This window comes from Lepisma saccharinum, chromosome 8, assembly GCF_977018435.1.
Source record: "Lepisma saccharinum chromosome 8, izLepSacc3.1, whole genome shotgun sequence".
Lineage (NCBI taxonomy): Eukaryota > Metazoa > Arthropoda > Insecta > Zygentoma > Lepismatidae > Lepisma > Lepisma saccharinum.
Window position 1 is genome coordinate 91,265,445 of NC_139236.1, and position 576,716 is coordinate 91,842,160.

General features: G+C 40.1%; 3 protein-coding genes, 1 long non-coding RNA gene and 1 other non-coding gene across 6 annotated transcripts; 4 read left to right on the forward strand and 1 right to left on the reverse strand.

Moving 5' to 3' along the window:
- Window positions 1–32,824: 32,824 nt before the first annotated feature.
- On the forward strand, window positions 32,825–340,971 carry LOC145991298 (tyrosine-protein kinase RYK-like). The gene is made up of 12 exons (XM_083127287.1): window positions 32,825–33,399; window positions 170,782–170,909; window positions 243,292–243,398; window positions 257,925–258,055; window positions 286,462–286,636; window positions 301,555–301,852; window positions 317,644–317,827; window positions 324,728–324,887; window positions 326,552–326,701; window positions 327,816–327,975; window positions 336,979–337,115; window positions 338,140–340,971. The coding sequence occupies exons 1-12, from the start codon at window positions 33,291–33,293 to the stop codon at window positions 338,249–338,251; spliced, it is 1,851 nt and encodes a 616-aa protein (XP_082983413.1). The 5' UTR covers window positions 32,825–33,290; the 3' UTR covers window positions 338,252–340,971.
- Window positions 208,129–208,203, forward strand: TRNAT-UGU (transfer RNA threonine (anticodon UGU)). The gene has a single exon. It is a non-coding gene; the product is annotated as a tRNA-Thr (tRNA).
- A 51,833-nt stretch (window positions 340,972–392,804) lies between the features above and the next one.
- On the forward strand, window positions 392,805–413,388 carry ken (zinc finger and BTB domain-containing ken and barbie protein). Of its 2 annotated transcripts, none has more exons than XM_083127288.1 (3): window positions 392,805–393,367; window positions 407,794–408,465; window positions 411,959–413,388. In XM_083127288.1, the coding sequence occupies exons 2-3, from the start codon at window positions 407,815–407,817 to the stop codon at window positions 412,847–412,849; spliced, it is 1,542 nt and encodes a 513-aa protein (XP_082983414.1). In that variant the 5' UTR covers window positions 392,805–393,367; window positions 407,794–407,814; the 3' UTR covers window positions 412,850–413,388. The 2 variants fall into 2 exon arrangements, with proteins under 2 accessions (XP_082983414.1, XP_082983415.1); XM_083127289.1 differs by lacking the exon at window positions 392,805–393,367 and adding an exon at window positions 393,848–394,055.
- Window positions 399,453–400,310, reverse strand: LOC145991895 (uncharacterized). The gene has a single exon (XM_083127929.1). The coding sequence runs from the start codon at window positions 400,308–400,310 to the stop codon at window positions 399,453–399,455; it is 858 nt and encodes a 285-aa protein (XP_082984055.1).
- Window positions 413,389–460,383: 46,995 nt separating the features above from the next.
- On the forward strand, window positions 460,384–491,092 carry LOC145991648 (uncharacterized). The gene is made up of 4 exons (XR_014442086.1): window positions 460,384–460,903; window positions 472,677–472,741; window positions 479,879–480,033; window positions 489,489–491,092. It is a non-coding gene; the product is annotated as an uncharacterized LOC145991648 (long non-coding RNA).
- The last annotated feature ends 85,624 nt before the right edge of the window (window positions 491,093–576,716 follow it).

Sequence of the window (576,716 nt, forward strand, 5' to 3'; positions counted from 1 at the left end):
ATTGCCCGCATTTTAAGCGAAGCTCACAGAAATTTGGGATTTATAATGAGAATGGGTCATCAATTTAGAAAAAAGGAAACATTTCTCTTGCTATATTATACGCTCGTCAGATCTAAACTCGAATATGCTTCTCTTGTTTGGAACCCGCAATTCAAGAAAGATATCGAAAAATTAGAAAAGCTTCAAAATAAATTTCTCAGATATCTACTATTTAAACTTGATGGTACATATCCAAAACTCACTCCTAGCAACATATTACGCGAAATCTTTAATATTCCGTCACTCGACGAAAGGAGGCAAACAAGTCAAATAACTTTTCTCTCCAAGCTTATCAATGGTAAAATAGATTCTTTTAATCTGTTGTCGAATTTAAATTTTTATGTGCCAAACTGTATGTTAAGGCCCAGAACTGATCTCTTTCAAATCCCCCTTGGAAGAACCAAAATGACCGAAGCTGAACCCATGAGGAGAATGTGCAAGTTATTTAATTCAGTTTCTAAGAATAATCCAAGCGTAGACCTATTTAAATGTAATTGTAACATAAGATCTAATCGCTGAATTTCTGTATGTTTTGTTTTGTTTTGTTCATTGAACTTTGGTTTTCATTCAGCTTGTAAGGTTATATCCAACAGTTTAGCTTCATTTATTATTGTATTGTCTCTGTGTTCCCTTTGCTTCTATAATCTAATAATTAATTTCTTCTCACAATTGTTTTTAAATGTAAAATGTATATTGCGTCATTCATATTTCTTGTTAATTTTCTTAGTTATGTTCTTGTTTATGTAATGGTGTCATCCCATATTGAACACTGTAATTGGGCATGCGCCTGTTGTGTTTCAATTAAATAAATAAATAAATAAATAAGTACAGGAATTGTTTAACCAGCCAGATATTGTAGTGAAGATCAAACAGGGTAGAATACGATGGGCTGGGCATGTTCAGAGGATGGAAAATAGCAGGGGTTGTCAAGAAAATATTCAATGGAAAACCGGAAGTGAGAAGGAGAAGAGGTAGGCCCAGGAAAAGATGGATAGAGGACGTGGAAGAGGACCTAAGAAGATTAGGAGTTAAAGGATGGAGAAGAAAAGCAGAGGATCGAGATGAATGGAGAGAGGTAGTCAGGAAGGCCAAGGACCTACATGGACTGTAGCGCCGACCAGTAAGTAAGTATTTAAGCTCCCACCATTATTAACTACATAAGAAACTAAATAACCACATGCCGGTGTTTCTTCGGTTAATGAACATCACACCCCCCAAGTTGAAAACTTTGTATCGATCCGCGCCTGATTGCTTATCCTGGCACGGTTCCTGCCAGCAACACGTGTGTTTATATCACGGGGAAAAAAAGGATAAAATAATTTTACGAATATTGCATCACCGTTCAGAATTTTTAGCTCAGCCGCAAAAGGAAATGGTAATATTTACGTAAAATACCGAGTCAGTGATAATTCGCAACCCTTTCTGCAATATTGGCACAATATCCACATAAATAACGTAAAAGCTACCCTTTCACTAAACTCCACTGGTTTAGGCACAGCTTGCATTTTGCGTTCCGCTTTTATAATCCTACCTCGCCTCCCTTCATTGTTGCTTGTTTGTCTGCACCGGAATATAACGTGGAAAACGCGTCAAATGCACATTTATGTTGGATTCTGTTTTATTTGTTCAACAGCTTTGACATGTACCCTGTGATGGCGACTCCCTGTGGTCGCTGGAGTTTCTTTTGTTTCCGGTACAGCAGCGCCGCAGCCGGAGGCTCCCGAAAGCTCCCCATTGAAGTTTTCAATGTTGTCCCTTGCGTCACTTGCACTCATTGTAGCCCCTGATTGAGCATAAAATCCTTTCTTTCAATAAGTGTGGGATTGGTTGACGACGGGCAGTCTACAACTAACCAATATTTACGGTTTTGACACTTTTAAAGGCTCCTAAAGGCTAAACGGTGTCCACCACCGTGGCGGAGTGGTCGCCAGGCATGTCCCGGGTTCGAATCCCTGTTAAGACCTGGATGTTTATGTTTGTCCTGATTGAAAAAAGTAGAGAATTGAATTTATTTGATTTGGAGGTGGTTGTGTGGGGGAAACTGCCCGTAGAAGTATTCGTTTTAAAAAAATGGTTAGCGCTCTAGCCTTTGGTGCGAGCGGTGCAGGGTTCAACACCCGGTGGGAACACCTCAAAATTTGGGCGTTGACGCAGCGTTGTGTGGACAACTGGGCAGCTATTTGAAAAGAATAAGTAGTAGACTCGATGCGCTGACCATGTGCGAATGGAATTTTTAATTTGACAATTGTCCTTTATTGATTGTAACCCTGTTCATATTTTGCGTGTAATGTATTTGTTGCTAGAAATGTCCACGAGGTGTCACTGAAATTTTGGCGCAGGTTAGCCAAGACTTTTCTAAATTTTCTCTCTTTGGAAAAGGGGATGACGAAGTTCTAAATTCTGAAAAATTATATCTGGGTATATATCCTTCCAGAACATTCAAGATGATTTTCATATGGTTTGCCTTTACTGTAGTCTAGAAATCTCCAGTAGTTCCTTTATGCCATATTCCTGATTTCAATGGCTCCAAGGAATCGTACAAGGTACGTCGTTACAAATTTTTAGATTAAGTAAATTCAACCACCAACAGCGGCAGACTTACACAGCCCAGTGTAGCCACTCTTTGAGGACATAATTTCCCTTTGCAAGAGGGAAAATTTATCTTTTTCGCCCAATTTTCCCCCCTTTATTAGTACTAGAAGTACGTATGAAAAATGTTTTAAAAAATTAATCACATGTGCCATTTTCTAACCCTAGTCCTGCATTTATGCACAATTGTCTTTGTTCCACTACCCATTTGATAAGTTCATTATTATCGACGCTATTAACCGAAGATGCAGAAAACTGACATAAAATAAACAAAATATACTAAATATAAATAGAAATACAGGCTCATATTCAAAGGAACAGAAATAAGATGAGACAGGAAATAATGATGGATACGTAATTGGGACCGTATATAATCTGTACTAATACTGAGTGTGATATCTTCAAATTTCCATGAAATTTTGATAGTTTTCAACGAATTTCCTTTTTTTCTTTTGGCTTAAAATCCGGTCAAAAATTCACTGTAAGAGGGAAATTTCCCTACATGTGGCAACACTGCCTAAGAAGAGTATGAGAGAGATAGAGAGCAGGAGAATTTGTTGTTACCTTCAGTATGTTGAGCGAATCTGCCATTGTTCCGCTATGAGTAATTTTTGTGGCTAAACGTCAAAGTTGATTTGTGCAATGATTTCCGTGATTGAGTGCTGAGATAATGGAATTACTATGAAGGAGTCAATACTTTTCAGATAAGTGGAAATTATTTTTTCCTTATATTGGCAACATTGCCTTGCTTGTATCACATCATTGCTGACTTCTGCTGAGCACATCTCATATCATGTCAGTAGCTGATTTTATGCAAGCTGTGTTCCGAACATAAGTATAAAGTGATCTCCATACTGTTTTGCGTGTGTACGAACGTGGTACAACAGTATAAGCGAGGATTTCCAGTGTGTTAACACATCAGCAATCCGAGGTCATTTTGGGTGTGTTTAAGCTGTGTGTACAGCCGTATAGACGAGGACATCCAGTGTGTTAACACACCCACAATCCGAGGATATTTTGATGGTATTTAAGCCGGTAGTTTAAGAGGTGTATGCGTATATGTACTGTATACCTGGTACTTAAAAGTCTTAACTTTCATTTCATTACACTCCCAACAACGACTTTCCTCCAGTTCTCAACAGATGGCAGCACAGAGGAAAAAAAAAGATCAAACAAAACGATATTAGAAAACTCATTAAAAATTCCCTTTCTGCCCCGGAGTGAATGTTCGATATATCTTAATTTGCTTGAAATCGTCTTCTCTCGTAACTTTCGCCTTTCTCTTTCATTATTCCCGCAATCGACTGCCGATACCCCGTGTTCAGTTGGCTTCGGGTTCTTTCTATGAACTGAAATCGATCCCAACGAATATTCTACCTGTGTGCAAGGAAAGAGAAGAGAGGAAGTTAATAAGTTCATTTGGAGTTGTTCCCTTTGTGGAAATTGGATAATTTCCTTACGTCTCTACGGCCTGCTCCTTTGATCTTGTGACCTCTACGCTTTCATTTTCTCCGGCATATCTTTATTTACCATTCCGCGCTTTGAGTACAGGATGTTCATAAACTTCTTGTCGGTTGGTAATTTCGTTTATATTTACATACCTTTTGACAGTACGATGGTCATACATTATTATGTTTGTCCTCTGACCAATCCATCAGTTCTTCCTCATAGTCACATTAATCCAAACCTTAGGAAAACACCGTAAAGTATAAAATGATAGAAATTTCCTTTCTTTGTCTCTCTTATTCTCTATTTCTATCTTTTCTTCTTTCTCTGTCTTTCTTCCTTCTATCTTTGTTACTTTCTTTTCCTGTTTCTGATTTTTCCTCTCTTTCTCTTCTTCTTTTCTATATTCTGTCCTCTGATTCTTTTTTCTTCCAATTTTATCTCTATTCTCTATATTATATCTTTAGCTCTCTCCGTCCCTCTGTGAGTTGTGATTTTATCTATTATAAATGATTCTTCCTTCCTTATTTGTACCTTTCTTGTCTATTTCTGATTCCTTTCTTCCTCTCTCCTCATCTTTCTTTCTGTCTTCTTTCCTCTGATTTTATATTCTTCCTTCTTTCTTCCTATTTTTCTCACTTATCTCTATTCTACGAGGGTCACTATTTATATTTTGAACCTAACAATGAAAAAACAGGAATTTGGCATTGAAAACTGCTTTATTGTTTTTCGAAGTATTCTCCCTTATGGTCAATACACTTTTGCATTCGTTCGAACCATTTGTCAAAGCAGTTTTTCCAATCTTCTTGAGACACCTCCATAATATGGTTTTTGAACGCATCAACGGCGTCTTCCGCCGACGAAAATCGTTGTCCACGCAATTTATTCTTGACATTCGGGAAGAAGAAGAAGAAGTCATTGGGTGCCAAATCAGGAATTTACGGCGGATGACCCATCAATTCAATTTTTTGACTGTTCATAAAGTCGGTTGTTAGACGAGATGTGTGACAGCTGGCATTGTCTTGATGAAGAATGATCCGACGGCGTTTGTTTGATTTTCGTATTTGACCGAAGACCTCTGGCAAACAAATTGTTGTTTACCATTCAGAGTTGACCGTTCTACGTTCCTCTAAAGGCACAGTTGCCACATGACCAGTTTTCCCGAAAAAACAGGCGACCATTTGTTTCGATGTGCTTCGAGCGCGAACAACTTTTGTTGGATTGCGTTCATCTTGAAACACCCATACAGTCGACTGCTGTTTACGTTCCGGCTCATATGCATATATCCATGATTCGTCACCTGTTACAATCTTATATACGTCTTTTGAAGCACCACGATTGTATTTATTGAGCATTTGTTTGCACCAATTGAGCGTCTTTTTGAGTTTTTGTCAAATTGTGTGGGATCCAACGAGAACATACCTTTCTCACAGCTAAATGATCATGTAATATTTTATATATGCTGGTGGAACTAATGCCTATGGTTGCCTCAATCTCACAGTATGTCACATGACGATCTTGCAGTATTAGGTTTTGCACAGCATCAATGTTTTCTTGAACAACAACTGATTTTGGACGACCTTCGCGAATCTCGTCGGTGAGCGAATGGCGGCCACGATTAAATTCGTTATAACTCCATTAAGCCTTGTTTCCATGATTATGAAAAACTAAATATGCTGACCAAGGCAGTAATTTATTTTATTATAAAACATAAACTAACGTAACGTTTCAACCTTCTAGCAAATGGGAGATAAAATAATGTTAATGAGTGAAGGACTAAATATAGGTTCCAGTCTAAGCCCAGCATTGGCTGAATTGGTTATGAATGAATGGGAAAAGAAAGTGATAGAAAAGGGAGGTAACAAAATAGTTCTGTTTTGCAGATATGTGGACGACTGTTTTGGCATTTGGAAGGGAACGAAGAGGCAGCTTGACATTTTTGCCAAAGAAATTCAAGATGAAGAAAGAGGGATATTATTGGAACTTGAAATAGAAGAAGAAGACAAGTTAAGCTATCTAGATATATTGATGAAAAGGAAAAGAGGACAAGAGATTGAAACCGCTTGGCATCAGAAGAAGTGTGCAGCAGGGGTATTCTGCCACAAAAGAAGTGATGTAAGTGAGGTGACAAAAATAAATTTTATAAAGAATATGGAGGACAGAATCAAGAAAATATGCATGAAAGAATGTGAAAAAGAAGGCAAAATAAATAGCCTATGGAAACAGCTGGAAAAGAATGGCTATGAGAAGCAGGATAGACTGGACATAAACAGAAGAAGTAAGAAAACGGGCAGGGGAGAATTGGAAGAGAAAGAAAAAGAGGAGAGAAGGTTTGGAATAAGGAGTATGGGGAAGACCACAGAAAAGATATGCAAAGTGCTTAGAAAAGCAGGAATTAAAACTTACAGGAAGGGAGGGAGAAGCATCTTAGGAATAGCGAGGAATGCTGACAAGAAAAAGGAAAACAGAGAAGAGGAAGAAGAAGGGATTATCTACGAAGTAAAATGTAAAGAATGTCAGAGTGTGTACATAGGAGAAACGAAAAAAAAAGGCTGAAAGACAGGTTGAAACAACATAGGGATGATGTACGACTTAAGAGAGAGAGAAATGCAATATTTAAACACACGAGAGAAACAGGACATGACATAGAGTGGGATGAGGCTAAGCAGATAGGAAGGGAGAAGAGAATGCTAGTGAGAAAATGGAAGGAAGCCAAGGAAATAGAGAAGAAAGGCGAAGAAGACACAATGAACTGGAATGGGGGACTGAAGTTAAACAAAGAATGGAAGAAGATGTTGGAAAGAGTGGAAAGGACAAGAGAAAAAGAGGAGAGGAGAAGGAAGAAAAATGAAGGGAAAAGAGCGTGAGATTAAAAAGTCCAACCACATTCTATATGGAAGTAATTGTGTTTAGCCTTTTAGGTGAAAGTAAAGTTGGAAAGTGAAAGTCATCTGCTAGAAAGTTCCTAACAACTTTCTAAATAGTCTGGAGGGAGTAATGTTTGTGTATATATATTACCCTTCTTGTTGTATCTGGTTACTTTTGTACTTGATACAGAGTCTGAAGAAGACCTTGCTAGAAGGTTGAAACGTTACGTTAGTTTATGTTTTATAATAAAATAAATTACTGCCTTGGTCAGCATATTTAGTTTTTCATAAATTCGTTATACCAGCGTTTCACAGTGGCAAAGGATGGGGCTTCATCGCCAAATGTGGAAGTAAGTTGATCGATGCACTCTTGTCTTGATAATACACGTCGAAAATCGTAAAAAATCATCGCACGAAAATGTTCACGAGTTAATTCCATTTTATTGTTGTCGCGCAATCTCCAAGGCAACATAAACAACACAAATCAAGCTATTGACAAAACATTTTAAGTACGTTATGGCCAATAATGCCAGACGATTCCGTGCAAACGTCAAATTGCGCCTAACTTCAATCAGTGTTGCCAAGGCTCAAAATATAAATAGTGGCCCTCGAATTTTTATCTCTCTGTCCCTCTGTGGGTTGTGATTTTCTCTACTACAAATTATTCTTCCTTCCGTATTTGTTACTTCCTTGGCCTGTTTCTGAACGTCTTTCTTCCTACTCTTCTCTTCTATCTTTCTGTCATCTTTCCTCTGATTCTCTATTCTTCCTTTCTATCTTTCTACATTTTCTTTCTTCTCTATTTTCTCTATATCTTTAACTCTCTGTCCCTTTGTGAGTTATGTTTCTTCCTGTCCTTTTAATGGTTTTGAAAATTTCCCGCATGGATGGGCAGTATTTCGAGGTGGAAGAAGAAGCCCACCCGTGCCCCCATTTAGAACGCCCCTGCTGGTATGTATATTTTTGTATAGTGTATATGTGGGAAGTCGTTGAACTCGTAAGCCAGAATAAATACGTCCAAAATCCGAAGCGAAACGAGCTTAGTGAGGAGATATTAATTTTTTTAATAGTTGAAATATTGTGTTTAGACAATACTCTCAAACCTTTGCCGGGAATGTTGCCAAAATAAACCAACACCGTGATGATTATCACATCAGAAACGCCCAGAACCGTTCGATGTACATTACCAAAACAAATAGAACCGGAGGGATAGACGTGTTCATCAGTTACCTCTGTTTTTACCTCTAAAACCTGCCGGAGTCGTTTACGATACCTCGTCAATTTTGGTGTTCTTTCCTCATTTCCAAGAAATTCCCTTTGGGATAAAAAAAATATCCCGCTTTCTAACAATGTTTTCCCTTTGCTGTGAAAAATTCCCTCATATGGCCACAATGATGACTCAAATCTATGTAAAACGTTCCGTCAACGGTTGTTAAGTTTGTTTCATTTTGCAAAATTTGTAAGTTATCAAGGGTTATATATATTCAACGCCAGTCAAGTAGCCAAGGGGAGGGCTCGAGGGGCAGAACCCCCCCGAAATCCTTCAAATATTAAGTTTAAGTCGTGTATAGCGGTAGATAATGTTACATTCTTAACAATTAAACATCTTGTGTAATCTCCCAGTTTCTCGCCTTTAGATGGCGGCTGCTGATAAGGGATGAGCCCCTCCTGAAATTAAATTATGGCTACCACCCTTTCTTGTACATTTTAGTGTAAGTTTCTTGCACTTTTCCCACTGCTGCCATTCATGATTTTGCAGCTGCGATAAACAAAATATATAAATGACCTGCCCATGGGAAAACGTCAGGAATCCCTGCTTCAACTGCCGGAACACGCTAACCCCTAAGCCAGGGCGAAAGGGGAAGGACCCGGGAAGGTAACCTGACGGTAAAGTAACAAGTACGTTGAGGGTTCGAGTCACGATCAAAGACCAATCTTAACCGCATGGATTGATTGATTGACTGATTTGGTTTACTTTACTTTACTTTTCTGCCACTTTTGGCTAATCGTGAAAATGAGAATGAGTAATTGCATGATCAAATTGATGTTTGGACACTCACAAAGAACACCCATGGCTGGGCCGGGATTTGAACCCGGGACCCCTGGCGTCGTAGCGCAATGTGCTAACTACACCGCCACGGGGGCCGGCATTTTTGGAGATTTGGACTCACCAGATTGTTCATATTTACAAGATAAGGTATGTTAGTATTTTTGTGCCGTAAATTTCAACTCGATTTCATAATTAATGTCGTAAATCGTCTTTAATGCATAAAAGGCGTAAAAAATATAGTTTTTTTTAGCAATTCTATAAATACACGCAAGAACAATCGATATACATCGAAAATTATGAAAAATGACTCCATCATTTATTTTTAGTTCGTACGAAAACTTGTTTACATCCTAGAAACTATTTATATCTTAGTAACTTTTAACATCTTAGTAACTTTTTCACATGTTAGTAACTTTTTACATCTTAATAACTTTTTACATCTTGGTAACTTCTTTTTACATCTTAGTAACTTTTTCGTAAACTGACCGTTCATGTAGAGAATCATTTGATTGTTTAATATTTAAAAAAATATCCACATAGACAATGTTAATACACAGTGCGAGTTCATGTTTCCATCTCTATTGATGCAAAAGTTTCGAACGTTCAAATTCTAGGTTGAGTGAATTTTCGTTCACCCTGTATTGCAGATACAGGAAAGAAGGTATCAAACGAAGAAAATTTTCTTATTCCTATATATCTTTTCGAAATTTCAATTATTTCTCACTTTATTACACATTTGATTTCATGGATTTGTGGTAATTCAAATAATTACATTGGTGGAAGCTCAGATTGAAATGTTATTTACTAATGCAGCAGATAATAACTGAACTGTAGGTGCCATTAACCGTCTTTATTAGCTATATAACTATACTTTGCCTTACCTTACCCTGTGGCTCTACAGCCCCTGTAGGGCCTTGATCTCCTCCACAATGGACTTCCAGATGGGTCTATCTCTTGCTTTCTTTCTCCATCCTCTCACTCGCAGCTTCCGTAGATCTCCCTCAGCCTCCTGCAGCCACCTCTTCCTTTGCCTTCACGCCCTTCATCTTCCCTAGCCACCTCTTCCTTTGCCTTCACGCCCTTCATCTTCCATAGCCACCTCTTCCTTTGCCTTCCTGCCCTTGTTCTTCCCTACCCACCTCTTCCATTGCCTTCACGCCCTTCATCTTCCCAGCCACTTCTTCCTTTGCCTTCCTGCCCTTATCCTTCCGTACCTACCTCTTCCTTTGCCTTCACGCCCTTCATCTTCCATAGCCACCTCTTCCTTTGCCTTCCTGCCCTTGTTCTTCCCTAGCCACCTCTTCCTTTGCCTTCACGCCCTTCATCTTCCATAGCCACCTCTTCCTTTGCCTTCCTGCCCTTGTTCTTCCCTACCCACCTCTTCCTTTGCCTTCACGACCTTCTTCTTCCCTAGCCACGTCTTCCTTTGCCTTCACGTCCTTCTTCTTCCTTAGCCACCTCTTCCTTTGCCTTCCTGCCCTTCTTCTTCCCTAGCCACTTCTTCCATTGCCTTCACGTCCTTCTTCTTCCTTAGCCACCTCTTCCTTTGCCTTCCTGCCCTTGTTCTTCCCTAGCCACCTCTTCCTTTGCCTTCACGCCCTTCATCTTCCATAGCCACCTCTTCCTTTGCCTTCCTGCCCTTGTTCTTCCCTACCCACCTCTTCCATTGCCTTCACGCCCTTCATCTTCCCAGCCACTTCTTCCTTTGCCTTCCTGCCCTTATCCTTCCGTACCTACCTCTTCCTTTGCCTTCACGCCCTTCATCTTCCATAGCCACCTCTTCCTTTGCCTTCCTGCCCTTGTTCTTCCCTAGCCACCTCTTCCTTTGCCTTCACGCCCTTCATCTTCCATAGCCACCTCTTCCTTTGCCTTCCTGCCCTTGTTCTTCCCTACCCACCTCTTCCTTTGCCTTCACGACCTTCTTCTTCCCTAGCCACGTCTTCCTTTGCCTTCACGTCCTTCTTCTTCCTTAGCCACCTCTTCCTTTGCCTTCCTGCCCTTCTTCTTCCCTAGCCACTTCTTCCATTGCCTTCACGCCCTTCATCTTCCCAGCCACTTCTTCCTTTGCCTTCCTGCCCTTCTCCTTCCCTACCTACCTCTTCCTTTGTCTTCCTGCCCCTTTTCTTCCCTCTGGTCTTTCATACATTAATTTTCTCATACACCTCCTTCCCTCCATCCTTTCCACGTGTCCTAACCATCTTAGTCGCATCATCTTCATTTCGTTCACAATATCTAGCTGCTGATATAGATCCTCGAGTTCTTTGTTTGTTCTTAGACTCACTCCAGAGTCTCCTTTCTTTCACTGGTCCTTGGATTTTTCGTTCCCATACGAGTAGGTTTTTCTCATCTTGTGCTGTTAGACACCATGCTTCTGCTCCATATGTAACTGTGGGACTTATTACAGTCTTGTAGAGCCTTATCTTGAGATGTTTAGATATGCTCTTTTATCTGAATACCTATACTTTGCCGCCTCTTGTAATATTCTGAACGTTTATGGAAAAACTCAACTTTGTTTGATCACTGGTATAATATGTAAGTAGCAAAAAACTTTACAAGAACATAGCAGAGGGAAAATTGTTGCTTAAGCCGACCTCCGTGGCAGAGTGGTTAACATATCTCGCTACGACGGAAGGGGTCCCCGGTTCGAATCCAGGATTCGACATGTTTTTTTTGTTTTGCGAGTGTCCCTTCAACAATTTCATCATATTGTCACTCATCCTCATCTTTGTGATTAGTCAAAAGTGTCAGGAAGGCAAGTAAAAGAAAACAACCAATCAATCAATCATTCTTTCATTTGTAAATGAATATTTCTTAGACAGAGGAAACAAAATTCAGTTGAGATTGTTCCTTAAGAAGTTTATAACACACAAAAAAAAATATTTTTCGCGAACTTATTAATGTGAAGCATACTCTCTTCCTTACTAGTGTTTTGCATTAACATTACATAATATCCCTCTTTTTCTATTATTAAGGCAGAACTTTTCTCAGCAAATTCCCTTGCATCAGGAGAAACTGAAGTAGAATATCCCTTAAAAACAACTACGGGTGGATACACTGCCATCTGTAGGTGTTAAATGCAAACGTTTTGCTGCCACGAAACGACATAAAAGTCTTCGTCTTTCTTTCAACCCTTCCTGTTTTTCCTACCCTTCCCCCTGTCGACACTTCGCACCAATAAACCAATCGCGTGCTCCAGCCTCGGAGAAATAAATCGGGCCCCTAGTTACCCCCCCCCCCCCCACCTTCTCTATTTTTCTAGCAATCAACGCCTCGCCTCAACTGAATAAACAGCTGCTGTTGCTCAAATAAACCACGCCGTTGGATCTTTCGTGCATAAACACCCACACAAGAGCTTCCCCGTGTTCCTTCAAGGCAAATAGTGAAGATGTATTATAGTCTTATTATGGCTTGCATTTCCTCTTTTAACCTCTGCCCCCTAGATGCCAGAGAATTTCGACGCCAGGAGGCCCAGGTTCGAATCCCGATCTGGGCGTGGGTGTTCTTTGTGAGTGTCCCTTCATCATATCATCACTCATCCTCAGGCCCGTAGAGAGGGACAGCCTAGGGCGTCATGCACAGGGGACGCCATTTAAAGCTTGTTTTTTTCTTTTTTAATAGCGACAAAGTGAGAATATGCAACGGAGATAAGGGTAGTAGGAAAACATAAGGTGTTACTCGACCCTTCCTCACATTGAAGATTGAGTTGAATGGTGATTTCAGATGTGCAACGACGTCACGAAAAGGTCTCTATCATAAATTCTTTACGATTTATGAGGTTGATACGCGTAACAACTTTTCTCTAACATTTCGGCCTGTGTATGAGACCGGTGGACACCCATCATCGTGAGGAAATTGGGGAGCTTCGAATGAGTAGCGTAACCCGGTCACGGGAAACTTCGTATCAATCCCAAAGATTATATGTTTATTTTATTAAGTCTCTCTGAACGCTTCACGTTGACCAGGGCATTCACTTGTTTTTCTCAGTTGTCTCAAGCCTCTGAGGCATGTTTATAATGCACAGTGTTGCGCTATGCAAACCTCCTGAGCATTCAGGAAAACAGGTAGTTCCTTCTGTTTATGGAGTCAGCGGTTTGCATAGTGGCAATTAATAACACGATTCGGCATAGAGGAAGAGCTCGATGGCCTAGTAATATAGAGGTGAGACAAGCTGAGAGGGGACTGACTTTTGGGATTGAGTTGAGAGAGAAGAGGTGGTTAGCAAGACAGTAGGTCAGAAGTGGAACGACGAATTGGAGAAGCTTACAGAGGACTTCGCTTATTTGATTCAGCTTAATACTTCAGATAGACAGGTAATTATCCTAACACCCAGCCATGATTCAGGTTCAACGGTTCACAAGACCCAACGAGTGACCATTGTCTTTTCTGTAGTCTAGTTCTTTAGTGTGATTTTGTACCTTTCGCATTGCCAAGCGTTAACTCGTCATGCCAATGACGAGTGGTCTCATCAGAGGATGAATGATGAGTAATTTACATCACCCATTGATTAATTGGTTAACAGTTTATGTATTCATAAGATCCCACGAACTTTAAGGTTCGTTACGTGGTGGAGATGCTGGGTAACGATCCCAGTACCTCTCACAAGCCAAGCGAGAACAACGACTGGGGGTTCGTCGCGGGGTTGGCATGTTTTAAACAAAAGTGTTTTAAACAACTTGTTTTCAACGTTTAAAACACACGGTTTTGTTTTTCTTTCACAAATGTTTAAAACGTTTAAAACAAAGTGTTTTAAACATGTTTTTTTTTTCCAGGCCGGTTCAAATCCAGGAACTTTTCTCACGTTGGAAGCGGCCCCGGTGCCCACCCAGCGTCGAATGACATGGGTACCTGGGGGAAACCCTGGGGGGTAAAGGCGGTCAGGGGCGTGATGCTTTTTTTCACTTTTAACACATGTTGATACTTGATGTTTGATAGTTTGTTGTTATTGGCGTGTTTTGTAACTTTGCCTTTTCATTCAATCCGTATCATTTTGTTTATTATGCATAGAAATCTGTTCAGTGACTGAAAATGTACATCAATTAACAAAGAAACATATCGTGATATATGTGTTTAAAACACCTGGCTATGTTTTTCTTTACAAGTGTTTAAAACATTTTAATAATTGAATACTATTTGGATGAAACAGTTTTGTTCCTCACTTAACATACTGCACATAATTGTTAATGTCAATATTTAGTTGCATTCACGATAAAATAGATTAAAAAAACAGAGTAGCTGCCACGTGGACCTGGCAACTGTGGATTAGTTGAAGCTTATCGAACAGCCAACATGCAAGATTTTAGACCAACATAAATAAGTATTTCAACAAGTTAGTTTTTTTCGGTTCCTGTTTAAAACACTGTTTAAAGCATTTAAAACATGTTTAAAACAAAAATAAACTGTTCGTTTTCTTTCTTTCATGAAAAAACACAAATTTTGCCAACCCTAGTTCGTCGTGCTGATCACACGTCACACTGTAACTTGTTCGAGTGGGAGTCAGGCTGCCAGTCGGTAGGTACGCAGTGACCATCACGGGCTTATTATTCACAGAAGGACTTCTTATGGATTTTGATCACGCGTGAATTCCAATGTCACTATTCTTCTCAGAGCCTGTAGTGTAATAAGTGTCTGTATTGCATCCTTCACGATGCGCGCAGTAACAGTAAAAATTCCAACCGCATGTTGGAACGCACGCAACAAAACGCGACAAGCACATCATGGCGAAAGAGAAGAAATTCCTCATGCAATTAAACGTATTACAAGCTGCGACGCTTCGAGTATGACGCCAAAAAACTCTTCCCCCATTTCCTTTTGTCAGAAGTCTTATCTAATTTCATTGTTCACTTGTTTCCGTGCACAACCCAGCGTCACATTTAGGCTTTTTTCCCGAGCAGGCGAAACACGCTTGGCTATAAATCTGTTCGATTCTCCCTGACGTACTCTGGTGAGGGAAAACTCAGTCAGGTTCTGTCAATGTTGAAACTGACCCAGATTATTGCATCAAAGTGTTGATATTTACAATGGAAGCTCGAATTTTTATGTAGCATTTCATAGCTTGAGTTGAGTTGGGTTGAGTTCTTGTTTTAAGTTCACTTTATGCACAGGAAGGCTAATCGGGAGTAGATCTACAGTTTAAAGTGGGTTCCGAACCACATGTGTGTTCCCATAACACAAAAATGTACAATGACCTCTATAAATGTGTTGCAGAATATGCCGAAACATGTATTACCTGTGCATTTCACTGTGCCATGAAGGCACATAGGGGTGTGTTGCCGGTAGGACCATACACATTCTCGATCTCGGCCACAGTAGAAATGATGTGGTCAGCACCACTCTTCCGCCGCATTTACACCCAGGCTTGCAACCAGGTACCCATCGAGTCGCCACATGTAGATCATCAGAAAAATCCCCACTTTAAATCAAATTACCCTTCCCGGGAATCGAACGCAGGTCTGTGACGTAGCAGTCAGACGCCTTACCGATTTCACACGAGTCCGCTCTCGCCAGAGTGAGAGTGCTAACCACTCGGTTAATCGGAGTTGTTGGAATATGTAATATAACCTTTCAATACGTATGAAAATGAACATTCTAATTTTTCATAATACTGAATAAATGGAAGGAATATCACGAATAAAATATTGTATATTTTACGAACATCTACGCATTTTAATAAAGGAAATTGTACCACCTTCCTCCATTTTTTTGAAACCCAGAATAGGCTTACTCCGTAAGGTGTAACTCTAATCCCTTCCCACCAAAATCTGTGACGTAATTGCGCTCACGTGTCTCAAACATCCAATCAACTTCAGAAACGCTATTTGATTGATTCTTCAGTTGGCGCGCTTTCTAGTGGAGTGACGCTTGTATAGACAGCTTTGTAACGAGTATTTGCCTAGCTGCTAGCCGTCCTAGGTTCGAATTGTGGGTCAACCATGAAGCTTTCGTTCTGTTTATCAATTTTAATCGCGGGTGTGTTGTCTGTAGCCCTTCTCTTGTACCATCCTTTGTTTACAAATTTAATAACAACTGCGGGAGAGAAAATCCCAAAGTGCGAATTTTACTACTGAAACAGGGCAATAAAATCAACATTTAACTATTTACAAGGCCCAATTTGGAGGTAATTTCAGTGAAATTTTCGCCCATTATCTCTCTCTTATCAAATAATCATTGTCAGTGTTGCCAAGTCACATAACAATTTTGTCTCATTTGCAAAACGCATTACAATACCAGCGCTCCCTTACACTACTAAGCCAAGTACATCCTCCTAAAATGTTGGCATTCCCTCAAGAATTTTTTTTTTCCAGTTATCCCCATCCCTTGATTTTCGCGAAATGCATAAGCCGGTATCTTCTGCAATTTTCATCCCCTTTCTGACCCTCGTAAAACAAATGCGCCGTTGTGGCCGCTGTTCTGTGGGGACTGAGGTTTATTTTTAACGTATCACTGAGCACGTAATTGTTACAGCTCTCCCTCCCTCATTGGTCTCCCCGCTCCAATGCAGGGATGGAAATTTCGCTGCAATTATCGTGTTTCTACGGATATATTGGACGCATGTTCTGTAGCTGCGCCGGTTGTTTAATATTTGTTTTCATGAGAAGTTGAACCAGAGGCTAAAGTCAATTTTTCCTCTCCCTCTCATTCGTTTATCCTACCTCTGTCTTTTCATCGCCTTCTTTTTCTCTTTCCTCATCTCTCCTGTTTCTTTTTAGCTCACGTATCTACTCTCTCTACTACTTCTCTATCCTTTTTACTCTCACTTTTCCTATTCTTTTTCTATCCTCTTTCCCTCTTTTTTCTATCCTTTTCCCTCTCTGTACTTCTTCAATCTCTTTTCTCTCATCTCCCTTTTCAATCATTTTTCTCTCTTCTTTTTCAATCCTTTTTCTCTTCTCACCTTTTTCTAGCCTTGTTTCTCTTTTCTCTTTTTGTATATATTTCTCTCTTCTTCTTTTTCAATTATTTTTCTGTCCTATTTCTCTTTTCTCCTTTTCTATCCTTTTTCTCTCTCTCTTCTCTTTTTTCCAATCCCATTTCTCTCTTCTTATTTTCTATGCTTTTCTCTCTCTTCTCCTTTTTCAATCCTTTTTCTCTCTTCTTCTTCTATTTAGCTATATCCTTTTTTCACTCTCTTCCCCTTCCTTTTCTACCGTTTTCTCTCTCTCTCTCCCTCTCCCATTTATTTTCCTTTCCCTTCTTTTACTTTCTTCTCTTTCCTCTCTTACTATCTTTCTTCTTCTCCCTCTATTTGCTTCAAGTCACTTTATGTCTTTCTTTATCTTTGTGTCTAATTCACTACATTCATTTTCTCCCCTTCTCTCTCTATTCATATGGCTTTATTCATATTTCACATCTCTTTTTGTTCTTATCCCCTCTTTCATTCGCTTTCACCTTTCTATTTATCTTCTGTCTCCTGTTATTCGATTCATTCTGTCCATATCCTTCTCTTGTTTGTTCGTAGCCTCGTTTGTCCAGTCCGTAAGGCATGTGACAGCCCACACAGGGACACGGGTTCGATTCCCATGGTAGGGGATTTCTATTGGCTGGAGCTTGGTGCTGATCACGTCACCTAAGCTAACCAGCCTAAATCGTGGACCTAAGGGCACAACCGCGAAAGGAACAAGAGCGAAAGGATTAACCGCGAACGAAATAACAGCGAAAAGAACAACCACGAACGGAATAACAGCGAAACAGATTGAACGCGAACGGAATAACAGCGAGGAACACAACCACGAACGGAATAACAGAGAGGCAGATTGAACGCGAACGGAATAACAGCGAGGAACACAACCACGATCGGAATTACAGAGAAACAGATTGAACGCGAACGGAATAACAGCGAGGAACACAACCACAAACGGTATAACAGAGAAACAGATTAAACGCGAACGGAATAACAGCGAGGAACACAACTACAAACGGAATAATAGAGAAACAGATTGAACGCGAACGGAATAACAGCGAGGAACGCAACTACAAACGGAATAATAGAGAAACAGATTGAACGCGAACGGAATAACAGCGAGGAACACAACCACGAACGGAATAACAGAGAAACAGATTGAACGCGAACGGAATACCAGCGAAAAGAACAAACGCGAAACGGATTAAGTGCGAAAGGAATTAGAGCGAAAGGGGTTTAAGGCGAAGGGAGTAAGAACGAGAGGATAAATCGCGATATTGATATAACGAGAACGGAATAACAGCGAAGAGAACAACATCGAAACGGATTTAGCGCGAAAATTGCACTTTCGCGCTTATCGCGGTTATTCTGGCGACTGTAATTCGTCCCTGAAAACATTCCAACCCTGTTCCTCCTCGCATCCCTTAACTGCAGCGTGCAGCCGCTCCCCCTCCCCCTCGTCCCAAATTCGCATGAATGAGCTTTAAACGGAGAGCAATACCGCGAGAGGGCCTCGTGCAGTTTACCGAATATTATCAGCGCCGCTCGCTTTAATTAATCGCTTTGTAAACCATCGAACAAAGTCTTGCGAGCATTATTGCGCAGATGGGATTATGGTGGCATTATTATTTCCGGATCGGCGGTTGCCTTTTTTTTGCCCGTTGTCGGTTTTTCGCAACAAAGACGGCCGCAAAGCCAGGGACTGACCAAACTTTTCCATGATCTTCGTTTCTGTTCCATGTCGGTTCGCTCTGGCAGGTTTCCAAAACCAATCGCCTCTCTGTTTCGGGGAAAACAAAAACAAAAGCAAGTCGCTTGATTTCGTACTGCTGCGCTCCAAATTTCTGCATTTAAATCCTCTCTAGTCCGTATTGGTTCAATGCTAAATCTAAAATATATGACTTGGTTTTCGCATGTATGACCGGCGTCGCCCGGGTATTTATTTACCAATCTTGTATTAGACAGGAAAATAATAAATTCTAAATATAGTGTAAAATGTAACTAATTTTAAATGTGATCGTGAATGTCACCAAATAGCTTATCGACTCCGAAAACTATGGATTCGACAGTAATCTAGTTTATTTTTAACCCCCTCTCACCCCCTCTCACCCCTCCCCCATGCCGATAGGTGATGAACTAGGAGTTGAACCGCATTGGGAGTGTCACGAAAACTATGGATTCCATTCGCAAATCAGCCTGAATGTTAGACAACCCGAGAAACAGTATCGTTGTGCTGGATTGCATAGAGCCACGGATGTATGATTGTCCGGAATTTAATATCGGTCGTTCTTGATTATTTTTACATGTCACCCCTTCCCACCCCACCCCTACGGCTGCCAGGGGTGTCTTACCCCCACAGCATTTATTTCCTGATTGCAAGTGATACGTGTACCATGCTTGGTTGGAATTTCTCCATGCGTTCGAGAGTTATGCCGGAACAAACATACATATATATATACAAACATACATCCATTTATATGCATATAGAAGATACCGCGAATATGCCACTAATATATATACACCACGAATACATGATTACATATTTATGATCGGATCTTCATGTGCTGATTCTATAATTACACCAGTAGCTTTTCATGTACAGTCACCTGCAATAAAAATGGGACACCTACGTATATCCTGAAAGACTCGCTTTCGTGCAAGGCGTTATGTTATGTGTGTTGCCTAACTTTACAGCGATAAGTGGATGTTAATAGGAAATTTTCAATGGCAACTTCAACCACTACCGTAGACTTAGGCAACACACATAGAGTCGCGGTAGTCTAGTCGGTAGGATGTCTGGGTGCCTGCCACACGGACCGTACAGTTTAAGTTGCCCTACTTACGTTTGATGCAACGGATTGCGCTGAAACTTGGTACAGAGGCTTTGGAGACCGTGGGAAAGCGAATGCTGACGAAAACAAAAAAATAGTTCAAATTTTCACCACCAGGTGGAGATGTGTCGCTGAAGTAACAACAACCAGTAATTTGAGTTTATGTCGGAACATCAGTGTTCAGTATGAACCCCGTCAACGTGAACGCGGTGTGATCAGTGGTCGCATGAAGCGTTTCTCGGCTTCTCGGGGTGTCGTTCAGCTGTGCACCTCAGCGCCACATTTCCACCTGGTGGTGAAAATTTGAACTTTTATTTTTTCCATCTGCATTCGCTTCCGCATGGTCTTCATAGCCTCTATACCAAGTTTCAGCACAATCCGTTACTTCGAACGGGCTCCACAGGGTTCGAAGTAGGGCATCTTTAATTGTGGTCACCCGGTACAAGGACGTAATATGATCACAAACTCCATAAGAACCCAACTGACCATACGAAATAATAACTGCGAACCAAAGTAAACATGGAAAAAAGCAATGTTGGCAGATAAAAATAACCGATATTACCGTGAAAGATATTAACACGGATTTTCCTCTGTGTTAGTCTCTTCTGTTTTTTCGTTCTGGCTTTAAAAAAAAAGAGCCTCCGTAAGAAGCATATTTGCAGATGGCGTTGCGGTCGCTCGGTTTATACGTCACGAGGCGAAGTAATTAGACGATGCCGGGAAATTGCAGTGCCGGATAGTGGCGGTTGGGGAAAGCTCACGTCTTGCCGTACGGTGGAGGATAAATTCCGGGGACAATGAGTTTGTTATCTCCCCCTCAGGATGCGCCATGAAGGTACTCGCAGCTTCACTTATCTTCTCCTTGCTACGGAGGATGTCAACGGCGGCAATAAAGTGAACTCGAATGTGCCGTATGCTCCGTCGGAAGGACTTTTAAACAAGAAGGATGCGCTGGAGGTGTTTGCCGTTCTTTCTGCGGGCACGTTGAAGAAATTGAGGGTTTACGGCTCGGAAGCAATTTGTCGCGTATCCTTGAGGGTTGTTACCAGCATCTACGTATGTGTGTAACGGGTTGCGGCTTCTCCAGGATACGAAATATTCGCGCTGTGAAGTACGGGCTGCGGATCCATAAACATTTCTGTTTCTTTGACCTTGAACGCTACTATACTCCGTCCAGGGAATCTCTGGAGCGAACGAACGAAGGCAAGTCTCTGCGCAAGTAGTGACTGTAGAGGGCTTGACCATGAACATGTGAGAGGGAACTGGAGTGCGTGGAGGGGAGAAAAGCCACTGCAGCTACCAGCATTTGTAGCAACGTGTACTGCTTCGCTCTACCACCCTTTCTCTATCGTTATGCGCAGCCTTGCTCCAGTGATTCCCGAAATGGAGTATAGTTAAAACACTTTCAACATTACAATTTCTGCAAAGAAAGGTCCCCAGGGGTTGCGAAATTTTCACCGCGTCGGGAAATGGCTAATATTTCATGCCCAGAACATCGGGATTAAAAAAAAAATCCCTTCGCAATCCCGCCCGGACCAATTTCTTTATTTATCTCGTACATGCCTACTTGAAAATGAATGAAAACGTAATCTTTTTATTTTGTAGGACATGGCAGTTAATTACATAACTTACAGCCTGTAAATCATAAAAAACAGTATTATCCGGAGATCCTTAATTCAGTTCCTTCTACGTCCTTATGTTCTTGCTGCCATTTCTTTGAAAAATCGTTCTTGGGCGCAGAAAAGAACGAATCAAGAAAATTTCACCCCTGCTTCATTACAGATTCATAAGAAATATGACCCCGCAGAGGGGAGAAGGGGGAGTAAATGAGTATGAAATGTTTCTACCATGAGAACGCTTAGTGCAGGCTCGCACCAACTGGAATTTCCAGCACTGATTTATATCCAGGGTGATCCTATTTGTGTACCTTTACCGCCAGTCGTTTGTTTTTGCAGCTCATTACATCGTCCCCCCTCCCCCAACCACATGTAATATCGCATGGCCCCTAGGCTCTGGGAGCATCAAAGGAAGGAGGGAGTGAGCATTTTGTTCCCCCTCACGGCGCATTTCAATTGCCCCCCTCTTTTTTTTTAACATCCGAATGCGTCGACTTGCGAAGTCTTGCCTACAGACAGGGACACAAAATGAGGCGGTTTGCGCTGTTGCCACATTGGCGGGGTTGTTCTAGAGTTTATGACAACGGCCCCGTCTAGTTCGCTGCACTCTTTGACACTAGGTGTTGTGCAGGTGTATCCCGGTGTCAGGCTGGTGCAAGGAAATGACGTTCAAGCAAGTAGACGAAGAGCGGTGTTCAAGTTCAAAGGATTGCACAAATGCCTGTCTGCTGCTTTAAAAGTTCATTTCATTAGTTATCACGCACCACGTGGCCATACACTATATGTTTCACTGCTCCAGAACGTAGTGTAAACGGTGCAGACACCAGATACACTACTTGGCACCAAATCAAATCAACGAAGTGGACGACTCGGTGTTGCACTGTGTAACCAAATACACGCTTCCGTGCAAAGAGAGTCAACAAGTGCAGCGAATGTCTGTTATCGTCCTGCAATGTCTCTTTATTTATTCACTAGCTGATTAGCCGGCCTTGCCCGGGTATTTATTTATCCCAATCAACCGTGGGAGAAACATGGCGATCTTAAATCCACTCCGCAGTACTTAATAGACTCTCTCTCAAATGTCACCAATTAGTTTAGCGACTCCGAAAACTATGGATTCGACACTAATGTAGGTCAGTTTTGACATTTGATTTTTCACTCCTCTCAACCCCCATGCCGATAGGTGATGAACTTGTAGTTGAACGGCATTCGTAGTGTCAGTATTCATCTTAGCGACCCCGAAAACTATCGATTCCACACTAATATCGGTCGTTTTCGAATATGTTTACGTCACCCCTTCCCACCCCATCCCTAGGGGTAGCAGGGGTGTCCTACCCCAACATTATTTCTTTCCAGATTGCAAGTCATATGTGTACCAAGTTTGGTTGAAATCGCTCCAGGCATTCGAGAGTTATGGCGTAACAAACATACACACATACATCCATTTTTATATACAGGATGGGCAAAAAGTCGCGTTCCAAAATAAATGAAGAAATACTTGTTTTGGGGAAAGCGACTTTGGGCCCACCCTGTATATAGATAGATTGATTAATTTGGTTTATTTTACTTCGCTTTTCTGCCACTGTTGGCTAATATCGAAGATGCGGACGAATGTTGATAAGATGAAACGGATCAAAGGAGACAATCACAAACACACAAGGATATCATACAACATGACGCCCACAGAGAGAGGATTATACTGGCTGCGAGTCCAGATACCGGAAATGCATGTGCAGTCCCGGGTGTACTACATGAAGGAGAGGTTGACATTTAAGTGTATGAAGAGACGGTCAACACCTTACACCCAGCCAAAAACTAGAATCGAACCGTTGATTCCTCAATTAAAAGGCGACACTGATAGCTACCCTATCCTACTCTTGGGCAGGGATAGCGGCTGAAACTGAACCGGAACTACACAACCGATTCCTATAAAGCTTCAATCGTCCCGGCTGCGACTTAAGACTCGTGAGGCGGAGTGGTTAGCGTAGCAAGCGCCTCAAGTTCGAAATCTGGCCTGGGTGTTCTTTGTGTGGCCGTTCATCAATTCCATTATCTCATCACTAGGGCTCGTAAGTTGAAGACCTATAAATTGCCAAAAAAAGACCTATAAACGGAAAAAGGACGTATAAATGTGATCCAAATTAATTAATAACTTCAGTTCTAATTACATATTTAATGAATATGCGCGGCACCTCCTTATCTGACTTGAGACCTTTTCAGGCGCGTGCTGTCTGGTCGTATACACCGTGCTGAAAGCTTCAAAACAAGAGAGCCCGACCTTCCAGACAAGTTAAGGTTAAAGGACCTTGTACCGTACCTGCTTCAGTCGTCCAAAAATGTTTCTCTCTCGTTTCAAAGATGGTTCAAATATATATATATATATATATATATATATATATATTATTTCTTTACTACAGAAAGGATGTTTAAGAGATGATGAACTGATGAAGATTCGAATTGAGAATGGGCAGTAAAAACGTAGTCGAAAGAAGGTGAAGTTGCAAAAAGAATCCGTAAAGACCTAAAAAAGGCTAAAAAAGGACCAATAAGACAAAAAACGCCGAAAAAGGCAAAAAATGACAAATAAGACCCACCTTGTGTTGGCCTACAATGACCCAAAATGAACATATATTATGTTGGGCCTCGTCTTTGGACACTAGGAAAAAAAAAGGATTTTTCCTCAACTTCCGAGGCCTAGTCATCACTTATCCTCAACTTGGCAATTAGCCAAGAGTGGCAGAAAATCGAAGTCAAATGAACCGAATCAATCAATCAATGAATCAGTTCAGTTTCGGTTCGGACTGGAATTGCTTCTACACAATTTCAGTTCCAGAACTGGTTTACTGCCGAGGTTGAACTGAAATCTCAAGAGTGAGATAACAGTTATGGAGAAGTAAAAACAAATCGTAACGCTCGTCTTGTTAGTGTCGCTATTCTGTCACTTTGAGATGAAACGATGAGGATGAGTGATGAGGAAGACCCATGCATACCCAGGCCCGGACTCGAACACGGAAACTTCGCGTCGGAGATCGAAAGTCAACCACTCGACTCGGCCACTCAGTCTTGTTCCCCAGCACGAGAACGCATCTTAAACGAAATGACGTCACGAAACGAGCAAGTGTTCGATAAATGTGTCGCCGCGGAAATTCGAGCCGGCGATTGAACCTGGGGGACGTCCGTTCTGGCGGAAACACGAGCCTTCCCGGCGGTCACTGCGAATCAATAGGAAAGCTCTCTGTTCCCGCCGCTTTCACTGGAACCACCGGACTGTGAGGACGAATGCGCCAAACTCGAATAATCCGATTCGATTCGCGAGCAGGTCAATTGCAAAGCGAGGGAGTTGGATTTCAAGGCATGGCTCCCTTGCTGCTTGTTTGTTTTTCAAGTTGGCTACACTTGACTACACATTCCAATTCAGTTGATAACCAGTGGCGTGGCTTGTGTGTAAGCTCTGTAAGCAGTGCTTACAAACAAAATAAAATGATATTATATCCCTTACATAATCCTCTAGGGCAGGGGTTGCCAAGCTTTTCCGTTTCACGCGCTCATAGCGTTTCAAGATCTTTCCTCTGCGCCCAAGTCAGAATGTAGGCCTATCTAACACTTGCAACGTTCATTTAGTGTTTAGTCATTCAGGTTGCTTGCCTTAACTTAAAAAATAAACATATATTTCAAATTCAGAAACATTTTACAGGCCACAAGTAAGTGCCATGTCAGTGAAAATATTGGAACATTGCGCGGCGTCCCTGTAAGCGCACACTTTGGGATCCACTGCTATAGGGCGAATTTCATTGTTGGCTAGCTTATTATAGGTCTATTAATCAAGGCAATGTAATCTAGTAACATAGGCGTGCGCAGCCCCTCTGATTAAGGGGGGAGGGGGGCAAAAGACTTGATGAAAGTTCAGTCGGGAAAGAAAAACCCAAATGTATCTCACTGTTTAAGTTTTATTGCATTGAGGGTGTGTGTATATATATACACACCGCCTCCCCCCCACACACACACACACACACACACACAAACAATTCATCCGCTCCATAACCATAACAAACCAACAGCAAAAATTATATAAATTGTATCTGAAATGTGCGTGCTCCTTTTCCTCTAAACAATTGTTCATGCATTTAAGAGAAAACAGTTTAGCAGCAGTATTCCTCTCCATGCTAATTTACAATGCATTGCAGAAAAGAAGCGAGCAAGAACATTTTCAGATCCAAATTTTTGCAAAACGAAAATAATATTGATTTAATATGGCGCAAAATTTTCATGGAGCACCATGGCATTCTCTTTTCGATTTTTTTTTTTCATTTAGATCGTTCGGCGTCCAGGGCCAACTCCCGCCAACCCCTAGCTACGGCTCTGTCCAGCTGCAAGAAAAGCAGATATTGCAAGCAAGGCGAGCAAGAAAATTCTACGAAATGTATTTTTATTTGTATAAAAATTGAAATCGAGGGGGCAATTGCAGCTCTGTGCCCCCCCTGCAGGTGCTCTTGGTCGACTGGAAGAAATAATGCAAAAAAAACGTGAAAACTAATTCCATCTTGAGTATAGTTTTGTTCTGCTACTCTTAGATTCTGCTAGTCTTGCTTTCTTTTACTTCCATGTTTGCCCCCCCTAAAATTGATTCCCGTCCAAGTTTGGTGGGCAATGTCCCCTGTGGCTGCGCCACTGACACCCGCTTCCCCCGTAGTTACTTTGAACTTTCAACGGCTTGAAGATACTTCATTTTCTTTAAGAGTATACTATCGTTTAATAACGGCGCGATAAGATTCCTCTATCTAAATTTCTAGGTGAAAATATAATAATATAGGGGCATGGACGTCTGGAAGGGGGCCAAGGATGGCCACATATAACGAATGTCAACATAAAAGTACATTTTCACACGTATAATTTGATTTCAGTCATAACAATTTACATTAATTATAATAATTGGGATGCAGGAATGCGATAATTTCAAATTCAAGAGGTGTTTTTGAGGGGGCAACACTATTATGGAAAAATATCTTGCTTGTCCCTCCGTGGAAAAAAATCTGCGGACGTCCATGATTAGGAGGGCATTTGCCCCCCTTGCCTCCCCGTGCGCACGCCTATGTCTAGTATTGAGGCAAATAAGATAATTGATTATGTACGGTTTACTTTGAGTTATAGGACTCTGCTGCTTCGAATAAAGCCACTAATCTGATTTTTCCTGACTTAACGTATTTTGACACACTTAAAAATTAAAAGAATTTCTAAAAGAGGTACTACATAGAGTTAATATGCACTATTCCTTCAATTATAAAGCGAAAACATAATTTTATGTGAAAATATGAAGTCACTGCAGCCTCAAAATTCACTAAAAAATAAACAAATTATGACAGAGAATGTTATTAGATATATTTAAAGATCGCCACTTTGAAAGGTAAAATAATACTTTTATGTTAAACACACCGGGTTTTGTAACGAAATTTAATGAAATTCGCACCAGTGGCACATGAGAAATTGAAATTAAACAATGGTTTAGAATTTTTTGTTAGCCTCTCATAATTCTTGGCTTTAACCTTCAACGTGGCACAACAGCCCGTGAGGGCCAAGCGATACCTACCGACTGCTGGCCTCACTCCCACATGCCAAGGTTGCAGATCATCCAACCAGTTACGGGGTGACGTGTGGTCAGCACGACGAACCCCAAGTCGTTGTTGTAGGTTTCCATGACCGGGTTATGCTACTCATTCGTAGCTCCCCAAATTCCTCACTTTGGTGGGTGGCCACCGGTCCTTATTCACCTTAATATTTCAAATCCCTGACTACTGTCATGAATATCTGATTGTGTGTGTGTGTGTATGTGTGTGTTTTGTTGTATGTTCGTGTGTATAGGTTAGGATTTTATTCCCGTATGTATTTTTTTTCTTATCATTTTTTTCTGTAATTTTTTCTTTGTAATTTTATATTTCTCTTTTTATATTTTAAAATTTACCTTTCTATGTAATGGTTTAAATGTTGTTGTAAACATGGTTAAGTGGTAGAAAAGGCTACAAAGCCTTAACTTCGCCATGATAAACAAGACGCAATAAATAAATAAATAAATAAATACACAGGCCGAAATCTCAGGAGGAAAGTTGTTACGCTTCTCCCAGGAGACTCGAACCTGCGCGCCTCCCGTAGCCGTAGCTCAAAGCATGGGACAAATAAATAGATACATTCATTCATTGTTTTCTGCCTAATTGGCAGGTTTTTCACTGCAATATCCAGCTTTCCCTATTCTCCGCCTTACGCTTCGTAATAGCATACGACCCAGTTAATTTAATATCATCCATAAGCTGATATCTCTTTCTTCCACGGACTTTTCCTCCTTCAACCATTCCCTCCAAGGCATCCCTTAGCAGGCAGTTCCTTCTTAGACAGTGTCCTAACCAGTTTCTTTTCCTCTTCTTGATGGTCTCCAGTATAGATCTTTTTTCACCAACTCTTTTCAGTACAGCTTCGTTTCTTACCTTGTCCGTCCATTTTACTCGCTCCATTTTTCGCCATGTCCACATTTCAAAAGCTTCGAGTCGTTTCTCTTCATTTCTTCTCAACGTCCACGTTTCTGCACCATATAGTGCTACACTCCACACAAAACATTTCACTAATCTCTTCCTTAGACCTATGTCCATGGGTCCACAAAAAACATTTTTTCTTCTATTGAAAGCTTCTTTAGCTATTGCGATTCTCATTTTCACTTCTTGTTTGCAGCTCATGTCACTGCTTATAGTGCATCCGAGGTACTTGAAGCTATCCACTTGCTGGATTCTTTCACTGTTTGCTCTGACATTAATATTCCTTGGTTTCCGTCCTATAACCATTGCCTTTGTCTTCTTTACATTAATCTTCATCCCATACTGCTCACAGCTGCTGTTTAACTCTTCTAACATACTATTTATGGTTATTTCATCCTCAGCGAATAATGCCATGTCACCAGCAAATCTTATGCAGTTTATTCTTCTTCCTCCCAATGTGTCAAATAGATACATATGTTGTAATAAATATATATGTATAGAACCCTGTAGATTTAGCACTGTAGCACAAAGCTGGACAACAGCTTCTTTTGGGAGGGCTATAAAGGTAGTCCAACCAATCAACACAATGCAGCAGCCCTCTTCACAGCACCCCGCTGAAAGAAAAAGGGCGCCGGTGTCTTTTCGCAGCGAAAGTTAATCCAAGCCGACCAGGGTGGAGTAAATTAAAACAGGATTTCTTTCCCTGTGTAGCAGAGAACCGAGGTTTGTTGCTGGAAAATATAAAAGGGGGGTTCCGCGGGAGGGGAGAGAGAGATTTCACAGCCGCCGGCATAATAACAAGCTTTAATTTACGCGAATTTATTTTCACTTTGCTTTTTTTTTTACCCTCTCCTCATCGCTTTTTGTTCTTTTTTTTCATGGTGAAATGAGTTCCAGTCTAGCTTTGATGGGAAGGGCTAACTAGATTGTCTCTTTCTCTCTGTATGTCTCTTGTTTCATCTTTCAGCCACCCCTCTGTGGGAAGGAAGTTTTTCAATTTTACGCATCCTATTTTTTCTTCCCTCCCCCCTCCTACCTTCCCTGGGTCCTTTTTCCCGCCCATATACCCGCTTAAATCATATTATTCCAGCTTTGTGGCCTTATGGAAATAGCGCCTAATGCCTTCAATGGCAAAGGATGGGAATTACAGAGTATATAAATAACGGCCTGGTGTTTGTAGATGCTCATATGCATCTGTTTTTGGTTAATGGTCTCGGAATGAAATGTTTATATCCGGGATGGCCAGTCAAGGTGCAAGAAGTGGAAAAATTCAGGTGTAGCACAATCGTGGTTTGAATCTACCTTGCCAGTCGTGCGAAACTGCACGTGAAACGGGACCGAACGTTACAATATTATCCCCACCTAAGCCCCGCGACAGGTTAACTTTGCAGGAACTTTTCTCATATATAGACCAAAACGTGCGCGCAGAATATAGTTCCGCTGCAATACTGCCGATTTTCTCACTGTCTATGATATGAACAGCTCGGCGGTAGAGGCAAGACTGGCACGGGAGATGCTGAGCGCCATTCTCGCGTGGATTAATACATAAAGCCTGCTGCAAACTTAACTTGTCGCGGGGATTAGTTCGCTAACATAAATTAAGAGTATTTGGAAATGAAATCCTTAGAAAAATATTTGGACCTGAAAGGGACAAGGAGACAGGCGAGTGGAGAAGGTTACGTAATGTAGAACTGCACAATCTGTATTCCTCTCCAGATATTATTAGAATAATTATATCAAGAAGACTTAAGTGGGCAGGCCATGTCGCACGAATGGGAGAGGGAAGAAGAGTTTACAGGATTCTCTTTGGGAAACCTGATGGGAAGAGACCCGTAGGAAGGCCAAGACGAAGATGGAGGGCTAAAGGAAATCGATAGGGATGGAGAAGAGTATATAGAGCTTGCTCAGGATAGGGACAGATGGAAGGCCTGTATTGCTGCAGCCATGAACCTTCGGGTTCAAGAAGGCTAGAGAGTTAGTTAGTTGAAGCATCGTTGGCCTACAAGACTGCAGTTACCTGAGTGTCTACGTAGAAGTGTGGATGGATTCTCAAATGATTAGCTCTTTCGTGTGTTCATTGCGTTTCCTTACCACGTTAACAACTCAATTTAAATACTATCACTGTCCATTAACGTAAGTCCTTGCTTATGTATAAAACATAGCTAGTGGACATACCTCTGTGACGGAGTGGTTAACACATCCCGCTACGACGGCAGTGGTCCCGAGTTCGAGTCCCGCCGTGGATGCTCTTTATGGATGTTCATCCATCAATTTCATCACATTACCACTCGTCGCGATTAGCCAAAGTGGCAGAAAAGGGAAGTAAAATAACCTAATTTAATCTATCTATCGACCAAAAATTTCTGTTGGCGCCCATGAGCTCATGCATACTTTAAGAAAGTCCGGCTGAAAATTTTTTACTGGCGACGCTACTACTAATATCTAGGCACGCCTAGACAAATTTCCGAAGGGACTATTAGAAACATTTCGCAACTCGACCCAGGAAATAAGCTCGCGTGCGACCTCTGGTTACGAACGTGCCATTTCCGGAACGGAAGCGTTCCATTTACGATTCTCGTTAACGCAGAATCGAACCGAATCCCATTCGAGCGGGTGCTTCCCCGAAAAACAGATCGAAAGGAGCGCCCCCTCGCCAGAACGGGCCCCTTCTCCGTTCACAATGCGTGGGAGTTGTTCGCCGAAGCGCCATTCAACCGGTTGCTCGGACTTGTGAATCGAATCGCGTCGCCTGGGCGTTGCAACAGTTCCCGGTAAATTCGTTATATCAGCAGCACAAGGCGAACCAGGCGACGCTAGGCTGCGATTCCCCACACACGAATTGGAAGACGAGAAATTTGTCCACTTCTTTGAACAAACGACCAGGGTTGCCAGCGCACCAGTGGACAAAATCACTCCGTTACTTTTCGGCTAATGGCGAAGATTAGTCGAAAGATAGATTCCCAACAAGATATTAGTTTGATTTCAGTTTTAAGTCAACTTTAAGCACGGAAGGCTAATCGAGACTGGACCTACAGTTTATTAAAGTGGGACCACTATGTGCCTCCACTGGATATCGGACCGGGACCCCTTAATTACAAAACAACGACATAATCACTTCACCATCGGGAAGACTCTTCCAACCAGACATATATTTGTGGCTCAAATTTTGAGAAAAGCGAGCATTTTCAAAGAACTTTAACTCAATGCGGAAACCAGTAACATAGCCCAAATATTTTCTGCTGAAACTTTGAATATACATGTTTCCTCTAAGAAAAATTATAGCTCAGATATTTCATTGCTTACCTACTAAAAAAAATAACCTATACATTGATTTCCCTTCAAAATTGAATATCAGTCAGTTTTGACTCTAAATTTCAGCCATTTGCATTAGATGTGGTGAAAGAAGATACGGAATATAAAATGTAGCCTGAAATGTACTGAAAACAATGTTTTTTATCCCAGATTTCTATAATTTTTCTTAGTTGAGTTATCATAATTATCGCAGCTGTCTACATAGGCTAAAAATGTTGCAAGTCATGAAACAAAAATTTCCGCCATTTTCAAAGGAAGTCTAGTTTTAGATAAATAATGTCTGTTTTGAACTACCCTTGTACAGGAGTTACAACGACAGAGAAATGAAAAATTTAAAAAATGGTCGATCGACCAGTGCTGGACCATTTGGTACGGATTGACCCTGAAATTTTAGTCAATTTCCAAAAAACGTAAAATTTTCGTTTGAAGGAATAAAAAAAAATGTAGAGAAAGAGCATGTCTTTGCAATGATTTTCAACATCAAAAGGTTTTGGTTCCATCTTACCCACATGATGAAAATTCAGATTTTCGTAACCTACTTTTCCCACCACAAAAATTAGGATACAAATCCATTATCAGTCTTTTCATAGGCATTTGTAAAATTTTTTGAGTACTCATGTATTTTTTTCTGAAATCCTCATTACTTCATTGAACTTTGTGTAAAATTTCAAAGAGATCTGATGATTGGTTAAGGTGAAAAGAGAGAAAATGTAAGCAAGGGTATCTTGTGTCGAGGATCTCAAGAGTGACAGACAACACTGATTTGATGACATTTGAAAGTGCTGTAAAATGAAAACCGTTTGAGATAGGGTGAAAAAAATTTAGGGGGTTTCTTTCAACCATAAATCGGAGTTGGTGGGTGTCATGACCTCGTTAAAATAGCGTGATACCAAAAGATAGACTGGGGAAACAAAAATTTAAGCACTTCATACTTCATAGCAACACATCCAAGAAAAACATCCAAACACTTTAGGCACCTTTAATATAAGACTACTCAAAATGTCACAACTGTTCTAGATACTGAAAATTGAAAAATCGTTCCCCAAAGTTTGAATCTGGAAGGGAATTTTTCCTCCAAATCCTGATACGACATTATACGGAATCCCATACACCCTAATAAATCACAAAATCAAGAAGTGTATTTGTTATGTTGCTAGAGTAACACATGATATAACTGTAAAGATTAGTGAGAATTCCAGGTAGGAATGTGTTCAGTATTTTTCACAAGGGGGGCAAAGCAGGCTCTCAGGGGGCAGTTGCACCCCTTGCACCCCTCTAGCTACGAGCGTGAAAGTGCTACGACGCCAGGAGACCCGGGTACTAATCCTAGCCTGGGCATGGATATTTATGAGTGTTCCTCCATCAATTTCATTATATCATCACACATGCTCATCTTCGCGATCAAGCCAGCCAAGTTGCCGGTTCTCTCTACAGAAAGCCACAAGTGAAGGATATCAAATTATAAGTTAGATGGCAAGTGGAACTTTAAAATGAAAGAAAAAAAACACTGCACGTTCTCATATTTTTTGTTTTATCTGGCAACACTGATTCAGTCACACTCCGTCCCGGTGATGCTATTAATGCCCGTCGTGTGGCGTTACTGTTCCCGGCGTCAATCTGATTGCTGCGATCGTAGCGTTCTCAGCCAGTTCACCAGAGTTGTCGTTCCACAGTAGACGCTAGAGTGCGTTGCAGTCGCGCTGAGAAGTTCTCGTGTTCTCTGACGTTACCAGCGTTTGTGTGCTTCGCTTTCGACTCCCGAAAACAAACCATTTTACGTACGCATTAGCTATAATGTACGGATTTACTTTGTCATCGAGTGCTTCGAATACTTGAAATCTGAACCTGGAATTATGTGAACGAAAGATTTTTATTGGTAAATTTCTGCAACAAGTGTGTGCCCTAGACACCCGAAAAGGTTCGATTCGACTGTAGTACGGCGCTGTTGCTATATCTGTAATCCCTTTCCCATCACCATTATATAGTGTATTCCTTCCCATTTAAAACTGGTGGCATGGTTTTCCTTTACGTCCTTGCATTTTGCATGCATGCCGCGCAGCGTTTGATCTGCTGTAGGACTTGAACGATGTGAAATGTGACGTGAATCTACCTGGTGTATTTCACAATGAGGTGTGAATTCGTTGTTCCTGTGTTGATTATCTTTGCCTCGATCTCTATTGCGAGTGGGCACTTCAATCTTTTCATCAGTCAAAATGAAGTCAAGAAATTGATGGGTGAGTAGTACACTAACTTTTTTATGCATGCGTTTGTTTATTAGAGTGATATTGATTGAATTTTAATTGCTTTGTAGTGAAATTTTGTTTGTCTAACAGTGAAGGCACGAAATGGGACAACCAGCCTACGAAAACGATTTGATCATTTCTTAATCTACGTAGATTATCTGTTTGGCTACGAGTTTGCAGTTCAAAGTACTTTTAGGTTCATTGTGAGAGGAAATATGAGGACATAAATAATTCTTATTTCGACGATAAGGGAGAATGACGATTAAATTAAATTGAAGAGTCGCAAAGAACACTCGTGCTCAGCCAGTTTATTTCCGTAAACTTTTAAAACTTTACTAAGAGCCATGATCGCAAGCATGATATTTTGGGTTCGACTCCCGCCTTGCCCTTTACTGGTTTAAATTCTCAATATATTGATGTAACATGAGAAAATCGCCTCCGAATTGGTAACATTTCTACCCATTTAGATTAATCGCAACAATAATGATTAGTTGTAAGAAAACAGAACTGAGCAGTCATGGCTTTCCTAGAGTTCGAACTCAAGCTATTGATAGGTTAATCGCGGTAACTAAGATGAGGGGATAGGAACATTTTAGATTATATTTGTCTCTATCGCTCCGATAGGGATGAACTGATTTCTTCGGTAGTATATGAACTGATGAAGCAGACGATGGGTCAAACTCACCTGTAACCAGTGCCTATGATACGATCCTAAGTATTCCTTTTTTATAATATGGCACTCGCATAGATTGATTTATTATTTGAGTTCGATTTTCTGCCAGTTTTGGCTAATCGCGAATATGAGGAAGACTGATGATATGACAAAATTGATGAAGGGACATTCACAAATAACACGCCGCCTTGTAATCAAGGGGTTCCAGGTTCGATACCCGGTGGAGGCACATAGTGGTTCGTATCCCACATTAAACTGTAGGTGCAGTCCCGATTAGCCTGTTTGTGCATAAAGTGGACTTAAAATTCAAACTCAGAAAGAACACCCATACCTAGGTCAGGATTCGAACCCGAAACTCCTGGTATGGTAGCGTGCTGTGCACGTGCAATACTTTTGTTTACATTCAACGACATCGTTAATTGCAACAGCAAACGTACCGTATTTAAGCGATTTCAGTGATTTACTCCCCAAAATTTCTCCAATACCGTAACATTTTCACTGATGCTAGATTTACAGTCATTTCAGCACTAAATTTACACTTACACAGTCCTAAATACGATCTTACACCTTCAGGTGGAAAATCTTGGATAAACCCCTGATTTATCTACGCGGAGGAATACGGCATTTATACAAAGCGCGTCCACGACACACATTTAGACTATGAAGCTAATGCGTTGTGATCACCTTCCGATGATGACGTAGGCATTGATTCCCAATTAGCCAAAACTGGCAGAAATGCGACGTTAAATAAACTAAATCAATCAATCAAAAAGGCATTGATCAAGATCCCAATACTATAATGGCTAACGCTCTAACACCTTATATAGGTGTTCTGGGTTCGATTCTCGGCGAACGTACAAAAGTACACTGCGTCTCTACTATGTATGTCGGCCGTTGGCTTGTAATCAAGGATTCTTGGGTTCGATACCCGGTCGAGGCACATATTGGTTCGGATCCCACTTTAAACTGTAGGTCCAGTCCCAACGAGTCTATCTGTTGATAGAGTAAACTTCAAACAATAATTCAGGTGTACCATGTGTGTATGGTGAACTTTAAGAGTATCTATAGACCTAATGACTTAATCCCTATATTTACGTCAACTTTACTACCGAAACATTTCCACGTTTCCGCTCTTTCGCGGAAGAACCCAATTAAGTTGTTCAGTCATTGTTTTCCCTGAACTGAGAAGAATCTGAACATGGGATTACAATTATATAGCAGCAGCAGCGACTGCAACGCGGTGCGCGGAAGCTAAAAATTCGGTCATGCAATTAACACGTGCTTTTTCTGCACTAATCAACGAAATCACGCGGCATTAAGTGTGCGTTCGTGCGTGGCGAATTGCGTAGAGCGTGAAAGAAACGATGATATCCAGTCTGTGCACGAACATCGACGCGCTAGGAATAATTTCGACTCGTGTGTTATTGAACTTGAGCTGTTCTAGACTGTGGACAGTCTTGATCCTCTGTATCCACGCTTTAAACTGAAAAAAAAGTTAATCCTGTTTATGTACGGTCACCGGCATTACAAATTGGACACTTATATCCTGAAATACCCGCTTGCCTGTTAAGCGTTATGTTTGTTGCCTAAGTTTACAGCGGTGGTAGAACTTGCCATTGAAAATTTCCTATTAAAATCCACTTATCGCCGAAGAGTTATGCAACACACATAACGCCTAGCAGGGAATCGAGTATTTCACGATATAGGTGTCCAATTTTCTTTCCTCGTGACTGTACAATTATTATTATTATTATTTTTTTTTTTGGTACATGTTTACTATCCGTCGGACAGATTTCTTCATTTCTACAGAAGAGACTACTTACTGTAATAAGTTCCTGTAGTATTGTCTAACATCGGGAAGGTATTTTGTGTGAAATGCAGGTAAGTTTTCCGTATCCTGGAAGCGGATTTCTTCAAATTTAAAAGCTTGGGGCTCATTTGGGGGCAGGTGACTCCGGCCAATTTCTAACATGCCTTTAACAGGGAGTCTATAGAGAAAGCCGGGGAGCCGGAGCGGAGCGGAGGCGGGGCCGCGTTAGCGGTTGTGGGCGGTAAGTCAATTACCCCAGGGGCGGAGTCCGGAATCGGTGGGAAATTTGAGTCAAAAATTTCAAACGAAAATATTTTTTTTTGTTTAAATTTCGCACCGATTCCGGGATGGATAGCCCCAAAAACCATTCACTGAATGTTCCGCGAAGCAGATACGTAAGTACGAACGTCAAAAATTGACGATACTCAGAAGTTATAGGTGTCCGACGGATAGTAAACTTTACCGCCATTCGTATTTTCCGCGGTTTTGTGACGTAGTGCGCCGAAGAGGTTCCTCGAATGCTCCTTATAAAAATGTGGTTTCACTTTTGGCGCACCTTATTGAGCACCTTCGTCTACTGACGTCACGATCAAGTTCGTGTTGTGATTGGTTTAGGGCTCTTAGCATAAATAATACGTCTTCGGTCAACCCCCTGTAAATCCGCGGTGGTCTAGCTAGCCGGTAAGGTGTCTGACTGCCACGCGGGAGACCCGGGGTGGTTGATCAAAGGTCGGAATTTTCCCGGCCTTGCCCCAGCATAAAGCAGACTAAAATCAATGGGTACCTCGGGGCAACCCTGGGGGTAAAGGCGGCCGGAGCGTGGTGCAGATCACATCACCTCCAAAATGGCACGTGCTATATGCACGGGGAGCTTTCCCTTACATTCACCATAAACCTAACATGCCTAACCTAACAACGAAGGCAATCCACGCTGACGTCAGTAGACGAAGGTGCTCAATACGGTGTGCAATAAGCGAGACCCAATAAGGAGACCTACCGTAAACATCCGCGAAAGGAAGGCGAATCCAATATCGACAAGCATTTGTCTTTCCGGTTTCACAAAAGCCGCCGGAGTTGCTTAACCTCAGAGGTGTAAGGTTGCTGCGGAAATCAATATACGGAAGCGTTCACGGCCGACGGCGGGGAAAAAAAGGAAAAATAGAAATGTATTGAAAGGGGGAAGCCGACGAGAATGAAATTACAACGGCAATAAGATCTGGGAGTCAAAAAATATTAATATTTTGCTTCCAGATGCTTTGTGTGGCCCGATCTTGAACTTTAGGTTCGTAAAGGGAGGCAAAGTGGAATTCGGGTGAATTCTCTCGTAAAAGCGCCTGAGTATTGAACAGTCTCTCCGTTGTATTCTAAATCTCGTATTTCTCCCCACGCGCCAGTTACAAGAAGCTCTGTATGACCACTATTAAGTAGGGTAAATATAACCCCTTTACGCTGCAACAGGCCGTGAAGGGAATGTGAAGGTAGGGGCCCTGATGAACAGAAGACTTCGTTGGCGAAAAAGATCTCAAATCTTCGTCAGCGTAAACAATCTCAATAAGTCGCCAGCAAAAATAATTTCGAAACTTATAGAGACATAGATTCCAAAAGATCGTTACCGACGTAGATTCCAAAAGATCGTTACCGACGTAGATTCCAAAAGATCGTTACCGACGTAGATTCCAAAAGATCGTTAGCGACAAAGGTTTCGAAATGTCGTTAGCGACAAAGGTTTCGAAATGTCGTTAGCGACAAAGGTTTCGAAATGTCGTTAGCGACAAAGGTTTCGAAATGTCGTTAGCGACAAAGGTTTCGAAATGTCGTTAGCGACAAAGGTTTCGAAATGTCGTTAGTGACAAAGGTTTCGAAATTTCGTTAGCGACAAAGGTTTCGAAATTTCGTTAGCGACAAAGGTTTCGAAACATCGCCAGCGATATATATATATATATATATATATATATATATATATATATATATATATAATTAATTTCAAAACATAGTTTTTAACCGTAGCGCAACAACCAATTCAGGGCCTACCTACTACCGACTCACTCCCACCTGATCCTACTCACTCACTCACTCACTCACTCAAGGTGGGAGATTATCTAACCAGTTACGGAGTGACGTGTGGTCAGTCGCTGTTGTAGGTTCCCATAACTGGGTTACGTTACTCGTTCGTAGCTCCCCAATTTCCTCACGATGGTGGGTGTCCACTGGTCTCGTACCCAGGCCGAAATCTTAGAGAAAAGTTGTTACGCTTCATCCAGGAGACTCGAACCCGCGCGCGTCGAACCCAAAGCATGACGCCTTAGACCCAACGGTGCTGGACTTTCAAGACATCGTTAGCGAAATAGATTTCGAAATCTCGTTAGTGAAAAGAACATTAAAAATTGAATAGTGAAATTGATGTTCATGGTTCTGTTCTTTTTTATTTTTAATCGCCAAGCTTAAACTTCGCGAGAAAATGTAACTCAACATTTTATCGCTTTATTGTTCGGTGTGAAAAGCTCACTCTTATGGTGATTAAAAATGCGGTGGTGGCAGCCAGGAACAAAACTCCGGAAGTGGGAACTGTCGATTGTTGAACGAGCCTGGGAAGAATCGAGAGAGCTAACAAGGTCCTTGCACAGAGATTCACAAGAAGATAACAATGATCTTCTCATTTGTGGCAGTCTCATTGTTGGTACATGAATCCAACGGTACTCAATGATGTGCCAACGATGTACGGTAGAAAGTTCTGAAATCACAATCATTTCGGCATTGGTCTCGCTTTTCGCACCAAACCTTAGCACACGCTCCACCCTTCGTTGCATTACGTCACAAAAGTGAAACCAAGAAGGTTAAGAAGGCAACTAAACCTACTCCAATTGTATAAATAGTTACACAGTGTGTACGGTGCTGTTGTCATAGCAATCGGGTGTGGGGTGGGGAGCATAATAAAATATTTAATTACCATTTTTAACCTTGTTTTTTTTTAATGAACAGTTTCCATGTCCAGTCAGACACGAGGATCTTAAACTGCTCCTCGTCCACAGAGGCGGAAAAGAGAGGTCTGTGCGCTGGACTGTTGTAGAAAGGGAAGAAAACAGCATTACGCTTATGGGAGTATTGTTTTGCTTGTTCTCTTGGTTGGGATGATGGCGTAGAAAAACACATGAACGGAAAGAGGATAAGTTAAAGATTTTGTTCGTGTTGGGAAAAGTCTAAGCTTCCATTTGATTAACTGTAGCTTGAAGTTGTTTGTCCATAAGGAATACATGGCCTTTGGATCATATTTTAACAGATCGTATCTAGTTTAATAGAAATTCATATTCTCCTGCCCTGTGTTTTGTTTCATTCAGTAGCAGTGCCCGTTCCGACGATATTTAAATAAATGCATTCCTGGTGGGAAACTGTCACTCTTAACTTGAAGGACAATGGTTGATTGATTGATGTGGGTTATTTTATTTCGCTCTTCTGCCACTTTTGGCTAATCGCGACGAAGAGGATGAGTGACAGGGTGACATTGATAAAGGGACCCCAGCCCAGAATTCGAACACGGGTAGCCTGGCGCTGTGCTAACCACTCTGCCACGGAGAACGGCGCTCAAAGATTATAATTGTAATTTGGAGTCATTTTTAGGTTGGAATATATGTAGGACTTTGGTTTTTCTAAAGTTCTTTACTACTTTCAGGAAGGGGTATAGCCCCATCAGCTCCCACCAGCGCACGCCAGTGCCTATGATCTAAAGATGCAGTTAAGGCACGAGATGATGAAACTCTCGCGTGAGAATGAGAACCCCGGCTCACTTTGCCATCTCGGGTGGCGCCCTAATTAAATTAACCACCTGTGACGTCATTAGATTCAATCAACTTTCTTCTTCGACGTGGCCTTTAGCGTAATAGCTCTCCGCACTTTCTGGTAATTGCTGGCAGGAAATTAAACAAGTGTTCGAGCATCGGCTCGCTCTTGGCTTCTCTCGGGCTGCTGCCCTTCGAGCACGCTCCTGCTGCCATCTATCGGCGGGTTTGTTCTTTGCTGTTGAGGTGAGGTGATGAATCGGAATTATGCTCGTTAAAATTTGTGAATGGTTTAAAAAAATGCGAACCCAGTTCTAATTTGTGGATTGGAAAAGTAATTTCTTTGCGTAGAACGTGAAAATCATGATTAAGGTACGGAAAATTCTAATCAAACAAACGTCATATTGGGAATTGAAATGAATGAAAAAACTTCTCTGATCACTGGCGACTTGTTAATATTTAAACGGCTGTGGAAATAGTTCTAATATCAAGCTTACATTTTTTAAAAAATGTAGTGACAAGCTTTAAACGATTTTTTATTTAAAAAGCACAAATATTTTTTTCAGTGAAATAATATTCAGAAATTTATTAAACACTCAAATTGTAAAATGATTAAGCAGTCAACCGAGGGAATCGTTGAACAGTAAACTGTAAACGATCAACCCGGGGAAAATGATTGATTGATTTGATTTATTTTACTTCGTCTTTCTGCCACTTTTGGCTAATCGCGAAGATGTAGGTGAATGGTGATGACATGAATTCGATGAAAGGACAATCAGAAACGCACAAGGGCAGCCACAGCCTCGTTAGTCTGCAAAATTGTAGTCCAGGATGTTCTACGTGGAAGGGGGCTGACGTTTTGGTATCTTCACTAAGGGTTACCCCTTACACCCCCGGGGAAAATGTTCATCAACCGGTAAAAGAGGTTCAGACATTATCGTAAATATTAAACTTTAATCATGATTAATATGATAGTGAACAATTATGTTATGTTATGGCGCAGTTAACAACTAAAAATGAGTGTCATGTTCGGCAGAAAATGTCAGTGCTTGTCATAGGAGTAGGGTGACCAGACGTCCTCTTTTATCCGGACATGTCCTCCTTTTTAGGTGTCTGTCCGGCGTCCGGGCGGATTTTTTAGAAATCGGTAATATGTTCTCCTTTTTTGGAAAGACTTTATCATCGACCATAGCACATGTGCTGCATCAAGAATGCTTCCACACATATCGATCATCATATTACATGGGACGCGTTAAGTATTCGAGCAATGCTCACCTAGCATCTGGGAGTTGAACACGATCACTCTTACGACTGAGTCATTAGTGGAGGTGTGCGGGAACCAGAATAGCAGATACCGAGAGCGGTAAAAAGAATTTCCCGTCCCGATCCCGACTTCGGGGAATGATTTCCAGAGGTTTCAGGATCCCGAGCAGTCAGGAACTTTCAAATCGTCACTTTTAAAAGTGGTTAATTCTTGATGTTTTCTGCATTGTAAGTGTCTTGACACTTCTCGGAAATTGTAAGAAAAAACAATAATAAAATTAAAGACAGTGACGTAAAATTCGTGAGTTCCACAGCGTCGGGAAATTTTTAAAAAATTCCAGTCCCGAAAATGTCCCGGCTTGGTCCGGAAATCGCGATTATCTCCCGTCCCGACCAAAAAAGTTCTGTCCCGCACACTCCTAGTCATTAGCAGGGTTGCTAAAGGTGCAGGAATTTTAAATAAATTCAATTCCGGTCCCGGAGAGAAAATCAGCACGCGTAAATGGGTTCTGGACCGTAAAGAACCTTTTTTCTGTAAAGTATCAGGTGGTTATAATTAAAGTGACGGTGTTCAGAGTGGTACAGCACGGGCTGTAATGAGAGTAGCAGTCTGAAACTTCGTAGATATGCTAATGAAGCAATGCGCTCGCGAATTATGCCAAAAAAAAAATAGTTCCAATTCTCGCCACCAGGGTAAAAAATGGCGCCGTAAGCAGTCAAAACTTGGTATAGTTACAGGAAAAACACTATAAATCGCAGAAAACAATACTCTTTGTAATAAAATATCGCTACAATTTCACTATTCGAATTACATGAACATTACTAAAGGAAAAAGCAACAAGCGTCACCAACAACAACCAGGGAGCTCACACAATGGTTAGGCAATTTCACCGACTTTGACGTCAGAGTTATGGAAAATTCCACGTTTTGACTGCTTACAGCGCCGTTTTTACCCTGGTGGCGAGAATTGGAACTATTTTTTTTGGCATAATTCGCGAGCGCATTGCTTCATTATCATATCTACGAAGTTTCAGACTGCTACTCTCATTACAGCCCGTGCTGTACCACTCTGAACACCGTCACTTTAATTATAACCACCTGGTATTTCAATTCGGTCCAGGAACCTTTTTTCAATGTAACAATACTCAACGTGGACCGAATTTAAATTGTGCGAGAAAGAAGGTTCCGGTCCTGTTCAGGGAACCCAATAGAACTCATTAGAATTTATGCGTTCCTGAATCTTTAACAACCCTGGTCATTAGTACGTACTATTCTAAGTCGTTGCTTCGCAATCTGAGACTTCTGAAACGCATGTAATCTGAGCAGTTCATTTTCGATTTATTGATACGGTTTATTTTAATTCGCTTTTCTGTCTCTTTTAACTAATCGCAAAGATGAGGATGAGCGACGATATGATGATTTTGATGAAGGGACACTCATGGTCAGGCTGGGATTCGAACCCTGGATCTCTGGCGTTGTGGCACGGTGTGCTAACCACTACGCCACAGAGGTCAGCTAGTTCATTTTAGAGTCAAATATACTCGATACAGAAACGCGTAGTGAGAATTTTGATTATTAAGTCATATTTACTTTTATGAAATAAAGAAGAGAAAGTGTAAATTCATCAATGATCTTGCAAGAAAATATCCAGCTTTTAAAGGATGGAAGACACGAATACGAGGTAAAGTGTAAGGTGGCTGTCACTTTCCCCTGCTGTTGAAAGATCGCAAAATATGTTTGTGGCATTAAAATCATATTTCCTGATACAATCTAAACTACGTAAAATTTAAAATCGTTTTTTGGAAATAAATTAAAGTGAAGTTTACTGTAACAATTGCATTCATATGGAGATATTGCATTCTAATATCCAAGAATTGGAAATAAGAGTAAAATACTGTGCTTCAAACTATATATATTCTTAGTTATGATTGTCATGTTAAACAATAGATTAGGAGATTGCTTTTGTTGCTTAAAAGTAGGAGGAATTTATTAAAAAAAATCATCAGAATTATCTGTGAGTAAAGTGTTGGCAGTTCTTTTTATATTGATTAAATTATGAGCAATGGCAAAATGTGTTGCCATTTTTTGTGCTTTCCTCCTTTTTATGACTTTGTCCTCCTTTTTCACCATGCTCTGTCCTCTTTTTTGAATGTGTGTGTATGGTCACCCTACATAGGAGCTTTTCCCCCGTAGCACTACATGCGTGCAGAAGACCTAACCCTCAAAATAAAGGACCTATTGCAGCTCTGGTGGCGCCGCCACTGATATTATGCAAACTTTTCTCGAAAGGGACGGTAAATTAGCACAGAAATCCACATCTGTTCATTCACCGTAATATTGTCCTTCCGCGATCTTTTATAAACATTTGTCTATTTGTTATTTATGATAATTTTATGTCTTAAATTGAGGACTAAAACTGCCAAACGCGAAAGTGTTGGGAAATCTCATCGTTCAGCACATCAGCCCGTAAGAACGTTCACGCTAGTGCCTCTTTACACGCCCTTTGAACGTGGACGTCCGCAGGATTTTTTCCAGGGAGGGGCAAGGAAGGTATTTTTTCCAGGGGGGCCAACATGGCATATTTCCCCCAATAATAGTGTTCATCCCTCAAAAACATTGCTTAAATTTGAATTTATCATGTTCGTGCAATAATTAACACACATTAATGTGGCTGAAATTAAATTCTATGTGTGAAATATGTAATTTTTGGTTGACTTTCGTTTTCCAGGGGGGGGGCACGGCCCCCCTTCCGGACGCCCATGCCTTTGAACTACTTAGAGGGCTACCAGCAGTGATGTGCAGTAGACTATAAGTTTACGTCTACACGCATTGTCTACACGTAATCTACTCGTAGATTACATTGGGTTGTAGTTTACATAGACTACGTAGACAATCTAAAGTGCATTAAAATTAATTTTAAAGGGTTTCATAAAGGGAAAGTGACATTTTCAACTATATTGGTTCCTAACGAAATGAATAGAATACTATTTACAACAAAATTTCTCTTCTCTTCTATTATCAACTATGGATGAAGATAAATAGTATGCAAAAAACAACAACAGATGGCAGTCGTGAGGCAAGACTGGTCTTCTTCCCATAAAACACTAGAATATTTCCTAAATTAGGTTTCTTCCTAGGTGAGAAATTGTTCCAATTTGGAAGAAAGAGTATGAAAAGTTTTCTTCACAAATCAGCAACTGATACGCAGTATAATTTTCTTTTAATTCCACGGCGCCCTTTGTTAAGTTATCACCTTTCGCCATGTTGTTTACATATATTACGTAATCTACGTGTATAAAATAGTCTACGTGTAGAATGTAGACTATCGTTGTGTACGCGTAGACGCACATCACTTGCTACCAGCCACTTCTCACATTTACCACATTATAAAGCATGGCACATTCAACAGTTCAACGTGGAAAGCTGTGTTTGAATTATTGTGGCACTTAGAGCGTTTACCAATTTTAGTGTTCAATTATTAATATATACTACATTACTTTATCAATTTATCGTTTTTCTGCATTAATAATCTTTATTTACTGTATTTTTGTTCATATTTCATCTTTGTTCCTTTCATTTTCGTTATATTATGAACTATTTATCTTCTTTGGCTTTGTGCTGCTACCTATTTTCGACTTTTGGAAGCTTCCTTTTGCCTTTACCCATTGGGGTACGTGATACGTCATACTCCACCATTTTACAACAACGGCATACTCATAGAGCAGCCATAGACCGCCTCTACAATTCTCTTTTATATCTATTGATCCTTTGATGTCCTGTTTATCGTCCTCATGCCTTTCGATTTATCAGCTTTCCCTGGTTCTTTGGCTTTTTCTGCGCGCGCTTCCCGCCCGTCAGTTTAAACAGTGGACTGAGGTAAACTATGTGCGACGCGGCATTTGCATAATTGCAGGAAAACCCCGCCAACATTATGTAAACAAGTTCTTTTCCAATTTTTCTTCCTTCCCCCCCCCCTGACCGACAGTGATTTCTTGCTGTTTACATTACATGTTTACTAATTAAATTTTAACCATGTAATTAAATTGAGTGTATTTGTTGTGCAACCGCCGGGGACTGTTAATTTCACCAGTCATTGCAGTGTGCTTTGTTTTTGCTGGGAGGTTTGCCGCGCTGCGATAAGTGGAATCGGGGGGGGGGGTGCACTAATATTGCAAATTGTGCATACGGAAGGTACCAAATTAATACTTCGGTGGCTGGGTCCCGCTGCCTTCAAAATTCGGTAGTGAACTACAAAAGTGAAGAGCAGTGGCGGCGATTAGCGTGTCGTGGGGGCCAGTTGCCCTCCCCCTGCTTTGCCATTTTTGCCCCCACACTATGCTAAACCTTATCTACTAAGCGAAAGGAAACTGTCATTGCGTTCAACCCAGTTTTGGCTTCTTGCCCCCCCCCCCCTTCCCCACAGTTTCGGAACACATTCGCCGCTATTGGTGAAGAGTGCTTCCCCGGTGGTGTAATGGGCTTCCACGCTGGCGTTATCGTCGCCTTGTAATCAAGGGATCCCGGATTCGATACCCGGTGGAGGCACGTTGCACAATGGTTCAGATTAGGTATGGTCAAATATCCGAATGTGTCCACTATCCTTGCAGTTTTATTGTTCATTCATATTGCGGACTATCGACATATTCTTTTACTCTTCATGTTTCTATTTCACAGTACGTATTTTTTACACGGTTGTTAAAAGGTCCAAATTGTAATGGGTTGTATTGGGTTTCGCCGCAGGAACGGAACCTTTCTTATTCTCTCGCACAATTTAAATTTGGCCCAAGTTGCGTATTGTTTAATTTCAATTCACACTGATCTGGAATGAAGGTTCCTTGACCGTATTTAAATTGATCATGAATTAAGGTTCCAGGATATAATTGAAATACTTTACAGATAAAAAGGTTCTTTACGGTCCAGAACCCATTTCCGCTTGCTGATTTTCTCTCCTGGACCGGAATTGAATTTATTTAAAATCCTGGACCTTTAACAACATTGATTTTCTACATATCCTTCACTAAATCTGTACTATCTGGATATCCAAATTATCATGATATCCCTACTATCCGGATAATTTGAAATCCAGATATTCATTATCCGGATTTTGTGTCCATCCCTAGTTCAGATCCCAGTTTAAACTATAGGCCTGGGCTTATCTGAGCATAAAGTGGACCTTTTATGGCACGGTACATTGCAAGGTAAAGTTTTATTAATGTCCACTTTATGCACAGAAGGCTAATGGGGACTGTACCTACAGTTTAAAGTGGGATCCGAACCAATGTATGCCTCCACCGTGGGTAGAACCCGGAACTCCTTGATTACAAGGCGACGGCGCCATCAAGGAAGCCATTATATGTACGTAAGTAAGTTAATGCTACTGTGCTGGTAACAGTATGCGTCTCCTGAATCGCAGATTGGAGCAGAGAGAGGTCCTCTATGGAGGCTGTAAGTTTAGATCTTTCTCACTTACGACCTAGCTCCCTACCCCGCCCCCCAAGCCCCCCTTTGCCAAGTTGCGACCTAGTAAAGCAAATAATCGCGTACAAGGGGAATCTCCAATTCTATGCTAATTGCTTCGATTCTTCACTGCGAGGTACAAAGAGCCACTTCATCTGGCGGGCCCCTCTGTGTCTAATAGTCCCTGTAACAAGTCTTCAGCATCTCATCCGCGCCTCGAATTACCATTTCCTTCTGCGAGTTGCCTGAAAGACGAAACTCTCTCTCCCGTAGCCTATTTTATGCAAATTCCGACACACTTCAAACAGCGGCGCGTTGGAAGATAAGGGTGGAGGTCTGGCGAGATGCTGGGATGGAGAAGATATTAGACAAACACTGGGTGGAGACGACACGGAGGCAGACGGAACGAAGATTCGCAAAGTACATAAGAAATTGATGGATTAAGGCGGGAGGAGTTAGGTTGGGAGTAGCTTACGGTAGGGGGTTCGAGCGGCTGCAAGTATAAAGGATTTCTCCAACAGTGAAGTATTCGCCTCTTGATATGGGAAGTCTGCGACGTCTGCTCTGCGGTGGCGAGATGAGATTTAGCACAGTCTCTTCTCGTTCACGGTCCCCTACCGAGTTGAAACGCCCTGGCTCGCTCACGGTCCCCTACCGAGTTGAAACGCCCTGGCTCGCTCACGGTCCCCTACCGAGTTGAAACGCCCTGGCTCGCTCACGGTCCCCTACCGAGTGGAAACGCCCTGACTCGCTCACGGTCCCCTACCGAGTGGAAACGCCCTGACTCGCTCACGGTCCCCTACCGAGTGGAAACGCCCTGACTCGCTCACGGTCCCCTACCGAGTGGAAACGCCCTGACTCGCTCACGGTCCCCTACCGAGTGGAAACGCCCTGACTCGCTCACGGTCCCCTAGCGAGTGGAAACGCCCTGACTCGCTCACGGTCCCCTAGCGAGTTGAAACGCCATGTCTCGTTGTCGGTTATATTTTTTGGGCGAAAAATTGGTGCCACAAGACTGAACAAAATGGACCATTATAATTAGCACAATGAAACACTCATCCTCTGGGTTCGAAGCGGGAACATTCGACGGTTTTTCGGTTGAAGAGTCAACGCCGTTGTATTTCGAAGGATGGGTGAGATGGAAGCATTTATGTAAAGAGAGAGATCCACGCATAAAAATTCTCCACCTTCTCCCAGTTCCACGCAATTTAGATCGTAGAGATTTCACTCCGTAAAATCCCTTTCTTTACCGTGTCCCCGAAGAGGCCTTAAATTCACCACCCCCCTCCCCCGAACCCCCTCGCGACGCCAACTGAGAAAGCCAGGAGGCTGAAAAATAGCAACAGCTTGCGGAAACCCTTGCCAAGAGACCCCGAGAGAAACTTGTCGCTGAGGCAGACTGTCGTTGTCTTATGCATCAGTGCCACCTGGCGCCGACTTCAGCAAGTTTCCCAAAGTTTTCTTTTTCGTCTTGGGACTCCCCTCCCAGTTCCTCGTCCTCCTGGAGAGTTTATCAATGTATCCTTTGAGGCTGCCTGCGAGAGAGAACCCCCTGGTGACTGTCTCTTGTTTTTGTTTCCGACGCATGAATACTTGAAGAGCGATTGGCTGGCGAGAAGATTTTTTTTTTGGGTGGAGCATATGCTCCCCCTGAGATGAAAAGCAATCGAATTCACAAAAAGCTAAGTGTAAACTGTGGAAATTGATAAACACTACAAATTTTAAACTCCTCCCAAAGGTACTGAGAGGATAATTAAGTTCCGAACTACACAGAATAGGCGATACAAGAAGAAAAGTGAGAACTAAAAGAGCTGAAATAAATACACAAAGTGAGAAACCGTGAGATAGATGAGTATTTCGTCTCTAGATAAGGAAATTGTTTGAGTTCGATGAGGAGACAGTTTTAGGCGTTTCATGAGACAGTTTTAGGCGTTTCATGAGACAGTTTTAGGCGTTTCATGAGACAGTTTTAGGCGTTTCATGAGACAGTTTTAGCAGTTTCATGAGACAGTGACTAGACAGTTTTGGCCGTGTGACTAGACAGTTTTGGCCGTGTGACTAGACAGTTTTGGCCGTGTGACTAGACAGTTTTGGCCGTGTGACTAGACAGTTTTGGCCGTGTGACTAGACAGTTTTGACCGTGTGACTAGACAGTTTTGACCGTTTCGTGAGACCGTTTTAGCAGTGCGATGAGACCGTCTTAGCAGTGCGATGAACAAAGAAAGAAGCGAACCAACAGCTAAAACAAAATGCACTTAAATCGGAAAAAGAAACTTGAGCCAAGAAAGGAAATGAGACGTAGCAGGAAGCAACCTCGGTGGCGAGTGCTTAGCGTATCCCGCTACGAAGCCAAGGGTTCTAGGTTCGAATCCTCTATAAAGCACTGACGTGTCATTGCGTTTGTTTCATCTAATCATCAATATCATCGTTACGATTAACTTATCATAACCGAAATAGAACCTGCAAACGAAGGAGCAGGAGCTGACAAGCATTACATCGATCAAGCGGAGACTAAAATCCACACTGAATGTGGAAAAGTATGGGATATAAGGAAAACATATGCAGTACTAAGCGAGGGACGAACAAATGTTATTAATATTCATAGTGTTTACGCAAAGTTTATTATTGTTTACCTTCAGGCAACATTTAACAGGGATAAAGTTGAAACAACAGGCTGAAAATATAAAGCCTACAGTATTTAATTTTCATAAATGCTAGCAAATGCGATTATTTGCGCTTCAGAGCGTAGAAACAGCCTGAATGTGTAATGTTTACACAATTGTGGGACCCCCGCGCCCGCGCATGTGTGTTAAATACGTTTACAGTGTGTTGCTGAACGATAGCTCCTGAATAACATGCAGCCGAGCAACTTTCCGCACGGAAAACTGATTTTTTTTATTATTGCATGTATGCAATAACGCAGCACATACTTTAAGAGTTGCCAGCAATTACTAATATTTACTAAAATTTCGGTAACTTGGAAGCCTCGCATGCTGAATAGAGCCGCTTATTTATTCTCTAACCAACTGCAAGATCAAAGTTAATGTAAACAAAAACCACGGGACTTCTGAGAAATAGTCCCTTCTCTGTGTTCTGTTCTTATTTTGCCCATGAATACATTGGTCGTAGGTTTACAGCTCATAATATAAGGTCTCACACGCACTATATTCTTACGCGCAACAATCCTGCGCAGCTGTCATTCGATCAACCATTAGGATTTCTCAAAAGTCACGCCTATTTGTGTGCATTGACTGTTCGCACAACGGACAGAGAATAGTACTAAATACTAATAATAGATGGACACATAAAACTGATATTTATGGCCATAGTCATTCCTGGTGATATATGCCTCTGGGAGGTTATACAATACTTGAAATTTGTTGAGTATTTACAGAGTGGCATTTTTTAATGGTTGCGCAATTAATTTAAATCTCCAATTTTCTTCCTTTGATTTTGGTTATGACAAAACTGCAGATGTTTACAAAGACACAAGTAATTATGAAATTTTTATGAATTTTGCAGCGAAGTTTAACGATTCAATACTGGCTCTTGACTCGCACAGAGAACGAACGACCCTCGCTTGGTAATTTATGTTAGGATTTATAGCCGCAGTAGCTCAGTCTTTAGAGCGTCTGACTACCATGCGAGGGGCCCGGGTTCGATCCCCGGCAGGGTAGAACCGGGATTTTTTCCCCACCTGTTCAGCGTCGCATAAAGTTGGTAGCTGGAGGATACTCTGGGGGGGGAGGTAAAGGCGGCCAGGGGTTTGGTGCTGATCACATCACCCCCAACTTCGGCTGTGATGCAGAAAGTGTAGCGCAGTGTTAGTGTCCTCGCCTTGTAATCAAGGAGTCCCGGGTTCGATAGCCGGTGGAGGCACATGGCACAGTGGTTCGGATCCCACTTTGATCTGTAGGTCCAGTCCCGATTGGCCTTTCTGTGCATAAAGTGGACTTAAAAGAACAATTCAAGCAATCCATTCAATCAGAAAGTGTGGGGACCTTACTGCGCCTTCATGGCGTGGTGCAAAGCGCAGGGGAGCACTTTACACTTATACAGGTTAGGATTTGGCGTACATTTTAGTACCAAATAGCATTTTAGTGGTTTCAGAGTTATCCTTCGAACCTTAAAAAAAAACTTATCTCGTAGGTGCCCCCCCCCCCCGAGATTACAGGAAAGAGTAAGTGTAACTCGAATTTTTAGATGGTAGCGATTTTTTATAACAAAAAATATTGTTTTTTGTGACTTATAAGCCGTTATTATTATTATTATCGTTATATTATAATTTTACAATAACCTTGTGCACGTAAAACCATGGAGCAAAGGTACCATGAAGAACAGTAGATTAAGTAGTCTCGGACTCTTGATTGTTATCTGTGCATTGTGAAGAAGTTCAAAAAGAAAAAAAACCCTGTTCATCAACAAATGGATGGGCTAGATGTTTATTGAAAGGAAGAGAGGCGAATCCAGTTTTTATCTAAATAGTACACTCGATTCTGAACTTGTATACAACGCCAAAGTATCTTAAATTTAATTTGAGTTTTTATGATTTGTAAAATAGTATTACTAGTAACTGATAAAATAATAACAATGATAATAACAATAGCAATACTAATAATAAACGTTTCTATGACTGTCCCCCCCCGAGAAAAAGCCTGATGGCGTCTTTGTCCTAGAACTTTACAGCTGAACAGGAGAATGTTGTACACCCAACGGCAAAATAAATGGTATGCGAATTGACCATTGTCATTTCCTCCAGTCTGTTTTCCATAATACGATGATCGTGAATTGAAATTAATACTTCAACAAGCAGAGCAAAACATGTGCTTCGCATGAAAGAAAAAATCCATTTATTAAAACAACACAGGATGTAAAATAAAATAGAATTAAATTAGTGATGGGCAATTTGTTCAGTTCCATCTCTGCCGTTGGCTGTACGTCCATTCTAACAGACCAAAATACCTAGTCTTACCATAAATACTGTCACAAAGTTTTAAGTAAATTGACACAAAATGCTGAGAGATATTTTAATATCCTAATAACATTACTGAAATGGATGCATGACAAATCAAAATCACAAATCATTATTCAAAATGGCCATCCTTAGCACGCACACATTCCGTTAAGTCTTTGTGGCCACGCATCAATTGAATTACGCAACACATCGACTGGAAAATCAGCAACTGCCTTCAAAAGACACCGCTTTAAACTTTCAATATTGGGATGTCTCTTCTTGCAAGCCATCTCCTGAAGCTTGGACCAAAATTTGTATTCCAAAGGGTATAGGTCCGGACTTGCAGAAGGCCAATCTGAAGTGGAAATGAAGTCGGGAACATTTGCTAGGAGTGTACGCTCCATTTCTGTGAAAAAGGGGTAAAAACATCAGCCAAAGTGTACCAGCAGACAGTGCTTGAGAGACTAGTCAAGTATCTCAACAACACTCTCTTCCATGGTCAGAACTGGAGCTTCCAGCAGGATTCAGCCCCAGCATATGAGGCCCGAACAACACAGCAGTGGCTGGAGGCAAATGTTCCAGACTTCATTTCCACTTCGGGTTGGCCTTCTGCAAGTCCGGACCTATACCCTTTGGAATACAAATTTTGGTCCAAGCTTCAGGAGATGGCTTGCAAGAAGAGACATCCCAATATTGAAAGTTTAAAGCGGTGTCTTTTGAAGGCAGTTGCTGATTTTCCAGTCGATGTGTTGCGTAATTCAATTGATGCGTGGCCACAAAGACTTAACGGAATGTGTGCATGCTAAGGATGGCGATTTTGAATAATGATTTGTGATTTTGATTTGTCATGCATCCATTTCAGTAATGTTATTAGAATATTACAATATCTCTCAGCATTTTGTATCAATTTACTTAAAACTTTGTGACAGTATTTATGATAAGACTAGGTAAACTGTTGTTGACATTCTCACGGCTACATTGACGACTTTAGCGACTTTGCCTTCATCTTTCGTCTCATGGCTTCCTTCCACTCTCTCTCTCCATCGAGTTCCTCTTCCTATCTTGGCCGTTCTCTCAGTTTGCGTCGTCCTCATCCTCGTGCACCTTTATCCTCACTGTTCAATCTTAACATCGCCTACGTAGCTCTGTATAGGGTGTCTACCAGTCACTTGTGGTCAAGAATTATTGCTATCACAATGACTGATTGATTTGCTTAGTTTATTTTACTTCACTTTTCTGCTAACTTTTGCTTCACTTTTGGGCTAATCTGGAAGATAATGATGAATGGTGGTAAGATAAGATGGGCGAAGGGACAATCAGAAATACAGGGTTATTCAGAAAGAGAGAGCAGATTTCAAATATTTTATAATCCTGCCTATTAGTTCCATTCAATACACATCGAATTGTTATAGCTATCAATTCAATTACTAGGGACCAGTTAATTCGTGTGTATGGCACGTGTTTCTATCTTTTATAGTTCGTGAGAAATAAACATTTGAAATCTGCTCTTTCTTTTTGAATAACCCTATATATAGGACGTCAACACGAGCCCCACACATGATAATACTGCCTGAGAGTCCAGACGCCAGAGCCTCGCTAGTCTGCCAAATGCGGTGCAGGATGCATTAATAGATAAAGCAAGTGTAATTCCCATGTTAAATACAGCTTCAGTTTTCATCTTAACTGGCCTTTTGGTGGGGGCTTTTCATTAAATAAATATTTATTTTCTTAATTACTAATTTCCAACTTTACCTAAGTATGATCGAATAAACAAAAATTAAGAAAAACTAGAAAAGGTCAACAAAAAGCCATGAAAAAGTCAATAATTTTGGATTTGTTCTTTTCGTATTACCACCATGCTTCAATCACTTTTTCATTCTCATACTCCCTAAAGCCAGAGTTCGAATTGAAAAAAAAGCAGAGGGGGGCGGGGGACTTCAGAACCAGAGGCGCTATCACGAATTTTTGTCTTGGGGGTGCAAGTATCAGGATAAACGTACCAATAATATAACAATATAATAATGATAATAATAATGCTAAAAATAATTATTTTAATAATTATAAAACTAATAATATTATTATTATAATATTATTATTGATTTGCTTTATTTTATTTCGCTTCTTGTGTCACTTTTGGCTAATTTGCGAAGATCGGGATGAGTGATGATATGGTGAAATTCATGAATGTACACTCGCAAATATTCATGCCTAAGCTGGGATTCGAACCCGGTGGTGAAAAATAAAATGTCAAAAATTACCTACATTAGTGTCGAATCCATATTTTTCGGAGTCGCTAAGCTAATTGGTGACATTTGAGGGAGAGTCTATTAAGTAATGCGGAGTTGATTTAAGATCGACATGTTTTTCCCACGGACAACTTTCTTAGAAGATTGGGATAAATAAATACCCGGGCAACGCCGGCTAATCCGCTAGTAATAATCTAATACACATTCAGAGGGGACACATTCAGAGGGGGGATTTTGTTTCCCTGGTTGGAAATGAGAATATACATGTAGGGCCGGGGATGGAAATTCCCTGGCTTCCCCCCCCCCTCAATTCTAACACTGCCTAAAAGCTCACCCTCATCCTCACGGCCAGTGATGTGCCGTAGACTATAAGTTTACGTCTACATGCGTTGTCTACACGTAATCTACGTGTAGATTACATTGGGTTGTAGTTTACATAGACTACGTAGACAATCTAAAGTGCATTAAAATTAATTTTCAAGGGTTTCATGAAAAGAAAGTGACATTTTCAACTATATTGGTTCCTAACGAAATGAAAAGAATCCTATTGACAACAAAATTTCTCTTCTCTTCTATCATCAACTATGCAAGATGATAAATAGTATGCAAAAACCAACAACAGATGGCAGTCGTGAGGCAAGAGTGGTGTTTTCCCCATAAAACACTAGAATATTTCCTGTATTAGGTTTCTTCTTAGGTGAGAAATTGTTCGAATTTGGAAGAAAGAGTATGAAAAGTTATCTTCACACATCAGCAACTGATACGCAGTATAATTTTCTTTTAATTCCACGGCGCCCTTTGCTAAGTTATCACCTTTCGCCATGTTGTTTACATAGATTACGTAATCTACGTGTATAAAATAGTCTACGTGTAGAATGTAGACTATCGTTGTTTACGCGTAGACGCACATCACTGCTCACGGCTCAATCTCGCGGTCATCCTCACATTTCAACCTCACGGATCAATCTCAACCCCCATGTGTAAGGCTCGCTCTGATCATCATCATCGCAGCGCGATCTCTGTCTCATGAGGATGAGACCTACCACCATAAGGATGAGCAGCCCTGCTCCGAAAACATTGGCATTTGAGAGCGCGGCCTCTTCTTGTTGTAGTCTTCACGCTTGGAATCCTCCTCCGTGATGTTTCGTCGAACGACACTCGTCGAAGTTCGAGTGTGTTCCTCGCGTCCGAGCAGCGTGACGAACAAGCCTTTCTTCCACCGAGGGACACAGGTTGTAAAATGGGTCACGCTTTTTTTTCCCTTCATGGGATGACGACAATTCTTCCCCCGTCCACGCGAGAAGATAAGAGCCCTGAGTGTGTGGTCGCTCTCACATCGCTTCACACGCTTCGCTCTGGTTGGCTAAGTGGCGCATGAATACATTGAAGCATTTCCGGTAGATGGTGCTGCGCTTAAGAGGAACTAGTGCGGCCTTAAGCTCGATAGTGAACAACAGCATGTTACTGTTCAGATAAAAATAAATTCGAGTTGTGCTTGGCGGCACGTGATCACTACACAATCAGTTACAAGTTAATGGAATAGTTTATCTAAATATTCTTTTCGTAAGTATCCCATAATTAATCAATTGAAATATGTAAGTAAAGATTCATACAAACGGGCCTCCCCATGGCACAGTGGTAGCGTCATTCCCTTGTAATCAAGGGGTCCCGGGTTCGATACCACTTAAACTGTAGTTCCATTCCCGATTAGCCTTACTGTGCATAAAGTGAACTAAAAACACCACCTCAAACCAAGCTTCACACAAATGATTACTAATACATTTTTAAAGCTGTTGGATTTGGATATTCTTAGTGCTTGAAACTATCAAGCCTAACAGTTACCTATTTTGTGGGTGGAAAACTAAATGATTATTTCCCACGATCATTCTCACCTGACCGCTCGCCGGGTGCCTAGACTTGACTAGTGTTGATGGTTTTCCTGTAGAACGAATTCTACTCCAAGTGCTGCGTTATCTTTATCTTATCTTAATGGCCTTTAGACTTGAATAAATCTGGTTATACCCTGGCTCTCGTTGTCTTTTCGTTCTAGCCTGTGGTCTCGGTAACATCTCTACACTCTGTCTCGGGAAACTGTTGAGCAATGCCGCGCATAACTGTAGAGAAGGGGAGAGAGCGAGTGGACGGAGCAAAGCGTTGCGCGCTGCTGCAAACTGCTGGTAGCTGCAGCCACGTTTATCCCTCACGCGTTCATTTGTAGAGCCCTCTTGAGTCACTACTTGCGCAGAGGACTTGTTTTCGTTCGATTGCTCCACAGATTCCCGGCACAGGCAGGGTGATGCAGTTTCTCTGAAGATGTCGCCACGACTGTTAGAAACAGCAAAACCAATGCTTTACGTAAAGGGGAAAGAAGGTGGGGTTATGTATGGAATAAAGAGCGTCCAACCATTCACATCTCCCCCAAAGGGCATTCAGTATCGCCTGAAACCTCTACACTCGCCTACAAACCCTTCTTTTTCTTTCTTTAACCTCTCTTCTCGTCGTCTCACCCGAAAGATGAAGCGAGGGAGTCTCAAATCGGATTACATCTTACTTCTTCTTTAACCTTCCTTTCCCACCTGCCGTGGTCCATTGTCGGAAGCTGAGGATCGCTTCGGATTACAGGCGGTGATGCTTCCTCAGGAAGAAGGATTGCCAGTAGCTGAGATTTCTCCCTCTCTCTCCTTTTCTTGAGGTGTGGTCGTTTCGTTTTGTTTGTATACAAATATATAATTTGATTTCCTTACAATTTTAATTCGTTCAGTTTTTGTTTTAGGTCCACTTCATGCACAGATAGTCTAATAAGGACTGGACCTACAGTTTAAGGTGGGTTCCATATCATTATGCGTCTCCACCGGGTATCGAACCTTGGAACCCTTTACGTTCTGACTGATTTGCTTTATTTGGCATACGTTTTCTGCCACTTTTATTTAATTGCAAAGATGGGTATGGAAGTTGAAATTTCCTAAATTGATTGTTTGATTAATTCAGTTTGGTTATTTTACGTCGCGACGATGAGGATGAGTGATGATATGGGGAAATTGATGAAGGGACACTTACAAATAACACTCATGCGAAGGTTGGGATACGAACCCGATACCCCTGGAGCCGGTGCGCGCTTTCGTAACCACACCGCCCTGGATGTCTGCTAGAGTTTGTAATGTTGCGTCGAGCTATTGTTCGATATGTCTGTTCCCTATTAAAATACTTAAATCAATAAGACGTAAGGTGGGCAGGCCATGTGGCACGAAGGGGAGAGGAAAAAGTTTACAGGATTTTAGTTGAGAAACCTGATGGTAAGAGACCTGTAGGAAAGCCAAGACGAAGATGGACGGAGAACGTTGTGATGGACATTTAGGAAATTCGGTAAGGATGGAAAATATTGAATTGATCTTGCCCAGGATAGGAACAGATGGAAGCCTTTGGTTGCTGCAACCATAATCCTTCGGGTTTAAGAAGGCTAGAGAGTTAGTTTAACCTTTGTGGTTTGAGATATAAAAGTACTTTTCTCAGCTTGGCTGGTTAGTAGGCCTATCCCAATATACCTAAGTGCGAATTCAGTGTTGTGGCAGCGACCTCTAAACACCCACACCTCAGTTGATTCCTGCTCCTGCTTTAACGAATGACAAATGTCTTTTCGTACTTAATTTAAAAGCCAGGAGGAATGTGGGGGAGGGGGAATCGATGTTCGCAAGCATTTCGCATAAATCACCTCCCACTTTGTCTCCTGTTTCTCTTTTCTCTTCCCTTTAAAAGGTCAGTTCATTGTTGAAGCGTTTCGTGGAGCTAATGCTTTCCCCGATAACTTCATCGTTTTCTTTCCCCATCTTGATTAGATTTCGCCTCCGCAGTATCACATTATGGTTTTGCGAGATGGTTGTAATGGGGATTATCTGCTTCTTGCTGGCTATTTTCGTCTTTCATTACCTAGCGTTAAAGAAACGCTCGCTTCAGTACACGGGAATGAGCTGAAAGCGTGCTCAGTGCTTCGTAAAATAACATGCCCCTTGTATATCCGTAACCCATGCCCGCCCAAGAGTGAACCCGATTGCATAACCTTTTAGGATATGCTAAAAAGTTTGGTATATCAACTTTATACACAAATGATTGATTGATTGATTTAGTTTATTTTACTTCGCGTTTTGTGCCTGTTTGCGTTCCGGACCGTACAGGACCAAAACTGAATGTAGAACCTGTCCGGCTGTGAAGGACCAGAAATGAATGATGATCCAAACCGGTAGGATCTAAATGTAAGTGAAATTGTAGGTACCACTTACATCTCTCTGGTATGGATTGTGTCGCTACAGGGCAAAGTTCACCGCGATCCTCTTGGTAGTTGTAAAGAAAACACAGGCACACACACTGATAACTATAACTATGTATTATAAGGTATATGCACATAACACTTGATTACACTTCCCATGCACTCCTGTCTAGGGGAAACTGTTTACACGAAGTTGTAGCTGGGGTTACAACAACGCGCCACTAATGAAACGTAGCCACGTTGGGCTTACGGTATCCATAATTGTCCGCGACGGTTTCTGGCTGTGTCCCGAGTGGCCTCTCTACGCACACTGGCTGGAAGTAACTACCGCGCTAAGATGGCGGCAACTAGACACCGCGCTAAGATTGAATTAGCCAATGGGAGTGCAGGTTACTTAAGGCATTTGAAATACACAAATAAACAATTGAAGCTATATGCAATATAAAATATATAAAGAAAGAATAAACATGGTTACTTTTATAGATAAATCTCCAACATACTCCCCCCCGTTGGAATGTTCACATCCAACCTAACACTAGGGGATACATTGTCAATGTTTTGGCTCATGGAGCGTCTTCTTCCCAATGTGGTAAAGGCACAATTTTGCTTAATGCTCTCTTGTAGACTCCGTCTCTAGTACGAACGGTGACTACGCGCACTAGGTTATCCCTTCCCGGAAACACTTCTTGGATGACACCGACTCTCCACGAGAGTGGTGGAAGATTGTCCTCCTTTAATAGCACTGGTGTGCCAGGCTTCAAATTCGACTGAACGGCTGTCCATTTCTGTCGCTGCTGCAGGCTATGCAGGTAGTCCTGAGACCACTTCCTCCATACTCGCTGCTGGAACTGCTGTATGCGCTGCCATCTGGATAATCTGTTGGCAGCCAGATCTGTAATGTTTGGTTCAGGAAATGAGGTTAGAGGACCTCCAATAAGAAAATGACCAGGGGTAATGTAGCTGAATTCATCATGAGAATCAGGGAGTGTGGAAAGAGGACGAGAGTTGAGGCAGACCTCTATTTGGCATAGCAGAGTTACTAGTTCTTCGTATGTTAGCACGGCGTTTCCTGCTACTCTTCGAAGATGGTATTTCATAGACTTCACTGCACTTTCAAAAATCCCGCCGAATGATGGACTGCGTGGTGGAGAATACTTCCATTGGAAATTCTCTTCTGCTGCAAATCTGTTAATGTCCTTGTTGAATTCTTGTGATTGAAAGAGTTTACGTAATTCCTGCAATTCATTTTTAGCACCATGGAACGTCGTAGCATTGTCGCTAAAAATACTTGCACACTTTCCTCTTCTCGCGGTGAAGCGTAGTAGAGCTGCGATGAAGGCTTGTGATGTCAAGTCTGAGACAATCTCTAGATGAATTGCCCTTGTGGCAAGACAAGTGAAAACTGCAATGTAGCATTTTCTTGTGGATCTGCTTCTTGCGGCCCCGGTCTTGATGTGGTATGGCCCTGCGTAATCAACGCCTACGTGATGGAATGCCTTGCTGGGTCTCACTCTACTGGAGGGTAACTGCCCCATCAGCTGCTGGGCGGCTGAAGCCTTCAAACGATAGCATATGTTGCACTGATGAATGATCTGTTTGACCACCTGTCGTATGCGAGGTATCCAGTATTTCTCACGAAGTGATGATATGAGAAGCTGTGGACCAGCATGCATAAGTCTCTTGTGTTCTGATGCTATCAGAATTTTCGCGAAATGACTCTTCGGATGAAGAATAATTTGATGCTTGCTTTGGAATTCCAGTTCACTGTTTTCCAATCTTCCTCCGACACGAATTACTTTTTCATTATCGAGAAATGGATGAAGGTTCCTCAAAATGCCTTTGTTGTGTACTTGCTGCTTGTCAGACAAATCTTTGATTTCCTGAGAGAAGAATGCGCGTTGTGTTATCTTGATGCAGGCAAGTGTGGCGCCTTGAATTTCAAAGGTGGAAAGGTCTTCACTCCTTTTCTCTCTTGAGTTTCTGCAATTGCTGATGAACCTTTTGCAGAGTGACACTACTCTCAGTAGCTTGGATAAAGTTGAATATCTAGATATGATTTCTTCTTCAGTTGTTACATTAGTGACCAATGTGGTAGCTGCTACCTTACGCTGCTCTGGAATAGTGTTGTCGTCTGGACGGAATGCTAAACTGGATGATGGCCACTGTGTCTCCTCTTCTTGGAGCCAGGTGGGTCCGTGCCACCAAAGCTGAAGTGATCTGATAGTTTTTGCATCGACTCCTCGTGAGATCAGATCTGCAGGATTGTCTTTTGACGGAACGTGCTTCCAATCACTGACCTGTGTGAGTTCCTGTACCATAGCAACCCGGTTGGCAACAAAAGGTTTCCATTTACTGGCTGGTGACGCCAGCCAAGCTAGGACGATTTTTGAGTCGGTCCACAGGTGAATGGTGTCTATACATAGACGCAGTATGGACAATGCTTTGTGTACCAGTTTGGCTAGTAGAACTGCCGCACATAATTCCAAACGTGGAAGAGTGGTTCTCTTCACCGGAGCCACCTTGGACTTTGAACACAATAAGTTCACACTTATGTGACCCTCTGAATCAATTGATCTTACGAAGAGAACGCTGCCATAGTTTCTCTCTGATGCATCAGAGAAACCGTGAATTTGAACTTTATGGATGTCTCCTGGAGCCAAAACGAAGCGTGGTACTTTTACTTCGTTAATACATGTGAGCTGCGAATGAAGACGACGCCATGTTTTCTGCAAATCTATAGGAAGCGGATCATCCCATCCTACATTGTGGAGCCATAACTGCTGCAGGAATGACTTGTATGTTATCACCACTGGCGATATTAGTCCGATTGGATCGAACACTTGTGCAATTATGCTGGCAACTTGGCGCTTTGAGAAGATCTTCAACGAGCCTACATCCACTGTTGTGGAGACCTTGCTGTCCATGAGAAATTCGTCCGTGGATGGGCGCTATGAAATTCCCAATGTTTTTGTGCCTTCTGTGTCGAATTGCACTAGATCCTGTACTGCCTTCAATTCTTCTGGAATAGATTGCAACACTGCCTTGCTATTGGAGCACCATTTACGTAGATTGAATCCTCCCTTCTGGAGTAATTCTGTGAGATTTTCACGCAGCTTTATTGCACCTTCAATGCAATGATTTCCTCCCAGAAAATCGTCAACGTAGAAGTCATGTGTCAAGACATGAGTGGCTACTGTGAAATTTGATGATTCATCTTCTGCCAACTGCTTGAGGCATCTTGTGGCCAAGAATGAACTTGAAGTTAATCCATAAGTGACTGTGTTCAAACTGTAAAAATGAATTGGTTCGTCACGTGATGCTCTCCATAAGATGCATTGAAGTGGTCTGTCTTCTGAATGCATGTTAATTTGCCTATACATTTTAGCCGTGTCTGCAGTCAGTGCGATTTTGTGACTACGAAATCTGAGCAGGATTGAAAACAATTCTTCTTGTATCGTGGGACCAATCATTTGTATCGTATCGTACCCAAGGTATTGGGTAGGATGTATAAAGTCTTAGCATAGCAGATATCAGAGAAAGGAATGCTGAATAAGTAATCAGGCAAAGGTCGGGTAATTGACTTGGAAGTCGTATGTGGCATGAGTGTTGGAATTGTCAGGAGGTGTGATCAGTTGCCGAGAATAGGAGAGAGAGTAAGGACTACGGATTATGAGAGAGGAGCAAAGTGGGGAACGACTATTGGACGATGGTGTGCGACAAGAGATAAGTGATAGTTGAGAGGACAAGCTAGGAACAATCTCCATATATTTGTAAGGCAAGTAATATCCTTTCCTTAACCAATCCATATCGGTTCAGTCATGGAGAGTATGAAACCCATATCTAATCTAAGCTAATTTCTATCGCCATTCCTTTAAAAGGTAACCTCTCGCATTTATCACATTTAGGCCACGCGAGTGATAACCATCTGAGAGATGAATGAGGAATAGCTACATCACCCAATTAAATCTAGAGGTTCTTGGTTCGATCCCAAACGCAGCATGGGAGTTGCGTTACGTGGTGGAGATGCGGGGCAACAACCCACCCAACCCCTCCCTGCAGAGGCAAGCTTGTTATTATATTATGGACAATGGACTTCTTTATAGACAACATAAACTGGGAGCTACGACTAAGAAATTATTATGCATACCGAAGTCACTTCGCAACACTGTCATTGAGACATTACATAGTCTACCAGCTGGAGGAGCGCATTACGGCTTCACTAAAACATACAAAAATGCACTGGATAGGATTTACTTTCCATTTATGAAGAACCATATTCAGAAAATGGTCAAGGAGTGTGTAATTTGTCAGCAGAATAAGCGCATAAAAGGAGCGCCATATGGAGAACTTTTAACGTTCAACTCACAGAAACCATTCGATAGAATCGCTTTAGATTTTAGCGGACCGTATCCACCAAGTGGTTTGCTCCGCCATAAATATATACTAAGTGCAATCGATCATGGTACTCGATTTTTAATTGCTCAATCAGTAGCAGATACTTCAAGTGAGACAGCAGCTAACTTCCTTTTTGAAAATGTAATTTTGCGCTACGGGTGTCCTTCTCATTTAGATACAGACAGAGGTACTTCATTCACAGCTAGTTTATTTAAAGAACTATCGGAGAAATGTGGAATCCATCTGAAATTCGCTCCAGCAGCTAATCACAATTTAATTGGATTATTGGAACGATCACATGCTATTTTACAGGGACTTATGAAAAACTTCGTGAACTCAAAACACACAGACTGGCTTTTATACTTGCAATCGGCAGTGTGGTCATACAATGTTAATTACCAGGAGAATTTGAAGAACAGTCCATTTTTTCTTCTTCATGGATTTACGCCTAGATTAGTCTGGGAGAGCGGACTACATTTAACGCCCAGTGTGAATGTAAACAACGAGATGAGATTCAAGATTCTCGAAAAAGCACGAGCAGCAGCTTATGAGAGTCTACAGAAACGCCACCGACAAGCAAAAAAGTACTACGATAAACGTCATCAATCCATTGAATTTACGCCAGGAGAATTGGTTCTAGTATACGATGGCAGTCATCGTGTACACACCGCTAAATGCTTTTCGGGAGTATATAAAGGACCTTGTAAAATTATAGCAAAAGAAAATCCCAATGTTTACAAAGTGGAATATAAGACAAAACGGGGACAGACAGTCGTCGACTCAATTTCGGTCCAGAGATTGAAGAAGTACTACGCTTCGGAACACGGTAGCGGCGATGAGAATGTAAATGGTGATGATGAGACTGAAGAACAGGAACAGTCAGGAGTGAATGAGTGAGAACATACCTTCTACCCTGTACGTAACTTCCTTTTCAGTACTCTTATGCACTAAATAAATTTTACGTCTTGCAAATATTTTTTTTTAAACTAACAAACACTAAAATTATGTGAAATATTATTGTTTAGCCCTTAATAATTGCACGGAAGTGTAAAACTAGTTATTACCACACTAAAATCATTAGTTATAACACGTAGACTTCGAGGTTTCATAATAATGAACAACAAGTACAGTAACGCGCAAAAATAATAATAATTAATATTATTGTATTCACGGATAGTGAACAAAGGGAATGGTGATGAATATAAATTGCGCGCAAGGAATTTTCCTCAGATTTCTGTAGGCCTGCAGAGAACTGATGGAAATAATCTTTTGTGAACTACAAAAGATAAATAGTGTAAGTCAATAATAGACTTTAGGATTTTTTATGAATAAAATGTGTTAAACACATTCGGTAAGGAAAATGAGAATTAAAATTCTCTATGATTTAGCGTGGTTAGTCAAAATAGGGTTTAAACAAGTACACATTTTAATATTTCAATTGTTAAATTTAAGTTAATTACATTTATAATTTTAATAACTAAATAAATGACAGAAATATGAGATTATCAGTTTTATAAGATTTAAATAACGTTAAATAAAGAGAACAGTTATAATAAGAGCTGACTAGGCATACAGCCAGTAAATTATTCAATTAAATGAGCTACAGATCAATAATAACTAAATAAGTATTGCGATAATAAGAATTCTAATATAGATAATAATAATAACGAAGAGAATAGTGAACATATTGAGTTCTTTGATATTTATAAAGCTTAAATAAAATGTATCACATGGAAATAATATAAATATTAAGATTACCTTTATAATTATACGCATTTTACATTGAGATTTAATTATTTTGTATATTTTTCTTACATAACTTTACATAAAAGCTAGATTTCAAATCTAATATGAAGAGTAATAAGTCAATTAAGGAGAAATAAGTAGTATTTTACAAATACAGTTACGATCATGAGTTATCAGCAGCCACTTGTCAGATTTTATTAACAATTTCACGACACAGTCATGAGATGAATTAAGACAGTCTTGAAGTAAAATATCTTTCATTAAACATATACATTACATTGATCCATCTAATTTGGAACACTTCATTCCAAATATGACTCAATTAATTTATTGAATGTTATAATCAAGTTACTTAGAGTACTTCCTAATTTTTTTTTCCGCATGGTAGAAATTTCCCATCTTGTAAAATTCCCACTTAAAATTTCCCTCACATGTATTTCACATTCTGAAAACGATATCGAAAATCAGCTTCGAACGTCTTCATGGTAAATTATCTGTCGTCAGCAAAAGGATAAAGTTCAACCAGGGTGCAACGGAAATGTCCTTCCTCCTTAAGCAATGGGGAAACTTGAGTTACATTCAGAAAGACAGAACAACTAACGAAATATGCAAGTTAGGCATTCTATTCGTTTCTTGCGGCAACGATATCTACCTACATCGGCAGGAGCAACATTCTCTCTTGACATGAAGTAACCAACACGTTGCAAATTAAACCGCAGATATCTCACATTCCACATTAGCCGGGGAACTGAATAAACTGCCGGCAGAGCATTCTTTCAACTCAGGTTATCAGCTCGAAAGATACGAGGGAACATGGAATTTTATGTCTGTTCAGAACGCTATTTCTTTGTGAGACAACATTTGGAATTTATATTGGAATTAACTTTTCATTTTTATATCATTTAATGTTAGGTGCATATAGTTAGACACTACCAATTGTCAACTTTCATTTTTTTTCTCTCCATATTTTTTTTGTATACACAATTGTATATTATTTTCCTTGAATATTCTTAGGCTAATTGCAATATCATTAAGGGAGAAAGAGTCAATAATGGACAACGAGATTTCGAATTCTTAGAATATTATTTTACGTATTTCAATTTATGTGGACAATATTAGCAAGTGCACAGGATATTTTACAATTAATCTTTATTAATGACGTTATTTTTAACAATATCATACTAACAGAAGGACGATCATTCGATACATTATTTTTTAGTAATATTTAAAGTACTTCATTCAATTCAATTGTTATTTATAAATATTTTCAGTTAATTTAAGTATTCATATATTTTCAGAAATCAATTATACGTAATTTAAATTTTGCAGTAGTCTACAGTATACACTCATAACACTCTCAAGAGTATTTACAATATTACGTTCAATTCATATATAAAGTTCAATTGCTTTTAGTAATTATTAGTAGTTATATTTATTTATTTATTTTTCTCTTTTCAAGATTCTAATTATATTTGGTGTGTAAAGGATGGCATTAATTAGAATTTGGGTAATTTATAGTACGAGTAAATGTTATGACTGAATCGGTACTCCTTTTCAAATTCCATTTCCTCAAACATAACAACCCTCAACTACAAGATTTTTCATACTTGTAATATTTACAAGTATTACTTTCTTAAAATAAGGGTGACTTAGAGGCGCCCTTGTCTCAACAAAACCTCTACACATACCGACATATTAAGTTCTCTCACACACACAACATTACACCAACGATCAGGAGGAAATGCCTGTTCGGTATATGATGCAAATTTCCTTTCCAAAACCTACCTGAATTGCCTCACAGATAATTCAAATTTTAACGGTGAAATGAACATTTTAACAATATTATGAAACCATGTTAACAGTCCTCAGTTCAACTTTTTCACAGATGTCAACGTCTAGAGATGGTCACCAGCTAAAACCTTGGAGAAATAAGAAATCAACACGAATTACACCTGAAGGACGGAGAGAAATTATTTGTCCTACGATTTTTTTTTGAGAATTTCTCAAGATTTTTATTTCTGAGATTTTTCTTTTAATTTTTCGACACGTGGAAACATGAATTACAATTAGACCTTTCATCCATTTTAATTACGCAGTTCAGCAAAATCAATTGATAAGCACCAAATCGTTTAACATGGATCTCCTTCATTCTATTCTAATTAACTCCTACTGAAGTCAATTAGTAGTGAGACCCGATATTCAACGCTGATAATACATACATCGATTTGAAGGAATATTTACATACAACTAAATATTTCACATTCACAATTCGACGATATGCAGTTCTCTACTGTGCGTTTTTCATCAATGACAATATTTGTAGCTGCAAAGTTAATGCATCAAAGTGAAAAACATTTTTCACGGCCTCAAGGAACTACTATATACATATATACGTGGTTTGGTTCAAGAAGAAACTTCATTGCTATACGCAGAGACTATTAAGTGATGTTAACACGAGTAAAATTATGGTATTTTACTTGAACTCTTTATGAGAATCAGGATAACTCAAGGATTATTTTATGGACAAATGTTAGTGCTGTGATTTTATCTATCGAACACTATTATATTCTTATTTTCAAATACATAAATTCATGTACATATATTATTATTCAAGGACAGTTACTGATACAGTGTATATATTTTGATTAACTTCAAATTTTCTAACTAAACATTTATTGTGATAGTTGACATATATTATACATAAAAACGACAGCGATCTTTAAATGATACAATGAAATAAGAGACGGTGAAATTTACATCGATAATGACATATGTGTGCAAGTGTAACTCGGATGAGTATCACAAACTTTGCCGATTTTGTAAATATTAACATCCAAATACACAACAGTGTTGTACAGTGTCAGTGCTTGCAGGATCGATTACACTACTTCGCTAGTGTGTCATTGAGACATAAATTTTGACAAGATCCATTCTTGTGGAACATTGCTTTTATAATTTTCTCACGTGGTGTCAGAGTGTTGCATGCTTATGCACGGACTTCGCTACGTCATCATGTAGTATTGGAACTCAGATGTGTAGCGTAAGCCTCTCAATGAATACGCGCACGAGCAGATTGTCGAGTTAGCAAAACAAACTCACATGTCAGTGTTTACCTTTCATATGCTGACAAGTTTTGTTTATTTATTTTGTTTGTTTATTGGTTAATTTTCTCCATTCCTTTTTCTTTTTAAAGAACTATATTAATCAAATTACATATTTTTGGTTATGGTATGTTAATCCAATAATTTTGGGACTATATTTTATAATTAAAAAAATCTCTCCATAGAAAGGATCGATATGGAATACAACTTTAAATCTTTCATCTTTAGGTGAAAATCAAAGGATTTTCTTTAGGGGGTAGAGGAGCGTATCGTACCCAAGGTATTGGGTAGGATGTATAAAGTCTTAGCATAGCAGATATCAGAGAAAGGAATGCTGAATAAGTAATCAGGCAAAGGTCGGGTAATTGACTTGGAAGTCGTATGTGGCATGAGTGTTGGAATTGTCAGGAGGTGTGATCAGTTGCCGAGAATAGGAGAGAGAGTAAGGACTACGGATTATGAGAGAGGAGCAAAGTGGGGAACGACTATTGGACGATGGTGTGTGACAAGAGATAAGTGATAGTTGAGAGGACAAGCTAGGAACAATCTCCATATATTTGTAAGGCAAGTAATATCCTTTCCTTAACCAATCCATATCGGTTCAGTCATGGAGAGTATGAAACCCATATCTAATCTAAGCTAATTTCTATCGCCATTCCTTTAAAAGGTAACCTCTCGCATTTATCACATTTAGGCCACGCGAGTGATAACCATCTGAGAGATGAATGAGGAATAGCTACATCACCCAATTAAATCTAGAGGTTCTTGGTTCGATCCCAAACGCAGCATGGGAGTTGCGTTACGGTATACTGTTCAACGATTCCCCCGTAGTTGTGGGCGAGCTTCCATCAAAAACCACTCTTAAACGTGTAGTTTTGCTTGATTCCTTGATCACACAGTGATGTGGAATGTAGTACCTTGTCTCTGGATACATCTTCCAATGTCCCAATTGGTTGCATGTGTTTGAGTTGTTGGTACTCGACCATGAATTCTGTGTACTCTCTTTTCAATTCCACGTTCCGATCAAGTCTTCTTTCTAATTGGTTAAATCGTGAAATCGCTGTTTGCAGAGAATCCCCAAGAACGGATCTGTCCTTCTTCAAAGGTAGCTTGACTGTGTATCGACCTTCTCGATCACGAGATGTAGTTTCCTGGAAATGTTTTTCACAGGCGATTTCTTCTGGCGAGGCCAACTTATCATGGAATTCCTCCAAATCCCAAAATCTCTGTAAATTGAAATTGACTGTATCTTCTGTGCGAACAAAGAATGACTTCGAAGGTCCGTTCGTAGATGGTGCATTGGGAATCCTTCCTGCTACAATCCATCCAAATTCAGTGTTTTGCAACGCTGGATAGTTTCCTGGTCTTGAAAGTTTTTCTGGCTTGAGAATCGTGTAGAACACATCTGCAGACAGAAGTAGGTCAATGTTGCCAGGTGTATGGAAGCTAGGATCTGCTAAATGTATGTCACTCGGAATTCCCCATGTGGAAGTTTCGAGCCTCTGCGCTGGCATCGAACCTGTGATGTTTGGCAAGATGGAACAAGATATATCCATGGTGAATCCACTTATGCTGGATTTAGTCTGCGTCTCCATGGTGTGAAAGGCTTGGACTGTAGCTTAATTTATCCCTTGGATAGGTATTCGGCGTTTTTGTTTCTTGATGCGTAGCTGCTGAGCAAGATGCTCTGTCATAATATTACTCTGCGAGGCTCCATCCAAAAGTGCACGACATGGGAGCCACTCGCCGTAAGCGTTCTTGATTTTTATGACTGCTGTGGCTAGGAGAACTTGCGAAGTTTCTCTGTTGTTGACAGAACAATATGTTGCTTTAGTCTGGGCATCATTATCCTGAAAACGAGTATCATCGCCTACTGCCGATTTACTTCTGGATTTACTGGACTGCTTCTGTGTTTGACGTTCTCTGTTGTTCTTATCTTCATGAAGAAGGGAATTATGTTTCTCGCCGCAATACTTGCAAGATCCTGCCTTGCATCCTGACCTAAATCCCTGGTGATCTGACTGTCCAAGACAATTGAAACAGATCTGGTTTTCTCGAAGAAATTTGTACTTCTGAGCTATAGTAGCTGCTTTGAAAGAACTGCACGCAAACAGCGGATGCTTATTATTCTTCATAGTATCCTTGCAATACAGGCATGAAGGAGATACAGTAGAAACATACGATCTTGAAGGGGAAGGATGCGCAGGTTTGTGACTTTGTTGTTTGGTGTTGCCACTAAACTGTGGTTTGAATGTTGATTTTTCATTGGAAATTGGTTTGAATTTCTCCAAAGCCTTGGTTCTGTGCTCTAGAAATTGAAACAAACTGTCAAGAGTGGTGAATTCAGAATCATTCACTTCTAATTCAAAAGCTTTTCGTGTGGTGGCATCAAGCTGAGAGGTAAGATGCTGAACTAACACTATATCTGATAGTGAACTATCTCCTGCTAATAATTTTAACGCTGAGATGGAACTGATAGCTGTGTTTGTGAACGCTCGCAACTCTTCTGCGTTTTCTCTCGACACTGGTTTTATATGCAAAATATCATTGACGTGTGAAGCAGCTATGAGACGCTTGTTGTCAAAACGCTCTTGGAGTTGTTTCCACGCTACACCGTAGTTGGATGCTGTAATTGGTATGCTTTCAATGATTTGCAATGCCTCACCCTTCAGTGCGACACGTAAATACTGGAATTTCTGAATATCTGAAATATCCGAATTATCATGTATGAGCGAAGAAAATGTGTCTTTGAATGATACCCATTGGGTGTAATTTCCACTGAAATGCGGAAGCTCTATTAATGGCAACTTGACTTGAGACTTGCACGAAGCCCTGTGTTCATTTTCCGCGCCGTCTGTATTTGAATGATTTCCCTCAATTAATGTTAGCATCTGCGACTTGAGATCGAAATATGAAAGTTCGATTGTCTCTCGAACTGCCGTGTGTTCATCGTCTGTGGCTTCAAATTCAATGCAATCCTGAATTTCTTCTATCTTGGGCCATAATGTGTTCAGTTGCTCCAGCCGAACCTTGATCTGTTGAACGTTCGGCGCCTCTGGATCAACACTGCTAATGTACGACTGCAATCTCGTTATTTGCCCCCTGTAGGCGGCACGTTGCTTTAGAAGATGTGCTAAGTCTGCCATGCCTCAAGGTGGGAGGGACAAGCAATGCGTATTGAAATGAAAGGAAAAAATGAGGAAATATTGAACCAAACACTGTTGTACTCACCGATCTGGCATTCACTGGACCATCTGGGCATCTGAAATCCTGGTTAGGCTGCAACACTGCAGGTAGTCGTTGACACTGACGAGTACTGGAACAGCTGATGCACGGTCGCCATGGTGATGTCACGTCTGCACGCGTGGGCTGCTTGATGCAACTCTCCGCGATACGTTTCTCCTCGCTCCCGCACGAAAACGAACGAAAAGCCAGTCCCGTGAAGGAACAGAAAACTGCAATCTAAAAATAACTCAGGGACACACCACCGGTGTATGACGTCATGTCACTGGTCGCCGACCGAAAGTCCTCGTACAGCGCGAGGGGCGAAGGGAGCGGAGTGTGAAACGTCACTGACAAGCGAACAGCGTGAGCGCTGTCGTTCGGGGAAGTCCCGGGCGTGTCCTTCAGCCACGTGGAAAATATCTCGCGCGCTACAACGAATGACGTAATGCTGTCAATAACTTATAGTTACTGTACTTGAAAATAATGTTTGCACAACACAATGTCACTAAAAATCACTGATAGTAACGTACCTCATGTTCAATACAAAGGAGATCGCGGCCTGCGGAGGACCAAAATGTTTGCGTTCCGGACCGTACAGGACCAAAACTGAATGTAGAACCTGTCCGGCTGTGAAGGACCAGAAATGAATGATGATCCAAACCGGTAGGATCTAAATGTAAGTGAAATTGTAGGTACCACTTACATCTCTCTGGTATGGATTGTGTCGCTACAGGGCAAAGTTCACCGCGATCCTCTTGGTAGTTGTAAAGAAAACACAGGCACACACACTGATAATTATAACTATGTATTATAAGGTATATGCACATAACACTTGATTACACTTCCCATGCACTCCTGTCTAGGGGAAACTGTTTACACGAAGTTGCAGCTGGGGTTACAACAACGCGCCACTAATGAAACGTAGCCACGTTGGGCTTACGGTATCCATAATTATCCGCGACGGTTTCTGGCTGTGTCCCGAGTGGCCTCTCTACGCACACTGACTGGAAGTAACTACCGCGCTAAGATGGCGGCAACTAGACACCGCGCTAAGATTGAATTAGCCAATGGGAGTGCAGGTTACTTAAGGCATTTGAAATACACAAATAAACAATTGAAGCTATATGCAATATAAAATATATAAAGAAAGAATAAACATGGTTACTTTTATAGATAAATCTCCAACAGTGCCTCTTGGCTAATTTGCGAAGATGGGGATGAGTGATGAAAGGATGAAATTGATGAATGGACATTCACAAACAACCAAGCCCGACCGGGATTCGAACCCGGGACCCTTGGCGTCGTAGCGCGATGTGCTAACCACTCGGCCACAGGGTCGGGCTTATACACAAATGCGACTGAATCCGCTGTTGAAATTAGGATCTTAAGCTCTTGAATGAATTATCAAAACACACTTTGAGTCACTGGTGTGAGCAAGGGGAGCTAGTGGGGCTACAGCCCCCAAAGAAATTTGAGAAAATCAAAATTTTGAAATGAAAGCAGTAAAAAAACTCTGGAGAAACCAAGGTGGTAACTACAAACTAACGATAAAATGATCCCGATTACATTTCTTGTCTTGAAAAACTTTTCGGAATATTTTACAGTGTGTAACATTCACCCCCTAGAACACAGCTATGTAATATCCTCCTTTACGAATCCAAACTCCTCCGAAAAAAATTCTACATGCGCTATGCTTTGAACAATCAGTCTTTGGTGCGTGGTGAAGATACACAGTAAAAATATATTGATGTTTCATTGGTAAAGTCCAAAAGAAGTCAGTCAGATTATGATACGAGATGAACTTCGAAAAATAAGTTCAGATTAATTAAATCGCATCCTCGGTCGTCACTTCTAGTATATATATAATTTGCTATTCTGTTACTCACACACTTTACATATATTAAGTGGAATATGTAATATGCAATTTAATGTAAATATTCCATACAATAATTTGGTGTTTAGTGCACCAAATGTCATGTGTTTAACTGTTCTATTTTGTGAGATATATTCAATGGTTCGGCAGTTCAACTTCGTAACTGGTATTATTTCCTTACTCCAGTTATTCATTACCTTATTCTATGTTGATTGATTGGTTGATTTGGAGTTTTAAGTCCGCTTTATGCACAGTAAGGCTAATTGGGACTGGACCTACAGTTTAAAGTGGGATCCGAACCACTATGTGCCTCAACCTGGTATCAAACCGGGACCCCTTGATTACAAGGCGACGACGCTACCACTGCGCCATTGGGGAGACCTACCTTATCCAATGTAAGATATGTGTAATACAGGGCATTCCCTTACATTCGCTACGACACTCGGAGGCAAGCGGCCCGGCATCAGCGCTTGTCTTTCCCGGTGAACGGGTCCGCGATAGTCGCTTATATTAAACCTCGTAAAAAGTTTAGAGTAGCAGGGCCAGTTCTGAATAAAAGTGGAAAGAAAAATGGGGAAATAAAGTGTACAAAGACAATCCGCACACCATCCGTGAGTTAAAAGAGAGTGTTGTACGAGAAATCGGGAGAATTACAGTAGACGAACTTGCACGTGTAAATGTCAATTTCCTTCGGAGATGCCAGGAATGTGTTGCAGCAGAGGGACATAATTTTCAACAACTTCTGTAGTCAAGGTTAGTACACAATATGAAAACTAACTTTAATAGCAGATTCTAGCGACTGTCGCTGACCCGTTCATTGGGAAAGACAAGCGCTGATGCCGGGCAGCTTGCCGCCGAGTCTCGTAGCGAATGTCAGGGAATGCTCTGTAACTGAATGTATTCTCGAAATCTCATCTTTACATTGATGCACGATACACATCACAATTTTAAAAGTTCCGCCCTGCGATGGCCAGGGGTCTCTGTTTCGACTCCCGGCCTGAGCATAAATAAGCAGAAATTTCATTGTACAGTCTTGTTCACATAAAGTGGCACATAATTCAACTGATGGGTGTTCTTCGTGAGTGTCCCTCCATCAATTTCACCATATCACTCATCCTCATCTTCGCGAGTAGCCAAAAGGGGCATAAAAGAGAAGTAAAGTAAAACAAAGCAAACCAGCAAGCAACTTGTGATGGAAAATTCAATGCTATCACAGAGGGAAATCACCAATGACAAGTTTGTTTGGACTTTGTCTTGCTTAGTTATGACGTGACGTCACCACTAATATGGTCAATTTCAGTATACATACCGAGAAAGTTGTTAAATTTTGAGACAGAGAACGAGAGAGAGCTCCTCGTTCACGAGACAAGACGAGATGGTCCAAAGTCTCGTCTCGCCTAGTCACTGCCGTTAATTGCCTTTAAGGTTCATCTGAGAGCGAAGATAGGAAACACACCTAGTCTATTTGCCTCATCTTTCCCGGTGCCGTGCTTAGGGTCTGGTGCAGGCACACCCAGCTGCTAACGGTTATAAAACTAAATGTTAAGAGCTCTAAACCTGGCCTTCCTAACCTAACCACAATGCATTATTAGAAATAAGCGGAATTGCTCGGTTGGATAGGCTGTTTAGATCCCTTAGTACTTAGTTTTAAGCCGACTTTAGACGAAAGCATTTCCTTTTACATTTTTGCTAGCATAAATGTTATGTAAATGCTTCGAAAAATCTTATAGCAGAGAGTCCTTTACACGTAAGCATTTCATGTAACTTTTCAGCTAGCTTTTGCGATTACAATGTGTGACATATACAGCATGAAAGGCACGTCGAGTTACACCATCTATGCTGAGTGCACGGTGTTTTTCATTTGAAACAACTAAAATATTCTTACATACGTGTACAGTAAACGTTGTGAAGTATATATTTAAGCAGCGCCATTCTTTTGTACCTAATAACGGTTTATACGAAACGTTATTCCTCTCGGTTGAGTAGTTATCGGGTTTCAAACATGTGAAGTGATACATTGTTTGCATCTGACGCGGCCGCCATTACAGCTGCACTCGTGACCTAGAAGTCTCTTCTGATTGGTTACGCTAAGAAAAATGGTACGGACCGAGCCTATCCTTGAGAAATGCCATGAAAGATGCCATGGCATCTGAAATGCCATAGAATATTTCACTTTACACGGTAGCTTTTTGGTCGTGGCGTAAATGTTAAGAAAAATGCTAAGGAAAATGCTTTCCATCTAAAGCGAGCCTTAGCGATTGTTAGCAGCTGGATGTGCCTTCAGATCAATGGAAGTCGAAGATCTGGTCAGCGAACTATCTTTCTAGGGTGGAACAATATCCCCTTGAATTACACCCTGCTCTATGACCCCTCCTATCTCCCACTTCTATCTATCTGACTATCTTATAACTCCTAAGCCTCCCCATTTTATAATGTCCCATCTGCAGCAAAGTTTGCTGGAAGGAAGCCAGTGCCCCTTTTTAAGATTTACAGCCTCTGGAGCGAGATCAGTCCGCTGGAGGGGCGGTATCACTATTTCCCCAACTCTCAGCATCTATTATCTGTCGACAGGGTTGCCAACCCTCATATATAATCACCAATACTGATACCTTCCTGATGGTAAAGATTACATGCTCTTTACTGCTTCATAAACTTACATGAACTCAGAGGTCAATGATGTATTCAGTGGGTTCAAGGGGTTCGAACCCCCCTCCCAAATTCTTCTTTGTTTCAAAGGATTATTCCATTTTTAATGATTGATAGATTTAGTTTTTTTACTTCGCTTTTCTGCCACATTGGGCTAATTGCGAAGACGACACACTCACAAAGAACACCATGCCGGGATTCAAACCCGGGACGTGCAAAGAATATTCGCAGTGATATTATAAAATAGGGAATGGAATTATTTAACTCTTGGAAAGGGTACGTGAAGTTTTCAACCTATCCAGGAATAAATAATATGACTCTGAAATACTAAAGATGGGGTACACACAGATTAGAAGAGACTCTTGTCCATGTTCTGCACATATAATATTAGAATAATTAAATCAAGAAGACTTAGATGTGCAGGTCATGTGGCACGAATGGCAGAGGAAAGAAGAGTTTACAGGATTCTTGTTGGGAAGCCTGATGGTAAGAGACCTGTAGGAAGGCCAAGACGAAGATGGAGGGTGAGCTGGACCTAATGGAAATCGGTAAGGATGGAAAAGTTTGCCCAGGATAGATCTTGCCCAGGATAGATCTTGCCCAGGATAGGGACAGATGGAAGACTTGTGTTGTTGCAGCCATAAACCTTCGGGTTTAAGAAGGCTAGAGAGTGGGTGAGTTACATTTTACTTCATGGTTCCAACTATATCAAAATATATTTTTAATTAAGTACCCATTCATTTCATACACACACTCAGTGGTGCCATAATAGCCCTTTTGGGCTTGCCAAGCTGCTTTCCATTGGCTGATGCTTAGTCCAGGGGTGAACATCTTACCCAAGGCCAAGCCCCCCCACCCCCCAGATCATGCCATGATCCTCATAAAGTATTTATTTGCGACAGCGTTCCTACTATCTTATTACTGAAAGTCACTTTTTAGCATTAATGAACCCTTACTTGATCTGCCCTCATAAATTCTTACTTTTCATTATGTAACGTATTAAATATGGTACACCTAGCAGAAAAAGTGACTTGGAATCAACTCATTAATTACTAAGGAAGCATATACTGATTCCCCCTTGTGCAGGCTGATCGCACAGATTGTAGCGTGGTGCCAATGTGTGAATGAGCTTCCGTGTAGCCTAGTGGTTAGCGCTTTCGGTTTTGATGCGAGCGATCCCATAGAGTTGGGAAAGCGACTGAAAATAACCGACCTAAGAAGGCATCGTAAATAGAGAAATTTCGGATGAGGTGGATGGCAACACTGAGAACCCATGCTGTCGAAAGATTTTACCCTTCTCGGGAACTTCCTGGAGGTCTTGGGACAGTTCCTGCCTCCTCCCTCCCACAAAAACTCGACTGTAGAACTTCGTCGAGGGGTCCAAGGCCAAACCAAGATTGCACCGTGGTTGCGGAAACACTGCAATTATCTCATTTCATGCGGAAATAGGCGAGTCGCGTTTAACCGTCCCCCTCAGCTCGTTTAGTTGCCTTGTTTCACAGAGTGGCCGCTGGGCGTCGCTACTGGGCAATCTTCAAGAAAATGTTGATAATACGATGATGTTGATCAGTAGCACGTAATGAAAGTATTTATAAATTGTATATTAAATTATTCATGCGTAAATACTAAGGATATTTACACCTAGAACCGATTGTAGGTAGCTCTAGACCTGGCTTATATAGGATGTTTCATGTGAAACTAACAGGTTTCGTTATAAAGAGGGCAGTGCAGTACAGTGTAAGTAGGTGTCATAATTTGTTCATTTCAAAATGTACCGTAGATATGGTAATTTGATAATCTTTACGCTGAAAATGTTCCTCTACCCCTTCTTGTGCAAAGCTGGGCACATTAATCCATGTTCCTGGCTGTTCGTTGCAAATATGCTGTTGTCACAGTACCATTGATTTAGTTTGTAATGTTATCTTTCAATTCTTCCAATGTCCGAGGGCGTGTAGCGTACACTCTTTCTTTAAGATAGACCACAGAAAGAAGTCTGTGAGTGTCAAATCAGGCAATCTCGGTGGCCATAAGTTTCAGGAAATTATCCTCTATTCAGAGACACTTGGGATCAGCGCCATTTTATACATGGCACGTGGCGCCATCTTGTTGAAAATAGCCTTGACGCAGCTGTCATTCAACTGCTCAACAAAGAGCATGGAAATTCGTGGTGTGTAATGCATATTCAGAATAACTGACGTAATATGATGATGACATCTACAAAATCCTGCACAGCTGCGCACTCTATTCCAGGTGTCCCGCGTCATCTGAAACTAACACTGCGCATTACGATGGAATCCTATTGACATAAACGAGAAAGGAATGTGTTAGTTTTATGTGAATCACCCTATATAATATATTCAAAGTATATGACCAGAAAATATTTACATGACTTCAAGCGGTTTGAATATAACTGTTATCCCAAATTAAATCCCTTTTTGATTTTCGTATGAATCTAAAGCGTTGAAATTGCATTTTAGAAAAATGTCATCCATCTACCACCATATGTCTGCAACCTTTACCCAGGATGCGAGGTAACTAACTCCTCCCAGTAAAGAGACATTTCGCCCCAACTCGAACGTGGAACCTTCGGCGGCGAGGTCATTGGTCTGCCATTAAACGAACACTACCATGGATTGGTTGGTTTTATTTTACTTCCCTTTTCTGCCACTTGGCTTATCGCGTAGATTAGGATGAGTGATGATATGATGATGAAGGGTCACTCACAAAGTACACCCAGGCCAGAATTCGAATCCGGGACCCCTGGAGTAGTAGCGCGCTGTGCTAACCACTCCGGACGGCCGTCGAGTCTACACCAATGAGTTCGATACTCAGTGGAGACAGTGGTTCGGATCCCACTTAAAACTGTAGGTCCAGTCCCGATTAGCCTTCTGTGCGTAAAGTGGACTTAAAACTCAAATCAAACCAAACCTGACAATCTGTAACCAAGATGCAGTCGTTCCAGTGCTTACAAAAAGAAAAATACGCTAGTGAGAACAATGTGTTGCACGGTTGCATAAACACAGGGTCAAAAATGCATGCTGATCTTACTCCTCCTCGAGAATAACACAGGCCAAATACCATTAGTGGGCCACAACCTTGATGTTTCTCATCGGATGCCACGTTGAGGAATTCGTTGGACTCCGCCAGAGACAAAGGGAAGCAATACTCTGTTTCTTCTCTACGAGAGCGCTTGGTGACCAAACTATTCGTACTCCTTCGAAGAGAGAAGCCGATGGATTCCTGGCAACGTTGTTTCCTTCAAAATCTCCTAACTTCTCACTCTCTCTCTCTATTTGTTTGTTTGTGTGTGTGTATTGTACTCTATCTTTCTCTGTGTCTAATTTCTCCCTCCTCTTGTTTATTGTTTAGTAATTCTCTCTCGCTTCCTATCCCTCTGCCTGTCTCTTATGTGTGTTTCTCTCTCTCTCTGTCTAATGTCTTCCTCTTTTTGTATATCATTTAGCAATTCTCTCTCTCTCGCTTCCTATCCCTCTGTCTTTCTTTTTATCTGTGTTTCTCTCTCTCTTTATCTGTTCTACTCTCACTCCCTTTCTCTCTGTGTATCCCATTTTATCCTCTTGTTTATCGTTTAGCGAATTCTCTCTCTTTCCATCCCTGTGTCTTGTCTCTTCTGTTTGTTTCTCTCTTATTCCTGCCACCCATCTCCATTTCTGTTGTCTTCCAAGTCCTTAGGGAGGGGTAGGCTAAGGGGGGGGGGACTGAAGCATAGGGCGCCATCCAGCCCTTCTTTTTTTTTTTTTAGAAAAATAGGCGGCGGGGAAATTTACACTTGGAAGAGGTAAGGAGAGAAGACATTAAGATATAACCTAACTGAAATATTCTGCAATGTGCTAAACTTTTTTTGATCAGACGAATCTTTGAATATATTATTTTTATTGCGTCTTTGTTTCAACATTTTAGGATGTAAATATCATAAACTATGACATAGGAAGAAGATATCGAATGCGCATTAGAAATGTAGGTTCTTGGTAGTGCGTGTGGAGCGGACCAGAATCCTGGCTAGGGCGACAAAATATCTAACTACGGAGCTGCTGTTTTCTTGTCTCCTTCTTCCAATTTTCTGGTCTACATCATTCTCTGAGAATATAATATTCTAATCTATCTAACTTTCTCTTATGTCCGTCATTTCTTCCTATTCCTTTCGTTTTGCAACTTTGACTCGCATCGTATCCCTCTGAGTATGTCTCTTCAGTCTGTATTTCTCTCTCTCTCTCTTCCTATCTCTCTTCCATTTTCTGCCTCTCTGAATCTTTTTCTGCAAATCTCTCTCTATTGTTTCTTTTGTGATTCACTCTTTTCCTCTCTTTCTATGTTCTGTCCGAGTTCACGTTCCTCTCTCTCTCTCTCTCTCTCTCTCTCTCTCTCTCTCATTCTTTCTCTCTCTCTCTCTCATTCTTTCTCGCTCTCTCTCTCTCTCTCTCTCATTCTTTCTCTCTCTTTGAGTTCGTCTTTCGAGCTCCAATTTTCACGCTCTTTCTCTCTTTCTATGTCCTCCTTCTCTATCTCTTTGTGTCACCTTTTTCTCTCTGTCCTGTCTGAGTGTCAACCTTTCTCTATCTAAATCTGTTTCTCTCTTTTCCCCTTCAACTTTCCCGCTCTCACCGTTTGTCTCTCACTCCTTTCATCTCCACCTCGCTTTCTCCATCTCCAGCTGTCCCTCTCTTCCCCTCACCGTCTCTCTTTTACTCTCTCCTCTGACGTGGAGGTTTGTGTTTCGAGACGACCTCTTGTTGTTCAATCAAGAGCGCGCGGTTTCGAGTTGCTGCTCCCGACAAAGGGATGGGTTTCTCCTCTCTGCTCTCCAGGGCTCTCTCGCAGTTCTGGGCGAGAGAAGAGCAAATGTTCTCGCAACGGATGCTGTGGGAGTTCACGGCAAGAGATCTGGAGAAAAGCAAGTGACGTTTTCCAACCACTGATGTGTAATGACACTACTATGTGCAAGTTATTTCAAATGGTAGAAATGATACCGTGCCTGGAAAATCTATACGGTTCTATTTGTGTTTGTAAATTCACATGTAGGCGGAGCTAAAATCTGCATAATCAACACGGGAGAGAATCTTATTCTTTACACTGCCCGTTTACTGCTTCTTTGTAGTGTTAAGTTTTAGTATTTTCCAGTTTATAAAAGAGTTACTCTGTTGGTACCATTCTCCCTTCATTTCCCATCATTCACATGAAATCTCCCTATTCATATAAACATATTTCCAATAATATTAAATGTAAGTAAATTTTGAGTAAAGTTCGAGGGAAAGCAAAAAATTATCCGCTCTTTCACCATACCTTTCTTAGTTGGCCACACTGTCTTCAGTGCTGAAAGGTGGTATTCTTGAAAAGTGCGGATAATTTTTGACTGTCCCTAGTAGTTGTTACTTAAGTGAGGAAACTACAAATTGAGGTACGGAACTCATGTAATGTCTCTCAAGCTCAACCGCATTTTCCCCTCCATGCACTTGCTTTCCCTCTCACGTGTTCATTGATCGAACCCTCTCGAATGACTACTTGCGCAGAGACTTATTTTCCATCGCTTGCTCAGATTCCCGGGATATATAAGCGTTCAAATTCCCCTCGCAAAGGAAACGGTGAGCTCTGATTGGCAGAGAACAAAGCACGTGCTGTCTGCAGCGCTCCCGTCAGTGGATGGAAGCGATCACGTGATGGCTGCCAATATCTTCCAGCAGACGACGGAGCACAGAGTGGCGGGAGCGGTACCAAGATAAACTTTCCGAGGTATAGTGGGCGATAAGCTTTATAATTACATCATGTTCAACAATGCTAACCGTCGGGGCAGAAAAATCTACACTCCGCGACTCGTTACACTAAGTGATGCACTCAAAAAACTACATCAAATTAACTTGATGCATTTCATTTTTATTTTGTTCCTAGTCGGAACGTTTGTCCGAAAAAGGTTTTAAAAGAACCGCGCGAGCAAACAGGATGAACAAAAGCAGCATTTACCGCAGAGGAAGACGTGTCGACATTGTTCCGGGTCGTTACCTCTGCTAATAACGAACTCAACATTCTTCCCCCCTTCCTCTCACAATGCTTCAACCCCGTAAATGCCTTTCATATCTCTTGGCTCCGTCTCTGCCTTTTAATTCTCGCAAAACGCTTAATTGTTATTGCCCCGTTTCTCCCTCGAGAGTTGTTTTACACGGGGGGGGGGGGCTAAATGGGAACAAAAAGGAATGCAAAGGAATGAGAGCAACAAAACATTACTAGGCTTGGTACCTGATTCACAGGGAAGGCTGTGCAGATAACTTCTACCCTAAAGTACACTCATTGACAAAAAAAAGTTAAGCCCCCAGAAGGAAAGGTCCAATTCGGACGTCATTTTGTACATGTGTGTAACATCAATGGGTATGTAAATGATTAAAGTTGCAATGATATGCAAGATAGAGAATGGCCACCAGAGTGCATTAGTTGTGCCACCACATGAGAGTGATATCAGGCGTGTGTGGTGCGTCAGACAGTCAGTGAATACCGTGAGAGAAGGTGATCAACACAGAGAAGTCATCGTAAATGCATCAGACAGCGTTACCTGCATGGAGTTCGAAAGATGCCGTATTGGGAGTCTGCATGAGGTCGAATCGTGCAATTCCCAGGCATCTCGGCCATTCAGATGTCACAGTGGCCAGATGGGAACGTGAGAGCACCTACAAACGTAGTGAAGGTTCCGGTCGACCAAGACTGGCCACATCGAGGGAGGATCGCGGTGTTTTGCGCAAAGCATTATGGAACCCCATCACATATGCGTCTGCTATCCGGAGACACGTACAGGAGATTCTACAACACCCCGTGTCATCCCGCACCATTGGTCGTAGGCTGGCAGCAGCCGAACCACGAGTTTACCGTTCCATGCGGAGGCTGCCGTTAACACCAGAACACAAGCGGCTGCGTTTGGAGTATTGCCGTAACCGGGATGCATGGACTGCTGACGACAGTGGCGTTGCATCATGTTCAGCGATGACTCTCAGTTATGCATTACCACGGATGACCACCGTGTGCGAGTATGGCGGCGCCGAGGCGAGAGGACACATCCTGCCAATGTTGTCGAGACATGCATCGGCATTGCGGCATTACCCCGCCATCATGGTGTGGGGAGCCATTGGGTATGACCTCAGATCATCTCGGGTAGTGATTCTTGGGATTCTGATGGCACAGCGCTACGTTACGCACAACCTACGTCATCATGCGTTACCCCTCATGAGACAGCATCAACACAACAACGCTCATCCGGACACGGTACATGTGTCTATGGACTGCTTGCATCATGTTGAGGTAATACCATGGCCAGCAAGGTCCCCTGATCTGTACCTGGTAGAACATGTGTGGGATAAGCTCGGACGTCACTTCCGACCCAGTGCCAATCCGCAGGTTATCCAGGGCCGGTTGCAACAGTTTTGGGCCGACTTGCCTCAACAGAGGATGCAACGGCGCTAGCAAACCATTCCGAACCGAATCGGCGCATGTATCAAGGCTCGAACGCGTGCCCCAATAATACTGACATGAGTCAGCACAGCCCGTACTACACGCTCTGTTGTCCGTTTGATCTGATATTGCAATATAGTCACATAACCTGTCAACGCGTGCAGTTTCATTTATTTCCACCACTGCTTCTAGGTGCTTAATTTATTTTTTTGTCAATGAGTGTATATGTAGGATACACTAACCAGCGTTGTATTATATTTATACGCACGTATCGAGAAATATGCGAACAAAAAATTTTTAAATTAATATACAGTACAACCTCGTTAATCGGGACCCCGATAAGCCGGACTTCGCTTAATCCGGACAGGCAAAAGGCAAAAAATCAGAATGCAAGGTTTTAATCCCAACAGAATATAGACATGCACTTCAAACCAACACGGCAAGAGTTTCGAGTGATGCAGAGCCAGGTCCGTCGGGCACACCATCATAATGTGGGTATCGTGTATGTACGTACTGCATTGCATGTACAGTATTGCTTTACATTTTACTGTAGGGCCTACTACATAATGTATTTAGGCTTATGCCCTTTAAATACACCATAACAAACTTGTTTTGTTGCTATAAACTAAGTTCTAATGCACTTTCTACTGTTCATTTAGGTTATTTCAGTTAATCCGGACTAACGAGGTTTTACTGTACTATGTTAATATAATTTACAGGTCTATTTATAATATGTCCCGCACCGTGACCAAGCGGTTTAAGGCGTCGGGTTTTGGTCTTCGGCTACGGGACGCGCTCAGGTTCGAGTCTCCTAGCGGAAGCGTAACAACTTCTCCCCTGAGATTTAGGCCAGTGTATGGGACCAGTGGCCACCCATCATTGTGCTACGAATTAGCCTAACCCGCCCATAGAATACCTACAGCATCGACCGGGCGTTCGTCGTGCTGACCACACGTCACCCCGTAACTGATTATATGATCTCCCATCTCGACAGTCGGTATATAGGCCCTGGCCCTCACGGGCTGTTGCGCCACGGGTTATTATTATTATTATTATTATTATGATTCTATGTAAATAATTAATAATATTAATATTACGAATAGATAAATAGACCGTATAAAAATAGAGATATAACAGCACGTGGTTAGGATTGGCAAAATTTGTATCAAAACAACTGCCCTAGCAAAGGTAGCAGAAAAACCTTTTGTGTGTGTAGGTTGGAAACACTACTAAATAGCAAGTGAAGGAAATGGGAGGTAGGGGAACGGAGAAGTTAATCTCCAACACCCTCCATGTTCATTAAAGGGAAGACGAAACTCAGACTTCATTTCGTTTAACCTCTGTCGACCTTGGGACTCCGAATAGAAATCGCCATTTTGTAGGTGAGAGGTCGATCGTGGAATTGCACTTGAGAAGAGTGTTACAACCATCTCCCCCTTCCTCCTGTTCCAATCCATTCCAATCTAGGCTCGATTCCAACCTGGAGTTGGGGTGCCGAGCAAACCGTCCTCGGCTTCAATGAGCAAGGTCAAAGACACCAGACTGGTAAGGGAGTTAGGGGGGGGGGATTTGCAACGGATTTTTATGTTGTCTTCTTAGGATATGTGACCTCCAAGTAGCTATTTTACCCATATTATAACCTTTGTTATCTCTATTTCCACATATCCGTGCTTTTCAAAGTCTATGCCAGCACATATGCCGGATTGCTTTATTTGTGCAAGGTACATAAATCTGTAATATTAAACCACGGCTAATGTATCTTCAGGGTAGGGTTCTTTTTTGAAAACTAAACCAGACAGGGTGCGTTCCAATGGAGACGTTTAAACGATTATATTATCTCAACAAGGATACATGAATTTCTACATTTACATAATGAGATAACGTATTTCTCTGATTCTTATTTACATTCAATTTGTATGCTTTTAGAATTTCTTTCTTCTTTCTAATTTGTATAATCTTCTTTAGTATATGCTTCCTTCTATACTTCTTTAAGACTTCCTTCTTTGTGGGAAATCAGGATCTGGACTTCCTTCTGGAATCTTATGTAATCCCTGGAACGATTATCCTTTATGCCAATTCCTTTGGTATTTCCATATGTATGTTCCCCTCTTCACTAAGTCCTATTTTCACAAACTGGTAACACCTCACTTTTTCTTCATTCACACCAAGTTCTAGAGGGTTACGAGTTCGAGGGTAAAGGTTGATATCTACGCCACCTATTTCTATTCTCCTCTCTTGAGGCAACACTAAAGTAAGTCCAACAAAGTGTATACTTGGTGCTCAACGGCTGGGACGCGCCACCATTGGTATAAATCAAAATTTCCACCAAGACGATAAGACGAATTTGTATCATTGTTACTTCTTTAGTTTTCCGGTGTATTTACATACTAAACTAACTAAACTAACTCTCTAGCCTTCTTAAACCCGAAGGTTCATGGCTGCAGCAACACAGGCCTTCCATCTGTCCCTATCTTGAGCAAGATCTATATACTCTTTTCCATCCCTACCGATTTCCCTTAGGTCCATCTCGACGTTGTCCCTCCATCTTCGTCTTGGCCTTCCTACTGGTCTCTTACCATCAGGTTTCCCAACAAGAATCCTGAAAACTCCTCTTTCCTCTCCCATTCGTGCCACATGGCCTGCCCACCTAAGTCTTCTTGATTTAATTATTCTAATAATGTCTGGACATGAATACAAATTATGTAGTTCTAAATTATGTAACCTTCTCCACTCACCTGTCTCCTCATCCCTTTTAGGTCCAAATATTTTCCTAAGGATCCTATTTTCAAATACTCTCAATTTATGTTCCTCTTTCAATGTAAGGGACCAAGTTTCACACCCATATAATACTACAGGCAAAATTACGGTTTTGTATATTTTAACTTTTAGATTCTTAGATATTAAACGAGAAGACAAAAGTTTATGAAGAGAGAAGTAACATGCATTTCCTGAATTAAGCCTACTTTTTATTTCCTCTTTAATATAATTTTCATTTGTTAATATTACTCCTAAGTATTTGAATTTGGAAACTGGTTCAAACGAGTTGTTATCAATAATTAGATTTTGATTATTACCTAACACTTGGTTTCGGCCTGTAAGCATATATTTAGTTTTCTCTTTGTTAACTTCCAAACCTATCTCTTTAGCAGTTTTGAAAAATATTTTAGCATTATTCTTAATTGTATTCACATCATCCCCCAGTAAGTCTACATCATCTGCATATGCTAACAACTGAGTCACACCATTTAATTTTAGTCCTTCTTCAGTTTCGTTTACCTTCCTAACAGCATATTCTAAGGCAAAATTAAAGAGCAATGGAGATAATGCATCTCCTTGTTTTAACCCATCATGAATTGTAAATTTGTCAGACATATTAATACCCACACGAATTTTACTTTCTGTTTCACTGGTGCATATTTTTATCATACTAACAAGCTTCTTAGGTATTCCAAACTCTACTAATATATTATATAATTTATCTCTTTTGACCGAATCATATGCTTTTTTGAAATCAATGAATAGCTGATGGACATTTTGATTATATTCCCACTTTTTTTCAAGTGTCTGTCTGATGTGAAAAATTTGATCTGTAGTTGATCTGTTGCGTTTAAATCCACATTGATAATCACCTATAATTTCATTAGCATATGGGGTTAGTCTTGTTAAAAGAATGTTAGATAATATTTTATATGTTGTTGAGAGTAGAGAAATTCCACGGTAATTATTGCAGTTCATTTTATCACCTTTTTTAAACACAGGAACAATTATGGATTCTTTCCACTGTTGAGGGATTTCTTCTTTATTCCATATTAAACAAATTAATTTATGAATTTGACAAATTAATGAATTTCCACCATATTTAATTAACTCAGCTGGTATTAAATCAATGCCAGGTGCTTTGTTATTCTTTAGCCTTTTAATAGCATCTTTAACTTCAGTCAAGTTAGGTTCTGGGACTAAAGGTTCTGCTGTGTGTACTTCATTCACTTCTGATTTATCTCCTACATGGACATTTAAAAGGTCATTAAAGTAGTTCTTCCATCTATTTAGAATATCGCTTGGGTCAGCTAGAAAATTACCGTCTTTATCTTTTATCAAGTTTACTTTAGGTTGCCACCCCTTTCTAAACTCATTTACACCTTTATATAAATCTCTGATATTTTTATTTTTGCTGTTTGTTTCAATTTCGTTAATTTTGCTTTTCAAGTAATCTCTTTTTTTACTTCTAAACGTGCGGTTAACTTCTCGCTTTATTCTATTATAATTGTTTAGATTTGTATCATCAGAGTTATTTAACCACCTAAGTCTAGCCTGATTTCTTATTTCTATTAGATTATGACATTCATTATCAAACCATGGCTTACTTTTCCTCGGTTTATGGTATCCTATACTTTCTTTAGCTGCTGATTCTATTGCATTACGTATGTGCTCCCAATTCTTATTTACGTCTGTTTCATTTATATTTTCATCATCATTTAAATCCTGCAAAACATCAAATCTATTTGACAGTTTAATTTGGTAATCTTTCTTAATTCTTTCATCAGTAAACTTTCCTGTATCAAATTTTAGAACTTTTAGATTTTGTTGCTTATGATTTATCACTGAGAGTCTTTCTCTTAATTTAGCAATTACTAAATAATGGTCACTGGCACAGTCAGCACCTCTATGTGTACGAACGTCAATTATACTAGTATGCCTTCTCTTATCAATGAGAATATGATCTATCTGATTATGAGTTTTACCATCTGGAGAAGACCAGGTATATTTATGGATATCTTTATGTTTAAAAGTGGTACTTTTCACAATTAAATTCTTTGAGGTTGCAAAAGTAATCAATCTTATACCATTATCATTACTTAATTCATGAAGACTTTCTTTACCAATCGTGGGTTTAAATGTCTCTTCTTTCCCAATCTGTGCATTACAGTCACCTAACAGAATTTTCATATCATACTGAGAAAATTTATCAAAGACCTGTTCTAACTCTGTATAAAAATCATCTTTAGTATTATCATCTTTATCTTCCGTTGGTGCATGTATGTTTATTAAAATAATTTTACACCACCTACCCTGTAAAACTGCATATGATATCCTATCATTAATAAATTCTATTGTTTTAAGAGCCGAGATAATTCTATTATTTATGAAAAAGCCTGTTCCAAAATTATGATTTTCAGTACCACCATAGAAAAAAGTATAATTTTTAGTTTTACAATTCCCTTCTCCTGGCCACCTAACTTCCTGGACAGCTACTACATCTAATTTATACTTGACTATCTCATTAACTGTACACTGAAATGCCCCAGGCCGGTAAAGGCTCAGAACATTCCAGGTGCCTAATTTAATATTTTTCTTATTCCTAACGTACATCTTATCCTTAGTCCAGGGACCTCCCAAAGTAGTCCCCACCCGGAGATCCGAACGGGGGACTATTTTACCTCCGGAATATTTTACCTTGGGAACATCCATGGCCTTATATTGCTGATTCTTGACATGGCTTTTTACAGTGCAGAGTTGTCAGCTCTACGCCTAACCCCCAATATGAATGGAGGAACTACTACACAAGACAAACACAAACACATTAGACAGCACAACTACTACACAAGACACACACAAACACTTCACAACTATAACACAATATAAACACAAACACACCACAACTACTACACAAGACAAACACAAACAAATTAGACAGCACAACTACTACGCAAAACAAACCTACTAGACAGCACAACTACTACACAAACATACTAGACAGCACAACTACAACACAAGACACATACATACACACCTGAGAAACATTATCTTAGTTCATGGTGGTCCTAAAACTGAGGTACAAAATGAAAGATTGGCCACAAATGAAAAAACAAAAACATTTAATAATTATTGTACAAAAAACTTTTATCCATGTTCCTTTTCACTTTGTATAAAAACTTTTATACACCTTAGTAAATTTTTCCCCATACTGAACATTCATTTACAGCATGATTTTCTAGTTCAATGTTCAAAACATATCCACCTGGACAAAGCTAACACCCAATGGAAGATTCCTATATCTATCGCTGTTCGTACAAAAGTTATGCACGTTCAAAGTCTGAGTTGCGTGACTTGTGACTTGACATATATTGACCTCAACGGTGAACTAGCAAGACGTCTACAGCGAATACAAAATGCATGTGTGCGCTACATTTATAATATCAAATTTTTTGACCACCTGACCCCGGCTTTCAAAGACCTAGGCTGGTTCGACCTTTCCACTCGCCGCCGCTTCCACGCTCTTACAGCGCTCTACAAAATAGTAAACTCACGAGAGCCGTCCTACCTACTTTCTCGATTTCAACCCCTAAGTTCAGCACACACCTTTGCAACCCGTTCAAGCCATCCCCTCCCACAAGACAACGTTTTATGGAAATTCCTCAACGGTCACTGCTACCAGAGCGTGGAACGACCTCCCCAACGACATAAGAAACTCTTCTTCTCTTTTCCAATTCAAATCAAAATTAACAAACCATCTTCTGGAGTCAACTTACCAGAACTGAAAACAGGGAAATAAAATTAAACCTTCGTGTAAACTGGTAGGACCAACACCCACCGACTTTTTCTGTAATTTGACTATGTTTGTTGCGTGTTTTTATGTTTTACGTGTATCTTAGCATAATTTTTATCGGCATTATCCCATTTTCTAAGGAAACGTATCCACCCCTCTTCCAAATTACAGTCGTCCCTATTGAGCTTATTGCCACTTCCTGTGCATATATATGCTGCTTCTTATATGTTCTGGTCCAATTTATTATTACTTTTCCTAATAACTTCCCTTTTTATAAACCTATGCTTGCTCTCAATAATGTGTTCCGCGAGGCCGGTTTTTGAAACCCCTTCTCTGATATCTTTATCATGCTCACCCCATCGGATTCGCATACTCCTTCCCATTTGCCCTACATATTCCCTCCTGCATTCGCATACAATTTTGTAGACACCTTTCTGTTCTCCAGGGTCTTCTTTCTTCCACCTTTCTTATATTACGTAAAACATTTTTCAATGCTACGGGGGGCTTTCATTCCACATTTCACACCGTATCCTTTCATTGTTATTTCTATTTTTTCAGAAATTCCTTTATAGTAGGGAATACCGACAAATCATGTCCCCCTATCCTGTTCCTCCTTTTTAACGTCCCTAACAGCAATATTAATCAGTTCCTTCCCTACAATTCTCCTCGCTTTCCTTGCAATCCTATCCATCTCAAAGGTTGTACACCCATTCTTTAAACCCACTTGCCTTATCCAAGTCATGTTGATTTGGTGTTTTAAGTCCACTTTATGCACAGTAAGGCTAATCAGGACTGGACCTACAGTTTAAAGTGGGATCCGAACCACTTGTGCCTCCACCGGGTATCGAACCCGGGACCCTTTGATTGCAAGGCTTATCCAAGTCATGTCTTTCTCCTTCTCATTTTTGTCATTACACAATCTCTCCGGCCTGATGTCGAAATTAAGGTAAACATTATATTTGACTCTACATGAGTGTTCAGAACTCTTGTTAAGGTACAGATTACCCGCTAGTGGCTTATGAAATACACCGGTCTTTATTTCGTTATCAGTTTTTGTTATGCTCAAATCTAGAAAATTGATCTTATTGTCGATTAGGTCTTCCCTAGTAAAATTAATCCTTTCCTCCTGTTTTCCCAATTTGGTACCGGGGCCGCTTCCAACATTAGAAAAGTTCCCACATTTGAACCGGCCGGGGATCGAACCCGGGACCTTGAGCATGGTAGTCAGACGCGTTACCGACTGAGCCACCACGGCCACTTACAAGTAAGTTTTGTGGATATATCTCTAGTAACTCGCTTACGTCTTATATTATCAACCACGTTGTTTATTCCCCTCAACATGAATAAATGATTATCTCATGCAAAATTCTGATACAATGATATGGAACAGTTTCAACGAGAAACCTATACATTAATATTTATAGATACTCTGAACTGTTATAATTTTTAAGCACGGTAAGTGAATCGGCACAGGTACTGGCATCAGTTCAGAGGCATATCAGCTAACCAAGATTATAACAAAAATTAATTAATTGCATTCATATAGTGAAACCCTGATTTCATGTTCCTCGATTTTGCATTTTGGCCACATTATGCACTTAAACATCAAAGACCCAATAACGCACAAGCGATGAAACTTTTCCGGAATTTACATTTTCCTGTGATTTCTTTCATCACAGGCCCTGAAAAAAAAAATAAATTGATGCTCATTTACATATGAGCATCAATTTATTTCATTAAGTATTTACATTAATTTATTGTTTTTATATCTTTTCTTTATCTTCTTATAATGGATTCTATTGTTGTTAATTTTTCCAAATTACTTTACGCTTATTTACACTGCCATTCGCGTATTTCGTGTTAATCTTTAATCTTGCACACCTCGTGCTGCCATGTCTATTCCACCTCTGCAAACCGTTTACATGAGTTGGTCCCATTGGGTACGTAACAAGATTTAGAAGCCGTTTTTCGTACATTGGGACTTTCGAAATCCATATTAGTGTTTTATTATTTATTTTCTGTATTAATACCTTACTATTTATTTTTCTGTATTAGTGCCTTATGTACGAATTTCTCGATACTGTGTGTATTTATTATTTTTTATTAATGCTTAGCTATATGTACTTACTCTACGGATTCTAGAGCTACGATGCCAGAGGTCCCGGGTTTGAATCCAAACCTGGGTATGTGTATTATTTGTGAGTGTCCGTTCTATTCATCATGTCGTCACTCATTCTGATATTCGCAATTAGCCAAAAGTGGCAGAAAATCGAAGTAATGTAAACAAATCAATCAATCTTCCCCATGAATGTACAGGTGGTACTTATTTTTACATATTAGTGCCTGTGTGAGTTTATTTTTCCATGTTATTTCCTGCATGTAAGGTACTTAATCCCAATATGGCCTCGTACCCAATATGGCCTGTTTGTTCTTTCCAAGTAGTTACATGGTTAATTCAACAGATAACGTTAGTATATCATTTAGACTGTCCGAATGCTAGTACATATTATGATAGCTCATAATTTGTACTTTACAACAATGTACTTAGTTTAGACTTTAATTTAAAGTTATTTTTATAACGAAGAAAGAACACTGTATACTCGAAGGACATGCGCAATTTAGAGCAAATGTGGCATTTGTTACTCTTATGTTCACGTAGAGTGTGTGGAACGCACTAAATATGATAAAGGACCTTTCCTTTGCCCACACTGTGATCCATGGTCTACTTCTGCTAACCAATTATGATATGTCACTACCTTGTTTATTGGTTTGTAAACAATGTTATTTCTTTGTGTAAATCTCACGTCTTTATGTAAATAAAATGCAAGTGTATCAATACTTATCTCCCTATAAAAACAACATAGTTGTACTTTCTTTCACATTGCCATTTTTCGTACGTCTAAAAGCCTATTTAGAGTTCCTTCCTGGCCGTGGAATCTCTTCAATCGCAACGGAATCTCAGATCGATGTTTGGACCTTTCACAATAGGCCGAGGTAGATACGCGGAAGTACCAGCGATCACCGCAGCGAGCGCTGCCGTTTACCACAAAATGTGTGCCGTACATGTGGCGAGTGGCCGCGGATAGTGGACACAGCTGTTTCTGGGAAGTCGCGTGTTTCGAGTCACGCCACTGACGCAGCAGTCAGCCTGACGGGCTACGGACTACAGTCGTAGCCGCTTTCATGGATGGCGGTAATTATGGACGGTTTCTCTGTGTGTAAAGGACGTTAAAATAATGTACACGTATGGCGGTTCTCGGAAATATTTTTGTGACGTGTTAATGATCGATTGTAGCTTTTCTGTGGCTGGTGCGGCAAGTCTTTGGAATTTCAATAGCGTGATGAAGAATTTATTTAGTGGCCTGATTTTATGATCATTTCACGCGTTCGACATTACTTTCTTTTCTTTTGGAAGTCGGTAAGAGCGTGTTCAGCGGTCGACTTTCGATCTCGTCACCGAAGTTGCAGGTTCGAGTCTCGGATGGGTATTCTTTGTAAATTTCCGTTCATCACTTTCATCTAATCATCACTCACCTTCGCTGACCTTCTTGGAGGAGTGGTTCCACACACTTCGACGTCTATAAGTTATCGGGTTCCGGCATAGGTGTTCTTTGCGAACATGTTCCTTCAGCAATGCCATCATATCACTCGTCTTCTTGTTGACGATTAACCAAAAGTGGCAAAAAAGCGAAGAAAATAAATCAAATTAACTACTCATCTGCATCGTCGCGATTACCGAAATGTGGCAGGAGAGTGACGATAAACAACAGAAATAGAAAACACTAAGTTGCTGACCAAGGCAGTTTATTAAGATATAGAAACACTTAACATGTAACGTTTCAACCCTGTATCAGGGTTTTCCTCAGACGAAGAACTAAAAAAAAGTGTTTTAGTTTGTTCTTCATCTGAGGAAGACCCTCATACAGGGTTGAAACGTAACATGTTAAGTGTTTTTATATCTTAATAAACTGCTTTGATCAGCAACTTAGTGTTTTTTAATATGGAAACGAGGCTTAATTATATTACAATTGCACAAATAGAAGTACCCATTTTCGAAGACGGGCCAAAGGAATATATTCCGCAAAAAATCCTGAGATGTTCTTACATTTCTTTATGTACGTCGCTTTTCTTCCGTTGAAGCTAATCGCGACGAGTCAATCAATTTCACCTAATCATCATTCATCTTTTAGTTTCGAGACTGAGACCTATGTCGGTACCATTTATGTCTGTGATAATGCTCCTTCAGGAGTCAAACGCGTAACAGACACCTTACCGAATGGACACCCCAGCTAATGGTACAAATAAGGTACAGTCACCGGCAATAATAAAGGAACACCTAGATCCCGAAATGATCGCTTCTCTGTCAGGTGTTGTGTGTGTTGCCTAACTCTACGGGGAATAGAAGTTGCCATTGAAAATTTGCTATTAAAATGGACTTATCGCCATAGAGATAGGCAACACCCACAACGCCTTGCAGGGAAAATAGTTTTTCAGGATCTAGGTGTCCCTTTATTATTGCCGCTGACTGTACATTATTGAAGGCAATCATCCGTACATTAGGTTATTCACTGAATTAACCTAGATTGAGATTCCCTTGTAAAAGGTGAAACATTAAATGTACATTAATGTACAGGTGAAAGAGCCTCGCGATGGTGTAGTGGTAACACCGTCACGTTGTAATCAATGGCCCACGGGTTCGATACCAGGTGGAGGCACATAATGGTTCGATTAGCCTGTGTGTGCATAAGGTGAACTTAAAATAAACTTTTAAGGTTTTAAAACAGGTGAGGAATGACTGAAAATAATATTCCCATTAATTAACTTTTTTTCTTTCCTTGCAGGTAAGTGTCCACAACTGCAGAGGGTGTCTTGCAGCAGAGGGTATGTAGTTTGCACGAATTACATGAAGTTTACAAATGTGCAAGGAGAGGAGCGTCTTGTGCACTATTAGAAGTTACTGTACAATTTATACTATTCGACATTTAAAATGCAATTGAGCGAGCAGCGATACTCTGGCGTTTTAAGAGGTTTGAAAAGAGGCTTCGTCGGTTTCGTTCGTGGACTGAGAAACTTCTCGTCATATGATTCGTCAGTAACAGTGCGGTGTGGCATTGCAACAATGACAAAAGAAACAGGACGTCGTTTCGTGAAAGGGAGGGCGCACTTTCCCCCCATTTTTTTACTACGTAATGCAAGTGCCTGCACAAGTCCAGCTCTGCTGTTCACTGGCCTTGAGGTGTAGTGTGCAGGCGGGAATCTCGCACTGCATTGCTATCGATGGCCTCCGTAAGTTGTGAGTTGCTCTAACCTGGTTTACGGCTCCCTGAGGGTGCCATTTTGACACTTAAGAAGTGCGTGTTTTCGAGGCCTAGCATGGGACTTCTAAATGCCCGCTAAAACAAGTAGGCTTCGAGAGACGAAGAAAAGCGAAGTCATCACGTGACGGGGAAAAATCGTGAGACCACGATTTCTAAATGGCGCTCCTCGGTTGCTATTGGTCGTATCTGGAGAACAAAAAATATCATTTGGTAGCCCCAAATGTCCTCTTTCTAATGGGTAAGCAGTTTTGCTCCATCTGTCATAGGTTTGGTCCAAAAAAAATTCCCAAAGTGACCCACGTTTTCGGCACCGGTCACATCTTGAAAAACTCATTAAAAAAAACTTCTTGGCACCCTGTAGCCGCACTCCTGGGTCGATCTAGGCGCTTCCGCCTATTTGCTGTTCTTGAATGTTTTGCTCTTTACGTTCCACACATACGCCTCTGCGAGGGACTTTCTTCGCTGGACCGTGGTGCCGTAATCGAAGCTCCAACACCGAAAACTTTTGTAGAACTCGAACCCCCCGAAAATCGTCTCGTAAACCGAACTGCCTACTTAGCCTCGTGCAGTCCTTCCCATAATTATGGGCCAACCCTCTTATAAATTTCGTTACAAAGTGATACCCAAGAACAAACAAGTAGTTGCAAAGGAAGTAAGAGATAATCGTCTGAGATAACCCGAAACTCGATATCAACAATCACTCTCCCAGCATGCATATGCATTGTTGGCAAAGATAAAAGAGGCCGCTCGCATGTAATCCAGCACAAAGTGTGCAATCCCGCATGGCTCCTGATCCGGACAGCCTAGTATTTACGCACCCCAAGAATAGAGCCGGATGACCAAACGCACCGGTACTTACGCACATATATTATCGGCGTGTCAGGCCTACCCTGCAATTTCAGGCTTGAACTCGAGGCTTTATTTGTTAGGTCAGTTGGGAAGGAGCGTTGAGAATTGATGAGCTGTAGGAGTTATTTTTCTTGCACTCTTGCTGCTCCTGTTCCGCCTACTGAGGTAATTGCTACGCACTTTTTTTGCGTTTTACGGCACGCTTAAATTATAGCCATTGTTGACGCGTGCGCCTGAAAAATTGCTGGTCTTCACGCCACAAGCTGGTACATTGCTCGCGTTTATTAAAACCCTGTTCAGGAATATTTATATCCACAGGAATTTTTCTGGATTTCGTGTCGTCAAACCAGTGTGTACTAGAGGCCTGCATGGGACCACTCGTTCGAGTGTCCCACCCTCGAGCGTATACAACGGGATATCATTGTAATGTGAGAATAACCGTAGACACATGCACGGGTGGCCAGAATTAGTTACCCAACAGCCCTCTGTAGCCTGTTTGAGGCATCGTAGAACTCTGGAATTTGGTGAATCCACTATGCACACCATGTGGAAGAGGATAGCGATAGAAATAAAAATAGTTCAATTTTCCGCCACCAGGTTCAAATGTGGCGCTGTACTTCCATGATGGGGGTAATAATGACGTAAACTGCTCCAATTGGTTATGGATTTGCCTTTACCTTGCAATCTTGCAATAAACGAGAGACCATTTTCTCGCAACTTCCAGCCACTAACAAATGTCTTTCTAATTAATAACTCAGCTAAATTACTTAACGTGAGTGCTGAACAAAAGTTCGGAAGTGATCACCATGCCATTAAATAAGAAAGAAGTGCATTGCTGGTGAAGTTGTTTTATCAGAACGGTAGTAATAGTGCAGCTGCACTGCGAGGTTATTGAACACTGCTGTACTGGGAGAAACCAACAATAAAGATTTGTACACCTGACTTATGTTTTTCAATATTCATTATTACAGCACCACATTTCAACCTGGTGGCTGAAAATTGAACTTTTTTTATCGCCATCCTCTTCTCCATGGTCTGCATAGTGTACTCACCAAGTTTCAGAGTTCTACGATGCCTCAAACAGGCTACAGAGGGCTGTTGGGTAACTTTAATTCTAGCCACCCGGTATATAAAATACCCGTTCTGGCAGTTTCAGCCCACAAACTACATTTAACATGGAGATAATGTCTATGTTACTTAAGTTTCCATTTCACTGCATTTTTCACCTCACGACCCATATTTGTGGGTCCACTACCACAGACAAATTACTGTTGTACGTGTACTAATGCTTGGAATGTATACCGTTAGTTCTTCACTCGAGCGAAGAAGTTCTCGATTCCGTACGCTATCTAGCGTCGTCCGTACGAACTATTTGGCGCTCGAGCGAAATGCTCTTCCTGCAGCACACTCTAGTGTGCACACACACATTCTGTGTTTATGGCACTACTGTCCTGAGCAAGATCAATCCAATCTTTTCCATCCTTACCGATTTCCTTTAGGTCCATCTCAACGTTATCTCTCCATCTTCGTCTTGGCCTTCCTTCAAGTCTCTTACCATCAGGTTTCCCTGCAAGAATCCTGTAAACTCTTCTTTCCTCTCCCATTCGTGCCACATGGCCTGCCCACCTAAGTCTTCTAGATTTAATTATTATAATAACATCGACATGAATACAGATTATGTATTTCTAAATTATGTAACATTCTCCATTCACCTGCCTCCTCATCCCTTTTAGGTCCAAATATTTTTCTACTGATTTTGTTTTCAATTGTTTATTAATTATAATAATTACAAAAATTACCATCATTGCCAATCAATTGTACACTGTCACTGGCATTAGTGTAACGAATAACGCATTCAAAGATGGCGCATTTTTGTGGACAAAAATAATGCAGAAATATTGGGAACACGTTAAGGAACAATGTAATTTATTTTCAATTTTTTAAAAATTAAAAATTGAAAAATCGAAAATATAGAGGTGGTGGACCTGACAGGGTCAGGCTAGGGTTAAAACTTCAGCATAATCTCGGTGACTGTAGCTTGGCTTCAATTTTCGCATCTTTCGATGCTGAGCTGACGTCAACAAGTTGACTCGTTAACTTTATTCCCCCCTCCCCTCCTTCCTCTGGAACGAAAGGGAAGGAAAATCAGCGCAGACGGACGAGAAAGATGAAAAAGAGTAGCGTGAAAAAGCGACCCAGTTGGAGAAACGCCGCACCAGGTATCCTAACTCGCTATGCAACCAAATTGACATCTGCGTATGTTGGGTTGCAGAGCAGCCGAGGGGAAAATTGCATCTGCGGCGGCCGTAATGAAGCTTGTTACTCGCACGTCTCCGCAGCGCTACGCAATGCGTCTACGCACGCACGGGGGTATTCTATTTCAACCTGGTCCTCGCCATGGTTCGATGGGTTCTGTAACAAGGAGAAGCCTACGCTCGGTTGGGTGTTCAAATTCAATTGAGGGAGAAATAGACTAGGGGAGAGAGAGAGTGTGGATATGTTTTTCTCTCTCGCTGTTTCAATCTCTCTCTGTCTCTGTGTGTGTGTCCCTATGTGTATTTTCTCTGTGTGTGCTTGTGTTTGTTGTTTTCCTATGTCTCTCTCTAACTCTCCCTATTTGTGTTTTATCTATTTGTCTGTTACCTCATTTTCTCTAAGAGTGTACGTCTATCTCTTGTTTAGGTCTCTCCCTTCCTTCCTCTCCCTCTCCCTCTCTCTCTCAATCTCTCTCTCTCTCAATCTCTCTCTCTCTCAATCTCTCTCTCTCTCTCAATCTCTCTCTCTCTCTCAATCTCTCTCTCTCTCTCTCAATCTCTCTCTCTCTCTCTCAATCTCTCTCTCTCTCTCTCAATCTCTCTCTCTCTCAATCTCTCTCTCCCTCTCAATCTCTCTCTCCCTCTCAATCTCCTCCCTCCCTCTCTCTTTCTCCATCCCCCGTCCCTCTGCCGCCAACATCCGTGTCGAAATGGTTCCACGCTACGACGCCGGGTATCCCGGGTTCGAATTCCGACCTTGACATTGATGTTTGCGAGTGTCCCTTCATGAATATCATTGTATCATCACTCATTCTCATCGTGGCGATTAGCCAAAAGTGGCAGAAAAGTGAAGTTAAAATAAACCAAATCAATCAATCTCTCTCTGTGTGTGTATCGGATTTTGGTTTCCTCTATGTGCATGTGTGTCTCTTCTTATCTCTCTTTCTGCGTATCTCTTTCTATCTCTGTTCCTATCCACGTTTCCCTCTTATCATTCTCCAAATTTCTCTCTCTCTTTCTTTCGCTCTCTCAGCCTGCCTGGCTGTTTGTATATTCAGGTTTCTTTCTCTCTATTCTCTTTCCCTTCTCTCATCTTCTTGTATCTTGTATCTTTTCCTCTTCTTCCCTCCCTCCCTGTCCCCTCTCTGTTTGAATGTGTATTTGGCTCCCGCTTCCTCTTATTGTGATTCTCTCTCTATCTCTTTCATTCTATAACCTATCTTTCTCTCCCTCTGTGTTTGTGTCTCTCTGTCCGTATATCTCTCGTTCTTCTCTCACAGAACAAAGAGAAGACGAAAATCGATTCGCAGCTGTTTATTGGAAAGGGACATGATTTGAGAGGGGATGAGTTGGAAATATTGTTTTATATTTGACGATCCTGGACAGACCAAAGGGGGAACAGGAAAATGATTTCCTTTACGTTGCAATGAAACAAAATTGGGACAAATTAGATTGACGTGTTAAACCGAACGTAAATATTGCTAGTCCCTCTGGAAATATCATATTTCGTTTGTTTTCTGGTGAAGGTTGACAGATGTGCAACATTTCCTCAAAGATCACAGGAGCAGTTCGATGCTGGTTGACAATGATGTTCAATATAAAACTCATATTATTCTGCAAATTTTTCTCAGTTATGTTTATGAGGATGGCCAAATATCGATCACGGATCGTTTTCCAGTCAATCTGGATTCGAACCATAGATAAATCTTTATAAGGCGACATTGCGAATCGTGAGAAAATATCTTGTATAGGGATATTAGCCCAGTGGGGAAGGTCATGGAAATCACTTGAGCATCCTCATCTATGGAGTAGGGAAAATTATCTATTCCATTTGTATCTTTTTTCCAATTTCTTACTTTTCTTGGATCTCGCTTTCATATACCTATTTGTATTTTCTCTGTCTTAACTTTTCTTCTTGCTTGCTTCTTTCTTTTTCGTTTTTCCTCTTATTTTTCTCTCCCTCTCTTTCTCTCTGGGTGCTTTCCTATTTCTTTTCGTTCTCTTTCTTTATTTCCCTTCTTCATCTCTGTTCCGCTTCTTTCTCCTACTTTTTATCTCTCTTCTTTATTTCTTCTTTTCTTTATTTCTTCTTTTCTCTTCATTCTTTCTTCCTTTTGTCCTCTTTGTCTCGCTCTGTGTCTATTTCTTTCGTTTTACTTCTCTCTCTTTCGCTTTATTTATCTTCTTTCTCTCGCTCTATTTCTTTCGCATTTTCTCTCTCTCTCTCTCTCTCTCTCTCTCTCTCTCTCTCTCTCTCTCTCTCTCTCTCTCTCTCTCTCTCTGCCTTCTGCTTCTTATTTCCTTTCTTCTATCTCTGGTTCTTGTTTCATACTCTCTTTTCTGCCTTTAATCTCGCAATGGACACAACACCAAAATTTTCCAATCCAGGACCCCTGACACCAAAGGTAAGAACTCCAATCATTCGACTTAGCGAGAGCTCGTTTAACTTTTACACTGATTAGAATTCCTCTGGAGAGAGAAAAAGGCGTCTGGCGCACGAGATACAACGCGGGAGTGTTTCCGTCCAGCGAACCGCGAAACGCGACTGTGGCGCCGCTCCGCTTGCGGCGGAACGAGCAGTCACCACTTAATTGCCGCCTTACGTGTGACGAAAGCGAGCCACCCGTGATATTTATAGCGATTCGGCCAATTTCCTCTTGTTATCCGACCTCTCGGAGGGAGAATTTATAATTTCGGGATTGGTTTTTCTTTCGAAGTAACGAATGCAGCGTGATTCTACACGACGTGTGGCGTAACTCACGTTCGATGCCTTGCAACTCATTGCGTTGTGAAATGCGATCGGGCCAGGTGTATATCTTGTCGCAAGATACATTTAATGATGCAGGTAAGCGTGGAAGATGCGGAGAAAAGAACTGGTGTATGTGAAATTACTGTCTTTTCTTGATAGCATTCAAATGTTCTTACCATCTTTGTTGTACAGCCTTTCTTGTCTGCCTTGTCTATGTGTGTTTCGGCTCTACGGGCCCTGGATAATCGTAGTTTTTTTCCCCCCTACATCAGGGGGTTTCAATCTTTTAGCTGTCGTGGCTCCCCTGCGCTGCCAAAATCTGCACGCGCTTCCCCTCATATTATGTGATATTGATATGGCCATGAAAGCTAAACACAAAATGTGTTTATTTACTGTTGGTAATACAAGTAATGCAATTATAGTGTGTGTGATTAATACAAGTGGTATGCAATTTATTTAATGAAAGACTCAATATGCTGAGCAAGGCAGAAATTTATTTTATTATAAAACATAAACTAAACGTAACGTTTCAACCTTCTAGCAAGGTCCTCTTCAGACTCTGTACCAAATACAAAAATAGTGTCTGAAGAAGACCTTGCTAGAAGGTTCAAACGTAACGTTTAGTTTTATGCTTTAAAATAAAATAAATTCTGCCTTGGTCAGCATATTGAGTTTTTGATTATCATGGAAACAAGGCTTAATGGTGTTATAACCAACTTATAAACATTAAGAAATTATAACACCATTAATCCTTGTTTCCATGATAAAAAATCTCAATATGCTGACCAAGGCAGAAATTTATTTTATTATAAAACATAAACTAAACGTAACGTTTCAACCTTCTAGCAAGGTCTTCTTCAGACTCTGCACCAAGTACAAATGTAACAAAGGTACACAACAGGACGATATATATACACAAACATTACTCCCCTCTAGACTATTAGAAAGTTGTTCTGGAACATTCTAGCAGGTGGCTTTTCCTTGTCAACTGTACTTTCATCTGAAAGGCTTAAACAATTTCTTCAATATGGAATGTGGTTGTACTCTTTATCTCACGCTATTTTTCCTTCATTCTTCGTTTAGTTTATGTTTTGTAATAAAATAAATTTCTGCCTTGGTCAGCATATTGTTTTTCATATCATGGAAACAAGGCTTAATGGTATTATAATTTTTTAATGTTTATAAGTTGGTTATAACACGATTAAATTAAGCCTTGTTTCCATGATAATCAAAAACTCAATATGCTGACCAAGGGAGAATTTATTTTATTTTAAAACATAAAACTAAACGTTACGTTTCAACCTTCCAGCACGGTCTTCTTCAGGCACTGTATTTTTGTACTTGGTACAGAGTCTGAAGAAGACCTTGCTAGAAGGTTGAAAAGTAACGTTTAGTTTATGTTTTATAATAAAATAAATTCTCCCTTGGTCAGCTTATTGTGTTTTTGATTATAAGTTGGTGTCAGTACATTCAACGATATAATATTCATGATACAAAAAATGACAGTAAGATAAGCTGGATAATAATGTTAAAAACAGGCATAGTGAAAGGACAGTGTTGCAATATGCACATATAAAAACCAAGGAACACAGATACTCGAATAAAGTATGAAGATGCACATTAAAAACTATTGTGTTCTTACCTATCTGTTACTCAAATCTTTGCAGTTTTATATTTTGTAACACGTTGGATTTCAATGTATTCTCAGCTCTTGAAGAAGATTACTGCACGTGTAATGTATTGAAATGTTAGTAAATTAAATAATTTAAAGCATACACCAATGTTTGGATTTCTTCATTTAAATGTAGGCCTTGTTTCTTCTAACAGCAAGCTCAATGTACGAGAACAATGCGTTCATATTTAACCTTTTTCTTACAAACAGCAACTTTCTTTTTATGGCTGACGCCTTGTCTGACAGTTGCTGGATTTCCTTGTATCTTCTCGAGATACATTCAGAAAATTGAGTTTGTAGAAAATATCAAAAAACATACCAATTTCTGTCCAAACGCATTGCCATGGTTTTCTTATACAAGGTACAGTACCAGTGCGGGTCCTGTCTCAGTTTAAAAACACAGGACTAACGCGAGTTGCCGTAATGGACTAAAGGAAATCGTATTTTTTTATTAACAGATTCTAAAGTTTCACAAAAATAAATATTTCGGAATTCCCGCGCCTCCCCTGCGAAACTTTGTCGCCTCCCTAGGGAGACGCGCTGAATACCACTGCCCTACATGTATGCAATTACGAGTCTCGGAACATGGTTTCCAGTGAGAGTTAATTTTCCATCAGATATCGACATTGTTTTGTATTTTGTACAAGTCTTTTCTTGTGTGATTATTGTCGGCAGCGGTGACCAGTTACGAAAATTGATTGCTAAGTATTCTACACCTGATCCTCCTAACCTAACTAAATATACATTATTAAAACTAGGCGGAATTCTCATAATTATGTAGTTGGGTTAGGAGAGGAAGGCCCGGTTTAGTAGATCTCTTAGTAATGGAATTTCTCAGTGAACGGACTCGCTTCAGACGTGGGATAAACCTTGTTTATTTTATATATCAATTACGAACTAAATTATATGTGTTTGTGAGGCATATTGCACATAACAGGTCTAATTTCTTTACCTAATACCATTATTTTACCATAATGTTATGGCATTTTACAAGACTAAATTTAGTTACTCGAAAGTACGTCTTGAGAATGACGGGATGCACATTATACACACCATTTACACACAGCGACACTAGAGCCATCTACTCCTAATTCATAGAAACAGTCTCTGGTCGTGGAATCTTTCAATCACGCTCTCTATGAACTCGGGAACGCATGAAATGAACATAGCAGCTAAATATAACCCTTCCATTTTTCACTTTAGGAGTTTATTTTGGTGGCAGTTGAAAGAAAAAGGTTACCGTGATGACGTAAGAAACAAAAGGCGAGCGCCAGCTGGTAGGCCATATGTTAGCGAGGTTTTCGTCGCCCTGGCTAATGTTACTCCCAATTTCTAAAGATACGTTTCCAGATTGCTTCAGATGAGTTCCACGTATTGTGGGGTTTTATATACAGTCTTTTTCGCACGGCGTTGGGTACTTTTTGGGGTCAACGGGATTGGTGGTCACTTGTCTCCTGTGTGACGACATCTGGTTCGTTCTCTCGATTCCGAGTACTTCACTGCTTTCATTTGAAAACTTAGACCTTTTCAAAATTTCAGGAGGGGCTGTAGCCCTATCAGCCCCCTTACTTTAGGTGGTCACATCAAAAGCTGACCACTTAACGTGCTCATCCAAAATATATGTTTGATTGATTTGGTGTATTTTACTTAGCTTTTCTGCCACGTTTGGCTAATCGCGACGATGAGGATGAATAATGGTTATGATGAAATTGATGGACAAAGGACACCCATGTCCAGCTGGCCGGGATTCGAACCCCGGACCCCTCTCGTCGTAGCACCACGGAGATCGACATGATACACAGTGAACAACATCCTGCCGCTGAATCACTGATCACGCTCTCTTACGCTTCCAAAGTGTCATTGAAATTGAACACTATTGTGCTGACATAAACAAAAAATAAAGTTGTGCATGTCAGCGCCACATTTCCCTCTGGTGGTGAAAATTTGAACTATTTTTTAAAAAATCTTCGAACGGACGCCAGAGGGGTCTGTAGGTGAATTTTAATTACAACTACCTGTTACTTGAAGATCTTATTATTTAGAAATTTCCGGATCCATGTTGATATAAACCTTTTTCTTCTCTAAGTGTGAGGAATCCATTCCTGAGGTATTGCCGCATATTTTGTTGCACCCTGTATAATTTATCGTTAACTATGTAGTGGCCGTTATACTTAAAAAAATGTTACGGTAATTTTACGGTTGTTAAATGCCTAGCCAAATTGACGGTCTCCCACTACTAAACCTTTTACGGTCCAGATTTGGACCACTGAAGATTCCACACAAAAAAAAAGCATCGTCAATTCCTGAGTAAATGCATCATTTAACACGAACCCAAAGTTCAAACGAAGCATTGCGTCTGAATTCCTGTTTTGCTTAAATCTAATGCAGCCCTCGTACCCCTCAACAGGCACCCCTCCAGCCACAAACTCACTCCCCCCCCCCCCCCAGAGCACCACCCTTCATTTCACCCTACTTAAAACTAATGAGCAGCATCTCTTGGAGAGCAATGTAGCTCTTCATCCCAAGCGTTTAGGCAGCCCGCTGATCCATATGCTAATTACTGTCCTTTCTGAGGGGGTTGGGAGGAACGTACCCCGAGGAGGGTAAAAAAACACGAAGGAAATGTTGTGTGTATCTGCGTTGCACGCTACATATCTAAGAGTCTCAATTTTCCGGAAAATTGCCAAAGACGTTGGCTTTGGGAAAAGTCTGCGAGTGGTTTCGGGTGAACGGTCGTTTCTAATTGGTGCACTAGTCCCTAGTCGGGACAGCCCCCATAAAATTCCTTCTTAACAGCAATTGCCCATGATTAGAGTTAATTGGAACTTCTATATACAGGGTGTTTCACTCGCTTTCGTTCCACGTTTTCTCGCTTATAAAGATCAAACTATTGGTCATAGTTTAACGAAATTTGCTACGAACATACCTTGGTGTATGAGAAGCATTGTGACGTAACAGCGAGTGTTGCCATTAGCATCAGTGAATGTCTGCGCACGTTGTTTCAAGTTCATTCATCAATTATTCAATGGAAGACTTTGCAGGCGGTTTCCGGACCCCAAACTGTGCATTAAATTGTCGCTGGCACGCCTTTATGCACTTCGTTTTCCAGTACATGCGAACGATAAGCACATGCTGTTCTTCTGAGTACCGACTCATGACACAAATAAATACCTATACTCAGTCCTGGACTCGAACCTATGACCTGCAGGGTCTGGATCGTGAACTTGTCACAACCGTATTCAGCCATTGTTGTATTGGAGCCTGAATAACGTGATTTCAGCGACTTGACCACCACATTAATTTAATTGGCATTTTAATTACTTCAAGTATAGGGTACGTTTAAATGCTCGTACCACATTCGTTTTCCTGCACTAAAGGTCAGTACGGAAATGATAAATTCTTCTGCACATACAAAACATTTTAGTTTATGACAATAAAAATAATACATTGTCATAACAACATTTGAAAATAGTTAGGCTAAGTTCAGAGTTCCATATATGTGCAATAATTATAATAATTTAATCATATGATTGCTCAAAATTTATTCATATAATGCAATTAAATGTCTGAAATTACTATTTAAACTAATTTTTATTAAATATGATGTTTAAAAAAGCCAATTTGCATATCATGAAAAAATTATAAAATTGTGCAATATTTTGAATTCATATTCATAAGTTATTTTTGACTGACAAAATGATAAACAAATATCTTCTATCATATGTGTTCTTTCAGACAAGCAAGATAAGTTACATTCAAATTTATAATTAAATTTATTGAAATTGTGTACATTTGCATTGGCGTCAAGATTTACATACAAAGGTCAACTCTTTATAATTGTTCAATGTATAGTATGATGTCATTCTTGGTATTTTGTATCAACATTCAAAAAATGGTAATTGTAAATATTAGATAAGTATATTGTGATATACACTGTAAAATAGCTGTAACAGAACAAATATGTACATTTACTACACTAACATTCAAACTGTTAAGCACTTATTGACAAAAATATAAAACAAAAACAATTGAAGATAACACATACTAAAAATTCTGGCTTGAACTAATTACTCTGATACTAGTTGTCTGTGACTTTGGAGGGAGCTCATGATGGAACAAAGATAAGTACAGATATAGCAATATGGCATTGATACATATTTGTACAATTATTGTTGCTTTTTAAGCATTAAACTTGACAATTTGTTAATAACTTAGATGCTTAAGCTATATAGAAGCCTTTTATGAATCTTTAGTGAACATTGATTATTATATAATCTTTAAAAAAGATTGGAAAGTTGTGAATGGCTCTCCCATGTATAAAATATGTCATGTTGAATTTGAAGCAGTGTATATGTATCTGCTTTCATCTTCCTGAACAAGCAAGCTTATTAATGCTACAATTCATCAAATGAATACTTTAAGAAAAGTTATATAACGCGACAAATATATGTTCAACATTTGGATGTGATTTAGCCAGATGCTGAGTTTTGAAAACTGAAGAACAGGATTATAGAAGACCTGGATGAGGAAACTGGCATGTTGAGTATGCTCGGTGTTGGAATGGATGCATGCTAAATTATAAAAACGGGGACTTACTCTATCTCAAAAAGAGATAATAATATAAATATTTTCTTCTTATAAATAACACTTATATGTTATAAATGTTCTTGTTTATAAATGCATAATTTGATTCTGTTGTAATTTTTGTTTTCTAGTTTTTTTATCAATATAATAATTATAAAAACATTCATAATTGTTTGAGTATAAAACTATTTATCAGCATATATAAATTGAAATTTCCTTTTCAATATAGAACCATAGCTTCCTACTGTGCTAATACTAGAGTTTCAATTTAGACACGGTTAAAAGTTATACTAAGTAATACATCGTCTGTTTGTGAGTCGTACTGAAAAAATATGAAATGGGTCATCCAAATCCTTTTTTTACTTATTGAGACCTTCATCTGCAAAAGCAATCTCACATAATTTCTCAAATATCATGACCACCTGTTCCTTTCTTTTAAAAAACGCGCTGCACCGTGACACGAAAACTGATAAGCCAACACTGCCATCTAGCGACAATATTTTCAGAAACTCTTAATCATACACGTGCCCTGCCCCACCCCCTCTTATCTTAAGCTGATTAAGCCAAATACACCTCCTCTTCCCCCCTCTCTGTGTAAACCGTGTCACACGCTTAACAACAAAAGCTTCTGATTAAGATATGGAATTTTCTCTAAATTTTGCATAAGCATGTCTCCAACTGCGTCACGCGATACGAGATGGCGCTGACGTCGAGAATGGATGTCGTGCGAGCCTCTAGTAATAAAGTGTCCGTAGGTTGCTGCAATAATTTACAAGTTTAAACGAAACATGCGTCAGTACGACGATAAAACTTGGACCGGCCAAAAGGAGGGCGACATTTTAATGTGTCTGGTATGCGGAAGGCGGAGACAATTTTAATGTGACAATTTGTCCTGTACGACGCTACAGTTTTATTGCAATTTGTCCCTTACGGGGCTATTGTGTCCACCCACCATTCCCTGTTCATAATGCCAATCAGCTCTCTGCTAGCTATTGACTACAGTGATTAGTACGGTTAGGATTTTTATGATCTAAAAAGCAAAATATGCCAAATAAAATATACTCTAATCACCTAAAATTTTACAAAATATGAACTATCACTTGAAAAATATGCCCGTATAACTGGACTGTTTCAAACATCAATATGTAACATATGTTCAGATATTTTCACATGCGTACTACTTTTAGTTCACTTTATGGGCGCCGAGTTGCAATGCACAATGAATACTTCCTGTAAATTTTCAAATAAAAATGAAAAAGATTTTGATGCAGTCCGAAAAAAAAAAGACCTCGAGTGAACATGGAAGTTCGAACGAATTCATTCCGAAAATTACTATATTTCTTGAAAAAGCGAAAATATGCTGAATATGACCGAAAATCCATCAAAATATGCTCTATCACGTATAAATGGCCAAATATGCCAAAATATGCCCTTAAAAAGCACCTTAATTACTTTCTTCACAATATGAATTTCTATATATTTAGGGAACACATCACCCTTATCAAGAAAAATATGCTAAGTCATGAAAATCCTAGCCGTAGTGATTAGTGTAGTGTGCGCCGTAAGAAGTGTGGCAAACTCTGGCCTCCTTTCATGAACGAACAAAAAAATTTCGTACGTAAGAAAAATACAGCCGATGGCATGGATATTACTACGCAAATTGTCCATCGGTATTTTCATTCTTTTTTTATTGTACAGCCGGACCCTGTGGCCGAGTGGTTAGCACATCGCGCTGCGACGCCAAGGGTCCCGGGTTGGAATCCCGCTCGGGCTTGGTTGTTTGTGAATGTCCATTCATCAATTTCATCACTCATCCCCATCTTCGCAAATTAGCTAAGAAACACAAAACGGGAAGTAAAATTAACTAAATCAATCGATCAATTTTTTTATTGTACACTCCTGTTCGGTTAAAGTGGGACATACTTCAACTGTTCATCCCTATAAAGTATGTCACGTTATGTAAAGAGGGGTGTACATCCTGTGCTGTTTTAAGTAATGGATTTAATTCTGTTGATGCGAAACGGATGTTGTATTCTACTTATTAACGTTTTCATTCCAATTCACGATCATCAGTCATCACATTGTGGAGAACGAACTGAATGGAAAATGTGAAGAACAATTCATTTACTGTTATTTTTGCCGTTGAGTGTACAATTCGAGTGTACACTAGTGGACAAATTCTCCAAAGCTATAGAGCAACCACAAAAAAAGGAACCATCGGCCAGAAGCCTTCGCGCATCTTCCCCTCCATACGTTCAACTAGGGCCATAAGGAACCTGCTCAGATCTGCCCCTCAACTGCACGCGCGAGCCCTATGCTCAGGAGACTCCCTGTTTATTGGATTTTTATGGGAAATATTGCAAAAAACATGGCGACGAATACTTTGCCGTTGACAATTCTACACCCCTGTTCACATAAAGCCAGGCCCGTACCCAGGGAGGGAGCATGGGAGTCATCTATCCCCTCGAAATATGAAACATTTTAATGTAAAAAAAAAAAACAAAAAAAAAAAAAAACGAAAATAACGTTGACAATTTATTTTTAAGATTTTGCAAGAAATTCCATTTCGTCCTGGCACAAATGAATGAATTGATTGGTTGTGGAGAGAGACAGGCTCCAGAAATCTGGAGTCTGCAATATTGAGTAATTTTAAATTTATAACCATTGATGCAAAGCTAACAGACGTCCCGCTTTAGTTGGGACAGTACATTCTTATTAAACCCTTTTTTCGAACTGCAATCATAATGCAAAAATGTCTATTTTTTGGTTCACTCACATTGAGACATGTTCTTTATTTTAATAATTGCTGATACGTCTAATTTAATTTATAACTATTTTGTTTTCTAAACGTAGAATTATAATGGCTGTTCAATGGTGCTGGTATAAGAAAAGGAAAGGAAATTTGTAAACATTGTTCATTTGGGGAATACGATATGGTTGGAATACTAGTGAGAATTGAATGTAAATAAGAAGCACCAAGCTGTACGGCGTGTGACGGCCTTGGAATATAGACTGCTGTGTTGCTGCACAAAGTGGCACATATTTAAACTCAAATACACTTTCTTCAGCAGTCGCCATTTTGGAACCTGGCGTCATGGACCCCCAGACATCATTGCGGCAAATACAGCGTTGTCAAATCAATTTTTCTGAGTTACTCCTTCATGTTATTACTCTCTTACCGTTTTCAGCGGTAACAAACCCTGACAATACATTTGGAAAAATAATTGGTAAATTTCTCGTGAGGGACAGACAGCTGAAATTTGCTAGTTCATTGAATTTGAATATTCGTACTTAACGTATTCTGCATTGCGAAACATTGCTGAAGGTGGATTTCGCTTATTTCACGGAAATAAGCTCTATTTGCAACATATCGAGTAAGTTTTCTTAGTTTCTTGTTGCCTTCGGTAACACACAAAATGGCGGTCACAGTTTGACTACCGTACTCGGCATGCAGTGTTTCCGCCCCACCGCACCCAAAAATACCTACGTAGCCCCACAAACCATTGACGCATAGCCCCACGAACCATTTCCGGTAAGGTTAGGTTAGGTAGGGTCACGTATAGGTTACAAATAGTTAAAAATTGGTTTCGGAAAAAATATGCGTAGCCGCACTCACAATTCTCGCATAGCCCCACGAACCATTGACACACAGCCCCACGAACCATTTGCGGAAACGTACCTTCTTCAGGTACAAAAACACGTGTTTGGAAACACTGACCGGGATTACGTCATCACACACAGGCTACATCCACCTGAAAGTAAATGGATGCATCGGTCACACATTTATATCGAATAATACAGGGTGGTCCATATGTCTTGTTACCCCCATAATTTTACATAACGTGATAATAATAAAACTTTATAATAATACAATATAATATAATGAAGTGTAAGGTAGCCATTCATTCCATATGTTGTGTGACACCAACAATTTTACATAATTTTATATTATGATAATAACAATATAACAATTTGTAAGACGTATGGATTCAGCGTCAACCAGGATGTTGTTCACGCATCCAAAAGGTCAGTATGACCACCATTATTTTCATGGCACAAAATGACACGGCGCCATGACCTGTGTGAGATTTTACGAAGCAAATTTTTCGTGAATGTTGTCTGAAAGGCTGCCCTAATAGCGTCCTTTAATTGTTCTGTTGTTTGGTATTGTTGTTGTGATACCTTTTCCTTAATAATGCCCCAGAGGGCATTGTCACAAGACGAGAGATCAGGGCTTCTGGGAGGCCAATCCAGATGCGCCGGATGATGTACCGATCCGCGTCCTATCCACCTATTTTTTAAACACTTCACTTAAATATTCCCCGACATCGATGGCATAGTGGGGCGGTGCTCCATCCTGTTGAAATCAGTAACGTCCCAGGAGATTCATTCTTTGGATCTGTGGAACAAAAATGCCCGTAACATGGCGACATAGGAGTTTTGATTGACTGCGCCATCGAAGAAATAGGGACCTATCACGTGTTTAGCGGACATAGCGACCCAGAGCATCACATGTGGGGGGTTGTTTTCCAGCTCTTGGTAATAATGCGGATTTTCCTTGGACCAGAAATACACATTCCTTGCACGTGCACTTCGATATATTGCGCATTCATCGGAGAAGAAACGGTCAGCCCGCTGCGGGAGTGTCGGAAATACCTCCAACATTCTTCCACATGCTGCATGTCGTCTACTCATGTCATCATCACTGAGCTAATTGACGCTTGCTGGTTTAAAGGATTTCAATTCAAGATCCTTCTTCATGTGTCGTAACATTGTTGTTTTCGGGATTCCAAGCTCAGCAGACCGTTTGCGCAGTGACTTCTGTGGTGACCGAAGCACAGATGCCTCCACTCCTGCACATGTGTTCTGTCTTTTGGTTGGTGCACCAGGCCTCGGTTTGTCTTTGATACATCCCAACATAAACAGTTTCTTTTCCCAACGTAGTATTGTCACTTTTAGTGGTGCATTTTTTTTGGAATCGTCTTGTGAAATCTCGACGCACATCCTCCATGGTCTTGCCGGTATATGGACGTTCATGGGCCCAAACACTGACAACATGGCCCTCTTCTACATTGTAGGAGCTTGTGTCAGCCATCTCTGCAAAAGAAACACTGAATTAGAGATAACAAGATATTGATTCGGGGGGGGGGGGGGGTAACAAGACATATGGACCACCCTGTAGATGATTTACAAGCAACATTCAATGAACGATGCGAGAAAAACTTCCCCGAACTTCCAGAAGTATAAAGAAACTGCATTCGGTAAGTAATTTCTCCTGTAAATTTGATGAAATCCGTCTGCCCCTTACGAGAAATTTAGCAAAACATCAAAAATCAAAAGTTTGTTTTTAAAAGTACAATTACAAACTCAAAATTCAAGTTGCTCTTAGAGATCAGGTAAACACAATGAACTGTCGATAATAATTTTCCTTTCAGGATTTTCATTTCCTTCTTTTATCCTCCCCCCCCCCCCCACATCCCTTTACCAAATCATGCATTTAAACGTGGATTAAAAAAGACTAAGGCAAGGAAATAAGGACTCTTTTCATTTCGAAAATTGAGAAAGTTCCGCCAAGGGCTGATTGCCCATTGTTCGGTCACCCCGAAGGATAAGGAGCGTTCAGAATCTTGCTTTGTAAACGTTACGGCTCGCGCCCCCCTTTTTTTTTTCGAAATTCATTCTCCCCCGCGGAGAAAAGAGAAGAAAGGGAAAAAAAAGAGGGCCAGCGTTAATTACTTGGAAATTCAATCTTTTGGTATTAATTGGAGAGTAAAATAGTAATTTCCCGTTCTCCTTTGAAGTCTTTTTTTTTTTCCTCCCTTCAAAGCTTACAATATTTCAATTAAGTTTTTCTCTCTCTGTTTCTGTTTTCTTTGCGCGAGGCTGTGTTTCGCTTTTTTATGTTTCTTTACACTCTGCTTATCTCCACCAGACTGAGGATGCAGTTGGGCCTCTAAGCTTTCGGAGAGTGTAAAAATCCTTTGCAGTTCGTCAACATGAAAGGGACTGTCCTTGGGCAGGCTGCTGTCGTGGTTGGTTTCAGAGAGTTTTCCAAGGCGGGGCTAAAATCGTAAATGTTGTGTCCTTCGGTGTGATATAGTGATGTTTATATGCGATCAGAGGAAATAAATGTTTTGAGGGAAGACATGAAAGTAACAGAGATTAAGAGAAAGGAACAGGAAGAAAAGTACAATAAGATATATGAAGAAGTAGAGACAGAGAAAATAGAGACAATGCAGTAGAGAAACGATGCTAAAGAAGTGAGACAGAGTAAAAGAAAGACAATGATAAAGAAATGAGACAAGGAGTCAGAGTAAGGAAGATAAAGAAATGAGACATGGAGTCAGAGCAAGGAAGATAATGAAATGAGACAAGAAGTCCGAGCAAGGAAGATAAAGAAATGAGACAAGGAGTCCGAGCAAGGAAGATAAAGAAATGAGACAAGGAGTCCGAGCAAGGAAGATAAAGAAATGAGACAAGGAGTCCGAGCAAGGAAGATAAAGAAATGAGACAAGGAGTCCGAGCAAGGAAGATAAAGAAACGAGACAAGGAGTCCGAGCAAGGAAGATAAAGAAACGAGACAAGGAGTCCGAGCAAGGAAGATAAAGAAACGAGACAAGGAGTCCGAGCAAGGAAGATAAAGAAACGAGACAAGGAGTCAGAGCAAGGAAGATAAAGAAACGAGACAAGGAGTCAGAGCAAGGAAGATAAAGAAACGAGACAAGGAGTCAGAGCAAGGAAGATAAAGAAACGAGACAAGGAGTCAGAGCAAGGAAGGTAAAGAAACGAGACAAGGAGTCAGAGCAAGGAAGGTAAAGAAACGAGACAAGGAGTCAGAGCAAGGAAGGTAAAGAAACGAGACAAGGAGTCAGAGCAAGGAAGGTAAAGAAACGAGACAAGGAGTCAGAGCAAGGAAGGTAAAGAAACGAGACAAGGAGTCAGAGCAAGGAAGGTAAAGAAACGAGACAAGGAGTCAGAGCAAGGAAGGTAAAGAAACGAGACAAGGAGTCAGAGCAAGGAAGGTAAAGAAACGAGACAAGGAGTCAGAGCAAGGAAGGTAAAGAAACGAGACAAGGAGTCAGAGCAAGGAAGATAAAGAAACGAGACAAGGAGTCAGAGCAAGGAAGATAAAGAAACGAGACAAGGAGTCAGAGCAAGGAAGGTAAAGAAACGAGACAAGGAGTCAGAGCAAGGAAGGTAAAGAAACGAGACAAGGAGTCAGAGCAAGGAAGGTAAAGAAACGAGACAAGGAGTCAGAGCAAGGAAGGTAAAGAAACGAGACAAGGAGTCAGAGCAAGGAAGGTAAAGAAACGAGACAAGGAGTCAGAGCAAGGAAGGTAAAGAAACGAGACAAGGAGTCAGAGCAAGGAAGGTAAAGAAACGAGACAAGGAGTCAGAGCAAGGAAGGTAAAGAAACGAGACAAGGAGTCAGAGCAAGGAAGGTAAAGAAACGAGACAAGGAGTCAGAGCAAGGAAGGTAAAGAAACGAGACAAGGAGTCAGAGCAAGGAAGGTAAAGAAACGAGACAAGGAGTCAGAGCAAGGAAGGTAAAGAAACGAGACAAGGAGTCAGAGCAAGGAAGGTAAAGAAACGAGACAAGGCGTCAGAGCAAGGAAGGTAAAGAAACGAGACAAGGAGTCAGAGCAAGGAAGGTAAAGAAACGAGACAAGGAGTCAGAGCAAGGAAGGTAAAGAAACGAGACAAGGAGTCAGAGCAAGGAAGGTAAAGAAACGAGACAAGGAGTCAGAGCAAGGAAGGTAAAGAAACGAGACAAGGAGTCAGAGCAAGGAAGGTAAAGAAACGAGACAAGGAGTCAGAGCAAGGAAGGTAAAGAAACGAGACAAGGAGTCAGAGCAAGGAAGGTAAAGAAACGAGACAAGGAGTCAGAGCAAGGAAGGTAAAGAAACGAGACAAGGAGTCAGAGCAAGGAAGGTAAAGAAACGAGACAAGGAGTCAGAGCAAGGAAGGTAAAGAAACGAGACAAGGCGTCAGAGCAAGGAAGGTAAAGAAACGAGACAAGGAGTCAGAGCAAGGAAGGTAAAGAAACGAGACAAGGAGTCAGAGCAAGGAAGGTAAAGAAACGAGACAAGGAGTCAGAGCAAGGAAGGTAAAGAAACGAGACAAGGAGTCAGAGCAAGGAAGGTAAAGAAACGAGACAAGGCGTCAGAGCAAGGAAGATAAAGAAACGAGACAAGGCGTCAGAGCAAGGAAGATAAAGAAACGAGACAAGGAGTCAGAGCAAGGAAGGTAAAGAAACGAGACAAGGAGTCAGAGCAAGGAAGGTAAAGAAACGAGACAAGGAGTCAGAGCAAGGAAGGTAAAGAAACGAGACAAGGAGTCAGAGCAAGGAAGGTAAAGAAACGAGACAAGGAGTCAGAGCAAGGAAGGTAAAGAAACGAGACAAGGAGTCAGAGCAAGGAAGATAAAGAAACGAGACAAGGAGTCAGAGCAAGGAAGATAAAGAAACGAGACAAGGAGTCAGAGCAAGGAAGATAAAGAAACGAGACAAGGAGTCAGAGCAAGGAAGATAATGAAACGAGACAAGGAGTCAGAGCAAGGAAGATAATGAAACGAGACAAGGAGTCAGAGCAAGGAAGATAATGAAACGAGACAAGGAGTCAGAGCAAGGAAGATAATGAACTGAGACAAGAAGTCAGAGCAAGGAAGGTAAAGAAATGAGACAAGGATCCAAAGAGAGCAAGAAAGAAATACAATGATAATGAAATGAGACAAGAAGTTAGACCAAGGAAGATAAAGAAATGAGACAAGAAGTCAAAGCAAGGAAGATAAAGAAATGAGACAAGGGGTCAAAGAGAGCAAGAGGGAAATACAATGATAAAGAAATATGACAAGGAGCCAAAGAGATCAAGAAAGAAATACAATGATAATGAAATGAGGCAAGAAGTCAGAGCAATTAAGATAAAGAAATGAGACAAGGAGTCAAAGAGAGCAAGATAGAAAACAATAAACAGAGAAAGAAAGCAATAAAGATAATGAAGAGGGTTGGAGATAGAGAGAAATGACAAAGAAATGAGAGAGAGAGAGAGAAAGCTATAGATGAAGACGTGAAAAGAAGAAGATATGCAGGAGAGAAACAGAGAGAGGGAGAAATATAACTAATGATACACAGAGAAATCAGCAAGAGAAAAGGCAGAGAAAAATAAATATAAATAACGGAGAGAGAGAGAGAGAGAGAGAAAGATAAAAATTATTGAATGATAACATCATGGTATAAATTTCGAGGACTCCCCTTTATAATGGTCCTTGAAAGTGTGTCCAGGATGCAGCCTCCTGGCTCGAGCGCACGCTCCCGATTCGATTGTCGCCCTGTCATTTATTCGTAACGGCGGCGGGTTTGAACTTTGTCACCAACGCCCCGTCTGTCATTGTCTTCCGAGGCTTTTGTCGTCGGGGCATCCTGTTAGTTATGCAATCCGCTCAGCACGCCAGCTATGCGGGTCGATTGCGTCACGAGGAATTCAATCTAGCTCGGGGAATCGGGGTTGGAGAAATTGGGAGAAGCGCCACTCAAATCACGGTTCCTCGCTTCTCACTTCCTCTACACTGGGTACAGAGCAGTTGGCGGAATAAATGCTTATGTTTAGAACCGAAACGTGACTAGAGAGAGATCCGTCACTAAACGCACAACTCGTATTATTCAGTTTGCTGTCAGTGCTGCCAACTTATATGGGCCTGTGAGCAGTGGCGTCAACTTTGAGAAACATGGCTCATAAGTAGGCTGAAGATTTGACATAAAATGTCTTTATTTTTTCTTGGCCAGAAAATATAGGCTTTTACATTTAGAGAACGTTTCAGGCAATTTTTAGAGGAATTTTGTAGTGGCTGTTTTTGTCACACAATCATCAATTTCATCATATCATAATTCATCCTCATCGTTGCGATTGAGCCCAAAGTGGCAGAAGTGCGGCGTTAAATAAGTACAGTATATACACGTTAATTGTATCTCCGAGAAGCAGAGAATCCTCAATATTGTTATTTTAAAATTCTTTGTAGGGTTGACTATGAAAATGTACATTGACGAAGGCTACTTCCATCATAGCAGAAACCCTGACACCCCTCAGCGAAATGGACTGTACCGTGACCTTGAGATGCGACTCTGCTTAGGATAGTTGCGTGTGGTTCAAACATTCACTCGGCTGAACAGCACGTTTTTATTGTTGATGGTTAGTGTATTTGCTGTCTGCACTATGTTCTGGAGCTGTGAACAGTATGGTGTATAAGCACGTGGTAGGTGCTAACCAATCAAATGAACGATGAATGATGCAGACAGGCATTTGTTGAAGGGGAGCGCTTATCGGACACCGTATTGAACACCGTCGTCTACTGACGTCACGATATATGTTCTCGTTGTTAGGTCAGGCATGTTAGGTTTGGAGCTCTTAGCATAAAGATAGCAGTGTTACCTAACAGACCTAACCTAACAAGGTATTCCTCTCTGACGTCAGTAGACGACGGTGTTCAATACGGTGTACGATAAGTGAGTTCCTTTGTGGAAGTTTTTTAACTTAAACGATGCTTATCGTCTACTTCAGTGGTTCCAAGTGCACAACCAGACACCAAGAAACTGTGTCAGGCTATGCAGGCTCATCCTTCTCACCAGGCACTGAGGATTTACAATAAAAACTCCAAAATTTACAAACTTCATTTTGTTCTTTACTTTTTTCAATAACTCGGGGAAAAATGTATGAAAGTTTTTTATACACTTGTCAGCATGCATGTGGTTCAGATTTTTATTTTTGTTACTAACCATAAATATTGTAAATGTAGGAGCACCCAATCTTGTAATATACAAAAATGTATGTGTGTGTGTGTGTGTGTTTGTTCCGGCATAACTCTCGAACGCCTGGAGCGATTTCAACCAAATTTGGTACGCGTATCACTTGTAATCTCGAAAGAAATACTATGGGGGTAAAACACCCCTGGCACCCTTGGGGGTGGGAAGGGGTGACATGTACAAATAATCGCAAACTACCGATATTAGTGTGAAATCCATAGTTTTCGGGTTCGCTAAGATGAATAGTGACACTCCCAATGCCGTTTATCTCCAAGTTCATCACCTATCGGGATGGAGGGTGAAAGGGGTGTGAAAAATAAAATGTCAAAAATAACCTAGATTAGTGTCGAATCCATAGTTTTCTGAATCTCGCAACACTGGGGGAAATATCAAAGAAGGTAAATCCTATAGTCAGAGGCTGGTTTCAGTACTACGCATGGCAGGTTTTACAAGATAGAGATATACAAACCTCTAAAGAACGTAGAACTGCATCTTGAAAAACCAATTGGTGACATTCAAGATAACCAAACTTGGTACACCTCGTATGACTTACAATCTGGAAAGAAATACTGCTAGGGTAAGACACCCCTAGGGTTGGGGGTGGGAAGGGGTGACATTGTAAAAATAATTGAAAAAAATTGTGTGAAATCCATAGTTTTCGGGGTCGCTAAGATGAATAGTGACACTCCCAATGCCGTTCAACTTCAAGATCATTTTACACTATAGTTAGAATTCATTACTTTCCTGTCTAATAGAAGATTGGGATAAATAAATACCCGTGCAACGCCGGGCAATAATCTAGTAAAATAATAAACGTAGGATTCTAATGTTTACATGTTTCCACATACAGCCCGAATTCCATTTTGTCTATTGCAGATACGCGCCCCCAACATGTCAAAAACGCCCCACCAATCAGGCAGCCAATACAAAATCCCCCAAACCCACTATTCGGATAAAACCTATGGTGGGGCTACATTAGACATTTAGTTAATGACTAAAAGGTACATTGACATAAAAGTTAGAGAACCTCTGACTCTATTTGGTTGAACAAGGTTTCTTTACAACAGCCTAACACTGAGATGCAGCTGCACTACACCATGTGTCAAAAAGTGTAGCCAACTAGATGGGAATAAGAACGGTCAAGCACACAACGTTGTCCACTGCACTATCCAGGAGGCTTCAAAATAGAAGATAAAGGTGGTGAAAATAGACAAATGAAGAAGGTGACGTAATAGAGAAAGGAATGTCGGAGATGTACAAAGTCAAGGAGGTTCTCCTTTCATAGCGAGGGGGCGGAAGATCTTGGGGAAACGGGAAATGTGAACTCCATAAAAGAGAATGGAGAAACTCGAGCGGTTCCCAAGGTGTCGGTTCTTACGATTCCTCTGCATTCCCAGCTGCCGCTCGTAAACATTCTGACGAGAAACCTCGGATTTTGTTTCAAGAGAGCATTTCCGTTCAACCTGGTCCCCGACGACACTTCCCCTTGGAACCACGTCATGTTGGAGCGTGCTTGGCTCTTTCCTATATTCACTATTTTATAAATTCTAAAAAAATCGCATCTTCCCAGTAAGTTTTTGGCCTTCCAAGTTTCTGTCTCTTTCTCTTCGTTCTTCCTTTCATTGTTTCGTGCTCCTCTTTCTCTACCTTCCTCTGTTTTCAATATGTTTGCCTCCTTTTATCTCTATTTCTCTTTTATCCTGTTTTCCCTCTGTCTTTCCCTTTGTATTTCTCTTTTTTTCCCTCTGTGCTCACCTTTATCTTTATTTCCCTCTGTGTTCACCTTTGTTTTTCTCTCTTTTCCCTCTGTGCTCACGTTTGTCTTTATTTCTTTTCCCTCTGTGTTCACCTTTGTTTTTCTCTCTTATTACCTCTGTGTTCATTTTTGTCTTTCTCTTTTCCCTCTGTTCATCTTTGTCTTTCTCTCTTCTCCCTCTGTGTTCATCTTTGTGTTTATCTCTTCTCCCTCTGTGTTCATCTTTGTTTTTCTCTATTGCTTCTGTGTTAACCTTTGTCTTTCTCTCTCTTATCTGTGTGTTCACCTTTGGTCTTTTCTCTTCTCCCTTTGTGTTCACTTTTGTCTTCCTTTCTTTTCCTTTTGTGTTCATCTTTGTATTTCTATTACCTCTATCTTTCCCTTTGACTTTCTTCTTTCACTCTTTTCTCCCTATCCATTTTTCTCTCTTCCCTCTCTCTTTTCCTTTGTCTTTTCTCTTTTACTATCTCTTTCCTATTCTCTTTATCTTGTCTCCCCATCTCTTTCTCTTTTTCTCTTACCCTCCTCTTGCCCTCGTCCCCACTCTTCCCTTCTCGCTTCCCCTCCCTCTCTCTCTCTCTCTTTCTATTGCAATAGGGATAGGAAGCGGGTGTCGTACAGTGGGATCCATGAGTATTACAGTGCAAATTGTCCATCACCATGTTCGTGCACTTTATTTGACCCAATAAGAGCTTCAACAATTAAATGAAAACTCAAAACAAGCTGTTGACTACTTCTGCACTAGCATACAAGAAATCCATCGCTTAAAACACACAGGATGTAAGAGAAAATTAATGAAAATAGTCGTGGACAATTTGCACGGTAATACTCATGGATCCCACTGTACATAAATGTTAATTGTACGCAGATTTCTGGTATTTCGCAAATTTAGCCATAAGGACACACTATCTCTTTCGGAGTCAAGACCTCAAAAGCGGCTTTCATTGGGAGTGACGCGTGTTCAGCGCATTGAAACCTTCGCTTCTGTGTTCTAGTCTTATAGAGTCGAATTTGTAAGTCAACTTTATGCGCAGAAAGGCTAATCGGTATTGGACCTACTGTTGAAAGTGGGATGTTAAGCACTATGTTCCTCCACCTGTCCTTCTGGAGTGGAGCCTGCTACCATAACTTCCAAGTACCAGGTAACCAAGAAAGTTCATGCGGTTTCAGTACAAAGAAGAAAAGGTCCAAAACAAATGTGTTTACCTTATATTTATTCTGCAAAATATCCACCATCCGCTTCTACAACCTTCTCCCATCTTTGTACAAGCCTGTAGATGCCATGTTTGAAAAAGTCTTTGTGTAGGGCCGCATAAAACTGCACCACCGCGTTTTCAACCTCCTCGCGAGTTTGTAAATGTTGATTGCGCATATGGTTGTCCATAGACAAAAAAATATGGTAGTCTGATGGAGCGATGTCGGGTGAATACGCTGGATGTGGCAGAAGTTCCCAGCCGAGAGAAGAAATCACCTCCAGGGCCATCTTTGCTGTATGCGGTTTAGCATTGTCTTGGTGGAAAAGAACACGCTTCCTATTCACTAATGCAAGCTGTTCGGCCACTCTTTGCAGTTGCGCGGAGTACACATCTTTGTTGATGGTTTTACCACTTTCCAAGAACTCATAATGCACAATCCCAGCCGTAGTCCACCAGACACACAGCAGCACCTTCCGCTGATGAAGAGCAGGGTTTGCAGTTAAAGGTATGGTGTCATTTGACGATAGCTAATGGTATGAGCGTTTCTTGTTATCGTACATTACCCTCTTTTGTCACCCAGGTGACAAAAGAGCCAAATGCAAGCAAAGAAAAGCGAATTATATAACTTTGAAAGCAATGCTTGATCATTCCGCTTTAACCTGGCATAGTTAAGACGTGAGACGAAACGACAACCCTTCATCATTTTGTATCCAACCAAGCTATACATCTCGCTGATCGCACGGTACCAGCCGAAGCGGTCTTGGTGGTATTGAGAGAAGGGAATGTCTTTTGAGGAAAATAGGTCTTTTCGGATTTATAGAAAGTAGAGCAAACTAGGTCTGGAGAGCTGTTTGAACCACCAACACCCCCACCACCTTGTTTACTCGAAGGCGCACCGCAGTTCAAGTGACCAAGTTAGGAAACTTTCCCAAAGTTTAATTGCTCCATTGCATGACGCTGAAAGGCTCAATTTGCTCTGGTCATTCCCCATTCGACGACCCTCTCACTCCCCTCACAAACCTCAAAAGAAAGTTTCTCTATTAATTGGTCCTTTGCCCACTTTCTCCATGAAACGATCCGCTTTTCGGTTCCTTTCTGCATGGAGAGATTCATCTCTTGGTTGATTTCCACCAGAGAAGATTTAATATTTTAGTTCCTTATTCCATAAAAATATCCACTTTTGGATTTCTTTCCCCAGAAAAAATGATTAATTCTTTGTTGTTTCTTTCAACATAAAAAGATTCTCTTTTGAATTTCTCTCTCCATAAAACTATTCACAGCTTGGTTTCTATCTCCACAAAAGATGATCATTGTAGTTTTTTCCCCCATAATAAGCTTCACCATTTGGTTTCTTTCTACGTAATAAGAATTGCTTTTTTTGCTTATCTTTCTCCATAAATGTTTTCTTTTCTTGGGGTCCCCGCTTTAAATAAATAAGTTTCCTTTTTGTACGTTATTTTTTCCATGAAAAGATCCATTTCTCACGTTCCGTTAACCCGCCTCTGTGATAGGGGATAGCGCAGCGCCCTTCTAAGTCCGATTCATGGATAACGCATGGATATGTTTTTCTTATCTCTTCCATTCTCTTCGTCGCGATTAACCAAAGAGGTGAGAAAAGCGAAGTAAATTAATGTACCTTATTTAGCGTATATTCTGCTACTGTATTGTGTGTTTGTGTGTTTTGCTCCTGCTGTACCTACTTTTATGACCTATGTACACAGTTTGTTTATCTGATTTCTTCTATTTTTGTAGCCTGTCTCTCGACTTTCACGCAGGGACTGCGAACCGAATTTGAACTCGAACTGAAACATGCTCCAGTTCGACTTATAGTTCGCACTCGAACCTGAACTGAAATGTTTCGCTACATTCTGGTGCACCATAACCCTCCGTGTACTTTCAGTTTCAGTTTTGTTTCGGAATAAAACTTCGTAGTGAACAATTTGGTATTTTGGGGGCTGCCAGGTTCGAATATTTGGAAATAGATAAGATCCGAAATGGCACTAAGGCAATGTTTCTCATTTTTTTTTGCCTGAGGGTCCCCCTTGACATAATTGAATGTTTCTGTGTACCCCCTGAATTCTCAATATTTTATATACCTAAAAATTGTATGAAATAAGTGTGAAAAATGACACCAACCACGAACTCATTGCTTCAGTAGTGTAATTGGCTATACAACCAGGACAACAAAATGATGAGCCCCCTCGGGCAGAATTGGCCACACTTAAAACAAGCTCAACATGCTCATATGAGTTGTTTTGCTCAAGTGTAGCACCCCGTCTAATCCAAGATTTTTGTAAAAATGCCCTCGGGAATTTCCCGAAGCTACAGTGTACAAATGATGAGCCCCCTCAGATTGATTTGCCTACACTTATAAAAGGCATTTCTGTGAGATTGTTGTCCATAAATTTGTTAAAAATATGCCTCTCTTGATATTTTTTTTGGATACACTTAAAACTAAGCCAAGATGCTCATAAGAGCTACCCACGCACACCCACCCACACCCACTCACATACACCCACACCCACCCACACACACACATATTTACTTCCGGTCCACTTCCGGTTTGCCTACTTCCGGTCCACTTCCGGTTTGCCTACTTCCGGTCCACTTCCGGTCCACTTGTGGCCTATTTCTGGTTTATTTATATTGCATCATGTTTTGCAACAAATTATTACCTAATATTATGCAATAAATTATTAGACATGTGTTGTTTTCTGATTGGTTGGTTAAGACATAATGTGATGATGTGTTATATTCTGATTGGCTTATTGTTTCAGATGTTTTCAATGCGGTCTGTGTTTAGGCTATATAAAGAGATTTTGCATTGCATATCAGCCAGTATTGTGAGAGTTGTTGAAGAGTAAGGGTGTGTTGTTGCAGTGCTGCTCATATTTTTTTAAACACAAAAATATTGCAAATTTATATAAATTGAATTACAAATTTATTTGATTTAATAGACAGAATTTTTGACAACCTGTCATAGGTTTATTAAGTATAGAGTTTTGATTTGAACCCCAAGAAATTTTATATAAATACCAAAGCCAAAAAATATTAACACACATACACACACACACACTAAATATACAAAACACACTGCTGAACCCAACTGATATTTTTTTATTAAGCATAGAATTTTGATTTGAACCCCAAGAAATTTTATATAATAAACATAACAAAATTCTAATATTTATTTTTGTTTAACAGGTGCAACAAGTTCTGAGCACATAAGCAGTTTCTGAGGAATACAAGGCAGCAGCAGCAGCAAGCAAATAACTTATAGAAGGCAGTGTGTATCCTATCTAATTGCATGGATAATCTTGACACAGGATTTTTTGAGAGAAGATGTATTTCAAAATACATAAAATCTAAGTCACTTGTTGATGATTTAAAGCTTAGATTCTGTGGCCTGTCCGAGTATGACCTGTTTGCTGTGCAGAATGAAACTGAAATGCAGTGGGTGCTTGCCAGTGACAGGCCATTCCAATGCTTCTATCTCAACTTTATCAGTGAGTTTGAAAGGCTTGTATACAACAAGTACAAGAGATTTGTTGGATTGTTTGTTAATTTTTATACAGACAGGTGCCATTATAATTTAAGGTTGAAATTGTTTGACAATTATTGGTTCAACAATTGCTATGAGCATTGTTTTGAGTATAGGATGGCCATGATTGCATCTCAGAGTTTAAATTGGAGACATTATAAATATTCAAATAAAATTAATAACAAGATATCTAAATATAAGAAGATTGAATTTGTTACAACTGATAATGGGAATTTGTACAGTGGTGAAGATTTCAATCCAGAGTTTGTATCAAATTCCAACTATATATATTTGCATGAGCTTGTTATGTATTTTATAAGGCAAAAATTTAGAGATTGCACTTATGATTGTATTGTTGAGGCACTGGGGCAGAATAATTTGCATGATATATGCAATTGTGGGAGAGTTTTGTCCAGCCTCTCAGTGTGATTTCAGGCACAGGAATTTGGCAGTTGGGAATCAATCCGCAGCAGGCAGCCCTGATTATTTCAGCAGAGACAGCAATCAAGGTAAATAAATATTTGCTGCAAGTGTAATTTAATTCTCTTCTCATCAGTGTAACACATTTCCTGTCTTATGCAGTTCCAAATCCCTGCCCATCAGTGCTGTAGAAATATCAGGCAGGCTCGGGTCTGTGTGCAGGAAGAGGCAAGATATTTGTTTGAAATCTGTTTTGAAGCCTGTACCTAATCACAGCACAGCTCTGTCAGAGATAGGGACAATGAGTAATATCTGTAATTAATAATTCAGTAATTATTTCTAACAAGTTTAATTTTCAATAGGCTCTTCTCATCAGTGTAACACATTTCCTGTCTTATGCAGTTCCAAATCCCTGCATAGCAGTGCTGTAGCCAGGCTCGGGTCTGTATGTAGTAAGAGGCATAGTTGAAATCTGCTTGGGTATAATTTTTTGAAGCCTGTACCTCATCACAGCATAGCTCTGTCAGAGGATAGGGACATTGAGTATAAAATCTGTAATCAATAAGTCAGTAATCAATTCTAACAAGTTTAATTTTTAATAGGATCTTCTCATCAGTGTAACACATTTCCTGTCTTATGCAGTTCCAAATCCCTGCCCCATCAGTGCTGTAGAAATATCAGCCAGGCTCGGGTCTGCATGTAGGAAGAGGCAAGACATTTGTTTGAAATCTTCTTGGGTATAATTTTCTGAAGCCTGTACCTAATCACAGCACAGCTCTGTCAGAGATAGGGACATATATCTATAATCAATAATTCTCAATAATCAATTCTAACAAGTTTAATTCTCTTCTCATCAGTGTAACAAATTTCCTGTCTTGTTTCACATGCAAATCCCTGCTCATCAGTGCTGCAGCCAGGCTTGGGTCTGTATGCAGGAAGAGGCAAGATATTTGTTTGAAATCTGCTTGGGTATAATTTTCTGAAGCCTGTACCCATCACAGCATAGCTCTGTCATTGAGTAATAATTAATAATTATTCTTGTCAGTAATCAATTCTAACAAGTTTAATTTTTAATAGGTTATTCTCATCAGTGTAACAAATTTCCTTTCTCATGCAGTTCCAAATCCCTACCCATCATCAGTGCTGTAGAAATATCAGCCAGGCTCGGGTCTGTATGCAGGAAGAGGCAAGACATTTGTTTGAAATCTGCTTGGGTATAATTTTCTGAAGCCTGTACCTAATCACAGCACAGCTCTGTCAGAGTGTAACAAATTTCCTGTCTTGTTTCACATGCAGTTCCAAATCCCTGCCCAGCAGTGCTGCAGCCAGGCTCGGGTCTGTATGCAGGAACAGGCATAATATTTGTGAAATCTGCTTGGGTATAATTTTCTGAAGCCTGTACCCATCACAGCACAGCTCTGTCAGAGATAGGGACATTGAGTAATATCTGTAATCAATAATTAATAATTATTCTTGTCAGTAATCAATTCTAACAAGTTTAATTTTTAATAGGCTCTTCTCCTGTTTTGTTTCACATGCAGTTCCAAATCCCTGCCCATCAGTGCTGTAGAAATATCTTCCAGGCTCGGGTCTGTGTGTAAGAACAGGCAAGATATCTGCTTGGGCATAATTTTTTGAAGCCTGTACCCATCACAGCATAGCTCTGTCAGAGATAGGGACATTGAGTATGTATTATTACTGCACCTGCCCCATCTAACATGTTGCTGTGTTTCTTCAATACATTAGTCATAATCAATAAAATATTCAGAACAAACCTCTATAAGATATGACAACCTGCAACAATCTGGATGTATGAGATGTTTTATTGATTTTATATTTCTGTATTTTTCAGGCTCTCTTGTTATAATCTTGTTTCTCTCTGCACCATCACTATAACAATATCTGCCACATGTTCTATGCTAACAACTTCATAATCGATGCATGAAAACATATCTGTAATCAATAATTGTCAGTAATCAATTCTAACAAGTTTAATTCTTAATAGGCTCTTCTCCTCATTAGTGTAAAAAATTTCCTGTCTTGTTTCACATGCAGTTCCATCCCTGCCCATCAGTGCTGCAGCCAGGCTCGGGTCTGTGTGCGGGAAGAGGCATAGTTGAAATCTGCTTGGGTATAATTTTCTGAAGCCTGTACCTCATCACAGCACAGCTCTGTCAGAGACAGGGACATTGAGTATAAACTTTATTGTGAAAACATATCTGTAATCAATAATCATTATTCTTGTCAGTAATGAATTCCTTCTCATATATAATTTTCTGAAGCCTGTACCTCATCACATAATAATATCACAGCACAGCTCTGTCAGAGACAGGGACATTGAGTATAAACCTCTATAAGATATGACAACCTGCAACAATCTGGATGTATGAGATGTTTTATTGTTTTTTTGTTTCTGTATTTTTTCAGGTTCTCTCTTGTTACAAATCTCATTGCCCTGCCACATGTTCTATGATTATATGCTCTAACAACTTATCTGTAATCAATAATAATTTTTCTTGTCACTAGCTCTTCTCATCAGTGTAACAAATTTCCTGTCTTGTTTTGCATGCAGTTCCAAATCCCTACCCATCAGTGCTCAGCCAGGCTCGGGTCTGTATGTAGGAAGAGGCAAGATATTTGTTTGAAATCTGCTCTGCAGCCTGTACCTAATAACAGCATCACAGCATAACAGGGACATTGAGTATAAATTTAATTGAAAACATATCTGTAATCAATAAGTCAGTAATCAATTCTAACAAGTTTAATTTTCTTCTCATCAGTGTAACAAATTTCCTGTCTTGTTTCACATTTCCAAATCCCTTCACATCAGTGCTCAGCCAGGCTCGGGTCTGTATGCAGGAATAGGCAAGATATTTGTTTGAAATCTGCTCTGAAGCCTGTACCTCATCACAGCACAGCTCTGTCAGAGATATGGACATATATCTATAATCAATAATTCTCAATAATCAATTCTAACAAGTTTAATTTTCTTCTCATCAGTGTAACAAATTTCCTTCTTGTTTTACATGCAGTTCCAAATCCCTTCACATCAGTGCTCAGCCAGCCTCGGGTCTGTATGCAGGAAGAGGCAAGATATTTGTTTGAAATCTGCTCTGAAGCCTGTACCTCATCACAGCACAGCTCTGTCAGAGATAGGAACATTGAGTATAAATTTAATTATATTCAGAACAAACCTCTATAAGATATGACAACCTGCAACAATCTGGATGTATGAGATGTTTTGTTTCTGTATTTTTCAGGCTCTCTTGTTACAATCTTGTTTCTGCAACATTGCCATCACTATAATAATATCTGCCACATGTTCTATCTAACAACTTCATAATCGATGCAAAAAAATAAACCTGAAAACATATCTGTAATCAATAATAATCTTGTCAGTAATTAATTCTAACTCATCAGTGTAACAAATTTCTTGTCTTGTTTCACATTTCCAAATCCCTGCCCATCAGTGCTGTAGAAATATCAGCCAGGCTCGGGTCTGTGTGCAGGAAGAGGCAAGATATTTGTTTGAAATCTGCTTGGGTATAATTTTCTGAAGCCCGTACCTAATAATAGCATCACAGCATAGCTCTGATAGAGAAGCAGCCATTATAAATATACATATAATGCAGATATTTGTGAAAACATTGACAGGCAAGACAGTGACCCTGGAGGTAAATCCAGAAGACACTGTTGCTGCTTTATAGCTGCTGCTGATAATCTGATTCTGATATTTTCCACCATTGTTCCTATATAACATATGTTGAAACATACATACATACGTTGAAACGTTTATATAGGAACAATGGTGGAAAATATCAGAATCAGATTATCAGCAGCAGCTATAAAGCAGCAACAGTGTCTTCTGGATTTACCTCCAGGGTCACTGTCTTGCCTGTCAATGTTTTCACAAATATCTGCATTATATGTATATTTATAATGGCTGCTTCTCTATCAGAGCTATGCTGTGATGCTATTATTAGGTACGGGCTTCAGAAAATTATACCCAAGCAGATTTCAAACAAATATCTTGCCTCTTCCTGCACACAGACCCGAGCCTGGCTGATATTTCTACAGCACTGATGGGCAGGGATGGAACTGCATGTGAAACAAGACAGGAAATTTGTTACACTGATGAGAAGGAATTCATTACTGACAAGAATAATGATTATTGATTACAGATATGTTTTCACAATAAAGTTTATACTCAATGTCCCTGTCTCTGACAGAGCTGTGCTGTGATGAGGTACAGGCTTCAGAAAATTATACCCAAGCAGATTTCAACTATGCCTCTTCCTGCACACAGACCCGAGCCTGGCTGCAGCACTGATGGGCAGGGATGGAACTGCATGTGAAACAAGACAGGAAATTTTTTACACTAATGAGGAGAAGAGCCTATTAAGAATTAAACTTGTTAGAATTGATTACTGACAATTATTGATTACAGATATGTTTTCATGCATCGATTATGAAGTTGTTAGCATAGAACATGTGGCAGATATTGTTATAGTGATGGTGCAGAGAGAAACAAGATTATAACAAGAGAGCCTGAAAAATACAGAAATATAAAATCAATAAAACATCTCATACATCCAGATTGTTGCAGGTTGTCATATCTTATAGAGGTTTGTTCTGAATATTTTATTGATTATGACTAATGTATTGAAGAAACACAGCAACATGTTAGATGGGGCAGGTGCAGTAATAATACATACTCAATGTCTCTATCTCCGACAGAGCTATGCTGTGATGGGTACAGGCTTCAAAAAATTATGCCCAAGCAGATATCTTGCCTGTTCTTACACACAGACCCGAGCCTGGAAGATATTTCTACAGCACTGATGGGCAGGGATTTGGAACTGCATGTGAAACAAAACAGGAGAAGAGCCTATTAAAAATTAAACTTGTTAGAATTGATTACTGACAAGAATAATTATTAATTATTGATTACAGATATTACTCAATGTCCCTATCTCTGACAGAGCTGTGCTGTGATGGGTACAGGCTTCAGAAAATTATACCCAAGCAGATTTCACAAATTTTATGCCTGTTCCTGCATACAGACCCGAGCCTGGCTGCAGCACTGCTGGGCAGGGATTTGGAACTGCATGTGAAACAAGACAGGAAATTTGTTACACTCTGACAGAGCTGTGCTGTGATTAGGTACAGGCTTCAGAAAATTATACCCAAGCAGATTTCAAACAAATGTCTTGCCTCTTCCTGCATACAGACCCGAGCCTGGCTGATATTTCTACAGCACTGATGATGGGTAGGGATTTGGAACTGCATGAGAAAGGAAATTTGTTACACTGATGAGAATAACCTATTAAAAATTAAACTTGTTAGAATTGATTACTGACAAGAATAATTATTAATTATTACTCAATGACAGAGCTATGCTGTGATGGGTACAGGCTTCAGAAAATTATACCCAAGCAGATTTCAAACAAATATCTTGCCTCTTCCTGCATACAGACCCAAGCCTGGCTGCAGCACTGATGAGCAGGGATTTGCATGTGAAACAAGACAGGAAATTTGTTACACTGATGAGAAGAGAATTAAACTTGTTAGAATTGATTATTGAGAATTATTGATTATAGATATATGTCCCTATCTCTGACAGAGCTGTGCTGTGATTAGGTACAGGCTTCAGAAAATTATACCCAAGAAGATTTCAAACAAATGTCTTGCCTCTTCCTACATGCAGACCCGAGCCTGGCTGATATTTCTACAGCACTGATGGGGCAGGGATTTGGAACTGCATAAGACAGGAAATGTGTTACACTGATGAGAAGATCCTATTAAAAATTAAACTTGTTAGAATTGATTACTGACTTATTGATTACAGATTTTATACTCAATGTCCCTATCCTCTGACAGAGCTATGCTGTGATGAGGTACAGGCTTCAAAAAATTATACCCAAGCAGATTTCAACTATGCCTCTTACTACATACAGACCCGAGCCTGGCTACAGCACTGCTATGCAGGGATTTGGAACTGCATAAGACAGGAAATGTGTTACACTGATGAGAAGAGCCTATTGAAAATTAAACTTGTTAGAAATAATTACTGAATTATTAATTACAGATATTACTCATTGTCCCTATCTCTGACAGAGCTGTGCTGTGATTAGGTACAGGCTTCAAAACAGATTTCAAACAAATATCTTGCCTCTTCCTGCACACAGACCCGAGCCTGCCTGATATTTCTACAGCACTGATGGGCAGGGATTTGGAACTGCATAAGACAGGAAATGTGTTACACTGATGAGAAGAGAATTAAATTACACTTGCAGCAAATATTTATTTACCTTGATTGCTGTCTCTGCTGAAATAATCAGGGCTGCCTGCTGCGGATTGATTCCCAACTGCCAAATTCCTGTGCCTGAAATCACACTGAGAGGCTGGACAAAACTCTCCCACAATTGCATATATCATGCAAATTATTCTGCCCCAGTGCCTCAACAATACAATCATAAGTGCAATCTCTAAATTTTTGCCTTATAAAATACTTAACAAGCTCATGCAAATATATATAGTTGGAATTTGATACAAACTCTGGATTGAAATCTTCACCACTGTACAAATTCCCATTATCAGTTGTAACAAATTCAATCTTCTTATATTTAGATATCTTGTTATTAATTTTATTTGAATATTTATAATGTCTCCAATTTAAACTGAGATGCAATCATGGCCATCCTATACTCAAAACAATGCTCATAGCAATTGTTGATCCAATAATTGTCAAACAATTTCAACCTTAAATTATAATGGCACCTGTCTGTATAAAAATTAACAAACAATCCAACAAATCTCTTGTACTTGTTGTATACAAGCCTTTCAAACTCACTGATAAAGTTGAGATAGAAGCATTGGAATGGCCTGTCACTGGCAAGCACCCACTGCATTTCAGTTTCATTCTGCACAGCAAACAGGTCATACTCGGACAGGCCACAGAATCTAAGCTTTAAATCATCAACAAGTGACTTAGATTTTATGTATTTTGAAATACATCTTCTCTCAAAAAATCCTGTGTCAAGATTATCCATGCAATTAGATAGGATACACACTGCCTTCTATAAGTTATTTGCTTGCTGCTGCTGCTGCCTTGTATTCCTCAGAAACTGCTTATGTGCTCAGAACTTGTTGCACCTGTTAAACAAAAATAAATATTAGAATTTTGTTATGTTTATTATATAAAATTTCTTGGGGTTCAAATCAAAATTCTATGCTTAATAAAAAAATATCAGTTGGGTTCAGCAGTGTGTTTTGTATATTTAGTGTGTGTGTGTGTGTGTGTGTGTTAATATTTTTTGGCTTTTCATGGCGTGGTGCTATGCACAGGGGAACACTTTACCTTTTTTTTTTTTTGGTATTTATATAAAATTTCTTGGGGTTCAAATCAAAACTCTATACTTAATAAACCTATGACAGGTTGTCAAAAATTCTGTCTATTAAATCAAATAAATTTGTAATTCAATTTATATAAATTTGCAATATTTTTGTGTTTAAAAAAATATGAGCAGCACTGCAACAACACACCCTTACTCTTCAACAACTCTCACAATACTGGCTGATATGCAATGCAAAATCTCTTTATATAGCCTAAACACAGACCGCATTGAAAACATCTGAAACAATAAGCCAATCAGAATATAACACATCATCACATTATGTCTTAACCAACCAATCAGAAAACAACACATGTCTAATAATTTATTGCATAATATTAGGTAATAATTTGTTGCAAAACATGATGCAATATAAATAAACCAGAAATAGGCCACAAGTGGACCGGAAGTAGGCAAACCGGAAGTGGACCGGAAGTAGGCAAACCGGAAGTGGACCGGAAGTAAATATGTGTGTGTGTGGGTGGGTGTGGGTGTATGTGAGTGGGTGTGGGTGTATGTGAGTGGGTGTGGGTGGGTGTGCGTGGGTAGCTCTTATGAGCATCTTGGCTTAGTTTTAAGTGTATCCAAAAAAAATATCAAGAGAGGCATATTTTTAACAAATTTATGGACAACAATCTCACAGAAATGCCTTTTATAAGTGTAGGCAAATCAATCTGAGGGGGCTCATCATTTGTACACTGTAGCTTCGGGAAATTCCCGAGGGCATTTTTACAAAAATGTTGGATTAGACGGGGTGCTACACTTGAGCAAAAAACTCATATGAGCATGTTGAGCTTGTTTTAAGTGTGGCCAATTCTGCCCGAGGGGGCTCATCATTTTGTTGTCCTGGTTGTATAGCCAATTACACTACTTGCTTCCAATACGCTACATAATAATATGGATACGTAGTTATTACTTCTGAGTGGCAATATGTTTGTAATTCGTATATCTTGGTCGTGTTTGGTGTCATTTTTCATATTTTGTAGCCCAGATTTCAATTATAACAAAATAAATGTAATATTGTTACAACATAAAAAAATAACATTGTTGATTCAAATAGTCAGTAGGTGACTCACTAGTCACTACGTCCGTCCGGTCCAGTTTCTGTTGCGTCACCACCTGTAGGAAGAGAACAGGAAGTATGTATTTTCCAACAGTGCCTTACATCGCATTGCATTCCCGTTCCCAACCAATCACGTGGCCTCCTACCCGACTGCCATGCCATCAAACTGTTTAAATAACCCTGCTCATACAAGATATTAATCAAATCCACATTGGAATCGTGTTTTTCACCACAGCTGCAGCGCAATTCAAGAAACAATTCTCATATCGGCATTGTCCAAGAGTGGTGGTCATTGGTTCTGCGGTCACGAAAGAAGTTTGATCGACACACTGTCGGCTTAAACCACAATACATTTTCTTTCAATGGGTAACTGGGGAAGGTAAGTTCAAGGCGCATTTTTCCCACTTTTCATTGTGGTTACTCTTGGGAGGGCGCATTTTTCCCACTTTTATTGCGAGAGCGCACTTTTCCCGGGCGCATTTTTCCCGACACCGGTGGTTTTGGCTGCACCAACCACCCAGGTAAGCGTGGAGCGGTTGTTCTCAAGTGTGAAGTTTGTAATGTCAGATTTGAGGTACAACCTTTCCTCTCCAACACTTGATGATCTCATGGTCTTGCGGACGAATGCTTTATTCCAAAAGCGTTCTGATCAGCACTTGCCAGCCTTAAACCAAGATGAAAATTCTTTCAGTTCCTCCATTAGCTCCAGTAGTGTTTACGAGTTCGTCGAGGAGGAAGGTGAATAGTCATTGTCTTTCATGCTCACATGTTTGCTGTCGTTTTTCATAATTCTCGTTTGGAAACACATTTAAAAGATTAACATTGTAAGGTTTATGTATGACCTAATTTCCTTTTTTATTCAAAATTTAAATAATAGCTGTTAAAGTGCAAATACTATGTTACATACGAGGAGGAGGAACTCGTACTACAAAATTATGACATGTATCATTTACAATCAACCAAAGTTTGTGAAGCATATTTTTAAGTGCTTTTTCTTTAATCCATGGTTATTTGTAGGTGTGAAAATATCCATCGAGGATAGATGCTTATTGCTTTTTTCATAAATTAACAGTTCATACACTATTTTATTTTAATTTTCTATTTTCAGGAATTCAGAAAACCAAACAAAATTATGTAATTACATACAAAAGAGTAAATGCCATTTTCCATGAATTGGAAAATTTGCTGCCATAGGAAAATCTAATGTGTATTAATGTTATTGATGTAGTTTTGCGCGAAAATGGACACATTTATGAAGCTAGCCACAGCTCACATAGAATTGTATCTGTTTTATTGACTACAATTTGGTTACTGTACTGTGATGTCATACGCTACTTTCAGAAATGTATGTTTGATTAACTACAATTTGGTTACTGTAATGAAGATACGTAACTTTTTTCACAGTTAATTTTCATCCCATTGTTTGATGCCATTTTGAACTGAATCGACTTAGGTAAAAGTGACGCGGCGGATTCATATAAACTTTTCGTTTTCATTTCACAGATAATTACAAAAAAGTACAATTGTCAGTACAATGTGAGATACAGTTCTTAAATGTAAAAACTGTAAAAGTTACTCAGTATTTTTCTCGATCTCAAACATAGCAAAACACGCCCAGATCCTTAACATTTGGGTCTGGAAACGGTTTAAGTTCGAGAACTGAAACGTAACTGAAAACTTTCATTCCGGGCCAAACTGGAAGTGAAAGTTCAGACCATCCAATTACAGTTCGGGTAGATATACTCCGGTTTCGTTCCAATTTTAGTTCGAGAACTAAAAATGAACAGAAGGGTTTCATTGCGGGCGGAACTAGAAGTACAACCCCAGATCATTCTAGTTACGGTTCGGATAGATATACGCCTGTTTCATTCCAGTTTCAGTTCGAGAACTGAAAGTGAACCGAAATGTTTCATTCCGAGCCGAACTGAAACTGAAAGTAGGTTTCAACTGCAGTCCCTGCTTTCACGCCTGTTTCCCGTACTTTTATAGCCTTTATGCCAACTTTAATTTTAATTTATAACCTGTGTGCCTGCTTTCCTTACTTTTATAGCCTGTCTCTCCACTTTTTTGCGCCTGTATCCTCTATTTTTATAGCTTTTCTGCCCATTTTAGGCATCTACTTTCTCTGCTTTGCAGGCCCTGTGCAGACGTTTATCGCCTGTTTTTCCTACTGTTTAAATTTCCTATTTGCACAAAGGCAACCACTTTTTTAATGACCTTTTCCACAGAATATCACATTTAGTTCCTTTTTCCTTAAAAGATCCACTTTCGTGGATCCTTTCTGCATGTATATGATACCCTCCCACCCCCAACTGCCTAATGAAAAGATACATTTTCCCGGTTCCTTTCTCATTGTGAAAGTTTCCTTTCTCCACGAGAAGAACATTTTTTTACTCAGTTTCTCCACTTTTTGGTTACTTCCGCCTGAGAAGTCGATAAAGTGCACACAAGTCCGGTTTCGAGAAGTTTCCATTCCCGGCTTCAGAACCAGAAGTCTTGCGGTTCCCGGTCCCTAATGGGAGTAACTCCCTTTCCAGAAACGGAAAAAGCCCTTTTCTGCCCTACTCGTAGCATGTCACTTCCTCTCCAGGCCCTTAATTAGCGGAGCATAAAGAACTTCATTACAGCTCTCAATTAGTTTTGGAAGGAGAGAAGATCCGAGGTGACCCGTGAGCGTTTGCTGGTTTAAGACAAACTTTTGGTCCTCAGCCGGGAGACCGATGAGCTATGGTCGACTTGGTTCGCAGCCTCGTTTGCGCTCATCTTTCTTCTCCAATCTCTCCCGCGGAGAAGTCGCCGCGGGTGCGATTCTGCTCCGGACGCTTCTGGTTCAAGATGGCTGACGTATTTGAACCTATTTGTCTTCCCAGATTTCTTCGCGTGGAACTGTTCCGAAGTTTTGATTTGTCGCTGTCTCCGGACAACTTCCCGGGGGCTAAATACGCGCGCGGCTTCCCTTGGGCGTGTAATTTGCATTTGGACATTCGTTCCGCAACCAACAAGTCCATCAGTGGAACGGAGAGAACCCAGTTTGTTCTCTTGCATCCTGATGTTTTGGAAATCTTCTAAATCAATTTCCCTAAGTCAATTTCCCTTACTCTAAACTACAATTTTTAGACAGCCTCTGTGAGCGATTGGTTAGCGTAACGCGATACTAGGTTCGATTCCTTGATAGGGCATCGTCTAATCTATTCATCCTTGTTGTGGATATTAACCAAGGGAAGTAGAAAATGTACGTAAAATAACAATACAAAAATCTTTTAGCGAACATTTTCCTTTCATAATGCACATTTCTTATATACTTAGAACATACTTCCCCTCCTTTTCTGGCCAGCTATGCCAGCTTTTAGGATGTGCTGTCCTCACTTTTTATAGCCTGCTGTGCCTACTTCTAGCGCCTACTTTACCTCCTTTTATAGCCTGCTCTGCCTACTTCTAGCGCCTACTTTACCTCCTTTTATAGCCTGCTCTGCCTACTTCTAGCGCCCACATTCCCTCCTTTCATAGCCTGCTGTGCTTACTTTTGGCGCCTCCTCGCTCTATTTGAAGTTTTAGTGAGAAACGTAGTTACGAACTCAGCTTCGATCACAACTCGTACCCGGGTCTTTGCATTACCGTGACACTGCTCTGACTGGTTGGGGCAATTTCCATTGATCGATCCGATCAAGAAGCTCCTTTCTCGACGAAGAACGCAGCACCACTCGTTTCCACAGCTGTTTGATATCTTTTCTACGCTTGGCAACGAATGTCTTCCTACGAAAAGGATTTCTCCAAGCAAGGCGTAACCATTTCACCAACGGAAATTCTAAGTTTATCAAAGCCTAAGCTCTTATGCACCTGCGCAAGTGGTTTAATATACCAGGCCCTCTTTCCCATCCCAAAAGACTGACATCACAATGCCACAGGTTTTCCAGAAATAAAAGGTTACTTTACTATCGCCACACGTGTCGCACTCTGGCATTATCCTCCTGAAACAAAGCCTTGCGGAGGTATTCTTGTTTGAAATGCAACGTTATCAGTTGCAGGTCATGGACAGCAACATGATGTCAACACATGGTAATATTTCACCTATCGACGCACTATACTAAGAATAGTAATGCAAACTGTGTCAATTTTCCGCTATTCAACACTGATGCTGATATGTTGTCACCCTTGGCCCACCAGTGATGACGTGTTATGTCAACGGAATATCTGAACCGGCCTTTCAATAAGGGAGCATTGATTCTGCCAGAACCTGAAATGGATACCATGCGATTTGTGTTTACTAAACTTGGTACAGTTACTTTATTGGTAAAATATTAGTGCGTAATTATTGAACAGTGTGATCCAAAATTCACCTAACCATACTTTTATAGGTACGAAAAATGAATTATATTCACACCAGGTGTCTCCACAACGTTCTTTCGAAAACATTACGTCCACTTTATGCTCAGATAGGCTAGTTAGGACTGGGCCTACAGTTTAAGGTGGAATCAGAACCACTATGCAATGTGCCTGGACGTGTTGTCGAACCCAGGACTCCTGCATCAGATGAATTACAAGACAACAGCGTTACCCACTGTGCTATTCGGTTTGTTTACATTCTTAGACAACGCCATATCAAGAGTGACACCAGATTAGTGTATGCAGCACCAGTTCAGCACAGCCCACCTTCGTGGCGGAGTGGTTAGCACGTCAGTGGTCCCGGTTACGATATCAGGCATGGTATGAGTTTTCATTGCGAGTATTGCTTCATCAATTTCATCACTCATCCTCATCTTGGCGATTAGCCAAAAGTGGAAGAATAGCGAATTTATTTATACTGACAATGTCGGTTCAAAAATCTGAAAAAATGTTACACTCTGACGTTATTCGATCTGTTTTTGGTTAATCTCGGCGATAGGATGATTGATGACCTTGAACAAAATTAGGGTTGCGCCAATTTTTAATCACCCTGTATAAAAGTTGAGAATTTGTACATTTTTTCGTAAATATATTTTCCAACCAATTGATTTTAATGATACCATTAAGAACAATGTCGGCTTAATATTCTCAAATAAACTGGCAGTATTTTTAAGCCGGGTAATGGACCAATGCGTCCCCATACTGGCGCCCACTCTTCGCCACTGGACCAAGCCATCGCGAAACGATACAAGATTCTTTTAGTTACCGAAGCCGAGCTTTCCGGCGCCAGTTCATCCGTATCAAAGCCGGCTTCTTTATCTGATCACAGAGCACGTACCGCTGGACCTCTCCTATACATTTTGCATCCGGGGGAAGTGTTTCCATACCCCGAGGGCAATAATTCCCTCTGGAAACAAACTTTCTCCCATCGTCAATTATTATAACTTACCCTCAAGAACTAAATGTAAAACTACAATTGCATTGTTTTTTGTGATGTGTGTGTACACGTGTTTGTATAAAATATAATGTAAGCAGTGTGTTCCATAGCCGAATAGTTAGGTTCGCTCTTAGCGCCAAGGTGTTGGTTCGATTCCCGATCTTACTTCCTGAATTATGCTTGTCTTTTACATATGGGGAAAATCCCTCTCTACGTATGAAAAATCCCTCTATGCATGTAGAAAATCCCTCTATGCATGGAGACAAAATCTGTCTACGCATGGGAAAATCCCTCTTTACATGGGAAAAATTGCTCTTCTGATGGGGCAAATCCCTTACGCATGGGTTGAACCCCTCTACATAAGGGGAAACTACTTCCACGTATAAGGAAAATCGTTCTACGCATGATTGATTGATTGATTTACTTTATTCTACTTCGCTTTTATGCCACTTTTGGCTATTTGCCAAGATGGGAATGAGTGATGTGATGAAATTGATGAATGGACACTCACAAACATGCATATCCAGGCCGGGATTCGAACCCGGAACCCCTGTCGATGTGCTAACCACTTCGCTACGGGGGCCGCCTTCTACGCAAGAGGAAAATCCCTCTACGCAAGAGGAAAATCCCTCTACGCATGAGGAAAATCCCTCTACGCAAGAGGAAAATCCCTCTACGCTTGGGGAAAATCCCTCTACGCGGTAAAATCCGTTAGAACATGAACATTTGCCTCATCTTCAGATAATATTTCCTTGTATATCACGGAAAATTCATTTTTCATATATGAAAATTTCCCTCGACATAGGGTAAGAAACAGTGGCGTGCCCAGGATTTTCGAAAAGAAGGGATTATGTATACTTTATCTTGCTAGTCAGCCCTCATTTTGTCATATTTTCCTAGCTTTGACGTTCTTGTTTTTTTTTTACGAATACTGGGCGAAAGGGATGGGTGGGATGGGTTATAACCCCATCAACCCCCCTTGGGCACGCCACTGGCTAAGAAATATAGCCATGTTGTGGTTTAAATTCCTTTCATATTGCAACACTGCGCGAAGGACGGAATAAGTGTTGAGAATTCATGAAAGGTCAGATACGGACGCGTCTCCCTCGTGTATGGACACTGCTCGAAGAGTAAAAAAAGGGGATGTTTCCGCGTGCGAGAGGGAGGGAGGGTGAAATCTTGGAAGCCGGGAAAACAGAACGACGATCGAGTTGCTTTTGTTTCTGTCTCTCTTTCACTGATGCAATTTCACGGAGGGTGGGTTGGAAACTAGATTCCTCGCTTCACCCCCTCCCGCCATATGGCGCTGCCCTTGTGCATCAACAGTCAAAACATCCCCTCTGAAGTAACGCAAGGGTGGTTTGGCGGATGAAATAGTTTTCTCGATTCTCGTACCCGCTCTTCCCAAATTGTCCCTTTCCATCCTGACTGCACTACAGAGAGAGACTGTTTTGGAAATGAATATCTCGCGAGATTGCTGTGGCTAATTCGAGCCACTCTACCTTCGCGTCGGAGTGATTTGCACAGCGCGCTACGACGCCAGGGGTCCCTAGTTCGAATCCCAGCCTGGGCATGGGTGTTCTATGTGAGTGTCCCTTCAGCAGTTTCATCATATCACTTACCCTCACCTTCGCGTTTAGCCAAAAAGTGGCAAGAAAGCGAATTAGAATTAAGTAAATCAATCACCAGCGCCTGATAATCAGAACTTTTCCCGGTGGTGCACGATTCAATGGCTCTGATACAAATCTAAAAATCGACGTCTCGATCTGTCTCCTTTGCGGAAAAATTCAAACGTCACCTTTGCAAGCAGAATCGTTTCTCTGGTTCCTGTTATATGGCAACTGCAGACTTGCAAGCCAATGATGCTCTGGCAGCTGGACCCACGACCAGTATATTCCTCTGCGAGGTTTGTGTTGTGTCGTTCATATGTGTTTGTTAATTCCCCTTCATTCACTTAATCTTATCACCACATCGTCGCTATTAGACAAACGCAGTAGGAAATGCGGCGTTAAATAAATTAATCTATATTTTTGCTTCCAGAAGTTCTTGCGGCTTGCCTCTCCTTAGATTTCTCACGATTTGAGCTGCCATCTGTGTTTCGGTGTGAACCCTACCGTCCTATCGCATTGTGCTTATCACTTCGTCACGGAGGTCGACACAAGTGTTTAATTGATGCTGTATATACATTTCAGAAGACCAGAGTATATTTCTGTAATTACGTTTTGCCGTGCCACAAGAAATAGTGTGTATTATCCCGATATATAGGGTGTTCCGTATAGGACGCCGAATTAGAAAATTAAATAAAAATAGGTAAAATATCATGAAAATTTCCCATTTACGTATGAAAGACAATGTCAGGAATATGTCCACCCCTACTGGGTCTGCATGCATTTATACGCTCACAAAATTATTGAATACCCTCTCGCAGATGTCTCTCCCGATGCCTCCAATCACCCGTATGATTTCCGCCTTCAGTTCCAAAAGGGTTCGTGGTTTGTTGGCGTACACCTGTGATTTCACAAACCCCCATAAGAAGAAATCGCAGGCTCTAAGATCACACTCCGCCTACCAAAACCCACACCACACAGTCGTTCTCAGCGGATGGATGGAATTCACGCTCCTGGATTATTCTAGTATTTTCGGAAGGAAACCACAACAAACGAGTCAAAACAATTGAGGCTACATTAATAGCCATGACAACAGATGCCAACATTGGTAAGAACAGGTCAGCCAATCTCGAAACAAAACGATAGCACTCGATTCAAATTCGGCGTCCTATACGGAACACCCTTTACAATCGATGAAGGAAAAACGCTTATGACAGAGACATCTGTTGGGGTGTTGCTAAACTACATACGAGTAGAATGGTATTTTGTAGCAATTGAAATGTCTTCTCTACGGTCTTTGTTGTGGACCACGTGTAAAAGAGCAGGGTAGATATTGAGCAGAGGTTTATCGTGTGCTCTTAGGAAGGTGCATACCTTCCCGTACCCATCCCCGGAGAACAGATCCCGCCCGAAACCGCGGCCTGTTGAGCCCACCCGTCCGCAATCTGGCCACGGGCTTTCATTCAGCCCCTCTGGAGAAACCAGAGGCATTTTTCTTAGGCGAAGTTTTCGCTCAACCGCGCCCTGTTTGGAAGCCGTGTGGTTTGGGCGAAACTTGTTGGTTCGGATATAATATTTGTTGGAGACCGTGGGATGCAGCTTCGGCGCTGGAAACATATCCTAGCATCAGGAAATGAGCCGGAAGGCTTCGTTAGAGGGGTCTCATGTATCGCACAAGAATCTAGCAACCTTCCTGTTATGACGTCACCGCGGAGTGCTCTCATTGTTAGGTTCAGTTCTCTTAGCATTAATACGAGGTGTGGCGATTAAGTTTCCGTATTGATTTTCTTATTAATTTCAGGTCACGTCGATAACAAAGAGCTTAATAAGACACTGACCCGTGGACTCTCCTCCACCTGCGCACAAACTTTCACGCACGTGCGTGGAGTAGTCTGGCTTAAAGCGTTTGTTAGAAGCGGGTCGTGCGTCTGTGCTCCGTCGGAATCATATTAAGTTCGAAAATGGAACAACGTGACAACAATGCCACCTCATTCTCTGCAATTGTTGCACTAGTTTTCATCCGATTTCGAGCCTTTTTCGTTCAATTTTCAGTAAGAATCTGAGCATTTCATCGCCACGGCAGATAAAAAATAGAGAAAGAACATTGCAGAAGCACTCATATTATTACGGAAAATTGACCCGTACACAGCAAATGTATTATTTATGCTAAGACAACTAAACGGAACAATGAAAGCTTTCCGCGTTGACGTCAGAACACGAGTCTTGTGCGGTAAGTCAGACCACCCAGTTAGATTGTTATTGATTTGGTGTTTTAAGTTCACTTTATCCACAGTAAGGCTAATCGAGACTAGACCTATAGTTTAAAGTGGGATCCGAACCACTGTGCCAAGTGCCTCCACCGTGTTTCGAGCCTGGAACACCTTGATTACAAGGCGACGACGCTACCACTGCGTCACCCAGTTAGAGATGTAGCGTATGCTTCGCTCAGAAAGCCGGAGAGAACTGTTCATCAGGCCATAGCAAAAAGATTGATTTATTGTACTTTGCTTTTATACCACTTTTGGCGAAGATGAGAATGAATGATGACACAGATGTATTGACAATCACAAACACAAATAGACAGCACAGAAGTTCCACAGAGGATTGTGCTGGTTGTGAGTCCAGACGCCAGAGCCTCGGTAGTTTGCAAAATGCAATCCAGGTTGTACTACGTGGAAGAGAGGTTGATATTTTGGTGTGTCTAGAAAGGATCACTCCTTACACCCCAATTGCGAAGATGAGGATGAGTGATGATGTAATGAAATTGATGGACGGACACTCACAAGGATCACCCATACCCAGACCGGAATTCGAACCCAGGACCTCTGGCGTCGTAGTGCGGCAATTGTTAACAATAACAAAAAGCTTCGTTTTGCACGTTAGTCAGCATATGCAATAGTTAATGAAAGATGAGGTAAAATCATAAGAGGGCAGCCATTTTTCAATATGTTTTGTCTTAGCACAACTTCGGTTTCAAGTAACTTCTAATTCATTAAAAGGTTTAACTTGGCCGCCATTTTCCAATATGGCGATTCACTCGCAAGCTCGATTTTAGGTAACTTTTAATGCATTAATAAGAAATGCACATGTTAGTCGCCATTTTTCAATATGGCAGCCCTATCCAAGCTTCAAATTTAGGAGATCTTTATTAGGCAAATACATTTTTCTACCAATTTCTTTTTGCACTATGGCTTTCTCGGTTTTCGTTCAAATTCTGCTTTACTGTGTGTTGCACGAACGAATCCTTGTTTTTCTCTGTCTAACAAAGAGAAACAGAAGACATTGCCACGAACTACCCTGAGGGAAAACACAGAACAATCCACCGCAGATCAAACACGACTTTGTCTACGAGCACAAGAAGCGAAGGAATCCAAGGAAATTGAGCAACCCAAGCAAAAACATTCGGGGAAAAGCAACTGAACATAAATTATAAATCTGGGCGAAGTAAACTCAGCAACTTTTCTCCATTTTTCCTAAATAGCTAAACTGAAGCGAAGTTAAAAGCTGTGGAAATGTTCCCTAATTGACTTTCCTTGTTATTTCTACCCCGTCCCCTCACGCCCCCCTTTCTTCTTCATGCATCCTTGTATCTTGTCTTCCTCCTCCCCCCCAAGAAAGAAACCGCCAGGAAGAAGACTTAATGTAAACAATGAACCGCAGAATGGGGTAAGGAAAAAGAAACACACGCAAAGATGGAGGAAGGAAACATTAATAATTCGTAAGGTTCGCAAACTTCGGCGCATCAGCTAGTTTTCTTCCACCCTCAAGAAAAACACCGAAGAAGACGGGAGGAAATCTTGCGAGAAATACGGAAGAGAAACAATTGGAATGAGGAATTAGATGCGATTCAAGTTATCCTCTGGAGATTCTGGAAGATACTACAAGATGGCAGCACCGTGTATATATCATTATCCTTCACGCATGTACTCCCTCGCACAGAATGATGAATTAGATCCGGTTCAGGCTATCCTTTGAAGATTCTGGAGATACTAGAAGATGGCAGCACCGTGTATATCTCTCTTTATCCTTCACACATGTACTCCCTCACACAGAATGAGGAATTAAATGCGGTTCAAGTTACCCTCTGGAGATTCTGGAAGATACTACAAGATGGCAGCACCGTGTATATATCTTCATCCTTCACACATGTACTCTCTTACTCAGAGAATTCTCATTATTAGGAAGTATTGTTCCTGTTAAATATCAGTCTTGAAAACTTTAATTGCTACAAACTTATTGTCTTCTACGGATTTCTAATGGCTTCACAAAATTGTTGGAACTTGCAAGCGATATTTGTATTTAATTTCCAAAATATTGGATACATTATTTTAATGCTGTAAGTATACTGCTGTCATTCTTGTGTACAGCTGATTACAAAATATGCAAAGAGCACTAAACATTCCCCTAACCTATTGACATGCATTATCTTTACAGTTGTGCCAGATTCTTATTATGCGTAGGGGAGTCATGTTTAGGTCTGCTTAGCAATAAATTTTCGTAATGTGCCGCCGCGTCGCGTGCGCGTTGACGGACCTGAGACAGTGTTGCGGTCAAGCCAAACTTTCGGAATATTGAGAAGATTGCAATACTGTGACTGAATTCTTGGAACGTTCAAGTACTGTGACTGAATTCTTGGAACGTTCAAGTGCCGTGCCTGAATTCATGGAACGTTCAAGTGCCGTGCCTGAATTCATGGAACGTTCAAGTGCCGTGCCTGAATTCTTGGAACGTTCAAGTGCCGTGACTGAATTCTTGGAACGTTCAAGTGCCGTGACTGAATTCTTGGAACGTTCAAGTGCCGTGACTGAATTCTTGGAACGTTCAAGTGCCGTGACTGAATTCTTGGAACGTTCAAGTGCCGTGACTGAATTCTTGGAACGTTCAAGTGCCGTGACTGAATTCTTGGAACGTTCAAGTGCCGTGACTGAATTCTTGGAACGTTCAAGTGCCGTGACGGAATTCTTGGAACGTTCAAGTGCCGTGACGGAATTCTTGGAACGTTCAAGTGCCGTGACGGAATTCTTGGAACGTTCAAGTGCCGTGACGGAATTCTTGGAACGTTCAAGTGCCGTGACGGAATTCTTGGAACGTTCAAGTGCCGTGACGGAATTCTTTGAACGTTCAAGTGCCGTGACGGAATTCCTGGAACGTTCAAGTTCCGTGGCGGAATTCCTGGAACGTTCAAGTTCCGTGGCGGAATTCCTGGAACGTTCAAGTGCTGTGGCGGAATTCCTGGAACGTTCAAGTGCTGTGGCGGAATTCCTGGAACGTTCAAGTGCTGTGGCGGAATTCCTGGAACGTTCAAGTGCTGTGGCGGAATTCCTGGAACGTTCAAGTGCTGTGGCGGAATTCCTGGAACGTTCAAGTGCTGTGGCGGAATTCCTGGAACGTTCAAGTGCTGTGGCGGAATTCCTGGAACGTTCAAGTGCTGTGGCGGAATTCCTGGAACGTTCAAGTGCTGTGGCGGAATTCCTGGAACGTTCAAGTGCTGTGGCGGAATTCCTGGAACGTTCAAGTGCTGTGGCGGAATTCCTGGAACGTTCAAGTGCTGTGGCGGAATTCCTGGAACGTTCAAGTGCTGTGGCGGAATTCCTGGAACGTTCAAGTGCTGTGGCGGAATTCCTGGAACGTTCAAGTGCTGTGGCGGAATTCCTGGAACGTTCAAGTGCTGTGGCGGAATTCCTGGAACGTTCAAGTGCTGTGGCGGAATTCCTGGAACGTTCAAGTGCTGTGGCGGAATTCCTGGAACGTTCAAGTGCTGTGACGGAATTCCTGGAACGTTCAAGTGCTGTGACGGAATTCCTGGAACGTTCAAGTGCTGTGACGGAATTCCTGGAACGTTCAAGTGCTGTGACGGAATTCCTGGAACGTTCAAGTGCTGTGACGGAATTCCTGGAACGTTCAAGTGCTGTGACGGAATTCCTGGAACGTTCAAGTGCTGTGACGGAATTCCTGGAACGTTCAAGTGCTGTGACGGAATTCCTGGAACGTTCAAGTGCTGTGACGGAATTCCTGGAACGTTCAAGTGCTGTGACGGAATTCCTGGAACGTTCAAGTGCTGTGACGGAATTCCTGGAACGTTCAAGTGCTGTGACGGAATTCCTGGAACGTTCAAGTGCTGTGACGGAATTCCTGGAACGTTCAAGTGCTGTGACGGAATGCTTGGAACGTTCAAGTGCTGTGACGGAATGCTTGGAACGTTCAAGTACGAACTCTTGGTACGTTCTGGTACTGTAGCAACTCTTCAAACGTTCCGGTGCTGAAACGGAAGAGTCTTGAGACGTTCCGGTGCTGAAACGGAAGAGTCTTGAGACGTTCCGGTGCTGAAACGGAAGAGTCTTGAGACGTTCCGGTGCTGAAACGGAAGAGTCTTGAGACGTTCCGGTGCTGAAACGGAAGAGTCTTGAGACGTTCCGGTGCTGAAACGGAAGAGTCTTGAGACGTTCCGGTGCTGAAACGGAAGAGTCTTGAGACGTTCCGGTGCTGAAACGGAAGAGTCTTGAGACGTTCCGGTGCTGAAACGGAAGAGTCTTGAGACGTTCCGGTGCTGAAACGGAAGAGTCTTGAGACGTTCCGGTGCTGAAACGGAAGAGTCTTGAGACGTTCCGGTGCTGAAACGGAAGAGTCTTGAGACGTTCCGGTGCTGAAACGGAAGAGTCTTGAGACGTTCCGGTGCTGAAACGGAAGAGTCTTGAGACGTTCCGGTGCTGAAACGGAAGAGTCTTGAGACGTTCCGGTGCTGAAACGGAAGAGTCTTGAGACGTTCCGGTGCTGAAACGGAAGAGTCTTGAGACGTTCCGGTGCTGAAACGGAAGAGTCTTGAGACGTTCCGGTGCTGAAACGGAAGAGTCTTGAGACGTTCCGGTGCTGAAACGGAAGAGTCTTGAGACGTTCCGGTGCTGAAACGGAAGAGTCTTGAGACGTTCCGGTGCTGAAACGGAAGAGTCTTGAGACGTTCCGGTGCTGAAACGGAAGAGTCTTGAGACGTTCCGGTGCTGAAACGGAAGAGTCTTGAGACGTTCCGGTGCTGAAACGGAAGAGTCTTGAGACGTTCCGGTGCTGAAACGGAAGAGTCTTGAGACGTTCCGGTGCTGAAACGGAAGAGTCTTGAGACGTTCCGGTGCTGAAACGGAAGAGTCTTGAGACGTTCCGGTGCTGAAACGGAAGAGTCTTGAGACGTTCCGGTGCTGAAACGGAAGAGTCTTGAGACGTTCCGGTGCTGAAACGGAAGAGTCTTGAGACGTTCCGGTGCTGAAACGGAAGAGTCTTGAGACGTTCCGGTGCTGAAACGGAAGAGTCTTGAGACGTTCCGGTGCTGAAACGGAAGAGTCTTGAGACGTTCCGGTGCTGAAACGGAAGAGTCTTGAGACGTTCCGGTGCTGAAACGGAAGAGTCTTGAGACGTTCCGGTGCTGAAACGGAAGAGTCTTGAGACGTTCCGGTGCTGAAACGGAAGAGTCTTGAGACGTTCCGGTGCTGAAACGGAAGAGTCTTGAGACGTTCCGGTGCTGAAACGGAAGAGTCTTGAGACGTTCCGGTGCTGAAACGGAAGAGTCTTGAGACGTTCCGGTGCTGAAACGGAAGAGTCTTGAGACGTTCCGGTGCTGAAACGGAAGAGTCTTGAGACGTTCCGGTGCTGAAACGGAAGAGTCTTGAGACGTTCCGGTGCTGAAACGGAAGAGTCTTGAGACGTTCCGGTGCTGAAACGGAAGAGTCTTGAGACGTTCCGGTGCTGAAACGGAAGAGTCTTGAGACGTTCCGGTGCTGAAACGGAAGAGTCTTGAGACGTTCCGGTGCTGAAACGGAAGAGTCTTGAGACGTTCCGGTGCTGAAACGGAAGAGTCTTGAGACGTTCCGGTGCTGAAACGGAAGAGTCTTGAGACGTTCCGGTGCTGAAACGGAAGAGTCTTGAGACGTTCCGGTGCTGAAACGGAAGAGTCTTGAGACGTTCCGGTGCTGAAACGGAAGAGTCTTGAGACGTTCCGGTGCTGAAACGGAAGAGTCTTGAGACGTTCCGGTGCTGAAACGGAAGAGTCTTGAGACGTTCCGGTGCTGAAACGGAAGAGTCTTGAGACGTTCCGGTGCTGAAACGGAAGAGTCTTGAGACGTTCCGGTGCTGAAACGGAAGAGTCTTGAGACGTTCCGGTGCTGAAACGGAAGAGTCTTGAGACGTTCCGGTGCTGAAACGGAAGAGTCTTGAGACGTTCCGGTGCTGAAACGGAAGAGTCTTGAGACGTTCCGGTGCTGAAACGGAAGAGTCTTGAGACGTTCCGGTGCTGAAACGGAAGAGTCTTGAGACGTTCCGGTGCTGAAACGGAAGAGTCTTGAGACGTTCCGGTGCTGAAACGGAAGAGTCTTGAGACGTTCCGGTGCTGAAACGGAAGAGTCTTGAGACGTTCCGGTGCTGAAACGGAAGAGTCTTGAGACGTTCCGGTGCTGAAACGGAAGAGTCTTGAGACGTTCCGGTGCTGAAACGGAAGAGTCTTGAGACGTTCCGGTGCTGAAACGGAAGAGTCTTGAGACGTTCCGGTGCTGAAACGGAAGAGTCTTGAGACGTTCCGGTGCTGAAACGGAAGAGTCTTGAGACGTTCCGGTGCTGAAACGGAAGAGTCTTGAGACGTTCCGGTGCTGAAACGGAAGAGTCTTGAGACGTTCCGGTGCTGAAACGGAAGAGTCTTGAGACGTTCCGGTGCTGAAACGGAAGAGTCTTGAGACGTTCCGGTGCTGAAACGGAAGAGTCTTGAGACGTTCCGGTGCTGAAACGGAAGAGTCTTGAGACGTTCCGGTGCTGAAACGGAAGAGTCTTGAGACGTTCCGGTGCTGAAACGGAAGAGTCTTGAGACGTTCCGGTGCTGAAACGGAAGAGTCTTGAGACGTTCCGGTGCTGAAACGGAAGAGTCTTGAGACGTTCCGGTGCTGAAACGGAAGAGTCTTGAGACGTTCCGGTGCTGAAACGGAAGAGTCTTGAGACGTTCCGGTGCTGAAACGGAAGAGTCTTGAGACGTTCCGGTGCTGAAACGGAAGAGTCTTGAGACGTTCCGGTGCTGAAACGGAAGAGTCTTGAGACGTTCCGGTGCTGAAACGGAAGAGTCTTGAGACGTTCCGGTGCTGAAACGGAAGAGTCTTGAGACGTTCCGGTGCTGAAACGGAAGAGTCTTGAGACGTTCCGGTGCTGAAACGGAAGAGTCTTGAGACGTTCCGGTGCTGAAACGGAAGAGTCTTGAGACGTTCCGGTGCTGAAACGGAAGAGTCTTGAGACGTTCCGGTGCTGAAACGGAAGAGTCTTGAGACGTTCCGGTGCTGAAACGGAAGAGTCTTGAGACGTTCCGGTGCTGAAACGGAAGAGTCTTGAGACGTTCCGGTGCTGAAACGGAAGTCTTCGAATGTTCGTAAAGGAACTCTTGGAAAGTTCAGGTACTCGAATAGAACCATTTAAAGATAATAAGAGTAATAAAATTATTGTCAAAAGGTCTAACATTTTGTCATGCGTGAGCTTAAATACGCGAGCAATATTATTTAAACTTTGGAAATATTAAATAATACTAAAGTACTGAAACATTTTAATAATAGGAATGGTATGTTAAATATTCAAACTTCATAATTTTTGCTAATTTAAAAGACTGAGAAATTTTATAATGTTTCGTATTAAAACAAAAGTTCGTAAGTTGCAACCTCCAAGTATATAAGTCCCAATTTTAGCATCAAATGTAAGCCAGAAGGTATTAGCAATAAGCAGAATAACTCACGCAGGAAACACAATTTAGTGCGCATGCGTGCTTCAGCGAGGAGAATGGGAACGGGGGTGGATGAGAGCTTTGTAACTTTGGCTGAAGCTTCCCCCATCGCACAACAGTTGAAATAAACACAGTCGGCCCTCCATGTTTTCGTTGCAGTGCTCCCCTCTGGTGGCATTAATTCAAAACAAACAAGAGCCAGGGTAAGGCCGTGGAAACTGAACACCGGTCGGGGAAATGGAGATTTCGTTCCCAGCCACCACTCTGACATGCGTTTCAGCGCGCTGGGGGTGACTCGCCAAACGAAGGCAGTTCGCGGTGCGTTGCTTCTGCTGATAAAGTAATTCCTTACTGTCAATATAAGTCTAGAGCGTTAGTTGTATTATCTCCTCTGCAGTAATTTAATTAGAGACCGGCCAAAAAGACATCGACGTATTTCAGGAATTTTACCTGGTTTACCGCAACAAATCTTATTTATGGTATATATTTATTATTTTTTCACTAATTCCCAGTGCTTATAGAACAGTGCCATGAAGGCACATTTTTGGAGGTTATCTGATCAGCATCATGCTCCGGCCGCCTTTACCACCCCCTCAGGGTTGTTCCATGTACCCATTGATTTGAGGCTGGGTGAGCCCCAGAGCCGCTTTATGCGGAGACAAGGCCGGAAAAATTACGACCTTAGGTCACCCGGACCCAAATTTTAATTTCATTCATTCCAAGTTTGTTGTAAGTTCGTTTTCTGCTCAGATAGGGACTGGATTTGATTGATTGATTTGGTGTTTTAAGTCCACTTTATCTACAGTAAGGCTACAGCGCCTTGAATAACGTACTGTGGAAAACGACCCAAGAAACTAGTTCCCCAGACTGATGAAAACATAGATGGCAGTGCGATCAGTACGAGTGCTAATTTTCTTATGAAAGTAATGCGGCTTAGTTAGTTTTTGGAATATATTGTGTATATTTGTTTGTCTTGAAATGCGGTACGTGAATTGATGGAAACAGTTATATTTGTGGAGTGATTTGCAGTCACAAAACGGCATTAATTTGGAAAAAGTAAAATAAAATTAATAAATAAATAGCATGCGTAACACAAGAAGAAACATTGCAAAGTGATTCCGGACGTCAGGTGTTGGATTGTGTACGAGAGTTTTATTTTTCTATGTTATTAGCATATAAATAGTATCCTGAGAGATATTTCATACCGAGGCGACAAACCACAAAGTGTCGCTTGAAAGAGAGCAATCGGTAATCAATGCAGCCTTTCGAACCGTAGGGACACAAGCTCTGACTGCACCGTTTCCTCAAGGAGATTTTACACCAAAGCGACACGCAACAAACGATACGAGGATTTCACACCAAAGCGACACGGGACATTCGGTCCAAGGCAACTTTCATACCGAAGCGACACATGTTGCTTGGAAACGAGCCAATCAAGAGCACCACTTCATATCGTAGCAGTATGACGGGAAGCACAGGTCAGCGTTCGGTTGGTGAAATCCTCAAGCGATAAGTGTCGCGGCCGCTTGTCGCTTTGGTGCGCAATCTCCCTAAAGCAAGAAACTCATTGCATCGCGCATGCGCGAACAACAAACCACGGCTACATGTTGCAAGCTATTGAGGAAATGGCCCAGTTTGAGCGACGCACAAGCGACACGTGTGGCTTATCGTGTCGCCTAGATCTGTTGTTGTAATGTGCGGTTTATCGTGTCGCCTATCTGTTGTTCGCACAATTAGCAGCGAACGCTGCAACATGTCGCTTGTCACTTAGTTGGGAACTCCCCCTGTAGCGCGTCGCTTCGGTCTCAGCACCCTTCCTTTAAGGAGCTTTCCGACCGAAGTAACAAGTAGCACGCGAATACGCCATATGAACGTGTCGTTTGCTGTTTTGACCCTCATGTGCAATGAATGCTATTTTACAGTCTGGAAGTGTGTGGTGACAGTGTGAACATCCCGTGTCGCTTGTCCCATTGGTTTGGTTTCCTTACACTCATGTCGATGGCACTAAGAAAGTTTTGCGGGGTTCCCCTTGTCGTTTCATGCAATCATCATCATCATCGTCGCCGCGATTAGTTTAAAGCTGAAGAAAAGAGACAGTAAATCTAAATAATACAAATGCTTCAGTGTGTATATCTTCAAAAGAAATGATGATGATGATAATAATAATGAACCTAATTCATACACAAAAATTTAGTTGTCAATAGCATTCCACGCGTATTTTTTCTCCCGTATTATTAACGAAAGTATGACGATAACAGGACGAGGTCGACTGTCTAGAATGTTCGTTAATATCTTCGCGACCACTGTACTAAATATCATAGCAATTATCACATTCATAGAAATGCTTCATGTAAAAGAATCAGACGTTGCAGCGAAAACTCCATTTACTTCCATTATAAGCAGACGAATACCAAGCACCGGGATCAACACCAGCACCTCTAGCGGTGTAATTTTCGAGTGGAACCAGCCAGAGATGCAGAACCCTGCCGTTTTCCACAGTACGTTATTCAAGGCGCTGTAGTAAGGCTAATCGGGACTGGACCTACAGTTTGAAGTGGGATCCGAACCACTATGTGCCTCCACCGGGAATCGAACCCGGAACCCCTTGATTGATGGGCAATGCGCCATCAGGGAGGCCCTAAATAGGGACTTGAATTTGTGTTATTGGGATCAAAACCATACGTTCATCAAGAACTTTCCATCTGAGGGTGTTAAAATTCATATTTAGTGGCGTGTAAGGGTAATTTAGAGCCAAAAATCACCTTAGATTCTACCTTTTGGGAAGATTTTTTAGGATAGTGATGAAATTTTGGGCCTGATGATAAATCACGGAAACAAACCATCTTGCAATGTGCCTCCACCGTAGATCAAATCCGGGACCCTTTAATTACGAGCCGGCAGCGTTACGACTACGCAGTCGGGAAAGTCTGAAAATTATTTTGCAAACCCATCATTGACCAATGTTATTGCAGAGTGCTAATCCAATGCTTTTTTATGTTATATATGAAATGTTAATGTAGAGGAAAATGTGGTAACGTTCATAATGACATGCTAAGCCTCAAATTAAGATATGCTGGGGAGGAGGAGGGAGAGAGAAGTTGGCTACATCACGTGACAAGATTGAAACATTACGTGTAAACTTGGCCCAAAGCAATTGGGTTAACGGGACACATTAAAGTGTGTCCTTCTCAGCTCACAATCTGTCTCAGTCTCAAGTGACGATCACTCTAAAAATCCCCATTGCGCTGCTAGCAGGTCGGAATCAATGTTGCCACGGTAGGCAAAAATTCCCTCCGGAAAGAAACAAATCCCTCCGGGAGGGAAAATCGTCTGAAATAGTTTCTTGAAACGATGAAAGAGCTTTAATTGAAATTTTCCACAATAAACCTAATTAATTTGATTCATACTCTGTTAATAAATGGAACAATGTTTAACTCATCTTTCATGCTTAACAGTCTTTCCACTGATGGTCCTAGGTTGAAACTTGGTCTGCGCATTGGTGTGAGGGTTTCTTTTTCCGTCGCGATTAGCCAAAAGAGTTAGAAAAGACACGTCAAGTAAAAAATTGGAGTAAATATTCCATGTCCATCTTCCAGTTGTAATTCTTTCTTTCTTTCCAAATAACACAGACTCACGTAGTGTGCTGAAAAAAAAAAAGATAATGACAACAATAAGTTCATAAATTGATGTAAATATTGTGTACATAGACGTTCATACTTTCATGTATTCTTTTTTCTCTCTTCTATCTTGTTATTTATTCACAGTGTATTATGTACAACATAATTGGGAAATGTATCCTGTGCTGAACAAATAAATAATAATAATAATAACGCAACAATTAAAGTACATAAGAAACAATATACGGAGAATTTATATAGCTTGCGGAAAAATGAACAAGTTGCCTCACAGCTGAGAGACAAGTTACCCACGTTAAAAAAGGCGAAACTGGAAGAAGTGGGAAAGTTTTTGTAACGAGAGGGATTTTTCTTGGAGGAAATTTTGACTAGGTGGGTTGGCAACACTGAGCGGAACTTTTATCCAGCGCTTAGTCATATGGAAGGACGGAAATGCTTGTGTAAGTGGGTCGATTCCCCAAAGGGACTTTCTCAAGGAGGAGACGGCCAGTCGAGGCTGGGGGTCACGTGGTGGCACGACACGCGGCTTGTCGATCGCATGCGGCACGAAGGGTTCCTCCGATTCACGGCAATCAGGGAACGCTCAGCTCTTCCCTGTGTTCGCTTGTTTGTACACAAAGGGACCAATAACCTTCGCTCTGTTTGATCCGTCAGCTCTTTTGTCTGATTGGACTCTCAACTCTGGTGCAAGCGTCCTCGGTTCGTGGTAAGGTGTTACTGATGCTTAAGGTATGGAGGTAAAGTTCCCTGTGCACTTTGCACCATGCTATGGGGCATATATAGGAGGATGCCGGAGTAGAACCCCACACATTCTGTCGATCTCGCTCGGCCATGTTGGAGGTGATGCGATCAGCGCCACGTTCCGGCCGCCTTTACCTCTCAGGGTTGACCCTAGGTACCTGTTTAGTGTAGGCTAGGTGAGCGGAACTCTACGTGACAGTTAGATGCCCTACTGACTAGACAACCGCGGCTCCGTTACTGGTGCTTGGTTCTCAATATTCATGTTTGTAAAATCGTGTTTCGCGTCCCATGATTGAGAAGTCAGGCCTCCACGACGGCGTAGTGATGACGTCGTCGCGTTGTATTAAAGGGTTACCGGGTTTGATACTCAGTGGAGGCACATGGTTGTTCGGATCACATTTCGAACTGTAGACCTAGTCCCAATTAGCCTATATCCAAGATGGCGTCTCACCTTATTGAAGGGTTCCTATGTTTTAATACGCGACTGAGACACAGTAGATCGAATCCTACCTTAAGATGTAAGTCCAGTCCCGATTAGCTAAATCCTCAGTGGAGTAGTGATAAAGTCGTCACATTGTATGGAATGGGTACCAGGTTCGTAATCTGATGGAGGCACATAATGGTTCAAATCCTATTTTAAACTGTAGGTCCAGATTCTTATTAGCCTTTATCTCTCATAGCTGGTGGTAACGTCGTCGCCTGTATTCAAGGGGTCCCGGGTTCGAAAAACTTACTCCCGTGAAAAGGAAAGTTAATTTCAATTGTAGAAAACGTTATCAAAGATACACAATATTCTGTAAATGTCCAGATATTCAGGAGGACTAACATGCAAATTCCCCCAAAATTGCACTGGACTTTCGTGTGGGGTGTTGCAAAATAGCCACAACATGGAAAATTCACGTATCACTGAAATAAAATTAGAAAATAAATTCTAGAAAAAAAATGTTAGAAATGTCAAGAAATGAATGAATTTCTAGCAAAGTCATTTCTCAGTTGTGCATTGCCCTGTACGTACTTCTCTGTAATCTATAATAAGCTTTACATAGAAACGTTTATGGCACTTCAAAAATTCAAGGAAAGTTACAGCCCACGATTGCCGAAAATCAATGCGATCGATTTCATTTGCCAGTCGCAAAGCTGGCTTTCTCGTTTATCCTGCTGCACATGCAACCCGCTCATCATTACAGTGCATTGGGTTGCATATCGCACAGGCGTTTTTGAATCTCCTCTCTGACGAAACTTGATCGAGCTGCTGTTTTCATCTCGTCTCCTATTGAACCATATCTTATGTTAATGATTATTAGTACAGTCACGGACACTTCTGGGTTGTAACGACCTTATTGAGGAAGCACTGAAGCAAGCCATCCATGTCTGACCACCAAGCGCCTTGTGACTAGACAACCCAATCAGCATTGCAATTCTGCGGCTTGTATACCAGTCACGGGTATACATCTCTGTAAATTGAGTAGTGATGCCAAAGAGAAATACGAGATGAAGATTGTCGATCGTAATGTCTCGTGTTCTCGACATGGAATAATACTCGGTCCACGTTACGTTCCATTATTTAATGTTGTTTGGGAACGAACCTGACGGACTGGGTTTATATTTTCACTCCTTGCATTACAGTAAATTCCATATTTTACAATTATATTAATGCTTTGAACGAAAATAATGTCCAGAAAAACATCGAACACACGTTCACACCATTCTTCTCACACACATGCACGTGAAAACAAACACACAAAGCTAAGTTTTAACTTCCAAGTGAATGTCCAAATAACAGTAAATGGAGAAGCACGATGTGCGAAACATGGGATTTTTCACAGAAAGAATGCGCTATTTGTGACATACGTGGTTTCTATTAATAGACAATGAAGCAATTATGAGACAAATTAACAAGCATTCTCGTCTTCAGGTGTTGAGGAAGGAAACAGACTGACTGGAAAAAAGAAAACATGGTGCTATTGATAGTGTTGGTTAGCGTACAGAGCTTTCATCAGTGAGGTCTAGGTTCGATCCCCACCAGGGACAATTTTTTTATTATTTTCTACTAGCGAAGAAGTATGTAATATTGTTTTCTAGGCATTTTGACGAAAGGATACACATCAAATTTGTTCGTTTAATCTGTATTTTCATTCTTCTAATAAGTTCTCTATCGCAAGGGGATATAGAGATTCTCTATCTATGTGATGGATATCTTCTCAGTGGTTACGTAGCTACGATTCTCCAGTCCCTTCCACCCACTTGTCTTATTTATTTACTTCATTTCATATCTAACGTAAAAAACACAGATATATATTTTTGAACAAGAAACACACCTCGCGTCGAAGGTTCCAGACTCGAGTTCTGGCTCTTTTTTTTTTTTTTTTTTGTTGCGAGGGTGATTATTCTTGTGTGTCTGTTTATCATCTTTGTCAAAACAATATTCCTCATGATTGCCGTGATTAACCTAGGGAGAGACCAACGCGACTGAAATAACAAAAGTACAGAAAATGCAAGACACATCTGCCTAGGCATGTTATACCTTGGGAATTAGCAATCTGAAAATTAACTTGCGTTTAAGTCGACTACTTGCGAAAGAATTTCGTGCTGTCTCGTTTGGAGTGTTGGTTATCGTGTCGGACTAGCATGCGGGCAACCCGAGTTCGAGCCCAGCGGAAGGAAAGATTATTTTGTCTAATTTCATCCAACCTTATTAATAAAACTGAGGTTTCTGCAAAACCTTTTGAATTGCATGCCACTTAGTATGTTGGTAATCTGAAAGCAGCAAAGATGAAAATTTGATGTTCCGAAGCGACGATGTATTTGTGTATGTGTTGAAAAACGCAGTTATTTATTAGCGAAAAACATGCAGCCACGTGATCATTGAGAACGCTTCCTAGTTGTCAGTGCTAATATGGCAGTAGCTACAGTCTGTCAACATACACCAACTTTCACGTTTCCCGTAAAATGATTACCTTTCCACGTATCAAAATCATGAGTGCTGTCTAAAGCAATACTTTGATACTTGCGTTTGCATGTTCGAATCTAAAGTAATACGAAACTTTAATAACTCTTTGCAATGTGATATTGATATCATATATGGAAAGAATAAAAATGGAGAATTTCGTTTAAAACAACTTATAAGGAGCGGAATTTGATGAAATGTCATCATTTTTCTGACATTTCGGACACGATGCCCATTAAATATATTCAATATTACACTTCATCTAGAACCCAACATTTGTTGCCATTTGTCAGGTTTTAGGTCATTTTCTCCGATTTTCGGCATTTTCCAGTCATTTTTTGCAATATTCGGTATATTGTTTCATCATATTTTGTCACTTCTTTAATTTTGGTAATATTCTTGAATCTTTTCACCAAGGTGAATATATGCCTATATACGTATATTTCGCAGGATTGCAATTTACGAGCAAAAGAAAACTGAACTGTTGACAGTCTTTGTTGTGTCGGGGGAAACCACCAGGTGCCCGTCTGGGGCAAACTCAGATTTAAGATCAGATAAGGAGAGGCTGGAAATACCATAGCTAGACCCTGTTTGGACTGAAAATCCTCGCTGCATATTTTAATTCAATGTGCATGTGCTATCATTTGGTGCCCTCTTTTTTTAAAGCAAGATTGCATTTTGTTTAATTTCATTTTCATTTCAATTTTTAAACTGAAACTAACAAATTTAATGGTCATTTTTTGCATTTTACGTCATTTTTCCCATTTTTTAGGATATTCTGTAGGTCATATACCCATATTTTTTAGGTCATCAACTTTCGCTCTCTACTTATAAATATATTAAATTATGTGGATACCTGATGTGAAACGTACGATGCACGATCAGAGAGCCTGAATGTTGCATTGAAAACTGCAGAGAACAATGACTGACTTATGAACAGTGAAACGTTTTTCCATGCTCCAATGGGATTTTATTTATAACTATAAATAAACAAGGGAGAAAGACACAGGTTGGTATGATGAACTAAATTGTAATCTAAAAGTTTTAATTGAAGAAACAAAACACGTTCACGGTTGGCGCATTCAATTTCAGGCACATTACACTAACTGAAAGACTATTTTCAAAATTAATAATATTTGGATAACCGGCAAATACAAACTTGATGTTACTCACGTAATGCACTTGATAATCAAAGAAACATAATTTTTCTTGAGCATTCTCTTTATGTTGTGTCTTGATTGTTGAAATAATACGTTGAAACTAGTGTTGCCCACGAGATGAGACTTTGGCCTGTCTCGTCTCGTGGAAGTCTCGTCTCGAAAATATTCGTTTGTCTCATGACACATGGTCAATCTCGTCTCGTCTCGAATTTTAAAAAGCCTGTCCCGTCTCGTCCCGTGGACAACACTAGTTGAAACGAACAGTAGTATGTTTTAGCGTGTGTTTAGAATCTCTTGTGTACTGCATGGGAATACTGAAGTCATTTTAGTTTCCTAATCAAATAACAATTATTCAGTGTAATCTTTAAAAAGGAAAGTCTTTGTTTCTTTGCAGCTGTTCATGACAGAAATTCAATTGCAAGACAAGTTACCAAATTAGCAATAATTCTCTTACATATTTTTGGTATATGCTTGTCTGCCTTATACCGGATGATGAAGGAAGGAGATATAAAAGATAGACAATTACGGTTCTTGGGTAGCTCGTCCTGCTTTTGCTTTTGTCAGAAAACCTGATCAGCATACTGAACCAAGCCATCACACTTCAATAATATAATTCTGTTTCTGTGGTCAAATAACTAAAAAAAAGGCAATAAAATTGTCAGTGTGAGGAGATGGAGAAATAATTTCCTTTTTTCTTACATTATACTCTGTCTGTATGCCTAGTGTGGTTTGTCTGTCCCAAAGCTGAAGACAAACCTCTGTCTGTCTGTTGTAACGCGTGGCATGTTTTCTTCCAGCTTACAAATAACGTAAAATATCTTCGTTCACTTCAGTGTGCTGGTTCTGCAGGCACAAGGTCATATCAACTGATAAGCAGACACCACGTGACTCCGGGGCCAACTGTCAGCACCGCAGAGAAGCTTCAGTAACTTTTGCAAGGTTCCTTCTAGTCCTTGACAGAGCGCATGCTCCGTAATTATGTGCCGAAAACCCATGTTTTCTGTGTATAAAATTTACGTATGTTTGGATTGTGTGCTCAAATGTTCCAGTAAACATAACTCCGTGACACACAACAACAATTACAAGCGCTTCAAAGATTAGAAACTTAGCAAGCGTTACTCATAAGACGATTAGATTGTCGAACTGACAGAATAACAGGTGGTGGGGTTGTCGGCCTCCGTGGCGGAGTGGTTAGCAGAGCACGTTACAACGCCAGGGGTTCTGGGTTCGAGTCCCAGGTAAGGCATGGGTATTTGTGTTCGTCCAGTTGGTAAGAAACAAAGAAAATGTAAGAATTGAAAAGTGTAAAAGTGAGAAAAAGAGTGAATGGTGGGGGATACCTCCGTGTAGGGGGTATTTCCTTTAAAAAAAAAGGTGGTAGATACTGGGTTCGATTCCGTTATATTGCCTCCAATTTTTTTTTTAACTCGAGCGACTATATATTTCAATTTATTTATTTGCGAACATTCTTATTTTATTTGCTGTGCGAATTGTTGAATTTTGTTTTCCAAACGATTACGATAATTTCTTGTGAATAGTATTATATGTATTTCTGGATCATTTTCTCAAAAGAAATGTATACTTTTCGCCAGGCATAACATTTTATTGAGTATATTTGTAAAATGATGAGAAATGTGAAAAAAAAACTATCGTAAAAAATAATTTTCACAAATAAAATTTAAAACGGTAAAGTAAAGATTTGGAAGTCGGTAGGTATGCCTAGGCCCTTCATGGGTTGTTGCGCGACGGATTATTATTATTATTATAAAGTAAAGATTTCCACCCAAAAATAAATTAAAAATGTATTAAACTTTTACTCCAATAAATTATTAAATAAAATGCAATAATTGGTTTGCTCGAGTTATTTAAAAAAAATAGAAAAAAAGAACGGTAATCGAACTCAAAGCATTCTTTACGCGAAACTTAACCGCTACCACGGGGCCACTTGACCACTTGGCACTTGCATTCTTCATCAAAACCTTCAAGTGCTTTTCCTCGATTTTTTCCTTCTTTTTAAGTCCACTTTATGCACAGTAAGAAAACTGGATCTATAGTTTAAAGTGGGATTCCAACCACTTGTGCCTAAACCGCGTATCAAACTTTTCCTCAGGAATTGTTGGCTAGCGTGCGACATTACAAATACTCGGCTCGAGCATGGATGTGGGTGTTTGTCCCAATGAGAATAGAGAGAATATAGAGGAAATTGTGTGTGTGTGGCAACTGAGAAAAAGGTGAAGAACGAGGATACTATTAATTTTGAAAATACTCTTTCAGTTAGTGTAATGTGCCTGAAATTGAATGCGCCAACCGTGAACGTGTTTTGTTTCTTCAATTAAAACTTTTAGATTACAATTTATTTCATCATACCAACCTGTGATCTTCTCCCTTGTTTATTTATAGTTATAAATAAAATCCCATTGGAGCATGGAAAAACGTTTCACTGTTCATAAGTCAGTCATTGTTCTCTGCAGTTTTCAATGCAACATTCAGGCTCTCTGATCGTGCATCGTACGTTTCACATCAGGTATCCACATAATTTAATATATTTATAAGTAGAGAGCGAAAGTTGATGACCTAAAAAATATGGGTATATGACCTACAGAATATCCTAAAAAATGGGAAAAATGACGTAAAATGCAAAAAATGACCATTAAATTTGTTAGTTTCAGTTTAAAAATTGAAATGAAAATGAAATTAAACAAAATGCAATCTTGCTTTAAAAAAAGAGGGCACCAAATGATAGCACATGCACATTGAATTAAAATATGCAGCGAGGATTTTCAGTCCAAACAGGGTCTAGCTATGGTATTTCCAGCCTCTCCTTATCTGATCTTAAATCTGAGTTTGCCCCAGACGGGCACCTGGTGGTTTCCCCCGACACAACAACATTCAGGCTCTCTGATCGTGCATCGTACGTTTCACATCAGGTATCCACATAATTTAATATATTTATAAGTAGAGAGCGAAAGTTGATGACCTAAAAAATATGGGTATATGACCTACAGAATATCCTAAAAAATGGGAAAAAATGACGTAAAATGCAAAAAATGACCATTAAATTTGTTAGTTTCAGTTTAAAAATTGAAATGAAAATGAAATTAAACAAAATGCAATCTTGCTTTAAAAAAAGAGGGCACCAAATGATAGCACATGCACATTGAATTAAAATATGCAGCGAGGATTTTCAGTCCAAACAGGGTCTAGCTATGGTATTTCCAGCCTCTCCTTATCTGATCTTAAATCTGAGTTTGCCCCAGACGGGCACCTGGTGGTTTCCCCCGACACAACAACATTCAGGCTCTCTGATCGTGCATCGTACGTTTCACATCAGGTATCCACATAATTTAATATATTTATAAGTAGAGAGCGAAAGTTGATGACCTAAAAAATATGGGTATATGACCTACAGAATATCCTAAAAAATGGGAAAAAATGACGTAAAATGCAAAAAATGACCATTAAATTTGTTAGTTTCAGTTTAAAAATTGAAATGAAAATGAAATTAAACAAAATGCAATCTTGCTTTAAAAAAAGAGGGCACCAAATGATAGCACATGCACATTGAATTAAAATATGCAGCGAGGATTTTCAGTCCAAACAGGGTCTAGCTATGGTATTTCCAGCCTCTCCTTATCTGATCTTAAATCTGAGTTTGCCCCAGACGGGCACCTGGTGGTTTCCCCCGACACAACAAAGACTGTCAACAGTTCAGTTTTCTTTTGCTCGTAAATTGCAATCCTGCGAAATATACGTATATAGGCATATATTCACCTTGGTGAAAAGATTCAAGAATATTACCAAAATTAAAGAAGTGACAAAATATGATGAAACAATATACCGAATATTGCAAAAAATGACTGGAAAATGCCGAAAATCGGAGAAAATGACCTAAAACCTGACAAATGGCAACAAATGTTGGGTTCTAGATGAAGTGTAATATTGAATATATTTAATGGGCATCGTGTCCGAAATGTCAGAAAAATGATGACATTTCATCAAATTCCGCTCCTTATAAGTTGTTTTAAACGAAATTCTCCATTTTTATTCTTTCCATATATGATATCAATATCACATTGCAAAGAGTTATTAAAGTTTCGTATTACTTTAGATTCGAACATGCAAACGCAAGTATCAAAGTATTGCTTTAGACAGCACTCATGATTTTGATACGTGGAAAGGTAATCATTTTACGGGAAACGTGAAAGTTGGTGTATGTTGACAGACTGTAGCTACTGCCATATTAGCACTGACAACTAGGAAGCGTTCTCAATGATCACGTGGCTGCATGTTTTTCGCTAATAAATAACTGCGTTTTTCAACACATACACAAATACATCGTCGCTTCGGAACATCAAATTTTCATCTTTGCTGCTTTCAGATTACCAACATACGAAGTGGCATGCAATTCAAAAGGTTTTGCAGAAACCTCAGTTTTATTAATAAGGTTGGATGAAATTAGACAAAATAATCTTTCCTTCCGCTGGGCTCGAACTCGGGTTGCCCGCATGCTAGTCCGACACGATAACCAACACTCCAAACGAGACAGCACGAAATTCTTTCGCAAGTAGTCGACTTAAACGCAAGTTAATTTTCAGATTGCTAATTCCCAAGGTATAACATGCCTAGGCAGATGTGTCTTGCATTTTCTGTACTTTTGTTATTTCAGTCGCGTTGGTCTCTCCCTAGGTTAATCACGGCAATCATGAGGAATATTGTTTTGACAAAGATGATAAACAGACACACAAGAATAATCACCCTCGCAACAAAAAAAAAAAAAAAAAAAAGAGCCAGAACTCGAGTCTGGAACCTTCGACGCGAGGTGTGTTTCTTGTTCAAAAATATATCTCTGTGTTTTTTACGTTAGATATGAAATGAAGTAAATAAATAAGACAAGTGGGTGGAAGGGACTGGAGAATCGTAGCTACGTAACCACTGAGAAGATATCCATCGCATAGATAGAGAATCTCTATATCCCCTTGCGATAGAGAACTTATTAGAAGAATGAAAATACAGATTAAACGAACAAATTTGATGTGTATCCTTTCGTCAAAATGCCTAGAAAACAATATTACATACTTCTTCGCTAGTAGAAAATAATAAAAAAATTGTCCCTGGTGGGGATCGAACCTAGACCTCACTGATGAAAGCTCTGTACGCTAACCAACACTCTATCAATAGCACCATGTTTTCTTTTTTCCAGTCAGTCTGTTTCCTTCCTCAACACCTGAAGACGAGAATGCTTGTTAATTTGTCTCATAATTGCTTCATTGTCTATTAATAGAAACCACGTATGTCACAAATAGCGCATTCTTTCTGTGAAAAATCCCATGTTTCGCACATCGTGCTTCTCCATTTACTGTTATTTGGACATTCACTTGGAAGTTAAAACTTAGCTTTGTGTGTTTGTTTTCACGTGCATGTGTGTGAGAAGAATGGTGTGAACGTGTGTTCGATGTTTTTCTGGACATTATTTTCGTTCAAAGCATTAATATAATTGTAAAATATGGAATTTACTGTAATGCAAGGAGTGAAAATATAAACCCAGTCCGTCAGGTTCGTTCCCAAACAACATTAAATAATGGAACGTAACGTGGACCGAGTATTATTCCATGTCGAGAACACGAGACATTACGATCGACAATCTTTATCTCGTATTTCTCTTTGGCATCACTACTCAATTTACAGAGATGTATACCCGTGACTGGTATACAAGCCGCAGAATTGCAATGCTGATTGGGTTGTCTAGTCACAAGGCGCTTGGTGGTCAGACATGGATGGCTTGCTTCAGTGCTTCTTCAATAAGGTCGTTACAACCCAGAAGTGTCCGTGACTGTACAGCCAAGAGGTATAGTGTTTTTTGCCTACTGTGTATTATTTTTCCTATTTATTATGTACTAGTAATCGTGCGGCTCGTGCTCTGAAAACCTGTACTCCTTGTTGCTTATATTGAACTGGAACATATACTTTTCTGCAGTGTAGTCTGAATGTTGTGGTTTCTCGTAATCCTTTTGCGGATTCGAATCCCGTCCTGGGCATGTGTGCACTTTGTGAGTATCCTCTTATCAATTTAATCATGTAATCACTCATCCTCATCTTCGCGATTAGTCAAAAGTGGCAGAAAATCGAAGTAAAAATAATCCAAATCAATGTTGTTTTTTTAGTGGGTGCAAATTAAGATGACGTTTGTGTGCCAGGAAAAGCATCTTCGCAAACAGAAACACAGTAATGCCAGCCAACCCATGATTATCTGTAGTCTGTGCAAAACATTAACGTACGAAAAGCCGTTTCAAGTAAAGTGACCTATAATATTCGCAATATTTAAACACATTATTTGTCCACAGCCTAACCTAGGAAAAGTTACGTAGTGTTGATGTGCAATTGTGAATAGGTGAAATGTGAAACGGTGAAAATATACAGAATATTACCAAATTCTTCCATCTGGTCAATCTCTCCTGTAATTTTCTTAAATATTTCTAAAAGTGTTCACAAACATTTAATAATAATTACTTCTAAACGCTAAAATCCAATAAAAGTTGCCACACAGCTCCATCTATTATGCCAGCCTACGTCTCGATATCACCGACATAAAAATTGCATGCACGCGAGAAAGTGACAGAATACTGGAGATTTCATCATCTTTCCCGATGGGGAAATAAAACGCCTCAAAAGGATGCTTTAGAGTGATTTTTTCCTCCCAAGAAGAACCCTTGCTCTAATGGAAGAGTTATTAATATTTTAACAGGCACCAAGATTTTCCATTATTCTTTTCGGATCCTCTTCTCTCTTTCTATCTCTGTCGTTGTCTTAAGAGCAAATCTTGGAGGGTTTAGCTTTTTCAATCTTCAATTTCGCGTTGCATCGCCATGAAAGTTGTACGTTGAAAGCCTAGAAGAGCAATGATGTGCTCCTCCTATGTGGACAATTCGCTCTTTTCTTTAGTTGCTCATAAAATTTGATATTTCCTTTGTCTGGGATGTGCTGTGAAATTGATATTCCTTTCCATCCCTCTCCCTCTCTCTCTCTATATAATATACACCGGGTGGTCCAAAAGACCCGGAACGGTCAAATATCGTGAGAAATACACATCGAATCGGAAAACGAAAAATAAGTATTGAATAAGTGAAAAAAAGCTATTCAATGATATCACACTTGATTCCCCACCCCCGCCCCTTTGGGAATGGGGAGGGTGCAACTGTGAAATTTTAAATGGAAACCCCAATTTTGTATTGTAGAATCGGAAAGAGGACTTCATTCCGAGTCCAACGAGCTATCAACCATCCTCAATGGCGATTTTAAATTTTTGCAAAAACATAACCCCCCCAAAAAATTAAAGGGACGTATCTCTGGCCCTAATTGAGCTGGAGTGAAAGCGATTGCAGATTCGGAATCTGCACGTCAAGACCTTTCAATAGAGTACATGGAAGGGGGGGTCTACGATCACATGCAGATTCCGAATCTGCAATCGCTTTCACTCTAGCTCAATTAGGGCCAGAGATACGTCCCTTTAATTTTTTGGGGGGGGTTATGTTTTTGCAAAAATTTAAAATCGCCATTGAGGATGGTTGATAGCTCGTTGGACTCGGAATGAAGTCCTCTTTCCGATTCTACAATACAAAATTGGGGTTTCCATTTAAAATTTCACAGTTGCCCCCTCCCCATTCCCAAAGGGGCGGGGGTGGGGAATCAAGTGTGATATCATTGAATAGCTTTTTTTCACTTATTCAATACTTATTTTTCGTTTTCCGATTCGATGTGTATTTCTCACGATATTTGACCGTTCCGGGTCTTTTGGACCACCCGGTGTATACCCTTTGTGAAGGCACCCAAATGTCAACATCTCTTCCATGTACTACAGCATGGACTGCATTGTTGAAGACTAACGAGGCTCTGGCGCCGGAACCTGCAACCAGGATAATCTGTGCGATTCGTGTTGTCGTCCCTATATCTTTGTGATTAATCATCATCCATTTCATCTTATTACCAATCATCCTCAACTTCGCGGTTAGCCACACGTGGCAGAAAAGCGAATTAAAGTAAATCAATTCAATCAACGAATCCCTTTCTCTCTCTAGCTGATATTTGTGGTGTAGGTGAGGTGAAGGCAAAGGGATCCCTGTTCGAATCTTGTGCAATGCATGTTTTATTGAGTTTTTGAGTTTTATATTGAGACATTTTTACACCGAAAGTACCCCTGAGGGGCATTTGTGTATGTACATTACAAAATACAACATGTTTACATCGCACATAATATATATCTATATCTATACATCAATTGGGCAGTACTTTTTACAATAGTATAACATAATATAATAGTAAAATCATACATGCTGTAAAGGTACAATATTATATAGTGTTTACAATCTAAATTTATTTTATAAAGTTATTTCATTCCTGAAATTCTTTAACTGAATATAATGTATATTCCAATAGCAATTTTTTCGCTTTACTTTTAAAGATCGTGGTTATCTCAAAATTTTTGTAACTTTTTGGTAACATATTGTTTAACTGGATGCCTGTGTAAAAAGGTTCTGTTTGGTATGCAGTTAGGCGCACTTTGGGAATGTGGAAATTATTATTTTGTCTGGTATTGTAATTGTGAGTGTCTTTGGATAGTTCGATTTTGTTTCGTGTACGAAAATAAGTGTTTCAAGTATGTACAAATTTGGGAAGTGTTAATATACGAAATTTTTCAAAAAGAGTTTTACATGTATCAGTTTTGTGTGTATTTACCAATGCTCGTTTTTTTTATTTTAAAAATACTCTGCATGTTTGAGTGGTTGGTCCAGGATCTCGCCACTGAAGATTGATGGTTTTGACCTGATTATCAGTTTCCCATCATCAAGTACACCATCATCGTTGCGATTAGCCGGAAGTGGAAGAGAAGCGCCGCAGACTAACAAGAGTATAATTTGTACATCTCTCTCGCATCCCTTATCATGGTACTGCATATTTGAAATAAAGAGGTTCCGGGTTCGATTCCCTTTATTGATTCGTATTGCACCAAAATTGTATATACACAGTACAATCCTGATTAGCCTATCTGGGCGTTAAATTCACTTTGCAAACAAGCAAAACATACTTTTTGCCGTGAATAACCTTTACTTATAAGAGTTAAAGAAGTGACACATATCGTTATTTGTCTTTTGTTTTCCCTTCTCTCTCTCTCTCTCTCTATCCCTCCCTCCTCCTCTCTTTCTCTTAATTTAGCTTTTTTGTTACTACTGTTGTTATCGTCCTGACACGACATAAATTTATTCTGTATCCATATGTTATAAAAACACACACGCCCTTGTCCTGTGTTCCACATCAGCAATACTGAAAACTATGCATATTTGTGATTCAAGGCTCTTATCAATCACGTGGTAGCTCCTGTGTGTGACTGATGACGCATACCGATGGTATTCCATCGATTTTTGGAATTCTTCGAGTCCTGAGGTTTGCAAAGTCAACGTTCGCATTCCAAGCCGTGCTTCGCGTGAGAGAGTGAGCTTATCTGTTGCATAGTGCACTGGAAAGCCACAGGAAGCGTGAATGGCGACCAGTTTATCTGTAGGTGTCGGAAAATAGAAATCGTGATACCACCTACATTTTAAGTCTTCGGGAGTAGTCAAGGCTAATTGCCTTCGTGGGAGAGCGTTTTGGTTGGGCGACATATGATTTCGTCACCAAAAACTTCGGGTTTCATTCACGATCTAAGTGCAAATGAGATAACATTGGTCAAAATGATCCTAAATTTCATTCGCAATGCTCAAGATGTTCCGAAATCTCCCTGGTAGTGGGCTAAATGATCCGAAATCACTTTTGAAATGGGCAAAACATTCCTAAATCACGTTTGAAATGGAAAAAGCGTTCCGAAATCACTTTTGAGTGGGCAAAGCGTTCCGAAATTACGTTTGAAATTAGCAAAGTGTACGAAATCACTCTTGAAATGGGTAAAGTGTACGAAATCACTCTTGAAATGGGTAAAGTGTACGAAATCACTCTTGAAATGGGCAAAGTGTACGAAATCACTTTTGAAATGGGTAAAGTGTGCGAAATCACTTTTGAAATGGACAAAGCGTTCCCAAATCACGTTTGAGATGGGCAAAGCGTTCCCAAATCAAGTTCGAAGTGGGCAAAGCGATCCGAAATCGCTTTTGAAGTGGGCAAAGCGATCCGAAATCGCTTTTGAAGTGGGCAAAGCGATCCGAAATCGCTTTTGAAGTGGGCAAAGCGATCCGAAATCGCTTTTGAAGTGGGCAAAGCGATCCGAAATCGCTTTTGAAGTGGGCAAAGCGACCCGAAATCGCTTTTGAAGTGGGCAAAGCGACCCGAAATCGCTTTTGAAGTGGGCAAAGCGACCCGAAATCGCTTTTGAAGTGGGCAAAGCGACCCGAAATCGCTTTTGAAGTGGGCAAAGCGACCCGAAATCGCTTTTGAAGTGGGCAGAGCGACCCGAAATCGCTTTTGAAGTGGGCAGAGCGACCCGAAATCGCTTTTGAAGTGGGCAGAGCGACCCGGAATCGCTTTTGAAGTGGGCAGAGCGACGCGGAATCGCTTTTGAAATTGGGCAAAAAGATTGGATGCACTTTTCGTGGGTAGATTGCAGTCACGTTTTGCTTTCGTGTAGGCCATGTGGTGTATGGGTACTACCAAAGTTGCCATGAACCCTTTCATACCCCTCAATATACCCCTAATGTATTTGTGTAGCAGGGATTTATCATGTCTAGATTACATGTTTCAGATAGCCTTTCTACTCCATGGAATAGTGGACCTAAACCAAGACAAAATCGACCATCGGTCTGAAACCAGAAAGCTTCCTTCTCTCTCTCTCTGTGTGTGTGTGTGTGTCTGCTGAATTAATGTAACATCTCTTCCGCTACAGACCATCTGCCTTCCCTTCCTCTCGCCGAGAGAGAGACCAGTTGCCGCTCCTTTCCGGAGTCTGTTTGTTTGAGATTCATGTCAACAAAAACCTCCATTCGCAAGCCAGATCACGTACTACACACGTGATCCCAATCGGAGGGAATTTTCGCAGCGCCGGCGGCATCTGCAATTAAAATATTCCGGAAGCGTCCCTCCAATAGTCGATTGGTTCCTGAACGCATATAAGACCTCTTCCCATTCCTACCCACCCTCCACATCTTCCTCAAGCCATACTAGTTGCTCTGTCGTCAGATGTTCGCGGTATGCTAATGTTGAGTAGGAAAATATCTCTGAATATATTTAAAACATGCCGGAACCTTGTTGACAATTTTTAAAATGATCGTAAATATGGTTGACAATGATAGAAATGACCGTACATACCGTTGCCAATGGTCGAAATGACCGTACATACCGTTGCTAATGGTCGAAATGACCGTACATACCGTTGCCAATGGTCGAAATGACCGCACATACCGTTGCCAATGGTCGAAATGACCGCACATACCGTTGCCAATGGTCGAAATGACCGCACATACCGTTGCCAATGGTCGAAATGACCGCACATACCGTTGCCAATGGTCGAAATGACCGCACATACCGTTGCCGATGGTCGAAATGACCGCACGTATCGTTGCCGATGGTCGAAATGACCGCACGTATCGTTGCCGATGGTCGAAATGACCGCACGTATCGTTGCCGATGGTCGAAATGACCGCACGTATCGTTGCCGATGGTCGAAATGACCGCACGTATCGTTGCCGATGGTCGAAATGACCGCACGTATCGTTGCCGATGGTCGAAATGACCGCACGTATCGTTGCCGATGGTCGAAATGACCGCACGTATCGTTGCCGATGGTCGAAATGACCGCACGTATCGTTGCCGATGGTCGAAATGACCGCACGTATCGTTGCCGATGGTCGAAATGACCGCACGTATCGTTGCCGATGGTCGAAATGACCGCACGTATCGTTGTCGATGGTCGAAATGACCGCACGTATCGTTGCCGATGGTCGAAATGACCGCACGTATCGTTGCCGATGGTCGAAATGACCGCACGTATCGTTGCCGATGGTCGAAATGACCGCACGTATCGTTGCCGATGGTCGAAATGACCGCACGTATCGTTGCCGATGGTCGAAATGACCGCACGTATCGTTGCCGATGGTCGAAATGACCGCACGTATCGTTGCCGATGGTCGAAATGACCGCACGTATCGTTGCCGATGGTCGAAATGACCGTACGTATCGTTGCCGATGGTCGAAATGACCGTACGTATCGTTGCCGATGGTCGAGTTGACCGTACGTATCGTTGCCGATGGTCGAGTTGACCGTACGTATCGTTGCCGATGGTCGAGTTGACCGTACGTATCGTTGCCGATGGTCGAGTTGACCGTACGTATCGTTGCCGATGGTCGAGTTGACCGTACGTATCGTTGCCGATGGTCGAGTTGACCGTACGTATCGTTGCCGATGGTCGAGTTGACCGTACGTATCGTTGCCGATGGTCGAGTTGACCGTACGTATCGTTGCCGATGGTCGAGTTGACCGTACGTATCGTTGCCGATGGTCGAGTTGACCGTACGTATCGTTGCCGGTGGTCGAGTTGACCGTACGTATCGTTGCCGGTGGTCGAGTTGACCGTACGTATCGTTGCCGGTGGTCGAGTTGACCGTACGTATCGTTGCCGGTGGTCGAGTTGACCGTACGTATCGTTGCCGGTGGTCGAGTTGACCGTACGTATCGTTGCCGGTGGTCGAGTTGACCGTACGTATCGTTGCCGATGGTCGAGTTGACCGTAAATATCGCTGACAATGGTCGAAATATTCAAAATATTGTTGCCAATAATTATAATGTTCAGCTAAACAATGGTGTAAAGATATCTGAACCTTGCGAAAAATAATGAAACTCTGGCGCAATATTTATGACAGTGATGAAATACGTCTTAATTTCGTTGTCGATGGTAAAAGCATATCAGGATCACGTTTCTGCGGACAATAGTATTCATTCTTTTATATTTTTTTATCTAACGAAATTTGATTTTTAAAATAAAAAAATAGTTAATTTACTTGAGATTGAAAATGTTGTATTTACAGGCGTAGAGAATCAGTGTCGTGGAATTTTGTGTTGATTGGAAGATTCTATTAAAGTCGGGTGCAATGGTACGTTGAGACTGAGATGAACAAGTTAGAAATCTCGAGTATTGAAGCCAAATATTCAATATAATGTCAGTTCAAATTCGCATGAAGATATTTCCATTTAGTGTGATATCATTTCTATGATTTCTAACATCCCGATGTCTTTCTTCCACAGGTCTCTCTGCTGAGTTGTATTACGTGAGGGAAGGAGTGGTGAACACGTATGCAATGAACTTCGTGGTTCCTGTCCCAGCCCACATATCCGCTCTCGAATTCTCCTGGCAGTCTCTCACAAAGAACCCGGTAAGTGCGGAAAATCTGTTCTTGTCTCATGGTTTCACGATCAGTGATATCACTGACTTTACTAATCTGTATGTATGAATTCTTATGAAATTTGCTGATATCTTCAAAATGTATATTGGCTGAGCATGCTTATTAAACGCTGTCTTTTAGCTAATTAGTTTGTTCTGTGGCGTTCTTGAAGCCGCGCGTTTTTCGTTGCAGAAACATAATGTCTTTCACTTGTACACTTTATAGCCAAAAGTTACCGGACACACAGTGCTGTTCATTTCAAAGACACCAGCCAGGTAACTAATAAGATGTCGGACCTCCCTTTGCTATTATTACAGCACTTACTCTTCGGGGCAGGCTTTCCACTAAGTTCTGGTATATTGCTGGTGGATTTGTTTCCATTCGTCCTGTAGCCTCGTGAATAGTCCCTGGGTAGTTTTCGGTCGAGTGAGACTGACACGCAACCGACGCTCCAGTTCATCCCAAAGATGTTCTATGGGGTTTCAGTCAGAGCTTTGAGCGGTCCAGCTAAGCACATCCACCTGATTGTCCTCAAACCACGATGCAATAGACCCCTGCTTTATGGACAGGGACATTATCGTGCTGATAAGACAAAGGGGGCTATTACAAACTGTTACCACAGTGTGGGCAGCATGCTATTGTCTAAAATGTCCTCATAAACACCACTGTTCACTGTTACCATTGACCAAAATGGCCCGAGTTCAAACCAGGAGAGACAGCCCCAGACCATGACACTGCCTCCACGTCCACTTTGGTGTCCGATACCTTTTGGCTATGTAGGAAAATAAATAGGTTATATAGGCTTGGAAAATAATGAGATGCGGAGCAGGTTTTCGTTAGATGGCTCGTGGTCACTGCATCGAGTCCCATCGGCGTTGTTTTCAGGCTTGCGAGAACGGAGTCACCAATGACTCCGTTTAGTTCGATGTACTTTTTAGCTGCCTTTGCACTGTCGCGTCTAGTTGGTTACGAAGTGCAACACCAAGCCGTACCGTTTCAACGACGTTCTGGAGCGGTGTAGGGTGTGGTGTATGATCACGGAGTGCATGCTAACCAACGAAATGTACATTTAAAACAACAGGCAGGGATTGTTAAATCTACACCGCTATTTTTTCCTACAACGTCTAAAAAGGGGTATACCCTTTTCTCAGTGCCGTATACTGAGTCCCAGATCTGGCCTATCTCACAATGTCACGTGGTCCTAGGCTATGAATAGAAATAAATTGACCAACTGCTAAGAAATCAGGTTGCCAACTCATAGGAAATCAGGTTGCCAACTCATAGGAAATCAGGTTGCCAACTCATAGGAAATCAGGTTGCCAACTCGTAGGAAATCAGGTTGCCAACTCGTAGGAAAATGAGGTTGCCAGCTCGTAGGAAATCAGGTTGCCAGCTCGTAGGAAAATGAGGTTGCCAGCTCGTAGGAAAATGAGGTTGCCAGCTCGTAGGAAAATGAGGTTGCCAGCTCGTAGGAAAATGAGGTTGCCAGCTCGTAGGAAAATGAGGTTGCCAGCTCGTAGGAAAATGAGGTTGCCAACTCGTAGGAAAATGAGGTTGCCAGCTCGTAGGAAAATGAGGTTGCCAGCTCGTAGGAAATCAGGTTGCCAGCTCGTAGGAAATCAGGTTGCCAGCTCGTAGGAAAATGAGGTTGCCAACTCGTAGGAAATCAGGTTGCCAGCTCGTAGGAAAATGAGGTTGCCAACTCGTAGGAAATCGGGTTGCCAACTCCAGAATTAGCATCATCTCACGGATATGAATAGTATTATTTACAATTTCTGATCGATTCTTCTCCTGTATTTTATACTCTAAACTTCAGGCTTCGCAGATAGCCTAGCTAGCCTAGAATATATGCTCCTCCCTTTTCTGTGGTTGAACGCAATTTCCTTCCACCAGCCCGACACTGGGATGCACATGCACTACACCTGGTGTCAAATAGTGTAGCGAACTAGACGTGGCTAATATTTCTTTCAAATTACTCCCCCACCACTCCCACCAGGGTGATAATCAATCGACTAGACGCGAACTCGACAGCACGATTGGAGAATCACCAGTTTTCTTGTCAGGGTCTTTTGCGATGATCAATGAGGTTGCATTATGGGAGGATTTCGGTTTTCTGATGTATCAAGCGTTGGTCACGAGAACTGGCACCACTGCATCCATTTCATTTGAGGCTTGAATGTGCGCATGCGCAGTCCCAGCAGCGACAGTTAAATGAAGTTGACACGCCTGTAAGCAGAGTTTTTGTAGCGCATCCGTACAACAACAAAAAAAGGACTGCAAATTCGTACCGCAGCCGGAGGCGACTCAAAACCGGCGAGGGGAAGAGCTACCCTTACCTTCATAATCCTCACAAATTGTGTTGGGTTGTTGGGTGCCCGTCTCCAGGGGGAGAACACTTAATCAACGTGGCTTTTCAAACCCACCACCGACGGCGCTGTAGCGAGTTCAAATCGTTAAATAATGGACCCGGTTTGGCGCGAGGAAGGGACAGAGGATTTCGCCACGGCGTACACAAGGTGGGGGCTGCGGGAATCCCCCCTGAGGATATAATCAGAGCAACGACAAACACATGAGTTCCAAGCCCCTCTGGGTGTACGAATTCCACCTCCCACAGTTTCCATTATAATTTCATCTCCCTTAGTTTTATCTAGCTGTTTCACTCATTTATTCCGCAGGAAGGGCTACGAATGTAAGGGAACTGATAACGGATTCACAGAATGGACAAGAAATGCATTAATAACGGCCAGATTGGGATCTTATTAAATTCAGAGACATCTGTGGCGGAGAGGTTAGGACACCGCGCTACGACGTCAGGGGTCCCGGGTTCGAATCCCAGCCTGGGTATGGGTGTTCTTTGAGAGTGTCCCTTCATCAATTTCATCATATCTTCAATCATCCTCATCTTCGCGATTAGCCAAAAGTAGTGGCCGCGGTGGCTCAGTCGGTAACGCGTCTGACTACCATGCTAAAGGTCCCGGGTTCGATCCCCGGCCGGTTCAAATCCGGCGCCCACCCAGCGTCGAATAACATGGGTACCTGGGGGAAACCCTGGGGGGTAAAGACGGTCAGGGGCCAGATGCTGATCACATCACCCCCACTCACGACCGGATCAATGTTGGGCGTTTATCTCCACACCCCCTATACGCCTTGATGGCGTGGTGCACAGGGGAGCTTCTTTCCATCACATAGAGGCGTCCCCAAACGCATCATGTGTCCAGGGATTGGACAAATTATTAACTGGATACAGTGCACTACCCTGGGGACGGAGACAGGATCACTCTCCGAAACTTAGGTACATAAATATTTGAAACAGTGGTTAGAAGTAAAAAAAAAAACCTCAATCCGTATTAAATTCAGCCTTAACACATATGCAAATGGATATACACGTGCTTCATGCCCGGATGAACCTGACCTATTTTTTCCTCCGCAGTGTACAATGGGGTGTAGTATAATGTTTACGGATTAATTGAGGATTGCATATCCTTGAACAGCGTTATTGCAGTGAATAATTCAATTGCCCTCCTACTAAAAGTGGATTATCGAGAAATAAATAATTAATGTTTCATCTTGATGTGTCATTTCGGGGGTCTCTTGCTCTTTATTGTGGCTGTTACGTCATGTTAGGTGCCATTCATTTAGAGGCCAATTTTGTTCCTTCTATTTTTCAATAAGAGATGGCAGCACCTGTCCTGGACTTTTAACTCGCTTTCATCAGCTTGTTTGTATAACGAACTTAGACTCAAGCGACATTTAACGAGGAGATTGTGTACTGGCTTTATTTGAGAAAAAAACATCTTTTATTTTCGTTCCCTTAATTAGTCTTCATGCCCTGATCAAATGACGCCCGCCATCTTGTTTCTTTTTTCCGCGCCAATTAAAACGTCGTCTTTAACGGCGATCGTTTTGCCGGGAATATAAGCTGCTAATTATGTCAATTAATTAAGGGACTTCTTACGCGAGAGGTCGTTTATGCATCTGCTGAGGGTCTTGTTTCACAGAGAAACGTCTTGTTCTGAAGAGCAGGTCGAGAGAAGCAAAAGCTTGGCAACGCAGAAAGTCTGTGAGTCGGCGTTCTTTAGAGATTCAAAAATACCTGGGACTTTTGCACTGAAAATTCTGGTCTGTAAATTCAACTATGTTTGTTGCTAGTTATCATGATAACCCTAAAGAAGTTGGGTTTTGTTTGTTTGAGTTTAAGTAGTCTTTTATGCACAAATAGTTTAATTGAGACTGGACCTACAGTTTAAGGTGGGTTCCGAAACTATGTGCCTCACCGGGTATCGAGCCCGACATCCCTTGATTACAAGGCGACGACGTTACCACTACACCAAGGGGGAGGCACCCTCCTAGAAAGATATACATACAGGCTTTAATGCATGACTTACTATTGGACACTATTTCCGCAACGAATAAGAAGACTATTGGACACCATTTCCGTAACGAATAAGAAGAATCACAATCTTAAACACAATTTGTATTTAAAGCGTATTTAGGTAACCAAGAAGAAACAACAGATAATATGAATTTAGGCACCTTTTCAGAAACGAGCTGAAAGCAGAGCAAGATGTAATATTATTGCGCTTCATGCCTTAGAATATAGTCCGCCATTTTCTTCATAATGAAACCGTGCAGAAACATTAATATAGCATCGATAGATCACTAAAAACAATATTTAGGAATTTTTTGTTTCCTTTTGTGAAAATGCTAACATTGCAAATTTTAATGGCGGAACTTTGACCTAATCATCATGGGCATTCAGTATGGATGTGAACTAGCACAAGAGAAGGAGAGAGAGAGAGAGAGATTGATTAGCTTATACCGTAATCTTCTGAAAGGCCCTGTGTGACGGCCACTGCCAGTAATTTATGCACAAAGCCGGACGTCACCCGAGAAGACGAAGGCCTTTTCTCCATAGCGGAGACATCTCGGAAAAGTACGCGAGATACTTGCAGCATCAGTTACCATCTTGGGCGAAACTTGGCTATTTCATAACCCAAGCCGAAAGTCCTTCGCGATACAAAGTTCTCCGAGGGAGGGAGTGGGAAGGGGAACGAATGTCCCCCACTTCCAGCGAGGAAGGACATCGTGATGTTATTTGTAACGGAGAATCTGCAAAGCATCTGTGTAAACCAAACTTCCTCTCATGGATACCCCCTCGAGACACACCAAGGAAGCATAAAGTTTGATGAACTCGTTCTCTAATTAACAAACAAGATTAATTAATTGAAGAGAAGCATCACAACTCATCGTCTACGCTAGCCCCCGAGGCCACTTTTCAGAGCTTCTGCGTGTGTTGCCCTCTACCGGCGAAACTTTGCACCAAGTTTAAGTAGCCTTGTCTACAAGGAGTGGCTGGCTTCCTTGGCGTCTGCTGCTTACGCGTCGGAACAATGCTCTCTCAACAATATATATAACCTAATAATCTACCCCTCGGAACAACAAAACGCGTTGCGAAAACTGTATAACACGAGTAGTAGTTTTGTGACACTAGGTGGAATTTTGCTGATGTAGAGTTTTATAGAACCCTAAAAATGCTGACCAAGGCAGTCATTATAATTATAACTCACTATAAACGTAACGTTTTCACCCTCTAACAGGGTGTGTTATATAATATTTAATTAAACATAATTTATTATATAACACACTATAACAGCCCCTTTTAGAGGGTGGAAACGTATCGTTTATAGTGTGTTATAATAATAATGACTGCCTTGAAAACACTGAAACAAGGCTGAATAGTGAACTGTAGAGATTCAACACTGTAGAGTTTACGTTCTAGATATCATTTGATATAATTCACATCATTTTGTACCAAAAAAATTTGGACTTTCACTAGTTCGAATTTCTATGTCCTGCGCATGCGCTTTCCGTTGTTTCCAGACAGGCCCTCGTAGAAATTATGGTAACTTCATTCGCTAGTGTCAAACCATCATGAAGCGACACTTGTGATCTCGAAACACAATCTAATGTACTTTTTCAGTCACCATAGGTTCCGGGTTCGATTCTTTCGGGTTTCATATTTTAATGTTCATCAATTTCACATATTCATCACTCATCTTCATCGCTGCTTTTGACCTGAAAGAGGCAGAAAAGCCGTCTAAAATGCGAATGCAAATAAGATACCATCGAACTGAAAACTATTTTTGTCCAAGAGGTGCCATTTCATTATTTAGTACATGGCTCTTATTTATTCTTTCACACATTTTCGCAGCCACTTCGTTGGTCTAGTGCGTTCAGTGGTCGACTCATGTTGTTTCCAGGTTCGAGTCTTCAGCTGGTCATGGGTGCGGTTGTCTCTTCATCAATTTCAATTTTTCATCATTTTGTACCTTCAGATCAAGAGGTCCCAGGTTCGATGTCGCGCCGAAACACATTTGCGCAAAATTTGTATCGCAGTTTAAACTGTAGCTCAAGTCGCGATTAACCTATCTGAGCATAAACTGTACTTCAAACCAATTAACTCCTCATTCATTTCCATCGTCGCGAAAATTGGCAGAGAAGAAACAAATACAAATAGTAGACTTCCGTCTTCACTTTTATTGCGAGATCCTAAATTTTTATCACACTTTTCAGGTTTTTTATTCTATTTTGGTTGTTTTACGTCACCTTTCTATTCTTAATCGCGACGATGAGTATAATTGATGATGTGATATATTGAATGATAGTAGGAACACAATGATAACGTCAATGTCTTAGCTGGGGTTCGAACCTGGGACCTCTGGCTTGGAAGTGCAGCTTCAGTGTTTCCCTTTCCATCTTCTAATATATATTATTATAGTGTAACAATATACGTGAATATATTAGAAGATGGAAATAGGAACACTCAAACCGCAGTACCAAGCCAGAGCCCCAGGTTCGAACCATTTACTCTTATACTGAATTGATCGATTTGTTTTAAGTCCACTTTATGCACAGAAGGATCCGAACCACAGTCCCATGTGCCTCCACCGGGTATCGATCCCGCGACCCCTTAATTACAAGGCAGAGGCCACATTTAGTCATATCCAATTGCCATGTAGTTGGTACTGCTTCAAAGTTGTACCTCCACCACAATCGGTGACAAAAGTGCGGGGATTGGCATCTCTGACGAGCAACTGCCCACACGTCACGAAACTGCCTCAAATCGGCACGTAGCGAGATCATCTGGTATGGCGATGCGCGTGCGGTATTGTTTACACATGCAGCGTATTAGCGGAGTCATCAGTTGCCTGGCAACTCCACTCGCTTGATTGAAAGGTTTCTCCGAATCTGGTCGCCACTGGCAACCGTCGGCGCTTGTGCCTCTTCAGCATCCAATATTCACAGCATGACAACCCCACGCCTCACACTCCCAACGTCGTTCGTTATATTTTCACAAGGGCTTCCCACAGTAACGGCCTCTATGTATTTTGTTTCAATTTTCTCTCTCTGTCCCTATTGGCTGACGTTCAGCTTGATTTCGGCGCGCGCGGGAAACGGACAAAGAAACTTCTAAACGATCCGTCTCTGACAAACAACGGATACGATTTCTAAAAAAAATGCTTATTGGCAAGTTTGTTGTCATTTTCAATTGTTGTCCGCTCAACAATGGTAAATTATTGCCTTCAAAAATGCGCCCTGAGGATTGTTTAGTCTATATATGTGCATTGTTGGAATTCATTGTTAGCTCGTAAATTTTTCCTTGCTCTTGTTTTCAAAAGGATCCGTCCGTTAAATGAATAACGTGAGCTTTTAAAAAGAGAGTTGTTGCTTTTAAAGCTCTTCCTGGTTCGGCCATGGCAAAGAATGTATCAATGTTGCCAGCTGTGAAGATCCTTTCCTAAGTGTAGGGATTTCTGAATGTAATTTGGACGCCTAGTGGCGAGTTTGTATTATTTTTAAAAGCTGGGAATATACAATAGATTTTCGAGTTGGTATACGATACGATAGCTATTTTCTAGTTTGCATCGTTTGATTCGTAGTAACATAGATAATTATTTTGGGATTTTGTACTTCAAGTTAGTGGCGTATATAAAGTGGGCTACGTGGCTTGAGCCCCCGAAATATAATCGAACGGGGAAAAATTATAAGTATTGCCTTATGTGGATTTAAAAATTTCATTTTGAAACGTGGTTTGGTGAGAACTTTTGACAGCGTCGTGAGCTGCAACTGTAAATTAACCGTGTGTCGACAAGAGACGCATATGCACAACTTCTAGACTCAAAACATAGACCCCTTAATTGAAATTATAACTACGCCACTGGCTGCAGTACCACTTAGCCTCAACGATGATCCTAATTGACCTTTTACAACACAAGGAAGCAAATATTATCTGCTCACGTGTTCATAAACTTGAATGAAAACTTCAATGATGATAAATTTTAAAACTATGGTATTTGTTATTTAACGCTTATTCATGGACGTGTTCAATTGAAGTCAACGTGACGTCAGAAATGTTTGAAGACCAGTAGCAGGTTTGTTCCAAGATTAAATCAAAGTCTTCTGACGTTATTATTTATAGCTTAGTGTTACACAAGCTAAGTATTCGATACAGTTATCATAGTCAGAAATAATTACAATAATTATTCACACCCACCTCCGTGGCGGAGTGGTTAGTACAGAGTGCTACAACGCAAAGGGTCCCGGGTTCGTCAATGTCATTATATGATCACTCATCCTCATCTTCGCGATTAGTCAAAAGTGGCAGAAAAGCGGAGTAAAGTAAACCAAATCAATGAAGCATCAGTTTGGGTTAAACAGCGTCTCATTGGGGAACTCTTCTTGCGAGTGTTGAAGATGCTTTTTAAGTTTCTTCACGATCCAGAGGGAGTTATATAAGAGAAGGTTGAGGTGATGATTTCTTAGCTGGCTTACAACTATTGCCTCATCTCTTTTCCCCCACTTTTCCCCCCATCGAGCGAAGGAAGAGCCGTCGAGAGCGACGTGTGGTTTTATTAAACCCTGATGATAAATTGATTGCGCCAGACAGGCTCCGGCTTCCCTTCATGTTAACTGACGACAATGAAACATTATTAAACTGATGTCCCCTCCCCAGGGGTGGATCGCCTCCCCCCCACCTACTTCCTCCTCGCCCTATCGGAAGGAAAGGAATCGAAATGGTCTCGAGAGGATTAGACCAGCGATTCTCAACTTCTTGAGCGATATACTGCTTAGAATGTTACATGCGTTAAGGGGTGTGTAAAAGAGGGGGTCAAAGGGGCTTCAGCTCCCTTCAAATAAGTGATAAGAGATTTTTTGGTATTTATTTAGCAATTGAAGAATAAAATATAGATGTACAAGGCCCGTTCGTAAAAAAAACTAACTTTTTTAGGAAATAAAACAAGTAATTACTTTAAATGACTTTATCACCTTCAAAATAATCACCAGAGGAGGCAATGCACTGTGACCAGCGTTTGTACAGGTCTTGGAAACACTGTTGATAGTCATTGACAGTAAGTGTTCGCAAATTCCGCGTAACAATTAATTTAATGTCCGCGATGTCGTCAAATCTTCGCCCTTTCAAAGCCATCTTAAGCTTGGAAAAAAGGAAAAATCAGCAGGCTATAAGTCCGGAGAATATGGAGGGTGATTCATCACCGTCACTGAATGCTTAGCAAGGTATTGTTGTACAGACAATGTGGTATGAGGCCGAGCAATATCGTGTAACAGAAACCATTGGCCAGAATCACAGAGGTCCTTCATCCTATTTCTGAGTCGACCAAGCACTTCCTTGTAATACCACTGATTGATTGATAGGTTTTCAGGGACAAATTCATCTGAAATAGTCCTTGGGAATCAAAAAATGCGATCAGCAGCACCTATGTCTTCGATTTCGACATCCGTGCTTTTTTTCTTTACGGGCAAGAACTCTCCTTTCCACAGCGCACTTTGTCTTTTTGTTTCGGGGTCATATTGTAAACACCAGGTTTCATCCCGTATCATCTGTAACGTTTCGGTAAACGATTTACCCAATTTGTAACGCAGCTTTGTTGTAACGTTGTTACATCTTGGTGTGCGTATTTTGTACGCAGCCTTCACACGACTTGCATCTGACGCACAGTTTTTTACAGTTCGGTTTCCTTATGGGCGGACCTTGTACATATTTCCAAGATCAAACAAACGACAGCCATTTCTGTTCTGTAAAATCCAGACGAGATCGAGACATTGTATGAGAGAAAGCATGTGCAAATTTCTTCCCAATGGAAATTGCTGTGCAGCTTATTCATACAAACTAAAAACAATTGGGATGTAAAATTATATAGGTTAACGTGTACAAAGTTACGCATTTGTTTTCATATAATTTCGGGACGAAAACGTCTGACATTTTCGAGCCGAGACGAGGATATGAGTGACATTTTGGACCCGGGGCGGAGAAGAGTGTCATTTTAGGCCCGAGACGAACGTGACTTTTTCGACTCGATGCGACGACGATAGTGACATTTTCGGCCCGAGACGACGACGAGAGTGACATTTTCGGCCCGAGACGACGACGAGAGTGACATTTTCGGCCCGAGACGACGACGAGAGTGACATTTTCGGCCCGAGACGACGACGAGAGTGACATTTTCGGCCCGAGACGACGACGAGAGTGACATTTTCGGCCCGAGGCGATGACGAGAGTGACATTTTCGTCTCAGGACGAAAATGGTAGGCTCCACATCAGCTTCTGCTTTAGTGTGTAACAGCTTGGATGCAATTTGTCGAAGGTAGGACTTTAACCAAGCATATCATCGGCATAAATACACCTAACACGTTCCTCCCAAGACGTTGCGATAAGGTTCATGAAATGCAGCTAACTGCTTGGATTCCTATTAAGATCTCATACGAAGATAAGTGCAGTGTCGTGTACATTATCTGCAATGATATTTAGAATTAAGGGTAGCTAATCACGCCACTATACGCACTTGGTCGGCAATTATCAGCAATGGTGTGGCGGTCGTTCTCCGCACGGTGTAACCCTTTTCTGGTAATTTTAGAATCTCTATCTTATAGTTTGATCACCATAAATTACACTGACGCAGTGGACTGATTGAGGTAAGCCACTTTGCAGTTTGTTTAAACGAGACAGTTGGATCTGATATGCCCGTGGCTGTCACACTAAGTAAGTACATGTTCATGTCTGCAAGCTTCATGTTTGTGTCTGTAAACCAGAGACGTAGATACGGGGCCCAGGATGTGGTCGCCTAAATGCACGGCCATGAAATTAGGCGGGTGGCAGAAGTTCGCGCTGTTGCCACGTCGGAGCACAACCCCGTGCGTTTGGAGGTTTGAGAGAATGAAAGAGTTGGTTTTTGTATTCTATGTGATACAAAGTGACAGTATTTGTTCGAAAGGTCAGGGAGGCACAAGTGCCTCGGAGAGAGGTCGGTCTGACTCGAACTAGGCAACGCAGCCCGGTGGGCGGGAACAAGCGAGTTTTGTCCAGCTCTATTTTTGCTTTTCCCACATGTGGCACCAGCGCAATTCTACCCAGCCGCCTGTTTTCATGGCTGTGTGTTTAGTGAAAGTATTGGCATGTCATCAAATTGCCATTCTTGTCAGTTTGCAAAGAAATAAATAAATCACAGGTACAAATATTTATGTAAGAGTGACGTGACGTTTACTGCATAGAAAACCCTGTTGTTTTCGCAATGATGTGAGTTGTTGTTGTTTTAAGTCCACTTTACGCAGATAGGCTAATCGGAATTGGACCTACAGTTTAATGTAGCATCTTACAACCTCCACCGGGTATCGAACCCGGTTTCACTTGATTACAAGGCGACGATGTTATCTCCGCAATAGTGTCGCAGTTCGCTCTTTGTACACCACTATTATCCAAGGTGTGTTGGACCAACATTGAACAAGAATGATGTATAAGGAACTTCTAAGTGAGGCCATAGAGCTACAAGGTAACTCATAATGATGAATACTGTTGTGTGGGGTGGGGTTTGAAATCGAAAACACTGACGCTTCCGTAATTGTACTCAACATACAGAGCTGCGATGGTCCAGTCAAGGCGTCTGTCATACAGGACCTGGGTTCGATTCAGGTGGGAAATTTCCAGCAACGTCTCTAGGTTTCGCTCACATCTCCTCCACAAATGGCCAAGATCGTGAATGTGTGGAGCTCTCTCGCCTCCCCCACCCCACTCTATGCGCAAGGGTAACTTTTTCATACTGTCTAGTTGTAAATTACCCCATATAGTAGAGAAATAGTTAATGCAAATGTACATTTTTGTCGCAGGTTAATTTCGTCATAATAAGAGAACTTTGTTACAGCCAGAATAAAAAAGAATCATGACAGCTCATGAGACAAAAATTGACACAATTTTTACCACGGATTCTCTACTGTGTTGGGAGGATGTTTGCTCGGGAATAGTAAGAATGGGTGTCAACGAGGAAAATAACATTTGGCAGTTGTGCTGTAAATACCGTACAAGTTTTTCGCATAATGGTGTACGAACCCAATCCGGGGAAACAAGGGCTAACCTTTCGTGAAGATACTCGGAAGTACACCCTGAAAGCTGTATTATCGCAGGCTTACAAGGCTCTGGCGGATTGTGTATTGAGCGACCTTGTGCTGTCGACTCTCTCGTCCGTCTCCATCATCACGATTAACCTATTGAAGTAGAAAAGATGCTTTTAGGTCTTCATAATAACATTTAAAGCGAGTTTTAATGTGGAAACCTTGTATATTCGTGAGCCCCTATCATTTATCTCGTTGTCAAGAGATGGGTGTGAGGGGTGTAAGGGGTACCGTCCATGTAGGGGCCCAAAAGTCAACCTCACTTCCACATAGTACACCCTGGACTGTAGACTAACGAGGTTCTGGCGACTGGCACTATGGCCAGTATAATTTTGTGTGTGTTGTCCTGTTTTTCGTCCTTGTGTGTGCTGAGTGCCCGTTTACAGCCTCACATTTTAACAGAAGTCAGAAGATTTTAGGATTTTTAGTTATGCAACGTTAGAGTTGTCATTTGTAATGATAAGGGGCTGGCCCCTGTATACTGTGATGGGTGCAAAATGGCCTAAGTGCTGATGCACCCAATATTTTAAATTCAAATTCAAAGAGATGGGTGTAAATAACCTAAGCACTGATGCACCCAGATTCTTCATTTCAATCAGTCAACTTTATCCTAAATGGAAGTAAAGGACCAAGCGACTCTCGCAAGGAACAACTCTCCACTTGATTTTTTCAGAAAAAAATAGTAAATTTCGATGTCCTGGCTACCATGCTCGAAAAGTTTTTCTTTCTTTTTTTTGTAAAATGGCAAGGTGGTTCTTGCGGTACCGTTCGGCTTCTAAATCAAGCCATTGCGGGGGAGTAACAGGTAAGAGATGTCGTCAACTGGACTCGGGGGAGAAATCCATAACATTCCACCCCTCCCGTCCCTTGCTGGGGGAGGAAATTTCCACCCTTAGCAGCCGTGCGAGCTCGAAGCTACCTACTCAATCGATTCGTGGCGAGAGAGGAAAAGCGGTCTGACTAGATTGCTGATTCGTTCTTCTCTGTCGATAAAAGTAGCACATATTTCTTTCACAAAGAGAAACATAAGTACTGTAGTGTGGGGGCAATTGAGCTCAGCGGTACTGCTATTGGTTACAAAACGTGGCAACAGATGGCAGCACAATTATGATGTAATTTATATCAAAGCATTGGCCATGATTGACAAGCATTTTCTCTTTTAACATTATATGAATTTAGTAAAATATAAGTGCAACATTTTTTCACTCATTTTACAAGATTTGCTAAAGATAATATAATATTTACGCATATATCTTTTGTCTTCATACAGAGATTTTTATGTTTTGTGGTATGAAGTTATATCGAGTATAGTGCTCCATCAATTTCATCATGTCATTGTCTCACTCCTCGTTGGAATTATCCAGAAGTGGCAGAAAGCGACATATAGCACTAAGTTTGCAATCAATAATGGACGAAGAATTTTAGGATATTCTATCTAAAGCTTAAGAAACCTTTTCGAGCAGGCCTCATCCCCAAGAAAGCATTCCTGGCACCTACCGACCTGTTGGGTGAGAATGAGTCTATGCAAAATCATCATCAAACATTTTCCTACTCCTCCCAAAATAGGCAATAGGCTAGAGAGTTCAATGAACTAATCAATCTCTACACACTGGATAATTACCGTATATATTGACTGTTGACACTTGATCGTAAACTGAGAATTGAGTATTATTTCGAGCAACACAACGGGAGAATTTCAATTTGCTAAAGATTTACTGGGATCAATATTCAATTTAATGTCGATCCTCGTTCCGCGGGTAAAAAGCTCTACCTTTACACCCCGTGTGTATCTAATACCTCGCTTTGTAGTGTGGCAACTGGTGCTGCCATCTCTGTTTGTTTCGGAAAGGCTTGTTTATTGTACCCGTCCAACAATAGGGCTCAAACAGTGTTGGATTACAACAGTCCCATTCTCTGCATTTTTGTTTTTGAGGTGCACAGAGTGGGAGGTAATGAATTGTGGACGGCTAGGCCGTCGAACAAAGTCAACCTTTGAACGTGCATGTTCAAATACACTCATTGCGAGGATTGATGTTGAAACCTAACCTATCGGGTTTGGAAGTGAACGTGTCTTTTGATCCCAGAACTATACGTAGTGAAATTCGGAACCAAATGTGCCGGGTGTGTTTCATCTAGCTTGTGATTGTTAGCTGCATGTTCGCCCGTTAATTACTTCATATTCCACGTGATGTTTTTGACAAATGTTTTACATAGAATATTTTCAGTGAAATGAATGTGCTGGTTCATTCTAGACTGATTTGAATCATCGAAATTAATTCAAATTTCTTGAGCATTGTAAAATGTTAAAGATTGCTTTTGAAGGTTTTTCTATGAACCTAACTACCTATTTCTTTCGGTCTCTTCTTTTTATCTCTTCTCTTTCTGAGCCTCCCGATGTGTTAGTTGTCGCTTTGTAATAAGTGGCGCCGGGTTTGATACCCCGTGGAGGTTATATGGTTGTTAAGATTCCACTTTGAACTGTATTTCCATCCCCGATTAGCCTATCTGTGCATAAACTGAACTTAAAATCCAAACTCAAACTCTTCTATTTCTCTCCATTCCTTGCTCCTTTTCTCTCTCTATTTCCTTCTTTTCTCACCTCTTCTTTTTCTCTCCTCTCTATCCTTCTTTACTTCCGTCTCTCTTCTTCTTTACTCTTCTCTCTTCTTCTTTACTCTTCTCTTCTTCTTTACTCTTCTCTCTTCTTCTTTACTCTTCTCTCTTCCTCTTCTTTACTCTTCTCTATCTTCTTCTTTACTTTTCTCTCTTCTTCTTTACTCTCCTTTCTCTTCTTCTTTAATCTCCTTTCTCTTCTTCTTTAATCTCCTTTCTCTTCTTCTTTAATCTCCTTTCTCTTCTTCTTTACTCTCCTTTCTCTTCTTCTTTACTCTCCTCTCTCTTCTTCTTTACTCTCCTCTCTCTTCATCTTTACTCTCCTCTCTCTTCATCTTTACTCTCCTCTCTCTTCATCTTTACTCTCCTCTCTCTCCTTCTTCTTTACTCTCCTCTCTCCTTCTTTTATCTTTCTTTCTCGTCCGCTCCTTCTCTCCTTCTGTCCTTATTCTCCTCTTTCTCACTCGCTCATTTCCGTGTGTGTGTGTGTGTGTGTGTGTGTGTGTGTGTGTGTGTGTCCCAGTCTGTCTATCTTGTCTCTTTCCCTCCTCACTTTGTACACCATTGACTCTCTGCGATCGAGTTGAACAGTCCTCTCCTGGGCTCTCAGCCGAAGGCTTCAGGTTCGATTCCCGACCTTGACACAAATGTTTATTTGTGGGTGTGCCTTCATCTTACCATTCGGGGTGTAAGGGGTACCTTCCACGTAGGCGCCCAAGTGTCAACCTCACATCCACGCAGTACACCCTGGACTGCATTTTGCAGACGAACGAGACTCTGGCGACTGTCACTATGGCCAGTATAATTTTGTGTGTGTTGTCCTGTTGTTTGTCCTTGTGTCTGCTGAGTGCCCCTTTACAGCTTCAGCTTTTAAATGAAGTCAGAATATTTTAAGATTTTACTTATGCAACGTTAGAGTTGTTATTTGTAATTGTAAGCGGCTGGCTCCCGTATAATGTGACGGGTGCTAAATAGTCTAAGTGCTGACGCACCCAAAATTTTGAATTCAAATCAAAAATCAAATCATCTTACCATTCTTCGTCGTCGTGATTTACCAAACCTGACAGAAAAGAAGCGTGTTCGTGTATATACTTTTATATGTCTCTCAGTATGAGATTTTGTGCACATCTGTGTCTCCCTTCGTCTATCCAACTCTTTCTCTACCCCTCTGTCTCTCTCTCTCTCTCTCTCTCTCTCTCTGTCTCTCTCTCTCTCTCTCTCTCTCTCTCTCTCTGTCTCTCTCTCTCTCTGTCTCTCTCTCTGTCTCTGTCTCTCTCTCTGTCTCTGTCTCTCTCTCTGTCTCTGTCTCTCTCTCTGTCTCTCCCTCTCTCTGTCTCTCTCCCTCTCTCTCCCTCTCTCTGTCTCTCCCTCTCTCTGTCTCTCTCTCTCTCTCTCTCTCTCTCTGTCTCTCCCTCTCTCTCTCTCTGTCTCTCCCTCTCTCTCTCTGTCTCTCCCTCTCTCTCTCTCTCTATCTGTCTATCCCTCTCTCTCTCTCTCTCTGTCTCTCCCTCTCTCTGTCTCTGTCTCTCTCTCTCTCTCTCTGTCTCTCTCTGTCTCTGTCTCTCTCTCTGTCTCTCTCTGTCTCTGTCTCTCTCTCTGTCTCTGTCTCTCTCTCTCTCTCTCTCTCTCTCTCTTTCAACTATAACTCGTTGGAAAGCCAATATGTACTTGGTTGTACTCGTTACCGAAGCAACAGTGTCTAATAATCCAGAAAAATTATTACGTATATGTAAGCTATTGACGTTTTATACAGCATGTTCCCCAAAACTCAAACTCGTAGCATGTCCCGTCTGTAAAGGTAGAATCTTGTGTAAACGTGTCAGATCCTGCTCCTACATTTTGTTGAGGAAAGTGGTTTTTCAACACAGGAAGCTTCGTGGTTCTCCTTGAGCCAGGTAAGCCAAGGTCGCACCGAGAGGTACAAAACATAGGAATCTAGAAGCATCGAGGAGGTAACACTGCTAAGAAAGAGCTACTCGTACCGAACGGGGTAAGTCATCCCTTATCCTTAAGGCTGCCATTCTTTTTGGGTTTTAAACATTAAACATGTCATTTAATTGCATGTTAGTTTAGTACTACACATCTGGCCCTTTAGGGCCATCGCAGCCAAGCGAGCATTTGTAGTTCAAGGGTGAACTACAACCCTAATGGTTCGATCCCAAGTTCCACAGGGTGGAACGCTACGAATTCTGACGTCGGTTTTTTTTTTGTTGCTGTCCATTAGTTCTCATTGTCGCGATTAACCTAAAAATAAAACGGGGATCATGTATCACACAATAAAATATACAGATACCTACGATGTGACTCTGCTAATATAGTAATATTACGTAATACAATTCTTTTATAAGAAATTATTATGCGAACTTCTATCAAGAAATTATTTTTACTTTGAAGACGAAGTTTATTATCTCAGCTCTAGGAATTATGGAAATTTGACACACACTTAAAAATATAACCACACTTTAATACAAAAACAAATCTTCAGATGTACTGCATAATGCTTGAAAGATAATATTTCAGTAACGTAGAAAAAGGAAGCAAATGCAGAAGAGGGTTCAACAAATTTCTTATCTAGAACATATCTACCCTCTAGCGGTCAAACGCCGAACCATGCAAATGGAATATGCTTTCAATGTGATTAAGCCTTTTCACATTTTGCCGCAATGCCGAAACGTGGCGCTGGCATCGATTCACCTCGGCCAAAGAAGAAGAAGAATCCACGACGGAATGGAGAAGAGCCTGTGAGGAAGAGGAGAAGAAAAATGAAAGGGAATAAAAGAAGGAACATTATTCACTTTCATAGAGTCTTAATTTCCCGGTTCAAGCTGTAGGGACGGGACTGATTCCAGCCACTTTTCCTGTTGGTTTAGTCGTGGCACGGCCCCCTTTCTCTTCCCCAAAATGGTTCTCATTAATATAACATTACGGTTCTTCCTCCCCTTTTTCTGGAAGTTGAAGATGTTTGTAGAGCGAGAATTTTAGCTCGTGCTTTTCGGGAAAAGAGGAAATGTACAGCTTTTCTATGACACAAGTGATCTGAAGGTGTATAATATTTTACTTCCAGCCGTTTTTACGGATAGGGTAGTTGCACATCCCTCCTCCCCATTTACGTTCATAGAGAATTAGTTTGTGCGAGTCACGCTAGATGTCTCGTTTTGAGATAATTCACAACTAATGAAGACTGCTGCACTAAGTACTTAGAAATAAAGGGAATAGCCTGTGGAGTATGTAGATAATGTTCGTAGCGATTAATTTTCCTTGCGAGATTCTTGTGCATTCTTCCCTTCCCTTACGCCTTTACTCTTTGGAAGTTAGCGCATTTTAACAAATATTTAAACATTTTCTTATTATTTTTGTGGAGAAGGCACATTGCTTAGTGTTTTCGGTTTTCTTAAAAGAACAACCCACTTACGAGGAAAAGTCAAATGAAAGTAATGAGATAAAAATTAGAGAACAGACTGTACACAAGTCAAATTTACATCAGGAATCAACTGTTATTTACAAAACAACCTTAGGGCTGCAACACTGATCAGGCGAGCTTCAAAACGTCATTTTTGTAATTTGTAGAAGATGGCGCCTCCCCCACACGTATGCACCAGTGACGAACAGTGGTTTATTACACCATGGAACATTCTACGGCACATGAAAGTTTACCACGCCAGCAAGTTTACGAATGGAGGAGGAAGTTCGACAATGTCTTCATTGCAAGACCTTCGCGGTGGCTCATAAGTGACTGCACATAGATTCGAAATATTATTCTTCTTGAGGTACACAGGCACTCACTCAGACTTGAAAATATATGTGGATCAGCAATGGGTATATGCTAAAATGCAGCAAACCTGTGCAGAAATCTACTACATAAAAATAAATGACGGTTTTAATTTGACTGTCCCTCGTATATCTTACCAGTGCAAAACTTTCATAACAACAACTTTGGTTTCAGGAAATCTGGTAAATGCTTCCCTCTGGAACAGTGAGACCTGATGAAAAAGTGCCTTAATAAAACTTCATGGGAAAGTGGGAAGAGAAGTAGCCAAGAAAATGTTCCTGGCTTTTGAACAGAAGTAAGGGGTTTAGTACACTATGTTCAATTGCTGTTTTGTGTAGAGATTTTTTTCTACTGGAGCTACCAAGGGATTTGCAAGCTGGTGACACAGCTTGATTCATCTATGCTCCTCTATTGTCGGTAGAGGTGGAAACGAGCTTTTCAATATTCAAGTATTTGTTCAGAGACCATCGGCAGTCCCTTTGCTTTCACAGCCTACGTATGTAAATTTGTTGTAAAATAGCATTTTGATAATTTTATAGCGCATTTTTGTGGTCCTTTTTAGGGCATTATTGAATTTTTATACAGCATTTTCTGGTATCTCATGCATTAAAATCCTATCCCAACTAATCACAATAGCATTTAACGACATACGCTCAATTGGGACTTCCTGTAAAATTAGACAGTAACTTTTGAAACACCCTGTAACACCCAGCAGATAATGCAGAAGCGAACGTCTACAGTTTTATTTCTTTTTTTCAATATGAATCAGTAAATGAAAAAAAAACGAAACGGACGAGATAAAATGAAGAAAATGTGTGCACGAAATGAAACATTTACGTATTTCACGGACTGTCACAACCTTACATTAGCTGAGATAAAAGAGCAAGAGGCCTCTCGGACCTTCTGTTTTATCAGCAAATCCTGGAATCGACCCACGAAACACGCGAGAGAAAATAGCCTCTACGTGCGCCGAAAGAATCCTAGATTATACAACCATTTCGAATGTCTTTGTTTGCCTTCTAGACGACGCCCCTGAGTGGGCTTAATAATATAGTATTTACTGGAAAGGTGACGGTTACGTGTGAGGCTCCAATGAAGGCGTAACCTCGGTTAAGACCGGGCTAGAAACATGACGAAGTGAACGTGATTATGTACAGGGTGATTCTGTGTGGAATGTACCAGTTTTTGTACTGAATCGTCTAGGACAATAAGTGGTATGTTGAGGGAGAACATCTCTGTTAAAATTCGTGTAAGTTCTTCACAATTCGATTCCAAAGGTTATGGGTTCGTGTTCTAGACAGCGAATGGTTGTTTTTATTGTGATCCTCTTGCTTTCTCTCTCTACTCCCCAGCTATCTATATACATATTTCTCAATCCTTGCCTCTCTTCCTCCATTATCTCATTATCTTTCTCGTCGTTGCCTTGCTATTAAGTGTTCCCTGTTCGATACTCAGTGAATGTACAAATTGGTTCGGTTTGATTGATTGATTGAATTGATTTATTTTTTCTCTTTTTGTGCCATTTTTGGCTAATTTGCAGGATGGAGATGAGTGATGATATGATGACATTGATGAATGGACACTCATAAACATCCATGCTCAGGCCAGGAATCGAACCCGGGACACCTGGCGTCGTAGCGCGATGTTCTAACCACTCCGCCACGGGGGCCGCCACAAAGTTGTTCGGATTTCATTTCAGAACTGTAGGTCTAGCCCCAATTAGTCTATGCGAGCACAAAATGGACTTAAAACCTCGCTCATATTCTTTCACTCTAATTTTTCTTTCTCATTTTTCTCATCGTATCGGTCTTATCTCATCCTCTCTTTCTTTCCTCTTTACTCTCTCCTTTCACTTACTTGCTCTTATAATTTTTCCTTCCTGTTCTTCTTTTTCTGTTTCAATCTTTCTCTTCCATTGTATCACTTAATATTTCTCTTCTTTTTCTCTTAATCTTATCTACTTTTCCCCTTAATTTTTCCCTTCTTCTTTTCCCCTTAATCTTTGCCTTCTTCTTTTCCCCTCTTCTTTTTCTTCTTTTCCCCTTAATCTTTGCCTTCTTCTTTTCCCCTCTTCTTTTCCCCTCTTCTTTTTCTTCTTCTTTTCCCCTTAATCTTTCCCTTCTTCTTTTCCCCCTAATCTTTCTCCTCCTCTTTTTCATCTAATCTTTTTATTCCCTAATCTTTTTATTCCTCACATTCTGTCTCATTCAGAGGCAGGTACAGGCAAGAAATATATATATAATGTGTGTGTGTGTGTACGCGAGAAGGAAAGTGTGCAGTGAGAGAGAATGTAAAGTATCTACTTGTAATAAGCAAAAATAGAAATAAAGGAACAACAAAAGTGATATTGAGAAAAAATGCATCGTTCCCAACGCCTGAATATGCCGCTAAGGGTCAACAATCACTGTACAACCATGTTTGACCGCTGAAAGTTACAAAACGGCATAAAGGGTCTCCGGGGGGGAGGGGAAGGTCCACATCGAGCGATGGCGGGTGGAAAGGTTAGCAGAAAACCTGGGTCCTGTGGAGGACGGCTCTGTCAATACGCGAGGACGTGTTACGCGTTTGCTCTTCCCCAAGACCCGATAGCAATTATGCCTGTTTAAACATGTCGGAGATTAACTTCCCGCCGTAGCTTCCCGTTTCCGCTAGCTTCTGCGAAAGAGAGGAAAAGAGTGCGCTGAGTAAATTGCTACTCTCAACCCAGTCCTCCCTGTATGCCAAAAGGCTTCTCTCTGTTCCTCCTGCCTTTGCGTTTGAGCTCTTGCCCAGGTCAAACAGGTTTCATATTCCGTTTGCCTCGGTTTGCAAGGAGGCATGTCTGAACATGAAATGTCCAAGTTTCTGGGAAAGGTTATAAAATATTTCTCAAATTTTCATGCTGCGTGTCGTTCTTTAGTTTCTACTTTCAAGAATTTTTTTACACGTAGATGTCGCTGAGTTTTGCATCTACGGGATACACGTTGTAGTTCACCTCCGAAGAAAGTTTCCAAATATATTGGATAAGATTTCAGTTGAACGAATTCTAGCTTCTAATTTATTTTGTTCAAGAATTTTATATACATTAATTATCAGAGAATTTCACAATTACAATTAATAAACTTCAACTTCAAAATGTTTTCTTTTTATTCATTTGAAGAGAAGACAGTTTTCACCGCGATTTTAATTTCTAACATTTCTTCATTTGGAAGTTAATTTATATTTTTTGATTTTTCGAAAATAAAAATAATAAAATCTTGAATTACTATAGTACTATAGACAGTTTTTGCTTTTACGATATTTTAAGTTTCCTACATTTTGAGTTTATTTAAGTTTGCAGCCTTTGTTTCCTTACGCTTCCGACTTTTTCACTTTCCTTAAGTCTCAGACTTTTTCACTTTCCTTAAGTCTCAGACTTTTTTCAGCTTCTCTACGTTTGCAATTTTTTTGTTTCTCTACGTTTGCAATTTTTTGTTTCTCTACGTTTGCAATTTTTTGTTTCTCTACGTTTGCAATTTTTTGTTTCTCTACGTTTGCAATTTTTTGTTTCTCTACGTTTGCAATTTTTTTGTTTCTCTACGTTTGCAATTTTTTTGTTTCTCTACGTTTGCAATTTTTTTGTTTCTCTACGTTTGCAATTTTTTTGTTTCTCTACGTTTGCAATTTTTTTGTTTCTCTACGTTTGCAATTTTTTGTTTCTCTACGTTTGCAATTTTTTGTTTCTCTACGTTTGCAATTTCTTTGTTTCTCTACGTTTGCAATTTTTTTTGTTTCTCTACGTTTGCAATTTTTTTGTTTCTCTACGTTTGCAATTTTTTTGTTTCTCTACGTTTGCAATTTTTTTGTTTCTCTACGTTTGCAATTTTTTTGTTTCTCTACGTTTGCAATTTTTTGTTTCTCTACGTTTGCAATTTTTTGTTTCTCTACGTTTGCAATTTTTTGTTTCTCTACGTTTGCATTTTTTTTGTTTCTCTACGTTTGCAATTTTTTTTGTTTCTCTACGTTTGCAATTTTTTTGTTTCTCTACGTTTGCAATTTTTTTGTTTCTCTAAGTTTGCAATTTTTTTGTTTCTCTACGTTTGCAATTTTTTTTTGTTTCTCTACGTTTGCAATTTTTTTTGTTTCTCTACGTTTGCAATTTTTTTTGTTTCTCTACGTTTGCAATTTTTTGTTTCTCTACGTTTGCAATTTTTTTGTTTCTCTACGTTTGCAATTTTTTTTGTTTCTCTACGTTTGCAATTTTTTTTGTTTCTCTACGTTTGCAATTTTTTTTGTTTCTCTACGTTTGCAATTTTTTTTGTTTCTCTACGTTTGCAATTTTTTTGTTTCTCTACGTTTGCAATTTTTTTTGTTTCTCTACGTTTGCAATTTTTTTTTGTTTCTCTACGTTTGCAATTTTTTTTGTTTCTCTACGTTTGCAATTTTTTTTTGTTTCTCTACGTTTGCAATTTTTTTGTTTCTCTACGTTTGCAATTTATTTTAGTTTCCTTGCGTGTTCGATTCTATTAGTTCGTAAACTACATATTACTAAAAATAAACCTTTAGTGTACATACATGTTGACGCAGCACCGCTGCTGTGTACAAGCATATTAAAGTAGGCGAGGTAGAACAGAAGGTAGCTACGCCTAAAATTCCCAGTTTTTTCACCCAAGGCTCGTAGTTTCAACACATATTTATGAGGCATTAATTGAATTTATACACTGCAATATGAAACCCCGGTGTGATGTATCGCAACTTTTGTTCGTGACCTCTACCACACGGAACCACCTACATGGGGCTCATCCCTTGAAGATGCTGGACCGCTAAGTTCCCCCAGGAACAACGGGAGATGATATAAAGCTCTCCTCCCAGCCTCCCAGAGACAAGATGAATGAGAGTAATATACTTGAAGCACTCCTGCGCGATTTAAGACTCAAAGATGGAGAAGAATGGGGAGATTTAAGTGGAATCTTCAAAAGTTGGGTTTCTCTTTAAGTTATGGACATTCTTGAATCTCTTGCGATGCCATTTGTTGCTAATTATGTATTCTTATGATCATTTTCCTCCGTTGTCTTGCTTGTTGTAATTAACGATAATAGATGACAGCACTGTTTGAGAATAGCATAAAGGCAGCGAGATCCCTTAGAATGGTGGTTAGAGAATCGCAAAATAATATATTAAATTGATATTAATATATTCCACAAAATAGATATATATTATTTTTGGTATTTAACTGCAAAATGCTAAAGGATCCAGGTTCCAAATAAACATCGTGCACGCTCATTTTTTATATGGTTCAACTTCTTTGTTTCCGTCCATATATACTTCACATTCAGAGGTTAATTGAGTACTATTTCTGTCTTATAGGACACTATTTTCTCTTTCGTACACTCCTGTATAATTCGAAGCATCCATTCTATTGTCGCCTTGGATACGACCTGCTGCTGCCATCTACTTGACGTGCGTGGAGTGCGAAGAGGTACTACGTCAGTAAATGCTTTCGTTGTTCTGATTAGGCGGGACAGGTTTAGGGTTCTTACAAAATGTCTATAACTACTTCCAACACCTTATCACGTACTATCTGGTCTCGAGCACGAAATCATCTTCGATAGGGGTTGCTATACAGGGTGTCACATATTGCATCTACCAATATCAGTTGGCAACCCTGACTGAACGCAGGTGCGCATGCGCAGAAGTCTTGCATGCTTAGCCAGCTGTAAGTTTGGCAATCAGTCCAGTGATGCCAAAAGCAGGGAAATTTCCCTCGGCACAGGGAAATTTGAGGGTGAAAAGGGAAAAGGGAAATTTAATGAAAAATAGCTAAAAAACAGGGAAATTTAAACTCACATTTTCGTTTAATTCTTTTAAAAAGTTCGAAAATATTTTTTTTCAGCGTGTACTTTTTCCAAATGAATAGTTAGCAACAGTGACACTTTTCAGTAAGCTTTCTTTCTCCCTGTTATAGATGACCTTGACCGGTCAGTCTTATATTTGTCGCGTTTCCTAGAAAGGCCTCGAGGCACGAGTCGCGCTGCACCTGGAAATAATTTGGGACGCGATTTTGAACTTCTTTCCTTGTTCCCCATCCATCATTTCAGAATGTGTCTTAGTGGCTGTGTGTGTGACTTTGTGTGTCCTGTGTCGTTGCAAGGAGAACGGAAGAGGTGACTGATAGGAAAGCTACCTGCAACTCCCAAAAAGGTTAGAAAACGTCGTGGGGATTTATCTGCGGATGAAAAGATATCTGGGAAACATGTGAAAAAATTTCGTATTGAGTGGCTGCCCATTACTTCACACTTTTATGATTTTCATAAATATTTAATAATAATAATAAAGATTGTTCCTCAGGCAAAACAGGCGTCAAAAGAAAAATTTTAACAGCAGGCCCCTAGCTAAGCTTTGACAATGGGTAGGTTTTAAAGTCCGACAATCATTGCGCCGCAGACTAATTTTTTTTTGTTTGGGGATTTTTTCAATACATTAGTGTTTTATTTTAAAACTCAAATGTTTATTTTAGGATAATTACATTATGAAACTATGATCAGTTTTTAGTATTTTATTCAATGGTGGGTTTGAACCCACTAAACCCCCTTATATAAGGTCCTGATTAACAGTTATAGTAATACAAAGATACAGCTTCAGATGTGTTTTGAAAATCGAGGGAAATTTAAGTCAAAAAAGGGAAAATTTACACTGGTAAAAGGGAAATTCTGCATTCGGAGATTGGCAACACTGAATCAGTCTGCCATGGAACGTTGACCGGTTCAGACAAGAATCGAGGCAGGTTCCATTCAGGTGATGCATCAAGCGCTGCACTGAGAAGCACCAGGATGGTAGAGAATGCAGATCCTCATTGGGCCGTCGTCGCAGCGCCCGCTGCATCTCATGAATTAAACACTTTCGGATGAACGCCTCCAAATTATGAATTTGTCAGAGTTTAATATTTTTTACTCGCCTACCTATGCTACAAACAACCCCTACCTTCGAATCGCATTCGATACTGACGAAATACATATGAATTTCTATCAGCCTGCATTTCCGATATTGACTTTTGAAGGGAAATAGCTAAAATTCGTATCAAAGCTAAAACTAAAATTAATGCTATTAAAATTTGCATACTAAACAATATATTAATACCTTATTAAAAGTTGATGTTTTATTGTATGTATGTAGGCCATACAGCTTGTTTTTTGTTTTTATGTAACAGCAACATCGATAACCTTTGGTTTTGTGTTGTAAATTTACCTTAGGTCTTCGGAAAGCAGATGGTAGGTTTTTTTATGACGGATTTTATTGGTTACTACGGGTGCCTAGTGGAGTTTTAACAAGTTGTTGATTTCTGAAACGTTTGATGTACTTCCACCGATAGTGCTTGGCGTTTCAATGATTTCATAAGCTGATCTTGAAGCTCATTTCACTCTAGGTGAAAATTGTGACGTTCCTGTTTTGGGGAGCCAAGGATTACTGCGTCACGATAGTTGCCCAATCTCCGTGCACGGTAGAGTTATGAGACTCTCCTTTATGTTAACAGCTACACTGAGACTGCTCAGGACGTGCTGTCAGATTAATGTGCCTTTCCCCATAAATTTGACTTCGTATTGTAAGTAGGATCCATGAGTGTTAACCTGCAAATTGTCCATGACTATTTTCATTATTTTTTCTCTTACAGCCTGTGTTTTTAAGCTATGGATTTTTATGTATGTTTGTGCAGAAGTTGTCAACAGCTTGTTTTGAATTTTCTTTTAATCCTTGAAGCTCTTATTGGGTCAAATAAAGTGCACGAACATGGTGATGGACAATTTGCACGGTAATATGGATCACTATGTACGCATCAGATATTCAAATTTGATATATTACACTTGCTTTTATTTTAGACAAGCCAATATGAAATTGTAAATTTGTTTTTTATAGTGAATGTAGTTATTTAAGAATGCATTTGAGCTTCATGTGTAGAAATTTGTATTAAAGTGTTTATTTAATAATAACACTTTACCAGAGTTTGTTTCATCATAATTAAGAACAGTACAACAATATATTGTCACTTATAGAATCTCAATATGCGGAACATTTCTTTTAAAATAGTCTTTTAAAATAGATTTCCCAGCTTCTTCCATATCACAAACTTCACACACACCGTTGTCCTGGAAACCGATTCAGAGAACGTCAGTCTCGTTGTCAGGTTGGACTTTTCCTAGAAAATTCTCGAAACCGGAAATGGCCTTCCGGTGCAGAGTTTCTGAGATAGACATTTCTTTTTATTGCGTTTAATCAACATAAAGCTAAAAACTCGGGAAAAAAAACATTGCAACTAACCAATAAGACGTGTATGTGTTAAAAATAAAGAACAAAATCAATCTGATTAATCAACAAAAGTTCCTTTGCAAGAATGAAATTCTGGGAAGTGGGCAGCAAACAATCTGAAGAAGCGCTACCTCTGCCATTTCATGTATTGCAGTCACGGAACCTGGCGGTCTGTATGTTAAAATTCCTGCCTCGTGTCGGCTTCGAAGAGCGTCTCTCTTTCCTAGTTTCTTTTCTGCCGCCTACGCCTGTTTCCCGCCTTGGGATACGCAGGTCATGGTCTTCTCTAAATATTTAAACTTACGTGAGATCCTCAGAGTCCTCTTCGCTTTGGTCCACCTTCCTTTTTTTCAGTTTGATCACGTTTCTACCACCTTGGTTTGGCGGAAGTTGCTGCTGGATTCCCTAAGCAGATGAACTCCAAAAAACTACCTTCGCTGGGCTTATTTCTATCTCTAACTTTCGTTCCAAGCTACATCTTCTGGGCTAATTCATTTCATGCTGAAGATGTGAAGTAGAGTCCTGCATGGGACAACTTTGGCTCGCCTGAACTCGTTCGATTCTTCCACGCGTTTACAATGTAATTTAGTTTTAATGTGACAATAATCGTAAAATATCGGTCCTGGCAGTTTCAGCCCACAATTATCTATTTCATTTTCATATATCTCTGGATTAGTTCGATAGACTAAACTACATTTTAACATGGACTACGTTTACTTAAGTTTCAATTTCACTGCGTCATTCACCTCGCGATCCATATTTGAGAGCCCCTTTACCACAGACAAATTACGGTTATACTTGTACTACTGGGCTTCGAGCGTATACCGCCCATTTTGCCTGTTCGAGCGTTATCCGCTCGAACGAAGTGGTTCTCAATTCCGTACGCTATCTAGCGTCATCCGTACGAACTATTTGGCACTCGAGCGAAATCGTCTCCCTGCTTGACTCCCTGCGCTAATTCATCTAGGCTTTCGCACAGACGAATGGTCATCGCTCTCTCGTTTGGTGCGAATGGCTCCAGGTTCGATTCCCGGTGGGACCCAGCATCGTAAGGACAATTGGGGAGCTACTTGAAATCAATAGTAGCGGACTCTGCCTTCAAAATCAGGAAAAAAGGATTCGATGCTCTGACATCCCATCACCCAATGGGAACCCGCTTTGCAGACCCTAGCTCCCATAAGATGCTACGCCACTAAGCTTAGAGTATATTATCTAGCCTTCAAGAAAATCTTTCTTTCATTCCTGTGATGCTCATTCTGCCCTTACTGTTGTTTTATCTAGACCTTCAAGATATTTTACATGTTCTCGTTCTTCATATTACCTTCAAAAATTTTATTTGACCTTTATGCAAGCATGGTTCTGTATATTAATTTACATATACTGTATCCAAACCTTCAAGATATTTCTATCATTTGATGCTTGACTCTCTTAACTATTTTTCTCCTTTACACGAGATATATATAAAACAAACAGTGCGCCATAGGTCCCGGGTTTGAATACCCGCCTGGGCATTGATGTTCTTCCTGGGCATCCCTTCATCAATTGCATCATATCACTCATCCTTATCGTCGCGATTAGCCAAACTAGTAGAAAAAGCAACGTAAAATGGCAATGCAATCGTATTCAGTCAATCGCAAGCAGGTAATGGTAGAACTGATCCTTCAAGTGAACAGAAGGCCAGGAGATCTGCTGGACATCCCTCCCTTACAGATGTCTTCCCCGCATGCCCTGTCTCAATCTCTCTGGGACCACTTAAATAAAAGCAGAGCTGAAAGTGAGTCCTGGAGGGGCAGCCGCCCGACAGCGCCTCCTCCTTCAGCTGGCGTTATTGCCGATGCATCATTCTGTCCGAAGCGGCGCCACGTCCAAGGGCGCCGGGACGCTTCCCTGCGGACATTTGTTGCTCTCCCGGCACTCCCAGGGGACTCGTTGACGCTTCGGAACAGGCGAGAAGGTCCTCGACGTGCCTTTCAATAGATTGCCTTCGCTCCTCTCTAAAGCTGCCATTATGCCTTTGCGTTTCCATTGGACTACGACAGCCCAATTCGATTTGTGGAAACAACTGAATTCTCTGTGTGTGAAAGGAAGAAAATTAACAGGGAATCAGGAATTGGGAGATAAGAAAATATCCTCGAGGTAAATGTGACAAGTGAATTGGCCAAAAGCGTCAATAGAAATGTGTTGAAGATTTATATAAAATGACATTCAATTAGCTAAAAGCGTCAATAGAAAGGTATGTATGTATGGTTCAGATAAAATAGCAGTGTATGTTGGGTTAATGAAGAACATCTGTAGTCTATTAAACCTCGAACTCGGACGAACACAAGTGCTGAACAAAAAAATAATCGAGAACAAAACAGTTGAACATCAATATATGTGCAGCTTCGCACAGACTACAAATCATGTAGTGTATCAACTCTTGAACTCCAATATATACACTTTAGTGTTTATTGACAAAACATTCTACAGTGAATTAGCCAAAAGTGTCAATAGAAATGTGTTGAAGATTTATATAAAACTAGCTGATTGGCCGGCTATTTATTTATCCCAATCTTGTATTAGACAGGAAAATAATGATCTAACTATAGTGTAAAATGTAACTAATTTTAAATGTGATCGTGAATATCACCAATTAGCTTAGCGACTCCGAAAACTATGGTTTCGACACTAATCTAGGTCATTTGTGGCATTTTATTTTTCACCCCCCCCCCTCTCACCCCCCATTGCCGATATGTGATGAACTTGGAGTTGAAATGGATTGGGAGCGTCACGAAAACTATGGATTCCATTCGCAACACAGCCTGAACGTTAGACAACCCGAGAAACACTGTCGTTGTGCTGGATTGCATAGAGTCACGCATGTGTTTTTGTCCGGAATTTAATATCGGTCGTTGTTGATTATTTTTATATGTCACCCCTTCCCACTCCACCCCTAGGGGTGCCAGGGGTGTCTTACCCCCACATTTATTTCCAGGTTGCAAGTGATACGTGTACCAAGTTTGGTTGAAATCGCTTCAGGCGTTCGAGAGTTATTGCTGAACAAACAAACATATACACACATACATCCATTTTTAAATATAGAGAGAAAAGATGACTGTGAATTAGCCAAAAGCGTCAATAGATATATCTTGAGAGCTTAGATAAGTAAAAGTGAATTAGCCTAGACCGTTAATAGCAATGTCTTGAAGCTTAGTGTCTTATTTATCTACTCTAAGTCATCCTCTTTACCATTAACCGAAATAGGCACAAAATCTACGTAAAAGCATTTACTACAGTGCATAAGATCTGAACGTAAATAGTCATGCGGGTTAGTGATTCAGTCCCCTTAGCTCAAGTCGCGATTAATATTTACACAGATAAAGTAGACGTGTAAATGCACATCTGATCGTGACTAGCCATAAGGGGTTAACTATTTAGATCCCACTAGTTCAAGTCTCGACAAACCTTTTCATAATTACAAAAAATATTAAAATTTCAGTATCCGCCAAACATCTGAAATTCCTTTATTTTCTTCTTTTTCAAATTTGTACTTACGTATTCTGCATTCCTAAGGATTCTTGAAGGTGACATTTAGTTTATTTTCACGCAAATAATCTCAATTTTCGACATATCGAGTGATTCTTCTTTGTTCGTTTTCGCTTGCGTTACACGCAATATGGCGGAGAAATCTTGACTAGCGTTGTCCATGACCAGTGGTTATGCAGTGTTGCAATCTTCTTCATCGAAAAATACCTACTTTCGTGTTACTTATTTTGTATTTTTTTCCACACGAACCATGCATGTAGCCCCACAAACCATTCATAAATAGCCCCACGAACCATGCACGGCAAGGTTAGGTTAGGTTCGGTTAGGTTAGGCAAACATAGTTAAAATTGTCATGTTCTTGGAAAACAACGGTGTGGTTGGAAACACTCACCGGAGGTTACATCATCGAACGCGCGCAACATTTGATTCACGTAGTGGAAGGACATAGAGGCAACAGCTTTCCTGCATTGGAGAGACATTAATCTTCAAAAATATATGATTTACCGGCGAAATAAATTAACCGATGGGAAAAAAACACTTCCACGACCTTTCAAAAGTGTACGGAAAGTCAGTTCGGTAAGTACTTTCTCCTGTAAAATTGAAGAAATACGTTTTGCGGATACGAAAATTTTACCCAAAAAATATAGTATAGATGCGATCTTCGCATGCCATGGAGGCCACGCACCACTAGCTCAATTCTCGATTAACCTTGACGCTTAAAATCAACATGAGCATTGTTGCGTAAATGGTGGACAGTGCCTACTGGAGCCGGATATCTCACACGCGCATACTTTCGACCTTCTCGCAGGTTACCTACTAATGAGCTCCATGCATCACTCGTTATCTGTTCTCTTCCCGTCTCCCCCCGCCGTGGACCGTATCGAAACGAGGCAGGACATGTCAGCAAGGGCCCTGGGAAGGGCCGTACGCGATGTCCTCGTTAGGGGCGATCAGTCAGTGGCCCTTGACAGAACCATGAGCATTAGATACCGTTCAACAATGGCTCGTTGTTGCGTTATCAATGACGTTCTCTGCGGTTGATGAATTTCGTCCAATCACGCAACGTTTCCCGGTTATTCTCAGCTTTTTGGACTGACCGATGACGTACCCTGAAAAGACCATTTGGAGACAAGGCCGTTCCAATGCCCAGGATACGTAGATCTTTGTCTCTGGTCATCAAGAACTTGGTTATTTGAATTGCCTTCCCCGATTTAGAGAAATGTCAGCGACCTTTGACGGTCAGTTTAACAATAATTTACTTCACGAGCCTGTACATAGTTTACAACAGCTGATTTCATCCTTCTGCTCGAGCGAGATGAAAGGGTTGCCAGTACCATAGAAATTATTGTTAAATTTGATCCAAGTCAACGTTTTGCAGAAATGGCTTCGCAGATGTTTCTGGTGAGATCAGTAACCTATGAAATAAGCTTGTACTGGGAATCGAACCATTGACCCTCAGATATAAGGGAGATCGTTGCTCTATAAATTAGTGCAAACATCCTTAATGGCCTCCCCGATGGTGTAGTGATAATATGTCGACGTGTAATAAAATGGTCCAGGGTTCGATCCCCTGTGCAGTGTTGCCAACGGACCCGAGCCCACCCAATAATTTGTTCTTTGTTGTTGTTATTGTTATTATTATTTAATCGTGGTGGATTGCTTATTGAAATCAGTAAATAACATATTTAGAAAAACAAGCAAAGATTCATTGTTGGTGGTGTGAATGACGTAGTATCATGAAAGCAAGACTTTTGAGATTTTTCAAATGTTGGCGCCCCTGTCCCTATGGAAGAGCACTGTACAATGGTTCATATCTCACTTTAAGGTGTTTGCTGCCTTTTCGACCATAAAATGGACTTAAATATTGACGAACATATTTTGAACAACTTTAGCTGCTAAATGTATTATTCTTAAGTGTTGTTTACTGAAAAGGGAACCTTAAAATGTTTGGCGTTCATGAACCACCAGCATGTTGACATCTCGAGAACAATAACATAGTGAAACAACTGATATAAAATATTTATACTTTTGTAAACTAGGGACATTGTGAGCATACATCTGTCTCGCAGTATGTTATATGTCATGGTCCATCGTTATCTCAGCTGGAATGATTTACGAATATAACCCAAGTAATACATGAATGTGACATAACATCATTTCGCCATGTCGATTGTGAAGGTGTTATTGCATAATGAATTTAGCCAGTGCCATCTATTGGGCTTCTATGTAATGGCAAAGAAAACAATTGAGCGATGTGCGCCGACTTCGCAGAGATCTGTGAAACATCGTTGTTTCACAGTGGCGTCAATGTTTGAAAAACATTGTGTGGGCTACCCTAGGAGTCTTGTTTTATAATTTTAAGCAACTATATGTAATTAGTAGTCTGAGTATTTGCACTAATATGACCCTTTTTTTCCTTGACCACAAAATGTAGGTTTCTACATTTAAAAACAGTTTCAGACCATTTCTGAAGGAAAAAATGAAGTTTATAGTAGCTCTTATTGCCTATTTTTCTCATAAATGCCTATTTGACTGCATTTTGAGTGCCTAATCCGGAAAATATTTGTCTATGTTTATCAATTCTAGTGCCTATTTTTTTACTTTCGGTGTTTTTTTGCCTGCCTACTTTGAGAGTTTTTAGAGCCCGTTGATCCCCATTCTGGTGAAAAGCCCTAACCTGCTGTCCTAATAACTGTGAGATCACGGACAGTGTAAATAATACAGGACCTTGGCAAGATGACAAATTATTTTGGATTATTTTGATAACACTGTCAATAATTAAGTTGTGACAATTCTTTAGGTGCATAAGGGCGAAACATTTTGTTTCTTCTAGCGTGGGGACTTTATTTTCTAAAACAATATATAACAAATTATTGGGTGGGCTTGAGCTCCATAGGCCCATATAAGTTATCGCCACTGTTCATTACATTCTTATTTCATGAGCAATTTACAGTTCTCTTGTGTCCAAACTCAATTAATCGACGTATCATCATTACACGTTTTTTTTTCATATTAGTGGCAGCCGCGCTAGCTCAGTGGTTATGGCGTCTGAGAGACCCGGGTTCTATCCCCGGCGGGGCAAACCTGGATTTTTTCACCTGTTTAAGCGGCTCTGGCGCCCATCCAGCATCGTATAAAGTGGGTGCCTGGAGGAAACTCTGGGGGGCAGGTCGTGATCAACAAAGTGCGGGACCCTAACTCCACACCCCCTATAAGCCTTCTTGGCGTGTGCAAAGCACAGGGGAGCACTTTACTTTTTACTTTACTTTTATTTTAGTGGTAGAGAATATACGCAAGGTTCTGAAGCAGCAAGAAATGTGTTAAATTGCTGTTCCAAAATAATTGTGTGTACTTGGCAACACTGTCAGTTAGAAAACTAATTTAAACGATGAAAAATGCCACGTGACTTAAATAATGCCTTAAACTGTTCATGGTGTTTCCGTAACCGTGCCTCTTTAAGCCCGGATATATCTATATGTTCTCCATGCTTTGAGCAGAAAAAAAGTATCAAATAAAATTACTCCCGTAAGTGGATTCAGGTTGTTCATCATGGCTTGGTGGAAAAACCGCATGAGCCCTTACTTACCGATCATGCAGCTTGATGAAATCATTCTATTATGAGACTCTGTGATTTATTTTGAGCTTAGCGGAGTGAAATTGGCCTGAAATGAACATTTTCGGATCAATGCCTCTCCGCGGCCAACAGATGGCAGCACCGCCGAGAGGTTTGTAATGAATAGCCACTTCAGGTTATATCGCGGTTGAATTGCGTTTGTAAACAATCGGGCTCCTGGCGACCATTCATGTGTCATGAATTGGAACAGGGGGGTGGCATTTGAAGTGACGTGCCGTCTAGGTAAAGAGTTGTTGAGCTCAAATCATGGCGGGAAATTGTGAGTTTGACGGTGGCCGGTGACTAATGGTCCACCACTGGAAGACGCTGGGATTTGTTTTTCCCCCTCTTGGGGAAGGATTAATGATTCTCCTGAATTGAGGCGCTTTACGGTGTAGCACTGCTTCGTTCGCACCGTCGTTGCCTCTGTTCGCACTGTCGTTGCCTCTGTTCGCACTGTCGTTGCCTCTGTTCGCACTGTCGTTGCCTCTGTTCGCACCGTCGTTGCCTCTGTTCGCACCGTCGTTGCCTCTGTTCGCACCGTCGTTGCCTCTGTTCGCACCGTCGTTGCCTCTGTTCGCACCGTCGTTGCCTCTGTTCGCACCGTCGTTGCCTCCGTTCGCACCGTCGTTGCCTTAATTGATAACGTCATTTACAATTTATTCCCGCCTGTTGCATGACTTTTTCCATCCCTCGAATTTCATTTGTCAAGTTTCTTCGACCAACTGTCGTGCAGAAATGCTCAGATGTTTGCTGAAAAATGAATGAAAGAGGCTCGAAAATGTGATCCAATCTGAGCACTTCTGTAATGTTTTTATCTCATTTTGATCGAATTTCGAGCCTTTTCTGTCCTAACTAAGGCTGCGAACAATCCTCTGCTTCTCCATTTTCTTTTCTTCCCCCTGTCTCGCGCTTTAATTTATCTTCTTTGTCTTCCACACACACTTTCTCTTTCTTCCATTAACTTTTCATTTCTCTTCTTTCATTTATCTTCCTTCTCCCTCACCTCCTCACACAGTGCACGCACACACACACACACACACCTCTTTAATTTATTTTTCTGCGTCTCTGTCTATTTTCTCTCGATTTATTTCTTTATCCCTCTCTCTCTCTCTCTCTCTCTCTCTCTCTCTCTCTCTCTCTCTCTCTCTCTCTCTCTCTCTCTCTCTCTCTCTCTCTCTCTCTCTCTCTTTCCCACAATTTCTTTTTCCCCGTTCTCTCGATCTTTTTTTCTCTCTATTTTTCTTTCCCTGTCTCTCTTTCTTTCTCTCTGACTCTCAATCTTTCTTTCCCTTTCTCTCGATCTTCCATTCTCTCAACTTATTTTTCTTTTCCGTTCTCTCAGTCTTTGTCTCTCCACTCCACTCTTTAATTAAACGTCTGAATCTTGCACTTACCTGTAAACATGACGTCACATAGGCTTCAATATGGTACTACTACAGGACAAAGTATTCTTACTTTTTCCGACTCCTTCTCTATCTACAGAAAATTTCCTCCATAGGCCTAAACTAATCCTGAAATATCTCGCTCTTTGCTACCTTAGACCTAGCAGATCCCCTGAAGAATCAATATGGCAGCGGCCGAAAAAAAAAAAACAACAGTTGAAGGACGTGCCTCTGCGTTGACCACCCTCCTCCATAGCGGCGACTGTCCTCCGCTACAGTTTATGGAGATGAGTTGGAGAAACAAATAAAGCCGCGCCGAGTGTCTGGGGCCTGTTCCCGTATGCGACGGACGTTCGCTTCTTGCCTTTTTTTTCGGAAATGCGACCGTGTTAATATTTATGTGCGCGGGGGTGCAGTTATTCCATTATTCAGGAGGCGGCCGCGTCTACGGAACAAATGGGAACTCTTTCTTTTCCCTTTCCTTTATCTCGGATGCGAAATTAGGGAATTTCGGCTTCATCGTCCGCCTGCGTCACGTGACTGTGACGTTTTCCGATCCTGGGGCCGCGTAGATCCTGTGTAACGTTACGTGGTGTGTCCCTCGCCACGTGCTTGAAATCCGTGTGTTTTTGTTCTTCCGGTCCAAGTTTATTCGAAATCCACATTGTGCTTAGGTGGGCTGATCCGTTATCTTGGAAGAATCGGATATCTATTCCGGGATTCGGATACCAGATTCAAGGTTGGATATTTGAATATTCCAGGATTTAGGATTCAATGATAACACCATTATGCCTTGTTTCCATGACAACCAAAAATCCAATATGCTGACCAAGGCAGAATTTATTTTATTTTAAAACAAACTAAACGTTACGTTTCAACCTTCTAGCAAGGTCTTCTTCAGGCTCTGTACCAAATTCAAATGAAAAATGGTACAAAACAGAAATATATATATATATATATATATATATATATATATATATATATATATATATATATATACACACACATCTATTCATCTTATTTCCATTCATGCCTATCGTTAAAATTAGTCAAAAGTGTTAGAATGCGACATTAAATATATTAAATCCATCAACCAATCAAGGCTCAGAGTAACCTTAACCAGGAATCGAACCCGGACCGCCGCCTTTCCAGTGCCTTATTCATACAAGTCCACCAATTCAGTTAGATCTTTGAAAAGTTAACAAAATAATTTTCTGCTCCTGGCCACACTGACGCCATTTGTTAGAACGTTTTTAAGGCAGTTGCAGAGAAGATGCAGTATCTGGCAACACTGAGTCTTACTGTATGACTTGGGTATTGACCAGCAGCAGAAGACCCTGAGTCGAATCCACGGCTCAGCAGGAGTTATCGTGGGAACAGATGAGTTGGTTCCCTGAAAACTTTAATGAGTGGACCTATCACGCTTGCCACCTGTGCAGCTTCCGTGGGAAACTGAGGGACTGGGATAAATCTCTAAGGTTGCCCAGCCTGCTTTGGAGAAACGTGCTTGGTGCATAGAGAGATGTGGAATCCATTTATAACGGAAGGAATATTATCTCCTGCGTCGAGCAGGTTGAGTGGTTGGCCTCCCCCATGGCGCAGTGGTAGCGTCATTGCCTTGTAAGCAAGGGGTCCCGGGTTCGATACCCGGTGGAGGCACAAGTGGTTCGGATCCCATTTTAAACTGTAGGTCCAGTCCCGATTAGCCTTACTGTGCATAAAGTGGACTTAAAACACCAACTCAAACCAAACCAAGGTTGAATGGTCGACACACAATGTCGCCAATGAATGTATGAGACAGTGACGTCACCACAAAAATATGAATGGGGAAGCAGCAGGGATGTGCCATTTTCTGACGGCCCTAAATTTCATACGAAATGCATATTCGGCTAAAATAACACCGAATGTCTTGCCTGGGTATCAGTGTTGCTTTGTAGGTTTTAATATTCACCTCATCGTCTCGACCAGCCTAAGGAAACAAAAGCCTCCCCAATAGTGCAATGGTAACGTCCAGACACGATTAGCCTTTCTCTGCATAAATTGGACTTAAAACACCAAATCAATCAATCAAAAACGCTACACACACTCTCTTTTAAATCATTTCGAACGACAATTCATCTTGAAAGTGTTTTATTGATTTCTCGTGGAAGTTGGGTTTACGACCACTTTATGCACATAAAGGCTAATCGGGACTGGATATGCAGTTTGAAGTTGGATCCGAGCCGCAATATGCTTCCACGGAGGATCAAACCCGGTAACTCTTCATTACAAGTCAACGCTATCGCGGGAAAACCCGTTGGTATTTCTTGTTTGTATTTAGCATCGCATTTCTGCCACTTTTGGCTAATCGAGACTATAAGAATCGGTGAACCAATCCATCGTTTGGAATTTTTGATCTATGACAACCACTGGAGCGATAGGTATGCTCTTATTGTGGTGGTAAGTTGTACTTCGCTTGACCTGATCATCCGAAATTGTTGAGTATCACTTGGTCTACCACTAAAGGTCTTTTCCAATCTTACGGCGGCCGGTCCTAGTTCTGACAAGGAAAGTGGGGAGCGGGGATTACGCCGCAGACACCAGCAGAGAGGCGACGCGGCTGGAAAAAGTACTACGTGAACCTCCTCCTACTGGCTGCTGCGTTTCTCATCGCGCTGGATTGGTCGCTTCCCCGCTCCCCACTTCCCTTGCCAGCTTATAGGGCGCCTGCCGTAAGACTGGAAAGAAGATCTAGCTTTGAAAAAGTTAAAATAAAGGGCGTAGCTTAGAAATCGCGAGAACAGACATTGAGAATGCAAAACAGGTTCGGGAAAGGTTCTCGAACCATGACTGTTTTCGTCTCGCTTTTTCCGAGGTCTGTTACGCTCTAGATCTCGTTCAGGTCTTGGCACCGCCGGCCTCCATGCCGGAGTGGTTAGCACATCGCGCTACGACGCCAGAAGTCCCGGGTTCGAATCCTGGCATTCTCATGGGTTGTTTGCGAGTGTGTCCCTTCGTCAATTGCATCATATCATCACTCATCCTCATGTTCGCGATTATCAAAAAGTGGCAGAAAATAGAAGTAAAATATACCAAATCAATTTTGATGCAGTCAAATGCGACACCATCTTGCACCATCCCTAATTTCGCGCGGTACATTCAAGAACAAACATGCGTCTTAGCGGTCCATGGGAAGTTATTTTAGTTAGCTCTGAATACAAGCTACACTGTGTTCCGAGGATCTGTGTAGCGAGCGAGGGAGCGAAATGAAATCTCTGCGCAAGTAGTGATTCGACACGGCTCAACCAATGAACACGTGCGAGGGAACGGGATTGCTTGGAGGGTCCCAGCCCTTGCAGCAGCGTGTACTCCCGTTTTTGCGCTACCTTGCTCTAGAGATTCGAACATGCGAGCTCAGAAATGATGAGATAGGTTCAGAAGTGAGTAGGCAAACTCATTTAAGTATTCAGTGAAATGATTGAACATCTCAACTCGGAAAATACTGATTCAATTTTATTGCACAACTCGCTTTTTCTTCCGACCGTACAATGACTTGAGGCCAAAGTGATTTTGGGGAACCCTGTCCCCGTTGCAACGTATGAAGATGAACGCCGCCACATTAACAACGTCGGGGCCTGAAACAATGAAAGCGAACAATGATTCCGACCGCGAACGGGTTTAATTGGAGAGTTTGTGCGTGAACGCATGGACAGATTCGAGCTCCCTCTCTTTCTCTCTCCTCTCAATTTCACGGTGAGTGTGTTATACGCGGGGTATTACTCACACGCTGGCACGTTTAAGTGAACGCATTTATTTTCACCTGTCGCCGGTGTTAAGTGCGGCGTTTGCTTTTTATTTGCCTTTCGTCATTTTGGGGCTGCGGTTTCTCACACTATGCAAAAAAAAAGTTCCGTCCTAGGTTATTTTTGTAGGGGAAGAGGTATTCAGGTAATGGGAGGATGAGATTCATTTCAAGCATTTCTTCATTATCATCAACATGATAATTTCCTCTCATAGTAAATCATCATGTCACTGTTACTTTAAATTTATGATCTGCATCTGCTTAGTATTCATTATTCGCTACCTAGATCTGTTGCCAGATTCCGAAGGGTAGTAGATTCGCTTTTGATTCTCGCCTCTGATAGTAGATTCGCTCTGGATTCTCGTCTCTGATAGTAGATTCGCTCTGGATTCTCGCCTCTGATAGTAGATTCGCTCTGGATTCTCGCCTCTGATAGTAGATTCGCTCTGGATTCTCGCCTCTGATAGTAGATTCGCTCTGGATTCTCGCCTCTGATAGTAGATTCGCTCTGGATTCTCGCCTCTGATAGTAGATTCGCTCTGGATTCTCGCCTCGGATAGTAGATTCGCTCTGGATTCTCGCCTCTGATAGTAGATTCGCTCTGGATTCTCGCCTCGGATAGTAGATTCGCTCTGGATTCTCGCCTCGGATAGTAGATTCGCTCTGGATTCTCGCCTCGGATAGTAGATTCGCTCTGGATTCTCGCCTCGGATAGTAGATTCGCTCTGGATTCTCGCCTCTGATAGTAGGTTCGCTCTGGATTCTCGCCTCTGATAGTAGATTCGCTCTGGATTCTCGCCTCTGATAGTAGATTCGCTCTGGATTCTCACCTCTGATAGTAGATTCGCTCTGGATTCTCGCCTCTGATAGTAGATTCGCTCTGGATTCTCGCCTCTGATAGTAGATTCGCTCTGGATTCTCACCTCTGATAGTAGATTCGCTCTGGATTCTCGCCTCGGATAGTAGATTCGCTTGGGATTCTCGCCGTGGATCCAGAATTCACTCAGGATTCTCGCCTCCTATCCAGGGCTCGCATCGAATTTTCATCTCGGATTGTAGAATCCCTCTGGATATTTACCTCTGTTTCTGGATCCCCTCTGGATATTGATCCCGGATTCGTTCGGTATTCTCGCCTCTGATCTTGGATTTCGCTCCATATTTTGATGGATCGCATTTCAAGGTAATTTTCAAGATTTGCTGATTACTAAGCACTCAGAAAACGACAAAGAAACGTGAAAGCATTTCAATTATTCTTATTGAAGTTATTAATCAGAATCCTAATTTCCACGTCCACCTAAAGCAAAATGCAAGAAGATGCATCCACGGAACTATAGAACTGAAAACTTCCGTCGCCCAACAGCCGAGGCAACACCTGCACGTGTCCGTGCATGGGAGGCTGCATGCAGTCGTTCGAGCAGTCTCTATAACAACGGCATCCAACGCAGCCTCCGGGCTGGATAGATCTCCCTCACACTCCTCCTACGCTGCCGTAGCCGCAACACCTTTTCAGTTTGTGAAATGCTTTAGTTGCCATGGCGACCGCGGCTTCTCCCTCTGCAGCTACTAATCACGCTCTGCGGTGTACGAAGCAAGGACGCCCGGGCCGAGAGCGTCTCCATTGTCTCGCGCAGCCCTGAGTGCTGGCTGCCTCCGCATAGCTGATTAGCTCTGTTCTGGCGGGGTATGAACCAGCTCACAATGAGTAATCGGCATCACGCTCCACCTGCCTTTATCCACTTCCGCGATTACGCGGAGGGATGTGCTTGTTCCTGTATCGATTGGACTGATACGGGATTTTTTTTTCTCAATGGTTATCTTAGTTCAGATCCGGTAATAATGCGCAACTAATGCATGGTTTCATACAACTACACTCTGTCCCAGCTATCTCCGGAGCAAGAAAACGAAAACAAGTCTCTGCGCAAATAGCGACGCGAGACGGGTCCACCCACAAACACGTGAGAGGGAACGGGATTGCCTGGAGGGGGAAGCGACTGCAGGTTCCCGCCTTCGCAGCGGAGTGTACTGCTTGGCTCTGCCCACTCGGTTCCCTCCCTTTTCTGTCGCTATGCGCGGCCTTGGTCCAGTGATAGATGGGACAGAGTATGTGTACTTTTGTCTTCCTGTATTCGCTAATTGTTGGAACATCCACACGTCAGATACACTTGGCTTCAGATGAAACAAAACAAGCTTCAATGCCCAGCAAGTTAATGTTCGAATGTTAACCTGGAGACTCAAAAATATATTTTGATATCTTCTGCTGTGGACAAGAGGTTATTACTGTTCTTCGTAACTTTCGTTGAGATTAAAGAGACAAAAGAGGGTACATCAAGTGTGTGTGTGTGCGTGCGCTCGCGCGCTTATTATAAGGGAGACATATATCTTAAATCGTCTAGCTTGCATCGTTGATGAGCACTTACGCTTCGGGAGAAACAAGAAGAAAGCAAATATCGTTTACTATTTACTAGAGATAGATGAATAATATTAAGAGAAGGAGAAGGGTAGGTGGCTGAGGGATGCACCAGCAGTTTCCTCTGCTTCCTGGCGCGTCACTGGCTGCTACTCTCAACGATACACTATGATGGTGCTTACTGAATAGGAGCGTTGAATAAGCATGGACGTCCGGAACGGGGGGTCAGGGGGCCGCCCCCCTTTGGAAAATGAATATCCACCTGAAAATTGTATATTTCACACATAATTTCATTTCAGACACAGTAATTTATGTTGATTATTTTAAATAGGTTGAAGGAACATGATAATTTCAGACTGAAATAGTGTTTCTTGAGGGAGCATCACCAGTATGGGGAAAATATGCCTCCTTTGCCCTCACTGGAAAAGAATACCTTGCTTGCCCCTCCCTAAAAATCCTGCGGACGTCCATGTGCATAAGGACACCTTTCTCTTATATAGTATCCAGTTTCGCTGTACTTTGCAACCTCCATTTCCTGTGGAATTCTCCCATGTAAGTCTGAGCATGCCAGGAGACGGACGAACCCGGATGTGAAGTACACCAGGAAGCAAACGTTCTGCACACGAATCCATAGCCATCTACAATACTTGTTGATTGATTTCGCTTTCCTACAACTTTTGGCTAATTGCGAAGATGAGGATGAGTATTATATGATGAAATTGATGAAGGAGCGCCCAGGCCGGGTTTTGAACCCAGTGCCGTCGTTGCACGTTACGCTAACCACTCCGCCGAGAAGCTCGGTTTAACTGACAAGAAATTGAACATCGCGTTTGGGAACTCGGAAACTTAGATTACCACGTAGGAGCTTCTGACAAGTGTTCAGAACTTTGCTGTACACGTGCCATTGCATAAGATTTTTAAGAAGTAGTTCTGCGCCGAGAGAGACGAGTCCTCATTTGACATTCATTGGTTTTTCCAGCCGCGGACGCATCCAGGGATGCTGTAATTTCCTCCCCATGTACCAAAGAACACCGAACTTCCCGTCGCGGTCCAACTTGGAGAAGAAGAACAATCTTCCGTTTCCTCTTCCCCCGCAGAAACAAATCGCCGCCAATCCCTCACGGCGATGGAGGGGAAAAAACAAACCCAGAATCAACTTTTGCAATTGTCCTAACTAGAAGAACCGTCGCCTACGAAACGTATGGCTTCCTGGCTGAGAGATGTTCTTCTGAAACTTTTGTTCTCGCATTTTGTCGCTCAAGATGATTTCTGACGCACCCCTCTTTCTTTGTCCCTCTCTTCCCCTCCCCATCTCTGCCTCCTCTGCGTTTTCAAACGAAAACTTGGAAGACATTCCCTACGAAAAAGTACTAAACCAACAGTATTCGATTTATAATCTGTCTATTTATTTTAGGCATAAAAGTAAGGTTCTTTTATTAAGAAAAGGTGTGTCGCGGATAGTAGATTTGCTTGGTATTCTCGGCGCTGATAGTATATTCGCTTGGGATCCTTGCTTCGGATAGTATATTCGCTTGGGATCCTTGCTTCGGATAGTATATTCGCTTGGGATCCTTGCCTCGGATAGTATATTCGCTTGGGATCATTGCCTCGGATAGTATATTCGCTTGGGATCCTTGCCTCGGATAGTATATTCGCTTGGGATCCTTGCCTCGGATAGTATATTCGCTTGGGATTCTTGCCTCGGATAGTAGATTCGCTTGGGATTCTTGCCTCGGATAGTAGATTCGCTTGGGATTCTTGCCTCGGATAGTAGATTCGCTTGGGATTCTCGCCGTGGATAATATATCCTAGACCTCCTAGGGATTCTCACCTCGGAAATGTATGGATTAAATAAAAAAAGTGTTTTTTTTCTGGGGTTCGTTTCCAGCTTCGACATTCTTTGTGCGAAAACTTAAAATCCTAACAACGCTTCTCTCGATGTCCAAATCTACAGTATGTTTTATAGATCGATAAATTGAAATAGGTTGTTAGATTTGTTGCAGAGGTGATGCACTAGAACGAACGTTACGTAGAAGAAAACAGAAAAAAAAACGTTTACTTCAGTCGCCTGTCACAGGAGCTAAATTGCCATTCACTGATTTTCAAAATTTTCCTACAGATGGCGGGTGTGGTAGAGACAGCAAAGAATGGATGGACAACGAAAAATAAAAGAGGCGCGTACATGACGAAAAGAATTATGGGGGATTGAAACCTCTGAAAAAAGAAGGGATTTTTGAGCGCTACGGTGGACATTCAAACTCCCCTCCCCTCCCTTGCATTGGACGCGAGACACTAATCTCTGGAAGCCTCTGGACCAATGGGACTAATTTATTTGTTGTCTCCGGATTCCAGCCAACGCCCATCTCCTTTGTCCCGGACGGGAGGGAAAAAGGAAGATGAAAAAAGTGTATTTCTTGTTTGAGCCTAAACTATGCTTGCCAATTCCCATGGTTTTGGTCCCTGTCTTTGATTTCAATGCGGCTGCAGAAAGAAATACGAGGGGCTGTTGAAAAGTGAAGCGAGTGTTGGATGAGGAATTAGTTCTGTCAAGTTAGCAGACCCGTGCACACAAATTGTGAATAGATACAGGACATGATTGATTTTTTAGAGAGAACAGACACAAAGTAATGAAAATGATGAAACTATTCCCTCGGACTATGGACCAGGTGAGTTGTTCAAAGGATTCCAAGCTTTCGAGAGCTAACGTTACTCTTCAGGGTAGAAGTATAGGTATATATTTTGAGCACTTCTACCCTGAAGATGAGAGTGACGTTAGTTCTCTAAAGCTTGGAATCTTTTAAACAACTAACCAGGTCGATAGTTCGAGAGAATCTTTTCAGAGATAAATTTGAGTGAGTTTTCACTTTCAAGTATGTAAGCGTAACACATCTGAGAATGACGTTACGAGGGAAGTTTCTTAGATGATGCTTGCCCACCTCCGTGGCGGAGTGGTTAACACATCGCGCTACGACGATTACCGGCCAGAGCATGGGTACTCTTTTTGAGCATCCCTTCATCACTCATCCTCATCGTCGCGATTAGCCAAAAGTGTCAGAAAATCAAAGTAAAATAACGAAATCAATAAACATTTGATCTGACAAACACAAATCAGATAAATAGCTAATTATAACTGGGTCTTTTTACTTCAAGATATAAAGAACTTTATATTACACTATTCCTGGAGTGAAGTGAATTTTCTCCTATTCTGTCGGTCAAAGTAGAAACAAACTTTTCTAGTTATAAAACTTTGTTGGCTGTCGTTTATATTTGAAAACTAACACAAAGTACACTGCAATTCAGTGTTCACAAATGTGTAAATATTCCAATAGATGGCACAGCTGTCTGGAATAAAATGAATAGTCGTGTATATTTGGAAATTTTAGACTACTGGTTCCTTTTTCGATGTTTTGGTAATCTTACATAAATATTATCTCCCTTGAAGGAAAGGAAACTAATTTAAAATTTTATCGTTGGTAGGCATAATTTTGAACATTTCAGGGAGTATTTATGTGAAAATTATGGTACCAGTTTCATAGATCGGAGACACATTAAAATCCCATATTTTGTGTTTCACATGGTAAGTACTTACCAATTGTGTATTGCGGAACATAGTTCAAGGTTCCATTATGCTTTTTACACGAAAACTAACTCAATTTTTCACATTCTGAGTGCTTTTTTTATTATTCCTTTCTTCGCTTCCGGAACACACAATATGGCGGACACATCTTGACTCACATTGTGGGTATGCAGTGTTTCAACCTTCTTCACCGAAAAATACCTACTATCGTGTTCGTCACCGGTGGAAATTATACATTATGCACGGATAGCCCCACGAACCATTCACGGATAGCCCCACGAACCATTTCCGATAAGGTTAGGTTTGGTTACGTTAGGCAAGCATAGTAAAAAAAAGGGGGGGTTTGAAACACTGACAGGTGCTTACGTCATCAAACGTACGTAGCATCCGGTTGTCGTAGGGCAAGCAAATGAAAGCAATGCCAAATGTGCGTCGGTGAGATATTTCTCTTGAAAAATACATAATTTCCCGGTCAAATATATTCCGCGATGAAAGAAAATACCTCGACGGACGTTGTAAACTTTGGAGAAACTCATTTCCGTAAGTAGTTCCTTGTGTAAAATTGAAGAAATATGTCTCCGATGAATGAAACCGTTACCATAATAATGATTATAATAGCATACTCAACGACATACGTTGGGCCTTTATTCTTGCGACTACTTCGTCGAGTAAAAGAATTCACGATGGTTATCTCGCTGTATTTCTTATACATCACTAGTTTTGATAAATATGCTTCAAAAGGACATTTTATGAAGTTTAGAATTTTTAGTGTATGTATTTTTAGCAGACATTAAACTGTAAGCTAGTAACAAACATTATATTGTTATTATCCACGTTAGTACGGAAGGAGTCTAGATTCCAATAACCCTTCTACAAATACGTTACTGGGCATACAGACTTAATCATACACCAGCCTACAAAGGTGTTACGAGGAACAATGGGAAAAGAAAGAAAACCCTTCCTGAACTCTCACAAAGGCGGTTGGTTATTGCATGAGAGATGGAGAAGGTACGGGGGAGATAGATGTAGCAGTAAAAAAGGGGGAGGGGCATTGAATATTTCAGGAACCGCTCTTTGATGCGGATGTCGTTGCCTCCTCTATGACACACGTGACGTGAATTCGTGTCTTCTCGGCCCGCGGTCGGCTTTTATAAACTTTGAAACTGAATTTCATTGTTTCCCCGTCTCCCTATCTCTCTTTTATTTGCTTCCTTCCTTTTGAGGACCTGCAGCGGACATGGATGAACTTTATATACGTACTTCCTGTGTGCATATCCCCTGGAATCTTCCATTATTATCGTGGCTCGTGTGTATCGTGGTTGCAGAAACGTACGATAGGTGGCTCTCAATTTGCTTCCTCAGAAAGTTTTAATTCGACTGTCGAGTGTTATATATACTGGGAAAATGTTTAAATATGTTGTCAGTGTTGATAAGTGTCAGAATTAAAAAGAATTGACATTAAAACACTATGTGAAGGTTGAACTTTTGTTTTCAAACTATTTCCTTACTCTCGAAACCAGTTGCGTATTGTAATTCAAGAAAATTCTAACAACTATAGCTCTTTCTCAGTCTTACGGCGGGCGCTCTATATGCTGGCAAGGGAAGTGGAACCGAGGAAGCGACCAATCCAGCGCGATAAGAAACTCAGCAGAATAGAACGAGGTGCACGTTGTAGTTTCTCCCCTCGGCGTCGTAACTCTCGGCGCCACCGCTGTTGTTTGGTTGGTCTGCTGCGTATTCCCCGCTCCCCACTTCCCTTGCCAGCATATAGAGCGCCCGCCGTAAGAGTAGAAAAGACCTATAGTAGTAATTTGCCCATAGCTTCCACAAGATGTTATTTCGAAGACCTCTCTATTAGAAATTGTTAGTAAGACAACTTACTTGTTTCTCGAAGTTATCTTTGAACATGCTGTATATATCGTAGTGTTCTATCGGAGTGTTCTATGTATCTTAGTATCCCAGTTTTCTCGGCCTTTAACAGGTCAAGTTTCTTCCGCAAAGCAGTCAGCTGATTCTCATAATTAGTCTTTTGATTCGCTGACATGCTGCTCGCACTCTTGTGTTTTGTATCACTGGAGGTGACTGAACGGTACCTTGGATTTCGCTCAATTGCGTGAACAAGGAATATTTCTGTCCGTTGTGCAACAACTCTTGAACTGTCCGCCTACGCATGATAAATTAGCTTTCTCAAGTTCCTTTAAATCTTTCAACAATTCGGGTACTGAATTATGCTGCTTTTTATAAATTTTCCTAATGTACTCCGGTTGTAGGCCCTGGCCAATATGTTTCAATTGCCTGCCGATACTTTACTTATTCCTGGGTCTAATTTCAAAAGTAATGACTGCTTATCGCGTACATATGACGACACAGGTTCATCTTCCCGATGAATTTTCTCTTCGATTTGCAATTTATCTTGAGAGCCGGTAAACTCTTCTATGAACTCTTCTATGAACTTCCACGTCACCTAAGGTTTGGAGTAGAGCTTCGAACCAGCGTAAAGCTGGACCACTGAACAACGCCGGAAAACTTTGGCGTTTCTTTGCTTCATCCCATTCATTTAAGATAGCGAGGCTATCAAACCTGTCTGTGAATTTGCACACATCTTCCCCTGTTATAACCTGAAACAGTAGTCCTTTAAAAAGGAGGGGGTGGATAAATGCAGACTGAGCCATTGTTCGCGGCCGGGATCCAACCAAAATGTTATTGTTGCCACGGCTCCGCTGTGCTCGCGCACGATTACGAAATAATACTGGGCTTCTAACAGGAGTTGAAGAAGCACATGGAAGCCCTTCTTCCTCGGTAATTGGCCCCCTAGCATTTTCTGCTATATGAATTAGCCTATTTAAAGTATCATGTAATTCATCCTCTAACTGCAGAAACGACATTAAACATTATAGGGTCCCGGACTTTGTTATAACATATATTTTATTTGGCATCAGATCGGATACTGGGGTGAGATCTTTACATATATGATGAAAATCAGTCGAAATATTAGACAAACTTGATAAGGCATATTTTGACATATTTTACCAATTTCGTATTTTTACAACATATTTCTTCAATTTTCTCGTAATAAGATATATTTCTGTATAGTTTCGTAATTGGCTTGCATATAATCGGTTATTTTATATTTTTTTATATATATAATTCGTACCTTTAGCACAACGGATAGTTCATATTATCGATGGCAGGATAAGGAAATTACGAACGAAGAAATTAAAGCAGATGTCATCTTCTTACCAACTAGTACAGAACAAAAATACCCACTTTTTTATAGCAAGCTGCCAATTATGGTTTACTTTCCGCAAAGGTGTAAATCTGACATAATAGCAAATAATATTTTGGATAATTGCAGTGAACCTCACAATGTTGGTATTTTCCCTCTACATTATATGGTTAAAGGGATTCCGACTTCATTTAATACCCCACCCCATCGTAGTCGAACCTCCCTGGACGATACTGACATCCCGTATAATGAGACATTCGAAAGGACTGTTGTGCCTATTTTTGGCTTTACTGGGGATACTTCTGAATTTTTCTGACATATTTTTAATTTTTCATGACATATTTTTCAACTTTTATAACATAATTACATATATATTTTAAAGTTTTATAGGACATAAAGTCTATCATGACCAACGTCAGGTCTCACCTTTCATCATTCACAAAGGATGAAAGCCAATATTACACCGAAACGTAAATTCAGTAAAAACCATAAAGCTCTATTATTTTCATCATATTTCGGGATGAAATAGATGAAAATCCTAGCACTCCACCACGTAGTGTTCTATCATGAACTGGGATCGGACCATCACGTATCCACAGATACGCTTCTACTCGCTTAGCCAACTGCCCCTAGTTAGGGGGTTGCCAGACGTACCTAATTTTACATAAATCACTGAACACAATCAATATTCATTTTAACACCTTCAAGATTGAGGTCGGCACTGGGTGAATTAGGATAAATGATCTTACCCCTGTCTCGACTTAGAACGCAAATGGTAATAGCTTCGCCTCCAAGATGTTTCTCCTTTCGCAGTTCAAGCCAAAATCCCCCCCCCCCCATTTCTCTCCTGCACTCCAGACTTTTATTATCCTTCCCCATGCAATGACCTTTCAGGTTTCCTTTACCTCGAGAGCGCTCGAACATTTCCACTGACAAGAATGTCTTGCTCCTCATTCTTTGGCCATTCCCGTTCTGAGTCCTGAATGGCAACATGTTACGATATTACGCAAAGATAAAGGATCCTGCTGGCATTGCGACAGATACATGACGTATGACTGGCCAAATGCGATACATGTCCCTGTTAGGTTATACGATCAACGAACTTTCTCTTCCCTAAATATCCTCAAGGAGGCAGATTATATGAATTATTATTAGAGGAGAAGGTCTAAATATGGGCGAAGGTTTAAATATGGGATTTGGGCACTCCCGGGTGCTGCAGCCTGGCAGAGGCTATGGGAACTGGTTCTCTGTCAAGGACAAAGGTTGCGTCGCGAATTCGCAAGAGAAAGTGGTGGTTAGTTTCGGCCTTGGACGCTGTTATAGAATTGCCACCTCCGAAAACTCTTTGCAGGTATGTTTTAACTCAGCGTTTTCTAAATTCTCATCTGCTTTGTATAGGTTATGATATTAGCGGTACATGAAACAAATGTGGACTTTTATAATGCCATGATTTGTTTGTGAAATATACACCACAGAGAGCGAAAATAAATTGAAGGAGAAAAATAGCGTGATGGTCTAAATATGGACTATGACATGAGGTCTAATGCTGAGATCACATTTTCAACAAATATTTGGATGTTTTTCTTAATTTCGTTTTTTTTTTTTCAATTCCGCGTGATTTTCAAAACAACAGATTATTCATAAATATGAATTTTATAATGTTTTAGCTATAAATGCTTTTTGTGATATTTAGCCCATATATAGACCACAATTTTGAAATACATCATTTTACCATTTTTTGGAAATTACTTTTTTTTTAAAAAAAATGGAGACCTTCTATACTTTAACATGCTATTACATTTAAGTATATATTTCATAGATATGCATTTTAAAGGCAGGTGCTTGATATATTAATTTTTCCCTCCGAAAATTACAAAATAAAAAGGGGGCCCATATTTAGACCCTTCCCTCTAATAATAATAATTATCTCCTCCAAACTCATTTCAAGTCTGTTCTACTAGTAAGATGTTTACTTTACCATATTTCAGAGTATTTCCATTGTAGACCCCTTTGCAAAGCTATTTTTCCTTCCCAGTGCAAATCCCTTTCTCAGTATGACATTTTGTTTAAAGCCCGTTTTATGCACAGAAAGGCAAATCGGAACTGGACCTACAGTTTAAAGTGGGTTCCGAAACACTATGTGCCTCCACCGGGTAGTCCAGGAGTTCCGGAATTTCTTCGTTTTCCGGCGCCCGTAGTGTTTCAAGATTTTCCCGCGGCGCTCAAATCAGAATGTGGGCCTATCTAACACTTGCAACGCCCAGTTAGTGTGGTTAGGTTGCTTGCCTTATTAAAGAAAAAAAAACATATATAAAATTCAGAAACATTTTACATATAAAAGGTACTAAATAAGCACACATTTTGAACAATCGTATCATTTCAGTGAAAGTACTGGAACATTTAACGGAGCCATTTTAGGCCAGCCATGGCGCTCCAAGACGAACCACTGGGATAATCCCTTTCTGGATTGAGGCACGAACTCCATCAAGCCCCTCCCAAAACCTAAACTGCTATAATGTTAGCATAGACCAATCAGTAACATCACAATGCATCCACCACCAGAAACTGAACCCGTTATCGCTTGATTATATGTGAACAGTCCGGTGCCCCCGTGAGGGAGTGTTTAACACAACGCGGTACGACGCAAGGGGTCCTGGGTTCGTATCCTGCCCTGGATGTTTGTGAGTGTCCATTCGTCAATTTCATCACTCATCCCAATCTTCGCAAATTAGCCAAAAGTGGTGGCACAAGAAGCGAAGTAAAATTAAGCAAATCAAGTGAACAGGCACAATGTAGCCAACTAGTTTGTGCACTTGACTGTGCACAGCTATTTATTACTTTTAAAACGATTTACGCCTTAGAAAACGGCGCAATTACAGCTGAACAAGTTCGTCCACGCTAGAATGTTTCCAGCGTTCGCTGTAACAATGGACATTGTTGAGTTTTTCTCGATTCAGCCGGCAGAGTTCACCCTGTTGCGCCTCAACCCCTCCACGGAACCAATCACTCGTGTAAACATTGATGCCTACCCTCCCAGGGGGAAGCGCTCAGTACGGTACCTTAGAGGAGAGTCTGGGTCAATTATAGGCTGGCTTCGGGATGTGTTTGCGAGCAGTCTCGTCCAGCCCCGCCGGCAATGGTAAACATGTCACCCTCTGGAAACATCCTCGTTTTTTCCCCCTTCAAGCAAGAAACATCAAAGATAAACAATAGATTGTTTGCCACCAGCTATTACATGCTTCATTCTCTCACTTAGGCTATCTTCTGTTTTTTCCCTATTGCACAGTGTTTCGCATTGTTCAAATGATGTTAGGGAGGAAATTGTTCCGTCTAGATAAAAAGAAAGTTGCGGACGTTGGAGCTTAAATCACGGCACCGCGTCGGAGAACCATGAAAGACATTTTAAACACACTGTTTCGGGAAACTCTGGAGCAACTGAACGAAAACAAGTCGTTTCCAAGTAGCGACTGGAGAGGATTCGACAAATGAAGTCAGTGGTTCGAGGAGAAAAGGCGGCTGCAGCTACCAGCCGTTGCAGCAGCGCGCACTGGTTTGCTCCGCCCACTCGCTCTCTCCTCTTTATGAGCAGTCTTGCTCCACATATTCCCGAGACAGTGTGCGTCATCAATGCGTAAGAGTGTATCGTACGCAATTCATGGCCGGTTAACCTCTTAATACGAGGTTGTATCAAAAAGTTTCGAGACCAGTTCTGTAACACGCCAACAGATGGCAGCACAAGGCTGCATGCACAGTCACAGGGAGCACCGACATTCTTGAGTCAGTTTGCAAAGAGCCATCGTCCTGAGTATCGGGAGCTGTGCAACTGGTTCTATTCTAACCACGTGCGTTACGAAATCTGCTATTTTATCAAGGACAGGAAGTTAGAACAGAGCGAACGTTAAATTCTGCGTGAAACTAGACAAATTTACCACATAGACGCTTGACATGATTCGGCAAGTTTACGGCAATGCTGCAATGAGGCTCCTGCGGAATTCGACCTCTTCCCGAAGATGAAGATCCAACTCAAATGTTAACGTTTTGACTCCATTGCGGAGATCCAGATCGAATCGCAGCAGGTGCTTGCCACGCTTTGAAAGGAAGACTTCCAGGACACATTCCAGGAGTGGCAGGAACGCTGTATCGCTATGCAAGAGGACTATCTTCAAGGTGTTAGTATGTAAACGTAGGTGCATAAAGTACTTTCTTGCAAACAGAGCTAATCTCTAAACTTTTTGATACCACCTCGTATAAAACCCATGTAACTGAGATAGTTTGTCAATAAGATAATAATATTCAGGACATTTTGTCCGCCAAATATCTTTCAATTTCTGAGAGCGATCGTTAAATTTTGACGCCCAAATATATTTTCAGAGGACTGCTCTAAACCGCGTTTGTTAGAACCTGTCCCGTTTCCCGCGCTAGCGATCGCTCGACAGTTTCGGCGCCAATGAGAAACAAGGAAAAAGTCGTCTGCTGGGCAGCGAGGAGCGAATGGAAGGCAGAAGAGAGGCGCTTACGTAGACGCTGTTGCCACGTTGCGGTTTAACTCACGTGTTTTGTTTGTGTCTTGTTGAAGAAGCTTGTTTTGTAAGCTTGGTGCTGATTAGTGTGCGTTTTAAAGTATCCAGGATGGAATGTATTCTGGTGATATTTGCTTGTGTCCTGTTTGTGTTTAGTGTTAACTTAGCTGGAACATTCAGGAAGGGTAATTGTGTATGTTTGTGCATTTCCGCGTATTTTATTCACAGCCTGGCTTCGGCTTTCACCAGCACGGAGTTCACGCGGTCTGCAGCGGCAACGCCGCGTGGTTTCTGCTAGAAGAGCCAGCGGTCAGCAAGCGCGGGAAGCGGGACAGGTTGTATGAAGCGCGATATAGTTGACAGACAACTAGCTAGTCAGAGTAGTTAGCACAGTGCGCTACGACGCCAGTTTGTCTGGGTTCGAATCCCGGCCTGAGTGTTCTTCTGTGTGTCCTCTTATCTATTCCATCATGTTATCACTCATTCTCATCGTCGCAATCAGCCAAAAGTGGCAGAAAAGCGACGCCAAATAACAAGAATCAATCAAATTGACAAGACAACTCATTCTGGATTTCAAATTAAATGGTTTAAGGTAAAGTAAAGTTGCCCGTGCATATATCACAGTGCCATGAAAGCAGGTATAGGGGATAGGCCCACACACATTCTCTATTTCGCCAACTTTGGAGGTGATCTGATCACCCGCCAGGGCTGCCCCCAGGTACCCATTGATTTGTAGCTGCGTGAGCCCAGAGCCGCTTTATGCGGGGACAAAGACAGAAAAACCAGACCTTAGATCACCCACCGCGGGATTCGAACCCGGCTCTCCCGCGTAGCAGTCAGACGTCATACAGACTCCATAATACTTACATAGCATTTCATTTGTAACTTTTGACATGTCGTAATGCGGAGCGCAAATAACCACATTTCTTTATTACGCAAACACGCTTCAAATTTTTGCGTGCAAGTATTCCCGCTCGTGAAAAGGCAATAATGTTCCTTTTACGAGGTCGCTTTTATTCAGCATTTCTGAAAGTCGCAGGAGCCTAATAAGATACAGACAATACGAAACGGAAGGATGAGAAGACAGAATGGAAAACAGCTCTTACTGGAAAGGTCACAGAAGAAATAAAAGCAGTACAGAAAAGAGTTGGTGGAAAAAAGAGAGAAATCGTAAAAGAGGAAACCCCATTATTAGCCTCCTTAACGTCTTTTCTAAGACAGCTACGAGAGTCGTAAAACTTGGCCGATTTTTATTTGCCGCAAGGGATGAAGCAGTCTTCGCCCCATTCTGAGGTCTCCCCATCTCTCCTTAGCCCTTTGCTAGGCTCAGATAATCTAGAGGTTGGCAACACTGCATTGGTAGATGGCAACATTGTAAGTTGCCATCTCTAATACTGGAAATTAAGCCATGTCTTTCCTGATAACAAAGCATGCGTGTTAGGAATAATCGTAAGGAAATAATTCCCTTATTTTCTCTGTAATATCATTAGTACAATTCCTGTTCTCCCAACAATTCCATTGAGAACATTCGGAATTTATTTCATTGAAACAATCGACGTGATAGACGAAAGATGTCGCCGTCAGCAACAACAAATCAAATATCAAAGCAGCTTTTACTGCCACAATAGACTTCCTAGAACCGTGTCAAATTTTACTGACTTATATCGAAGTTACCTTTTCCATGATGGACATCCTAGAATTCACTAAACAGAAATTACGGATGTTCCTTCTAAACAATGTACCTAAGATAAAAAATATAATCCTACCTAATATTAGTTTGCAACAATTAAAATAATATTATTTGCAATGATTGGACCCAAATTATTTCCGTTGCGTGTTTGTGTTGTTTTAAGTGAACTTTATGCACAGAAAGGCTAATCGGGACTAGACCTACAGTTTGAAGTGGGATCGGAACCACTACGAAAATTAGCTTAAAATGTACGTATTTTGTGTAGTGCAATGAGATCGAATCAAATTCTTCCAGTAAAAAAAATTACCTTTGCTTACATGATCGAAAGTAATTCATTTCAACGTTATAAGATCATGTATCTTTTCAGTCTATTTACTTCTTACAACTGTAAAGTTAGAAATTTATTTGAACAGATATTACGCGCTCAAGACAGAGGTACTGTGCAAAGATACATATTTTGGTTAGAATTTTACTATTACAGGGTCTCTAACGCCCTAAAACTTAAGTAAATGCATTTTCTTTGATCTCTTGTTAATACAAGTCTTCTTCATTTTTCAATGCTATCGTATGAATAACACGGGTCTTTTTCTCAATATTTTCTGCCATCTGGTGACAAAAATAGAGAATCACATCCACAAGCAAGAGCGAGGCTTTCTTTTAACTTAATCTAGTTTAAATAATACATGAAAACATATTGTAACTTTCGAATGAACTTATGTACGTTATTGACTACTCCAAAGGAGAACAACAAGAAGGCATAATAAACATCTGTTGTTTCCCAACTTGAAGAGAATCACTGGAGGGTGTGCTGCGACTGAAGTTGTGTAAATTGCTCTTCAACGCGTTGTTTCTGCAATCAATACTAAAGGTAGGACATTCCATTCTCGCAGCAAGGATGTGAAATGTATTTATTCTGAAAGTATCTCTCAAACATTCTCTACTTGACTGAAGTTTAGGTGCTGGAAGAGGCTTCATACCAGCATAAGTATAAACGTAGCGATGAGTTTTCTCTATCCACGGTTTCGTTAATCTAGCTATTTTGCGTCTGTTTATATATAGGGTGTTCCGTATAGGACGCCGAATTAGGCAATTAAATGAAAATAGAGAAAATATCATGAAAATAGTTATATTTCACATGCAAGCAGTAACATCTCCCATTTACGTATGAAAGACAATGTCAAGCATATGTCCACCCCTACTGAGTACATTTATACGCTCCACAAAATTATTGATAACCCTCTCGCGGATGTCTCTCCCGATGCCTCCAATCACCCGTATGATTTCCGCCTTCGGTTCCAGTCGTTCTCAGCGGATGGATGGATTTCACGCTCCTGGATTATTCGAGGATTTTCGGAAGGAAACCCCAGCAAACGAGTCAAAACAATTGAGGCTACATTAATCGCCATGACAACAGATGCCAACATTGGTAAGAAGAGGTCTGCCAATCTCGAAACAAAACATTAGCACTAGATTCAAATTCGGCGTCCTCTACGGAACACCCTGTATATATTTCTGAACAATAGCAGTGTTATTACCCGGCCCCCGGGGCGGAGTGATTAGCACAGCGCGATACAACGTCAGGTGTCTCGGGTTCGAATCCCGGCCTGGGTATGGATGTCTGTGAGTGTCAATTCATCATATCGTCACTCATCCTCATCTTCGCAATCAGCCAAAAGTGGCAGAGAAGAGAAGTAAAATGAACCAAATCATCCAATCAATCAATAGCAGAGTTGTTATTGTTATTAAGGCTGGACTTGACCTTTGGCAGCTGTAATGTTTTTTTGTTTGTTTTTTTTAATTTTTCTTCTCCTTTTGGAAACCCGCTGTGATGTTCCAAAATATGAAAAAGTACATCAGCTTAGAATTCCTTCTAAAGCATTGACTTGAATTTTCGTGTAGTTTTCTTCCACTGTTGTGTCAATGCGCTAGAAGGAATCCTACACACAGAACCCAAAATGTGTCATTTGACACATAATAAAATAAAATCCTTAGGAAAATATTTGGACCTAAAAAAGATGAGGAGACAGATGAGTGGAGAAGGTTACATAACGTGTTATTGAAATCAAAATATAAGTTAACGTGCATAAACTGCAAATGATGCACCTTTTAGTGTGTCAAAATACACATAGGAATGTATTAAAGGGTATTTTTATGAGATGAAGTCCCGTGTGATGCACTAAAATGCATCAATTTCGAAGATCAGAGAAGATCATTTCGAAGATAACAAAATTGCACACTTATCTGTTTCAATTGATGCATTAAAAGTGAAAATTTGTTATCTTCGAAATGATCTTGTCTGATCTTCCAAATTGATGCATTTTAGTGCATCACACGGGACTTCATCTCATAAAAATACCCTTTAATACATTCCTATGTGTATCATTTGCAGTCAAAATATTTGTCAATTGACACGTTTTGGGTTTTGTGTGTAAGCTGAAGTAATTCTTGAGATTTTGGAATATCACAGCGGTTTTTCGAATGGAGAGGAACGTTTTTGTAAAAAATCACCCTTACGGCTGCCAAAGGTGGTCCAGTCTAGCCTTTTAAATCTGATTCCAAACAAAGGATACATAGGTTCGCCACTCTAACACTAACCTTTAGACCACGGAAGTTCATTCGCCAGATTTTGTCTTCAATTTTACAATTTGATGAAAAGTTGTAACTTAGTTTAGGGATTACATTGTAGTCGACGGGTGTAAATTCACGTTTCGTTCGATAATAACCATCAGCGTCGCTGTACACTATTACGCGATGTCCAGGGAATCTCTGAGCAAGCGAACGAAACCAAGTCCTGTGCTCAAGTAGTCTCTCGAGAGGGCTCGACCAATGAACGCGATAGATGGGAAGGAGTGCATGGAGGGGAAAACGCGGCTGCTGTTGCCGACCATTTACTGCTTTGATACGCCCACTCGTTTTCTCCCATTCTCTGCCGTTATACACGGCGTTGCTCCACATATTCCCGAAACGGTGTGTATCGGTTTCGTTCTCGTGTCGTCTCGGTATGTACAGTCACGGACACTTCTGGGTTGTGATGACTTTAATTACTTTCGATGGAATCGCTACAACCCAGAAGTGTCCGTGACTGTACAATCATCAGTCAAGTTCTAATTAAGAACCATCTCCTTCTCGTCTCGAAATGTATAGCGTAGACAACCAAGATGGAAGAAGTGCGACGATAAATAACTCAAATAAAAAAAATATACAGTTTGAAGTATCTCCCAGCACTGAGCGTTCCTTGTAGGTTGCCAACGTGTTAAGCAATAGACTTTCGATGCCGACACCGAAATTCCCGGGTTCGAATCCCGGCCTGGGTGTTTGTGAGTGTCCCTTCCTATCGTTGCCGGACCCTTGGTTAGCACATCGCGCTACGACGCCAAATCCCGCTCGGGCTTGGTTGTTTGTGAATGTCCATTCATCAATTTCATCATTTCATCACTCATCCCCATCTTCGCAAATTAGCCAAGAGGCACAAAACGCGAAGTAAAATGAACTAAACCAATCAATCAATCAATCAACCTTCATGAAGTTCATGTAATCTCCACCCATCCTCATTGTCGCGATTAGTCGAAAAAGGCAGAAAAGCGACGGAAAATAATAACGAAAGTACTGAGCGGGTCGGTTCCGAACAGGACTCGAACGCTGGTCTCTGGAGTACCAGCCCGTTGATATAACAACTGTGCCCTGGCTTATACCCTGTCCCTGTTATCTCTGGGGCAAGGGGAGGAAATCGAGTGGGCAGAGCGAAGCAGTACACTCTGCTTCGAAGGCTGGTAACTGCTGTCGCTTTTCCCCCTCCATGCCATCCCGTTCCCTCTCACCTGTTCATCGCGTGACTGCTTCCGCAGAGACTTGTTTTAGTTCGCCTGCTCCAGAGATTGATGGGACAGGGTATAGTTGTAACAGTAGTACGTCTCCTGTGCATGCCGAAACCTCTTTCCCATTTGGTTACTTGTAATGTAAGTTGACAACCCTGCTTGTTTGTTCAAACCAAGAGAAGGGTTTTGAGAGGAGACTGTCAATTTCGCGTCGTTTGCTCTGGCTGTGATATTAATGCAAAACGCTCCCCCGCCGCCAAGGGTGGAACCCGGAGTTTTATTGCTTAACAACACCGAAATAACCCTCCCGCCGAGAGTGCTGCGTTTGAATCTGATTTTTATGCGAGGTCTTTGGGATGCTGAGAGCATCATTTCTCGGTCGACCTATCGCTGATCTCTTTCCATCTCGTTGCGTCCCGGCAATAAGTTAAGCTTCGCTCTCAACGCTAAAATAAACAAGATTTCATGCGATGGCTTTCAGAAAAATAATGTCATTACTGACAACACTGTTCGGGTCGTTCTGCGCTTGGGGTGTTTCTTTCATCTGATGTGTTTATTTAGCATCTCGTCAGTTTCCAGAGAACTGTAGTGTGTGTATTTCTGTAGTTTGGATATATCTAGTGGTCATTGGTTGCAGCATTGCTGCTGACATTTAACTCTCTCTCTCTCTCTCTCTCTCTCTCTCTCTCTCTCTCTCTCTCTCTCTCTATCTCTCTTTCTCTCTCTCTCTCTTTCTTTCTTTCTTTCTCACTGTAGTATACCTCTTCACATCCCTCTCTTGCTCTCCATTTCTTCCTTTACACGTTTCTGTCTGTGGAAGATTTGATATCTTTGTAGGTTGGCCATGGACGTCCGGAAGGGGGGGCAAAGGGGGCCAGCCCCCCGGAAAATGAAAGTCAACCTAAGAAGTATATATTTCACATATAATTTCATTTTAGTGAAAGTAATTAACGTTAATTATTATATTGACGTTGAAGGAAAATAATGAATTTCAGACTGATGCAGTGTTTTTTGAGGGGACATCACTACAATGAGGAAAAATATGTCTTCTTTGCCCCCTGGAAAAAAATTACTTTGCTTGCCTCTTCCTGGAAAAAAATGCGAATGTCCATGAGGTTGACGTTCAATTATTTGTGTTTGATCGGTGTCAAGTATGGAGTTGTGTGACGTTGTACATTTTCTAGACATGGATTAAATTATTGCTTTACATAAATTAGAACCTGTAAGTCTATTATTATATTACCGTGGTTTGTAACATAACACTCCAAACTCTTTCCCTTCTCCTAATCTCATTCTTCCCCTCTCGTACCCTTATTCCTTTCCTGGTTTTACCCTTTTCCCCATCCTAATCTTTCTCTTATTCTCTCCTATCGCCCCTTTTCCATCACATATCTCTCTCATTCTTCTCTCTCTCTCTCTCTCTCTTCATCTTTGTCTTACCTCGCTTTTGAACGTCTTCCTCTTTCTCCTCACCTATCTCCTCATACAGTCTCTCTTGATCATCTCTCATTTTTCCTCGTGTGTGTACCTTTCCCGCCTCTCTCTTTCCCCTATTTTCTTATCATCTCTCTCTGTCTCTCCTTTATTGTTTATCTCTCCCTTGTCTGTTTCTCTTCGTCAGTTTCTCGGATGCTTCCGTAGTCACCTGTGGATATTGAGTCTGGGAAGATGTCATGTTTTCTAGCGACTGGAGAACAAGGGAGCGGAATCTCAATACTAAACCCTCACGGGAGCCGTCTCATATTGCGGAGGTGGTCCCTGCGATCAGTGTTGCCAGCTGTTGGAAACTTCCTGAAGGAGACAATAATTTTGGAATGCTCGCCAGTCAGATCGTATTTATTGTTGCTTGCCCTATAATTTCTCCTGAATAGGCATATATATTGCAAGAATGTCCAGATGAAGGGGCAAGGGAGGAATTAAAAGTAGGAGATAATGTCGAGGGCGTTGAAAGAAACCTTATTGGTCAGTGAAGTACTGAAATGCGGCGATTGGATGTTTATGTTAAACATAAGTCAAAGTCGAACAGTTCTCTCTCTCTGTTTATCTTCCTTCCTCTCTCTTTTCCGTTTTCTCTTACTCCAAGCCTGTCTTGTTTTTTCTGCCTCTACCTCTCTTTTTTCCTTTACTCTCTACTCTCTTTTCTACTCTCTACAACCCTCTTTCTCTCGCGTTCCTTCTTTTTCATCTACCTTTCCTCCATATATTTCCCTATGTCTCTCTTTCCCAGCAAATTTCCAACTCCAAGCCATACATAAAGCTGGAGACTGTAGGAACCTGTTTACGAGCAGAATACGAAATGAAGAGGAGCCATGTCTATCCTGGTCACGCTTCGCTGCCAGGTGCAATTCGCCGCGAAAACTATTGGAAAACGACCTGGCAACACTGCAGAAAGGCGACAGAAGAGGAAGTCCCAATGCGCGCATCTTTAAGCGGGAGACAAGAAGATTAAAAATCCCTCGGAGGCGGGGTGTGAGGGTGGCAACAAGGGAGAGAGCCCGTCCCCATGGTGACGAATTGACATTCTTCTGTTCGGGTACCTCTCGGCGGACACTTCCCCTTTGTTTCCGGATCCTGTCTCTCCCGTAGGATCTCCGGGAATAGTGCGAAGCGGAAGGATCGCTTTATGTGGAGGAAATTAGGGAATTCTGGTGCGAGCGATGAGGATTCTGTGCGATCGCTTCGCTTGGTCGAACACGTCCAACTGTTGCCGAGGGTTTGCTTCGGGCTGGACGCTTGGCTTGGACGACTCTGAGAATACGTGAGGATGTGGTGCATCGTGCACGAATATTGAGAGGAGAGAGAGATTGCGAACATCGTCATCTCATCTACACCTCTTTCTTCATATCTCATTATTTCTCTCATATCTATTTCTCTACTCTTTTTCTCTCCATTCACCTCTCGCTCACTATCTCTCTCGCACATTCTTTCTCTTCATGTATAACTCGCTCAGTCTTTCTCTCTTCATGAATCTCTCGCTCATTCTTTCTCTCTTCATGAATCTCTCGCTCATTCTTTCTCTCTTCATGAATCTCTCGCACATTCTTTATCTCTTCACGAATGTATCGCTCAGTCTTTATCTCTTCATGAATCTCTCGCTCAGTCTTTATCTCTTCACGAATCTCTCGCTCAGTCGTTATATCTTCATGAATCTTTCACTCATTCTTCATCTCTTCATGAATCTTTCACTCATTCTTCATCTCTTCATGAATCTCTCTCAATCTTTATTTATTCATGAATCTCTCACTCAATCTCTATATCTTCGTGAATCTCTCACTCAATCTCTATCTCTTCGTGAATCTCTCACTCAATCTCTATCTCTTCGTGAATCTCTCACTCAATCTCTATCTCTTCATGAATCTTTCTTTCAGTGTTTCTCTCTTAATATCTATCTCCACTCACCCTCTTATCTCTTCATGTATATTTCCACTATTTGCCTCACTAGCACTACCTCTTTCGCCTAACAGTTCAATCATTCGCTTATTCTTTCTATTCTAATATCTGTATAATTCTTATTTCTTTGCCATTTCTTTTCTCCTTATTTCTCTCCTCTTATCTCCCTCTGTGTCTTATCTCTTAACCCTTCCAGAAGGACCTCGAGGTATATTGGCGAAGCTGAAGAATCGTTCCATATGTATGAAATTATTAGGGCATGTGGTTTTAACCATGAGGATTGTGTGAGGACAGTGTTACCTACTCGGAGCATAGCAATAGATCATTGTCATCCCTGATTTTCTTCCGACAAGCATAGATGTCATTTTTGTATCGTGTACATTATATTACTGCAACAGTGCAAAATCCGCCGCCTTCTTTTGTTTCCGTGAGGATAGAGATATTTGCAGTGTATTCAATGTTTAACTTAGTAGAAATGGAATGTGTGGAGTGTGTTTATTTTATCACAGGATAATGCAAGAAGATTATAAAGGAAGTAATGTGTGAAAACGAGAATGGTTGAAGAAATTGAGTGTTGTCTGAGTAGAAGTGAAAGTGCAGCTACGTTGTCCTTGCCCCTGGGGCCTCAAGTGGCTGCAACGGTATTATGTTGATCTGGCGCTCGGTTTCTTTGTTATCTCTGTGTATATCTGTTCGATTGGCCCTCGCTTCTTTCCGCCTTTTAAGCACTGCCGATCCATCCCGGATAAAAAGGAAATCTCTCTGGGTGTGGTTCTCTGCTAGGCTAATCTTCCGGACATAAATCACTTCTCATTTCCTAATGGAAAGTGCGATCGGCTCTTCTTCGCACCCACTACCAGATGGCAGCAGCAGTGGTCTCCGTAAGGTACTCTCTCTCTCTCTAGAGTGGATGAAGAATATTTAACGCGAGATGTTGACTAACTACTTTGTGGTGGCAGATAGCGGAAAATAAGACCGTTGGAGGATATCGAATTGGAAATATTTCTTAACTATTTCATGGTGGCAGACTGAGAAAAGAATAAAATAATAGACTGTATAGTGGCTGAAGGAAATTAAAGTACTTGTCTAAATATTTCATTGCGACAGATGAGGAAACAATGATAAGGCTGTTCAGTGGCTAAATGAAGTATAATGTGAGGTATTGCTTAACTATTTCATGGCGACAGGCGATGAAACAATGATAAGACTGTTGATTGGCTGCATGAAATAGAATATGAGGTATTGCCTAACTATTTCATGGCGACAGGCAAGGAAACAATGATAAGGCTGTTGATTGGCTGCATGAAATAGAATATGAGGTATTGCCTAACTATTTCATGGCGACAGGCAAGGAAACAATGATAAGGCTGTTGATTGGCTGCATGAAATAGAATATGAGGTATTGCCTAACTATTTCATGGCGACAGGCAAGGAAACAATGATAAGGCTGTTGAGTGGCTGCAGGAAATAGAATATGAGGTATTGCCTAACTATTTCATGGCGACAGGCAAGGAAACAATGATAAGGCTGTTGATTGGCTGCATGAAATAGAATATGAGGTACTGCCTAACTATTTCATGGCGACAGGCAAGGAAACAATGATAAGGCTGTTGATTGGCTGCATGAAATAGAATATGAGGTATTGCCTAACTATTTCATGGCGACAGGCAAGGAAACAATGATAAGGCTGTTGATTGGCTGCATGAAATAGAATATGAGGTATTGCCTAACTATTTCATGGCGACAGGCAAGGAAACAATGATAAGGCTGTTGATTGGCTGCATGAAATAGAATATGAGGTATTGCCTAACTATTTCATGGCGACAGGCAAGGAAACAATGATAAGGCTGTTGAGTGGCTGCATGAAATAGAATATGAGGTATTGCCTAACTATTTCATGGCGACAGGCAAGGAAACAATGATAAGGCTGTTGATTGGCTGCATGAAATAGAATATGAGGTATTGCCTAACTATTTCATGGCGACAGGCAAGGAAACAATGATAAGGCTGTTGAGTGGCTGCAGGAAATAGAATATGAGGTATTGCCTAACTATTTCATGGCGACAGGCAAGGAAACAATGATAAGGCTGTTGATTGGCTGCATGAAATAGAATATGAGGTACTGCCTAACTATTTCATGGCGACAGGCAAGGAAACAATGATAAGGCTGTTGATTGGCTGCATGAAATAGAATATGAGGTATTGCCTAACTATTTCATGGCGACAGGCAAGGAAACAATGATAAGGCTGTTGATTGGCTGCATGAAATAGAATATGAGGTATTGCCTAACTATTTCATGGCGACAGGCAAGGAAACAATGATAAGGCTGTTGAGTGGCTGCAGGAAATAGAATATGAGGTATTGCCTAACTATTTCATGGCGACAGGCAAGGAAACAATGATAAGGCTGTTGATTGGCTGCATGAAATAGAATATGAGGTACTGCCTAACTATTTCATGGCGACAGGCAAGGAAACAATGATAAGGCTGTTGATTGGCTGCATGAAATAGAATATGAGGTATTGCCTAACTATTTCATGGCGACAGGCAAGGAAACAATGATAAGGCTGTTGATTGGCTGCATGAAATAGAATATGAGGTATTGCCTAACTATTTCATGGCGACAGGCAAGGAAACAATGATAAGGCTGTTGAGTGGCTGCAGGAAATAGAATATGAGGTATTGCCTAACTATTTCATGGCGACAGGCAAGGAAACAATGATAAGGCTGTTGAGTGGCTGCAGGAAATAGAATATGAGGTATTGCCTAACTATTTCATGGCGACAGGCGATGAAACAATGATAAGAATGTTGATTGGCTGCATGAAATAGAATATGAGGTATTGCCTAACTATTTCATGGCGACAGGCAAGGAAACAATGATAAGGCTGTTGATTGGCTGCATGAAATAGAATATGAGGTATTGCCTAACTATTTCATGGCGACAGGCAAGGAAACAATGATAAGGCTGTTGATTGGCTGCATGAAATAGAATATGAGGTATTGCCTAACTATTTCATGGCGACAGGCAAGGAAACAATGATAAGGCTGTTGAGTGGCTGCAGGAAATAGAATATGAGGTATTGCCTAACTATTTCATGGCGACAGGCAAGGAAACAATGATAAGGCTGTTGAGTGGCTGCAGGAAATAGAATATGAGGTATTGCCTAACTATTTCATGGCGACAGGCAAGGAAACAATGATAAGGCTGTTGATTGGCTGCATGAAATAGAATATGAGGTATTGCCTAACTATTTCATGGCGACAGGCAAGGAAACAATGATAAGGCTGTTGATTGGCTGCATGAAATAGAATATGAGGTATTGCCTAACTATTTCAAGGCGACAGGCAAGGAAACAATGATAAGGCTGTTGAGTGGCTGCAGGAAATAGAATATGAGGTATTGCCTAACTATTTCATGGCGACAGGCAAGGAAACAATGATAAGGCTGTTGAGTGGCTGCAGGAAATAGAATATGAGGTATTGCCTAACTATTTCATGGCGACAGGCGATGAAACAATGATAAGACTGTTGATTGGCTGCATGAAATAGAATATGAGGTATTGCCTAACTATTTCATGGCGACAGGCAAGGAAACAATGATAAGGCTGTTGATTGGCTGCATGAAATAGAATATGAGGTATTGCCTAACTATTTCATGGCGACAGGCAAGGAAACAATGATAAGGCTGTTGATTGGCTGCATGAAATAGAATATGAGGTATTGCCTAACTATTTCATGGCGACAGGCAAGGAAACAATGATAAGGCTGTTGAGTGGCTGCAGGAAATAGAATATGAGGTATTGCCTAACTATTTCATGGCGACAGGCAAGGAAACAATGATAAGGCTGTTGAGTGGCTGCAGGAAATAGAATATGAGGTATTGCCTAACTATTTCATGGCGACAGTCAAGGAAACAATGATAAGGCTGTTGATTGGCTGCATGAAATAGAATATGAGGTATTGCCTAACTATTTCATGGCGACAGGCAAGGAAACAATGATAAGGCTGTTGATTGGCTGCATGAAATAGAATATGAGGTATTGCCTAACTATTTCATGGCGACAGGCAAGGAAACAATGATAAGGCTGTTGATTGGCTGCATGAAATAGAATATGAGGTATTGCCTAACTATTTCATGGCGACAGGCAAGGAAACAATGATAAGGCTGTTGAGTGGCTGCAGGAAATAGAATATGAGGTATTGCCTAACTATTTCATGGCGACAGGCAAGGAAACAATGATAAGGCTGTTGAGTGGCTGCAGGAAATAGAATATGAGGTATTGCCTAACTATTTCATGGCGACAGGCAAGGAAACAATGATAAGGCTGTTGATTGGCTGCATGAAATAGAATATGAGGTATTGCCTAACTATTTCATGGCGACAGGCAAGGAAACAATGATAAGGCTGTTGATTGGCTGCATGAAATAGAATATGAGGTATTGCCTAACTATTTCATGGCGACAGGCAAGGAAACAATGATAAGGCTGTTGAGTGGCTGCAGGAAATAGAATATGAGGTATTGCCTAACTATTTCATGGCGACAGGCAAGGAAACAATGATAAGGCTGTTGAGTGGCTGCAGGAAATAGAATATGAGGTATTGCCTAACTATTTCATGGCGACAGGCGATGAAACAATGATAAGACTGTTGATTGGCTGCATGAAATAGAATATGAGGTATTGCCTAACTATTTCATGGCGACAGGCAAGGAAACAATGATAAGGCTGTTGATTGGCTGCATGAAATAGAATATGAGGTATTGCCTAACTATTTCATGGCGACAGGCAAGGAAACAATGATAAGGCTGTTGATTGGCTGCATGAAATAGAATATGAGGTATTGCCTAACTATTTCATGGCGACAGGCAAGGAAACAATGATAAGGCTGTTGAGTGGCTGCAGGAAATAGAATATGAGGTATTGCCTAACTATTTCATGGCGACAGGCAAGGAAACAATGATAAGGCTGTTGAGTGGCTGCAGGAAATAGAATATGAGGTATTGCCTAACTATTTCATGGCGACAGGCAAGGAAACAATGATAAGGCTGTTGATTGGCTGCATGAAATAGAATATGAGGTACTGCCTAACTATTTCATGGTGGCAGGTGGGGGAAACAATAATAAGACTGTAAAGGGGTGCAGTATCTAGTTTAAGTCCATTTTATGCACGGATAGGTTATTCGCGACTGAATCTACAGTTCCGAACTCCTCGCAGTGCTTCAGCACCGGGGATCGAACCCGTGACCCCTTCATTACAAGGCAACTATGCCATTGGTGAGGTCCAAAGATGTGTTGCAAATAAACGGTTACGATTGCTCGCAACCACATCTTCGGGATGAGTAGACAGGGAGGACAAAATGAAGTTGGGAAAACTTGTTATCGTCTCCAATTGAAAGACTTTACGCGCCGTTCTCGACTTTCGAAATTCGATATATCGATCCGAACGGGAGATGAGTGGCGTCGAGAGAAGATTATTGGAGAGCCAGGTCTTTTGATACGAACTGTAAAAGTCACTTCATTTCCTGCACTCTCACAAGACACACTCTTTTTTTTTTATGACGCTGCCGAAGGAGGATCGTCGATTGTCAACAGTTACGCCGACGGCTTTGCCAACAGATTTCGCTTCTTCCCTTTTATCGAGGAGGCCTCCATAACCCCGGCGAAAGGGAAGCCATTTCGGGAACATTTGAGCATCGGTGTCGTTCAATAATGTTTTTTTAGTGTCTGCGTTTACGGCGATTTAACACTGACGTCGTGATGGAGTCTTTATTGGAAACACTCGGAGACGTTTCAGACCTGACTGTCGGATTTGTTACAGAGGATGTCGGTTCTTTCGTTAAAGAACATCCACAGCCCCTTACAGCATAACCACTGTGATCCATCGTTGGATATTCTAGTGCAGTTTCATTGCTTGCCTGAAGACACGGGAGGTGGCGCAGCGGTAGCTATTGGGAACAACGAAATTTGAGACTCGTGCAGAATGAACTAACACGCACCAGTGATTGCGACCCAATGTTTTGTGAGACATTTTTTGCTTCTCAAGGGTGTATCAAAAAGTAAGTTGAATTTTCGATTTATTGAAAAACGTGTATAGAAAAAAATATGAAACTGTAGTATGTTTGACACATGGTATCACACTAAAATTTGACATAGGAACCACTGCCTTCGTGGGCATATAGTGTGAGGTGGGCCAGGGAAATGCCCATTCGGTGGTCCTCACTCAGTTTTTGGGCACCCAGCGCGCACACACTTTCCTGAAGCCAAGTTGGTCATGGACGATACTCCTCACTGAACCATATGAGATGTTCAATGCATCAGCAATGTCACGCAACCTGACTCTTCTGTCTTCACGAATCGTCGCATCCACGTCACACACATTGCTGTCGGTGATGGACGTTGCTGGTCTGCCACTTCTGTCATCATCTGTCACACTACTCCTACCACTTGCAAATGAGTTACACCACACATACACTTGTTTCTGCGACATAACACTCTCCATAGACCTCCAACAATTCTCGATGAATTTCAGACGGTTTCTTTCCCTTGGCTCATAAAAAACGAATAACACCGCGCACCTCCTCCTTGGAGTAATGTTCAAGTCGTTCCGCCATCTTTGAATTGCTGTAGGTACCAGACGGGTTGACGTAGAAGACTGTAATTGTCGTCAGACTTGCATCACCTTGGTATCTTACTTACCTTACCAATTGGCTCTACAGCTCTGGGTGAGCTTTGGCCTCCTGCACTATCAGCCTCCAAGCATTTCGGTCCAATATCTTCTCCCTCCATCCATGGACTCCCATTCTTTGTAGATCTTGTACGACACTATCCCGCCATCTTAGTTTGGGTCTGCCTCTTCTTCTTGTGGAGTACATTCTCTCATACATGATTCTTCGCGGCATTCTATCCTTATTCATACGTTCTATATGACCCATCCAACTAATTCTTCTGGCTTTAATAAATCTTACTATATCCTTTTGGTTTAAGATGGAATTTATCTCTTCATTGTTTCATGGTATCTGACACATACAAAAAAATTAATTAGCTACACAAAAAACTCTGAGTTTTACAGAGAAATTCACCTTACTTTTTGATACACCCTGTAATATCGTGTACTTTTCACAGTTCAATTTTGCGCTATCGCTTTGATTTGATTTTGAATTTAAATTTTTTGGGTGCGTCAGCACTAAGGCTATTTTGCACCCGTCACACTATACGGGGTCCAGCCCCTTACCATAACTAAAATAGCATAACTGTAATGCCGTGTTGTAACTAAAATCTTTAAAATTTTCTGACTGGTTAAAAGTTGAGTCACTCAGCACATATAGCGACCAAACCGAGGACAACACACAGAATTATACTGGCCATAGGACCAGTCGCCAGAGCCTCGTTATTCACAGTCCAGGGTGTACTACGTGGAAGTGAGGTTGACAATTGGGCGTAATACGTGGAAGACCTGGTACACCCTGTGATAGTTCTCACAGTTCGTGAGCCTGTGGCCTGGTAAATTCGTTTTTTAAAAGTCGATGCTCCGATCTGAACAATTTCACTCTTAATTTTTGAATCTTTAACTTTCTACGTTAATTAATATGTAGCCTTAAAATGTAATACTAATAAATAAATTAAGCCGCGGTGGCTCAGTCGGTAATGCGTCTGACTACCATGCTAAAGGTCGCGGGTTCGATCCCCGGCCGGTTCAAATCCGGGAACTTTTCTAACAATGGAAGCGGCCCCGGCGCCCACCCAGCGTCGAATAACATTGGAACCTGGGGGAAACCCTGGGGGGTAAAGGTGGTCAGGGGCGTGGTGCTGATCACATCACCCCAATCACAACCGGATGAAGAGAGTGTGGGGATCGTTACCCCCACACCCCCTATACGCCTTGATGGCGTAGTGCTATGCACAGGGGAGCACTTTATCTTTTTTCTTACCATAATGATAGAGAGCATTAGTTCGATTATGTGTAGTCTTGTTGGCAAATTATAACATTTGGTTTAAATTATTTGACAACGATCTAGTGGAATCTTCTGGATTAGTATGGTAAGTGTGATTTTCATCGGCGTGTTCCATTTCGGACACCAAGACATTCCAATTATGACTGACCCAACCGTTGGAATTCAAATCTGGAGGCTTCGATTTCTTACCAGCGCTGACGAGAAAGGAATTCCTATTATCGCTGGTGAAGACCGAACGAAAGGCGATCTTTCCATGAATATGACGAATGTAGTTCTCTGTAGCCCGCTCTAGGAGGGTTAAAAAGGGTCCTACAAGAACTGTCCACAACTATGGCCCGATATGTAGTTAACTGTAGCCTGTAGACCGCTGTAGACAGTTTCAAGAATTGCAAATTCAGGAAATGACTACAAATTTGACCACAAGCCTGACGTGGCTACATATTAGACCACATATCGGACTACTAACGGTTCGTGAATCGCGCCCCAGGTAGTTGTCAGCTCGGGCTGCAAGTCTCAAACTTCAGGAGGACCTCTCGCGTCCCGGTGGTTGAGAATCACTGGTCTAGAATCACCGTATGGTCTGCTTTCACTGTTGGCAAACACAATAGCCAAGCTACAAACTTCGAAAACAACCTACACAAATATTCTAGACGGAAATCTTAGCAGACGCAGATTTTGAGAATTTGGAATCTTGTAGCAGGTTTTCAAAGAGGGTGACATTTCGAAAACTGATTGGCTGGCGATCCATCGCCGTTGTCCAGTACTATACCTGTCAAGTAACACAGAAATGTTCTCGTCGGGGATCGAACCCGGGACCGCTTGCACCAAAGGTCGGAGACCTATTCGGCTATGGGAGCTTCGAAACAAGCACAGGAAGTTTGTGCTATGAACTGGTGCATTCAAAGCGCTCTCCTAAGGAAGAAAGGACATATGGAGATGAGTGATCCCAGAAGGAGGATGCGATAACCATTGCCGCCTCGGCATCTCGCTTCTGATCACGTGACCGGAGAATCAATGGGAGGTGTGCGAGTGTTTGCAGCCGACGTTAAACAAGCAACAGCTGCGAGAGGGGCACGAATGAGGTCACTTGCCATAAGAGGGACAGCTGCGAACTACCTCGCCATGAATAATGCAGAGGATGCGTTGTACAAGTGCGATACAAGTCTCGCACGTATATCGTCCCTGTATTCTTTTTTCCTTAATTCGTCCCCATTCCAACTGGAAATTACCAGCTTCTCCCCCTGGGAAGAGATCTGCTTTCGTTCATTTTCTCTGAGGTTTCTCGTACGTGTTAAGACTGTTAACACACGCACACACATGAAATATGCCTCCTCTATGGTTACTGGTAACGTCACCGCCTTGTAATCAAGAGGTCCCGGGTTCGATACCCTGTGGTGGCGTACAGTGGTTCGGATCCCTCTTTAAACTGTAGGTTAAGTCCCGATTAGCCTATCTGTACAAAAGTGTGCTTTAAACAATTCTTCAAACACACATGTGTTCCGTGGAGGAGTGGTTAAAGTAGAGCGCTACGGCACCAGGGGTCCCGGTTCGAATCCCGACCTGAGCATGGATGTTCTTTCTGAGAGTCCCTTCACCAATTTCATCCTCATCTGTGATTACCCAAACGTGGCTGAAAAGTGAAGTAAAATGAACCAAAAGATTAAATCAGTCAAACCTATACAATGCATGGAATTTGCCCAAAACGTATTTAACATTTCTTGCACGTTGTTTAACTTTATTGAAGGCTTGGTGGTAGACGATCTCGCCACCTAAGCTCCAGGGTTCGATTCACGGTCTGGGGATGAGTGTTCTTTGTGAGTGTACCTTCATTGATTTAAATTCATCATATCTCATCCTCATCGTTGCGATTAACCAAAAGTGACAGAAAAGGAGCTAAAAATAAAAAAATACGTTTTTATTATCAATTTAAGGAACATACTTGACTTTTCGCTAATCGACATGATGATGAGTGGCGATTATATCGAAGCGAATGAAGGTACAGTCACGAACACAAATAGACAAAGAAAACCACAGAGGGTTATATTGAGTGCGTATCCCGCCTCCTAGGTCTCGTAAATTTACATTCATCCTCGTAGCAAAATGATGTACACTCGGTGTCAAAAATAATTGGGGGGGAGTGGTTCCGGAAAGATCATGTTTCTCCTTCTTAAAGTTACTCTGAAGTAGTAGTAACTCAAGGGAAAAATACATCATTGACAACAATATAGTTCCGTTTGGTCATTGACGAAATCGGTATTTCATAATAGGATATATCCTGGCACGTTATGTAATGCGATTTGCACTCCTTCAAAATATATACGATTAATGTTGATGTTCACTGTACATCTAAAACATCTTGTTACAATCTGTTGTTCTCTCTTTTACAGCTCCCTTACTCCGTGTCCATCGACTACAACAATCATCTTGCTTTGAAGCCTCCCGAGCTGAGTATTCCTCTCAAAGGGGTTATACCAACCACAATCCAGAATTTTCAGTAAGTAATCAAGGAATGATTTAAATCGTTACAATTAGTTCTTGTTGCTAAATTGGGTGATGATAATATGTTTGTGATATGCTGGCGTACAAGTGAAAGTTTCTATGAATTTGAGACCACTTTACGCTGTCCTTTGCTTTCACTGTAAATAAAATAGTCGATTAGAATCATTCCTTCATTTTGCTGTTTTAAAGTGCTTGCTATCAGTGTTTTAGTTGCATCTGCCTGACTTTACGTTGCTGCTATCTGACTTTGAGATGGGTTTGGAGTGGACCACTACTAGCAGCTAACAGCCACCAAAACTAATGTCTTAAGAGCTGTAAACCTGTACCTCCTAACCTCATCACATATACATCATTAGAACTAATCGGAATTGTGGGTTAGGAGGGCTAGGTTTAGAGTATAAGCAATTAGTTTTAGTGGTTGTTAGCAGCCCCTCACCAGACCCACTTTGAGATGTTTCTGCAAAATCTTTTTAGATGCTTCTGCCAAACCTTTTTTAGATGCTTCCCGCCAAACTGTTTTTAGATGCTTCCCGCCAAACTGTTTTTAGATGCTTCCCGCCAAACTGTTTTTAGATGCTTCCCGCCAAACTGTTTTTAGATGCTTCCCGCCAAACTGTTTTTAGATGCTTCCCACCAAACTGTTTTTAGATGCTTCCCACCAAACTGTTTTTAGATGCTTCCCGCCAAACTGGTTTTAGATGCTTCCCGCCAAACTGGTTTTAGATTCTTCCCGCCAAACTGGTTTTAGATGCTTCCCGCCAAACTGGTTTTAGATGCTTCCCGCCAAACTGGTTTTAGATGCTTCCCGCCAAACTGGTTTTAGATGCTTCCCGCCAAACTGGTTTTAGATGCTTCCCGCCAAACTGGTTTTAGATGCTTCCCGCCAAACTGGTTTTAGATGCTTCCCGCCAAACTGGTTTTAGATGCTTCCCGCCAAACTGGTTTTAGATGCTTCCCGCCAAACTGGTTTTAGATGCTTCCCGCCAAACTGGTTTTAGATGCTTCCCGCCAAACTGGTTTTAGATGCTTCCCGCCAAGCTGGTTTTAGATGCTTCCCGCCAAGCTGGTTTTAGATGCTTCCCGCCAAACTGGTTTTAGATGCTTCCCGCCAAACTGGTTTTAGATGCTTCCTGCCAAACTGGTTTTAGATGCTTCTGCCAGACTTTTAGTTGCTGCTGAATGGAAGCCGTATAGAACTGACACATACCTGTGTACCAAAGCTTGGAGTTTCTTTTTCATTTATTGAATATGCAAGACATGCAGAGTGAGAAGGTATAGAATTAGTATTCTTTTCGAATTAGTGCACACCTTGTGATACTTAGCTACACGTAATGCAAAATTTAAAGACTCTGGCTTACTTTAAAAGACCGATGCCGGATAGTTTGAAATCCAATTATCCATAATCTGATAGTTCGCCATGGTCTCTTGTGTACTTGTCCGTGTATGGCATGGTGAGTGAACATAGCCACGTGGCTGATGCAACCCTAAAACATCATTCAAACACTGAGTGGTGAGTAATAATTATAAAAACCGGTAATATTACAAGCAAAGACTACGAATTAAACAAAGCATCAGCTATGAAAAGTTTTACGTATCTAATTTCCCAGAATAACCCTCTTCAATGCTCCCCAAGCGCTCCATACAGGCGCCGAAATATCACTGGCTGGCCTGCGATCGAAGACAGGAAATGGGGAATTTATGCGATTTGATGCTCTCGGGGTGAAGGTTGGAAGATCACCCTTGTTGGTTTCCTGAAGGAATAGGAAAATGGGGATTGCAGGGAGGTGGGAGGGGAGAAGAAAGAAATAGATACTGGTTGACTGTGTATCGTTGTCTGGCTCCCTGCGTTGCGGTGAAGAAAGCCATGATTGAGGAAATATTGGCTGGAATGGTCGAGGAAGTTTGAATGCTACAGACTTGTAGGTTTCCCAAAAATCAGATGTTTCTTCCTTCAGTGCAGTCTTATCATTTAATGATTCTCTCTTCCTTCCTAGTGCCTGCTTTCTTCTTCTTTAATGCTTCTTTATCTTTTAAAGCCATTTGTTTCTATTAGTGTATTTTAGATTGCAACTCCTCTTTTCCTTCCTAGCACTTATCGTCTTTAGAATGTAGCAACTGAATTTCATTTCAGAAAGATTATAACTCCATTAAGCCTTGTTTCCATGATTATGAAAAACTAAATATGCTGACCAAGGCAGTAATTTATTTTATTATAAAACATAAACTAACGTAACGTTTCAACCTTCTAGCAAGGTCTTCTTCAGACTCTGTATCAAGTACAAAAGTCTTGGACTTTTGTACTTGATACAGAGTCTGAAGAAGACCTTGCTAGAAGGTTGAAACGTTACGTTAGTTTATGTTTTATAATAAAATAAATTACTGCCTTGGTCAGCATATTTAGTTTTTCAGAAAGAGTAACGGAGACCGAATTTCACATCAAAACTACCAGCTGTAACTGAATTTCACATCAAAACGAGCAGCTGTAACCTAATTTCACATCAAAACGAGCCGCTTTAACGGAATTTCACATCAAAACGAGCCGCTTTAACGGAATTTCACATCAAAACGAGCCGCTTTAATGGAATTTCACATCAAAACGAGCCGCTTTAACGGAATTTCACATCAAAACGAGCTGCTATAACGGAATTTCACATCAAAACGAGCCGTTTTGACTTAATTTCACATCAAAACGAGCCGCTTTGACGTAATTTCACATCAAAACGTGCAGCTGTAACTGAATTTCACATCAAAACGTACAGCTGTAACTGAATTTCACATCGAAACGTGCAGCTGGAACCTAATTTCACATCAAAACGAGCAGGTGTAACGGAATTTCACATGAAAACGAGCAGGTGTAACTGAATTTCACATCAAAACGAGCAGGTGTAACTGAATTTCACATCAAAACGAGCAGGTGTAACTGGATTTCACATCAAAACGAGCAGGTGTAACTGAATTTCACATCAAAACGAGCAGGTGTAACTGAATTTCACATCAAAACGAGCAGTTGTAACTGAATTTCACATCAAAACGAGCAGGTGTAACTGAATTTCACATCAAGACGAGCAGGTGTAACTGAATTTCACATCAAGACGAGCAGGTGTAACGGAATTTCACATCAAGACGAGCAGGTGTAACGGAATTTCACATCAAGACGAGCAGGTGTAACGGAATTTCACATCAAGACGAGCAGGTGTAACGGAATTTCACATCAAAACGTGCAGCTGTAACCAAATTTTAATTCAAAACGAGCAGCTGTAACTGAATTTCACATCAAAACAAGCAGCTGTAACCGAGATTCGTTTCAAAACGTGTAACATGTAACCGAATTGCAATTAGAAGGGTATATAACCAGGTACCCTTTGCCTCCAACGACAGAGTTACCGCTGCTCTATCGGAGAGACCCTCGAAGTATCATGCCGATCCTGTAAGCAAGGTCAGCTCGAAGTGAACCCATCCCCGGTTTCACTTTCCACCGGAACTTCCCAGATTCCCTTCAGCCTCGCGGTAACAAGATGTCGGCTTCCTTCCGAAAATTATATGAGTGATCCGTCTCATCCGAGTTCGCCGCTTCTCTCCGAAACTCCGATGCGCGGAGATATCTCGTATGCCGAACGTCTCCCCGTTGGAAAATGAGCCTCACTCGCGGCCCCGGAGCGACGGAATGGCCCTGCGCGCGGGAACCGACGGCGGAGATGTTAAACCAGGCAACGTTTTGGTCTCGAGATCCCAGTACGTGTCGAGAATGGGAAGCTGCCTTATCACCATTTTTCTGCCCCTTGATGAGTGGAGTTGCTGGAAGATTCTCCAAAGCTGCAAGAGGGGGGAGGGGGAGGATGCTGTAACGTAAAGCCATCTTACGAGAAAGTGTTAACGTTACACAGCTCCCCCCCCCATTCCTTACAAGGATAATCTCGACCTCGTAATTCGAGTCAACCATTATATCGTCTCTTGTCTCGGTTATAGTAAAAATAGCTTACAATATATGATAATAAGCCTTAACGCATTTGGTGTTAAGTCCACGGTATTTTCTCTCATAAGGAAGTTCATAAGTTTGAACTTTATTCCTGGAAATTGGGAGCTTTTTTAATACTTTTTGGTACAATGATAACGCTCATGGTTGTATAGCGTCTTAGGATATTTAACATAAAGGGGGCCATACACGCGCTCATGTTTCTGTACGTGCGTTAGGCTGTAGCAATGACGGTTGGATGCGGCTCAAGATAAAATTTTCACCGGGCGAGATGGGTTTTTGGAGCCCCTACAGTGCACCCTGCCACTCCCTCCCCCAACTTTCTAACCTACCCCCTCTACTTTGATTGCCATGCGAGAGACCTTGATTCCCGTGGTGGGTGAACTAAGGTCGGAATTTTTCCGGCCTTGTACCTGCATAAAGCGGTTCCGGGACTCACCCAGCCTCAAATCATGGGTACCCGAGGACAACTCTGGGGTGTAAGGCCGACCAGAGCGTGGTGCTGATCACATCACCTCCAAAGTGGCGAGATCGAGAATGTGCGAGGCCTTACCCCCCCCCCCCCATTCCTTCATGGCGCGGTGCTATATGCACGGGAAACCTTACCTGCCCTTACCTACCGTGCGTTCATTTCGATCTGCAGCCGAGAGATCTGGAGAAGCGTGGCGGACGGCGCTGACGGAGATGCCGACATTTGCGGCCTGTAATGCCCGCTTATTTTTATAGACATATGCAGACATTTATATAAATATTGCAAAACGATCACTAACCTGTGTTATAACACGCAAACGTTCTTCTGCAATTCATCCAAGTTCTGCTCTTATATACACAAAAAAATACGCTTTAGAAACGATGTTAAGAGCCACAGATAATAAAACATTTTAATCATAGTTTTGACCAGTAACGTCCTGCTTAAGTTTATATCCTTGAAAGAGTTTTGTGCCGATGGGGATCGTTTGGACGTTTTGAATGTGCAACACTGTATCAAGATTACGCTGTAGAAGAAACCGTTAAAAGTCAATAGTGTTCGTGAGCTTCCTTGCAATCCGAAATCTCCGAGCTCGAGTTTTTTGTTCCTTCGCGACTAGATGAAGACAGAGTTGTAAATATAGTGGCGAGCAATGTAAACGAAGAGAGTGTTAATTTAGTACTGTGCGCAAGAGTGTTATTCTTGGTTACTTGCAGTTACTTGTTTGTGTTATTGTAGTGTGTATGTGTGACGTGTCAGTGAGACGATTGGAATGCCAGCCGCAAGATTCACGTTAGAACAAAGATTTTTTATGTATGACACTTACGTGAAAACAAACTCGTGTCGAGACGTGTGTAGGTAATTTGTACAGAAATTCCCATGCGTTTCAACTCCACACAGAGATACGGTTAGACATCTTGTCCTTAAATTACGAGAAACTGTATCGTTAAATTTTAAAACACCTAAGCAAAAACGGCGGATTCTAACCGAAGCAAAACTCGATGATATTGGTGCAGCGTTAGAACGTTCTCCAAACAAACCTCTACGCCGTGTTTCACAAGAGGTGGGCGTGTCAAAATCATCGCACGTACAGTCACTAAGCTACTAAAATTAAAACCATACTCTTATAACACAGGTTAGTGCTCGTTTTGCAATATTTATATAAATGTCTGCATATGTCCATAAAAATAAGCGGGCATTTCAGGCCGCAAATGTCGGCATCTCCGTCAGTGCCGCCCGCCACGCTTCTCCCGATCTCTCGGCTGCAGATCGAAATGGACGCACGGTATATGTTCACGGTTTTAATGGCGAAAAATAACAGCCTTATTTTAAAAATAACTTCGTGTTACTTAAGCTTTATTAGAGAAACGGTTTTGCTGGTTATACAAGATAATTCCGAATTGAAATACGAGAATATTTACAACCAAAAACACTTTTATTTTTTCAACGACTTTATCGATCAAAAAAGTGTTATTGGCAACCCTTCAATCATTCATGAAGCCTTTGTTCTGTATTAGACGTTCCCTTTAGAACGAAACCTTATTTTGAGGAAAAAGTGATGCTGTAAAATAGAATGGGTATAAAGTAAAACAGTGAAATATTGACTATCGATATATATTGGTTCCGCAACATAGGCAGATGATCTGATTTGAAAATGCAAGCAAAGATGACGTGATATTCAATTTAATGTAGTATAATTTTCCTCCTATCTGCATTGAAAGTGGGTCCGTATTAATATTGAGTAATCGATATTTGTTTTTTTCTGGTGCATCGTTATGTGTAAATCCCTTTTATATGAGAATAATGAAGCCAAAAAAGTCACATGTCGCAGTGTTGCGTGTGGAAGGACGAACGGGGATAATATACATATATATGAAATTTTTCATCAGTTCAGCTATAGAGTTCTCCGATTCAACAAGAACCGAATTAGCATGCTGAAGGGTTGAATTTCATGTTTCCCCGGGCTAAAAGGGGTTTAGGAACACTTTAAAAGGATTTTCCTAATTGGATACTTTAAGAGAGCTGCTTCAGATTTTCATCCTCCCCTTCTCTCTCTCTCTTGCTTCCTTCCGCATCTTTGCCTTGTTTTCGTCTTATTTAGATATTGTTTCCATAGGTTTAAATCTGTCGAGTTGATTCGCAAAAGGTCTGCTTTCATGCGATCCAAACTTTAAAGAAAGTCCTATTAATGATTCATGTTTTGTTTGATTTGTTTTATGCGAGTTTTCCTTTGGGGCGCACTACATTTTTTATATTAAAATAACTACATTTTGTAAAGAAAAAGTAGCCACACTTGCTCGGATATAGTTTTCGCAAGATTCATTAACCAACACCCCCAGTTCTTTTGTATTTTAATTAATTTTTTTATGTTTCAATGCAAGAGGCTCCCTCTGGTGCTACTCTGTTGCATGGAGGCCGATGAATGCTTCGTGCGATGCAAACTTCCCGCCTGTACAATGCACCTCAAAAGCAACAGAGTAGCATCAGAGGAAGCCTCTTGCATTGAAACATAAAAAAAAAAATTAAGATAGAAATGAACTGGGGGTGTTGGATAAATGTCATCGCTTTCGCATAACCACCTCTCGTTTCTTCTGCGATGATAGGGAGTGAGCGAGGCATCACATGACGAGAGGTTTTCCATCGAACGAACACGACCGACGATGCCTCCTGCCTCTCTCACTCCCTCCCTTGCAACGCTTCAGCACCCCTGCTCATTCTACAGTTTACTAATGTATTCGAGAACGCTCCTTCACAAATACGGCTGGTGGACAAATCCTGATTTTCTTATTGTTTTAATTCACTTCATAATCTTGTGAAAACCATATCCGAGCAAGTGTCGCTATTTCTTTCTTTACAGAGTGAAACTGTTCACTGTTGATTAAACACAACTACCCTTCAAACACTTTCCCAGATTTACAGCTATGAGTGAACAATTTTGTGTCACGTTTGGGACAAATGAAACACTGCCTCTTGACTTAATTAGAAATTTATTTTAATTTCTGTGAATTTTCAAATGATTGAAAATAAATTATTTAAGACAGAGAGAAGGTAATTGATCTTTGAATATTCTAGTGGAGTTGGAAGAGAAATATAACAGTTAAAGAAGAAATTGATAGTTTCTTAGTGTGACGGGTGGGACACGATGGAAAATAAAAGTAAATAAAAAGTTAAAACAAACTAATATAAAAACACCTTCAACTTTCTAACTTAAATGTATAATACTTGAATTTTTATCCAAATGACAATTTCACATTGTTCACTCACAAGATAGCGTTACGAGCTAAGGTTCTGTCCCAGGGCTGGTCCCTGGAGACACAACTGGGGGCGTTAAAACCTTAGCCGTATCGAATTTCACCCTCTGCATTTGAGGGTAGGAACCGTTGACCAACGGGCGGGTAGTCAGAGGTGGAGAAGTTAAATTAAAAACACAAATAATGGCTAACTGACTGAATTTTATTGTGTTAATAATAGCACTCCAGTTGACTAAATGGGAGAAGTTAGGGGCGGGAGGAAAAGCACCGTAAAAGGTATAACCCTCTGCCCACAAAGTGAGCTGGTATCATTGTATGACGTCTTGCCTCATTTTGATTGGCTAGCATGCTCAGACCAATGAGGAAGAATCAAGCCTGCTCAGTCGGGTAGCATCCGTTAAGGGAGAAAGAGTGGAGTGACTCTTACTGTACACGTGAATGGTGAGGGTGGCTATGCGATGGGGGATGTAAGTAGATTGGGGGTCCTTTTAATTCTTTAGATAGATATTTATTTATTTGTTCAATATTAGGGTTTGTTGTTTTCATTTGATAATTAGATTATTATTAGTTTCAGTATCCAGGAACCTAATCTATAATTCTCGGTCGTATGGCCGCGTGCACTACTCACGTATTGTCCCTCCAATTATTAATCAACTGAGTTGTAGGATATAAATCTATTTGAATTTGATATAAAAGGACAGGGAAATATGAACTAGGTGTCTATTAGAATTCTATATTCTGGAATTGTTAAAAATAAAATTGAAAAGATCTAAGTTCTGGTTTGAATTCGTAAAAATAATTTCCTAGAAGAATGGACTGGGACAACAGCTTACTTTCACTGGCACTCTGTATACAGTAAATCCTGCTTCATGCAGTTGGGATTGAGCGTGACTACAATGAGGTGGGCCCTTTTTTACTTAGTTACAAAGGGCAGGTACTTATCTCGATCCTGGACGCTGGAGCGATTGGCTGCTGGGCGCTGGTCTCATTGGGAGGCCTGGAGGGTCTCGCCTCTGGACATGGCCCGGCTTCTGACGGCCCTACAGTGAACTCTCCACAGCCGGTAGCAGTCTCTCCTCTCCTCTTCCGACTCGGCTTGGATGCCTGACCTACTTGGCCGCCTCCTTGCCTCTTCCTCCCGAAGCAGGTTGTGTACCCCTTTTATAGTGCCCTAGGGAGTTGGGAAATGCCTAGGAAAGGTTTTCCGGGTATGGCCGGTAGAATAAACTTACAGCATTGCATTTGATTTTAAAAATTGAGATTCAGGGGTACTTTATAGGGAATAATACCTTTGTATTTTAATAAAGTACAAAATACTGTTTCCAAACTACACTCATGCTCATAAATTAAGGATAATGCTGAATCTTGTACAAAGAAATATTTGATGTGCACGTTGCAGCTTGAAATGATGTCCGGGTACTGTACCAAAGAACCTGTGTTGACTATGACGTTGATCCAGTGTGTGGTGGCGCTGTAAGCAGACCAATGACTCACAGGAGCGAAACTGCTGACCAGAATACAGTGCCTATAGGAAGTGTGCAGTTGTGTTCGGTTGTGCTAATGGTGAGTGCTTGTGTGAAATGGCTCAACAAACACATATTGATGATGTAATGAGGGGAGGGATACTTAGGCGGCTAGAGGCGGGCCAAAGACAGAAGGTCGTGTCACAGGTGCTCCATGTGCCACAAAGCGTCATCTCACGATTATGGCAACAATTCCAACAGACTGCAAACGTGTCTGGGCGCTACAGCAGTTGACGTCCACAGTGTACAACATCACGAGAAGACAGGTATCTGACCGTAAGTACCCGGAGACACAGACGGAGTACTGCCGGGGGCCCTGCTCGAGACCTTGCAGCTGCCAGTGGAACAGTTATTTCCAGACACACTGTGTACAGACGACTCAACAAGCACGGTTTATTCGCCCGGAGGCCTGCAATTTGCAGTCCACTGTCACATGGTCACAGAGTAGCCCGTAACAACTGGTGTAGAGAGCACAGGACATGGACAATGGAAGAATGGTCTCAGGTACTCTTCACTGACGAGTCCAGGTATAGTCTCAACACTGATTCTCGTCGTGTAACCATCTGGCGTGAACCACGAACCAGATACCGACCCGGTAACATCGTCGAAAGGGACCAGTATGGAGGTGGTGGTGTCATGGTGTGGGGTGGCATTATCCTGGGTTCACGTACACCCTTGCATATCTTCGACAGAGGTACTGTAACAGGTCAGGTGTACCGGGATGTTATTCTGCAAGACTACGTTCGTCTTTTCAGAGGTGTAGTCGGTCCTACGTTCCTCCTGATGGATGACAATGCCAGGCCACACCGAGCTGCTATTGTGGAGGAGTATCTTCAAACAGAAGACATCATACGAATGGAGTGGCCTGCCTATTCCCCCGACCTCAACCCAATCGAACATGCTTGGGATGCTCTAGGCCGACGTGTCGCCGCACGTCTTCCACCTCCTCGGACTCTTCAGGAGCTCCGACAGGCACTGGTGCCAGAATGGGAGGCCATACCCCACCAGCTGCTCGACAACCTCCTCTACTGCATGTGTCAATGTGCATGGGCATCACATTCCATTCTAAAACATGTGCACATGCTCAAAGAACTGTGGAACAATAATTTACAATCTCCCTTGCTTTGTATCATATGTGCGCTCTTTGGTTTTTATCACGTTTTCTGCAATAAACAGGGTTAAACAGGGTATGTGGATGTCTTTCTTGTGTGTTCAACATGTGTCTGTGATCCCACTGTGCTGTATCGTGGGGCACCAAAACCTCTATTATCCTTAATTTATGAGCATGAGTGTATGTAAATGCTTATGGAAGATTACTAATACGTACTTCTTCTCTAATATTATTTGGCCTCCCGAGAGCGTAGTGGAATTATATCCTCGAGGCCCCAGGTTCGAGTTCCAGTGCCAGCATGCATTTTTCTTTACGGCTGGTCCTTCCTTCGTTTCATTTAATCATTCATCCTCATCTCCGCGATTAGCCGAAGAGGAAGAAAAGTGACATAAAATTACCGAAATAGAATTAATATTATGTGCAAGCTACCTTCACTCCGAGGCGGAGTGGTTAACACAGCGCACTACGACGCCAGAGGTCCCTGGTTCGATTCCGGGTCTTTGTATGGGTGTTCTTTACGAGGGTACCATCATCAATTTCATAACACTCATCCTCATATTCGCGGTTATCAAGAATTGGCAGAAAAGCAAAGTATACCAAATGAATCAATTATGTGCTGTAAACAAAGCTAATACAAACATATTTTCAAATTCCAGTTGTGCTATCGCCTTATAGACAATGTATCGTGGGTCCGATTCCCAGTGGAAGCACTTTCTGAGGTTCAATTTGATTCCGTATGCCCAGTCCCGATTAGACTAACCGCGTACATAGTGGACGAGAGCTACAAACTCTTAAAAATTCGTTTATGGAGGTATGCAACCGGATGGTGCATATCTTCGTGACGGATTGCATATCTCGCAGGATGAAACTGAACCAAATGTTCACACGGGGTTGTCCTACTTGGGGTGGGCTTCGAGGTAGGGCTGAGTGGGAGTAACAGTCTCCAAGAAGCACGAGTGTGAGAAAAGATGATAAATATCGGAGGATCTTCCTGAATTGGTGGCGTTAACAAACAGCTCCGTTCCCTTCCATTGTGGAGGAGGGGACTCCCCAGTTTGTTCCTTAAAATCCTCTTCGCTGCGGGCATACCCGTCTCTTACGACGCTGGGATGTTGAATCAGCTGTGAATTCCCTGATAATTCGACAGAGCTTTCTCCCCTCCCTCCTTCCGCACCAAGAATCCTCTTCCAAGGGGATATTTCACGCCGAGACAGTGTTTCCATCCCTACAAGATTGTTTCTACCAAAGAGAGAAATACTTTGTTCCGATCTGGAGTGCTAGAACACTAATACGTATGCCGTTCAAAGTGTTCTTTGTTACCATGATGGCGTAGTGGTAACGTTCTCGCCTTGTAATCAAGGTTCCCGCTTTCGAATCACGTATGTTGGTTCGGATCCCACATTAAACCAGAGTTGTTGAAGTTCCAGGAATTTATATTAAAAAATTCATATCCGGTCCGGGAGAGAAAATCAGCAAGCGTAAATGGGTCGTTGACCGAAAAGAACCTTTTTTTTATTAAATTATTTAAATTCTATCCCGGAACCTTTTTTTCCGAATCAATTCCAAGCACGGACCAAGTTAGATATTGAAACGAAACAGTATGGAACTTGGACCGAATTTAAATTGTACGACAAAAAAAAAGTTCCGGACCTGTTATACGGAACCCATTACAATTTATGAGTTCCTGGACATTTTACAACCATGTTTAAACTGTAGGTCCAATTCCGATTAGCCCATCTGATCATAAAGTGGACTTAAAACAAATGTTGTAATCGACGGGTCCAGCGTTGGATACCCGGTGGAGCTAAATTGTGGTTCGGATTTCACTTAAACCTGTAGGTCCAGTCTCAATTAGCCTATCTGTGCATACAGTGGACGTTCCACGACGGTGAGACTAAGGAACTCTGGGTAAATCTAGATGCGTCACTGTGATTCGGCCAATACGTGTTTCATCCTCATCGTCGCGATTAACTAGAGATGGAAGAAGGATGTGATTTTTCAAAAAATGAAATAAATGGAAGTTGTGTGCATTGAAAATGATAACAGCCACATTCAGTTTTCCATTGATTTATTTTGGTTTATTTAATTTCGATTTTCTGCCACTTGTGGCTAATCGTGAAGATGAGTAATGGTATGATAAAGTTGATGAAGTGACTCTCGAAAGAACACCCATGCTCAGGCCTTCCGGGATGCGAATTTCTTTTCCCAGTCAACTTGTGAATTCGGGTTCATTTCTTGCTCTCTGATTGGCTGTTGGAAAGTTACGGTGCTCTGATTGTGAGAATATCTATTTTCCTATCTTCAGCGCAAATTTGCTGCTTTCTAATCTAATCTAACCTAACGTACAGCGCAAATAAGATATTCTCACAATCAGAGCACCGTAATTTTCCAACAGCGAATCAGAGAGCAAGAAATGAACCCGCATTCACAAGTTGACTGGGAAAAGAAAAAAGCGCTTCCGGGATTCGAACCTCGAACCCCTGGTTCTCTTGATCAGTCTCTTCTAATTATCATTCATCATAGTCGCGATTTACCAGGGTGGCGGAGAAGTAAGAAGTCTGACAAGGATTTTTCGGGTACCTTGCATGGTAACTTTTTATAAGGTTGGCAACACTTGGCGCAGTTTCTCTGCTGCAGCAGCAGCGGTGCTTTCACACACACTGTCTCCTCTCTCCGATCCCTCCCTCCACCCTGCACACCTTTTTATCTCCCTCTCCTCTCCGTCCGACAAGCGGTCTCTTATATTGAAAAGGTATTTGACGCCAGTTTGAAACCACGTCGTCTTGAGATGCCAGATAACAATAATTCCCCCTCCCTGCAGAAAGCGAAAGAAAAGGGAGGTAAGTGCGAACAGGGAAGAAAAGCAAACGGGTGATAGATGCTCCCCTTCGAAAAAAGGGAACACTTTCTATTCAAAGTTGGTGAGGCGGAAGCTAAGTGGATAGAATGGCTGGAAATAGAAAGAGAAACGATGCACATGTTCTATTGGCCTCTGTTGTATGCCAATCTTTCACGAGCAATATTTCCTTCCCTTGTTCCCCCTTTCCGTCACCTCCTACCCTCACTTGTGAAAATATCTGTCCATCTTCTCAGCAGTCTACATGGCGGCGTCGCCAGAATTTTTTTGGGGGGTTCAAGGGAGGGAAAAGTATTTTGAGGAGGGCCCTGCTTCTGTTGCCGTGGCTGCTAAGAATCTCTCTTCTTTTGTTTTCTTACATCTTCCATTTTTCCCCATCTTATACTCTTTATTTTTCCTCTTCATATCTCTCCATTTTACCAACTTTCTCTGTTTCTTTCCTTTTCTATTTCATCTTCCTTTTTCTCTATTCTTTTTATCATTTGCTGTGTCGTTTTCTCTGTTTATGTGTCTCGGATTGTTATATATGAAGTGACTCTCTCAGCTGGGCCAATTGTAATAGTCTGTGCATACCAACTATATTGCAGTTTGTTAAGGTATTATATCTTTTTGTGTTAAGATGTAAATCCACATTGTTATTAGTTAAAATATATTATTCATGAAGTTTCACATGTGTATTTCTGTTTGTCATGAAGATTAGGAGACAACGTCTTCCTTTTTCTCTTTTCTTTCTATCTTTTCTCTGTTTATCTGTCTGTCTTTCTTTCCTACCATCTTTCTTTCTAACTTCCTCTGTTTCTCCTATTTTTTTCCCTTTCTCCCTTTCCATTTTTACTATTTATTTCTTCCTCTCTCTTTTCCTTTTATAATGTTCTCTCTTCCTCTTTCTATATTATCTTTCTTCCTGTGTTTCACTTACATCTTTCTCTTTATTCCTTTCCATGTTTGCCATTTCTTTCTCGCTCTTTATTTTTCCTTGATTCTCCCTTTGCTTCCCTCTTTTCATTGTTCTCCCCTCTCTCTCATTCTTACCCTCTTTCTCCATGTTTCTTTAAACTTGCTCTCCTCTATCTTGTTTTCTTCTCCTTCCATCACTTTTTGTTACTTTATTTCTCTATCTTTGTTCTCCTTATTCTTCTGTATGTGTGCCATTCTTTCTTTAGAATAACAAATTCTCTCATGTAGGCTATTTGTGTGGGCAGGAGGGAGGTAAAGACCATATGGTGGGGCTAGAGTCTCCCTCACACATATCTGACGTATCTTATGCTGCCTGTTCTTATTTCTAGAGACGACAGCAAGTTTTGTTTATGCAAATCATTCTCTCCATTTCCTTCCAGTATTCGCTTCCGCTGCTCAGGCACTCTCAGCGCAGAGATAGAGGTGAAAATCCAGGTGAACGTCAGCCGAAACAACCCTCTGCACAACGAGACATCCCTCAACTTCAGGAGGAACAAAATCTGCATGAAGGGTGAGTTAATTCTCAATGTTTCGAATGTGTAGTTAATCCTCAACAGTACAGTGGGAGAAACAAATTCTTCTCCCAGATGACTTGAGCGGCAGCTAGTAATTCAGAAGTGTAGGTAACATACTTTTGCACCTTTTGACGATTGGGTGATTTTGCCTGTCTTAACACTGCAACTCGTATCCCACGCAAAGGAAAGGGATGGCGGGAAGGTCACGTGACTTTTGTGTTTCAGATCATCGCTCCGAACTGCCGTGTGTGGGGAAAATAATAGCATTTGCGTATTCCTTACCTCTACAGAGAATGTCTGGCCAACACGAGGTAAGTCGAAATGGCACGATAGCGCATCTGGGGACGCGACGAAAGGGAGAAACATCTTGAGAAACCAGCTGGCTTTCTGGTAAAGAAATTGCATGAGCGCAATCTTGGTATGACAGTTAAACAAGCGGTTTTCTGGGGTGGAAATTCCGCAAGCTGCTTTTTGGCGTTGAAATTCCCGCAAGCTCTGCTTTTTGGCGTTGAAATTCCCGCAAGCTCTGCTTTTTGGCGTTGAAATTCCGCAAGCGGCTTCCGTGCTTTTCGCGAAGTGCACTGAACCACTTGATTTGATAGGCAGCAGACAACTGGGCCTCCCATATGGCATAGTGGTAACGTCGTCGCCTTGTAATCAAGGGATCCCGGGTTCGATACCAGTCGGAAGCACATTGCAGAATGGTTCTGATTCCACTTTAAGCATTCGGTCCGGTCCCGGCTAGCATATATGTGCATAAATTTGACTTAAAACTACAATTCAGGACAATAGATTTTTTTTCTCAGCTGCTCTGCATCGATATGTATTTTTCGTGTCACAATAGGCGTTCACCTCGAGCATTTCTAACAATGAAGTAAAAATGTAGAACATTTCTGCTTCGCTTCTCCTGTGTGGACTGCAGCGGGCTTTGCGCTGCGGGGGAGAAAACATTTTATTAGAAGTTTCTAAACTTAGATTACACGTTCTCCAGCATTCGTTCACACGAGAACGGGGGGAAAAAAAGCTTAAGAAAAGCAATTCTGTTACAATTTTACGAACGTCTCCAGCGCCACAGTTTCCAACGGCCGCTGCTGAAAATGACACCGAAGTCGGCCAATCCAGAATTCACTTCAGTTTCATAATAGCCAGTGCTGAAAACCATATATCTTTTTTAGAGTTTCTCCTTTATTTCCATTCTCATTCTCACTCTGTCTCTCCTTTCGAGATATCGCCCCGTCTCTCATAACTGCCGTTCGGCGTCGAGGAACATGGTCATTAATTTCCATCTTCGCTCCTCAGAGTCCTCTGGCGAGTGGTACGGAAAGGTGCTGGGGAAAAAAGAAAGCGCGAGAAACTTGTCACGTGACAAACAAATGACAGTCGTCACGACAGGGCGTTTTGCGATCTTGCGTTCCCTCCGGGATTTTCTTTCCTCCCGTTCAAAATTTTTGAGGTGAATTATACTTGAAGCACTTCGAGATAATTCGGAGAGAATTTCTCTCGGCGGAGGGAAATTTTTAAGTGGAAGAGGGAGTAAAGGGTATTTTTCATCGAAGGTTGGCAAAGACGATGCAAACCTGTATCTTTTAGTTTCTACGCTATCAGTGCTTTTTATAAGAATATAAATTAGGGAAGAATTTGAAAATCTCTCTCTTTGTGGTGTACTTTCCGTTTTCTCATTCACTGGTGCATTCTAATTCAAAAACTACTGCGCGAATATGTAGCCTTATGGCGGCACATTTACTACAAGAAACTGCAAACTTTAGAATTTTTGTAGCTATCTTTTATTCGTGGTTTGATTATATGTTAAAGCGCTGAAAAAATAGCAGTTTGTATTTTGATTAGATGTGTAATTGTATTTTCCAGATCAATTGACAATTTATTTGTTCCACAAGGTGAGGGAAATTTTGTGACTGAAAGGGAATTTTATTTTGAGGATGGGTTAGCAACACTGTTTCAGCCCAAGTTCGGGAGGAGATAACTTTGAGTATTATCTCTGCCCAGAGATTCGGTTGCTTGTGTTTCACGTCGCTTGTTTCTGTCCCTGGTGAAACTGTGATCGGAATGGATGGTTGATGGGGGGAAATAGGGTCGCCTCAACACAAATCCCTCGCCTTCTGTAACAACATCAATAGGGATGTTGTAATAACCACGAAATGAGGTGGAACGTATTATTAGCCACCATAATAAACGGAATGGAATAAGGCAAAAGGTAACAACGAATTAGGTACCAGAATGAACGCGAAAATGAATCACCTCCCAATGAATTTGAATAGCGAAAGTAATGTGTAAGGTCAAAACTAACTATTGCAAACAGATGGCGCCAAAGTGCAGCACCGGAATAAACATGAAGGTATAATTGAAGAACGAACCAATCCCAAAGAGAATTTACAACAGGGTAAACTCAAAAATAATGGTGAAAATGAATGCTGAAATGATCTACAACAGCAAATGTTCCCATTGTGGACGATGCCCGACTGCTGTAAGTTGCTTGTCTACTTAAAAAATAGTAAGTAGTAAAGTAATGTAGTAAATAGAAGTAAAATACTTATTTTATTATTTTAAAGGAGTCGAACATGGTGTCTATGGAATTGTTTAGCTTATTGACGTTATTTTCTTCAATAAAGGACAAATTTAAAATAGTGTAAGCAAAATCAGTATTAAAGTTGCTTACTGAATGGATAATATGTAAGCTGCAGTTATGTAACAAATATATTAAATAGTACAAGAAAAGAACTGGAGATGGCAGCACAAGTGAGAATCTCATGGATGTCACGTAGGCAAACTATAACGAAGCAATTAAAATCCACTCTGGTGTAAAAATTGGGAAATAATGAAAGACTTAACTTCCACTCAACAAAGCTAAGTTTCAGCTATTCCAGATTGTGTTATAACTGCAACAGTGGTACCCCCATATCCATTTTATAAACGCACTATGGTTGGCGCGTTTTTCGAATTCGTCTTACGGACAATTTGGTCTGTGGCACCTTTCGGGATGATTATACAGCAGCTCTTCACGCTGCATTATCTGACTCGCTACATTTTTCCTGCCTACGTGATTAAATGGAGGCCAAATGTCTTTAGAGAAGAGGTTAGTAGCCTCGGTCGGGCGGGAAGAAGGGCAAACTTAATGCTTCTGCTCCTTGCAGCATCACGCTCCAAAATCTCCAGATGGAAGGGAGAGAGTTTCCAGTTTCTCCGCTCCATGAAACACGCTTCTCTTTAAGAAAGAGCGCAATGAAAATGCACGTGGAGTGGTTTTTACCAAGCTCTTGGGTCCGCTGAGGCTCAGTTTTTTGCGGAGAAATGTAAAAATTGCTACTTTTCTCTCTCTCTCTCTCTCCTCTTACCTAGAACTACAGTTGGAAGCATTTGTATGAGGAAACTTTTTAAAAGTCAACTTTAAACGTTGCCTGGAATGTTACTTTTCCTCCCTCTTGTTTTTTCGTCTGGTACCAAAAATCAGAGTTGCCAACTTCGGGTATAAAGCGTTAAATTTGAAGTGTAAGTAAAGAACGAAGTAACAAACGAAGACTAGAGAAAGATGTGTTAGAATACGTATAATTAAAATCACTAGACAATTGATAGTGTCCGATTAACATTGCATGCCAATGTTTAAAGTAGTTTATTTTCTTACGTTTGTAGAAGACAACATTCATAATTATTACTTCAAACGTATGAACAGAAGGAAAAATGATGAAAATGTCCGTTGAAAAAAATTACAAAACATTGGTTTCTACCAGTACGACTTCAGAAAGAATGTTTTTTGTCCATGAGAAAAAATGTATGCAGATGATCTAATCGGAATTAGACATACGGTATGAAGAGGAATTCGAACCACTGTGTAGTGTGCCTCCGCTACGCTAGGGATCGAGCCTTGAACCTCAAGATTACTAGGTGATAACGTTGCCGCTAGAACAACAGGGAGGCTTGTGATGCTGAAAAGTATATTTTAAATGGTTTCTGGGTCAGGCGTAAACGTCCACCCACTTTCGCTTGCAATGTGAGGGAAAATAAGAATACCTCTGTGGATTTACAAAAAATTCACATGTATTTTGGAAATGTATAATCAAGTTTGTACATAAAACTGTACCTTGTCTCCTTCTTGTGGTGACTGATGGGTGAACACCAGAGCTGGAGTGGAAGGGTGTCAAGTTATAATTTGCAATGCGTACCACTGAATTCTGTGATGTCAATATCCTGTCGGTTATACAACCGAACGTGACTCGGAGCTGGTTGGGTGGACCGCATTGCAGGCGTTCGTGAAAGGTATCAATCCCAAGCGATATAGATATCAATACGAGGAGCTCCCTCGAGAAATATTTGAATAGGCAAATCAGGTGTTCCCGATGGTGGAATTGTAACGTTGCCGTCTTGTAATCGAGATGTCTCGGGTTCAATCCCCGGTGACGGCGTATTGTAACACTGTGGCGTACAGTGATTTGGATCCCACTTTAAACAGGAGATCTAGTCCCCATTTGTCTGTCTGAGCAAAAAAGTGGATTTAAATTTGAATGAGTAAAGTGTTAATTAGGCAAAAAAAATTAATATCAAGTTCAGATTACATGCTAATAAATTCCCATGGTGGCCAACATGCAGAAAAGAAGTTCTGTGAATTTACCTACGTAAGGATTGAAATATTGAAAAAACTGATGATAGATGGCACGCGTCGCTTGAATTACATTTCCTGGTGGAGAATAGATAATAAATGTAGTTGGTTGATTTCATGCAAAGAGACAAAACTAAGATATTAGTCCGGCTATAAGAGATCTTTATGAAACTTAATCTGTTTCATGTATTTTCTGTACACCGTCCATATACTGTAAGACTCGGTGATCTTCTTCATCCAATACTTGTGATCTACTGTAGAAGCAATTGTGGCGTGACGCGAGGTGAGAAGTGTCCCCTCGTAACTTCACGGGGATTCGTACTACACCTCCGTCCAAGGTCCATTCCTCACCCACCGTTCCTGCCCAAGCACCCGTACCCCCAGAAACGTCCTCCTGTTTCAATTTCCTCCTGTCCACATTGGGGCTTTGAATCAATCAGGGCACGGCAACTTCCTCGAATGTTTACGTTTCACATGAATTCCTCTGCGTCATCGTCCCCTCCCTCTCCCCACGGAGCATCTTGTCCCCCCCTCGCAACCCGGAAAATAAACGCACTGGAACTCACAATGCATTGCTTGCTTTTCTCTGCAGTGCTCCCTCACGCACCTCTCCCCGTTTCTGCATTGTTTGCTTAAAAGTGTTTGTTTTGCGTCCGGGGATAGAGTTGGCCTCGCTTTGAAGATGACCAGTTGGTTCTTTCCATCCGTTTCATCGAGATAACTCTGTGAATAGCGTAGATATGCTGGATTATTTTCTAGCGAATCGTACAAATGCATGTTATCACTAGTATTAGCCTATTTTACGTTAGAATTGTGAGAAAATATGATATAGTGAAACTACTAACTGACCAAGTTATTATAGCTTCATTCTACGCACCTTTTTTAATTTCCGAGACTTGTCCTACGTTTGATTGTTGATAAAGGATTTGTCCCCGTATAGTATGGGAGCAAATAGCATATGTGCTAAATTTTAATTTAAATCAATAAAATGTTAGTACTAAGGTCACTGATAGATGTCAACACTCAAGTTTAATTAACAGAAAAGAGAAAGACTAACTTGACAGTCAGATGGGCAACCAGTATTGTTGCAAAAATTAGGAATTGTTAAACTGTTGATTTCATTACGACGGACTGGAGATTCCATTGTTTCAGAATTTGCTCTAAGGGTACCAATAGTACCTCGTCAATACATTTTGTAAATACTGCAAGAATGGCGCCATATTTGAATTCAAGTGAAGCAAAAATTTGTTAAAGCGACTTGTGGCATCAACAAAGCATGAACTATAGATACAGAGATACCTACGTATTGCGAGAATTGTTTATTTTATTGTATTCATCGACCTGAAGTAGATTCTGAAATGTCAGAAGCGGAAATGGGCCGTTGCTGATTGTAACTATAAAAATGAATGTTCGTTCGAACACAGCGGTAGGAATGTTTCTTTCCTGAACTATAACCGCGGGAAAAATGCTTGAACGAAATGTTTCTTATGTAGAGGTAGGGAAAAGATATACGTAGCTAGTTGTCAATCAGCCTGGCATATTTCGTGAGCGTCCCTTTCGTCAGCCTTCGCATGTTGAAGTTTTCGATTAACTTATCTCCATTTTAGAAACGCCAAAGTTAGTTTCTGGGCAATTACAACTTCCGAGGGATTGCTGATTGCAAAGTTTTGTGTGTCTGCTTAATTATTATTGTCAGTTCACGTCAGGTACCTGACGTGTAAATAGCTTTGTATTTCAGAACGTATCGAGCAATATGAAGTGACATCTTGTTTAAATTTGACTTTAGATGAACAGTTAGTTTGTTCCTATTTTCAGGAAATTTAACACAACAGGCCTTTTTTTCGTATCACGTTAACTGCCGTGCGGGTCCCATGGGCCCGACATCAAGATTTCTTATGGGGCCGCGTTGGTCCCATGGGACCGACGTTGTAACGTCTGATTTGAATCACTCTGGCAGGCCAACGGTCCTTCGCGCAAACATATTTCTTGTTGGAAAGGCCCGTCACGGCGCCCTAGAATCCAACGGTACATGCATTTTTGGCAACTTATAAGCAGCAAAGCCAATTTTTTTAATATTTATTATTATTGTTGATATGAAGCATGTATATTCCTTAGATGGTCTTATGGGTAAGTAACCTCATTTCGCTCATTATTTAAATACAACATTTTAATATATTTATTTATTTTTAATGTATTTGTGGTATTTGTATATGTAATTGGACAGTGGTATTGGTGCATCAACACTGAGGCTATTTGCAAATATGTAACTCTATGGCGAGGCGTCCCTATAAGAATGGGAACAATATTTGCATTTGTTGCCTTTACGCTATTTTCACCAATTATGTGAAATACATGTTTCATTTTATTTTTTTAATATTTTTGTATTTTATATTTTTTATAATATGCACTAACGAGATAATCTTTAGCATACATTTTAAATATGTATTCATACAATGGCATATATTTTGGGAACATAGGAAAAATATAATACAGCACATACAGTACATAATATTCATATTTTTGTAAAGTAAATGAGTTACACTACTGCATTGCAAATGTTTTCACAAAACTTTTGAAAAGTTTCAGTCAACACTTGAAAACTGTGATCAGTCCACGTGAACTTTATTGAAGCAAGGAATAGACATATGTGGTTTACCTTCACACCCTTCACAAAAAGTATCAACCTTCTTCACTTTATTCGCAGCTGTTTTTCGGCCTTCTTTTTCAGAGACCAATTTGTTTAGAATACTTCTAACTAAGCAGGTCAAATATAAAGCTCAAAGTAAAGAATGCATTTTCGTGAAATTGATTGTTGCTTTTCAATCGCCGGTGGAGCACTGAATGAATGTTTTCCTCTTGTCGCCGCGTTGGTCCCGACACACTATAATTTCGATTTATCGATATAATAAAAACCAAATTCGAAATTTGATAACATGAAGTTATTTTACAACAGAAACACTACCCTATGGCATTAACGGCGCTGTCAGTGAATATTGAAAGTTTCATCCGGCAGTTAACGTGTTTAAGGTCAACGTTGTTTATCTTAAAGGGAGGAAGACGTTAAAAATTCATCAATGAATAGTTATATTTTATTTATTGAGCAAAATATATAACTGCATAAAAATTGTTTTTTTCATGCTAGCGTTCCATTATTTTTGTATATTTAAGAAGTTACCTTATGATTACCAAACAATGTCATGGGTCTCTAAATATTTCCAAAATATCATATAACTTGTAGAGCAAACATGTTAAGTGTTACCTACATGAGAACACTGTGGCAGTGTTGCCATAACCAGTGAGCACAATTTCCCCTATTATGCGTACAAAATCTCAGAAAAATTGAAGTCGCGATCAAGGAACGTCCTAAATTGTTATTATACTTCCATTAGCCGTATTGAAAACAAAGTTGCAAAAATGATGGGATTTTTTTAATGACTGGAAACACGAAAGAAAGTAAAAAAAATAATGATATAAATTGTGTAGTTTTGCGAAAATTATACGAAATACGAAAATTTCCAAGTCGGTAGCTGCTCTCTTACGATAATTATAAAAGCTAGAGAATGAAGAAGTATTGAAGTATTAAAAAAAATAATTGCAGTGCTTTTGGGGTAAATATATGCCCGTAGAAGGGGTAGGCTAGAAGAACTGAACCCTAGGGCGCCATTCAACTTTCAAAGATAACAAAAGTCAGAATAGACGATAGGGACATTTACACTTGGTAGAGATGTATTCCTGTAACACTGCTGGAAATTTCTGTTTCCCAAAGTAGTACAAAGCCTTCCCGATGGGGTTGTGGTAACCTCTTTGCTTTGTAATCAAGGAGTCCCGTGCTCGATACCCGGTGGACGCACATAGTGATTCGGATCCCACATTAAACTGTAGGTCTAGTCCCGATTAGTGGACTTAAAACAAGAATTCAATCAATCAATCAAACTAAAGTAGTAGCAATAGAACAGAACGTTTTAAAAGATGTTCTTTAGACAAGAATATTTTTAAATATGCTCAACTTTCTTTAAAAAATCAGAAATGCAAACTAACCTTTAAATAGAGTGCGTTCGTTTTGACTCTGGGCCGACATATGCGCGTTACATGGCGCAAATGCCGGCATTTTCGTTCCGTAACGTCTCGCTTCTTTACCCACATATCTTCAGCATGTAGACAATTATATTCATATTGCATAAGAAGTACTAACCTGTGTTATAAGAGTTGTTCAATGTTGTTCACGCGCTATGTCTGCCCAGAGCCAAAACGAACGCACTGTATAACTACAGGGTGGCGCAGAAGTCAGTTTACCCAAAAAGCAAATTAAAAATAGTATTACGATAGTGTATGTTGCACACAATGTATTGCAAACAAGGCAGGACATTTCAACAAAACCACTGAAACTGGTATCTACTTGTATTTTGTATGCATACTTTAATTTTGTATATAAACGTGAATTTGTGTATGGGTAAACTGACTTCTGCGCCACCCTGTATATTGTTTTTAGTGAGTTTTCCTTTGTTTCCTCATTTCAAAATTTGTCGGATGTAAATATAAGAAACCATGGCATAATAAGAAAATAAAGAAGGATGCACATAAGAAGTCGGTGCTTGGATAGTGGAGAGGGTCGCAAAATATCTAGCTACGTGACTAAAACTGATTAAGGGCTAGAATTTTTGACCTAAAAATCACCAAAATATGCAAAATAAAATATGCTCTTATGACCTAAAGTTGTAGAAAATAGGCAGTATAATTTGAAAAATATGCCCTTATAACTAACTGTTTCTAAAATCAATATCTAACGTATGCCGAAATATTTTCATATACATACTATTTTTAGTTCACTTTATGGGCCCTGATGAGTTGAAATGCACAATGAATACTTTCTGTAAATTTTCAATTAAAAATGAAAAGGATTTAGCTGCAATCTAAAAAATAACCCTCCAGTGAACATGGGAGTAAGGACGAATCCACTTGCAAAATGATGACTATATTTCTTGTAAGAGCGAAAATATGACCGAAAATTCATCAAGATATGCTTTTTCACGTAGAAATGGCTAAATATGCCAAAATATGCCCTTTTAAAGCACCTGAATTCAATTAGTTTCTTCACAAATCACCCTTACGAAAAACCAAAATATGCTGTCATGAAAATCCTATCCCTTGATTCCTGTACATATCCGGACTTGTGGCACGAATGTGTACTGGAGACGCCTGGTTTCATTATGAAATTGCATTACTAAGGAATGTAAAGTACTGCACATTCACTGCGACAATAGTATATTTTTGGTGCCTGATACTGCAACCCTGTTGCAGACCTGAGTTCACGAAGTAAACAGACACGTTTAGGGTCTGAAGACTTCGACAAAGTGCTTCCATCTGTCTTCATTTTTCTTCGTTAATCCGGATGAGACGTAAGACGAGCGTTGAACCTCTTCTCCAACCACCTGTTGGGGATGCCGTCTCCTTGAAATGCTGGAACAGTTAAAACGTTTTATTAAAGGTCCTTCTCACTTCCTAGATTGTGGACTTTGGACGCTCATATCCCCCAGATCTCAGAGTAAAGGGAAATTTAAGCATGAAACTCGCGTTATAGGGTTGTAAAACTGTAAGACTTCTTTATCTCAATATATCGAAGAGGCGGCTGGAGTAGCGTGCAGAAAGGAAGCAATTAAGTGTGTAATTAGAGATGCCGTAAAGATAGAAATGCGAAAGAAGTTGATATTGTGGGAAATTAACGACGCATAGGAAGTGTTCGCAAGCCGTTTCGAGGAACAAAGGGTAAGCAGCTTTAGAACTGTCTTCGTTGATTAAGCAGCGACTGTTGTTGCTACACCACGAAGGTACATTTGGGGTATAGAGGTAGGGCTCCACATATTCTCGGGCGTGTAAGGGGTGACGACCTGGTAAGACACCCAGAAGTAAACCTCTTTCACGTAGTACAGTCAAGGGCATATCTGGGTTGTGACTACCCCATTGACTTTTTCAATGGAATCGCTACCACCCAAAAGTGTCCGTGACTGTTGGGCGATATCGGAAATTTGATATTGCGATATATCGTCAAGAAAATATCGTCACAGACGATACGATATTTTTTCCGTACCGTGATATCGGCGATTTATCGTCTCCACGATATATATCAGCCAAATATCGTTACGATATGTCGCTAAAATATCGTGACGATGTGTCGCTAAAATATCGTGACGATGTGTCGCTAAAATATCGTGACGATGTGTCGCTAAAATATCGTGACGATATATCGTCTAGTTGATATCGCCTGGACGATATTGTATCAATATTGCGATATATCGTCTGGACGATATATCGCACATTACTTGTGACTATAGAAGGTAACTGCTTCTTGGAGGCCAACGAGGCTCTGGCGTCTTAACCTACGGCCAGTATTATCATCCTTAGGGCTGTGTTATGTGTTTTGTCCTAATCAGGTAGCAGCCCATTATAAGTAAAATTTGAAGAAGGTAAAAAAAATTAATATAATATAAATAGGTAAAATAGAACATAAGAAAGAGTTGAAAAATGGAATGTTAACTAAACTGATTGAAATATGAAGAAGATTTGAAAATAGGTAAAAAAGAAGATTGATTGATTGATTTAGTTCATTTTACTTCGCTTTTTGTGCCACTTTTGGCTAATTTGCGAAGATGGAGATGACTGATGACGTGATGAAATTGATGAATGGACAATCACAAACGCCCAGGCCGGGATTCGAACCCGAGATCGGCGTAGCGCGCTGTGTAAAATAAGGAGAAAAGGATAATGTATAGAATTGGAGTATGTAGAAAACAGTCAATATAGAAAGGAGAGATGATAGAGAATAAACAGATGAGATTGTAAATGGAAGTGTGAAAGGAGATACAGGGAGAGGCAGAGAAAGCGGAGAATAATTCTACAAGGGTTGGATAAAAAGTAATGGCAACACTGGTATAATTGCTACTTGACTGTATTGGCACAGGAGCACGTGTTACATTCCTTCAATGTAATCGCCCCTTCATCTCTACGACCTTCTGCCACACATATGGAAGGCGTCGTACACCGTCAGCGCGTCCATCTCTGTCGATGTCCCGCAGTGACCGCCCTATAGCACGTATGATGGCTTCGCGCGTGTCGTAGTGCTTCCGCCCAGTGGTTCCTTCATTTTGGCAAAAAGGTCGTAATCACACGGTCTCATACCGGTGAATACGGCGGATGTTCCAGTACCTCCCACTACTACCAGTTATGCAGGAGCGCCGTCACAGTGTTCGCAGTGTGACACTTTGCATTGTCAAGCAGGATGATGGGACACCGTGCCAGAACGTGCCGTCGCTTCCTTCTTAATGCGAGACGAAGGTGGTGTTGCAAGAAGGTGCAGTAGTAGGCTGCGTTGACCGTCTGCCTAAGAGACGTTGTTCTTCTTGCCTAAACATATTGTTAGGGCGCTTGCACTCTCGTCCTCTGCTTCAGAGCACTGCTGTTTTTGACTGAATAACATACAATCGCTCCCACTCACTATACTTCCTCGTCTGACATTCCTTTATCAACCACGAAACGGTTGTGGCGCTGTGACTCGCCCCCTTTCACGGGACAGCAGTGTTGCCATTACTTTTTATCCAACCCTTGTACACCATTCTTTGCTGGTGGCGAAATATTACAATCATAAGCATTTTGATTGAAAATTATACTCTGGACAGGATAGTAAACGGCTGACAGTGAACATGTACGGATACCCAACCGCAATACGTCTCGAGTAAATGAATACATCCAAAGGGGCTTGGATTCATTACTAGGTACACGAGAGAGATGGGGGGGAGAGCTCATTTTCCAACAAAAGCCTCCCAGAATTACGCAGCTCTTTGTTCCATTCTCGGAAGATAACTCACCCCTACTTAAAAGGCCTTTCTCCCCCGTCTTAAGAGGGCGCTTCCTGTTTACCCCCTGGTTCCAGCATCCCCCTTCATCCCTTTTCCGGTCGCTCCAGAAAGAATGGCCCAATTTGTCCCGGCCTAAGGGCAGCGCACGTAGCGGTCGAGCGGCCCAATTCTTTATTGTTAGGGGATCGTGGATTCTTGCGGTCAGGGGAAGGAACCGAGAGCACTAAAGTTTCATAAGGCTCAGCTTAAGATGAGAGGAGAATCCTCAGTTTCGAATCTCTTACGATGTCTTCCCTCGTGTCTCGGAGGCTGCGGTTTGTTCTGTAAATCATCCGGGGGGAGCTAAGAGGCGATATTGGAAGATGGGAGGGTCCTTTCTCGGATGGAGCAGCTCGTACAGTGAGCGTCAGAAGTGACCGAGATGTCCCCGTACCTCTAGTTACATGCATCCTGTTGCGACCGTGTTGAAAATTGGCCGTCATTCGGTTGCTTGGGAATTAATCCGTTTTCGTGGTTGGCATCCCTGCTCTGAAGAGCACATTGATTGGTCTGGTTTACTTTACTTCGCTTTTCTGCCACTTTTGGCTAATCGCGAAGATGAGGATGAGTGATGATATGATGCAATTGATGAAGGCGCACTCACAATGAACACCCATGGCCAGGCCGGGATTCGAACCCGGAGCCCCTGGCGTCGTTGCACGCTGTGTTAACCACTCCGCCACGAAGGTTGACAAGGGACAACCCTCGCTCGGTCGTACTCATTCCGGTCTCCCACCCTTGAATGTTTACAATGGAACATCATTTTGATGTGACAATACTCATAGACACATATATGTAAAATACCCATCCTGGAAGTTTCAGCCCACAATCATTTTCATATACCACTGTGTCAGGAGCGTATATTCTGGGCTCGCTAGGCTATCTGCGAAGCCTGAAACATGGAGAGTGAAATACATAAAGAAAAACTGCTTAGAAATTGTAAATTAAAAAATACTCATTTCAATAAGGAGGTCATTGTGATTCCAAAGTCAGCAATCGAATTTCTTAAAGGTTGGCAACCTGTTTTCTTAGGAGTTAGCAACCTGTTTTCTGAGGAGTTGACAAACTCATTTATCAGGAGTTGGCAACCTCATTTCTCAGGAGTTGGCAACCTCATTTATCAGGAGTTGGCAACCTCATTTATCAGGAGTTGGCAACCTCATTTATCAGGAGTTGGCAACCTCATTTCTCAGGAGTTGGCAACCTCATTTCTCAGGAGTTGGCAGCCTCATTTCTCAGGAGTTGGCAGCCTGATTTCTCAGGAGTTGGCCACCTGATTTCTCAGGAGTTGGCCACCTGATTTCTCAGGAGTTGGCCGCCTGATTTCTCAGGAGTTGGCCGCCTGATTTCTCAGGAGTTGGCCGCCTGATTTCTCAGGAGTTGGCCGCCTGATTTCTCAGGAGTTGGCAGCCTGATTTCTCAGGAGTTGGCAGCCTGATTTCTCAGGAGTTGGCAACCTCATTTCTCAGGAGTTGGCAACCTCATTTCTCAGGAGTTGGCAACCTCATTTCTCAGGAGTTGGCCACCTCATTTCTCAGGAGTTGGCCACCTCATTTCTCAGGAGTTGGCCACCTCATTTCTCAGGAGTTGGCCACCTCATTTCTCAGGAGTTGGCAACCTGATTTCTCAGGAGTTGGCAACCTGATTTCTTAAAAGTTTTGCAGCCCAGCTGCCATTTGCATGGCAACTTCCTTGAAGACTCCGGGAACGAGCAAAGAGAGTGTGTCGAACCACGTGTCATTGTGAGATAGTCTACATCTTGGAATGAGCATACGCCACTGCACTGTGTAGATAGACTAAACTACATTTTAACATGGATATGATTGCTATGTTTACTTACGTTTCAATTTCACCGAGTCTTTCACCTCACGATCCATATTTGAGGGCCCACTACCAAAGACAAATTACGGTTGTACGTGTACTGCTTGGCTTCGAGCGTTATTCGCTCGAGCGAAGGAGCTCTCAATTCCGTACGCCATCTAGCGTCGTCCGTGCGAACTATTTGGCGCTCGAGCGAAATGCTCTCACTGTCGTACTCGTTCTCATGATATACTTCACCAGTGATAGGATCTATCAATTGCATTGCGTATTGCTGTGGTTATTAATATACCTACCTTACAGGCTTGACTAAACACTCGTAACTACGACAGGAATTACTATGTGGACTGGTCGCTACGCAGCTATACAAAGTCGCAGACCCTCTGACGCTATTGTTAATAAATGAAAACCCTGTTTCAAGTGCGACTACGGCAACAAATTCATGAATAGTTGACAAGCGCTGAAAGAGCGAGTCTCCCACCTAATTGCATGTGAGGCCGCTGCGGAGAATTCCAGTAACCCGAGAGAAAACTCTGCGAACAGTAATTACATCAATGCTTTGACGGGTTTCCTGCAGTGTGGGCAACCCGCGTTACACACCAGTCGAAATTTCCGTGACGGGCTGTAAATTCCCTGTCGATATCCTTTGTGCTAGTCAACCTGCATGACAGCGAAGTGTAGGATGTTCAAGTTAGGACACACTAATGAGTTGCGAGCATTCTCGCGTCCATGTATGGATGTCTGGGTGTGTGGTCAGAGTGCGCTAGATATTACAAAACGGAGGAAGCATTGTATATTACCAGATGGTGGGGTAAATGCATGGAAAACTGGTCACTCTTTTGTTCTTAGAGACGAACAAAATCAAAGCTAAAATAAGATTGGCCAAAAAAAAAGGTGAACTTAAAAAGAAGCTGGTAAGTATGGTTAAAGCTAGGAAAGTTAGAAAGAATCAGCATTAAAGAAGGTGTTTGAAAGCAGAGGGAATGATGGAAAAGGGGTTTAAAATTCAGAATTATGGGGGAAAGTTCGAAAAATCAGAATTGTGAGGAATCAATGCACAAAAATCAGAATTATGGAAGCAAGTTCGAATATCAGAATTATGGACGGAGAGTTGGAAAAATCAGAATTATTTGAAAAATCAGAATTAGGGGGAAGAAAGTTTTAAAAATCAGAATTATGGAAGCAAGCAGGATCCCCAAAGAGGCTGCGGTTGTATGAGCGCTCGTCGCCTGGAAGCCCGGACCAGCAGCACTGCTCCTCCACTACTCACACGCTGGGGGACCAAGGCATTGGCAGGACGGAGGTGAGTTCGCTTGGCTCAGAGAAATGCTCGCCAGCCTGAATGTACATTTACCATATCTACCCAACCATTTCGGTCCCATTTCGCTAATACCCATTATGAGAAACATCGGCCAGGAAGAGCAGTTTTAATTTATTTTAGTGGGACCATGAGCGTTGCCACAATTTTTTGTAGGTGAGGGCAGACTATTGTAAATAAGATATTTGTGAATGTCCGTATCAATATGTGTGTGTGTGTGTGTGTGTTTGTGTTTGTTTGTTGTTTTTTTTTATATTGTGTAGTAGTTGTGGTGTGTGTGTGTTTATATTGTGTCATAGTTGTGATGTGTTTGTGTGTGTCTTGTGTAGTAGTTATGCTGTCTAATAATGTGTTTGTGTTCGTCTTGTGTAGTAATTGTGCTGTCTAATATGTTTGTGTTTGTCTTGTGTAGTAGTTCCTCCATTCATATCGGGGGTTAGGCGTAGGGCTGACAACTCTGCACTGTAAAAGACATGTCAAGAAACAGAAATATAAGGCCATGGATGTTCCCAAGGTAAAATATTCCGGAGGTAAAATAGTCCCTCGTTCGGATCTCCGGGTGGGGACTACTTTGGGAGGTCCCTGGACTAAGGATAAGATCTTCGTTAGGAATAAGGATATTAAATTAGGCACCTGGAATGTTCTGAGCCTTTACCGGCCTGGGGCATTTCAGTGTACAGTTAATGAGATAGTTAAGTATAAATTAGATGTAGTAGCTGTCCAGGAAGTTAGGTGGCCAGGAGAAGGGAATTGTAAAACTAAAAATTATACTTTTTTCTATGGTGGTACTGAAAATCATAATTTTGGAACAGGCTTTTTCATAAATAATAGAATTCTCAGCTCTTAAAACAGTAGAATTTATTAATGATAGGATATCATATGCAGTTTTACAGGGTAGGTGGTGTAAAATTATTTTAATAAACATACATGCACCAACGGAAGATAAAGATGATAATACTAAAGATGATTTTTATACAGAGTTAGAACAGGTCTTTGATAAATTTTCTCAGTATGATATGAAAATTCTGTTAGGTGACTGTAATGCACAGATTGGCAAAGAAGAGACATTTAAACCGACGATTGGTAAAGAAAGTCTTCATGAATTAAGTAATGATAATGGTATAAGATTGATTACTTTTGCAACCTCAAAGAATTTAATTGTGAAAAGTACCACTTTTAAACATAAAGATATCCATAAATATACCTGGTCTTCTCCAGATGGTAAAACTCATAATCAGATAGATCATATTCTCATTGATAAGAGAAGGCATACTAGTATAATTGACGTTCGTACACATAGAGGTGCTGACTGTGCCAGTGACCATTATTTAGTAATTGCTAAATTAAGAGAAAGACTCTCAGTGATAAATCATAAGCAACAAAATCTAAAAGTTATAAAATTTGATACAGGAAAGTATGCTGATGAAAGAATTAAGAAAGATTACCAAATTAAACTGTCAAATAGATTTGAGGTTTTGCAGGATTTAAATGATGATGAAAACATAAATGAAACAGACGTAAATAAGAATTGGGAGCACATACGTAATGCAATAGAATCAGCAGCTAAAGAAAGTATAGGATACCATAAACCAAGAAAAAGTAAGCCATGGTTTGATAATGAATGTCATAATCTAATAGAAATAAGAAATCAGGCTAGACTTAGGTGGTTAAATAACTCAGATGATACAAATCTAAGCAATTATAATACAATAAAGCGAGAAGTTAACAGCACGTTTAGAAGTAAAAAAAGAGATTACTTGAAAAGCAAAATTAACGAAATTGAAACAAACAGCAAAAATAAAAATATCAGAGATTTATATAAAGGTGTAAATGAATTTAGAAAGGGGTGGCAACCTAAAGTAATCTTGATAAAAGATAAAGACGGTGATTTTCTAGCTGACCCAAGCGATATTCTAAATAGATGGAAGAACTACTTTAATGACCTTTTAAATGTCCATGTAGGAGATAAATCAGAAGTAAATGAAGTACACACAGCAGAACCTTTAGTTCCAGAACCTAACTTGACTGAAGTTAAAGATGCTATTAAAAGGCTTAAGAATAACAAAGCACCTGGCATTGATTTAATACCAGCTGAGTTAATTAAATATGGTGGAAATTCATTAATATGTCAAATTCATAAATTAATTTGTTTAATATGGAATAAAGAAGAAATCCCTCAACAGTGGAAAGAATCCATAATTGTTCCTGTGTTTAAAAAAGGTGATAAAATGAACTGCAATAATTACCGTGGAATTTCTCTACTCTCAACAACATACAAAATATTGTCTAACATTCTTTTAACAAGACTAACCCCATATGCTAATGAAATTATAGGTGATTATCAATGTGGATTTAAACGTAACAGATCAACTACAGATCAAATTTTTCACATCAGACAGACACTTGAAAAAAAGTGGGAATATAATCAAAATGTCCATCAGCTATTCATTGATTTCAAAAAAGCATATGATTCGGTCAAAAGAGATAAATTATATAATATATTAGTAGAGTTTGGAATACCTAAGAAGCTTGTTAATATGATAAAAATATGCACCAGTGAAACAGAAAGTAAAATTCGTGTGGGTAATAATATGTCTGACAAATTTATAATTCATGATGGCTTAAAACAAGGAGATGCATTATCTCCATTGCTCTTTAATTTTGCCTTAGAATATGCTGTAATGAAGGTAAAAGAAACTAAAGAAGGACTAAAATTAAATGGTGTTACTCAGTTGTTAGCATATGCAGATGATGTAGACTTACTGGGGGATGATATAAATACGATTAAGAATAATGCTAAAATATTTTTCAAAACTGCTAAAGAGATAGGTTTGGAAGTTAACAAAGAGAAAACTAAATATATGCTTACAGGCCGAAACCATGTGTTAGGTAATAATCAAAATCTAATTATTGATAACAACTCGTTTGAACCAGTTTCCAAATTCAAATACTTAGGAGTAATATTAACAAATGAAAATTATATTAAAGAGGAAATAAAAAGTAGGCTTAATTCAGGAAATGCATGTTACTTCTCTCTTCATAAACTTTTGTCTTCTCGTTTAATATCTAAGAAACTAAAAGTTAAAATATACAAAACAGTAATTTTGCCTGTGGTATTATATGGGTGTGAAACTTGGTCCCTTACATTGAAAGAGGAACATAAATTGAGAGTATTTGAAAATAAGATCCTTAGGAAAATTTTTGGACCTAAAAGGGACGAGGAGACATGTGAGTGGAGAAGGTTACATAATTTAGAACTACATAATTTGTATTCATGTCCAGATATTATTAGAATAACTAAATCAAGAAGACTTAGGTGGGCAGGCCATGTGGCACGAATGGGAGAGGAAAGAGGAGTTTACAGGATTCTTGTTGGGAAACCAGATGGTAAGAGACCTGTAGGAAGGCCAAGACGAAGATGGAGGGACAACGTTGAGATGGACCTAAAGGAAATCGGTAGGGATGGAAAAGAGTATATAGATCTTGCTCAAGATAGGGACAGATGGAAGGCCTGTGTTGCTGCAGCCATGAACCTTCGGGTTTAAGAAGGCTAGAGAGTTAGTTAGTTAGTTAGTTCGAATATCAGAATTATGGACGGAAAGTTGGATAAATCAGAATTATTTGAAAAATCAGAATTAGGGGGAAGAAAGTTTTAAAAATCAGAAATATGGAAGCAAGTTCGAATATCAGAATTATGGACGGAGAGTTGGAAAAATCAGAATCATTTGAAAAATCACAATTAGGGGGGAGAAAGTTTTAATAATCAGAAATATGGAAGCAATTTGGGAAAATTAGAATTATGGGGAAGAAAGTCGAGAAACCAGAATTATGGGGAGGATAGTTGGAAAAAATTAGAATTGTGGAGAAAAGTTGGAAAATCAGAATTATGAGGAATTAATCTAGAAAAATCAGAATTATGGTAAAGAACGTTAGATCATTTTTAATTATAGTGGCATGTTGGTAAAAGCAGAAGACGCATTTGTGTTCTGCAGCCGAGAGTTATGCATGACCTTGCACATCCCATAATTACATAACACGTCCACCTAAATCCCCACAATGGAATGGGCTAACTCAGACAATCTCCGCTAGTCCAGAGCGTGGTTATCTTCTCATCCAAGCGAAGTCCCGTTCATTAGGTATTAACCGCGACGGAGCATGTTAGTTTATTCAGCTTTGCTTGGTGTTGCTCCGCCGGGGGAAGGAGGGAGGAGGAAGATGCAGTTTACTCTTCCGACGACCCCCAGTGAACTACGCCGTGGGAGCTGGCCAATCTAAAATTAATGACTCCATCAAAGAAGTAGAGGAACGTCGGTAAAGCTGTTTCTCTAGTTTTGGTCCTGTCCGGCATTTTGTCATTAAGCCTCGTGTGCAAGATTAATAACAGAAGTACTAATTGCATGTGTGGGAGAGATGTGTGTGATTTTCTTGGTGGATAGATACAGTGAGGAATAAATAAGAGATGCTTGGTGATATGGTATGGATGGAAACTAGTAATAGACAAGCAAAACTGGAACAATGATATGAGGGTATCGGAGAAGTCCTACTTGCTTGTATCCTGTTGCGACAATCTTGCTCGGTTGCTTGGGCCAACCTCCGTGGCGGAATGGTTATCACAGCGCTCAACGACGGTGGTGGTCACGGGTTCGAATTCCGGCCTGGGAATGGGTCGTCTTTGTGAGTACTCCTTCATCAATTTCATCATATCATCACTCATCTTCGCGATCAGCCAAAAGTGGCAGAAGGGCGAAATAAAATAAACCATATCAATCAATCAATGTGTACAATTTATCTTGAATTCGAATAAGCTCATATTGAGCACGCTCTGATTGAAATTTGCAAGGTACTGGTTTCGTTGCTTGATGCGGCGAGCCCGCTGACGCCTCCCTAAGATTTGTGGTATTAGTGCAGCGGAACCTTATGATTAAATGTTGTTGATTTGGTGTTTTAAGTCCACTTTATGCACAGAAAGGCTAATCGGGACTGGACCTACAGTTTAAAGTGGGATCAGAACTACAGTATTCGTCAAAATATACAGTACTGAAATGAAAAGATGAACAAAAGTATGCAACCCAAATAACAATCGTGCCTTTTGGGTTGCATACTGTCAGGAAAGCTGAGGTTAGGTTAGGGTATGTGGAGTGGACGATTGTCATTTGGGTTGCATATAGACCAGTCACCTTTTTCAAACTCGGTCCACCTTCACGACCGCTTCCGTATGAGCGGACATAATGCTCAACTATGAATACTTTTTCCTCCGTCGAGAGACCCATTTCCAACAACAACTGCACAACACAACTTCCTTATCACTACTGCGAACACGTGCAGCTGGAGCTATGCCCCGTCGACAAACGCAACCACCTGTTCGAGATGCGCGAGTTTCAGTACTGTATATTTTGGCGCATACCGTACTTGTGCCTCCTTATGACTAGAGACCGGATTTTTAAGTGAAGTCCTTTCTTTAATTTTTCAACACGGATCATGGGAAAATATAACAACAGTGTTGTTAATGATCTTCCACCAGCAAGAATACATGCGTTTGACTTCCCTTTTTCAGCCCACATTCTCCTTTTAAAACCATTTTCCTCTCTGTTCCCTTTATTGACTAGTTTTTCAGTCTACATTCCCTTCAATTTCCTTTTTAAAAACATCCTCCTTGGTGCCTTTATTGACAAGATATGAAATATTTTGTACGACTGTTTGTCCCTGAACAAGACATTCAACAGCCGGACCCTGTGGCCGAGTGGTGAGCACATCGCGCCTCGACGCCAAGGGTCCCGGGTTTGAATCCCGCTAGGGCTTGGTTGTTTGTGAATGTATCAATTTCATCCTTTCATCACTCATCCCCATCTTCGCATATTAGCCAAGAGGCACAAAACGCGAAGTAAAATAAACTAAATCAAATCAAATTTAAAAACATTCAACAATTTTCTATTTAGTGCAGTGCAGAGTAAGGAAAGAAGCAGCGGGTCTTCTAGATTTAGACTTTTATTTCGAAGTTTTTTTGAATAGTTATAACTGTGTGACAGTGACGACAGTATTGAGTGTCAGTGAAATGGTGAAGCCAGGTATAAGTCGCAGCAAGCAAGATATGGAATGCGGTAAACTGTTGCAAGAAAGATTTCATCGAAATGGACGGTAAGATTATTCACTGTACTTTACCCTTAAAAAAAGAAAATGAAAAAGGACTACAGTTTATTTTTGTACTGCACTATAAATATTATTTTAAATGGAAGCACAATATATACCATTCATATAAAAAGGGATACATTAATAGGAAATTTAATTTATCCCTTTTTATATAAGAATGGTATATATTGCGCTTTCATTTAAGATAGATTTTTTAGTGAAGTGCAAAAGATTTTCCTTTTTTGGGAATAATTTTCTATTTTTATTTTTTAGAATATTTTTTCCCCTTTTGAAATCCGGTTTCTACTGATGATGCTTGGGTAGATAAGTGGTGACTCGTCCTCCTTGCCACTCGCTGAGAACTGCTGAGAAAGTTGTCGGATTTGAGACCCACACAGTTCTTTGCAAAATCTTCTCACAATGTAGAAATGCTCTTGGTATATCAATTGACACAGTTAAGTGTCTGGTTTTAGTTTCCTTGAAACTACCGTTTCTCAATTGATGTATTTATCACATTACGGAAAGGCAGATGATAAAGTAACATTTCATGAATTTCCTTGTGTAGTTTGATACTTTAATACACTTGGCACATTATACCATAAACCTTTTTTCGAGCAGGCCTCATCTCCAGAAAGCTGTCAACTCAGGGCAAGCCCCGGCACCTAACGACCTGTTGGGCGAGATGAGTCGAGGCATGGATACTATAAACCTTTTCCTGCTCCCCCGAAAAATAGACAATAGTTAGTCTGGATAGTTCGATTAACCAGATCTATTATTATATACTTGGTCCCTCCAGTTAACAAATTTTAGTTTCTGTGTGTAGTAATGTGTTACGACATTTTCCGCGTCACTATCAGATAAGATCACATTAGTTTCCATCTAGTTTGCATGAGAGCTAGAGGATTCTTTTTGAATATATACTTATTACCACTAGGTTTATAGTTTGGAAAAGTTTTGTTTTAGAACACAATGTAGTCGGTTCATTACCTAGCACTTCAGCTCCATCTGTTGGCGAGAAATGAAGAGCTTTGTGATTTAAGTATTTAGGTATCAAAGAAGTGTACGAAGTGGTTATACTAGAGCAGCGGTTCTCAAATCTTTTTTTTATTGTACCCTTTAGTCATTAACTAAATGTCTAATGTACCCCCACCATAGGTTTTCTGAGAATAGTAGGTGTGGGGATTTTTTTTCGCTGCCTGATTGCTGGGGTGGTTTTGACATGTTGGAGGCGTGTATCTGCTATAGAACAAAATGGCATTCGGGATTTGTGTGGCGAGATGGTAAACAAATAAACATTAGAATCCTATGTTTATTATTTTATTGGGTGTTCCTACGTTCAATATTTATGATTAGTTCCAAAAATAGAAATGTGGAACACATGTATGCTAAAACTTTGAAGAAAGTAAGGAACAAAAATAAGTGAAGCACAATTTTGGAGTTTTCATTGAAAATCCTCAGAGTTTGTAGTGAGAAGGATGTGCCTGCATAGCCTGACACAGTTTCTTGATGTCTGGTTGTGCAGTTGAAACTTTCAAGAGGAGATTCGGCTCGAAATGTAGTCTATTTCGGCACTTGTTTTTCAGGTGGATGAAAAAACACTCTACGAGCTGATTGCGTACCCCCTTCAAGCAGTTCATGTACCCCTGGGGGTACGCGTACCACAGTTTGAGAACCGCTGTACTAGAGAATTACTTGTTAAAAATATTTGGGGACTCCCCCCTCCCTCCCCAATCACTTTCTCTGATGCGTCAGTCAAAAGTAAATACAAAGAAACGTCGCTGATCAAATTGGAAATTTCTAGTAGGGGGCGATTCTTTCTTGTATTATTCCACCTGGGGGGAAGCTTTACGCATTCTTAGCTATGGGGATTAATACAAAGCGCTACGACGCCATGGGTTCCGGGTTCGAATCCCGGCTTGGACATGGGTGTTCTTTGTGCGTGTAAGGGCTATACTAAGAGGGCGTCCAACCTTACTTACACGTATTGCACCCCGTTAACTGCTGTTTTGCAAGCAAATGAGGCTCTGGCGCCTGGTCCTACGGCCAATATAATCCTCTGTTGGGCTGTGAGTTGCGTGTTTTGTCCTTAAATGGGCTGAGCGCCCGTTTGCAACCTCAGCCTTTAAGAAGGTAAGGCAAGGGGTCCCAGGTTCGATACCCAGTGGAGGCACATAGTGGTTCGGATCCCACTTTAAACTGTAGGTCCAGTCCCAATTAGCCTTAGTGTGCATAAAGTGGACATAAAAAACACAAACTCAACAAGGTCGGGATATTTTAGTCCTCAGACATGTTTTGATTTTATACATGTCTTCTACTCTTACGGTGGGCGGCCGTCATGCTGGCAAGGGAAGTGGAGCGGGGAAGCGGCCAATCCAGCGCGATAAGAAACGCAGCAGCCGGTAGAACGAGATGGGGCCAACACCTCCTCCCCTTGACGTCGTAACTGTCGGTGCCACCACTGTTGTCTGGTTGGTCTGCTGCGTATTCTCCGCTTCCCACTTCCCTTGCCAGCATGAGGGCCGCCTACCGTAATAGTAGAAAAGACCTATAGTTATGGTAAGGGGCAGGACCCTGTATAATGTGCAGATAGCCTAAGTGATGAAACACCACGAATGTTTATATTAATCAACCAATCAAATCATTTTCTTCATGTCATCACTCACCCTCACCGTCGAGATTAGCCAAAATTGGCAGAAAAGCGACTCTCAATGAAAAATACAATACATTATCTGTGGGAATACTATCCCCGCGTCCCCTCCCACATTTCGCGCACTGGGAGAAGTAAACATTTCAGATTGTGTAAAGGTAGGCTGTTCTGTTTCGCAACAGCTCCGCAAATAACTTGACGGATACCGATCCGAAAGGTAATGAATACATAATGCGATCTGCCTACCTCGCAAATTGACATGAAGGTGCGCTGCCTGTCTGGTTTCGCTTTTTAAACGCTCTTTTTGTTTCATCTTTTATCATCCCCTGCGTTATTCTTCTCCACCCTTCCTTCCAGCACGAATTTGCATTCGGATCACGTGCAGAGGGATCACGGGAAATTGCATGAAGATTTTTCGTGTCTTCCCCATTAGCTTTACCCCCTCGGATGACCGACCTTACATTCTGCATTATGCATACGCTCCTGTTCTTCGACGTTCGACGGGATATGTGCACATACGTCTCTTCAGCACGCGTGCATGCAGATCTAGACACGAAGTCTCCTTTCGGTCTCTTTATGTGACGTTTGAGATACTGGCCAAGTCTGTCTCGTGACTCTGATGACTAACTCTTCCTGAATTTTGAATCAGCCTCAATATCATGTCTCGAAATTGCGTCTCATTGGCTATTTGGCTTTTTAATTATCATTTCCCAACAGGAAGCTGACGTCACCGTCCAAGGTTGGTACGGTAAAGGTGGGACGATGAGTCAGAAACTCTTCTACTGTGGATTTTTTACATTGGATTTTACGTCGCGTGTTTGACACCTTTGGCTAGTAGCGACGAAGAAATTGATGAAGAGACACTAGAGAAGAAACACCAATGCCTAGGTAACGGGCCGAACCAGAAATCTTAGTCCTCAAGACGGAAGAAAAAGTTAGAGATTTTCGCACAATCGTTTTTTTTTGTTTGTTTTTTTGTGTGTAACAAATTTGGTTATTTATTGTAAGATAAAGTTCCCCGTGCCATGAAGGCACATTAAGAGATAGGGGGTAGGGCACCACACATTCTCGACCTCGGCCATTTTGGAGGTGTCATCAGCACCACGCTCCGACCGCCTTTATCTCCAGGGATGCCCCCAGGTACCCATTGATTTGAGGCTGGGTGAGCCCCGGAGACGCTTTATGCGTTGACAGGGCCGGATAAATTCCAACCTTAGAATCGAACCCGGGTCTCCCCGCAGAAGTCAGACGCCCTACCAACTAGACCACCGCGGCTCTTATTGGGTATCTATTCATTTTTAATTAACATTTTTGCAGAAGTATGAGTGAAACCAGTGTATGTAGTTGTCGTAATAGTTGATTTCTGAGTATTAAAATCTTGAATTATTTGAATCTTAAGTCCACTTTATGCACACGTAGGCTAATTGCAATTGGACCTACAGTTTCGACGGCACCTGTGGGTTCCACTCCTCCTGAGGAAGTGTTTAAATGCTTATAAAGATAGTAATTGTCACCATTTCTGCTCCCATCTGCAATATTCAATCCGTTAGGGAACGAAATATGTAAATACTCGTACGTACGAACGTGTAGGATTCGAATATAGTCTACGCGACGTATCCCAGAAACTCTCTCTCTCTCTCTCTCTCTCTCTCTCTCTCTCTCTCTCTCTCTCTCTCTCTCTCTCTCTCTCTCTCTCTCTCTCGCTCACTTTGTCACTACTTCACTCTCAGACTTTTTCTCTTATACTTTCTATCTGTCTTACTTTGTTTACTTTCTTTCTCTTACTCTCTCTGTTTACTTTCTCTCTGTTTAATTTCTGTCTTACTTTCTCTCTTATCTTTCTATCTCCTCCTCGCTCCCTCTGTCACTTTCTCTCTCACTGTCTTCCTCGCGGTCTCTCTTCCTCTCTCACTTTCATCTTTTCTCATTCCCTCTTCTTATTTCACTACTTTCCTCCTATCTTTTTCTCCCTCTTCCTCTTTCGGTTCCTTTCTTTCTCTCATTTTTTCTTGCTTTTCTCGCCCTCCTCTGTCTCTGTCTGTGTGTCTCTCTCTCTCTCTGTCCTCTGTCTCTCTCTCGTGTTTTCTTTCTCTCTCTCGTGTTTTCTTTCTCTCTCTCGTTTTCTTTCTTTCTTTCTCTCTCTCTCTCTCTGTCCTCTGTCTGTCTCTCTCTCTCACTCTCTCTGTCCTCTGTCTGTCTCTCTCTCTCTCTCTCTCTCTCTGTCCTCTGTCTGTCTCTCTCTCTCTCTCTCTCTGTCCTCTGTCTCTCTCTCTCTCTCTCTCTCGTGTTTTCTTTGTCTCTCTCTCTCTCTCTCTCTCTGTCCTCTGGCTCTCTCTCTCTCTCGTTTTCTTTCTCTCTCTCTCTCTCTCGTGTTTTCTTTCTCTCTCTCTCGTGTTTTCTTTCATTCTCTCTTTTCTCTCATTATTTCACCCTCCCTCTGTCTCTCTCACCCTCCCCCTTTCGCCCTCCCCCTCAATCTCTCTCGGCGTCTGCTCGCTTCCCAGCTCACGAACGAGACATTCGGGACACGATATTGGACAACTAAAATGAATCACAGGTCGGTGCAGCAGCTCACCCCCACCCCCCTCCTCCCCCTGCCTCCTCGGGCCTCATGGTTTCCGCCCGTGTGTTCCTCTGAAGGAGCCTTAATTTCGTTGCATCCAACTTTCGGAAACTCAGTTTCGCTTTCTACTTTTATCGTATTTCCTCCTTCCAGCAAACGGAGAGAGAAGGGGTTGAAGCAGCAGAGCAAAGGACCCAAGAGATATTGGAAGGTTTTTCTAATTCTCAGCATTCCTTCAAGCCGTTCTTTCATCTTCCCTCTCTCTTGTTCTTTTTCACACTCTCAAGCCTCCCTGTTACGGTTTTAATGAGTGAGATTCCATTTTTTTGCCTGGTTTCCCATCTACGCAGTAAATCATAGTCTCCATTACTACGAATTCATTTTTACAATTTCTGCTATTTTTGCCGTGACACCTATAGTGTCGCAGCTGTTAGGGTAATGGTCCTACAGTTTTTTGCTCTCAAATAACCGTCCCCTTTGGAAGCGATAGCATTATTCTATTACAGTATATGTACATGGACTCTCTTTAATTCGAAGTTGAATAGTTCGAAGTACCAGGTAATTCAAACAGAATTGATCTTTAATGGCATCATGTTTTTCCTTAATTCGAATTTTGGCTAATTCGAATGTTTTTCCTGACTCCTTGGAGTTCGAATTAAAAAGAGCCCACTGTGTTTCAAGAGCCGTGGTGGTGTGGTTAGCACAGCGCGCTACGAGGCCAGGGGTCGCGAGTTCCAATCCTGACCAGAGCGTTATCATCAGTGTTATCATATCAACTTTATGCACAGAAAGGCTAATCGGGACTGGACCTACAGTTTAAAGTAGGATCCGAGCCACTGTGCCATGTGGCTCCACCGGGTATCGAACCCGGGACCCTTTGATTACAAGGCGACGACGTTACCTCTACGCCTTCGGGGAGGCCTCGTGGTGTAAGGGTTGGCCTTCTGGTAAGGCACTCAAAAATATTCACTTCCCCATAGTACACCCCTGTAAACTGCTGCTTGTAGGCCACCGAGGCTCTGGCGTCTCGACCCACGGCCAGGATAATCCTCCGTACGGCTGTGTTATCCTGAGTTTGTCCTTACGTGTGCTGAGTGCCCCTCTACAGCCTCAGCTTTTAACCTAGGTAAGGAGATTGTATCCTCAGGAACAGTATATTTTTTAGTTCTTCTTAAGCAACGAATGAATGAGATTTAAAAATTGAGTGAAGAAATTTCAATGGATATGTTGTATTTTCTTGTTCGGGGCCTGTTCTCAATTTTCTTCTAGTTAAGCGTAACATGAAAATCACTTTACAAGTTCCAAAACAAACAATTCTTAACTGTTTTCCTTTAATATTCCTGCCTCAGCAAAATTATTATGTTGCATAAAATAGCCCTGTAGAGCGAGGAAACCATTAAAAACGTATAATTTTCTCTTTCATTCATTTCAGAAGAGCCAACGCCCAGGAATGACTCCATACGGCTCGATCCCGGGTCCCTGGTGACGTCGAGCGGCACCTTCTACGTCGCCGTAGGATGCGCATGCGTCATGATCATCGTCGTGATTGCCATCACCTCTGTGGTATATGTCAAGAGCAAGAAGGCCAGAACGCAGGAATCGTTACAGTAAGTATTACGTCACAATTATTATTGTTACGTCAACAGCAAGTTGGCTACATGCAGGCGGGTAAATTGCTGATAATGTGCATACATTGGTTGATGATAACGACGTCGCATTGCCTTTTTAGAGCATAAAATATTGAACAGTTTGGCGCTTTGGATGGTCACTTATACGAAAACAGAGATATAACAGGATGTCGACCAGTCAAGAAATCAACATGTATTTCAAGAAAAGGTCAAGAATTTTTGCTATTTTTTACAGTATTGCGAATTTAAATTTTTATATACCTGTACTGGGATTTGATAAAATTGAATATTTGCACAAATATTTTACAAAATCCCAATACAGGTACATAACAATGTAAATTTTCTTAATTTCCAACTATACCTAAATAAATGTTAAGAAAGGGAAAAAAACAGGTGAAGAAAAGGGGGGGAAAAGGTCATGAAAAAGTCAAGAATTTGGGATATTTTGTTAGACACCCTGTATAAGCCAAGATATTTTTTTTAAAAGTAAAGCCCGTAGAAAAATATTCGTACCTTATATAATGAAGAAATAAGAGAAAGAGTAAATAATACACAAGTACATAATTTAAAGTCCTTTAATATTTTTAGTAAAATAAATTAAGAAGACCTTATTGGGGTTAGTAAAAATCAGTTTTCATTATATTTATCGGGAAACCTGGTGGTAATAGGTTCACAGGGAAGTCATGACAAAATGACTGGACTCATGCTGCATTTGGACAACATATTTATGTTACTGCATCAATATACTCTTCGCGTTTAGGAATGAAGTCAGTTTTAGTAAATATTAATTTCAAAGTTTTACTATATGATTTGAGGGGCTGCGGTGGTGTAGTCGTTGGGCGTCTTGACTGCCACGCGGGAGACCCTGGTTCGATTCCCAGGGTGGATGGCCCCAGGTGCGATGAAAAAAGTGGTGTTAAAGCAAAGCAGTGTTCGCAGGAGGTCTACACGATATTGTGGTCAACGTTTAACCTTAGTAGTGTTAAAATGGTGTTATTAACGTTTATCTGTTATTCTAACGCCACTTAGGTTAAATGCTGGACGAAAATGTGGGCCTCCTGGAAACAATCAGATGTTGCTATAGTATTTTCTTTAGCGTGAGAATTTATCTGACAATGGCTGGGATCCAACGAGCCTCCATTCATTGAATATCTTCCAGAGGGGTGGCCGAAGCATGGTGCTGATTACATCACCTTCACTATGGTCGAAATCGAAAATACGTGGGGCATGCCACCACATCTGTTATGTACCTTCAAGGCACGAAGCATTGCACAGAAGAGAGCTTTGCCATTTACCTTAAGATTTTCTTTTAAGTCCACTTTATGCACGGAGAGACTAATCGGGACCGGACTGATTTGCTGGGACACTGCATTTTTAAAGTCCCTCCACCGAGTATCGAACACGGGACTCCTTGACTACAACGCGGCGACGACCTTACCAAATGATTAGCAGGAGTAATGTTGCAGCTATTTTCTTTTATGCGGGGACAGGTACGAAAATTTCGCTTGGGGTTCACTCCGACTTGTACAAACTCTCCCGTAAAAACATAAATTTGCACTTTTTGTCTTAAGTTTCCTAATTATATGCTTGTTCACTTAACTTATGCGCTATTCCTCAAGTGAGACAGAATCACGAAACTGTTGCTGGAAAGTTACTGCCCTGCGGTCCTACAAACCTTAATTACATTTTACGGTAATTCATGTGCCTCTAGCAACCCTTAAAAAAGGCAAACGTCAGCTGTTGCGTTTATTAAGAGCTATGCAGTGGCTAGCTACAGGATTATTATATAAAGGTGTTTCAGAGTTTCTTCGAAGAGCACAATGTTAAGCGGACAACCAAAGTAATTTACAGCCGGCTCAGAGATGTCTCTGGAGTGTTCTTGGTCGCCATTTGTAGTAGACGATCCTGTTTTAAGTCATTTTTTCTTTTCGTGAGCTGGCAACGCTGCTGCTAACTTCAAAGGAAAAGAAATGTACGTTTACGGGAAGAGTGGAAGAAAATTGACAGTGCTCGGAGCAGGAGGAGGGGGAAGAATGAATGTAACATCGAATGGGGAGAACTAATGGATCCAGGCACGAGGAGATATGGGAATTTATCATCCTTTTACATTAGCAGTGTTGCCATCTGTGAAGTCAGAAAATTTATCAGGTTTGACTTGTCTGTTCGTTACCATGGGGGGTCTGCAGCATTCTGTTAATCAATAGAATCTATTAAGAATGATAAATGAGATATGCACAAACACTATTTGGCTGATAATACGTGTGTCCCAGAAGTCTTTCCCTGATTTCAAACTTTATTCATATCCGCTATATGCAATGTAGAGATGTGAAAGTGGTGCCAAAATATTGGAAAACTAACCAAGTTTATTTGTTGCAGGTTTCAGTAATGTGGCTGTAGTGTAGCAGTGTCAGTGCCAAGGAATCCGGAATTAATGCTCTTGACATCGGGTGGCATCTTTCCATACAATGTTTCTTGGACTTGACAGGATTTGGGAATGAAGATAAATTCCATTTTTTAAATACCAACTTATTGATGGCAGATATTCTAGACGAAAGAATTCTGTACATTTGAAAGTTCCTCTGCACTGTTATTGGTGACCGGTTCTCGTGATACCAGAGGACATGCTGAGCTTTTTCCTGATTTGTGAACATTTCTGGTTTTCTGGTCACTGATACTGCTACACTACAGCCACGTTACTCAAACCTGCAACAAAAAAACTTGGTCAGTTTTCCAACATTTCGGCACCACTTGCACATCTCTACATTGTATATAGCGGATATGAATAAAGTTTCTAATCAGGGAAAGACTTCTGGGACACCCGGCATATAAAAGAAAAATTGAAACAAATTTCACCACGTAACCACTCCTGATTGATTGATTTGGTTTATTTTATTTTGCTTTTCTGCCACCTTTGGCATATCGCGACGATGAGGACCAGTGATAATATGAAATTGTCTATGAAGGGACACTCGCAAAGATCACCCATACGCAGGCAGAGTTAAACACACACAAACACATACATCAGGTGTTTCACACGAAATGTGTCGATTCCACACTACACTACCAGATAGCGCCAACCCCCTAACTTCGAATTCTTAACGCAATGTTAATACTGCGTTGGGATCGAACCTGAAACCCTGAGTTGCCTCTTGGGTGGTGTAGCTATTCATCAGTCATCTCCTGAAAGTTATCACTCGCTTGGCCTAAATGTGAGATATGCGAGAGGTTACGTTCAATGGAATGGCAAAAGAATGTACATATACAATAAATGGATTTTGTACTCCACGACTGAACCGATATGGACATTGTTAATAAAAGGATATTACGTGCCTCCCGTGTGGATGATTATTCCCACAGATTGTCCTTCAATAAGGGTAACTGTCACACATCTGACCTCCCTGTCAGAATTCACTCTCCTCATGCACCACTGTCCAATAATCGTCCCCCAACTGTCCTAGTTCTCTCTCGATTCCATCTTTCATTCCACAACCGCCTCTCAAGTCAATCACCTAACATTTGCCTAATTACTTATTCAGCATTCCTTTCTCTGGTTCCTGCTATGTTGAGGATAATAGCAGACTTGTCACTTCTACCCAACGCCTTGGGTACGATACGAATTGGACCGCGATATTATTAATATCCAGATTATTCTGTATGGCTTTCTTACATAATTAAAATTAAAATATGGTTTGTAGCAAGATGTCAGATGCAAATACCTCAAACGGATCCGTGAATATTGAATCACCCTATATTTGTTCTATGCTGACAGCATCTCTCCGCGTCTGTGGCTCAGTAAATACAAATTGTTTTGGACGAAATGGCCATAAAATTAATATGTAACTGGTTTGATTTATTTTACTCCGCTTTTTGCCACTTTCGGCTTGCGTGGGTGTGGGGGATTGCATATCCTAGTATGAATAGAAAGCATGAACGAACCTGGTTTAAAAGTATGCACTTATTCAAATTTCAGCCACCGATACAAAGTCGTGATTTTTTGTAATAAAAATTGAGCGTTGGCAACACTGCCACAGAGCATCCTCCCTCCTTCCCGTTAACCCCGAGGGGGTCAAATAGGCCAAATCACTTCTTCCCCGTGATCCGTCCCCGTCATAGAGACAGTAACACCGATGCCCTAATCTTAGATAACAAGATCGCTAACAGATATTTCAGGGGCGGAGGAAAGAGGGGGCGCGCAAAGACAATTTGCCTTGACACGGGAGAGCACTCGCTCTTGCACCGGATGCTGGAGTGGAAGATGGCTGCTCCTTGACTCATCTTCCCCCACACGACCATCGGCGTTGTCTTTCCTTTGAGTCGTTGGCGATAGCCCCCTCCCCTCCCCCTTAACATCGATTCCGCTGGGAGTTTCTGTGTAATTTTTCATTTATTGTCAGGCCTCGGAGCTTGGTCTTTCTCCCTGATGGGCTATTACCCCTCCTTCCCCCTCATTGGTTGACGTGATGTGATTTAGATCAATGGGCAGGCCCCATATGTTTTCCCAGTTTACTGTTGATGGCTTCGGTAACCATCTTGGCAGCTATCGCATCAGTAATATCTGTGATCTAGTGGTTAGCGTGCCGTAACACCAATCCTGGCGTCCTGAGTTCGAAACCCTATTGAGGAAGCTCTCGATAGCAGCGAAGATAGGTTACAAGTTCTCAGGAAAAAAATCCCTCCGATAAATCAAAATAGGTGTTCTTGTGAGTGTCCCTTCATCAAATTCATCATATCATCACTCATCCTTATCGTGACAATTAACAAAAAGTTCCAGAAAACTAACTCTCTAATCTTCTTAAACCCGAAGGTTTATGGCTGCAGGAACACAAGCCTTTCATCTGTCCTTATCCCGGGCAAGGTTAATCCAATCTTTTCAATACTTACCGATTTCCTTTAGGTCTCTTACCATCAGGTTTCCCAACAGGAATCCAAAAACTCTTCTTTCCTCTCCCATTCGTGCCACATGGCCTGCCCACCTAAGTCTTCTGGATTTAATTATTCTAATAATATTTGTACAGGAATACAGATTGTGCAGTTCTATGTTTAACCGTTCCTGTCCGAGAGAATCCACATCATGGATACGCTCCTCACAGTTGGAGAAATCTTCCCTCATTGCGCATGCGCTGTAGGTAGACCATTCAGCTTGAAACCCAATCTGCATTCAACTGATAACCCCGCCAGGAAGAGCCACGTTCGCCAAATATTCCCTTCCGGAGAGGGTTAAGGCGACCAGAAAGATTCCCGCGCAGAGAAAACAATTTGCGAAACTCGTACAGCGCGCGCCGGCATCGGCCGAGATTCCGAATTACACCCACAGATGGCACTGATTTCCTTCTCCGTTAACATCTTCAGCGAGGTCGCGGGAACGTAATAGCCTCACTTAGGCCTCGTCGAGTGCGCGTGTTCGGGGCAGTATCCACTCCATTTACGGCTACGGCCCTCTCCTCCGAAGCCCGATGTGGGCGCAAATTGGCTTCGTCACTGCCAACCCTGGCTCCGGGTCCTCGTTTCTGCGGGTGAGGAATGGTCGAGGTTGCAATTCGACGGTCGTTACGTTGCCTTCCCCCTTTCCCACGTCCCGTTTTCCTTGAGCGAGATTTAATTTCGTGTAGGGGGCGTGTTATAGATTAACTTCATTCACTCAGGGTCACGTGTTCAGTCAAGAGCCCCCCCCCCCCCTTGTAGATCTGTCACAGCAATGTCTTTCACATATAGATGATGTTTAAGAGACCGGATGTATGGGTACTTGTCGGATCTCGTAATGTTTAGGCTCTAAAACTGCTAAATTTTACTCTAAAACTAGTGAAAAAGCTATAAAGGAATTGGAATGACGCGAAGAGAGCCTACGACGCCAAGGTCTCGTGTTTGAATCCCGGCCTGGACATAGATGTTCTTTATGAGTGTCCCTTCATCAATTCCATCAGAACGCCACTCATCCGCATCTTCACGATTAGCCCAAAGTGGCAGAAGCGAAGTAAAATAAACGAAATCAATCAATCAATTGAAGATAGACGGTAATACTGAGAATACTAAAATGTTCTTTAAAACTTCAAATTGACTATGAAAGTAATGAACTTGGTTCCAGAACTATTGAAATGAGCTTTAAGACTACGAAAAGTGGGCTCTACAACTGTTGAAAAATTTGAGAAACTTCCCATGGTTCAATCAGAACTAACCAGGATATTATTTCATAATTTTCCGTAGGATTTTTGGGTAATATTTTTCTTAGGGAAACTTCCCCAGAACCGGTATGGTTCCTCGGTGTGACGGTGTGTATTCTAACGCAGTTCCCCGAAACGACTATATGCCAACATTTAGATACACACACAGCACCAATATCGCGGTTACATACACACAGACAATACCTTCATACCTTTTTTCTTCCGTGAGTGGTCAGTTTCTGTTTTTGCCAATCTCGCTACAGGCCTATATTTTTGGAACAATATTTTTTTTAATAATTCTGTACAATAGCATTTCGAAATATGAAAAATTTTCCACTGCCTGTGAGGTGGTTTGTAGTGTATTCTCACCTTTTTAATGTGTTGCGTTTGTCCTCTTTTCAACCTTGCACTTCTATCTTTTCCCAAGGCGCTCCTAACACCCCATTTTTTTAAAAATCCTAGGTAACAATTTTAGATAAGGGGATATTTCCCTGCATATATTGAAGGATGCAAAATGGCCTTGTGTCCCGACTCTCCCAACAATTTTAATCAATTCATTCATTCAGCAGTGAAATATACTTGTGCAAGAATATGAATGTGTAGTTTAATAGTTATTTTATAGCTATATACAAGAGCGCCTCCAGTGGGGGGGGTGGCGCTTGCCCTCCCTGTGATTTCTAGAAAGAGTTAATGTAATTGGAATGGTAAAATTGTAGCGATAATTTATAATAAAATATTGTTTTCTGTGACTTACAGGAAGTACGTTGCAGCAACTATTATTATTATTATTATTTGAAGCAGGGTTACATTTAAACTTACAGTCTATATTTTACACTGATTATCTAACTATAAAAAGCTGTTTTTGTCCTACATGAATTAATATGTATACAGTTTTGAAAATTGTATATAGATACGCAGAATATGGAAATTACAAATGTATGTATTTTTTAAAAAACATAAGTAGTAGTAGTAGTTGTTGTTGTTGTTGTAATAGTAATGATAATAATATTAACTACAACAATAATAGCAATAATAATAATAATAATAATAATAGTTTCTATGACTGTCCCCCTGAGAAAAATCATATATATACATGATGGCCCAAAAGTAGGTTGGAGGCACATAGTGGTTCGGATCCCACTTTAAACTGTAGGTCCAGTCCCGATTAGCCTTACTGTGCATAAAGTGGACTTAAAACACCAAATCAATCAATCAATCAACCAAAAGTAGGTATACAGTATGTATATACCACTGTCGGCTTGGCATTGTTGTTGGTAAGTTCATTATCCTTTTTAGATATCTTGATACTATGAATGATGGCTGGTAATTTGAAAGTACACAGTCGTAGTACTACCATAACTTGTTGTTTGTTCATTAATTGTTGATGAATAAAGTCACTTGTACTGTATACCTACTTTTTGACTACCCTGTATATATATATATATATGTGTGTGTGTGCGTGTGTGTATAAATAATAGCTTATTATTCCGGTCAAAAAATCCATTGTTTCCAAGCAATAGATGATTCTGGAAATATTCTGAATGCTGATCACTGAAATGACATACATTTTTTATGCATTTAAATCAATTAATCATTAATTGTGCATTTATGCCCATCAGAGCGTGCATGTATATGCATCTCCTACGTAGAAATACCTACACCCAGCAACTGAGCCCGTCCCCAACAAAAAAAGCAAAACTTTAATTCGCACGCTGGTCACATTACCCATGCAAATTGGTGGTGGAAATGGCGTCGGCAGATTCCGGTGACGATAATTTCACAATTTGCACCTGTCAGGTTCTCAGATTTGGCAGCGCGAAATCCCGCGATCACGAATTGTTCGCATACTTCCACACCACCCGCCGTGATATATTGTGAAAGTGCAGGAAACCACCTCGAATAACCTGTGCGTCATCGTTTTGTGATAAAGGGGTCCGGGCCTGACCTTCTCCCTACTCAGGGGGATTACGTCTCCCAACAATAGCGGCATGTACCATTCTCGCCGCCCCTCCTCTCCATTGTTGACTTTGCGTTGATATCACGGGATTGCAGGCGGATCCAAAATCCCCTCGGCAATTGGCCGAGTTTTAATCGCCCATAAAACACACCAAACCGCACGTGAAAGGCCCTTGGATACCTCCAGTGTTGCAACCCGCGATGAAAAGTTCCTGGCCCTGGTGAAATTCGAACCAATTACCTCTTATGCGTATGGCGGGGATTATGGGGGCGGTTGCCCCTCCCATTTTTTGCCACTTTTCCCCCCGCACTATACTAAACCTTATGTACCAAGTGAAAATAAACGGTCTTTTTGCCCCCCCCCACGCACACTTTTTGCACCTTCCCCCACCAATTGACATCATAACTATTGAGTTTCTTCTTATAATTATGCAAGATGACATAAAACAAATATATTACTTAGGGACATGCATATTTCGTTTTTGACGAGAACACCAAATGTGAAATAACACATTCTAATGTTATTTATTTATTTATTTATTGATAGAATTTCAGATACAGCACCTAGCCATTTTATTTACACTGTTAATTTTTAATGTTTCTGAAAGGTACGAGGTGCATTTTCCTACCCTGTTTTGTCACGAAATGTGCGAAATGAACTGCAATTATCCTGTGGGTTATGCAATTCACGGAAAATGGATTAATTTTTCTGAAAATATTTGGGAAGCAAAAATGGACCCCTATATACAGGAATATAATTAATACTCTTCTAACTACATAAATGTGCCATTAGAAGGTTTATGTTTATTTTGTAATAAGTGCAGTTTTTTAATCCAATTTAGGATTATATTCATAATTTTAAAACCAAAATGTCTTTTGATCATTTTTTCACCGCATTTTTTAACACCGAATTTTTATTTTATTTGCCGCTTTTGAACCCGAAATGGACTCTGTTCTTGTACCGAAACTTTGCTTTGTTATTTATCAAAAATTTGTGCCCCTAATAATACTACGTTTAATTAAGACGTAAAATTTCTTGGGGTTACAAAAATTTATTCAAAGTTAAGTATTGAACTTACGTTAATGAAACCAGTCCAGAACGTACGAGGAGTTCCTTCGTTCCTCGTCCTCGCGCTTAGCCAGAAGTTGCCGAAAAGCGACGCTACATAACAAAGATCACACAAATTAAACCATACCACGAATACCTCAAAGTATCACTTTCTCCCGTTAGATGGCGCTACTCCACTTGATGCCATACCACAGATTTTTCCAGCGTTATATTTTCCCAATGGTTTATATAACGTGGCTGATTTTCCACTAGATATTCCCCTTTTTGACTTTTATGGAGCTATTGAAATAATCATGTGTACTCTGTGAACATCGTAAACCTGCTGGATTATCTATCACAACAAATGATCTGCCCAGCCACATTTCGTAGGAGTCCATTAAATTATATTTGAGCTAGTGTTTTGAGATGAAGTAATAACTCACCAAAAATACCAAAATTACAGGGAATTTGAATATTTTGGGTTAATATATTACATTCAATCTTTTCGGATTTTTTTTTGGTAAATGTCCGTTATATCGGAGACACATTTCTATTGGATATTTTCAGTTTCAAATGGTTCGTACTTACCAATTGTGTATTGCGGAACATAGTTGAAGGTGCCATTATGCTTTTTACACGAAAATAACTTCAATTTTTCACATTACGAGTAATTCTTTTGGGTCCTTCCTTCCGTTGCGGAACATACAATATGGCGCGCACAGCTGTGGATCATCGCGCGTCGTGCTTGTGTTTTGTCGATTTGGAGTGGTATGCAGTGTTTCAACCTTCTTAACCGAAAAATACCTAATTTCGTGTTCATTATGTCATCACAAACCATTGACGGATAGCCCCAAAAACCATCCACGATAGCCTCAAAAACCATTCACGATAGCCCCAAAAACCATTCACGATAGCCCCACGGACAATTTCCGGCAAGGTTAGGTTTCGTTAGGTAAAGGAAGCATAGTTAAAAAAAAAATCTCCTAAAAAAAAGGCACGTTTGGAAACACTGGCGAGACCGCGTGACTTTCGACGCTCGCACCATCTGCAGGTACATAATGGAAACAATGGCATAATGTTGTCGCTTTGCACAAAATGCAATTTTATGATATCCAAAGTGCTTATTTCTTGTTGTGCAGCATTCTACGGTGAGAAAATACCTCCACGAACTTTCAAAATGCTACCGAAACTCATTTCCGTAAGTAGTTTCTTCTGTAAAAATGAAGAAATGTGTCTCCGATATAACAGACATTTACCAAATTTTTTATTGACATTATTCCCACCAGTATAATAATAATAAATTGGACTGGGAACAGTTAACTTATTATTTAATTGTTAATATTATTGTAATAACGTAACTTAAAGTTAATGAGGTAACCGTTCTTTTAAATAGAAATTCTGCATGTTTAAAAATATTTTTCGCAAAAAGTGTAACATTTGATATTAGTAATCTTCATTTTGTTATTTCCGTTCATTCAGTCAATCCTAATATTTTTTTGTAAGTTGATACTTTCTATAGGTTAGCAAATAATTACGATTTATTTTCAATCGAAAACCACGACTCATACACATTGTAATATATTCACAAGCTCTAAACTTCTTTGAATACATCGCCCTTACTAACCAATATAAACCATGCACTGAAAATTCCGTGAAACAAGTTGGTAAATTCTTGCAGATCAGGGCTGGAAACCCTGCTTGTCACCCAATAGACTCGCTCTCTGACCCCGCAAACGATCCGTTGCATGCGCCAGCCTATCACAAAGGTTTAAAACTGCAGAAAGTACGATATTGCTGTGGACAGAGGATGCTTTATCTCTGCGGTGGTTTGAAAAGGGGGGCGAAGGGGGGCGAAGCCCCGGCGGTATTTCAATTTCTGGCTGCCAGCAACCTCAAAACTCACCTTTGTGACGGAAACATTAACCACTTTTTTTTTTATGGACTCTCTTCATGCGTCGGCAAACATGGGATGACGAGCGGGCTCTGTGAAGTTATTGTCATGGGAAAGCAACTCGTGGTTGGCGGTTGCAAGCACCCTTGCTTGCTGGAGTGGGTAAACACTTTTATGTCTTAATTCGGTATTTTTATTCGGTGGTTGGAAACTGCTTCGATATACCTTGCTTGAGCATAAATAAGCTGAAACAAGTTAAAGCTCCGTTTATAGTAATTTCTCTCTTCTGCCTCATTCTTCTTTCTCTCTTTGTCTGTTATTTCTTTCGCTCCCTCTTCTATTTTCTTATTTGTCTTTCTTTTCATCATTCTTTCTCTTCTCTTCTCTTCTTTGTCTATTTTATTTCCTTTTCTCCTGTTTCTTTGTCTTTCTTTTGTCTCTCTACTTTTGCTTATATTCCTCCTCTGTCTTTCTGTTTCTTTTCCTTTTCTCTCTCCCTCTCTTTCATCTCCTGTTTTCTCTTTTAACTTTCTTTTTGCTCTATCTTTCCCTTCCCTCTTTGTATCTTTTCATTCTTTTTCCCCCTTCTCCTGTTGTCCTTCTCTCTACTTCCTCCTCTTCTTTCTTCTTCTCGTTTCTTTTTCATCTCTCTCCCTTCCATTTTCTCTTCTCTTTTTCTTGTTTTCCTTTTCCTCCTCTCTTTCTCTCCATCTCTCCTTTTCACTCGCACACAAACAAGCATGCAGTACTTTCGCAACCGGAATTACGGTATAAAACACGTCCCAAGTTTTACACACACTACCATGCATAAAATATTGATCATAAACTCTACTTTTCTTAGCTGGCCATTCCATCCTTTTTGTGTTTCTCAATAAATATTCAATTCTTTATCTTTTTTACATTGATTGCTTTGCCAGGACAGATGTTTTTATACAAGCATACTGTGCACAGAACCATACGAAATGTTCAGTGCATCTGCAATGTGTGACAGTGTGATTCGCCTATCCTCCCTAATCATTCCCTCCACCTGACAAATGTTCTGGTCGGTAGCTGAAGTTGAAGGTCTGCCACTTCGCTGATCATCATTAATGTCAGTCCTACCATTTTCAAACTCCTTACACCAACACCACACTTGTTTCCTGGATAACACGTTGTTTCCATGCACCTCCACAAGTTCCCGATGGATCTCGGCTGGTTTCTTCCCCTTCGCATGCAAAAACCTGATCACACTTCGCACTTCCACATTTGACCATGTTTCCAGTAACCCTGCCATCTTCGAACTGCGATTCTCTGCAACTGTGTCACCGTGCTGCTCTCTAGCGGTCACCAGGGATACTATCCATCAATACCTACAACACACAAAATAAAACAGTTACTAGCATATCGTTGTACATTTTCAGGGCACTTGTTACCTTACTTTTTGATTCTACCTTGTATAAAAACATCTGTCCTGGCAAAGAAATCAATGTAAAAAAGATAAAGAATTGAATATTTATTGAGAAACACAAAAAGGATGGCATGGCCAGCTAAGAAAAGCAAAGTTTATGATCAATATTTTATGCATGGTAGTGTGTGTAAAACTTGGGACGTGTTTTATACCGTAATTCCGGTTGCGAAAGTACTGCATGCTTGTGTACAAATTTTGGCGAGCTTGCTTAACTACACGTAAGCTAGGTAATGAATAGGTGTGTTTCACCTACCTCACAAACTGTTGCATTGTGGCTTCGAACAGGTATGATTGACGCCAGTTCTTGTATTCAAGCGAGCTGACGGAACATACTAACACAGATATTCGTCATTAAAAACAAACGTGCAGTTGGAGCACATGTAAAGAACGCTACTTGGTGGATATTTCCTTACAAATGACGAATAAAACTGGCCTCAAACATGGCGGCTATGCTGACGTCACATGAAATCCACCTATTATCATACCATTTTACCTGTTAACTACTTTACATATTATTGTAAATATACCTATAAGTTACATTAATCAAGGACGTATTTAAGGGCGTCCAGGGGGTCCGGACCCCCGAAAGGATTACCAAGTACTAAAATTAAATAATGAAAATGTGCTTGTTTAGCATTTGTTGTATAATCGACGGTTATTTCCTCTGAACGTATTAAAAGTAAAGTATTATATTGGGATCATGCAGCTTTGAATGACATTACAAAGATTTATACACACTACTTGAGTTGGGTTTGAGTTGGTGTTTTAAGTCCACTTTATGCACAGTAAGGCTAATCGGGACTGGACCTACAGTTTAAAGTGGGATCCGAACCACTTGTGCCTCCACCGGGTATCGAACCCGGGACCTTTACACACTACTACTCATAATAATGTGCATAAAATATTAATCAGAAACTTTTCTTTTCTCCAACTGCATTGTTTTTGTTATTCAATAAATATTCAATTCTTCATGTATTTGGCATTAATTTCATTGCCAGAGCACTTGTTTTTATATAAATTATTCCGATCTTAACTACAGGTAAGCTACATAATGAATATGTGCTGTTCGTCTCTTTACTTATTCATGTAATAATAATACAAGGTGTACAACTTTGCTTCTGCCGTTTTTCCCCAAAAATATGACACTGGAATGAAAAACATTGCTTACCCAGGCATTATTCAAAGTATTGTCCATCGCTGGCCACTACTTTCTCCCATCTTTCGGGCAGCGTACGAATGCCGCGTCTAAGAAATTGTTCATCTTTGGAGGCGATCCACGAATCGATCCACTTTTTGACTTCTTCATAAGATCGGAAGTGTTGGTCAGCCAGTTCATGAGCCATTGATCGAAACAGGTGATAATCAGAGGGAGCGATGTCTGGAGAATAAGGCGGGTGGGGTAGGACGTCCCATCTTAATGTTTCCAAGTATGTTTTCACCACTTTGGCAACGTGGGGTCGTGCGTTGTCATGCTGAATCATACCCATGGCTTTCAGACGTTTTGAAATGGCTTGCTGTGTCACTCCCAATGATCGTGCCAATTCTTCTTGAGTTTGACGCGAGTCTTCACTCAGCAATGTCTCCAATTCTGCATCTTCGAAAACTTTCTGTCTTCCACCATTATGCCGGTCTTCGACGTTAGTCACCGTTCTTGAAGCGTTGAAACCACTCACGACAGGTTCTCTCACTTATAGCGTTCTCACCATACGTAGTGGAGAGCATTCGATGAGCCTCAACCGCAGTTTTCTTCATATTGAAACGAAAAAGTAGAACCTCCCGCAAATGGCGAGAATTTGGCTCGTACACTCACATTTTCAATCGCGAACGACTTCACGATGCACACACCACTCGACTAATGTTTGAATGGGGTTATCTTGACAGAGGTCCAAGCTAACTGCGTGACGTCTACGATCTGCTTCTTTCGACCGCTACTTCCTGTTGTTGGTCCCGGGTTCGAATCCTGGTCGGGCTTGGTTGTTTGTGAATGTCCATTAATCAATTTCATCATTTCATCACTCATCCCCATCTTCGTAAATTAGCAAAGAGGCACAAAACGCGAAGTAAAATAAACTAAATCAAAATCAAACTTCCTGTTGTTGCCACCTGTCGGAAAACGGCGGAAGCAAAGTTGTACACCTTGTACAATATTAATTTATATGTTGTAATTACTATTAATTTGATTTAATGCAATTATTTCAATTAAAACATTATTATTATTATTAATTTTATTATTATTGAGACACTTGGTTCGGACCCCCCCCCGAAACATATTTCTAAATACGTGCCTGATATTAATTTAAACATTTATGTTGTTATTTCTGAGACATTTGGTTCTAATTCGCCCCCCCTGAAAAGTTTCTAGACACGTGTCTGAGTACACATTTACTCTTTTTCCAGCACCAGCTACACAACGGCCGCCTACGGGAGCAACCCCAATGTATTCATCCGCCTGGACACGCCCAAAAACTTCACCACCGCCAGCATCGGCAGCGGGAGCTACGCCACCATAGCCAGCTTCCAGAAGGTGCCCCTCTCAGGCAGCGCCTTTGGCGGGTCCCTCACCAACAACAAGAGCTCCAGGAGGTCCCCCTCGCCCTACGCCACGTCTCAGATCGGCGGGAACATCTACGCCAAGCCCAACGGACAACCGAGGTTCTCGTACTACGGATCCTCTCCGCTCTCGCAGACAACGAATGTGAGTACGGTGTCATGTTTCTTTATTTCGTGTCAAGTTTCTTGTTTGTACAGTGGCTGAGAAAGATGTAGTTTTTCTGTTTTTACATGAAAAAATGGTGCACTGGCAACCCTGGTGGTAATTTTCTATTTTGGTGTTTTTACTATGCACCGGCAACACTGCTGCTGAAAACCCATAGCTTTTTAATCGTATAATAGGCAAATAACACTTATGTTTATTTGCTGGACGTCCAGTAGATATGTATTTTGCTTATTAAATATCACTTTTCTGCCTCCTTAGAGTAATCGCAACAATGAAGAAGAATGGTGACTGGATAAAATTAACAAAGAGCCAGAACTATGGCCCAGAACCTTCGTTAGAGAATTGAATAGATGAATAACATTTCTTATTATTGCAAAAATTGTTGTCGTAGCAACACCCTGATATTAAAGGACAAACATTAATGTAATCTTCACAGTGGATACAGGGTTGCCAGGAAACTGGAAATTATAAAATAAGTATTTTTAAGAATAACTATTTCAGTATGTTGGAAGTTGATAAGTGGGAGTCAGTGGCGGCAACTTCACATAATTAGGGGGGCGAGCTAAATTTATAAAAGTAAGCTCAACGATAAGACTTGACTTAAAACTTCTCTGGAACAATAATCACGTTTTCTTGAGAGGAAGTCTTCTATCTGTCGTATTCTGTTCGAAACAACCTCTTACATGTCTGAAATGAATCTCATTGGAATTAACTGTTAAGTAACTAACTATCTAGCCTTCTTAAACCCGAAGGTTTTTGGCTGCAGCAACACAAGCCTTCCATCTGTCCCTATCCTGGGCAAGATCAATCCAATCTTTTCCATCCTTACCGATTTCCTTTAGGTCCATCTCAACGTTATCCCTCCATCTTCGTCTTGGCCTTCCTACAGGTCTCTTACCATCAGGTTTCCCAACAAGAATCCTCTAAACTCTTCTTTGCTCTCCCATTCGTCAACCTAAGTCTAATTATTCTAATATCTGGACATGAATACTAATTAAGCAGAGATTATTACTAACCTATCTCCATACATTTATTTTTATTTTTTTAACTGGAAGTGATGTGATGATTTAAAATTTTTGGGGGTCCAGAAATTCCCCACCACCCACCCGCTACGTGGTGATATTTTGTATCTGAGCCACTCCAAAATATCACATTTGATGTAATTAATTGCGACGAAAGGGCAGCCGCCCCCTTGACTCCATACTGGCGTCGCCACTGACTTACGCACACATTAGCTTGGTGATGCCCATCACTATGTAAAAACCACTCTAGGCATGCCTGTGTTCAGTTCGTTTGAAATTAGGCTTTTCAACGTAAGATACAATAGAACAGAGATGTATAGTGCTAATTTCAAGCCTTGCTCGCACCGTCGAAACCTGCAGCAAAAGTTTCAATTATTCTCTTTGGGGGAGCGAATTTTTGCGACCGATTGAAGCAGTTTCAATCCTTGAATATACGTATCCCCGCAGTTTCAATATCAGGAGATGGGGGGAGACGCGTCACTATGCACTGCTCACGATTGAAATGCCTACGATTCAACAAGCAGAAAGTACGTTGGGGGAAAGCCTCTCCCCACTTGTCAAAGATCAAAGTACAAGGGAGATGGTTGCAGAATTGCTTGTGCGGGGGCGTACAGAGTGCACTAGGGGTGAAGGGTGGGGGCCCTTCTGCTCTTAAGTTTTGATTAAAACATGTTCTGAGTGGAAGATCGGGGCGAGTGTTTCAGAAACGTTATTGCACAGGCGGGGATATTCCTCTTTGTATCTCTTCTGCTTACCATAGAGGGAAGAATTCTATCGTTCTTCTGAAACTGATCCGTGCTGTATGTATTGTAACATTAACAGAGCCAGAATTTGTACGGTTTTTGTTAGTCGCTCACTCATAGTAGTGTGTCCTTGCCCAGTACGCAGATGACACAATTTTTCTAGCATTGGCTGCCAAACACAACTGCAGCTTTGTACTCGACCATACCTACTGTTTTTCCAGCTATTCATTGCATTACAGAGTGTCTACCAGTCTGTAAATCCTGTAAAAGTTAGGGAATTGAATTTTTCTGGAAATTTACTGTTTCTGAGAAGGAAAAAAATTCGAAACTTTTGTAGTAGTGCACTAAAAGTAGGTTTTTGAGCAAAGATAAATAGGACATGCCAGATATTTTTAATTAGTTGTGGGCAAAGTATACTTCAGTTCAATGTACTGAGTATTACCAGTAGTTACAGTAAAAATTTTATTGTAGATACTCTAGGAAAGGCGGTCATGTTTTAAACTATTAGAAATCTAGAACACTAATTGGTTATTGGAGTTTACCATTCTCTTATTGCAATTTTTGGGTTGTTTGGTAGATATTAGAATTAATACATATATATATATTACTAAATGTTACTCTATTTTATGTAGTATGCATTGTTTATGCTCGAATAGTTTTGATGTTTATAAAAACAATTTTTTTTAACCATTACTATTCAGTATATGCTAAGTATTTTGTAAAAGCTCACCCCTGATTAGAATTCTAAGTGTGGTGTTAGCTAAAGTGTAGTGACCATCTTATACACGTATTTAAATACAAGAATTGCCCTAATGACTTGCTCTGGAAAATTTTGCTTCTTGGTATGGAAAACGTGGAAAAATCAGGGAATTTTGTTGTTATGAAATGGCTTGACAGTTTATGTCGATCAGACGAGGCACGTTTAACAAACTTTTCAAGCAGCTTCGTACCCAATCATAACTATTCGGCAGTTGAAACAGGTTTTCCTGTCGTTCGATGCATTGTGAAAGGTGAAACAATTTGATCATAGAATCGCCGCAACAACTTGCGCGCCCCCATCGAATATGAATGCCCCCACCAGTGCTTGAAGTGGAAAATGTCAGCTGAGGGGGGTGAATGGTCGAGCCTAAGGATTAGCTGGGGAATGCTCCTATGATTTAATATGGTGAGAATGAGACAGTTGGGGGGGATGCTTTGCGGAAATTTTGATATCTAGGATAACTTTCCCTCCGCAAACCCCCTCACTGATACCTAACACAAATGCGTATCGTACCTTCAGTTACCTGCAAACTGTAAAGACTGGCTCTGGCCTCCTTGGGTTGAGCTGTTAGGGGAGGGAAAATAATGTGTACATAGGGGACAAACTCGACCGATTCCTGGAAAGGGGTTATACTAGAGCACATTTGCAACAAATTTGACCCTATGCACCGGGGGTCGGAAATCAATGGGTTTAGAGTTATTGCAGTTTGTAGATTTTCGTGACATATTCAGACTTGCGACTAAAAAAACTAGTAATTGTGAAAAAACTACTACACCCTGGGCACTTAATCGACACGTTGCTAACAGCTGACGAATGAGTGACTACTGGGAAAAAAAATCATGCCCAAAATTACCATACCCACAGAAACAAACAGTCATTGGGGCACACATCATGAAGAAATTTGGAAATGATCGTTTAAATCGAAGAGGATTACTAAAAAAAATGGTAACACACTTAGTGTAAAAATTACGGAAAAAACTTCCTCGTTTCATAAGCTCTCCAAAAGGATACAAAGGTTGTCAACTGACACACGGGTTGGGGGAAAAATCTGAATAAAAAGCGGAGAAGGCGCGTTGTAGACTTCGTTGTAAATTGAAAAGAAGTTGTCGGTTGTGAGAAATAAAGGAACGAAAACGAGTTTACCTGACGTGAGCGTGTTTGGTACGTCATATTGGCGCATTCGAGAAACGGGATCGGTTCAACGATGCCAAGGCGATGCTGGCAGACTCAGAGTTCATGATCCTGTCGAAGAGGAGGAAATCGTGCAGTGTTTTCAAGCAGAACGGTGGCGAGGCGACTTGGCTTGACTCAATGGAAAGTCTGGTTCACTGTGCGTACAGCACGACTGTATCCATACTATTACACGCCAGTCCCTATTGAGGAGGGACATATTTTCAGAAGGATGGATTTTTGTCGATTTTTACTAAATACCGACACTGAAGACCCCCATCATCTGACAAGAATTCTGTGAACGGACGAATCCAAATTCGACCGCGACGGTATTACGAATTTTCATAATGCGCATTTTTGGGCCCCTAAGGGTCATCCCAAGAAAATCTAAAGAAAAGGTTCACCAGAGAAAATTCTCACTAAATGGGAATCATCCACAATCATGTGATCGCGCCATTCTTTCTGCCACAAAACCTAAACTGCATTATCTACGAAAACTTCCTAAGGGAAGAATTGACGACGCTGCTGGAGGATGTGTCGCTCGCCACAAGATGGGGTATGATTTACCAACATGATGGCTGCCCAGCTCACTATTTCCGGAGTGTGCGACAGTGGCTGGACGACAATTATCCCATGCGATGGATTGGTCGAGGCGGCCCGACGCCCTGGCTGGCGAGGAGTCCGGATTTGATGCCATGCGACTTTTACATTTGAGGTCACATGAAAGAGTTAATCTACAGTACACCAGTGGATTCCCAGGGAGAGTTGAGAGAGAGAATTGTGGCAGCCGCCCAATACATAAGAGACAACGTGTCAACGCGAGTGACTGTGTCTGAAGTACGCCGCAGGCTGCGTGCTTGCATACGTAACCGGGGGAGGCAATTTGAACAGGATTTGTAGTTTTTGTAACAGTTAATTCTGATAACCGGAATCATGAGAATGGTAAATAACATTATTATTTCACTCATTTTCGTTCCTTTATTTCTCTAACCGACAACTTATTTTCACTTTACAAAGAGGTCTACAACGCGCCTTCTCCGCTTTTTATTCAGATTTTTCCCCAAACCCGTGTGTCAGTTGACAACATTTGTATCCATTTGGAGAGCTTATGAAACGAGGAAGTTTTTTCCGTTATTTTTACACTAAGTGTGTTACCATTTTTTTGAGTAATCCTCTTCGATTTAAACGATCATTTCCAAACTTCTTCATGACGTGTGCTCCAATGACTGTTTGTTTCTGTGGGTATGGGAATTTTGGGCATGCATTTTTTTTCCCAGTAGTCACTCATTCGTCAGCTGTTAGCAACGTGTCAATTAAGTGCCCAGGGTGTAGTAGTTTTTTCACAATTAGTAGTTTTTTGGTCGCAAGTTGGAATGTGTCATGAAAATCTACAAACTGCAATAACTCGAAACCCATTGATTTCAGACCCCCGGTGCATAGGGTCAAATTTGTTGCAAATGTGCTCTAGTATTACCCCTTTCAAGGAATCGGTCGAATTACCAATCACCCTGTATATATTTATGTATTGTAGAAAAAATCCAACTGTTATGTAGTGCGTACAGCTTATGGCTCGCACATGAAAGAATAAATCTAATCTAAACATACTTTCGGTACTGGGATCGATTTCCTGGGGTGTAAGTTCAATCCCATTTACACATTAATACTACAGGGCATTCCCTGACATTCGCTACGAGACTCGGCGGCAAGCGGCCCGGCATCAGTGCTTGTCTTCCCCGGTGAACGGGTCCGCGACAGTCGCTTATATTAAACCTCGTAAAAAAGTTTAGAGTAACAGGGTCAGTTCTGAATAAAAGTGGAAAGAAAAATGGGGAAATAAAGTATACAAAGACAATCCGCACACCATCCGTGAGTTAAAAGACAGTATTGTACGAGAAATCGGGAGAATTACAGTAGACGAACTTGCACGTGTAAATGCCAATTTCCTTCGGAGATGCCAGGAATGTGTTGCAGCAGAGGGACATCATTTTCAACACCTTCTGTAGTCAAGGTTAGTACACAATATGAAAACTGTAATTTTAATAGCCGACTCAAGCGACTTTCGCTGACCCGTTCACCGGGAAAGAGAAGCGCTGATGCCGGGCATCTTGCCCCCGAGTCTCGTAGCGAATGTCAGGGAATGCTCTCTACATACAGGTGAGCTTCCATGGCCTCAGCTGCGAGAGATGAAGACACGACTTTAAGAGAACTTAAAGGACTCGGACACTCAAATGCGTTTACATCGTCATGGTTGGACCCGGCACATATTTGGATATGGAAGTAAGGATTCTTTCGCGCCTCAGCAATAAATGTGGATCTCCTCAGAACTCTGGAGCTCATCCCCTACACCTCCTTCACCAACGTCTCCCGATCGAATCCCCTCTGACTCTCTCCCCCCAACTCTTTATTCTCCCCTCTTTCCACATAACAATCCCCAGTTATGAAGGTGGCATCCTTCCTACTCGCCCATTTCCTGCTTCTCCTCCTCAGTAACTCCAACTCGACAATCTGACATAGGCATTCCATGAATATTCCCTGCCTGGACTGTTTGCTAAGCGTCTGCGAGTAATGACACCTTTTATATTACTAAATTTCCCCTTCCTGATTTTCAATGATTCCTTCATTTTTTCTATACATAATTATCATCTTTTTACGAATGCAACTGACGTTGTGCAATTTTTTTTGTCTCGAGTAAAGACTCATTTTGACGCAAAGTTTCTCACGCCTGGGTCTCCCTATGGCGTAAAAGTCACGTTGCCTTGTAAGGAAGGAGTTCGGATCCCACTTTAAGCTTAGGTCCAGTCCCGATTAGCCTATCTGTACATAAAGTGGACTTCATCCGTATTTCTCAAGCTATTTGATACAGTTGTGTATATCCGTGCTCAAAAATCCCAAGGCAAACTTTCTCTTAATAAAAAAAAAAAAGTTTTTGTAGAAAATTTTCCCTGGGCTGACAAAAATTTCCCATTTTTACCATGCACGGTGTTTCCTGTTGATAAACTTGCATGCCTTGGTGAAGAGCATTGAACTGAAAGAGCTGCTTTGCGGCGCAAAAGTGAAGCCATTCTCTCGCTTAGTTAGGCCGGGGAACGATGGGAGAAAGGATGAAGCAGACAGCAGATTATTTACGAAATAAAAGCCATAATTTATAAATAGAACATTACAATGAGTACGTCACCATAGTCTAGTCGAACACAACGGGATTTAAGATTCAAATAACGATTTCAATGTAAAGGATGTCTCGGAAATATTTTAGTTTTTGAATCCGCCCCCTGGGGCAATACGCACATTACGGAGAAATGAGATAGATCGGAAACGCTTGGCAACATTGTTAATATTTACTTGCCATGGAGCGCTTTACGGGGGAGCATGATTGTTCTGTTGTTGTGCGTAGTTTGTACCGGCATCGTTATAACCTGGCAGTAATGGGAGACGTCCCAAGCGCAAATTTAATTAAATATTGGGTGAGAAAGTTTGAAAACACTGGAAGCACTATGACGAGTAAACCGCCGGGACGTCCAAGGTCATGAAGATCGAACAGAAACGTTGACCGTATGCGGCAGTCTGTTAGTGAGGATCCTCGCTAATCGTTAAGACTGCGTGCGTTAACATCAACGGTCACCATTTGTCCAATACCCTTTTCCACAAATAAAAATTTAATATTTAAGCTTTCTTTTGGTAATATCTCTATACAAAAAAAATTAAGTATTTATTTTAATAGTTTTAAAAAAGAAAATATTTCTGACACCCCGCTTATTTTTAAGAACTTATTGGCAAAGGTTGATTCATATTGAGAATTCCACATCTGCTGTCCGCATCGTGTTGCCGCAATATAATGTGTTGATATCAGATCGACACTCTGACATAGGCGACAAATCCATGGGGCTTGGGGGGGCACGAGCCCCCCAATGTTAGCGATGTGGGGGCAGAGCCCCACAAATAATTTTGCTTAAGAGGATCTAATGTATTATTTTGCTTCTCTTGTAAAGTTTACTCTGAATTGTGCCACATGAACTTAACTTTAAATACACATTTGAAATGTTCTAGAATCTAGACCATCAACCTTGGGGGGGCTGAGACCGCTAAACCATCAACTTTGGGGGGGGGGGGGCTATGACCAGAGACAGCAAAACATTACTATACTTATAGTAAGTATATAATTATGAGTATTGTTAAAATTTTTACTAAAAAAAAGTTTCAAAAGAAGATGTGCATGAACTAGGAGAGTGGATGGGACGTTCGGGCTACAAATGGCTCTCCCATGACATTCAAAACGAGATCATTGATATATTAGGGAGACCTGTTTTGCTCTCCGTGGTAGCAGATATTAAAAGTCGGGAATATTTTGCTATTATGGTTGACGAAACTTGTGACATATCCATTCGTGAACAATTGACATTTTGCATTCGAACTGTAAATAAAAATTTTCATATTTTTGCGGAATTCATGGGCTTTTACGAGATTCCGAACACTGAGGCCAAAACTTAAAAAAGGGAGGGAGTGAGTCATTCATTAATTTATTTCAGCGATCAGAGCCCCCAAATAAGTTTGACAAGTCGGCGCCCCTGCACTCTGAGCACGATTGGGTTCAAACTGTCGAAGAAATGTATAGCTCAATTGCGAAGAGGGAAATTTATAGATCATCTTACCTTTAAGAAATTTCCCTTTTTCCAGGGTTTTTGCTACACAGAGGGAAAATTTGTGCTGAATACTCAACACATATCTGTAGAAGAGAAGGGAAATGAAGTGGGTTTGTAGGTGGGTTGGAGGGGGGGAGGGATGTACCAGATGTGGCTGCTCTCGGAGCTATGGCGAATTTCACGGTCAAAATAAACACTATCCCCACAGCTGTTTGGTTTAGCAAACTCCGAAACTCGGCTTGCTGTATGTAATAGCTCCTACTTGGCTTTCCCAACCCCTCTAAAACCACCCTCAGGTTGAGCCGAACGGTCATCCCCCTTCCATCGCCGTGGAACATCAACAAACAGCGAATCTCTCATCCCCGCCCCCCCCCCCCGCCCCGCTTTGTCGGATAACCAGTCAGAGCGATCTCTCTCTCTCTCTCTCTCTCTGAAAACCGCGGGCCCTGCTGAAACAAAGCTGGCCAGCCCCGGGGCGTCCGTTCCGTCTGACACGGCCTTAATCACGGTTTTAGTTGTAGCGGACAAGCGCCGAGAGATTGTAGCTTTTGTGGCCACCAACGCCAAACTGTCCCTTGCGAACGGTTCATATTGGACGTCTATGGAGGATGGATATTTTTTGCCCGGAAATTGTTTTTGGGGAAAAACTTATCGCTATTTTCCAGGAAATGCTCACATTATGTTTTCAATGAAGTGTTCACGCATTTTTCTATGCTGTTCCGCATTCTTCTATACGTAGTTCTTTGTTTTAACAATACTTCTTGTTTAGCGATTTTTTAAGATAATTCCTTTTTGAGAGACAATTTCTCTTCTCTTCTCTTTTTTTTTTTTTACAGTTTCTCTTTTTCTTATTTCGACAGTTTATCTTCTCTTATTGCTTGACAGTTCACCTCCTCTTATTCCTAGAAAGTTCCCCTCCTCTTTATTTGTGGACAGTTCCCCCTGCTCCTACTTTCGGACAGTTCCCCCTCCTCCTACTTTCGGACAGTTCCCCCTCCTCCTACTTTCGGACAGTTCCCCCTCCTCCTACTTTCGGACAGTTCCCCCTCCTCCTACTTTCGGACAGTTCCCCCTCCTCCTACTTTCGGACAGTTCCCCCTCCTCTTACTTTCGGACAGTTCCCCCTCCTCTTACTTTCGGATAGTTCCCCCTCCTCCAACTTTCGGACAGTTCCGCTCCTCTTACTACCAGGTCTCCCCGATGGCGCAGTGGTAGCGTCGTCCCCTTGTAATCAAGGGGTCTCGGGTTCGATACCCGGTGGAGGCAAATAGTGGTTCGGATTCCACTTTAAACTGTAGGTCCAGTCCCGATTAGCCTTACTGTGCATAAAGTGGACTTAAAACACTAAATCAACCAACCAACCTCTTACTACCAGACAGTTCCCCTCCTCTTAGATCTAGATAGTTTGTTTTCCCTTGACAATTCATATTCTTTTCCTAGACTGTGCATATTTTTCAAGGGACACAGAGTAACGAAGCTCAGGCGTCTGGACTCTCAGCCAGTTTAATCCTCTGCGTCTACGAGGTGTTGTGTTAGTCGTGTGTCTTTTCCTCGCTGAAGAATTCCTCTCTACTATACAGCCTAGGTTGTTAGAGATATAGCGTCGTTAGCTATCATATATGTTTTCACTTTAGTTCGCGATGAGTCTACCTCTGAATTAGTTTCAATGAATAAATCGATTAATGTTCATGTAAGAACCTTCTCCGCCATTTTGCTAAACAAATGGCCAAAGTGTTGGCGTATCCATAACTTTAAGACCCATATCAAAGATTACAGAAAACAAGTTTGAATCGGAAGAAACATTCAGCCCCATCCATGATCGTGGAGAAACTCAGGGCGTGTATTTCCGAGAGCCATAATTTCGTTTCTCCAAGGATTTTGACGAGGGCGGCTTTTACGGTAAAGGAAAGGAAAGCCCTTTTCCCGTAATTTACGGTATCGTTAATCCATCTGGAAGGGCCGTGCATTAGAGCATATCCAGCAATAACTCATATCAGGAAACCGGGGAAAGCTTCTTTCATTACTGGTTGGCGAAGGCGAGGCTACACGCTCCGTACTAGTGCCTTGCGACGGTTGTACATTCATCAGGATATATATATTTGGTTACGTATTTTTTTATATTAATACTGGGTGTTCTCCAGTTGTTCATAATGCTTATTAACCATTGCGTTTTTTAAATATTTTTGACAAAAGTTGCATATTTATTATATTTTTTGACAAAAGTTGCATATTTTTCATATTTTTTACAAAAGTTGTATTTTCATATTTTTTTGAAAAATGCATATTTTCATATTTTTTTGAAAAATGCATATTTTCATATTTTTTTGAAAAATGCATATTTTAAATATTTTTTACAAAAGTTGCACATTGTTAATGTTTTTGACAAAAGTGGTACAATTTATTTTGACAAATGTGGCATACTTTCTATATCTTTGACAAAAGTTGCTTAATCTAGTACTTTGGACTAAGAAATTACATATTTTTCACAGTTGCATATTTTCCTACACCTTTGCAATTATATTTACACTTTACAAGATTTTAATATTTAATAGCGATCTCGCGTAGCCGACTGATTGACACTCTCCCTTGTCTTGTCTTCCATTATCAGACAGGACTTCGATTTTGCTCTGGACAGGTGATGGTGTGGTAGGGGACGATAGCTCAGCGGCATTGTATAGGCAGCGTTGCCAGGTGTGAAACAAAATTTACCGCCAAAAGTAAAATTTCAGACCAAAATTATGATTTTCCATGCGATTGTATGTCAGTACTTGGGTGCATCTTGTCTGCTGTTAGTGTCAAAATTATGGATTGACAGTGTTGCTAACTAAGATTATATGCGACTAAAATGTCGCATATTAAACTTTGTCTAGACATTCTGAAAAGAAAAAAAATCACTCAGATTTTCTTTCCGGAATGAATTTGCAATCAAAAATACTTTTAAAATATCACAATAGATACGGCTTTATAATACAGAAAACCTTTTATGAAAATTTCTCTCCGTTTTCAAGTTATAAGCAGACGAAATTAGTGTTCGCGACTTTTGAAACACCCTATATCATTGTCTCAATGTGGCTGTTATCCTAGCACTTCACGGTTCATCAATAGATGGCACTGGCGTCAAGTAGACTTGGTCTAGGCACAAGGGCCATTACAATTCCCCTCTTATGAGAGCTATAGTGCTTTTCTAATTACGAAAGAAGCGCAAACATGTCCGAAGTGCTTTCAGCCAACGCTACTAAGGCATCAATTACAGCCTTTGTGTCGCGACACAGTACATCCCGCGACGGGAACATCCAGGACCAATATCAAGCTGCAATTGCCTCTTTCTTTCACTCGTACGTTCACCATAAACTCTTTATCGACGTTTTTGTTTGTCTGCTCCTCGCAGACTGGGCGCGTTGTAAACTGAGTCAATGGGCAAACTCACTCTTGTAACTTAAGCTGATATTTGCCTCCTTTTTACGATCCAATCAACCGATATACGCTTTTTTTTGGAGGGGGTGGGTCTCTCGGTAAGCCAAAGTAATGGATTATGAAGACGCAAATGGTATTTACGGTCGAGGACGGTTTATTTTGGCTTAACGACCTGAAGGAGGAAATAGTTGCTGGTGTTGCCGTTAGGTGGTGTACGTTTCGCTGCAACCGCTAGTGACATCTTGTGGTAGAATGGCGAACTCGGTGCTCTTACCCGTTCAAGCTCAGTCTGTTTACGTTGTTTTTTTCCAGTGACAGTGGCGCAGGCCCGTGGCTAGATTTTTTTTGGGGGGGGTGAGCTCCCCTTATCAGCAGCTGCCATCTAAAGGCGAAAAGTTTGAGGTAGAAGTCCTGAAAAGGAATTTCTCAGTATATTACAACTTATTATACAAGGTGTCTGTTTAATCCTGCTAAGCAAGCAAAATTAATTACCACTACACATTATGTACAAAGAAACATTTCTAGGATTTCGGGGGGAGGCTTGAGCCCCCAGAGCCCACCTCTGGCTTCGTGCCTGGGGGCAAGGACAGTTTACTTTCTGTTGGCTTAGCATTAAAAGGCAAGGTGGAGGGGCAGGAAGTAGAGGAAAATTGTGCCCCAAACTTCCTCCCTATATGCTGCCACTGCACAAGTATGTTCATGTGAGAGCAGTTTAACACCACTTACAGTACAAATGATCAGTGGCGAAGCGTCCTATGAGGCCCGGAGGCCGGGCCTACCCTAATATATTTGTCTATAACGGATTATTTTATTACTTATAAATTTCATTAAACGACGCTTAATAAAAGAAAACTGAAATTCTTGGTCTTCCGATAATTACCGCAAGTTTGCAACCCTGCCTGGAACCGTATCTGAGCATTCAGCGAGGCCCGCCTGAGAGTGCCTCAGCTGGTCCCATAACAACCTATGTGATTCGTGCGGGAAAGCATAATTTCAGGGGTACGTTCGCTTGTAATGTAACCTGAGAGGCCGGCCTCTTTTCTCTCTCTCACCTTTTCTCCCTGACTTCCGAAGAGTGCCGATCGTGTACGAGCGCGTGACGATGCAGTCAGTGGACGTACAGAGCTTGTTGAAGCAGTGTTTCCATGGAAGATTCAGAGCTGTGCCGGGAGCGGAGCACACCCAGCTGCTAACATGTAGCGAAAATGTGTTGCTAACACCTCTAAGCCTGGCCTCCTAACCTATCAAAGTAGGCATTATTAGAATTTTAACTGCAAATAATGCATGCAAGTTGGTTACCAGTGTTAAGTTTGGTGCTTTCAGCTCTTTTGAGGAACCGCTTTTCGCGAAGTGTTAGCTGCTGGATGTGCCCTCCACCAATCTCGATTCAGAGAGGGAAAGTATTTTATTTCTTTGAGGAAAGGGATATTGAGACGAAATTTCCTTTCATGATTATTGACATAACTGAAAACGCGCTACTTTTAAAATGGGCAAAGTACGTACAATGCAAACGTATAGAGAAAATCCATGTTACTGAAATTTTCTGGTCGGTGTGTTACACAGTCCGTGTTCTCATTTAGCATTTCATCATTTTCTAAATCATATTATAATTTTTTTTTAAAAAAGTCGCCTGTTGAAGAAGAATTATATGCATAAAAAAGTTAAAAAGAAATAATTGATTGATAGATTTAGTTTATTTTACTTGGCTTTCTGCCATTTTTGGCTAATTGGGAAGATGAGAATGAGCGATAATATGATGACATTGACGAAGGGACACTCACGAAGAACACTTATGCCCAGGTGGGAGTTCGAACCTGAGGCCCTTGTCGTAGCACGCTGTTATAACCAATCTGCCGCGGAGGTCAGCATTAAAAAGAAATAAACGCTGAGTGACGATCAAGTGAACCAACCATTTCTGTAATGCGAGAAACATTTACAATACTGTTATTGAAGTAGCAAATAATTTTTACGAGCAGCTTTAATCTAACAAATGTAAGATGGCTAGGGCCTGACAGAACGGCTTTTTCATTGTGTGACGCGTGGTCAGAACATCGAGTCTCATTGTCACTTTTTTCTGACCTTCGAGACAGAAGCGCCTTTATTCTCAGATATCTAATCGAGACTAGATTAAAGTAGAATCTGAACCAATGCCTCCAGGAGGAATCGAACCTTCTACTTCTTGATTATAAGGCGAGAGCGTTAATCACTACATTATCCTTTACAATCACTATCCCGACTTAAGTAGACGAGATTCAGGCAATATGTTATCTTTTATTTTCTAGGGCTTATATTTTAACATACTACTGTTAAAAAAAATCACATCTTCCTCTCCCCCCAAACCCTGCTCCGTCCTGTGCCTACCCTTCCAGAGACAGCACGCTTCGCCACTGCAAATGATACACCTAGTGTTTAATCAATTTATATGGCGTAAATATCATGACTAGATCCTCTTCCAATGGCGTAGTGGTAATGTGGTCAAGTAAGTAATCAGGGGGTCCCGACAAGGACACCCGCAGATGGGGCCAGGGGGCACTACCCCCAAGATTCCTGGAAATACTTTATATAATTCAAATTTTGAAATTGTAGTGTGAAAACATGGACGAGGAGTGCCGTGAAAGACAGCAGATTATGTGTCTATGAACATTATTAAATCATTGTGCTGGGGATACTTATGAGAAATCTATTAACTAGGGGATTGGTTGATTGATTATTCACCTTAGGGAATGCAATGATCCACGGTTTGGTCAATTTCATGATATCATATTACATTGCATATTACAATAGAGTACATTCTTGAGTGTTACACAGTTTATGATCCAATCCGTTACATAATATATTTGAAGATTTCATAGATAATGAGGGTATAAACACACATTCGTAACAATATAAGGAGCCTCACCGATGGCGCAGTGGTAGCGTGGTTGCATTGTAATCAAGGGGTCCCGGGTTCGATACCCGGTGCAGGCACATGGCACAGTGGTTCGGATCCCATTTTAAACCGTAGGTCCAGTCCCGATTAGCCTTACTGTGCATAAAGCAACTCAAACCAAACCAAATGGTAACAATATAAGGATTAACAGAGTAGACGGATATGTTTATCACTCTTTATATTCTATCAGTGGAGTTATTTATATGTATTTGGTCCCTTTATTTTTCTAGGAATTCATTCACACTGTAGTACATGTTGTCTAGGAGGAGTTGCTGGACATGTCTGAATTGGTTTTTGCACATTTTTTTCTAGTGATTAGGAAGTTTAGGTTGCATATTAACAGTCCTGTATGGTCAAAACTGTTTTTTGATGTCTGTAGTCTAATTTATTTATTTACTTAAAGTTTCAGATACAGTACTGAAAGACCATTTTATACTGAAACTGTAGACAAGAAAAAATAAAAATAACAACAAAACAAGACAATACAAGATGGCAGACGAAAAAAAATTGATACGTGTACCTTCTTAGTGATTGTCGGAAATTGTTCTGACAAGAAAATATCAACATTGACAGGCAGGTTATTATATAAGTGAGGGAGCTTATAGTAAAGAGACCGTTGTAGGAGAGAGAGCCTTGTAGCAGGAATGTGAAAGAGCTTTACGTTGAGGGTTGGTCGTGTGGGTACTTGTAGATGAAATTGGTTGCCAAGGAATTCGGTTTTAATTTTGCCATTAATGATTTTATGCAAAAATTTCATGTCTGCTAGTTCGTGACGAGTGTGTGATGGCTGGATATTCAAAATAGACATAGTATCTGTTTTATGGAGGTGTCTGAGAGAAGGAATTCTATGGCGGGGAAAAAGCTGAGGACTTAATCAAGCCTGGTAAGATTTATTTTTAAGAGAACATTCTGAGCTGTTCTTGTGTAGTATTTGGGAAGGTCACAGTTTCTGTATCACCCCACCTCTCTTCCTCTTTAAGCACTGTTGCTTCCCGCCTGAAAATCCTACGAGCGGTCTTTGGTCCTGATTCGATACCCGGTGCGGTGTTTTCAGACCGACATTAGTTTCTGACATGTTTCCTCTTTTCCCAACAGATGTCTCTGCAAGACCCACGGCTGACGGATCCCGCGGAACGGTTACGCCATCTGTCTGTGTCTCGGCAAAAGATCTTCCCGCGGACCCTGCTCCAGGAGGGGACCTTCGGAAGGATCTACCGAGGGGTTTACCAGAACGAAGACAAGGACAGAGAAGAGGAGGTTTTCATCAAAACAGTCTCAGGTACAGTGTAGCCATCCCACTCGGCAGTGGCGTGTCCAGGATTTGATGCGGGGGGGGATTCATTCAATGTTCTCTGCACTGGAACCTCAATGTTTACAGATCAGAGCGTTCATATTAGGCAGCATTTGGAAGTTTACTTTTAAAAGTAACAAGTTGAGGTTACTCTGCTCAAAAAGTTAACTTACTGGGTCGCAGTTACAATGCTCAGAAAGTGACCGGGTTACAGTTGCTCTGCTCAGAGAGCGACCGGGTTGCAGTTGCTCTGCTCAGAGAGCGACCGGGTTGCAGTTGCTCTGCTCAGAGAGCGACCGGGTTGCAGTTGCTCTGCTCAGAGGGCGACCGGGTTGCAGTTGCTCTGCTCAGAGGGCGACCGGGTTGCTCTGCTCGGAGAGTGGGACCGGGTTGCTCTGCTCGGAGAGTGAGACCGTGTTGCTCTGCTCGGAGAGTGGGACCGGGTTGCTCTGCTCGGAGAGTGGGACCGGGTTGCTCTGCTCGGAGAGTGGGACCGGGTTGCTCTGCTCGGAGAGTGGGACCGGGTTGCTCTGCTCGGAGAGTGGGACCGGGTTGCTCTGCTCGGAGAGTGGGACCGGGTTGCTCTGCTCGGAGAGTGGGACCGGGTTGCTCTGCTCGGAGAGTGGGACCGGGTTGCGGTTGCTCTTCTCGGAAATTGTGGGACCGGGTTGCGGTTGCTCTTCTCGGAAATTGTGTGACCGGGTTGCGGTTGCTCTTCTCGGAAATTGTGTGACCGGGTTGCGGTTGCTCTTCTCGGAAATTGTGTGACCGGGTTGCGGTTGCTCTGCTTGGAAAGTGTGTGACCGGGTTGCGGTTGCTCTTCTCGGAGAGTGTGACCGGGTTGCGGTTGCTCTTCTCGGAGAGTGTGACCGGGTTGCGGTTGCTCTGCTCGGAAAGTGTGACCTGGTTGCGGTTGCTCTTCTCGGAAATTGTGTGACCGGGTTGCGGTTGCTCTTCTCGGAAATTGTGTGACCGGGTTGCGGTTGCTCTGCTCGGAAAGTGTGACCGGGTTGCGGTTGCTCTTCTCGGAAAGTGTGACCGGGTTGCGGTTGCTCTGCTCGGAAAGTTTCGGAGTTGCAGTTGCTCTGCTCGGAAAGTTTCGGAGTTGCAGTTGCTCTGCTCGGAAAGTTTCGGAGTTGCAGTTGCTCTGCTCGGAAAGTTTCGGAGTTGCAGTTACTCTGCTACACTTCTGTATGTATGAAACCTTTTGGATGATCTATGGCAATACTAATGTATAGGCTCAAATTTCCAGACAGAAATTTAGTACTAATGTAAGTTCTATAAGGAAGGAATAATTTTGGTTATATAAAAGATTGTTTTATTTCATACACTTTCGAATATTTACAGTATTGTACAGACACAATGGTGTAAGTCCTGCCTTGATTTATATTCATTTTGCCGCCTATATTTACTTACATTGCTGATACATTTTGTTAGCTAATAAGAACATCTGACTAATCTCACGATAATCAAACACGCTGTTGAACTCCTACTTACTTTCTTTAAGAGAACCACTAAAGACGTGACGTCATCTCCCAGCAACAAATACCTGATCGACCAACCTGTGCGTACCTACCTTGATTATATTTACCCTTAGATCTGGCACAATTGTGCTGCCATCTGTTATCGAAAAGTTAGCACAAAATTTGGCTTTTGCAGTTACTCTATTGCAGTCTCTGTTTGGAACATATTGGGGGTATGTTTCTATGAATGCAACGCTTTCCCCGTTGTTGCGCGTCAGCCAATCGCATCCCGAGGCGAATTCGTTGTTGCCATTTCGGAGAAGAGCAGTAGGAGAAAGATTCTTGAGTTTTCAGAACCTTGTTTCAAGGTCTCCGGAAGAAGAAAAAAAGTGTTTCAGAACACGCAACGTGACAAAGTTGAAAACAACTGCCAGCTGCAAGGCATGCAAGCTTCGGACCTTGAAGTCTTCATAACCAGATATGGATTGAAATCAAGGACGTATTTTGAGGGGGTCCTAGGGGTTCGAAGCCCCCTCCTCGAAAGACTGAACCAAGTACTCCCTCTGTCCCATAATTATTGTCCGGTACACTTTTGTTTGTTGTCCCATAATTGTACGATATTCAAACTGCGACATTGGTGTATACAGAAGAAGTAAATGAAACACGGGAATGTGTCACACAACGTTATTACTCAGGGATCAATACAAATTGGCCGATCAAGTATCCAAAAGAACCTAAATAAAAAGTTACCATTTTGGCATACCGGACAATAATTATGGGACAGAGGGAGTACTAAAATTAAATAATTGAAATATGCTTATATAATCGACGGTTATTTATTTTCAGCGAACTTACTGGAAGTCAAGGATTACACTGCGATCACACGGATTTCAATTAGCAATACCTAAGATGATTTATGCTCATTACTGCTTACAGTAATAAATATGCTTAAAATATTAACCAGGAACTTTACTTTTCATCAACTGGGCATGACACCCTTTTTTGTTTTTCAATAAATATTCAATTATTTATCTTTTTGACATTAATTTCCTTTCTTGTTTTAGGTAAATATTGGCAACCTTAAGTACATGTAAGGGATCCCGGGTTCGATACCCAGTGGAGGCATATTGTTTCCTCCTTCCCTTATTTCATTAATTTATTACCGGGGTGTAAGTAAGAAAAGGTACTAGCGAGAGGTTTAGTAACAAGACTCAGACCATTCTATGTTCGGAGAGACGCCTCCGTCCTCCAGGTACATACCTGCGCTGTCTTCCTCGATGTACACGCACCAAAACCAAATCCAATACTGATCCTGAAATTCCCTTCCGATCTTCTCAGATCGTTTCGGTTGCTTCGCTATACAAATTCCAATACCTGTCGATTCATATCCGTCTGTCAGGCTGGTACCTTTCCACGGACGAGGCACGTAATGGAATTTGTAAGGTCTGCATTCCAAACCGACGAGAACATCCTGTCTCCGTAATGTTTCGTTTCAAGTACACCTTCTAATATTTTACCTACAAGTCAACATACCTCCCTGTCAAGAAGCGTCATCTCCGATGGTCGCTTGTCTGAGTGTATCATTTATTGGTTCATACATGTTAGAAATTCCTTTGAAACGATATAGTAGTACATGAAGAAACTATCAAACCTGGTAAGCAGAAAACTTTTACCAGTACCAATCCATAATACTTATTATTATGCATAAATAATGCATAAACAACTAAATACCAATTAAGAACCAAAGAGCAGTAAGTTCATTAACTAAACATATGAATATGAAATTAGTATAGTTCATTATAATACATAACCATAACCATTACCAGCACAATAGTTGTTTTTTTTTTGTTTGTTTGTTTTACGATGTTTTTGTCCCTTAAATTGATTATTTTAATATTACGTTATCACTGGTGTTCTTGGCATCGACAATGAAAACTTAAATCATGATGCACTATACACTATAATACTCAAATAGTCAACTCCTTGAACCAAAGTTTATAATCATTCACAAATCTGAATGAAATAACATTCACTTTTGATAAGGCATAGTTTACACTGCATGCCATAATTACACTATGTAATCACTTAGATAATATTCACTGTTTAAACACATTGTGTTCAAACCTTAAGGGTTCAATACGACATTATTTCGTATCATTGTGTTTATTTTCACTTAATCACTTTGTTTTATCATTTTGAAAGTACCAGTTTCTTCTAAAAGAATTCACGCAATGATTGCAGATCAGTATCATGTCGATTTCCCGTGTTCTGAACTGTTCACGTTTGTCCATGCATAGAAATGTATCTGACTTCGTAGCACAATTGAGACGAACCTAGTTCCTGTACTTCATGTAGTCTATTGGGACTTCACTAGAGATTGAAGTGGTGAACTTGGCGTTTCCAGTTCTTCGAACTTCTTCAGTTTCACATGTTGTTGCAACTTGGAACTATTGATGACATCCTGGGCAGCTGGGATGCTCTGGTGAATTGGCGTTTGGAACATGTAATGCTACTAATTGGTCCTGCTGGGAAGGATTTCCAAGTTCGTGAAATACTTGCCTGCTATACTAAGGTGTTGTAAGCTGGGAATCAGATCACAGTGGAAGAATCACATGTTGTCCTAGGTGAGAAACGTCTTACACTTCTTTTCCAACTTCCGCAACTGGAACAGAAGGTTCTTCTTGGATGCATTGTCCTGTCTTAGTAGTATCAATTTGAATGTAATAGACACACATTCAATGAATGCTGTTCCTTCTTTGTCCTGTCCAACCAAAGTGTAGCCTCCGGAACATTCCTCTTGACTTGTCTTTCATCTTTCTATTCTCCAATACGGCAAGTCCATCGTCCATCAAAATCTGGGGTTGGGGGATGCTCCGAAATTGGATTTAATCTGGAGGTGTATTCTGTAGAAGGTGGAAGACAATTTGGCGGCGTTGGTCCTCGAGTTTTCCTCTGTCGATCTTCGACGATGCTCTGGTGTTGTAGGTACCTGTTAGAGGTGGTCTGAGCCATTGAAAGGAAGGAGAAAGAGAAAATAAGGATAGGAATGTAGTAGATATTGGACATACACCAATCGACATGTACTCAGCCAAATGTAGGGCGGCTTTAGAAGTTCACTGTCTGCCTGCTGGACAGGGTGTCTAATCCATTGGCTAAGTGCAAGTCGGTGGTGATGTGCCTTAACAGATACTGTCAAAGTGATGTGATGGGATATCGATACAAGATTGTTTAGCCAGCGCTTTGGAAGAAGAAGGAATAGGGGGTGGTGCCGTTGATGGTCTGATATGTCTATTTTGTGCTATTCTTACAGGAATTATTTGTTCTTCATTTGTGACATTTATACTGCGAGCTTGAGGGGTAGGTTTTTGTCGACTGGTTGTTTGTTGTGCAAGGGGACGACAACAAAAACAGGATTTAATTTTACGAACAAAACATGCCGTAAATAATAAAAATAAGATAGTCCCTACAATTATTAAAGATATCGCTGTTGCTGTATGTGACGCAGTTTCGAAGGGCAGTGCATTATTATTGGATTTGGATCCCACTTTAAACTGCAGGTCCAGTCCCGATTAGCCTTACTGTGCATAAAAATGGAGTTTCTACTGTTTATTAACTCCATCTCTCTCTCTCTCTCTCTCTCTCTCTCTCTCTCATATATATCTTCTGTACCTTTCTCTCACTTTCTTTACCGAATTTCACCGCATAATATTTTTCAGCCCAAAAATTGGTTTAGAACCTTTCATCGTTTAATCGTCGCATCAGATAAAGTCAATGATAGTGGCGCAGAATCTTGGGACACAGAAGATAAATTTTTATAGGTCCGTACTTCAAAACACTAGTAAATTTTATGACGTGTAATATTTGGACTATATTGCACAAATTAATAGCACCTATTGTGTTAACTTTCTTTTCCAGACAAGAAAGATGTTCGATAAGCTGTCAGGAATAAATTATGTGCGTCGATTTGGACTATTCAATTTTAATGTATATTCACGAGTATTTCGTGGATCCTAATCTTGCACCTTGTAATAAATTATTTTTAAATACCAGTAACACTGGCCATTTTTTTAAAAAATAGAAGGCTTCACATGATGGTCGCACCCCACTTTTTTGCAAAAATATTTGGCATAAAATCTGCGACGATTATGCAATGAAATACTGTATATTGATTTGTGTGAGGTAGCCGGACAATTGCAATGACGGACAAGTGCGATGAACACAGAAGTGAAAGTGTGCTGCGATGATATTCTATCAAATTGAACGGTGACTTAACACCCCGTATAATACCTCTTACAAGAGAATTAAGTGAAATATTAATATTTTCGGCTGGGAATTTGGTTCAATCAAGAATTTGAACATGGGCTAGAGACAACAGACCACCTTTTGGAGTGTCCAGTTTCCTCATACAGGGTGACAATTAATGAACTATATGATATAAAACCGTCATAATTTCTGAACGGTTCGCGTGATGACGTCCAAACTGCGTGGCTGGCCACAGGACAAGATGGGAATTCGTATGCGTATGCGCACGCAACGTGTTGATGTCTGCCATTTGCAAGTGAAAATGTCCTGGAGGAGTATTTTGGGGACCTCATTCTGGCTCTGGGGTACCCAGAGGCCACTGGAAGGGAGCTATGTTAAGGACAAGGTGTACAGAAATAACCCCAAAAAACCATTGCCGAGCTGAAAACTGCCATTCAGGAGGTCATCGATGTTTCGACACTTCAGCGGGTCATGCAGAATTTTGCTGTTCGTCTACGCCACGTCATCGCCAGAGATGGCAGACATATCGAACATGTCTTAACCTAAATCCGAATGTCTGTAGTGCCGTTTACATGTGCAATACAGTATGTGTACTACGTGCTTTGTCACTAATTTCCGTTTTATTTCATATAGTTCATTAATTGTCACCCTGTATGTGCGAATACACTTCCCAACTCTCGTCGATTTTAATGTCACACTTTTTCCTTTTCTGACCTTCATAGATTAAGTTCCATCCGCATGTACTTGATGTTGGTGTCTTCTGCTTGGCTCTTGAGGCAGGCCAGAACGTCATGAATTTTTGGATGCGGTCTTCCAAGCCACCTACAGGATTTTATTTTGTTGTTCCAAACTTCTGCAAACATTATTAGTTTTGTGGCGCCTTTGCTTAGGTGAGGTTAGGTTCATAGTAATTGTCCTAGATTCGTGTGTGATTCTGGCTTTACAATAATTGATTCTGAAAGTTTCTCATGTAGTCTTATTTGAGTTGGCAGAAAAGGGGGGGGGGTAGAACCACCCTCGCCTCACCCCTGTCCACCAGCATCTCTTTCTGTGGTTGTTCCAAACACAATCCTTCAGCGTGCTTCACAATGGAATAAATGTCGATCACAATGATCACGTGTTTGGCGATGGAAGCGTTCATTTCTCTGTTCCTTCTTTCCAGACCAAGCGTCCCAGTTCCAGATGTCTCTGATGCTGTCGGAGGGAACGATGCTGTTCGGGATGCTCCACAAGAACATCCTCCCCATCCTGGGGGTGAGCATAGAGAACCAGCGGCAGCCCATGCTTATCTACCCCTACATGAACAAGGGGAACTTAAAGAAGTAAGTTTCATTGGCGTCGCCAGAAATTGTGAGGGGGGATTAAGCCCTTGATGTAGTATTGTTTAGTAAGTAGTAGGTTGGACGATATCGGAAAATTCATATCGCGATATATCGTCAAGAAAACATCCTCACAGACGATACGATAGGATATTTTCTTCGTATCGTGATATCGGCGATAAATCGTCTCCACGATATATATCGCCAAATCTCGTCCCAATATATCGCTGACACGATTTATATCGCTAATATAGCGTGACGATATATCGGCCAATATTATTTAGTGCGGTTCTATTGTGTAATTGTTATTAACAAGTACTATTTTAAATAATAACAGCAAAGTGTTTTTAAATTATTGTTATACCTTCAGTTGGACACCTCAGACGACATCCAACAAAATTGTTTTCCCTGTCTTTCTCTCTTTCTCCTTTATCTGTCTCTGCTTCATCTCTCTCTTTACTTCCCTCCCTCTCGTTTACCCTCTCGTTTCCCCTCTCTTTTCTTCTCTCCCTCTCTCTTTCCACCTCTCTAAATGCCCCCCTCTCTCCTCCTATATGCCCATATATCTGTGTCTCCTTTCTCAGGGTGCGAAATCACTGCAGATTGGTGGGAGGAAGGAGCAGACAGGCAGACACACACACACACAGATTATATATATATATATATATATATATATATATATATATATATATATATATATATACGGTATATATATATATATATATATATATATGTGTGTGTCATTAATTACTGAATAATCAAATTATATTACACAATGTATTTTATCGACTGTCCTTCATTCAAAATTCAATTGCAAATTAAAGATATTAATATGCTATGAACAATAATTCGTGTTACTAAAAGGGGGGGGATAAAAATTAAGAAACATTAAAAAGATAATAGTTTCCTATATAAAACTCACATTTACGAAAGGCGATGAGAAATGGAGAAGAAATAACAAGTCGGACTAATTTGTGTGTTCTGGGGATTGCTGGGTTCAGTGTTCTTATGGATGAATGAGGCTCTTTGTTGTCCATTCTTTGTGTATGTTTTCGATATTATTCCAGTAATGTATGTTCGACTCCCAAACTAATTGTTTATGTTTGTTCTGAGAACAAAAACTCCCCCTCCCTGAAATGTTTGGTGGTGGGGGGAAATCTCAGGACAAAATCGTTGGTGGGGGGAATTCCCCCCCTGTTCCCCCCGGGATTTCGCACCCTGTAACTTTTTCCATCTCTGTCTCCACCTCTTTTTCTCTCTCTCATCTTTCTCATCAATCTTATTTTCAGCCGGCCCCCCATAGCGGAGTGATGCGTTACAATGCCAGGGTTCCCGGGTTCGAATCCTGGCCTGATCATGGATGTTCGTCAGTATCCATTCATCAATTTCATCACATCATCTTCGCAAATTAGCCAATAGTGGCACAAAAGGCGAAGTAAAATAAATCAAACTCTATTACAATTGTATAAATTGTATAATATATGTGTAACCATTACAATACATAAGATAAACCTTGCTACTTGACTAAAGTACATAATCATAATAGAAACCAATTATTTGCTTCTGACCTCCGCCATAAAATATCCATTTCAAAATAGAAATATCAAGTATCATTGAAAAGGACAGGTTCTTAAACTCATGGTCATGATAAATGTTTCTCTTTGCAGGTTTCTCCAGAGCTGTCGCCTGCGGGGGGAGGAGCAGTACACCCTCTTGACGCAGGACATCGTGGACATGGCCATCCAGGTGGTCCTCGCGATGATGTTTCTCCACAAGCACAGGATCTGCCACAAGGACCTTGCCACGAGAAACTGCGTGTAAGATGTTATCCTATGTCACCTTTCTCTTCGCTCTGATTTTGGTGTTTGTTTCCTTTTCTTCAATTTTTTGTTATTTTTTGTACTTTTCGGTTTAGTTCCCCCAAAATTGTGTTTTTATCTTAACACTAATAGATGTCGCTACTTGTTCTACATTCTAAGATTGCCTGCCAATTGTGTGACACAATTAAAACCAAGTATACATATCTTGGCCCAATTTTGACATTTACATAAAGAAGAAACTTCCAACTGGATGTGGCGTGTGCAGGATTTTCGAAAAGGGGGGGGGGAGGAGTTACGTATATAATTTTTTTTAGAAATCCTAATTTTTTGCCATCTTCTCCCATTTTATTTAGGAATATTGGGCCACCCCCGACTGAGCACGTCACTGTAAAAAGGAATATGAGAATATTGAATTTTTTTAAAATTTGATTAATTAAATTTTTGTAGCCTATCACCATTAAAAAATATCAAATTGTTTGGATCCAATGAGTTTATTATTTCACCTTTGTTGTAAGCATGTCTGTTTGGTACTGTACTTGAATTTGTAGATAATTCGTAACACCCGTGACACAGGATTCTTTGTTTTCCAATTTGGAATTTGAGAATATTTTCAAAAATAAAAACTTTGTGAGGATTTTCTTTGTTCTTTATACATAACACAATATACATTGAAATGTATGTATAAGGTTCATTCAGGGGGAAGATTTTTTTTTTATTTTTTTTTTATTTCAAGCTTCTCACTTGCAAAAGCAGTTCACAAATTTTGTTACACACGTCACTGTGACAGCATATTTCCCTCAATTTCTCTAACAGGTTTTTGTTTCAGTTCATGCGAGTTCGGCTGCAGGAATTTACTGACGTACAGTACTTCTATTTCTGTTGCAGAATTGGGAAAGAAAAGTAAGTCACACTAAAGTTTAGTTACACTAAAGTTTACAGTTAAGAAATGAAGAGAGAATGTAACACCAGATGTTGACAAATGTATTCGCTCTAGTATTATGTAAAAGATCTTCATAATGCGTTTCTGTAGAGCATTCCTACCTACCGTATAATACTGTTTCCATGAACATTTATATGTATTGCTTTTTTTTTTTTCTTGTTCCGTCTACAGGGTGGACGAAAAGCTGCGCGTCAAAGTGACCGACAACGCCCTCTCGCGCGACCTCTTCCCCAGCGACTACTACTGCCTCGGAGACAACGAGAACCGCCCCATCAAGTGGATGGCCCTGGAGAGCCTCCTCCACAACAACTTCTTAGGGGCCTCCGATGTGGTACGTTAGCCTTTTGGTTACTTGCTAATCGCTATATACCGTGCGTTCATTTCGATCTGCAGCCGAGAGATCGGGAGAAGCGTGGCGGGCGAGGCTGACGGAGATGCCGACATTTGCGGCCTGTAATGCCCGCTTATTTTTATAGACATATGCAGACATTTATATAAATATTGCAAAACGATCACTAACCTGTGTTATAACACGCAAAAGTTCTTCTGTAATTCATCCAAGTTCTGCTCTTATATACACAAAAAAATACGCTTTAGAAACGATGTTAAGAGCCACAGATAATAAAACATTTTAATCATAGTTTTGACCAGTAACGTCCTGCTTAAGTTTATATCCTTGAAAGAGTTTTGTGCCGATGGGGATCGTTTGGAGGTTTTGAATGTGCAACACTGTATCAAGATTACGCTGTAGAAGAAACCGTTAAAAGTCAATAGTGTTCGTGAGCTTCCTTGCAATCCGAAATCTCCGAGCTCGAGTTTTTTGTTCCTTCGCGACTAGATGAAGACAGAGTTGTAAATATAGTGGCGAGCAATGTAAACCAAGAGCGTGTTAATTTCGTACTGTGCGCAAGAGTGTTATTCTTGGTTACTTGCAGTTACTTGTTTGTGTTATTGTAGTGTGTATGTGTGACGTGTCAGTGAGACGATTGGAATGCCAGCCGCAAGATTCACGTTAGAACAAAGATTTTTTTATGTATGACACGTACCTACGTGAAAACAAACTCGTGTCGAAACGTGTGTAGGTAATTTGTACAGAAATTCCCATGCGTTTCAACTCCACACAGAGATACGGTTAGACATCTTGTCCTTAAATTACGAGAAACTGTATCGTTAAATTTTAAAACACCTAAGCAAAAACGACGGATTCTAACCGAAGCAAAACTCGATGATATTGGTGCAGCGTTAGAACGTTCTCCAAACAAACCTCTACGCCGTGTTTCACAAGAGGTGGGCGTGTCAAAATCATCGGCACATACAGTCACTAAGCTACTAAAATTAAAACCATACTCTTATAACACAGGTTAGTGCTCGTTTTGCAATATTTATATAAATGTCTGCATATGTCCATAAAAATAAGCGGGCATTTCAGGCCGCAAATGTCGGCATCTCCGTCAGTGCCGCCCGCCACGCTTCTCCCGATCTCTCGGCTGCAGATCGAAATGGACGTACTTTGGGGTTGGTACATACGCACGTTTAAAAACAACAGGGTGTGAAAACGTCGGCCCCCCTATCCCTCGTTTCTCTCCGGCCCTCTGGATTTCTTCCTCCTTTAATCCCTCAATCCCTCCTTTCACCTCACCCTGGGTGCCAAGCGAGCAGATTGTATTTGCGCCGGAATTACAAAAGGGGGGTTTTACGCAATAGGTTAATTTTTATTTTTATGTCCCTGGTTCGTTTACACATGTACAGCAAGTGAATATACATCTGGTCAAATTTACAGTACCGTAATTCTTGAAATCATAACATTCTAGTAGGATATATTGGTTTATTATACGTAGTCATATGTATACATATTTTACATAGCGTTTCCATGTGTGTCTTGCATAGACCACATTAACAAATCTCTAAATCAATACAATTGCGCACCTATGGCTTAACCATCGGCACTTCCTTTACCGCAGAGTTAGCATAACTATCTCTGTGGGCCTATCCTCAGCTTAAACGATATTCCGTTCATTACAAATACGTTTCCTTACGCCTTCACTCTTTCTTTTGGGCATCAATTATTCAATACGGAAATATCCACATAATCAAAGATTTTTTCTAAAAGGGAACTTGGGACAGCAACAGGGGTTGGCTTAACCAGATGCTACATTATTATATCCAGTCTAGCCACCATAAGTGGACTAAACTTGAGGAGAAGTTCCTCTTTCGTCGATCAATGGGGAAACGCTGTTTTTTTTGCTAAAGCCCACTGGCCTTCTTTATAGTCGGGGTAAACGTCCGTGGACGAGGACCCCGTAGCGTTGCAATGGGGAGGTAAAAAACAGGGGAATCTAATATTCAGCAAAGCACAATCCAATAAGCATATACACTTACATGCAATAATAACATAAAAGTACACTCATGGAAACATATTACTTAACCCTACACCTTGTAGCTGGCCAGCAATCAATTATTACAATATACCAAAACCAGTAATGGTCAATCCGACCGTTACAAGGGTTGTTTTAAAGGTTCAGGAACCTTTGGGAAATAATCACCAAATCACAGGATGTTGGCTTACCTTCTTGTTTATTCTAGACGAACACTACAGCTACACTACAAACACTGAGTAATACCGAAGGAAAACACTGAGTAATAACGAAGGAGAACACTGAGTAATAACGAAGGAGACCGCTCCAGTCGTTGCCCTCGCGATGCCTCAGAATCTCCCTCTCTCTGTTTTTCGTCCCCAGTCTTTCACCCCTGCTTCCAGGGGTCAAATCACCTCGCGTCTGGTAAGGCGGTTCCTTCTCCCCCCGTTAGGTGGCAGCAAAAGTCAGCGGCTTTCGGTGGCTGTCGCTACACCAGCCCCCCACGGAGAAAAAGGGTTACACCTTGTGTGGGAGGCGAAATGTTACGCGTCGACCAGAACGGGTGACGTAGTCACCTCTTGGTGACGGACTCTCTTGACGTTGCGCCGATGGTGGTTGGTTGGTGGGGGGGTGCGTTGGTGTGTCTGAGGAATCCTTGGTGTGTGGGACGTCCTCCGTCCAGGTGTAGGCAGGTTTGACCCGGTCAATGCTGACGCGGGTCTCACGACCGTTGAGACGCAGGGTGAAGGTCTTGCCGTCTTTGCTTATAACTTGATGTGGTCCGGAATACGGTGGTTGGAGGCTGCCTCGTACGGAGTCGTCACGGAGAAAGACGTGGGTGCAGGTTGACAGGTCCTTGAATACGAAGGTGCTGGGTTGATTGTGACGGGAACCGGATTGCGGTCGCAAGCGAGCCATGTGTTGCCGAAGTCTGGAAATCAGGTCGGAAGGGTGTTCCATCCGGGTGGCTGTTGGTGGCACGATGAGCTCTCCTGGGAGTCGGAGCGGTTCGCCGTACACCAGTTCGGCAGGCGATGCTGCGAGGTCATCTTTGATGGCTGCGCGAATCCCAAGGAGCACGAGGGGCAGGGCTTCTATCCAGGTGGAGCCAGGGTGGCACATGAGTGCTGCCTTGAGGTGGCGGTGAAAGCGCTCGACCATGCCGTTGGCGCACGGGTGGTAGCTGGTGGTGCGATGGCGCTCGGAGCCGATGGTCCGTCCTAGTTCGCGGAAGAGTTCTGATTCAAATTGCCGCCCTTGATCTGTTGTGATGCGGGCGGGGGAACCGAATCGCGAGATCCAACACGATGTGAAGGCCGTCGCGACGTCCGCCGCGGTGATGCGTTCCAAGGGGAAGGCTTCGGGCCAACGGGTGAAACGGTCCACGGCTGTCAGGCAGTACTTATAGGGTCCCGCTGATGGGAGAGGCCCGATCAGATCGATGTGCACGTGCTGAAACCTTGCAGACGGAGGAACGAAATTGCCCAATGGAGCGTGCACGTGTCGGGAAACTTTGGTGCGCTGGCAGTCTTGGCACGATCGGGCCCAAGCGCGACAGTCTTGCTGGACTCTGGGCCAGACAAAACGCGACGCGATTAGGCGCGCGGATGCTCGGGTACCGGGATGACTGAGGCCGTGCAAGGCATCAAATATGCGTCGGCGGTGCGCGGCGGGTACATACGGCCGGGGTTTCGCGGTGGAGGTGTCGCAGTAGAGCTTGACTTCGGTGCCAGGTATGTCCATGAGCTGGAGGTGGAGGTCGCAATCGCCGTTCAGGAGCTCACGGAGCTCATCGTCCTCTTCTTGGGCGGAGGCGAGGGAGCGCAGATCGGGGGAGGGGGTGTTCCCGCGAACTGCATCCACCCGCGATAGCGCGTCCGCCACCACGTTAGAGGTGCCTTCAATGTAGCGGATGTCCGTGGTGAACTGAGCGATGAAGGAAAGTTGGTTGAGTTGCACTGGAGGTAGTTTGTCACGCCGCTGCTGGAAGGCGTAGGTGATGGGCTTGTGATCCACGTATATGGTGCAGTGTTGCGCTTCCAGGATGTGACGAAAGTGCTGAACGGCTGCGTAGACTGCGAGAAGTTCGCGGTAGTACGGTGGCCACTCGGACTGCTTGGTGGTGAGTTTCCGGGAGAAAAAGGCGAGGGGTTGCCACGAGCCGTTGGCGAACTGTTGCAGGCATGCACCGACGGAGGTGGCGGAGGCATCGGTGAAAAGTCCCAGCGGGGCTTCGGGATGCGGATGGGCCAGGAGCGTGGCGTTGGCAAGGCTGGTCTTGCAGGCCTCGAAAGCTTGTTCTAGGTCCGGCGTCCATGGGAATGGCTGGGATCCTCGGAGGGTGGTGACGGCAGCATGCAGAGGAGCTTGGTGTTTGGCAGAGGATGGTAGGAAACGACGGTAGAAGTTGATCATGCCGAGGAAGCGACGCACGCCGCGAGCCGTGGCTGGTCGTTTGAAGTCCTGTAGGTCTGCGATGCGGTCGGGAAGCGGTCGTGTGCCGGCAGCGGAGACTTCGTACCCAAGGAACGTGACGGAGGGGGTCCCAATCACACACTTCTGGGTGTTAATCAGGATGCCGTGGTCCGAGAGACGTCCGAAGAGGGCGCGTAGGTGTTCGCGGTGTTCCTCGTGGTTGCGTGATGAGACGAGTATATCGTCGATGAATGGAAAGCAGAAATCCAGTCCTGAGAGCACTTCGTCGATGAAACGCTGGAACGTCTGCCCGGCGTTGCGTAGTCCGAAGGTCATGTATGGGAACTCGAACAACCCGAATGGCGTGGTGATCGCTGTCTTCGGGATGTCGTCTGGGTTGACAGGAATTTGTGTGTACGCCTTGACCAAGTCGATGACCGAGAAGACGGTGCATCCGTGGAGGTGGTTGCTGAAATCGTGGATGTGCCTCACTGGATAGCTGTCCGGAATCGTCCGGGCATTGAGGCCACGGTAGTCCCCGCACGGTCTCCAGCCCTCCGTTTTCTTGGGTACCATTTGCAGCGGCGAAGACCAGGGGCTGTCGGAGCGACGTGCGGTGCCTTCGCGCAACATGGAGTCGAATTCGGCCTTGGCTATTTGTAGGCGATCTGGAGCGAGGCGGCGAGGTCGGCTGGACACGGGGTGGCCCGGGGTCGTCCGGATGTAGTGAACCGTGGAGTGACGAACTTCTCGCGGCGTGCCGGCGGGACGCGTGAGCGTCGGGAAATCGGCTAGGACGTCGCTGTATGAAGAATCGTTCGACAAGGCCTTGATGCTGGGTTGCATAGTGTTCGTTGGCTGGCAGGGAGCCGAGAGTCCCGTTCGTCCATCGAGCAGGCGCTTGTTGCGACAATCCGGCAGCAGCTCAAAGTGGTCCAGGAAGTCCGATCCGATGATGGGCACGGAAACGTCCGCGACGACGAAACGCCATGAAAACTCGCGACGCAGGCCGAGTTTGAGGCAGAGGGGCAGAATTCCGTACGTCTTGATCGTCGAGTCGTTTGCGGCACTGAGCACGTAGTCGGTCGGATGGCGTCGGTCCGGGAGCAAACGTCTCGGGAAACAACAAATATCCGACCCTGTGTCGACGAGGAAGCGGTGGCGGCTATAGCGGTCGGTCACGTACAGGCGGCTTCCACCAGGACGGCAGCCGTTTGCCGCGACTAGCGGCTGCCGTTGGTGTTTGTCGTCGCGGGCGCGTACGTGCATGGGTCGTTGCACCTCTGAGCCTGGTCGCCGAAGCGGTGGTGATACCAGCATATTCCATCTCTTCCTCTTGACGGCGATCTGCGGCCGTAGCGGCGCGGGCTGGTACGGTCACGCGATTGCGAGCGGCCGCGGAAGGCGCGAAAGTCGCTTTGCAGGGACGCGACTTGACGAGTTAGCTCCTCGACGCGTTGGAGAAGCCGAACCGTGTCGGAGGCGGGCGCGAGTGGCGTCGCGGTCGCGCAGATAGCCGGCGGGTTGGGCGAGACGAACTGTGCGGCGATGTTGCTTGTCGCGGGGCTGAGCATGGGGGGGGCTCACCTCCACGATGCGGTCCGCGAGCGTGGCAAGTTGGTCCAGCGGAAGTTCCGAAGACTGCACCTGCAGAATCGCTTGAATTTGAGCGGGCAGGCGTTGGAGCCACAACGTGCGCAGCAAGTCGTCACGCATGGGAGTGGTGCCTGCGAGTGACTGGAGGTGACGTAGGAACTGGGACGGTTTGCGACTGCCCATTTCTTCTTCCATTAGGATCTGTCGCAATCGTTGATTTTCAGACAGGGAAAATCTTCGCGTGAGTTCTGTCCGCAGCCGGGTGTAAGGGTCGGTTGCCGGTGGTGTACGTATGATGTCTCTCACTTCAAACGCGTACCGACCTTCTAACTGTCCCACGACGTATGCGAACTTCGTCTCCTCCCGGGTGATGTGGGCGATGGTGAACTGGGCCTCCACTTGGGAGAACCACAATTCCATGTCCTCGGGCCAGAATGGGGGGAGCTTCACACTCACTCGATGTACGGAGTCCTGTTGCGATTGTACTGCGTGCGGTGCTGGAGTCCTCGGTTGAAGTGCTTGCTGTCTGAGTTGCTCGTTTTCCCGCCTGAGTTGGTCGAGCTGCGCTTGAAGTTCCTCTGTCATCGCGGTGTAGTTGGTGCGTCCAGAACAAAGGGGAATTGGGCGCGTCGTCTAGCGTGAACTTGTTCGATCCGGCTGGTATGGTACACAAAGGGGGTAATCACAATTCACGGCCCCCAAAAAAAAACGATCACGTCGGGGTCACCAGTTTGGGAAATAATCACCAAATCACAGGATGTTGGCTTACCTTCTTGTTTATTCTAGACGAACACTACAGCTACACTACAAACACTGAGTAATACCGAAGGAAAACACTGAGTAATAACGAAGGAGAACACTGAGTAATAACGAAGGAGACCGCTCCAGTCGTTGCCCTCGCGATGCCTCAGAATCTCCCTCTCTCTGTTTTTCGTCCCCAGTCTTTCACCCCTGCTTCCAGGGGTCAAATCACCTCGCGTCTGGTAAGGCGGTTCCTTCTCCCCCCGTTAGGTGGCAGCAAAAGTCAGCGGCTTTCGGTGGCTGTCGCTACAAACCCATAAATTGTAATTAGTTCTGTTGGGTTCCCTGAACAGGACCGAACCTTTCCTCTCGCACAATTTAAATTCGGTCCAATTTGCGTATTGTTTCATTTTAGAAAGGTCCCTGGTCCATACTTAAATTAATCCGGAAAGGAATCATCCTGGACTGAATTGACATAAAAAAGAGGTTCTTTACGGTCCAGAATTCCATTTATTCTTGCTGATTTTCTCTCCTGCACCGGAATTGAATTTATTTAAACTTTCTTTCTTCACATTTAAGAAACCTGAAAGACAAGCCAGCAAAGGACTCTGCAATGCAGAAATTGTCACGAAAACAATTGGAAATCCTGAACGAAGGATAGAGAAACTAATTGGATAGATAGCACTGCACTAGAATTTGGAAAGGGGTACTTGGCATTTGTGTAGGGAGGGTGGATCGAACGGGTCCGCCCCCCCGGAAATTGACACCATTCATTCCAAGTTACAAAAAGCAGAATCTTGTTATTTTTACTGTTCATAAAAGAAATAGTTTGTTTTTTTAGTATTCAAATAGAAGAACCAAAACTGCATGACATCGAAATAATATATTGTAAAATACAGAAACCAGGCCATATTTTCTTCCTTTACCATTGATTCCAAATAGTTTTCACAATTTCCCAAATTACAAAAATTATAGTTTTATGTTAGATTTGACACAAGATAAACTTTATGGAAAAAATCCTCATAACTTTTAAAGTCTTCCGTTCAATGAGGTATGTAAAAATTAATAAGGAAATGCAATAACAATGAACTTCAATACACTAGCTGTATGGAAAGTAATGGAAAATAATGGAAACAGTTGTACTGATGCTCACTCTTCTGGTGGATCAAGTAGAAAAGTCTCACCATTTATATAACAGTAATTCTAATAATTATAATAGTAATAATAGTAGTGGTAATTTTAATGAACATTTATTTTTATTTATAATAATTATTGAAGAATAATAATTACCGTGGCATTAATTATTATTTATGCCAATGACCTTTTATCATTGGGCTGACCCCCACCCCCTACAAAAAAAATTATGCGACGCCTTTGATACTTGGCACTAGAAATTCTTGGGGTAAGGGGCCAGAATCGAACTTGGGAATAATCTTTGTACTTGGTAAGGAACTACAATTAGGAAAGTGAAAACGCTAGATATTCTGACAAAAGCAGTCTATATTTCAGTCACTTAACAGGCTTCTCTTACTGAAATATAGACTACCTTGGTCAACATATTTAGTGGATTTTTTCTGTCATAGAAACAAGGCTTAATCGTGTTACCATTGGGAAAGTAGTACTTGACAAAGCACTAAATTTAGGAGGGGTGCTTCTTACCACCACACTAAAATGATATATAGTGGTACTTAAGCACTACAATAAAAAATAGTAAGGCTTAAGAACGCATTGAAATATCGAGGAAGAAGAGAAACTCGTTTCATAGTAACGGGACCTTCAATACTTAGAAATTAGAATTTTGAATCTGGGGGTGGAGGTACAATTTAAGGCTCTTGAGATAACTTTTATGGGGGATATTGAGAGTGGATATATCACTTGGGAGCACCAGTCACCAGTGAATGAGACACATCCCACTTTCAACTGTAGGTTCAGTTTTGGTTAGCCATATGTGAGTGTAGCAATGGACTTACAACAAAGACATTGACGAAACTTTGTAAGAACACCAAAGTGGACATGCAGAAAACCAACCAAGTAGGTAATAAATTCAAAAGCTACACAATATCATGTTGTTTTGTCATCCTCAAGAGTTGTTAGTAAGCCTCTTAAGCAAGAGTGTGATAGATCTTTCAAGGAAATCTAGCAGGAGAGACTGCATAACACTTATTCCTATCTAGTTTAATGAATGCGCTAAATTTAATTGACATTCTTCCCTCTTCTTATCACAGTGGTCCTTTGGCGTCCTCTTGTGGGAGCTGACGACACTAGCCCAACAGCCTTATGTGGAGGTGGACCCTTTCGAAATGGCGGCCTATCTCAGGGATGGCTACAGACTGGCGCAGCCAATCAACTGCCCCGATGAGCTGTAAGTATGACATATATACGAGGGTAAGTTAGTTCTGGTACTTTTTGGGCAAAAAAGACTCGACCAAGCTTCATTTTTTAAGCAAGGCTTTCTGAACATCTTGTCACATGGTTCCTGTTTCTTATGCCTTTCCAAGCGCCCTGGTCCGTCCTGCTTGTCACTTTCCAAATATCTCCGTTCCTCCTTTTGCTACCTTTCCACCCATACAGCACAGATCTCCAAGATATACATAGGATATCCACAATGTCCAGATCGGAGCCATGTATATTATGTATATCCATTAGGACTACATGGGATATCGAGTTCTAGATGTCCATTGGATGTCCAATCCTGGATATCCGTAGGATCTCCAAATTTGGATATCCATTGGATGTCCATGGGATATCCAGTCTGGATATCAATAGGATCTCCATGGCATCTACAATACTGCACACCTATGGGATCTCCAATGTTGGATATGTATGGGATCTACTACATTGTCTACTTGTTCAAAAATTGACAAATGTTTTTTATATCCGTGGGAAGATTTGTCGATAGTGTCTATCTATCATTCTTCTACCTGCTATATCCTGTGTTGCAATCTTAAAACATATAGGTAAAGCGTCGTGCATAGGTCCATTGTCTTACCCAGCGCATGCGCGCAAGGCCAGGTGAATGTTCCTTTCCTATGAGCTTGCTGTATTTTCATGTATCGTGATTCCTCCCGTGGTCGCCTCTTCACATATCGTTGTTCCTTCTTTTGGTGCCCTCTCCAGGCAGTGGCGTGCCCAAGGGTGGTTGATGGGGGTCATAATCTCCCCTATTGGAATAGAATTCCAAAAAAAAAAAAAAAAAATCGTCAATGGCAAGAAACGATGGCATATGAGTTCTGACTACTAATAAAAGTATACGTAATCCCTCCCTCCCCTTTCGAAAATTCTTGGCACGCCACTATCTCCAGGTACCCTGGTATCTCTCTTTGTACGAGTATTTCTTCTTCTGGAAGAGAGATCCAACACTAGCGACATTTTATTCTTTCTTTCAGATTTGCGGTTATGGCTTGTTGCTGGCTCACTGTTCCCGACGAGAGACCAACCTTCGTGCAGCTGCTTGCCTGTCTCCAAGACTTCTACACTGCTCTAGGGAGATACATCTAATCGACCCAGTGGAGGGTGATTTCCAGAAAGGCCAAAACGAGTCATTTTCCACCTGACTTGCTCCCAAAGCATCCCTTGGTTGCACGCTAGATGCGAGTTTAGCAAGTGACGTTGACGGAGATGGCTGCGTACAGTCTTATTGCGCATGCGTAGAAGGCTACAGCGCATGTCTTTATCAGAGAGTGAACTTCAGGGATGATGTGGGCTTGAGCAAGCTATATTAACATGCTTGAATGGCAGTAAATGGTCACGCTGGCTTCTTACTGTGTTTGAAATGCTCTTCTAGTCAGCGCTACAAGCAAGCGTAAAGCGATAAGAATTACCTTTTCACGCCAAATTAAGGAGTAAAGCTTTATTTTTAAAACTGCGTTACTTATGCGCCGACTTAGGGGGGGCAAGGCACTTTCTGCCCCCTACCAAATTTATTTATATAAAGTTGCCGCCTCTTCTGTGTTAGATTGTCTCAAATGCGCGCGATGCTAGAAGCTTATTCTAGTCACGGAGAAATTATATTAGGGTTGGCTCCCCTGATTTTACCTCCACTCTTAGTTTGAAGTAGGGATGGCCACAAATTTGCATAACTCTAAATACTGAAACATTGTTAAAAGGTTTCACCATCTTTACCTGTCTTTGGCATTCTTCTCTTTCGTAATGCTGAACCAAAGGGAGATTATGAACCCCTTCAACACCTCCCCTTTTTGGTGAGTTACGTTTTGAAATTAGTAACTTGAACTAAGTTACTATTTTGAAATCGGTAACTGTTGCATTTTGAAAATAATAATTATATAACTCGGTTACCCTTGTCAAGTAACGAAATTAATGGATTAATTTATGTGCCTGAAATTTTGGATTACTTTCAATGTTCTTGCCTCTAAATTTGCATATGTACACATGGGAAGTACTAAATTATATTATAATGAAAATTACTGTTGGTTTTTAGTTATATTCATGCATGAAACATGTTTTACAAATTACGTATCTTATGTTACCAGTGGCATGCCCAGGAGCTTTGTAAAGAGGGGTTGTGTCTTATATTTAGTAGCTTCCCCTATATACTACCATATTTTCCAGCATTTAAAGTTATTTCTTTTAGAGATGCTGAGCCAAAGGGGGATTATAACATCCACTAACCCCCCCCCATTGTGCACGCCACTGGTTATCTAGAAGAAAGCAGGCCCGTAGCCAGGCAGGGGCCAGGGATGGCTCAGCCCCTCTGGCACTGCCGCCAGGCCCCTTGACATTAGGTAAAACTATTTTGTGTTCTAATTTCTTTGTCAAGAGTGAAAATGTAGACAGCATATATTATTTTGTTCACTAGTTCGCGAGGGATAAATTCACAGAACCTGAACAGCAGCTATTAGATTTGTTCACCTTGTTTGTGAGCAGAAATCTATGTACCGGAAAGTGTTTAGAAGATTCTCTAGACTTTAGAAAGTTCTACCATAGGGGAGCTTCCTTATCTGTAACTTCCCTGCCCCTGTTGCAGCCTGTCGTTTGACAAATATCTGACTTTTAACGTCATCATCTACATTCCTTCCACAACTGCGTCAAATGTCAACAGATCCAAAGTTTTGGGAACGAAGAGGAGTGTTATTGCTTCGGCCGGGGTACGGTCGGCAATATGATTGAAGTGAATATTGTGCATTTTTATTTGTATGATATAAATACCTGTATCATCAAACATAGTTTAGGGTGTGTATTAAGGGATGGTGTCAGTAGCAGTCAAGTAACACTTCAACAGATGTTTTAGAAGATATAGAAAACACTGCAGTATTTGAATGATATTTCTAATTTTTATGTTTTATAATAACACAATGCCCCCCCCCCCAATTTACATTCATTTAATACTGTTAAACTTTTGAAACCTGGACTTGGTTTGCAAAGCCCCGCTGATATCCTGTGAGCCCCCCTGGAGTTCAGTTCTAGCTACTGGAAGAAAGTGAGTGTAAATTTAACTTGCTTACTAAATAACTGTAACTTGATAACTTTTCAAGTGATTAACTGAGTTATTGTTACTCAATGCAATTACGCCCTCTTGGGCATGCAAACTGATTTTCACGGTGTTTCTAAACCCAATTCAGTGTTTCCATTGCCGGATAACAGATGGCAGCACTCGAACAAAACTATCCCCATAGAGATAGTGCGCCTCGAAGGCTTAGCCTTGAAACAGGGAAAGGCTTCGAGATTTTACACAACCTCTTCCTCTCCCCCTTTCTCCGTTTTTTCTTCCTGCGTGAGACCTGTTCGCGTTGTGCACAATCACGTGACGTTTCTACAGAGCCAGCTCCCGAGAGTCCTCTAGCGAGATCCTTGCAAAACACCTTCCCCCGGAACTGAGGTTCACTAAGCAATTACAAAAGGTTGAAAGTCGGCGAGCGCAATTAGCATACACTCACTTCCCACGGAGGAAGGAATGGTGATTTCCAACAGGTCGGAATTGCGAAGGGACAACTTCCAGCGCCTTGTCTTTGGCTCGCTAATGTGTCTCGGAGTCATTAGCAAAGACTTACTTCGCCCCAAAAGTAACTCTGTTACTAATTTGAGTTTGTATATTTGTGCGAGTTCTTGTTTTAAGTCCACTTGATGCAGGTGTAGTGCAGAATAAATCTACAATTTTAAGGTGAAATCCTCAACCGGGTATCGAACCCGGGACCCTTTGATTACAAGGCGATTACCACTATGCCATTGGGGAGGTCCCTGGAGAATGAAAGTCAACCAGATAATATATATTAATTATTCATTGATTTATTTGGCACCTTCAGCGCTCCCATAAATTCTATTGGGTTCCGTAACGGGACCAAAACCTTTTTTCTAGCACAATTTAAATTCGGTCCAAGTTTCGTACTGTTTCATTTCTATTCTAACTTGGACGACTTTATTTAAACTGATCGGAAAAAGGTTCCTGGACCGAATTGAAATACTTTACAGATAAAAAAAAAGTTATTTTCGGTCCAGAACCCATTTACGCTTGCCGATTTTCAATCCCGGACCGGAATTGAATTTTATTTAAAATTCCTGGGCCTTTAACAACCCTGCCAGGGAGTGGGGCTGCCTCCCCAGATGCTCACCCCCCCTTACACTACTTAAATGTTACCAGTTGACAAAGAGAGCACGAAAGATAACATAAAAATCTAATTTTACGATTTCAATAAAAATTAGTGCTAATCGCGAAGATGAGGATGAGCGATAAAATGATAAAACTGATGAAGGGACCGACAAGGAACACCCATGCCTCTACCGAGATTCCAACCCGAGATCCCTGGCGTTGTAGCCCACATAACTTAAGATTCACGAGCTTTTTTTTTTTTTGCCTTAAGTTTAATGGTAACAGTTTTTCAACCTGTATAACTCAGACGTGTATTGCTGATTGTGCTTAAAAATAAAAACATTAATAAGCTGTAAAACGACCAGCTGACTCGAATTTCACTGTCGAAGAATGTTGCGTATGATTCCGAAAAGAATTCTCATCCATATTTGAATTGAACCTTTACAACCGCAAATATTCGCTTCTCGCTGTGTTTCTTGCTAATGAACCCAAAATGTGGTGAATTTTAAAAATTTAGTAATCGCGTATTCTCTCATATCCGTACAAAAAGTGATCATGCTGTGGTCCATTGTTGCTCATATATAGAGGTCAACATATCCCCCTTTTCTTTTCAACAATTAATGCCATCAGAAAATGTGACCATTTTTTCTCATTCACGCATGTTGCGACTCGACTGTGCCTCCCAGGGCTCCGCACCCAAATCCTCTTAAGTTTATTATAATCGCCTTTATTGAGCGGACGTGTTTCGAGATCTCCGAAACAGCTTGCAGGAGTATTCTCACGATAATAAAGCAGCAGAGGCTTATTGATAAGCAGCGTTGCATACTTCTTTACCAAAGGACTGATCTGTGTTATTTGCGTAAGTCTGTAAAGGTATAAATGTGTTTTTACAGTGGGATGTGTGTTTCAATCAGGAGAGTGTGTGTGTGTGTGTGTGTGTGTGAGAGAGAGAGAGAGAGAGAGAGAGAGAGAGAGAGAGAGAGAGAGAGAGAGAGAGAGAGAGAGAGAGAGAGAGAGAGAGAGAGAGAGAGAGAGAGAGAGAGAGAGAGAGAGAGAGAGAGAGAGAGAGAGAGAGAGAGAGTGAGTGAGTGAGTGAGTGAGTGAGTGAGTGAGTGAGTGAGTGAGTGGAAGGAGTGTGTTTTTTAACAATTGTATATTTGTATAAACTATAACTAAGATATATAATTATAATCATTGCTTATTCATGTAGGAAAAACAGGGTGCGTAATTTGCTATGTTAAATGTGAAAGACAGAATATAAGTTTTCAGTTTTAAAATGTTCAGCTTTCAGTGTCCAATTCTGAAAATATGTTTGTTGATAAGCGTGTATGTGCGAATGCAATGGCCTCGAGTTGTATTTTCTTGTAAAATTCTCTCTCTTGTCTTTAGTGTTAATTTGTACACTAGATGAATACTATAATTTTCATCAGTGTCGAAGTGTATACTTGTGTTGCTGTATTTGCACTAAATGAATGAGAAATGATAACCAAACATTAGTTTCACACACTATTGGCCTCTTGTATTGTCATATCAGTACTGTATCTCCTGGTTTTTGACATCTTGGAATTAACGCAAAAAAAAATATCATGATTTAATATTTCCTTCCTTTAATCTTATTCGATTGTCATTTATCTTAATTGATGTTGGCATTGAGATTCAGTTTTTCATTTTCGTTAGTGTAAATATATTTATTTGAACTAAAAGCTGCAGGAGTATTTGTCAAAATGAAAATTCGCAAATATTGAAAAAAATGTAAATGGTGTAATCAGATTCCTGTTTTCGAGTCTTCTTTTAACGAGAAACTTATTTCAGAAACGAATAACTAAATTACTTTCGCATTTGCTTTTATACGCGTTTGAGCAGTAATGAAAAAAATTATAGTTTACTAAAAAAATATATAAATATTTTTTTAATATTCATATTTGTTGCGAGCAAATGTTTTACGTGTCAAAATTTATCAAGTATAGGAACTTCATTTCACACACATGTGTAGTTGGTTTCTTAGTTATTGATCAAGAGGAAAAACTTCCTGTTATGTGTAGAATAACATCACGCTTTGAATAAAAGAAACGGCAAGAAGAAAAATATTGTAAATTACGTTTTCAGATCTGAAAATATACAGAATGCAATATATACGTTATCTAAATCTTATCATCTATAGGATGCAGTATCGGCAGAAGCTTGCAGAAATCTCATTGTTACTGTACTATTAATGGTTGTTCATTGAACACACCTATGGCCTAAATCATCTAAAGAAATTTTTGTTAGTGAACACAAGGAAGGACGAAATATTGCCATTAGTGCTTTGAATCTGTAGTTATTTTGCTATTATCATTGAATCGAATAGTTAAAATTTTCAAGTGCAGACTCTATTTATTTTCAAGCAACTTTGTCACTGGTACTTCATGACTCGAGACAAGATATCAGCCCACATTATACCCGGATTTAACACTTTTTTTTTATTCTCTTTACTCATTCATTCTGTTTAAATAATAACTAACAACTTAATGTGTGTTTCTAAGAATAAAACTATATATCGAAAATTATCAGTCAAATACAGTAACTGTGTATTCTCAGTGTACTTGGGATAAAATGTAACAATTGTAATATGGTGACATCGTGTTACGAACCATGACCTTACGAATGGTTACATGTAAACGAAGATTCTCTGCACAGGCATTGTTATAAGAAGGTATTAGTGGGGTGGTAGTTAGTATCTACAGGTTACTTTACCCGTGTCACATGATGAATTTCGATATGTAAGAAACACCAATATTTTCATTTTATCTAGATTGTTTTGTAATTCAATCATTGTCGTTCAAATAACTTTTTATACTGTACAATGTAACTCAATCAAAATGTTTCTGTCTTTATTGTTTAGTGTTGCTCAATGTTCTGTTTTACTCTATGCTACGTGAGGTTGCATCAACCTTAAAACTATGTATACACATCTGTCAAAGTTGTTTTTGGCAGAACTTGAATTGTTAGTTAGTGCTTGCTTGTATGTTACTTCTCTGTTCAAAATGTTTCAAATTCAAACTCGCTACACCAAGAAAAGTCAGTGTCCTGTTCTCTTTTACGATTAAGCCTACAGTAGTACCAGATACAGGCAGATAAAGCAGCAAGAGAAAATCCCTACATTTTATCCTGAACTCGAATGTACCCCAGTTTAAACAAAAGGATTGTTGCTTAAATGGTTTTTCGTGTGAAAATTTAATGTTTTCCGTAGTTTCTTAATCGAAGAAACAACAAAAGACTCCACTAAAATATGTGCAAGGGCAAAATAATTTGCATTCAACTTTCTAGGCTACAACAAGCGCCAAGAAAAGCATTTACAAAGTTATACTTTTAACAATAAGTCTGTTCTTGAATACTCGAGAATTCACAAAATCATTTATTAAGAATTTCACCTGTTAAAAAAGAGTACGAGCAAGAAAAGCCACGTCACAATAACAACTACACGTTATTCAGAAAAAAAAAAGATTGTGCATGATTTGATTGAAATTGTCATCTTCAACGACTCTCTGTCTGTCTGTCTGACATCGTAAGTATATGCTGTTTCTTAGTGTATGGCTCTTAATTATACTTTCGTGTGATTGTTATGTTCGTTAACTTCGCTGTAATGAATGTGATAAAAAACATGTGTGAAAATAAGAAGTGGTGTTGACATTGTCAATATTCAGTTACCAATAGAGACAAGGAAAAATTTTTTGAAGTGTATCACCAAATAATTGGTGTGCTCGAAGGAAAATTAATACAAGTTGCCTCCTTTTTGTAACAAAACGAAAGAAATGTTGTTAATAAACTTAGTTAACTTATGATTGTATTGGATTTTCTTCCTACATAATTCTAGTTCGCATTAAGTGGATGTTGGTATACATTTAGCGTCATTTTCAGTTCTGGCAACACGTTTATTTCTGGTAAGTTTGGCAACGCTGTGGATGATATCAGACCAGCAGTCGGACGATTCGAGAATGCCTTGCATTTTACAACTCCGTGTTGGCGTCAAATTCAAACGTTGAAGAGTTTTCGAATATGGATTTGTTGGCGTATGTGTGCATTAATATCTCAGAGCAACATTCGACATAGGTTTTGTATTCACTTGTGGAAGTTTAGGCATGTCGCAGTATACAAGGACGTTCTAAAATAACAGTGTTTAAGAGGTGTAGCAGAAAATCTCAAAGGTAAGTTTTTTGTTTTTTTTTTGCTTCTTTCTTTCCAGATTCGGTTGTAAAGGGAAACTCATATATTTACATTGAAATCCTTCTTCTTTTAGGGCTGATAAAGGTACATAGTAATAATAATTACTATTATCAATAACTAGAAGAAATTTATTAATGCAAAACTATATAATGGATAATTCATTTTCTCGCACAGATACATTTTTAATATTCACAGTCTCAACGTTGCATCAGCTAATTTTTCATGTAAGCATTTCTTTTCTCGCTGTTGAACAAATAGTTTCTTTAAAATTAATTAATATTTTCTGAATTTTTTACATGTGAAGTTCCAAACGCAGTTCATCAACTGCGTCTTCATATGCAAGGACTTAATGTAACTAGCGAAAAAGAAACCTTGCAACTGTGTTGCAATTCAACGATGTAATTTATGCTGCGTAGCATTGATTTACTTTATTTCTCTACACGTAAACATCGTGAAGAATGTCTGAACAAAACGGAATGACTGTATTACATAGTGTTCATATTCAATGTAGTCGATTTATCTTTTACGGGACATTCACTAAATTTAGACACATAATCAAAATGAGAGTAATTAATTTGGAAAGTAAAAAGCTGTGTCTTTTAACCGAAATTACACTAATAATATTCAATGAAGATTGATATTTTTATACTACATTCTTTGATGTTCTACAACTATTACGTATCACATTTTACAGCGCTATCTATTAAACGTTTAGGTGAGTTGGATAAAATTATCGTGTCGATGCCAATAATTTCCATACGTTGAGAATTCATCTTGGGAATAGTAGCAAATACGTATATTACTTTCACCTTGGTTTGCAATTTTTTATTATTAAATCTTCCTCTTCCGCTTTGAACGAAAGGACAGGAATGTAATGGAATCGAGTGTCTTTTGTCTGTGCACGTAGCAATTCAAGGTCACCCTTCTTTTTTGTGCCTGTTTTCTCTTGCAAGAAAGAAAGTTGTTTTTCTTGGTTATGTTGTTACGCGTTATGTAATAGCCCGATAATAATTTCGGTGACGACACATCGAAGGAGAAAAGCTCTTTTATCCAGCACTGTTATCGTCTACAGGCCAGTTGGCAGTGTAGCAAACTGCTAGATTATGGCTCAACATGAAGGTTGCGTGCGGAGTTAACCGCGAGAATATACAGGATCAAAAGGCGAGTATTTTCTAGCTGACTTCATTTGTTTTAAAGTTGAGATCTGAGAAATGTTATGATGTGACGCAAGTGATTTGTCCATTGCATAGAGCAAAGTAACCAAACTTCAGCAATCTTAAACAAATCAATATAAAGTGGGAATATTGTTTTTTTTTCTTAATTAACCAGATATCAAATTTTATGGCTTTCACTTTTTTTGGCATGTCTGTTTGGTATTGAACTTAATTTGTACATCGTTCGTAACACCTGCGACACGGGATTTTCAGTTTTTAAATATCGAATTTAAGAAGATTTTCAAAAACTTTGAAGATTTACTTTGTTCTTTGTACATAACACAATATACATTTCAATGGACAAGGTTCATTAAGGGGCCAGAGTTTTTTTTTTATTTTAAGCTTATCTCCTGCAAAGACAGTTCAAAAATTTGGTAACATCCGTGACGGCATATTTCCGTCAATTTCTCTAAGATGATTTAATTTTAGTTCATGTGAGTTTGCAGCACTGCAGGCAGTTATTTGATATACTTCTGTTTCTGTTACAATTGGGACAGAAAAGTAGGTCACACTAACTTTACAGCAGTTTAAAAATGGATGGAAAATGTAACATCCGTGACGAATGGATTGGGCCACTCGAGCTAGAAATACGAAATTTGCCGAGTATAATCGAAGCTATACGATATTTATCGATTACTCAGATAGTCTTATTATAATTAGTAGCAGTAGTGCTATTATTGCTTTTTGTTATTTATATTACTACTACTACTACTTCTTATGTTGTTTTTTAAATTAACACACGTTTGTAATTTCCATATTCTGTATATCTATCTATATATACAATTTGCATAACTGTATACTTAACATTAATTCTTGTCGGACAAAAAGCGGTTTTCTATTGTTGATAATCAGTGTAAAATAGGTTGCAAGGCTAAATGAAACTCTGTTTCAAATAACAGTGGCGGCGATTGGGTTTCAAAATTTGGGGGGTGGCATGGACAGTTGACTTTCCATTGGTAGATAAAGTTTAGTATAGTGCGAGTGTAAAAGTGGCAAAGGGTGGGTGGCAAATGCCCACGCCCCTTCTAATCGCCGCCAATTAATATTATTAATAATAATAATTTGCTGTTAACTTGCAGCCTGTAACAGAAAACAATATTTTTGTTGTAAAATATCGCTATAATTTCACCACTCCAATTTCACTAAAATCTCAGGGGGAAATCGCCCCTTCTGCCCCCTGTGAGCGCCCTTGAGTGCCAGCGTTACAAAGATATAATTTATGGGCTGGAGAATCTATTTAGTACATCCGAGGACCAAAGAAATAGTAGGCTAATTGTCCAATCACAATTTTCGTTCGATGTGATGATCGTGACCTTATAAGCAGAGAAAAACGTCTGCTTCGAAACAGAATTCCATTCCTTGAAACAACACGGGATGTAGATTAGAATAAAATGACAATGGTGACGGCAATGTGCCTACAATTATCCATGCTGTTGACAGGATTATTTATTTGGCAGTAAGATAATACAATCAATACATTTTTGGTGTTACTGATGTTAATGGTGCCTTCTTGGACAGTAGCGTGCATAGGGGGGGATGCTCCTCTTTGGCCCAGTATTTGTAAAAAAAAGAACATCAAAGGCTGGAAAGATGGCAAAATGAGTCACTATTAAAGAAAAGAGTATACGTGCCCCTACCTCTCCAATTTAGAAAATCCTGGTGACTCAACTGTTCTTGAAAATAAGATTTTTGTCTGTAAAACATATTTCATTTTTACATCTTCCTGTTCTAGATCCTAATTCCAAATAGTTTTTCAGGATTCTTGTCTTCGTCTTGTCCTATCGCTATTTTTTTAAATTTCTTTCTGTTTCATCATTTCTTTCGTTTTGTCTCCATTTTTTCAAAGTTGTGCGATTTCAGGTGAGAATTTTGCGAGCCACGTCCCTGTTTTGAGCGGCTCTGGGGTTCGGTCAGCCTCTAATAAGTGGTTGGTTACCTGGGCGAGTAAAGGTTGTCGGAACGTAGTGCTGATCACACCACGTCCACAAATACTCACGGAATTCTGCCATGTGCAGGATTGAGATTTAAAGTGATATGTGAACCTCTATGTGCGTTCACCTGGTATCGAACTCTGGATGATTAATGAGAATTAATGTCGAATTTTAGATGGTTATCAGTGAAAGAAGCACATATAATCTATATCGTGGCATATTCTCTCATATTTTCATTTAAGATAGAAATTGCCGTAAAGTTAATTGCATGCCTGCATTGTTATATTTCTATTATATCTAATTAATGTATAATAAATATGTACATTGCAGCAAATTTTCAGAATAAGATACTAAGCCCATTAAGGGGTGAAGGGGGGGGCCACACATTCCCTGGGAAATGAATGTCCACCTAGAAATATATATTTCACACATGATTTCATGTAAGTCACAGTAATTATGTTAATTATTATAAATTCGTTGAATAAAGGTGATAATTTCAGACTGATCGTGTTTTTTGCCTGGAAAAAAAATCCCTTGCTTGCCCCTCCATAGAAAAATCCTGCGGACGTCCATGGATCTAGATGAAAAATAGAAGTAAGTTACGGTAACCCAGTTACGTTAAAAGCATAACATTCCATCCAATCTTACGCTGGTTAGTTATTTTGGACCAATGTTAGGCACTTTTCGCCCGACCTTAGTTGGCAACACTGCAAATGAGCGCTACGTTCGCCTCGTTTTGAGGTGGTGTGGGAACGAACCCGCAGAGAAAGTGAAAGTCAAGTGAAATTGGGGCAACGCGGCACGTAACATATTTAGAACGAGAAAGGAAAAAAACACACACAGACCTCCTCCCCTCTGCAGCCACGAGAGAACATTAAAATTTAATATCTCTGTCACACAATCGTAAAAACAAATGAAATTAGGTAAGAGGCATTAGCTCGAGGAAAGTATGCATACAAAAGTGTCAAGTGTGATGTCTTTGTTATCGTGCAATTTGATATGACAATTTGCCAGCCCCCGTGGTGGAGTGGTTAGCGTAACGCTTAACGAAGCTAGATGTTCTAGGTTCGAACCAGGGTGAGAATGCGTAAGAATGGTTGGGGAGGATGATCTTAATCTACACACACACACACACACACACACACACACACACACACACACACACACACACACACACACACACACACACACACACACACACACACACACACACACACACACACACGAGATATACATATTTATTAAATATAAAAGTAAATTTCTAAATATTTAAAGATACATGATGATTAAACACACATAAAGAAATTAGTTTGTTACTATCATGTAATAAAAAAGTAAAGTGCTCCCCTGTGCTTAGCAGCACGACATGAAGGCGTATAGGGGGTGTGGGGGTAACGCCCCACACTTTCTTGATCCGGTCGTAAGTGGGGATGATGTGATCAGCATCACGGCCTGACCGCCTTTAACCCCCAGGTCCCCATGTCATTCGACGCTGGGTGGGCTTCCAACGTTAGAAAAGTTCCCGGATTTGAACCGGCCGGGAATCGAACCCGGGACCTTTAGTATGGTAGTCAGACGCGTTACCGACTGGGCCATCGCAGGTAACAGCAAAATGTAAAGAATTAAAAAGTTGTTTCAATAAAATGACAACATTGTTAAATACGTTAATGAACACCGTTGCCGTCGAGTAGATATTGCCTAGGACATTTTTTCTGCAGCCGACAGAAGCGAAGAGGGAGGCCGTTCCGCTACCCTGAAGAGGCAACAAGGGGGGAAGACTGTGCCAAAGCAGGGAAAGAGCGGGGAAGGACTTTGGGGCATAGTTTGCTATGAGGTTATTCATATGCCTGTTAAGGGGCCCTGTTGCCGTTCAGACCTACCGGAGCAGCCAGTGTTGTCACACCGGATTGACAGAAAAGAGCTAAATCCCGCCTAAAATAGGAATATAATTCCTGTGAAGCAACAAGAGGTAGACTGCAGAGCCAAGGCTGGATTGAACTACAACTGAGACCAGTTAGGTAATAGACGAAAATATAGTTCCTTGGTGGGATTCGTGATTTGGACAAACCTTGCTCCAAAATACTAAGTTGGCAACAGTAGTACGTACAGCTGGGTTTCCCTTCCACGAAGGAGCGGAGTTCTGTCGTGTGCTCAGTGCTCACTACACACAAACGTCAAAGTGGCCCGGGAAAAGTGTGGTTCTTCCCCTTCGCAGCTCATTGCAAAGAAACGGAGACAGATGAAGAATTGACAAGGGTCTATCACGATTCATTGGATTTTCGTGGTAACTGTCTCATGAGTGGTAGTTCTTTCTAGGAGTGTTTGTGGCTAAATCACTGCGCTGATTGAAAAACAAGAACAAAATGAACACATATCTAGCTCAAAGACATGTTTTCTTTACCCCGGGGGGGGGGGGCGGGGGGTGATAACGTCTATCAGGCATAATTGTTGTACTGATAGCCGATAACACTTTTGAAAAAGTCACGCCACGCCACTGATGTCTTGAAAAAAGTGTTTTCGATATTATCGTTAGTAAAGTATATTTGAAGAAAAAGCTAATTGTTTATTTTTTTGTTGCTGTAACCAAAACAAATTGGTGGGGAGATCTTTGAATACAAGATTTGGGGGGGTCTCCTTTAGGATTTTGCACCCTCGTTGTGTCATTGTGCTTATCTCAGTCATTTTCATTCATCAGTTCATCTTCATCGTCACGATTAACCCGAAAGGTAAAGTGTTCTCTTGCACACTGCAACGAGACGTGTGCAGGTGCTGAGGGCTCCACATATTCACGATCTCTGCCATACGTGTAACTTGCAAGTTCATGGTACTTTTGAGTTTTTGTTTTAACATGAACACAACGGCTAGTCGGGACTGAACCTACAGTTGAAAGTGGAATCCGAAACACTAGCGCCTCCCTCCTTCAATGGTACTTTCGTTAACCTCCTCGGGCCGGAGGGGGAAAGTATTGAACAACTCCTATGATTTCGAAAATGTAACAGTTATTTAAGAAAATAGTCGTGGACGCTGTTTCTATGGGTTAGAAAACTTTCGATTCTGGCCCCCAAGAAAAAATAGGTTGCAAGGTAGATCCTAGATCACGGCTATTTTGGAGATTGTGATCAGCACCACGCTCCAGCCGCCACACCTAGGGTTGCCCCCTGGTATCAATTTGTCAAGAGGCTGGGTGAATCCCTGATGCGCTCCTTTGCTGGGAAAAAATCATACTTCAACTCAGCCACGCCCGAATCCGAACCCATTCCCCCGCTTGGCAGTGCCACCAACGCAAGAGGTAGAAAAGGGACGAATAATAACCGATATAGAAATAAAGAGAAAAAAAAGTACCCGCCCCCGTGGCGGAGTGGTTAGCACAACGCGCTACGACGGTCCCGGGTTCGAAGCTCGGCCTGGGCATGGATGTTTGTGGGCATCCGACTGCCATACGTGAAACCCGGGCTAGTTCATCTTTCCGGTAATATCCCTGCAAAAAGCGGCTCTGGGGTTCACCTAGCCTTTAATCAATGGGAACCTGTGGCAATATCGTGAGGTGGTAAAAGTTGCCAGAGATAAAGAATGCCTTCTACTCTACCTCACATGACCAAACTGCCTTCATTTGATTTTATTTTTGTTATTTGGCGTCGCTTTTCTTCCACTTTTGGCTAATTGCGACGATGAGTGATATGATTACATGGACGAAGGGCCACTATACCTGGGCCGGGATTCGAACCCTGTACCCTTGGCGTTGTAAATTTATAGCAGAGGAGAACGACTGACAGATAAAATAGAAAGAGTGAAAGGTATGGAAAATACGTGCAGAGAGACAGAAAAGATTGATTGATTTGGTGTTTGAAGTCCATTTTATGCACAGTAAGGCTAATCGGGACTACAGTTTAAAGTGGGATCCGAACCACTATGTTCCTCCACCGGGTAGACAGAAAAGAATCTATATAAAACATAAGAAAGAGGGAAAGAATAAAGAAACATTTACGGAAAGGAGGAGACAAACAGAAAAAGACAGAGAATATGGAAAGATAGAAATTGATAGGGAAACAGAGTAAGGAGAAAAGAAGAGAGAAAAGGAATGGAAGAAAATTAGAGAGGGACAAGATAAAGCAAGTTAAGAGAGAGAGAGAGGAAAGAAGGAAACAAAATCTTAGCAGGACCAAAGAAACAGTCTACAGGAAAAATGTTGTTCTCTCTAGCTTCCCCTCTACCTGTCTCTCTTCCTCTATCTACCTCTCCCTATTTTTCTCTCTTCCTCCTCTATCTGCCTCTCCCTATTTCTCTCTTCCTCTATCTACCTCTCCCTATTTCTCTGTTATGGCGCAGTGGTAGCGTCATTGCCTTGTAATCAAGGGGTCCCGGGTTCGATACCCGGTGGAGGCACAAGTGGTTCGGATCCCACTTTAAACTGTAGGTCCAGTCCCGATTAGCCTTACTGTGCATAAAGTGGACTTAAAACACCAACTCAAACCAAACCAACCTATTTCTCTGTTCTTCCTCTCTCTCTCACTCTTATCATTCTCTCCCTATTTCTCTCTTCCTCTATCTACCTCTCCCTATTTCTCTCTTCCTCCTCTATCTGCCTCTCCCTATTTCTCTTCCTGTATCTAGCTCTCCCTACTTCTCTCTTTCTCCTCTATCTGCCTCTCCCTATTTCTCTCTTTCTCCTCTATCTGCCTCTCCCTATTTCTCTCTTTCTCCTCTATCTGCCTCTCCCTATTTCTCTCTTCCTTCTCTCTCTTCCTCTATCTACCTCTCTTCCTCCTCTCTCCCTCTATCTTCCTTCTCTTTCTTCCTCTATCTATCTCTCTTCCTTGTCTCTCCCTTCCTCAACCTACCTCTCCCTATTTCTCTCTCTCCCTCCTCTCTCTATCTGTGTGTGTGTGTGTGTGTGTGTGTGTGTTTGGTGATCTCATCACTCTAACTTAGTATAGATAGATTCCAAATGATTCCAGCGCGTCTCCGTGTTTTCCTATCGCCATGGAAACGGCGAGAGACATCGGAGTTACGTCAACAGGAAGCCCGAATACGTTTCGGCAACGAGGGAGGGAGAGAAATGGCGAAAGTGGAGAAAGTTTGAAAGGGTCCTGCTCTGTTCGCGTATTTATAATGTGAGAAAGTTGTTAATAACAGTAAAATGCTTTTCATGGCAGGCAGCGAGTGAAAAACGCGGAAATGACAACGGTGGAGCTGATGGGCCGGGAACCCTCATGGGGGGGAATGTGAAAGGGATTCGATCTCCCGGCTTCCAAGGTGCTGGAAACGGAAGATGATGCAGGAACGGAGCGAGACGAGACTTCGCACTGTCTCGTGAATGAGGAATCCTGTCTCGTTCTAGTCTGATTCTCGTCCCGAGTTGCACGTAACAGTCTCGTCTCGAATTACAACTGCCTGCACATTCCGAGTGTCGTCTCGGTTTATAAATATCCTACCTGAGTAGTGAGAATCCTTGCCTGAGACCTACGTACGTCGCCACCTTGCAATTAAGGGGTCCTGACTCCCGAGTTCGATACACGGTGGAGGTCCACTTTATCAGTTCAACTTCATCGTCACGATTAAACAGAAAGGTAAAGTGTTCTCTTGCACACTGCAACGAGACGTGTGCAGGTAGTAAGGGCCGAGGGGCTCCACATATTCACGATCTCAACATCTCAACAGTAATCGAACACTGTGTTCATTCTCGCCGTACTATATACCGTCAACTGTGCCAATGATGTTGGTTATCCTGGTCGACAAATCATTCACAGGAGTTCAGTACACTTTGTCCTCGTAATGATCCCGCAAGAGGGTATAAATTCCGGGTTGGAGGTAATCTCAGGTGACCTGGGAGGCCAGACAATTCGTGCGACCATCTTTACCGATGCTGGAAAATTTGCCTTCAGGGCATCTCTCTCAATCCTGGCCCAATGTGGAGGTGCACCATCTTGCTGGGAAAACCTTTTTAGTTGGTGCATGACCCGCACTATATTTAGAATGTCAATTACCACACTTGCTTCAACTTCTATTAACACCGTCCAGTTCGCTGCACTTTCTTACACACTCTCTGCACTCACGCGTCTATTTGGTTACGCGGTGCAACGCCAACTCGTCTACTTCGTTGATTTGGTGTCAAGTAGTGTATTTGGTGCCTCCATCCGTTTGCGCTACGTTCTGGAGCGTTGTACTGTGTGGTGTATGGTCACGTGGCGAGTACTAACAAATCAAATGAACGTTTAAAGCAACAGACTGGCATTTGTTGAATCTTCTGAACTTGTACACCGCTACAAATAATTAAAATACTCCAAAAATCTCATTAACCAACTCTGTTCACCCTTTTTCCAATTCGTATTTATTCTTCACAAGCTGATTCCCCGGCGTTGCCCAATCTTCTATTACACAGGAAAATAATGAATTCTAACAATAGTGTTGCCTGCTGAAAGGTGGGTTCACCAAATAATTTAGCGACTCCGAAAACTATGGATCCGACACTAATGTAGGTCATTTTTGACATTTTATTTTTCAACCCCCTCTCACCCCCCATGCCGATAGGTGATGAACTTGGAGTGGAACGGCATTCGTAATGTTGCTATTCATCCTATTGACCCCAAAAACTATGGATTCCAAACTAATATCGGTCGTTTTCGATTATTTTTACATGTCACCCCCCCTTCCCACCCCCACCCCTCGGGGTGCCAATGGTTTGAACGGCATTCACAGTGTCACTATTCATCTTAGCGACCCCGAAAACTATGGTTTCCACACTAATATCTGTCGTTTTTTTTATTATTTTTACATGTCACCCCTTCTCACTCCCTACCCTAGGGGTGCCAGGGGTGTCTTACCCCCACAGTATTTCTTTCCAGATTGCAAGTGATATGTGTACAAAGTTTGGTTAAAATTGCTCCAGGCGTTCGAGAGTTAGGCCTATGCTGTAACAAACACACACACATCCATTTTTATATACACCTTGTCCATAAATATACTATCATACTTTAAAGTGGTATTACGTCGCTTTGGATAATGTATTTAAATGAAATTGGTGACATTTGAAAGAAAATCTCAAATATTTTTGTGCATGTCCACAATGGACACCAATATCAGCAATGGACAACAATGAACGAGATCAAACATAACTAACTAACTCCCTAGCCTTCTTAAACCCGAAGGTTCATGGCTGCAGCAACACAGGTCTTCCATCTTTCCCTATCTTGAGCAAGATCTATATACTCTTTTCCATCCCTACCGATTTCCCTTAGGTCCATCTCAACGTTGTCCCTCCATCTTCGTCTTGGCCTTCCTACAGGTCTCTTACCATCAGGTTTCCCAACAAGAATCCTGTAAACTCCTCTTTCCTCTCCCATTCGTGCCACATGGCCTGCCCACCTAAGTCTTCTTGATTTAATTATTCTAATAATATCTGGACATGAATACAAATTATGTAGTTCTAAATTATGTAACCTTCTCCACTCACCTGTCTCCTCATCCCTTTTAGGTCCAAATATTTTCCTAAGCATCTTATTTTCAAATACTCTCAATTTATGTTCCTCTTTCAATGTAAGGGACCAAGTTTCACATCCATATAATACTACAGGCAAAATTACTGTTTTGTATATTTTAACTTTTAGTTTCTTAGATATTAAACGAGAAGACAAAAGTTTATGGAGAGAGAAGTAACATGCATTTCCTGAATTAAGCCTACTTTTTATTTCCTCTTTAATATAATTTTCATTTGTTAATATTACTCCTAAGTACTTGAATTTGGAAACTGGTTCAAATGAGTTGTTATCAATAATTAGATTTTGATTATTACCTAACACTTGGTTTCGGCATGTAAGCATATATTTAGTTTCGAGATCAAACATAGAAACTGAAATAAATTCACTCCTGACAACAATGGACGATGCGGGTTCATTGTTGGATATTTAGCAGGCAGGCAGGTTACATGTGAATGTTTTCCTTTAAAATTGTGTTGTTATTACAGAAGATTTAAGAACGTAGTTGATGTGTTTTAGAATATCATTCCACGCAGAGTGTGGTGAAGGTTCAGCGTGCTTATAAGCGAAGGTTTCAAAATCAGGCTCCTTCACACACGTCAATTTTGAAGTGGTACTGGAATTTTGTGGATCGTGGCTGCATATGTCATCAAAGGAAAGGCCATTCAGGGAGACCATCTGTCAATGCGGGAATTGTGGAACAAGTGCGGGAGGCATTTGTTCGTAGTCCTAAGAAGTCTGTACGTAGAGCTAGTCAGCAGTTGAACATCCCTAAATCCACCGTATCTAAGATCCTGCGTACGCGACTGAAGTTTCACCCCTACAAACTGCAATTAGTGCACAAGTTGAAACCTGATGACCCTGTAAAACGGTTAGATTTCTCTGAACATTTTATGTTACTAACGGAGGATAACTTAAATCTGTCAAGAAAAATAATTTTCAGTGATGAGGCAACATTCCACGTTGGTGGAAAAGTGAACAGACATAATGTAAGGATTTGGGGGAGTGAGAATCCACATGGAATTTTGGAAGTTCAAAGAGACTCCCCTAAAGTGAATGTCTTTCATGTCGTATCGAAACGTCAAGTCTATGGCCCATTTTTCTTTCGAGAGGCCACTGTGAAAGCTTATCTTGACATGCTCACTGAATGGTTATTTCCACAATTGGAAGAAAATGAAGGCAATGAATTTATTTTTCAACAAGATGGAGCACCTCCTCACTGGCATTTACATGTTCGGAAACATCTGAATGAGCGGCTTCCAGAAAGGTGGATTGGACGTGCCGGAAATGATGATAATGTCTTCTACAATTGCCCGCCGAGGTCAAATGACTTGTCGGTCTGTGACTTTTTTCTATGGGGTTACATAAAAGATTGTGTCTATGTACCCCCATTGCCTCAAAACGTGCAAGAACTGCAAATTCGCATCACTTCTGCAATCCAGTCCATCCCTGTGGATATGTTGGAGCGTGTGTGGCATGAATGGGAATATCGCCTTGATGTCTGCAGGGCCACTCGTGGCGGCCACATTCAATGTCTATGAGTTGTAAAATAAAATGTTTGAGTTTTTCTTGCAAATGTCACCAATTTCATTTAAATACGATTATCCAAAGCGATGTAATACCACTTTAAAGTATGACAGTATATTTATGGACACGCTGTATATAGATTTTATGTATATATATAGATAAAGGGTTTTGCAACAGTTACTTTTCGATACATTCTGCATGTCATACTCGGCCAGGACATAATCGATTTTTTTCCTGATGCAAAATGACCGCATTGCCAGAAAGTCCGTGAGCCTTAACAAGACAGAACATGGCAGAGTAAAGGTTGGGCAGAATTCGTTCATGTACGTGTGTTTCACATTAGAATTCTCACAGAAAATCCTTACTATCACCTAAAAAGTAACATGTGTATTTCAAGCACAATACGTCATATGAATATTTACTTCCACATGCGGAGGTGTTCGAGTAGTGTATTAATTTACCATGGGCGTGGTTGATCGCATTCATATGCCCCCCACTCCACCTGCATCGAGGCGAATGTTATCAAATATTACATAATCAGGCTCGGGTCTCCATTAAGTGGCGGCTATGTAGGGGAACCGCAAACTGTTTGTGGCGGCCGAAAAAAAGGTGAAACGAGAAGTTCTCGGAACCAGCTGAATCGGTGGATTGATCTTGCTGCCTATGGCTCAGCATCCTGGGGAAACGATCTGGAAATGTGGACGGGAAAAGGAATTGTAGGGTAACACTTTCATATAGGGGAGACGGATTTCTTACTTTTTACAGGAGAAAGTACTTACGGAAATCATTTTGTGTAGCGTTGTGGAAGTTCGTGAATGTAGCTTTGATACATTTTAATGCGATATCTCTGTCCGAGGCGCTGTTTCTACTGCCGCCATTTGCTTTCTGCACGATATCACAATGTTCCGTGTGTTAGATGACGTAAACCCCGTAGTCAGTGTTTCAAACTCGCCGTGTTTTCACTATAACATGACGTGTCGAGTATTTTTTTTTAATTTTTTTTAACTATGCTTGCCTAACCTAACCTAACCTTACGGAAAATGGTTTGTGGGGCTAACGTGATTGGCTTGTGGGGCTAACGTCAATGGTTTGTGAGGCTAACGTCAATGATTTGCGAGGTATTAGCGTAATTTCAAATCCGGACACGAAAGGGTATTTTCCGGTGAACAAGGTTGCAACACTGCATAAATCGACAAAACCCTCTGACAACGCGCGATGAACCAGTACGCTATCGCCATAATGTGTGTTACAGAATCGAAATAACGTGTAACAGTAAGTACTCGTAAATGTAAGAAATAGACATTATTTTCGTTAGAAATTCATTATTTCACCTAAAGAAATGTTCCGCAATGCAGAATAGTACGTTAGCATTGTAAAAAAAAGTGCGAAATAAATTATTTATAGGTGTCACCCCTATAGTAAAGTAGTACCAATTGTAGTTCCTTGTTGAATTTGCTTTTTAAGTCCACTTTATCCACAAATAGGATAATATGGGACTGGATCTATAGATTAAAGTGGGATCTGAACTACTATATGCTTCCGCCACGTATTGAACTCGGGATCCCTTGATTACAAGGCAATAATGTTACCAATATGCCATGGGAGAATCCCTGTACTTCCTTATTTAAGGTAAACATTGCTTGTAAAGATTCAACAACTAAAGCTTAGTATCAAAATCTGAGTCCAAACACATCCAATCATCTCTACTATCGGATTAAAAATTATGTAGCCGAGTTTGGACTCCAATTAAAAAATAATCAGTAGAGCTACTTAAAAACGAGTTTCATCAAAATTTAGCTTGTTCAATTCTGCGTTAAAACAAGGGAACCAATTTGTTTTTAGTTTGCCTTCGATTTCTTATCTTTGTTAGAACATAGAACGAGTATCCATAGTTTTAATCCCATAGTAAGCACCTCTGAAACAGCAGCCTTTAGCACATCCAATCATCACTCAGCGCCTCTGAAAAATTCTCAGCACATCCAATCATTTCTAGGCGTCTCTGAACAACTCTCAGCACATCCAACCATTTCTCGGCGTCTCTGAACAACTCTCAGCACATCCAATCATTTCTCATTGTCTCTGAAAAGCTCTTAGCACATCCACTCATTTCTCGGCGTCTCTGAAAAGCTCTTACCACATCCACTCATTTCTCGGCGTCTCTGAAACGCTCTTAGCACATCCACTCATTTCTCGGCGTCTCTGAACAACTCTGAGCACATCCAATCATTTCTCGGCATCTCCGAACTATTCTTGTTGTTTACATCCGGTTACAACAGCCTCTGGACAACAAGAGCCTCAAGACATCCAATCATCTGTGAACACGTATGAACAATTCTGAGCACATCCAATCATTTCTCAGCGTCACTGAACAACTCTCAGCGTATTGGAATATGTGTTATCATACCCCTCATATATAACTTCTTAAATTTCCTCCTTCCTACGCTTGTTTATTACAACTTTATGCTCCACCAACCAAGACTAGAAGTAAACTTTCTCAATTTCAGATAAAGGCACACTTTGGCGATTCGCATCTCCCTCTACACAGTTCAGTCCCGATTAGACTCGCTGCGCACAAAGTGAAATTGAATCAGTGATAACTGGAATGTCTTCTCAAAGTGGATTTCTTTTCTGTGCTCCTGGAAATCTCGCCCCAAGGATAGTCATGAGCGCCGCTGAAAACCATTTAATTTCCGAAGCAGACGAAAGGAATTTCGGTGACTTTTGCTTCTAGCGTGACGCTCCACAAACGTTGTAAAAGGTTCATGTTAGGTAACTTCGTTGGCCTCGATTCCCCACCAAAAAATGTCCAAACAATTTTTGGGCGGACTCCGAGACTGGCCTTTCTCCATTCAGAAGTGTAACATGGCGGGATCCCTCCTTTCACCGCCGGGGGAGGGGGGGGGAGAAGGGAAAGGCATTCTCAGATCTTGTGTGATATGATAACGTGTCGTCATTCCGATATGGCACTGAATCGAAACCAAGTATACTTACGAGATATCGATACGAATCGGAATTTTCCACTTGCGCTGTAATAATTTCAGAATATAGTGCCTTAGGGAGCTTTCACACTGAAGTGACAAGCGACACGTGTCGCTTAGAAACGAACCTTCACAGATAAACTCCTTTCGTACCGGAGTCGCACGACAAGCTTCATGTGTTGCTTCTCGTCTGAATATCGCTGGGGGAGTGTTTAGCGCAGCGCATTACGATGCCAGTGGTCCCGGGTTCGAATCTCAGCGTGGGTGTTTTTTGCGAGGGACCCTTCATTAATTTCATCATTCATTTTCATCGGCACGATTAACCTAAAATGGCAGAAAGGGGAAGTAAAATAAACTAAATCAATCTATCTATATTTTTGAACGACACATTTCAACTATTATATTTCATTAATTGAACAACGTAGCCAGATGTGGTCACACCTGGTATTGACCTCCGACACGACCAGTGCTGCTAGAAGAGCTCGTATTAAAAATAATCGCGCATTTTTGTAAATACAGTAGAGCGTCGATTATCCGAACGTCGGTCAACCGAACGACCGCTTAACCGAACTGTGTACTCGCTCACTTTCAGATATCTGTAATGAAAAAAGTACGTGACTTAGCTGCTCGTAAGCGTGCGGGCTTGCTTAGACAGACCAAAATAAAGGATTTTTTTTAAACGTTAATTTTGTGTACTGTGTGTATTGTTCATGCAAAATGCGTATGTAATATGTACATATTTTTGTTTAATAAACTGTACCACATACTATATATTCCTACTAAAGTTGCCTTTGTACGTTACTTTGTAATACATACTTAAAGAGATGCCTGTTTTTATGAATAAATTTACTGTACAGTACTTCTTTTTGGCAAATAAACATGTACAGTTCGATTATCCGAACAAACCAGTTTTCCGAACACCCATGTCCCCCAATTACTTCGGATAATCGACGCTCTACTGTATGCCATAATTAACCGCATAAACTATCCATAAAATGCCTCTCTGTGGGTATCTATGGTTCTTTTTATCAGTGCGATAAATACCCAGAGAGACCATCAATACACATCGAAAATTATTTCAAGGGATTCCACACCTGTCTTTTATTCATGCTTGTTCTTACTTTGCACAAAAACTTTTCCACACCTTAGTAACTCTTCCCGCTTACTAACGTTCATGTACATCATGTACTTCTTGTTCAATGTTTAAAAACATTCACACAACGTTAATACCCACTGTAAGATTCATGCCTTTATCGCAAGAAGCACAAAAGTTACGTACGTTCAAAGTTTCGGTTGAGTGACTTTTTGTACACCCTGTAGAGGTAAGAATTGTTCCCTTTTATTTTTGTTGGGTTAGGGCTTTTAGAGAGCTAGATCATTCAGTGGTCATTAGATGGTATGGTCGTATTTCTCTCGTTTTCTCATCTTCGTACTATCTTCTTCTCTGTTCTTCCATTGTTCCTATCTTTCCATCTTTTACCCCTTCTTTTCTCTCTCCCTTTTACTATCTATATCTTTCTTTGATTCTTCCCTTTTTTCTCTCACACTTTATCTCTATATATTTCTTCCTTTTTGTCTTTTACCATGTCTCTCTCTTTTTCCTTTATCTTGCACTACCTCGTTCTCTATCTCATCTTCCTCTTTGACTTTATCTCTTCGTCTCTCTCTCTCTCTCTCTCTGAATCTTTTACTATGTTCTTTTGTTTTTCGTCTCTCCCTTTCTCTCACTCTTTCTCTTTTTGCTTTTGTCTTTCAAGTTCTCTTTCTTCCTTAATCATTTCTCCTTCTATTTCATTCTTTTTATCCTTCCATTCCTTTATCTCTCTTTTCTCACTCTTCTCTCTCTCTCTCTCTCTTTTCTCTCTGCTTTCTCTTTCTTTCTCTCTCAAGGGAGAGAGAGAGAAAGAGAGAGAGAGAGAGCAAGGGATGAGAGAAAAAAGGAAAGAAAGAGAGAAAAGAGAGAGACGAGGGAGAGAATCTCTTTTTCCGTCTCTCTCTCTCTCTCTTTCCCTCTCTCTCTCTTCTTTCTTCCTTCCTTCTTTCGAGTGAGAGAGACAGAGAGAGAGAGAGAGAGAGAGAAAGAAAGAAAGTAAGAAAGAGAGATACCTACCTTCCTTCCCTCTCCTCTTTCTTTCCTTCCTCTTTTCTTCCCGTCCTCTCTCTCAATATCCCCCTTTCTCTCTCTCTCTCTGTTTCTTTCTTCTCTCCTTCTTTCTCTAGAGAGAGAGAGAGAGACTGCATGAATGAATTGGGAAAAGGAGGAAGAAGAGAGAGAGAGAGTGAGAGAGTATGTGGATGGCATTTTCCTGCCCTTGACGTTCTTTTTATTAGCCAAAGAGATGTCCCCACCAACCCCCTTTGGACACGCCACTGCTTCCACGTGTTCATTTGCGTGATGCTCTACTAAAATTAATTCTGAAAATGTGAACTACGGAAAACTGCGTTACGCCACTGTTAGGAATAGTATCCCACCCTAAGCTGTAGGTCCAGTCCCGATTAGCCTATCTGTGCTTTAAAGTGGATTGGAAACGACTTTGAAACAAATAGAAAGGTGAAAAATGAATTACTAAGCAATCAATATCCATTAACGAAAAGAGAGAGAGAGAGATCTATCTGGCAACTCCCTCTCTTTGTTTTCTTTTCTGTGCCACATGAATATAATCAGCCAGGCCAGAAAGGAGGGACTTCAACCCGACTCCTTTCGAACTTTCCCAACCAGGCCTGCGCCTTCGTGCTTTACCAGCGATCTGACACATTTTTATGTAACATCTCTTGACTTTTGGCGTCGGTGAAAGTCACTCCGCCACAAGGCCTCAACCACGCGGACCGCTCTTGCCTCCAGGGTTGCCAGCGCCTGCTGCTCGGAAAATCACGCCCCCTCCCCTCCATTGCACTGGACGCATCGGGATTTTTTTTTCTTTTACCATTATCTTACACAATCCGCTATTTAGTGTCCGCTTTTCTCATGTTTCGAAAGTGTCTGTTGTCTTCTCCTCCAGGGAATGTAGTAGTTGCTAAGCTCAATAAGAACTGGCACGGCTGAATATTCCATTATTTGGTGCTACAGTAGACTCTTCATAATCCTTATTGGTTGAATTTTGAATCGCTTTACCTAGGGTAAAGGACTGCAATATTCATTATTTGCCCCCTTTAAATTTCTTCTCTCTCTTTCTAATTTTTTCTCTCCCCTTCTTTACCTTTGTTCTACATTCTGTTTTTCTCTATCTATTTTTTATTTCGTATTCCTGTCTCTTATTCATTTTCCCCTACTTCCCTCTTGTCCCTTTTCCTTCTCTCTCTTTTCCCTCTCTATTTGTTTTCTCCTTTTCCCTATCTTTTTCCTTTTCTCTTCCCATCCTCTCTTTTTCCTTTTTCTTCTTTCTTTTCCTTTTCCCCTCTCTTTCCTTTCCCCTCCTTTCTCCTCTCTCCTTTTTTCTGTTTTCTAAGTGAGACTGTATACTAAATTCTCCTAACATCATTGTATTTGTGTGGACCATCATAACTTCCAATTCTTCCACTCACCCGTTATTTATTTCTAGTTATCTCTCTCCCTTTTTGTGTATGTGTGTTCTCTCTGCCTTGCTTCTTCTATCTCTTCGTTTCTCTTCATCTCGCTTCTCATTTTACCTTCGTTTCCTCTATCTTTCTTCCTTCTTTAGTTGTCTTCGCTTCGCTCTCTCTCTCTCTCTTCCTCCTCTCTCTCTGTCTCGCTTATATTTATCTTACTTCCTTTTTCTTATTTATTTCTCTCTAACTCTCCTCTATTTATCTTCCTTTCTCTATCTCTCTCATTCTCTCCCATCTTTTCTGCTATCTCCCTCTCTTCAAATCATTCTACTCTTCCTTTGTCTCTTTTCTGTTTTCTTTATATTATATATATATCTTGTTCTTTCTTTCCAGTTGTCTCTGGTTTTTATTTCTCTCTTTCATCTCTCTCTCTCTCCCCTTCTTAAATTATGTCTATGTCATGACAACTCGATTACATCGCTAGACGTCACACGTTCTCGACTACTTCAGGACACAACTTCAATATATTGTGATCCTCCCAACTTAACAAAATGTTCTCTGGGCATCCAACCATGTATACAGATATCCTTATCCTCCAAAAATCGGCGCCCCAACTTTCTCAAGATACTAGCCTCCACATATCACTTTCGAGAGGGGATACGAGTGTAAGCGGTGGAAGGAGAAGGACGTTTCGAAAAGTGCTCCTGAGTGCGACGTTGCCAGTTTTTTCGTGATGGGGGTGGACCTCAACACTTGGAGGATGCGAATCGGTCTATGCGGCTTCGGGCGAAAGGGCCGACAGAAAGAGGGACAAAAGGAAGTGAACTGTTTTCTAGCGTATGGCGTGGTGGTTCTTGTGCTCTTACTGTGTGCAGGCGTGGAACCCAATCCGGGCCCGGAGAGGTCGTTGGACGACATTTACAACCTTGTCCAATCGGGTCAAGAAAGCCTAAAATCGGAAATTCAGAAGCTGAGGGAGAGCGTGCAGGCACTGACGGACAGGAATAGTGAACTAGAAAAGCAACTCGCGGTTTCACAGAGGCAAACAGAATGGCTGTTCGACAAAGTTCACGAGATGGAGGGGAAATTGGATGCTCTGGAGAACCAGAGCAGACGATCGAACCTTGTGTTCTATGGCGTGCCGGAGAAGGAAAACGAAACATGGGAGGAGTCCGAAGAAACCCTGAAAAAAGTACTAAATGACAGTCTGGGCATCGCCATGGACGACAGGGTCTTCGAACGTGTCCACAGGCTGGGATGGAGAAGAGAGAAGGACAAACCGCGGCCCGTAATCGCGAGATTCGGACATTTCAAGGACCGGACGTCGGTGCTACGAAGAGCGAAGGATATCCGGGAGGCGGGAGTGAGCGTGGCAGAGGACTTCTCGTACGACACGCGCCAGCACAGAAGGGAACTCAAGACATTCATGACCCAAGCTCGCGAGGAAGGCTGCAAAGTGCAACTCAAATACAGGACATTATATATAAACGGCCGGCCATGGACTCTGGAGGAGCTACGAAGGAGGCAAGAGGAGACGACGCTGGACTGCAATGTGGCAACGCCGAGCAACCAGGACGGGAGATCGACATCAAGTGGACAGTTTACCTCACAGCAGGAGGGCCAAAGAAGGAGTGCCTCGCAAAGAGACCCTCGCCTCAGGGAACGAAGACAGGATGACGGAGAAAGGATTCCACCCGCCACCCGCAGGGGGCGCGGAGGGTTGCACATATGATGGCCATCGCCGGACGTAGAAGAAGAGGAGGAGGGGGCGTCTAATTTTGGAAACTTGCAGGCGGCAGGAGAGAGTGACCAAACCGACAGAGAAGGTAAGAGGGTCAATGACTCTAAAGAGGGGGAAAGTTTGTGCAGGAACAGTTTATTCGGGTCTCAAGGGGAGGGTCCCAAGGAAATTTACCCGAACGAGGATTCCAGGCTACGGGTGGTAGTATGGAATGTAGAAGGGCTAGCAAAAAGATTTTGTGACGAGAATTTTAGGGAGTATGTGGAGCAATTTGATATACGGTGTTACGTAGAAACGTGGGGAAGCTCTAATAACATGCCAGAGTCATGGGGGGAGGGGTTCTCAAAAATCACGCGTAGAAGGGCCAGCAGAGGGCGGTATCCGGGGGGCTTGGCAATCATTTTCAAACAAAAATGGAAAAAGTTTATAAAACAGATATGTATAGATAAGGAGGGAATCCTGGGAATCCATTTTGCAGCGGGGTCCCTGAACTTAATCGTGCTGGCAGTTTACAGACAACCCCCAAGCTCCAAGTTCTATTCAGAGCAACATTTTGACAATTTAGGGGCAACTATTCAACAACTGACGGAAGAACATCCTGGGGCCAATTTCTTGGTGACTGGTGACCTAAACGCCAGAATTGGGGAAGAGGAGGTATCCTGGGACGTCTATGGGGGGCAAGATAGTGACCAAACGACTCATGACGGCATGTACTTAGGACAACCTAGACAAAGCAGGGATAAAATAGTAAACGCGGGAGGGAGGCAACTCCTAGAACTATGCGGGTTACATAAGCTCCAAATATTAAATGGGAAATTTTTCACAGACTGTCCGGGGCACTTCACATACGTGGGGGCGGGGGGTAGTAGTACTATTGATTATGCTATTGGCTCCCTCGAACTGTTACAAAGAATTAAGGGTTTTCACGTCCAGGCGCAAACGCAATCGCATCATATGCCACTTGAAATCGACGTTCAGTGGGATACTCATAGTAACGTAGACACTCCCAAACTTGCGTTGGAGCCCGAGAAAATATTACGCAAATACGTGTGGACTAAAGAGGGGGAGGAACAATACAAGACAATTATGACCGATGACGTAACAAAAATGTTGCAAGAGCGTTTTAAAACAGCCATCGAGGGAAATAATATACAGGAAGCAGTGGGATTAGGATATCATATTCTCGAAAGGGCCGGAAGTCATATGTTAAAGGGAGAGGGGAAGGGGGGCAAACATGTTAAGGGGGGGTGGTACAACGAGAGATGCAAAATAATGAAGAAAAGGTTGGACCGAGCTTTGAAACTCTACAGAAACACAAATAGCGAAGAGAGCAGAAATAACTACCTCATGGTCAGAAGAGCGTATAACAACATTTTAGAGCAAGAAAAAGAAAAATGGCAAGTTGAAAAATTCGAAGAAATTAGAAAGGCAATCTCGGAGAGGAATATTTCGGCATTATGGGGAGTTCTACGTACATTGAGGGGTCAGAAAAACAACTGGGTGCATATTGAGCCACATATTTGGGAATCTCACTGTCGTTCTTTACTTGGAGGGGGAGACATCTCGAACAGAAATTGCACGGGAACGTTACTTCCTAGGGGACTACATACCGATACTTGATGAGGATATACGAGTGGATGAGCTAAGAATGGCGATTGGGAAATTGAAAAAAGGGAAAGCGGCTGGATTGGATAATATCGGAACGGACTTCTTTAAAGCAATTGGGGAAGACATTAATATGTTAGAAAATATCCGTAGACTACTAGATAAGATTTTCAAAGAGGGACATTTCCCGAAGGACTGGGCCACATCAATAATTTGCCCTATATATAAAGGCAAGGGGGATAGGAGCGAAGCGGGCAATTTTAGGGGTATCTCTTTGCTTCCAATATGGAGCAAAATATATACGCATATTTTAAACCGTAGAATACAAAAGTGGTCAGAAATATTTGATAAAATTTCCCCTTTACAAGCAGGATTCAGGAAAGGGCATAGTACCCTAGATAATATATTCATATTGCACACATTAGTACTTGAGCGAATTAAAGAGAAACGAAAAAAGTTGTACGCGTGCTTCATTGATTACGAGAAGGCGTTTGACAAAGTTCACAGGGGTATTTTGTGGGGGAAACTGCAAGAAAAAGGAATGTCGGCGCGCATGATAAGGGCGCTACAAGCTATTTATGAAAACGTACAATTTTGTGTGAGATGCGATGGCCACAGAGTATCATCATTACAACCCTCGCATTCCGGGTTAAAACAAGGATGTATCCTGTCGCCAATTTTATTCTCTCTCTTCATTGATTGGGTGGCGAACGAAGTATCATGGGAGCAGGGCGCAACCCCATCTATAGGGGAGCAAGAGATACCTGTACTCTTGTATGCGGACGATATAGTCATCATGTCGGAGACAATAGAGGGGCTACAAAGGGGACTAAATAGCATATACGAGGGGTGCCAAAAATACAAAATGACAGTTAACATTAAAAAAACTAAAATCATGGCTTTCAAAAATGGGTATACTTTCAGCAAACAAGAAAAATGGAATTACGGGGGGGAAGTAATTGAGCCTGTCAAGCGTTTCACGTACTTAGGAGTAACATTATCTATGACTGGAAGTTGGACGCAACATATACAGACACGAAAAAGCAAAGCAAAGCTCGCAATTGACCAAGTAATACGTACCATAAGTAAAGTACCGCAAATGCCGTTCTCAGTGATTCAGGGTTTGTACAAGTCAATAATAACAGGAACTTTGAACTATGGGGTTGAGCTGTGGGGGGCAAGAGGAGGGAGCACAGTCGCAAGCATTCAAACAGAATACTACAAAAAAGTGTTGTGTGTAAGTAAAAGTACTGCCAATTGTGGGGTACTTAAAGAATTAGGTCTAAGCAAAGAGACAGTACAAGCTAGGATGAGAACTTTAAAGTATTGGCTTCAGCTAGCAAGGGAGGGTAACACGACACTTAAGGGTAAATGTCTGATAATGCAAGTAAGAGAAGAAAATACACGGAACTGGGCGAGGGATATAAAAAACATGTTGAACTCTATTGGGATGGGGTGGGTTTGGGAAGCAGGAGGGAGGGTAGATACATCAGTTGAAAATCAAATTAGAGGGAGACTTATGGACATAGACAGGCAAGAAACACTAGCCGACTGTCAGACGAAGACTTCACTAAGAGATCATTTGAAATCAAGGGATTGGGGGAAAGCAAGATACATAAACTTGGTAGGCAAAAAAGAAAGGGGAGGGATAGCATGGTTCAGACTGGGGGGTTGGAAACAAGTAAAAATTAAGAATGAAGCAGGGGAAACTATATGCTCTTTGTGCGGGGAGGGAGAGACGGGCGAGCATCTGCTCTCTGCCTGCCCCTCTACGCGTGATTTACGAGACAAGTGGGTTGAGAACGTAACAGAGAGGGAAATAATGGAAGTGGTAGAAGACAGAAGAGGAATCATAAGTGAGATAGTGCAACGAGTGGGGAGATATTTGTGGGAAGTGAGGGAGCGACGAGGAAAGGCGTTAGCGGTCAGCGATAAGAACGAAGAAACCGCACAAAGTGAACCGAGCGTGTAATACGTGTACTGTGGGTCTAGCAGTGTGCAATGTATATGTGTTTTGTTTTGTTCAGTTCTGTTTTGTTTTTCACATTATTCAACAAAGAAATTCAAACTCAAGTAAGTCTCCAGACAGGAGGCCGAATGAACCGGACACACAACTTTATTTGCATGTGCAATATTTCGATTGTTAAAATATACTAACTATGTTTAATTTTTTCTTTTGTATCTGATCAACTGCTAAGAGTTATTGTAGACTAACGTAAAGAAGGTACAATATTAATACACGACTTTGAGGGAAGAGAAAGTGTGTGTAATGTAAAATTATGTAGTGCGTACAGCGTACAGCTCGCACAAGGAAAATGTAAATAAATACTCAAATACACTTTCGAGAGACATAATTCGTCTTGTCTACCCTGGCAATTCGCCACAGACGCCGCTCGCACGCGACACGTGATTGTGCAATATGTGCTCTCTCTCTCTCTCTCTCTCGGCATGTGAGCTTCTTATGAATGCGGGGAGGGAGCGCTGCGGTAAACAAAGAGGCTTCGAGAGGAGGAGAAAGGGATCCCAGCTAAGAGAGGAAGATGAATTGGAAATGTAAACAGGAAGATTGGTTCCTTCCACTTCTATATCTGACGTATTGCATTCGCCTCACGAATGCGCTTCCTGTAGAGCGCGCCCCGTCCATTGACAGCTATCGGTGGCGGTTGCCTGCCTGCCCTGATCACAATTGTACTCATACATGGCTTTCTATTTTTAAAAAACTTTATACGTTAATTAATATGATGCTTGAAATTTAAAATTAATAAATAAAATATAGCATAACAATAGAGAACATTACTTCGATTATGTTTAGGCTTGTTGACAAATATAATATGAAATTTGGTTGATAACTAAAGATAGGTAAAGTGCTCCCCTGTGCTTAGCACCACGCCATGAAGGCGTATAGGGGGTGTGCGGGTAACACCGTGAGTGGGAGTGATGTGATCAGCATCACGCCCCTGACCGCCTTTACCCCCCAGGGTTTCCCCCAGGTACCCATGTCATCCGACGCTGGGTTGGCGTCGGGGCCGCTTCCAACGTTACAAAAGTTCCCGGATTTGAACCATCCGGGTATCGAACCCGCGACGTTTAGCATGGTAGTCAGACGCGTTACCGATTGAGCCATCGCGGCCATTGATAACTACTTGGTTGATAACTAATGAATCTAATAGAATCTTGTACTTTCCTCTGGCCAATATCATTAAAGTAATCTGGTAAGTACTAATTTTCATTGTCATGTTCCATTTCGGACACCTAAACATCCAATTGATTGTAATATTTCTACTTCAGTGTATTTGTTAATAAAAATTGCTGCGCAAACTAAATTTACCGTGTTGCCCGTCCGTAAATTTATTCAGACGTTAATGCAGAACATTGTGTACAGTGATCACTAATAGCTTCAGTCAGATGACTTTTTTAATGGCCGATAGTGTGAACCTCCAGTTAACAAATTTTCCTCAGTATAGAAGATATTTTGACTTTTAATAACGTCACAAAAATTATACTGGTCGACATTTTGAGAAAGGAAATTCGGATGATTGCAAATCAATCAGTGATTCTGGAAGTTTTTTTTAGTGCTGATCATGGAAATGATACCCATTTTTTAGCATCACGACAGGATTTTTCACAATTTCAGAATCAAAATTCTTATATTTGCCACTACATTTATTACACGACGCAACAAAATAAATTTATACAAGGGAAATTTCGATTGTCCACAAATCATCAATTCTGGAAGTATTTTGAATTCTGATCACGGAAATGACGTCAATTTCTTCCCATTAAATGAGGATTCTTCCCTAGACCCTAGGTCAGGATTTTTCTCCACGTCACTAAGTTCAACCAACCCACCATATATAACATTGAGTATTGGACATTTTTTTAATTAAATTTTCATGAGGGACAGTGGCGGGAATTAGCCCCCCCCCCCACTTTTCTCCACTTTTGCCATGCACTATGGTAAATCGAATCTACAAAGGGAAATATACTGTTTTTGCCCCCCGCCCAGTTTTGGAACCCAATTGCCGCCACTAAATTGAGGGATTTTGAAAATAAAACTACGTAATCAAAGTTCATACAATTTTCATGCCAGAATGTCATGTGAAGGTGAATTAAATGCATACAATACAATTCTACATGCATTTATGGTTCAAAATTGGAGGATTTGTATTGTAGAAAGTCAATATTCTTCCACCAATTAAACAGAACCATCTATTGGGGAAATAATGGAACTACACATTTGATTGTGGAATGAAGGCAGTTAATATATTGCTATTTTCTGAAAAGAACTAGACGTGAGGGGTTATAATGTATTTCATTTTTGGAATCAACATACTGGAATTATTCGGAGACGACAGCCCATGTCGACCAATGTTATCTAAGCACTTTCAAATCTTATCTGCTCTTCGCTCTTAGTTTCTGCTCACAGAGTAACTAAAAGTTTTCTCTTTGCGTAAAATAGTAACTTTCTCTCTACGTAGCACCATGAACTAGCGAGTTTTTAACAGAAACTATATTGTATGGTTGTCTTATCATCTGCGATTGCAGAGCCACCTGTGGTTATGTACCTCAACCTTTCCCTTTCTTGTCTACGGAGAGAATAGGAAGAGGAAAATAAAGAAGTGAGACGGAAAGGCAGCAGGAGATAAAGGAACAGAAAAATATAGAGAAATGTAGAAACCAGAAAGAAAGAAAAGTAGGAAGAAGCAGGGAAAGAGAGAAAAAGAAAGATAAAATAGATAAATTTAAAAGAGAGAAGATAAAAAAGAGAGTGAAAAACAGAAAAAGAGATATAATAAATTGAGAGAGAGGATAAAAGCGAAGGTAAAAGAAAGAAGGAAAGATAGAGGAGGAACAGGGAGAGAGAGAGAGAGAAAGGGAGAGAAAAAGAAAAATAGAGAAACAGGGAGAAAGAATGAAAAAGTGGAAAAGAGGCAGAGAAGGAAAAAGAAAATAGAGAAGTAGGGAAACAGACAGAGATTAAGAAGGAAAGAGGAAAAGAAAGAAATAATAGAGAAGTCATAAGAGAGAGAAAAAATAGATAAAACTTGACAGAGAGGTGGGGAGGTGAAGCTCCACATATGCTCTATTTGCGCCATAACGTAGTTAATGTGATCACTGGAGATCAGATTTGACCTACGATGTGGGAATGAACTAAGTTCAAGCTTCTATCATGTTGTATAAAGCTAACTGTCGATCTTAGATCAAATCCTGATCTTCGGTCAAAGAAATAAGTTTGGCAACGTGGCAAATCCAGACATGTCGCTAGTGTGCCTGTGATGTTGCCAATTGTCCAACATTGAACAGCAAACATTTTAAAGTCGGTTTCGGAAAATGCATGTATTTAATATTTGAATAAAGAATAAATCTGAGGTGCTGAACGTACTAAATATTCGAACATGTTGCAAATTTAGTAAAATCACGTACATTTCATACTAAACGGCGATGTATTGCTTGTGTGAGTTCTACGTGGATGATTTGTCATTGACAACGAAAGCAACTATCGGTTCTCGGTTGCGAAAGGGAGAAAGTATGCTTGCATAAATGTATTTTTTTTTAAAAAAACTGTATTTCTTTATAATGCTAAAAATAGGTATAACAGCTTTCTTATACTCGGATTTGGAGCCATTGTTCATGTGAGGAGATGTTTATTATATTCATTTTGTGATTACACGATAACGTATTACCATTAGTTCCTGTAAATAGTATACGTAATTTTCCTTGCACTTAATTAAATAACCTACGTTGTGACTTGTGAAATATTATATGTGTGTGCGTTTTCCCGAATAGAAAGAAATATTGAAACAACAATGGAGTTTGTCCTCTCGGGTGTAAATTATGACCAAAACAAATAATTTTCGAAATTAAATAAGATATGTGTTATTTATATATCAGGAGGAGAGAAAGCTTTACCAACTAAAATGCAACGTGCTCGGTTCATAAAGCAGTAGATATATATACAGTACAGCCAAAGTTACGTGATCTGTTCCATTCTGCGGACAAAATTGAATTGCAACGACACTTGACTCGATGCAGTAAAGCGAAATTATAATATTTTCAATGTCCGTGAACCTGGGAGCAATGGCATTAACAAGAAAACGTAAGCGGGTCATATTTTCTGTTTGTAGCAGTCAACACTTGATTGTTCTCAAGTTACCATTCTTTGATCGTGAAATCAAAAAATATGTCCTTGCAGTCATTTAAGGCAAATTCAAGAAAAAAAATACATGGTATTTCAAACAGTAAACAACAATGACACGTTATATGGAAAGAAAGAAAAATGGAAGAAATATTTGTCATTGTGTTCACCTCGTTGTGCATGCTTTTCTTTATTATTATGGAAACAGGATTTTATGAATTGATACTCCCGTCTTGCCGCATACGTTCACTTGCAACACATTTTACAAGCAAATATTCGCTAGTTTAGCCATGTTACAACAGCCGAACTACGGTCAATATCTGCTGATCGGAGAAAAATCGCGGGTCAACTTTGACCGCAGATCGCAGGGACTTAATCTCAATCCAACTTTTATGAAACACAAAATCAGAGTTCAGCGTGACTGCAGATCAATTTTTCTGGCTAATCGAGGATCAACTGCTTTACAATCGGGTCCTAGAGTCGCTATAGGAAGTTTAGGATATCGAATAAAACATGACAGTCCACGAAAATGTCGACGCTCCTGGCAACCCTAGAACCATGTCGTACACGCTTGCTTTGGCAGGCGAGAGAGTTGGTTGAGTTTTTACGTTGCGCAATTCTCCTCCCTTTCCCCTCTCTCGTTTTCGGACCGAAACTCTCTCAAGCGAGCAGCGCAGGCAACGGCTACATGTAAGCTGAGTGCGAGCGAGGCAGTCCCCGTTTCCTCCCTACGTCATGCTTCTTTCCCTCCCCCCGCGCCCCCTCCCCCTTCCTGCACTGTATTCTTAAACGCCCGCACACTTTCACTGTTTAGCTGAGACCTTGAGCATCCAGACAGGCTCATTCTTTTCCCGGGGGGGAGGCAACAGGTAACAATACGCGGTGGGGAAAACAGACGAAGTCAGTGTTGTTGGTTTGGGTGGAAAATTTCCCCCTCTCTCGCATCCCTTACATTGAGGTTTCGGTTTTTCGTTTGTTAAAACATTTTCAGAGGGTTTCTGGCGCATTGGTGATTCAAGGAGGTATTTTTTAATTATCTTTTCTTCAGTATCGACACCAGTCTGCCAGACAGGCTGAGGTTGGGGGGAGGGCAGAGTCTATGGCGTTCCCAGGATTTTTGAAAGGGGGTTACGAATACGGCTATTAAAAAAGGTATTCGTAACCCCATCTCAAAAATCCTGGGAACGCCATTGACTCTGCCCTCCCCCCAACCATCATTTTGCCATCTTTCTCTGCCTTTGACGATCTTTTTTTAGGATCAAAGGGGGGTTATGACCACCACCAAACCCCTTTGGCCACGCCACTGGGCAGTGATGTGTGATATATAATACCAGTATATCTACAGAGCAGTCAACGGCTGAGCCTCGTAGTAGTTTTCAAACAGGATAAATCCCTTAGTTCTCGAACATGTGTTTTATTTTGTAAGGGAATACCTGCAAATGGCTTACATCAGTGGGGGGAGTTGTTTTCACAGTGCTCTGTGACGCAAGGCGTTCCGGGTTCGAATCACGGGCTGGGCATGGCTGTGAGTGTCCCTTCACCAAATTTCATCACATCATCACCATCCTCATCGTCGCGATTAGCCAAAAGTGGCAAAAGGCAATGCTAAATAAAATTCAAATCAAATTCAGGCAAGTGAAGGATATTTTTCCGGGGTGTGGCAAGAGGGGTATTGTGTTCCTGCAACGAACTGTACAGTCAAATTTGTGATTATCACTCGGTTATAATAATTATGAGACAAATTCAAACTTAAGTCAATTTATGCAAGCTAGGTTAATTTTGACTGAACCAGAATGAAAAGGGATCATAATCACCATGTGTCTCCACCAAGTCTGAACCCGGGACCCTTTGATTTCAAAGTGACGACGTTACCACTACACCTACAAATTATATGTCAAATATAGTATAATTTTATGTTAACAAATTTTCCAGAGGGGCAACGCCCTCCTTGTCCCCTCCGGATGCCCTTTTCAAAGAAATGTCTGAGCCCCAAGATTGCTCCTTGCACGTTACTTCTTACGACAGAGGGGAAAACGAGGAGTGATTTTCCGCCCCGGAGGGATATTTTCAACCCAACCGGATGGCAACACTGGTCGAAGTACGAAACTCTCACTTTCACTTTTGTCCACCGGTGGAGCTGTTAAAAAATCCCGGCGTACATATGGGCAGAAAACATGGGATTACAGCAGCAACTTTCTCGCTACGCCTGTTACAGTAGAGCACATCGGATCGAGGAGTGTTACGAAACAATTGACTTTCGCCCCGCCGTACGCATGTCTGTTTCCTCTCTCGGCCAGTCGGTGGCGCTAGTCACGAAGCCGTAAAGTTACAGGAAAGAGTGGGAGGGAAATAAAATGTATTTCCTATAAGCGAAAGGAGCTTTTATTCACGTTGTTGATATTAGCAGTAAAAGGCTTGCTACAGTGTTATGAGTTGCCTTATATGCATTAAGGCTCGCGTCAAGACGAAAGCATTCTCCTTATTATTTTTTTTCACTTAGGGCAGCCCCCCCCCCCCCAATACTTGAGGGAGCCACAGAGAACTGTGCTACGCCACTGCACTTAACCTAACCTACACACAGAGAGAGAAAGACAGAGCGAGAGACAGAAGAAAAGGGAGGAAGCGAGAGAGAGAAAAGTTCAAATCCGATATCACGTAAATACGCCACTTCTTACTTGCGCATGTGTGTGCGTGCGTGTGTAAATATTGCAGTTGTTGGAAATTAGTATGTCAACTACAACTTGTGGTTCTACTGAGGAAACAGACTAGACCGGAGGATTGATAAAGATAGCAAGAACAATGGGCAGAGAAGAAGATAGAAGCAAAGAAAGAGAACATATGGAAAAATCAGGCGGAAGAAAGATAAGAAAATGAGAGAAAAGAGAGGAGCCAAAGATAGAAGAAAGCGAAACGAAGATAGAGAAAAAGGATAAAATGTAAAGAGAGAAAGAGAAGAAAGGGGAAAGGGATATTGGAAAAAGAGAGAGACAGAAAGAGGAAGCCGAGAAAGAGAGGAAAAGGTAAGAAAGAGGGGAACAGACAAAGAAAGCAGAGATTGAAAAAAGGCAAGAAGATAAAGGAAAACAGAAGTGAAGATAGGAAAAGCAGAGGGGACGCAAAAAAATATGAAACTGAAAAAGAGAAAGGTAGAGAAAGATATAAAAACAAAGGAGGAAAGGGAACAGGCCGAGAAAAAGTCATAAATACAGAGAAATTGAGAAAATGCGACAGGGATAGAGAGAAAAAGAGAGAGGTAGGAAAAAAGGAAAATATAGATACAGAGAGAAGCGGAGAAGGAGGTAATGGACAGGAAAGGAAAGGGAGGCAGGGATATAGATGAATATAGAAAGAGAAAGGCGGCGTACAGTTCCCTTTACCAGCTAAAATCGTTCACAGAACCAGTGCTGCATATCCACTTAGATTCCCAGCTGTCATTTCTGTACGAGAGACAGTTATGCAAGCGCATTTCCCACCTCATTGAACCGAGAGAGAAGTTTATGAGTGAAAGACCAGTTATAATTACCAACAGCTAAAAATTGTTCTCCGATATTGAGCCAAATGTAGGTTTGCAGGTTAACGTGCAGAGAAAGGTGTTCAGGTTCTTGGATCGCGTATTTCTGTAATTATGTCCATGAGCTTCGTTTGCCGAGAGGGGAATACATTGGCTTTGCATGAGCCGCCCTGTGCGGGTACATGCCACCTCTGAGATCACCTACCTCCGGGAATCGAACCGGAGTTTTCCGCGTGATAGTCAGTCGCCATACCGACTTTTATAAAAAGAGAAGAAGCCCAAGAGGGGTCAGCATTAGCACAGCGCGCTACGACATTAGGGGTACAGGGTTCGAATCCCGACCTGTGCATGGGCGTTCTTTGTTAGCGTTCCTTCAACAACTTCATCAATCATCCTCATCGTCGCGTTTATCCAAACGTAGCAGGAAAGCGAAGTAAAATAAACCACATCAATACCTTTTTATACCCGAGTTCAACAACGGACAGCAACCCCCCCCCCTCGCTTCCCTCAGCAGAGCCCCACCCCACTCAAAAATGCCCCTGCTACGCCCCTGCACCCTGAATACGCTAGTGACACAATCTCTCTCCATTTCCAAGTACAGCAATTGCGTACAGAGACCACAAATTGCGTGCTAGCCGGACGGCAGGTGGAGTGACGATCGCTTTCTTTCAAGGTCACGCCCGGAGGCAAAGAGATGGGGGAACATCGTGGAACGACGTCGCCTTACGAAGGTAAAAGCGCAGCGCAGAAAGGCGATATTACGTCACGCTTCGTGGATCACGTGACGTATGGCCGCCACGTCGGACGCTGTAATTATTTAATTATCACTTCCTGCTTCAAGGGCTTTTCTGGAGTTGCCAAGGCATCCTGGCAAGAATGGCTATCGAAGCGTTGAAACTCTCGCATATCGCGATGGATACATTTTCTTCGAGGACTGATTTGAAGGAGTGTACCACTTTACGCAACATGTTTGCAAATTATGATGTACGCACTACATCTTTCCAAAACTGTGTCGTTGCTAACGTGGGGGTAGGCTTTACCCCACCACACCAAGAATCTTGTCCTAAAAAATACTAACTCGATGGCTGCAGCAACACAAGAATTCATCTGTCCCTATCCTGGGCAAGATCAATCCAATCTTTTCCATCCTTACCGATTCCCTTTAGGTCCATCACAACGATATCTCTCCATCTTCCTACAGGTCTCTTACCATCAGGTTTCCCAACAAGAATCCTGTAAACTGTTCTTTCCTCTCTCATTCGTGCCACATGGCCTGCTCACCTAAGTCTTCTTGATGTAATCGTTCTAATCGTGTGTGTGTATGTATGTATGTGTTATTACATATAACTAGAGCCTGGATGTTCAGGCACTGAAAAGTATTAAAAATGACAGGCAAAAAAGGCAACGAAAAATTTTAAAAAAGGCAGTCAAGTTTCAGACAGAGGCAATGAAAATTGAAGAAAAGGACTTAAATTCTTCTTAAATCTTTAAAAATGTATTTACAAATAATAATTTGAATAACAAGAGTTATTTAAAAACGAAATCAAATAGAAGAAGATAAATATAATTTTAAAAAATGCCTTGTCGGAATGACAAGAGAGGCAAAAATGTTTGAAAAAGGCAGCGTAAGGTGAAATAGGCAAAAAAAAAAAAAAAGGGCAACATAAAGTATTGTTCAGAATGTTAAGAACCTTCGGATCGGTGAACTCTTGTGTTCAATTTTTGTCTACCAGCGTCGGAAACGAATAGGCATTTTGCCTAAAATTCGGGCTCTACATTGGATTATCGCAATGATTCGAAAAAGTTGCAGAAGCCTTTTCCCAAGTTGGAATATTTTGAATTACGATAGCACGTTCCCTCCTGATATTAGTTCACTAAACTGGACGTGGGAGAAAGAGCATTGAAGTATCAGATTGTCTTTCGGTACTGAATTAAGGATACTCTGAGGCTCTGTATACTGAATTGAGCATACGAGGAAGAAGGTGTAAGTTTCAGGATGGCGATGTATCTTGAAATCAGAACTGAATTAAGGATCTTCTGAGATTGGACATCCTGAATTAAGTTTGGCAGAAAGAAGATGGAAGTTTCAGGCTTGAATACGATCCAGACTTTAGAATTAAGTATCTTCTGAAACTCAGTACGCTGAACTAAAGATGAGAGGAAATGCAGATTGTCGTTATTGTACAGGATCCTGAACAATAAGGAACCAAGATATTTATATGATCAAATTTCTCCGTACAGGAAGAGAGGAAAACAAATTAACCTTCGTCAAAAAGCACACTTCACGATTCCTGTACACAGAACAACACTCTATGGAAATTCTTTCATAGTCACCGCAATAAAAGAATGGAATGACCTCCCCCCCCCACCACTGACCTTAGGGGAGCACCACCCTGCAACACACAAAATAAACCTAAAGAAGCATGTATTGTCCAAACAATAGTGTCTGGATTTGTATTTTCTGTAATGAATGGGAATGAGGTATTGTTTTTAGTTTTAGCTGTAATAATTGTATTCTAATTGTGGTTTTAGATTTAACTCTGCACCTTCAGTACATTAATTGTTTACATTATAAGTATGAATGTTTTATTTTTATTTTATTTTTATTCTTTCTACTGCAACAATGATTTTCAAGAAGTGTAAAGTGTCAATTGTAATATTTTTTTAAGGGTTTGTTGTAAGAACGACCTGCGAGGCCGAAACACGCCCTCTCAATAAAGACGATATTATATTATTATTATTATTATTATTATTATTATTATTATTATTGGCGTTCCATCCTGAACTCGGGACTGAATAAAGGATAGTCCGTGAGAACAGAATTAAAGGCATGAGAGTCATTGGGAAAGCATTCATTCTACAGAACATAGTTTAAGAGTTAAAAGGTCACTAGGAAAGTGTGTCGAGTGGGCTTAAGTAAACAGACCTTTCAGAAGTGCCACTATGTTGTGTGTGACCTTGTGCCTACTTTATATTTGCTTGACACAGTGTATGCTTAAGCACCCAAGTAGATGCAACGCATTCTTTCTTCGGTTGACGGCAAATCACATCTCGGAAATCTTAAGAAAGTCAACGAGAGTCGTCTACTTGTAATCAAGGGGCTGGTGGAGGAATGCTACCGATTCCACTTTAAGAACTGTACACTCGGAGAACTAAATGCATCATATCGATTGATGCATTAAAGTGTGTTTTATGGCTTCTTCGAAGAATCAGATTCACATTTGATGCATTTGGGTGCATTTTTGTATGTCGTGAAAGAAACACCAAAGTGCATCATTTGATTCAAGTGATGATTCCTTTCAGTCGAGATGCACTTCAATGCATCAGTAGATGCGTTTTGATTCACCAGAATGCATCTTTTTTTGATGATGCAGGAATCTGCATCAAGGAACATCAACTGATGCATTGAAGTGCATCTCGACTGAAAGGAATCATCACTTGAATCAAATGATGCACTTTGGTGTTTCTTTCACGACATACAAAAATGCACCCAAATGCATCAAATGTGAATCTGATTCTTCGAAGAAGCCATAAAACACACTTTAGTGCATCAATCGATATGATGCATTTAGTTTTCTGTGTGTAGGTCCAGTCGCGATTAGCCTCTCCGAGCATAAAGTGGACTTGTTTAAAGCATACTTTGTGTAACGAAATATGATATTATGTGATTTGACATTTATTGCCATTTATGATACAAGCTGTGCGTTTCGTACAATATTATGATATACCCTCCCCCCCCCTTTTACACACTCCCTTCGCAGTGCTGACGCTACGACAAAGGCACCTATGATGGAGATTTCAGACTGAAGCGACAAGCGACACATGCCGCTTGAAAACGAACCAATCGGTAGGAAATTTCCACACGATAGCGACATGATAGGTCTGGTGCGGAACACACCCAGCTGCCAACAGCCACTAAAACTAATTGCCAATGACTCTAAACCTGGCCCTTTTGATCTAACCACATAGAGCATTATTAGAACTAAGCGGAATTGTAAGTTAGGAGCTTTAGCGATTTATTTTAGTGACTGTTAACAGCTGGATCTGGATGTGACCGCGCACCTGACCATACAAGCCTGCGTTCGATTGGTGAAATTCGCCAGCGACACGTGTCGCCTGTCGCTTCGGTGTGAGTTCTCAAACAGTCTAAAGCAAAACATTCGCCGCGCATGAGCAAACAACAGACCGAGGCGACCCGATGCACGATATTGAGAAAACGGTCCAGTCCGAGCGACACGTGCAGCTTGTCGTGTCGCTTCGGTTCGGTTGGAGAAGTTCCACCGATTACTGTGGGTTCGCTTCCAAGGATTTTGATTTTGAATTTAAAATTTTGGGAGCGTCAGCACTTAGGCTATTTTGCTCCCGTCACATTATACGGGGGCCAGCCCCTTATCATTACAAATAACAACTCTAGCGTTGCATAACTAAAAATGTTAAAATGTTCTGACTTCTGTTAAAAGCCGAGGCCGCAAACGGGCACTCAGCACACACAAGGACAACAAACAGGACAACACACACAAAATTATACTGGCCATAGTGCCAGTCGCCAGAGCCTCGTTAGTCATTAGTCCAGGGTGCACTACGTGGAAGTGAGGTTGACTTTTGGGCGCCTACGTGGAAGGTCACCCCTTACACCCCTCGCTTCCAAGGAATTTTAAATAAATTCAATTCCGGTCCAGGAGAGAAAATCAGCAAGTGTGACTGGGTTCTGGACCGTAAAGAACTTTTTTTATGTGTAAAGTATTTCAATTCGGTCCAGGAACCTTTTTTCCGGTCCAGGAACATTTTTTTTTCCGGATTAGTTGAAATAGATGTCCAAGTCCCTTATTGAAGTGAAAGAATAAGCAACTTGGACCGAATTTAAATTGCGCGAGAGAAAAGTTTCCGGTCCTGTACCGAAACCCAATAGAACCCATTAAATTTTATGCGTTCCTGGACCTTCAACAACCCTGGTTCCGGGCGACACGTGTCTCTCGTCGCTTTGTTCTCCCTTAGCCCAGCGATACATCCAGAACTCCAAAGGAACTTGTAAATTTAAATTAATCTTCCCTATTATTGAATTGTTTTCGCAGGGAAACGATCCCATATCGATACATTTCCTTTCCTAATTTCCAACACATTCCTCAACCTCTACAGAGCATATCTATAACAAAAACTGAACGAAAGGCACGGTCTTGTATCGCATTTGCTTTCATTCCGCGAGAATGAAAAATTAGAGAGTAAATTTTCTTTCCTGATTTTCACTTCCCTACAAGAAAAACCGCGAAATAAATGCATACATGAGATGTCTTTATTGTTTCCGCGTTTCCCTCGTATGAAGCGTGAATAAAACTATATAGAAAGCCCCCCTTTTCACGCAATATAGGATCCGCCAGCTTTCCCCTCTTTAATTTTATTGCCGGGATCGGAATTAATTGTTATACTTATTCATAATCTGTTACGTAACGTATAAGGGTGGGCGTGGAACGACATGCTGAAGCAGCGATCATGGAAGATACTATACGAGAACATTCGAGACTTCGAGGGCAAGGCACTTCCATACCCCCCCCCCCTTGAGAATACCTGAGGCATATAGTTTTGCTCCCACCCCAATAAATGCATTCGGTTAAAAAAAAGGTAAAATGCTCCCCTGTGCATAGCACCACGCCATGAAGGCGTATAGGGGGTGTGGGGATAACGCATTCGGATAATAATTTATATTTTAAATTGTGTACAGAGAAAACTGGTTTGTTTGAACAAAACGCGTTTCGTCAAGCTTTGTGGTAACTTGAAACAAAAATATTACCACCATTTACCAAATTTGGTAATTTTGACCCAATTCTTTGGTAACTAGGATGATCAACTTTCGGCCATGAATCTAGTGTCCAAGATTAAAGCAACAAACAGAAATCGTTTCCTCGTGTGATTTTTTTTGTTGATAAATTTGCCAAGTTTAACCTGTTGCTATCGTGATTTTTTTTTGTTGATAAATCCTGGCAGAGGTGCCCACGGGGGGGTTTTATGGCGCAGATTGCGTCATCGAGATTTTTTGGGGGATTTTTCCCTTAAAATAATATAAAGTTCAACATTTATATATTTTCCAAAACATATGGAAAAATTTTACACCTTAAATGCACCATATTTAATGTATTAGATGAAGAAATGGAAGTGTTTAGGGCATTATCGAAAGGGGGGGGGGCTGTATCGAACTCCTATATATTAGGCCTTAATTGACACGTGGGTTCTGAGGGGGATTCTGAATTAAATATATATTGAATTTAAGGGATATTACGGGAGATTTAGTCGCGACAAATTTTGCGCATTTTTAGCGCCGCGGCATCACTTCAGTAAATGTTTATGGAATGGATACTATTAAACAAAATAATTTACATTTTATATAATATACAGATCACAATAGAGAAAAAATTGTACAAATTTTCAGGTTTCTTAGTACTTACCAGGGTGTATATAAATCATGATTATTATTTAAAAATAATTTTGATAATTGTTTTAAATCAGATTTTTTACATAAATCTATTTTAAATTCTTTAAAAAAAACACGCTTGCAATTTATTGGCTTTTTCTAGTAAACGGCACTGTAAAATATTTGAACAGATTAATTAAAGCAAATAAGAATTATATTTAAATACACATTTTTCCGTTCCTGATACTGTATATATGAACTTACTATGGAAATGCTTGTTGAGTGTGTTAATGAAACTACAAGAATTTCAGTAACTTTTCTTCCAGTGAAAATGAAACATTCTGGATGTACCCTATACTATTTTTTACAGTCCTAGTAGCTGAATTGTGGCGATTTTTTAATGAAAGTTTGCAAAATATCAGCTGCCATGTTTTTTTGCAGCTTAATGATAATGGCACTATTTATTACTTAACATGATTAGTATTTTGTATATTATTATACACAATTTTTTTTTATATTTTTGTCTATAAAAATTATTTAATTTTAAATTAGAAGAAATTTAAGTGTGGTTATTGTGTTTATAGTCTCCCCCCCCCTAAAAATGACCTCCGTTTACCATTTTTGTCTTTGAACAACTTTTAGAACGAAGGTTGAAATTGGTAATTTCGAAATATTTGATAGTGTATCCACCCCCTACCTAGAACTTTTACATCCTGCATATGGCAGTGGCTACGCCAATATAACCATGGGCAAAATAACGCCAGACCTAACTAGTGTCACGTGGTTTTGTTTATATCAACTTCATTCTCACGGTGGATGGAGAATAGTAGCGAGAGGGTACGCCTGTCACGATTGTACACGTAGTCCAATCGTGTTTTGATCTACAGCCGACCGCGCTGCTTCGGGCTGTTTGACACTCCGCGAGGTGGAAATCGCCTGGAAACCACCTCACCACAGGTGGCCATTGGGAGTGCATTAAGTTATGTAATTCTGAAACAACGGGAGATAGGGTGAGGTTTTTTTCCCTTCCTTTTTGCCTGGACAAATTAGAAATCATTATCAACAGCTCGGTAAGGAGAAAGCTCTACTGTCTCTTTTTTTGTCTCGTCTGTTTGTCTCTTACTGTATCTTTGTTTCTTTCTTTTGTTTCCTATTCTCTTTGTTTCTCTCTCTCTCTTTATATTCTTTCTTTGTCCCTTTCTCTTTCTCTGTCTCATTCTTCATCTCTACTTCTTTTGTTATGTTTCTATGTCTCTCTCTCTCTGCATCACTGTCTATTTATTTCTCTTCCTTTCGTTCTCTCTCTCTCTCTCTCCTACGTCTCTCTCCATGGCAGAGTGTTATCACCAAGGTGCATTGATTTAAATCAGATGATTTAAAAAATATTACTGATTAAAATCTCCTTAAATAAATATTTTATAGAATAATGCACATAAGAATTTTGAAGATATTATAATCACTTTTGGTGAACGTACATTAATCTCATAACTATGAAATAGTGTTTATTAGACTCTAAGCAAGGAAACAAAATACTGATGGGGTGAATCCCATACGAAAGGAAATGTAATATGCAAAATGTAAACATACTGAAATTTATCCTGATTTAAAATTCAATAATTTTTACAGGCAAAAATAGCAAACATTTTGTGTAGAAAAATAAACAAAATGCTAATCATGTTAAACTGTAAATATACATGGCAGCTAATATTTCTCAAACTATCATTTAAAAAAATGCAAAATTCAGCTAGCTATAAGGACTAAAAATATTTTGTTATAATTATATAGTACATCCAGAATGTTTTATATTCAGTGGAAAAAAAGTTACTTAAATTCTTGTAGTTTAACACACTCAACAAGCATTTCCATAGTAGGTTCATATATACAGTATCAGAAACAGAAAAATGTGTATCTACATGTAATTTTTATTTGCTTTAATCAAACTGTTCAAATATATTACAGGGCCGTTTACTAGAAAAAGGCTTTCCATAATAGAACGTGTATCTAAATGTATGGTGCCAAAACCCTTACAAGAAATTTTAAGCATGTTTTTTAAAATCTATTTAAATAAGAGAAATCGTCAAAAACGTTTTCTTTAAATAAAAATCATGATCTTTATCCACATGGTTAGCACAAAGCTCTACGGCGCCAAGGGTGTCGGGTTCGAATCCAACACTGAGCATGGGTGTTCTCTGTGAGTGTCCGTTCATTAATGTTATCATATCACTCATACTAATCGTCGCGATTTGCCAAAAGTGACTCTCTGTATATGTCCCATTGCTCTTTCTCTCTCTGCCTCTTCCTCTACCTTCCCTCTCCTCTCTCTCTGTCTCTCTCTCTCTCTCTCTCTCTGTCTATTTGTATCTCTGTATTTCTTTCTTTCGCTCTCTTCCTCCGCTTATTATGTCTTTGTTCTCTTTCACTCTCTGCTTTTCTTTGTTTTCTCTCTGTTTCTCTCTGGTTCTCTGACCTCTGTACCCTCTTTCTATCTTAATTTCCCTGCCTATTTCGTTCTCTTTCCTACTTTTCTTTCTTTCCTCCTTTCTCTCCTTTACTTTGTTCTATTCTATCTCTGCTTCTCTCGTCTCTGTTTCCCCTCTCTTCCCTATGTTTCTCTTACCACTGAATAAACAGAACCGCATGCTGAAGTACGAATATGGACAAAACAAAATATAGTAGTAGCTCTATGTCTCTACCAGTAATCGGAAACGAAATTACGAAAATGGGAAGAAATGAATGAGGAGAAATAAAGTTGCGAGAGAAAAAGAAGGGAAGAGGAGTAAAAGAAGTGTTGACCGAGAGGAGAGTTAGAGACCGATCAAGAGGAGAGGAATTTATTTATTTATTTATTATTAAACACAACAGGCGAATGCCCAATTACAGTGTTCTACATTTCTTGCTTTGAGTTTGGTAAGAAATATCATTGTGCAGAAATTTAAATAAACATAAAACATGTCAACGCTAAATTATATGTGTATACAACAGTTAACAAACCGAGTTATAATAATACATGTTAATTGAAGAGAGTGGAATAAAATATCTAACTATTATCTACAAAAATAGCCTACATGAATACAATATTTCAATTACTAAGTACAATGCACAACGTGTTTATCTTTACACTCAGTATTTCAGATCTTTACCACCATGTACAAATAAATAAATATATATATATAAGGAGATACTAATATAATATATTATAAATTACATAAAATATGGAAATAAAATAAACACAGTATAAATCAAGAATATAAGTTATTTACCTTGAAGAAATGCATTAATTATGTGTGTAATAAAGGACCTGTAAATAATTGACACTCTAGAAAGTACGTACATATATGTAATTGAGTACGAAAGAAATATATATTTAGAAAAATTGCTTTTATGTTTACATTGTTGACATTTATTCTTCCATTCCTTGAATAACTTTTTTGAATGTCCCAATAGGCATGTGAAATATATCTAATTTTGGTTCCCGTTCGGAACATCTGTTGTATACTTCACACATTCTCCTGATAGGTGATTTATTTATAATGTTCGATCTTCTGTTACTACAGTAAAAGAGGCCCCCTTTGGATCGTGTCTTGGAGATAGGAACACGTATGTGTATTTGTTCTAGAAGATGTTGCACTTGAATATTATTGTTCATGATGCAAGGAAGAAGAGTAAATAAAACATAAAGAAAGAAGGTGAAGAAGAAGTAAAGAAGGAGAATAAAGAAGAAAATTAGAAAACGCGCGGCAGGGCCAAGGGAGCATATAGCACCTTTCCTTTTAGGCCAGTACGCCCCTGCAATACACAAATTTCAACACAATGCTCTCTCTGTGTTAAAAGTAATAAGTTGCGAAAGCGAGCCACAACGCATGAAGAAGCTTTACAACCGAATTTCACTTTTCTCTGTCGTTACTTGCTTGAGCATCGGCAAGCCAAGCAGCGGATGTTTAGGAGCAGGGAGGGGGTAACGGAAGGAAAAATGGGGAAAATCACCCCGTTTCACCCAAGAAATTTCATAACAATCGATTCGAGTGATCAGAAATGTTTCGTCTTCTTCTTCTTTTTCTAAAAAAAAAAAAAGCGAAAGTGTGAAATCAAACGCACCGCACCATGAAGAAACACATACACACACTCGTACGCATTTCCGCATTTTTCCCTTCTTCGCTTTTACGGTGAAAACTTCGCTCTTTGAAGAACGGAAGAGGAGTTTCGATTAATTTTCACGACCCGGCATAAATAGACCCACGAAGGCTTGAGCATATAGGTCAGCTGAAATTATGAATACGTTACCAGTGCTCTCCCTATGTGAGAATCTATTTATTTTACTGTTTTAGTACCGAGACGAGACACGAGACGGATACAACCTGCCTCTTGAACGAGAAAGAACTGTCTCGCCTCGTGTTTCAAATGCCTCTCATTGTTCTCGTCTCTTTCTCGAGAGGAAATTCTCGATCAGTCCCGATATCGAATCGAGTCGTGAAATAATATACGATTTCTTAAAGTACTCGTTAAAAAACTATAAACGTAAGTTTTTTAGTAACACGGGTTAGGAATTCCATGACTTTGCACATATCTTTTAGTGAAGCTTACATGCTCCTATAAAACATATTAAATAAAGGTGCTTCTTTAGGATATATTGGATTTCGTCATTTTCTACTCTTTCTACGTGATAGAGCATAGTTTTACCATTTTTTTTTATTATATTCAGCATTTTCAAAGTATGAACTACTTTCTTTTAGACTTACCTATTTTCAAAGTGGATCAAAGTTGCTTCTTTGTATCGGTCGTACCCTGGGCGGTAAGGGAGGCCGCAGTGTGATGCTGATCACATCACCTCCAAAATGGCCGAAATCGAGACTATGTGGAGCCCTACACCCACATCCCCTAATGTGTCTTCATGGCACGGGGAGCTAGCTATACCTTTTATCTAAGTTGTTTTACTTCTTTTCCTAAAGTAACCTAGCCTGGCTCTACTTGTTACTTGTTCCGTTACTGCCACAGGTGAATAAGATGCAAAAACATAATAAACTAACAATATGGTTCATTCGAAATAACACATCTTGGAATAACCACCATACAATTTCATGTTATTTTTCTGTACCATGAGTATAAGGGAAACTGTTTATTTTCTCTTGAATGAAAGTTCCGACGTTCAGATTAAAAATATATAAAAATTCAATTTATTTCGTTGCTTAAATATGTACAAAGAATTACATATGAAATAACCCCCACATAAAAAACGACGTGATCCTCTTTAATTGCAACACTGTAATATATATATGACAGGTTCGTACGCTGGCCTAGACCAGCAGTACGAGTTCAAAAATGTATCTAGCTTGTCACTATCATACATGACTTGTTTCTCGAATTCCCTCCCTTTATTGTTTATAATGAAAAAAGGCTTCGAAGAAATAGACTAAACTTGTTTGAAATTACAACAACTAATTATGCGCTGTACTTGAAATTAAGCGTGTCCCTTAATTCCCTCGGATACGACGTTCCTCTAATAATATTAACAAATGTCCACCGAAAACTAAGCGTTGGCTTGTCACCAAACGAATCAAGAAAAAAATGCGTGGACCTTTCTATGCAATTAAGCAAATGGTTGATCCGTGACCATTTGACTAGCCCAGCCTCTCTACCGGCACCGAAAGAACCTTCCAAAGGTATCCCCTCATGCCCAAAAACCGTAAGCATGCCAACCCCAATACTCAATCGGTTCCCTTATATAGGCGATTCGAAAGAAAATACAGTAAACGGAATTTTTTCCAACCCCCCCCCCCTCAGGTTGAAAAAAGATTTTAAAACTACCCGCCTTCTGCAAACTGGCTTTCACCGTCACGCGTAGGCCATCCCTACAGCAAGTTATATTGGAAACTGCATAAAAAATAAGAATTGCTGTCACTAAATAAAATAATATTAAACATACATAAAAAATAATAATAAAAAGGATCTTGTAGTGATTCTATCATTACAAAGTACACATTTTGATGCTTTTTGGGGCATAAGAATCCTTGCTCTACATCTAAATGTTCAGAAATGAATAATTATGTGTGGTACTTTGCACGGAGTGTAATTTGTATGAAGTTATTTTTACTTGCTACTTTGTATGGAGTGTAATATTACATGGTGCTTGTATTGGTCGTGACCCTGGGGGGGAAATGGAGTGGTGATATTTTTGCCATGGCTGTAGTTTATAGAGGTGACGTGGTCATCACCACGCTCCGGCCTCCCTTACCGCCCAGGGTTGCACACAGACTAAATAAAATGCACAGAATAAACCGTTTCCAAATAACTTACAGCATAAGCAAGAAGAAAGCTGGTATTGTTGCGAAAGTAAAAAAAAAAATACCAAAATGACTGCTTTTGTGACAAACAAACGCACTGATACCAAAATGACGGCTTTTGCAGGCTGACGAGACTCTGGCGCCTGGGTCCTCTGTTGTGTCGTACATATGTGTTTGTTACTTCGTCCATCTCATTATTACAGCATCTATTCCCATCGTCGCGATTAGTGAAAAGTGGCAGAAATGCGTCGTAAAATAAACTAAACGAAAATCAAATTAATTCGTCTTTGTCAAATAGTTAGTTTTAACAAAATTTTAGTTAATTGGAAGTTACATATTTCGTCGTTTTACACAATCAAATACATATTTTAGCATATTTTGGAACACTTTCAAAAGTTATTGTCTGATAAAGACCCAGAAGTTCTCATAGTATTTCCCATCCATCGAGGTTCAACGTGCAGTGGATCAAGAATGGAACAGATTTCATATTTACAATTTATTTATTATTATTGGGGCCTCCCCGATGGCGCAGTGGTAGCGTCGTCGCCTTGTAATCAAGAGGTCCCGGGTTCGATACCCGGTGGAGGCACATAGTGGTTCGGATCCAACTTTAAACTGTAGGTCCAGTCCCGATTAGCCTTGTTGTCCATAAAATGGACTTAAAACACCAAGTCAATCAATCAATCAATTTATTTATTATGAATAATAACAAATTATAGCCAATATGATTTTGTATACATTAATTATATCAACCCTAACAATATAATATTTACATTTAACTTTATTAGAATCCTAACACTATAATACGCGTATTTACATTTAACTTTATTAGAATTGGGCTCGATCCCCGGCCGGTTCAAATCCGGGAACTTTTCTAACGTTGGAAGCGGCCCCGGCGCCCACCCAGCGTCGAATAACATGGGTACCTGGGGGAACCCCGGGGGGTAAAGGCGGTCAGGGACGTGATGCTGATCACATCACCCCCACTCGCGACCGGATCAAGAAAGTGTGGGGCGTTACCCCCACACCCCCTATACGCCTTCATGGCGTGGCGCTAAGCACAGGGGAGCACTTTACCTTTTACCTTTTACATAATAAATTGTGTATATGATTACTTATTAACTTTTAACCAATCTAATGTTAAGATCAATTTTGAGATTTGTTTATTTGATTATGCAATTAATGCAAAATAGTTACCTAATTCAGTGGGGGGTTTGGACTCATTAAACCCTCCCCATATACGGCGAGGAGGCTATGTCTGGGCCTATGCCGTATTTGCTACTTTGGTATAAAATTATAGAACAAGACTGAATGTACTAGACGGAGTTAATTTCACTAAAACTGTTGAAGCGAATCTTTCTGGACCTCAACCACAGAGGCAAGAGGTGTACCTGCTTTCGACAGCTTCGTTCTCTGTTCGCAAAGAAGTAGGAAGCGATGAATCGAGATTCCGTCGAGAGTGAAAGTGAACAGCCACTCAAAGGAAAAACTTTCGAGCCCTCGCACACACACTCCGCCTGGCTGAGCCTGCGTAACGAGGCTATTAATATGATTTATACGCGAAGTTCTTCCTTGCCTATGAGAAGCTGCCCGTGAACAATTGAATATCGAAGCTCCGGAAAACGATAGCTGTCCATTAAATGATGCTTGGCTGGGAAATTATTAATTTGGCACTTCCTTCTTATACCTGGTTTCATGATTTTTCGTGTACAAAATCGCAAATCTAAGTCGCCTTTCGCTCGCATTATACATAAGTCCATATCATTTATCCTGTCATCTCGTTTAGAATAGAATAAATCATGAAGCATTTTACATGCAACAGATGTCGTCAATAATAATATATAATTACATTTTCAGGTTACGTATTCATTCCAGTCACAATCATTAAATTAAACCCACAGAAGTTAAATATATTGGTTAAACATAATTGGTAAGAACAAATAAATATAATAGAATTGAAATGTGGTAGTTTACTCGTATACATACACATTTTTCTATTTCATTACATATACAAATTAACATAGTTTGTAAATCAAAAAGAAAACGCTTTTATAGTTTTTAACCATTTTATGTACAGAAAGGCTATTCGGAACTGGACCTACACTTTAAGTGAGATCCGAACGAGCCACTACAGTACATGCCCCATTATAGGTACCGAATTCGGGGCTTTTGATTACAAGGCGACGACCTTACCACTACACCATCGGGAGAGGCACTGCTTTGTTCCTGTTCAAAGCTCTCAGAAACAGTGTACGAATTTTTCTATCTCTGTAATACTCCCTTCCTATCTTCTAAAACTCGCACCTTCATATATTGGATTTTTGTCGAATTGTTCGCTTTTTAAAGTGGCTATTTGAAAAGTGAACAGAACTAGTGTATTAATCAAAATTTGTGCTATTTCGCGATTTGATTTCCGTGCCAACATGTTTGTGAAAAACCAATAATTTAATGATATATTAAAAATGCGTTATTCTTAAAACATGATGAGAGACTAGATGTTTAGGATTATTTGATCAGAATGTGTTTTTCCGTATCTTGTGGACTGTTTACTTATTCAAAACGCGCTAAAACTGTAATTTCACGTTTTGTGTCAACATTTATACTTACTTTATTTGTTGCTCACTTGATCCTTAACGAACGTAATGTATAACAAGTAAACCAACACAAAAAGCCGACTTTTATTAGAAGTTTTAGCAACGTTTATCCGAATAAATGTTCAACTGAAAGCAAAAGTGAGGCAGGAAGCGAAGCTCATGTGATTGTGAAGTTACACAATAAAGGGGAACCACTCAGACGGGTAGGGGAAATCTCCTCGTTTGGATGCACCATTGTCACCAAGGAATAGAATTTCACCGCTCCACTGGAGGCAAAAGAAAGCACGGCTTAAAAGAAAACGTAGGTGCCAAGTTGGTTACTTCCTCATTGCTTGACAGAAGACGAGCAGCGTCACGGACGGGCGAAATTTGGCAACAGCGCTAAGTGAAAGAAGGGGGAAGTCGTCCATTCTCGCATAGAGCGGAGTTATTGTGAAAGTACTCCACCGTAGCCCGTGGTGAAAGCAATCAGTACAGTCTGGTTGTGTCTGTTGCTGTGATGCACGTGAAGTGAGCTGTATTGGGCGTTGGAGAACAACTTTTTTCAAGTTTCCAGACAACATGGATGTTTCGATAAAGAACGGAAGATCGTACCGGACAATGGAAAGATAGAAAAAAAAAGTGTAAGGCGCAGACGCAAGTCTCGGAAAGCGACCTTGGAAGTTGGGGTAGTTTCTGTTCTAAAAACGCGCTTGTGTTGTGCGGTGGCAGTGAAGTGCTTTCCTTCCGAGTTCGTCGTTTTCACTTTCGCTGATGTGGTTTACTGGATTTGGTGTTTCCTGTTCAAGTGTGGATTACTTCTGTGAATGTACAACGAAGCACTGTGTGAATCTCTTTTGAGTTAAAATGATGCATGTCCTTGGAGAGATGAATGTTTACAACGAAACAACTTTTGCAGCAATTCAAGTCGGTTGAAAGTGAAACCAGTATGGCACTGAATGTGCATTTTGGAGTGCTTTGATGTTGTGTGGTAAGTTGACATTATTGGAGTTAAAAAGTGAAAGTGATCGTATTTGCTATTGTTACCAATGCAGGTAAGTAGGAAAGTAGCGTGTTTTCGAACGTAACCCAAATGAAAGTGAAACTTACTTTTTCTTGTCTACAACACGAACATTGAGGTGAAGGAGAACCGCAACCTAATCTTGAATGCGTGCGTAGTTGAGGGTGAGGAAAGGGTTGGGCGTAGAAACTTTCCTTGTCCACAGTTACATTTGATTTAATTGTGTATTTTTTCTTCACATTTACCGTATGTAGTAAAAGATAGTCGACTTACAAAGCTGTTGTCAGTCATTTTAATTGACAATGTAGCTAATGTATATGTTGTTGATGATAATCGTAATATTTTTAGATTTGGCCGGTTTAGTGTATAATTTGAAAATTTCGGAATTATTTTATCAGGTGTAACAACTAGCGCCACACTTGCGCACAAGCGAAACCTGAACATGTCATTGCGTCGTATGCCGGCCTTTTCATAAATTATCGGGCAGAAGGTAGTGCATAATCGTACGGACGGAAGATACTTTCGCGTTATCTAGTCCTGTCTATAGTTTATTGCCTTTCGCGTTTGACAATATGGTGCTGCTTTACCGCATGTATATTATGTCACTGGGTCAGTGTGAATTTGTTGGTTTTGAGTCGACACATCTTTATAAAATGAGGTATGAGGACGCAAGTTTGTTTATATTTTTCTCGAAAGATTGAATATTGATAATATATTGACCTAGTTTCCAACTTTTCTTGGGTCTTTTGTTTTAATTTTACTTCTATGTTAGGCCAAATAAATATCCTTATGAGCGGTCTTGAAAATAAATTACGGGCCTCCTATGCCAAGGGTGTCACTTTATAAACAACGGGTCCTAGGTTCGATTCCCAGTGGTCCGGATCCCACCCAGTCCCTATTAGCCTATCTGAGCAAACGTTTTGTAAAATTTTGGTAGGAAATTCATTTCATTAATTTATTCCATTCTAGTGTTTCACATGGCGAAAGTGAATAAGAGTAAAATTGAAAATTAAAATCTGTAAGGGGTAAAATCAGCATCGAATCTTATGTGCAGTAGGTCAGATCCACCCTTTTCGAGGCAACGTCCATGCTGGGCAGAGTTTGATATGATAGGGTGTCTCTAGAAAGTTTCTTGTAGCTGCCCTTTCATCATTTTCATATCATCAAGAGTAGCCAAAAGTTTCAGGAAACCGATAAAGAATAAAAATACAGAATGCTGACATTTTCCCCCCCAGCATGGAAATGTACATTCTCAATTACTTATGTTTGAAAGAGGACCTGTATGAAATTGATATGCTTGCACCATATGATAAGCAGTTATTTATTTTCATTGTGCTTATGGATGTTGGAAGAGGGGTTGTGGATAATGAATGTCAGCCTGAAAGTGTACATTTCACACACATAATATTTCAACCATGGTTTTTAATTTTTATTGTTAATGATATGTTGCAGGAACATGTTTTACTTTCGGTATAACTTAAGATGATCGGACCCCTATCCGATTTTCTTCATATTTGACATACTTACTAATTGAGGCCTGCTATTGACTAATCTTTGGTTAAAATTTGTTGGAGACTTTAAAAATTGCAAAATAATTGCGAAACATTGCCGCTAGCCCCACGAACCATTGATGTGTGGTTAGGTTAGGTTAGGCAAACATAGTTAAAATTTGGTGTCGTGGTAGTATCAGGAATATATATATTCTTGTGAAACAAAAAATGTCGTGAAAATTGACTGTTTTCATTCCGAAAACTAACGCCTTATTTTCACTTATTTTGCAATTTCTAGTCGTTTCCGACAACTTTTAACTTCAGATTCGTGATTGGAAGGCCTCAATTAGTAAGTATGCCAAATATGAAGAAAATCGGAGAGGGGTCCAGTCATCTTAAGTAAGTCATTCCTAACTTTTGGGGTGGGTCATACAGTGTTTTCCCTCCCTTATAAAATTTGTACATTCTGAATTTGTGTGTTTACTCACTAAATATATTCACAGTATAAAAAGTATAAAATCTTACGGGAGTGTACTCACTCATGTAAGTTTTTTATACTGTGAATGATAAAATCTGTCCATGATTGTGCTTCATTTGGAAGGGGATGGGGTATTTTTTGTTTGTTTTTATTGAGTAAATTCATGGTTGCGATCCTACCTTACAAATTTTGCTATTTTAGTCAGTAAAATTTCAACTAATTTGGAGCTTATTTTTTTACATAGATAATAGCTTAATTCTAATACTGTACAAAAAGTTATGCACTTTGGTGTGGTTCCACTTAACACTCCAGATTTTGCAACAATACTTCTATTAAGAGTTTTTAAGTTCATGAGACTTGTGTTGAAAACCAAAGATGTACTTCTTCAAAATTGGCGCTCTTAAATTTTTAGTAGGTTATTCAGATTTGTGCATTGACAATTAGGCTGGTAATTTTTAGTGCCTTTATTTGTAGTAGATTTACTCAAGTTTAGTCCACCATTAACATTTCATAGATTCAGATTGGTCCCTCTACAGTATTTTCTGTGCCAAACTCGAACCTTGGTGTGTTGCTAAGAAAGGAATCTAGTTTGTGAACAAAAAAAGTTCTCTTTTTGTAGGCACTTGCATGAGATCCAATAGAACTCCTTTGTAGGCCTAATTTTCCTTTCCATCCCAGTGGTCTTTTGCAAAACGCACACAAGGAAACTAATGCAAACTAAAGCATCAAACAAGAGAGTGTACATACACAATAGGATGTATATTGATTTACCCTTTTACCTAATGCTGATTGACTTGCAATGAAATCTCTCATAGGGTCATTTCATGCCAACTGACCAGATGGTCCCCGCCTCACCATCTCAGAGTTTGATGAAATTTGGTACAGGAGATGGTCTGAGGCCTAAATGAAATTATGCAAAATTTTAGCTCAGTACCTCCTATGCTTTGCCCACAATGCTCTCACCTTGAGACACCTCACCGGAGACACGGTGCTGGCAACGTTACTAGAAGGCATGTTTAGCTGCCTCCTGTGCAGCCATAAATGGTCTCAGAGGTCCAAAAATCACATCTGTTATACAACTTTTTGTGTAGATTTCAAAAATGAAGTCAATTTGACTCCAAGCTCCGTAGTTTTCTTGCAAATGTTGGCTAAATATAGGAAAAAATTCACGGTGACATCTGGCTCAACAAACTTCACTGCCTCACAGCCTGGAAAATAACAAGTCTACAGTTGCTGTATTTTGCAGTTTGATTTAGAGTTACGTAGAGAGTACTAGATTAAAAGCACAAGTTTCTCAATTTATTAATGTCCAACTTATTAAGGTGGAAAGATTGACCGGAAACTGAAAAAACACAAAAAATGCCATGTTTGAAGCTCTGGCTGAACATGATGGCAGTTAAATATTGTCCTTTAATGAGTTTCACTGAAAAGAGCAAAGAAAAATACCTTAATTAGCAAAAATTCATCATGGTGACCCCCCTATTTTCTGAAAATAGAACACCTTGAAATACGGCAATATTTGTTATTTCGGAGAACTATGTTCATTTTTGGAAGCCCTCCTACGTTATCTAATCCAGTAGAGCAACTGTTAGCTAAAGTTTTATGGACAAACAATAGTCTGAATTTAAAAAATGAAGCCACTTTGAGTGATATGCATGTTTTCTGAGATATGAGATGCCTAAAATGTGCAATTTGTAACCAGTCGTCCATGTATATATCACACACAAAATGACAAGTAATCCTGCGTTGGTCCATGGTGCCTTTTGTACTTCAACTCCATACTATTCTACTTGTATGGAAATGGTATCCTCATCACTGTTGAGCATGAACTTTTTATCATGCTGGATTACAAGCCAAATGGATATTTGGTCGAGGTTCCCAAACCTGTAGATGGGTATGTAGCTAGTTATCCATTAGAAGTGAGCTTGTTTTCAAGGTTTCAAAGTTTGCAGATGGGTTTCTAGCCGGTTCCCAAGTCGAGGTGGGTTTCTTTTATGGATCCCAAGCCAATGCACATTTTTACTACTTCATTGTGATAAATTTTGCTGGAATTGCTGATACATTTTTTCTCAGGGAAAGGGAAGTTTCTTCCTAATGAAGAGACAGTTGGTGCAGGAACAATGGAGATTATGTGGATCTCTGGCACCCAACACATGTCCCTTTGTTGTGGCCAGTGGAAATTCTGGACTGGTCCATGAGGTTGCATAAAATATATATGTGCATCTTGCTGTTCGAGAGACACCTCACACACATTTCCGATCCACCACTTCCTGTCATAGATACAGGCAACATATTGCCCTGGCTGCAAATCTTGATACCTCACATTGACATTTTTTTTGCGTTAGAACATTTGCAATAAACGACACGGAGTCATTGACCACTCTGCTAACACTGATTCTGCTCTCATCAATAGGATGAAAGTAGTGGTTCCCACGTGTTCCTGCAACTGTATGTGCTTTGCCAAATCTCTCTTCCTGCTGGGACACAGTTGCTTCAACTTCATGACTGCTCACATAAAATGTCTCAATTCCTTTGAGTTGCTTGGAGAATTCAGAGAGATCTTGAGCAGTGAGTATGTGCCCATGTACAGGGTGCTGTAAACTCTTCATTTGCGCCAATCGCTTCAACATGCCGCCAATACCATCACATGGTGACTTTCCATGTGATGTAGCAAAGAAACTCCAGTCAGCCGTTATCCCATAGTCTTTGAAATGACTGCAAAGGTTTGCAAAATTTTTGAAATTATTGTACTGTGCTCCTGAACCATCACTGAAGTAGTGGATGTGTCTGATTTCAGGCATAGTACCTTTAAGAAACTGGAGAACTTGAGCAATGAACACAAACAGCTACAGCATTATGTGAAAGGTGGTCGCTGATAATGCACAGGCTCTGACACTGTACGCCTTCATTCTCATTGCTGTAAACTGCAAATGAATGCACCGTGGCTTGGCTGTTTTCCCAATGAAACCCTTGCACAGCATCTTGAATTACAAATGAGTAATTTTCAGAAAAGTCCAGGAGTATGATCAATTCTCCTGGCTGCAGTTGTTCCTTTAACCCCTTTAGATGTCCTGCTTGATATTTAGCAATATAATGATGTGCAGACAAGTTGTAAATTTTCACACTCAAATCAGCAACAAACTCCTCAACTGTGTCTCTGTCTGTGTGGAGCCACTGCTTAAATTCAACTATATCTTCTGGATCTGTGCTTTCAGCTTGAAGCAGCTGCCAAAGGTAATCAACAACTGCACATGCTTCACAACGATATAACATACATTCCTTTGACTCCATATTGCAAACAATTCTGCTGATGAGTGTTTTGTATTCTTCTGTTTTCAGTGATATTCCAGCAAGCATGAGTTTCACATTCTGATGCATCATGCACACACAGGTACAGCCCACCGCTCAGGAGAAGATCCCTGCCAGAAGTCGAGTGACGTAGCGGCAGGCGACTCCACTATTAGGGTTGGGGGAGTGCACCCTGGGTCAGAAACAAGCGCTGTCGTCTCGCTGTGTAAGGCTTGAATCTCATCTACTCTCAAGCAACGCTCAAATCACTGTCCACGCTCGGTCAGGGGGTATCCACATTAGCGGTCAAGGTATAATCATCGTCAATCTGGTGTTGATTTCTTGACAGAGTACTCTGATTTTCTATTTTTTTTTTTTTTATAAAGAGCCTGCCAATTGTACTAACTACAATGTTTAAGATATTTTCAATGACGGAATTGGCTATTACAGCACTTGCGTTCGAAGAAAATGGTAAAGAAAAAAAAAGAATTGCGAAAGCGAGAATGTTTATTTGCACTTACAATGTGCAAAGCTACAAATGCAACAATGGTAAACATTACTTTGTTGGTCTTGGTTGGCCATGAAAATATTCGGGCTGATTGTTTCATATGGACATTGTTGATCATTTCTTTTATTCGAACGTTTCCGACACTACTACTACTACTGAATAATGTACAGGATAAGCAGTAAAAAAATATGCTGTACACTGAAGATAGAAAAAAAACAATCAATGAGAAATAAACAAATTCATAACTCAAAACTTAATAAAGAAAATCAAAATTGGCCAAACTTACTGCATTTATGAAAGAGGTTGTGCCAGATCATCATCCTCCCCATCATCCTCTTCATTGCAGCTTGTGGTGCTTTCTGAAGAACTGTCGCTGTCCTCTGCTCCTCCAAAAGAAATAATTATTCGTTTGACCTCGTCTTCCATCAGTCCGTCCTTTTCCCAGTACTCTTTCTCAAGTTTTTCCACGTGCGCGCAGTATCCCTTCCAGTCCTCTTGGTTGCAAGATGCAATTCCCTGTATAGTGAGATCATGTAGTTGAGATACCGACAGCGATCCCGATATATTATGATCCCGCACATATTTTTTAACTTTCGCCCAAGCTAATTCGATGGCGTTCAAATCACATGCATATGGTGGTAAACGGAGTACTGTATGGCCATACTGCTGCAGAGTCTTGTCCACACGGAAGGTTTTCTCTTGTGGCTTATTAGCCTGTATTACCTCGTGCAATTCTACTTTCCTCATGCTTGCGTCGAACGGGATGTTATGATTTGTCAGCCACGTTACCATGTCTGACTTAAGGCTGTAGCTCGAGGGAACCTTATCCACCTGCACAGTATGATAAGGAGCATTATCTATGATGACAACGGACAGATGGGGTATATTCGGGACCAGCTTCTCTGTCACTGTCAGCCACTTCTCAAAATTTGAGCTGTTCATTTGCCCATAGTAGTCTCCTGTGGAGCAGCCTGCTTTATAGATCAGGCTTGCATTGGGAATGAACCCATTACTGGAACCTGCGTGGACAACAATGAATGGATGTGCAGAACTTGCGTTAGATATCACACCTGAAATATCATTTGACTGCCAACATTTGTTTGATATTAGATTGGTGTCCACAGCCGTTTCGTCAACATACACAAGCATGCGATTCTCTTCCCGAAATCGTTTTATGGCACGTAAATATCTGCTCCGCCATGTCACAATGTCCGGTCTCTCCATTAAAATTGTCCTTTTGTTCCTGCAGGTCTTCCATTCAAAGCCGGATCTTCTCATCAAACGACGCAAAGAATCCTCCTTCCACGGGAAATTAATTTTTTGTCGTATGACAGACAAAAGTTTAGCACAGGTCGGCACACTTTTTTCACTTATGTACATGTCACGAATTGAATTCCTGATTACATTCATATCAAAATCATCGAGAGTCACATTACGGTGAGGTGGCCTTTAGGGGAAACTAGTTTTCTCATCAGTGACCGCTCATTTCGTTCACGCGATTCTTTCCGAATCCTCTTGATTGTCGGCTGCGACAAACCTGTTGCTGCAGACGCACGCTTGGTGCTCTGTGTAATTGGCAGCAAATATTGCTTTTCTTCAGATTCACGATCGCAAAAGTCAATTACTTTGCTGACAATATTACGTGCTTCACTATGCACAGTAGCACCTTTCCTCCTTACACCTGCCATAACTCTTACAACACCACGAAAAATCACAATGAAACACCCACGCAAAAGCACTTCCACAACAACAATGACCGCAGCGGAAGACTTCCTGCTACCCCTAGAATCTGCAAATAGACCGGTCTTCCCCTGACCATCCGCTCGTCCTCTCCCCTCATTTAGGGATCTTCTCGTGAGCGGTGAGCTGTACTGTGTGTCCCTGCTTCTCCAACAGTAATGCACCATTCAGGTCTAAGCTGACAGAACTTTGTAATGCCAATTTTTACATCAAGATATTTATTCCGAAATTGCACATGCAGCTCATTCAAGTTGCATAGCAAGTTCTGTTTCTGTTTTTCCATTTTGACACCATTTATACTCACAGTTACTTTGTCCTTCATGCCTGGACACATCTTCCTGTACTCTTCATCCTGATAGAAACTCTGAACAAGCTCTTTGGTTCTTGAAGGCAAAGGTCTGCCTTTTTTCTTAGCAGGCATGACAAGAACTCCATCTTTCTGGTGTAACTCCTTGGCTGTCCTTGCCATTCTTTCTGAAACACCATGATTTACGTCTTAAGATTTTTGACTGATTTTTTGCTTACCCACAACAAATGCAAGTTGCAAGGTTGGCACATAAAGGTTAGTCTCTTTGTCCATTTTATACTGATTGTCTGTGACATCATATTAAATATTAAAAATGAACAAACACAATATTTTAACTGAATGATACATAATTCTAGTGCAATGTGAATTATAAAAACGAACATATACAATATTTCCAATAAAGTCAAATAATTGCAATGTAATGACAAGGGCATAACACTCAAAGTGGCTTCATTTTTTAAATTCAGACTATTGTTTGTCCATAAAAGTTTAGCTAACAGTTGCTCTACTGGATTAGATAACGTAGGAGGGCTTCCAAAAATGAACATAGTTCTCCGAAATAACAAATATTGCCGTATTTCAAGGTGTTCTATTTTTAGAAAATAGGGGGGTCACCATGATGAATTTTTGCTAATTAAGGTATTTTTCTTTGCTCTTTTCAGTGAAACTCATTAAAAGACAATATTTAACTGCCATCATGTTCAGCCAGAGCTTCACACATGGCGGTTTTTGTGTTTTTTTCAGTTTCCGGTCAATCTTTCCACCTTAATAAGTTGGACATTAATAAATTGAGAAACTTGTGCTTTTAATCTAGTACTCTCTACGTAACTCTAAATCAAACTGCAAAATACAGCAACTGTAGACTTGTTATTTTCCAGGCTGTGAGGCAGTGAAGTTTGTTGAGCCAGATGTCACCGTGAATTTTTTCCTATTTTTAGTCAACATTTGCAAGAAAACTATGGAGCTTGAACGCTATCACCCGCCATAATGTGTTACAGAATAGAAATAACAAGTAACATTAAGTACTCGTAAATGTAAGAAATAGACATTATCTTAGTTAGAAATGCATTATGTGATCTTAGGAAATGTTTCGCATTCCAAAATAGTACGTTAGCAATGTAAAAAATATGATTTATAGGTGTTTCCTTTATACTATAATAGTACCTAATTATTTTTTTAAAAATTAAGTTTTGACTTAGGCTACGTTATTCAGTCATGTTCGTAACATGAAAGAAACAGCATAGCTAGAATAGGGCAGTGCTAATAAGTAATCAGGTAAATCACATTGGCAATGAACAGAGGTTGAAGGTTGATGAAAGATGTTTTCTTTTTCAGCATTATAGACAATGCTGAATGAGATTTTGTTTCCCTTCCGTTAGAAACGGAAAACATTGTTTTCGTTTTTGCTGTTTGGCTTTTCAGTATTTATTAGTTCCTTATTTGATTTTTAATACTTTTTAGGTGTTGCACCTTCTTTATGTTCCTTCATTGTTGTTTCATACATTTTTAGTCTTACGTGCCTCTCCCAAAATTTTATGGCAAATTCATGTTTTAATACTTTTCCACAAGTGTTCTCTTGATTGATAAGCAGCTGCAAATAGAATACTTAATTGTTTTCCTCTTTAGTTTCAGTAGTTTATACCACCTAGTGTTTGGTTTTGTTGAATTATTTAAAACCGTGACTCCTTTACTGTTTACGAATAATTCAAGCTTGCATTAATGTAACTGTGCAAGTCATTTTTTTGAGAATTATTAGCTGCCCTAATGACAATGCACTGTGCATGTTCTTAGCTATCAAATTAGAATTTAGGGCAGCAGATCTTTTTACCAACAACTCTGCCCTAGTTTGTAAGCTATGTTTTGCTACAGATTCTATTCATGTAGCTCATTGTGCTTATGATGCTTGGTCAACATCGACATTTTGTGTTTCTGCTAAGGTTCACCCTGAAAGCTGCTTATGGTAAAGAAAGCTTGAGTGACTCACAATTATCGAGCTCTCCATGCAGAGTAAGAGGTACCCTTGACCCTCTGTACCTCCTCAAGAAAGTGAAATATTTTGCATAAATGTGTTATTGTAAGTAAAGTACACCTTGCCATGGAGGAGAACGGCTCAAACACTTCGTGCAAGTGAATATAGCACCCAGGATGACATTCCACAACAGCAGCTAAAATTTTACGTAGCTAGGTTTAGGAGTGATAGTTATTTTTTAATATGTTCTTTTGCTATTTGAGTGTTCATACAAACGGTTTTTACTAATTTAAAGTGATGAAAGTACTTCAAGATGGCAGATTTTTTTACATACTTTGGGATCAAATATCATTGTTGTTTATGCTTTCATCGAAATCTGCCGATTAAAAAAATTAAACATAATTCTCGAGGATGGTACAGTGGATCAACAGTTGCAGAGATCGCACCCTTCATTATCACAGAACCACCTAAAAATGCCACAATTCACTGTTACTAACGAACTAAATGACTAGAGATTTCCACTGTACTAATGTTACAAACTAAGCTTCCTGCCATGCTCACTCCCTTTTTTCCAAACTACTTACAATGTTACAGACCCTCTGCTCACTCTACATACAAGAGTGCTCCCTCAGAAATTAGGCATGTTGATCAGTCCTGTACTAAAGTCTCATTCATCTGTATAGGAACACTTTGATGTTGAAGAATATGTTCATAGTTTGCCATGCTTGTGTTTGTCTTTCTGAAATGATACTTTAATATTTTGCAATTATTACTTCCTGTAGTTCTGAGGAAGAGGAGTTCTCTCTTTGGTTTTTGAGGTTGCCATAGTTTGTTTGGCAAACCAGGAGTACTATGTCTGAATTTTGAGTAAGGTGTGGGAGTTCATTTGTGTTTTGTGTTACATTACAGAAGTAATAGTCTGAGCAAAGTCTACTAGTTCCACTTCAAAGCCAAAGAATAATATTCCCAGTGAATCGTATGATTTTGTGCAGAATGGCTTAAGGCCCTTACATTGTGTTATTTATAGATTGAAATCATTTACTTGTATTTTTGAAAGTGTTGGAATTTTTCTACTGGCTGACAATCCTTGTGGTGTATTTTTTATTGTAAGTGTGATTTGAATTTAACTTTAAACTGTAGCTCCATGAATAAGTTATTTAGCAAATTATTTTCATCTTTCAGAAGCTAAAAAAAAGGGTGGGTTGTTAGTCTTTAAGAAAAGCAAATTTTTTCTGACCAAAAATGGATTATGTTGTTAATAACAGGCATAGGGTGGAAAGAAGAAAGAACGGAGAATTAAGGATTTGTTATTTTTTTCTTTATTTTACATTGTATCAAACGGTAAAGTCATGCAGGAAAGATTAAGTGGAGTTGAAAATTAGGGGAAATAGCCATAATTTTTACTCTCCTAAACCCATTAGTAAGTATCAAAGATTTTATTGCCAAAGAATAGCTAAAGAAAATGTTGAGAATTCTGAATCTTAGCATCTGAAAGTGTGGCTCAGACATAGATTGGAGAATACAGGATTTGGAGGGCTCACAGAATGAGGAAAATTGGTTTGTAATGTGCAATCTTTGAACATGTTTGCTTTTTGTGAAACTTGAATTCTGAAATAATTGTATTTTCCTTTGTAAACCAAAAACTCAATATGCTGACCAAGGCAGAAATTTATTTCATTCTAAAACATAAACTAAATGTTACGTTCCAACCTTCTAGCAAGGTCTTCTTCAGACTCTGTACCAAATACAAATGAAGAAAAAAATATTGGTTATCATGGAGACAAGGCTTAATGGTGTTATCCTTTGTAAATACGGCCATGGTGGTCTAATTGGTAAGGCATCTGATGCCATGCAGGAAACCTGGGTTTGTTTCCCAGGGTGAGTGATCTAAGGTCGGCCTTGTCCCCACATAAAGTGGCTCTGGGACTCACCCAGCCTCAAATCAACGGGTACATGGGGCAACTCTGGGTTGTAAAGGCATCTAGAGCATGGTGTTGATCACACCCCTCCTCCTCGAAATGTGCCTTAATGCATGCTGCTATATATACAGGAAACTTTACCTTAAATACACCAATTTTTATTATGGGGGTTAGTCTGGCAATTATTCACATTGGCCCTATAAGGCAAAAATTCGAGAAGATTTGTCAAAATGTACTCTTGCCATATTGTAGAGAGACAAAAGTAAACAATTGGATACTATTTTAATTATGTGGCTAGAATTAAATATTAAACTAGCTTCTGGACTGAAATGAAGTGTAAAGGGATTAGGAATAATATTAATTATTCATATTCAGTTCAAGGCTCAGTTTGAATGTTTCATATCCTTCAATAGAGAACATGCAGATTTTTTATGTGCCAAGTGGGAGCTTTGTGGTGAATTGAAATACTTAGGAATGTCTTCGATTTCCTGTTTTTCAGAGAAAGTGGGAAGCAGGAAGGAGAAAGTCTACGGTGAATATCTCACCATAGAATATGCCAATATTTCTTCTTTTTGCATGACTGCCATTGTATGTCTGCCACACAGAACCTTATTTTATAACTCTTACATAACACTGCACGGTGGGACTTTGCTTTCTCTTCTGGAGCTACAGGATGATGGGCATGTGATGTGTATTGTTAAGTAATTTGCTTATCTTAATGTTGGTACATGCATTCATTGTTCCATAAGTGTTGAACTTGTACAGCGGTTTTCATGTATTGGTCAAAATTATTGCTGTTGAGTGATTTTACGATGCAACTTTTGTTTACATGCAACTGTTAATAGATTTGCTGGTTGATCGAAGCTTTGTTGTGGCTTTTGAATAGAATTATTTGCTCACCTTAATTGTTCTCTTGTCTCTGGTTTTAGTAGTCTTTGGTTCAATTCCTAAATACACAAGGCATGGGCATGACACATTTTTGTGAAGCTTTAAGAGTAGAAATAATAATAATTGTTATTATTATACATCAACCACAAATAAACAATTTTTTTTCCAAATTCTTCATTATTATATCCTTGGGGAGACTTATACTTGATCCACCAGATGAGGGAATGTCCAGAGCAACTGCTTTTCAGGGCCTTCCTGATGGCGCAGTGGTAGCGTCGTCGCCTTGTAATCAGGGTGTTCTGGGTTCGATATCCAGTGGAGGCACATAGTGGTTGGGATCCCACTTTAAACTGTAGGTCCAGTCCCAATTAGCCTTACTGTGGATAAACACCAACTCAAACAAACAACTGTTTTTCATTAAATGTATTGTTTCATTTCATGCAGTTTGTGCACCGATATGTATTGTTATTCTATATTTTTATTAACTTTTCTATACTTCTTTGAACGTTAGGGGAAAATTTTGCTCATAAAGTGTATTTCGTTGGACCTTTTACATAAAACTAAATTTTGGAATTAAAAACTGTGGATGTGGAACCGTTCATGATTTGGATTAAATGGTAGAATATGGAAAACAACTTAATTCCTGCATTTTACACTTAAGTTTTCAATCTAACAACCTTTTTACTTTGGATATTCTATTTGAATATTAACTAACTGAACTTTCTGTTATTTAATACAAAAACACAAAACTTTTGTAACTGTGTGAATGAAGCCAAATTCCAGGGGTTATCGAAGGACCTGTTCGACCCCCCCTCCCGATGCCCATGACACAAGGTTATGTTAACATTTATCCTATCACCCAACTGTGAAATTCTTAAGAAAGGTATAATTTGTCATTTTGATATCAAATTTGTAACCTGAAATGTATCCAATTGCATAGTGGTTAACGCAACCACATTGCAGAGTTGTTGGGGTGCTTCCTTCATCTGTGAGCATTGGCATGCAGAATTGTGATGTGAGAGGTGGCACTTGAGTGTTTAGGCCATTCCTGATGCACCTATATCTTTCACATTGTTTGGATAATAATATCTTTGTCTTACCAATCAGAACGATATGATGTATATGATTCTTTTGAGATTTAGAATTGAGTGTTTAGGCCATTCCTGATGCACCTATATCTTTCACATTGTTTGGATAATAATATCTTTGTCTTACCAATCAGAACGATATGATGTAAATTATTCTTTTGAGATTTAGAATGTATGCAATAGCTTCATGGTAAAAAATCACATCTGAGCTACTCTGGTCTAGAAAACCAGGTGATGTGACTCTATGCATTAACCACTGTCATGCAATGAAAAACAGAGACTGTAGGATTATAGTTCTTATATATTGGGCTCAGCTTTTTATGTTTTTAAAAGAATGTGCAGAGTTTGTGCTGTAAACCCAGTATTTACCTTTCTAATAATGGTGCTAAACAATTAGATCATGGCTAGAATAATTTCAGTTTGTTTACACTTTTATGAATTTGAGTTATAAAAGAGTTTTATCAGTGAGAATCAGTTTTGTTGTTTAACATTATATATTAATCACATTTTCAAAAGTTATAAGTAGGAAAATTTAATCCTTTGTAGACTAGGTTGTATTTGAAAAATATCCAGTGCGGGAATTTTGTAACGGTGACTTCAAATTGCTGTTAAAGAAGTGATTTTTACGAGAGTTTAATTTGAAAACCAATGCATATGCTTAAGATAATTTTGTAAGTTTTGACATTCTCATGTGTTTTGACAGTCCTTTGTTTCTCCACAGGTATATGATATCTAAACAGCCATGTGTGACAGTGGCCACCTGACTTTGCATTATGGGAAACATCATACATCCCTAGTCAACGAGATTCAGTCCTGGTTCGAACTTGAGTGCTTCGCCGACATGAGGTTGGTTTGTGATGGAGGCTCACTGAAAGCACACAGACTCGTCCTCGCCTCGGCAAGTCCGCTCATAAAAGAACTGCTGGAGACGACGCCAATGGTTGAGAACCCTGTGACGGTCCATTTTCCTGGGGTGAAGTTGTCAGATCTGAAGTATTTGCTGGATTTTTTGTACACCGGAGAAGCGTATCTTCACACGCACGAGGTCGACACGTTACGTGACCTAATAAATCTTCTTCAAATAAAGTCTGACTTCTGGAACAAGTGGCCTGCTCCATCACCCGATCATGGTGTCGTGGACGCTAGTGCAAATCAAAGGACAAAAGACAACCCACACTCTGTCAAAGTGGAAACAAACGGTAGTCCGACGTTGGAAGAGCCTAAGCAGTGCGGTAAATTGTCGGATTCGCGGAGGAACTCCCTAAATCCTGTGAACTTGTGTCTCTCCTCCGAAAGGCGATCTCTTCCAGACCCGGATGAAAGGTCCGATGTGGCGATGAGTGATGTGCATTCATCGTGTGAGAACAGTCTAGACAGAGACACTGCGTTAAAGGTGTGTATAGCATGTTTATTGTTTGTGGCGTGTTCAAAAATTTAGTGTTAGTTACAACATGATGGTTCATATGGAGGATGGATGTGGTATGCTGTTCTCAGTGTTGAATTAGGGGTCCTGGGTTCAAATCCTGGCATGGGTTCTCTTTGCTAGTGTCCCTTTATCAATTTCATCGTATCATCTTCACTATTACCCAAAAAAGTTGCAGAAAAGCAAAGTAGAATAGTCCAAATTAATCAAAGTTGATTTATTATTGAGCTTTTTAGTTCTATTTGAAAGTTTACACAAACGAGAGTAGTTTTTTAATAATAATAATATTGGGCTAATACATTCAAAGACGACATTAACTGTTATTCATTTGGCTCCTCCTTGTCCTCCTCGTTTTCATATTGTGCAGGGAAACATAATTGAACACATGTCAGTATTGCATCATATGCTTTTACCTTATTTTCGCAATCAAGATTATCGCCCAAAACGTTCATTGTTGCTTAAGATTATAAAATTACATTAAGTACTTTTCGTTCATACCAAGTCATGAAATTTGCCAATTTTGTGTGATTTTTAGTGTTCTTGTAAAATTTAGTTTTACAGGGTGTGTCCTTGGTGTATATCATTGTATCATGCGTACATAGCACACTAATACATGTATTATTTAGACTTTAATTAAGAAAAAGGAGGGCGATCATCCAATAATATGGGGTGACATGTGGTCAGCATGACAAACTCCAAGTTGTTGTAGGTTTCCTTGACCAGGTTACGCTACTCGATCATAGCTCCCCAATTTCCTCATGCATGAAGACCGGTTTTAGACACTCCTCAAAATCTCTGGAGAAAAGTTGTTATGCTTCACCACCCAGGAGACTGAAACCAGCTTGCGTCTCAAAGCCTGATGCCCTAAACCGTACCGCCATGCTGCAGGACTGTTGTTATAGCTCTCATTATGATATTTCAAAACACATGAAACTTTAAATGAAGGTGGTGGATTGCAAGGGTAAATAGATATGCATCTCTCTTCAATGGAGAGCCATGTAGTCGTGAATGAAGCAAGAAAATATTCTATGTGAAGAGGAAGCATGGCTTCAGATTTTGATAACATTTTATCCTTTCATAGAGTGTGAAAGGAGCAACAAGTGTATTAAAATATTCCATTGGAACTGTGGGAAATCTATAGAAGCAGTGTTTGGCTTGCCACTACACACTACTGCGTAAGAATAAATGTGCAAATTATTCATTAACTTTAAAGGCTTGCTCTTGTGCAATTCATAAGTCTTTAATTTTTTCTTAAATAGACCAGTTTATCTGGATGCTGATTGTTGCCTAAAGCCTAAGTGGCATCTTGTAAAGGAAGCTCATTAGTTTGGAAAGTAATTCATTTTCAAATTCAATAAATGTAAAACTACTTTGAGTACTTGTAGGTGTATTTAGGTGCGTGGGTACTTCCTTCCTTGTTAAAGGGTAAACATTTTTTTCAGAACCTTCCCAAAGACAGTACAGGTTTATTTTTCTCAAGTTCTAAGTAAACAATGAAATTTTGTGTCAGTTACAAAAGATAATTGACAATGGTGTTATGCAAAGTGCATAATATTAAACAACCCGTAAATATTCTTTAAAATACTGTGGTTTTAACTTAGAGGTTTCTTCCAGTGCTCGAAGTAATGGGGGATGCCTCCAGCTAACAAAAATTGAGAAAAAAGTGCTGTGTTCTCCTAAATATTCTTCCACGTTGTTTACTTGTTTTTACATACATGTGTGTTCTTGCCATTTGTCCGTGCTAATACTACTTCTTTCATAATGCAATAACAAAAATATGTGATGCACCTGTGCTAGTTAAAAACATAAAACACATCCCACCTGCCACTCTTATTGACTAATCCGTCATTTTCTTCATTTTTGATCATTACCAGTGTGTTTTGTATCTTATTATTATTTATTACTAAGCCTCGCGTCATGTTAAGTTTGCAGCAGGTTTTCGCATATGTAGATCCAAACGTGCACTCAATATATAGTTCTGCTTAGATGGGTTACATTTCAACATAACTGCACACTTGCGACAAAACAGTTATTTAATGTGTAATATACAGACAAAATGATACATCCATTAGCAGGTATGAACTTGATCGGTTGCAATCACTCTGCAGACGAACTTCAATCCGCAGATTCGCCAACTGGGCAGTCGGTAGCGCTGAAGGAACTCAAAAGCGAGTAGAGTGAGACTGAATACGTTGCAAAGAGCGTGGAATCAGTGTTGCACATCCCACTATTTTAACCCTATTTTTGTCTTGATTCATTGCTATTCATGCTGTACAGTGGCGAAAATGGCTGAATCGATGTCTCCTGTTCAGTGCCTGGCTTTGCCCGAGTGTTATTTTGAATGGTTTGCGGTTGAGTTAGGAGTAGAAAATGATTGTTTGTTGATTGATGACAAAAGAATCTCAGCGATATCAAAAGATACCACCGTGAAAAAAGAAACATGTTAATTATTTGGACGAGGCATGCGTCAACGCATGTTGTACATTGATTCAACCGTGGGAGCGTGCAAAACCACCGCCAGAGCTGAAGCAACCAACGACGCATGTTTACTGTTCCGTGCAAAGAAAGGGAAGGGTGATTATCACCAAGAAATGCACAGACGAACATTTGGCTCCTGGTTTAGTGAAGTGATTCATAAATTGAAACCAAACAGAGAAATAGTAGCAGACAATTCACTACGTTGTATATATCACCAATAACAAATCTTGCTTTTTTGGTAGTATAAACTTAAAGAGCGTGTATGTTATAGTAACATATGTATTGCAAATGAAGCAACGAAGATTTTCATAAATTTATTTCTTTCTAAACGAGAAACAATAACTCATTAAATTCAAGAGGGGCCTGTCGTTTACTTTTACCTTTCTTTTATTCTTTTACGCGTGCTCTACACATACACTAATGCCCTCATATTTCGAAGATATTTCGCGATTTATATTAAGTAGGGACACATTTATTACGTAAAACTGTGCGCAGAAAGTAGTTACTATACTGCAAAGAAACTTCATACCCATTACATACACCCCTCCGCTTTCTATTTTATCTTGATTAATTTTTCTTGTATATTATTGTAGTGACAAAATATGTGGGTACTTCTATAACATGTTCCTAAATGTATAAATTGTTTATGCTGGTGTTTTTATTTTTCCAAAGGGTCTCCCTGATGGCATAGTGGTATATTCGCCACCTGGTAATCAAGGATCCCTGGATTTGATTCCCAGATCCCACTTTTAAGTTATAGGTCCAGTCCCGTTTACCCTATCTGTGCATATAGTGGACTTGAAACAAACTCAACAATTATTTTCCTAAATTTTTATTTGCTGTAGTTTTTCATGTAACCTCACTTCTTTATGAGTCTAGTAATGCAGATAGTAAAGTTACATTTCATTGTAAATAAGAAAATGTATATTAATACGTTGAAAGTTGTTCATATGTGTATCATTGAAATTCTGATTTTACATTTCAGCTTACCTCTGATACTCGGATTTCTCCAGAAGTACAAGATCATCTCGAAAACTCAGATACTCAGCACAATGCAAAGGATTATGGGACTTCATCACATCCACACGAAAACAGAATTGATGCCCACCGGAACAAAAGAAAGTTCGAATATGCTTCAGAAAGTCCTGTTCCACGTAAGTCTCCTCTTAGTTTAAGTAACGATGACATGCAGTTGGGTGTAGTTTCGCCTCCTCAGGAACCCTACACGCCACGGAGGCGACCAGGGTTCCACAATCCTCCTGCGCAAAATACTCCATTTGTTCCATGCCCTTCGTATGTTGTCGAAGATGGACCTCCTAGAAACGATATAGGTTCTAGGCCACCATTAGAGCCTAGTGCTAGCCAGATACAGTCTATCATGCAGCACGATACGTCGTCTGAAGATGCGATCGTGAAGTATCGACCTCCCAGTGCAGACGGGGCCTTACCTCCACCGAATCAATATCAAGTCATGGGTGACGTTCCGTGGCCGTGGTCCGTGTATCCAAGCCCTCAAGTCGACACCCCACCGAGCGTCGAGAACTCTGCAAACGCTGCGAAGCAACCTGTTCGGGAGTACAGGTGCGAGTACTGCGGAAAGCAGTTCGGGATGAGCTGGAACCTGAAGACGCATCTCCGTGTGCATACTGGCGAGAAACCTTTCGCCTGTAGACTGTGCGTTGCCATGTTTAAACAGAAAGCTCATCTTCTGAAACATCTGTGCTCTGTGCATCGTAACATCATCTCGGAAGAGGGACAAAAGAAGTTCAATTGCTGCTTCTGCCAGCTGTCGTTCGAGTCGCTCCAAGAGCTGATTCGACACCTTTCGGGACCTCACAATAACTTGCTGTTAAGCAAGAACTTAAATTCTGAATAGATTATTATGTTAATATAGTCAGTAGAACATTTAAGTCAATTTTTTTCCTATTGACAATAAAAAAAGACATTCGCTTTAGTTGTAAGTTTTATTGTTAAATTATTTGAGTAGAGTTTTGTTCTAATAAAACATTGTAGAATGTTTGTTTATGTAGAAACTTGAGCTCTGAATTTTTGCAGAGCTGAAGTTGTTGACGATGTAATATTTTCTTTGTATTAAGTTATAGAATGACTCCACATATTTCTGTTCCAAATAATTCCATGAGCTTCCCTGATGTGACCAACTCGTAAAAAATAACATATTCCGTCCAAGAAGGAGTATGATATCTGTCTAAATGTTTTTTCAATCATTTATATACCAGGATTTTTTTAAAACCATATTTTCTGAAATGATGTTCAGCAATCTGTAACCAAAATCTGACATATTTTAATGAAATTATTTACATGTGTGTGTCTTTTGTAGAATTTTTACAGCCACAAATTTAATATGGCAATAATGAAATGAGTAACAATAAAGGAAGTTACCATTGTAGTTATGTATCCCATGCATTTTTTAGTAATATTAATTCCAGTTTCATACCTTGGTGCGTTAAAAAAGGTGTAAAATGTAATGTGGCTGTAAGAAACAAGTCCCCCCCCCCCTTCCCTCTCTGTTCCAGCATTTTAGGGATGCAGGAAAAGTTAGCAAATTATAGGACTGATTAGCTCTGACATACAAGGAGAGTGAAAAATAACTAGGCATTGAAAATTTGCTGTAGTTTTTTTGTAATATTTAAGCAATCTCAATGAAATTTTCTGTGCATATACATTATGGTATAGGATATGTGCCATCTCAAATTTCAATGCAGGCACCGGGAGCATCCATCAGCTTCCTCCAACAAAAGGGGGTGGAATCCACGGTCTTCGGCACCCACTTCTTCTTCTTTTTTTTCCCACATGGCGGCCATCTTGGAAAATGGCGGCTGCAGGAAATCCTTCGGGACGTTTATGATAACATCCCGAATCCGTGCCTCGAATTGTTCCACAGTGCGTGGTTTTGTCTTGTACACTTCCTCCTTTGCCCAGCCCCACAGGAAAGTCACAGGCCGTGAGGTCTGGACATCAGGCAGGCCATTCGTGAGGTCCTCGTCATCCTAGCCAACGTCCTGGAAAATTGTGGTCCAATCAGGCTCCTACGATAAGTGCAAAGTCTGATGGTGTGCTGTCTTGCATGAAAACAGGGCTCACCAATGTTTCCCCAGCAAGATATGATAGGCCAAACATACCCTTGCAGCATTTTCAGGTAGCGTTTGCCATTCAGCTATCATATTGCGACATTTGTATGCACATATGTAATCCTATTCCATAATGTATATCTACAGAAAGTTTTGTTGAGATTGCTTATATATTACAAAAATTACAGCAAATTTTGAATGTCTAGTCTCTTCTCACCCACCCTGTATATTGTATTTGGGATGAAATTACTTGTATGCAGCATGGAATTTTCACGTAATATTCACTTTCCAAGGTTCTCCAGTGTCCCTTCCCTTGAAAACAGCCATGAGTTCAGTTGCCAGTGGCAACCCATATATTCTGTAGTGATTCAGGCATTGGAAGGCATATTGGGATATTTGCTCCAAATTAGCATACTGTTGTATGATAGTGATGTATCTTTAGGGTTACCAGATCGCTCTAAGGGAAATGTAGGACACAACACATTCTCAATAAATAATACATAATTTCTAGAAAGTAGTTGAAAAATGACACTTTTCAGTTTGTAAAAAAATAATTCTGAATGATTTTTTTAATGCAAAATTTCAAAACTTGCAATCATGCTAATCAATGCACCTCTTACTACTTGATTTAAGTGGTACTTCTCAGATGATACAATTTTTATCAAAATTTCAGGTTTAGTCAAACGATATATTTATTTTAGAGTGGAGAGTTAAACACTTTAAAATTATAGGGACAAGTACCAAACATTTTACAGACTTTATGAAAAAATAATTTCTCTCCTGAGTCTGTTATGCTGATGGTAATGAAAGTACTCTCTCAACATTTGAATAGGGTGTCTATCAAAATAATACATCCAGAAATCTTGACTCTTTCTGGAATTTTCTAGACGCCTACTTAGGTAAAGTTGGAAATTAGTAATTAAGAAAATAAATATTTTTTTAATGAAATCCCTACCAAAGGAGCCAATTAAGATGAAAACTGAAGCTGAATTTAAGAAGAGAATTAGATCTGCTTTCTCGTATTAATGCATCCTGAACTGTGTTTGGCAGACAACATCTGGACTCACAGCCAGTATAATATTATGTAGGGCTTGTGTCGGTCGTCCCTATATGTTTACGACAAGAAATTTGAAAACATTGTTAATTAGCGGAACAAAGGGCTATTTGTACTATTTTGTAATCTCTCTCTGGTTAAGACTATGTGATGCGTCAGTGCCAAAACTTGGTTAAACAAACTGTTGGTGGGCTGCGTATGTCATATTGTCTCAATTTGTGACAAATAGCAAATGAAAACTTTTTACAAGTAGAGGAAGTAAGAGTGCTTTGCTGTTTGTCTCTGTAACCATCAGAAGCCTATATTAATTTTTTTGTCATTGTTTTCTAAATGTCTGTCTTTTTTTTAAAAAAAATGATTATTCAGTTGTCGTCTCCATGCCTAGAAGAGAATGCGAGAATATTTAAAATATTTAGTTGGATCAACATGATTGAAAAATGGCTCCTTTCTTTCAAAACTATCTTGCAAATCAAGTTTGCATTGTTGATGCAAAAATCTACGGGTGGCTGACCTTGCAAGCTATTTTATTTTTAGCCAATCATCTTGGGGGGGGGGTGCACTGGAGCAGGCAACAATATCTGCTGTGGTGAGAACTTTCCAGGAACAACATGATCTGAATCAACCACTATTTATTCTTGCACTACAGGAGGGTCCACTCCTAAGGACTAAGAGAGCAGCTTTTTTGGCAACTCTTGCCTGGTTTATATATTGTTGAACTACCTTCCTTCCCTGTCCACAATATACACCGTTCACCATGTAAGTGACTTGTCAGGAGGTTGGATATAAAATAATTAAATTAAAAAGGCAAGAAGACTTTCATTTGTGACTGTTTCAAACAGTATTATCCAATTTTTATCTAATGAACCTCCATATTTGTATTCATTCTGTTGTTTTTAAGATTGCAATCATATTCCTATTAACTCGTTTAATTTAACCGTATTTTACGAGGGTGGTTTGAAAAGTAAGATAAACTAAGCTGACATGGCAGCCTCATAATCAAATGAAATGAACCCTTGCAGAGTTTCAGCCAGTGCGTTGTGAGGTTATTGTTTATATAAAACTATTTCTCCTGGTCTGCAAAATAGCGGTTAACAGCATAAATCACTTCATCCTCCGAGCCATGTTTGAGGTTAGGGAACAAAACGGCTGTTCGGAAACTCCAGCCAAGTCAGCCGAAGTTGACTACATCTGTTCTTAAACTCAATCCAAGAACGGCTAGCTCTGCCCACTTCCAGCTCTGTGACGTCACGGTGACGTATTCAGCTTACTTGGCCATAGAAATCATTGTCGTAATGGTTTTGTCCATTTTTTAAAATGCTTGCACGTTCACCTACTGCACATGATCAAACAATAACCTCGCAACGAACTGGGCAACATAAACTCTGCAAGAGCTCATTTGGAGGATCAAACTTTTTGACCGTGTATAGATTCCAATTATGGTGCTTCCATCTCTGCTTCCTTTTCCTTACTTTTCAAACCACCCTTGTAACTGGGAGTACACAGGCATTGGCTCACCAATTCAGCCCCCTCCCCCCCTTTCTCTCCCCCAAATTTTTTTTTGCTCTAAAGCATGTTTGGTTCAGCCTGTTACCTTTTCTGTGCTAGTCCATTACTTGACAGGTCAGAAGCAAGGAACATATCGTCCTCTAGACAATGAAAAGTAATTGGAAACTGGTGAAGCAGAGTTTATGCATAGGATGTTGCCACTTTGGAGTTTCATCGTCACTGCTTTCGTGTCTTAACTCTTTCGCTGTGGAATTCTCTGGCACACAATATCCCTTGGCTGCGTAATTAAATTTGAAAATATTTTTTTTTATAAACAAATAGTTTTCACAATTACATTACATTATATATGAGAGAGAACTTACAAAAGTCATTCCTTGCACTGGAAAACAATTCTGTAGTCCGTGGTGGTATGAAATTTTGAAAAAAAAACACACATTTTTTTAGAAACAATAATTTTACAAACATTTTTTTAGAAACAATAATTTTACACAATTACATTGCAAAATATGTTATAGAGAACTTACAAAACTCATTTCTTGCACTGGAAAACCATTCTGTAGTCCCTGGTGGTATGATATTTTGAAAAATTTTGAAATTCCCGCACCTGGATCAATGCTGTTTTGCACTCTGCTCCATGATGTTACGAACGGCGGTACAAATTCTTCATCAGACAATACACAATCACTGTCACCACTTGAAGTCTCATAAAAACTGTCGCTATTATCGTCACAACTTAATTCACCTTCGGATTCTGAGTCGGCAAATAACAGTTGAGTAACATCATTATCAGACAAGTGTTCACGACTTGACGAAGCTATGTTGTTTACATTCGAACATGCATTTGAAACTGACATGTCAGAGCACTCAACGCTCGTATGTCAAAGAATTCTAAACGGAGGCGTAATTAGCGACAATATATGGATAAAAACAAAACTAAAAGTTCAAATAGTTCCAAATACTATCAACAGATGTCAGAAGGCTACTGAAAGTGACGTACTTCGGATATGCGACACCCGCAGCGAGTGGAAGTATGAACTCGCAATAATGTGACTTCCGCGGAGCAAGGCACCTGGCGTGCTGTGCATAAATGCGACGACCGCAGCGAAAGAGTTAAAGTTCTGGTTAATGGTGCTGTACATACATTGTGCATTTGCATGCAGCTTATCCATGTGGCTTTCCTTCCAATGAGAGGTTGGCAGCAGATAGTTACAACACAGCATGATTTTTGCTAGAAAGGTCAGTGTTCGAGATGCATTATTATTATTAAAAATAACCTATAATTATTAAACTAATAATAACTATAAATAATTTTGTTGCCAAACTATTGTTAAGATTGGATACCTTTAGAGGAAAGACTACTGGATACACCAGCTTAATTAATATCCTGTAGGCTAAATGTATTTAATTTTTTTTACACTTCACACCATTAATTTATTAAAATGCTTTATTGTTATTAACTTTTACACACTTCATTCAAGTAAAAGCTTTAGAAGTTAGAGGGATATTTTAGTAATTAAGTTGTTCTGCAATCTCTTCCATAAAATTCTAATTTCTGGAATTTTATAAACTTAAGACATATTTTTTCTTTTGATTAAGTGGTGAATACAAAACATGGTCATCTAACCCAAAGTAAGTATATAATATAGTTCAGAAAGTAGCACAGTCTTCCCTCCCGAAGCTGAAATAAGAGGGTCGTGGGCAGTCCCAACCTTGATGTCACTCACGGGACAGAGGGACCCTGTTACTGACCATACCGCTTGTTATAGGATCTGCATTTGTGCGAGGGAGCGTGAAAGTACCTTGTCTCCTTTTTCTGTAGCTTATGTGATATTGGAGTTGTTTTTTTTAACAACAGTAACACTTCAGGAAGGTGTCGTGCAATTGTGCTGTTGCTTTGGGCCCGAACAATGCAAGAAATACTTTAGGTTGATTGATTGATCTGCTTTATTTTACTTCGCTTATTGTGCCACTTTTGGCTAATTTGCAAAGATGGGAATTAGTGATGACATGATAAAATTGATGAATGGACACTCCCAAACATCCATGCCCAGGCTGGGATTCGAACCCGGGACCTCAGGCATCATAGAGCCACTCCATGGGGACCGGCAATTGTTTCCGAAGGATCCGATTACGAGCAAGATGTGGGTTTCAAAGTGTAAGAGATTAGATTCTGTTAACACCAAAACAGCTGGAAGCCGATTACGAACGAAACTTAAAAGCATATCTGCTGAGCATTACCTGTAGACCGCCAAGTTTAAATTTACCTGGTTGTGTGGTGAATTGTAGTGTGCAACAGCCAAATTACATAATTGATCGAAGTGAACGTGCCAATAAACGTCAGATTCGAAAGCGAGCAGTGGAAATACTTGAAGAGTTATCTCCTCGCAAAATAATTTGCATGGCACATAATTCAGAGACTTGAGTACTGGAAATATACTCAATACACCCAATCTCCAACAAGATAGTGAGTTGGAAACTTCGAAATAAGAAATTAAAATGTGCTGAAGAACAAAGGAACTGCAGACACTACAGGATGAAAGTGCTAAAACAAAGTAAAGAAACAATGCAATCGTTTATTACATAAAGTGAAGAATTTACAAATTAGCATTAAAATTTTGAGGCAACAGTTATTAAAACTTCACAAATGAAAGCAATCTGCTTTCAACGTAAAGAAAGGGAAATTCTACGACCAGTGTTTTCCTACAACCAAATCGAATGTCTTCTTAGTCACAAAAGCAGACCGAAACTGTTGTCGAGAAGTGATATTGTAAGTGCATTAGCACAAGAAAAGCTTACACCTCTACATGTATAAACCTACTGAAGATTTTTCAAATCGTTGAGCAAATGGAAAATGCTTATACAATCCTCCTGGTGATTCAAGCAGGAAATGTTGAGTAATGGAGACAATGAGATCATTATTACTTTCCAGGTTTCCTATGATAAAGAAGGAAATTATAGATCTCTTTGTCAAAACTCGGACATACATTCGTATCAGGCATTTAAATTTGAAAATTAAACAAAATGGAAGTCAGGTCAAGAAAGGTAAAAAATTGTTGTTGTCTAATTAATGCCAACCTGTAGTCAGGCAGGACTATCTTGTGATCTAGTTTACATTAATGTATATTTGACTTTGAGAAAAAATGAGAAACATGTACTCAATATTTTGTGTGTGTTGACGCTTCACGGGATATCAAAATTCATCTATCCAGGCTCTCAAATGAAGCGTGGACAGAGTGTGAAGTGAAATAACAATAGTGTTTGGATTATTTGTCTACTACATGTGCGCAGTGTGTGTGTACTTTTTGTCTATTTCCTGGCGTCTTGTTAATGCTTCTTTCCTGGACATGGTAAGTCACATTTATCAATTAATTTTAACTTATGCAGGGTAGTACATTTTCTCTCTCGTTTGTATTTACATTTTGGTATGTAGCATCGCTTTTCTGCAACTTCTGGATTATGAAACATGAAGTTGTAATGTCTCTGCCCCAGTGATTTATCCACCAACTCCGCTCCAACACCCCACACAATTTTTAAAAAAGGACAAATTTGTGGTCATTTTAGCTCTAAGTATACTTTTTCACCCTCATACACCCCTCAAATAGAAAATTCTGAATAAACTTTGGTTCCACCCCCGATCTGGCTTTTCCACTTTTCATTACATGTTAATTCCATTGATAGTTCCATCCATAGTTAACCTTCAGCGATACAGTTTACTAGATATAGTCAGCTCTATACATATACATTTACTTACACACACACACGCCAGAACATTCATTCGATTTTTAAAACAAATTTATTTTCAAAAACACGGAAGAAGTATGAATTCCTATACCGTTGCTGGTGCTTGTCTTTGAGATGTCCCGTGGCTGACATCATCCGTGGATGTTCACGAATGGTTCCGAACGCCAGACTGCACCTCCCTGATCTAACCTGGCTCCTAGAATACCAATTAACTTTATTTATGTTATTGAATATCGACATGATACGTTTATTCCTTTTTTGGATTTTAAAATTAATAATACATATTTCTAAGGTGGCAGAGAGAGGTCGACGGGGCCGCTTGTTCGACGGGGCCGCTTGTTCATAGTGCTTTAAACTATTGGAATTAATTTATTTACAATTATCACATCATAGGGGAAGAAAGCAATTTCTGCCCTCCAAATTCCTCAAGAAGTAGGCTATGTACATTTTATATATATCAAAAAATATTATTCTCAATTTTGCTCCCCTCCCCACCAATATTTATATGAAGTTGCCACCCTCTGATTATCATCATACTATCAAAGTAAAACATCCATTCAGGAAAGATTCCTCCATGTAGGAAGTTAGGAACTTCCTACAGTTCATTTACGCTTATTTCCAGTATTCTACTTTTTTAGGAGTTTGATGTGCATTATAAAATTATGAGCGTAATCTGCGGACATTTGACCATAGACTAACTATTCTATGATTTGACTAGGTTCGCTACTGTTCCTTATCACTCGCCTGCTCCAGCTGCTACTGCTGAAGAACCTCGATCTTTCACCTACAGCGGGATGGCCGAGGGATGTTGAAGGGAGTGGGAGGGGGTTGCTCCTTAAAATGGCCAGCGAGGAAGAATCGAGGGTTTCCTCATCAGTGATACCAACCCTATCATTATGGTTCTATACCTAGCATAATTTGAACTTCGCTGGCATCTAGCACCCTGTGTTTGGCAAGTGCTCTTAACGCCCATCGTTGGGAGACAGATAAATTTAATTCAAAGGAAGATACTTTGAGGAAAGAGAAAATATATTTTATATCTTATTTGTACTCTGGCGGACTTGTTTCAAACGAGAGAGTATGCCGTCTAAAGGACAAGCTTTTACAATCATACGAGGTGTGGCTAGAAAAAAACCGGATTGATGTTGCTGTCGACAAACGGTAAGCGGGGCATGAGTGTATAACGTGATATCCTGCCTATCGACTGTGTGATTTCCCAGGGTGTGCGGCACTCAGTTCTGCTGTAGCTTGTGGACAAAGTGGACCGTACATCTGTGCTCCGTCGGAAAAATGCTAAGTGTGAAAGTGAAACAGCGTATCAATGTGAAGTTTCTTATGAAACTCTGAAAATCCGCCACAGAAACTTATGGTTTGTTGAAGGAAGTGTACGGAGATGAGTGTTTGTCATGCACGCAAGTGTTTGAGTGGTTTCAAAGGTTTAAAGGTGGACGAGAAGTGATCGCGGACGATTCGCGTCCTAGACGGTCTTGCACGTCAAAAACTGAATCAAACAATGCAAATGTCGCTGAATTGATTCAAAAAGATCTTTGCTTGAGTATTCTAGCTATTGCAAAACAACCAACATTATTACATTACGGGGCTGACAACCCTTCGTGAGCGAGTAAGAAGACGACGACGACCTGATTTGTTGAAAAGCAAGTTATGGATTCTTCATCAGTACAGCTCCTGCCCACACAGCATTGTCAATCAAGGTTTTTTTTGCCCAAGCATGGGATCCCAGTGTTAGAACATCCTTCCTATTCGCCGGATCTCGCTCCGTGCGACTTTTTTCTTCCCAAAGGTCAAATCAGGACTGAAAGGAACCAGATTTACGACCGTAGAATCTTGTGAAAGCAAAAGCGACGGAGGTCATGAACATGGTTTCAGAAAATGATTTCCAGCAATGGAAGATTCGTATGGAGCCGTGTATCGATAGTTCAGGGGAGTACTATGAAGGGGATATTGGTCGTATTGTACAAAATAACCAATAAAAGATTTTGTAGCAACAGTCAGTTTTTTTTCTAGCCACACCTCGTATGCCAGTCCCTCCTCTTGTTTTGATCTTTTCTTTATCCTCCCCGATTATGAAATGAACATTTTATGAAAGGAAATCGGTAAAAAGTTGGAGGTCACAATTTGTTGCCTTTCCCAATCGTCGAATTTTCTCCAAATTTTTTCAAGCACACAATTACGAAATCATGTCATTCATACTGAACCCTCTTTTCCTAACAAGTCAAACAATGAGCAACACAATGGCTTACAAAGGTTGTCACACAGAGTACAGTTTGGTGTTTCTTATTTACATTCAATTCTCGGAAGTATCCGAATAGTGCTGTATTCCGCAAATTACCATGCTTTTAAATTTCCTATAATTTTCTTATCATTGAACAGCCATGAAAATTCTGGTATCGGGATGTCTGGTAGCCTTTCGTCAATCGTCATAAACGGTGGCGGCGATTGGTTTCCAAAACCGGGGGGTGGCAAAGAAGTATATTTCCTTTTGTAGATGAGGTTTAGCATAGTGCGGGGGGGGAGTGGGTGGGGTGACTGCCCCCTCACCCCCTCTAATTCTAATCGCCCCAACTGGTCATAACATTAAAACGACCAAATATTGCAGACTGCAGACTTCTGGAGCTTGCCTATCTCCACAAACAACCCATTCATTCACAAAACAGAAAAATCGAAATTCTATCACAATCTGAAAAATTATCAACGTTATTTTCGTATGTATTTTTTAGATCGCATATAAATATTTCATTGTTAGAGCTTAGAGGGGCATTGCCCCCTTTTGTACAGGGTTGTAGCTAATATTCTAAATGCAACGGATAGTACAAGTTATCCGGGGACGTGCTTAATTGAACACACTTTCGAATCCTTTCCTCGATCTGTTTACTATAACTTCCTACACCTAAAAAAGCCACAAGTCGTCACTGCATCCATTACCCAAAACTTTAGGATAAAGAAGCTTAGAAGTTCTTTTTCATACCATATGGAAGTAACGTGTTTGGTTGTTTTAAGATATTTGTTTCATTCTGTATGATTTTCTGCTCTCCGCACGCGCACTTCGGCTATAGCCAGATATTGCACTACTTATAGCTACAGATGTATTAACTAGATCATGTTTCAAGTTTTAAATAAGATACAAATTTCACAGGTATTATTCATGAACATATTTTCTAACGATTTTCCTTTTCTTATTCAGTAAATCCAAAACAGTGAATGTACGAAACTTATAAGATCATTTCTGACACTTTCTAGTGTGGAGAATATTCATAAGAAAAATGTGCACGGAGTCAAGACAATAAATTACTTGTTCTTACTGAAGCATTCATATTTTCCTAAACAATTACGTCTTGAGTTTGTTTGGGTTGGCAATCGGGTGGACAGAGGAATTTTTGAATGGGCTCTTGCCCACCCCCACACCTTATCGCGCCGTCCTTGTGAGAGTCGAACCGATCTGCAGACTCCCTCCTGTAAATTGACAATTCATAATTTCAAATTGGAAGATATAAACCAAAAAGTCTGGAAATTAGGCAAATTGCCTTTTTTCTCTGCTGCATTTATTGACTTTTTTCAATTGATGTACAAGTGTTTTCGAAATTACGTAAATTAGATTTTGCCATAACGTAAACTTTATGACTAAAATTTCCTCCCTGCTTTCAAAGATTGTTCTTGAACGAAATGTTTTAAAAGTTAATAACAAAATAAATCAACTCATTTAAGCATATTTTAATGTAAGAAGTAAAGTAAAATGGTTGTGTCGGATTGTCGTTCGTGTAGTGGCTCGAGTACAAGTCTCTCCCAAGGTTCTAATCTGTGGCGTTATTAATGGGGGCAATTGCCCCCACTATGCTAAACCTCATCTACCAAGGGAAAGAAAACAGTCCTTGCCCCCCCCCCCCCAGTTTTATTAATGACACGGTCTGAAAACCCCTACGAACATTTCTAGCTAGGGCAATGGTCGTTTAAGTTTTCAAAATATGTTGCAAGCCGCTTTGCAGATTTCAGGCTGCCTGAACGCTTTGGTGTGGAATTTCAGCATCTCCCCTCGTTCCTCGAATTCACAGCGGAAATGCGTTTAGAACAAAGAAGAATCCTTCGGTCTATCGGGACCAGAATCTTCAGCCGAGACACACGTGGTCCCCTTCCCTGCATAACCCTCCAAACATCCATTTCTTTTCAGTGGAGGGAAAGGAACTCCCCTCGCTTCTGTTCTCCCCTTCAATCTCTCCCGGCGCTATTTTCTTTCTTTCTCCCCCCTTTCTTTTCCTTTCTTTATCGTCTTTCACCCTCCCCTCTTCACTCAACCATTCCTCCCTTTCTTTCACGGTACGTGCTTTGACAAAACTTTTGCATCGCGGTAAGTAACGCACTTTCTCTCAACATAGCTTGTTGGATTTATTGTTTACATGACCAGGAGCTTCAGAAACACTAAAATACTATATTATTCTCTAGTGCGTACGAAACTCGAATTTGGCTGTCATATGGAACACAGAAGTTCAAAAACATATCGCAAATTTAGAACGTGTACAGTCAAAATTATTGCGGTACATGAAATTCAAACTGGAAAGCAAAGATTCGAATCATATACTATAACCTAATAGAGTAATTCCGTATGAACAGACTTGACCTGCTTGACAGAGACACCTGCTACCTTGGAAAAAAAATTTCCAAACTCCGATCTCCTCTGTAGCTTTCACAATACGAACTCCGAACATTCCAACGCGACCTTAGCATGGGACCTTCTGTGTGAGCAGAGCACCAACAAATATCATCAAAAGGTCGCCTATTTGGAGAATGGGTGCGCTCTACAATGCTTTAGAAAAAGATAACAAAAGCATCGATTTGTTTGCGATGTCATATTTACAGTTCAAGAAAACAGTTATGCAGTGGTGTAATTAACATCCCCTCAGCGCGGGAAAGGGTGGGGTGGGCAGCAAGAATGAAAAATTAAGACTGATAGTTCAAAGGTTTTCCTTTCGGCGTTAAAATATATTTTAAACCGAACACATATTTTTATGGCCCTAAAACTGCAAACAGAAAATGTTAATCACTAGAAAAGTCGAAAGTGAATTTCCAGGTTAGAAGAAAACCTTCATTAGCTGAATAGCTCAAGTCAGATTACGCCGAAGGGTAAACGACAGGCAAGGAAATGTGCTGGAAACGTTTTCACCCCTGCCCACCCCTACTTGCAGCCTGCTTTTCATTTAGGTTTGGTGAAATTATGCTGTTGGTAAGTTTCTTTTGCAGTTGTTGTAGGGGAATCTGCTACAAATTTCTGGGAGAAATACGAACAACATCTTTTGCACTATAGCCACAGAAATTGTTTCACTTCGGAATTTAGAATCAACTGAAATCGCAGAGCGTGTTAGTTACGCTACTGCAGTTATGGATACATTGGCTAGAAAAACAGATTGAAATATGTTATGAAACTGATCACTATTGTTATTTTATGTCATATTAGAAATTGTACTATTATAATATGAATTCTGCAAATTGGTGTAAACCTGAGACTAATAAATAAATAAATAGTGTTTCGTGTGTCCAGAGTGATTTTTGGTACTGGGGCACAAACGCAGAACCGGCCCTAGATAGGGGCAACTCGGGCACTCGTCCGAGGCCCAAACGGCAGATAAAAATCATTTTTGGGTACGTTTATTACGAGTTTACAGGACATCGGAAATGAAAAGAAACAATAACTTAGAAACTTCCTCCCGAAACCCACAAATTGTCTATTTACTGTAATAATGTTTATATTGATTGATTGATTTGGTTTATTTTACTTCGCTTTTCTGCCACTTTTGGCTAATTGTGAAGATGAAATTCACAAAGATCCCAGGCCGGGATACAAACCTGAGACATAATGTTTATATTGTGATTATATGGACACCTGTAAGTCACACCATAAGGAACCATAATATCTCATTTTTTTCAGTCATTTTTTTTTCCGCACCCACCTAGGATCGACCGATGCATAAAAGTGTGGCTATCAGTGTTCGAAATGAAGGGGCTTCTCTGGTGCCGCTATTGCTTCTACCCACTGCGAAAGTTTTATTATTGATGTACGGTCACTGCGACACCCCTACCTCCAATATTCAGCAGCGACACATTCGGACACTGCATATGCATATTTCAACATTAACAACATGCATCATAACTACAGGCATCTATTAAAAGTTACATTCATTGTTTGATTGTCAAAACTAAAATACTTTAGGCCTCCCCTATGGCGCAGTGGTAGCATCGTCCCCTTGTAATGAAGGGGTCCGCGTCCTGTCTTCTATACCCGGTAGTTCGAATCCCACTTTAAATTGTAGGTTCAGTCCCGATTAGCCTTCCTGCACATAAAGTGGACTTAACACAAGAATTCAATCAATCAAAACTACTTTATTCTATTGAAAGACAACTTTAATATTCGGACACATCATGAATGCCTTTTGTTAGCTCCGATATAAGACCAGGGGGCCCATCCCCCCTAAGGCCAATGGCGCAATCCCCCCAAAATTATTCGCGCACTAAAACCATATAGTAATCCCCACAAAGTAAAGCTCAGGACGATAATATAATACGATTTCTCTTTCAAAGAACTCACCCCTCCCGTTGGGGTAAATATAATTATCTTAGTAACCCATAACAATAATTACGTGGATTTTATCTTCAGTGGAAATTTAACTTGTTAAAGTAAAATGTTTCTGTGACGTGAAGTTAGAAATGCGGATTCGATATATTTTTATTCCAAATGAAGCACCTGCTTTAAATTAAGCAGTATACCAACACTATGCATTAAGTTATGTTAATAATGAATATCGAGAATATCGCTTATGTCTTGTAATGCACCTATAGTATAAAACTTCACATTCACCTCAGCAAAGCGCCAAGGAAACACGCATTCTTGCAACAGTTTATTGCGAGCGAAGCGAACAAGAAACTTTTTATATCCATCTCTTTGCAGGCTTTCAAGAATATTAATTTAATGGGGTGTCAGTACTTTCTTAGGATCCTGAGATAATTAGTTAGTCTTCTCCAGCTTCTCTTTTGGCACGTTCGGGGTCTAAACGTCGCTAAATACAGTCTTCAAAATTAAATGTTCGAACTCTTTCTCCACTACAGAAATTCCTGACAACCTAAGATTTAACACTTTATCAAAAGCTTCCTATCTCCCCCTTTAAATTTAATACTCAATCCTACCGCCATAATTTCCAAGCCAATTTTAGACTTACTGTTGATATTGCCTCCTTCAAGAAATTAATTCTCAGTCTCCACGCAAGAATTTCGCAACAGTCTAAGACCATAGCAATACACATTAATTGGATACCTCCCTCAATTTAATGCTCAATCCCCTTCTAACTAAAATACCTGCCATAACAGTGGCGAAGCGCAGTTCTTGGTACCCCCTGCAAGCAAAATATTGCCCCCTTCCTCAGTGGAAGAAAGAAACATCGAGATGATGACCTCCCTGAAAAACTGTCCTCCCTCCCTATCAATATACTTTTGTTTGCGGATGATTGTAAACTCTTTAAGGAGATCTCATCGCATCATGACATGATGATTCTTCAAAATGCTCTCACAGAACTTGTTAAGTGGTGTCGTCAGTGGAATTTAGAACTAAACCCTCAGAAATGCTCTTTCCTTACTTATTCCCTAAAAAAGAACAAAGTGGTGTCTACTTATACTATTGAAAACAAACCAATCCAAAACGTTTCCACCCAAAAGGACCTAGGTATTATCATGGATGAAAAACTCACTTTTAATTATCATATTATTGCTACCACTAAAAAAGCCATGCGCCTTCTCGGTCTTCTATACAGATTTAGCGAAATTCAAAACCCATCTTCTCTTGCTTTATTCTTTAAATCTTTCATCTCGCCCATCCTTGAATACTGTTCCCCAATTTGGGCAATGGCCTCAAAAACCAATCTCACCAGAATAGATTCTGTTCTCAGTTTCTTTCTTGCAATTGTTCGCCATAGAATACCTTCCTTTCGACATGTATTCAAATCAGACACCATGGCTGCTCTGAATATTCACACTCCATCCTTTCGTCGTGATCTAGCTGACATGAAATTTTTATACAAAATAATAAATGGCAAAATCAGAACAGATCTCCTAATCAGTGAATTCTCACTTAGGGTACCCCAAAAGCTAACGCGCAACCTGCAACTCTTCCACAACCCAACCACTAGGCTATCCCTTCTACAACGCTCCTTGTTTTACAGGCTCCCAGAAATCTACAACAAACTTCCCCTGAATGTAGATATATTCCTTCCAGAACGTAACTTTTGTATATTACTGACGAAGAACATGTAAATCTATCCCATCTTGTTATTGTTTTTTATCTTTTGTTATTATTTGTTTCTACTTTATGTTGTTTCAGGGTAAAATGGCCAAATAAGACTGTATCTGAAACTCTGAGTAAATAAATAAATAAATAAATAAATAAAAGAGTGGGACGGACGCACAATAGTTAGCAACCCCCCCTCCCCCCCAAGTTGTAAAATTAATTAACTTTAACCCTTCCTTCCCATTTTTTGTCATCGACTTAGGCTATATATAAGTTTAGTAGTTTATCAAAACTAAATCAGCGTGGTTTGAATCTCTGATAAATTACTGGATGAAGAAATTAGAAATATTTTCTCTTACTTCAACGCTGTGGCACAGCCCGATTTCTTTTTAAAGGAGGGTGGAGGCTTCACACAGCCAACTATTTTGTTCGTGATCCTTTGTATTTTTTTGTTCGAAACGTTTTAGGTTACATATAATACACATATATTTTTTAAAAAAAATACTGTTTTGGGGAAATTGTTTAAATTATAGTAAACACTCCCTTTTTGGACTTAGAGGTGGATGCACCTTCAGCCCAAAAACCCATCGTCTGGCTATGTCAGGCCAAGATTCAACGTAAGAGCCGCTCACATTACATTAGTAGTGAGTTATATACTCAAGCAAACTTATCATTTCAGTTACGGGGGTTGAACTGGACCTCTACATTGTCGATGGTGACCTAATACCAAAGGGTCAATTGCAATCTGCTGCTAAGAAATAGAGGCGGACTCAAGTTTTGAGAGATAGAAAATTAAGCAGCGACTGGACTTGATTCACTGAAAATTTGTCACTCAATGAAATGCCTATTGGAGGGATTGGAGCACATCGAGCACTATACCCTGCGTGGCGGAATTGGGGCTACTGGACCCACCATGTACTGGACCTAAGGGCAGAGGCTCCTCTGGCTGAGACAACACACCACTGCTTATTATTGCAGACCTGTTTCGTAAATCCATTTTTTTTAAATAAGCGACAGTAACTGCTGAATTTACGGGATTATATAAAATTTTAGGATCAGAGAGAGAGAACATAGCGGGGCCTCCCGCATTGCTGGGGCGGCTGCTACGCCACTGTGCCATAATCTAAGACCTAGAGTAGGATACTGTCGTCCCTCCCAACGTTTAATTCAGAATCCCCCCCCCAGAACCCACGTGTAAAATAAGGCCTAATATTTTGGAGGTGGATTTTCTCCCACCCCCATCCCTCCTTTCGATAACATCCTTAAACACTTGGTAGTAATTTAATATTCCACAAACAGATTTCTTCATTTTTACACAAGAAACTACTTACAGTAATAAGTTCCCGTAGCATTGTCTAACATCTGGAAGGTGTTTTCTGTCATGTGGGAATGTATCATAGCGGAAATTCATTATTTTTGTTAAAAATTAAATCTCCGACGCATAATAGCCTTTGGCGCGTACACCTCCGTATATTATCGCGCGTCGTGCTTGTGTTTTCTCGATTGCAGGGTTTCCAACAACGCCATTGTTTTCCGAAAAGATGACGTGTCGTGGATGCGTGGTGAAATTCATACCGGGTGTGGAAGATCCACTGGATTTTGTAATTGGGTACTTGAAAAACGGGTAGCCCCACAAACCATTGACGGATAGCCCCAAAAACCATTCACGTATAGCCCCACGAACCATTTTCGGCAGTAGCGAAGCGTAGTCTTACGAAGGAGGCAAGCAATGTTTCAGTACAACAAAACATGTAGTACAACGACATGCCGAGGGGAAAGATTCAAGGTTTATAGCCTCATTTACCAAGTCGCTGGATTTGTCAAAATATCGTAATAAAGTGACTATACTAAAAATAAACCATATGATCCGCAAACGTCACATTTACTTTTTTAAAAAAATCCAGGTAACGTTATTCATATGATATTAAACGTTTTGCATATGCGAACTTTCCGCATACGACTAAAGGGAGACGGAATTTCTTACTTACTTATTAGTACCTTTATTTGTTCATTATTATTTAATATGGTCAAACGGTGACCAAACCGATTTAGATAAAAAAAAAGGGAATCATTTGTTTATTTTACGCTGCATGATGTAATTTAGTATTTTTGGGCACCCTAAAAACCGCATTGGAGTAACAAACACTAAATAAAAAGTTAAACACAAACAATAAAAAATTCATTTCAAAGCAAAGAAACACATGCATAGACGATGTACTCACCACAATAAATTTCAAACTCTTGGTCCATTGGATGCCACCCTTAGTGACGATATTCATACTCCATTCTTCTTTTCTTCTCTAGAAAATGTTTAAGCACACAATCGCAAAATTTAGTTTCATCCATTTTGAGTTCCTTTAATAGTTCCTTCTCAATGGACAAATGAGCAAGGGCTGACAACCTTTCCTGACCCATGCTGTTCCTGGCGAATGTCTTGATACGTTTCAGCGTTGAAAACGATCTTTCAACTGACGCTGTTGTGGCTGGTATAGTCAGTACTAGCAGACACAGTTTGAGGAGTTCGGGCATCACTTGTTGTAATTCGTTGTTTACAATGTACTTCAAGATGTCCTCTACACTCTTATTGCGGAAACAATCCCGAGAATGATAATTCTTGACTACCAAGAAAGGTTGTTACACTTGCAAGACGCTTTAAAATATCGCGATTTTGACGAACAACTTTGTTATGGCGCTCGATTGTTACTAGTCTGTGGTGATCCAGAGCAAAATCCACACGAGATTTTCCGAATTCCTTCAGAGTTAAAAATGCCCTTATGTGAGATTCTGCTTTTTCATGTGTCTGTAATGCATTGTGCACGTTATTCAGATCACAGTATCCCTCACTTGACCACACGGAGTTCGTCTTGTGCACGGCGAACAATACGCATGGCCAACCGTGCTTCACAACCTGCTAGCCAAATAAACTTGTGGTACAAATTGCTTTGGAAATGTCGCACAAAGCCCCTTGGGCTAACTTGTTTTAAGTCCGGTAAATGCGGTGTTGGTCGACCTCCTTCCACGATTTTCATTTCAACACTTATCTCTCTCGAGCTAAACGAAGCAATTTTCAATTGCTCAATAATACACCCGCACTTCACATCAACCGTTCCTAAATACGCGTTCATTCCGATAAATTCACAGCACAGAACACGAAGCAACAAACACTCACACTATCCCACGCGCTTTCCACAACTGCAAATGCAAGCATCCACACAAGATCACTTCGAAAATTTCTGAAACAACAGAAAGTGATACCAACCTATTTCCTTAATTTTATCCGTCACAAAGGAAAGATATATCAGTTTGGAGATAAAAATTACGCGGAGGAATCAGAATCATTTCAGCAGAACGAGTATGTACATTAATATTTAAGTAATAAAGTGTTATTCAATGGCGTGCCCGGGGCGAAGGGGGGGGGGTGGATGGTAGACATAACCCCCTTTTGGCCCAGTATATCTAAGAAAAAACGTCACAGGAAGGAAAAGATGACAAAATGGGGACCGTAAAAAGACCCTGGGAACACCACTTGCGTCATAATAATAGAACTTAAAACATATTCGGGCCTCCCCGATGGCGCAGTGGTAGTGTCGTCGCCTTGTAATCAAGGGGTTCCGGGTTCGAAACCCGGTGGAGGCACAAGTGTTTCAGATCCCATTTTAAACTGTAGGTCCAGTCCCGATTAGCCTTACTGTGCATAAAGTGGACTTAAAACAACAAATCAATCAATCAATCATTAAAACATATTCTTGTGCTCATAATATGCAGAATGTATACGATTTACATGTACAAATCACAGTAGATAGTTCTTTCTCAGATAGCTTTATTTTCACCCCAAGTTTTATTCAAAAGCAGTCAATTTATTGATTGTAAAATTTGTGAAAGAGCTCACTTGAATTACTGCGTAAATAATTTGGCAGTTGCAAACACTGGTAGCGGTCAACACTTCTGGCGTAATTTGAGCTGGACCGACCAGGAAGCAGGGTGCAGGACCAAGGTCCGTCCAATCTTCCCTCCCTCCCTGAGAAAACTCTTCACGGGGGTGCAGAAATTCCACTGCCCCAACTCCCAATGTCAACTTTTTTTACGCGTTTTACATTTCGCGAAATCTAAAATAATTTGTAATATAATATGATATATATGGAATTTAGAACAGTGATAATAACTTCTTTTAGTTATTTTATGACTAACAATTATTATTATATTTGCGATCTTGTTTACGTGTTCATGAAGACAAATATTCGTTACTAGTTTTTGCTGGAAACGTACCCATAGATGAATCCTTCTGCTTTCGGTTGAACTTGGCTATTTTCGGGAATCACGCAAGCTCGGAAAGCACAGCTTTTTGTAGAAGCTTTGTGGACGGGTTCTACCAGAATTTCACGCTTCGCCATGTGACTCCTTCGGTGGCCTTATTTTCCCGCAGAACGGCTGCAAGCATTGAGGCTGGTTTCGAAATGTTTCGATTTACACTAGATAAAATGAGTTTTTTTTGGCTTGTGTGTGTGAAATAAAATATTGTGATTATAATTTAAGGAGAGATATAATTATCGAGGAAAGGCGGAGAATTTTCTAGAACCCTGAGGGATAACCCTATTATTGATAATATTGTATGTAAACTTTTCTTGCACGTTACTTCTCTCTTCATAAACTTTTGTCTTCTCGTTTAATATCTAAGAAACTAAAAGTTAAAATATACAAAACAGTAATTTTGCCTGTAGTATTATATGGATGTGAAACTTGGTCCCTTACATTGAAAGAGGAACATAAATTGAGAGTATTTGAAAATAAGATCCTTAGGAAAATATTTGGACCTAAAAGGGATGAGGAGACAGGTGAGTGGAGAAGGTTACATAATTTAGAACTACATAATTTGTATTCATGTCCAGATATTATTAGAATAATTAAATCAAGAAGACTTAGGTGGGCAGGCCATGTGGCACGAATGGGAGAGGAAAGAGGAGTTTACAGGATTCTTGTTGGGAAACCTGATGGTAAGAGACCTGTAGGAAGGCCAAGACGAAGATGGAGGGACAACGTTGAGATAGACCTAAGGGAAATCGGTAGGGATGGAAAACAATATATAGAACTTGCTCAAGATAGGGAAACATGGAAGGCCTGTGTTGCTGCAGCCATGAACCTTCGGGTTTAAGAAGGCTAGGGAGTTAAACTTTTCTTGCTCTTACGGTGTTGTCGCAACGAACTTGAGCATTATTTAAAGATTTGTCAGCATTTGGAAGTTGCACAACAAAGCACTGTTGAAGGTAGCGCCATGAGTCGGGCGATTCGTTGCATTACTAATTCTCTGAAAAGCTCGAGAGGGAACGTTCTTGAATAGGAGGTGGAGTCGAACTACTGGCAGTATTAACAAAACATTTTATGTGCGGAACATTCCACAATATAATATGAATATAAATACGCGCATTCAATTTCACAGTTGGTCTACAACAGAATTATTCAATAAGACTTCAGGAGTAAGTGTGACAGTGTCCATTGACAATTTTATAAGATGTAGATATTCGGGGGGGAAGGGGGGGAGAGGACTAGTGATACATTTTCCTGGAAAGTGCTGAAGTCTACCACTAGTACAAGTTCGGGTCCAAAGCTGAAGACATTGCCGACAGTGTAGTGCTAGTTTCGGGTCATGAGCCGAAGAGATCGAAGGTCTCTAAAGTAAATATTTCATCAGTAATGTGCATTGGAGCATCATTTTTTAAAAAAAGAAAAGGAAATAAGCTGCACAGATCGACTGAAAATCTAAGTTTTGAGTGACGATTTATTAGTGACCTGACCAAGTTTCGTGTATGCAGTCCGAGAGTTTAGTGGGTTAAAAATGACTTTTAAGTCAACTGTTTTGGAAAAACACTCAAAAACTAACTACCACAAAGTGGCAGCCATGAAGGTCCAAAATTTTATGAATGTCGAGAAGAGAAAGCAAGAAGATGTTGCATATGTGGAAATTGTAGGGGAAAAAGCAAGCTGGACCATGACTCCAAAACCAGGGTCTCTGGCATATACCGTGCCATTCTTTGTTCTACCAAGTGAGCTACCGAGTCACCCTTGGCTTCGCTTGATCTTTTGCTGGTGCTATAGAGCAATGGCACAGTATGCCTGGTGAAGCCTGCATTTTCTGCTAAAATTTCTACATAGCACATGTCTTGTGTATGAGTCATTCCATGCCAAATCAACACAGCATCTGACCTGACCATCTCCGATTTTCATGAAATTTGGGGAGTTGAAACTATGCATGGAACTTAGTAACTATGAAAATTTTTAGTCTCGTACGTCTTGTAATTGTTAAATTATTCAAGGTCACAGTTAGCAGAAATTGCCCTTTTTGAGCCCGCTTAGCTATACTAAATGTGCTGTAACTCCGCCACTATTTTGCGTAGAAAGCTCAATTAAAGCTTATTGTACAGGGAATTGAACAAGCTTTCCAGTGATATATAACAAGCTCACCTTTTGATAAAAATATAATTTTCTCACGTGACCTTGACTTTTGACCTTGAATATCTCAAAACATGTCATCACCAAAAATCGTGAAAAAAATATATTTGGTCCCTCATGCCATACTCTAAAACATATCAAAAATTCATTCTGGGACTGCCATGGGATCAGAAGATACAAAATAATATGTTTAACTATGTGACTGATAAAAGCCTCATTACATGAACTATGACGAGTCAAAAGTCCTTTAACACCCCCTACAAAATGTAAAGGAGTTATCCTGGTCATGAAAGAAATATGTTAGGCACAGGGGGATCTCTAGCTGTGTGTGTCAAACGCAGGTCCGGCATATTGTTGACCGCCATATTGAATTCAACGCAAACATTTCAAAGGAAAGTGGGTGATGTGAAATATCAAATCAGGTCAATAACTTTGACCTTGAATAATTTAACAATTACAAGACGTACGAGACTAAAAATTTTCATAGTTACTAAGTTCCATGCATAGTTTCAACTCCCCAAAATTTCATAAAAATCGGAGATGGTCAGGTTGGAAATTGCACATATATGTGTTGATTTGGCATGGAATGACTCGTATGCCTAACCGTAAGATGTTGCCTGTTTAATTAACAAGCACAGAGAAAGGGGATAGAATAAATCTAAGGGACATTCCCACCGGTTGACAAGATATTTTTCTTCTGTGGTCAACACGAGCTGCCGTTTCAATGTGACAATGAGATTGACTCACCAGGTTTCACATCGAAGCTTCACAAATCGAACACAGGCTTGTGCAGCCTGTCGTGCCGCTACGGTGTGAAAAGTTTCTGTTGATTGGGTCACTCATTGCAAACGACGTGTGTGTGCGCCTTCGGTCTGAATTCTTCCTAAATCTTGAAGATCCAAGTCATAAGGATGGAAAATTAGGATTTTTGTTAATTACGTTTCGAAGGCAGGCGACAACACCATAAAGGATCATATCCAAACCTGGGAGAACACATTCGAATTGATTGTTTATTGCATAACAGCTTCGTGAAACGGACATACACACATACCGAGATCGTTTCGGCACAAACACAACGTTCATACATTGCAACAGAGGAGTCGAGTGATAAAAATGTACCGATGTCACGTTCTGAAAGAAAGAAGAAAAAAAAAACAGCAGCTTAAACAGTGACAGAGTTAGGAGACAGTTGCTCTTCATTTTTGGCCCCACACTATGGCTTTTTAATGCTAACCTTTGTCTACCAAGAAAAAGTAAACTTTTCTTGCCCCCTCCCCCCCTCTGTTTTGGAACTATATCGCCCGCATCGACCTTAAACCTTGCGAGGTTCTATCTATACTCCTGTAAAAAAAATATATTTAGCCCCCCTCGAAAAGAATTTCTGGATACGTCCCTGGCTGTATAAGACAAACCAATGCGTTTCTTGTCAATGGTTGTTCCAAATATAGCCGGGTCTTCCTTGTCGCACAACAGTTTTGCTACCTTGTGTTCTGACGTCAGACGAGGAATGCCTACGAGGTTAGGTTAGGTTCCATTAGCATAAATACAATGAGAAATTATTATTTAGGCTAAGAGAACTACGCATAGCTAGCCTAACCTAACAACGTAGGCATTTAGATTAAAATTAAAAGCTTTCTTCCATGACGGCAGAACATAATGTTGCTCAAATGTTGTGCGATAAGTGAGTGTTCCAGAATTCACATGTTCAAGATGGCGTAATTCTGTAACAGGTGTCATAGTGCGAGTGGGATATAAGTGTATGTATTTTAAAGAACTTCGTTAATACTATACAGTTTGTTTATTTAATTTGGGGGAGTGGCCATACGGGGTACTGTATCCGCCCCTAAATTTTACACATTCTTTGACATTGTTTCTGTAAAAAGTTGTTGCTTCTTACGAACGGCACAATCCTCAAATTTACACAATATTTCAATTTCAACATTGTTACTATAAAAAGTGGCTGTTTCACCTACTAGTGTCTAGGGCCGAAGTGGAAGATATTTCAGCCATGTACTATAATATAGATAGGATTTTTAATTACGTCTTGTTAACACAAGTGATTGCTTATTATATTGTTTTCTGGAATACAATTTTCCCCTTCCATATATGTATTCGTATCTGATTTGTCAGCTGAACATTGCACATGTTGTCACTAGCTTCGTCTGCTCGCTACTCTTTTTGATACAAGGTGTAGTGCAGGTGTATCCCGTATGAAACTGGTGCAAGAAAACCGTGTTCAACGAAGTAGACGAAAAGTGGTGTTCAAGTCCAAAAGATTTCAACAAATGCCGGTACCCTTGATCCTCGGAACCCCCTAGAGAAAGTGAAATATTTTCCATGGTATATGAATATTTTGGTAACAGTTCGTTATATCGGAGACACATTAAAATCGGATATTTTGTGTTTCCCATGGTTCGTACTTACCAATGGTTCGTACTTACCATTGTGGTAACAGTTAGATATAGTGAAAACAGATTTATCCAAATTTACAGGAGAAATGACGATAAAGTACTTACGAAATTTAGTTCCTGTGGAAGCTGGGAATAGTGTTTTTTCCAAACGTGCAAATTATTCGGCTGGTAAATAATGTAATTTTCGACAGTAATGTACCTCCGTTGCACGATAGCTCGTGCCACCATTATCGTCGACTACGTGAATGAAATGTTCCGTGCGTTCCTGTCAGTGTAGCAACCACGCGGTACTTTTACAATATGACGTGTGAGCATTTTTTTTCCAATTCAATTTTCTATGTTTGCCTAACCTAACCTTCCATAAATGGTTTGTGGATCATTGTTAGCCTAAAAACCATCATTTTTCGGTTAATAAGTATTAGTGTAGCAACCATGCAGTAGTTTTACAAGATGACGTGTGAGCATTTTTTTTTACCCAATTTAATTTTCTATGTTTCCCTAACCTAACTGAACCTAACCTAACCTTCCGTGAATGGTTTGTGGATCAATTTTCGCTTAAAAACCTTTTGTGAATAGTTTGTTCGGCATTTTTCGGTTCATAAGTTTGGAAACACTGCATATCAGCTGACGATAGACAACGTGAGTCAAGATTTGCCCGCGATATTGTGTGTAACGAAAGCGAATTAGCAACGACCAATAAATACTTGTAATGTGAAAAATTACACTTTTTTCAGTGAAAAAAACATAATCCCAAGTTGAAAAATGTGTTTTCACTATACCTATCTAACTAGTACCCTAATGGTGCATTGCGGAACATAGTTCAAGGGGAACGACTTAAGATGACCGGACCCCTCTTCATATTTGGCATACTCACTAATTGAGGCCTCCTAATCACGAATCTGAAGTTAAAAGTTGTCAGAAACTTCTAGAAATTGCAAAATAAGCAAAAATAAGGCGTTAGTTTTCGGAATGGAATCCCTCGATTTTCGCGAAATTTTTTGTATCGCAAGAATATATATAGCTATATATTCCTGATACTACCACGACACCAAATTTTAACTATGTTTACCTAACCGAAACTAACCAAACCACACGTCAATGGTTCGTGGGGCTAGGGTCAATGGTTCGCAATTATTTTGCAATTTCTAGACGTTTCTGACAAATTTTAACTTCCGATTCGTCATTAGCAGGCCTCAATTAGAAAGTATGTCAAATATGAATAAAATCGGAGAGGGGTCTGGTCATCTTAAGTCATACCTTCAAGGTGCCATTATGCTTTTTACTCTAAAACAAACACAGTTTTTCACATGCAGAGTGATTTTTTTGATTCCTTTCTTCACTTCTGTAACACACAATATGGCGGTCACATTTTGACTCACGTTGTGGTTATGCAGTGTTTCCAACCTTCTTAACCGAAAAATACCTAGTATCGTGTTCATCACATGTGAACATTTTGCATTATGCACAGGTAGCTGACGTATAGCCCCACGAACCATTATGCATGGTAGCTGACAGTTAGCCCTACGAACCATTTCCGATAAGGTTAGGTTAGGCAAGCATAGTGAAAAAAAGGTGTTGGAAACACTGACAGCGGCTTACGTCATCAAATGTACGCAGCATGCAGTTCACGTAGCGAAAGCAATGGCAATTGTGCGTCGGTGAGATATTTCCCTGTCAAATACCTCGATGAATGTTGGAAAGCTCGGAGAAATTCATTTCCGTAAGTAGTTTTTTCTGTAAAAATGAAGAAATGTGTGTCTGATATAACGAACTGTTACCAGTATTTTGTTGTTTATGAATGTTTTAAGTTGATTTTAGCTTGCGGAAATGTGTTATTGTGAAATAAAGTAGGTCTGTTACCTTAGGGTGTTACTTTACCCTGAAGAAGAACAGCCTGAAGGCTTCATGCAAGTGAATCTAGCACCCAAAACGACATTCCACAACAGCAACTATAATTCTACGTAGTTAGGTTAGGATTGTTAGGTTTGGTACCAATAGTAATTATTGACATGTTCTTTCGGTATTTGAATGTGCATACAAAGGGTTTTAATAATAAAAAGTTGTGAAAGCACTCTGAAATGGCAGGTTTTTGCTTACGCTGGTCATACTTCGTGATCGAATATTATTTGTGTTTTCCACGTGCTGGAACTAATTTTAGATTACGCAAAACATCAAAATCTGTCTATAAGTTTCAACGTAATTCTTGAGGGGTACACTTAATAATATAGAAGAAAAAAGTATATTCAAAGCAAATTGACTGACAGTTGTAATACTTTGATGCGTATCCTTTGGCTTTAATTACTGCTTGACACCTGTTCTTCATAGAATTAACCAGTTTCCGACATGTTTCAGAACTTATTTTATTTCACTCGGTTTGCACAACAGTTTTCAACTCTTGTTTGGACTTGACGCCTGCTTTATGGACTCGTCTCTTCAAAATTGCCCATAAATGCTCAATGAGATTTTAATCTGGACTTTGAGCTGGTGTTTGTAGTACTTTGGGCACATTCCATATTAGCCAATTCATGTTAACTCGCGCCTTATGCTTACTGTCATTATCTTGGAATCTGTAGATAGGCTCCATGTCCATTTTTTGGGCACTCTGCTTTACATTGTTCTTCAATATGTCCAAATAGACATATGCATCCATGATACCATCAATAAACTGGATGGTACCAACATGTTTGGATAACATGCAGCCCCAAATCATTAATGACCCACCACCGTGTTTAACTGTTGGAACTGTTAATGTGATCATTTTCTTTATTTGATTTTCTCCAGACCCTATTTATCCCATCTGACCCGTATATATTAATCTTGGACTCGTATGACCATATAACACTATCCCAAAATTCCTGGTCCTTGTGGATGTGCTCTTTCGGAAATAAAAGTCTATTCTTGCGATTCACCTTATTTACATACAGCCTCTTTAATGGTATTCTGCCATGATATCCATGCTTCCACAAGGCACGTCGGGCAGTTTGATCGGACATCATCTTGCCAGCAACATTTTCCACTAACAGTCGTAACTGAGGAACACTTAGTCGGGGGTTTTCTCGCACTCTTTTTAAAATAAAGCGTTCATCACGTTTATTCAACAGTCTCTCTTTTGGTTTTCTCAACACATTCTATGTTGAACCTTCCTCTCTAAATTTGTTTACTATGTATTGAACTGTGGAGTGTGATTTATTGACTGTTTGTCCAATTTTTCTTAACGAATAACCTCTAAGGGCGAAATTTACAATAACATCCTTCAGATCGGAACCAAGTTCCTTCACCTTGCCCATTTCGAACACGCTGATAGATAGACGATAGGTCTACAACATTCAGCTTGACGGGGAGCATGCCTGCATGTTCAAACTTGTTACGAAGTTGCAAACTGCACGAAATCGCCCGAATAGCGGTGGCACTGTATGCGAGGAAGATTGAAACTCTTGCCTGTACAAATAACAATGTTGCACGAAACAGCGTGTTTTTCTCTTTTCACACAAATTATGTGCTCTGTTTATAGAACATACATTTTTATTGACATTTGTTGGTGAAACCTTCATTAACATTAATTTCCAGGTATATATAAAAATGATGACATGTTTTCCTCGGAAATTCTTTGTGTACGAATAACAATGTTACATACTGTATATACACAGAGCATTCCCTGGCATTTGCTACGAGACTCGGCGGCAAGCGGCCTGGCATCGGTGCTTGTCTTTCCCGGTGAAAGGGGTCTGCGACAGTCGCTAGAGTTGGCTATTAAAATTACAGTTTTCATATTGTGCACTAACATTGACTACAGAAGGTGTTCAAAATGATGTCCCTCTGCTGCAACACATTCCTGGCATCTCCGAAGGAAATTGGCATTTACACGTGCAAGTTTGTCTACTGTAATTCTCCCGATTTCTCGTACAATACTGTCTTTTAACTCACGGATGGTGTGCTTATTGTCTTTGTATACTTTATTTCCCCATTTTTCTTTCCACTTTTATTCAGAACTGACCCTGTTACTCTAAACTTTTTTACAAGGTTTAATATAGTGGTCCAATGTGGAACGGGAACACCAGAAATTTCTTTGCAAGACGTCGTCGCACTTCTCCACAATTCCTCTTTCCAAAGTAACACTCACTCGACAAGATAAATCCTTTGTTGTAATGTAAACTTTTGTGGTGCCATATTAAGCCACAATCTTCAAAACACAGACATGACACAACAGAACTTCCGAGGGAGGATTGCAATGTCAACAGAAAGGGAAAGAGAGCGAAAGAAACAGACTGTAGCGTGCGACTGTTTACCATTCACCGGGAAAGACAAGCGCTGATGCCGGGTCGCTTGCAGCCGAGTCTCGTAGCGAATGTCAGGGAATGCTGTGTGTATATATATATATATATAAGTAACAAATTTATTTATTTTTGTGTAATTAATAATACTATATTAATATTAATTTAATAATTTATTTTTACTGTTAATAACATTGTATAATTTATATGTATGTTTGTGGGAGGAGGGGTTTGTAGATTATAAGATCTTTCCTCCCACCAGTCTTAAATGATTTCGCACCCTGATGAGATGTACATACATTCAAATTGCATGTTTACTCTGTTGAATAAAAATCTGTATAAAATGGATTTTCAGTGTGAATTGACAGTGATAAGGGTTTTACAAACAGCTGCAAAGAGCTTCAAAACAAGACCAAGACCACAGAATTTCAAAGAGAATGGTTGTTTGGAAAGCACCGAAAAAAGGCCCTTTCTTGTTCTCACGGCGATAAGAAATCAAAGGGATACTTGAAAAAAAAAAAAGTTCATAACCATAGCTTAAAGAAAGAATTAAATAGCCCTAAGCTGGAATTTGTCTCGTTTTTATGTAAGTAAACTGTTCCCCTGTGCTTAGCACAATGCCATGAAGGTGTATAGGGGGTGTGAGGGTAACGTGAGGGGGATGATGTGATCAGCACCATGCCCCTGACCACCTTTACCCCCCAGGGTTTCCCCCCAGGTAACCATGTTACTCGATGCTGGGTGGGCGCCGGGCCCGCTTCCAACGTTAGAAAAGTTCCCGGATTCGAACCGGCCGGGGATCAAACCCGGGATTTTTATGTAAGTCTGCTGGTTTATTTTTAATTGGAGTCCAAAACTCAAGTATCCATAATTTTTAATCCGATAGTAGTGGGATTAATTGCATGTCAGGATTGGTTCTCCTTGCATTTTTGTTTGTAGAATTTGGGTGTCTGAAAAGAAAAGAAACATTATTCTGCATGACAATACCAATCATTATTTTTCTGTAATACTCTTCACAGGATAAAAAATAGCAAGAAACTTTCATAAACAAATCAACATAATAGTCACATGTTTTCCAAACGAAAACACTTGGTCTACAACTGCAAATATTTTTCTTAATCATACTAATAGAAATTCCTGGCACATGGTAATAATTTAAAGTTTATGCCAGTTACAAATGTTAGGCGAATACACATGTATTCCATTGTTTAACCTTGTCAGTCTACCAGGTTTATACATAGATTCACATATGTGATACTGAGATTATTAAAATTGATGATATTTAATCTTGAAATCCATTTTCACCATTCTATATTGCAGAATTGATGAAAAATTGTGCATTTTCATGGTTCCCACGCATCTGGAAAACCTGGAAATATCAAGGAATTTGAAAAAATTACAAATCTCAGGGAAAATATTCCCAATGAAGCACATCGGAGGGACTAGAATATGTTCCTGCCTGCTGATAATAATCACAATAAGTACTAATGATTTCAACTGTAGTAACTTGGATAACTGATCCGATTCGGATTGCTTTATAATTTTTTTTCAAATTCTCCTAGCAGGAAGACTAATTATCATAGAATTTTGGCAATCATTGTCACACGAAATTTGAACCTTCCTGAAAGGTCCATTTACAAAAAACTGTAAGTATCATAGACTAGTGGGAATTAATGTAGAAGTAAATCAGAAACTTAGTAGAATGAATTTAGAGACTTTATTTTGATGTTAACAGAACCAAACCTGCCTTGCCTAACCTAACCAAGAAAGCATATACTAAGCAATATCTTAAGTAATCGCTAAAACTCCGCAGTATGTATTAACAGACATAAATCGAAATACATGGTGTCCATAAAGTCTCTTTACAACTTCAAGCTTTTATTTCAAACACATATGAAGAGATAATTAAATGAAATTTGCCACATAGTAGCGGTATATATTGAAGTTTTTTTTCATAACTTAATAAACCTCAATATGGGCACCATTGGTTGCACGAAGGACGTCATGGCGAAAATCGATTTCGCGCCATGTCCGCTCTAGCATAGCCTCATCAATGGTGGCAATGGCATCAGTGATCCTTTGGTTGAGGTCAGTAATGTTCCATACCTTTGTTCGATACACAGTGTCTTTAACGTAGCCCCATAGAAAGAAATCTAGGGCATTTATGTCTGGTGAACGAGGTGGCCAGGGAATATGGCCATCCCGTCCAATCCACCTACCAGGAAATTTTTGGTCCAGGAAGTCACGAACATTTAATCCCCAATGTGGTGGTGCACCATCCTGTTGGTAAAGGACGTTGGTTTAAGGTTAGCCAGTTGTGGTGTCACATATTCAGTCAAAAGGTAAAGGTAAACATTTGCAGTAATTGTTTGCTCCGCAAAGAAAAATGGACCTATGATTCGATTGAACATCAGTCCTGTAACGTGTTAGTGGGGTCGAGTTGCGGTTGCTCGCGATATTTAACTTGGAAACGGCTGCACGGCAACCACAACCGCAAATACAAATAAATCAAGGATCTGAGACCCGTACTACACGCCGCAAATTTCTATTTGTGTCGTACTTCCTGCGTGGTACTGCGGGAGTTTATAGGCGGCACGTACAAGAAGCACGAGACAAAGGCCCTGTAAGAAAAGCACATATATAATTACGCAAATGTATGCAAATATGTCAAAAAGGGTCCGCCAATGAATAGCAAGTTACGCCTTCTCCATTGTAAGCAAGGTTTAAGGTCGTATTTTACCCAACGTTATTCCCTTTCTCAATTGCCCTTTTAGATTGCCTTAAGTTTTAATTTAACTCGCAATGCAAGTTTCTCTCACGCGGGACTTACTGACTAGAATTTGATAGGTAAATGAATTTATACTACTCCACAATTCAAGTAACAATAACATACGTATATTGTCCCATTACGATACATTCTTGTAAATACAAATATCCAAAAGGGAGTTATAACAAATATCAACAAACGTATAACCCAATCACAATACTTTTAGAGTACAATCACTCAATTATTTTCATTCGCACGTCCTGCGTGCTATCCCTTTGTTACATTTAACTTTAATTCTGCACCCACAAATTATGAGTAATTGCCAACACGCTTGCATGCTTAACAACAGACTCATTCAATACTCACTAACACACACAAAAAAGGATAATTAACGTATGCACCATTCTCTCTCTCTAGCATGCAATGAACGTTCAGCAGATCCCCTTTTTATTTAATCTACGACTCGTTTTATTATGACCCCACTATTATTTATATTTGTTCTGATCCCTTTGGCATCGTTAGTGCTACCGTAACAAGAATAGGATTAATAGCAATCTGCAATTCAAGAAACTAGGGAAAAGGTGGGGGAATTGTAGTTTTCTACACCGTTTTTTTCAAGTTCAAATAATGTCCATTTAACGCCACTAAGCCCAATCTTGAATAAACAAGAACATCAAGTTGCACTGCAAGGACGAACTCACACCTCGTACGTCGGCCCAATTATGGTACGTCTGTTCGTTAAGTAATTGACCGTGCCGTATACGTTACTTACAAAAGACTATTCAAGAGAACATATTTAACTAAGTTCACTCATATTTTGTGCACATTTTCCTTCTTTTGCCCCTTTACGACACACACGCAAAAATATATGTATATATTTATTTTTGACACAATTAAACTGTTCAACACGTGGAGAGAAGTGGGCAATAATGTTGGGAAGAAGCTATAGGTTTATCGTCGTTACTATTTAAGTCACGTGAAAAACAATGACGTCGCAAATAATTTTATAATGAACGGCGACGAGAAAGTTAATGAGTTCCAATATCACAGTCAAGAGTTTTCTTACGTACCTCACCACTAATGTTCAGCCGATGTAAAGACACAACGCCACTTTTCCCATCGGAATCCTTGTGTCCATTAGCCTGGCCTCTTCGCGCTGGTGGTTCGTGTGGCAGGTTTCTCTTCCACAGGCAGTGTGGTTGGGTACGGTCCCTTGCCGACGAGGAATAGATGTAATATGCAAAACTGGTGCGTGCCGTTCGTAGCGGGCGATCGAGAGAGACTCTTTGCCCGGTGAGGCGAGATTTACGGCCAGGCGTTTTACGCCAAAATTGCCACTAGGGGCAGCACCAGTAGAGCTATCGAGGGAAGGAAACGACCTCTGATAGCCGAAAATTGAACATGCACTTCAATTTTCAATTATGTAATGTTTGCAGGCACGAAAGTAATGAAAACGTTACAAATACCCCCTAGCAGCAAAACAACAACCCACACTTTCATAAAAACCAAAATAATTTACCAATAAATATAAGCATGCAATAATGTACCCATCTTATAACCAACACTGATTAAAATTTCATGTCACTTAATCTTAGTGAAAAAAAACAGATCCTTAGTGAATTAGCAGACACATAAGGACTGACACCTAAACTTTAAACAACCAATCAGAACTTTAACTCTGATGAAATTCATAGGAACACATAAATTTTGTATATGAGAACCATTCTTTAGTTGATGATCAACAGTTCACCATGCGTCGTGCACACCTCCCGGCCGAAACACCTAGATGCATGACTAGATTCAACACTCTTGATAAGAAACAATCACACAGACTGCATTGTGTATTAACCACGGTCATTCCCAGGGACGCATAAGCTGGCATTGAAGACTTGTAAGTAGTAGATGTACAAGGTAACCATTTCCAAAATTGCACTAGTAGTAGATCGCTTCCTTGTAGAGCAAAAAAACATAGAAAAGAAAAATAACAATAATCAAAAACTAGAAAAGCAAGAAGGAGGATGCAAGAAATAGGAAAGTGGAGGAGGAAAATTACTACAGGAAGGAATAAGGAAGTAGCACTATTACAAGAGATGCAGATAATCAGGGATAAACATAGGATATACAACAATAAACAGCTTCAATATTCAATAGAGCATAATGTGCACTTTTAACATATACATATAAAAAGAATGAATGAATTCACTCATAAATACAAGAAAACAACCTAGAATTACATCATACATACATACACACACACACACACACACACATATATATATATATATATATATATATATATATATATATATATATATATATATATATAAGCACAGATTCAGAAAAAGAGTATATATATATAAACACGTAGACAAAAAATTCAAGGGAACAGAGCAAGGGAATACGTTGGATTAACTATGAATTATAACATGATAATAGCAAAAAAAATCATGAAAGGATGAAGGACATCTATGAAGGGCGCGACTCATTACCAGAACCGGTGAGATGGGTAGAAGTAGGGCGACGGCGACAAGTAGAAATTGAGTGACCCCTTCGGCGACAATATACACAATATGGAGGGTTATCCCGAGAAACGGAACCGTGGGGAAGGTGAGAAACAGGGGCCAAGGAATTCACTGATTTGTTCCAGTGATCGGTTTTGCTAGTTTCTATAGCGAAAATCTCTTTCGCATATTGTGTAAGTTCCGCCAGGGACTGGGGATGACCGCGAAAAAGGAGGCATCCCATCGAAATGTTATTCAGATGAAGGAGAATCGTCTGTAAAAGGGTGTTTTCGTCCCAAGCAAGCGCGAGGGCGGAAGCAGAAGTGACAATGTCACATACAAAAGGATGTAGATTTTCGTTAAGCCGCTGAAGGTGCGTGTCATATTGGTTAACTAGCAAAAGGTACTGGTGGTTAGGAACCAGACAGTTCCAAATAGTGGATTTGAGATCATCCCATGAAAGGGATTGAGACAGAGCCTCTAACCAAGTATTCTCCAAAAAACCCGTGGTGTGGCGAAAGGCGTTATGCAAGACACACTCTAATGGAAAATTGCCATAACCAATGAGGCGCTGTAAGGCGACCATAAAGAGAAAAAGCTTAGGAGGGTCCATGCCGTCACAAATCGGTAGGGCGTCAATTGCTCTATTGAGATTTTTCATTTTAATGGTATCTAGAGGTGATTGGGAAGATACGAAAGGACAAGAGGCCTCAGGAGCAGGTACGGAAAAGGAAGGGACAGGAGCAAAAGGAGGGGGGGTTGTCAACAATGGTCGGGTTGGAAGAGCAAACGAAGGACGAACGGACAAATCCGGGATCCTATAAAAGGGGGGGGGGAGAGAAGAATTTAACTGTGAAGGCGGAGCAGAAGGAGCCGAAGGTACAGATAAATTGGAATGCCCCAGAGGGGGCACGACAGGAAGAGACAATGCGGTTTGACAACCGGCGTCAATAACCTTTACCTCGTCTGGGGGGCCATGGTTACGGGGAGGCAAGCACCCCGTACAAATGTGATGAAGGTATACACAAAGGTAAAATGTAATAATTAAATATGGTGTGGCAAAAAAAAATCAATATACTGGAACAAGAAAAAAAAAAAAAAGGGCCCGCTTCCAACGTTAGAAAAGTTCCCTGATTTGAACCGGCCGGGGATCGAACCCGGGATTTTTATGTAAGTCTGCTGGTTTATTTTTAATTGGAGTCCAAAACTCAAGTATCCATAATTTTTAATCCGATAGTAGTGGGATTAATTGCATGAGTTCGTTAGGCATGTCAGGATTGGTTCTCCTTGCATTTTTGTTTGTAGAATTTGGGTGTCTGAAAAGAAAAGAAACATTATTCTGCATGACAATAAAAATTGAACATGCACTTCAATTTTCAATTATGTAATGTTTGCAGGCACGAAAGTAATGAAAACGTTACAGTCCACACCACACATTAACCTTTGGACTGTCTCGTTTGAGGTCCATTGTTGCATGGGGTTTTTTTGAGCCCCAAATTCTCGCATTGTATGTGTTCAGTTTACCGGAAACATGAAATGTTGCCTCATCAGTAAAATACACTCGGTTGAGGAACATTGCATCCTCCGATATTCGATGAAGCATGTCCACTGCAAACATTTTGCGTTTCAGTTTATCACTGGGCTCGATAGCATGCAACAGTTGCACTTTATACGCATACAATTGCAGGTTGTGGTGTAGGACCTTGTGCACTGTTGATCGTGGTAGCTGCAACTGTCTGGCAGCAGTGTGAATGGATTTCTTTGGAGAATTAACAATGGCATGTCTTACATGTTCGATGTCTTCCTCTGAAACTCGTTTTCTTCCACTTCTTGCTTTATCCAAAATTGTACCGGTCTCCATGAATTTCCTGTGCCATTCACGAATTGATGGACGTGCTGGTGGTTTGTTTCCCATACCTAGTCCTGAAGTTTCGCTGAGTCTTGAGTGTCAGATTTTGTTTCAATGAACCATGCCACACATTGTGCCTTTTCTTGCTGAGTAGCCATTTCTCTTTCGAGAACCTCTCTTTCTTCACAATGTTACCTGAAATACACAAATTGACAAGAAATTCTATCCACTCTACAAATTCATGACCTTTCTCTTCACCGTCAACTCTCAGATTTAACACTACTCTTCAGAATCATTAATGGTCAACTTTTCACCAGCGAACTCTTGCCACTTCTTAATATCAGAATCCCACGTCCCAACAGTAAATGCAACAACTTCTTTTACATTAAATCTTCAAGGTTATCCTTAGAACAAAGATCACTTCTCTACAGGCTACAAACCATTTACAACTCATTAAAAGATGCTCCGGGCTTCCATTTATCAAAGCAGACTTACAGAACGGCGTGCATAAAGCAGCTGAAGTATAAATAATATTATTTTTGCCCTAGTTGTTATTATTATTGTTATATATTTATATGTGTATGTATGTGTCCATCTTATTATTTTGTTTATTTCTTTTCCGGTTGATATCCTGATGTAAAATGGATTTTTCTGTATTCAGGACTTTTCAAATAAATAAATAAACTTTAATAGTAAACGAGTACAATAAAAAAAAATCACTCAAATATCTCATCATTTGCATTTGTAGTGAATTTTTGAAGTTGTAAAGGGATTTTATGGACACCCGGTAAAACAAAAGGAACTTGGGCTGTAACTTGCTTTACACAATCTACTTTGAAGATATAGGCTTCAATGTGTGTTTATTTTGCATTACAGGTTATAGTGTGAAAATATTAAGATGTTCTCTCTGTGTTTTATGTGAAATTTTATTTTGTGTTTTTAACTGCCAGAGAACCTGAAACATTTGCTCTTAATAATATTCATATACATGACATTTTATTCTTGAATTAGTTCTGTTATTGGTTTCAGAAATTAGTAGCAGTAATAATAATAATAATTAGGGATGAACTGACATGAATTTTTTGCCAATACCAATAACCAACATTCTACGAGGGTCACTATTTATATTTTGAGCCTTGGCAACACTGATTGAAGTTAGGTACGATTTGCCGTTTGCAGGGAATCATCTGGCATTATTGACCATAATGTACTTCAAATGTTTTGTCAATAGCATCATTTGTGTTGTTTATGTTGCCTTGGAGATTGCGTGACAACAATAAAATGGAATTAACTCGTGAACATTTTCGTGCGATGAGTTTTTACGATTTTCGACGTGGATTATCAAGACAAGAGTGCATCGATCAACTTACTTCCACATTTGACGATGAAGCCCCATCCTTTGCCACTGTGAAACGCTGGCATAACGAATTTAATCGTGGCCGCCATTCGCTCACTCGTCCAAAATCAGTTGTTGTTCAAGAAAACATTGATGCTGCGCAAAACCTAATACTGCAAGATCGTCATGTGACATACTGTGAAATTGAGGCAACCATAGGCATTAGTTCCACCAGCATATATAAAATATTACATGATAATTTAGCTGTGAGAAAGGTATGTTCTCGTTGGATCCCACACAATGTGACAAAAACTCAAAAAGATGCTCGCGTCAATTGGTGCAAACAAATGCTCAATAAATACAATCGTGGTGCTTCAAAAGACGTATATAAGATTGTAACAGGTGACGAATCATGGATATATGCATATGAGCTGGAACGTAAACAGCAGTCGACTGTATTGGTGTTTCAAGATCAACCCAATCCAACAAAAGTTGTTTGCGCTCGAAGCACATCGAAACAAATGGTCGCCTGTGTTTTCGGGAAAACTGGTCATGTGGCAACTGTGCCTTTAGAGGAACGTAGAACGGTCAACTCTGAATGGTACACAACAATTTGTTTGCCAGAGGTCTTCGGTCAAATACGTAAAACAAACAAACGCCGTCGGATCATTCTTCATCAAGACAATGCCAGCTGTCACACATCTCGTCTAAGAACCGACTTTATGAACAGTCAAAAAATCAAATTGATGGGTCATCTGCCATACAGTCCTGATTTGGCACCCAATGATTTCTTCTTGTTCCTGAATGTCAAGAATAAATTGCGTGGACAACGATTTTCATCGGCGGAAGAGGTCGTTGATGCGTTCAAAAACCATATTATGGAGGTGTCTCAAGAAGATTGGAAAAACTGCTTTGACAAATGGTTCGAACGAATGCAAAAGTGTATTGACCATAAAGGAGAATACTTCGAAAAACAATATAGCAGTTTTCAATGCCAAATTCCTGTTTTTTTCATTGTTAGGCTCAAAATATAAATAGTGACCCTCGTACTTATCCAATGCAAAATTGCAAATGTTCACCTTCTTAATTATTGTATCCAACGAAGTGATTGCAATGGGTTTTTGCATTTGTAAAGAAGAATGCATTTTTAGACATTTAGTTATACAAAACTATGACATATGAATTATGTTTTATTCATAACATAATAACAACATGCCAGAATTTTGTGCTGAATTACAGTCTGTTGAAAATTTCAGAACATTGAGCTAACCTGCAACAAAATTCTAATTTATGTACTTATCTAGAAAATGATGAAAGTTTCGTGTCTTTTTAAAAACTTTAAATGCATGTAAATGGTGAAGTTCCTTTTGGTGGTCATGTTATTCCTAATTCAATTATTGGTGATAGGCTTCTATGGAAAAGCCTATCACCAGGTAGAAAATTTGTACCAGAGCTGTTGTAGAGTCCAGGGTGAACTGTTTACTTTCACTTAGGCTGTTGCATCACTGGGTGAAGTTGACTACGGGATCAGTTACTTGCAGGCTTGCGTTTTGTATAGGTACAGTCATGGGCACTGCTGGCTTGTAACGATTCCATTGAAAGGCAATGTATTTATTACAAGCCGGCAGTGTCCGTGACTGTACATGTCACAGCAGATGCTTGAAACAGCCAATCACATGGGCATGCTCTTGAAATATTGCCTGCACTCTTATACAGGGTGGCACACGAAATGATACCCCATTTACTTTTTGAATGAAATTAATATTTATGTATTAATTTTAAAATATTTTTTTTCCTAGAAAACCTTAATCCATGGAGATTTACTGCCAGAGGCTGTAGTTCACTGAATCTTCACTGTGGCGCTAGCAGTCCAGTGTAGCGGCATGGATGACAAAGGAAGGCTCACGCCAGAACATCGTGCAGCAATAGTGTTGATGTTCGCGGAAACCAAAAGCATTGTTGGTGCACAGAGACGTTTCCGTGCCCAATTCAACACACGTTGGGCTCCAAGCAAGAGAACAATTCACAAACTCCATGAACAATTGCGGTTTCAAGGGACATTACTGGAACCGAAACGGCCGGGAGTGAATAGTGTCCGTACGCCGGAAAACATCGAAAGTGTACGGGTCGCTATGCAAAGAAGCCCCAGTGAGTCCTGTAGAAAAGCAGTTACCCAACTGGGTATATCGAGATGCTCTCTGCAAAGAATTCTCAAAAGTGATCTTCACCTGTATTCCTATAAAATAACAGTTGTGCAGAAACTGACACCAGAAAAGATTCAGTGGAGACTGGTATTCGCTGAATGGGCTGAGGGACATATGGATGTTATCAACAATACGTGGTTTTCGGATGAGGCTCACTTTCACTTGGACGGAGTGGTGAATAGACAAAATATGCGATTTTGAGCTACCGACAATCTGCAAGTGCTCCATCAAAAGGAAAGCCATTCTCCCAGAATTTCAGTGTGGGCCGCTATTTCAACGCATGGACTCATTGGACCATTCTTTTTCGATGAAAATGTTAACAGTGAGCGTTACCTGGACATGTTTCGTAATCAATTTATTCCTCAGCTTCTTGTGAAGGATTTGCCATTTAACACACAATGGTTTATGCAGGATGGTGCAAGACCGCATACTGCCAATGTGGTCTTGGATTTCTTGCACGAGATCTTCAACTTCCACGTCATTTCAAACAGGTTTCAAGAACGCTTTAATGGTGGTCAGTATTGGCCTCCCAATAGTCCAGACCTTAATCCCTGTGACTATTTCCTGTGGGGATTCCTGAAGGAAAGGATTTTTCCAAAACATCCAGAAAATCTAATGGATTTGAGAACATTAATTACGCAAGCTTTCCCTGAAATTACAGAAGACATGTGTCGGAGGGTGATCAATAACCTAACTGTTCGTTTGACTACAGTTGTGCAGTGCAATGGTGGTCATATTGAGCATGTCTTGCATTGAAATATTTTTCCACATTGCTATGTTCACTGCAATGTATGTTTTTTTGAAAAATGTTGCTTACTAAAGTTTTTACACTACAAACAAATGGGGTATCATTTCGTGCGCCACCCTGTACTATTACACTGCCCGTACTTTAGTCATAAACAATACACGGATATGGTTTTATTGGTCCATATTGATAGGGTACCAATTAATCTGTCCCATTCCTAATAATAATAGAATATTAAAAGATGAGGATGATATGGCTAAGAGGGGAAATGGTGGTGGCTATTGTAAAATAAATTTAAAATAGTAGTGAACTGTGCATTTTAGTATTCTGGAAAACTCGGGCAAACTGCAGGCAAAATACATTTGGAGTTTATGTGGGAATGCTGATTTTGAATGGCATCTGGAATATTTGTAGTGTCAACTGGTATCAGACAATGTGCACTTCAATCCTAATTTTGGTAAGAATGTACAATACAGAGAATATCTCCAATTTCTTTCCTACTTCTTATACTCACTAAATATGCAGTCCTGGAAACGTATCTGGAGTTAAGATTTGAGGATGACGTATAGAAATTGTACACTTACGTTTATATATATGTTGCAAAATTATGTTCTTCATTACCGCGATCATTCTCCAAACAGAAACATACGAAATATGTTTGATGATATGAAGAAGTAACATTCGGCATTCGTTGCACTGGCTACAGCATTGCCACACTGCTGCTTCATTACTTGCAGAGCATTAATTGTTGCTTCGTTACTTGCAGATCATTAATCATTGAAGCATGGCGGAACAGAGGATTGATAAAATTGTTAATTTGCAACTGTTATTTAAGTGGAGTGTGGAGGAGGATGGACGTGGCCAGTAAGTTTCGCAATGGTGTTCGAGCTTTCTTCTAGAAAAATGGCATCTTGTATAGTGAGGAAGCTGTAGCCCCACAAACCATTCACCGATAGCCCCATGAACTATTTCCGGTTAAGGCTAGGTTAGGCAACCTTAGTTAAAATTTTGTTTGTAAAACAATGCGATACAGGTCTAAAAATAAAAATCCACCTATATCGCCTTTTTTATCAATTTCCACATGTGACACCTGCATTTTAACAACAGATTCATGATTAGAAGAACAAATTTAGTTAGTATACCAAATATTAACGAAATTGGAGATATGCTCTATCAGGCACGTATCCAGGAATTCCTTTCGGGAGGGGGGGGGGGCTCAACACCAATTTTTTTAAGGGGTATAGTAAGAACCTCACACTTGTATGTTTAAGACCAGTGGTGGCAATTGGGTTCAAAAACGGGGGGGGGGGGGTGCAAGGAAAGTTTATTTTCTCTTGGTAGACAAGGCTTAACATTAACAGGGCATAATATTGAGGCAAAAAAATGGGGAGCAACTATCCCTTAAATCGTCGCCACTGTAAGGCTGTCATTTTAATCAGAACGTGAAATCGGAACATTTTTTACCACTCGACTCCTCTGTTTCCATGCATTAACATTGTGTGCCGTAACCATCTCAGTATGTGTGTTTGTCCATTTCTTCTCATCAGGCATAAAAACATCTATGGTGTATTTGAGTGTTTTTTACGAAGCTGTTACACATGCATGGGATGGGCAATCCACTCGACAACGCGAGATTCAAATTGTGGGCTGCCAACTGATGCAGACAGCTCTCGAATATTTCTCTGTGATTCGAGCCTGAACACCACTAACGTGTCTTGTCGTCCAATGTTTGCAGCTCTTATAAAAGCCGAAACCTACCAAATTGTTCAGATTCAAGCCTTAGCATTCACAAGTGTTCAAAAATGACTGTCACAGCTTCCGCTGTCTTGTCATATATCGGCACGAAACAAAGGAAGTCTTCTCGAATACAGCTGGATCACAAAACAATAAATGCACAATGAAACCTTTTGTTCCCAACACATCTAATGTTTCGTCTCCCAATATGATCAAATGCTTATTCATTTAGCTCCAGTGACGTGCCCAAGGGAGGGTTGGTGAGGTCATAACCCCATTTGATCCAGTATTCCTTTTCTTTAAAAAAAGAAGAACGTCAAAGACAGGAAAAAATTGGCAAAATCAGGACTGACCACCAAAAATAGTATGCGTAACCCCTCTCCCTTCCGAAAATCCTGGGCACGCCACTCTTTATCTCGGACACATTTTTTAAAATCAACTCACCAGAAGTTTTTATCATTCCGTATTGGAGATTGAAGTAAGATGCGTTCTTCCTGCAGATATGATCCTTTCCGGTGCTGTCTGCCTGCCTTCAGACCTAACCTTAACAAGGCTCTAATTTTCCATCCTTGTGACTTCGATTTTGAAGAGTTAGGAAGGTTTCAGACCGAAGGAAAAGGCGATACATGTCCATTGGAATGGGCCAATCAACATCAACGTTTCACACCGTAGCGACACAAAAGGCCTCACAAACCTAATTTCGAATTGTGAAATCCTCAGGTGACATGGTGTGAAATCTCCCGAATTAAGCCACTGTCATTGTCACCTCGAAATAGTAGCTCTTGTTGACCACAGAAGAAAAAAAAATTCTCCTCAACCGGTGGGAATGCTCCTCAGTTTTATTCTCTCTCCTATATTTTCTGTGCTTGTTCACTATACAGGCAACACCTTATGATTTGATATACACAGGACATGTACTATGTAGACATTTTAACGAAAAATCAGTTGAAGTCAAGGATGGCTAGGTGGCTCAGTTGGTAGAGCCCTGATCCGGGTCCTGGTAGAGCCTGCAATTTCCGCCTAAAATGTCTACATATGCAACATCTTCTTGCTTTCTCTTCTTGACTTTCATAAAATTTTCGGCTGTCTCTTTATGGTAGTTAAGTGTTCGAACCCACTAGGCTTAAACAAAAGTATTTTTTTATACCATGAAATTCTCGGACTGCATATACGAAATTTAGTTCTGGCAAAACTAAATCATCACTCAAAACTTTGATTTTCAGTTGATCTATGCAGCTTATTTCTGTTTTAATAAACCTCTCCAATATCCGGTACTGCTGAAATATTCACTTCAGAGAGAGAGAGAGAGAGAGGGGGGGGGGGGCTTGATCTCTTCAGCCCTCGACCCAAACTAGCATTACACTGAGGTCCCGGAAGTTCTGCAGTCGTCAATGTCTTCATTTTCCGAATCACTATATCTTATAAAGTAACCAGAGGATGCTGACTGATCACTAATCGAAAAATTCAATCCGCGTATTTATATCCTCATTATATTCTAGAACGTTCCTCAGATAAAACGATTCGTTAATATTGCCAGTAGTTGACTCCTTCTCTCATTCAAGAACGTGCCCTCTCCCGCCTTCCAGAGATTTGATATTACAACGAATCGCCCTACGTGTGGTGCTACCTTTGTTGTGCAGCTTCCAAATGCTGACAAGTCTGTCTCTACATAGTGTTCAAGTGCGCTGCGACAACACCGAAAGCGCAAGAAAAGTTTACGTGCAATATTATGAACAACATGGTTATAGAACATTCTCCGTCTTGCCTTGATAATTGTCTATCTCCTTAAATCATCGTCACATTATTATAAGCCAAAAACCTAATTTTATCTAGTAAAAAATAAGAAAAATTCTGGGGGTGGCTCGAGCCACTTCAACCCCACCTTGGATACGTGCTATTAACAGTAACAGGGTTATTATAACTCCATTAAGCCTTGTTTCCATGATTATGAAAAACTAAATATGCTGACCAAGGCAGTAATTTATTTTATTAAAAAACATAAACTAACGTAACGTTTCAACCTTCTAGCAAGGTCTTCTTCAGACTCTGTATCAAGTACAAAAGTAACCAGATACAGCAAGAAGGGTAATATATATACACAAACATTACTCCCTCCAGACTATTTAGAAAGTTGTTTGGAACTTTCTAGCAGATGACTTTCACTTTCCAACTTTACTTTCACCTAAAAGGCTAAACACTTCCATATAGAATGTGGTTGGACTTTTTAATCTCACGCTCTTTTCCCTTCATTTTTCTTCCTTCTCCTCTCCTCTTTTTCTCTTGTCCTTTCCACTCTTTCCAACATCTTCTTCCATTCTTTGTTTAACTTCAGTCCCCCATTCCAGTTCATTGTGTCTTCTTCGCCTTTCTTCTCTATTTCCTTGGCTTCCTTCCATTTTCTCACTAGCATTCTCTTCTCCCTTCCTATCTGCTTAGCCTCATCCCACTCTATGTCATGTCCTGTTTCTCTCGTGTGTTTAAATATTGCATTTCTCTCTCTCTTAAGTCGTACATCATCCCTATGTTGTTTCAACCTGTCTTTCAGCCTTTTTTTCGTTTCTCCTATGTACACACTCTGACATTCTTTACATTTTACTTCGTAGATAATCCCTTCTTCTTCCTCTTCTCTGTTTTCCTTTTTCTTGTTAGCATTCCTCGCTATTCCTAAGATGCTTCTTCCTCCCTTCCTGTAAGTTTTAATTCCTGCTTTCCTAAGCACTTTGCATATCTTTTCTGTGGTCTTCCCCATACTCCTTATTCCAAACCTTCTCTCCTCTTTTTCTTTCTCTTCCAATTCTCCCCTGCCCGTTTTCTTACTTCTTCTGTTTATGTCCAGTCTATCCTGCTTCTCATAGCCATTCTTTTCCAGCTGTTTCCATAGGCTATTTATTTTGCCTTCTTTTTCACATTCTTTCATGCATATTTTCTTGATTCTGTCCTCCATATTCTTTATAAAATTTATTTTTGTCACCTCACTTACATCACTTCTTTTGTGGCAGAATACCCCTGCTGCACACTTCTTCTGATGCCAAGCGGTTTCAATTTCTTGTCCTCTTTTCCTTTTCATCAATATATCTAGATAGCTTAACTTGTCTTCTTCTTCTATTTCAAGTTCCAATAATATCCCTCTTTCTTCATCTTGAATTTCTTTGGCAAAAATGTCAAGCTGCCTCTTCGTTCCCTTCCATAAGCCAAAACAGTCGTCCACATATCTGCAAAACAGAATCATTTTGTCACCTCCCTTTTCTATCACTTTCTTTTCCCATTCATTCATAACCAATTCAGCCAATGCTGGGCTTAGACTGGAACCTATATTTAGTCCTTCACTCATGAACATTATTTTATCTCCCATTATACTGTAACCGTTATTCCAAATGGTTTCCAGCGCCTTCACTACCCTTTCACTATCCCATTCTCCTATAATTTCTTGTCCCATTCTCTTTTTAATAATGTCCAAAACGTGTCCCCTCTTGATGCTCGGGAACATACTTTTCACGTCTAAGCTAAACATTGTCGTCTTCATCTCATTTAACTTAAGTCCTTTTATGAGGTCTACTACTTGTTCACTGTTCTTAACTGCTCTGCTTTCTTGCTGTGTTACTAACACGTCAATAACTTTCTTTAATTTCTTTTCTAAGGGTTCCAAAATATTGTTTCTGCAGTTCATTACTTGTCTTAACTTTATCTCCTCTTTGTGTATCTTTGGAAAGCCTTTCAAACTTGGTAGTCTTCCTGTCTCCTTTATGCATTTCTTGAATCCACTCCTCCTACAGTCTTTAATGATTCTTTCTTTTATAGTTTGTTCTTCACCTGTTCCACAAATCTCCTCATATCCATTTTCTTTTAGGTCTTCAAACTTCCTCTCGTACCATTCTTTTTCCATCACCACAATTGCTCCACCTTTATCTGCCTGCTCTATCACCACATCATTTCTTGTTTTGATTTTCTTCATCCCTTCCCTTTCTTTTTGACTCAAATTATCTACTTTTCCTTGTTTTCCCATTTCTTTCTTCAGTATGGCTGCTGTTCTTCTTCTAATCTTGTCTCTTTCTGGTTCTTCTTTTATATGGAGCACTGCTTCTTCAATGTCATATATAACTTCCTCATAATCTACATTTCTTTCTTTAACTTTAAAACCTCTGCCTAGTTTTAAAAAAGCTTCCTCTTCTTTTGTTAGATCTACATTCCCTATTACCACCACTCTTCTTCTGGTATCCTCTTCTTCTTCCAAGCCAAGGAAATAGAGAAGAAAGGCGAAGAAGACACAATGAACTGGAATGGGGGACTGAAGTTAAACAAAGAATGGAAGAAGATGTTGGAAAGAGTGGAAAGGACAAGAGAAAAAGAGGAGAGGAGAAGGAAGAAAAATGAAGGGAAAAGAGCGTGAGATTAAAAAGTCCAACCACATTCTATATGGAAGTGTTTGGCCTTTTAGGTGAAAGTAAAGTTGGAAAGTGAAAGTCATCTGCTAGAAAGTTCCAAACAACTTTCTAAATAGTCTGGAGGGAGTAATGTTTGTGTATATATATTACCCTTCTTGCTGTATCTGGTTACTTTTGTACTTGATACAGAGTCTGAAGAAGACCTTGCTAGAAGGTTGAAACGTTACGTTAGTTTATGTTTTTTAATAAAATAAATTACTGCCTTGGTCAGCATATTTAGTTTTTCATAACAGGGTTATATAACATTCTCCGTCTTGTCTCGATAATTATTTCTCCTAAATTATCATCACATTATTCAAGAAACCAAAATCCTAATTTTATCTAGTGTAAACAGAAAAATTTCCTGAAGGGGGGCTCGAGCCTCCTGATTCCCACCTTGGATGCATGCTATTAACAATAATAGGGTTATAGAACAGTCTCCGTCTTGTCTCGATAATTATTTCTCTCAGATTTATAAATCACATTATTCAAGATGCCAAAAATCTAATTTTATCTAGTGTAAATTGAAAAATTTCCTGAGGGGGGGCTCGAGCCACCTCATGCCCACCTTCGATACGTGCTATTAACAATAACAGGGGGTATAAAATATTCTCAGTCTTGCCTCGATAAATTTCTCTCCTTAAATTATTTTCACATTATTCAAGAAAATTTCTCTCCTTAAATTATTTTCACATTATTCAAGAAGCCAAAAACCTAATTTTATCTAACTTAAATTGAAAAATTTCCTGGGGAGAGGGTCGAGCCCCCTGTGCCCCATCTTGGATACGTGCTATTATTAATAACAGGATTACTGAACATTCTCCGTCTTGCCTCGATAATTATTTCTCTCCTTAAATTATTGTCACATTATTTTATTTCACACCACAAGAAACCAAAAACCTCATTTTATCTAGTGTAAACCTAAAACTTTCGGGGGGGCTCAAGCCCCCTAAGCCCCCCCTCTGGATATGTGCCTGTGCTCTATATTGTAAATTCGTTCCCTAATTTTTACACTTATAAGCAAAAGTATGAATTGAAGATTTATTTTTCAGGACCATGTTTTCTGTGCTGGGCTCCCAGTGACCGACACTCCATGTAGAATGTTGTTTGAAGAAAGAGTGATAGGAGTATTCATTCATTGATTTCACAGGTGAAAACTGGAAAGAAGATAGGAGGAACGTAAGTGCTGCACAGTCAGAATAGAGAAGTTATTGTCAGCATGCATAAGTTTATGAAAAAGGAAGCTGACAGTTGTCTTACGTTAAACAAGTGCAAAAGATGTTTCCGCAACTACTGATATATCAGTAAGTGCTTGGAAATGCATCTTAAATGCCAATAATCGCAGCAAAGTAACTGGGAAGGGGTTAGTAATGTCTAACAAAATACGCAGGACGAAAAAGAAATTTGAAAGTGATGTGGACAAATTTGACAAGTGTGTTATTCATAGAAGAGTTAAAGAATTTCACAATCGTGAAGGACAGTGTCCTACTTCTGATTCTCTGTTGGTTTTGCTGAAGTGAAAAATAAACTTTAAGGGAGGAAGATGGGCTTTGTGAATTTCCAGCTGCACTTGAAGGTAAGTAACTTTTCTTACATTGCATAGCCTTAGTTTTCGAACTTTAAGCAAGTTGTTATTATTGACATGTTTATGAATTATTAGTTGCTAATGTAATGTACGAGACAACAGCATATAGCCTTTGCCATTTTCATGACTGGTGGAATTGTAATTTACGCAAATTGCAACACTGCTCCTATAAGTCACGTGCCATCTTCTGCAGATGACAAACATTTCCCACTATATGCATGTCAAGATGTAGGCTAAACCAAATGTGCTGGAAGCACGTTTTATATTAAATTAATGTCATATATATTTAGAGGTAATATGTACTATGTAATGTAATCTAGGGGTACAGGGACTTCTTGGACATCCTATAGTTTGTGTATATGTTAACTCATACGTAAACATCTCGAGTGCTCTTGTGGAGACTAAACCGCGTTTGTTAGAACCTGTCCCATTTCCCGCGCTAGTAATCACTCGAAAGTTTCGGTGCCAATGAGAAATGAGGAAAAAGTCTTTTGCTGGGCTGCGAGGAGCGAATGGAAGGCAGAAGAGAGGAGCTTACGAAGATGCTGTTTCCACGTAGCAGTCTAACTCACGTGTTTTGTTTGTGTCTTGTTGAAGCTTGTTTTGCAAGCGTGGTGCTGATTAGTGTGCAATTTAAAATAGCCAGGGTGGAATTTATTCTGGTGATATTTGCTTGTGTCCTTTTTGTGTTTAGTGTCATCTGAGCTGGAACATTCAGGAAGAGGAATTGTGTCTATTCGTGCATTTCCACATATTTTATTCACAGCCTGGCTTTGGCTCTCCTCAGCACGGAGTTCACGCGGTCTGCAGCAGCAATGCTGCGTGGTTTCTACTAGAAAAACCAGCGAGCAGCAAGCGGGACAGGTTGTAACAAACGCGGTATAGCGAGTACTCATCGGGTGCAAGCTTCTTGTCTGCAGACTACACCTCAAGGTCAGTAAGCAGCAGTGCAGGTGCCTCTTGTGTTGAGAGGTAAAAATACTGTGGGGGAACAACCTCCTATTTCTTCTACTGTCATCACAATGTCTTTGTCACCTCTTCCTTTCCGTGCCTCTCCAGTATTCCTATTTGCTCTGCAGTCCCCACATCTTTACCACAATCCTGCTCTTCTATATTCTAAGGCCGCTGTAGACTGAAGCATTACCCATTTTTGCTAGCATAAGTGCTATGTGCTTTACACGGAAACATTTCATTAAACATTTCGGTTACAATGGATAATATATACAGCATGAAAGAGACGTCAAGTTACACTATCTATGGTGAGTGTCCGGTGTTTACAATTGAATCAACTTAAATATTCTTCATACGTGTACTGTATACGTTATAAAGTATGTATTTAAGCAGCACCATTGATTTGTATGTAAAACCTCTTTATGGGAAACGTTATTTTCTCAGATGAATAGTTATTAGCATTAAAAATGTGAAGTGATTTGTTGTTTACGTCTCACTCCGCACCATTATATCTGACCAAGAGGTCACTTATGATTGGTTATACTGCAGAGATAGGATGGATACTATCCTTGAGAAATGCCATAAGGTTTTTCACTTTACACATTAGCATTTTGGTCATGGCGTAAATGCTAAGGGAAATATTTTCGTCTAAAGCTGGCCTAAGGCAATTTAATTAGTAGAGACTCGCCTGCAGTCAAGGATTCAGAGCTCGATCTACTGTCTGGGTTGCCACACAAAATTTCTTCCACTTGATGGTTCAAGTTGATAAGGTAGTAGTAGCCATTTGTGCACCAAAATAAGATTTTTCATTGTGATACGGCCAACCTCTGTGGCAGAGTGACTAGCACAGCAAGATTGTCCTGACTTCGAATTTTAGCAGGCATGGATGTTCTTTGTGAGTGTCTCATCATCAATTTCATTATATCATCACTCATCCTCATCTTTGTGACTTGCCAAAAGTGGCAGAAATGCAAAGTAAAATATATCAAATCCAGTGATCACAATGATACATTTTAAAAGTAGTTTCACTACAGCTACTCTTCCAAAATGTAGCTTAGCTTGCTACACTACTCCTGTTGTCTACTTGCTACTTCGCTACTTTTGTGCTTCTTCTGCATAAAATACTTAAAACAACCATATGGATATTCAAAAGAAGACCCTATTATAATAGTTGCACTTACTGGAAAATAGATTCTATTATTTATTATGATGCAGTCATTTGATAATTTTGATAGCAGCGTTACTTCATTTACCTGTTTTTGCTATAGTATTTGTGAGTAACGTACCTAAGTAAGTGATATATCAATTCAAATTTCATGTGTGTGTGTTGTGTTAGGGTGTTACCCAAATGATTACAACTATACACAAATAAAATTTTGAAGGATTATTTATGCTTTGTATATCTTCATATTTTTCTTGAGAATAAATATTTCATTTTTTAATAGGCTCATATCAAGGTAGTATTTTTAACAAAAAATATATCTCACAGACTCTTTCAAGGATTATAATTGTTGCAAATGTGATGGATAACCAAATTTTCTGAATATCTAGTAAATTATGAATCTTCTATAACTGACATTTCCACTAAAACTTTATGTAACACAGTTTTAAAAACTACCCCATAGAAACATGACCGCTGTGCATTCTCGCATTTCTGTCCATTCAGTTTAAGGTAAGAAATGAGAAGTCCAACTTGCGAGGCCAGTGGGGCACTCAAAACTCAATTCACCATGTTGATATGTCACTGGTCCCTGGCTGTTTTGTCCTCTGCTCTTCAAGAGTCTATATTACTATGGCCTACATAGAGACTAAGTATGGGACAGTTTTAAATGAAATAATGGAAGTAGGGGCAATAATTGGAGGGTAAACTATGCTTTGCAATGATCATTTTACTCATTAAATATTCCTGCTGCCCACATGAAGATTAATACAACAAGGTCTTACATGTGTGCGGGTTCTGCTCATTAAGTCATATCGAAAATATTTGTCACTGACTACTTTTCAATTGGAATATATCATATATATCAAAGTGAACTTTCACGTGTTGTGCAAAAGGGGAATAACATTAAAATCTGATATTTTCAATTTAAAATTTTAAACAGAATGTTTGTTTTGGGAGAGGGGTATTTGCTCGACCCTTGGAGATAGCTGGGGGATGCTTCTATGGTATAAATGAGAAACAGGTGGAGCGATGCTATACGTAAGTTTTCCTGCTGGGAATGCCTCCCTGAAGACACAGTGGAAATTTTGTAATGAAAGGGGTCTAGGTTCGATACTTGGCGGAGGCACATAGTGATTCGGATCCAGTCTCGATTATCTTTTCTGTGCATAAATTGGATCAAATTAAAAACTAGGAAAGACTCGTAGTTGGGAGGATGGGAACCTCCTGCACCACCATTCTTCACACTGCTCATCATCATTCATCATTCTTCCTCATTCTCAAAAGTAGCAGAAAAGTCAATAACTCGCATGTACTTTTTAAATCATAAAATATATTGAGCAAATTGACATGTAAGCCCAAGTGTTCTAAATGTATCGTAATTTTAAAATTTTTGAACAAACATCATGATGAAAATAAAGGAAAGTGTATGTGCATCGTTCTTGTAACACGTTTTTGCACTGCAAGTTGTGTTTTACAGAGTAATATTTAGCATTTTGCTGTCTCTTACACCATGGGTGGATATCCACAGGATTTGTTCAGAGAATAGTGCAAAGGAGGCCTTCTTTTCCAGGGGTGTCGCAAAACTAGGCATGTTTCTCCCCAAAATTGCGATGCAGCTAAAAGAAAGTAGATGTTAGCTGGAATATATTCATGTTCGTTATTTGGGTATTAGAGTTATTCAGATACTAATGAAGTAAATTACGCACATATCTATAATCTGCGATATCAAGATATTCATAATCTAGATTATCTGTATTTCCATGTAATAGACTTTGTCTTTATGAACCTCATTGAAAAAGTAAACACTACTGTTGAATTTTGTTATGCTGTTACCACATTCAAAAGTTATCTCAAAATGCTGAGAAGAAATGTAGCTATAGCGAAATTTTCGCTAAAAGTACAGGAATTTTGTAGCTAGCTACAGTAGCATGCTATTTCCGACCACTGATCAAAACAAACAACCATTGTGCATACTTTTCCAATCAATTTTAAAGTTCCAGTTAATGACTTTCTCTTGTTTGTGAGGGTGGAGCATTTATGTTACTGCATTCATTTTATCAGTTAGAAGTGTTTCTGTGCAATATACACTGTAAAAAAAAAAAATAGCATCACTTCATTATTTTTGGTCGTCAGCATTTCGCTCGTGAATTATCAGTTGTTTTATTGATTTAATTCGACTTGTCGATTTGTTTTCCTAACAATTATATAAAACACTATATCTGTACAATATATTTTTATTATTTAAGTCATAGTTACATACATAATGTACTTGACAGAACTAATATCAAAATTATTGCAAATATAGCTTGTGGAACGTTTTCGCACAAAGACAATTTTTACAAGTAAAAAGATTGAACAAAGGTTTTAAATGCATCATGATATGTTAATTTGAAATGATAGTAAGTAAATACATTGACTAGTACTTAGTGTGGCCACCTCTGGCCTTCCTAAGTGCTTCCAACCTTCGAGGCATGCTATGAATGAGATTTTGACAATATTCGACCTCAATTTCATTCCAAACATGTACAATTGCTGCCATAAGTTCCTCTTTTGACCTGTACGTCTGATTACCAAGTTTTTTGCACATCATAGCCCACAGGTTTTCTATAGGATTCATGTCTGGAGAGTTGGGTGACCACCAAAGTCTTTCAATATTCATATCATGAAACCAGTTATTCACCACCTGAACATGGTGACAGGTTTCATTATCGTCTTGAAAAATAAAGTAGTCCAAATTCTGTCCAGAAAAATGATCTCCTGCAGTTTGTAGAACTTTCCGATTCAGGATTTCCAGATATTGATCAGCCTTAACGGTCCATGTGCAAAATGCATCCTGCCAATCCCTTTTGCAGAGAAACATGCCCAAATCATAACACTGCCACAAAACTTCTGATTTTCTAAAATACAAGATTTTGCAAGTTCTTCTCCCTTCCGCATCCACAGTTTAACTGAGCTGTCATTCCCCAGCAATTTAAATCGTTTTTCTTCAGAAAATATCACAATTTCCCAATCTGCATCATTCCATGCGCCATAACGTGTGACAAACTCATGTCTAGCTTTTGCATGTGCGTCAGTAAGTCTGGGTTTTTTACGTGGGACGTGTTTAGAAACACCCTGTTTCTTTAGTCGGGATACTACAGTAGCATGAGTAAGATTAACTCCCACCTTATTTTGAAGTTTATGTGCAATTTGGCGTGAACTCATTCATCTGTTCTTCAGTGCCATGTCCTTTATCATACGATCCACTCAAGGTGATGTCTTTTTCTTTCTGCCACAGTGACTTCTCAGTGATGATTTTCCATGTTCTTGTTACTTTTGCAGGCAGCGGCTAACTGTGGATTGATGCATTTGAAGTTGTCGACCAATTTTTCTCTGAGAATGGACCATCCATATGCAAAGCAAGAACCATTCCTTGCTTACGTGGTGAAATGTCACACTTTCTGCTCATTTCTTTCGAGAAAACACGCTCAAATACACTACACAGCACCAGAACACTTCACAAATATGATAACGTATACAAACTGTCAATAATGAACATGTAGTTGCAACATAAAACACGTCACAAGTTGCACTACTAACAATCGTTTTACAGATTCCTGACAATTGATTACAAAGCCTTGCAGCAGTAACTGATTGCAACACCCTCTAGCGGACACTCCAAACACTAAATCAACATAAGAATAACACCACACTACGCAGTGAATCCAGACCAATACTTCAATCAATTGATTTCAAGTTGTGCAGGAAAGATGCATGCATGCAAAACTCAAAATTGTCAACATCCGTAATAAGAATTGTAACGGTCGGATTGACCATTACTGGTTTTGGTATATTGTAATAATTAATTGCTGGCCAGCTACAAGGGTAGGGTTAAGTAATATGTTTCCATGAGTGTACTTTTATGTTATTATTGCTTGTAAGTGTATATTATTGGATTGTGCTTTGCTGGATATTAGATTCCCCTGTTTTTTACCTCCCCGGTTGGGGGAGCTAGCTGTCTTACAAAAGACCGTTGGCAGTGGAATTTTCCAACGCTACGGGGTCCACGTCCACGGACGTTTACCCTGACTATAAAAAGAACCAGTGGGCTTTAGCAAAAAAAAACAGTGTTTCCCCATTGATCGACGAAAGAGGAACGTCTCCTCAAGTTTAGTCCACTTATGGTGGCTAAACTGGATATCATAATGTAGCATCTGGTTATGCCAGCCCCTGTTGCTGTCCCAAGTCCCCTTTTAGAAAAAGCTTTGATTATGTGGATATTTCCGAATTTGATTAATTGATGCCCAAACGAAGGAGTGAAGGCGTAAGGAAACGCAAATTGTAACGGAATATCATTTAAGCTGAGGATAGGCCCACCGAGATAGTTTTGCTAACTCGGTGGTAAGGGAAGTGCCGATGGTTATGCCATAGGTGCGCATATATATTATTAGAGATTTGGTAATTTGATCTATGCAAGACACTCATGGAAACGCTCTGTAAAATATGTATATATATAACTACGTAAAATAAACCAATATATCCTACGAGAATGTTATAATTTCAAGAACTACGGTACTGTCCATTTAACCAGATGTATATTCACTTGCTGTATATGTGTAAACGAACCAGGGACATACAAATATAAATTGTTATGTGAAACCCCCCTTTTGTAATTCCGGCGCAAATATAATCTGCTCGCTTGGCACCCAGGGTGAGGTGAAAGGAGAGATTGAGGGATGAAAGTAGGAAGTAATCCAGAGGGCCGGATAGAAACGAGGGATAGGGGGGCGACACTTTCACATATGGGGGCTCTATTGTCCAGGATATATCTTGTTGTATAAATTGTCGTCAGGTCTATAGGTTTGAAAGATAGACGGACTGACGGACGGATAGATTTTTTTAAATTTTTACAACGAAGATTGTACAGAAGTGAATGTTATTACGTAGTGGAAAAAGTAAAGTAGAAAAAATGGCAGTACAAATTGATAGAGATTTGCTTGGACAGCTATTGGGTAATCAGGATATAAGCGATAAATCTCGGGAGGAAATTATTAGGGACTTAAATAATCTTGCTTTATCGCGCACTGATCAGCAGAGTGCTAAGGAAGAGGAGAAAAAAGTTCAGAAAATTCTCGATAAGTCAAATTTACCGATTCCAGTCTTCACAGGGAGCGATGACAAGATTTTGCCGCATGATTATTTGCAAGAGTTGCTGAATTTTAAGGATGTCATGGACATTTCGGAGAGGTCATTGTTTGACAAGATTCTTCCGTTTTCGCTAAGGAGGGCTGCAGGGGATTGGTTTAGATTTTCACGCCCGTTTGAAGATTTCAAGAGCTTTGAAAATGCTTTCTTAGAAGAATATTATTCTGTAGATTATAAGAATGAGATTGAGAGATTGATTCTGAATCGTTTCCAAATGAGCGAAGAATCTCTTGTATTGTTTATTCGTCGAATGAGAAAACTGTTTTCTCTGAGACAAAAAGTGACAGAAGAATGTGAAGTTATCGAACATATTCTATCTCATGCACACCCTAGTTTCCGAAGGCATTTGTATGGAATGCAATTTCATACTTTGAAGGAATTGGAATCTGAAGCAGCCATTGTTCAGAGAAGGTTGTATTCAGAAAGACTTTATTATTCACCACTCGCCGGTGAGACGGAATTGTCATTTTCTGAAGTTTGCAACACTGAAGAGGACACCTCGCGAAGAACAGGAGTAAAACATTTGGCTTTGTCCGCGAGGACAAGCGAGGGGGGAAATGAGAGTGACCAGCTACCCTTATGCTCTCTCAATCCAGGTTTAGGAAAAAGGATCAAGGGCTGTGAAACAACCGCGTTTCTAAGAAGGGGCATTGTCGGTGATGCGACCGTAGGGCACAAGAGACCCTCTTTTGATGCGACTTTTGGACAAGCGGGGGCCAATAAAAATTCTGCAAAGATAATTTGTTGGGGCTGCCGTAGTGAGGGCCATAAACTTCAGGAATGTCAACAGGCCAATAAAAGGAACCAACCCGCTGGAAAGGGAGGTCAGCAGCGTCCCCAAATAAACATTCTGTCGCCCACCGGGAGAAAACGCAGAAACAAAGGCCGTTTTTTGAATGGAGAAAGCTGTTTTCAGCAAGACTTCGAACCTCTCATTCAATGTAAGATTAACAAGAAACGCTTTGTATTATTTGCAGATACGGGAGCTTCAGCTTCTACGCTAAGTTTGGAAACAGCCAAGTTGTTAGAGAGGGATGGGAATAAATTCATGAAGACGAGAAAATGGAACATTTCATTAGCTGTGGGCAGCGTTACATCAGCTGGCGAGATGTATGCTACTGTTTGTATTAATAACATGAAATTTAGGCATAAATTTATCATCCTTGAGAATTGTTTCCGAGACATAATCGTTGGAAGGGATTTTTTGAGGCAGAGTGGGATAATTTTGCACATTGAGGAGAACGGATGGTCGTTCAAAGATAGCGACGTGATTTACACGTTCTCGAAGCGTGCATGTAAACGAGAATTCGCTGTTACAGTTATGCAGAGAAATAACGTGGTCCAGGAAAGGAATAACTCGTCAGATCACTCGCGCCTGGATGGATGCAACACACATGCACAAGAGAATAGCGGGAAGTCTACGAATGAGGATACGGGCCAATTAGTGGATTCCCAAGGACTCGAAGTTCAGAAGACTGCAAACGCTGGTGCATTATGCTCTCTGAAAATCTCGAAAGAGGTAAAGAGAAAACGGAGGAAGGGAATAAAAAGGGAATGCAAATTTCCTCGAAAAAATTCCATTTCTACGGACAAGAAGAACCATGCATTATCATTTTTGCCTTTTGCTTTAGAGGACAATGAAAATGATGAATTACTGGTTTCTGAGAGGCTACAAGAAACTTCATCGATTGTTTCAGAGCAAATGAGAGACAGTTTGTTATCTCAAATAATGAAACAACTGAAGGGAAAGCATTTCTCTGGGAGTAGGAAGTATAAGGAGAAAGTTGCTAAGTTGGCCAATCAGTCGTTTTTGGATGAGGAGGGAGTTTTGTGCAGGAGGATAGACTGCAAGCAAGATTCTAAGGGAACAGCCAAGATATGGGTCCCGTTGAGTTTGAAATCTCAAATATTGACGTCAAATCACGATTCTGAATTTGCAGGACACTGCGGAAAGCAGAAGACGATAGCAAAAGTCAAGGAGAAATATTCGTGGCTTGGAATGACACGAGATATCGCTCGCTACGTCAGAAGTTGCGTTCCCTGTACTGTTTCCAGCAAAAGGAAGACAGAAGAAGTGAGACTGAAGTACAAGAAAACGAGCCCAGCCTTACAGATGTTCCCGGATGAAGAGAACGAAATCAAAAGTAGGCCATGTAAATTTCGCATTGGAGACAAGGTGTGGCTGAAAGAGCACACTATATCTGGCAGATTGCGTAGTGTTAATGGTGAACTTGAAACGGAACACTCAGGTCCATGTTTATTGTCTGGAAGGATTAAAGAAGATACTTTCAGGGCAAAGAATGGGAAGGATTGTACGATTGTGGAAGGTGAACCAGGCCAGTTGTCCAGCCATAAACCACCAGCTTTTGCTGCGAGGTGGAGGGACAGAAAACGGTTGAGGGGAGCCACGCGACAAGCTCCTAATGAGGGTTAGGAAGACTACCGTCTGGCCGCCTAGCCAGCAATCCCAGCTGTCATAATAGCCGACCGCGGATCTTATTTTTATTTGATATTTTTTTTTATTTTAGTTTTCATTTGTATATAACTTACCCCCATTTTCTTCATTTTCACAACACTGTTTATTTATTTGCGTGTCTCCAAGTTATAAACAGAAAGACACATTGTGGATTTAGATTCGAGAGTCGAACCAGGACTCGGTGGAGAGTCGAACCAAGGACTCGGTCAGGAGTCGAAGCCAGGTATTCAGTTTGGAGTCAAACCAGGGACTCAGTTGGGAGTCAAACCAGCGACTCAGTTGGGAGTCAAACCAGCGACTCAGTTGGGAGTCGAACCAGGGACTCAGTCGGGACTCGAACCAGGGACTCAGTCGGGACTCGAACCAGGGACTCAGTCGGGACTCGAACCAGGGACTCAGTCGGGACTCGAACCAGGGACTCAGTCGGGACTCGAACCAGGGACTCAGTCGGGAGTCGAACCAGGGACTCGTTGGGGAGTCAAACCAGGAACCAGAGAAAACCAACTTCAAGGAAGATGCTGTCAGGAAGACTTCATCCTAGAGAGGATACTTCAGTGGCGGACTTCACAAGGAAGAGGAAGCTTGGTGAATCTGTGAACATTGTGGACAATGTGATAAAGTGAATGAACTAGTGACTATTTCATTTTTCAGATACTCTGAGAACAGTTGAATACTTTAGTGGGTATTGTGTAATTGTGTTGGATGATTTTGTAAATATGGTAATCTTGTTTTGAGTGTATTGTTTTTTTCTTGTTCCTCTTGAAGGGGGGAACTATGTAACGGTCGGATTGACCATTACTGGTTTTGGTATATTGTAATAATTAATTGCTGGCCAGCTACAAGGGTAGGGTTAAGTAATATGTTTCCATGAGTGTACTTTTATGTTATTATTGCTTGTAAGTGTATATTATTGGATTGTGCTTTGCTGGATATTAGATTCCCCTGTTTTTTACCTCCCCGGTTGGGGGAGCTAGCTGTCTTACAAAAGACCGTTGGCAGTGGAATTTTCCAACGCTACGGGGTCCACGTCCACGGACGTTTACCCCGACTATAAAAAGAACCAGTGGGCTTTAGCAAAAAAAACAGTGTTTCCCCATTGATCGACGAAAGAGGAACGTCTCCTCAAGTTTAGTCCACTTATGGTGGCTAAACTGGATATCATAATGTAGCATCTGGTTATGCCAGCCCCTGTTGCTGTCCCAAGTCCCCTTTTAGAAAAAGCTTTGATTATGTGGATATTTCCGAATTTGATTAATTGATGCCCAAACGAAGGAGTGAAGGCGTAAGGAAACGCAAATTGTAACGGAATATCATTTAAGCTGAGGATAGGCCCACCGAGATAGTTTTGCTAACTCGGTGGTAAGGGAAGTGCCGATGGTTATGCCATAGGTGCGCATATATATTATTAGAGATTTGGTAATTTGATCTATGCAAGACACTCATGGAAACGCTCTGTAAAATATGTATATATATAACTACGTAAAATAAACCAATATATCCTACGAGAATGTTATAATTTCAAGAACTACGGTACTGTCCATTTAACCAGATGTATATTCACTTGCTGTATATGTGTAAACGAACCAGGGACATACAAATATAAATTGTTATGTGAAACCCCCCTTTTGTAATTCCGGCGCAAATATAATCTGCTCGCTTGGCACCCAGGGTGAGGTGAAAGGAGAGATTGAGGGATGAAAGTAGGAAGTAATCCAGAGGGCCGGATAGAAACGAGGGATAGGGGGCGACACTTTCACAGAATACAGTGATGCTAATTTTTTTTTACAGAGTGTATTACTTGTATTTCAACAGAACTGTGGATCCTGTAGAACATGAAAGATTTATAGTCTCTAAAGATTTTAAGTGGTTGCAAAATAAGTTATTAACTACAATATCTACTGATATAAACTGCAGGTTGGAATGTTGATTAGTCTGTTATCAAAAAGTAGCAAATATTTTTAAAAATGACTTAAAAGTTTAATCTTTTGCAGATTCTGCATTGGAATGACTAGGATGACTACACTGCTTCATCTACTTCTGGAGTAACAGCTGACAGGTAAGAGCAGAATACTATAAGTATCAATTGTAACAGGAACAGGTTTGATACACATCTTAAACAAAAGTTACATGGGGCTTCCCCGATGGTGTAGTGGTAATGTCATCACCTTGTAATCAAGGGGTCCCAGCTTTGATACACAGAAGGGGTAGTGGTTCAAATTCCACTTTAAACTGAAGGTCCAGTCTCGATTAGCCTGTTTGTGCATAATGGGAACTTAAATACAAATTCAAACAAAAGTCCTGTAAATTATGGGTCAACCAGACATAAACCTTGTCCATTCTATATCCGGCCCTCATTCACAGTGCACAACGGTTATTTTGACAAAATACAGGGAGTCCATAAGCTCCTGCAAAAAACTAAAACACTATAACTTTTTAGCTGTTGCGTTTAACAATACACATTTGTTGGGTGAGAAGGGTGGAAGTTTAAAAGTTTTGTTCCGGCCACACTGCTCAGTGACGCTTGCACTCGTAATCACGTGATCATGTGACTTAAGATGGCGTCCATCCAGGGAAAAGGCACAGTGTGTTCTGTGGTTTGCAGAGTTAAAATCTTGTTTTTCAGTGCAGAGAAAGTTCCAGACAACATATGGGAAACCACCCCAGCAAATTCAAGTATCAAGAGATGGTATGAAAAGTTCAAAGCAACCGGAAGTGTGTCAGATTTGCCACGCAGTGGAAGGCCAGGATCGAGTGACTATGTGATTCAGTCAGTGCAGGTGAAGGCCCGGCCCTACAAGTTAAAATTTGTTCGCAATCTGAAAGACTAAGACTGTGACATGAGAATGTTGTTTTGTGGGTTAATGCTTACACGTTTACAAGGTGATGGTGACCTTCTGTCTCAGATTCTGTTCTCAGACGAGGCCACATTTCATGTGTCAGGAAAAGTGAACAGGCACAATTGCCGAATTGGGGGGGTTGAAAATCCACACGAGTTTGAAGTGCAAACTCGGGGAAGTCCCAAAGTGAATGTGTGGTGTGCGATTTCAATGGACCACATCATTGGTCCATTTTTCTTCGAGGAAGACACGGTAAATGGCAACAACTATCTGAACATGCTACAGGCATTCCTTGTGCCAGAACTTAATATGTTAGGCATCATCATAAATGATGTCCACGTGCAACAAGATGGGGCGCCGCTGAATTTTGCCCTTGAAGTTCGGCAGTTTCTTAACCAACCATTTCAAGGTAGAAGGATTGGCCGAAGAGGGCCCACACCTTGGCCTGCAAGATCACCAGACTTGACACCTTGCGATTATTGGTTGTGGGGACATGTAAAGACCGAGGTGTATTCACAGAAACCAGCTAATCTGGATGATCTAAAAGAAAAAAATAACGAGATGTGATTCTGAATATCCCAGGAGAGCACCGTCAGCACGCAATTCTCGGTTTCACAAAAAGGCTGCAACAGTGTTTGAACGTGAATGGTGCACAATTGGAGGTTTGGCGATGATCCTAACAAGCAGGAAATAAACTTTGAACCTTTCTGTAAGTACACACAAAATATTTTGTTAATTAACTTAATAGTTTTCAACTTATAGAGTTTTAGTTTTTGCAGGACTTTATGGACTCCCTGTAATATATTGTTGAATGATTCAAGGGAGACTGTAAAAAGCTCAAATATCTCTCCAGACATCAGTGCTCGGTCAAGCGGCAATACACTACACAAGGTAACATTCCACAAATAGCGGAAGCACATGACGTCAGGAGACTCTGCATATTTCGATACTACCAGGTTCAAACCCGTCCTCGGCTGGCAAATACGGAACAGTTGAGCATGCAGCTAGGAAGTACACTCTGTAAAGAAAAAATAGCGAAACCACAATTCTCACAGTAACTTACACAGAAAACCATAGTTTTGGCCCGCTAGAAAATAAATAAAAGGAAAGGAAGAGTAGGATAGTTTCGTTGCGTTATCTGCGACACCTGTGGTCACAAACTGCGCTAGTCAAATGTTTATGTATCAGTAATATTCCTGCCAGATGGCACTAAAAGTGCCTCATCAGTTATCGTCGTGAGAATTCTGCATTGCAGTTGTGATGTGTAGGCCAAGGTAAACAGCAGTAAGTGACCTTTCTGTGCTTTCTCATTGTTTGTACAGTGTCAAGTGGCAGTATTGTTGTTGTGTAGTGTTGTTTTTGTGTGATATTGTTGCTGTGTGTGGACTCTAAACAAGTAAAATGGGTAAGAAATATGACTTGTAACCACATAAGCAAGGCAAAATTCTTACTTTGCAAAGCAAAGGTAAATCTCTCAGGGAGATCGGTGGAATACTCAAAATCCACCATTCAACAGCAGGAAGGGTAATTCACAAGCAAAACCAGCATAACAAATTGTCACTTCGGCAACAGTGTGGTAGAAAAAGGGAAACATCACCCAGAGTAGATCGGAAAATGAAAACAACAGCACTGCACAATCGAGGAAGGAGTTCCCACCAACTCGCTTCTGTAATTAGAAATGACCTTGGAATTGCAGTCAGCCATACAACTGTATTGTCTCGACTGCGCGAAGTGGGTATTGGGAAGAAGAAACTGCGTAAGAAGCCGAAGCTGACACAAGCACACACGGCAGCAAGAGGTGAGTTTGTGAGGCGATATTCAAGTTGGACTGAAGACAAATTTCAGAGACGCAAAAATTCAGTGGCGGAGTGACGGTGTAGGCTTGCTTTACTGCTCAAGGCGTTGGAAGGATGGAGATATGTGAAGGATTAGTTGATTCACGAAAATATCTTCAAATTCTGGAACGTAAAGTTCTTACAACAGCTAGAGACTACTTTTCTGGAGAAAACTTGGACTACTTTGTTTTCCAGGATGATAATGCTTCATGTCACCAAGCGAAAATCGTCAATACGTGGTTCAAGGACATGAGTATTTCGAGACACTGGTGGTCTCCAAACTCGCCTGACATGAATCCCATTGAAAATATGTGGGCCATTATGAGCAGAAGACTGCATAACAAGACATTCTTGAATAGGAGGGAACTCATGGAACAGATAATCAGGGTTTGGTTTCATGAAATCGAGGTTACACTTTGCCATAACCTTGTAACCAGCATGCCTCGACGATTGGCTGCACTGCAGAAGGCCCATGGTGCACATACAAAACATTAGTTTGCTGTGTTGTACTCTCGATGTTCGTACACAATACGTTTTACCCTTAAGATATTCTATTTTTTTGTTTTGTGCTATTCTTATCGTTTCTTTGACTTTTATGTATTACTCTCTACAAAGGCTTTTTTTTATAGAAACACACACACAACTAGTTATATATGCATATAAATTCATTATAGTCACGTCAATGAGCTGAAACTGTGGCATATGTAGTTAAGGTTGGACTGCTCATTGTGAATATGCATTGTAATGTTATCAGGAATTCATGTACAAAATCATTTTGGTTAATGAATCTTGTGAAAACAATATCCGAGCAAGTGTTGCTATTTTTTCTTTACAGAGTGTATTTGCCAGCATCTTAGAAGAGGTAGGCCCTAGAATTCAGGAGTTAGTCAGACCTCAGAATTCAGAAGAAGCTTTAAGAGAATACCAGCTACCAGGAGAAGACCTCCTGCACTTGTCAGGTCTCAAGCCCGGCTCGGGAAACCGGGAAGTAACTTTCACCAAAGAAACTGCTAACACATACGTATGTGAGTTGGCCAACTTCAGAACCACGGTTTGTAAGTCACAGCCGTTGCTCAAATAGCCTTCTCAAAGGCCATCACTTCAAGACCAGCTTGTGCTTCATCACTTGCCACGGGCAAGAAGACCGTGGGCCGTCGAATTCAGGACTTCGTGCTCTGCCACCTGAAATCTATGCTCAACCACTTGGCCAAGAGGTAAGATGTTTTTGGTTTTTCACTAGTCCTTCCATAGGGCATCAACACCCTCTCATGGCATGTTTACAAAACATCTGTGTAACATCACCCTGGCCAGCCTGTGACTTGCAATGCCACAAAGGGCCCGAAAAATCAACAGGCGACCTTGAAGGATCCAATGGGAGGATACGTTATGTGGAGGGAAATTTTGTTTTCCAATAGGCAAGGGCTGAAAGAAAGCCAGGAGTGCCATCGCTTCAGTCTGTTGATGTCTTCAGTGTTGGAAACTGCATGATTAAGTGTCCAAGTGTACTGTATACTGTCAGCGATGTAGCATATCCACCAAGCTAGTTAAAATTTATATTTATAAATAAACTATAAAGTTTCAAAACACAGGAGACACAAAAATATGATTGCTGACATATGAATGACATATTCTGTGTGAAGATAAATGTTTCAGAGCGTTCAGTCTATTAGACAGCTAACATGTCCATGGACACATCTGCGAAATAGAGTTGGTAAAACTCGCTGGCTGTGATCACACACAAGTGCTTTGCAAGGTGAAAAGTTACTCTTTTTTGGGCAGGTGAATTTCTATTATTTGCTTCAAAAACTTTAGTGTTGGCATTGTTTACTATTTACTATGGGAAGAACTACGTGGTGCCAAAGTGGATTTGTGAATATGGCAATGTGTGAAAATCTTGAAAATTGTTTCAATCATGTGCAATCGTCTGTTGCATGAAATACGTTTGACAACAGACCAACTGAAATGAAAAAATGAACAACTGCGCCAGGATATTCATCTTTCCCCTTAGAGATGTTAAAGAAACCCTATCAGGTAGAGTGCTCATTTTTTCAGTATAACGTACGATGTAGAAGCAATGAATTTTTGTTTTTTTAAATTTTTCGGGATCTCCTTCCCCAACAGCAAATGTCATCGCACGCCACTGGTTGGTAATTGATCGGGACCACTAGATTTGGTTGATTTCAGTTTCGTTATGGCTTCATTACATTCTGCATTGGTTATAGAATCTACCACCAATGACACAGATATTATCATGTCAGAGGATTCAAAGATGTTATATGTTGAAGGATTTGAAGCATACACTGTTTGAAAATATTCAGCAAAACCATTAGTAATTAATGTGTTCGTTTCCATTCTATTACCGTTGTACATCATATGAGCTAGTTTCCTATTTTTTTGCTTGTTTCTTATAAAATTCTAAAAAGGTTTGGTGTTGCTTATTAAATTGTTCTCTATTTCTGATACATATGTTTTATATGCTATATATATATATCATGCTTTTTAGTTTTTGACGTAATTCAACAAATTTAGCTTGGTAATAATCTGAATATTTAATCTTTCTTCTGTATGTTTCTTTTAAGTTTCTTATTATATCTGATGTGAACCAACATGGATAAGAAGGTTTTTTACATACTGATCTTTTCGGTACATATATTTCTATACCACCATTAATTACCTTGTAAAAATAGTCTAAGGCTTCATTGGGATTCTTGTAAGTAGCTAACTTGTCCAATTTTTAATTTTCCAAGTGTTTGAACATATTGTAGAAATCAGCCCTTGAATAATTGCATACAGTAACTGGATTTGATTTAACACAACTAACCTTTTGTTTACAAAGACCTGGATAAGTAGTGATGGATTGTGTTGGTCTTTCTCAAGCAGTGGGTGTAAATTTCTAATAAGGGTCATGCTGTCCCTTATATTTGTCAACAATAAATCAAGGGTTTTCCCATTTTTATTTTTTACGTGATTGATTTGAGATTGCCCATTGATAAAATGTTAGCAAGAGAGGTACTTATAGGACTACCTTCCAATAAATCAAATTGATTATCTATTATTGTGGTAATATTAAAATCACCAACAATAATTATTTTGAAGCTATGCCTGTTAGCAATCTCCTCAACAAATTCAAAAGTTGGATGCGGTTTATTGTAAAACACGTAAAAAAATGGACATTGGGAGTTTGGGACAGATGGTAAACGGCAAGCGTTTGTGTTTCCAGGAAGTAGAATGTCTGCACCCCCGTGAAGAGTTTCCCCAGGGAGGGAGGGAAGATTCGAGGGACCTTGGTCTGCTCCCCGTGTCCAGCTCAAATTACGTCAAAAGATTGACCGCTTAAGTGCTAGTCTTGAACGTATCACCAGTTCGGCATCTTTGACAGAACCCCAAAGGAAGCCGACCGGACCCATATCTGGTTTCGGCAAAGCGCTGTTGTCACTTTTGCCTGCAGTGTTTAGACATCCTTTCATTCACTGTGACGTTTTACTCCCAAGGTATTTATATTGCATAAAAAAATAGCAAAACACAATAACACAACCTAGCAAAGATAGAGAACCGCAACCTCGTGTTTAGAAATCTCTAAAGAAACTGAATTAGCAACATCTCATTTAGTCCACGTGGACTTGACGAGAGCTGTCATTTCTTGGACGGATGCTATTGTTGGGAAAGGTTTCAGGGGACGATTTATTGCACTCCACGTGGACCTGACATGTGGTTGTTAGGGGGAAAACTGATCTTTCGGAACTTTCTTTGAAGTAAAGTGAGGTTACTTTTGGGGCAACAACTTTACCAGTGTTTGCAACTGCCAAATTATTTACACAGTAATTCAAGTGAGCTGTTTCACAAATTTTACAACCACATTCAATGAATTGACGGCTTTTGAATAACATTTGATTGATTGATTTAGTTTATTTTACTTCGCGTTTTGTGCCTCTTGGCTATTTTGCGAAGATGGGGATGAGTGATGAAATTGATGAATGGACATTCACAAACAACCAAGCCCGACCGGGATTCGAACCCGGGACCCTTGGCGTCGCAGCGTGATGTGCTAACCACTCGGCCACAGGGTCAGGCGGCTTTTGAATAACACTTGGAGTGAAAATAAAGCTATCTAATAAAGAACTCTCTACTGATATTTACACAGCACAATTAAATTATATACATTGTACACATTATGAACACAAGAACATGTTTTAAGATTTATTATTATGACACAAGTGGTACTCCCAGGATTTTTTTTAGTAGTCTCCTCATTTTGTCATCTTTTCCTGCCTTTGACTTTCCTTTTCTTAGGAACACTGGGCCAAAAGGGGGGGGGGAGTTATGTCTCCCACCAACCCCCCTCCCCCAGCCCTGGGCACGTTTCTGAATGACACTTTATTACTTAAATATTATGTATATACTCTTTCTGCTGTAATGATTCTGGTTCCACCGCTTAATTTCTATCTCCAAACTAATATATCATTCCTTCCCATGAGGGATAAAATTAGGGAAATAAGTTGGTATCACTTTCGGTCTTTTCAGAGATTTCCAAAGTGATCTTGCGTGGATGCTTTCCAGTTTTTGAAAGAGCGTGGGAGTGTCTTCACGTTTTGAGAACCTTGAGGCCCTAAGATTTGTTGAATTGTTCGATAGCGGGAAATTTCGCATATATGCAAAGAAGTTTGGAATTTATTGTGGTGAGTAAATCATCTATGCATGTGTTTCTTTGGTTTGAAATGAAATTTTTAAAGTTTGTGTTGAACTTTTTATTTTAATGTTCGACTCCGAATGCAATTTTTAGGGTGCCCACAAATCCTAAATTACAATCACGCAGTGTAAATTAAATAAATGGGTCTCCCCTTTATTTTACCTTAATCTGTTTGGTCACCGTTTGCCCACATTAAAAAATAATGAACAATTAAAGGTACTAATAAATAAATGAAATTATGTACCCTTTAGTTTGGCTACGATTAATACATATGTTACTAAATTTTACTATCATTTTCTTTTATTTATGCTATTATTGTTTGTTTTTTTAAATATTTCTTTACCAGTAGTCAGTACACAGCAGGTAATATGTAAAAGCTCACCCCTGATGCTCCTATCCAAGGGTCAATTTCTGTTCAGTTTTCCTTTTTTGTTATTACTTTTTAACTTTGTTAAGAGGGATTCTAAGTGTAGTGACCTATTAAATCTTAAAAGGATAAAAAAATACACTTTAACAAACTAAATGTGTCAACTCCAAAATCATCCTGCATGATTTCAAAGGATCTATATGTATCCTCACATTCCCCTTTAAACTACTTCTTTCAATCTGCAACGAAAACTTAGCAATTGAACGATTATATCTTTCATGGAATACATATAAAGCTTGCATACGGGGTGCTGAGAGTTTGTTACATAAATAAACTTTGTTCAGAAGGCAGAGGGTGTTTTATTCATGTTCGTGGCAAACTGTTGTGTATGAATCCTTGCCATCAAAGAGTTCCAGACAGATATTTGAATGGCAGAAGTGAAATAATACTTTCAATTGTGCTCTTTATGACAGACTTTTAACATTTCCTGTTGCTATCTCTGATCAGCCTAGCTGAATTAAGGAAAATTCTGCATCAGACAAAAAATCAGCTTAGCTGAGCACATTTGTCGTAGTATCAGATTACTTATTACATAACAGATTCATTTTACATTAAATCATAGTTAAGTTTTGAAAAGTATTTGTAAATATGCCTCTGTTCAGAGATGATGACAATTTCCTCCAGATGAACCACTAGCCAGTCTGCCGCTTCAAACCTCTCAAAATTATATATTTTCAATTTGAACATGCAGAAGCTCATATACAGCATGTAACAAAAGTCCGGGAACACTTTAAAGAAATTATTGTAAGAACAGATTTAAAACGTTTAAGACAAATAATCACATTACATGTAGCGACACATACTCACATAATATGAAAGGGCCACAGTGGCACTTTGTACAGGGGGTCAGAGGTGGTGGTACATTTCACAGACTTATAGACTAAGGGCTTTTATAATGCCCTGTACATTTACTAAATTGGCAGTTAGATAGATCGGATATCCAGTAAGCTATGGTTGATGGTATGACACCGCCATTGCAAGAGACACTCTACTTCCTTCCCTTAAGTTGCGTTACTACTATCTGAAGGTCCCCTGAGGTGGGGGGGGGGGTTTCTTAGTGGTCTTTTGGATTTATTTTCTATATATTTTGATTTCTTATCAACCTGTTTTGTTAATTGTTTCTTACCTTTTGTTTTGGTTTTGCATCTTGCCTAGATTCAACCAATACAGAGGCCACATGTGCTAGAGAGAAGAGTATATCGATCGTGGCACACGTTGTTAATGCAGTACACAAATATAGATGGTAAACACTTAACAGATAAAAAAGAAATAAATAAAATAATATAAACAAAAGCGAAGCCACACAAGGACGACGATTGAGTACAAAAAGTATTATGTACTTCACTATCATGTACGAGGCACTGAGTTACATACACATGGCCGTATAGCCAACAGGAGAATAGTGCACTACACAAATTTAGATAGTAAACACGTCAGGGATAAACAAAAGCAACACAAGGATGGCTCTTGTGGTTCACATAATTGTGAGTAGACACTATATGACCATTTCCTGTCGTACAGGATGTTGTGTATCGCGCATGCGCGAGAGGTTACCTGTTTCGTTTGTACCAGTGTCAAGTGAAGGAAATAGTTCGGTATGAAGCCAGCTACGTGCAAGGTTGCTTCGAGGTGTTGCTTGTGCGTTTGCAGAAATGTAAGTGTATGCTGTATGAAAGTGAGCTATTACATATATCTTACTTCAACTGTATTGTTTTTATTTGTATAACTCGAAATGTGTTTCATAGCTTCAGGCAGGGTGGTTATACAAAGTTTGGCGTACCCGTCACAGGGACTCGAAACGAACGAGCATTACTCAGCGCGTATGGACTGTTAAGATAGAGAGCGACTGGCAGTGTAGTGACCACGTGACCTTTGCGATTCAGTTTTTTCCTCGCCAGCTGTGTGCGAAGACGTTGCAGTGCAGTAATCATGTCAGGAAAGGCGAAAGAAATGGAGCACCTTTTAAAGCAAATGGAAACTCGTATGTTCGAAAAACTACAAGAGCAGAGCAACGAGATGCAGGGACAATTACGAGAACAAGGTAAGGAGTTAATCCAGCAAACTAAACACGTTGAAGAAAGAATTAATTCAAGTGTGTGCAAAGTTGAAACCTCGTTGAAGCAAGAAATTGATGTCGTAAAAAGTGAAATAGTGAGAATTGAATGTAACCTGAATGCAAAGGTTGAGTTACTTCAAGAAGATTTTGTGTCGTTGGAAAATAGAATAGAAAAGAAAATAGCCAACGATAAAGCAAATATGAAAGAATGTACAGGTGTGTTCAAACAACAAGTTTTAGAATTACGTAATCATTTAGAAGGTAAAATTAATGAGATTGCAGATAATTGCAATGCACAAAACATTAAATTACGAGAAGTTTTTGACAATCAAGTAAAGCAAAACGAAACTGTGTTTGTTGAAATAAAGAAAGCAATGGATAAAGATCAGGCTAAGTTTGCTAGTTTGTTCGATCTTGTTAAGAGTAATGAATATAGTGCGAAAGAATTAAAAGTAAGGCCAGATAATTATGATGTTCATTTACAAGATCTTGCTAAAGAATTGAACGAATTAAATACAAAAGTAGGTCATACTTTTCAAGATTTGAATCAAAGTGTGCAGTCTACCAAATGTAAAATTACAGAATGTGATACTACTGTAAAAGGCTGTGTTCAGCAAATTTCTGATATTACACATAAAATTGACGTAATAGAAGGGAAATGCGTTGGCATGGAATATCAATTAAGAGATTTGAGCAATGAAATAGGCATGTTGAAACTTAGTTTAAATAACATTTCGTCTAGTATGAATATTTCCTTGTAACACATGCGTAGATAGAGAATCCAGAATAGATGTAAGTTCTTTATCGAAATCTAAGAATGAAAATAAGGTATCTTTTCCGAGTAAAGTATCTGAACATATTACGTACAGAAAAAAACAAAATTATGTTGAAAAGGAATATAATCCTGAAAGTATTTCTTCAGGTTCTGAATATCAAGCAAAAGTGAAAGGAAATAAAGATAAGGCTGATATAAATGTAGGATTTCCATACGGCAAAAACACTGAAAGTAAACGTGATAGTAGGTTAAGTAAAGTAAATGTAACAGAGTATAATAGTTCTGATAGTGATTCAGAACAAAGGCTTAGAAGGTCAGAAAGAAAATTAAAGCAAGGAATATTAAAATATTCTGATGTAGATAGATTTCCTAAGTTTAATGCAACAAGAACCGATTATTTAGCTTCCCAGTTCCTACAGGAAGTGGAAGATAGGTTTGAAATGTTGAATGTGTCGAGAAATGAATACATGAGATACATTCCATTGTTATTAGAAGGAGTTGCTAAAAACTGGTACTTACAAGAGAAAGCACAAATATGTGGTTATGATGAATTTAAGCTTATGTTTTTAAATGTATTCGAGAGTTCTTCATGGAAATCGACTCTTTTGGCTAATATTTTGTGTAAAAGGTATTCTAAAGAGTTAAAACAGTCTCTTTTGAGTTATTTTTGGTCTCAGATTAATCTGTTAAACACAATACAGCCTGATATGAGTGATCAACAAAAGATAATTCTAGTAGCTCAACAGTTACCTGTAAAAGTAAAAGAAGCTATTTTAAATCAGCCATACATAAGTTTGAATGTAGCAGCTGAGCTTGTAGCTAGACATGAAGCATTATATACAGGGTATGAACAAGAAACAAAAAGAGATGGTAGATTTGTAGGTGTAAGACAAGTGAAAATTGTACAAGGTGATACAGTTAGGAATAAACTACCTATAACAAACTCTTTTCAAAGAAATTATGTGAATGAAAATAGTGGCAATGTTGATAGAGATCAAAACATGTCTAACCGAAATGGGAATGTAAGACAAAGGTCATGGGTTCAAAGACCTAACCGTCCTCAATCAAGTTATAGACTACCTAATAGAAGTGGGAATGATTCAAATATAAGTAGAAGAAGTAGATATAGTTACAATGTTAGTAATGATGACATTATTAGACATGATAGTAATGAGAGAATTGCAAGTGGAACTATTTATCGAAATAGTAGTACAAATACAGTACCGTATAACAATATTCAAGTTAGTAATAATAGTCATAGTAGATTTATGAGAGAGTCTGTATTAGGAAATTGTCAAATTAGTGGACTGAGATCTTGTTCTGAAGACACAGAAACAGTAAATGTAGATTCTTCGCCTAGAGCGAATGCACCTTTGTTCATGCAATCACAACCTTTAAACTAAGATGCGAGTCTACTGTTACGACGACACATAGTAGCGTAGATGAAGACAATGGTGTTGTGTCTGTAATTAATTCTGACATTGAAACTCATGTAAAGGAGGTTTGTAATGTAATATCTAAACCGAAGATGAGTGAAGCTCAATTGAAAACTGTATGTACGATAGATATTGATTTTTACGAGGATATGTTGGAAAATGAAGCACAGTATAACTCAAGTAATATGGTGTTACCTGTGAATTTAAGAAATAAGATTAAAGGTACTACATTTCTTTTTGCGAACATTAATGGAGTAAAGAATAGATGTTTATTGGATACTGGATGTGAAATTTCGCTTATGTCGGAGAAAAGATGGAGAGAAATAACGTCTGAAGTAAAGAGTCCTAAACTTGATCTTGTAGGAGACATAATTTTACTTGATTATACTGGTAAAAGAAAGCAAAAGGTGTTAGGTAAATTCTGTGTAAATCTTGAAATGGATAACATTGATTTTCTAATCCAGTTTGTTGTTGTAAGAGATTTATCAGTTGATGTGTTGTTAGGTTTAGACTTTTTATATAGTATAGAAGCTCAGATTGACTTCATAGATAATGCTATGATGTTTAATTCAGAAGAAAGTCCACATTTAGTTAAGTTAATTCCAATTTCATGCACTTATGTTTAATCTGAAAATAATTTAGAAAATGATTGCCTCAGAATAATGACAAAATCTGAAATGAGTGAAACAGTTGCTAGTATTAGTGATTTAAAGAATAAGACTTTGCAAGCAGAGATTTTAACTGACAATGAAAAGGAGAAATTATTTGATTTACTAGTAGAATTTCAAAGTTTATTTGATGATAAACCAGGTCATTGTAATAAATACATCCATGACACAGAACTTAATACAGATGAACCTCTTGTTACGAAACCTTATCCTATACCATATCACTACAGACAAGCTGTACGTGATTATATCAATAAGTTATTGGAATGGAATATTATCGAACAGTGTGATTCCCCATATCTTAATCCTCTTGTAGTAGTACTTAAGGCAGATAAAAGTATACGCATATGTATAGATTTTCGTAATATTAATAAGCATCAGAAGATTAGCCAGATTAGACCTATAAATATTGAAGATGCAGTTCAAGGATTTATGGATAAACCTTATGTTACTCTGATTGATATGTCAGCTGGATTCCATCAGGTATTACTCTCTGAAAAATCAAGAAAATATACTGCATTCTCTTTTGAGGGGAAACAATATCAATATAAAAGACTTGTGTTTGGTACTTGCAATGGTGTGCAGGCTTTCACAATGGCAATGAGTAGAGTGCTTGGAGATACACTCTCTGATAATGTAATAATATATGTTGACGATTTATGTGTTCGTAGTAGTACATTTGAAGCTCATATTAAGCATTTAAGAGAAGTATTTTGCAAATTGCAAGAATCTTGTATGACTATACGCATGAAAAAGACATATTTTTGTAAAGAAAGATTACTGTACTTAGGTCATATTATTGATAGAACTGGTATTCATGTAAACCCCGAAAGAGTGAGAGCTATTCTTGATCTTCCAGCTCCAAAAAATATAAAAACACTCCAAAAAATCATTGGTAGTTTCTCATGGATGAGGAAATTTATTCCAAATTTTGCTGTTATATGTACTCCCTTGTATGAATTATTAAGAAAAGGCAAGAAGTGGGTGTGGACAGAGAAAGAACAAAGAAGTTTTGATTTACTGAAAGAAGCAATTTCAAATGATGTTAAACTTTTCCATCCAGATATTCATCAAAGATTTTATGTCCAAGGAGACGCCTCCTTACTTGGCGTTGGAGGTTATTTAGTTCAAATTGTTGATGGTGAAAAAAGGGTAATAAGTTACATGAGTCGTACATTAAGAAATCATGAGAAGCATTACACCATAACAGAACTAGAGTGTCTAAGTCTATTATTCTGTATAGAAAAATGTAGCCAATATCTTCTAGGAAGAGAATTCACAATAGTATGTGACCACAAATGTCTTATTTGGTTAAATCACTCAAAGAATTGGAACCCTCGTTTGTTGCGATGGTCTCTCCAGCTTCAGAAATACCAATTTACAGTGGAATATTGTAGAGGTTCTGATAATGATCTCGCAGATCTATTATCAAGACATTTTGAAGGATCTGAACCTGTTTTGGTTCATGTTAACAATAATATGGTCTTGAGAAATGAAATTTTGGATATACCAGTAGAAATACTGGTGCAAGAACAATGTAATGATGAAGTGTTTCAACCTATCATTAATTATTTAAACAATTCTGAAGGTTTGAATATGAATTTGCCAAGACAATGTAGAAATTGGAAGAAATATTATAAAATATGTAATGGAGTTTTGTTAATGAGAGATTTTCATTTTGAAAATTCATGGAAGATATGTATACCTCAATCTTTGATTTCTGTATTATTAAGAAATTATCATGATAACATGGGCCACTTTGGTGGTGATAAAGTTCTTAGAAGAATGAGGAAAATTTATTACTGGCCTCGTATGAGAAAAGATATTTTGAGTTATGTTAAAGACTGTGAAATTTGTATGAAAACAAAACCAAACAGGCATCCGCCTAAAGGAACTTTTCAGTTACATTATAACAGAGGTGAAACTGTTTTATTTTTAGATATTCAAGGTCCTTTGGTTAGAAGCTCAAAAGGAGAAAGGTTTTTGTTAACATTGCAGGATGCTAATACAAGGTATTTATTTGTCTATCCAATGAGATCTAGTACAGTTGATAGCATTGTGAAAGACCTCTTAGAAGGATATATAAGACACTTTGGTATTCCACATAAGTTAGTAAGCGATAATGCTGCAGCGTTCCATTCTAAGAAATATGTAAATACTTTGACTAACCTAGGTATTAAGTTAACATACACTCCTACGTACCATCCAAATTCTAATTTGGTTGAACGCAGTCATTGTGAACTAAACAGACTAATGCGTGTATTTTGTAAAGAAAAACATCAAGATTGGCCCAAGTATATTGATATAATTGTGAGTTTACTCAATGATAGCATACATACTTGTTTAGGGTATGCTCCATCTGAATTACAACTTAATAGGAATCTGGAATCATGTACTCTGAATCACTTTCAAGTACCCCTCAATGAAGTTCCACAATGGAAAAATAAATTATATATGACTTCTGTTAAGGACTTAGAGATAAAAAAGAAAAGGAATGAAAGATATAATGTAAGGCAAGAGAATAGAGCTGAGATTTAAAGTTTCAGATTTAGTATTTATCAAAAATCACTACCTTAATAATCTTCTAGGGAATCGTATCAAAAAATATTGTGAAATTTATGAAGGTCCATATTTAGTAGTTTGCAACAAAGCAACTAATATCTTCAAGTTAATAGACTTAAAAACTGGTAATATTAGTGATAATCATCATAGTGATAACTTGAGAGTATGGAAATGTTCAAATGAGAAGAGAGATTATTATTTAAAACAATTAGAAAAGTTAAACGCAGAGTTATACAAGCATTTATTCAAATGAAAGTATATATAAATATGTTGTATGCAGATATGTATTCTACATATTTTGATATTTTGTTTGTAAACACAGATATTTGTTATAATGATAATCATGATTTATTTTTGGGTTGATACAAGACTTGAATTCTTTTGATGAATTAATCAATCATGTTTAAAAATTAAGAAACAAAACTTTGAGTTATTTTTTGTGTATCATGGAAATTTTATTTTATTTTTGAATTACCTAAGTGTGAAACATTTAGAACTTATACATGTAATAACTATTCATGGAAGATGTCAAAAGTGTAAAATTTCACTTACTCCCTTCGTGAAATTTTTCATTGAAGGAGAGGGATGTATGACCATTTCCTGTCGTACAGGATGTTGTGTATCGCGCATGCGCGAGAGGTTACCTGTTTCGTTTGTACCAGTGTCAAGTGAAGGAAATAGTTCGGTATGAAGCCAGCTACGTGCAAGGTTGCTTCGAGGTGTTGCTTGTGCGTTTGCAGAAATGTAAGTGTATGCTGTATGAAAGCGAGCTATTACATATATCTTACTTCAACTGTATTGTTTTTATTTGTATAACCCGAAATGTGTTTCATAGCTTCAGGCAGGGTGGTTATAACTACACAAAGCACACCAAAAAAATATTAAAGACATCAACCGGAAAAAGCAACACGAACACATAAACAACATAGGCAGGTCAATATATAGCAATAAAAAGCAAGGTATAAGGTTAGCTTGACCGGGGAAGGCAAAATAAATCAATACAAATACAGACAAGCAAATGCAGATAGAAGAAGAGTTACGCAGTACAATAATAAAATTGACATGTGTGCCTATTACAAGCTATTGGAGGGATAAATATTTAGAATTAATTTATTACTGTTTGTACCAGGTGGTTATAATTAAAGTGACGGTGTTCAGAGTGGTACAGCATGGGTTGTAATGAGAGTAGCAGTCTGAAACTTCGTAGATATGCTAATGAAGCAATGCGCTCACAAATTATGCAAAAAAAAAAAGTTCCAATTCTCGCCACCAGGGTAAAAAATGGCGCTGTAAGCAGTCAAAACGTGGAATTTTCCGTAACTCTGAAGTCGAAGTTGGTGACATTGCCTAACCATTGTGTGAGCTCCCTGGTTGTTGTTGGTGACACTTGTTGCTTTTTCCTTTAGTAATGTTCATGTAATTCAAAGTGAAATTGTAGCGATATTTTATTACAAAGAGTATTGTTTTCTGCGATTTATAGTGTTTTTCCTGTAACTATACCAAGTTTTGACTGCTTACAGCACCATCCCAAGATCCCACGACGATGGCGTCTAAGGATACCTCACAGCTGCGGGATGCGAGCGGGTGTTGGTGAGTTCTTCATACTTCAGGATTTTCACCATCCTGGTGACTTCGAAGGCCTCCTTCCTGTTTTCGAAGGGCACTACGACGTCGATGATGATGATGTATTTATGTGTTGACCACGATGTCCGGCCGAAGGTTGCTGCCCGTTCCTTCCACTCTCTGGTTGCCTTGCACGGTATTCCTGGTCGTTCATTGGCAGAATTCTGGCCCCTCCGTGGTGTGGTGGGATGAATATCACTTCGGGGCTGGCTCTCTGGGGCAGGTTCAACCACTGCTTTGCCTTCTTTTTTATGACGCTGTCCAGTACATTCAGACTCTTCTTTTGGACGCGACCGATGAGCAGGATATGGTCCAGTCATGGCAGAAGGAAAGTTTTCAGCGCGTCTATCTTCTGCCACGGCGCTAAGAGGCTGGTGTCGATCTTCGCCAAGTCTTCGCGGATTTTTTGGATGTCGGCGTCGGGGTTTTGGGATGGTTTTGCACCCATGGGGACACCTAAGTAGCTGTATGAGTCTTCTTCCTTGAGACACTTCATTGTTTGGTTTTGGATGGTGAAGGGGGTGGCCATGGTCCTTCTCGCATGCCTGCAATCGAAGTGGAGGATGGCACATTTCGCTGGATTAAAGGAGAGGCCGCTCCATTCCGCTGCTTCCTCGATGGTGCATAAATGATCTGTAATGCATAAAGATTTATCATTTTTTCTTTTTACCAGTTCAATCAATACCCACAGTCCAAGTGGCAGGGCTACACTCTCTTTGTGACAGACACTTCAAAGGCTGTATATACACATTGTGACACTTCAAAGGCTACATATACACAAGTGACAAGACTAGACAACTTGATCAGCATGATACACATTACAAGTAAAATTAATAATGCAGAAATACATAAACCATGTGTTGATGAAAGTATCAATTTTAACTTCATGAAGTTTATTGAAAATGTTGGAATGCATTATTTTTATTTTGGGTATTGTTTGGTTGTTAGAAGTCAGCATTAGTAAAAGCACTTGTAAGGTTGTTAATGCCCACACATTGAAAATATAAGATCTACCAGAATTCCTTTTCTGGTAATAATTAGCAGATGTAGTTGTAATTTCTTTGCATATTCCCAGATAATTTACAGAATGTTTGAAATAAGCAAATGGCATGGCGATACAATATGGAGATTTAACAACTATTCAATGTCAAGATTGGTCTATTTTGCAGCAATGAAAAGAAAAGAGTTATCAATGTATGTTGAGTGTCAGTTTCCAGAAAGCCCCGCACTACATTGGCTAACTGGCTGAACTCCACCCTGGCCCGAATTATCCTAAATGCGTCAGTTTCAGCACGGTGTCTGGTTAAGTAACAGACGCACAAAGACGATATATACACATACATTTAATGTCTATAATACACATATACGAAGGACTATACAATATCTAAACAATATACACGAAGGACTGTCTATTCGGCTGTAGAATGTCTACAGCGCACTTGTAACCGCGCGCGTGTGACATGGTTCTTCTCACGACGACTCTCTGATGACGACTGTTCTTTTCTCGTGGCAACACCCAAGCAAAGAGCCTGGCTCACCTCTCGGGACGTTCCCGAATTTGCTTGTGGGTGTAAGTTCCTGTAATCAAGTATGCGGGAGGTTCCACAGTTTCTTACTCCCACACACTTCACACATGAATAACACACATTATATAAAATCATTTTTCACTTGATGCTGATGCATATACACAAAAATGGAGAACAAGATAAAAACACTAAATTATATACATTGTTCACCGAATAATGTAAATAAATTTAACAGGATTTCAGTATGACAGCTCTAACATGTATGAAGGTCTTACATCTTAAATGTACTATTTTTAGCATTAAATTTCATGAAATTATTATCTGCAGTATGTATTTCTTTATTTGGACTGGTTCGATTTTGATTTAATTATAAATGATGTTAACACCGATGTTACATAATTTGTGTATTAAGCATTAAATTTGAAATTGAAATAATTGTATTTATGAGTAGCCTACTTACTTTTATTGTTCCTATTTTGAAGAATGTTTCTTCTATTATTTGAAAATCAATTCTAGGAAATGATTCTAATATTTACATAAAGAATAATATACTGACACTGAATAAATTTGAAAATTAAAACTCTTCATTGCTTGGTGCTTGGGTATCACTGAAATTCAAGGGGTAGCATCAAAATACTGCGAAACAAAATTAAGTTAAAAGGAAATTATAAAATTTCAGAACAATGTAGTACATCACTAATTTAGGACTTGTTTCGCTATCGAATCTTGTTGAAAGAATCAAAGGAATGCACGATCACTCCGAATTCAATTTACCTATACTAGATAACTAATTCATGGTTTTATTCTGAATTTATCTCTTGATTGGTTGGTTTTGGGGTCACAAAATCTGGAAAAAAACAGAGCTTACTTTGAACTCGAACTAATCAGGTACACTGTTGAGAATGAAATGAATTTACCCTGAAGAGAACAATGATTAACCCACTTTTCCTGTCATGATTTTTACTGATATATATCGTGTTTGCAATATATCATCATGATATTTTGGATATACATATCGTGGAGGAGATATATCAGTGATATGATATGGAAAAAATATCATATCGTCCATCCCTACTCATCACGCATCACATTTGCCAAATTAGACACACAAGTTATGAAAAATATCAAAAATACAAGTAGAAGATTGTAGTATTTTTATCTTACTTTAAGGAAGTTATATTTCTCATCTCAAACACAATGGTCAGTGTTGGTTTCTCTTGTTTGATGAAAAATCTTTGGCTACTGAATTGTGTGTCTTTTCAGGCTTTATCAGAAAAAAAAGGTGAAACTGGGCTTCATTGGGTATTTTTCAGATTATTCTTTAAATGTGGTATTTTATAAAGTATCGTCTTTTCCTAGTAGTAATGGATCTGAACAATCAATGTTTATTGTTTTAGTTGACCAAACAGATAGATACTATTTACAGGCACACAGCTCTTATATCATGGTCCCTCTGTTGCCGCATTTCCATACAAAGGAACTCGCGGTCAAACAACCAATTAGGCCTAGTGTTGTGGCCGTGGTGGCTCAGTCGGTAACACGTCTGACTACCATGCTAAAGGTCCCGGGTTCGATTCCCGGCCGGTTCAAATCCGGGAACTTTTCTAACGGTGGAAGCGGCCCTGGCGCCCACCCAGCGTCGAATAACATGGGTACCTGGGGGAAACCCTGGGGGGTAAAGGCGGTCAGGGGCGTGATGCTGATCACATCACCCCCACTCACGACCGGATCAAGAAAGTGTGGGGCGTAACCCCCACACCCCCTATACGCCTTCATGGCATGGTGCTATGCACAGGGGAACACTTTACCTTTTACCTTTTGTTGGGCAAGAACTGACAACAACATAAATCCCTCTCCCCGAAACAACCAGTAGGAAAACAGGATTTTGTCAAAATAACCGTTCTGGATACTGGTTGCTACGATGGCTCCATTATAATAAAATGATTACACTACGCAAATTAAGTGAAATATTATGTTCTACAATATTTGTAAGTGTGATTCTAAGCTTCCTGAATGTTGTGATGGTTAATGCTGTTGTTTTGAAATCATGGTTATTCAGGGTTAGATTTCCTGAGGGGGGAAATTTTGGTGTATCCACCTAAACTGTTAACCTGTAATGGATTATATTTTTACCATGAGAGGATATTATATGTATAATGAAATGCAAAATATGGTTACAATGGCAGAGCAAGGCAGTGATGTGTGTCGATACATGACAGCTGATGACCGAGGCAGTTTCTAATCAAATACCTTATAATTTTACCCTTTTAGCCATTCTTCTTTCCCCTTTTAACCTCTTTTTATTTTTTAATGCAATTTTATTGGAGAACCCTGAAGAACGTTCCGGTGCTGAACAAAAACATTATTTTAGAAAGAACCTTCTAAGTCATGCATAAGTTAAAAAAGACTGTATTTTATCTTTAATAATGGCCACAATATATGACTTCATAAAGCAAGATCATGCATATGATTCAGTGGAACCCCGATTTCATGTTCCCGGATTCTACTAAGGTCATCCCAAAATTAATGCCTCGACCTTAGTAACTCCTCGTATTGTTGTCGGATTGTAATGAAACTTCACACACACATAATGCGATATGTTACTAATGCACACAACTTTTCATTTGCAAGGTAACTAAACAAACATGAATAGCAAAAAAAAAATCAAAGAGTTGTAATTCAGTTCTTGCAAATGGAGGGTCGTCACATGCAATTGCCAAAATGGGGTGGTCAGTAATGTCACAACCGCCTTACAATCCTGATTTAGCCCCATTGGGTTTCCATTTGTTTACCCCTCTCAAAAACAACCTTCACAAGGATAGCATTTGCAGGATGTGGAAGACAAATTCGCTGTGAATACATGGGTCAAAAAACAGCCTCCAACGGACTTCGGCAATGGGTTGAATTGTGGTAGAAATTTATTGAAAGCAACTGACAGTATTTTGAATAGCCTTAAAAGGTACCCAACATGTTTATCTATTTTCACAAACTTTTTACAGCAGAGGAGGCATTCATTTCGGGATGACCTTTGTACATTTTTACAAAATTCTACATTCAGTCTTTATGTTCCCAACATAGCAAAATGTTATAAAATTTTTCCTGGTTTTACATTTTCCCATATTTTCAGTTTTTTCCCCTGAAATACGTAAAATATAGATTCCGTTGCATTTGCTTATTTCATGTCACTTCTACATTTCATGCTGCAACAGACCTCTCCTCTCTAGCAGTTTTTCATAGGGTGACAACATGGTCTGAGTGTCTAGTTCCATCGCCGCTGTTTATTGTTTTTTCGAGACATCAGCAGATTTCTAAATCCTAGGATTTTGGCATCATATCATGCTAAGTTAACGTCCATACCAGAGAAGGGCACAAAATATGTTGTAAGATTTTGTTTCACTTTTGATTTTATCAATCTTCCCCTCTGCAATGATACTCAACTATACCTGAGCGACATCTCTAGCCCTCAGTTGGTCATCTTGCCAGGAGTAATACATGTGACAAGTATGATCACAATTTGGCACTAACAATACATGAAAAATAGATTTTTGTATGTGCCATCTCAAGCAATTTCACTGAATTGCAAAAACAATTATTCACCAGATGTACATGTGGCCACGGTGGCTCAGTCAGTAACGCGTCTGACTACCATGCTCAAGGTCCCGGGTTCGATCCCTGGCCGGTTCAAATCCGGGAACTTTTCTAACTTTGGAAGCAGCTCCGGCACCCACCCAGCATCGAATGACATGGGTACCTGGGGGAAACGCTGGGGGGTAAAGGCGGTCAGGGGCGTGATGCTGATCACCACCCCCACTCATGACCGGATCAAGAAAGTGAGGGGCGTTACCCCCACACCCCCCTATACACAGGGGAGCACTTGATTTTTTTATTTTTTTATTTTACCAGATGTACGTAGTTGCTTCATGAATTTCAGCTTGGAACTTCTAAATTTGATGCAGTTATAATGGGCACAAAATTGACTAACCCTTCAAAAACCATGCACTATTATATAATAATAGCATTGTAATTATAAAATTAAAGGTAGATATTGTTTCTTAATCTGCGAAAATATGAGCATAATAAAGCTTGCACAAGATAGGGAAAATCACTTTCATCTGCCTTCTTCAATTGTGTGACATTTTTCTCAAATGCAATGCAAGACCAATTCTTGTAGGTACATTTATGATAGTTATAGTGTTTGTGCCACTACTGCCTTCCCAAACTATGAAATATAATCTTAAAAATTTTATTACAAAATTGTCGACCAATAAATTCCATAAAGTGACCGAGTTTAGTTCTTACACAAAAAAAAAACAACTTTTTTTTTTAAAAAAAAGCACAGTATAGAGCTTCGTTTCTCAACCTATGGGGGTGCAACCCACTGCTGGGTCTTGAGGGGGCATTTGGTGCGTTGTGAAGTTGCACTCGAAAATTTATTTACTGTCTCTTAAAAACTTATTACATTTAAATTACTAAGATATATTTATTATAACAATTTAATTTCAACCTGTGTTATACATAGTCTAAACTCTACATCTCTGTTATTCAACTGGAGGCACTGGCTGCTTAAACTATGCCGAGTGGTGTTAAAACTGTTTAAAACCTTGTGGTTGAAATTGTGAACTTTATAAAAATTTGTATGTTAAATTCAATACTTTTTTCTGTGTGTATGATGAAATATGCAGTGAACATAAGCAACTTCTGCTTCAGAGACTTAAGTTAACCATCATTGAACCCAACATATCCCAGTTTATGCGAAAAGGGCAGGCCCAACCATTAGTTCGGTGATGTAAAAAAAATGTATTCAATTTCAGCATATGGGTTTAGTTTTATGTTAGACTAGAGTAAATTAGTCTTCTAAATTACATATTTACTTTTATATAATCAAGTAGGAGTAATTTTCTTCAGCAAGCGTAAAAGATGACTTCTTAAAGTACCGGATGTTAGCAAGAATATGATTATAAACTGGGTGCACACCCCTATAAGTAATTCTGCCGGCACCCATGCTTATGGGTCCCTGACTGCTGTTTTACCATCTGCCATGTTGAAACACATCTGACTTCACACTGGTAAGTTTCATGCACTGTGTTCAAAAATGTAGCCTGAACAAGGTTTGAAAATGTCAAAAATTGTCAAAATGTGAAAATATAGATATAAACCATATTTACTCAAGTACCTCGCTCACCTCACTTTTTCTCTCTTTATACTAAAATTGCGGTACAATATGCAAGTGTCCAACTTACATGGGCACAGATTCATAACCAGACAGAGACATCTTTTATGCTGCATAGGCAACATGTTATGCTCAATTTGTGCACTGACAAGCTTCCATTGGAATGGACTGGATGGGGGCAATGTCACTTAAGGAAATTCTCAATTTTCCTTTGTATGTTTTATGAATGCACAAATTGATGTATGCGCCAGCTGATCATTATCACAAGTGAAAGTATGTTGTGCCACTATGGTTACCCACATGAGGAAGTGACTGATAACCAAAGTGCTACCACACTAATACAAGATCTACTAGCCCCCAACTCACCCCCCTTTTTTAAAAAATAATTTCGAATTGTTGACAAAAGAATCAGAAGAGAAGATAAAGAGGAACAAGAAAGAAAAAGGAATGAAGAAAGAGGAGAATTGATGAAGCTGCTCACCCAAGATAAGGAAGAATTATTATTTAGAATAAAAGAGGGGCGAAAGGAATGTAGAGAAATTAAGGAGACTCTGAGGAAGGAAATTGCGTGTGAGAGGCAGCAAGTAGCTGAATTAATACTAAAGCTGGAAGAAAAACAAAATGAGGATTATGAAAAGTGGAGCTTAGACTTGACACAGGAGAAAACATCTAGAGAAGCTAAAGAAAAGGAAATGGAAAATGAAATTGAGAAATTGAGGGGACGAATAGAGAGTGTTGAAATAATTGCAAGGCCAGAAGCAACACAGGGTTCCTCAGAATTACTTGATAATTCAGAGCTAAATCAGAGAAGGCAAGAAAGGAAACTTGAAGAAGTTACGGAGAAAGTCGCATCTGTAGATAGGCAGGTCGATCAACTACAGATGTTAATGGCAGGCTGTCGGGTTCTAGAACCTTCTCAAAATGGTGAAGCTGTATTTCAACCGGGAATGAACGGTTCAACAACGAGAGGTGATTCCAAGGGAAAGATGAGGAAAAGGAATCATTACTCGTCAAGTTCTTGCTCTGCAGTTTCCTCTAGTTCTGAGGAAACTGAAACTAGGAAAATTACAAAGCACAGGAAGAGACATAATAATGGAAAGTCTGAGAGATGGGGACAGGATGAGATATCTCGTGACAATGCCTATAAGAATAGTTCCTACAAATCTTTTCGCATGTCTGATGTTAATGCTCTTTCAAAGTTTACTGGAGAGATTAATACTGTCTCTGCTGAGAGGTATTAAAAAGGGCTAGTAACATACATGGATCTAATGAATGTCCCTATGATTTTTAGATTGAAGTTATTGCCCTCTCTTATGGTAGGAAAGGCTAAGGCATGGTTTGTTGCAAATGAGAAGAAGTGGAAGACTTTTGAACATTTTTGTGCTGCCTTTAGAAAACAATATGCCTCTGCTGATGCCAAGCAAAGGGAAATGCAGACGCTGAGAAACAAACGGTATTCGAGGAGCTGTGGCCTCTCACTTGAAGAATATTGCTGGGACACATATGGCTCTTATTGTAATCTTGTAGATAGCGTTGACCAAAGCGAAGCGCTGAACTTGGTTATTAGTCAACTTACACTGCGAGTGCGTCAGTTGGTACTTACTCGCAATCCATGCAACATGGACCAACTTACCAGCTTCTTGGGAAGATATGAAGCTTCGGAGCAATTTGAGGGATGGAGGACAGAAAACCCGAGATTCGAGGACAGAAGAACCAACCAAACTAGAGTTAGGCAATTGACGTTCTCCAGAAATCAACAAAATTCAGCGAATGTGCCTGCTGGTAACGGAAGATCTGATAATGAGAACTTCAGTGGTAAAGCTCCACAAAGTAACAATCCCTCAGGGGAAGAAAATAGAAGCTGGTTCTACAGAAGAAGAAACTGCGAGGAATCGCAGTGATCTTCTGGAGAAGAAAGAAGAATGCTATTCCGAAGAAGGAGTTCGTATGGTAATAATAATTTCTCCCCACATCGCGATTACCGGTATAGAGGTAACTACTATTGGAGGAAGAAAAAGTGCTACACAGACGGAAGATTTCGATAGTGGAGAAACTAGTGTTAAACAATTAGATGTTACCACTTGGAATACGTCTGCCCCGTCCTACACTCCAAGAAACTGAGAAGCAGTTGTTGAGTTGAGTGGATGATGTGAGTTCTTATTGTCGCTTTTTTTTCAGTGCTCAAGAAAGAGAAATGAACGGAGATAAACAATCTATTTTTTATCTTTCGGCTTATCTTTGTCTAGTTTCTGCTAAAACTGGCGGGACATTGTTGGACAAAGGAGAAAAACAACTCTCTGCATGTCAACAATGTTGGGCAATAGCTTGGTGGAAGGGGTAGCAATAAAACGAAAAGGCTTGAATTTATGGAATCGACTCTCTCACTCTCTTAGTTTTACTTTGGCCCCGTCATACTGAGAGAAAAGGGGGAGGAGGGACCCGTTAACCCAGTGTCAGATAAATGAATTTTTTGAAGTCGAAAATATGTTCATACCTGTACTTCAAGCTTCAACAAGAACACGTATTTAATTACACTTAGAAAATTTATTTTGCTTCAATGTGTGGGGATGTCATAAAAAAAATAGGAATACGTTTTTTTTGTTTTTTTTTTTTCATGTAAGGTATTTGGGTGAAATGCGAGTGAAGAATAGCATATGATGACCGCGCTATCCATGAACAGCTGACGTGGAGTGATACGTTACTCGAAGTGAGACGGTTGTTTACAGAAGGTCGGATGGTTTGTGATTCCGATTTTAGTTCAATGTAATTTCAAAGAATTTGACTGTTCAGAGGTTCTTAAGTATATTTTGAGAAAAATCTGTTCCTCTGAGAAGCACAGCTACAAACATGTCTAATAAGAAGTGCATTGTTTAATATTGATTACAAGTTTGGGGAATTTTGCATTTACAAGTGTCAATTTTATATTATTTGATAGCATGTTCTAGTAATGTGTATTATGTGAATGATATGCTGTCCCAAAATATAGGATGCAAGTCCTACTTTTCCCTTGTGGTGATCTAGTGACATCAATATAGGGAGGGCCTCCCTGATGGCACATTTAAAATGAAAATCATGGATAGATTTGGACCTTCCTGGAGTTTTTGATTGAAGTCCACTTTATGCACAGATAGCCTAATCAGAACATACAGTTCAAAGTGGAATCTGAACCACTGTGTCTCCATAGTATTAACCTGGGACCCCTTGATTACAACGTGACAGTGTGTTTCTTGTGCAAGGCACGGGATGGATTTTTGGAAAGTGTGTTCCAATCATCCTCTAATGTCGTCTAGTTTCTCCCCAGTAAGGACACACTGTTTCCCCTTCGCTTCTTATCAAGAACAGATCCTGTTTCCCTAAATTTGCTGATAAGTTCTCGAACATTGTCTCTGTGTAGAACAGGAACATCTGGGAATTCTGTTGCTAAACGCCTTCTGACTTCCATACAAGAATTCATAATGACGTAAGAGTTGTACAAAAAATGCATTGTTTTAAATTGTGCGTGGCATTATTAGACAACAGAAAAGCACCACTAATACGTAAACTAAAGCAAAACAATCTAAAACACTTGTTAACACCTTGACACTTCACAAACACGTGCAAACTGGACACCAGCTATCTGGATACTAAGGCACTGATGCATCCAGTGTTAACCCATTAATGCATGGTGTCCGATTAATCGGACACTGACATATTTGCATTTTCTGTAACACTGTTTCACTTTAATTGGTTATATTTATCAAATCTAGTTCTTTGGTACCTCTGTGATGCATATGTCACCCCACGGGTTTGGCAACATTGCAAATTTGCCACCAAATTGTAAGGGAGTGAAACATGGAGAGTGAGCTGTACTACGTTTCTGCGTAACGGGAAAGCTAATTTCAATTCATATGTAGTAATTGACATTTATCCGAGATGTGTTTTGACAAATATGCGTAAGAGACATTAGTAATCAAACATGTAACACTAATTTGTGCATTAGTTTTATCCCTGAGCTGCTATTGCGAGAGAAAATGTAGTGTCCGATATATCGGACTCTGTGCTCATTGAGCACTTTATGCAGATTTTCAATTTCCTGTAAAATTTTCGATACCTTTGATGTTTAGATATTGTCAATGTATATACATGTGTATGTATGTATGTATGTATGTGTGTGTGTGTGTGTTTGTGCATTAGTGTGTGTATGTGTGCATGTTTATGTGTGTGTGTGTTTGTGTGTGTGTGTTCATTAGTGTGTGTATGTATATATGCATGTATGTGTGCATGTTTATGCATTAGTTTGTGAATGTGTGCGTGTTTATGCATTAGTTTGTGAATGTGTGCGTGTTTGTGCATTAGTGTGCGTGTTTGTGCTTTAGTGTGTGTGTGATCAAATTTTGACTAGTATTTAGAATGAAGATATGGAGGAGGAGGAGGAAGAGGAACAACTCATTCATGTTACACCACCAGTGGATGGCAAGGATACAGACGAAGACAGCGATAAATCTGATGATGAGCATGCGGCCAAACTAAACTATTTTTGGCGAAATACGCTAATGAGTGTTTGTGAGGTGCAAACTAAGATATGAAGTTGTGTTGATTGTGAAGGTTCATCCAGTAATGTAGCGTCTACATCTACCACTACACATAACACTGGTGCTTCAAAAAAAAAAGAAAAAAAAAAGAATACGTCTTCAGACAAAATCAAGACCCTTGTGGAAGAAAAGTCTACCTTCAATCTAATTACAAACTGAGTGCTGCCCTATTGAACCATCTGAAGAAGCACGAAACTGTGAATCACCATTAGACTTTTATAATTTATTTTTTGATGAGGACATGCTAAATCTTATAACAAATCAATCCCAATTGTATGCTTCGCAAAAAAATATTGATCTTGATTTGACGAAAGAAGAACTTCTTGTTGTTCTTGGTGGTCTCTTGCTGTCAGGTTATGCAAAATATTCAAACAGACGTATGTTTGGTCAAAAGAAAAATATACTCCTTCGATACTTTCTGAAATCATTCCTTGTGGTCAGTTTGAGACTATTCTGTATAATATTAATTTGAATGACAATTCACAAATAGATGAGTCCGATCGTCTGTACAAGATACAGCCATATTTCGAGAAACTTTTCTTCCTCATCTTTCGAACAGCATGGGGGTGTGGACGAAATACTTTCCATCGACGAGAGTATGATTCCTTACTACGGGAGGCACTACGCAAAACAGTTCATTAGAGTAAAGTTGATCCATTTTGGGTTCAAGAACTGGGCAAAAAAGCTCTAGTAGTGGTTACATGATAGATTTACAGTTGTGCACAGATACAATCTGATATCGGACCACTGTGTTCTATACTGTAATAATAATAATTTTGTGTATATTTGTTGATTTCTATTGCAAATGTTTCCATTTGTATTGTTTCTTCGAAATATGTGTATGTATTTATGCAAACATACACATGACCAGTGGCGACGATTAGGCCAAAACATGAAAGTGATCATTGTGTCCGATTTATTGGACACACGGAAGTGATCGTAGTGCACAGTGTCCGATTTATCGGACGCACTGTATCTCTTACATACAGTGTAAAAATAAAAATGTATCGTATATTGTGTCTTATTTGAATTGTACTGATACCAAAACCATGAAAAAAATTTCATGAAAGGGGTTTGTAAACTTTATGCAGTAATGGGTTAAGGTCAAGCGTGAAGCTGTGGATCTAATCCCGACAGATGCCCTCCCCTCACCTGGCATGTTAGCCACCGCTTCACGGAAGATTCAACAGTGAAAGCCACTTTACATACAGTGTTGTTCCAAACTTTTAAAATAAGTAAATGTTTCCATTCCCCTACATGATGACATTTTCAAAGACATAAAGAACATCAAAACCACAAAATGTGGCAAAAAGTCACATTGAGAGCATACGAGAGGTGGTCGAAAGTGCACGAGTGTATGTATACAGACACAATTCACTGTTTGGTGAAATACTCAGATTTTGACACTAATTTTGATCCGTGTAGAGCTTCCGACAATACCACTGATAGCAAGTCTATTGAAACGAGATAGTGATTGTGAAGCTATGTTGCCACATTAACTATTTCTGGGTGCTCACATAACTTCTGATAACCATTTCTTACACATTCATGCATTTTTTTTGTGCCACTTCCTTGTTGCAATTTAATTGTTCAATCATGAACACTTCTGGGTTGTAACAACCGGAAGTGTCCATGACTTCTAATGCGTGAAGTAACGTGAAATTTTTGTCTTGTACGTACGAGCATCAAGATCTCCAAGGTACAACAGTGTATCCATGGATAGTGAGATTGTCAACTACCTGCATTGTAACTGTGCATATGTTCATTATAGCACCGAATATTGATGATTCTAACACTACACTTCAAGAGAACACCTCTTGTCTCAACATTTCCTTTTGCCAATTGATTTTATTTCAAATTCCAGAACCTTGAACAAACCTGGCTACAGTAAAGTAAAGTGCTCCTCTGTGCTCAACAGCACGCCATGAAGACGTATTGGGGATCTGGAGTTAAGGAACCACACTTTCTTGATCACAGCCAAAGGTGGGGGTGATGTGATCAGCACCACGCATCTGCCTGCCTTTACACCCCACAGTTCCCTCAGGGACCCACTTTAAAGGACACTGGAGCCGCTTGAAAGGGTGGAAAAAATTCCAGTCCTCTCCAATGGGGATGGAACATGCATGGTAGTCAGATGCCCTAACGTCTGAGCTACCCCGACTCATTAAGAGGCTATAGTGCAGAGCAAAAAATGGAAGGAAACTGACACAGCATTTTCCACTACACTATCACGAAGGATGTATATTACATTTGTATGTATATTGCACACAATGTTAAAATTCATAAACTAATAAATATTTCAAACACTAGACAATAGCTAGGTATAAACACAACCATTTCCATAATTACTTACATTACAGTCCTGCATGCTCCTGTTGATAGTCAAATATATTATCAGTTTGGCCACAATGTCTGCAAACGTTAATGTTCAACTTGCTCTCACCATATCAACAGTAGGCACACATCCTTAAGGGGCTTGCAACAACTATTTGAATCCTGTCATTCTGCAAAAAGAGAAAAGAAACTTTCAACCATCAAATTATCTAAAAATAAAGAGATTGTAAAAACAACTGGATAATATTTAATCATAACTTCAGGGTAAGAAAGAGTTAATATATTAACTTCAATATACTTCTTTACATAACAAATAACTGATAAACAAAAATCTATAAAAAATATAAAAAATGTGTTCCGTACCTTATGCTTTTGGAGCCAAGATGGCCGCCACATTATTCTCTGGACACTAGTGCCTACTGAAAGTGAGAGAGTGAATAGTCTGTGAAGAGAGAAGCGACGTTGTACGAGAGATGTATTGCAGGCTGGCTGCAAATAATGTAGAATTGCAACGAATACATCAGTTCGATGTAATTGAGAGTTTCATTTATGTGTATTAGTCTACCTACAGCACTATTACCTTCCTGGAAATGCTACAAACAGCGGCCGAAACAAGAAAAGAGTCTTCTTGTTGGATGACGGGCGCGAACATGGTCCTCCTTGTGCCGGATGTTGCCTGCGATCAGCATTCGTTGTGTTGTGTTGAACTTTTGTGCTAGCGTGCATTCGTGAACTGTGAATAAATACATTGACATGCTGTTTGCTACGTGTAACCAATTTCAGTGCACCTTTTGTAGTGCCAGGAAGTGTTTCGTGCGTGCATTGTAATTTGATCAACAACAATCTGTGCGCGACTCAATAAACATGGAAGCCATATCGGCAGCAAAGACTGTGCTCAAGCGAGAAGTTACTCGCCTTGAGAATAAAGTGAACGTGGGTTTATTGGACAATGTGACAATCGCATTATCGGTAAACAAAGCCAAACAATTAACGGACAATTGTAAACAGTTATTATTAGACCTGGCTAGTGCGTGTGATGATGCAACTTTTGAGAGTTATGATGGTGAAATCGGTTGTATTCAAGACCGTTTGGATGCAACCATATGCAGGCTTTGTTCGTTGCAGCAGCCACAGACTCAAGCTACGGTGACGTCATCGACAGAAGCACGAACAAGTGAAGTGCGTCTCCCGAAGCTCACGCTGCCTGTGTTCACGGGACAATTACAAGAGTGGCTTTCTTTCCGTGATTTGTTTATCGCGTCGGTGGACAAAAACAAACAGTTATCCAGTGCGCAAAAGCTACAGTATTTGAAAGCTTCGTTAAAGGGGCAACCTGCATTGCTTATCCAGTCCATGTCGGTGACTGATGATAACTATGCAGAGGCGTGGAACATTCTAAATTCTCGTTATCAAAACAAACGGGAAATTGTTATGGACACAATCAAGCGTTTAGTCGCGCAACCCAAAGTGCAACGTGAATCCGCAGCAGCCTTACGTAGCCTACTAGACACAACTACCGAGTGTGTTCGCGTGTTGAAAGTGCTGGACATTCCCATAGAACATTGGGATCCTATCCTAGTATTTCATGTGACAGAAAAAATGGACAGTGATTCTAGACAACAATGGGAACTTTCATTAAAGACAACCGAGTTGCCTACGTTTCAGGAGTTGAGTGACTTTCTTGATCAGCGTTCTCGTGCATTATCAGCTTCAAATCTCAGTGCTCAGAGATTGAAGCAGTCGACTCACAATAGCTCCCAGTTCAAGGGTGTGTATTATGCAGTGTCGGATGATACCTGTGAAAAATGTAAACTGCATCATGCGCTATACAAGTGCAAAGACTTCAAAAGCCTTTCGGTGATGGACAGAATGAGATTTGTTAGAGAAAAGGGTTTGTGTTATAATTGCATTCAAAGTCATCATAGGGCATCGGTATGTGACTCAGGGGCGTGCCGCGTTTGCAATAAAAAGCATCATACGTTGTTACACTACTATAAGCAGAGTGACTCTAGTGAAACAACAACTTTCCCCCAAGAAGTTTCTTCTCATGTGGCTGGAGAAGGAGACAAGGGACTAAAGCCAGTGTTGCTATCCACTGCAGTTGTTTATGTGCAGGGAAGAGATGGTGTTTATCAACCAGTTCGTGCGCTCCTAGACTGTGCCTCCGAGACTTCTTTTGTGACCTCACGCTGTGTGCAAACGTTAGGTTTACGTCAGCATAAGGCAGACATCACTGTGAATGGAATTACAGCAACAGGTGTAGGCAGTGCAGTAGTGGATCTACAATTCCAACCCAGTAGCAGAAGGAAAACATTCACCACAAGGGCAATCGTACTTCCTAAAATAACAGGAAACATTCCCAGGGAACCTTTACCAGATTTCAGGAAGTGGACACATATTCAAGGACTGAAGTTGGCAGATCCAAGGTTTTATGTGATGGAATCGGTGGACATTTTACTTGGAGCAGATTTGTTTCCTTTTCTTATGCAAAGTGGCAAACGTGTTGGGCCAAAGGGAACACCTACTGCACTACGTACTGTTCTTGGTTGGATTCTTTGTGGATTCTTTGTGGCAGTGTGGACTTTCCCAAGGTAAGGGCAGTAGCATCATTTCATGCATCTTGTAGTCTTGATAGTGCACTTCGCCAGTTCTGGGAGGTAGAGGAGGTCCCAAGGCAAAGGCATCTGACATTAGAGGAGATACAATGTGAAGAGCACTTTACGGTGACTCATGTTCGAAAAAACAATAAGTTCAGTGTGAGCCTTCCATTCAAGGAAGACAGTCCTCCCTTAGGATACTCTCGTGAAACAGCGGTGGCGAGATTGCAGCAAATGGAACGGAAGTTTGCAAGGTCTCCTGTTTTTCATCAGAAGTACTCAGAATTCATGCATGAATATTTAGACTTGGGATATATGGAGCCTGTTCCTGCAAGTGAAGTGAAAAAGAAGCCGTGTGATAGTTTCTATTTACCGCATCATGCTGTAATCAATCCAAATTCCACCAGTACACCTCTTCGTGTAGTTTTTGATGCCAGTTCAGTGACTTCAACAGGGATTAGTCTCAACGATAAGCTTCAAGTTAGGCCCAAATTGCAAGGTGATATCTTTCCATTGTTACTGAGGTTCAGGAAGCATCAAATTCCTTTGTGTGCAGACATTTCCAAAATGTATAGACAAATATTGATTCATCCATCAGATACAGACTTTCAGCGAATAGTGTGGCGCGACAATCCTAAAGAATTGATAAGGGACTATAGGCTACTCACGGTGACGTATGGGACTTCCAGTGCACCTTATCTTGCAACAAAGTGTCTACAACAATTGGCCATTGATGAAATGAATGCATTTCCATTAGCAGCCCCAGTGTTATTAAATGATTTTTATGTTGACGATTTGGTATCTGGTGCCAGCAATTTGGAAGAAGCTATCGAATTGCAGTCACAATTGATACAGTTACTAGCAAAGGGTGGATTTGAGTTACGTAAATGGTCCTCTAGTGAGCCACAAGTGTTGACAGCAGTACCTGTAGAGTTGAGAGAAACTAATGTGCCTTTAGATATCCATTGCAGTGAACTTGTGAAAACGTTAGGTCTAAGGTGGCATCCTGGTGCTGGCCACTTCACTTTTCTTGTGACTTTACCACCAAAACGTCACACATTGACGAAAAGACTATTGTTATCTGACATTGCAAAATTGTTTGATCCTCTTGGTTTCTTATCCCCAACAGTCATACAAGCAAAAATACTCATTCAAGAATTGTGGAAAGAAAAGTTGGGCTGGGATGAGGCATTATCCGTGGAAACATGCGAACTGTGGCTACATTTTTGTAGTGAACTTCCTGTACTGCAACAATTACAAATCAAACGTGCTATTGTATCTGCAAATGCTATTGCTTGTCAATTAGTGGGTTTCTGTGATGCATCACAACAAGCATACTGTGCGGTAGTGTACCTTCGCTCAGTTTATGTCGATGGTCATGTTGAAGTGAGGTTGGTAGGAGCAAAGACTAAGGTGGCTCCAATCAAGCAAATGTCTCTACCAAGGCTAGAACTATCAGCGGCAGTTTTATTGACACGATTGCTCATAGTAATCTCCAATGCACTATCCTACAAATTGGAAGATGCATGTGTGTGGACTGATTCTACCATTGTGCTTGCTTGGTTATCCTCAACACCAAGCAGGTGGAGAACATTTGTAGCAAATCGAGTGGCAGAAGTGCAGGAGAGTCTTCGTCGTGAACAATGGTCACACATCATGGGAAAATCAAATCCTGCAGATCTTGCTACAAGAGGTATCAGTGCATCAGCCTTAGCTCAGTGTGAGTTATGGTGGGCGGGACCAGAGTTCTTACGAGCAACTTCATTGGCAACGTTTGATAATCATGAGACAAGCAACGAAATTTTGGAAGAAGTTACAAAAGAAGAGAAGAAGATTGCCATTACAGTTATGTACAGTACAGTAGAAGAAGATCTGATCAGTAGATATTCAAGCTTTTCTAAAATTCAGAGAATAATGGCATGGATCCAACGATTTGTGTTCAATGCTCGTCAGTCAGTGAATCAGAGAAGGCAAGGAGCATTGACAACTAAAGAGCTTGTGACAGCAACGATCTCTCTTGTAAAACAAGCTCAGAAAAGTGAATTCTCAGCAGAATTACATTGTTTACAAGCTAAAATTCCTCTGCCAACAAAAAGCAGGTTATTGTGTTTGGCTCCCTTTGTTGATGAGGCAGGTGTCATTTGTGTTGGAGGGAGGCTACACAAAGCAAGAATAACAGTGGACCATAAACATCCAATGTTGCTACCTGCAAAGCACGAATTGACTCACTTATTAATTAAAAATGAACATTTACTTAATCTTCATGCTGGTCCTCAGTTAGTGTTGTCCTCATTGCAACGAACATTCTGGATACTGAGAGGGCGAGATACAGTGCGTAACATTGTGAAGAAATGTGTAACTTGTCATCGCTTTTGTACACAAGCTGGGGAACAATTAATGGGTAGCTTACCAGAATCTAGGATCAATCCTTCTCGTCCATTTATAAACTGTGGTGTGGATTATGCAGGGCCCATACTGTTGAACGAAATGGTTGGACGCTCTCGTAAGCAGTATAAGGGTTATATTGCCTTATTTGTTTGTTTCGCAACGAAAGCAGTTCATTTAGAAATAGTGAGCAGTGTATCTCGTCGTGGAAAACCCAGTAATATTTACAGTGATTGTGGGACAACGTTTGTTGGCGCTAATAGAGAGTTAAGGGAATTCATGAGATTGGCAAAGCAACCAAAGCACAATGAAACTATTTCAAGTGCTCTAAGCAGCTTAGGCATCCAGTGGCATTTTAATGTTCCTCGTAATCCTCATGCAGGAGGTTTGTGGGAGAGTGGTGTCAAATCAGTTAAATACCACCTCAAAGGAGTTGTGGGGAATGCCCTACTTACCTTTGAGGAATTGTATACAGTATTAACACAAATAGAAGCATGTTTGAATTCCAGACCGTTAACTGCTCCATCCAGTGATCCCAATGGCATGCAGGCACTTACTCCAGGCCATTTCTTAATAGGAGATGCATTGATAGCTACTCCAGATAGGGACTTTGCTACAATAAAAGTGAACAGACTGTCGAAGTGGCAACTCGTGCAAGGCTGACACAGCATTTCTGGCGCAGATGGTGTAGGGACTACCTTTCTCAGTTACAACAACGTCCTAAGTGGAGAAGGGAGCAACGGAATCTACAGGTCGATGACTTGGTTGTGGTCAGAGATAATCAACTTGCACCTCAACAGTGGAAACTTGGCAGAGTAATCAACGTTCATCCAGGTGAAGATGGATTGGTTAGAGCAGCAACAGTGAGAACCAGTGAAGGAACCTACAAGATGCCAGCAGTGAAGCTGTCCCTTTTACCAGTGAGTGAAGTTGAACACCAATGACAAAGAACTTAAACTTTCAAATTTATGCATAAAAGGCAATCATTAGTTTGTTCAATTTCTTTTTAATTGTGTGTTGTTATTTTCAGTAGCAAATTTTGGGAAAATTGCATTCAATTTACATTTGTTAATCAAAAATGTGTTCTATGTATGTACTTTGTAAAGTGTTGAAATTAATCATTTTAAGGTGGGCGGTATGTTCCGTACCTTATGCTTTTGGAGCCAAGATGGCTGCCACATTATTCTCTGGACACTAGTGCCTACTGAAAGTGAGAGAGTGAATAGTCTGTGAAGAGAGAAGCGACATTGAACGAGAGATGTATTGCAGGCTGGCTGCAAATAATGTAGAATTGCAACGAATACATCAGTTCGATGTAATTGAGAGTTTCATTTATGTGTATTAGTCTACCTACAGCACTATTACCTTCCTGGAAATGCTACAAACAGCGGCCGAAACAAGAAAAGAGTCTTCTTGTTGGATGACGGGCGCGAACAAAATGAAACATGAACTCACTAGAATAAATATAAAATAGAAACGAACATAACAAAATAATACAACATTCAACATGTGAGAACAACATAAAATGTAACATTTCACACACAAACACATTATTATAGACAAAGATAAATAACATACCAGATCACACACAAAATGCACAGAAATGAAAGAAATCATAAATTCTAAGGACAAGAGACAAAACAAAATAGAAACAAACACACTGCACAGCATAACTACTACACAAGACAGACACATACACACTAGAGAGCACAACTACTACAAAAGACAGACACAGTAGATAGCACAACTACAACGCAAGACAAACATACTAGACAGTACTACTACTACACAAGACAGACACAAACACAGAAACACCAGAACTACTACAGAAGACAGACACATATACACCAGACATGACAACGACTACACAAGGCAAACATAAGAGACAGCACAACTACTTCACAAAACAAACACAAAAACCCCACAACTACTACACAAGACAAACACAAAAACCCCACAACTACTACACAAGACAAACACAAAACCACAACTACTACACAAGACAAACACAAACGCAGCACAACTACTACACAAGACAAGCACAAACACACCACAACTACTATGCAAGACAAACACAAACACACCACAACTACCATGCAAGACAAACACACTAGACAGCACAACTACTACACAAGACAGACACATACACACTAGACAGCACAAGTATTACACAAGACATAGAAACAGTCAATATATTAACTTTCACATACTTCTTTACATAACAAATAACTGATAAACAAAAAATATAAAAAATGAAACGTGAACTCATTAGAATAAATATATAATGGAACATAACAAGATGATAGAACATTCAACAAGTGAAAAAATCATAAAATGTAACATTTCACACACAACCACATTATTAGAGACAAATATAAATAACACACAAGATCACACACAAAACACACAAAATGAAAGAAATCATTATTTCTAAGGACAAGAGAGAAAACAAAAAAAGAACACAGTAGACAGCACAACTACTACACAAGACAAACATATAACACACTACACAGCACAACTACTACACAAGACACACACAAACACCACAACTACTACACAAGACAAACACAAATACATTAGACAGCACAAATACTACACAAGAGACATACAAACACACCACAACTTCTACACAAGTCAAACACAAACACATTAGACAGCACAACTACAACACAAAACAAACACATACAAACTAGACACAACTACACCAGACCTACTACGCAAGACAAACAGCAGCACACTAGACAGTACAACTACTACACAAGACAGCACAACTACTACACAGTACACACAGAAACAGTCAATATATTAACTTTAACATACTACATTACATAACAAATAAATGATAAACAAAAATTTATAAAAAAATATAAAAAATGAAAAGTGAACTCATTAGAATAAATATATAATAGAAACACACATAACAACATGTGAAAACATCATAAAATGTAACATTTCAAACACAAACACATTATTATAGACAAAGGTAAATAACACACCAGATCACACAAAAAATGCACAGAAATGAGAGAAATTATTTCTAAGGACAAGAGAAAACAAAACAGGCACAAACACAATAGAAAGCACAACTGCTACACAAGACAGACAAAATACACACTACAACTACTACAAAAGACAGCACAACTACTACAGAAGACAAACATAAACACCACAACTACTACACAAGACAAACACACCACAACTTGTACACAAGACAAACACAAGCAAACCACAACTTCTACACAAGACAAACACAAAGAAACCATAACCACTACACAAGACAAACACAAACACGCTATACAGCACAACTACTACCAAGAACAACCAGAAACACACAAAGACACTAGACATCACAACTACGACACAAGACAAACAAACGCAGCACAACTACTACACAACACAAACACTCACAAGTACTACACAAGACAAACACAAACACCACAACAACTATACAAGACAAAAACCACAAACAACTGCAGAAGACAAACACAAACACACCTCACAACAACTACTACACAAGACAATCACACTCGACAGAACAACTACTACACAAGACAAACACAAACACACTAAACAGCACAACTACTACACAAAATACACAAAAAACACATTAGGCAGCACAACTACTACACAAGAAAAACACAAACACACTAGACAGCATAACTACTACACAATACACACACAAACACATTAGACAGCACAACTACTATGCAAGACTAACAGACTAGACAGCACAACTACTACACAAGACACACAAACACACAACAACTACTACACAAACACACAACAACTACTACACAAGGAAAACACAAACACACCAAAACTACTACACAAGACACAAACACACTAGACAGCAAAACTACTAAACAAGACAAACACAAACACACTAGACAAAACAACTACTACCCAAGCCAAACACAAACACACTAGACAGCACAACTACTACACAAGACAAACACACCACAACTTCTACACAAGACAAACACAAAGAAACCACAACCACTACACAAGCCAAACAAAAACACACTATACAGCACAACTACTACCATAGACAAACAGAAACACACTAGACAGCACAACTACTACACAAGACAAACACAAAACCACAACCACTACAAAAGAAAACAGAAAGTCACTAGACATCACAACTGATACATAAGACAAACACAAACGCAGCATAACTACTACACAAGACAAAACACAAACACACCACAACAACTATACAAGACAAAAACCACAAACAACTGCAGAAGACAAACACAAACACACCTCAACTACTACACAAGACAAACACCACACCATAACTACTACACATAACAAACACAAACACACTAGACAGAACAACTACTACACAAGACAAACACAAACACACTAGAAAGCACATCTACTACAAAAGTCAAATACAAACACACTAGACAGAACACAAACGCAGCACAAGTACTACACAAGACAAGCACAAACACACCAGACAGCACAACCACAAGACAAACAAACACACCACAACCTCTACACAAGACAAACACAAACACACCACAACTACTACACAAGACAAACACAAACACACTAGATAGCACAACTACTACAGAAGACAAACACAGCACAACTACTACACAAGACAGACACATACACACTAGACAGCACAAGTATTACACAAGACATAGAAACAGTCAATATATTAACTTTCACATACTTCTTTACATAACAAATAACTGATAAACAAAAAAATATAAAAAATGAAACGTGAACTCATTAGAATAAATATATAATGAAACATAACAAGATGATAGAACATTCAACAAGTGAGAACATCATAAAATGTAACATTTCACACAAACACTTTATTATAGACAAAGATAAATAACACACCAGATCACACACAAAATGCACAGAAATGAAAGAAATCTTAATTTCTAAGGACAAGAGACAAAACAAAATAGACACACACTAGACAGCACAGCTACTACACAAGACAGACACAAACACATTAGACAGCACAACTACAACACAAGATAGACACAGACACACTAGACATTACAACTACACCACACCTACTACACAAGACAAACACAACGTAACTGCACAAGACAAACACAAACACACTCGACAGCACAATTACTACACAAGACAACACAAACACATCACAACTCAAGACAAACAGAAAAACAGTAGACAGCACAACTTCTACAGTAGACAGCACAACTACTACACAAGACAAACACATAAACACAAAACTATTACACAAGACAAACACAATACCACTACTAAACAAGGACAAACACAACACACCTACTACACAAGACAAACACAAACACGCCATAAGTACACACGACAAACACTATTACACTAGACAGCACAACTACTACACAAGACATAGAAACAGTAAACATATTAACTTTAACATACTTCATTACATAACAAATAACTGATAAACAAAAATATATAACAAAATATAAGAATTGAAACTAGAACTTTTTAGAATAAATATATAATGGAAACGAACATAACAAGATGATAGAATATTCAACATGTGAGAACATCATAAAATGTAACATTTCACACACAACCACATTATTATAGACAAAGATAAATAACACACCAGATCACACACAAAATGCACAGAAATGAAAGAAATTATTATTTCTAAGGACAAGAGACAAAACAAAACAAACACACTAGACAGCACAACAACTACACAAGACAAACACATAACACACTAGACAGCACAACTACTACACAAGACAAACACATAACACACTAGACAGCACAACTACTAGACAAGACACACACAAACAGCACAACTACTACACAAGACAAACACAAACACATTAGACAGAAAAAAGACAAAACTACTACTACAAAAAAGACATCCACAGAAACACCACAATTACTATATAAGATAAAGACACTAGACACAGCAACTACTGCACAAGACAAACACAAACACATTAGACAGCACAACTACAACACAAGACAGACACATACAAACTAGACACCACAACTACACCAAACAAACACAACACAAGTCAAACACCAGCACATTAGACAGTACAACTACTACACAAGACAGACTCATACACACTAGACAGCACAACTACTAAACAAGACAAACATAAACACCACAACTTCTACACAAGACAAACACAAACACACAACAACTACTACACAACACAAACACCCCACAAGTTACACAAGACAAACAAAAACACACCTCAACTAGTACAAAAGACAAACACACCACAACTACTATACAAGACACACACAAACACACTAGACAGCACAACTACTAAACAAGACAAACAAACACCACAACTTCTACACAAGACAAACACACAACAACTACTACACAACACAAACACCCCACAAGTACTACACAAGACAAACACACCACAACTACTATACAAGACAAAAACCACAAACAACTGCAGAAGACAAACACAAACACACCTCAACTAGTACACAAGACAAACACACTAGACAGCACAACTACTACACAAGACAAACACAAACACACTAGACAGCACAACTACTACAAAAGTCAAACACACCACAACTACTACAGAAGACAAACAAAAACACACTAGACACCACAAATACTACACAAGACAAACACACCACAACAACTACACAAGACAGACACATACACACTAAACAGCACAACAACTACAGAGTACACACACAAACAGTCATTATATTAACTTTCACATAGATGCTAGACAGCACAACTACGACACAAGGCAAACATAAATACACTAGACACTACAACTACTACACAAGACAAACATAAACACACTAGACACCACAACTACTACACAAGGCAGACACATTACAATTACTACACAAGACAAACACAAACACACTAGACAGCACAACTACTACACAAGACACACAGAAACACACCGCAACTACTACACATGACAACTACAACACAAGACAACCATAAAAACACAACTACTACACAAGGCAAACACAAACACACCACAACTACTAAACAAGACAAACACACTAGACAGCACAACTACTACACAAAACAAACACGAACACACAACTACTACACAAGACAACACAAACACGCCACAACTACTACACAAGACAACACAAACACACCACAACTACTACACAAGACAACACAAACACACCACAACTACTACACAAGACAAACAAACACACTAGGCAGCACAACTACTATACAAGACAAGCACAAACACACAACAACCACTACACAAGACAAACACAAACAAACCACAACTAGTACAGATGACAACTACCACACAAGACAAACATAAAAACACCACAACCAGTACACAAGGCAAACACAAACACACTAGACAGCACAACTACTACACAAGACAAACACAAACACACCACAACTACCACAGGAGACAAACCCAAAGACACTAGACAGCACAACTACTACAAACACACCACAACTACCATAGAAGACAAACACACGTGACAGCACAACTACTACAAAAGACAAACACAAACACATTAGACAGCACAACTACTAAACAAGACAAACACACCACAACTACTACAGAAGAGAGACACATACATACTAGACACCACAACCCACAACTTCTACAGAAGACAAACACACTAGACAGCACAACTACTACACAAGACAGACACAATCACAGAAACACCACAATTACTACACAAGACAAACACAAACACATTAGATACCACAACAACTACACAAGACAAAAACAAACACACTAGACAGCACAACTACTACAAAAGACAAACACACCACAACTACTACACAAGACAAACACAGTAGACAGCACAAGTACTACACAAGACAAACACAAAAACCCTAGACAGCACAACTACTACACAAAACAAACACAAAAACACCACAACTACTACACAAGACAAACACACTAGTCAACACAACTACTACTCAACACACATGCACACAGATATGCAAACAAACATTGATTTCTAAAGAGAAAATACAACACAAAAGACAAACTCAGTATACAGTTCAACTACGTACACAACACAGAGAAACACAGATGCAAACAAACATTGATTTCTCAGTACATAAAACAACACAAATAAAGCAGAAATACATCCATACAGCACAACAACTTCTAAGGGTAACAGACTGACAAGTATATCAATCTACAAGAACATCCAAAAAATACCGAACATTGCTATCCAAGAACAAGATACAACACAAAAATAAAACATTTAAGTCCATGAGACAGCACACACAAAACAAAATGCATAAAATAAGATCAAAATACACGCACACCACACACCTATACTCACTTCATCCTGGGAACCTGTGGAACCAGCAGGTCGAAGCAAACAAAAACAACTCTAAACAAACAACACAGGTACCACAGCTACAGCTACCATCCATGGACAGGTGTATGTGAAGACACATCCAAATAAACACACACACACACACACAGAGGAGAGGAGGAAAGAGAGAGATATAAAGAAAGAAAGAAGGAAATAGACAAGGAAAATGGAGAAAGAAAAAATGAGAGAGAGGGAGAAAAATAAAAATCAACAAAAGGAAAATAAAACATATATTTCTAGGAACAGGACACAACACACATAAGAAGCTAATACAACCAGACGTACAACTACTATGGACAACACACACAAATAAATCACCATGCAAGAACATGTTCATTCATAAGAACAAAATACATACAATGCAAAAAGACAGCAGAATGGACAACACCTGGAAAACACACACACATGCATAAAAATCAACATAGCAAAAACATGAAAACAAAAAAACATAAAAATTTACTAATGAAAACAAATATACATATGAGCAGTACTTAACAAGTACCTGATTTTTGCCCTGAAGACATGATGTGAACATTATGAATAATAGAGTTAGAAATAAGATGTTTCCAAGTTTAATAGCTTGTGTGGTTTTAATGTAATGATGACTTGGTGTTAATTTCTATACCATGAAAAATACTCATCGACTCCATTTTTAGTAAATTCATTCATATGTACTATTAAATTAAAATATGATGGAGAGTACAATTAAATAACAGAAAGAATCTGTGGCATTTTCGAACGTACCATCCCAGCATTCGCCTTTGCAGACAAAGGAAAAACCACAGAAAAACCTTCGTCAGGATGACCAGCAATGGAGTTTGAACTGTTCATTTCTCAAATTTAATTCTTCACGTAAATAAATAGTAAAAGCAACTAATTACATGTTAAACATTTAAAAATATATACTAGAATTGTTTCTTACCTTTCAATATAGTGGTGAGAATGGTCTGTTGGAAATATGGACATTCTGTTGTGCTGATCCCAAGATTAGATACAAGGGCAACATTGAAGCACTTTGGTGAGCTGTAGTCCATTGGTTCAGATCCTGCCAAAATCTTCTGGAAGAAGAAGAAAAAATATATTACTGCCAGAAGTGACTACTGAAAGTCCTGCAGTAAAATAAGAAGATAGGCTTAATCCATTAGCGTCAATATTCACTCAAGCTTTGTTTTCATGTAAAGGGTGGCAACGAATTAAGGCGTTAACTAGTTACTTATCGTTCCTTTTTATCTTTCTTTACATGTATGTGTACCAATAACGTGTAGCTGAAGGTCAGTAACAAATGCTGCAGCACTTAAAAGTGACACTATCTCAAGAATCAACAAGTTATTTGATGCAACCGGTGTTTCAGATCTGGTAAGAACAGATATAAAAGCCAATTACGTCTACAAGCTTGCATTGATTTAAATGGAGCTCAAATCAATAATTTTGTGGAAAACAGATAAAATTGTCATTGTGATGTCTAAGTTACTATCTTCAGAAAATAACGAAGTTGCCAATTTTATAAATGTGTTCTCACTGTTAAATGTAATTGATGACCAAAAGGTACCCCTTAATTTATGGCCACCCTTTATATTTCAGCACGTTTATTATATTTTGTGACAATAAATATACGACTCAATTTGCATTGACAGCAAATAAAATATATAATACATTTTGTGGGAATACATAAAAATATATGTGTACTGGGTTCAAAACCTGGGCTATCATAGTATTCGAATGGACAAAAATTAGCTGGAGGGCCTTAATGAAATTCCTGTTCTAAGAAGGCCCTTGAATAAGAAATCAGGATGATTATTTCTAAGCAGGTATGGGGGGGAATCAGGAGTTTGCAATTCTTCTTTGCATTTACATAGAGGAGAGTTTATCATCTTTATCTAGGAAAAGATGTTGATTCACGCATACATGACCAGTCCTTAGCCTTAAGGTGAAAACAATCACTGCCAGAGATCGTTTCAATTTCTGGCAGCTCATGACTTTTCAAAGATGTGTGCTACAGGAAGATGTTTCTTGCATTTACAATGACCCCCTCCCCCCAACATACTCACTTGGAACCGCTTACATACGCAGGATTTTTTCCCGAGGGGACTGGAATTGTAAAACTCGGTATCACATAGTGGCTTCCTAGGTAGGGGCAAAATAAACTTCAACACTTACCATACTGTGGATCTATGTAGCACGCTAGAAGACGGTTATCCTATGCACAGTGGCGGCTGGCCAAGTGCAACAAGTGCAGATGTTTTCACCTAATTTTCAAATTAATATTGACATTTTTCATTTGCTTGTTAAATTAAACTATTTCCCAGCAGAACGCACACGATAATACTCAAATAATACGCCGCTCGGCTCTACGCACGTGAAGAGTTCGTCGTAGCATAAACAAACCAAGAGCAGACGCCGCCAGGTTGCGGAAGACTTTAGCCTGTTGTCATGGCAACGGTGACGTCACCTAGCGTTAGAATTGAACGGGTGTCGCCATCTAGGTGCAGCAGTTCTCTCGTCGACAGAAAACATTGCATCCAGTAGTTGTGGCAAAATCGTTGGGTTCTCGCGAGATCTTGTTCCGCGTGTGTGTTTCGCGTTTCCTATCGTGTGTTGTGTTCATGTGTTGAGCTGTGGTTTGTACAATGAACCCAGTAAATAATTTAGTGTGTAATTTGTTGCAGACACCATTTTCCAGATGGACGGATGAAGATAAAAAATACGTTTTAAATTGTGGGGGCCCACTGACACTTACTATTTGTTTTGCATTGCCTATGAATGTACTTCTTCACCTGTTATTTTAGGCACGAGCCGCTACTTAAAGACCCTACCTCCCCCGTAAGAACCGAGAGGCATGATGGGGAGTATTCAGGAGACGCGAGATGGTGAAAACATGCTATGAAGCCAAAAGCCCGGTATTCGTTACAGCTTAACAGAATGCGCATAAAATACATACTACACTGCAAATTTTTGATTCCCTTCACATGAGAAGTTTCATTTCACTCCAGTGTTTCATTGAGCTTCTTACATCCATGAAATTTGTCCCTTTCTTTCCTTCATTTTAGCAAATCAAGTAACATGCTAGAGCACAGTAGCAAATATTAAGCAGCCACATAATTAAAAAAAAGTACTTCAGAAGGAAACGAAGATACCAGGACTCACTATTACTGTGAACAAGACTAAAGAAATGAGAGTCAATGCAAGAGGAAAAGAAAAATTGAATGTTTGTCATGAGCTGGTTGAACAAGTAGAGTCATTTACATACTTAGGAAGTGTCATAACAAAAGAAGGACGTTCAGATGATGACATACAAAATAGAATCAAGGAAGCCAATGTGGCATTTATACAACTATCCCATTTGGAAAACCCGCAAATATTTCTAGAAAGACAAAAAATAAGGAATTTCAATACAAATGTAAAATCAGTTTTACTGTATACTTGGGAAACATGGAAAACCACACCAAGTTAACACGAAAAGGATACAAACCTTTATTAATCACTGTCTCAGGTGTATCCTCAGACTGGCTTTTCTGTGTGTAAAGTGGACTTAAAACAATTCAATCAAACACCCAATACCACCCTCACTTCAACAAAATCACACACCCCCTGACACTAGAAACATACATCCAAACAAACCCAGAGTTGTTTTCAAGTGCCTCCCTACTCTGTCCACAACGCTCCAGATTCACACTGCCATATGCAAATTTACTCTCCGCCCAACAGGAATCTGCCACACCTCAAACATGATGTATTGCCTCACCTGAAACATCTGTAGTGGCTTTTATTAAGGGAAACCTCCACAATTCTCAACCTCAGGATCAAAAATGGCCCAAGTTCAGATTGTTTAACTCCAAACCAATAACCTTACATTTGTGTTTTTGCTGTTACAGGGTTGTCACTCAAGGACCATAATAATAAAAACATTAACAACAACAACCTGGGAATTTCGGTGGTGAGAACTAAAATGAATGTCTCCCAAAATATTACACAATTCTCTTTAGTCTGTATTCTTCTTGATTTTTATTATTTAATGTTGCCTTCCTCTCACTTTTGGATAATTGCATCAATGAATATGAGTGATATGATTGTATTCATGATTGGACACTCACAATGCCAGGATTCGACCCCAGGATCCCTGGCATCCTAGCGTTCCACCACAGAGGTCTTCCCTTTTCATTTCTCTCTCCTTTTCGTTCCTCCTCTTGCTTATCTTTTTAATTTTACGGTAACAGTTAGATATAGCGAAAACACATTTCTTGAGAAAAGACGGGAAAGTACTTGCAGAATTGAGTTCCTGTGGACTTTTGGAAGCTGGGAATAGTGGTTTTTTTTTCCATTCGTGCAACTTATTCGGCTGGTAAATAATGTATTGTTTGTCATTCATGTATCTCCGTTGCATGATAGCTTGTGCCACCATTACCGTCGACTACGTGAATCAAATGTTCTGTGCGTTCGATTATGTAACCCCCTGTCAGTGTAGCAACCACGCGGTAGTTTTACAAGATGACGTGAGAGCAGTTTTTTTCCAATTTTATTTTCTGTTTGCCTAACCTAACTTAACCTAACCTTCCGTGAATGGTTTGTGGATCAATTTTAGCCTAAAAACCATCATTTTTCGGTTAATAAGTGTTAGTGTAGCAACCACGCAGTAGTTTTACAAGATGACGTGTGAGCATTTTTCTTTTCCAATTCAATTTTCTGATTGCCATGAATGGTTTGTGCAGGGACGTCGTTAGAGGGGGGCACGCGGGGGCACTGGCCCCGGAAAACGTCCACGTGGCCCCGTGAAACTGTTCTGTATTTGATGGAAATTTTACTTTGATGACAAATATTGCAAAATAATTCTTCAGTTTGAAACTTCTTGTTCTTCCATTAGCATCACAACCCTTTGTGGGTTTTAGCTTTCTCAGACAAATCATTCCAATCTTTCCTCTTCTTTGCCATTTCTTTCCAATTTCTAACTTTGAGAATCTTTAAATCTTCGCATACATCTTCAATCCATCTCATCCTAGGTCTTCCAATTGGTCGCCTTCCCATAGGTTTCCATTCTAGTATACGTTTTATAGTTCTCATGTTATCCATTCTTTGTATGTGGCCTAACCACTTAATTCTTTGACTTTTGATATATCGTATAATGTCTGCACCATTGATTAATTTTTCTAGTTCCACATTATTTCTTATTCTCCATACATCATATTCTATCTGTACCGGGCCAAAGATCTTCCTTAAAATTTGTCTCTCAAATATACGTAATTTGTTTCTATCCTTCTGTGTTAGGGTCCAGGTTTCAGCAGCATATGTAACCACTGGTCTTATCATAGTAAGATATATCTTCATTTTTGTATTTCGTTTCAGAAGTTTCGATTTTTAGCAGGGATACATTTGCATAATAGGCCTTATTACCTTTCTTTATTCTTTCGTCTATTTCAGATTCTATTTTATTGTTTTCATTAAGTGTAGATCCAAGGTATGTAAAGTTACTAACACATTCAAAAGAGTAATTATTTATTAATATTGATCTGTTATTATTCATGTTTGTTCTATTAATATTCATGTATTTAGTTTTCTTTTCATTGACTTGGAGTCCTACTCTTGCAGCTTCCTCTACTAGACTTATAAACGTTTCTGAAAGAGCTTTCTTAGTTCTTGCTACAATAGCTACATCGTCAGCATATGCTGTGACTTGTTTTAGTCTAGTACTGATGTCTCCTCTCACATCTAATTTTTTAATCACTGAGTCCAAAACTAAATTAAATAATGTTGCTGAAAGAGGATCTCCTTGGCGGACTCCTGTCATGACATCGAAAAAGTCCGATCTTGCATTTTCAATTTTAACTGAGGCTCTAGTGTTTTGAATTGTCATTCGGATTAATCTTACTAATTTATTTGGTATTCCAATTTCTTGTAACCTTTGTAATATTGTTGGTCTATATATTGAGTCGAAGGCTTGTTTGAAATCAATAAATAAAACATGCAAATCTATATCATATTCATAGCATTTCTCGAATATCAAACGCATCATCAGGATGTTATCTGTAGTACTTCTGTTATTCCTAAATCCACTTTGATACTCTCCTATAATACGAGGGGCGATCAGGTTGCTCTGACCCTAACATAGAAAGAGCAGCAATAGGGTTTCAATTTTTTTTATTATTTTTCAACATACCCCCTGCAACTCCAATGCACTTTTCCCATCTGTGCTCCAACGCCTGGATACCTTGCAAAAAAAATTCTTCCGACTGGTCCTCCAACCATGAGTCCACAGCCCTTATCACCTCAGAATCATCAGAAAATTTTTGCCCACGAATGTCATTCTTCAAATGTTCGAACAAATGGAAATCACTGGGGGCCAAATCTGGGGAATAGGGTGGGTGGGGCAGCAATTCGTACTATGCATCTGCAATAGCGGCCCTCGCAATGCGTGAGGTGTGGACAGGTGCATTGTCGTGGTGAAGGAGCACACCGCGAGTCAACATCCCACGCCTGCTTTTCTTGATGGTATCACTTAATTTCTTGATTAGATCACTGTAGTATGTGCCAGTGATGGTTTGGCCTCTTTGTAGATAGTCCACAAGAAGAACACCCTTGCAGTCCCAGAAAATTGAGGCCATGACCTTCTTGGCTGGCGTTTGCACCTTGAACTTCTTCGTTGGTGGAGAATGTGGGTGTTTCCACTCCATGCTTTGTGATTTTGTTTCTGGGTCGAAGTGATGGACCCATGTTCAATCCATAGTTACAAATCAGGCAAGGAAATAGTCTATATCAGCACGAAACTTGTCAAGAAGTTCTTGACTGATGAGCACTTGGGTGCGCTTCTGATCTGGGGTGAGGTTTCGAGGGACCCATCTTGCAGCAATTTTTTTCATTTGCAATTCCTGGGTAATTATATTTTGCACAGTGCCATATGACAGGCCACACATCTCAGCAACATGACGGATAGTGACTCGACGATCCTTCAGCACGATAACTTGGACTTTGTTAATGTTTTCGGTCGTCATGACAGTTTTTGGTGCTCCACCTGCATGTTCATCCTCACACGACTCTCTCCCACAATTAAACTCACAACACCATCTCTTCACCATACTGTATGAAGGAGCAGTGTCCCCTAGTGTATCCACCAAGTCCTCATGAATTTTGGATACCGTCCACTTCTTCTTCACAAAATATTTGATCACCGCTCTCACCTCAGTTTTCTCCATTCTGGCACATTGACACAACTTCACTCAGTTATACCCCTGTAAAAAGAAAACTGTACGCTACTCAGACTTGCAATTCAGAATGAAAGCATACAAAGGATCACTAAACAATAACAAAATAAAAAATCAATCATAATGTCATTCCTTCTATGTTAGGGTCGGAGCAACCTGATCGCCCCTCGTATCTTCGGCATAATCAGTTAGTCTGATGTTAATTATTGCTGCAAGTATTTTATATAGGTGATTTAGTAGTGATATGCCTCTATAATTTTCACAGACTGTTTTATCTCCTTCTTTAAGTATAGGGCACACTAGTGCTATGTTCCAATCATTTGCCATTTGTTCTCAATTCCATATATTAATTATAAGTTTATGTATTCTACGATACATTTCTTTTCCAGCTGCTTGTATAAGTTCACTGTTCATATTGTCATTTCCTGGTGCTTTCATTTTTTAAAAGTTTTTAATTACTGTCTCCACTTCTTCGTATGTTGGTGCATCAACTAATATGTTTTCATTATCCTGCTGATTCATCGTATTCCAGTAGGGCACTTCTAAATCCTGGTTGTGCTGAACTCCCTGGAAGTGTTCTTTCCATCTATTCATTATTTCTGCTTGTTCAGTTAGGATTTGACCATCTTTGGATTTTAAGTTTCTAGTTCTTGGTTTATACTGTTGTGTTATAACTTTCTGGGTTAGATAGAATTTTCTATATTCTTCTTTGGTGTTTAGTTCTCGTAACATTTCTATTTGGGTTTTTACTGCTTGTCGTTTCTTTTCTCTACACATTTTCTTAGCATGCTTTTTCAGATTTTCATATTTTCATATTTTTGCCCCTCCGTTTCCCTCTGCAGGTGCCGTTTGCCATCTGGAAGGAATAATACAAGAAAAATATGAAAACTAATTCCATCTTGAGTGCCCTTTAGCCTAGTTTTTCTTGTACTTTAATGTTTGCCCCCTTGCTCAACCCCGCTAGACTTCATTTTCGTCGAAAGTTAATGAGCAATGCCTCCTGCCCCCTGTGGTTGCGCCACTGCGTGCCTGGTTAAAACACCATGTAATGAAAAACAATTGGTTTTCGATGAGGTGTGTTTTGGTTGCCCGTTCATTCATTTAAATAAATGAAGCTGTAATATTGCGTGCATTTCCTGGCAATAAGATAAAAACTGCTTACAATGAACTGAAATCGCTAAGTATATACTGTAAATTCTCTTAAAGCAGAGAGCTCCTCCTAGGACTTCGTAGGATCTTGGAGCTACGTAAGTAGGCAACACTGGTTGCAGCTGTCCACGTGGGGAAGAAACGCTGCCGGAGGGCTGTTTCCTTCCAGCAGGTTTTGCAGGCGCCCGGTTCTTGTTGAATGCCCAGGCACCTTGTAAGCGCAGAGTGCCTTGAAGACGAGGACCCCGGGTAAAGACTCAAGTCGACTCGTTGCCGTTGGCAGGCAAGCAGGTAAACCTGTTCTCGCGGGGCAAGAAGCACGGGTAGTACAAAATTTCGTGACTTTTCCAGATCAAGTCATTAGGACAATTCTTGTATTTAAATATGTGTACAAGATGGTCACTATACATTAGCTAAACATCACAATTAGAATGCTACGTAACCAATTTTTTTAGAGTATTGACTTTATATGTTAAAAGTAATGAGAAAAGAGAATGAAGAGAAATTGAATGTCTGATGAGTATCAAAGGTGAGGTTACGAAATACTCGCCACATATTGACTAATGGTTAACGAAGATCCTTTTTTTTTTTTTTTAAATTCTTTTATTTATTTTTTTTTGTAATAATTTTACACTCCTTACTTGTTATTTACGTGTACATAACTTTTCTGTTTAATCTGATACTCACTTTGTACACCTAAAATTCAAGAGTGCAACAACTTTGGCAACATACTTCTTAGTAGGAAGTTGGCCAGGGACGTCGTTAGAGGGGGGGCACGCGGGGGCACTGGCCCCGGAAAACGTCCACGTGGCCCCGTGAAACTGTTCTGTATTTGATGGAAATTTTACTTTGATGACAAATATTGCAAAATAATTCTTCAGTTTGAAACACTTCTTCAATTTTCAGTAGCACGAACCCAAGCAAGGCATTTCTTTCTTATTTCCCTCTTTCTTGCTTGTTGGACATAAACAGATGTAGCCCGACCCTGTGGCCGAGTGGTTAGCACATCGCGCTGCGACGCCAAGGGTCCCGGGTTCGAATCCTGGTCGGGCTTGGTTGTTTGTGAATGTCCATTCCTCAATTTCATCATTTCAACAATCATCCCCATCTTCGCAAATTAGCCAAGAGGCACAAAACGCGAAGTAAAATAAACTAAATCAAATCAAACAAACAGATGTATTGGGAGGGGATGCAGTTAATGGTTTTGTGGTCCGCCCCGGTCAGGGAAGTCTGAGACCTATTGAAAATGCACTTTTTCTCCTTGCTGCACACCAGATCCAGAATCCCCCCAAAACCCGCACTTTGTCTTCATCTGGCCCTGCACTGGCTCCATGGACGCCGAAAGGACGACACAAACAGGAAGATTTAGCTACGGTTGGCTAGAACGTTCTGTGTTAATTATTTTATGGGTCAGAAAAGATATCCCCATACGTTTCAAATTCCAAGAACAGAATTCTATTGCTTGTCCCTTTTTCAGCGCGGGAATGAATGACATAACGGTTCATCTTACATGCACACAACCCTCCTGCTAATGACCTGCCCTGCAAGGAGGGAAAGGCCACTTTCTGAAAATTTGGAGAAACGTCGAAGCGGTCGGTTCATCTGTTGATTTGGTGGACAGTTGATATCTGTCATTTTGAAGTAGAATTTGTTGTCCGAGCGGTGGTAAACTTCTGTAAACGCGAGAAGATAGCATCACAAAGTATTTGTGATCTCGTTTTCCTACATTGCGAGTAAAATGTCGAATGAGAAGCTGCCAGATTGTCTTCCTCTGTAAACAATTGATCAGGATCGACTGATCGACCAAATTATCCAAAATATTGGCATTCTAAAAGAGAGTCTGACTACCACACAACATCTTGGGTTCGACTCCCAGGGTGGTTGATCTCATGTATAATGAAGAATAAACCACGTTTCAATTAAGAAAGGAAACTAGGTATGTAGCAATTGTTTTTACAGCCGTCTGCATGCTCTATAAGTATTATGTTACAAAATTTGTATATATTTCTGACTTTCTGTGATTTTTCTTCATTTAGCCTCCACCTGCAAATGCGGAAGCTGCTGCTGCTTAGGTGGCTAGGTTGGCTAGCCATACAAATATAATTAATCCCTAATCATACAGCGATTAATACTTATAATATAATCAAGAAAATAACTTATCGAATATAAGAAAATAACTTATCGAGCATTTTCTGTTTCTATTTGTTGTGCAGTGGTTAACAAGGTGCATTAAGATGCCAGGGGTCCTGGGTTCGAATCCCGGTCTGGTCGTGTGTGTTCTTTATGATTGTCCTCTCATCAATTTCACATCACTCATTGTCATCTTCATCTTCACGATTAGCCAAAAAGTGTCAGAAAAGCGAAGTAAAATAAACCAAATCAATCATTTATATATTTCTATATTACGCCGCTTTTCTACGTCTTCGGTTAAATACGACGATGAGGATGAATGATGAGCCGAAGGAATGGCAATGGGACAGACATGATACAACCATACCTGTCCAATGTCCGAACCTTGGACCTCTGGTTTCATAGCGTGTTATACTCAGTGAAATTCTTAGAAAGAAAAACTGTAAAAGTGGGGTGAAAAGAAGCAAAGTTGTACGATGCATAAAAAGCCATGTTTAGTTCTTCTAAAACCTTCCAATTATCGAGTTCGTGTTTTAAGTCCTCCACTGTATGCACAGTAAGGCTAATCGGTGATCCGAACCACTATGTGCGTCCACCGGGTATCGAACCCGGAACCCCTTAATTGTAAGGCGGCGACGCTACTACTGGGTCATCGAGGAGGCCGAGAAAAACTTACAATTAGTCAGTAAAATTAATATTGAGGGACAAGGCTTGCGAAGAGTTATTTCATTCGGTTGCGCGTGGTCATCACATCGAGACCCATAGTTTCGAGAGCAGAATTTGCTTCCATATCAAGTACTTCCCAAATTGTCCTCACGATGTTGGAACAGCACAGAAATTTTGGAACTGATACAAGCAGGCATACCCAGGGAAGGGGCTCGGGGGTTGCAGTCCTTCCCCGAAATCCTACAAATATGTGATTTTAATAATGTGTAGTAGTAATTAAATGTACTTCATTAACAGGATTAAACATCTTGTATATGGTAAGTTGCAATATACAAAAAAATCATCTTCAGCGCATTTACTCCTACCCCCAACCTTTTCGTCTTTAGATGGCGGCTGCCGATAAGGGATAAGCCCCTTCCCGAAATCAAATTCTGGCTACCGGCCTGACCACCAGCGATAGAACCTTGAACCTTTCGATTGATTGATTAATTGAACTGGTGTTTTAAGTCCACCTGCACAGTAAGGCTAATCGGGACTGGACCTACAGTTTAAAGTGAGATCCGAACAACTATGTGCATCCATCGGGAATCGAACCCGAGCAGGTTGTTGAACCTGCCGAACCAAAGACGAGAGCGTAATTTATTTGAGCGTGTGGGAACTTTGTTTTATCCTCCACACACAAATAAGATTAATTTTAAGAAATTAGACGTTTGAATATAATTTCTTATCATCATAATTTCCCAAGTGAACAATCAGATGCCATAGAAGACTCGGGCCCGCCCTTGAACTAAGAGATATCGGATTCGATTCCGGTATGAACTGTATACATGAGATGCCTAGCTTGAACTCATTATGCACACATTTCATATTTGCACTGTTGCCAATACTTGTAAACCTGGTTCCAGCACTTTATATCTAAAACCACGGAAAAGCGTTTTATCTACTTCTCAATTTTTTTCCAGCAAATTTATAAATATAAAGACTAATGACATTGTTCTTGGTGTATCAGCCATTAAGCTAATGTGTTCATTCTGCATTTAGTTTCCCGAATAATGGCTGTGTATTTCGCGAGAGTATATCCGTAGACTGTTGGGAGCTACAGAAGAAAATGATGTTCCTTTCCAATTTATTGATTGATTGAGTTGGTGTTTTAAGTCCACTTTATACACAGTAAGGCTAATCGGGACTGGTTCTACAATGTAAAGTGGGATCCGAACCACTATGAGCATCCACCCGGAACCCCTTGATTACAAGGCGACGATGCTACCATGCGCCACCGAGGAGGCCCTTGATCCTATTCTTTCCAGGGCTATATATATATACACACACACACATACATATATAATGTATGTATACAGCATAGGCCTATATAGTGTATAAATAGTTTGTTAGAAAAAAATCTTACGTTTGGGCCCCCCCAAACTGATCCACCTAGCTACGTCCCTGGGTTTGTGGATCAATTTCCGCTTAAAAACCTTTTGGAATAGTTTGTGCGGAATTTATCGGTTCATAAGTTTGGTAACACGGTAACTGTCTAAGTAGTATTGATCCGCGATAGTGGATGTTGCTATTTAATATTCGCAATTAATTTGTATGTACTTATAACTAATTTGCACGGGTTTTAATTAATTCGCATGTACTTAGAATTCATTTGCAAGTACTTAGAGTACTTTACATTTATGTATTTGCTTAATTATAACTTTTTATGAATATATAATTATTTATTTTATGAAAAATATGTATATAGAAGGTAATTAGAGGTACTAAATGCTATGCATATGGTTTTATATTTATTACTGCAAAGTATGTAATGTATAAATCGATAATATTAATGTTTATAGTATTGAAAATAAGTTTTCTATGGTTTATGAACCGCTTTGAATGGTGGTAATGGTACGAAAGAAGACGGTCCCGGTACTCGAACCCGCGATATGCAACGGTAATAAATGGTTTTAGTGTACAATGTATATAATAATGTATTTCATTATGTTATGAAAGACGATGGTACGACACGCTAGACAGAATACTGTCTCCGAATCTGAGCTCCGCGCTGAGGGTAGAGGAGAAAGGAATTTGGGGAGTGTGCGTTCAATGTCAAATGACGTCAGAACGTCAGAACAAAGGAAGAACCCGATTGACCAATCAGAACCGGTTTTTCCAAGGTTAACCAGTACGCAAGAACAGGGGAAAGGTATGCAATACTGTAGGGCAGGGGAGGGATTCAACCAGACAACAAAGGATGTCTGGAAATGCGCAGCAAGGGTCAAATCTTTGAAGCTATGCGTCGCTTGTAGAACCGGTTTCAGCCGCCAATTAATATTCCGCTCAGGGTTGCCCCAAGGCACAGGCCGCTTTAGCGCAGGTTTTTTTTATCTGTACTATGAAGAAGGGAGAGCTATCAGGGACGGGGCCTACAGTTTTCACCATTTGCTTTTATCACGGGGTAACGAACCTAGGACCCTTTGATTATTGATTTAGGTAGTAAATGTATGTTACTGTGTGCTATTTAACTTAATTTTGAGTTTATTTTTTACCGAACTTTGACTTTGTCAAATCTTTTACAAGTTTTTATGTATTTTTACCAAAATAACACTATTTATACTATTCAGGGAACATTTTTTATTAAATCTTGGACTCGCAAAGACATTTTTTCAACTTTTAACTTATTATTTTACAATTTTATGTTAATTTTTTACCAAAATAACACTATTTATACTATTCAGGCAACATTTTTTATTAAATCTTGGACTCGCAAAGACAATTTTCAACTTTTAATTTATTATTTTACAACTTTATGTTAATTTTTTTACCAAAATAACACTATTTGTACTATTCAGGCAACATTTATTATTAAATTTTGGACTCACAAAGACATTTTTTTTAACTTTTAACTTATTATTTTACAATTTTATGTTAATTTTTTACCAAAAATAACACTATTTGTGCTATTCAGGCAACATTTTTTCATTAATTTTGGATTCACAGACATTTTTTCAACTTTTAACTTATTATTTTACAATTTTATGTTAATTTTTTATCAAAATAACACTATTTATACTATTCAGGCAACATTTTTTATTAAATTTTGGACTCAAATATATTTTTACAACTTTTTAACTTATTATTTTACAACTTTATGTTCATTTTTTACCAAAATAACACTATTTGTACTATTCAGGAAAGATTTTTAGTTACATTTTCGACACACAAAGACATTTTTTTACAACTTTTATCTGTTTATTTCACAAATTTATACCTATTTTTACCAAAATAACACTATTTATACTATTCAGGAAAGACTTTTAGTTATATTTTCGACACACAAAGTGTGTGTTCTCAACTGCTATCTGTTTATTTCACAAGTCTAGGCTTATTATTACCAAAATAACACAATTCAATCTGTTCAGGAAAGACTTGTAATTACATTTTCGACACAGAAAGTTTGTGTTCTCAACTTTTATTTGTTTATTTCTCAAGTTTAGCCTAATATTTACTCAAATAGCACGATTTGATCGTGTCTTTTATTACATTTTGGACACACACACACACAGAGAGAGAGAGAGAGAGAGAGAGAGAGAGGGAGAGATGGAGAGAGAGAGAGAGAGAGAGAGAGAGAGATTTTTTCCAAGTTTACAGGATTATTCTCCACGTTTACTCAAATAACACAATTTAGATGTGTTTTGAATTAAATTTTGTACACATGAAGTGTGTTTTGTCAAGTTTTACCCTTTTATTTTACAAGTTTAGGCTTAATATTACTCAAATAACACAATTTAATCCAGTCAGGAAGGATTTGTTATTATATTTTGGATGCACAAAGAGATGTTTTCAACTTTTTTACTGATTTTTTGCAGGGTATGTATTAATTTTTATTTATTTTGTTTTGTATTATATATACATTTACAAATTTTTAACTTAGAGTTTAGTATTTATTTAAATATTTTCAAAAACACTAAAGAAAAAGTACTTTTAGCTAAAATGTAAGCCACAGAATATATTATTATTATTATTATTATTATTAGGGTTTACTGATTTCCACTATGCTATTTTTGGTTCTGTATTTCTATATGTATTTCTTTAGGTCAGGTTACGCCTGCTACGTAGGAAAGTTTGTTTATTTTAGAGTTTGCTGAGTATTTTGTTACTTTTATACTAGGTAAAGTTTCCTAAATATATCAGGTAGGGCTCCATCCATATAGTTTTGTTTTTTTTGCTATTTTGGAGATGATGCGATCAGCACCACTCTCCATCTGCTTTTTATTTTATGTACCCAATATTATTTTGAGGCTTAGTGAATTCTAGAGCTATTTATGCAGGAGAGGGGCTTGAAAATTTTGATCTCAGATAACCCACAACTATTTGTCAGAGTATTTTAAAGGATATTTTATATTTATTATGTGCCACTAGAATATCAAAGCTTGCTTAATTTTTATGTCTGTAACGCTGTTATTGTATTTCTAGCTAAGGCTTACTGGATAAAGTACACGAAATGTTTAACATTTCGACTATTTACCTTTATACGAGGCCAAATGTTTAGTGTAACGAAAATTATTGTGTGTCTATAAAGACTGAAATTCCTTTATCGATGGGTCCATAACTGGACGCTTACCAACATTGTTCCTTTTTTTAAAAAAAATAAAATATATAACCATTTATCAATATATTGACAATTCACAGGACAAGACGAAGTTCACAGACGACTGTCTATATGGACCATAGGTCCATTTGCTAAACTTTTTTCTATGCTAGAAGAATAATTTAGCCTTATAGCCTTTTTCAAGGTATTTTTGAAGTATTACTGGTTTTTTTGGGTGCATCAACACTTGGGTTATTTCCATTTGGTTTATTATACGGGGCTACAATCACTATCTGAACACTGAATTCCTCTGATTGAAACTAAAAGCTTAGGCTGTAACTAGGGATTTAGTATGTATATCGAAAATTTATAGGACAACACGAACCTTACCAAGGATTATAGGTGACGTAGGACCATACGCCAGAGCTTTGTTAATCTGCAAGAAGCACTTACAGCTAATATTACGAGGAAATGAGGTTAATTTTTACTGTTTCACAAGAATGCTATCTTTTATACACCCAATATTTGCTTTTTCAAGTAACTACTTGTACCAGAAGCACTTACAGGCCAACTCTAACTAGACTTCGACTTATTCTATATCAGGTGCTAAATTTATAAAGAACTATGATTGTGTATATTTCTGAGGAGTACGCAAAAGCAGATTACCAGATTAAAGTATCTGAAAAACAGATTTTTCTATGCAAGTATATTTTTATTGACTGGATTATTTAACAGATCAAACAGGAAGACTGCAAAATTCACTAAATGTAGGTCTATAGTATAGGTGGTTTCAGAGATATAAAAAGAACAAATATAAGATTTCGCTTTTTTTGCTTCTGAGGCTAATCGCGACGCAAAGGGTAAATGGCGAGGAAATGTAACGGAGGAGAAACAGTCCCAAAAGTTATGGGCTGCATGTAAGTTAATACCACAGAGATATTACAGTAGGTGTAGGTTCTACCACCAGAACTTTTCTATTATAATAATACTGGTTATGCTGTACTGTTAGCTAAAGATGCTGATATTTGAGAAACTTTAAAGCTTACTTACGACTTACTGTTGCACAAGATCCGATGACAAAATTTAAAAATTGTAATCGCCCAGACAGGGACTCGAACCCTGGACAGATAGGTTAAAAGCCTAACGCTATACCAACTAAGCTATCTGGGCACAAGGTATTCTTTTCTTGAAAAGTTTGTTATGTTAAGAAATATATTGAAACACTTGAGAACACTTTTGGTCTGGTTCGACAGAGAAGGAGACAACATTTCCAAATTTTTACAGACTGGGTGTATTTTTCCACTATAGGGGCCTTCACTATATGTAATTCGAAACGCTAAAGTTCAGCTACCTTCCAAAATTGAGGTAAAGATTGTGTTTGGCGAGATTAACAAGTTACAATTATATCCCGTTACGGACAAATAAAGCTAAAACTCTCAGATTTACTGTACTAGCCAAGTTTAGTAACATTTTCTTCACTTTAGTACAAATACCAAAGAAATAGGTATATTTTATGTATAATTTGACAAAATGTACTAGTATTTAATTCACAAAGTTAGGTAAAAAACAGTATTTTTTTAAAAATATTGTTACTGCCTTCAAATTTTATGTTATTTAGCCACTAACAACTGGTTTACACTGTTTGGCATCCTTTAAATAGGAAAAGAAGGAATTATTTGTTTAGTATTTTTATATTTATTTAAGAAAACAATTCTACAGTTTAACTTAATTTTAACAAATTGTTACTAATTTATATATCAAAGTTATGTTATTTAGAGTGTATGAAGGCGTATAAAGTTAATATTTGTACTTATCAGTTCAACTTACAATTATATTTTACACACAAAAGATAATGTTTACAGTTAAATTACTTGAATCAGAGAATAATATTTTACAGTAATTGATTCATTCAGCAGTAGTCAGTACTTTTATGCATCAGAAAGTTTTCTTAATTTTCTATTACGCATGCTATTTTGGGCTATTCTTAAAATGTATTTCTAGGGCAAACTGGTTTAATTTTCTGCTTATAATGCAAAGTTGACAGTTTTCGCAAAATGCATTGTACATTTGTTATATTCTCTACTTACAATCCAAATATTATGCTTATTTAATGTATAACTAACTAACTCTCTAGCCTTCTTAAACCCGAATGTTCATGGCTGCAGCAACACATGCCTTTCATCTGTCCCTGTCCTGAGCAAGATCTATATACTCCTTTCCTTCCCTACCAATTTCCTTTAGGTCCATCTCTACATTATCCCTCCATCTTTGTTTTGGTCTTCCTATTGATTTTTTACCATCAGGTTTCCCAACAAGAATCCTGTATACTTTTTTTCCTCTCCCATTTGTACCACGTGAGCTACACACCTAAGTCTTCTTGATTTAATCATTCTAATAATATCTGGACATGAATACAAATTATGTACTTCTAAATCATGTAATCTTCTCCACTCATCTGCCTCGTCATCTGTTTTAGGCCCAAATATTTTCCTAAGGATCTTACTTTCAAATACTCTCAATTTATGTTTCTAGCTTATACTGTAGTTATTATATCTTTTTCTATCAGCTTATTTTGAAATTAATATTATTAGGTATAGTATTTGATTTATAACTATATTGCTTTTTTTATCAATTTATCTAAGAGTACATGCAGACAAACACATGAGTACACACTTTTATGTAAATAGATATGCCTTTTTCAATATTTTAGTATGAAGATTGCACTTTAGCTATTTAAGCAAGGGTAGGAAAGGTAGGATTTCTGAGAATTTGTTGCAGGATTTTGTTGTCCAAGTATAGATGAGAACTGAGCTGGGAGACTGTTTTGAACCTTTTCATGAGAGTTTGCATGTGAACTGTATGCAAATTGAGCACTATTGACTGTGCATGCTTCTAAGTTTTGCTGTTATTTCACATCAACTCTGTGAGACTGTAGACAGTTTTCCCATTTCAAGTAGTTTTTATTGATTGTATTTGCATATGTTTTGGGGACTTAGCAGTTTTATGTTATGAGGCAGTTTATTGTAGAATATTTTTACCGGATTGTTTTGAGATATTGAGTGTCTGCTGTTTTACTTGTAATTATTTTCCTTTTTTGTGTTGTGTATTTGACTATATTTTGTCCAAGTTCGTAGTATTTAGAATAATTGTTATTGACTTGCAGATGTAGGGAGTAATTATCCTTTGCAAGATGCCCTATACATTAGTCTGAACATTATTCTTAGTGTTCACTTTTGAAGCCCTAGTATTCTGGTAGAATTATTAATGTAGAGGTAAATTAGGCTGAAATGTAGGCATTTTTCTGATAAATTATACTTACTTAGTTGTTTCAGCAGGTAGAAGTTGCATGATGGTTTACTGCCGATGATGTTAATTTCCTCATCTTATGTACTACGTATGATGTAGCTTACTTGAGTAATTGGAATTTTCTACTGAAAAAAGGATTGCTTGTCTATTTTATTCCTATGTTGTCGAGTTTGTCCATAAGCAAGCCATGTCTTTTTTACTCTATCCTATGTCTTGGAAGAATCTAGATATATTGTGTTTGCAGTTTTATGTTTCTCTAAGTTTTCAGCTATGTAGTTTTTTAAACTGTGCTATGGGTGTGACTATTGATTTCTCTTTCTGTATCCCATGTTGGTTTCTGTGTATTCCTCTTGCTGCTTGAATTTGACTTACGTTGTTTGCTTTTTTTCTTAGATCTTTATTTGTTTATTTGTTCAGTATTTTTTATTTTTTAATATTCTTTTACATAAAAAAATTCAAAGTACATTGTTAAAATCAAAGTGTGTTAAAATTCAATTTTTCAAAGTTAAAGTTTTAAAAATACAATTTTCTAAAGTTAAAAGTTATAATAGTATATTTTTGTTAGTAGAAGTTTTTATACAAGGGCAAATTATTTTGTTGTTAATGTAAAATTTGTTAGTTAATGTAAAATTAAAGTAATTAAAAATCAATTTTTCAATGTTAATGTTCTAAAATACAATTTTCTAAAATTAAATGTTATAATAGTGCATTTTTGTTAGTAAGTTTTTATACTAGAGTAAATTCTTTTGTTGTTAAAAAATGTGTTAGTTAATGTAAAATTAAAGTAATTAAAATTCAAAAAAAATAAAAAATACTGAACAAATAAACAAATAAAGATCTAAGAAAAAAAGCAAACAACCTAAGTCAAATTCAAGCAGCAAGAGGAATACACAGAAACCAACATGGGATACAGAAAGAGAAATCAATAGTCACACCCATAGCACAGTTTAAAAAACTACATAGCTGAAACCTTAGAGAAACATAAAACTGCAAACACAATATATCTAGATTCTTCCAAGACATAGGATAGAGTAAAAAAGACATGGCTTGCTTATGGACAAACTCGACAACATAGGAATAAAATAGACAAGCAATCCTTTTTTCAGTAGAAAATTCCAATTACTCAAGTAAGCTACATCATACGTAGTACATAAGATGAGGAAATTAACATCATCGGCAGTAAACCATCATGCAACTTCTACCTGCTGAAACAACTAAGTAAGTATAATTTATCAGAAAAATGCCTACATTTCAGCCTAATTTACCTCTACATTAATAATTCTACCAGAATACTAGGGCTTCAAAAGTGAACACTAAGAATAATGTTCAGACTAATGTATAGGGCATCTTGCAAAGGATAATTACTCCCTACATCTGCAAGTCAATAACAATTATTCTAAATACTACGAACTTGGACAAAATATAGTCAAATACACAACACAAAAAAGGAAAATAATTACAAGTAAAACAGCAGACACTCAATATCTCAAAACAATCCGGTAAAAATATTCTACAATAAACTGCCTCATAACATAAAACTGCTAAGTCCCCAAAACATATGCAAATACAATCAATAAAAACTACTTGAAATGGGAAAACTGTCTACAGTCTCACAGAGTTGATGTGAAATAACAGCAAAACTTAGAAGCATGCACAGTCAATAGTGCTCAATTTGCATACAGTTCACATGCAAACTCTCATGAAAAGGTTCAAAACAGTCTCCCAGCTCAGTTCTCATCTATACTTGGACAACAAAATCCTGCAACAAATTCTCAGAAATCCTACCTTTCCTACCCTTGCTTAAATAGCTAAAGTGCAATCTTCATACTAAAATATTGAAAAAGGCATATCTATTTACATAAAAGTGTGTACTCATGTGTTTGTCTGCATGTACTCTTAGATAAATTGATAAAAAAAGCAATATAGTTATAAATCAAATACTATACCTAATAATATTAATTTCAAAATAAGCTGATAGAAAAAGATATAATAACTACAGTATAAGCTAGAAACATAAATTGAGAGTATTTGAAAGTAAGATCCTTAGGAAAATATTTGGGCCTAAAACAGATGACGAGGCAGATGAGTGGAGAAGATTACATGATTTAGAAGTACATAATTTGTATTCATGTCCAGATATTATTAGAATGATTAAATCAAGAAGACTTAGGTGTGTAGCTCACGTGGTACAAATGGGAGAGGAAAAAAAGTATACAGGATTCTTGTTGGGAAACCTGATGGTAAAAAATCAATAGGAAGACCAAAACAAAGATGGAGGGATAATGTAGAGATGGACCTAAAGGAAATTGGTAGGGAAGGAAAGGAGTATATAGATCTTGCTCAGGACAGGGACAGATGAAAGGCATGTGTTGCTGCAGCCATGAACATTCGGGTTTAAGAAGGCTAGAGAGTTAGTTAGTTATACATTAAATAAGCATAATATTTGGATTGTAAGTAGAGAATATAACAAATGTACAATGCATTTTGCGAAAACTGTCAACTTTGCATTATAAGCAGAAAATTAAACCAGTTTGCCCTAGAAATACATTTTAAGAATAGCCCAAAATAGCATGCGTAATAGAAAATTAAGAAAACTTTCTGATGCATAAAAGTACTGACTACTGCTGAATGAATCAATTACTGTAAAATATTATTCTCTGATTCAAGTAATTTAACTGTAAACATTATCTTTTGTGTGTAAAATATAATTGTAAGTTGAACTGATAAGTACAAATATTAACTTTATACGCCTTCATACACTCTAAATAACATAACTTTGATATATAAATTAGTAACAATTTGTTAAAATTAAGTTAAACTGTAGAATTGTTTTCTTAAATAAATATAAAAATACTAAACAAATAATTCCTTCTTTTCCTATTTAAAGGATGCCAAACAGTGTAAACCAGTTGTTAGTGGCTAAATAACATAAAATTTGAAGGCAGTAACAATATTTTTAAAAAAATACTGTTTTTTACCTAACTTTGTGAATTAAATACTAGTACATTTTGTCAAATTATACATAAAATATACCTATTTCTTTGGTATTTGTACTAAAGTGAAGAAAATGTTACTAAACTTGGCTAGTACAGTAAATCTGAGAGTTTTAGCTTTATTTGTCCGTAACGGGATATAATTGTAACTTGTTAATCTCGCCAAACACAATCTTTACCTCAATTTTGGAAGGTAGCTGAACTTTAGCGTTTCGAATTACATATAGTGAAGGCCCCTATAGTGGAAAAATACACCCAGTCTGTAAAAATTTGGAAATGTTGTCTCCTTCTCTGTCGAACCAGACCAAAAGTGTTCTCAAGTGTTTCAATATATTTCTTAACATAACAAACTTTTCAAGAAAAGAATACCTTGTGCCCAGATAGCTTAGTTGGTATAGCGTTAGGCTTTTAACCTATCTGTCCAGGGTTCGAGTCCCTGTCTGGGCGATTACAATTTTTAAATTTTGTCATCGGATCTTGTGCAACAGTAAGTCGTAAGTAAGCTTTAAAGTTTCTCAAATATCAGCATCTTTAGCTAACAGTACAGCATAACCAGTATTATTATAATAGAAAAGTTCTGGTGGTAGAACCTACACCTACTGTAATATCTCTGTGGTATTAACTTACATGCAGCCCATAACTTTTGGGACTGTTTCTCCTCCGTTACATTTCCTCGCCATTTACCCTTTGCGTCGCGATTAGCCTCAGAAGCAAAAAAAGCGAAATCTTATATTTGTTCTTTTTATATCTCTGAAACCACCTATACTATAGACCTACATTTAGTGAATTTTGCAGTCTTCCTGTTTGATCTGTTAAATAATCCAGTCAATAAAAATATACTTGCATAGAAAAATCTGTTTTTCAGATACTTTAATCTGGTAATCTGCTTTTGCGTACTCCTCAGAAATATACACAATCATAGTTCTTTATAAATTTAGCACCTGATATAGAATAAGTCGAAGTCTAGTTAGAGTTGGCCTGTAAGTGCTTCTGGTACAAGTAGTTACTTGAAAAAGCAAATATTGGGTGTATAAAAGATAGCATTCTTGTGAAACAGTAAAAATTAACCTCATTTCCTCGTAATATTAGCTGTAAGTGCTTCTTGCAGATTAACAAAGCTCTGGCGTATGGTCCTACGTCACCTATAATCCTTGGTAAGGTTCGTGTTGTCCTATAAATTTTCGATATACATACTAAATCCCTAGTTACAGCCTAAGCTTTTAGTTTCAATCAGAGGAATTCAGTGTTCAGATAGTGATTGTAGCCCCGTATAATAAACCAAATGGAAATAACCCAAGTGTTGATGCACCCAAAAAAACCAGTAATACTTCAAAAATACCTTGAAAAAGGCTATAAGGCTAAATTATTCTTCTAGCATAGAAAAAAGTTTAGCAAATGGACCTATGGTCCATATAGACAGTCGTCTGTGAACTTCGTCTTGTCCTGTGAATTGTCAATATATTGATAAATGGTTATATATTTTATTTTTTTAAAAAAAAGGAACAATGTTGGTAAGCGTCCAGTTATGGACCCATCGATAAAGGAATTTCAGTCTTTATAGACACACAATAATTTTCGTTACACTAAACATTTGGCCTCGTATAAAGGTAAATAGTCGAAATGTTAAACATTTCGTGTACTTTATCCAGTAAGCCTTAGCTAGAAATACAATAACAGCGTTACAGACATAAAAATTAAGCAAGCTTTGATATTCTAGTGGCACATAATAAATATAAAATATCCTTTAAAATACTCTGACAAATAGTTGTGGGTTATCTGAGATCAAAATTTTCAAGCCCCTCTCCTGCATAAATAGCTCTAGAATTCACTAAGCCTCAAAATAATATTGGGTACATAAAATAAAAAGCAGATGGAGAGTGGTGCTGATCGCATCATCTCCAAAATAGCAAAAAAAACAAAACTATATGGATGGAGCCCTACCTGATATATTTAGGAAACTTTACCTAGTATAAAAGTAACAAAATACTCAGCAAACTCTAAAATAAACAAACTTTCCTACGTAGCAGGCGTAACCTGACATAAAGAAATACATATAGAAATACAGAACCAAAAATAGCATAGTGGAAATCAGTAAACCCTAATAATAATAATAATAATAATAATATATTCTGTGGCTTACATTTTAGCTAAAAGTACTTTTTCTTTAGTGTTTTTGAAAATATTTAAATAAATACTAAACTCTAAGTTAAAAATTTGTAAATGTATATATAATACAAAACAAAATAAATAAAAATTAATACATACCCTGCAAAAAATCAGTAAAAAAGTTGAAAACATCTCTTTGTGCATCCAAAATATAATAACAAATCCTTCCTGACTGGATTAAATTGTGTTATTTGAGTAATATTAAGCCTAAACTTGTAAAATAAAAGGGTAAAACTTGACAAAACACACTTCATGTGTACAAAATTTAATTCAAAACACATCTAAATTGTGTTATTTGAGTAAACGTGGAGAATAATCCTGTAAACTTGGAAAAAATCTCTCTCTCTCTCTCTCTCTCTCTCTCCCTCTGTCCCTCTCTCTCTCTCTCTCTCTCTCTCTCTCTGTGTGTGTGTGTGTCCAAAATGTAATAAAAGACACGATCAAATCGTGCTATTTGAGTAAATATTAGGCTAAACTTGAGAAATAAACAAATAAAAGTTGAGAACACAAACTTTCTGTGTCGAAAATGTAATTACAAGTCTTTCCTGAACAGATTGAATTGTGTTATTTTGGTAATAATAAGCCTAGACTTGTGAAATAAACAGATAGCAGTTGAGAACACACACTTTGTGTGTCGAAAATATAACTAAAAGTTTTTCCTGAATAGTATAAATAGTGTTATTTTGGTAAAAATAGGTATAAATTTGTGAAATAAACAGATAAAAGTTGTAAAAAAATGTCTTTGTGTGTCGAAAATGTAACTAAAAATCTTTCCTGAATAGTACAAATAGTGTTATTTTGGTAAAAAATTAACATAAAGTTGTAAAATAATAAGTTAAAAAGTTGTAAAAATATCTTTGAGTCCAAAATTTAATAAAAAATGTTGTCTGAATAGTATAAATAGTGTTATTTTGATAAAAAATTAACATAAAATTGTAAAATAATAAGTTAAAAGTTGAAAAAATGTCTGTGAATCCAAAATTAATGAAAAAATGTTGCCTGAATAGCACAAATAGTGTTCTTTTTGGTAAAAAATTAACATAAAATTGTAAAATAATAAGTTAAAAGTTAAAAAAAATGTCTTTGTGAGTCCAAAATTTAATAAAAAATGTTGCCTGAATAGTACAAATAGTGTTATTTTGGTAAAAAAATTAACATAAAGTTGTAAAATAATAAATTAAAAGTTGAAAATTGTCTTTGCGAGTCCAAGATTTAATAAAAAATGTTGCCTGAATAGTATAAATAGTGTTATTTTGGTAAAAAATTAACATAAAATTGTAAAATAATAAGTTAAAAGTTGAAAAAATGTCTTTGCGAGTCCAAGATTTAATAAAAAAATGTTCCCTGAATAGTATAAATAGTGTTATTTTGGTAAAAATACATAAAAACTTGTAAAAGATTTGACAAAGTCAAAGTTCGGTAAAAAATAAACTCAAAATTAAGTTAAATAGCACACAGTAACATACATTTACTACCTAAATCAATAATCAAAGGGTCCTAGGTTCGTTACCCCGTGATAAAAGCAAATGGTGAAAACTGTAGGCCCCGTCCCTGATAGCTCTCCCTTCTTCATAGTACAGATAAAAAAAACCTGCGCTAAAGCGGCCTGTGCCTTGGGGCAACCCTGAGCGGAATATTAATTGGCGGCTGAAACCGGTTCTACAAGCGACGCATAGCTTCAAAGATTTGACCCTTGCTGCGCATTTCCAGACATCCTTTGTTGTCTGGTTGAATCCCTCCCCTGCCCTACAGTATTGCATACCTTTCCCCTGTTCTTGCGTACTGGTTAACCTTGGAAAAACCGGTTCTGATTGGTCAATCGGGTTCTTCCTTTGTTCTGACGTTCTGACGTCATTTGACCTTGAACGCACACTCCCCAAATTCCTTTCTCCTCTACCCTCAGCGCGGAGCTCAGATTCGGAGACAGTATTCTGTCTAGCGTGTCGTACCATCGTCTTTCATAACATAATGAAATACATTATTATATACATTGTACACTAAAACCATTTATTACCGTTGCATATCGCGGGTTCGAGTACCGGGACCGTCTTCTTTCGTACCATTACCACCATTCAAAGCGGTTCATAAACCATAGAAAACTTATTTTCAATACTATAAACATTAATATTATCGATTTATACATTACATACTTTGCAGTAATAAATATAAAACCATATGCATAGCATTTAGTACCTCTAATTACCTTCTATATACATATTTTTCATAAAATAAATAATTATATATTCATAAAAAGTTATAATTAAGCAAATACATAAATGTAAAGTACTCTAAGTACTTGCAAATGAATTCTAAGTACATGCGAATTAATTAAAACCCGTGCAAATTAGTTATAAGTACATACAAATTAATTGCGAATATTAAATAGCAACATCCACTATCGCGGATCAATACTACTTGTCTATTATAGCCCGAACAGATTTCTTCAAATTTACAGGAGAAACTACTTACTGAAATCACTTTCTGTATCATTGTCGAGGTTCTTGAAGGTATTTTCTTTCACGGAAACTAAAAACTTCACCATAGAATGCTGCAGACAGGCACGTATCCAGGAATTCCTTTCGGGGGTGGCTCAACACCATTTTTTAAAGGTTATAGTAAGAACCTCACAATTGCATATTTTAGACCAGTGGTGGCAATTGGGTTCCAAAACGGGGACGGGGGTGGGGTGCGGAGGGCGTTGAAGGAAAGTTTACTTTCTCTTGGTAGCCAAGGCTTAACATTAAGAGGTTATAATGTTGAGGCAAAAAAATAAAAAATGGAGAGCAACTATCCCTTAAATCGTTGCCACTGTAAGGCTATCATTTTAATCAGAACGTGAAATCGGAACATTTTTTACCACTCGACTCCTCTGTTTTCATGCATTAATATTGTGTGCCGGAACCATCTCAGTATGTGGGTTTGTCAATTTCTTCTCATCAGGCATCAAAACATCTATGGTGTCTTTGAGTGTTTTTACGAAGCTGTTACACATGCACGGGATGGACAATCCACTCGACAACGCGAGATTCAAATTGTGGGCTGCGAACTGGACGCAGACAGCTCTCGAATATGTCTCTCTGATTCGAGCCTGAATACCACTAACGTGTCTTGTCCTTCTATGTTTACAGCTCTTATAAAAGCCGAAACCCACCAAATTGTTCAGATTCAGGCCTTAGCACTTACAAGTGTTCAAAAATGCCTGTCACAGCTTCCGCTGTCTTGTCATACATCGGCACGAAACAAAGGAAATCTTCTCGAATACGACTGGATCACTAAACAATTAATGCACAGTGAAAACTCTTCCGTTCCCAACACATCTAATATTTCGTCTCCCAGTATGATCAAATGCTTATTCATTTATCTCCAGTGACGTGCCCAAGGGAGGGTTGGTGAGGTCATAACCTCATTTGACCCAGTATTCCTTATTTTTTTAAACATAAAAGAAGAACGTCAAAGACAGGAAAATATGACAAAATCAGGACTGACCACCAAAAATAGTAGGTATGCGTAACCCCTCTCCCTTCCGAAAATCCTGGGCACGCCACTCTTTATCTCGGACACATTTTTAAAAATCAACTCACCAGAAGTTTTTATCATTCCGTATTGGAGATTAAAGTAAGATGCGTTCTTCCTGCAGGTTTGGATATGATCCTTTAGGGTGCTGTCGTCTGCCTGCCTTCACACCTAACCTTAACAAGACCCTAATTTTCCATCCTTGTGACTTGGATTTTCAAGACTTAGGAAGGTTTCAGACCGAAGGACACGCGATACATGTCGATTGGAATGGGCCAATCAACAGCAACGTTTCACACCGTAGCGACACCAAAGGCCGTACAAACCTAATTTCGACTTGTGAAATCCTCAGGCGACTTGTGAAATCTCCCTTAGTAGGCCACTGTCATTGTCACCTCGATGTATAGATCGACCACAAGGAAAAACACCTTGGGACGAGAAGTCCCCGTGCAGCTTTCCCTTCTTCCCTCCACGTCGGGCCATAAGGAAGCATGGTCCACTCTCCCCCTCCCCTCCTCGCGGGGGTACGGTGCACAGGAGTCGCGGGTCTGCGCAAGTTGTTTTGCTCGTCGTTCCACTATAGTAGCTCTTGTTGACCACAGAAGAAAAAAATTCTCCTCAACCGGTGGGAATGGTCCTCAGTTTTCTTCTCTCTCCTATATTTTCTGTGCTTGTTCACTATACAGGCAACACCTTACGACTTGATATACACAGGATATGTACTATGTAGACATTTCAACGAAAAATCGGTTGAAATCAAGGATGGCTAGGTGGCTCAGTTGGTACAGCCCTGATTCGGGTTCTGGTAGAGCCTGCAATTTCCGCCTAAAATGTCTACATATGCAACATCTTCTTGCTTTCTCTTCTCGAAATTCTTAAAAATTTCGGCTGTCTCTTTATGGTAGTTAAGTGTTTGAATGTGTTTCGAACCCAGTAAGCTTAAACAATGTATTTTTATATACTATGAATGAAATGAAATTCTCGGACTGCATATACGAAATTTAGTTCTGGCAAAACTAAATCATCCCTCAAAACTTTGATTTTCAGTTGATCTATGCAGCTTATTTCTGTTTTAATAAACCACTCCAATATCCGGTACTGCTGAAATATTCACGAGAGAGAAAGAGAGAGAGAGAGAGAGAGAGAGAGAGAGAGAGAGAGAGAGAGGCCTTGCTCTTCGGCCCTCGACCAGAACTATAACTTGACAAGTTTAAAAACAAGACGCTGCAATCCATTGTTTGCGAACCTCACATCACATTTCCCCACTCCATTGTCTGCGGCGACGTTCATTCGCAGTGTTGCAAACTGGAGGGAGCTGAATCCTCTGAGAATTTTCAATGAAATTTGAATGTGAAAGGCATGAATTAATATCCCGTCACCTACGCTACCTATTGATTGCGCTAAATTCTAAATACATTTTGATATTTTCCCTTTAAACCTTAAATGAATTAAGTTATATTAGGGATATTTCTTACCAGCATAAGAAATGTATGAAATATAACGATAGATAAATGAAAAATATATAAACGATAGAACTGAGCTCACCTTCTAAATGTTTTCCAGTTCTCCTTCATCAGTTTCACTCTCCCACTCATCCGAGTCTGTGTCTACCGATGAATCTGTGTCCGTGTCTGAATCGGCTTCACCAAGTCTAATTATCAGTTCATCTACACGCTCGTCCATAAGTCCATCTCTTTCAAAGTAAGAATCTTGCAGCCAAGAGTAAAGAGCATGAACATTTCAATGCTTTAGAAAAGAACACAGGGAAGCGTGTTATCAGATTGCCTTCTCGTGGTGATTGTTGTACGATAAACAAACGAACCACCACCCCACTCGGTTAAAAAAAAAAAAAAAAAAAAAACACTGGACACTGCTCGATGTCGCATTCAGAAAATGAAGTCATTCGCCCTGTAGTTTCTCTTAGTTATAAACCTTAACGCACGTGCGTAATACTACAGTTTACGATCGGCACACCGCACGCATTTTCAAAGGCCGGATTAAGTAAAATGAACCACTGATATAATAGGATCCTGCATGCACCGTCACGCTAAACAGTGAAAATTGTTTGTCATATTTGTTTTAGCTTAATTTTGCTGAGTTGGCACCACTGGTACTCTCAACGCCAGACCAGTGAGTAGAAGAGTGGTGGGGAGGATGACGTAATACGAAGTGCTCCGCAGCGATCTGCGCATATCGGGACTTAACTTGTCAGGCTATAGCACTACACTGAGGCCCCGGAAGTTCTGCTGTTGTCAATGTCTTAATTTTCGAATCACTATATAAAGCAACCAGAGGACGCTGACTGATCACTAATCGACTGTATGAATTGTCACACTTACCTCTGAAATCTCATTAACCGATTCTTTGTACAGATCAACCGAAAAATTGAATCCGCGTATTTATATCCTCATTATATTCTAGAACGTTCCGCAGATAAAACGATTCGTTAATATTGCCAGTAGTTGACTACTTCTCTCATTCAAGAACATACCCTCTCCCGCCTTCCAGAGATTAGAAATTACACCGAATCGCCCTACGTGTGGCGCTACCTTTGCTGTGCAGCTTCCAAATGGTGATAAGTCTCTACATAGTGCGCTGCGACAACACCGAAAGCGCAAGAAAAGCTTACGTGCAATATTATCAACAACAGGGTTATAGAACATTCTCAGTCTTGTCTCGATAATTGTCTATCTTCTTAAATCATCGTCACATTATTCCAAAAGCCAAAAACCTAATTTTATCTAGTGTAAAATAAAAAAAATCCTGGGGGGGGGGCTCGAGCCACCTCAACCCTACCTTGGATACGTGCTATTAACAATAATAGGGTTATAGAACACTCTCCGTCTTGTCTCGATAATTATTTCTCTCAGATTTATAAATTTATTATCTTCACATTATTCAAGACGCCAAAAATCTAATTTTATCTAGTGTAAATTGAAAAATTTGCTGAGAGAGGGTGGGCTCGAGCCACCTCATCCCCACCTTCGATACGTGCTATTAACAATAACAGGGGTATAAAACATTCTCCGTCTTGCCTCGATAATTATTTCTCTCCTTAAATTATTTTCACATTATTGAAGAAGCCAAAAACCTAATTTTATCTAACGTTAACTGAAATATTTCCTGGGGAGAGGGTCGAGCCCCCTGTGCCCTATCTTGGATACGTGCTATTATCAATAACAGGGTTACGGAACATTCTCCGTCTTGCCTCGATAATTATTTCTCTCCTTAAATTATTGTCACATTATTTTATTTCACACCACAATAAACAAAAAAACTCATTTTATCTAGTGTAAACCTAAAACTTTCGGGGGGGCTCGAGCCCCCTAAGCCCCCCCTCTGGATACGTGCCTGGCTGCAGAACAATAAATAATCAGTTGTTACGTAAGAAACTTGCATCTTCTGTAACATTAGGCTGTTGTTTCCATTATGTACGTGCAGATGGCGCGAGCGTCGAAAGTCACATGGTCTCAGCAGTGTTTCCAAACGTGCCTTTTTTTACGAGAATTTTTAAATTTTTTTTTTTAACTATGCTTACCTAACCTAACCTTGCCGGAAATTGTCCATGGGGCTATCATGAATGGTTCTTGAGGCTATCCGTCAATGGCTCGTGGGGCTATCGTGGATGGTTTTTGGGGCTATCATGGATGGTTTTTGGTGCTATCCATCAATGGTTTATGATGACATAATAAACACGAAAATAGGTATTTTTCAGTTAAGAATGCTGAAACCCTGCATACCCACTCCAAATCACACGACGCGTGATGATCCATGATGAGTACATGCCATATTGTCTGTTACCCAAGCATAACAAGGAAGACAAATAATGACTTGTAATATGAAAAGTTGACACTATTTTATGGAAAAAGGCATAACCTCACCTTCAAGAATCTTCCACGATGCAGAATAGGTAAGTATCAATGCTAAAAGTAAGGAAATAAACGAGTGACAGATGTTCGGGCTTTACTAGAGAAGGTCCAGCTCATCATCGCAGAATGGTGCGAATCCCTCCGGTCTCTGCCGGTGCCGAGAACAGCCGAACGCTTCCGAACAGGCAGACCCTACAACAGGCGTCTTCAGCCCGTGGCCAGAGGCCTGCACAAGACCTGGAGCAGACCCGTTCGCGAGACATCGCTCCTAAAATACCATGCAACCTGCGCAACATCCTCGCTTGAGCAGCTTGTCTGACCACCTGCCCAGATCGTTCCTGACAGGCATTGTAGACCCGCCGGGTACCCGCAGTCTTACGATACCTAGTAGGTCTCAGTTCGTTCTTTCCATCAACTGCAGGCCCCTCCCTCTGCATGACGTAGTTGCTTCGAGTAGAAACGGCACCGGACCCACACCGTTCTGCAGTGTTGCCAATTGCACTAGATTTTCACTACTTAAAAAAGGGAACTCAAAGCTTCGTAAGCCACATCACCAATGAAATGAGATTTACGAATGTTGCTACCCCCCCCCCCCACACACACATTGAAATAGGTTTTCCGTGGCACAGGATCCATAAGTATATGTCGTAAACAACCAATATACGTATATATAGTGATATAGGGCAGGACTGAAACATGTCACGTTCGACGCTGAGGTCGCGAGTCGAACAACACACTGTTCTACTGCGAACACCAGGGCCGTAGCCAGCCAGGAACATTGCCGTTACCCTCGTTTGGGGTGGGGGGGGGGCAAGTACTTGGATAAACGTGCCAACAACAACAATCACAATAATAGTAATAAAGTAGCATGAAAGGCATTATTATCCTCATAAGTCGGTTCTCACGCATTTGTGTTGAAACAGGATTGGAAATATTTTTTTTCAACACGTCAATTTCACATTAGTTAATAATGGAAAACAAGCACACAAACTGTTTTTGAAAGAAAGAAAGTGCATGATAAATGCATTCCGAATGTACATACATATAACATGTAAAATTTCCATCTACAATATTTTCTTTTCACATGGAGCGACGTATTACATAATCAATTCATCCAACTCGTAACAAACCAACATTAATAGCAAATAATATCACGGGCCGCCATAGCATTCTCTGTTTTAAAACTTTTCTCACTTAGATCGTTCGGCGCTCAGGACCGTCTCCCGCTACCCCTTTTCTACGGCATTGAACTTGATGAGACTGTATAATATTTTATAATATATTTATACTTTCATAAAATTTTAAATCAAGGGGTTGTAATTACCCCTCCATTCCCCCTCTGCAGGTGACCTTGACCGTCTGGAAGGAAAATGCAAGAAAAATATGAAATTTAATTCCATCTTGAGTACCCTTTAGCCCTGCTACTCTTTAATTCTGCTAGCCTGTTTTTTCTTGTGCTTTAATGTTTGACCCCCACCCTGACCCCTCCGCTAGACTTAATTTCCGTCCAAGGTTGTGAGCAATGCCCCCTGCCCCCCTCTGGTTGCGCCACTGCGTGCCTGGTTAAGGCACCATGCAATGAAAAACAATTAGTTTTCAGTGAGGAGATTTTTGTTTGCTCGACCATTCATTTAGATAAATGAAGCTGTAATACTGCGTGCATTTCCTGGCAATAAGATAAAAACTGCTTACAATAAACTGAAATCACTAAGTATATACTGTAAATTATACTTAAAGCAGAGAGCTCCTCCTAGGACTTCGTAGGATTTAGGAGCTACGTAAGTAGGCAACACTGGCTGCAGCCGTCCACGTGGTGATGAAACACCTGGAGCGACACGCTGCCGGAGGGCTGTTTCCTTCCAGCAGGTTTTGCAGGCGCCCGGGTCTTGTTAAATGCCCAGTTACCTTGTAAGCGCAGAGCGCCTTGAAGACCAAGAACCCGGGTAAAGACGCAAGTCGACTCGTTGCCGTGGACAGGCGAGCAGGTATACCTGTCCTCGCGAGCAAGCGGGCAGTGGGTAGGTAAAAGGCAGACTACGCAGCCCTCTACCCGTGGCCCGCGCCCGTTTGAAAACTTAAGTACTTAAAATTAAGTCAGATTAAGTAAAAAACATAATTTCATTACAGGATATGTATTATAAGTAAAGGTAATCAATACTTGAACTAATTTTACAATATCAATGGGAAACATGACAATGCTCTCCCTTTACCAGCTTGTCGATGTTGGCGCTAATGTTGAAAGTTGCTATGCGCAGAGTATTCTCAAGATGTTGGTCCGTAATCTGACTTCTTGTCTTGGACTTCACATGCTTCATTCTGGAGAAAAATTGCTCACATAAGTATGTGCTTTCTAACAAAGTTCAAGTTCCGGTTGTTTGCGTAGCAGCGCTACAAAACCTTCCTTCCATGCTTCCCACCATGGCAGGGTCGCCATCCGTTACCACACCCTTAAGGTTGGTTAAGCTGAGATCGAAACGACGGTGCGTTTTCTTGACGGTTTCAAGAATATCAGTAGCTTTTGTCGTTCTCTTCAAAGGTACCAGCGCTAGCAGTTCCTCAGTCAGACAGAATTGTTGGTCTATGCCACGGATAAAGATAAACAGTTGTGCTGTATCTTTCAGATCTGTGCTCATATCTAAAGCAAGTGAATATGACGTAAATTCGGACGACCGTGTTTTTAACGTCCCTACAATATCAATAGCAAGTTTTTCAACACGTCGTGCAACAGTTACTCCCGACACTTCTTTATTATTTGGGCACAGAATATCCCCGTCAGCAATGAGACACTCTTTCACGAATGCTTTTGACTTTTTAGCAATCTTTTCAGCTATTAAATAACTTACTTTGACGCACGCTTCGTTTTTTGCCCCCGATCTTTGAAAGAAACTCCGCTGGCATTTTAAGTCACTGTACAGATGGCTCACTTTGTCCACACGAAGCTGCCCTTGAAGGTGATCAAAATTAGATGTATGCTTTGTCTCATAGTGGCGATTTATATTGTATTCTTTTGCTACTGACACTAACTCGTGGCAAATTAACCTGCATTGATGAGCACAAAAAAGTAGGAACTGGTCCACTTTCTATGTAAAAAACCGACACGAATCGCTAGACTTACGCTTTTTACTCGTAGACGCCATACTAATGAACGGTGCACCTCACTGATAGACAGTTCACCACAGTTCAGTGATGTGCCGTAGACTATAACTTTACGTCTACATGCGTTGTCTACGCGTAATCTACACGAAGATTACATTGACTTATAGTTTACATAGTCTACCGTAGACAATGCAAACAACAGGGGAGAAAGAAATCCAAGTGGTCTTTGAAAGAGAAAGGTTTTTTTTCTTCAAACATGTCGATAGTCTGTGCCTATAACCAACTTAAGACCATCCGATGTAATCAAAGTTATCGAATTTTCACTAACGAGGGGAAAAGGGACTACCGGAAGAAAAACAAATGACAGCCATAGTGAAAACTGACATTATTTTTTACAATGACAAAAGGGAAGCTAAAAATATGTTTTTGTCTTATTACTGCATAGGAAAGTGCATCTGTCTCTAAAACAGATTTCTCCACGTGTGAAATGGTGGAAATAGAAGTAAACCAATCTTGTCATTCTACGGACATTGTGTTTTTTTTTGGTATGTCGCGACAAGTTCTTACCTTCGCTGAAAATAACGTTTGAATAGTCATCCCATCGCTCTCCCCACCTAGTGGTTGCATGACCTTGTAGTTGGTGGTGGGGCTTGCGTACTCTGATGATCCACTAGGCTATATCAGCGGTAGCATAGCTACTGGTAGGGTCTCCCATGCTGGGCAGGCTAGTGGTAAAGAGTCAGACTAAGAAGCAACCTACTGGTCAACGGCTCCAATGGCGGAAGAAGATGGATGGCCACCTCAACGGCGAAGAAGGCGGAAGAACCAGGAATCAGGAGGAGTAACACCTCTTTTTAAAAAACCTTGGGCCAGCTGGCACCGGCTGGTAGTACCTTGTAAGGGCCCCTTGCCAGGGTTACGGTGAAGACCTCAACGGCAACTATGGCGGAGAAGGTGACCTTTGGAACGGCATAGCTGGCGGAAGAGGCACTCATTCTCATTGAGTATAAATATGAGAAAAAGCCACTGTCTTGTGGAGGAGGGATCCTAAAAGACTAGGGGAAAATACCCCGACAGAAAATTAGCCTGCTTGGAGGCTCAGGTGGCAGCCCCATCACCAAGATCGGGTGCTGTGGGCCAATAACCCGCACACTTTAAATCACACTATTAAAGAAACATCAACAAGAGGAAGCCGAACTGATTCTAAGACGACGACATTTGGCCTGAAAAGGACAACGAGAATTGGAATATGGAATGTTAGAACCCTACGGGAGAGTGGAAAACTACGGCAGGCAGTGGCCTGCATGAAGAGCTATTGTCTGAGCATCCTAGGTATAAGTGAAGTCAGATGGCCAGAGTTTGGAGAGGTAAATACCCATGAAGGAGTTACATTCATATATTCTGGAAGACCTGAGGGTGAAGGTGTGAGCCGTGATGGTGTGGGTATATTGATGGACAAGGAAGCAAAAAGGAGCCTTATTCAATGGTATCCAGTGTCTGCGAGGATAATTGTGGCACATTTCAAAACCAATATCATAAACATCGTTATGATCCAGTGTTATGCACCCACAGAAGTAGCAGAGCCTGAAGAGAAACAAGAGTTTCATAGGCAGCTTAATGAAACAATAAAGAAGCAAAAAAGGAAGGATATCATAATAATTGGAGGAGATTTAAACGCAAAGCTTGGGCATGACAACGAAGGCCTTGAGCATGTGATGGGTAAACATGGTTTAGGAGAGCGAAATGAGAATGGACAACTTTTTGTGGACTTTTGTGCTAGCCATGAATTAGTTATTGGTGGTACTATATTTCCTCACAAGAAATGCCATAAGGTAACGTGGGTATCACCAGACCATAGAACAGAAAACCAGATAGACCACGTGGCAATTGGACGGAGGTGGCGACGTTCGCTACAGGATGTAAGAAACAAGAGAGGTGCAGACATTGGGAGTGATCATCATTTGGTAGTGGCTAACTTTAAAATGAAAATTCAAGCTCAGAAGAAGAGAATGGAACAGACAAGGAAGCGGTATGATGTTAGTAAATTGAAGGATAAGAATCTCCAGGAAACCTTCAGGATTGAACTGAGAAATCGGTTCCAAGTATTGACCGATGAAAGTGAGCAGAATGAAACAATTGAAAGAGAATGGACAAAAATTCGATCTGCCTTCACAGAAGTAAGTGAAAAGGTTCTGGGCTTCAAGGATAGGAGGAAAAAAGATTGGATGTCTCTGCAGACCTGGGAAAGGATTAATGAGCGAAAAGTAATTAAGGAGGCAATGAACTCAAGCAGGACAAGGGCAAGGAAGGCAGAATTGCAAACAAAGTATACAGAGAAGGATCGAGAAGTAAAGAGTAGTGTTCGTAGGGATCAAAGAAATTGGGTAGACAATCTGTCTCAGCAGGCGGAGGAAGCAGCAAAAAAGAGGAATCTTAAAGAACTATACAACATCACAAAAGTTCTGTCAAGGAAACAGATGCAGAGAAATCGACCAGTGAGAAGTAAAGATGGTACCCTCCTTACGAATACCGAGGACCAACTGAAACGTTGGAAGGAGCACTTCTCTGCAACCCTTAATCGCTCTGTGGATGCTCAGATAGACCAGGGGGAAGAGGAAGATGATAATGATGGTGATGTTGGCCCCAGTGTAAGAATTAGGACGGATGTTCCAACAGTAGGAGAGATTAAACAGGCTCTGAGAGAGGTACGTAATTGTAAAGCAGCTGGTGTCGACAACATACCACCGGAAGTGCTGAAAAGTGATATAAACACCACAGCAAATATGTTGCAGCCCTTATTTGAGAAGATATGGATAGAGGGAGTGATGCCTAAGGACTGGAGGAGTGGCCTGTTGGTGAAGCTACCGAAAAAAGGGGATACATCAAAGTGTGACAACTGGAGAGGTATAGCACTTCTCTCCATTCCGAGTAAGATCTTCACTAGAGTTATCCTAAACAGAATTAAGGAGCATGTTAACTCGAGACTCAGAAGAGAACAGGCAGGGTTTCGACCAAATCGCTCCTGTATTGATCAAATTAACACCTTGCGGATAATTTTGGAACAATGTATAGAATGGTCATCTCGTCTCTATACAGTTTTCGTTGACTTCGAGAAAGCATTTGACTCGGTCAACAGAAATGCAATGTGGAAGGAAGTGAAACGATATGGAGTGCCCACAAAAATTCTTGATCTTATCCGAGAAACTTATCGTGATTATACATGTAGAGTTATACATGAAGGCCGTGTATCTGAACCAATAGGTGTGCAGTCTGGAGTGAGGCAAGGTTGTATATTATCACCTACAATGTTCCTGATCGTGATCGATGCAGTGATGCGAAATGTAATAGGAGGGAAAAGACGTGGTATCCAATGGAGATTGAATAACAGACTAGAAGACCTTGATTTTGCAGACGATTTGTGCTTCTTATCTGAAGCACATGGTGATATGCAAACAAAACTAGCAGATCTGATAGAAAGTGCAAAAAAAGCAGGACTTGTGATTAACTCCAAGAAGACCAAGGCACTGAGGATTAACTCCACAAAACAGACCCGTTTAATATTGGTGAAGAGATTATTGAAAATGTGGATAGCTTTACTTACTTGGGTAGTGTGGTGGCAAAAGACGGAGGGGCGGCACAGGATGTTTCTCAACGAATCCAAAAAGCAAATGGCACCTTTGTGAGGCTCTATCCAGTATGGAAAAACAAGAAGATATCTATGAAGACCAAACTTCGTATTTTTCGAAGTAATGTTAAGTTTGTACTGTTGTATGGGTCTGAGACATGGAAAGTAACAAAAACGATTACCTCTAAATTACAGACCTTCATCAATCGCTGCTTGAGAAAAATTTTGAATATCTTTTGGCCAGAAGTGATTCAAAACCAAGAACTTTGGAGAAAATCTGGAGAAACCGAGGTGTCCATACAAATAAAGCGGCGAAAATGGAATTGGATAGGGCATACGTTGAGGAAGGAAAATGAGGCTGTCGAGAGAGAGGCACTAGACTGGAACCCGCAGGGAAGAAGGAAAAGAGGGAGGCCTAGACAGACGTGGCGAAGATCTGTTCACGCTGAGGCCTTGGAGGAAGGAAAGAGCTGGAATGCAGTGAAGAGAATTGCCGTCAGTAGGACCAGGTGGAGATGCTTTGTTGATGCCCTATGTTCCACAGGGAACAACAGGAATTAATGTAATGTAAATAATGTCCCATCGCTCTCCAATGTAAAGCCTAGGGCAAGCAGATGATGAACGAAATTCTTTAGGGACACAACAGGGGTGGCGCCCTTAGTGGAAGATTTGGGCAGTGAACAGCCCCATTTCAAAAAACTTACAAACCATATTATCATCATCAGCAGTTATGGCGGTAGTAATAGTAGTAGTAGTTAGAATTATCACTATCATCTGCATTGAAGAAAGTAGCCTGTACTACGGAATATTATAATACAGTAAAACCTCGTTAATCCGGACCCTGAAAAGCCGGACAGGCAAAAGGAAAAAAACAAGCAGAATGCAAGGTTTTAAATGTGGCTAGAAGTCAACAAGAGAACTTCCCAAAGAATAGGCAGTCAACCACTGATGAAATTCTTTTTCCCGCAGAACTTTGTACTGTACTGTATAGTGTATTAAGGTCTATGCCCTTTAAATACACCATAATAAACGTGTTTTGTTGCTATAAACGGAGTTTTAATGCACTCTCTACTGTTTTTTAGGTTATTTCAGTTAATCCGGACTTTCATTAAACCGATCAACTTATCGCCGCCATTAGTCCGGATTAATGAGGTTTTACTGTACAACCATTCTCTTCTTCTTCTTCTTCTAAGAGAAACAAAAACATAACCACCACAGATTATTTAATACCCCAAAAGCCTACCAGTCAATGGGATGCTTGAAAAGGTTGTAGCAGCCTGCAATCACTTGTTGTTGTTGTTGCTTTATAGTGGCTCACACCGCCTATCCTTCGCGGTTTCTAGCCATCGGTACTGCTTTATTTGATCCGTGGAGGATACCTGGTGAGTATGTTGCACTTTGGATTTCCTTATCTGTGTTGTTTACGTGGGGGATGTTTCCGTGAGAAGCTACACAGCGTCCACATTGGTTGATTTGGGGTTTTAAGTCCACTTTATGCACAGTAAGGCTAATCTGGACTGGACCTACAGTTTAGAGTGGGATCTAAACCACTATGTGCCTCCACCAGGTATCGAACCCGGGACTCCTTGATTACAAGGCGACGACGCTACCACTGCGCCATCGGGGAGTCCCACAGCGTCCATATGATGGGTGATCCAGGCTGACATATCATGGTTGGGATTGACACCGGAAATGGAACACCTATCTTCCCCCACATAAAATTTCAGTTGTATCTTTTAGGCCACGTTATAGCAGGTTTTTTGGTTGAACGTGTTATGTGGTCGACTTTCAATCTCGCCAACCAAGTTCCAGGTTCAAGTCCCAGCCTCTTTGTGAGGTCAAGAAATGTGACGTAAATACAAATATATTTAGGGCCAAGTTATGTCATATGAAGGGCTCAAGTGTAAAACATGGTAAGCAAGATTTTGGTTATTTTCGAGTGTATTAAAAAAAAAGGTAATTAGAAGCTATACTGTAGATAAATTGTTTTCGTGTTGTATTGACCAATTTCAGAAGGCTTCACTGAGTCCAATGCAAATTGTATAACATGGCAATTTCACTCGAAAATTGAAGGATGGCACGTTTTACTTTGTAACTCAAAAATGACAAAAATGTCACCTACCATGTTTTACACCCCAGCCCCTCATATGTATATTTAATAAATTTTTTTTACCACATTTCAAATATCCCATTTAAAAATTGCGACCTTTTGGAAAGAATTTTCCACAAGGGCGGCATCCAAAATCAGTTTAGCCCAACCTGCCAAAATTCAGTACGAAAGTTTCAGGTAAAAATAAAAAGGAAGTTTGTAGACAATGCGGAGTATGATGGAAAGTTTTGGAAGATTGGATTACAGGATCTCTGGTTTCAGAGTGAGCTCTTTACCTCTAGAGGTCTAACTAACTAACTAACTAACTCTCTAGCCTTCTTAAACCCGAAGGTTCATGGCTGCAGCAACACAGGCCTTCCATCTGTCCCTATCTTGAGCAAGATCTATATACTCTTTTCCATCCCTACCGATTTCCTTTAGGTCCATCTCAACGTTGTCCCTCCATCTTCGTCTTGGCCTTCCTACAGGTCTCTTACCATCTGGTTTCCCAACAAGAATCCTGTAAACTCCTCTTTCCTCTCCCATTCGTGCCACATGGCCTGCCCACCTAAGTCTTCTTGATTTAATTATTCTAATAATATCTGGACATGAATACAAATTATGTAGTTCTAAATTATGTAACCTTCTCCACTCACCTGTCTCCTCATCCCTTTTAGGTCCAAAGATTTTCCTAAGGATCTTATTTTCAAATATTCTCAATTTATGTTCCTCTTTCAATGTAAGGGACCAAGTTTCACATCCATATAATACTACAGGCAAAATTACTGTTTTGTATATTTTAACTTTTAGTTTCTTAGATATTAAACGAGAAGACAAAAGTTTATGAAGAGAGAACTAACTAACTAACTAACTCTCTAGCCTTCTTAAACCCGAAGGTTCATGGCTGCAGCAACACAGGCCTTCCATCTGTCCCTATCTTGAGCAAGATCTATATACTCTTTTCCATCCCTACCAATTTCCCTTAGGTCCATCTCGACGTTGTCCCTCCATCTTCGTCTTGGCCTTCCTACTGGTCTCTTACCATCAGGTTTCCCAACAAGAATCCTGAAAACTCCTCTTTCCTCTCCCATTCGTGCCACATGTCCTGCCCACCTAAGTCTTCTTGATTTAATTATTCTAATAATGTCTGGACATGAATACAAATTATGTAGTTCTAAATTATGTAACCTTCTCCACTCACCTGTCTCCTCATCCCTTTTAGGTCCAAATATTTTCCTAAGGATCCTATTTTCAAATACTCTCAATTTATGTTCCTCTTTCAATGTAAGGGACCAAGTTTCACACCCATATAATACTACAGGCAAAATTACGGTTTTGTATATTTTAACTTTTAGATTCTTAGATATTAAACGAGAAGACAAAAGTTTATGAAGAGAGAAGTAACATGCATTTCCTGAATTAAGCCTACTTTTTATTTCCTCTTTAATATAATTTTCATTTGTTAATATTACTCCTAAGTATTTGAATTTGGAAACTGGTTCAAACGAGTTGTTATCAATAATTAGATTTTGATTATTACCTAACACTTGGTTTCGGCCTGTAAGCATATATTTAGTTTTATCTTTGTTAACTTCCAAACCTATCTCTTTAGCAGTTTTGAAAAATATTTTAGCATTATTCTTAATTGTATTCACATCATCCCCCAGTAAGTCTACATCATCTGCATATGCTAACAACTGAGTCACACCATTTAATTTTAGTCCTTCTTTAGTTTCTTTTACCTTCCTAACAGCATATTCTAAGGCAAAATTAAAGAGCAATGGAGATAATGGATCTCCTTGTTTTAACCCATCATGAATTGTAAATTTGTCAGACATATTAATACCCACACGAATTTTACTTTCTGTTTCACTGGTGCATATTTTTATCATACTAACAAGCTTCTTAGGTATTCCAAACTCTACTAATATATTATATAATTTATCTCTTTTGACCGAATCATATGCTTTTTTGAAATCAATGAATAGCTGATGGACATTTTGATTATATTCCCACTTTTTTTCAAGTGTCTGTCTGATGTGAAAAATTTGATCTGTAGTTGATCTGTTGCGTTTAAATCCACATTGATAATCACCTATAATTTCATTAGCATATGAGGTTAGTCTTGTTAAAAGAATGTTAGATAATATTTTATATGTTGTTGAGAGTAGAGAAATTCCACGGTAATTATTGCAGTTCATTTTATCACCTTTTTTAAACACAGGAACAATTATGGATTCTTTCCACTGTTTAGGGATTTCTTCTTTATTCCATATTAAACAAATTAATTTATGAATTTGACAAATTAATGAATTTCCACCATATTTAATTAACTCAGCTGGTATTAAATCAATGCCAGGTGCTTTGTTATTCTTTAGCCTTTTAATAGCATCTTTAACTTCAGTCAAGTTAGGTTCTGGGACTAAAGGTTCTGCTGTGTGTACTTCATTCACTTCTGATTTATCTCCTACATGGACATTTAAATGGTCATTAAAGTAGTTCTTCCATCTATTTAGAATATCGCTTGGGTCAGCTAGAAAATCACCGTCTTGATCTTTTATCAAGTTTACTTTAGGTTGCCACCCCTTTCTAAACTCATTTACACCTTTATATAAATCTCTGATATTTTTATTTTTGCTGTTTGTTTCAATTTCGTTAATTTTGCTTTTCTAGTAATCTCTTTTTTACTTCTAAACGTGCGGTTAACTTCTCGCTTTATTCTATTATAATTGTTTAGATTTGTATCATCAGAGTTATTTAACCACCTAAGTCTAGCCTGATTTCTTATTTCTATTAGATTATGACATTCATTATCAAACCATGGCTTACTTTTTCTCGGTTTATGGTATCCTATACTTTCTTTAGCTGCTGATTCTATTGCATTACGTATGTGCTCCCAATTCTTATTTACGTCTGTTTCATTTATATTTTCATCATCATTTAAATCCTGCAAAACATCAAATCTATTTGACAGTTTAATTTGGTAATCTTTCTTAATTCTTTCATCAGTAAACTTTCCTGTATCAAATTTTAGAACTTTTAGATTTTGTTGCTTATGATTTATCACTGAGAGTCTTTCTCTTAATTTAGCAATTACTAAATAATGGTCACTGGCACAGTCAGCACCTCTATGTGTACGAACGTCAATTATACTAGTATGCCTTCTCTTATCAATGAGAATATGATCTATCTGATTATGAGTTTTACCGTCTGGAGAAGACCAGGTATATTTATGGATATCTTTATGTTTAAAAGTGGTACTTTTCACAATTAAATTCTTTGAGGTTGCAAAAGTAATCAATCTTATACCATTATCATTACTTAATTCATGAAGACTTTCTTTACCAATCGTGGGTTTAAATGTCTCTTCTTTCCCAATCTGTGCATTACAGTCACCTAACAGAATTTTCATATCATACTGAGAAAATTTATCAAAGACCTGTTCTAACTCTGTATAAAAATCATCTTTAGTATTATCATCTTTATCTTCCGTTGGTGCATGTATGTTTATTAAAATAATTTTACACCACCTACCCTGTAAAACTGCATATGATAAGTAACATGCATTTCCTGAATTAAGACTACTTTTATAGCCTCTAGAGGTCTATATTCCACATTGTCTATTAATACCTATTGTTATTTAGGTTACAATTTTTATTTATTACTATGTGTTGAGAAATGTAAACAAACCTAAAATTTGGCACACTTTAGATGCAACATTTCAGTTCATATAATTTATTTCAAATTCTATATTTACACTTTCTTTTGTTTCATAATGAATCCTTGTCACAATGTGAATAGATATAAGAAAACAATTGTAAAAATAAACAAACGAAACTTGCAATACAGTTCAGGCGATAATACAGAGCATTCCCTGACATTCGTTACGAGACTAAATGGCAAGCTGCCCGGCATCAGCGCTTGTCTTTCCCGGTGAACGGGTCAGCGACAGTCGCTAGAGTCGACTATTAAAATTGCAGTTTTCATATTGTGTACTAACCTTGACTACAGAAGGTGTTGGAAATGATGTCCCTCTGCTGCAACACATTCCTGGCATCTCCGAAGGAAATTGGCATTTACACGTGCAAGTTCGTCTACTGTAATTCTCCCGATTTCTCGTACAATACTCTCTTTTAACTCACGGATGGTGTGCGGATTGTCTTTGTATACTTTATTTTCCCATTTTTCTTTCAAATTTTATTCAGAACTGACCCTCTTACTCTAAACATTTTTACGAGATTTAATATAAGCGACTGTCGCGGACCCGTTCACCGGGAAAGACAAGCACTGATGCTGGGCCGCTTGCCGCCGAGTCTCGTAGCGAATGTCAGGGAATGCTCTGTATAATTATACATACTGTGCATAGTCCACTCAGGCACGTATCTAGAAATATGTTCCGAAGGGGTCCGAACCAAGTGTCTCAGGAATAATAATAATAGTAATAATAATAACAATGTTTAAATTAAAATAATTATATTAAATCAAATTAATAATAATATATAAATTAATATTATTTTATATTTACTCGAATAGGTAAAAAGACTGTATAAGAATAGAGATATAATAGTGCATATTCATTACGTAGCTTACCTGTAGTTAAGATAGGGATAATTTACATAAAAAGAAGTGCTCTGGCAATGAAATTAATGTCAAATAGATGAATAATTTAATATTTATCGAATAACAAAAATGATACATGTAGTTGGAGAAAATTAATTAAAGTGATTAATATTTTATGCATATTATTTTGGGTAGTAGTGTACATAAATCTTCTTTGTAATGTCATTCAAAGCCGTATGATCCCAATATAATTCTTGTCTTCTAAAACGTTCAGAGGAAATTAATAACCATCGATTATGCAACAAATGCTAATATTTTCATTACTTAATTTTAGTGCGTGGCAAGTCTTTCGGGGGGGGGGGTCCGGACCCCTGGATCCCCCTAAATATGTGCTTCCTGCCCTTCAAAGCCGTATGATCCCAATATAACTTTTGGTGGATGATATTTCAGGACTGTTGGTGGGGGGGATCACCCATTCCCCCCAAAATTTCGCACCCTGTTGTCTCAGCATAAATGACGTCCTACACGACAGCATTCCGAGCATAGATATGGTGAGGAAAATGCTTCCGTCTAAAGCAGGTCTTGAACAGGTCCAGAGCGAGATTAAAACTTACATAAATGGAGCAACTGAAGAGACGCCGGTGGAAGCGGTGCAGTTACTTCGCAATCCGGATGAGAGAGGCTTAAGCTACTTTCGACATGTTTACGACGTGCTTCTCGGAATGTTAATGCACTTTATCGACAACCTTGAGTCTTCTGCGACAGAATTCTCGATGTTTTCGAGTGAAGCCATCAACTTGCGATATCTAGGTCGCATTACCAGATGTGCAAGTTATAAAAGGTGGACCACAAACTTCTAGCAAGTCTAAACCTGTATGTTGCACGTTCACGTAACCGCATGCAAAACGAATGGAGCATTAAAAGGTTCTGTAAGAAAAGGCACGTACATTTTTGGAAAGATGTACCGTTCCAGAGAGGAGGAGGGGGGTTAAAGAGGGGTCGGAAAAGGAAACTGTGTCTGACACTAAAATCTTTTATGTCCCATACTGCAGGATGTTGCGAACAGAAGTTCCTACACCATTTTTAAGGTTTGGGCTTCTATTTTATGTCGCTGTTCTACCAGTCTAACTAAGGATGAACCTCTGTCGTTTTCGGCTCGATAAATTTTCAAAAAAAAAAAAAAGAAGTTTTTTTGTATGCTGATGTCTAATGGTAAAGCAAATTCGATTTAGGTGAAATTTTCATATAGTTCACATTGTAATTTACCAATTTCTAGGGGGCGAAAGAGGTGACATCTTCGTCAGGAGTCACTCAAGGGCACTAGGTTATGCAGGATTTTCTTTCGGTGGGGGCTGGAATTGTAAAGGTGCATTCTAGGGAGTGATCGTTGTACATTAATTAATATTTCGCAAATACCATTTAAAACCTTCACTTCAAAGCTGTTCAAACATGAAAATTGTATTCAGGGTCATTTTAAGGTGGGTTTGCATTGACCACTTTGGTTTTATCAGGGTTCTTTACTACTTTCATTTGAAAGTTTTGATTTTCTCAAAATTTCAGGAAGGGCTGTAGCCCCATCAGCGCCCCCCACTATGCGTGCACCAGTGCAATGGAAGCTACGCTACCATCCGACCGTCGAAATTCCCACATACGCACACTTCGAGAAGGCGAAGTAGCCAGCCCGTAGCCAGAAATTTATTTCGAAGGGGGCTCATCCCATAACAGCAGCCGCCATCTAAAGGCGAAAAATTTGGGGGTAGAAGGACTGAAGATGAATTTCTCAAAATATTACAACTTATTATACAAGATGTTTAATCCTGCTAACGAAGTAAAATTAATTAACACTGTACACTATTTACATTAGATGTTTGAAGGATTTCTGGGGGGCTTCAGCCCCCTGATCCCTCACCTTGGCTACGTGTCTGGTTGTCGCAACAGTCTAATACATAACAATCATAGCCTTGGATATTTAGCTCTTGAGTATCAGTGTTAAATCATATATTGGCAAAGGTTTCTGTAATGCAGATATATTTTATCAAGTTCCAATACCATACGTTAAATTCGTGTTTGGCGATTTAATGTGATTGTGAAGTAGCTGCATCACGGGACAAACAATATTCCCGATATTGATTAATAATATCAGTTCTTAAAATATAATACTTAGTTTTTGTATGCTAATTTAAAGCAGGTGCATCCTTTTCATTATGTTGTTCTATTAGAAATCCTATTGCATTATCGATTTCCTGTATGTTGTAATACTTGTTCTAACTGCCCGATAAAGAGAAAAATACATAATGGCAAACTCGCGTTTACAACTTGTTGTCGCAGGATGATTTTACTTGTGCAAGTGAAATTTGCACTTAAGATATACTCCATGTAAATATTGCTATGGATAATGATATTTATTCCAAGAGTTCTTTGCAGGAAGCAACTTATTTTATTACGAATTTCTGGCTACAGCTCCGTATGTCTCATGAAACAATAATTGAATCGATCACATGAACAAGCCAGTTTTGGTTAACAGACAAGTGCAGTAAGTATATTTGATGTGCCCAATTAAATATTCAAATTGTGCGTTTTTGAAACTTTATTTTACCCCACGAACATTGTGTAAACACGTATTTATACAGAGCATTCCCTGATATTCGCTACGAGACTCGGCGGAAAGCGGCCCGGCATCAGCGCTTGTCTTTCCCGGTGAACGGGTCCGCGACAGTCGCACGCTACAGTCTGTTTTTTTTTTTTTCGCTCTCCCTGCCTTCGCTCTCTTTCCCTTTCTGCTGACGTTGCAGAATGACGCCAGTATAATCCTCCCTCGGAAGTTGTATTGTGTCGTGTCCGTGTGTTGAAGATTGTGGCTTAATATGGCACCACAAAAGTTTACATTACAACAAAGGATTTATCTTGTCGAGTGTTACTTCGGAAAGAGGAATTGTGGAGAAGTGCGACGACGTTTTGCAACGAAATTTCCTGGTGTTCCCGTTCCACATATGACCACTATATTAAACCTCGTAAAAAGGTTTAGAGTAACAGGGTAAGTTCTGAATAAAAGTGGAAAGAAAAATGGGGAAATAAAGTATACAATGACAATCCGCACACCATCCGTGAGTTAAAAGAGAGTATTGTACGAGAAATCGGGAGAATTACAGTAGGCTAGACGAACTTGCACGTGTAAATGCCAATTTCCTTCGGAGATGCCAGGAATGTGTTGCAGCAGAGGGACATCATTTTCAACACCTTCTGTAGTCAAGGTTAGTACACCATATGAAAACTTATTTTAATAGCTGACTCTGCCGACTGTTGCGGACACGTTCACCGGGAAAGACAAGCGTTGATGCCGGGCCGCTTGCCGCCGAGTCTCGTAGCGAATGTCAGGGAATGCTCACAATCAATGTACTAGCTTCCCGTATTATGAAAACTCATTTTCTTTTTTAATTTTAAAATATCGACAGTTTGACGGGCTATTGCATTAAAATAAAAATCAATTCCTCATACATCCAAATCAGTAGCGAAGCGTAGTCTTACGAAGGAGGCAAGCAATGTTTCAGTACAACAAAACATGTAGTACAACGACATGCCGAGGGGAAAGATTCAAGATTTATAGCCTCATTTACCCAGTCGCTGGATTTGTCAAAATATCGTAATAAAGTGACTGTACTAAAAATAAACCATATGATCCGCAAACGTCACATTTACTTTTTAAAAAAAATCCAGGTAACGTTATTCATATGATATTAAACGTTTTGCATATGCGAACTTTCCGCATACGACTAAAGGGAGACGGAATTTCTTACTTACTTATTAGTACCTTTATTTGTTCATTATTATTTAATATGGTCAAACGGTGACCAAACCGATTTAGATAAAAAAAAAAATGGGAATCATTTGTTTATTTTACGCTGCATGATGTAATTTAGTATTTTTGGGCACCCTAAAACCGCATTGGAGTAACTTAAACACTAAATAAAAAGTTCAACACAAACAATAAAAAATTCATTTCAAAGCAAAGAAACACATGCATAGACGATGTACTCACCACAATAAATTTCAAACTCTTGGTGTTGGTCGACCCCCTTCCACGATTTTCATTTTAACACTTATCTCTCGCGAGCTAAACGAAGCAATTTTCAATTGCTCAATAATACACCCGCACTTCACATCAACCGTTCCTAAATACGCGTTCATTCCGATAAATTCACAGCACAAAACACGAAGCAACAAACACTCACACTATCCCACGCGCTTTCCACAACTGCAAATGCAAGCATCCACACAAAACACTTTGAAATTCTCTGAAACAACAGAAAGTGATACCAACCTATTTCCTTAATTTTATCCATCACAAAGGAAAGATATATCAGTTTGGAGATAAAAATTACACGGAGGAATCAGAATCATTTCAGCAGAACGAGTATGTACATTAATATTTAAGTAATAAAGTGTCATTCAATGGCGTGCCCGGGGCGAAGGGGGTGGATGGTAGACATAACCCCCTTTTGGCCCAGTATATCTAAGAAAAAACGTCACAGGAAGGAAAAGATGACAAAATGGGGACCGTAAAAAGACCCTGGGAACACCACTTGCGTCATAATAATAGAACTTAAAACATATTCGGGCCTCCCCGATGGCGCAGTGGTAGTGTCGTCGCCTTGTAATCAAGGGGCTCCGGGTTCGATACCCGGTGGAGGCACAAGTGTTTCAGATCCCATTTTAAACTGTAGGTCCAGTCCCGATTAGCCTTACTGTGCATAAAGTGGACTTAAAACAACAAATCAATCAATCAATCATTAAAACATATTCTTGTGCTCATAATATGTAGAATGTATACGATTTACTTCTATGCCATGTACAAATATCAGTAGATAGTTCTTTCTCAGATAGCTTTATTTTCACCCCAAGTTTTATTCAAAAGCAGTCAATTTATTGATTGTAAAATTTGTGAAAGAGCTCACTTGAATTACTGCGTAAATAATTTGGCAGTTGCAAAGACTGGTAGCGGTCAACACTTCTGGCGTAATTTGAGCTGGACCGACCAGGAAGCAGGGTGCAGGACCAAGGTCCGTCCAATCTTCCCTCCCTCCCTGAGAAAACTCTTCACGGGGGTGCAGAAATTCCACTGCCCCAACTCCCAATGTCAACTTTTTTTTTACGCGTTTTACATTTCGCGAAATCTAAAATAATTTGTAATATAATATGATATATATGGAATTTAGAACAGTGATAATAACTTATTTTAGTTATTTTATGACTAACAATTATTATTATATTTGCGATCTTGTTTACGTGTTCATGAAGACAAATATTCGTTACTAGTTTTTGCTGGAAACGTACCCATAGATGAATCCTTCTGCTTTCGGTTGAACTTGGCTATTTTCGGGAATCACGCAAGCTCGGAAAGCACAGCTTTTTGTAGAATCTTTGTGGACGGGTTCTACCAGAATTTTACTCTTCGCCATGTGACTCCTTCGGAGGCCTTCTTTTCCCGCAGAACGGCTGCAAGCATTGAGGCTGGTGCTTGCTACAGAGCTGCTGGGGGAGTTTGCGGCCGCATTTTTTCGCGAAATCGAGTGCGATGGAAACTAAATACGGTTAGAACATTAAGTACATTAAATGATATTCGAATTATGCAAGCAGTGCTTGCATTGCTTGTACTATATCTTCTCCTCTGATCCAAATTATTATTGGGGGAATGCATCCATGGTCTTTGGGGGTATGAGCACCTCTACAACGATGCTCAGTAACCATTAGTGTTCAATTATGCACATTCGAGTGGCTATATTGTTATTTTATAAAGCCGAGCAAAATATTGTTCCAATTTTCAATCCATTGGGGTGTAAGCTGTGACCTAGTAAGGCATCCAAAAGTAAACCTCACCTCCACGTAGTACAATCTGGTAACTGCTTCTTGCGGGCCAACGAGGCTTTGGCGTCTGGACCTACGACCAGTAAAATCCTCTGTGGAGTCGTGTTGTCCTGTGTCTGTCCTTACGTGTGCTGAGTGCCCCTTCCCAGCATCAGCTTTTAATAGGTAAGGAGATTTTATCTTCGGAATAAGCATGGCTTTAGTCAAGGGCACCCACAGAGAGGGGTGCACTTGCCCCCCCTGAGATATCTGGAAATACTTCATACAATTCAAATTTTGAAATCGTAGCGTGAAAACATAGCCGTGAAAGACTGCAGATTGAGTGACTATGCAAATTATCCCTAGTGCTGGGGACGCTTTATGAGAATTTTCTAAACTGGGGGAAAGCATCACTACACGTTTTCCCCACTTTAAGCACTGCTGCCCCTCCTGAGAAAAAAAAACCTGCGGGCGGCTTCGGTTATTAGTTATGTACTGAATGAATGGATTATTTTTTAAAATTGGGCGAGGAAGTTTTTAAGACATTTTTTATTTTGTCAGGGCCCTGTCCCCATTTTTTGTTTCAGTTAGGGGATTACCGCCTTGTTTTGTGACGAGAAGAAATAGCATATGTGCTGATATGCCCACATCAAAATCAATCCATTATTACGTCACAGCTTAGAATCTTTTATTCGGGTTCTTCCAGTAATCACTCGATCAGGACCGTCTTCATCTCGTGCTTGCTTACAATATCTCTGAGCAAACTACACGTTCCATTGTCAGGAGAACAGACACGGACCAGCGTTCCGTTATTAATAGAGTAGGACGTATTTTGCCCCCGCCCACGCCCCCCCATTGTCCACGAGCGTCCGACAGTCCTTACAGAACACACACGGATGCCATCAAGAAAGGCTCTTGGCACAGTAACCTGACAGCCAGCGCCAAGTTCAAGTTCAAGACTGGGCGGAGGGGGCGGGGGACGCCAACTCGTGACGAGCGTAGCCTACAAAATGCACGGCACACTGACCTCCTCCGCGTAGTGTTTGGGTAAAAGCAAAGGAAAAGCTGGGCGTGGGCCGATCTGGTAAGGGCAGCTTGATCTTGACACTTCCCAACAGAGCAGTCAGTGGTGGAGATTTCTGCGCCCCGGGCGAGAATAGACTTTACCCTTCCCCTGACCCCGGCGCAAATATTCCTCTTCCAGAAGAATATTTAATAATATTACACTTTTTAAACATTTGCCCGCAAGAAATTCGAGTATAATTGGCGTATTACACCTAATAATCGCCTGAGCCTGTTTTCTCAGTCCAAAAATTGGTTTATAACCTTTCACCGCGAATAGTCGCATCAGATAGTTGCATCAGTGGCATGCTCATGATTTTCGAAAGAGTGGGGGGGGGGGTAAGTATGTTTTCATTTCGTAGTAGGCTCTCGTTTTGCCACTTTCCCTACCTCTTACGTTGATTTTTAAGGCATACTGGGTCAAGGGGGGAGAGGTATGACCTCCAGCAACCCCTCTTGGGCGTAACTGAATCTTCGGCCAGAGAAGATCAAATTATGTAAGTCCATACTTTGCAACACGAGTAAATTTTCTCAAGTGTAATATTTCGAGTATAATGCACAAATCAATAACAGCTAATGTGTTAACTTTTTAAAGACCGTAAAATGTTCGGTGAATTGTGACGAAGAAAAATATGTGCATCGATTTGGACTATTCAGTTTCAACGTTTATTGACGAGTATTCCGCACAACCTAACCTTGCACCAAATACAATTTACCTAGTAATAAATAATTTTTAAGAACCGCCAATACGTTTTCTTTTATATTCCTTTCTTCGACAAACATCGAGCTTTTAATTACGTTTAAAATATGATTTAAATCGTTGGTTCAAATAATAAAGTGAACTTCAACTGTAGATTTCCAAGGAAAACAACTGTTTCCATCATCTTGACTAAATGATACAAAATTGATCAATCAAAAAACATGTTGTCACGATTATCTTCAGTGACTGCGCGAGAGAGGTGGAAGAAAGAAAAAGCTACAAATAAATGCTCTTGGCCAAATTACGCACTTTCATAAGGTCTTTAGTGGTGTGTTAATTGTGCCTTGTGTACGGTGTAAATTTAGTAGCAGGTATTTGGCATGAATCAACGCCATAAGACCTTATATATTAGTTTACATTTGTTACACCTTCACAACACGAACACCATTTCATCTCTCTTCCATACTAGTAACAACCGAGGCACAGAATATCAACCTTTTTGTTCAAATCTGGCCCCGCTTGTTAATACATTTAGCAATTTTTAATCCTGACAACTCTCCCTTTCTTAAAAAAAACAAAAAAAACACAAGATTTCATGTCAACAACAGAAGTCACAGAATATAAACCAATTTCTTCGACTCTGGCCCCGCTTCTTAAAACATGTAGATCTCTCTAATTCTCACAACTTCCCCCTTCTAAAAAATCCACTTATAAGATATAATGTCACAGAATATAAACCAATTTGTTCCAATCTGGATTGGCTCTTAAAACATGTAGCTATATTTAATCCTATCATACCCACATATTAGTATAGACTTACGCTCCTATGTGTGTCCGGTGGCATCAATATAAAAGACTGGACAGTCTAAATATAGTGTCCGTTACAAGAGTGGCCAATTCACCATAAAATTCAGAGTTGTTGAGCTGTAATTGCCATTGTGGCTAGATAATTGGAGTATTGGCCTAGTAGTGCATTTGAGCGAAATATCAATGGCGATGAAAAAGGGGGGTAGGGTTTAACGGCTAGCTCTCTGGAGTTTTTTATTAAGACATTTTGACTATCAATATATAATGGCATTATTATTAAAATAAGCAATTATTCTGTACTAACTTTCAAATTTGTGAGAATTCCACATATATATCTAAAAAAAATGTTGGCGTCGTTGCTGCGAAACATGTCAAAGTAGTTGCGTGTCCAGTGGAGATATGACCAGAAGTGTCTTCTCGTTTCGTTACCATTAGGTCCTACATATTTACCACTTTTTTCATTAGAATGGCGGGTGAAAGGATTGGGTGATAATCCCCACCAATCACTTCTTGCACATGCTACCGTGTCAAGGTGGAGGACTTTAAATCTACCGTAACAGAACTGAAAACTATAGTTGTCGGAGATATTACGAAGTTGCAGAAAAACTCCCTAAGTTTCCGTGTCAAGATGCATCACGAAAGCTCCAGACATTCAAACGTTCTCCACGAACTCCTGCATTCACCACTATTTGCCTTTTTCCTCCAAACAAGACTGGCTGGATGTCTTGTCCTGGATATCTCCTCCTTAACACTGACCCTGATCTGGCTACAGCCCATTAAGCGGGACAGGCCAGCCGAGATTCCAGTCATGGATGCATGGAAAAGGCCATGCAGGTGAGCGACAAATAAATACGTGACGTCACCATGGTAAGAAAAAAAAAATACATCCGCCCTCAACCCGAGCTACGGTTTTATTGGTTGCTCGAGCGAGCAAGCCAGTTTCCTAATTCTTTTTTCCTTTTCCAAGAGATCCCCGTGGAGTTCTTGGAAGTGCGAATTGATAAGAAGACTCGTCAGAGGGTTGACTCCGCGCATAAAATCGCCGAACTCCAGGTTTCCTACCACAGTACGTACTATACCCACTGCAAGAGGTGAACCTATCATTAAAAGGTAAGGGCGGAGCTGCATTTTCTTGTTTCACGTGTGATTTCGTTAGCAACAACTGGTGATTTTGGATATATGTGCATCGATTTTCCTGTAATGCTTTAATAATAGTACATAATGTTGCCAATTCTATAAAAAATAATACGACAAACATGACATTGGATCATTTTCTACAAAATCTTATGACACATGATTCGGCTACACTGTCAACATAGCAGATAAGTCAGTATATATACACCGCCTCTGCAATGCGATAATTCGTTTCTTTATACAGCAAGTTTCGACATTTCCTTTTAGATCATATTTTATGCGTTCGCTCTTTCATTCCTATTCGTGAAGATTGAAATCTTTGAATTAAGAATGAAAACAAGCTTTAAAACACCTTAATAGTATTAAATTCGGTAAATGCACAACTCAACGAGGGAAGAACCTATGAACGTCATGCTTGCTTTTTCGGTACATACTACACGTGGGTACTCTACGCTACACGCACTACAAGAGGTGTTGCAAATCGCGACATTGGATCTTGTGTAAGGCTACATGAAAAGTGAGTATCTTTGGTAAATTATATAAACTTAGCAAGGCAGTTCACGACATAGGTTGGTATTCATAATGCGATGTTATGTACAATTCTCGACACATGACTTGACTATGCTGATGAAGGCAACTCCTGAGTGGTTAATTCTTTGACCATGGCATGTTTACAAACGATTATTTGACTTATCTTATATAGTGTTTTGTGCATTCGACCGGTGGAGGCTCACAGTGGTTCGGATCCCACTTTAAAATGTAGGTCCAGTCCCAGTTAGCCTTACTGTGCATAAAGTGGACTAAAAATACCAACTCAACCAACGTGAAGTTTATAATTTTCTTAATAAACATAAAACTACGAATAGAAACACACGACGATTAAATTAGTGGAGCACTTCAAAAATGGCTGCTGAAGGGTGTATTTGAAATACGTACATCTTTCGTGTGTTGATGTTAAGAAATCTAGTCTTGACTGAAAAATATTAGTCCGAAGTGTGAACCGAATCAATAAATTGTGATCACCGATCAACGAATCTTGATTACAGACTGACATGTACAGTGGGATCCATTAGTATTACCGTACAAATTTTCATTGATTTTTCTCTTGCATCCTATGTGTTTTTAAGCGATGGATTTTGAAGTATGCTTGTGCAGAAGTTGTCTGAAGCTTGTTTTGAGTTTTCATTTATTTCTTGAAGCTTTTATTGGGTCAAATAAAGTGCACGACCTTGGTGATGGACAATTTGCAGAGTAATACTCATGGATCCCACTGTGTAGGTCAACGAAGTTAGTAATAATGTGTGTTTTATACAGCGTATATTGATACACTTGTAAGTTGAATTGTATCTTCTCCAAATATGCTGTACAAAGAAACAAACTGCCGGAGTACTAATTGAGGTGAGTGTACTACAGGTGCAACGTCTGGCGAGTAAGGTGGCTCCCGGAAATAGTGGAAGATGATATACATGTACTAATAAGTACTTGCTTGTCTCAAAACTTTGACAGGCGGTATCTTAGCGACGACAAAGGTTCAGATTTAACTTGGATTTAGTTCATACGCTAGCTAACTGTAAAGCAGAGGCGTCTCATGAATGCATGCGGTGCATGCTGCGCATGCGTCAATTGTGCGAAAAAGGACAGCTTGCTCTGCGACGACATTCATGAGCATTTCTACATTCTAATTTCTTCATATAGGAGAAGTGTTTATTTTACACGAGAGCGCTGAACTAAGCTTATATTACATTTCTTGGATCTGAAGTGACGCACGCATCAATTGTGGGAAAAGAAATGTAATATAAACTTAGTTCAGCGCTCTCGTGTAAAATAAACACTTCTCCTATATGAAGAAATTAGAATGTAGAAATGCAGGGCAAGCTATCCTTTTTCCCTGCGTTCACGAGACGCCTCTGCTATAAAGTGAGGGTAAATATTTACCTTCCTCTAATAACCTTTGGGAAAGTGGGTATTAAGAATAATCGAGAATCTGTGTGCAACATTTCCCGCTGGTTCTGTAGACAAACGCGAAGAATTAACTGCAACATATACATACTTGTAAGAAAGATGTCACCTGTAGCAACAAGTAAATTATCTTTCTCCAAGTATCTGATAACGAAATTAACAGTTATATATACGTATTTCTGTTCAAGTTTTCGCATGCAATGAAAAACCTTCAGGCAAATCAAATTTTTGCACCATTCTGAATCAAATGGGCGAATCCATCATTATTAAAATTGTGAGGGAAATTGTCACAGCACAGTGTATTTTTCACAACATGTATGTCATGCCACCACAGTTTCTTTGTAAATCAGTAATTAACAAAATTTTGCTGAAAAATAAATGCCACTATTCATTCTCAAGTATAGAAATTTACATTGAATGTTATTATCTCTATAGTTTTACATTTAAAAACATAAGATGCTAATTATAATTTAATGAAAATTAATGTTAATCCAGTAAAAAAAATAGCAAGAGCCTCTTTACAGTCGTGCATTTACATGTTGAACAGTCACGGACATTTGAAAGCCAATGGTGTTACAAGCAGAACTGTACGTGTGACAGTTCATGCCATTTCTTATCTAGAATAACTTAACTTAAAAACAACCTGCTTAATTTAAATTGAGACGACTAATTCCATTAGTTATCTTTCTAATATTTGTGCTATTTTAAATCGATTTTCTACCTCTTGGATTAACGGTAACGATGAGGATGAATGATGAGTGAAACACAATGATTAGGATGACTATAATATTTTGGCTACAAAACGGGACACCCAATGAGATCAGTTTACCCTCACCCTCCTCAAAAATCTGTTAAGCCTAATTAAAAATATTGTTATTATTAACGTCTTATTATTATTTAAGTATGGATCATATAAATGATACATCAAAAACAATAAAGGAAATATAATCTCCTGTTGTCGAATGGTAATTATTGTAATCTTGGCATGGCTTATGCATTATTTCTGGTCCCTAATCTATACTTCTTTTATTGATTCTCACAATCTCATTTTAAAAATGACAGTTAATGAAACCCTTTTACACTTAATTTAATTATATATCAGATGTAAGAGACAATTTAAAAATAATAGTATTATAATTTGATGTCTATGAGCCCCCCCCCCCCGTGAAGTTTGATGCCCCCTCGGAGGAAAGGGGCTGGATTCAACAGTAATTGAAACGCAGTCCAGCCATTTTGACACATCAACGTATTTTTTTTTTTTTTTTTTTTTAGCATTATGTGTCTCTGAAATTTAGACTTGGTTTTCAAGCTCTCCTAGACTTTCATAAAACGGGACAAATGGTGTTTTTTTTTTTAAATAATATCGACGGGACGTTTGGTCACCCTAACAATGATACATACACTCATGCCTTGACCAGGGTTCGAGTCTGTGACCTCGGGCTTCATAGTGTTATGCTGACCACACTGCCGGCAAAGTGATCTGAGTATTGCACCGTACCATGAAGACACGTAGATGTTTACGGTATCATATTCTCTGATCAGCACCACGCTCGGGCTTCCTTTACCCTCAGGGGTCCCTCCACATAACCACTGATTAGTGGCAGGATGAACACCAGATCCACACCAGACATTAGCATGAAAAGTCTCTACCCGGAATCGAAACCGGGTCTCCCTGCCACAGATACCCTACAGACTGGCCAACTGTGGTAATCTACAGTTCTTGGGGGAAAGTGCGTGTAAGGGATAATCGAGCGTTCGTGTACAATTTTATCCCTGTTGTCCACAAACCATTTCATTGCAACATACGCACGAATGATTAAGCCATATTTTGTAATTCAAAAGTAGAAGATTTAAATAATCCTAATTTTTCTGCTTCCAGAACAACCATGATGGACAATTATAGAGTGCTACTCATCCTTCTATCGGGATTAACCCTGACCGTTGCACAGTTGCCAGGTTTTGGATCCTGCCCGACCAGGCAACCAATGGGAGGCTTTGACCTGGAAAGGGTAAGTAACTCCGGTGGGGAGTGGAATAAAGAAATGATTGTTTGCAGTATTCATTGTCGAATCCAAGACGAGCAAGTTAGATTATTGCATATTTTGCTATAAATTACCGTTCAAACTATTGGAAAAGTAATCGATCAATGATTCCGTCCACATTAAGAATTTATGACTGATGAAAAGTTTTAGGTTTCTCTAATATCTAATAGAACACCGACACTGCCGGCAGTGTGGTGTTGTATTAATGTTTATTTCAAATTTCGCTGCACAATGTTAAAATGTTTAATCAACGATATCTATGCATTTAGGAAAAAAAAATACAATTTGCCACACCACATATTATAATGAGCCCGAATTTCTAACAGGCAAGCAATGAAACCAATAATATTTGAAGAAAAAGGACGATAATAGGCACTAATTTTTTAAAAATGCAAACAATATAAATACTAAAATTGCAAAAATCCCATCCAAAATTTTATACTCTCATAGCATTAGAAATGGTAACTTCGTAACATAGCCAGAAGATTTTAACAGTGTTATGTATTTAGACATTATTTGTTGGTTTTCAAAACACAAAAATGTTAAAAACTTCCTGTTTTATAACCTTATGAAATAATACAAAGGTTGAAGTGTATATCAAGAAATGTTCCAACTAAACAATTCTGAATGTTATTCCATAAATGCATTTACATACTACTCAGAAAGAAAATTAACCTTGCAATAATTTTTTAACACTTGATTTTAGCATTTTTCAAAGGTCTGTGAAGATGTATTTTTTTTAGGTGGGGGGGGGGGATTTGGATGCACATTATGTCTGTGCATTGCACATTACACACATAATTTATGTTAGGTTTTATTAATACACGAGTAGTATTTTATACATACATTGATAGCCACACTGGCGTACGTAGAGGAGAACTGATCGACATTTTGAGGATATTTAAATTTTACAATGTAAGCAGTAAATACTTCTGGAAAAGCGAAGGTAGAAATGTACCCCCATTCTTAAAATGCCCTCCCTTGAATACCATTTTTGTCTTTCAAAAACTTTTAAAACAAAGGTTAGAATGATAATGACGATATCTATATGTATGAACTACAAGAGGGGATTTAAATTATTTTAGTAAGATACAACGTGAACAGCGAAGTGCGGATTTAATCTTTATGAAATATTTTTTTTTCTGGAATTATTATGCTTAATGATATTTATAATCGGTTTCGTTTTCCTTGCTGTTGCTTTTTTCAAACGAATTTTTTTCAAAGACGCCGAAAATTTTTGGGGGACCGGTGTGCTCCTACCCCCTTAACGATGTCCCTGCCATCGAGAAAGAGGAACTTAGTCCTAAATGGAATCGTACATACGTCAACGATAATATATTAGTATTGTAAGGCTTCTCTAATGCTTTCTACTCATATTCTTATTATTTGATAGTACATGGGAGCCTGGTATGAAGTGGAGAGGTTCTTCACGGTTCTGGAAGTGGGTGGAAAGTGCATGATGTCCAACTACACCAAGATGCCGGACGGCAAGATCCTCGTCACCAACGAGAATATTGGAACCTTGTGAGTATTCCATTTACAATGACTAAAAACGCTACAGAGTATCAGCTCTCTAATTCGAACTTCAGTACAGGATAGGTGAGAAGTCCGTATACCTCTGCCATCAATATTTTAGTGTCCTTCGTAAGTAAGAGTAAGATGGGTGGGATGTCCCACTTTTTTAATTAGTTATAATTATGCGGCTGTGGTGAAGTCTAAAATGCGAATGTATTCAAATGATGCGCAACATGTAGGAGTT

Bases quoted from the DNA above. Each gene is read 5' to 3' on its own strand.
- LOC145991298 (XM_083127287.1), top strand. From the start codon at position 33,291: ATGAGGTGTGAATTCGTTGTTCCTGTGTTGATTATCTTTGCCTCGATC. The intron at 170,910-243,291 runs GTAAGTGCGGAA...TCTCTTTTACAG, and splicing joins AGTCTCTCACAAAGAACCCG to CTCCCTTACTCCGTGTCCAT. The intron at 337,116-338,139 runs GTAAGTATGACA...TCTTTCTTTCAG, and splicing joins ATCAACTGCCCCGATGAGCT to ATTTGCGGTTATGGCTTGTT.
- ken (XM_083127288.1), top strand. From the start codon at position 407,815: ATGTGTGACAGTGGCCACCTGACTTTGCATTATGGGAAACATCATACA. The intron at 408,466-411,958 runs GTGTGTATAGCA...TTTACATTTCAG, and splicing joins ACAGAGACACTGCGTTAAAG to CTTACCTCTGATACTCGGAT.
- LOC145991895 (XM_083127929.1), bottom strand. From the start codon at position 400,310: ATGCTTGTGTATGTTGACGAAACGGCTGTGGACACCAATCTAATATCA.